The 550,655-nt window shown below is 40.6% G+C and overlaps 1 protein-coding gene and 1 pseudogene across 1 annotated transcript; both read right to left on the minus strand.

Moving 5' to 3' along the window:
- Positions 1-2,232: 2,232 nt before the first annotated feature.
- Positions 2,233-3,171, minus strand: LOC125153511 (40S ribosomal protein SA-like; annotated as a pseudogene).
- Positions 3,172-46,689: 43,518 nt separating this feature from the next.
- On the minus strand, positions 46,690-452,125 carry LHFPL3 (LHFPL tetraspan subfamily member 3). The gene is made up of 3 exons (XM_047849819.1): positions 451,684-452,125; positions 54,986-55,222; positions 46,690-46,838 (listed from the first exon to the last, which is right to left on the minus strand). The coding sequence occupies exons 1-3, from the start codon at positions 452,123-452,125 to the stop codon at positions 46,690-46,692; spliced, it is 828 nt and encodes a 275-aa protein (XP_047705775.1).
- Positions 452,126-550,655: the final 98,530 nt, after the last annotated feature.

A 550,655-nucleotide genomic window follows, 5' to 3' on the forward strand; every position in this document is an offset into this window, starting at 1 on the left:
GTTTATTAAAAAATTTTTAAATGTGTTGGGCATCTGGGTGTCTCAGTCAGCTGAGCTTCTGACTTTGGCTCAGGTCATGATCTTGAGGTTCATGAGTTTGAGCCCTGTGTAGGACTCTGTGCTGACAGCTCAGAGCCTGGAGGCTGCTTAGGATTCTGTATCTCCCTCTCTCTCTGCCCCTCCCATGCTTGTGCTCTGTCTCTGTCTCTCTCAAAAATAAACATTAAAATTTTTTTTTAAAAAATACTTATAAAATGTGGTAAAAACAACCTAAAATTTACAATTCTAATGATTTTTTAAAGTTTCTTGTTTAATGTTTATTTATTTATTTTGAGAGAGAGTGAGGCAGAGAGAAAGAGAGAGAGGGAGAGAGAAAGTCCCAAGCAGGCTCCACACTCAGCACAGAGCCTGATGTGGGGCTCGATCTCACAAACCGTGAGATCATGACCTGAGCTGAAATCAAGAGCTGACACTTAACCCACGGAGCCATCCAGGTGTCCACCATCTTAACCATTTTTAAGTAAATCATTCAATAGTGTTAAGTATATTCACATTGCTGTGCAACAGATTTTCAGAACATTTTCATCTTGCAAAATTGAAGTTCCATATCTATATGAAACAACAACTCCCCATTTCTCCCGCCACCCAGTCCTGGAAGCCAACATTCTACTTTCTGCTTCTATGAATTTGATGACTTCAGCAGTGTCATGTAAATGGGATCGTGAAGTATTTATCTTTTTGTGACTGGCTCATTCTCTTAGTGTAATGTTCTCCAGGTGCACTCACACTGTAGCATGTGACAGGATTCCCTTCCTTTTTAGGGGTAAAATTCCATCGTATATATATACCCTATCTTATCTATTCATCCATCAATAAACACCCGGGCTGCTTCCACCTCTTTGCTTTTGTGAATAATACTGTTATGACATAAGTGTGCAAATACCTCTTTATGACCCTGCTTTCCAATGAATCACGGGAATTTCCCCCCAACACCAAGTTGATAGCTAACTTGACAATAAATCATAGAAACAAAAACAGTAACAAAAACCTGGAGTCCTACCTCCTCGGGGATTCTGATTCAGTAGGTCTGAGGAAAGGCCTGGGAATCATTTGGTTCACAAAGCCCACCACAATGAGGCTTTGGTTTGGGGAACAGTTTTGGGAACCACTGCTCCTGAACAACTGTTCTGTAGTGCAGGGCTCCTCAACCATTGCAGCTTCATTGAACCACCGAGAAGTTTTTATAAAGATGCTGATGCCTGGACCCCATCTCCAGATATTATGACTTCATTGACTTGGAGTATGGCCTGGGCACTGGATTTTAAAAGCTCCCCAGGTGATTCTGATATGCAGCCGAGACGGAGAACCACTGTTCTGGTATATTCCTACTAATCAGTGTCCTGAATTGTTAGTTTCAGCAATAAATAACAGAATCCTAGCTCAAGGGACATGATAGAATCTCTCATTGAGTAAATATTGCCTGAGTGCACCTGTCATCTATTTGCATAGCCCTGTACAGTGGACTTTATGTCGTTATCTCATGGAATCCCTCACATACACCTGTGAAGCAGTGTGAGTAGATATTATCCCCATTTTATTGATGAGGAAACTGAGATTCACCATTTTTTAATAGCACACTTGTAAATATAAACACAGATTAGGTACATGTGCTTCCCTGAAAAGACACCATTGTCTGGGGCGAAGGGGGGGCGGGCGGGGCATAAGACAGAATCAGGAATTTGGTTGTAATGAGGTGCAGGACAGGTCTGAAAATATATGAACATTCAGAGAAAGAGGTTTAGGAAGAGTAATTTGTGAAGAGGAGGGATTCAGAGAAGGCTCTTCAGAGGAGGTAGCCCTGGCTCCTCTTGGAACTGATGAAAGTTGCAGAATTTCCTTTGAGGGTCTGAATGGAGGGCAAATGACTGTGGCCTTGGGGCCGTGATCCAATTGGTTCCCTTTATTGGATTTTTATAGTTCTGTAACCCAGTCTGTGTAACTCCCTTAGCGCTTTCAGTATATCGCATTTATAATAAACTCCGTTTTTCTTTAAAAAAAAAACAAAAAACAAAAAAACCCTGCTTTCAATTCTACTGGATATACCCCTAGCAGTAGGGTAGTTAGAGTATATGATAGTTTCATTTTTAACTTCTTGAGGAACCACATGCTGTTTTCCACAGTCCACTTGGTTGTTGTGGTTTTATTTTAGAAACGGTTTATTTCCGGTCAATCTCATTTCCATTTTGTTTGCCTTTGTGCAAGAGCGGCTGAAGATGACTCAGTGGTTGCTCCTGCCCGTTCAGTGGCCTGAGCAGTGGGAGCCGCACACCAGTCTTCAGGGGCAGGATGAGCGCTCAGGTCTTCAGTGGGGGAACTGCTGAATTGGGCCCCGAGGGCCCCGCACGCCTGCAGACCAGTCTGAGACTTGGGGTTGAGTAGCCCTGAATTCAGGAGCGGGAGCAGTCCATTCACCCTGAAATTCCTCCTTGGTCACGGCCTTTTCAGCAGCGGCCTGCTCTTCCTTTTCGATGCTTCAGGATCTCTGTAGAAGCAGAGATCGGGCAGGACCTCCCGTGGGTGCTCACGGAAAGGGAGCCGCGCGCACAGAACTTCCCGGGCCAGCAGCCACGTGGGACCCACCGAGCGAGCTCCCACGTTGTTGCAACGGCTGGCAGCGCCCACAGAGGGCAGAGGCGAGTCTGTGACACAGAGCGATGGGACGCAGGTGAACGGAAGACGCCTCCGTGAGAGGCTGGCGGTCAGCCCTGGGATGGGTTACCACCAGAAGTCTCGGCTCCCGGAAGGCTGCCTGGATCTGGGTTAGTGAAGAAGGTTCCAGAAGTGAAGTGGCCAACAATAGGAGTGGCTCCAGCAGCAGCAGCAGCAGCAGCCACAGCAGCAAACCTCAGCACAGCTCACTGGCCAGTACTCCTAGATGATGTGACACTGATATCAGCTGGGGTTTCAATGGCAGCAATGGCACGAGCTGCCAGCAGAAGCTTCTCCCAGGTTCTCTTCAGATTTACCATGTAGCTGCCACCACTTTTCCTCTTGTATATGTACTGTTCCATTTGGAAGTCAAGGTTGATGCCACCTAGGTGGGTTCCCGCTGCGGGGAATTTAAGGACATCCTCCTCCTTGCATTTGTAGGACATCAAGGGCTCCGGACATCATGAAAGTTTCCCTTTAAGATGTGACAGGAATGCAGAACAATGCTGTATGGACCCCTCTCTGGGTAGCACGGAAAGGCAGTCTACTTGGTTTTTGATATCTCTAATTCTGATGAGATAGAATAGAAATGATAGCTATTTGGCATATTACCTGCCTGTTGAGCAGAAATGTGCATTATCTTATTTAATCCTCAAAACAATATTGTAAAGAGGTATTATTAGCACATTTTGCAGATGAGGTACAGAAATGTTAAATAGGCCAAGGAGGTAGTTAGGATGTGGGAATCGAAATCAGGTCTCTCCTGATTTTCAGATGTAGCCATTGTGACGTTTTATTTCCGAAGAAAAGGGCTCATTTTCCCAAGTTCCCTAGCGATCTGTGACATATTTTTCATGAGTCAGGTAATATTTAATTCTTTAAAGTTTTTTATTTATTTATTTTGAGAGAGAGCAAGAACACGTGCATGGGAGAGAGAGAGGGGAGAGGAGAGGGAGAGAGAGAATCCCAAGCAGGCTTGGTGCTGAGATCAGGGTGGAAATCAAGAGTCAGACACTCAACCAACTGAGCCACCTCGGCGTCCCTCACAAGGTAGGGTTTAAAAGGACTGGAGTAATTTACTTCCACTCTCATAATTCTGACCCCGAATTCTTAAATAGTCACATCTCTCCATGAACAAGTAGAAGCGGGTCATTCCTACGCACCACCAATAGCTCTCCAGGTCAACACCACACTGAACCTCTCTTCCTCAGCTTGGTGTGTGCATTGTAACCAGTTGCTGTTATTGTTCGGAATTAATGAATAGTTTGCAAACTAGCATCACTTCTGTGAAAGTTGATGGACATATTAATTATACCTTATTCAGATTTCACAGTTGTGCGACCCAGATTCTTCTTTTCTGCCAAATTTCCAAAGATGCAGTGGCATTTTAAAAACTCCAGTGAAACACAGATAGTGTATTAAAATGTAAACAAGGAAGGAACTGGCCATGCAGAAATGGGAAGATGATGAGCTTGGTTTATCTGACTTCAGGACTACAGTCAGATGGCCCATTTTCAGGGTTTTTAGGTTGATTCAACAGTGCACATCTTTCCCTTCTGGGGTTTTACTAAAATCTTTTGTAGGCACTGTTATCTACTCAAGTGTCTCCTCTCTGTTACATAAGGATCAAAGCATTTACTTGAGGCCTGATACCAGCTGCTGATTACCAGTATCCTCAATGCATTAGATCTCTTGTGTTTGGTGTTTATAGTCTACATTGATAGAAGAGTGGGATGCATACAGGCTTCACTATTACTTATTGAGCTACTGCCACAGCAGGCGTTATGCAGGTGCTAAGGATACAGTAACACGTAAGATACAGTCCCTGCCCATGTGGACTCAGAGAGGGGCCATTGGGATTAGGCAAGTAAGTAGGCAATTATAGTACCCTGTGACAGGGATGTAATCGGGGGAGGGGGTACTGTGGAAATATACAGGAGCGATTCCTATCCCAGTAGTTGGGTAGAGAGTTAGGTCAGGGAAAGCTGCCTGGGGAAAATGTCTAAACTAGTGCCTCTCAGACTTTAGCATGCACCAGAATCAGTTGACTGAATCAGGAGACTGTCAAAATACAGATTTCTGGAATCTCTAGAATTTTGGATTCAGTAGGTCTTGGGCCTGAGAATGTGCATTTATTTATTTATTTATTTATTATGTTTATTTTTGAGAGAGAGACAGAGTGTGTGTGGGGGGGGGGGGGCGAGGAGGAGCAAAGAGAGGAGACACAGAATCCCAAGCAAGCTCCAGGCTCTGAGCTGTCAGCACAGAGTGCGACGTGGGGCTTAAACCCACAAACCGCAAGATCATGACCTAAGCTGAAGTAGGCTGCTCAACCGACTGAGCCACCCAGGCGCCCCGAGAAGGTTTATTTCTAACAAGTTCCCAGTTGATGCTGTTGCTGCTTTCTCTGGGACCACACTGTGAGAATCACTTGTCTAAAGCCAAGATCTGAAGGAGACTGAGAGTGGAAAAATGTGTGTGTGTGCGCACGCATGTGCTTGTGCTCACTCATGGGAGGTGGGGCATGACGAGTGCTGGGTCAAAGAGTATTCCAAAGGGAAAGAATGTATAGAGGCATGAAGATAAAAGAGAGCATGACAGGCTTGGGGACATCGATAATGTAGGGCTGAGAGTGTAAGAAGTGGTGAGAAGTGAAGGTGACAGTGTCATGAGTGACAAATCACAAAGGACCAATTGGCCATGCTATGCTAAGGAGTTTAGTTATGGCAGTGGGAAGCTGCTAAAGTGGTTTGGTCAGGACAGTGATGTGATGTGATATGCATTATGGAAAGGTCTCTCTGGCTACATTGTGGATGATGGGATGGAAAGGGCAACACAGGAGCAGGGAGACCAGTTAGAAAGGCATTACAGTAAGTCAGAAGAAAGATGATGGCTGTGCAGAGACTGCTTTGTCGAGGAGAGGGCTGCAATGGATTGAAGATGACCCCAGTCTTGGATCTCTCTTCCCATTGAGAGGTGAGGTTTATATGTCCTCCCCTTGAATTTGGGTGGGCTTATGACTAGCTGCCCAATAGAACAAGGCAAAAGTGATGCTGTGCCAGATTCTAGGCTCAGGTTCTGAGAAACTGGCAGCTTTCTCTTCCTATATCTTAGACCACTTGTTATTGGATCACTGACCTGCCTTGCAAGATGACCAACAGTCTTGCTGGAGAGACCCCGTGGAGAAGTCCAAGACTACCTGAGGACGGAGGGCATGCCAGCTTGCTGGTTATCCCGGCCAAGTGCCAGGCATGTGGGGAACACATCTTAGAACTTCCAGCCCAGTCACTAGCTGACTATCACGGAGTGACCCCAGTAGATGCCACATGGAGCAGAAGAATTGCCCTGCAAGGCCCTGCTCGAATTCCTGACCCACAATATTATGAACATCATAGAATGGTTGCTCTATGCTGCTAAATTTTGGGTAGTTTGTTCTGTAATAATAGATCACTAAAACAGTTTCAGTAATTGAAACACAAAGAACATCAACATTTAAGGGGCAGGCAGGGAAAGAAAATCCCTCAAAGCAGAATAAATTTTCAGGAAGGAGAAGAAGAAGAATATGGTATCATGGAAGCCAAAAGAAGACAGTGCTTTAGGCAGGAAGGAGTGGTTATTGGTGTCAAGTCCTGCAGAGAAGCAGAAAAGGCTATGGACCAAACAGTGTTCTTTATATTTAATGGCACAGAGGTCCCTTGGTGGTGACACTGGTGAAAGTGTAATAAGCCAGAAGACAACCCGCAGTTGAGGAGACAGAACCTGCAAGTAACTGGCCAGAAGCTTCCTGGTGAAGAAAGGGGGTAGACCTGGGGGTTTGTAGGGTTAAGAAAAGGTTTTCATTTTCACGTTATCAGACTTGAGCACATTTCAGTGCTGATGGGAAGTGTGCTGGGAGAGGGTGAGGAGAGGTAGTGGGGCAAATGGATACTGGAAGGTTCTGTAGCATGCAGGGTGGCTGTGGTCCACATACATGCAGAGGGATTTGCTTAGGATGGAAGGCGGGCCCCACTTCTGTGACAGGAGAGACCGGGGAAAATGAGGATGAAGAGGAAGATAAATGTGGAAATGTGTAGCAGCTGTAAGGTGATACTTCATCTGATGGCACCTCTTTCTCCTGTGAGGTAGGAGACAAGGCTGCGGGTTTAGACCCGTGGGGGCTTGGGGAGATAAGACTTTTATTCAAACGGGGAAGACTCAGAATAGCCACTGTGGGGGATAGCAGGGGACCAAGCAGAGAAACATGGAAGGATTGCATCTGTGGTAGCGGCACCTCCTTCTACACTAGTGTGATTTTTTTTTCCTTTGGTACTACTGAATGGTCCAGGGGTAGAATCAAGGAAGGCAGGCAGTTGGGTGAACGCAGGGTTGAAAATTTGGTGGACTTGTTTAATGACACATGGCAAAGGATTTCAGGATGCTGGCAAAGAAAGGACTGGAGTGAGGGTGCAGTGGTCAGTAAGCAAGTAATGAAGAGAAAGTCAAGTCTGAGGGATCAAGGTCTTGATCAGCTTGAAGGCAGAATGGATACCTGGTTTGGTTTCCCAGAGGTTCTAGGTAATGGCAGAGTCCAGGGTCTATTGGTGGCTAATAGTGTGCACAGCAATCAAAGTGCAAGAATGTAGAGAAAGTAAAGGAACTGAGAGTTTACATTTATGTAGATGATCACTGATGAGGTCTCGGAAGGTGGCAGGGCTTGAGGGTGAAGGAAGACTGGGGGGCAACTGTCAAAGTGTTCAGAAAGTGTGCAGGCCTGGGAGGTTCAATTATTATCCCCATTCTGCAGAAGAAGAAAGTGAGGCGTGGAGATCACACCCAATAGCTATTGGGTGGTGGAACCAGGCCTTTTGACCCAGGTGGTCAGGCTGCAGAGTTTGTGCTCTACAATATGAAGCCATTTGTACTCACATTATATGACAGAATAGCTATAGAAGGCTCATGTGTAGGGGGCAAAGGAGGAAAGGGTAGGTTCCCAGAAGACACATGTGGCATTCCAGCTGGATCTTGAAGAATAATAATAGTTCATGTTTATTTGGCCGGGCATTATGGCAAGTAATGTGCATGAAATGGTTCCACTGAATTGAACTCTCCTGACATCCCTCTGTGGTGGGCTGGGCTATTACCACCCCATTTTATTTTATCTTATTTCATTTCATTTCATTTTTTATTCGAGATTTTATTTTTAATTTTTTTTAAATATTAAATTTATTGTCAAATAGGTTTCTTTTTTTTTTTTTAATTTTTTTTTCAACGTTTATTTATTTTTGGGACAGAGAGAGACCGAGCATGAACGGGGGAGGGGCAGAGAGAGAGGGAGACACAGAATCGGAAGCAGGCTCCAGGCTCCGAGCCATCAGCCCAGAGCCCAACGCGGGGCTCGAACTCACGGACCGCGAGATCGTGACCTGGCTGAAGTCGGACGCTTAACCGACTGCGCCACCCAGGCGCCCCTCAAATAGGTTTCCATACAATGCCCAGTGCTCATCCCAACAGGTGCCCTCAATACCCATCACCCACCTCCCCTCCCTCCCACCCCCCCATCAACTCTCAGTTTGTTCTCAGTTTTTAAGGGTCTCTTATGTTTTGGGTTCCTCCCTATCTAACCTTTTTTTTTTTCCTTCCCCTCCCCCTTGGTCTTCTGTTAAGTTTCTCAGGATCCACATAAGAGTGAAAACATATGGTATCTGTCTTTCTCTGTATGACTTATTTCACTTAGCATAACACTCTCCAGTTCCATCCACATTGCTTCAAAAGGCCGTATTTCATTGTTTCTCTTTGCCAAGTAGTATTCCATTGTGTATATAAACCACAATTTCTTTATCCGTTCATCAGTTGATGGACATTTAGGCTCTTTCCATAATTTGGTTATTGTTGAAAGTGCTGCTATAAACATTGGGGTACAAGTGCCCCTATGCATCAGTACTCCTGTATCCCTTGGGTAAATTCCTAGAAGTGCTATTGGTGAGTCATAGGGTAGATCTATTTTTAATTTTTTGAGGAACCTCCACACTGTTTTCCAGAGCAGCTGCACCAGTTTGCATTCCCACCAACAGTGCAAGAGGGTTCCCGTTTCTCTACATCCTCACCAGCACCTATAGTCTCATGGAGGGAGAGAGAAGGGCCTCAAAAAACAAATACGCTTAAGTTCAGTATGCTGTATGCTGTATGCTGATTTGTTTATTTCAGCCACTCTGACCAGCGTGAGGTGGTATCAGTGTGATTTTGATTTGTATTTCCCTGATGAGGAGCGACGTTGAGCATCTTTTCATGTGCCTGTTGGCCATCTGGATGTCTTCTTTAGAGAAGTGTCTATCATGTTTTCTGCCCATTTCTTCACTGGATTATTTGTTTTTCAGGTGTGGAGTTTGGTGAGCTCTTTATAGATTTTGGATACTAGCCCTTTGTCCGATATGTCATTTGCAAATATCTTTTCCCATTCCGTTGGGTGCCTTTTAGTTTTGTTGATTGTTTCCTTTGCAGTGCAGAAGTTTTTTATCTTCATGAGGTCCCAATAGTTCATTTTTGCCTTTTTTTTATTTTTTATTTTTTTACCTATTTTTGAGACAGAGAGAGACAGAGCATGAATGGGGGAGGGTCAGAGATAGAGGGAGACACAGAATCAGAAGCAGGCTCCAGGCTCTGAGCCATCAGCCCAGAGCCCGATGCGGGGCTCGAACCCACGGACTGCGAGATCGTGACCTGAGCTGAAGTCGGACGCCCAACTGACTGAGCCACCCAGGCGCCCCAGTTCATTTTTGCTTTTAATTCCCTTGCCTTTGGGGATGTGTCAAGTAAGAAATTGCTGCGGCTGAGGTCAGAGAGGTTTTTTCCTGCTTTCTCCTCTAGGGTTTTGATGGTTTCCTGTCTCACATTCAGGTCCTTTATCCATTTGGAGTTTATTTTTGTGAATGGTGTAAGAAAGTGGTCTAGTTTCATTCTTCTGCATGTTGCTTTCCAGCTCTCCCAGCACCATTTGTTAAAGAGACTGTCTTTTTTCCATTGGATGGTCTTTCCTGCTTTGTCAAAGATTAGTTGGCCATACTTTTGTGGGTCTAATTCTGGGGTTTCTATTATATTCCATTGGTCTATGTGTCTGTTTTTGTGCCAATACCATGCTGTCTTGATGAGTACAGCTTTGTAGTAGAGGCTAAAGTTTGGGATTGTGATGCCTCCCGCTTTGGTCTTCTTCAAAATTACTTTGGCTATTCGGGGTCTTTTGTGGTTCCATACAATTTTAGGATTGCTTATTCTAGCTTTGAGAAGAATGCTGGTGCAATTTTGATTGGGATTGCATTGAATATATAGATAGCTTTGGGTAGTCTTGACATTTTTAACAATATTTATTCTTCCAATCCATAAGCATGGAATGTTTTTCCATTTCTTTATATCTTCTTCAATTTCCTTCATAAGCTTTTTATAGTTTTCAGCATACAGATCTTTTACATCTTTGGTTAGGTTTATTCCTAGGTATTTTATGCTTCTTGGTACAATTGTGAATGGGATCAGTTTCTTTATTTGTCTTTCTGTTGCTTCATTATTGGTGTTTAAGAATGCAACTGATTTCTGTACATTGATTTTGTACAGAAATTTGCGACTTTACTGAATTCATGTATCAGTTCTAGCAGACATTTCGTGGAGTCTGTTGGGTTTTCCATGTATAATATCATGTCATCTGCAAAAAGTGAAAGCTTGCCTTCATCTTTGCCAATTTGGATGCCTTTGATTTCCTTTTGTTGTCTGATTGCTGATGCTAGAACTTCCAACACTATGTTAAACAACAGCGGTGAGAGTCGACATCCCTGTCATGTTCCTGATCTCAGGGAGAGAGCTCTCAGGTTTTCCCCATTGAGGATGATATTAGCTGTGGGCTTTTCATAAATGGCTTTTTATGATATTTAAGTATGTTCCTTCTATCCTGACTTTCTCGAGGGTTTTTATTAAGAAAGGATGGTGAATTTTGTCAAATGCTTTTTCTGCATCGATTGACAGGATCATATGGTTCTTCTCTTTTCTTTTAGTAATGTGGTGTATCACATTGATTGATTTGCGAATGTTGAACCAGCCCTGCAGCCCAGGAATGAATCCCACTTGATCATGGTGAATAATTCTTTTTATATGCTGTTGAATTCGATTTGTTACTCCACCCCATTTTAGAGAAGAAGGCACTGAAACACAAAGTGGCTCAGCACTAGCTCTCACATGTTGGAGCCTGGATTTTAACTGAGGCAGTCTGGTGCCAGACCAGGGTACTCAACCACAGCCCAGGAGCTCCAGGGGGATGCCGGGAGGGGAAAGGGGGCCTCGGGACAGAGTGGAGTGTGTTGGCCAAGGCAGGAGGAGGTGTGTGTGGGAAATCGGTGGATGTTAGGACTTAGGGAGCTCCTGCAGGAGTGTACGTAATGGCTGGAAAACTGGAGAAACAGAGTAAGGGATTTAATTCCAATGGGGAATCGGGATAAACTTTCCTTCCATGTGAGCATGTAGAGCTCAGGCTGCCTTTTGGGTAAATTTGTGGAGTGGTGAAGTCTGTGGTGATAGGTTCCTGCCTCCCCTCCCCCTGTGCCAGATTCCACACTGCTCAGCAACAGTCAACTGATTCTGGCATAGTGATGCAACAGCTCATCAAGGCACTAGGGCCTAAGGCAGTGTGGTCACCACCTCTGCCCGAGGTGGAGGGAGAATGGGCTGATTCACAGTAGGGTTGGGCTTTAGATGATTCAAGGAGGTGGGGACCATTGAGAGCCCCCAACAATGACAAATCTAAACCACACTCAGTCTTGTGGTTTCAGCAGCATGTGGAGGATATTATGAGAAGTATGTAGGACTGGGGGTATCTCAACCATGGTGCCTGGGGCTCCACCATCTTGATAGGACCTGGGTCTATTCCTTCTCAGTCCTTCTCCTTCCTCTAAAGCAGGGTTCTCGCCCCAAGAAGTTAAGTCCAGGTTGTCATGGAAGGAGCTTGGGGAAGCACTGTTTGGGGAAGGAGAAAAGATTAAGTACATCCCAGATTCTCTCCTAGAAATCAAATCCTGCACAGCCCAACAAAGCAGCTGGTGAAGTAAGACTGCCAGAATGATTTACTTAAATTACAAGGGATCCCCGTCTTCCCCTTTCCTTTTACTTGGAGGAATTTCTCAAAAGAACATGATTTCTGCTGTTTCCATTCCAAGTTTGCCTCCAGGTCCATCACTCAGATTGGGATGGAGAGAAAACAACAGGTTAATCCACAGCAACTGAGCCAAATACCAGCAGCCAGGGGACGGTGAGCTGGGGACGTCCCCAGTTTTCTGTGGTGTAATTAAGTAAGACAAGCCGTTTTCTCTGAAGTGCTGGTGATGAGGTACTGGGGATTTCTGGGAAGGTTGCCTTTGGGAGTTTGGATCAGGCCAAGGGAATAATTAGCTGCAAAGGGAGTGAGAAACTGCAGACATAGCAAATGGAGGATATCCTCGGGAAAAGCCTCATGGCTCCTTATTCCCATCAGACTCTGTGCCTGCAGCAACAGAATCAGGACTTATGGGGGCTTCCGCCAAAGGGGTGGAGAGCTTATGTGAGTACTATTCCCCTGCTCACTTCTTGATCCCTATTTTCCAGGAGCACCAGGAAGGAAAATACCAACTGCTCAGGCCTGAGCGCTCATCTCCAAAAATATCAAAGAATGTACAAAGATCCATTAAAACGGATACATGGAACACCATCCTTTCATGGCAGAAAAGGAAGACGAGAGGCAGCCTCTTTCTCTCAAGGCCACGCTGTCATCTAAGGGGCTACAGCTGAACTCCCTGGGACTCTTTTCTGTGGCCGAGACAACCTGACACTCCTAGGGGGTCACAACACGCAGAACCACATAGCACTGTGCCCTCTGGAAGACACTAGAACAGAACGGTCCTTCCCAGGAAGATGGTCAGAGCTCCCTAAATTGAGCACTTGTTTATTTCTCAGTGGGGCTTTTCACAGTTGAATCCTGAGTGAGGGGTGCCCAGACTTAAGTAGCTGTGTTTGTTCCCCTTGCTGTAAAAGCCTGTCACTGTTTTGTACAACGTGAAATTAGTTACCCTCCCGTCTAACAGCCCAACCACCCAATGTGATCCTTACAGTCCTTGTGCTGTAAAGTAGGAGACCAGGCACAGGGGAAATAGACAATGAAACAAAAACCCATTTAAATGTCAGTATAAATATCTGGGACATGATGGCGGCACTTTCTTATTTAAGAGCAGAGAGTCTCCAAGTGTGGTCCTGGAGCCAGCAGATTCCTATCACCCCAGAGCTTGTTAGAAATTCACCTTCTTGGCACCTCCTCTCCTACCCTAGGTATCAGAAATCCTAGGGGTGGGGCCCAGGAGAGGGGGAGGCTTGGAAGGTGATTCTGAAGCACATTGCTTGGCGGGAACCACGGGTTTACGCTGACCTGAGTAAAAGAGGGAGCAGTCAGGGGGGTCTTGTGCCTGGACTAGGACCTCAGGGTATTTCAGACACAGGATGGCTTTGCCAGAGGTTGGGAGGAGGGCCTGAGGAAGAGGATGGAACTGGCAGTGGGGGTGGGGAGACCCGTAGGTACCTTGGTAGCACAGGTTTGGGGCATGGTTTAAAAAATTTGCTCTGGCATTATAGTCATGGCAATGGGCTAAAATGCCATACCTCCAAATAATTTCTTATAAGTGTGTGCATGCGTTTCAGTTGTAGCCTGGGTGACTTTGGATTCACAGAGGTGACTTACTTCCTAGTCCTTCGTGTCTATGATGTTCACCACAATGAAGCTTTGATGTTGTTAGGAATACATTTAGATTTATATCCACTGGATCTACATCCCTCTTTGGCTTTGGTCTGGTACCAGCCAGTTCACACCTTAAACCCAAACTAGAAAATACGGACAAAGGCTATTTTTGGAATTCCATTTTCCTTCTCTTCTTCTAAACAATGCATTCTGAGATTCTGATACAAATAGGATGCATTTTGGGGCATATGTGGAACATCACGACTTAAGAAAAATGTGAGCATTCATTTTTATGTTCTGATAAGCTAAGAAAAAAATATGGAAGAGGAAGTTCAGAGAGTCTAGAAATAAGCCTTTTAGCCAAGAAGAAAGATTGTTAGTTGTTGGGTATATTCAGATTTGCATTTTTAAAGTTAATGACTAATATAATAAAAGGTTCCAGTTAAATTATGACAGTGGCTGCTTGCTTCAGGGCAAGCAAAAAACCTTTGAGGTTTTAAATCACATTCTTCAGTCTTCAGGAGAGGGTATTTTAAATTCTTGCAGACTATTTCTTTAATCTCTGTAACTTTTCTCTACCTCGTCCCTAATACTCATGTACCTAGCAGGAAAATGAAACCAATGTTTGTACTCAGGCACAAATGGGTAATATTAAGAAAACTGAAGCGGGGCGCCTGGGTGGCGCAGTTGGTTAAGCGTCCGACTTCAGCCAGGTCACGATCTCGCGGTCCGTGAGTTTGAGCCCCACGTCGGGCTCTGTGCCGACAGCTCAGAGCCTGGAGCGTGCTTCGGATTCTGTGTCTCCCTCTCTCTGACCCTCCCCCATTCATGCTCTGTCTCTCTCTGTCTCAAAAATAATAAAACATTAAAAAAATAAAAAAAAAAAAGAAAACTGAAGCTTCCATGGAAATAGTTTGGTTAGTAACCTATGAAAAATGTATAGTTGTATTTAATTGCCTAAAATGAAGCATACTATGGTTATCCTACTTTTGAGCCTTAGTGTGATTCAACCTTTGGCAGGTGCATTGACAATGACCCTTGAAATCAAACCCGCCCTAGAAAAAGCCAGCAGTTTGTTTTAACTGTGACACCAGTGCTGACGGCTCAGCATTTGCCTTGAGTCAAAGAGGCAGGGCAAGTGGAAATTTCACAGTATGGTGCTGCTGTAATGTAGAAAGATGCCAAGACTCATATATTTTGCCTCCTGACTGAGGCCTTTAATCAGCATGCTCCTTGTACAGCAAACAGAGATCCTCAGAGCAAAATTCTATAAAAGGAACACGATCAGATAGAACTGAATATACAAAGTACTTGAATAAAACTGACCGTATCTTGATGCCCAGAATAGAAGTAATCAAAACATTATTTTCCTATAAAGCTTAAGTTCTGGAAAAACACTGGGACACATTGACGAACATTAAAAAAACATTTTTTTTTTTTAACATTCACTTAGAGGCTTTACTGGGGTTTCAGCTTTGGAAAAGCTAAAGGCTTTGCCTGACTGCAGGTTGCAAAGACCCTTTCTCTCTACATGATCTGAAGGTATCGAAGGGGATAGCAAAGTAGTTAGAATTGGGTTCTGGAGACCGGCTGCCTAGAACCAGATTCTGGCTCCGTCACTGATTAGCTGCGTGACATCGGACAAGTCATCTAAAAATCCTTGCTTTAGCTTCTTTGTCTGTACAATGGGGATAATAGCAGTATCGGGCTCGTTGTTAGGGTTAGGTAATGTATGTAACATCTTAGAACCATGCCTGGCACATAGTAAGTGCTCAAGAAATTTAGCTATTACTACCAATATCATGTTAATTTTTTTAAAAAAGTTTATTTTTGAGGGAGAGAGAGAGAGAGAGAGAGTGCCCGTGTGTGCACAAGCAGGAGAGGGTCAGAGAGAAGGAAAGACAGAATCCCAAGCAGGCTCCACACCATCAGCACAGAGCCCGACGCAGGGCTCAAACCCACAAACCGTGAGATCATGACCTGAGCTGAGATCAAGAGTCAGACACTTAACCAACTGAGCCACCCACGTGCCCCCACTTTAATTTCGATGAAAGAGGGCCCTGTAAGAACAGGAAGAGGAGAGGAAGCGCCACTGTTTTCCTTTACCTTTCCTCCCATCTCCCTTCCTATTTCTATGTCTTTGCCACATTCCAAGAGGGATCAGAAGCTGAGGAATGAACGTTGAGCATCTCTGGTGTTGTGTGGTACACATGATGCTTTTCCAAAGGTCAGGAGGGGGAATTCCTTTCCTGGCTTTACCACTAACTAGCTGCGTGACTGCAGGCGAGTTTTCTTCCCTTGTGTATTAGTGCGCTAGGCCTGCTGTAAGGAAGGACCACAATCTAGGTGGTTTAGAATAACAGAAATGTATCGTCTCACAGTTCTGGAGGCCATGAGTCTGAATCAAGGTGTTGGTCTGGTTAGCTCCTTCTGAGGCTGTGAGGGAGAATCTGTTCTGTGTCGCTCACCTAGCTGCTGGTGGTTTGCTGGCCGTCTTTGGTATTCCTTGGCTTGTGGAAGCATCAAACTGCTCTCTGCCATCATGGTCCCATGTTGTTCTCTCAGTGTGGGTGTCTGTGTCCAGATTTCCCCTTTCCGTAAGGATGAGATTAGAGGCCCACCGGACTCCAATGTGACCTCATAGTAACTAATCATATCTGCAATAAGTCTCTTTCCAGATAAGTTCACATTCTGAGGTACTGGGGGTTAGGGCTTTAACATGTGAATACTGGGGGAGGGGGGGACACAATTCAACCCCTAACACCAAGAGACAGTTTTCAGAGTCTTCTGGGTGTTGCTATGTGCCGTGATTCTCCAGGAGAGCCGTGAAGTCTATGTGGTATTTCTCAAACTTATCTAACCGGAGAGCGCTTTTGATATGCGGTGGAGAATCATGACAGCCTGGTGCTAATCGTGACAGCCTTCTGGGCAATGTTGATGGGGCTGTTATTTCTCTGTCATGAATATGGACAGTCAGGGCTGATCAGAACCACGCACAGAAAGTCCTCCCTCCATCTCAGGGCATGGCCTACTCTGACTCTCCTGCAGCAGCACCCTGCCTGTCTGTGGTTAGCTCACCAAGATGATGGGTGCAGCGAAGCCAGCAGCCCCTCATGGCCCCGTCAGTTCCTGGGTGGGTGAGGAACCCCCCCTCCACCCCACCCAAGGGAGCCTCTCTGGATCTGAGACAGCTGCTGTGGATGACAGGGAGACGGGGCAGCCGCATTTACATTCAAACAGCTGTGATCCCACATAAACTAGAAGGGAAAGCCCACAAGGGAGAAAATGACTTACTCATAAAATTTTAACAGGTTAAAAGAAAAACCTGCCTCAGCTTCTTTTTGTGTTGCTTTCAGCAAGCCCATCTCTTGTAGTGAGCTGACATTCCTGTCGACAGGGCTGTTAAGAACACTCTGAATAAGGTAATTACCCAATAAAGGTAATATTCACCAAATTGCATGGAACTTGGATTAAAAATATATATGATCACAGGATTGAAGCCCAAGTCATGTGTTGTATCTGCTGCACATGTGGTGTGCCTGCCTGGAGAGTAGGAAGCGTCACGGGAAGGAGGCTGCCATTTATATTCTGAAGGTGAACCTACTCTCGGAAGGAGGACCTCCAAGGATGCTTTATTCTCTACTTCAAGGCAGCAAGGGAATGAGGTTTCTGCTTTCTACTTTATCTCTGCATGATGTTTCCGTTCACTTTGCAGGGCAGCAGTGCCGGTTAGCACAGTCTGCCCTTTCCTGTGAAGAGTGAGCTGAGGTGGCATCAGAACGGGAAAGGGAATTGCTTTGTGAGTTTTAGTGTCCTTGTAGGGTTGGCACGAGGAGGCAGTCTGAGCTACTGTCTGAGCTCTTCTGTCAGCACACCCTGGGACTGCATGGCTGCAAGACAGCTCACACAAAGGCCATTAGGTTTGAGCAGAAAGAGTGCAGGACCTGGGGTCAAAAGAATTGAGTTTTAATAGTCTCTGTGTCATTAACTAATTGAATGATTTTTGGCAAGTCAGTTCCCTTCCTTATGCCTCATTTTTCTCATCTGTCAAATGATGGTAAAAAACTCACTCTGTTCCTCTAGGGTGAGAGAATAAAAAGAATGATAGACACAGATGTATCATGAATATAATACCTATCATTAGCCTTAAATGATTGGTCAACAGGGAAGTTGCCATTTTAGGGTGCTAAAAAAAAAACAAGAAAAAACAGAAACTGATAGAAATCAAAAATAAAACTAAGGAAACTCCCAACAAACAAAAGTTCAGGATGAGATAGTTTCACTGGTGAATTCTACCAAATGTTCAAAGAAGAATTACTACCAATCCTGCTCAAACTCTCCCAAAGAAGAGAAGGGAACCCTTCCAAACTTACTTCACAAAGCCAGCATTACCCTGATACCAAAACCAGACAAGGATGCCACACAAAAAAATTAGAGGCTAATATCTATGATGAGTATAGATGCAAAAACCCTCAACAAAATATAAGCAAACCAAATTCAACAATGCATTAAAAGTATCATACACCATGATCAAGTGGGACTCTTTCCAGGGATGCCAGGGTGCTTCGACAACCACAAATCAATGTGATACACACATTAACAAAATGAAGGATAAGATCGCATGGTCATCTCAATAGATGCAGAAAAAGCATATGACAAAATTCAACATCCGTTTATGATAAAAACTCTCAACAAAGAGAGTACAGGAGGTCATACATGACAAGCCCCAAGTAACATCATACTCAACAGTGAAAAGATGAAAGCTTTTCCTCTAAGATCAGGTAGAAGACAAGGCTGTCCACTATCCTCACCTATATTCAACATAGTATTAGAAGTCCTAGCCAGAGCAACTAGGCAAGAAAAAGAACTAAAACACATATAAATTGGAAAGGGAGAAGTAAAACTGTCACTATTTGCAGATGACATGACATTATATATAGAAAACCCTAAAGACTGCATCAAAAAACTGTTGGAAGTAATAAATGAATTTGGTAAAGTTGCAGGATAGAAAATCAATGTACACATTCTGTTGCATTTCTATTCATTAATAATGAAGTATCAGAAAGAGAAATTAAGAAAACAATCCCATTTACATTTGCATCAGAAAGAATAAAATACCAAGGGATAAATTTAACCAAGGGGGCAAGAAACTTGTATACCGAAAACTCTAAGACATTAATAAAAGAAATTGAAAAAGACACAAATAAGTGGAATTGGAAGAATATTTTTTAAATGTCCGCACTGTCCAAAGCAATCTACAGATTCAATCCAATCTCTATCAAAACTTCAATGGCATTTTTCACAGAAATAGAACAAACAACCCTAAAATTTATATGGAACCACAGAAGACACTGGATAGCCAAAGCAATCTTGAGAAAGAAGAACAAAGCTGGAAGCATCATGCTCCCTATTTCAAACTATATTGTAAAGCTACAGTAATCAAAACAATATGGTACCGGCATAAAAACAGACACATAGATCAAGGGAACAAAATAGAGTCCAGAAATAAACCCATGCAGATATGGTCAAATCATTTATGACAGTTTAGCTAAGAATATAAAATGGGGAAAGGACAGTCTCTTCAATAAATGGTGCTGGGAAAACAGGACAGTGGTCCATGAAATTGGACTGCTATCTTACACCATACACAAAAATTAACTCACATTGAATTAAAGACTTGAATGTAAGACCTGAAACTGTAGAACTCCTGAAAGAAAACATAGGAGGTAAGCTCCTTGACATCAATCTTGGTGATGGTTTTTTTGGATTTGACATCAAAAGCAAAGAAAAAAAAGTAAAACTAAACAAATGGGACTACCTCAAACTAAAAAGCTTCTGCATAGCAAAGGAAACCATCAACAAAATGAGATGGCAACCCACCAAATAGGAGAACATACTTACAAATCACAGATAAGGGCTTAATATCCAAAATACATAAAGAGCTCATACAACTCAATAGCAAAAAAACAATCTGATCAAAAAATGGGCTATGCATAGACATACAGAGGACCAAGAGACACGAGAAAAGATGCTCAACATCACTAGTCATCAGGAAAATGCAAAAACCAAACCCAAATAAAATACCACCTTACACTGGTTAGAAGGGCTTTTATCAAAGAGACAAGAAATAACAAATGTTGGTGAGATGTGGAGAAAAAGGAACCATTGTGCACTGTTGGTGGGAACATGAATTGGTGCACTATGGAAAAACAGTAGAGAAGTTGCTCAAAAAATTAAAAAAGAGAAATACCATATCATCCAGTAATTCCACTTGTGGGTGTTTATACAAAGAAAATGAAAACACTAATTCAAAAAGATAAATGCACTCCCATGTCGTTGCAGCATCACCTAATAGCCAAGACATGGAAACAAGAGACGTATCTACTGATGGATAAATGGATAAAAAAGATGTGGTCTATGTATACAAGGGAACATTATTTAGCCATAAAAAGAAGGAAATCTTGCCATTTGTGACAATATGAATGGACCTTGAGTGCATTATGCTAAGTGAAATAGGTCAGACAGAGAAAGACAAATACTGTGTGACCTCACTTGCATAGGGAATCTAAAACAAAACAAAAACACAAGCTCATAGATACAGAAAACAGAATGGTAATTGGGAGGGGGTAGGAGGTGAGGGAAATAGTTGCAGGGGCCCCTGAAATACAAATTTCCAGTTATAAAATAAGTCATGGGATTTAATGTATAGCACGATGACTTTAGCTAATAATACCATATGGCATATTTGAAAGTTGTTAAGAGAACAGATCTCAAAAGTTGTCATCATAAGAAAAAAAATTTTTGTACCTATGAATGGTGGTGGATATTAACTAGACTCACTCTGGTGATCATTTTGCAATATGTACAAATATCAAATCATTACACTGTATACCTGAAACGAATTCAGTGTTATGTGTCAATTACATCTGAATTAATAAATAAAACTAAGGGTAAATTCTGAGCCTGGGGGAGGGGAATACAAAGTCTCCTCTTTTCTTTAGAGAGTAAGAAAAGGAGTAGAATAAGCAATTTACTCAGGGTTATGAGCAGTACGAATTAGGAACTACAAAACAGAGCTACAATATCAATATTCATTAGGCTTAAAAATTCATTTTCTTTTTAAAAATCTAGCTAAATACTCAAAATGTATCCTAACTGCAACTATATAACTAGTATATATTTGCAAAGCTGTAGAAATGGAGAGTGTGGATATAGACTCACTCATGCAAATGATACAAAAAATGGCAGCATCCTTGTGGAAACAGCACTGAGCAGACAGGTGCTACCTCTGAGATGAACAAATCATGAGAAAACCACCTCTGTGCCTGTGTTCCCACAGGAGATAATTCCTGTCCTATTCAACTCATAGGGTTGAATAAAATGAAATACGTATCTGAAAATGTGCAAGTACCATATACCTGAGAAGTGCCATTATTTTAATTATTTTGTCAGGTCTCTGTTCTTCTCGTAATTCAATTAAATAACCATTGATTGAGGGGCTACAGGCCAAATGTGGTAAGTTTGGTCAAGAAGTTACTCATCCTGTGTGGCTCTGTGAATCAAGAGGAGAAACGGGTGGCTTCAGGCAGGAAGGACTGAGAAGGGCTTGTTACAGAGGTCATGTGTGAGCTGCCCCTGAAATGAGTGTGACCAAGCAGAGTCATTCCATCAATATCTTGTGGGGCTCCACCCCTGTACCAAGCACTATCCAAGGGTCTTCAGCATTCATAAACAAACAGAAAGAAGAGGCCAGCACTTTAAGAATTTACATTCTAATGGAAGAAGGTGGGAGCTAGGTGAAGCAGGTTGTCAGGGTGAGGAGTCACCATATGGGAGGAGATAGTGGTGTTAACAAAGACACAGAAGAGGAACACAGGAAGGGAAAAGAAGCTTCATTTCTGGCTCTACTTTGGATTACTTGGTAGTGGCTGCTGGAGTCTGTGTTGAGAAGGACCCCGAGGCTTCCTTCTGGCTCAGGTAGAAACGTCTGGGCAGGATCAGTAAATAGTGTCTGTAATGGTGTGGGAAGGGAGAACCGCCACGTGTGTGCCAGAGATTTGGCATTCCGAGAGGGGTCCCACATGGCTGGATTACACCCTGTGCCATTATGGTCTGCGCCCTTCCACTCTCCTGAGACAGTTACGAAGTTCGATAAGCAAGTATTATTGAGTCTAGCATTTATGTGCACATGGAAAATTACTTGAATATTCCCAGAGAAAGGCTCTTCTACATAAATGGAAGCGTTACTGGTCTACTTCCCCAGTCCTTTCTCTCTTCTACATCAAGACCACAAGTAGTCACGTAACTCAGCTACGTTTCGTAGAACGCATCTGTTTGTGGTTCCACTTCTTTATTTCCTGGACCCCAACTCAAAGTGAGGTTCAGTCTCTTAGATTCTCAGAATTTTTAGTTCCTTATTAGCTATTTTTATTTTTCGCTATTTGTCTTCTGTTTGGAGTTATCTAATTCATCCTCCTCACAGTATTTTAGAAGGAGAAAGATCTACTTCTTTCTCTCCTGAGGAAACCATACTGTCCCCTGGTGATTCATTTCTCCCCTCATATATCTTACAGTGTGGTGAGGTTCTAGAATGTCTCATACGAGGATGACTCCAGCTTTCTGACTGGGCCTTAAAGGTAGATGGAAGGAAACCCTATTTACTTGGCCTTTGATAAGTCAAATAAACAAACTTAGCACATCCTTTCTCTGTTGAGGCTGTGTTGCTTTTAAGCTATCTTCTTAGTGCAAAATTTATTTTGTATGTCAAAAGTAAATTGTTAATGTTTCTTCTCTTAGGTTGAACTGTAGGAAATTGTATTTTTGGTCAGACGGTTGACTGTCAGCAATATCCTATGGCTCAATCAAATATTTTTAAACCTTTTTTAACAATCCTAATCTTGAATATATGGGCTTTAGGGTGTTTTTTTTTAATTTTTATTTTAAAAATATAATTCATTGTCAAGTTGGCTAACATACAGTGTATACAGTGTACTCTTGATTGTGGGGGTAGATTCCCGTGATTCATCGCTTATATATAACACCCAGTGCTCATCCCAACAAGTGCCCTCCTCAATGCCCAGCACCCATTTTCCCCTCTCCCCTGCCCCCCATTCCCATCAACCCTCAGTTTGTCTGTATTTAAGAGTCTCCTATGGTTTGCCTCCCTCTGTTTGAAACTATTTTTTTCCCCTTCCCTTCCCCCATGATCTTCTGTTAAGTTTCTCAAGTTCCACATAGAAGTGAAAACATATGATATCTGCCTTTCTCTAATTTCACTTAGTATAATACCCTCCAGTTCCAACCACTTTGCTGCAAATGGCAGGATTTCATTTGTTCTCATTGCCAAGTAGTATTCCATTGTATATATAAACCACATCCTCTTTATCTATTCGTCAGTTGATGGACATCTGGGTTCTTTCCATGATTTGGCTATTGTTGAAAGTGTTGCTATACACATTGGGGTACATGTGCTCCTATGAATCAGCACTCCTGTATCCTTTGGATAAATTCCTAGTAGTTTTATTGCTGGGTCGTAGGGTAGTTCTATTTTTAATTTTTTGAGAAACCTCCACACTGTTTTCCAGAGCGGCTGCACCAGTTTGCATTCCCACCAACAGTGCAAGAGGGTTCTCGTTTCTCCACATAGGATGTTATAGTTTTTAATTTTTTTTTATTAGAGAGCATGAGCTGGGGAGAGGGGCTGAGGGAAAGAGAGAGAGACTGGGGTGGGGGGAGAGAAAGAGAGAGAGAATCTTAAGTAGGCTCCACGCTAACTGTGAAGCCTGATGTAGGGCTCAATGTCATGAGCCTGGGATCATGACCTGAGCTGAAATCAAGAGTCAGACACTCAACCAACTGAGCCACCAGGCCCCCCACGGGCTTTAAGATGTTTTGTGGAGATTGCCTTATACTTACAAAGGCAAAGGGAAACAAACATTAATATTTTGTTAAAACATGTCTCTGCTTTCAAAGCCCATTCTTCCTGTTGCCTCCTTAAAGATAGTAACAGAAGCTGTGTGAAGGCTTTTCTTTCCAAACTTGAAGAGCTGGATACTCTTAAGCTTGGCTTTTAGACATGACATAAAGCCAGAAGGCAACTTGTCCCCTGTAGTATTCACTGTTTTAATGGAGAAGGGAAGCATTTCACGAGAAACTCTTGGGATGTTTAAAATGATATCCATACTTCTATTTGCTTTTTGAAAGTCTGAGGGCAATCTAGTTTCTCAATTAACTATTGAATAGCATTTGTCTTTAATCTGATGGAAGGTTCTTCCAGGAAGCCAAAGCTGGTGTTCAGAGTTTTGTCTGAGCATCCCTTTCCACTTCACTTGTGCAGTCCTGTGGCTGGCTGTGTATGCACGTGGGTGTGGTGTGGAAGAGGAGGACCTGAGTGTTTTCACATTTGTAGGAAGGATTGTGGAGTAATGCAAGAGAGTAACAGAATAGCCTAGATGGAGAGAGGGCTGTTTCCATTTGATAGAAGGTAGCACCAAACCCTCTTCTAAAAGGGGGGGATGCTGGGAATACAGTTCTGTTCCTGGAAATAAAAGTCAAACTCATCTTTTTTTACACCAGGGGCTTTGTTCACCAGGCCTGTTTCTCATTATCTGAAAACTGTCAGTCATAGAAGTAATGCAACCAGTTAGCTAATTAACAGGGACTCTGCTTCTGGAAGGGGACCATCTAAAGATAACAAAGGCTGGGGCACCTGGGTGGCTCAGTTGGTTCAGCGTCCAACTTCGGCTCAGGTCATGATCTCACGGGTGGTGAGTTTGAGCCCCACGTCAGGTTTTCTGCTATCAGCACGAAGCCTGCTTTGGATCCTCTGTCTCCCTATCTCTGCCCCTCCCATGCTCTCTGTCTCGCTCTCTCAAAAATAAATAAACATTAAAAAAATAAAAGGGACACTAAGAGACCTTAGTTCCCTGCACTGCCATCTCATACCATTTAGTCACACATGTACCTGGTGACTGTGGGTGAAGGAGTAGGCTCAAGCCCAACTCTGCTGATTTCACTAATAAAAATGACAACACCGGGGCACCTGGGTGTCTCAGTCAGTTAAAGTGTCTGGCTCTTGACTTTGGCTCAGGCCATGATCTCACAGTTCGTGGGATTGGTCCCACAATGGGCTACATGTTGGGAATGCATAGCTTGCTTGGGATTCTCTCTCTCTCTCTCTCTCTCTCTCTCTCTCTCTCTCTCTCTCTCACAATAAATCAATAAACTTAAAAACAAAAAAGGCAACACTGAGAGTGGTCTTCAGTCCCCAGAGATAAGAGCGTGAAGTCAGTTCACAAGAGGCCAGGGAGATGTTGCCATGTGGGGCCAACTTTGTCTCACTGAGCCAAGAAAAGTGTTCTTAGCAAATTCTCAGATTCCCTTTACCAACTCACCAGGCTGCTGTACTTAAAAAATATCTAGAACATGAAGATCAATACTAGAGAACTGAGATATTTCCAGTATGAGGAAGGAAGAAAAAGACAATGTTTCTGTCTTTTTTTTTCTTTTCAAGGAAAGAATCACAAGAGTGTTTGGATGTCTTCTTCAGTCTTTCCTGCTTCGCTTGGAGGCTGATGCAGAAGTCGTCAGTAGCTGCTTTTTCTTTCCTGAAAGTGTCCTTATCTCAGAGATTTAGGGATGAGAAAACTGGGGATGCCATGTGGTAGGGATGAGAGGTTAGAGTATTTGCTCTGAGGCAGAGATAAAACCCCCTGTTCTATCTCTCTGCTTTGCTTTACCGTTTCCTTAAAAGTTATGTCATATGCAAATAATATAAATAAAAATTATCTTATAAGTGGGGAAAGACCCCAAATATGGAGAGTATGATTGTCACCAGAGGGAGTCAGAAGTGACTGAACTCTGGGTTTTTATTCTCAAGCCAACCCATGGATTTATAATATACTTTTACTATCCCCATAATATACTTTGGCCAATCCACTTGACTTCCATGATTTTTGTCAACAAACTCACTTCCTGCCTCATGTGGAAGCTGCAAGGTTGGTTTAATTAAGGTTAGTACTTTGAGGGGCTCAATGGAAGAAGCTTAGAAATGCAACATGGCATAACAAAGTAAGCTAAGGACACCTTAGGAAGGAAAAGTGTACACAGCACCCAACACCCATTTTGGGGGTGCCTAAATGCAAACTATACAAAAGACTGCGTATACACCAGCTGGAGAGAATCAGATCAGCTTCCACATCCCTCATTGGACCAGAAACTGGGTGATTCTGTTAATCCTGTCCCTCTGGGGATTATCTGAATTTTCAGACCTCTCTCTAGGTCCTCTCCAGGGTGGAAGCCATCTGTCAGAGGCACCTCTGGGTTTACAGCTCCTCCAGCATTCAGACTCCACCTTCCAGAGCTCATTCCCTAACTGCTGGGCCATATAGCCTGTCTCAGCTCCAACTAACCCCCAGCTGCTCTAGGCCTGACAGTATCCCTCGGATCACTACGAGTCTCCTTGCTGAGGACACTAAACTAGAAGACTGCAGGGCCTGTACATGATGGTTATGTTGACAAATATCAACCAGCTTATTCCATCTGATCTTTAATCTTTTTTTTTATTGGTTTGGCATTGGTTCTGATTATAACTTCATCATTCACAATTTGGAGACATTCAGTTTATTTTCATTTTTAACTTTTTAAAAAGTATTTATTTTGAGAGAAAGAGAGACTGTGTGAGTCAGTGGGAGGGGAGGGGCAGAGAGAGGAGGAGACAGAGAATCTCAAGCAGGCTCTGAGCTTTGCAGAGCCCCATGCAGGGCCCAACTCATGAACTAGGAGATCATACCCTCAGCTGAAACCAAGAGTCAGACACTTAACTGCATGAGCCACCCAGATGCCCTTGTTTTTAACTTTTAAAAAAGAAAATGCAAGTTTCTTAAGATAAAGACAAGCAATTAAAATGCTTCCCATGATTGTAAGCTCTGCTAAATACAAATAATAATGACAACTAAAAGTATAAACTTGGTATGCAAACCAAGACTAAGCCACTTTGGATTTGGTGCCATTCAGAGATATCGACTAGAAACCCCTGAAGTGGGTTTTCCTTCCCAAAACATGATTCTATGTGTTTTGAGTATGATTTTTCTGGGACATTTGGTATGGCTTTTTGAGCCCACAGTTTGAACTTTGCCATAGATTGGCAGAGTGACAGAGGAGAAAAATTAAGAAGGAAATTAGGAGGAAAAATTCGGAGTGGGAAACTGAAGAATGAAAGAAGGAATGTTTGCTCTCTTTCTCCTTCTCTGATGTCAAACTTCTGACACGCATCTGAGGGGCCCAGAATTACAGGATCATACACAAGTGTGGAAGTATGGTAGTGATTTTCAAATCATGTATCAAGGAATCCCAGAGGTTTTTTTTTTCAGGGGCTGCCTCACAGATGAGGAAGGAGAGAAAGGCTCCGGATCCTTTTCCCCAAATCTTTTGTGGACTTGACAGTTAGATGGAATCCTAAAGGGAAGACCAACTATAGCTTTCTAGGCCCATTTAAGCACTTTAGTTTTTAAAATTAGAGTCATCATAAAATGAGCAAGATGGGGGTGCCTGGGTCACTCGGTTGGTTAAGCGTCCAACTTCGTCTCAGGTCATCTCGCAGTTTGTAAGTTCAACCCCCATGTCGGGCTCTGTGCTGACAGCCCAGAGCAGAGCCTGGAGCCTGCTTCAGAATCTGTGTCTTCCTCTCTCTCTGCCCCTCCCATGCTCACACACACTCTCTCTCAAAAGTAAACAGTAAAAAAATAAAAAATAAAAATAAAACGAACAAGATGGAGAAAATCAGCAAAGATCACAAGAGAGCCAAGTGAAAGACTCTCTTCTTGTTATTGGTTCATGCCCCTAACTGTTGAGCTTTCTAAATTCAGGGCCTTGACAAAGGGCACTCTCATATTGGCCTCTGCCAAAGCTTTGGTCCTGTAGCATTCAGACTCCCAAGGAAATACAGCTTAGCTTTGGATCATCCCACTCCTCAGGCTTCAGACTGTCTCCCATATCTCCTAAGTTTCTTTTGTTCTCTAGAAAACCAGGATGACAACAGAGCTCAGCTTTACCATTCACAGAAATTATTTTAGGGTCATTCCAGATAATCGTTATGGATTTCTTTGCCAGTTCAGGAACAAAGAATTTTGTTATCCAACGATGATCTAGCAGAAAAGAGACTGAAGCAGGCCACAGAGCAGGATTTAGAGAACTACGACAGCTGACTACAAAACAGGGAAGAACATGCTGGAGTTTTAAAACAGTTCTTTGGTACTGGTCAGAAGTGAAGTGGCTTGGATTGAACCTGATGGTGACTGTGAAGGGGCTGCCAGAACTTTTCCACATGAAGGGCAGGATTTCTGCACAAGAGACTGGAGCCTAGACTTCCATGATGGTGCCACAAAGTAATCAAACATCTGCATTGCACATAAACAGTAGGAGTGGAAATGCCTGCTGAAAGCTCTGTTGAGAGAGAATTACAATAATTGAGCTTTCTATCACGGGGCTCTGCTCTGCAGCCACAAGGTCATCATGGAAGAAATAATGGAGCAGTCTGCAAAAACCTAGAAGTATTTGGTCTTTTGCATGCCCTCCATCGCACTTTGTGCATGACAGCAGCTCAGTAACTATTAAAGATGGTGCGGGAAGTGCCTTTGTAATTTCTCTTGGGAAATGTCTTTCTTTGCAAAAGTTAGGTTAAAAAAAAACCTACTTCTCAAAGTGATGGCAAGAAGCAAGGATGAGTCCTTCATGCTAATCCTGTCCCTTGACAATAGAGATACTTTGCTAGGTGTATTAAAACTGCAAGGTCATCTAGGTATCTCTTTGAAGTACAGCAAGACACTATAGCAAGGTCTTTGGCCAAATACTGAGCTCAACAGCACTCTGGAGTCCATGCTGATCTTTAAGCTGTGAAGAGAATCTGTAAATTCTTTTGAGTTTCATCAACTCCTCAGGAATCAACTAAGGTCATAACGTTTCCTGTTGTGCTGAGGAGGAAGTGGGGGAGACTCTTCCTTTTACGTAGCTGAGTTCTTCCCTTAAAGTTGCCATTTATTTAGGTTTATCGGATTTGGGGATCCACAGAATTTCCACCAGTCACCTCATCAAAAACAGAACAAACAAAAACCAAAGTGTCATCTTCTGGTTGCTTGTCTTACAACCCGTTATAAGAAATGGCTTTGAAGTATCAGATCCGATATCCTCTGAGACTGAGCCCCATTCCAACATGAATTCCTCTGAGAACCAGAAGATGGAGGGATCAGTCTTGGCACTAGCTTTCATGAAATGGATGACAAGTCACCTAATGTCTGTAGCATCAATTTTCTTGTGTATAAAATGGGGATAACAACAATAATGGGACTGTTGGAAGTATCAGATGAGTTAGGGGATATAAAAACACACTGTAAATTGTTAAATGCTCCAGAGATATAATTATGAATACTAGAGAGGCAGTGATGGTACAGTGGAACGAGCATCAAATTTGAGGTCAGGAGACAGGGGTGTAAATCCTGAGTCTTCTGCTTAACTGTTGTGTGATTTGGGGCAAGACACATAAGTTAAGACCCAGTTGTCTTCATTGTAAATGTGATTTATTGAACTACCAAAAAGCTTCATAGGGTTTTGAAACTGAAACAATAGCCAAATGAACTGGTGGTAGATATTTAAACTATGCCACTCAGTTTTTCTCCCTTGGGAATTTGGGGTTAGAATTAAAGGACCGTCCGTTATTTCTGAACAAGGATGTCAGAGCAGGAGAACTCAACATGCCTTGTGTGAAGGGATGATTAGTAGAGGAAATAGGTGTACTGAGAAGGAAGGATGAAGTAGGTGAGAGAGAGATACACACATAGACAGCAAAAGACTACTCCCTGATTTCTTTACTATTCCATTTCTAGGTGACATCCCCAAATACCCTTATTGTAAATTCCTTCTGGATTAGTCAAGGCTCAGTTGCAGATAAGGGAATCCATTCTAGTGGTTTAAGTAGAAAGGGATTTAATGTGGGAATTGGGCATTTACAACATTGCTAGAAAGGAGACAGGCTTTAGGCTAAGCTTTCAAGACAACTCCCCCAAACAACCTCACAGAAGTGGCCTATGGAGGGAGTTCCAGAAAGCTGGGAAAGAAATTGTTCCCATAGCCACTGGCTTTACAACCAAACTGCTAAGATCCACGGCAGGAAGATTCTTGACACCCGTGAAGCCAAGACCTAACCACAGAGATACCTCCTACCACTCTCACCCTCCACCAACACACATCCCCTCTGTGGGGCACAACTGCAGCTTTGGAGGTAAACTCTGCTTGGTGGAAGCCAGGCGATGTGCAGGATTGTGCTCTAAGGCATCAGAGCAATGCAGTTTCTACTGTTCCAGCATGTGGAGCAAACCATGCATGGGATAAAACGTGATCCAGTGAGTGAATCTGTATATGCCCCCCATATCTACTTTGCTTTCTTTCTTCTCAAAGTAGGTCCAGTCAATTTCTGTTCATTTCAGCTAAAGACATGACTGACATCTTGAATATGCTGCAGTGGAGCCATAGATTCCTTTCAACAAGATGTTCAGGGATGGCCACTTCAGAGACCAACATAGAGAAATAAGGACAAGGTCTGGCTAAGATTGGGACACCGGGGCTGTATAGTGTTACTTTTTGTGCTGAATTATTGTTGACAAGCCCTGAGCTTAACATAAGGTATTTCCTATAGGAAATTAGATAACCGCAGAAGTGTTAACAAAGAGACTATTCTTGGCATAATCACATCCGTGGATTGTGGTCTTAGTAAACAGCACGTCTTCATGATGTTCCCCAGCGCCTGGCACCTCACCCTTTCCTCCTCCTTCCATCTTTAGTCAGACCACCCACCACACTGAAGGCTCACTTCCTTCCTTGGATCGGGGCAGACTGCAGGAACGCTAGGTTAGCATCGGGTTACCTCATCAGTGGGTTGGGAGGCCAGCACAAGGTCACAAAGAGCATAGAATGTGAGTTGTCTGGTTAACCAATTATTAGTAAGGGACCTTAGGCAAAGTATAGAATCCCTTTAAACCTCAGATACTTGTACAAAATGGAGTATTGATGCCTGCCATAGATATTTGTGAGAATTACAGGAGATAGTACAAAGCCCTCTGGCACACAGACCATGCATATTACATACTAGCTTCTTTAGGAAAGAGTCTTTATATCTGTAGGCTGAACCACGTTTTTGAAGCTATGCTTTTGGTAAATGGATCCTTGTCTTGAGGTCCTTGACTTGACTCTATGTCTCAATTCCCCACCATCTTCTTGATCTTGCTGAGACCTGTATCACCCTCTCCCTCTTCTCCCTCAACCCTTTGTCTCCTCTTTCGTAGTTAGTTCTATGGTTGGATATCTGTGACTCAGCTGCCTGCTTGCACAGATATCTGATATTTTTGAGATTCCTCACTGCATACGTTACCCTTTCAATGATCTTCATATCCTGGACCACCACTGCTTGCCTAGATACCACCACCTGCTGTTTGTCACGTTACTCTCTGGATGCCAAGTTCCATCTGCCTTTCTCTGGACTCTTGTAGGTGGGCGCTTACTTTCCCCCCTTGTTACCTGTGTTTCTTCTCTTCCCCTCCTGCTCCCAGGAATGATCTACTCTCAGGTCCTGGATCTTAACCCTGTTATGCCAGGCAGTGTTTTCATAAATAAAATAGAGCCTTCTAGGTTCTTGCTACTCCAAGTGTGATGCAATGGCATCATCTGAAGTTTCTTCAGAACCAGAATCTGTGTTTTAACAAGATCCCTAGTTGACTCACAAGCACAGGAGAGCTTGAGAAGCACTGAACTATAGCAAGGAAAGATGGCTAGGTTAGAAAATCTTTTGGTGGTACCTGGCAAAATCTATTAACCTTCTTCCTTGTGATGTTCTAGAAACAAAACGCTGTTTCCTAAAGGAAAGGACTGCAGTATGGAATTCTATGTCTCTTCCTCCCGGGAATGGTTGAAGGATGAAGTCCATGCTTGGGAGAAGATGCAGATCAATGACAATTCTAGTAGGCTATTTATTTGAGAAAATTCACTCTAAGGCACTTCTACTTGCTTCTGACCCAAATCCAATGAAGGCATCCTGCATTTATGAACTATACCCCAGCCTTTCCCAAATCTACCTTCTTTGCTCCAGTTGTCCTGGAACCAGCACCCAAGCACAGAGCAGAGCCCAGCGGTCGTGGGGGAAACGGTGGGGGGAAAGCTTTGAGAAACTGCAGGTATTTTTGGTGACATGACCGAACGAGTGGCCCTTCCTCCTAATGTTTTTGGTCATAGTATGTCTTTGTGATATTGGGGGTATTAGAATGTTTACTCTTTTTCACTTATTCAGATACACCAACACCCCACTCTTTTTTCTCCTTAAAAGCTCCCAGTGCTGGAAGGGTGAACTATGCTAAATTTAAAACTAAAAACCCAGTCACTCTATCTATATTCAGATAAGGAAACAGGCTTAAATTAAAGCATTTGTAAGTAAAGTGGAGAGACCTCATGGCCCCTCCAGCCTACCTGCCCCACGCTGCCTCCCTTTCATCTACTTCCCATCTGATGACAGGAGGAAACACGGCCTGGTGCCCTTTGCTGTTTGAAACGCACAGACGTTACTCAGATTTCAGATGCAGCTTCTAGTGAAGGGAACTCTTCCATTCTCAGCATGGGTATCACTGTGACCTGGTCCTGTCCAATCAGCACGCCCGGGATGCTGTCTTCTTGTGAAAATGATGGACCCCATGATACACAGAAGGCGATATGGCAGGGTTGGGGAGCTGGGGTAGAAGAGAGGGCTTAAAAGTCATTAAAAATAAACGAGAGGTATGGAAAAGGTCCTCTGTTGCAAGAATGGAAAGGGCTAGAGGTCAATGGCTAGAAAGATTGAAAGCACTCCTAAGCCACTTAGCATAGCAAGCGATTGGGGAAAGAGGTAACTAATTTCTTGCTTTTTGAGCACAGCAGTGGTGGTTAAAATAGAATTAAGTTAAATTTCAGATGCAGATAGGATTTTCTTTAAGTTTACTTATTTATTTTGAGAGAGAGAAGGAGAGTGCCCATGAACAGAGGAGGGGCAGAGATAGGGAGAGAGAGAATTCCAAGCAGGCCCCATGCTGCCAGCACGGAGCCCAACGAGGGGCTCGAGCCCAGGAACCGTGAGAACATGACCTGTGCCGAAATCAAGAGTCGGACACTTAACTGACTGAGCTACCCAGGCGCCCCCTCAGATAGGATTTTTCTAAGCTGTGGCAAATGCACAGTGATAATCAGTTGCCTTCTAAAAATGCCACTGGGAAAATACTTGATAATGTAACTACATCTTCAATGAAAGATACTGTATGAATTTTTCAAAAGGAAGTAGTGATGACTTAGAAGTGTGTGTACTTTAGGGAAGACTCTACCCAATGTTTACATGGTATCAGACATCCACATGTATAATTTCCTCTTCTCTGCAGGAACTGAGTGAAGAGGTATTTGCTTCCCCACTTGCAACAAAGAACTTATGTTCAATGGTTAATTATAAATGAATAAAAATGTTCAGAATGAGGGGATCTATTCCTGTCTGTAGTATGTGGTAGTGAACTTCAGCTGTCTAAGGGAATAGCAACGTTTGGTTTCTGGTAGGACAGGGAAGCATCATTATTAGTTTAAGACAGACCTCTGTTAATGGCATCAAATCCAGTCTCCACGACAGAGGTTCTGAAAGTGTCATTCCTAGACCAGCAGCATCAATATCTTCTAAGAACTTGGAGGCCCCACCCTGACTTGCTGAATCTAAAACTTGGAGGGGTGGGGCCTGGCAACCAATGTTTTGAAAAGACCTCCAGGTGATTTGGAAGCTCACAGGTTCAAAAGGCACCTGCTACCCGGTGATGCCTGGGAGGGAATGTGACAGAGTGGTAGGTAGTGCTAGGGCTCAGAGCCAAGGCCGAGTTCTTGCCCCACTCTGCCAGCATTTGCTGTGTGACCTTGGCAAGTCCTTGGCCTCCCTGAATATCGATGTTCTCTTCTACGAAATGAGGACCATTTTCCTCTCCTCACAGACCTGCTGTGGAGCAAACAAAGTGACCTGACTCCTTATTTGTACTGTAGTTCAGAAAACAAGGATGCTTTTCCACTTCTCTGCCTGAAGCTGGGTTCGTGCTGGGAAATCTAGCAAGTAAGGTTCATCAATATTTGTGGAAAATTAAGAGGATTTTCACATGGACGTTCCTCAGGGCAAGTCAGATGTCTTGTATTAAGTGGGCTGTCTGCCGCTGAGGCCTGGACTGTCCTCTACAGGAGCCACTGGCCATGTGTGGTCACTGAGCACTTGACATATGGTTCATCTGAGTTGCGATGAGCTGCAGGTATAAAATATACATTAGATTTTTAAGACTTGGTGTGAAAAAAGCCAAAATATAAAAATGTATAATTTTTTATATTGATTCCATGTTAAATTGAAAGTCCGGATAGATAAATATGGTCATAAAATTAATAAAATTAACTTCACCTTTTAAAAAGTTAAAACGTGGTTACGAATGGCAAGATTCGTAGCCTCGCAAATTTCAAGTAAACACAATATTTAAAAAAAAATTTTTTTTAATGTTTATTTTTGAGAGTGAGTGAGCAAGCAAATGAACAGGGGAGGGGCAGAGAGAGAAGGAGACACAGAATCCAAAACGGGCTCTAGGCTCTGAGCTGTCAGCACAGAGCCAGACGTGGGGCTGGAACCTATGGACTGTGAGATCACAACCCGAGTTGAAGTCAGACGCTTAACCAACTGAGCCACCCAGGCGCCCCTCAAGTATGCAACACAGTATTATTGTCACTGGAAAAAAATGTGGCTACAAGAAGATGTAAATATGTGTTTCCCATGACATTTCTGTTGTGCAGCGCTGGTCTAGGCACCCCCAGGGGCCTGCACTGTCCTCATGCCAGACCCAGGGAACGAGGGAAGAGCCTTCTGATAAAACCTGCTTGTTAGCTTCTTGGATACCAAACTTCTGATCTCTGTGAAATTTTTCCTCATTATCATCTGTGCAGCATTTCGTAGCTGTAGAGGATTCCGTAAATTTTTTTTATCAGCTATTCCTTGTGACACAGCCTGAGAGGCAGGTCACTGAGAAATTATGAGACTCTTTATAATGATCATCATTCAAAGGCCAGTGGAGCCTCCCTCCCCCCGCAGACGCACACTCTCCCAAAGTGGGGACAGGAGAACTACAAAGCAGAGGCTGGCCTACAGTGCAAGTGTAGACAGAGCTAGCTCAAGTAACTTGGGCTTGTTAATAACGCCCACGCCCAAGGTAAGTTCACCGAGTGGCCCCGTCCCTTCTAACATCACCCCTCCCCCATCCCACCACGTTTTCTTACAGGCAGAACTTGGACACTCGCTTAACCCTTCAGACGTTTTTTAAAGCGTCAGTTTTCATGAGATGAGAGTTTCTTGAGCATCAGCCCACTCTATCCTCCCTTGCTTAACAAAAGGCAACGGAAGGCAATTCCCTCGGATGTCTACTTGTCCTCGGTTCCATTTAAAAATCAGCTCAGGAAACCATCTGTCAATCAAGTATATTACAGAGAGAAACATTCACGGAATTACCTGAGTTGAGATGTTTCAAATGACAATTTCGTATTTGCACCTCTTAAATTATTCAAGACGACATAAGCCTGCTCTAATCTTTGAAAAAGACAGGAGGATTAAGGAAACTTGGCACTCTGGGTTTTACATGTTTAGTCTTATTTTGAGACCCCAACTCTTACAGGATACTGAGAGAACATTCTAATAACAGGAAGAAGCCATCGGTGTGAGTACCTAGGACAGATTATGTGCGCCTGTTTTATAGCTTGTTTGGGTGCTATTTCCCCATGAAAAGCAAACAATGACAGGTGCAGCGGGCAAGGTGGTACAGACAAACGAATCTACGCCTGTAAAATTGCACATGTAATTCGTGTAATATCTGATCACTCTTTCATTTCAGATTTTTCATTTTAGTGGGGTGCAGAAAGTTCCTAGTTAAGTTCAAATAACTATCGAGCACCTGCTGATGCCAGGCACTGAGAGTGCAGAACTGAGAGAAACACGGTCCCAGTTGCAGCTTGGACTAAAATAGAAATAAATGATAACCCCTCTACACATCCATGACTATTATTTTATTGATTTTCATGTATTGGGCTATTTGCTTTTTTTTTTTCTTGCTTGCAGGGGGCACCAGTCACTTGGCACAACATCCAATTTTTTAAGGCACATTTAAATTTAATTTTGACAGCAGAGAAAGGGATATTCTACACAGAGCAAAAAGCCTTTAGAATCTGTCTTTGGTATAAATGCTTCTTTAAAGGTAAAACTATTGTGTTTATAATGTAGTATCAATATACATTTCTGGGACCAAGGGTTTATTTTTCTCTTAAAAGAAACTTGTGGATAATCCTGTTTCATTAGAAACTGATAGTTTTGTATTTAGATTTTATATACACCACTGCATTGGACTTTGTGCTGACAGCTCAGAGCCTGGAGCCTGCTTTGGATTCTGTCTCCCTCTCTCTCTGCCCCTCCCCCACTTGCCCTCTGTCTTTCAAAAATAAATAAAATGTTAAAAAAAAATGAGATTTTAGGGGCGCCTGGGTGGCGCAGTCGGTTAAGCGTCTGGAGCCAGGTCACGATCTCGCGGTCCGTGAGTTCGAGCCCCGCGTCAGGCTCTGGGCTGATGGCTCAGAGCCTGGAGCCTGTTTCCGATTCTGTGTCTCCCTCTCTCTCTGCCCCTCCCCCGTTCATGCTCTGTCTCTCTCTGTCCCAAAAATAAATAAACGTTGAAAAAAAGAAAAAAAAAAAGAAAAAAAAATGAGATTTTATATACACCAGATGGTAGCTGCTGCTATTAGTATGAACAATAACATTAGGCTATGATAGTAAGTCTATCACACAATCAGGGCAATATACTGTTACTTAAAGGTTAGGAACAAACTTTATACAAACTTGCAATTTAACCTCAGTTCTTAAACATCTCTACCTTTGCTCTGGATTCAGGGAAGTTTTCCCTTTCTAAAAATATCCCAGGGCGCTTGGGTGTCTCAGTAGGTTAAACATCCGACTCTTAATTTCGGCTCAGGTCATGATCCCACAATTGTGAGATTGAGCCCTACATCAGGCTTGAGCTGAGCACAGGGCTGCTCAAGATTCTCTCTCTTCCCCTCTCTCTGCCCCTCTCCTGCTAGAGTGCTTGAGCACATGCTCTCAAAAAAAAAAAAATCCCCAAATAGCCCTGTTGATCCACTTGTCTGCTTCTTTAAGAACAGATCTCCACCCCCACCCCCACACCACACCTCCCACTTCCTGGTCCATAGTAAGACCTATCCATCTTTAGCTACTAACTGACTGTATTAAAATGAATACTACACTGGTCACTAGGGCTTCTGCCAGAATGTGTGTGGGTATTTCCTGGGGTCAGAGTATGCTAGTCACTACTTCTGCTAGAATGTGGATGGGTATCTCCTGGTGACTGAGACAGACATTCTCAGGTCCACTTTTTACACTAGCTGAACAGTTTTCAGTTTTCCTGCTTTCCCAGCTAGGCTGTGTTCTCTCTCTCGTCACTCACAATAACGTGGCTCCCTGTGTGGATTGCATCAGTGGCTCCAATTCTTCACCCTTCTCTACTCTCTGTCTTATAATTTGGCTGTGTCTTCCTCCTGTGGGTGAGGTATAACTCCATACCCAGGATGACTTACTTTGACCATTGGGATGTCAGCAGATGTGACACAGGAGAGGCTTCAGAAGTCTGTGTGTGGTTGAGCTGGGTTTCTCTGTGTCACTGTCATCACTACAGGAAGGACATCCTAGCTTATTAGTTCCAGGAAGAGGATGAGAGACATGTGGAGCAGAAACACCCCATACAAATTGAATCCAGATACTCCGACCACCAGGTAACGCACAGACTTGTCAGGAATAATACGTGACGGTCTTAAGGCACTGATGGTTTACACACAACAGTAACCAAATGACATGTTCCCACTTTCTCATCACCCCACACCCCAGGTCCACCTCTTTTCTACTCCTTGGGCTTCTTTCCCACCTAACCTTAATCTGTCCTAGCACCTGGGGGAAAAAGTGGGACCTTCCATGGTTCTGGGAAAGAAGGACAGAAAATCAGGGGAGGAAACAGGGCAAAGGAGAGAAGACTAATGCCAACCGTGCGGTTCCCAGGGGGAAAGATGGACAACTTAAACGTCACCATGCCCATCCTGCTCCTGCCTCAATTCTCCCATCTCCTTTCTCTCCCAAGCCCTATTTCCTGCCCTTAATTTTTTATGTTCCCACAACCAGTCCTTGCAAAAAGGCTGGAGTTCTACTATAATTATTGCTAACATTTATCGAGTACTCACTATATATATTAAGCACTGAGCTAAGTACATTACTTGGATTACATCTTGGAGACCTGCTGTAAGATAGATAATATGATCTACATCTTACACAGAAGCAGCTTAAGAGAATCAAATGATTTGCCCAAGAGCCACAGCTAGTAAGTGGTGGAGCTGAGATTATCACCCTGGCAGCACACATTCTCTACCTCTGTACCACTGCCTCTTCTCGGTGAAATCTCCTCATCCCCATTTCCCACTGTCATCCTGCTTCCCCATCCACAGGCAACCATTAATATATATTGTCTTAAAAAAAATTTTTTTAACGTTTATTGATTTTTGAGAGACAGAGAGAGACAGAGTGCCAGCAGGGAGGGGCAGGGGCGGGGAAGGGGAGGGAGAGAGAGAGAGAGAGCGCCAGTGAGCAAGTGAGCATGAGCGGGGGAGGGGCAGAGAGAGAGGGAGACACAGAATCCAAAGCAGGCTCCAGGCACTGAGCTGTCAGCACAGAGCCCAATGTGGGGCTCGAACCTACCAACCATGAGATCATGACCTGAGCCAAAGTCAGATGCTTAACCAACTGAGCCACCCAGGCACCCAACTTTTTTTTTTTTTTTAAAGTAAGCTCTGCACCCAGTGTGGGGCGTGAACTCACAAACTTGAGATCAGGAGTCCATGCTCTACCAACTGAGCCAGCCAGGTGCCATTAATGTATACATTTTTATTCAAATACGTTTTCGCACAATGCAGATGGTTGTTTGGTTTGCACTAATTTTAACCTACATTAATGATAATTTATTACCTATCTTATTCTGTTCCCTTTTTTTTCACCAGGCATCCTGTTTTTAAGATCCACCCATGTTGCTATGTGTTCAATCTAATCCGTTGTCTCTGACCTGCCACATAATAGTAAGGTTTTCACTCACCCCAAATTATTTAAAATTTTTCTTTCTTATTTTAGAGAGAGAAAGTGTTCACACAAGCAGAGGAAGAGGGCAGAAGGAGAGAGAGTGAGAATTCCAAGCAGCCTCCCTGTCCAGTGCAGAGCCCCACATGGGGCTCAACCCCACAAACTGTGAGATCATGGTCTGAGCTGAAATGAAGAGTTGGACACTCAACCGACTGAGCCATCCAGGTGCCCCTGAAATTATTTATTCAGCCTCTATAACGATCACTCAGATTTTCTGCAACTCCCCACCATGAATAATAGTTTAGTAAGCATCCTCATGCACAGTCCCTAAAGCTCTAGTGACAAATTCCTGGATATAAATTCCCGAGCATAACTATTAGGTCACAGGATATGCTTAACAATTGGACTAGACTGCTCTTTAGAACAATTGATTCAGTCTACGCTCCCGCTAGCAATGCACAGAGGCAAATCCCCCCATTATCTTGTCTAAATTCCGTGAGCCTACAAGGTGTAAGTTGACAACTCATTGCTGTTTTAATTTACATTTTTCTAATTACCAATGATTTGGGACATTCTTCAAATGCTAGTTCTGTTTTTGAGTTTCCTCTTCTACAAGCTGTCTATTCATTATCTTTGCTCATTTTGTAAATGATTTTAATTTTTTTCCTATTAATTTGGAGGACTTCCTTGCTTATTCTAGATACTTGTCTGCTTGAAACATTCCAGACAACTTCTCCCAATCTGTCACTTAGTCTTTGTCCTTGTTGTCCTTCATGAACAGTAGTCCTATTTTGATGTAATTCAATTAATACATATATTTTTTGCCTTATGGTTTGTGCCTTTGAAGTTTTATTTGAAAATCCTACCACACGTCCAGTTCTCAAAGACTTTTATTTTTATTTTATTTTAATTTTTTGAGAGAGAGCACGCTTGAGAAAGAGCTCTTATACACGCATATGGGGGGATGGCAGAGGAGAGAGAGAATCTTAAGCAGGCTCTACACCCACACAGAGCCCAACATGGGGCTCAATCCCACGAACTGTGTGATCAAGACCTGGGCTCAAATCAAGAGTCGGACACTTAACCAACTGAACCACCCAGACACCCCTCAAAGATTTTTTAAAAAATATTAACTTTATGGGTTTACATTTCCCTTGCTTCCTTTTAAAATGTGATGGTTAAAATAACCTCAGTCATACCTATGAATGAAATAAGCTTTGAAGGGCAGGTCCAAGAATTTGATTGTTGTGTACATCAATTCTTTCTGTGAAAAAATATGTGATCTGAGTTCCAAAACACCAATCTAGAAGTAAACTTTTGGAATAGAGCCTATTTACACATGGAAGATTGCCAGGATATATATGAAAAGGGACTCTAAAGCAAGGATGCTGGTCTGGCTATGGTCATTGGCCTCTGTTTCATTGCATTATAATACGTGTTAGTATGATTATAAATGACTTAGAGCAGCATTGCTTAAAGTGTGGTCCTCGGGGCGCCTGGGTGGCGCAGTCGGTTAAGCGTCCGACTTCAGCCAGGTCACGATCTCGCGGTCTGTGAGTTCGAGCCCCGCGTCAGGCTCTGGGCTGATGGCTCAGAGCCTGGAGCCTGTTTCCGATTCTGTGTCTCCCTCTCTCTCTGCCCCTCCCCCGTTCATGCTCTGTCTCTCTCTGTCCCAAAAATAAATAAAAAAACGTTGAAAAAAAAATTAAAAAAAAAAGTGTGGTCCTCATATCAACTGCATCATATGTACTTGAATGTATCTATTAAAAGTAAAGATTCCAACTGTCAAAGCCCAGAGAGTGTACAACACAAAGAGTGAACACTCAACTATGGACTTCGGTGTCAATATTGCTTCATTGATTGTAACAAATGGACCACAATGATGTGGGAGGTTGTTGGCAGGGGAGGCTGTGTGTATGGGGTAGGGTATGTGAGAACTCTGTACTTTCTCTCAATTTTGCTATAAACCTAAAACTGTGGGGTTTTTTTAAGTTAATTAATAAAAGATTCCAGATACCAGAATTTCATTTCATTTAAAATAAGCATCCCAGGGGCACCTGGGTGGATCAGTTGGTTAAGCATCTGACTTTGACTCAGGTCATGATCTCACAGTTTGTGAGTTTGAGCCCCAGGTCAGGCTCTGGGCGGACAGCTCGGAGCCTGCTTTGGATTCTGTCTCCCTCTCTTTCTGCCCCTCCCTCACTTGCACGCTATCTCTCAAAAATAAATAAACATTAAACAAAATTTAAAATAAGCATCCCAGGTAAATATTGTACTCATTGAAGTCTGACAGCTACTATCTGAGAATTATTATTATTTGAATTATAATAACAATGATAGAGCTTGCTATAGGTGTTACCTAATATGTGTGAATGAGCTGGTGACGGAAGGGGTCACCTCACAGAGGGCAGGAGACACAGCCAGGGAGAAATGGGTTTTTGAATAATGAGGAAAGAGTCCCTCACAATTTATTTTAACTTCAAATAAAAAGTTTATTGCTTATGCTTGTTTTATATGTGGATATTATTTGCCATGTTTATCATGAGGGAAATAAAGATGAGTTCTGACCCAAACACAGGGGCCTGCTAACCCAGTGGCACTAAATATTCATAGCTCTGTGAAAGAACTAAAGTGATCACATTCTCCTACATTCAGGGGATTGTCTTTATTGCTTCTTCTCCCAGGGTGGGATCCCTTCCCTCCATCACTTCTGAAAAACACCTCTCACAGACATGTTGAAGGCATTGGGTTTGTCCTTCAACTGTCCAGCAATGTAGCCATGGAATAATTCTTAGCCAGGTTGAAAATAGGTAACATTGTAAGGAGCAAGTGACATTTCCATCAGGGAGCCACGGGCTCTCACTGGTGACTGTCACTGAATTTATACAGCCAGCTCTACAGTGTGAGCTCTCTGGGCAGCAAATATTAGGGAATAAGCTCCCCACCCAACTCATCCCAAGATAGAGGCGTATGTAGGAAGGTTACAAACAAAACAAAAGCCCCAACCAACCCACTGATTAACCCTCATCAGTCTTATTAAAAGCATTCACAAAGCTATCAGATGAAAAATTCAAATTTTGGCACATGGAGGAAGCAATCTCTAGATCTTAACAAGGCCTTGATTATGCCAACACCGAGTTGCAGGAACAAAGGGCAGGGAAAGGTGGTTAGGGCACGTGTTTTCACTGCATGAACATGGGATAGAATACGCACTATATATGTTTGTCAAGTAAACTCAAAGCTCTGAAAACCACCACAGTTGACATGTGTCAGAGATTGTGACAGTTTACATGCATTATCTTATTTTCACAAAATCTCTACAAGGCAGTTGCTATTAATGTCTTTATAGTGGGGACACGGAGGCTTAGAGGTTTGCCCAAGTTCACAGAGCTCGTAGGCGGCACAAATCAATTTCTCAGGGCTAGAAGAGGGCTCTATCTCCAAAACAGGCAGCAGTGGAACTAAATCAGATGATGATTTAGCCTATTACAGAATGGGACTGGATTACTGTCTTGGGTTACCTGCTGATTTCTAATGATAATAATTCAAACTTTACCTTCCCTTTCTGGGCCTTGCTTCTTTATCTGTAAAAGCCGGGTGTTGGATGACCCCATTGGTCCTTAACCTCAGCTGTGTGTTAGAACTTCCTAAGCAGTTTTCACACCTGGACCCACCTCATGCCAAATGAACTAGAATCTCTGGGGTGGGACCCAAGCACTTGTGAATTCTTCAAATCTCACTAGATGATCATACAGAACCAGATTTCTGGCTCTAAATGTCCTCACTCTGTGATTGTTGTTCAACGTTCCTTTAACTTGATTGCCAACAGATATCTCCAACAGGTCATTATCACCCAACATCTGAAGAGTAATGAAGTCTACCATTAAGCTGACAAAACAAAAATAAAACATCAAAACAGTCGCTTCCGGTCATGGGATGAATGTCATGGGCATAAAAGGCACAGCATTGGGAATATAGGCAATGGTATAGTCAATGGCATATACAGTGACAGTCATTACACTTGTGGTGAGCATAGCATAATGTATGGACATGTCAAATCACTATGCTGTACACCTGAAACTAACATGACATTGTGTGTCAACTGTACTCAAATTTAAAAAAATTCATAAGAGGGGCACCTGGGTGGCTCAGTTGATTAAGCATCTGACTCTTGGTTTCAGCTCAGGTCATCATCTCATGATTCATGAGTTCGAGCCCCACATTGGGCTCTGTGCTGACCATGCAGAGCCTGCTTGAGATTCTCTCCCTCTCTCTCTGCCCTTCCCCTGCTTGTGTTCTCTCTCGCAAAATGGATAAATATTTTTAAAAAATTCATAAGAATAACAATAGTCAGAAACAGGAAAAAAAAAACCAGTTGCTTATGGTTTTAGAAGATTTTCCTAAAAAAGGGGACTTTAAGACAACTTCATCGATCTACACCTGATCTTTGGGGCTCCCCTGCCGAGAGCAGGAAAGGTTTTTTTTCCTTTTTTTCTGTGTGGGTGAATTAGAAACAAAGCTCCCAGAGAGCTCCCAAACCATTGCATTTCTACTACCTGAACCATCAGAGAACATCTGGTTCATTGTACACATTGGCACCAAATAACCAGCCTCTGGGGAAGAACTATCACGCCAACAGATGGAGCTGGCTCATGTGACTTCTGGGCTTGTCACCTTCTCTGGGACAAGGGAGAGCTCTTTTAGATTCCCTCCGGAGAAGCTGCCCCTTATGAGGGCTCTCCTTCAGTGAGTGTTGCAGACTCACCTGCCACCATGATGGGCAGTCTCCAGCTGCCCTTGCCTGTGCTTTTCGCCAGCCCGTCAGGTGGCTCTGTCAGAACACGTCGGGGTGGCTAACACTAACACCACCACAGCTTTTCTCCCTGGTTGAATTCTGCCCTCCAGATCTGTTGACAACATTGTCACTCTCATCTTGTGGACTTTGACAGCATATGAACTTGCAGACAGCATTACTGGGGAGCTGCCAGAATTCCCATTTCACCTCCTGATTATTCCAGGTGCATCATCAAAGGTGACATGGTCAAGTTGAGTTAGGGAGATGATATCTTCTCGGGCCAAACTGATTTTCTTCGCGTTAAATGCGAGGCCCAGATTACGTGTGCAGCCAAGCAGGAAGAAAACGTCAGTGAAATGCATAAATACAGCACTTGCCGAGGACCAGCTGGCTGACAGACTGTAAAGACGTAGTTCAAGAGTGATGATGTTAGCCGTTATGAGTGACCTTTCCCCCAAAGCCATTTCTGGAGTTTAGATTTTAAATAGGCTGCTCTAAAATTTATGCTTTAGCGAGAAGAGATCTCTCCCATCTTTCTTGTCCCTGCTTCACCTCGATCACATTTTTCATTTCTTCGTAGTTGTTCATTTCTTCATAGTTGTTTTCATTTCTTCAAAGTTGTTCATCTCTTCAAAGTTGTCCTTTGTTTATTTAATACTAATAGCCTCGCTGATGTTTTCCACAGCTGAGTTTTTTAAGCCTCTCCGTGGATGAAGCCTTCTATGTCAAACCGTCCTTGGGAAACGGTTTCTGCTTATTACCGCATCAGCTCTCACTGGTGCTGGAGTGAGTCGGCTGTCAGGCAGGGGCTCGCGCTCATTTCTGCACAGGTGGCACCGACAACGCGAAGCCACGGATATCAGAACGGATTGGGCCTCAGAAACATAACCTCGTACCTAACGCTAAGGGTCCTCCTCAAAGAGACTTAGGGCAAAGCCTCTGCCACTCATTTCTGAGCTCCCAGTGTCCATCACTTGGCTTGACGTGCATGAGGCACGCCATACATGCCATAGTGAGTTGAACGCCGTAGTTTTGGCCATGACTTGGCACACAGTAAGTGCACAGGACGTTTTTGTGGCTGTTGAAATAAGGCTGAAAGAGGTGCAGTAATTTGCCTGAAGCGGCAGTTATGTCATTCTAACATACTGCTACTCCTTGTTTCTTTTAAAATAGGTATCTGTGTATAATGTGTAGACAAATTTATTTCCTTTGCAATCAATGAAGGGACAGATTCCTTCAAGTACAGAAGATATGTGAAGTGGGGACTTCTGAAGTTTATTTATTTATTTTGAACGAGCGCACGCAAGTGGGGGAGGGGCAGAGAGAATCCCAAGCAGGTTCTGCACGGTCAGCACAGAGCCCCATGCAGGGCTCGAACTCAGGAACTGCGCGAGATCATGACCTGAGCTGAAGTCGGACACTTAACTGACTGAGCCACCCAGGTGCCCAAGTTGGGGGCATTCTTAAACATTTACACATTTTGTCATCAAACTGAATCAATGAAAATAAGAAGTGCTGAAATTAAGCACTTACTATGTCCCAGGATCTCGGATACCAGAGATAACAGATAAATAAGACATAGCCCTTGTTCTTAAGACTTAGAATTAAAAAAATGAAATTTGTATGGTTTGGGCAGTTATATTTTGTGGAGCATTACAGAAGCAACATCTATTCTGCAAGTAGTCTCAACACGTATTTACCTCAGCAGAGTTTTGCTTGGTGCCGTGTTCTTACTCCACCAGATGTTAAGAACAACTATGTTTCTCCTTTATGAGGGACAAGTGACAGGTTACGTTTTCACTGTGTTCTTTGACCTTACAATGGCATCACTGAACATGTAGCAAGAATATAAATGTCCACTCAGCTAAAAAATTGTTATGTACCTTAAAAAACAAATCTGAGTAGGGAGGCTGAGGCCCAAGGAAATTCAACTAGAATTATGTCAAGACCACTAACGTTTCACTTGGTACCTGTTCTTCTCTGGTAGGGCATATGGAAAAGAACCAGATGCTTCAGGATGGATAGGAATAGAGGGTTCAAGGTTGGGAAACTACAAAAACAAGAAGAAGATAAACTACTTTTAGTATATTTATGCTGGAGAAAAAATTTTCAGAAGTATATTTGTGGTTTACAAGTATAGATCAACGGATTCTAAACAACAGATTTGCGGGGAGCCTGGATGGCTCAGTTCAGTGAGCAACTCTTGATTTCTGCTCAGTTCATGATTTCACAGTTTGTGAGTTCCAGCCTCACATTGGGCTCTGCGCTGATGGTGCAGAGCCTGCTTGGGATTCTCTCCCTCTTCTCCCCTCCCCTGCTCATGCTCTCACTCACTCACTATCAAAATAGATACTAAAAAAAAAAAAAAAAAAACAAAAAACAAAAAACAAAACAACCCACAACAGATTTGCCCTGAAATAAAACCAGTTTACTTTAAAAAGTCTGTATTACATGTTAAAATAAAAACAGATTTAGATAGAGATAACTGATCACTAATTAACTTCAAATGCTGAGGTGCCTATTGAACCTATCCAAAGTATATAGATCTGAAATTAGATCCAGTCTTATAGAAGAAAAAGAAATTTGCCACAGATCTGTAATTTAGAAAAAAAAGGTTTTTTTATAACCCAGGGCCTTAAACCTGGGCTATGTCTCTGAAGATCACGATTCTCTGTGTTTTCAACTCTCATAATGTTACTGTTAAAAGGGAGGAGGCAAGGGGTGGGAGAGTGAAGCTGATAAGTTTTGACTTAATTATAAGACTCCATTTAAAGTTATGCCAGAACATTGAAAATTTATTGGGAAGGTTAAATCTTGGACACCATGGCTCTATTATATAACAGAGTCATTTTCTATTGTATATTTTTTTCTATTCCTTCCCCTACCACCTTTCTTCTAATATTTACCCAGAGATCCTTTCTCAGGGACTGAAAAGATCATTATAACATTACAATTATTTTGGCTATTCGAGTATAGTGGATAATAATGGAGCATGTGACTGCCATTCAAAGTCAGCATTACCTGTGGCCTCTAATTCATAAACTAATTCTGCTTACAAGTCCACTAATTGGGGAAGGCTGGGAGGAAGATGGTGATTTTGAGGGTATCATCTGAGGTTAGGTACTGATCAAAGAGAGAGCTCCCTCTTCGAGCACACCATGGTACATTTATGACCTCAGTGTGTACTTGTTGAATGGACTAGAGTCAATCTCATAAGTTCAGATGTTCTCCAAGTTACCACCAGGCATGGAGGGTAAACCGAAGGAGACAATCTCCAGCAACATATCCATGAGTGACTCCTGTAGAAGTCTCTTCCTTCCACCACACTTCTGGATGTCTTCTCTCTCTTCTTCCCACCGGGGGTGGCCCTCTGCCCTGGGGCCCTGGGTGGGTAGTGGACAGCAGTGACAACACAGACATCTCCAGATGCCCAACAAGACATGGGGAACTATGCCCTTTGGCAAATGTGTAACTTTAGCCATTACAGACATGTTAACTCTAAAGAAGTCAGTAGCTTAAAGTATAAGAGGGAATACCAATGGGTAGACATTACAAGGGGGTGTATTTCAACCTAACCAAAACCAAAACTCTGAGGTTAAGATCTGTGCAACAATGGAATGACCTTCTCATGAAAGAGAAAGATCAGAATAGACTCATTCTTTCATTCAATCATTTACTCATGCAATGCATAATTATTGAGTGCCCACATATGCCAGGCATTATTCTAGGTACCAGGGTTACAGCTGTGAACAAAAGAGACAAAAAGCTCTGGTGGAGTTTTTCTGGAGGAGGACGATTAACAACAACAAAAAAAGAGGTAAACTACTTAGTGGGTTAGCTGAAGTACACGGGTATGTGAAACTCTAGAGAGGTTGGCCAGGGAGAAGGTGATATTTGGGTAAAACCTGGAGGAGATGAGGAAGCAAGCTGTATGGTTTGGAGGGAGAACATCTCAGGCAGACAGGACACCAAACACAAGAGGCCCTGAGATGGGACTGCCCCTGGTGTGTTTGAGAAATAGTAAGGAAGCCAGTGCATCCAGAGCACAGGAAACGAGGGAAAAAAACAGGGAGGAGGTCAGAGCGCAAAGACGGAGGCAGCTGTGCATGGTCTTGTAGACGGTACTCAAGGACTCTGGCTTTCACCCTGAGTCAGGTCATGTAGTCACTGGAGGGTGTGCAGCTGAGGAATGGCATGGTTGGACTTACCCTTTAACAGGATCACATGGGTGCTCTGCTGAGATCAGACCGAAAGGGGGCACAGCTGGAATCAGTGAAACCGTGTAGGGGTGTCCTGCAATGATGGCCTGAACCTGGATGGCAGCCACGAGGAGGCTGAGAAGTCAGTGGACTCTGGCTATATTTTGCAGGTAAAGCAGACATGAGTTTTGGATGGGCTAAACGGCAGTTGTGAGAGAAAGAAAGGGGTCCAGAATGATCAAAGTTTTGGCCTGAGCAGATGGAAGGATAGAGCTGCCATTAACTGAGATGAGGAGGACTGTGCGAAGTGGCAGCTTTGTGGGAAAGAAACGTCAGGAGCTCAGCAGGCCCCACGCTGTCAGCACAGAGCCCAACATGGGGCTCGATCCCACAACCCTGGGGTCATGACCTGAGCTGAAATCAAGAGTTGGACACTCAACCTACTGAGCCACCCAGGCGCCCCACGAGGATCAGTTTCAAACTTTGTGGTGCTAATTAGATATTGAGAAAGGGTATCAAGTAGGCAACAGGGCATAGGAGACCAGACTTCATTGGAGAGGTGGAGGTATTTAAACTTGGGGTGTCATTAGTGTGCAGAGGTTTCTGAAAGCCATGGTGCCCAAGGAGATAATCTACAAAACAAGTGCAGGTGGAAAGAAGGCAGAGATAGGGAGGAGGCAGCATAGGAGGCTCCACAGAAAGAGCCCAGAGAGGGAGAAGGGAATCTGGACAAGGGCAGCTCCTGGGAGCCAATGAAGGAGTTCCAGGATGGCTCACTGCAGTCAACTGTGAAAAGGCAATGTAAGAATTGAAAACGGACTGTGAAATTTAGCACCTGGGAGTGACCTTCATAAGACAGTGGCAGGAAAATGCTGGGGGTGAAAACCTGAATGGAGTGAGTTTATGAGAGAGTGGGAGGAAACAGGAGCAGCAAGGACTTAGAACAACTCTGGGAGGGCCTCCGAGGTCTGCACCAACTGTCAGATTAACGAGCCCCTCTGCAAAAGTGCCAGCATACAGGCAGTTTTAGAGACATATTCTGAAATGCTTTAATGACTGTGTTTGTTCAACACTAACCCCACTGGGAAAGAGATCGTTCACTGTGACCTTATTAAAGATTTAATTCAAAGCACTCGGTGCTTTTTGCCACGGCTTCCTGATCTTCCTCTCTGGGTTTTCATAAAGTTACACAATCAAGTAAGAGGATCAGTTTTAGAGATATGTACTTTTTTTTTTTTTTTTTTTGAGAAAGAGAGCACACACAACCTGAGCAATAAACAGGCACAGAGAGGGAGAATCCCAAGCAGGCCTCACGCTGTCAGCACAGAACCTGATGTGGGGCTTGATCCCACAACCTCAGGGTCATGACCTGAGCTGAAATCAAAAGTCGGACACTCAACCGGCTGAGCCACCCAGGTGCCCCAAAAGGATCAGTTTCAAAGACTACTTCTCATTTTTGCAACTAAACAACAGGCTACCCAACGATCAGTGGGTCAAAGAAGAAATCAAAAGAGGAATGAAAAAAATACCTTACAACAATGAAAATGGGAATACAGGAATAGTCTATTCTCAAGTATATTAGATTCTTGATTAAGTGACATCATCTAAAAGCTACCAAGCGAAAATAAGACTAAACTCTTCAGTTGTACAGGGCTCATTGGTCAAGTTGAAAGCAACAGAATCGGCATATTTTAAGAAATTATCCCAACATCTTGTATGGTAGAAAAAACTTGAAAGTTTGAGTAAAACGACTGTGTTTGAGCCCTGGATTCATTCCTTCACAGCCATGAAAATTTAGACAAAATGTTTAACTTTTCTGAGCCGCAGTGTCTGATGTGTAGAAGTAGAATGATGATAGCTTTCTCACAGCATTACTGCAAAGATCAAATATCATATGGGAAAAATGATTAGTAACTAGTAAAGCTTATCTAGATATTGATTATAAACTGCTTTCATACACATGCTTTCATTGGACTCTCTCAACCCTATGCAGGAGGCAGACCTGGGTAGTATCCTTCTCATTTTAGAAAAGGGGAAACTGAGGCTCTGGGATGTTAGGGACTTCCTTAAAGCCATAATGACTCTTGTGTGCTGGAGTTGAGACCAGAAAGAAAGTTTTCCTCTCTGATCCGGGGCTCTGTCCACTGTCGAGGTGTCCACATGGACGCCACATAACATGGTAATTAGTGAGGCCAGCAGGCTCCTGTGCCCCGGACCAGAATTTCTAAACCTGACTCCTTCCACTTGGTGGTGTGAATGATGGGGCCATGACAGTGCTGTTCAGGGCAGCCTAGAGCTCCTTCCCGTTGACCTCATCTTTCCCTTCTCTTACTCTTCTGTTGTTAACAAATTCCTAGGAACCATTAGTGTATTCACTGCTCTGAGGGCACGAGCTCTTACTGCCCTTAGAGCAACTTCAAGGAACATTTCTGAAAGTGTCTCCAGAATCAGAGCTGGAAGAAACCTCTGGTGCCATTTAGACAAGCCCTCACTGCATAGATGAGAAAGTTTAATTCTGCAACTATCAAGATCTGGGGGCAGGGCACTCAGGTAACGTGAGAGCCCACACTGGCTCCAGGCAGTGCACACTCTCCTCACTCCCCCACACTGCCACTCACAGTGGGGCTGTGGCATGGCATGCCATGGCACCTTAAATCAAAATACCGAAGGGCTTCTCAATTAGTTACTTGAGTAAAATGAATTTAACTCCACCTATTATAGCATTAAAAAGAGCTTAAGCCACTTAATAAATGGTAGCTAGAGTCACCTCTTAATGGATAATCATATTTTCTCATTTGCAGTGTAAGTGCTAGAAGACAGAATGACTTTAAAACTGTTCATGAGAGGACTCAATTATCTGATAAGCAATTCCAAAGACCATACACACAAACTCCAAAACATGGCTCTTTATGAACGGCATCTCACAAGGAACGAGCTATTTGTGGCACGGGAGTTCTGGAAAATGTAATTATTTATCCTTTCACAATTAATGAAAGAAATTGGAAATGAAGCTTTCATTTCAAATCCTTTTTATCTGGATGAAACTTTAATTTTACATAATTAAATTGACTTCACAGTTCAGTGTGTTAAAATACGCAATTAGGCGGCATATCAAGGTGAAATGCCTCCTGTTGTTGGCTCATTTAGAAATCATGCTGTCGAGCTCCCAAACAACAACGAACACCTGCCCACCTGCTCTTATCCCCAGAGCCGGGGATGGCAAACAGCCTGCGGGGCTGGCTTCTCAAAGTCGAATTTTCTTGTAAGTGCTAACTCCTGCAGAAGTTAGTTACGTATTTAAAATAGTTTTTGCTTCTGTTTTTCAGTGGAGTTTTTTGTTTTTTTGATTTTTTTTCCCCATGAGAAAATATTGTGGGACTTTGATGATGCAACATAGATGATTCGCTTTCTCTCTCAGAGAAGCTCCTGCTGAGGTAACCCCTGGATTCTTCAAAGTTGCTGGTTGAAATTCCGTGGAAACTCCCTTATTCCAATCTTGCCATTTTACAATTTGTGGCAAACTTCAGCTGAGACCACTTTCAAATTATTGTTGCATTCCTGGAAAAGGCTTAAGAAATATTTGTAGGTGGTACTGAAGGGTGACATACACTCTAATGGGATTGGGGTGAGTTCCCTGGAAAGTTAATTAATTAGAGAGAGAGCGAGCAGGAGCAGGGGAGAGGAGAAGAGGAGAGAGAATCTTAAGCAGGTTCCACACTTAGTGCAGAGCCTGATGCGGGACTCAATCCCATGACCCTGGGATCAGGACCTGAGGTGAAATCAAGAGTAGGACACTCAACCGCCTGAGCCACCCAGGCACTCCTGGACATTTATTTTAGGAGGCGGTGGTTTATCGAGGTAGAAAGCTCACCTATGTACCTTCCCCTTGTTTTTCCTTTGAACAGTACTTTGTGATGGTTAATTTATGGCTCAGTAGTGTCCTATATTCCCTTAAGGAATCTGTGAATGGAACACAGTTCAACAATTAGAATGGAGTTCTCTTCCCTTTTTTGATATAGTCTACAATTTACATAACAGTGATTCTTGTTTTATCCATTGGGGAGGTTGTTAGGAAGGATTCATGGATCTAAGCAATATCCTTGCTGCAGCAATACATGGAAAACCTGGACCCCTTTTGTGGCTTTTCCAGATAAACACAGAAGCGTGTTGCTACATTCATTATAAAAGCCACAAAAAGAAGATGATCCTATCATGAGACTGGCCAGGACAAACTTGTTTAAAATGGGGGCATATGCTCCTCTTGTAGGTTTATCCTCTGTAAAGTACTCTTGCTACTTATTATAGGATGTAGGTTGTTAGGATGATCAACAGACCATGAAACTGGAAGAAGACTGTAAAATGTATTAGTGTGTAGAGTAATATAATGTATATCAGAACATATGAATGCTTTATTCTTTTGAGCCAAGACTTGAGATATGGTATTGTCTGCTTTTAGGATACCACAAGCCATTAGGGAATTAGTAAATTCTTCTAAAATTCCGTGAGCTCGACTGGCCTCTGTCTCTTTGCATTGCCCTGGAATCCAAAGGAGGACTCAACTACCAAAGGACAGAGGAAGAATAGTGAAAACATAGTTTTAGTAAGTGAAAAGGTATATTAATGTAGCCATGCAAATTGTAAAAGCACTTATTCAAATATAATTTCATATTTACAAATTATTCTCATCAGATCTCTCCTCCATTAAGATTTATAGAAAGTAACACTGATGGTATTTAGTTTTGCTTATTGCATACACTAGAAAGCAAGTAAACTACTGTTTAGTGAAATTGTTTATATGCACACATACACAATCATCGGCTGGTCTCCCCAAGTCTGCAAGTTTCAACACTGAATACGTGTTTAAATAATACCAAACAATAAAAGCTATTTTGCACAGCAACCATAAATCTTTTACCATTTCTAAGAAACATGCAGGTCTGATTACATTTTCTGTAATCTGAGTTTGATTTTATACAGATCCTATCGTATGAGAATCTGAAATGTCTACACAGTAGAGCTGTTGATACATTCTCAGGATTCAGATAAAAGAATTCTGATTGTGTGTAAGAATGTGGTACAACTGACACGTTCCTCAGTATGGCCCGATGCTCTCGGCTACTTTACGGGATCGGATTTCATGCAGAGGAACTGCTACTGATCTGGGTCCTTCAGAACCAGATAGAAGGAACTATGGACACAGGTAAATGTGATACAAGCAAATGAAGATAATGCACACAGAACAATCATGCACAGAGACTCCCTAAACCTTATACTGGCCTCTTTTGACTTCCTTCTCCATCAACACTTACCAAGGCGTTGGAGTGGAAAAGATGCCTTTTAAAAATGAAAACCTAGACAGAAGGGATCAGATATCAACATGGAACCAATTCCAGTGAAAGAAAAGACCCACTTTGAAAACTGTTGAGAGTTACTCTCTAATCCTAGCTGTTACCTTCCGAAGCATGAATTCAGAATTGTCACTCATTTGTGTGGATAGAACTGACAGTTCTCCATTGCCAAGTGAAAAATCTTCCTGATTATTTTACTTTTTAAATTTTTCTTCATTTCCTTATTTGGGGTCAACAGATGTCTGAAAAGTTTAAAGGTTCTTGGTACAACTTTAAATATTTATTTTTTTTGAGAGAGCAGTAGCATGGGACGGGCAGAGAGAGAAGGTGACAGAGAATCGGAAATGGGCTGTGTTGACGGTAGTGAGCCTGATGCGGGGCTCCAACTCACAAACCATGAAATCATGGCCTGAGCCCAAGTCAGATGCTCAACCGAGTCACCCAGGTGCCCCTCAGTATAACTTCAAATTGTACAGTGAATAAATAGCACTCGCTCCATAATTACGTGGTGGTAGAAATCAAGCATTTGCAGAACAAAATGATGTTTTCTTTAAGTCACCCTTTAGGGAAAGGCAACTTATTCTGACATTGAGCTATCCTTATTATTCGCTTTGAGGTGAAGCTAACTGGACAAAGACCTGTATACATGCACCAAATCACAAAGACAACAACGGACAAGGACTCCAAATCAATAAGCACTTGTGAAAGCACTTTAAATCTGTAACATGCGTTATGAGGTACATCATCCTTTAAATCTAGAAAGGACAACCATGAGAGGGAATAATTGTGTTCTTAGAAAGCACCGCTCCCTTGTGCAAGATTTTTGTGTTTAGAACATTTTTGCTAACACCAAATAAACTAGTGCGTGTTCTGCCCATAAATCAGGGAGATAAAGAACTCAAGGATGACTGCTTCCCCAGACCGCTTGATTTTCTTTCTGTATAGTTCATAGTTTACAAGCATCACCAGTGATGGTCTAAATATAAAGCTTGCTACACTGTCATTACCTCCTGTAGTATCCTGTAGATACGAATCTATACCTCGATTTGAGGCCCGCTGAAGCACTCAAGAGCCACTACCTGAAACAGTAAGCTACATTTCCTAATTCAAGGATGGATTTAGTTTCCAATCAGAAATGGGAACTACAAACAGCAGCCACCCAATTGAAGGTGCCAATGTAAGTCGAAAGTCTTAAAATTAAAAGTTACCTAAAGATAAAACAGCAAAATAAATCTAAGTCTGCAATGAACAGAGGTAGTAAAATTCTATGCCCCAACAACTGGTTTAAAAATCTGGAAGGAAAATTAATATTCCTCTTGAATAATGACTTGCTACTTTTTATTGGCACTCTATCATTTGAACATTTATGTATCATTCACCAGCCAGTGCTCTATTTTTTTATTCTAGTCTCTTTGTGTTTCAGAAGACATTTTCTTTTTGAAAAGAAATAGAAGAGCTTTTTCACTACCCAGATAACACATTTCAAATTCAGTTAATTAGGTAACTGTTGAAATCCCTAACTGCAACTTGTTAGGGCCAGTATCATGCCTTCTCTCTGAGAGGAGGAGTCTGAATTCAAATACAATGATTGTGAACAGTTTAATAAAGACCTTTGTAGATGATTTTAGGAGATTCCCCAGACATTTATTTCAGCCTGGAAAATAGCTGAATACATGGAAAGGATGTACTCTCCATTTAACCAAGTAGACAAAAAAAAAAAAAAAAATTACCTTAGCCATGAACTTTCAGAGAGAGGGAAAAAGAAACTGGAAAAATGCATTTAAATAATAATGGACTCAGAGTCTTAGGAAGGTAAGTATGAAAATCATGTATTTCAATTGCATAAACTTCTGGAGTTGAGTCTAGGGGAAAGTCTATGAACTAGACAGCATTAAAAGATGCACGAAATTAGACCCACACGGGAAGTACTGGTATTTGATGTGCTTGAAGTGTCCCGATAAGAGTTCCCCAAAGCAATCTTACCTTTGTTTTCTGCCTTCAGTTCCTCTGCCATCAAGCTGTCTTGTCGGTTACCAAGCACAAATGCCAGAAACGAGAGGATCAGGGCATCCAAAATCCCAATAATGGCCAGGATGTATGCCCAGCGGACTGAACACGCCCCAAGAGTGTACTTGTCTGTCTTTTCTCCACACATCCGTTTGACTTCATCTGAATCCCAGCCATCAGGGAAAATCATACAGCCAAGCACAAGGCAGGCAGCTTGATGAAGAGAGAAAAAGAGAGGAAAAAAAAGTAGTTAACATAGATGTTATTTTAGCAAATATTGCTACTGGGTGTCAAAACATTGCTTTAAATTCTTGATTTAAAAACTAGCAAATCTTACCACTGTCCTACCCTGAATGGTTTTTTGTGTGTTTTTTTTTTCCTGGTTTACTTAAAAACAGCCTACTATTGCAGTGAAAGGTCTGGGAACACTATTTACAGCAAGCCTGAGCATTCTGAGAGAGGTCGAGGTTTGTATAATCTAACAAATTGTTGATCTATAAGAAAATACTAAAAAACTTGAATTTTGATTGCATCTGTGGGAAGGCTTCCATTGCGAATAAGCTGTAAGGAATCAGAACACAGCAGAATGACAATTCAACACTGGCTTTGAAGAGCTAGGACAGCAGCCAGATGAGGGATTAGGATAACATGGAAAATACCAGAGTGTATATTGACTGAGTCACAGTAAAAAAATAATTTTCTATTGCATCCTCCTACACACCCACATGTGCGCGCGCGCTCGTGCACACACACACACACACACACACACACACACACACTGAAGTTTCCTGAAACCATGCCTAGTAGATTCAGCACACCATGGTATTTTCTAGCTTCTGTTCTATTTCATTTTTTAAAAGGCTGAAAAATGTTGCAGCATGGTGTGGTACCAGAGACTTTATGGAAATTCAGGAACTTAAGGAGAATACTTATATTTTATTTTCCAAATATCACTGTGGGAATCATATGAATGCTTTTTATAGAGTATGTTACTTTGCAGATTAAAGAAGATTAGTAGCTATTTGTTGCCACTCTTTATATTTAATTGGATTATTTAGGGGTAAGTGAGGATAGTTTTAGATTATACAAAGCTTTCTTAAAAATTTTTTTTAATGTTTATTCATTTTTGACAGGGAACAAGCAGGGAGGTACAGAGAGAGAGGGAGACACAGAATCTGAAACAGGCTCCAGGCTCTGAGTTGTCGGCACAGAGCCTGATACAGGGCTCGAACCCACAAGCTGTGAGATCATGACCTGAGCTGAAGTTGGATACTTAACAGACTGAGACACCCAGGCACCCCTAGCTTTCCTTTAAAATATATTTTTTTTAATGTTTATTTTTGAGAGGGAGACAGACCACAAGCAGGGGAATGGCAGAGAGAGAGGGAACCACAGAATCCAAAGCAGGCTCCACACTCTGAGTTGTCAGCACAGCCCCCAATGTGGGGCTCAAACTCAAGAACTGTGAGATCACAACCTGAGCTGAAGTCAGATGTTTAACCGACTGAGCCACCAGGCCCCCCTATACAGAGCTTTCTCAACAGGTGTATTCATTCATTACTGCACGAATGTATTCATTCACTCACTAATTCAAAAAGTACTTATTGATTTTTTATGATGGAGTGCCAGACACAGTTCTTGGTGCTTAGAGATATAGCAATTAGAAAAAGATACATGGCTTATGTTTTATCAGGGAAAGAGGCAAAAAAAAGAGTAACATGCAAATAAAGTAGTTGGAAATTGTAGTACTAAGTACATAGTCCTAAGTACTGGGTAGGAAAGAAACAAAGGACTCAGATAAAGAATAATGGTACACCTCTTGGAGAAGTGGGGATATTTAAGCTGAGACCAAAAACAGACAAGACACTAGACTTGTGCAATTGATGGGAATAATGTTCCAGGCAACAGCATGTGCAAAGGCCTCAGGGTTGGAAAGAGGCCTGGGGTATTTGAGGAGCAAACAGGAGATCAGCCACTGGGATGGAGAACGTGATCATGTTGAGGCTGCAAGGGAGGCAGGATTATGCATCCAGAAAGGTTACTGTTTCTAGGGCATGTCACTTAAAAAGACTGATGGCATTACCAACTTAGAGTTGTGTGATGGTCAAGGCCAAACACTTCGTGCAACTGTCAAAGCTGCTACTTCTTGAACAAACCAGCAGTGGACACCTAATTTCCTATGTTTTTAATAGGAGCATGACTCTACAAGGCAGGTGTGGAGGACACAGAACCCAAAGGGATGACACACAGGGAGACCACCTGGGAGAACTTTGATTTAGGGTTCCTTTTTCTTTTACAGAACAAGATTTCAAAACTTTGGGTCACACTTGATTCCTCTTTTCTTTGCCCCCCTATCCCAAATGTTGCCATGCTTCTCTCATCCACGTAGGCACTATCTCTGCGTAGGTGTCATCAACACTTCCATACTTTAAGCCTCATATGTCACAGAAGGAAACTAACTTCCTTCCACTTTCGGTTCACCCTCACTCCAATCCAGATCACATGAGACCGCTGAGCCCATCATGCTCAAAACCTATGGTGGCTTCCCACTGGTACTGAAGAACACTCAGACATCTCAGGTACCCAAAGGCTCCATGATCCAGCCCCCACTTACTTTCCCAGCCCCTCTTCCCTTCATAATCTCCATTTCACTTGGGTTGAATGACAGCCGACTTCCTGTCCATGCACCAAGTTTTTGGACCCTTCTCTTTCTTCTTCTACATGGAGTATTTGCTACCACTGTCCTTAAATGTTCCACTCTTCAGTATCTTTCATCGGTCAAGTCAAATGCAATACCTTCCACAAAGCAAGCCATCTCAAATTCTTCTTGACCTATGGTACTGCCCTTCTTGGAACGCCCGAAGCTGTTGACTGTACCTATCAGAGTCCTTGTAGCTTTTTACATTTGTTACTTATTTACAAGTATTATTTCAATTAACAGAGTGTAAGCTTTCTGAGGAAGGAATCTTTGGTTAAGTCACCATATTCATAGCACCTAAAACAGTGCCTTGTAGACCTCTAGCACTAAAATATTTTTGAATGGGAAAGTAAAACGAATGAATAAATCAATTATCACACCTAGACAGTATACTCTAAAATACAGTTTATAGGGGCGCCTGGGTGGCTTAGTCGGTTAAGTGTCTGACTTCGGCTCAGGTCATGATTTCATGGTTAGTGGGTTCGAGCCCTGCATAGGGCTCTCTGCCATCAGCACAGAGCCTGCTTTGGATCCTCTGTCCCCTCTCTGTCTGCCCCTCCTCCACTTGTGCTCTCTCTCTCAAAAATAAATACACATTAGAAAACAGAAAGGTTTAAAAAATATATAGTTTATAGAATTCAGTATCATTACCACCCAATGTCACAAATCTAGTTTAAGACTCATCTTTGAAAGGTGACATTCAACAGAGACACTTTCGTTATGATTAGACAACAGATTCCAAGTACTCAGGAGAACAATTTGAAAAAGTTGACTATTTCAAAATTCAAATTCCCACTTCTTCTGGAACTCCTAGCATTCCATTCCAACATGCTCTCCAAGGTATTTCTAGCAATAATGATCTGTGTATTTTTTAAAAAGATGTGGTTTCCATTAGCAAAAATTAACTTTACTTGGGAAGACACACAGTGGTTTGAATCCAAACCACAGTTGAGGAAAATCTCTAAAAATGCTATGTTACATGGAAGATTTTAAAGATATGCTCAATTTTTTTCTTACACATTAAATAATGTTTATGTAGGAGTAAATTACTTTCTTATACAGAAAAAATGAAAACCAAGTATTTTTCCTTATGAATGGCAATCATTTAGAGAAGGACACTATATTATACTACTTAAAGCTCTAGCAAAACTTAATAGAAATCACCAAGTGACACAAGTTTGGGAAGGTTATTAGATATTATAGGACAAGTTCTCCGCAACGGGGTATTTGTGGAATAGTGACATCAACAAAGACATCTTTTCTCAAGGTCTTTCTACACTTAAAAGTTTCCATATCTGGAAACTGAGTTACAAATGAGGATAAAAACAATAGAGGCAGAATTAACCAGAAACTAAAACCACATGAGAGTATGAGTGGCAATACATCGCTCCCTATCTTCAAAGCATAGGATTTCCTTAACCCAATGTTGAGAGAAATCTAAGAGAGAGGATACGCAATTGTGTTTCATCTTATGCAATGGCTATTTTGCTCCAAGTTACAAAAATAGAATTTTTGAAATACAATTCTTATTTTCGATAGTCTAAGGGAGTGACTGTTCAGAGAAATCTTAAGATAAAACCAGGCTAACAGGGTTGGGCTCTGGTCTCCTACGGAAAATGTTTAGGTCCCCCCAGCAAGGGTACTCCAGGTATCCTGCAGGCCACAAGGCATTGGGAGACGTACTGGTTGCCTCAACCACTTCTCACTGGACTTCTCTTAAACTTAAACATTTGATCTTTTTCTAATTGATGTGTTTTTAAAAATCTGAATGGTTGTATAATAGTAAAAATGAGATCAACTGCATTTAAAAGTTTTTAAATCTTTGTAAGTGAAACTTGAGATAAAAAATAAGTAAAATTTGGATTTTAAAGTTTATTTTGAGAGAAAGGGAGAGAGAGAGTGCGCACACACATGCACACGGCAGGGGCAAAGAGAGAAGGAGTGAGAGAATCCCAAGGAGGCTCCATGCTGTCAGTGTGGAGCCCAATGCAGGGCTCAATCTCACGAACTGTGAGATCATGACCTGAGCCAAAAATCAAGAGTCAGATGCTCAATCGACTCAGCCACCCCAGGTGCCCCTAAAACCCAATTTAAAAAAAAAATCTAATGCTTATTTATTTTTGAGAGAGAGACAGAGCATGAGCAGGGGAAGGGAAGAGAGAGAGGGAGACACAGAATCCATAGCAGGCTCCAGGCTCTGAGCTGCCAGCACAGAGCCCGATGCGGGGCTCAAACCCATGGACCGTGAGATCATGACCCAAGCCGAAGTCAGACACTCAACGGACTGAGCCACCCAGGCACCCCAAATCCAATTTTTAAATAAAGAAATCCTATCCCTTTGAAAGCTGTGCTTCTAGATGGTCATTACACGATAAAAATTGTACTTTCTGACAATGTATTATCAAAATATACATTTTCTTCTGCCCTTATCCAAATTTCCCCTATTTGGCTATTTTTGAAATGTGAAGTCTCCCCAAAGTTATAGTGTGTTTAGGATTAAATGGAGCCATTAAAATAGTTTAGGCTCTGTTAGTTTCTTTGGAAAGGCATTACTGTGTTTTGCATTAATGAGTGTGTGCTATAATAAATTCTGTTTCCTGGCATCCTATTAATCAGAACCCTATTCACCTGCATGATGTGGATAGCCAGCAGAAACCAACAGCTGTTCCTAATCCAAACTAAGCAGTATCCGTAAGAGCCTAGGCTAATGTCTCAGTCAACGAACGATTAAACACTATTCCTCTTGGTTTTGTAATTATTTCTAATTCTTTACAAATTGATCATCCTATAAGATGAAGCAGCATCGCTATACTCAACAGTAGAGAACATAAATCACCAGAACATTTGATTAATTTGGACATGCTATTTCCTGACCACAAGGGATAGTGGAGAATTAGTTCCAATTGGGCTATTATCCCCAAATGGGTTTCTTGGTAGAAAGTCACCTAGGAAATGCCTAGCTGACTTGCAGCTATCTATTCCTTCACTTCAGCAGTGGGTTTTCTGGAAGACTATCAGGGAACATTTTTGAGTGTTAGAAATGAGAGCTCACAAGCTGGAGGTGAGCAGAGAAGGATGCTCTCTGCATGCCGGCATGACACCTTCCAACTTACAACATATAATAAAGGCATCCTTGTGAGGAGAGGCCCGTTGATTTCCACTTTAAGCATGTTCCAAATGGTTAGGAAGCATTCACATTCTAAAAGGCCCCTCGGTCTAGAAGCTGATGCCCCACAGTGGGTTCCTCTGAAATAGTACACAAACAGCCAGTGGTTCCCTAGAGCGACTAATTGCTCTGGCAATTTTCTGGCCAAAGAGTTGAATGTAACCTCTGTGAAGGAAACGTCCTTAGAAAAATCTACCAATGTTTTTAATGGGGTCTTTCTCCAAAGGAAAACGAAGCAAGATGAAAAAAGCAACGGGGGGTGGGTGGGTAAGAGGGAGGTTGTCTATGATTTGGGTCATGTGTACAGGCTGATGCTGCTGGGCCAACTGTCCCGGTCAGGACACTGAATGCTGCAAACCTGAGAACGGCTATTTTTTTGGACAGTAAGAGGAAGACTAAATTCATTCTCTAAAAAGTCTATGCACTGTTGCACAAAAAGCATGATAAATTGCCTCATGTTGCTGAAGCACTCACGGGGAACGTGGTGAAAAACGAACCTGCATCCACTTAACTCTATCAATTATTCAGGCACGCAGTAAGGGAAGGGATTGACGCCAGAGAGCTGCCGCGCTGCGCTCTGCAAGGGGAGCGTTCACCTGACTGTCACTCTAAACACCTGGTAAAGAAGAGGCACGCATCCCCAGCATCTTCATTAGCACACAGCCCGCAAACCGGAACTACCCTATTTACACATCTGGAAAAGCTGTGATGCCTACACCTCAGTCTACCTCTGGAAAACGGAGTTGCTAGGTAATCCGGGACATGAAATACTGCGGTTGACAGTCTGGTGGAGAACAAATGGTCTCCCGATAAATTCTGGTTCTAAATCCAGTGTAATTTTACGAGCATTTCACTTGAGGTCATAGCACGAAAGGTGCAACATCCCCTAGAGAGCGGAGGGCGGGGGGGGGGGGGGGGGGACAGGTGTAAACAAACTCTGGGCTCTCAGAAGGGTCAGACAGTGATGTGTGAGGATGATAAAAGATCCTGTGCTCTGCCTCGACGCTCAGCCCTAATTGCCTGAGTAAAGAGCCACACATCTCTCGGTACCTTGTGCTGAATCAGCTGTGAGCCCCGAGCGTAGCTGAAAGGGGATAATCAGGAGTCTGCCCACACCGGCTCTTAGGAGCAACACAGCAGAGAAACGGCTTTCATGGAATATGATACAAGAGGAAACACACTTAAATGGTACAACATCACTTGCTAATTTACCCAAATGTTGAGGCTTAATAGCGAAGTATAATACAAATCAGAATTTAGAACGTAAAAATACAATGCTGTTCTGATCTCTAGAATGTTTGCTAGGCAGTTTTCTTTTATGTTTTTTACATTTATGTATTTTTGAGAGACAGAGACAGAGCACGAGTGGGGGAGGGGCAGAGAAGGAGACACAGAATCCGAAGAAGGCTCCAGGCTCCGAGCTGCCAGCACAGAGCCCGACGCAGGGCTTGAACTCACAAACAGTGAGATCATGACCTGAGCTGAAGTCGGATGCTTAACTGAGCCACCCAGGTGTCCCTAGACAGCTTTTGATACAGATCTTGGATCCAATCAAATTTCTTAAACTCCTGATAGTGACACAGTTAATAATACTACATCTCATAACAATAGCTAATAATTCTTGACACTCCCCTTGAGTGGGGTACACAGCACATCATTTCATCATTTCAATTCGCAAAGCCAAGAGAAACAGGAGAGCACACATTCCTGGCTTTTCCGGTTTCCACAAAGAGGGATTTTTCTCGAAAAGCCCTTGGCCACTTATCCCACTTCTCATTCCTCTCTATGGAGATGGAGGGATTTCCCCGAGGGAACCTGGGCATAGTGGCCCAGCCCCTTCCTGACCTTACCTTAGGAGCTGCTGGCCTACACGAGGCCTGTGTTCCACTCCTCTGTGCTGGCGATTTCACACAGGGCGGGCCTGATTCTCCACTGCTGTCTCAGAGTAGGAAGGTAAGAAGGCCTCATTTTGGGGGAGCAACTTAGAAAGTCCTTTTGGTTAAGACACCCAGAGCCATCTCTTCAACCCAATCTTTCTCATAATAAAGGAGATATTTTGGTTTCCTGCTGCCAATTCTCTCTCTCGGGGGTTCAGAGCTTAGGAGGGCCTCCCAGTTCAGAGACTGGAAGCCTTGATTAGAGGACAAGCATGGCTGAGTTGTGGTGAGGACGCTCATGTCCTCGCAGCGTGGAAAGAAACCTAGCCTGCTCTCTGCCCCTTCTTATACAGGCACTAATTATCCATGAGGGTTCCACGCTCATGACCTAATCACCTCCTTAAAGGCCCCACCTCTTAATACTATCACAGTAGGATTAGGTTTTCAGCCTCTGAATCTTGGGGAAACATAAAAATCCAGTCCAGGGGCACCTGGGTGGTTCAGCTGGTTAAGTGGTGGACTCTTGATGGTGGCTCAGGTCATGATCTCATGGTTTGTGAAACTGAACCCCATGTTGGGCTCTGTGGACAGCACAGAGCCTACTTGGGATTCTCTCTCTCCCTCTCTCTGACCCTCCCCCATGCATGCTCTCTCAAAATAAATAAACGTCAAAAAAAAAATCCAGTCCATTGCAGAGGGGGGTCAGAGGGCTTTCATGCAATGCTTATCTGTCAACCCCAACATTATTTGTTTATTTATTTTTTATATATGAGGAAGTGGAGGCACAGAAATTTCAAACAGCTTGCTGAAGGTCATACAAAGCCCATGAGTGGGACAACCAGATTTGAATCAGACAGTCTAGCTTTGGAATTTATGCTTTTAATCCTAACTATACTATTACCTTTTACTTGTCAACAACAGTAATGAACATGAAATCACTTAAGAATATTGGTTTTGGTGCTAAGAATACTTAGAGAATCTTGGCAGTGCTTAACATGGTGTTTATAATTAGACATTTATTCTTTGAGGACAAGAGCCACTACCAAAAGGATGCTTAGAAACTATGAGCTTTTATATGTATAGATATTTCTGTTGTTTACACTACTTTTTCACCTAATCAGTACTTCATCTGCTATGTAGTGCCAAGATCATTAGAGTAATTATAAAATCTAAATGCGTGGAATGGGAATGAATGTGGTTTTACTGCACAAATACACATATATCTGGATTTATACACATTTCACAAGAAAATCTGCCCTTAGTTTTTGGCTTGATATTTTAAGTTGGCTATGTGTCAGCCAAACATTTTTATATGTTCTTTAAGTGCTTATATTCCTTTTGAGATTTTATATATATATATATATATATATATATATATATATATATGTATACATATATGACTATGAATATATATGTACCTTTTTAATTTATACATGGTTACTTATATGTAAGATAATATCTTCTTTGAGAAAAAAATAAAGGTATAATTCAATTAGGTTCTTTTTAAGTTTTTGTGTAGCTTCTTTGGATTTCAGTGGACACATTTTTTTAAAAAAGCTTACTTATTTATTTTGAGAGAGAAAGAGAGAACACAAGTGGGGAAGGGGCAGAGAGAGAGAGAGAGAGAGAGAGGGAAAGAGAGAGAGAGAATCCCAGGCAGGCTCCACACTGAGCCAACACATGGCTCAATCCCATGACCTGAGCTGAAATCAAGAGTTGGATGTTCAACTGACTGAGCCACCCAGGAGCCCCTCGATAGGGGCTGTTTTAAGGAACATTTCAATAAACAAAACTGATAGTGCTGGTAGGTCACAAACAGGTCTGAAATTGTTTTTGTTTCTTTGTTTGCAGGAGAGCCCTTGACTCAGGCAACATTTTCATGTGCTAAAATCTACACTGCATTTCAGACACAGGGTCTGAAGACAAGATTATCTTTCTCCATGGCCCTATGAACAGAGAGCCCTTTGTGGTACACCTATCACCAACCTCCCAACAAAATCTGCTTGAGCTAGGATAACACCCCAAACAAGGCAACACAGACTAGTAACTACCCAGCCAGCAGTTTTCCTTGTGGCTCGTTGTGCCATGGCTATTTTATCTATAAAACAATGAGCCCAGTCTAGATCACTGAACGTTTCCTGCTACTTACCTTATATTATTCATATATAGGACTAAATTTGTACTCATTTGATGCTCCATACCTATATATATTATGGGAAATAATGGGCTTGTAGAAATGCTTTACCAACTGACCCAACGTCTTCCTGCGTAGCAGGTGGAAGGAAGGGGCACCCTAGCTCTCCACCCTGATTCATCACAGAGCTTACAGAAAGTCACTGTTGGCTAGAATTGGACAAGGTCAGGTGTCTTATGCCAACTGGCTACTGATATTTCATTTCTCAGTACAAGGGGTAACTTTAGAAGCAACTAAATTCCTTCTCAACGAGGATGAGCTCTCCTAACCCTGCTGGACCTCCTCAAAACCTCCTGGAGTGCCCGTTTCTACACACTTTCTTGTAGGAGAATTTGGAACCAGTCCAGCTTTATGGTGGCGAGCTTTTCTTCTACACAGCTTGCTCACTTTTTTATGTTTACGTTTTTTTCAATTTTAGTACAGTTGGCATATAATATTAGTCTCAGGTGTACAACATAGCGATTTGACATTAATGTATATTATAAAATGCTCACCTTGATAAGTGTAATTACCATCTGTCACCATACACAGATATTCAGTATTACTGACTATATTTCCTATGCTGTACTTTATATTCCCATGACTCATTTATTTTATAACCGAAAGTTTGTATATCTTAGTCCCCTTTTCCCATTTCACCCATCCCCCTCACCCACCTCCACTCTGGCAACCACCAGTTTGTTCTTTGTATTTATGAATTTGCTCACTTTTATTCTCCTGAAGTAACAATTTAATGCTTTAAAAACTTCAAATGGCAAAAATTAATTGTTCAAAGGAAACGTGTGGAAGAACTAAATATTGCATACTAAAAATGTTGGAAGTGGAACCAAGCTCAAGAAAGATGAATGCTACTTCAACCATCCTTCGTATGGAAGGATCTTACTTCCAAGGTGGGGCGGGGATAAGATGTACACATTTACACATGTCTAACAGGCTCCCAGCCTATGCTTTTTCATAGTTTAGTTGATCAACTATCCATTATCTCTCTCTCTCTCTCTCTCTCTCTCTCTCTCTCTCTCTCTCTCTCTAACATCTACCTACCTTTATCTCTCTATATATCCCTCTGCACCAGTACTGGTCCTTACACAGTTAAAGAACAGCTGTATAAAGCTATAGAGTGCTGTCAGTGTCTTTCCAGAAAAAGGACTCATAATATCATTCAGGACAGACATGATCTAGACTAGGAACTGAATTCAACATGCTGAATCAGAAAAATACACAGTCAAGAATTCTTTATCCAACAAGGCTGTCATTTAAAATAGAGGAGAGATAAAGAGTTTCCCAGACAACAACTAAAGGAGGTCGTGACCACTAAACCAGCCCTGTAAGAAATTTTAAGGGGGACTCTTTGAGTGGAGAAAAGACCAAACAAAACTAAAAAGACCAAAAGCAACAAAGACAAGAAAGGACCAGAAGAAAGCACCAGAAACACCAATTCTACAGGCAACACGATGGCACTAAGTTCATATCTTTCAGTACTCACTTTAAATGTCGATGGACTAAATACGCCAATCCAAAGATATACGGTATCAGAATGGATAAGAAAACAAGACCCATATATATATATATATATATATATATATATATATATATATATATATATATATATATACTGCTAAATTTTATACCTAAAGACACCTGCAGATTGAAAGTAAGGGGATAGAGAACCATCTATGATGCTAATGGTGGTCAAAAGAAAGCTGAAGTAGCCATACTTATATCAGACAAACTACATTTTAAAATAAAGACTATAAAAACAGATGAGGGCATTATATCATAATTAAGGGGTCTATCCACCAAGAAGAGCTAACAATTGTGAATATTTATGCCCCATATAACACCCAAATATATAAATCGGTAAATCACAAACATAAAGAAACTCATTGATAATAATACCATAATAGTAGGGCACTTCAACACCCCACTTACAGCAATGCACAGATCATCTAAGCAGAAAATCAACAAGGAAACAACGGCTTTGAATGATACACTGGACCGGATGGACTTAACATACATATTCAGAACCTTTCATCCTAAAGCGGCAGAATACACCTTCTTGAGTGCACATAGAACATTCTCCAGAATAGATCGTATACTGGGTCACAAATCAGCCCTCAATAAATAGAAAAAGATTGAGACATACCTTGCATATTTTCAGACCACAATGCTATGAGACTCTAAATCAACCAAAAGAAAAAAATTTGGAAAGACCATGAATACTTGGAGATTAAAGAACATCCTACTAAAGAATGAATGGTTAACGAAGAAATTAAAGAGGAAATGAAAAGTACATGGAAGCCAATGAAAATAAAAACATGACAGCTGAAACACCTCTGGGATGCAGCAAAGATGGTCATAAGAGGGAAGTATATACCAATCCAGGTCTCCCTAAAGAAGGAAGAAAGGTCTCAAATACCCAGCCTAACCTAACACCAAAAGATCTGGAAAAAGAACAGCAAATAAAGCCCAAAACCAGCAGAAGAAGGGAAATAGTAAAGCTTATGCAGAAATCAATGATATCGGAAAAAAAAAACCAGTAGAACTAATCAATGAAACCAGGAGCTGGTTCTTTGAAAGAATTAACAAAATTGATAAACCTCTAGCCAGATTAATCAAAAAGAAAAAGGAAAGGACCCAAATAAATAAAATCATGAATGAAAGAGATCACAACCAATAATACAACAGAAATAAAAACAATAATAAGAGAATATTATGAGCAATTATATGCCAATAAAATGGGCAATCTGGAAGAAATGGACAAATTCCTAGAAACGTATGAACTACCAAAACTGAAACAGGAAGAAATAGAAATTTTGAACAGACCCATAACCAGTAAAGAAATTGAATCAGTAATCAAAAATCTCCCAAGAAACAAGAATTCAGGGCCAGATGGCTTTCCAGGGGATTTCTACCAAACATTTAAAGAAGAATTAACACCTATTCTTTTGAAGCTGTTCCAAAAAATAGAGATGGAAGGAAAACTTCCAAACTCATTCTATGGGGTCAGCATTACCTTGAATCCAACACCAAAGACCCCACTAAAAAGAATTACAGACCAATTTCCCTGCTGAACACGGATGCAACATTTCTCAACAAGATACTAGCCAACCAGATCTAACAATACCTTAAAAGAATTATTCACCATGACCAAGTGGGATTTATTCCTGGGATGCAGGGCTGGTTTAATATCTGCAAATCAATCAATGTGATACATCACATTAATAAAAGAGAAGATAAGAACCACATGATCCTCTCCATAGATGCCGGAAAAGTATTTGACAAAATGTAAAAAAAGACAAAATGCAAAAAAAGAAGGACAGCATCCTTTCTTGAGAAAAACCCTTAAGAAAGTAGGGATAGAAGGATCATACCTGATGATCACAAAGGCCATATATGAAAGAACCACCGCTAATATCATCCTCAATGGGGAAAAACTGAGAGCTTTCCCCTAAGGTTAGAAACATGACAGGGGTGTCTACTCTCACCACTGTGTTATTCAACATAGTGCTGAAAGTCCTAGCCTCAACAATCAGACAGCACGAATCCAAAAAAAAAAAGCCTCCAAGGGGGAAGTCAAACTTTTGCTCTTTGCAGATGACATGATACTACATGAGGAAAACCCAAAAGACTCCACCACAAAACTTCTGGAACTGATCCATGAAGTCAGCAAAGTTGCAGGATATAAAATCAATGTACAGCAATCAGTTGCATTTCTATACACCAAAAGTGAAGCAGCAGAAAGAGAAATCAAGGAATCAATCCCATTTACAATTGCACCAAAACCCATAAAATACTTCGGAATAAACCTCACCAAAGAGATGAAAAATCTATATGCTGAAAGCTATAGAAAGCTTATGAAAGAAATTGAAGAAGACACACAAAAAATGGAAAAACATTCCATGCTCATGGATTGGAAGAATAAATATTGTTGAAATGTTGATACTACTCAAAGTAATCTACATATTTAAAGCAATCCCTATCAAAATAACACTAGCATTCTTCAGAGAGCTAGAACAAACACTCCTAAGATTTGTATGGAACCAGAAAAGACTCCGAATAGCCAAAGCAATTCTGAAAAAGAAAACCAAAGCTGGAGGCATCACAATTCTGGACTTCAAGCTGTATTACAAAGCTGTAATCACAACAGTATATTACTAGTACAAGAACAGACACATAGGTCAATGGAATAGAATAGAGAACCCAGAAATGGACCTGCAAAAATGACCAACTAATCTTTGACAAAGCAGGAAAGAATATCCAATGGAAGAAACATAGTCTCTTCAGCAAATGGTGTTGGGAAAACTGGACAGCGACATGCAGAAGAATGAACCTGGACCAGTTTCTTACACCATACACAAAAATAAACTCAAAATGGATGAAAGACCTAAACATAAGACAGGATGCCATCAAAATCCTAGAGCAGAAGACAAGCAACAACTTCTCTGACTTTGGCCACGGCAACTTCTTACTTCACATGTCTCTGAAGGCGAGGGAAACAAAAACAAAAATGAACTACTGGGACCTCATCAAAATAAAAGCTCTGCACAGTGAGGCAAACAATCAACCAAACTAAAGACAACTGATTGACTGGGAGGAGAGATTAGCAAACAACATATGGGATAAAGGGTTAGTATCCAAAATCTATAGAGTTTGATGTTACCAAACTCAACATCCAAAAAAACAAATAATCCAGTGAAGAAGTGGGCAAAAGACATGAATAGACACTTTTCCAAAGAAGACATCCAAATGGCTATTGGACACATGAAAAGATGCTCAACATCACTCATATCAGGGAAATACAAATCAAAACCACAATGAGATACCACCTCACACCTGTCAGAAAGGCTAAAATTAACAACTCAGGCAACAACAGATATTGGCGAAGATGCAGAGAAAGATGAACCCTTTTGCACTGCTGGTGGGAATGCAAACTCGTGCAGCAACTCTAGAAAACATTGTGGAGGTTCCTCAAGAAATTAAAAATAGAACTACCCTATGATCCAGGAATTGCACGACTAGGTATTTATCCAAAGGATACACGAGTGCTGATTCGAAGGGGCACATGAACCCCAATGTTTACAGCAGCACTATCAACAATAGCCAAAGTATTGAAAGAGCCAAAATGTCCATTCACTGATGAATGGATAAAGAAGATGTGGTATATATACACAATGGAATATTACTGAGCAATAAAAAAAGAATGAAATGTTCCCATTTGCGAAAATGTGGATGGAACTAGAGTGTATCATCCTAAATGAAATAAGTCAGAGAAAGACAAATACCATATAATTTCATTCATATGTGGAATTTAAGATACAAAATAGATGAACATAAGGGAAAGGAAATAAAATAATATAAAAACAGAGAGGGAGACAAACCGTAAGACTCTTAAATACAGAGAACAAACAGGGTTGCTGGCGGGGTGGTGGGTGGGGGGATGGGCTAAGTGGGTGATGGGCATTAAGGAGGGCACTTGTCAGGATGAGCACTGAGTGTTATGTAAGTGATGAACCACTAAATTCTATTCCTGAAATCATTATTACACTATATGTTAACTTAGATTTAAATTTTAAAAAATAAAGAGAAAAAAAGAGAGATAAAGAAAAATAAGGGCAGAACAGCATGATGGGGCTCTGGATGACAAAATCTTCAAGCTGACTGTTCCTTACATCTATTCTGCTCCTCTTTAGTGTCACTTCTGCCCTCCCATCCCTAGCCCCTCAGATGCTTAAGATAAAGGTTATGTGGACTCAGAAGGACTGATTTATGACATCTAAAACAAACACACAAAAAATCTAATGAAAAAGACAACTGTGGCAAATTGTTTGAATTCCCTTTTTTTCCCCTCTTTATTTCATGCTCCCTTTCCCCATCAGATTTTCCTTCACAATGTTTTTAGGCTTCTATCCTCTTTGCTACTCCTTCCAAATAATTTATTCAGACTATGGAAAAGAAAAAAATGGAGATATGTTAGGCTTCAACTGATCTATGGCAAGGTCTTCTGGTAATTTATGTATTTATAGAGAATGCTGCTACTTCCGAACAAGAAACTTCCCAGAAAGACGGAATTGGAATTGGCAGTAGGTATCAAAAAAAGTGTAGGACAAAAACCAGGTCAAAAGAGGGGAAAAGAAGTCAAGGTGTTAAATGTTTTGTCAAAAGATTTTCACACATCTTTCAACTTCAAATTCTGAAAGCAGTAGCCAAAAGTTTATAGATAAAACCTTGACCAGTATGACATTTGAACAATGCTTGAATCAGAACAATGACTTCCCTTGACTAAAATGAAATTTAACCCAGTCCTCACCTGTCAGTGAAATGCCCAGAAGGTAGTTTTGCTTTGAACTTGGGTGCTACAGAGTGGCCCCAGGCAGGGCTGAATATAACTTCTAGAACCTGAGCAGGAGTGTGGGCTTTTGGCTTTTGCCCTTGGGGATCTTTCCTCCCCTCAGGGCTCTGTACTTGCACACTTTATCCACAGGCTCCAGTTTCCTTCTTGGCATAAAAAAAAAAATCTGTGGTTCTGCTGTGATTCATTTGCTACTCTCATAATTGAGGCTGGGGTTTGCCGATGGCATTATAGTACTGTGATGATCTACAACATTTTACGTTCTGGGATGATGGCCATGTGAATTACTGATAGACTCTGCTAGTTAGAAACTTTCAATAGTGATAGGATGGTACACTTGTTCCAGTATGTTTCACTAAAGAGTTTCCTTGTTCTTCTTTTATTTATTTATTTATTTATTTATTTATTTATTTATTTATTTATTTATTTATACCACTATCTGAATCTAGAATACCAGTTACCTGTTTGCCCAGACAGAGTAGGAGATATTAGTTCTCATTGGAGACAAGTATGTGACCTTGGGAAGAACTTATAATTTCTTCTTCTTTTTTTTTTAATGTCTATTTTACCTTTGAGAGAGAGCACAAGCAGGGTAGGGGAGGGCAGCGAGAGAGGGAGACAGGATCTAAAGCAGGCTCCAAGCTGACAGCAGAGATTCTGATGTGGGGATCGGACTCACAAACCGCGAGATCAGACGTGAGGTGAAGTCGGACTCAACCGACTGAGCCACCTAGGCTCCCTAGCTTACAATTTGTGAATGGAAATTGAGAACAGTCTAAAATGGCCATGATCCAGGGTTTGGGTCTGGTCCCTATCTTTATTTGTGCTCAGCCCTAGTGAGTAAAGAGAAGATGAATACACATTCTCCATCCTGCAACATTGCCTGCTTCCCTTCTTCAAGGTATTATTTGTATTCTTCAAAGAGAAGTCGATTTTTATATATAAAATAAATATCCTTTGGGACAAATTATGGTTTTGTTGATTCTAGAGTCAATCGCAATCTAAACGTTCCCTTATCCATAATGTTTATTTATTTTCTATTTTTACTGCAACAAATCACCACCGCAGACTTAGTGGCTTAAAACAACACAAATGTATTATAATACGGTAGATCAGAATTCTGACATGGTCTGACTGGGCTAAAGTCAAGGCGTTGTAGGGCTGCATTTCATTCTGGAGGCTCTAGGGGACAATTTCCACTCTTCCAGCTTCAAGAGACTGCCGGCATGCCTTGGTTCATGGCGTCTTTCCATCTTCAAGGTCAGCAATAACAAGTTGAATCCCTTTCACATACCATCTCTTTGATCCTCTCGTTTGCTTCTTCTGCTTCCATTTTTAAGAATTCATGTGGGGGGCACCTGGATGGCTCAGTTGGTTAAGTGTTTGACTTGGGCTCAGGTCATGATCTCACGATTCATGAGTTCAAGCCCCATATCGGGCTCTCTGATGTCAGCACAGAACCTGCTTCAAATCCTCCTTCTCCCTCTCTCTCTGCCCCTCCCCTGCTCGCTCTCCTTCTCTTTCAAAAAAAAAAAAAAAAAAGTGAAAAAAGAATCCATGTGATTAGATTAGGCCAACCTGGATAGTCTCCCCATCAGAAGGTCAGCTGATCAGCAAACTTAACTGTGTCCATAACCTTAATTCCCCATTTCCATATAACCGAACATATTCACAGGTTCCGGAGGCTAGTGTGTGGACATCTTTGGTAGACATTGTTCTACCTACCTACCTAATGTTATACACAGTTAGTGTGTTATAATCTTGTTTCTGTTTTCTGATCTGTAGTTACTGGGGTTCACATCGAGGCACAGAAAGTCCATCGTAGATCTAGTGTATGGGATAAACCCTGAGCACCTGTGCCTCCTAAGCCTGGCCTTCCATGGATCACTGATGGTTTTTCTCAGTGTATGACATGGTTCTGTCTGGTTTCCCGATTAGCTTGATTGTTTCTTGTTGGGACCAACATTTGATCTTTTTTTTTTTTAAGTTTATTTATTTATTTGAGGGGCACCTGGGTGGCTCAGTCGTCTGACTGAGCCGAGCATCCGACTTTCGGCTCAGGTCATGATTTCATAGTTCTGGGTTCGAGCCCGCATTGGGCTCTGTGCTGACAGCTCAGAGCCTGGAGCCTGTTTCAGATTCTGTGTCTCCCTCTCTCTCTGCCCCTCCCCTGCTCATGCTCAGTCTCTCTCTGTCTCAAAAATAAATAACACATTAAAAAAATTAAGTTTATTTATTTATTTGAGAGAGACAGAGACAGCATGAGTGAGGGAGGGGCAGAGAAAAAGGGAGAGAGAGAATACTAAGCAAACTCCATGCTGCCAGCACAGAGCCTGATGCAGGGCTGGAACCACGTAACTGACAGATCATGGACCTGAGTGGAAACCAAGAGTCAGATGCTTAACAGACTAAGCCACCCAGCTGCCCTGGATCTTATTTTGAGTCTGCTTGTCTGGAGTTCTGATATTTTGCTTGGCTCTGGCTGTGTAAATTGTTTTTCTTAAGCCCTTAAAGCAAGCCTGAGTTATGTCACAAGAAGGTAGATCACCTTGACCAAAGCAAGCAATGTTTAGAAAGGCCTGAACTTGGGGGCTTTCTTGCTGCAGGACCCAACCCACTGCTTGCCCACCGTCTGCCTCGGATATTACCCCCAGCTTGAATCAAGCCTAAGTTTGGAATCCTTTGAGCCACTGGCTATTCCCAGTGGTGGTTCAGTGTAAGATCAGTTCTGCTTGTCCCAATTTTCTCCCTTTCAGCACTGGCTTCCTGTTGGGGTTACAGCATGCTCTCTGACTAAACCCATCTAAACTGCAGCCAACAAGGCCATCTCCACAGCTTCAGTCCTGTAGAGGCTGTCATCAAAGACTGCACTGTCTCCATTCTTTCTTAAAATGTGAGTGATCAATCTGCAAAACTCTGATGTCTGCAGACAGAGCTAAATAAAAGTTTCCTGAAACTTTTGCCACATGATACATTAGGAAGTTTGAATAAGGGTGCCTATTCATTCTGTCCCTTTATCTCTAGGTACTAATGCACTCAACTCAGGTGTGGCCCACACACCTCTGAAGTGTATTCACAAAGACAGGCAATATATTGGCAGTCCAGAGGTAACTGCATGGGGTCAGTTATAGGTCTATGTGCAGGATGAGCTCTGTATCTCATTTCTTACCCATTATTCCCACGTGATCAGTGCTGATCTCTGGACACTAATGATACTATTTTTGTATAAAGCCAGAGTCATCATCTAGGCTTCTGAGAGTTCAGAATCCCCACTGAAATGAGCAGTTTGAGCAATTTTGAAGAAAATAAAAGGATTTGTCAGGGAAATTGGAGCAAAAGCCTCTAGTGCCTTCATTTTCCTAAAGTATTCTGAGAATGTAAAAATAATAGCAAACCATATTGAATACTTGTACCAGGCACTCTCTTATATGAATCAACTCATTTAAACTTCATTACCCCACTATGAAATAGGTACTATTATTACCCCCATTTTATAAAAAATGAAACAAGAAGGGAGATCTTAAGTAACTTGAAAAATGTCACAGGTAGTAAGTAAGGTGCCAGGATTGACACCTTGGAGTCTGACTGCTGTTCCATCTCTTAACCATTATTCAGTTATAGAGTTTCATTTCTTTGATTTTTTTATTTCATTTTTTATGATTTTTTATGATTTTTTTTATGATTTCAGGAACATATAGAGCTTTCCTCTGACAGTAAAATTGGAATACTAAAAAAGAAGTAGATTCGCCTAAGAACTGGTAAGACTGATGTAGATAATCTGGCAAAGGCTAGTCTGTGACTTCATTAAATACAGTCAACAAGTAAGGTCAAAACAGTTTGGAAGAAATGCAAAATTTGGACTCGCCAACAAATATGTGTATTGCAGTACATGGCTGGAAGGCTTTTACTGAGAAATTATCTTACGGTAGAACAATATTAGAGTTCCCATGAACATTAAGAAATGGACCAACTTACCTCAAAGTACTGGCATTCTGAATTGTCAAAATGGCATCCCTGGAAATAACTGGCAGCAAAATCTCGGTCAACTAAATGTAGGAAGTTCACTGATTTTTGTTGTTGTTGAACTTTAGAGCAATGTATTCTCAGCTAAGGGAGTTCTTGTCAGTGGCTGATGAGAGTCTTAAGAGGTGCCATTTTTTGAATGGCCAGACCTAAAGCAATTTTACATATCCTTGGCAAAAAGCCTCTTCAGTCAGGTAACTATTACTTATGTCCCGGGTCTGGGCATACTGGTGATTAAGATAAATCTAATTCCCTTTTGTCAAGGGACTTGTAATTGAAAAAGGGACCCAGTCTAACTGCTGTAATGAGCAACCAAGTGAGGACAAAGGGAGACACAGGCTACCGAATGTAAACGAACTTATAATTTTGAACTGCCGACTTGTGCTTTGGAATCTCAAAATTATTGAAAAGGAAAATTTAAGATTCTTTTGTTTCAGACCATTATTCTTTCAACCAGATCTAAGATTCAAAAGAGGACTGGGCACAGAGGATTGTGATTTGGAGGAGGGAAGTAAAACAGTGTCTTTGTGAGGGGAGCATGCCTATTTAATTACAGTATATAAATATTCAAATATAGGTATAAATATAACTGCTAAGAATAGGAAGGTAACTGGTATCAAAATAGAAATATGCAGTAGAACTTACAATTACCAGGGAGACAAAAGAGATTTTTAAAAAGGTAATAACTCTAGAAAAAGAAATGTGAACTTGGTTTAGCCTCAAGCTGAAGGAGGTCTGGGGCTGTCTCTGTTATGTTACAGTAAGATTCAAACTCAAGCTCCCTTTATCATCAGTAGTGTGGTGTGGCATTCCTTTCTTCTACTGAAGTACTGTAGGTACCAACATTGGATGTTTCCAGAGTAAAAGTTATGTTTCTTTGGAGGAGTCCAAGGAATCAGGGAAAATGACTTACTATTCCCATATCTTGGATGAGGGCACCTCGTATCTTCTTCAGTGGCAGATCCAAGAATGCCACCTAGAAACCTGAAGTGATCTGTGGACTACAAAAGCTGGCGAAAACCTCGCTCTTGGGCTTTTCTGTATTATGATGGGTGTTTGGTTGTTTCTACCAGCACTCCAAGCTGGCCCTTGAAAGTGAGGGGAAAGAGTCCTAGGTACTCACACCCCTGTTGTCCTCTCCCCTTTTATTTCTGACATACCCCACGTTTTTTGCCTTTCTGATGTCCCTCTGGACTTCCCTCTTAGTATTTTCCAGAATTAAGCACCATTTCATGGTTTTAGACTACTCTTGCTTGGTTTAGATTGGCTTGGCTGGTAGTGTCATGGCCAAATATATTCCCCTAAACCTCACCTCTTCTCCTTTTAGGCATCCCCTTCCTGCACTGGGTAGGAGATCACATTGGTTCCTTCAATTCTGCACGCAGTTTTTTCAGTCATGCAGACAAAATTAGTGGAGAACTCGGCATGTCCTTTAGAAGCCAGAATGGAGCCAGTTAGAAAAATCTAAACAAAAAGAGGTCCTAGAGAAAATGGAAAAGGCACAGCTCTATACTTACAACTCTTCATGTATCTGAGGGAGAGGAGGAACACCCACTTTGTGGTCCAGCAGGACTTCTATCAGGGAAGGTTAATTCCTTAAGTCAACTGAGGTTCCTTGAGGTTCCAGTTGACATGTGGCCATTACAGACTGGTCTTCCTGTGACCTCACTTGCTGCAGTATTACAGCCTACTCTCATCTGGTTGGTGGCTAGTGCATCCTCATGGTTCCCACATGGTTCCAATTATGCACATCAAACGTGACCAGGACATTTGCACACCTGGCAGGGAGGTAGTGTTTATTTTATTCATCTCTGGCTGAGTCAATTCTAAATTTGACAGAATATATTTTTCACCGAGCAGCTGGATAGGAAACTGAAGCCTCCGGCTCTTCCCTGATTGAACCCTACGTACTCTGGGAAGTGGTGTGGTCTAGAGTGAATTAAAGCTAATGGAGCATGAACATAGGTCTCCATCCATCTGTTGTCAGGCACATTCAGATATTGGGTTTGACTGGAGGTGGTGCTTTGGATGTGCTTGAGTGATGATGCAGCCATTCCTCTGGGTCACCCAGGGTACTGAAGGTTTGGTGTCAAACTGAGAATGAAGATCAAAAGCTTCTTTTTGTTTTCTCCTTATCATTCACAAAGAAACCAGGATATATTGCTCAGCATCATACATCAGTGTAGCTGTGCTTCAGAGCTTCTAGCTATCATCCCTCATCATCCACCCCTTGGACAATTGCCACTACTCATGTTTACTGGTTTTAATTTTTTTTTTAAACAGATGTAGCCAAGAATGAGAATCGTGGCTGGGCCACTCAGTCTGGAATAATATTAACATCAATGCTGACCACTGAAATTTTATTGCCAAGACATACATCACCCATACATCTGACCAATGATGACCTTTCTCCTGTTTGAAGGGAGGAGGCCACATAGGGTTCTCAGATACACTCTACTAACCTGAAAACTGACTTCCAGTGAGCAGTTAATACCTACATTTTTACCACCATAACACAGTCAGTTCATATATCCTCAAACAATATGGTAATGGAACACGATCGTTGCTGAATTTAAATTTTAGCTCTGCCTCAACCTGGAGAAAGAGCTACATCATGGATGCATGATATCTTGCATGTGAGACCTTGTTGGTCAGGAAACTGGGTATACTGCCCATCTGGCCTGACCTGTCCAGCTCTGACAACATACAGAGGTGCTGGTGATTCTCCTATCCAGTGATCTCCTTGGATGCTGAGTCACAGGCCAGGGCTACATACTACATAGCAGGGTTCTTATCAAGCCCTCCTTGTGAGTGATGTCCCTGTCTGGTTCATCTGCTGGTGGTATCATTGGCTGGCAGCGGTTGATGGCCTAGAATGTTTTAGGTAATGACAAGGACCATGCCGGTCATTGCTTTGGTCTGATCATGTGTAATGGCTACTATAACCTTGAAATAGGGTCAGACTATAGGCCTATAACACAGTCAGTTGCTTTGCCACCAAAAAAATGTGCTGGGAGATAGAGGCCTGAGAACGCATCCCTGACTCATTCCTCCTCTGAAAACACAATGAGCAAAATGAGGCTGCCAGCTGAGCCTGGGAACCCTGTGCCATCCTGAGAGTGAAGGTCTTTGCTCCCTGTGCTGTCGAGGAGGAGTGGACAGAAATGTGGTGTGAAGGCCCTATATTTCCTCCTCCTTCAGAGGGCTGGACAAGCAGAGGCCAGTTTGCACGTGCTGAATATGCTCCTCAAAGAAGCTGCCAGACCTCACGGCCTGGAGGAGAGATGCTCTGGTGGGCAGAGACTGCTGCCTGTTCCCTCTTGCCTCAGTGTAGGGACAGCCGGGTCAAATGCCTATCAATTGACAAAAGCAGAAGTTTTCATGCCCAACATCATGGCCTGGGAAGCCTCAAAGTCCTGAGTGCTGAAGGTCAATGAACCATGAAGAGGCAAAGGAATAACGATTTCTTTAGGAACAGTCAGAGACACAAGGGAAGAAGGCAGAGTTGAACTGGACCTGGGGACTCCTGTTGTCATAGAACTGACAAAAACCAAACAAACCTGGAAGAGAACACTGCACAGTATTGGGGCTCCTCAAGGAAATGCAGCTAGAATGTACAAGACATCCTCAATTAAAACAAAAAAGCCTAACCAACTAAAGATGGTTGTGGTTGAGAACTGAAATAATGGTTTCAGAGGGCACAAAAGAACAAAATTCCAAGGATATGAGGGAAAAGACAGGAGATTTGGAAGTCAGAGACTTAACATGTAAATACAGTGATCCCTGCCTTTTCTCCCTGTATCCACAGGGGATACGTTCCAGACCCTCAGTGGATGCCTGACACTGAAGATAGCACTGAGCCCCACGTACACTGTGTTTTCCTATACTTACGCACCTGTGATAAAATTTAATGTATAAATTAGGCAAAGTAAATGATTAACAATAATTAATAATAAATACAGGACAATTATAATAATATACTGTAAGAAAAGTAATGTGAATAGGGTTTCTCTCTCAAAATAATTTCTCATCCTGTATTCACCTTTCTTCTTGTGATGATGTGAGGTGATAAAATGTCTCTGTGGTGAGGTGAATGGCATAGGCATTGTGACACAGCGTTAGGCTATAATTGACCTATTGATGATTCATTGGAAGATCATCTGCTTACAGACCATGGTTGGCTGTGAGTAGCTGAAGTCACCCAGCAGTGAAACTATGGATAAGGGGGGCTGCTGTATGAAGAGCTCCAGGAAAAGAAAAAAAAGGACTATATGGAGAAATAAATTTTTAAAAAAGAGGGCCATTCTCTGGAGAAAGACAAGTTTTTAGATTCATAACGGTTGCCAAGACTCAGGTGAGATTAATGAAAAAATAATTATGTACCTAGCTCTATCTTGGTGAACTTTATAAATTCCTCAGATAAAAAAAATCTTACAGGTTCCCACACAGAAAGTGACAACAACAATGACAGATTAATTAAACAGATTAATTAAAGCAATAGTTACTGTGTGTTATGGAGTTTTGAAACAAAACCTATACCGAAAGGGTACATAATATCCCCGAACTAAGATTTTAAAGCCCAGCAAAACCCACACACTTGAGTGGAAGCAGAAATGCAGTCGTGTACTGGGAAATGATTAATGGCTCACTCTATGGAAAAAAGATAAACAAGAACTAAAGCCCTGTTTTGGAGTGCTTGCCAATTTTCATGGTATAAATACTCCCTTTGTGGCCAATTTCAAGCTATCAAGGTGATGTCTCAGAGAAGAGTTGGTAGGAACCGGTTTTAGGACACCACAGTCAAGAGGGGTAATGTCGATAGGAAGAGGTCATAACAGACCCCAAATTCCATCTTTGTGTAATGTGGGGTGGGTAGGCAAAGAAAATAGGACACTTTTAATTCTGATCTGTTAATAGAGAAATACAAGCGTGACTACAGGTGTTTGAGGGAGTAGGTAAGCCTTTTGGCAGAATTAAAAACAATTCATTAGTACAGGTGCTTTCAAATTAACAGGGCAGAAAATGCAGTGAAGAAACTGACCAAGTCAAAAAAGTAAGGATAGGAACTTCCAGTTTCCTGTCCATCATGGAAGGAGCTTGGAAGTCACCTCTCTATCTCAAATATAAGTAAAAAGCTAAACAAACTAAAAATCAACAACTTCTCAGATCTGTCGGGGAGGTGAGGTCACAGGGCAAACCGCTGGCCTCCAAATTGGAGAGACAGGCAGACACAACTTACTGGAGCAGAGACCTCCTTGGGAAGCAGCGCTGGGGCAGGAGTAGCTGACCTGTAACCGATGAATTGCTGGAGGCTCTGTGTGGACGAGTCTGAGAGTTAAAAACTCCAGGGGACCCACTAATAGTGTGGCCTCCACTTGGCCGTGAGTTTTATCTCCTGGAGCTCTGCCAGGTCCTCAGAGAGATGTGAGAAAAGATGGGAGAAAAATCTCCTCCTGTTTCCAGAAGGGGGAGGGAAAAAGGGACCATTTTGAATATACCAGAGCATTCTGTTCTTCTTCACAAGGCCTGACCTCAAGGGAAACTATTTCACCAGAGGCTAACCTACTGGGATTTTGTGAAAACCTAATGAACCTGGGAGAAGGGAAATGCCCAAATGCAGCCCCTGCTAGCCATCCTGTCCCACCTAAGCAGGGAAAAACTGAGAAGCACTTGTAAAGAAAAGTAAGTGGAGGGGAAAAGAAAAAATAAAGTGTGTGAGGGGTGCCTGGGTGGCTCAGTCTGTTGAGTGTCTGAGTCTGGATTCTGGCTCAAGTCATGATCTTAGGGTTGTGGGATCAAGCCCTGCGTTGGGCTTAGCGATGACAGCTTGCTTGGGATTCTCTCTCTCCCTCATTCTCTGCCTCTCCGCCAACTTGTGTGCACGCTCTCTCTCTCAAAAATAAATAAACTTAACAAAAAAGTATGTTAAATATTAAATGGAATGACACAAAGAATATCAGTTATCAAAATAAAGGTGAAAATTCTTACTTTCCCTATCAGAATACATTATCATATTCACTTAGACAAAATTCAACTGTATGTTAACAAGAATCACAGTTAAAGTGACAACAAAAGATACAAAATAAGGGTATGGACAAAGATAAACCTAGTTAATCCAAACACAGTAAGCAGGAGTAACAGAATGCAAAGTCAAAGGCATTTAATGGGACAAAAGAAGTTTATATACCACCAAAAGATGACATCCATGAGAAAAATAAGCTATAACCAAGTTATGCACAAACACAAGAGACAATATATAAGGCAAAATTTGGTAAAAACTTGATGAAAAAATGATAAAATTATAGGGGGGGATTTTAATAAAAATAATGTAGGGAAAATAATAAAATTAATAAACCCCCTTCAGAATTTGACAGATAAAATCATCTAAAAATAAACAAACTAAAGGATTTGAATAACAGAATCAGGAAGGTCAAGTTAATTGACATTTATAGAATTTTTACCCTACAAACAGAATAGATAATCTGAGTCGTCCATAGAATACTTACAAACATCAATTTGGTGATAAAGAGCCTAAAGAAATTCATCAAAGTTGGGATTTTAAAAGCTACATCTTGATTTGAAAAGACCAGAAATCAACAATAAAGAGATGACCCAAAAAACAACTTGGAAATTAAATAGATACTAGAATTAAAAAAAAAATCTAGAACAAATGGAAAGAAGTCTTTATATCAAAACCTATAGGACTAAGCTTTTCCTTTCAACACAGCAGAGTGATGACACATGTTTATTTCATTGTTCTGGGACTCTAATTAAATTGACAATACAGGAAAAAAAGATAATCCCAAAACAAACAAGAGAGTAGATGAAGGGGAGGGTTGTTACTGGCAGCTGAGACTTTCCAGAATTATACAGAAACATGGAGCAGATGGAGAAGTGAATGATTAAACAAGTTGGAGGCGGCCATAGCTTCGAATATGAGATGAAGGGACCAGAGCTGAAGAAGAGACCCTAGCAGGATGCTAGAAAAGCCAGGTAGAACAAGGATGGGATAAGAAGAAGATAATAGGAGTTAATTTTCTGGAAATGTTGGCCATTCCCTTCCTAGGTGAATAATACCCACCAGGAGTTTATGTCCCGGGCAAAAAAATTGGAGAATTTTCTCTAAAGAACTTGAACTAATTGGGAAGAACTGAGGCAACTTTAAAAGAAGAGTATCCTGTTTTGGTGTTTTTGTTTCTTTTCTTTAAATGTTTAGTTAGGGACACATGGGTGGTTCAGTCGGTTAAGTGTCCGACTTTGGTTCAGGTCATGATCTCATGGGTTGTGAGTTCGAGCTCCGCATCAGGCTCTGTGCTGACAGTTCAGAGCCTGGAGCCTGCTTCAGATTCTGTGTCTCCCTCTCTCTCTGTCTGTCCCCCGCCTCAAAAATGAATAAACATTACATTTAAAAAAATGTTTATTTACTTATTTTGAGAGGCAGAGAGAGCATGTCCAAATGGGAGAGGGGCAGAGAGAGAGGGGGAGAGAGAGAATCCCAAGCAGGCTCCTCAATGTCAGCACACAACCTGACACGTGGCTGGAACCCACGAACCGTGAGATCATGACCTGAGCTGAAATCAAAAAAGTCAGATGCTTAACTAACTGAGCCACCCAGGCATCCCCACACCGAAATTTCTAAATAATATCCTCTAAAGAGTAAGAATGGGATGCTATAGGGATGCCTGGGTGGCTCAGTTGGTTCAGCGTCCGATTTTGGCTCAGGTCATGATCTCACGGTTCTGTGAGTTTGAGCCCCACATCAGGCTCTGTGCTGATGGCTCAGAGCCTGGAGCCTGCTTTGGATTCTGTGTCTCCCTCTCTCTCTGCCCTTCCCCTGCTTAGGCTCTGTCTCACGCTCAAAAATAAATACACATTAAAAAAAAAAAAAAGAATGGGATGCTATACAAGGAGTCAAAACAAAAAGGAGTTCTCAGAAATACAGAATTTCCCAAAGCTGAAAAGTGTGAATTGTTTTTTTCTCTGAAGAGAATCTTTTATTCAAATGTTCTAACCCAAATTTCTTAAATTCAGTGTTTCATAATTTTCTGCCACACAGGTAAATTTAACAAAATTAAATGCTTTAAAATCAAAATCTTATTTAATTTCTATATAGTTGTTCTTTTTTCCAATTCTGCCTTTTATTTATATTTAAAAAAATTTTTTGAGGATATATCACTGGCTATATTCCCTCATGCTTTGCCTTTTCTTCCTGTGACTTATTCCTTCCATAGCTGGAAGCCTGTGTCTCCCACTCTCCTTTGCCCATTTTACCCATTCCACAACCCCTTCCCCTCTAGCAATCACTAGTCTGTTCTCTGTACTTACAGGTCTGGTTCTGCTTTTTTGGTTGTTTGTTACTCATTCGTTTTGTTTTTTAGATGCCAAATATGAGTGAAATCATATGGTATTAGCATATTTAGCACCCCAGGCTTTCTCTTTTTTAATGTTTGTTTATTTATTTTGAGAGAGAGAGAGAGAGAGAAAGAGAGAGAGAGAGAGAGAGAGAGAGAGAGAGAAAATGCACACATGAATGAGCGGGGGAGGGGCAGAGAGAGGGGAATGAGAATCCCAAGCAGACTCCTTGCTGTCAGTGCAGAGCCTGGTGTGGGGCTCAGTCTCACAAACCTTGAGATCTTGACCTAAGCTGAAATCAAGAGCTGGACGCTTAACCGACTGAGCCACCCAGGTGCCCCCTGGATTTATTTGATAGTAGCCATCCCAATGGCTATGAGGTGATACTGTGGCTTTAATTTGCATTTCCCTAATGACTAGTGAGGTTGAGCATATTTTCATGTGCTTATTGGTCACTTGTATATTTTCTTTGGAGATTCAATGCCTTTGCCCATCTTTAAATTGGGTTGTTTGCTTTTTTTGTTGTTGAGTTGCAGGAGTTCATTATATATTCTGGATATCAATTTCTTATCAGATACATGATTTGCAAAGATTTTCTCCCATTTTGTGGATTACCTGTTGATAGTGTCTTTTAATGCATAGAAGTTTTAATTTTCATAAAGTTCAATGTACCAATTTTTTCTGTTGTTACTTATGCTCTTGGTCCTTATTGGGTTTTAAATTTTGAATTGACTGAACCCAAAAGAGTCTAAGTCAACTCCTGCAAAGCTTAATAAACTGAAAGAGGTATGATTAACTTTAATTGGTAACTTTATGACATTTTTGTTGTTGTTTTTATCTTTTGCCACTTAAGTGGGAATAGAAGCAAGATACAGCCAGTTGCAGAAAATGAAAGCTATTCTTTTATTGTTTTTACACATCTGACTTTTAGTGTATACATTTTGGCCCTTACTCAAAAGGGTGGCAGAAAATTCAGAAGCAAAATGCCACAAAAGCCCCATGAAAACTTTCACAGAACACTGTTTTATATCAAGAACTTGCCTATAATGGGGCCTGGATGGCAAGCGCATCAGTTGGTATTTTGAGACTTACACACAAAGGCCCCATGATATTGGATGAGGATTTACACCTTATTTAGGGTAGTTTGTTTCTCCTTTTCAAGAACACAAAAACCATCACCCAGGGATTAAGAAACCCATAATACAACCATGGTAAAGATGGGAATTTAAATGGAACTTATAAAAGGCAAAACAGGATTTCAGAAGGAATCAATACGCTGTCACATCTGTTGCCTTCCCACAAGATCCTGAGGACACAAATTCATTAATCGAGTATTCTGTCTGTTGCCGATGTTCTGTGGGCTCATGTTAAAGAACTGACAAACTGGCTTTTCCCCCTTCGTATTTAAAAACATAAATAGGGGCGCCTGGGTGGCGCAGTCGGTTAAGCGTCCGACTTCAGCCAGGTCACGATCTCGCGGTCTGTGGGTTCGAGCCCCGCATCGGGCTCTGGGCTGATGGCTCAGAGCCTGGAGCCTGTTTCCGATTCTGTGTCTCCCTCTCTCTCTGCCCCTCCCCCATTCATGCTCTGTCTCTCTCTGTCCCAAAAATAAATTAAAAAAAATTTAAAAAAAATAAAAAAAAATAAAAACATAAATATTGCATCAGCACCAGGGTAAAACTCAATTATGAAGACAAGTTAGAGGAAATGCTCAAAATAAAAGCTTGGCTCTATAGTTTTCTTATCCTTCTGAAGTCGCACATGGAGAAACTGTCCCAATCGCCAAAGTACACTACTTATTACTTTTGAAAAGGCCAATGAATTATTATGCTTATATTCTTTGACCTAATATGCAGCAAATCTGATTTCTGTTCTGTTGGTGCTTCTAAGAAAGCTCTAAATCTCCTTTTGGCAGGAAACATTGCTCTGTATTTTATTTATTTTTAAAATATGTGCTATTAATACTCTCAGGCAGTATATTTGCTCAATCTTTCCCTGGGGATTCTCGCAACTTATAAATTACGTGACCCTCCTCGTATATCTGCCAATTTGAAGTAAATTGTCAGTTATCATATAGATTGTCTAAAACACTTGAGCTGTTTGCTAAATAAGCTTTTTGCTCAGAGCTTCTCTCTTATTAAATGGCAATGCTTGCCTTTGTTTTGGGAGGTGATATTTTCCTGACAACGATTTCCTTGTCATCGAAGGTCTCCTTGACTTTCTAGGTAGAGATCTTACCCTGAGTGACTAATTTCTACTCTCTCCTCTGGCCTACTGATAGGAACTGTTTCTCACAAAGGGATAAAATGACGGGTGACTTCATTTTACCTTCACCAGCTGATATTGCTTAGGCCACATTTATCTCTCCTTACGGTTGCTATTCACCCATTCTTAATTAGTGCCGCGTTTGCAAGTTCATTCCTCTGCTGGAGAGAGAGACTCTCCAATGAGTCTGTCTGCTGCTATGCATTTATTTTTCATAAAGCTGAAACGCCGACTCCACAACAAATTCCTGGTTTAGAACTCTGCACGGACGCCCATGTCATCAGTGCTCAAAATTCCTCAGAGCCATCAACGTCTTTCATCTTTTGTGGCATGACCTTGAAGTTTTCCGTTCTTGCTGCAATAGCCTTCTTCTTTAGTGATGGTGGAGTGGGACTTGCACTTGTTTATCCCTTCTCTTCCAAGACTTTTCCTCTCCACTCCCTTAGCCAAGTGAGCCCATACTCTCAACACCCTTTACAAGATGGACTTTGATGAATTTTACAAAGTAAATACACACATGCCCCCCCCCCCCCCACACACACACTGGGCTTAGTGACATTTTCTCTTTTTCCACTTCATCCTTCTAAACTTTCACCCATCTCTTTATTTAAACTCCCATTTACTGAGCGTACTTATTAGACACTGCTTCTTTGCAGTGTATGCTCATTTGATCCTCAAAACAATCTTGCAAGTAGGGATTAGTTTTGGTTTACAAATGAGAGGCTTGAAGCTCAGAATCGAAATCCTTTGGTAAAGGCATGCACATGTACAAAGTCGGGGAGCAAGGACGTCGACCCAAATCTGCTTTTTCTTTTTGCTATAGCCTGCTGCCTTTGTACCTGACTTTCTGCACAGCTTCCAGCCTGTCTGCTTATTTGCTTGTTGTCCTTGTGTTTCTAGGCTAGATAGAGGCCGGATTGCTACTGCTTGTAGGTCCCTTGGGAAGGTGGTAAATTTCCTCTGGACACTTGTCATTTCCACCTGTCACTTTACTGCATCGGTGTGGACCTCACCCAGCAGAGACAATGTGTCAGTCTTCCAGATAAGAAACACCCAGATGCAAAGCCCTTGAATTTCCTCGTCTCGGGAGCTTCTTTGGCCCTGTTTACAAATTGGGATATTTGCTCCTGTTCGCTGGCATTTCTCACCAGCTAGTAGCTCTTACCACAATACTGAGGATTCAAAAAGTTAGGAGACCCAAGATAAGGTTCTACCTTTTTAGGTTAACATGTCTTCTCGCTTCTTTGTTGCTTTGCATCTTTTATTGTAACACTTGTAGTTCTGCTTAAATAGGGATGGCTCATCCAGGGCAGTGATATTGTATCAGCATAGTTAATTCATTCACTCGTTTGATTAAAAACCTGCCAAACAACTTTCTTTTCCTTTCTTGGGAGGGGTGGTGGTGGCAGACATCCACAGAACTCTAAATTTTTAATTCTCCATTGACGTCGTGTCCACAAACCATTATTTAGATTTTTATCACCACCACTTCCACTTTCAGAGAAAGAACTAAAAAGAAGGAGGGATTTAGGTTTTTTATTGAATAAGCAAATTAAACACGTTAACTCATTGTAATTGCCATAGTGCCTTTAATAAGTGTTTTTTAGATGTACTTAGGCTGAGACCATTAAATCTGGCTCTTAAGGCTTCCATATTACAGAAGACCAGTGTTTTTCAACCTTTGTTTTTTCATTATTCTCCTCCAAGGAGCATTTTTAGATATTTTTTCCTAATTGGGCTCCTAAAACTTTTTAATATGTTATGTACTGTAGCCTTTGAGAGAGGGACTACAATCCATTTATGACTGTAAATTGATATTGCCCCCACTGAGCATGCATGCATAGACCACCAATGTAAATTCTATGACACTTCAGTTAGATGTTAAAAAATTCTAAAACACTTGTTATGGCCCTTGCTCTTTCAGAACACAGAGAGAGAGGCAAACACTCCTCCCGTTATGAGCAGAACTACCTACCTGCTAGTTTCTGTAGAACATAAACTAATTCCTAATTATGTGTGTGGCTATTAAGAATCTCAGATCACAAATTCAGGTATGTAAGAAACACAGCTTCCTGTATTTCTCTCTAATGGAATTCAATTTCTATCTCCCATTCTGTTGGGAGAGCCCTCCTTACTCTTGGGTTTTGTTTAAATTCCAGGTAGGCTTACAGAGCTTTGGTCCTGAGTTTCCTGTCAATGTTGGTGTACTGGTTCAGGTGGGGCACTGTTATATACACCCTGTATCCAATGGCAAAGCCCTTCAGGTTGGCCAGCTCTCTGTCCTGGGCTACCCTGCTCTTGGTGCCTGGGAATCACACAACTGCTCCCATACCATGGTGTCACAGTGAGTTTTACTTCTCTACTCCTGGCAGGCACCAGGTCATATAGGATGGTGTAGGGAACCCTGGAGGCTGTCTGGGGCCTGTCTGCCCAGATACCCAGCTGTTCCTTATGCTGGTTGTGGGCCCTTTGAGATTTTGACACAGTCCTGCCAGAGACGTGGCCCTGGGGGTGGGGGAACAGGACTTCTCTTTAGGGACCACCTTTGCTCCTCTAAACCCTCCTCATACCCGGGGAGCACCTTATTCTCATAACACATGGTTTCCAAATCTTTGGTCTTATGCTAGGAATTAGGCTTTTTTTTTTTTTAAAGTGTATGTATGTATCCAAGTAAGTAAATAATCTTTACACCCGATGTGGGCCTTGAACTCATGACCGCGAGATCAAGAGTCAAAAGTTCCTCTGCCTAAGCCAGCCAGGTGCCCTAGGAATTAGGCTTTTGAAACTCTAGAGCCAAGAATTTGACTTTCCCAAATATAAAAAGAGGAAGGGTATATAAAATATAAGAGGGGAAAACATAAATAAGCATTCTCAAATAGAATCTCACCAATCCTTGGGTACTTATTTCTCATGTGCTTCTGTGTAAAGGACTACTTCCTAACTTCTTTTGTTGATACAGTTTCCATGCTTACCAGATTCCTAATCACCATGACTCTTGTTTCAATAGGGCAAGCCATGCTCTCCCCACTTAAGAATCAAAGGTAACCTTCAGGGAATCTGGTAAGGTGTGCCCATTTGTATCTTAAATGCATAAGCCGCTTGAGAATCTTCTTTCTGAGAACCTGCTGTGTCATTTGGACTCTCAACTTAGAATCAAGGCCTTGGAAGCAGAGACCAAACGAGCCTGGGGCCCAAGATGATGGCAAAAGACTGACTCTGTCCAATCTGGACCTGATGGTTCTTAGAAATAGTTGGAGAGGGCAACCTAGGAAGGAGCAGACCTTTTGTGGACCCAGTAGTTGGGGAGCTTGAAATATCAACCCTGAGGCTAAGAGCATGGTGATGTCCACTCACAGTTACTGCCTGGTGAATTCTGACCACACCAGTTTCACGGAGAAATTTATTCTGAACCTGGCCTTGAAGATTAAACAGAAATTTCCATACACTCTATTGACTGTATGGAACTTCACTTTACCACTCTTCTCCAAAGAGGGACAAGGCCCTAGCCAGCATGCCATGCAGGGAGTTCAAGTAAAAATTAATTCTCTTGACCAGAAATTTCAGAAAGTACCCATCTAATAGAAAGTCCTTTCAGAAAGGACCCTTCTAATTTTGACGGGATCCACTTCTATTCTCTTCCTTTTCTTTTCCCCTCTGGCTGAAAAGCACACCTGGGGAGTCTGGGTGGCTCAGTCATAAGCATCCAGCTTCGGCTCAGGTCATGATCTCACGGTTCATGAATTCAAGCCCCACACTGGGCTCTGTGCTGACAGCTCAGAGGCTGGAGCCTGCTTCTGATTCTGTGTCTCCCTCTCTCTCTCTGCCCCTCCCCTGCTCATACTCTGTCTCTCAAAAAACAAACATTAAAAAAAATTAAAAAAAAAACACACTAGAGGTCTCATTTTCCTCTGCAACACCATGGTTACTTAAATGGTTTTTCTATTTATCAAGCTAAAATGGAATCATTTGGCTGCAGTGTCGCCACCAGTCTTGCTTGGATTTGCTATCCATTTTCTCGATTCCTCCTCACCTAAGTGTTCAGAGACATTTCAACAGTGAGCCTCATGGAGAAACTGATCTTCACGGGGGGACATGTGCAACTTCACTGGGCAGGTCTGAGAACTGACCATGCATAACGTGTCTATCATAGGCTCTGGGGTCTCAACACTATGGAACATCTCTCACTGAATGAACAGAATCTTGGCGGCAGAGGGTGCTACAGTTTTGATGCTTGGTTGATCTCTTGTGGCTACAGGTACCTGGTTCCATCTTTTGGAGGCATCCCATGATAAGCACCTATAGGGCTGACTCCTGGGTGCTCTCACCCTCTGACTTAAAAATCTAGTCAGTTGTGGGGCGCCTGGGTGGTGCAGTCGGTTAAGCATCCGACTTCAGCCAGGTCACGATCTCGCGGTCCGTGAGTTCGAGCCCCGCGTCAGGCTCTGGGCTGATGGCTCGGAGCCTGGAGCCTGTTTCCGATTCTGTGTCTCCCTCTCTCTCTGCCCCTCCCCCATTCATGCTCTGTCTCTCTCTGTCCCAAAAATAAATAAAAAACGTTGAAAAAAAATTAAAAAAAAAATCTAGTCAGTTGAGGAAGGCAAGGGAAATGTATCATGGAGGAGATGGTGTGGAAGAGAACAAAGAGGGTCTGGGTTTGGGACGTGCTACTGTTTCTGAGTGATTTGTTTTTATGAGTCACTGAATCTTTCTGGGCCAGGCTTTACCTGAAAAAAGGAATAGCTGAAGTAGAGTTGCATCCTTCTAAAAATTTTTTTTTAATGCTTATTTATTTTTGAGAGAAAGAGAGCATAAGCAGGGAAGGGGCAGAGGGAGAGGGAGACACAGAATCCAAAGCAGGCTCCAGGCTCTGAGCTGTCAGCACAGAGCCGGACACGGGGCTCGAACTCATGGACAGTGTTATCATGACCTGAGCCGAAGTCGTATACTTAACCGACTGTGCCACCCAGGTGCCCCTCTAAAATCCTGTATCTAATTCTTTACTCAGCAGTCACAATAATAAAGGAGTTTCTCTTTGTGAAGGATAACCTATTTTGCTTGTAAAAGCACCCACAGAGGCAGGATAATTTCAGATGATCAATTCATATTTTGTTTTTACTGCTGTCAAAGAAACGTAATGACTACCATTTTCCCCTCTCACCAAAAATGGGCAAATAGGGCCATGAGTGGCATAGATCAGGAATATTCTTAACTCCCGAGTTTTCGAAAAAGGATGCAAATTGTCTAAGGAGTAGGAGCCAGAGAGGTCTAAGCTGGGTCAGCTTCCCCCTGCTGGTCCTAGTTTTCCTCTGAACAGATAACAGTGGCATCTAGTGTAGACAGAAGACCAGAGTGGGAGTCAGAAAATCATATGGCTTGCCACCTATTTGTCTGCAGCCTGGGGAGCAAAGAATGGATTTTATATTTACAAATGATTGAAAAGAAATCAAAAGAATAATAGTATCTTATGACTGCAAGATAATAGAAAAAATTCATGTTGGTCTCTGCCCCCTGTTCCTGGCACAGACCTCTTAAAACCCTTGTAATTTCCTAAGTAATAAGAGCACTGGGAGTATCTTTTGTTCTAGTTATTTGGTTTTTTTTTTTTTTAATGTTTATTTATTTTTGAGAGAGAGAGTGAGAGAGAGAGAGAGCGTGAGTGGGGGAGGGGCAGAGAAGGGAAACACAGAATCGGAAGCAGGCTCCCTGGCTCTGAGCTGTCAGCACAGAGCCCCACGTGGGGCTCGAACCCACGAAGTGTGAGATCATGACCTGAGCTGAAGTCAGATGCTCAACCAACTGAGCCACCCAGGCGCCTCATAGTTATTTGGTTTTTGACCCCAGCTCCTGACACGGAATCCCTGAGTTCCTAAATCCCTTGGAATTTCCCAGGTGATACGAGTGTCTTTTGCTCTAATGAGGTGACTCTTGGTGGGCTCCCGGATGGGGGCTGGTCACCAGAAAGATCAAACCATGACTGCACGTGTGGAATTTTCAGCCCCCATTCTCTAGGGAGGAGAAAGGCTGGAAATGGATCATGCCTCCAGAAATGAAGCCTCCACAAAAATCCAAAAAGTACAAGGGTTCAGAAGGCTTGCAGGTTGTGGAACATGGGGAGGCATCGGGGGAGTGGCCCATGGAGGGGGCGTGGAAGCTCCAAGCCCCGCCCCAAACTGTGCCCTACCCAGCGGTTCCACCTGGATGTTCATCTGTATCATTTACCACATCTTTTTATAATAAACTGGTAAAGAGTAAATAAACTGTTTCCCTGAGTCCTGTGAATCACTCTAGCAAGTTACTTGAACCTGAAGAGGGGGTCATGAGAACCTCTGATTTATAGCCAGTCAGAAGCACAGGTGACAACGTGACCTGTGATTGGCATCTGAGGTGGGGTGAGGGACATTGTGATCAGGGACTGAGCCCTTAATCTGTGGAATCTGATGCACAGCCTCAGATGTGAGTTACACTGTAGGACACCCAGCTGGTGTCACAGAATTGCTTGGTGTGGGGAAACCCCCACACGTCTGGTATCAGAACTGTTGTGAGTGTGGTAGTCATGTGTAAAGGAGACACACAGGAGGAGGACTAAGGTTTCTCCGACATAGTTACACATGAAAGTCACAGGAAGTTCTAATTTCAGTGTCCATAAGTGAAGTTTTATTGGGGCGCAACTAAATTAATTTGTTCATGTGCTTCTCGTCGATGGCTGGTTTCTAAAAGGTCACAGCAGGTGCACACCAGTTTGGCCTGTAAAGCCTAAAATATTTACTATCTGGCCCTTTACAGAAGAAGCTGACCCCTTGATTAGAGAGCCCTTAGAGCCACAGTTCTGTACCTTGTAAGAACCTTTGGGACGTTCGTTTACCTCTGGTGAGAGAAACCCAGAACAACGGAGGTAAAATTTCCTACCCGTTGGGGTTCATGGTAGACCACATTAGATTTAGAGAGAGAACATAAATGTGACATTTATTATATCAGTGTTGCACGGTAAGACTTCCACCTGGTATGCAATTGTTTGCAGAAAAGATTAAGAAGTTCTATTGAATTGGGAACTTGGTTTAGAGTGCCTTCTTTGTTAGTATTCTTGTATTTAAATGCCATCTCTGGGTGGGGTGGAGCATTATATAATCTCAACCAATCAGGAAAGCTGCAAGCTCTAAAAACAGAAATGTTCCACTCATGTTATACTCTCTAGTTGTAAGGTGGAAGATCTTTGTTAGTATTTGGCTATAAGATAAATTAAAAAGTTCCCCTGAAAATGTGTCTTTGTCAAATCTATCCCTCAGAGGAATATTAAAGATGTTTCAAAGAGCAAGAATCCAATTCTTTTACATGGAAGGACCAGTGGCATTCTATTCTATTCTATTCTATTCTATTCTATTCTATTCTATTCTATTCTATTCTATTCTATTCTATTCTATTCTATTCTATTCTATTCTATTCTATTGTTCTGTCCTATCCTATCCTATCCTATCCTATCCTATCCTATCCTATCCTATCCTATCCTATCCTATCCTATCCTATCCTATCCTATCCCCTTCCATTCCATTCCCCTCTGTTTATTTATTTTAGCTACACTATCTTTTGTTCAAAGGAAATCTGAATCAGGTGCATAGTATGAAAAATAATTAAAAAGCTGAGCTGTGTTGAGCTCTGAGCTGAGCTAGTTGATGGGGAGATTGGAGGTTAGGTCAGGGGAAGGGACATCCCAAATCCTACCTCTTCATCTTCACCTGAGAAAGTCCCTTGGGAGAGGGGGTTCTGGGACTCAGCTCTGAAAAACTCTGAACTGTATTAACCTCATTATTTATAGGAGGATTGGGTGATTCAGCTTGAATGTCACTTAAGTAAGAAAAAATTCTTTAACATGCATTAATTTTAGTACTACAACAATATGGGAAATGAAATTGATAGGAAGCAAAACTTAAATCCAGAGCCATGACTTAAGCTGTCAGCTAATGCTATGTTCCAGAAACTAAAGTTTAAAAAATAATCTTGGCATTTTTTTATTATAGGGCAAACAGGGCTAAATTCTACCCCTAAATGTAGATATGCATTTTCACAAACATTAGAGAGAGAATTAGTTCTGTTAACAACAGGAGCATATACTAAACAACCAAAAAAATTGATGAAGTATTTAATTTGAATAAATAGGAATGTCAAGATCCTGGCTAATCAGACTATTGTGTAAATGTCAATTCTTCCCAAATTGAAATAAAGAGCTGTAGAATTTTTGTTTGTTTATAAAGGCTTTTTTTAAAAAGCATTTTTTAAGTTTCAATATAGTTGACACACAATGTTCCCTTTGTTTCAGGTGTACAACTTAGTGATTTGACAAGTTTACACATTATGCTATGTTCACCACGAGTGTGGTTACCATCCGTCCTTTACATCGCTATGACAGTATTATTGCTTATATTCCTTCTGCTATGTCTTTGACTTCCCATGACTTATTCCTTCCATTACTGGAGCCTATATCTCCCTTTTCCCTTCACCCATTTTGCCCAATCCCCTACAGCCCTCCCTTGTGGTAACCACAAATTTGTTCTCTGCATTTATAGGTCTGATTCTGCTTTTTGTTTATTCATTTGTTTTAGATTCCACTTATATATTTTTTTTCTCTAACTTATTTCACCTAGCATAATACCCTCTAAACATGGTCCATCCATGTTGTCTCAAATGGCATGACCTCATCCTTTTTATGGGTGCATAGTATTCTATCATATACATATGATACACACACACATAAACACACACATTTTCCTTATTCATTCTTCTATTGACGGACACTTGGTTTGCTTCCATATCTTGGCCATTGTAAATAATGCTACAATAAACATAGGGGTGCCTGTTTCTTTTTGAATTAGTGTTTTCCTTTTCTTTGAGTAAATAATCAATGGTGGAATTATTGGAGAGTATGGTATTTCCATTTTTAACTTTTTGAGGAATCTCTATAATGTTTTCTATAGTGGCTATAACAATTTACATTCTCACCAACAATGCATGAGTGTTCCTTTTTCTCCACATCCTCACCAATACTTGTTATTTCTTGTCTTTTTTATTCAGGCATTCTAACTGGTGGGAGGTGGTGATATCTCATTGTGATTTAGATTTACATTTCCCTGATGATTAGCAACTTGGAGCATCTTTTCATATGTCTGTTTGCCATCTACATGTCTTCTTTGGAAAAATATCTATTCAGTTCTCTGCCCAGTTTTTAGTTGGATTGTTTTATTTGGTGTTGAGTTGTAGAAGTTCTTACATATTTTGGATATTAACCCCTTGCTGAATGTACAGTTTGCAAATATCTTCTCCCATTCAGTAGCTTGTTTTGCTGATAGTTTCATTTGCTGTGCAAAAGCTCTTTATTTTGATAGAGTCCCAATAGTTTCTTTTTGCTTTTGTTTCCCTTGCCTTAGTACACAGATCTAGGAAAATGTTGCTATAGCCGATGTCAGAGAAATTACTGCTTGTGTCCTCTTCTAGGATTTTTACAGTTTCAGGTCTCATATTTAGGTCATTAATCCCTTTTTTAAAGTTTATTTTGAGAAAGAGAGGAAGAGAGAGAATCCCACGCAGGCTCCACACTGTCAGCACAGAATCCACTGTGGGGCTTGAACTCACAAACTGTGATATCATGACCTGAGCCAAATCAAGAGTCAGATGCTTAACTGACTGAGCCACCCTGGCACTCCAGATCTTTAATCCACTTTGAGTTTATTTTTGAGTATGGTGTTACAAAGTGGTTCAGTATCATTGTTTTACATGTTGCTGTCCAGTTTTCCCACTTATTTAAGGGACTGTCTTTCCCCCATTGTATATCCTTGCCTCCTTTGTCATAGATTAATTGACCATATAAAGGAGATGTGGAATTTTGATAGTTGTTTTTGTTGTTTGTAACTTGGTGATAATATTGAAGTTAAGGAACAAAGAATACAAATCAAAATAATTACCTATCATTATATTGCCCTCAATTAGCAGAAACTTAAAAACGTGCACTAACTCTAGATTTAGTTGACTTTGTATTTAGATTAGTACTTAAACTGCTTTTGGGACCATGAACTGATATACTATATATCAAAGTAAGGGTATCAAACACCCTTTGACTCAGTAAATTTTAGGTGGGCCCAACAGTAAGAAATCATCAATCATTAACTACAAATAAGATTGTTCATCATAACATAATTTAAATAGTAAACAAAGTTAGAAATTATATATCTTTTCAATTAGAGGTGGTTAAATTTTGATACAGTCACAAAATTAAATAATAGAGATCCATCTAATTATCTTCAAATAACATAATGTGGGAAAGTGTTCAGGACAAGTAGAAAAATCAGGTCACAAAATTCATCAGTACAATCCCGCCTTTACTTGACATAAGACGGGTAAGAAACACACACCTGTCTGCAGCAGTGGTTTGTGTTTTCTAACTTAACTACAATAAGCATGTATTACTTTTATACTTAGACGTAAATGAGCACCATCAGAAGAAAAAAATCCCCATCTGAATAGGACCTTGAATTCAAACTGCTATATATTAAAATCAATGTCAAAGCACATGACACAATCAAATCCTAACAATGGCTCAGCAGTTCAGCAGATAAAAATAAACTTGCAAATACATATTTGAGCAGAGGAAGGGGCATACTTATCCCCAAAATGGTTTTTCCAGTTGGTAATCCAGGACCCCGTAAAACCAGACCCTCACCTTGATCCTGTAGTGCCAGAATACTTGGTCTTCTCCGAGGTTTCAAGGTTACTGTTATCATAGGAACTTCAGGCATAAAAAACAAAATTCTACTGAGCACTGTCAGGTACTCTGTTGGGCATGTGAAGTCTCACACTTTACTAGGTGAGGTCACTGAGACCCGGAGCTGTGCTTTCCCAAATTCAATGTATATCTGGAGTCACCTGGGGATCTTAAAATGCATATTCTGGTTCAGTGGGTCTGGGGTGAGGCCCAGACTCTGCATTGGAACAAAATCCCAGGTGAAGACTGTGCTGGGATCTGTGGATGCCACTTTGAGGGTCAAGAGTTTACAGGGGCCCCTGGGTGGCTCAGTCGGTTGGGCGTCCGACTTTGGCTCAGGTCATGTTCTCACGGTTTGTTGTTAGAGCCCTGTGTCAGGCTCTGTGCTGACAGCTCAGATCCTGGAGCCTGCTTCCGATTCTGTGTCTCCCTCTCTCTGGCCCTCCCCCACTCATGCTCTGTCTCACTCTCTCTCTCAAAAATAAATAAACATTAAAAAAAAATTAAAAATAAAAGAGTTTACAGAGGGGTGTCTCTGGTCTGAAGTCACATAGCTAATACAAAAATGGACAGGACAGTACCTTTCTACTTTGCTGGCTGTTTTAAAATGCATGTAAAAAGCAGACACATAAAAAACATTAGCCTACTGAATTATTTCCCATAGCTAGTTAAGCTGCTAATAACAATGCTTGGCAATTATGTAGTTCATTATATTTTCACGTTTTTGTTTTTGTTTATTTTTGTAACTATTAATTTGCTAATCCACTAATTTATCTTGAAGAGTGGCAACTATTATCATCCTTACCCAGCTAATTGTACACAGTATCTCCAAATCCTTTATGGGATTTCACTTGAATTGGGATTTACCTTGAGGTATTTAAGTATTGTGCACAAGTTATACAGAGGTGTATGAGAATCTAAACCAGGACCATGTATGTGGGATCTGGTCTATATGTGACCAAATATTGTTTTTTTTTTAAGGTTAGAAGAATGATAGCTGTTGAATGAATACATGTGGGAATCAAAGCCTTTGTTAGCTATGTGGTTTAACCTCTATAAGCCTCAATATCCTTATTTGTAAAAGAGGGTAAACGAGACCCTGTGGGGATTAAATGTGATTATGTTTCCTCCCTCCCCCCTCCCTTCCTTGCTTCCTTCTTTCCTTCCCTTCTTCCCTCCTTCCTTGTTTTGCTTCCTTCATCATTTTTTCCCCAGCTTTATTAAGATATAATTGACACAGAACATTGTGTAAGTTTAAGGTGTGTAACGAAATGATTTGATACACATATTGTTAAAAAGAAAACCACAGACCCAAAATGGTGTCACTTAGGTTAAGGCCCCTAATCTGTAAACTAAGACTTAATACCTAGCCTAACTGCAGTTCCAGCACCCCAAAAATGTAACCTTTCACCAGTCACCATGGAAATTTCCTAGTCAGCACTAGGAAATTGACTGACAGACCCATTCTCTTCCCCTTAGGAGGTCGACCTTGCCTAAAACAATGGATTCTTTGCTAATAATTTCCTTTTATCTATTCTCTTTCTACTTTTAAAAACCTTTCCTTTTCTGTAGTCCCCTGGAGCTCCCCTCTACTTGCTAGGTGGGATGCTGTCTGATTCATGAGTAGATTAATAAAGCCAATTAGATCTTTACAATTTACTCAGATTTTTGTTATTTAACAGTATATAGTGAGAAATGATTATACAATAAGAATAGTCGGGGCGCCTGGGTGGCTCAGTCGGTTAAGCGTCCGACTTCGGCTCAGGTCACGATCTTGCGGTATGTGGGTTCGAGCCCCGCGTTGGGCTCTGTGCTGACTGCTCAGAGCCTGGAACCTGTTTCGGATTCTGTGTCTCCCTCTCTCTCTGACCCTCCCCCGTTCATGCTCTGTCTCTCTCTGTCTCAAAAATAAATAAACGTTAAAAAAAAAATTAAAACAAAAAAAAGAATAGTTAACACATCCTTTACCTCACGTAATTACCACCCTTTTTTAAAAATGTTAATTTATTTTTGAGAGCAAGAGCAAGAGAGACAGAGTGTGAGCAGGGTAGGGGCAGAGATGGAGGGAGACACAGAAACTGAAGCAGGCTCCAGGCTCTGAGCTGTCAGCACAGAGTATGACGTGGGGCTCGAACTCACGAACCATGCAATTATGACTTGAGCTGAAGTTGGACGTTCGACTGAGCCACCCAGGCACCCCAGTAATTACCACTTTTTAAACCATTGTAGCGAGAACAATAAAATCAACTCTCTTGCCAACTTTAAGTATATAATACGGTATTGTTAACTACAGCCACCATGTTGTCCATTAGTTTCCCAAAACTTATTCATCTTAAACTGGAAGTTTGTACCCTTTAACCTTCTTTTTTCAATAAATAACCTTGGAACACACACTTTGTGCTAAGAACCATTTTAGATATTGTTTAGGGAGAGAGCAGTAAATAAGATGGAAAAAAAGGGGTATACTAGAAAACAGAAACAACAATAAAAACAAAAGAAAAACAGCCAACAAACCAATAAGGTATGTTAAGCATGCAGAACAATGTCTTTCCTTTAGTGACTGTTTAATACCTTAAAGAATCATTATTAATACACTGGGAAAGAGGCTATATTGCATTATAAGACAATCTTTTCAAATATATATTTCATTTTCTTTTTTTTCCCTAAAGTTTATTTTTGAGAGAGAGAGAGAGAGAGAGAGAGAGGAGGGACAGAGAGAGGGGGAGAGAGAGAATCCCAAGCAGGCTCCACACTGTCAGCACGGAGCCCGATGTGGGGCTCAATCTCACAAAACGTCAGATCATGACCTGAGCTGAAATCAAGAATCAGGAGCTTAACCAACTGAGCCACCCAGGTGCCCCCTATATCTTTATTTTTCTATATGAAATAACAATATTTGAAAGATTTAAGCTTGGCTGAGGTTCGATAGACACTATATAGTTCTATGCATTGAGCCAGTGGCTCATTCAGTCAAGAAACATTTAGAACCAGACTGACTTTTCTTCCTTCAGATGTTTCTCTTCCTGTGTTTTGGCTCTCACGCAGAATTCATCCTGTCTGGGAACTCCCAAGCTTCCCTTCTTATCTTCTTCCTTCACCTCCATCAAATCAGGCTTATCTGTTTGTGTTTTGTTGTTGTTGTTGTTGTGTTTGGTTTTTCCAAGCAACAGTCTCTCAGTGATGACAGTAAGCATCTCATATGAAGTTGTCCCTGCTAATGTGTAATTTTGTAATGTAAATACTCTTTCCCGTAAAACTATGGACCACAACTGGGGCGCCTGGGTGGCTCAGTCGGTTAAGCGTCCGACTTCGGCTCAGGTCATGATCTTGCAGCCCAGGAGTTCGAGCCCCGCATCGGGCTCTGTGCTGACAGCTCAGAGCCTGGAGCCTGCTTCAGATTCTGTGTCTCCCTCTCTCTCTGACCCACCCCGTTCATGCTCTATCTCTCTGTCTCAAAAATAAAAAATAAAACGTTAAAAAAAACAACAAAAAACTATGGACCAAAACCTACAACAGGTCTCTGGTCCAACTTCTCTGGAAGGACTCCAGTAGTGTTAGGTCGTGCAGGGGGAGTTACTTTTAAGGCCCTTGAGGCATGACTGATTCACGGTAGGACTTGATAGAAGGAGGTATGGGGGGTGGGGAGGGTAGAAGGAGGTATGTGGGGGATAAAAGGAGGTATTTGGGGGTGTGTAAAAGGACTTCAAGTACCCTCAAACCACACAATCAGAATACCTTGCTCGGGTCACATACAAACTCCTGGGCATAAATGATGAACAAGCAGTCCCCGGTGCTGGCAAGCATTCCTGCCACCATGAGGGATGACGGGATGATGAACGCTGTCACATAGGAAGTGCTACGACATCCAAATAGGGCAAATCTGTTTTCAGCGTGGAGCCCAATTAGGAACTTACTCTTGCTGCCAAAGGAGTGGGATGTAGCTCCACCGACCCACAGGCAGCGGGACAGCCAACGGCGGACGCGGGCTGACTGAGTAGTCACGGCACCGTATGAGCAGAAACAGGGTCCGCTGCCAGGGGGAGCACGGTTATCTCAGGCCTCAGGGCGCTGCACGCTTATCTCCCTGCTTTTCTTCTGCCCCGCGACTCTGAAGGAAACATCCTGCTTTGGACGGGGTAGGTTTGAGAAGCCAATTAGTCAAAGCAGCAGAGATGTTGAACAGCTGGATGTACAAGTCTGAAGATCACAGAGAAGTCGGGCTGGCGATAAAACTGTGAACCGTGCCGAACTGCACGAGATCACCAGGGAAAGAATGCAGGGAGGGGAACGCAGAGGGCAAGGGGTTACTGCAAACAGAAAGTCTCTATATGGGAAACCAAAGCTGCAGAGCACCCACCAAGGTCCTCCCTCTTCCTTCCGAGTTGAGAGACCACCTGAGTTTTCTTTGAGCTCTTCTTTCACAGTGAGCCTCTTAGAATTCTTAAAAAACAGAGGGTAGCGCGAATTTTTTTTTTTTTTTTTTACTGTTGATCTCACAAAGGTACGTTCTTCGTGGGAAAAATGTGTCAGGCACAAAACTGCAAGTACTGCCTAGCAGAACTCCAAGAAACAAGGGGAGAAAAGTATAGGCAAATCTGACATTTGGCTGTGGACCTCCTCGCACGTAAGTTCTATTTGGGTTCTAAGTACGGCTTTGCCTTCTCCTGTTTGCATTTCATGGATGTTTCGATTTAAAGCAAGTACACACGTTCCTATGGCTTCGTTACTGCCCTCTTGAATATGGGTGGGTCTTAGTGACTCTTCTCATGAACAGAATAAGGCAGAGGTACGGCCACGTTACTTCAAGGTTGGGCCATAAAAGTCCTTGAGGCTTCGGGCTTTCTCTTTTGGATTACTAACTCTAGAGGAAGTCAACTGCCATGTAAAAATGACACTCAAGCAGCCCCGTGGCAAGATCCTCGTGTTGAGGCCTCCATTTCTGCCAAAACCCAGTAAGGAACTAAGGCTTCTTGCCAACAGCCATATTGACGTGGATCCTCCACTTGGAGGCTCAAGTTAAGGCTTCGGATCGCCAGAGCTCTGGCGGACAGCTTGACTGCCATCTCATGAGACCCCTGCTCCAGAACTACCCAGCTAAGCCTTTCTCGGATTCCTCACCTTCAGAAACTGTGACTCACACATGTTTCAAGTGGCAAAGTTTTAGGTTAACTTGTCACACAGCAATCGATAACTGATATAATCTAAATTAGAATTACGATCATTTGAAGTATATCTTCTTCCACTTTTTGCTTATTTTTTAGAAAACTCGGTTGGATTTTAATTTAATTTTCTAGGAGACCTCTCAGACTAATGTGAAAACAAAACAAAACAAAAAATAATCATATGTTATTTTTTAAAAGGAAGAAACAAGTGAAACCTATGGCCGCACTAACGTTAAATGCACAGTTAATTGCAATGTGATGAAAGGCTAATTGAAAATTTTATTATGGCTCTATAATTATATCGAAATGCTTCTGCCATAATTTCATTATTTTTAAAACATTATTCTCCCATCAGAGTATAATCGTTACATTACCTTAAGTGCTGTAAAATTTAATAATCCTGGTTAAGAGGAATTAGGAGCTGTGCCTTTTTTCCTAGATAAAAACAGATTGTAAATTTTTTGGAAGCTTTTAAGCACATTAACTCCAAGAGAATAGCTCTTAAAACATAAGCCACAAAACAAAATATGAGAAAAGAGAGAGTCTTCTCCCTTTGCCTTTTAGGAGGTCATCATAGGATATACTTCTTCACGTGCAACTCTTAAATTGAAATGTCACACATGCAGAGAGTAGTATAAGCCTATTTAAAAAGCAACTTTTGAGGGGCGCCTGGGTGGCGCAGTCGGTTAAGCGTCCGACTTCAGCCAGGTCACGATCTCGCGGTCCGTGAGTTTGAGCCCTGCGTCAGGCTCTGGGCGGATGGCTCAGAGCCTGGAGCCTGTTTCCGATTCTGTGTCTCCCTCTCTCTCTGCCCCTCCCCCGTTCATGCTCTGTCTCTCTCTGTCCCAAAAATAAATAAACGTTGAAAAAAAAATTTAAAAAAAAATAAAAAGCAACTTTTGATAAGGAGTGCTGTTTACTGCTCCTAGATATCAGCATAGTGTCTAAAATATTAGGATAGCATTCACTCTGTCCAGAATTCTGTCTTTTCCAGGATCTGGAAGAGTACTTTAATTACAAATTTTGTGACAACCACCAAATATATAAAGTAAGATAAAGCCAACCAAATGTATCAATTAAGAAAAAGCCTACATTATGGAATGAGAATGCTGTATCATTTACCATACAGTTAACTTACACCTAAATTATACACATGTAACTTTATTCACTGGGGTTGGAAATAAGCTTCCAATTTCTCCTAGTAAACTGATAGGCATTCTACTAATTCCAATAGGGGCTGATCATCTCAGATCTGGTCTAATCCAGAGCTCTTCCCACACTGAACCAGGTCTGCTGATCTTTTCTCTGTGCCGTGCCAATCTGCCATAGAATCCCATCGTCCGATACAGTAGCTATTACTTGCATGTGGTTCTGTAAATTTTACTTAATTAAAATGAAAAATCAGTTTCTCAGGTGAACTAACCGCATTTCAAGTACCCAGTAGCCACACGTGGCTATGGAATTCCACAATACAGATATGGAACATTTCTAGCATTGTAGCAAGTTTTTTTTTTTTCCTTTAGTTTGTTTGTTTATTTATTTGAGAGAGAGAGAGAGTGCAAGTGGGAAGGGGCAGAGAGAGGGAGAGACAGAATTCCGAGCAGATCCCATGCTTTCAGCATGGAGCCTGATCCAGGGCTGGAACCCAAGACCCATGTGATGATGACCTGAGGCAAAATCAAGAGTCAGATGCTTACTCGACTGAGCCAGCCAGGGGTCCTGCATTGTAGCAAATTCAAATGGATGTGCTGCCCTAGAATATTGCTTCTGTGTTATTTTTGTGAAAAATTCCTAGCCTTTTCTTCTGTAATTGCGCCATGTGCCAATGTAACTAACATATTTATGGTAGAAAACTTGAAACAGGCAACTCTAATAAAATTAAAATCATTTATCTCATACTACTAAGAGATGAACATGACAGTTTGGTGTATTTTCTTTCCGTCTATTTTCTAGGCATACACAAACAGAAATAGGTCGTACAATTTCACTATATTAGAAACATTTTTCTATGTCATTACTTTTATGACAACAGTTTTTAAATTTAAATTCTAGTTAGTTAACATACAGTGCAATATTGGTTTCAGGAGTAGAAATCAGTGATTCATGACTTTTATACAACACCCAGTGCTCATATGACATCATTTTTAATTGTTCCATAGTATATTGTCATATAGATATTTCTGTATTGTTTATGGTTCCCAAATTTTTACCACCTCTGTTTTGGATGCTGTGGACCTTCTTGTGGTTAAATCTTTGCCCTTATCAATTATTGTTTCTGTTGTATATTTAAAGAATCAGAACTTCCAAGGCTGGGACTGCTGAGTCAAAGACAATGCCAAGTTTTCAGGCTTTTGATACAAACCAACACCAGAAAATATACGCAGTACCAAAATACACACCCCACAGCTCTACTTCAGAAAGACCATTTTTATATCTCCTTGCCAACTCTGGGATTTTTTTCTATTTTGTATTCTTTGCCATTTTGGTAAGGGCAAAGTTATATTTCATTCATATGTATTTATTTATTACTGAGGCTAAACATCTCCAAGTCTTTACCAAGGGAATTTCTAAGATGGTTTGCTTCATGTAATGTGGCTCTGAGATGATTTTTAAAAAATACCAGGTATGCGGGCCTTCTTTGTCATAGAGTAATTAACCATATACGCATTGCCTTATTTCTGGACTCTATCCTGTTCCACTGATTCATGTGTCTGTCTATTTCTGTGCCAGTACCATACTGTTTTGATTACTACAACTTTGTAGTATACCTTGAAATCTGAGATTGTGGTACCTCCAGCTTTGGTCTTATTTATCAAGATTGCTTTGGCTATTTGTGATCGCTTATGATTCCATACAAATTTTAGGATATCTAGTTCTGTGAAAGATGGTGTTGGTATTTTGAGGAGATTGCATTAAATCTGTAGATTTCTTTGGGTAGTATGGACATTTTAACAATATTGGTTCTTCCAATCCATGAGCATGGAAAGTTTTTCCATTTCTTTGTGTGTTCTTCAATTTCTTTCAGCAATGTTTTATAGTTTTTGGAATATAGGCATTTCACTTGGTTAAATTTATTCCTAGGTTGGGGTGCCTGGGTAGCTCAGTTGATTGAGCGTCTGACTTTGGCACAGGTCATGATCTCACAGTTCGTGGCTTTGAGTCCCACGTCAGGGTCTGTGCTGAGAGCTTGGAGCCTGGAGCCTGCTTCAGATTCTGTGTCTCCTCTCTCTGCCCCTCCCCTGCTCGCACTCTGTCTCTGTCTCTGTCTCTGTCTCTCAAAAATAAACATTAAAAAAATTACAAAAATTTATTCCTAGGTATTTTATTCTTTTTGGTGCAGTTTTAAAAGGGGTTGTTTTCTTAATTTCTCTTTCTGCTACTTTATTATTAGTGTATAGAAATGCAACCGATTTCTGTGTATTAATTTTGTATCCTTTGACTTTTACTGAATTCATTTTTCAGTTCTAGCAGTTTTTTGGTGGAGTCTTTCAGGTTTTCTATATATAGTACCATGTCATCTGCAAATAGTGAAAATTTTACCTCTTCTTTACCAATTTGGATGCCTTTTATTCCTTTTTGTTGTCTGATAGCTGTGGCCAGGACTTCCAGTACTATGTTGAATAAAAGTTATAAGAGTAGACCTTGTCTTGTTCCTGATCTTAGAGGAAAAGCTCTCAGTTTTTTTACCATTGAGTATGATGTTCTCTGTGGGTTTTTCATACATGGCCTTTATTACGTTGAGGTATGTTCACACTAAACCTACTTTGTTGCGAGTTTGATGAGTAGACATTGTACTTTGTCAGATGCTTCTTCTGCATATATTAAGAAGATCATATGGTTTTCATGCTTTCTCTTGTTAATGTATCACATTAAATGATTTGTGCATATTGAACCACCCTAGTATCCCTGGAATAGATCCCACTTGACTGTGGTGAATGATTTTTTTAAATGTATTTGTTAGATTCACATTGCTAATAATTTGTTGAGAACTGTTGCATCTATGTTCATAAGAGATACTGGCCCTCAAATAAAATGAATATACAGTGGGAAAAAGACAGTCTCTTCATAACTAGTGCTGGGGAAACTGAACAGCTACATGCAAAAGAATGAAACTGGACCATTTTTTTTACATAATACACAAAAATAAACTCAAAATGGATTAAAGACCTAAATGGGAGACCTGAAACCATAAAAATCTAGAAGAGAGTATAGGCAATAATTTCTTTGACATTGGCCATAGAAATATTTTTCTAGATAGGTCTCCTAGGGCAAGGAAAACAAAAGCAAAATGAAACTATGGAGACTATATTAAAAAAGGCTTTTGCATAGTGAAGGAAACCAGGAACAAAACAGATAGCCCACTGAATGGGAGAAGATATTTGCAAATGGTATATCCATTAACCCAAAAGGCATTAATATCTAAAATATATAAAGAGCTTATACAACTCAGCAACAAAACCCCCCACAAATAATCCAATTAAAAAATGGGCACAGGATCCAAATAAACGTTTTTCCAAAGAAGACATAGAGATGACCAGTGGACACATGAAAAGATGCTCAGTATCACTAACCTTGAGGGAAATGTAAATCAACACCACAATGAGATGTTGCCTCACTCCAGGTGGAATGACTAGGATAAAAAAGACAAGATATAAAAAGTGTTGATGATGATGTGGAGGAAAAGGAACCTTCATGCATGGTTGGTGGGAATGCAAACTGGTGCAGTCCCTGTGGAAAATAATATAGAGGTTCCTCAAAAAATTAAAAACAGAATTATCATATGATTCAGTAATTCCACTACTGGGTGTTTACCCAAAGAAAATGAAAATGTTAATTTGAAAAGATACATGTGCCCCTATGTTTATTGCAGCATTATTTGCTATAGCTCAGATATGGAAGCAAGCATCCATCCATAGATGAATGGATAAAGAAGATGTGGTATATATACTATGGAATATTACTCAGCCACAAAAAAAGAATAAAATCTGGCCATTTGTCACAACATAGATGGACCTAGAGGGTATAATACTAAGTGAAATAAGTTAGTCAGAGAGATAAGTACCATATGATTTAACTCATATGTGGGATTTAAGAAACAAGCCAAAGAAAAAAGAGACAAAAAACAAAAACAAAAACCCAGATACTTAACTGCAGAGAACTGATGGTTACCAGAGGAAACAGGTGGGGGTTGGGTGAAATAGGTGATGGGGATTAAGCAGTGCACTTGTGATGAGCAACGGGTGATGTTTAGAATTTTTGAATCATTATATTGTACACCTGAAACTAACATAACACTCTATGTTAATTATATTTCAATTTAAAAAGTGAATTGGCTCAGTCGGTTAAGTGTGGGACTTTGGCTCAGGTCATGATCATGCAGTTCGAGCATGAGTTCGAGCTCCGCATCGGGCTCTGTGCTAACAGCTCAGAGCCTGGGGCCTGCTTCAGACTCTGTGTCTCCCTCTCTCTCTGCCCCTCCCAACTTGCACTCTGTCTCTCTCTTTCTCAAAAATAAACAAACACTTAAAAAAATAAAGGGGAATAAAAAATACCAGATATGCTTGATGAAATATTTTCTACCAAAAAAGAATATGTGCATCATAAACACATGATATGGAAAGTTTCTTGATGAGACTTTGTATTATTGTATCTTTGCATTTAAATTACATTATGTACTTAAAATATTATGTTTTGCACTCCTTTGGAAGCCTAAGATGAAATTTTTTTAAGATGAATTTTTTAAAGAAAACGATGATAAACATCAAGCTTATGACTTCCTGACTTCACACTTATTCATATGTGTAAGTCTTTTCTCCACTGAAGCGTTAGTGTTTCTCTTAGAGACTTTTGAGTTTTATACATACCAGGGTTATTAACCCTTTGTTCAAAGACCTCCCCCAGTCTTGGTTTTTGCTACTAGATTTCATGTGCAATGTCCTCAGAAGTGGAGAACACTTTATAAGCATCAAATGACTCGGTGAGCATAAAAGCAATGGAGGAAACCATGAAGCAAAAATTTGACATAACTGGCTACTCCTCTACACTTCCCAGGGTATTTTTTTGCTGGCTCCTCCCATCAATTGAGCTCTAAATGTTGCGGTGTCCCAGGCTCAGTCCCAGACAAATTTTCTCCTCTCTACCTCTTCGGCACCTAGCCAAACATCATCCCACCTGGTTTCAGGCTTTAAAAAACATTCTTATGCTGATGACTCCCAGTATCTATCCACGGTGCATCCTTTCTCCTCTGAACTGGAAACTCATGCATCCATCAGCTCTGGAGGGACAACTCAAATGTAGTCTGTCTAAAAGGGAACTCCTGAGTGTTCCTCTCAAACCTGTTGCCCCCACGGATCCCCCCATGTTGCAAATCACTTTTATTGCTCAGGTCAAAAAACCCAGGTGTCCCTCGAGACTCTTCTCCCTCACACACCACTTTGGATCCTTCAGCAACACCTATTGACCCTGCCTTTAAAATAGATCCAAAATATATCCAAAAATGGTTTCTCACCCCCCCCCCCCCCCCCCGTTACCATCCTAGCCCAAATTACCTTCATGTCCTACCTGGATTGTTACAGCAACTCTTAACTTCTCCCTCTGCTTCAGACTTTGTCCTCTCCACACGTTTCCCACATAGCAAGCAGAGCAATGGTCCCTTAAATCTTAAGCTACATTATGTCACCATTCTGCTCAAAATTTCAAAGGGCTTCACATCTCACTCAGAGCAAAGGCAGGGAGTAGCAGACAAGACCCTGCATGGCCTGCTCCTACCTGCTGCCTTTCTTTTTCTTTTTTTCTTTTTCTTTCTTTTCTTTTCTTTCTTTCTTTTTCTTTCTTTCTTTCTTTCTTTCTTTCTTTCTTTCTTTCTTTCTTTCTTTCTTTCTCTTTCTTCTCTTTCTTTCTTTTCTCTCTCTCTCTCCCTTCCTTCCTTCCTTCCTTCCTTCCTTAATCTTTTAAAATATTTATTTTTGAGAGAGACAGAGGGCAAGTGGGGAAGGGGCAGAGAAAGAGGGAGGCACAGAATCTGAAGCAGGCTCCCGGCTCTGAGCTGTCAGCACAGAGCCTGACACAGGGCTCGGACTCACGAACCATGAGATCACGACCTGAGCTGAAGTCAGACTCAGCTGGGGTCCAACCCTTAACCAACTGAGCCACCCAGGTGCCCCACCTGCTGCCTTTCTGATCTCATTGCCCATTGCTCTCCTTGCTGCCGACTATGCCCAGTCACATTAGTGGCTCTTATTTTGAAGACATGAAGTACTCTCTGCCCCAGGGCATTTGCATCTGCAATTCTGTTCTAGAAAGCTCTACTTTTAGATATCTAATTGGGAGTGCCCTCTCTTCCCTCTGCTCAAAACTCACCTCCTTAGAAAGGTATACAAGCCTACAACCCCTGGAATCTGTTATTACCCTCCAAAGTACTTTTTCTCCAAAGTACTTATCACCATCACACATATATTTACTTACTTAAAAAAAAATGTTTACCTATTTATTTTGAGAGAGAGAGAGACAGCACATACACACGAGTGGGAAAGGGGCAGAGAGAGAGAGAGAGAGAGAGAGAGAGAGAGAGAAAAGGAGAGAGGGAGAGAGAGAATCCCAAGCAGGCTCCACGCTGTCAGCACAGAGCCCAATGTGAGATCCCATGATTTGTGAGATCATGACCTGAGCTGAAATCAAGTTGGATACTTAACCAACTGAGTCATTCAGGTGCCCCTTTACTTACTTACTTACTTTTAAAATTTGCTTATTGATGGTCTTTCCACACCAGAATATTTTTTTTCCTCGAGGGCAGGAACTTGGTCTTTTCTTCATGCTGTATTACACCACCTAGTATGGAACCTTGCTACACATTTGGTGCTTGTTTAATGAGTATATTTGCATTTCTTCCCTTATGAATTGCTCAGATCTTTGATTCCTTTCTCTTTCAAGTTTTTAGTGTTTCTCTTATTAGTTTAAAAGACTGGTTTATATTTTTGATACAATTACCCTTCACTGGAGACATTTTCTCCTAATTTTGATTTGCATTGAAATTTTATTTACAATATCCTCTGAAACATAACAAATATTTAAATTGTATGTCGTCATGTGTATCAATATTTTTGTCCCACAGTTTATTCCACTCCTTTTATGCCATACAAAGTCCTTTGCCCGTTTCAAATTTAATAAAATAATCACACATATTTCCTTGTGGAGTGTTTTTAAGACATTGAACTTTTCACTCTGTTTCGGATCTCCTTTGCTGAATGTTGTGACTGACAGTAAGACTGAGTATGTGAGAACTGACCAGAGCAGAATGAAGACATCAGAGCTTCTAGAGCACATGGTTGGTTCTGAGATTACAACCATGTATTTGGAGGTTTTCCTCATCAGGAAGATGCTTCTGTCTGGGGTACTGAAATTTCTTCCCTCTCAACTGATCCTGGAAAAGCCATGAAGGTCCGGTTGAAAGACTGTGCATGTCCCGCTGGTCTCTTCCCAGCAGGGGTCTGAATGGTCCTGCAGAAATCTTCTTTAGCAATCCACTTTCTTCCCTTTTCAAATGGGTGAAGCAATACTGTTTGATGGAGTGTACAGATGGGCAAGAAGAATCATGTAGATACAGTTCTAACAGAGTGGTTAAAGGTGCTATGCTTTCAATTCCATTCTCAGGTCTAATTGAGACTCTAGCTTCAAAACAAAGAGATATCTGTCTTTACTGTTGTCATTCAGTTTTGAGCTCCTGCCACTAAATGAGGATGGATACTCTGACTTCAGACCATCAGTTCCACACTTCCTATGGGCAATGTCTCTAAACTCACACGGCACTCAGAATCTCTAGCAGGCAGTCTTGACTCCACCAGATTCTCTCTTCTGTACTGTTGTCTCATTGTTCCATACCTGAATGTTTTATTTCCCCAAAGAGAAACAAAGTGGTTTTTTTTTTTCAATCTAATGCACACTTCTTTTGGAAAACATCAAAAAGCATTACATCTAGCTTCATTTGAGCTAAAATTTCATGCAGTGCATGCAGCAAAGGGGCAAAGATGAGTAGTAACTACCAGCCAGAAGGTTCCCTGTGTGTTGCCTTTGATTATAAAGATCTCTGATCGCACATAAGCCATTTTAATCAGAAGATTACATTAAACCAGTGACCCTCCAAAAGTGTTAGGTAAGAACATGTAGCATAGATAAAAAGCAAATAATTTTATACTTAATATCCTATTTTAGAACTTCTTAAGGCAGACCAACAAAATAATGCTAATTTAGTGTTTCTCCAAAACTTTATACTTATGTGGCTAAGTTGCCTTGAATCTATGTATAAACTTTTTATATTTTGCTCAAGTGTTTTAAAAAATTAAATTCTAATTTAGTTTGGATTCCAGGTAATTCCCAGACTTTTCAAAGTATGTATAGAGGGCAAGCTGTGAACTTGCAGGGGGTCTGCTGGATGTCATAATGGATTTGTACGTAAATGAAAATGAATCAGTAAGTGAGCAATAGCTACCAAGGATAAACATTTAAGGTTAAATGAAAGCAGGAGAATTATTTCACCCAGATTAGAAATAAAGAACGGCCTGGAGAGAGTCATGCACAGAAATGACCATATATTTTCCCTTACTGATTGGGGAGAGAAAAAGATGCAGGAATCCTAAGGGTTTGTTTGCTCTAAAGAGGAGGGCAGAATATAAAGCTACTCCAGGAATCAACCAAAATGGCGGAGGAGGAAGAAAGATGAAGAAAAAACCCAGGAACTCTTTGAGGGTTCAGGATGAACTGAAAGGGTGTACTTTTTGTGAAAGCACAAAAGCCAAGACTAGATTAAGTTGTGAATCCAAAATAAGGGTAGAGGACTGAGACACTGAACAATACTTCGCTGGAGAAGGGAAAGAAACAAACATTTTGAGTTCCTACTAAGTGCTAGCCACATCCATGGTCTTAGGATGGCAACTCCCTCCTCAACTGTGTAAGAGGCGGGGAGAAGAGACACAGATGGTGCTGCCACTTTCTAGCCATCGACCTTGCAGATTTCATTTGAGTGTTGGTTTCATATCATTTACTTTGTAGTCACTCATCCTTTCATCCAAACATGTACCGGTCACATTCACCATGCCAACCACGCAAAGATAAATGAGGACATGGACTCTGACCTCCAGAAGTCCTCAGTCCAGAAGGGGAAACATGAACTTAGCAGACGCGATGGTTAGTGCAAATAGGAGGGAGAGGCTCTGTAAGCCCAGATCATTTATCATGGGACGATATTAAAAACATTTAGCATCTTGTTAACGTGGGACTGGTGAGTCAGAAGGGATACAGCCAGAGAAAACCAACCCAGTGACCCACCAGTTTGGCTATTCCTGTGCCTGCTGGCTGCATGTTTGACCTAGGTGTCTCCCGCCTCAGGAGGTTTGCATCATAACTACTGCTATACTGGCAATAACAACAAAGGATGTACTTGGAAATTTAGAAAGGAAAAAATAAAACACTCTTCCACTGGTTTGTATCGACAGCTCCTTAGTCCCGTCATCATCATCTATAAAAGTAGTAGTCAAAAGGTATAATTCTTTCAAAAGAAACCGGGACGTTGATAGAGAAAAAAGAAACGCACACATCAATTTCTAACAAATTATAAAACAGATATAAGAAGACACTGCTTGTTGTTATTACTAATAAATTAAATAATAGATGTAAAACAACTACTTCAGTGTTTAGCATGTAGAGGGTCCTAAATAGATGGGGAATATTAATGCCTTTTTAACAGATGAGGAAATGAATACTGAAAGAAGTTAAATTTAAAAGAATTTGTTCAAGTTCACATAACTGTTAGTGTTGAAGCAAAATTCAGCATCACTATATAACCAGATAGTGGAAAGTTCTTAATTTTTCCTTGTATTTAATTACTCCTCTAAGTTGTAAATTGCACATATAATTAATTGGGTGTTAACCTTAGTTACTACTTACTCTTAGCTATTTTGACAAATTCAATGTTGTACACTAAAGGAATAACTAACATTAGTTATTCTGGTATTTGATCCAGTACAAGGCTTCACAGGAAGATTGGCTAAGCTGACCACAAGTTCATCACCCAGATGACATTGATCCTGCTGGGGCAGCTAATTTAAATTACAGGCATAGGCACCCAGGAGGATGAACGCAGGCGCTTGGGTTGTGAGCCTTGAAAAGTCGAATCTATAAAGTGACAGCAATGGCCCATAGCCTGTGATGCTTAATACAGGCAGGGAGCATGAAAGTGATTTGTGATAACAAGGATGTGAGCATAGCCACATAAAACACCTTTATGTGCTCATTTGTACCAGTGCTGTGCAAGCCAGTTAAGGACTCCCCCCTACACACACAAATGGACAATTGTAGGAGGGGATATTTGCATTGGGAATTTTCGTGTTTAAAAAGGTTTCACCAAAAATTACTTAGAAATTGTAACAGAATATTTTACATAGTATTTATAAAGGTAAATCAAGGTATACCTGCAATGAGTTGGCGGTTTGTAGCTTTGTATCCAGAGGGAAAACTTAAAGAGGGGGACAGAACTGATGAGCAGCAGGAGAACTCACTACTCACACTGAGTTAGTCTTTTCTGATAGTTAGGAGATTATGAAGACACCTGTCAATCTAGGCACTGGAAAAAGTCGAAAACAAAGCAGAGGATCAATTCTTTCCTTATCCACAAGTCCATCAGAGATAGGTCATTCTTTCCTCATGCATCTGAAATAACTCACTTTTGAACAGGGATAAAACATATGTAAAGCTTAGCTGAAAAATATCACATTTTCTTTCAGACAAGTTATGAAAAAGGGATACATGTTAACTGTGGTGTCTATAATTGTGGCTCTTGCTGCCTTGGACACAAGGCAGTCTTGATAGAATATCTTTGTAGCTACACAAAACAGTTTATGGACATACAAGAGTGAAAGTTACCATGGAAACTACAGTTTAGAAAATCCTGGGGCTCCTGGGTGGCTCAGTGGTTAAGCGTCTGACTTTGGCTCAGGTCATGATCTCACCACTGGTGTGTTGGAGCCCCATGTCAGGCTCTGTGCTGAGGGCTTGGAGCCTGGAGCCTGTTTCAAATTCTGTGAGCCTGTCTCTCTCTCTCTCTCTCTCTCTCTGCTGCTCCCCTGCTCACACTCTGTCTCTCTCTCCCTCTGTCTCAAAAATAAACATTAAGAAAAAAAGAAAGAGATTCCTGGAATTTTATCTTAAAATTAAAAAAATTTTTATGGTTGTATTTTTTTCACTGAATGTACTGCTGGCTTTTTAATCCCTGAACCATTATTTTCCTCACCTTCTGAAGAAAGCACTTCAACTATGGAAACAATTCAATGTCTTCATGGATGGACCCACATGCTGATTATTCTGATGAAACCAATACAGAAAAGCCAACATGTAATAATAGATACACAAATGACCACTTTCCATTAGATGCTATGTTTGCAGAAAACAGTGTTTCAATAAAAATACAATCTATTATTTCTCATACAGAATGAGTTACCTCTTTTAAAAACTAGTTTTATAAGAGCAGACTGGGCCAAGAAATTCATAACCAGTAAATTAGTGATTACATGCTAAAATTCATTTCTATGAATAGTATTGCTTTTAAGAAATCTGAAATTCAACATGCATTCCTTTTATAGGACCAGCAGAATAGTTGTTGTGTGATATGTGTATGCCTGAATAGTTGTATAATAGTTGCATGTGTGATATGCCTATGCCTGAGATGGCTAAATGTCTGTGAAGGATTCATGTTTCTCTTCCATGATGTAGAGAAAAGTGTCTTCCCAGACAGGAACTACATTTTCCCAGGCACCCTTGCATCTAGATGAAGCCAGGAGACTAGTTCTCACCCATGGAAGTGATGTGTGACACTTCCAGGGCAAGGTGACTCAGTAAAGAGTGTGTGTTATTCACCTTTTCTGAGAAGATTCTGAGACTTAAAGGCAAGGGTCAGCAAAATACAGCCCGTGGATCAAATTTAGCCTGCCACTTGTTTTTATAAATAAAGTTTTATTGGAACACAGCTATGTTTAGTTGTCTATGGCTGCTTTCTCTGCTACAACTACAGAGCTGAGGAACTCCAAGTGACAGCATGGCCCACAAAGCCTAAAATATTTACTATCTGACCCTTTAAAGAAAAAAGTTTACTGACTTTTGCCATAGGGGATATTGGAGACAGATTATGGAAAGAGTCTAGGTTCTTGATGAGGATCCTTCATTGGCTTCTGTGATAAAAAATGTAAGTATAAATTTGTCTTTGTAATATGCCATTGAAGTCCCAGCTCTTTTAGTTTTCTTGGCTGTTCTCTTTCAGCATAAAATATGGAGTTTCCCAAACTTATTCTCCTAACACCTGGGAAATTTTGGCATATGTGCAAACTCTCCTTGGTTTCCCCATGACAGTAAGGCTGGTCGTAGGGTAAAGGACTATAGCTCTGCATGTTGTATATGAATTCTCCATCTAGACGGTGTAGCCATGGTTCCTTTGTAATCAGCAGCCTGGCTCTATGTTCAGTGAAGGATGAATGAACCTTGGCTTCTTCTGCAGATGGGGAGTTCCACCCAGAACTGATGCATGGTGTTCTTTAGCAAAAGCCCTCCAGATACTAGTTCAAATCTTTCTAGATGGGAATGCTAACACGGGCCACCCAAAGATGTTGAGAAAAAAGGAGAAATCCACACAGATTCTCTTTATGAGATGGTCTTGTAGCATGCAGTTAAAATAATTTGTTTTAAAAATCCAGCCACTGGGCTGACTCCTTCAGTGGAGCATGTGACTCTTGACCTTGGGGTTGTGAGTTGGAACTCCACGTTGGATATAGAGAATGCTCAAAAAATAAAATCTTAAAAATACAAATAAAAAAATTAAAATCCATAAAGCATTTCAGATTCACATTCACAAGCACTGTAAACAAGAATGACTATAACCTCAAGAGGTTGAACAAGAAAACCTATACGTTCTTGGGTTTGTGATAAAGGTTATTATTTTATATTATACCCTGAAGTTAACATAGGAAGAATAGGCATTCCAATAAACAGTTTTTCAGAGTCAAACATGGTTGGATTTGAGAAGAGAGGCTACATGAGGAATTGAGACCTAAACCAAGGTGAAAGGGAAAGTCTTCTTATTGTTTTTATTTTTATTTTAAGTAGGCTCCATGTGCAACATGGGGCTCGAACTCATGACCCTGAGATCTAGAGTCATATTCTCCACCAACTGAGCTGGGCAAGCAACCAAAGTATTTTTAAATACTGATGGGCATGACTTATTTGAGATAACTGCGAGAGAATCAGTTTAAAATGTCTAAAGAGTGTTTCTGGTAAATCACACATTTGTATTTAAAATTTAAAACAATTGGGTGCCTAGGTGGCTCAGTCACTAGAGCCAAAGAATCTGACTTTGGCTCAGGTCATGATCTCGGTTTGTGAATTCAAGCCCACACTGGGTGAGCTTGAGCCCTTCTTCAGGTGAGCTCGGGCCCCATTTCAGGTGAGCACAAACTCTGCTTCGAGTGAGCTCCGCTTCTCTCTCTCTCTCTCTCTCTCTCTCTCTCTCTCTCTCTCAAAAATAAATAAAATTTTAAAAATTGATGACCTAGGGGCGCCTCAGTGGCTCAATCAGTTAAGCGTCCAACTTCAGTGCAGGTCATGATCTCACAATTCGTGAGTTCGAGCCCTATGTCAGGCTCTGTGCTGACAGCTCGGAGCCTGGAGCCTGCTTCAGATTCTGTGTCTCCCTCTCTCTCTCTGCCCCTTCCTCACTCATGCTCTGTCTCTCTCTGCCTCTCAAAAATTAATAAATGTTAAAAAAAAAAGAAAAAAATTTAAAAATTGATGACCTAATGGTAATCATACAGAGCTTTGCTTTTATTAAATTATCTTGATTCAATATTTGGGAAGTTAGATTCCATCAACAGGAAGTACCCCAAATATGCCTTATTTTTCTTTGCAAGCTGGATGAATATTACTCATTTGTTTGTATCATTTATCCAACAAGCATTCATTAAGTTCCTGTAAAGCATCCTCGTTGCTCTGGGAGCTGAGTATTGCCTACCACATCCCATGGGTCACACAGTTAGAGACAGAGTTGGCTCCAGAGCTAACCTAACTGAATCTGAATTCAGCCACTGCCATTTATTAGCTGTGTACCTTGGGCAAGCCATTAAAGGCCACCATGCTCTGTTTTCATCTGCAAAATGGAAATAACAGTACCTACATCACTGGGTGTTTGAGAAGATTAAATGAGATAATTTATGAAAAATTCCTGGAGCAGTGAAGGCAAATGCCAAGTAATAACATACTTCTGCTAGAATACTTATCTATATGATGGTTCAGTTCAAACATATCACCAAAACTAAGCAATAAAATATCTAAAATATCACCAGCTATGTCCTGATGCCTATATATTATGAGCAAAAAAACACAGTTTGGATTTACCAATACTTCTCCTGGTCTCCATCCCAACATAGCATAAAAATATCTTTTTCTCCTTTCACCAAGTAAACTAAAACACGAGTCAGGGCATAGGCATTTTCACTTTCTGATTTACTTGCCGATAATTCAGAGAAGGGCAGTTCAGGTGGCCTGCTTTTTCAAATGGTGGTCTAAAATGGCCCAGCTCAGTTAGTATTATATGTCCATGCATGTTGTAACTATTTGGGGAAAAAAACTCCAGGGAAGAGGGTTCCTGGGTGAAATGGGTAGGACAGCCGCCTTCCCACTCCTCAATCAGCAGAGTGACACTTCAGGAGACCAAGCTTTCTGTTGTGTAGTTTATATCTACATACTCAACTGCCATTGGCATATCATGGGACCCTGAATTTCCTTCAACATCATCTTTTTTTTTTTTTTTTTGAGAGAGAGTGAAAACATGAGCAGGGAGGGAGGGGCAGATGAAGAGGGAGAGAGAGAGAATCTTAAGCAGGCTCCACACCCAAATGCGGGTCTCAATCTCACACCTGACAGATCGTGATATAAGCTGAAATCAAGAGTCAGATGCTCAACTGACTGAGCCACCCAGGTGCCCCAACACCATCATAATTAAGCTCACTATGCTCTGAGTCCAGCAACTTCATGGACCATCTGCACCATTCCTAAGCCTGCCTGGTATCAGTGCTCACGTGACCTCAATATGGAAGCATTCATCTCTTGAAGAAAGTTAGTTGTACTACCAATGGAAATGTGATGTCTCCGTGACCACACTGCCAGCCAGCAGTAGCACCAGTTTTAAGATTTAAGCCCATTTGAGGTTACTTTTATTTTATTTTGTTTTATATTTGAGAGAAAGAGAACGACAGAGAGAGAGAGAGAGAGAGAGAGAGAGAGAGAGAGAGAGAGAAGGGGCAGAGAGGAGAGAAAGAATCTCAAGCAGGCTCCACACTGTCAGCACAGAGCCCGATGAGGGGCTCAAATTTGCATGAGATCATGACCTGAGCTGAAATCAAGAGTCGGATGCTTAACTGACTGAGTCACCCAGACACCCCTATTTTTATTTTAGAGAGAGAGAGTGTGAGTGACAGAGGGGGCAGAGGGAGAGAAAATCTTAAGCAGCCTCCATGCTTGGCAGGGAGCCCAATGCAGGGCTTGATCCCACAACCCTGGAATCATGACCTCAGTGAAATCAAGAGTCTGATGCTCAACCAACTGAGCCACCCAGGCCCCCATGAGTTTACATTTGTAGGTATAATATGAAGATATGTGGCATCTAGTTTTAGGGGAAGTTCTCTAGTGTAATGAAAAGAAGACCAGACACAATGATGTACAATGGAGTTTGTGACTTTGGGAAAACCATTTGACTTCTGTGTGTTATGCAAGATGAGATGAATATTGATGCCCAAAGGGCTGTTGTGAGGCCAAATGTGGAAGTTTTTGAAGAAGGAAAGAGCTATGCAAGTATGACTATTAATATAACCTTCAAGGCAAAGATGAAAGTCTTCAAGGATGATTTAATTGACATTGACTAGAGAGTAATCTATTTCTTTCCACCTCCATATGCAACAGAAGGTGACTAGGAAGTTCACGTTGGGTTGTTTATATAGCAACTTTCTAACCCACTGTGACATGCAAATCATGTACCTTTTGCTAAATTTGTACCTAGTTGACAGAAATAGACAACCTGACATAGTACACATAGGCAGCATGCTATGACTAACATTCTCCCCCACACTGACTGAAAGAAAAAAAAATCCATGTTTTGTCCAAGCTACAGTTGATTGGATCTCAGTCTGGGCGGGGCAAGGATGGTTATGTTGACAAAGCAGACAGTACACTGATCATGTGTGTGTAGCAGGTTCAACTAAATAAGAAGTATAGTTGTGAGCAACTTGAGGGCCAGAAAGGAATCAATTTGAAATATCATATAATGATTAGAAAGAGATTATGAGGTCCTTCTCTGGGGTGAGGGAAGTGGGCCAGCACTGCATACCAAGGGATCACTTCTAAGTAACCCTTTCTCTCTAATATTGGTGCTACAGGGCTCAGAAATAGTGTCTGTGGCTAAGCCAGACCAAAGCAAGATAGTTTTCTATGGTAGAGGCCTAGCATCCTCCCCAGGGTTTTGCGTCTGAAGTTTTGAGGTCAGTGTGAAGTCCTCCCAGGAGTCAGTTCAGTTGTTTATTTAGAACATTGCACTAGAGTACCCAGGTTGGTGATTTCAATTTTTGTGTTGAAAGATAGTCCTTTTCATCTATTTCAAGGTCTTACATCATTCCCTTAATCTTACTAAGAATTCCTCTACCACTGTGGATTTAGGTCACAAATAGCAGTCAGAAAAAGCCTGTGGCTATATTGTGTACTATGGAGCACTTCTGGAAGGCATCTAAAAGTTTATGACCTGCTGGAGTAGTCTGGAATTTTCTGGTGAGAAGGAAAGAACACCGAGTGGTTGACAGAAGATGGTGGTCTGGATCTTGGCTCTACAACCTGGGTGTCATGTATGTATGTATGTATGTGTGTATGTATATGTGTATATATATATATATATATATATATATATATATGTGTGTGTGTGTGTGTATTTTTTTTCTGGGTGTCATATTTAAGAGGCACCTCCCACATTCTAGGAACAGGGAAAGGCATTGGGTGTCCGGGAAGAAGTCTGCGATGGAGGAACAGAGTCTGTGGGGGCACAGACAAGTATAGAGCCAGTCATCTTCCATGTGACAGATAGCAAACCATCAGAGCAAGCCAAGGGCTCTAGAAGCAAGGAGAGGATGATGAGTTCTGCTTACCCAGAGCTGGGCCCTGAAGTACAAGAGGGGATTCATCAAGCAGAGAGGAAGCAAAGGGGGTTCCAGACATGGGAAGGTCACATGTAAAGGCACATGGTGTGTTCAGGGAGCCAGATGGAACAGGGAGTGGGACCTCTCTGAACGTCAGATTTTCCATTGGTAAATTCTGATCTCACAGGCCTGTCTTGAGAATCAAATAAGGTAATGTTTGCTATGCTAGCTCTTTTTTCGCTTTTCTCAGAGTAGGGTTTGGGGATCACCTGTATCAGAACCATCTGGGGTACCTGTCAAAAATTCAGATTCCTTGGCCCCAACCCAGACATTGTGGATTTGACTCTGGGGTGCAGATTCAGAGGATTTTTAAGTAAGTACTCCAGGTGCTAAGCCACTGATGCTGTCTATAGGGATTCTGAGCAACTCAGAGGTGAACTAATCTGATTTCACAGACTCACTGTGTCGGTCAAGGACTAGGTCAGTGTGTTTTCAAAGCTGGACTGGAGTGAAAGAGGATAGAGAAAGATGTATGTGTACACGTACCGGGAAAACGTATTCCTGAGTCTTTCTTTTTGATCTACCTAGAAACGCACTTCATACTTAAAAGAAGTCAAAATTGAGAACTTGCAAGAATATATATAGACATATTGAATGGTACATAAAATGCTATATGTATATTTGCCCGAGTCAGCACTAAATACCAAGCAATTCTAACTGCAAGGCAGCAAGAAATTTGAAAGCTCTCCAGTTTTACTTGAAATCATGTATTATTTTCTTCTAATGAGCACTTTATGATTTAATATTATGGCTGTATTTTTTTCTGCCAAAGGCTTAGCATTGAAAATAACTGAACTAGCATCTATAGGAAAATATTCAATTAAGTGGGTCCACATATCACTGTAATTGTTTTCCACTGGAAAGTTAGTAACCAAATGGAATGGGACATGATTCAACTGTCAAGTCTCCAGATTTACTATCATTAGAGCAGTTCAAATTGAATGCGATTGTGGAAGAATTTAAAACAAAGGAGGAGAGATAGTTTAAAGACATGACCTCTCTTGGGGAAGGAGACGTCTATGGGAGGCCAGGAAGGAAGCTCCAGAGAAGGAAGATGGCAAGACAGAAGGGTTGGTGGGAATGAAATGCACACAGAGAGAGATGACTGCATTGGAAAGCGTGTGGGAATTGGAACCAGACCTGTACTCACAGGCACTTTCATGTATCTGGCAAAGTAATTAGCAATGTAGGCGTCCATTTCTTCAGTACAGTGGGGATATTACTGTCTCTGTTGCAGGGCTGAGAGTGAGGTGGATTCAATATCTGCAGCCATTGGACATCATGGAAGTGCTAACTATTAAAATGAGATACTGGTATATCCAACAGACTCTTTAAAAAACCCTAGATCTTATTTTTAATTCTCAGAATGAATTTCAACCAACGATTTGCTGCCTGAAGAGTCACACTTAAACTTTGCTTCTCCAAAGTCATCAGCTACACATGGCTTAGAACAGTTGAAACTAGTGATAGGTAGGCTTAGCAGGCAGGGCATGCCTTTGGAAGATAAAATTTCTTTAGCAGCACTGAGTCTGAATTCTTTAAAGATGGGTGCCTGGGTGGCTCAGTTGGTTAAGCATCTGATTCTTGGTCATGATTCAAGTCATGATCTCATGGTTCATGGGTTTGAGCCCCACATTGGGCTCTGTGCTGAGAGCACAGAGTCTGCTTTGGATTCTCTCTCTCACTTTCTCTCTGCCCCTCCCCTGCTCGTGCTCTCTCTCTCTCAAAATAAATAAAGTGAAAAAAAAAACCCGAATTCTTTAAAGATGAGGTTATACAAACAGCTACTCGTTTTAGAAATACAGAGTTGGAAAACATGTTAGTGCTGGAATATTCTGATGCCTAAGAGCCACCTGGAGAGGGATTCATAACATCAATTAGTATGCACATAAGACTGCTCAGCATGTATTATCCTCTGTTAGATTATGCATGATTGAAAAAGGATAAAATGAAAAGGGGTATGTGGAGAAACTGAATCATCACAATCAGCCAAGCTCTTAATCATAACCTTTAAAAAAAGGTAAATGTGAGGCCAGGGCTTGTTTTTGCCTCAGGTGTGGACTTGTGGACAACCACAAGTTCAGAAAATATAAATAACATGGGTTCCAAAAGAACGTGGTAGACACCCATGACCTTTTTTGAAAAGGGCAGTTGAATGTGAAGGATACTCCTATGGGGAATTAGAATATCCACAGGGTGTCTTAAAAGAAAAGAAACTGCAAATTTAATTTGCAAATGGTCTTACAATCAGCAGATATTTGGCCTGACAGGTCCATGGTCCCTCAGCTCGAGGAGTTCTGGAGAAGTTTGGGGAGAATGCTGTGTGGAGAGCGGAGTAGCTTTTGTCAGCCCCTTCTCGGGCTGAGCAGTGTCCAAAAGGCCACCCATTTCAGGAAGCACGAAGGGGGATGATGCCCATGCATGTCATTGCCAACTCAAGACTGTAGATCAGCCTCTTCCAGGAAACCTGGTCGCTGGGCTCCAGGCAGCAAGGAGGGAAATTGAGAAGCAGGGCTGTGAGTAAGGAGTCAGCAGGGTCTTACCCCTGAGAGCAGCCACAAGGTTTGCTCACAGATGCTGACTTCCCAGCCAGACCCACTCCAGCTCATTTTACCTCCTCTTTGGTCTCCACCAGGCCTCATCTGACTAATGGATCCAACTGGGTTAAGCTTATGTGAACTCATTGTTGCATACAACAGCACTTAGTAATCAAGCAAAAAATATGTTTATTTTTTGGAAAGGGCTTTTCACATGCACTCCCTAATGCCCATTTCATCTATTTTCTCCCGGAATCATATAAAACACATTTAGCCAATTCAGAGATGTTGGAGGGACTCAAATAAAAAGAAAAAAAGATAGGAGCAGTAATCTTGTTGATTATATTTAGGTGGAGAAACTCAAATTATTTTTTGTACAACCAGATTGATTATATAGAGTTTTAAATCAAATGTCAAAATTCTGAAATCTGTGACAAGAGAAATAAAACTTCCCCAGTAAAGAAAACCTCCATGAGTCATTTTCTGTTCTTTTGTTAGTATAGTAATTTTATCGAAAAAACAAAATGCAATGCTTTTCTGGAGATAAAAGCACAATCACTAGTTCTAACCTTTGTCAATGTAGCATAAAAGCAGAGAGATTTTTGTTTAACACCAGAAACACACAAATGAAAAACTGAAAGTCATTGGTAACCAAGGAAACTAACAATGAATGGTTGGGTGTCCCTGGAACTCTTTCAAAGAAAGATAAGAAGGGGCGGGAGGAAGATAATGCAACTGTAGGTTAAATCCCACTGCCAGAAAAGATGCACCATGCTAAAGTATCCTGTAAATAACATCTCTATTTGCATGTTGCTGATTTCCTATAACAAAATTCCCTGCTACAAACAATTCAACAGAAGGAACGCCTAGTTTCGGCCTTAGCTCCCGGCAGCATTGTGTTTTAGAATAAAACCCATTTCATGTTTCATTTTGCCTGCGGCCTTCCAGGTGTCCCCAGTTTTGCCCTCAAGGGCCATGGCCCCAAAGTTCTATTTCCTGCCAAAATATTTGTTTCCTGCTGTGATTGCCAAGTTATCATTCCTGGATATGCTATCACACCTATCCATGAGGCACACCCAGATACCTGCCCACACAATCATCTCTCTCAATTTTTAACCACCAAACACATTCACAGGATGCCAGCCAGGCAATGAGAGGAAAAGATAGAAGAAACAAGACGTAGAACCCCAGGCCAGGGAACAGACAACGTCAGAGACAGAACAAACATATGGAATGAAAAAATAAAAGACATCCAACTGGAAATACAGCCAGAGAAAACATAAAAACTGTACTGTACCAAAGCTGGCTACAAAGCACTGTATGCATGTGTGGGAGAAATGGAGTCAGACGGAGTGAGTGGAAGAAGGATTGTCATCACTCAGGGTTGGCTTCCTGGATTAGCTGGAGGAAGCAGACAAGGAGGCAGAGATGGAAAGAACCAGAGGAAGCTCCTGAGGGAGGGAATGCATCAGGTGTCAATACTCATAGGTAGGACAGAACAGTTCATACTTGGTGTTAAGGGAGTGTGCCTGTGTGCGTGTGCGTGTGTGTGTGTGTGCGCATGCGTGCAAGGTTTGCTTAGCTTGTACATGGGAGTATAAATGCATGATAAGAAGGGGCTGATGGAAAGACAGCATCAAAAAACCAAAAAGGCAGAGGTTCCTGGGTGGCTCAGTCGGTTAAGCGTCTGACTTCGGCTCAGGTCATGATCTCACGGTTCGTGGGTTCGAGCCCCACGTTGAGGTCTGTGTTGACAGCTCAGAGCCTGGAGCCTGCTTCAGATTCTGTGTCTCCCTCTCTCTCAGACCCTCCCCTGTTCATGCTCTGTCTCTCTCTGTCTCAAAAATAAACATTAAAAATTTAAAAAAACCAAAAAGGCAACTGAATTGGAAAAGATATTTACAAATGATATACCTGATACAGGGTTAGCATCCAAATAAATAAAGAACTGATACAACTCAACACCAAAAAGCAAATAATCCAATTAAAAAATGGGCGGAAGACGGAATAGACATTTTTCTAAAGAAGGCATACAGACATATGAAAAGATGCCAACAGACATATGAAAAGATGCTCCACATTGTGAATCATCATGAAAATGCAAATCACAACCACAATGAGATCTCACCTCACACGTAGAATGGCTAGGCTAAAAAAGACAGAAATAAAAAGTGCCAGTGAGGATGTGGAGAAAAAGGAACCCTCATGCATGGTTGGTGGCAATATAAATTGGTGCAGCCACTGTGGAAAACAGTATGGAGATTCCTCAAAAAATAAAAAATGGAAACATCTTACAATCCAGTAATTTCACTACTGGCTATTTACCCAAAGAAAATGAAGACACCAACTAAAAAGATATATGCATTCCTGTGTTTACTGCAGCATTATTTACAGTAGCTATGATATGGAAGCAACCTAAATGTCTATTCATAGATGAATGGATAAATGTTTTTTACACACACACACACACACACACACACACACACTATATACACATGCATGCACACACACATACACACACACACACACACACACACACACACACACACAGACTGGAATATTACTCAGCCATAAAAAGGATAAGATTTTGCCATCTGAGACAACATGGATGGACCAGAGAAGGCATTGTGTTAAGTGAAATAAGTCACACAGAGAAAGACAAATACCATATGATCTTGCTTATACATGGAATCTAAAAACCAAATGAATAAATACACAAACGAAAGGTAGGCTCAGACCTACAAATGCAGAGAACAAACTGATGGCTGCCAGAGAGGAGCGGATGGGAGGGTGGGCAAAATGGGTACAGGGGAGAGGGAGATACAGACTTCCAGCCACGGAGTGAGTATGTCTCAGGGCCGAAAGGAGCAGCATAGGGAACATGAGCAAGGGACTGTAATAGCATTGTCGAATCACTGTATTGTACACCTGAAACTACTTATACTCAGGTGAAAAAAGAAAAAGAGGCTGGTAGGGTAAAGAAACACATGATTAGGAATCTGGAGTTTATGGAACTAGAACTGAAAGAGACTTGGGAAAAAAATGCCACACTGCTCAGCTATGCATCTTCAGGCAGATGAATATCCAAACCACTGGGCATAAATGGCGCCTGGTTTCTTTTTATATTTTCCGAAATGAGACTCTATGACCTCCCTAATATTATTACTACAACCATTTACTGAGTGTTTTCTGGGTGCCGGATGCCTCATTTGGAAGGTTACAAGTATCATGTCTAATCCTCATGATAATCCTGCAAGATAACACACGACTACCCTCATTTCACATATGAGAAGTCTGTGGTTCAGAAAAGTTAGGTAACTTACTCAAGGGGACAGAGGTATTTGAATCTGGGATTCAGCTCCAAGTCTGATTCCCAAATTGGAACACTCCCACGAGAACATGCTGGTTTTCCGAGAGGTATACTTCAGAGAGCACGCGATTCGGGAAATCATGTATTCGTGGAGGTCCCCTAAACCCTGCAGTCCTAGAACCATGTCAGAATATTTATTTTTACTTATTTATTTTGGGGACAGTACAAACGGAGGAGGGCCAGAGAGCAGGGGACAGAGGATCAGAAGCAGGCTCTGTGCTAACAGGCTGGAAACAGAGAGCCCTCTGAGGGGCTCGAACTCCCGAAACCGCAAGATGATGAGCTGAAGTCGGACACTCAACCGGCTGAGCCACCCAGGTGTCCTAACATGTCAGAATGTTTAAAACAAACAAATAACATTCTCAGACATCAGTAGCTGGCAGGAGCAGATTCCTTTGGCCAGCCCTTGGGGTTTTCTGCCAGTGACACAGGGCTGAAGTACTAGCACAATGCCGTGGACAGACAGCACATCTGCTTTCCTGTCTCTGTTCTTAGATAATGCAACTAAGAAACCCATTAATTAAATCATATGTGGAGTTGCGATCCAATGGGACCCAGAACTGCCTACTGGTGGTTTCTTTCTGGAAGTAAGTCAGGAATTTCTTGGCACACAATGAATGGGGCAGAGCTTAGGTGTCATCCTAAGATATTTTTAACGTGAGTGTTGTCATGCAGGAAGTTGCTCCCAATCAAGCTTAAGTAGTGGGCAAAAAAAAGTGCTGTCTCTAAGGAGACAATGTCACCTGGCTCTGAATGGAGGCTGCTGGCGTGTGGCTTAATGGAATGAATCCGGCCTGAGGATTTGGGGCAATGCCAAGCAGCAAATTAGTTCTGCATCTAGTAGATGAGGTTGTAATTTATTTTTCTTGGCGGGGAGGAGGGGATGAAATCTTGCAGGTGAACAGTCTGAGAAAGCCCCACCGGCAAGTGGAACATCAAAGTGTTCTGTGTACATACGAGGTGTGGAAAGGGTGACCTCCACACACACGTGGGATCAAACCAGAGCTTGGAAGAGGGGTCAGCAAGTGAGAGCTGGTGAAACCCAGCCTGCAGCCTGATTTGGTATGGCCAGGATGATTTTTGCATTAAAATTTTTTTTAAGTTTATTTATTTTGAGAGAGAGAGACAGAGAGCACTGCGTACACGAGCAGGGGAGAGGCAGAGAGAGGGAGAAAGAGAATCCCAAGCAGGCTCTGCCTGTCAGTGCAAAGGCTGCCATGGGGCTTGAACTCACAAAACTGTGAGATCAGGACTGGAGGCAAACCAAAGGCAGGACGTTTAACAGGCTGAGCCACCCAGGCGCCCCAGATTTTTGCATTTTTAAAGGGATAAAAAGAGGAGTTTCTACAGGGACCATATATGGCTTGCAAAGCCTAAAGTATTTACTATCTGGCCTTTTAAGAGAGAAAGTTTGGCAGCTCTGGGTTTGAACCTTGCCACTGTGAGACTTAAGGGTCCCTTCATGCCTCCTACTTCCACCCTGTGTATTTGGTCAGTTGTGCCGTTTAGCCCATCCTCAATTTCTGGTTCTATCCTTCCTCTCAGCTGGATCCTTCCACTCAGCTTAAAAATATCTTTCCACTGAGGCACCTGGGTGGCTCAGTCGGTTAAGTGTCTGACTCCTGATTTCGGCTCAGGTCATGATCTCACGGCTCGTGAATTCGAGCCCGAGTCAGGCTCTGCACTGTCAGCGCAGAACCTGGTTGGGATTCTCTCCCCCCACCCCCCCACCCCCACTCTCTCTGCCCAATCACGCTCTCTCTCCCTCCCTCCCTCTCAAAATAAATAAACATTAAAAAAAACATATCTCTATGTTTTCATGACCCTGCCTCCTCTGACAAAGACTCTCTCCTTGACCAAACTCAGGCTCCCATCAGCCCACTTCTCAACTAGGTGTTAGCCTTGGTCTATCAGGGGTGCAGACACTTCAGCACACAAGATTCTGTCTACCCTCAATCCCACTAGGAGACTTGAGCAAACTCTAGCGTGTTTCCAAGGCTGTGTCTCTGGGTGGATCCCACCCCTGCTTATGTTCATGCCTGGGAAAATTCAAGGCTGCCAAAAGAATTTACCGTTTGTTCCAAGCAACTCTTGAAGATAAGACCTCTATCTCCCAGTTCCTGTGGGATGCTGGGAGCCTAACTCCGACTGGCATCAGTGAGCACACCCAGATGGCCTTATCGCACTGACCTACACCTTTACCCACACTTGGTAATTTTCTGCTTCCCTGACAGACACTGCCAGAGCCCATGATCTCTCTCCCTGCTCACTCCCTTCTTCTGCCCCAGAACTACGGGCACCTTGGCAGTCCTCCGTTTACATTGGACTCTCTTTCCTATTGCAGTGCCTATGGAGTCGAATCAGATTTTCCTGCCTTTAACTAGTGTCCAGCTTCCTCTCTTTGAACCACCCCCAACTCTGGTCCTGCCTTAGTGTGACCTTTCACTCACCACCTCCAAGCTGTTTCCTGTCTGCCACTCAGTCCCCAGACATTTCCTTTCTCAGTTAAAAGCAACTCCCGGAACCTAGTTGCCAAGCTTAGGAACTCGGACCTCTCTCTCCAGCAACCTTTCCCAAATCTTATCACCAAACCTCTACATCATATGGCAAACATAGAGAAGGTAACTAGCATTTACTGAACACCTACTATGGGTCAGAAAACCATGTGAGACACCCCATATATGTGATGTCATGTAATCCTCACAACTACCTGTGAGCCTGGAGGTATTATCACCATTTACAAATTGGGAAATGGAAGCTCAGAGAGGTTACCACCTCGTCTAGGTCTCACTGATAGTAAGAGCCACAGTGATTCTAGAATGCATGCTGACATGTGGGCAAGCCCCAAGTGGTGTTGGACACTGGAGGCACCGAGGGTAGAATCAGAAATGTATCGCTGTACACAGGCTTAGAGACAGAACACCTGTCTCAAGTCGCTTTTGTTTCTTTTGTACGCTCCGATGAAAAAATCATGATGCCGGATCTCTTCTATCTAATTCAGCCCTGTCTGTGTGAAAAACGATGACAGGCGCCCTGCTTTCCTTCTCTTCGCAAGCTGTACTGCTGAGGGCATGTGCCACGGTGAGCATTTGATCCTCTGCCAGGCACAGAGGCACCTTGGAGCAGGTGCCAAGGCCCCGGGGCTCGGAGTTGCACAGACATGCTTCTCCAGAGATCCTCAATCTTTCCTGTACCGTGGGTTCATGCAGATCACGGTGCCTTCCAGCCTCCTAGCCAAGGGTTTAAAATCTTTATTTCAGCACACCGGCAATAAGTATCCTAGACCATCGAGTCTTTGTTCACATTTCTACCAGTGTGGAGCTTAAGGAGGTTTGATTTTTTAGCTCATGGAAGAGAAAGCACATCACCAGGGAGAGTGCATCTCAGTGTGGCCCATTTAAACGGTAGCCTGTTTCTCAGTCATTCAAAGATCTGACCAACTTCCCTGAGTGGCTTGGTTCAAACTCACCCTTGTTCCCTACCCCATGCGGTGTTATGCAGTCTGACTTATTCTTATGGTGGCTGCGTCGTCACCCCGCTGTTACTCAGAGGTGACCCTGTCACATGAAGACAGTTAGTTAGAGTCTTAGAAGTCCTTTGAGATGAAGACAGACTCTCATGGAAACAAGTCACCGTTGAGTCTCATTTTTTTTTTTTTTAACCAAACTCTCTTTGGCAACATGGATCATGCATCAGAAGTGCCACTGTAATTGTGATGCTACATAGAAATTTGAGTCGCCTAAGTGATTGTCATCTTTGCTTTTACAAATCGTGTCCCTTTTTCTTGACACTGAATTCTTTTGCATCTCTCCAGCATCAAGGACAGCCCTCCCTCTACACTGTGGATTTTCTACACACCCACAGTGTGTTTGTGTTGACACGAGAAAAGGTAATCAGCAGCTTGTAGCATTAAAATGCTCACTTTCTTCGGGCTGTAAAAGCATTTTGAAGGTTACAAACTCTAGCAGCAGTACTCAAGTGTAATAAAAATAATGCTTTCAGCAAGGAATTCACCAATCTGGATGGAATCATTTAATTTTGCTTACATGTAGCTACGCACTGTTATCATTAGCCTTCTATGAAATGTTTCTCTAATATTCCACATTCATTAACTCAAGACATTTAACAGGCCCTCACTAACTAGCAAGGGGCTGTTTGCTCAGGAGGAAGAGACATTGAGGACAAGGTTTTCCACTGTCATCCTATTCCCGGGGTCTTCTCTGCCAAAGTGGCTCTTCCCTGCTCCACCTTGTGGGTTTCCAGCATCTTCTGAGGCTGCTGGGGATGTGTGCACTGGCGCCAGAGGATGGCTCAGTCAGATCGGGGAGAAGCCACACAGTCACATTTATGAACAAGTGGCAGCCTCTCCCTACACGTGACTCCTCCAATTCCCTGACCACGGCACGTGGCCCTATCCGGCATGTGAGACTCCCTTCTGCTCTTCCTTGGGCAACGGTTGGTGTTCACGCTTAGTTGAGGTCTTCCCTCTTGTGAAGCCTTCTGCTGGGACTCACTGCTTGGACGGGATTTACAACAGACCCTCCACAGAGTTCTCTCGCTTGCCCCTGCATACGAGAGCCATGCTGCTAAATGTCAACAGGCAGGTGAGTCATCTGAGCATCTAATTAAAACTGCAGACGTGTCAGCCTCTTTGGCGGGGCTTGCGATTCTGCATTTCCCCCTCTCTCTCTTTAAAGTTTTTGTTCTTGTTTTAAGCAGGCTTCATGCCCAGCGCAGAGCTCAACGACCCCGAGAGCAAGACCTGAGCTGAGATCAAGAGTTGGATGCTTAGCTTCTGCACTTTTTTTTTTACGTTTATTTATTTATTTTGAGAGAGAACGAGCAAGTGCTGGAGGGGCAGAGAGAGAGAGAATCCCAAGCAGGCTCCATGCTGTCAGCACAGAGCCCAACACAGGGCTCAAACCCACAAACCGTGAGATCATGACCTGAGTCAAAATCAAGAGTTATATGTTTTACTGACTGAATCACCCAGGTGCCCCTGAGATTTTAAAAAGCCCCTAGGTACTGCCCATGTGAACCACTTACCAGTGACACTATGACAGTCTCTTAGAGGATCCCCCTCCCTGCCCCCCCCCCCCCCCCAAAAAAGGCCGACATTCCTATCGGGATGTTACAGGTACTTTCCTCCATCCTGTGTCTCCCCATCACGTCACACTTCTCTGCTAGTCATGCCCAAATCCATCCTTCTCCCTGGACCTCAGGGCCTTTGGCAGTCTTGTGCCCTCTCAACAAGAGTTCGCTTTTAGTTGGTCAAAACCCAAATGCAGCAAACATCATGGTTTGGCCCCTATTTTTCGGGGCTAGTCTCCTGTCCCCATGCCCACCATAATCACTGTGTGAGCACTGGCTGAGGGCTTGCTCCAGGCAAGGTCATGTCGCTGCCACCCTACAGACCATCTAACCTCTTTGAGTCCTTAGGGCTCTTGCACACACTGTGCCTTTGGCTGTCCCCTCTTCCCTTCTCTGCTGTTGAGTGTGGTAATAGGCCCATGCCACCGCCTCTAGGAAGTGCTCCTGGATTTTCCTAGGCAGGGTGGCTTGTACCGTGTACCCCTACAGCTTCTAGGATAGATCTGTGTGTTCCTTGCCTAGCTCTCTCCCAGAAAGGCATCCTCCAGATACTGCATTCTTTAGGGGACTGCCAAGTGTCTTGTCATTCCCAGCATGGATCTCAGTGCCTTTCCCTGCTCTTCAAGTTAATGCGATAATAAAATGAATTCTGCTGGCTGACCTACCCACCCTACTGGAGTACAGGAGTGAAGAAAACTTGAAGGGAAGGCACATAAAAGGACTGACGGCCAGGATGCATCCACAGAGGTCCCTAGGGTTTGGGCTGGAGGGTTGACAAGTCAGGTCAAATACAGGAGAATTAAATATTTGCACGTGTTCCTCCGCGAGCTGGTACCACATTGTGGTCAAGAGCATGGCACCTAACAGAGAAGCTGGCTGGAATCTAAGCAAGCAACTTTACTGTTAGAATCTGTTTGCCTTATGGGACTCATGCTCACCAGTACCAGTGCTCACTGGGCAGCTGCGGTGAGGACAAAATGGGCTGATCCGTGACCAGCACTTAGCTCAGTGCCTGGCACAAAGTGAGCACTCTGGACACGTCTGTTACTGTATCACACAGCACCGTGTTGTCGGTCTGAGGAGAATATGATAAAACGGTACAGGGCTCGATCACACAAGCTTGGTCTCCAGCTGGGGGTGAGCACTGGAGCAGTTACCGAAGCCTACCTTACCTTTACAAGCTTTTGTGTCCTCAAATGGGAATAGTACCATAGTTCTTGGATTCTGTGATGCCACCAATGCTACTTCATTGATTTAAGGATAGCTTTCCTCTTGGTAAGGGTCTGGAGAAAGAAACTATCCAAGTTAGCCACCTGGGTGGCTCAGTCACTTAAATGGCTGACTCTTGATCTTGGCGAACGTCATGATCTCGCAGTTCATGAGTTGGAGCTCTGTGTTGGGCTCTGCATTAACAATGCAGAACCTGCTTGGGATCTCTCTCTTCCTGTCTTTCTGTCCTTCCCCACTCATACTCTCTTTCTCAAAATAAATAAACTTCTTTAAAAAAACAACAACTATCCATGGTAGACATCATCTGAGAGCTTTGTCTTTGAATTGAGGTAATATGACTGATTGGAGGGCCCAGAGAGACCATCCCTGATAGGCTTACTTCTGTCTGAACACAGGGCTTGGCCATGGGTAATCATTCAGTACAGAGTTGTCACTTTCACTCTTATGAATACAAGCAGGCCATGAATTTTTTTTTTTAATTTTTTTTTCAACGTTTATTTATTTTTGGGACAGAGAGAGACAGAGCATGGGGCAGAGAGAGAGGGAGACAGAGAATCGGAAACAGGCTCCAGGCTCTGAGCCATCAGCCCAGAGCCCGACGCGGGGCTCGAACTCACGGACCGCGAGATCGTGACCTGGCTGAAGTCGGACGCTTAACCGACTGCGCCACCCAGGCGCCCCGAGCAGGCCATGAATTTTAACAGCATGTGCTTCAGGACTCATGTCTCTGCCACTGGCTTCCTATGTAGGAGAGGTTCAGGGAAAATTATTGAGGCTTTAATCCATCAGATGGAAATGACCCAGCCTATTCAGTAAAAAAAGTGGAGGGCACACGTCTAAATATCTAGCAGAAATAGGACATGTTTCACTGTCCAAACAGTTCGTTAGAAGCCTTCCTCAGAAATCAGATATCACTGGCAATAAAAGTCAATTTGTTTTAATCAGCAGACATGTGAGGCCAATTATCCATTTATTTCAATATCATCCACTGCATCCATGAGAGGGGTGAAGAACAGACTTTTGTGGTTGGATGACTCATCCCCTTCCCAACTCCCTTATTCTTTCTGGTCCAATAAATTGTCAGTAGAAGCCTGCTATAGGCTCCCTGAGAAACGTTTGCATCCCTGATACAAATGCTGCCCCTTCCTCTTCTTCCTTCTTCCTAAAGGAACATAGAAAAGATGGCAGGAACTGCAGCAGCCATCCATGATTGTGAGGACAAGGCCAAGAGAATCAAGGAGATTTCCACACTGGCCTTATAGATCTGTTGAAACAAATCCCAGCTATTTTACATGAGAAAACTGAATTCTTTAAGTTACTGTGGTTGAGTGTGCTGTTACCTGAGCTGAAAGCACTTCTAATTTATACAGTACGACACCTTTTACATGAGTATTTCAGCTGGCAAAACCCTACAAATGGGCACTAAGAACCAATTAAACAACAGGAGGACAAACTTGACACGTTATTCAGGACCCTTCCTAGATGTCTATAGAACTCAAATGCATAATTCTAGCCCTAATTCATTTCTTTGGAGGCTGAATGAATACTTTCCTTAGGCAGGAATCCCAGCTCAAGCCAAATCTAGCTACCAGAGGTCCAGAGCCACCCTGATAGGCTGGGTATTATCAGGCCACTAGTTCAGGCCATTTTACTTGGGGGTGCTAGGAAACATGAATGAGCCTTTAGGAACTCAGGAGGAAGTTTTCCAGAGCTGGTCCAGGCAGAGGAATTCTCTCTTCCTGAAAAACTCAGGTTCACAACTCATACATTTCAACAACTATATTACAGATAGTCAAAAATAGAGAGACTCGTGTTTTCATTAGGCTGAATGAAAAGAAGTAAATAATTAAGGCTTCCCTGAGACTTCCAGACTGTTCTGGGATCTCCACTAGGCATAGGATAGGATCTTTGACTCCAAGATAATGAATGCCTGTTCCTAATGGCACCAAAGTGCTCAGCAGACTGAATTGAGATATTCATGCAAACAGCTCCTGGGGGTAATGTTTGGGGGAAGCACTGTGCTTATTCATCTTTGTATTCTAGCACTTAGCACAGAGTCTGGTGCTGAATAGAAGTTGGCTGAATTTTGAATAAATGAAATAGCTTCTATTAACAGTGAGTTGATAATTCAAATCTCATTGCTATATTCTAAGGGTATTGCACTTGCAGAAAATCAACTTAGGGACTAATGATTTAGGTTATACAAACATTCAATAGCACAGTGTCCTATAATTATATTTATGTTTGATTAGGACAACTACAATTTGTGCCTGCCCATTTAATTTGTTTTAGTACAATACACATTAGAGGTAGACTTGTAGAGTCTTCCCAGTTGAAACAATTTTCTTATTGAGTTTAGAATCTATTTTCCCAATGGAAACCAGATAATGCAGCCAAAAAGTTTTCAGATCTTTTTTTCCTCTCTGTTTGCCAATTTTTATATTCTATTTCACAGAAATAAAACTGTGAATCATAATTCCTCATTGTACACACATATCGCACTATTTTTCTTCACTTACAATGATGTTGATGATAATTTAAAAAATGTTAATAGCACACAGAGTGTGCTGCAGAAAATGAAAATTGGTGAGCAACTAGCAACCCAAGTGGAAGTGAACAAATTCTTTAAAACCCACGTTTGCAAACAGAACTAATTTTTTAAAAAAATTTTTTTAACGTTTATTTATTTATTTATTTATTAAAAAAAAATTTTTTTTTTTCAACGTTTATTTATTTTTGGGACAGAGAGAGACAGAGCATGAACGGGGGAGGGGCAGAGAGAGAGGGAGACACAGAATCGGAAACAGGCTCCAGGCTCTGAGCCATCAGCCCAGAGCCCGACGCAGGGCTCGAACTCACGGACCGCGAGATCGTGACCTGGCTGAAGTCGGACGCTTAACCGACTGCGCCACCCAGGCGCCCCTAACGTTTATTTATTTTTGAGACAGAGAGAGACAGAGCATGAACGGGGGAGGGTCAGAGAGAGGAAGACACAGAATCTGAAACAGGCTCCAGGCTCTGTTTGCTGACAGCACAGAGCCTGACGCAGGGCTTGAACTCACGGACCGTGAGATCATGACCTGAGCCGAAGACGGCCACTTAACCGACTGAGCCACCCAGGCACCCCGCAAACAGAACTAATTTATTGACCACTTAAAATACACCTGGCACTGGGGTTTTTGCTGTACATAATTTACTTACATCACATCAGCATCAAAGGAGGTCAGGATATGCCATCCCCAAATCTTCCCTTGGATATAAGGATCATTTTAAACTGGAGGGATTAAGAATCAACAGATATAGAAAGAGTTCTCTGCCTTCCCCATATCTGCCTGAAAACAAGGCATGTATTTCCCCCCTCTCCCATACTAGATGAGGAGATCATTGGAGATGGAGAGCCAGCACCAACATGAGTCTGCATAAATGAATCTTACTAAAATACCCCTTATCTTCCATGAATTCCTTCATCTATTTCCTAGTCACTTCTCTACAATTTATCATCCCCTGAAGCCAAAACCTTCCTTCCTTTGCTAAGAAGGGTATATAAGCTCCCGAGGCTAACCACTTCTTTGAGTTTCCCTTCTTTTCTGGGAATTCCCATGCATGTAAAAATATTAATACATTAAATCCCTTTTCTCCTGCTAATCTGTCTTTTGTTTGTTAAATTCATAGGCTCCCACTGACAGAACCTAAAAGAGGGGAGAAAAAGTTTGTACTTCCTAGCAGCATTATTATTCCTTTCTTACGTAACTGTGGAAAAGGAGGCTCAGACAGATTTAAGTATCTTATTTGTGGTTACCTAGTTGGGAAGAGGTAGTGCCTAGAGTTAAACCCAGATTTGTCTGAGAGTAGAGCCTTATGTTTCCTGAGGCCACAGCGCGTGGAGAGTGGTGGTGGGGCCTCTCCGTGAGGCATCACTCTGCTTTCTGGGGGTGATCCTGGTCCTGAAGAGCAGCAGTATGGATAGTCTACCCCCGAAGATAAGAAAAGCCTCACATCACATCACATCACAAGAGGACTTAGATATGGTTTCTTTAGAAACATTTTTCTGTATTTAGAATTTCTTTCACAGAATCACCTCACATTCTCTTTTTGTCAGGAACACGATTATTATGAGATATTCTGAGAAAACAATATTCACCAAGGAGTTTCTAAAAATTTCTTTTCACTGGGCAATTATATTCTGGGTGATAATACCAGGTATCATTCAGTCTAATTTCTTACTTCTAAATATGATTACGTAAAGGATGAATCTGTTTTGAAAGATTCCAAAAAGGACTGAGGTTGAGAAGTGTTTGGACAGCTCATAGGGGTTGAGGCAACTACTAAATTAAAAAAAAAAGAAGACTCCTGCTTTATTTTTAAAACTGAAGCAAATTTTATATTTTATGCCAACATATGTTTATCTTTTAAGATGTAGTTACTGAAAATTTTCACTAGATTATAATACAGCACAGAGCTCAGACATAAAAAGTCTAGACAGGTTAACATGAAATCTCTATGCCCACCTTTCCATTTGCTTTCCCCCTGCTAAAGAGATCACAGCAAGTTTTACTCACTTGTCTAACCTGTCAGAGATGTTTAGAGCATAACCAAGTAAATACAAGTGCATGTACACACACACATGTATTCTTTAACCCCTTGAAAAATATATATTAGCAGAAAATATACTTTATTCTGCACCTTACTTTTCCCCCCACAGTTGCTTTGCATTCTATTGTATATGTATACCATCGTTTACTCAACTGGCCTCCATTTGATGGACATTTCTAATTTTTGGTGCACTGAATAACCCTGTACTTACCTTTTGTACGCTTCCAAGCCTATCTGTAAGATCAATTCTAACTTCAATTTCTGGGTCAAATGATGTGTGCATTTATAATTTATAGATAAGGCCATATCTCATTTTTTGGAATTGAGCCAATTACTCTTCATGAGCTACATATGAAAGTTGATCTCTCCATCATCTCACAAACACAATGGGTCATCAATCTTTTGAAGTTTCGCTAATTGGTAGGTGAAACATAATGTCTCTGTGCAATTTGAATTTCCATTTCTCTTATTATGAGTGGAGCTAAACAACTTTCACTTAAGCCAAGCCACTTGTAATTCTTTTGTGTGTGACTTTTATCATATCTTTTGCCTGTTTTCCCTTTGTTTCCTTTTTTCTTTCTTTTTAATGAATATAAATTAACTTGATTTTTTTTTCAATATATGAAGTTTATTGTCAAACTGGTTTCCATACAACACCCAGTGCTCATCCCAACAGGTGCCCTCCTCAATACCCATCACCGACCCTCCCCTCCCTCCCACCCCCCATCAACCCTCAGTTTGTTCTCAGTTTGTAAGAGTCTCTTATACTTTGGCTCTCTTCCACTCTAACCTCTTTTTGTTTCCTTTTTTCTTTATTGATTTCCATGAGATCTTTTATGTAAAAAATACACTTAGCTCTTTGTGATATGAGTTACAAACATTTTCCCCAGTTTGTTTTTCAATTTTTGATGTTGCTTGAGGTGTTTATTTGCCACTGTGTTTTTTGAATTTCATGTATTTGAAAACATCCATTTTTTATTTTATTGCTCTTTGATTTTAAGTCATAGTTGGGAAGGCCTTTTTTACTCTGACATTATATAAAAATTCTTTTAGTGTTTTATTGAGCTTTCATGGCCTCATTCTTTAATTTCTAATTTATTGCTATGTATGGTGTGACATGTGAGTTAAATTTTGTTTTTGTTTCCCAATTGCACTCAGTTGTTCTAACACCATTTATTGAGTAGACCACCCCCGCTGATATGCACTACTACCTTGGTCATATACAAAAATTCTGTCCAGGATTTAAGATATTTACAGAACATTTCATCCAAAAACAACAGAATACACATTCTTTTCAAGTGCACATGGAACACTGCCCAGAATAGATCACGTTAGGCCACAAAAAAGTCTCAATAAATTTAAGTAGATGGAAATCATATCAAGCATATTTTCCAACCACAATGGTATGAAACTAGAAATCAATTACAAGAAAAAAACCTGTAACACTAACACATGGAGACAAAACAAATGCTACTAAACAATCAATGGGTCAAGGAAGAGATCAAAAAGGAAATTAAAAAAATGGAGACAAATGAAAATGAAAACACAACAGTCCCAAGTCTTTGGGACAAAGTGAAAACAGTTCTAAGGGGGGGAAGTTTATAACGATACAGGCCTACCTCAAGAAACAAGAAAAAATCTCAAATATAACAATCTAACTTCCCATATAAAGACACTAGAAAAAAGAACAAATGAAGCCCAAAGTTAGTAGATGGAAGGAAATAGCAATGATCAGAGTGGAAATGAATGAAATAGAGATTAAAAAAATATATCAATAAAACCAACAGCTGGTTCTTCAAAAAGATATAATTGATAAACCTTTAGGCAGACTCATCCAGAAAAAAAAGAGGACACAAATAATTAAAATCAGAAATGAAAGGGGAGGAGTAACAACTAACACTGCAGAAATATAAAGCATTACAAGAGACTACTACAAAAAATTACATGGCAACAAATTGGACCACTTAGAAAAAAATGAATACATTCTTAGAAACACACACTCTTTTAAAACTGAATCAGGAAGAAAATCTGAACAGACTGATTATTAGTAACACAATTGAATTGGTAATAAAAAAAACTCTCAACAAAGTGGTTTAGAGAAAAGAAACATCAACATAATAAAGTCTATAAATGATAAACCCACAACCAACATCATACTCAATTGTGAAAAACCGAGAGACTTTTCTCTAAGATCACAAACGTGACAAGGATATCCATTCTTGCCCCTTTTATTCAACATAGTACTGGAAGTCCTAGCCATAGCAATCAGACCATAAAAGGAAATAAAAAGCATCCAAAAGAGTAAGAAGGAGGGGCGCCTGGGTGGCGCAGTCGGTTAAGCTCCGACTTCAGCCAGGTCACGATCTCACGGTCCAGGAGTTCGAGCCCCGCGTCAGGCTCTGGACTGATGGCTCAGAGCCTGGAGCCTGCTTCCGATTCTGTGTCTCCCTCTCTCTCTGCCCCTCCCCCGTTCATGCTGTGTCTCTCTCTGTCTCAAAAATAAATAAACGTTAAAAAAAAAATTTAAAAAAAAATAAAAAATAAAAAAAAAAAAAAGAGTAAGAAGGAAGTAAAATTGGCACTATATGCAGATGACATGATACTATACATAAAAAATCCTAAAGAGTTCACCAAAAACTATTAGGAGTAATAAATGAATTCAGTAATGTTGCAGGATACAAAATTAATATACAGAAATCTATCGCATTTCTATACACTAATAACAAAGTAGCAGAAAGAGAAATTAAGAAAACAATCCCATTTACAACTGCACCAAAAAGAGTAAAATACCTCGGAATAAACTTAACCCAGGTGCTAAAGACCTATATTCTGAAAACTATAAAACAATGATGAAATAAATTGAAGGTGACACAAACAAATGGAAAGATATTCCATGCCCATGGTTTGGAAGAATTAACATTGTTAAAATGTCCACACTATCCCCCCAAATCTACAGATTCAATGCAATCCCTACCAAAATACCAATAATATTTTTCACAAAACTGGAACAAATAAGCCTAAAATCTGGAACAAATAAGCTTAAAATCCATATGGAACTACAAAAGACCCTGAAGAGCCAAAGCAGTCTTGAGGAAGAACAAGGCTGGAAGTATCACATCCCAGATTTCAAACTGTATCACAAAACTATAGTAATCAAAACAGTATGGTAGTGGCACAAAAACAGACACATAGATCAATGGAACAGAAGAGAGAGCCCAGACATAAACCCATGGTTATGTGGTCAATTAATCTATGACAAATGAGGCAAGAATACACAATGGGGAAAAGACACCTCTTCAACAAATGGTGCTAAGGAAACTGGACAACTATCTGCAAAAGAATGAAACTGGACCACTTCCTTAAACCATCCACAACAATAAACTCAAAATGGATTAAAGACCTAAACCTGAGACCTGAAAACATACAACTCCTGGAAGAAAACATAGGCAGTACCCTTTTTGACATCAGCCTTAGCAACATTTTTCTAGATATCTCCTCAGGCAATGAAAACAAAGGCAAAAAATAAACTATTGGGACTAAAACAAAATAAAACTTTCGCACAGTGAAAGTAATCATCAACAAAACAAAAAGGCAACCTACTGAATGGGAGAAGATACTTGCAAATGATCTAATGAGGGGTTAATATCCAAACTATATAAACAACTTATACAACTCAACACCTAAAGAAACAAAGAATCTGATTAAAAAATGGGCAGAAGACCTGAACAGACATTTTTTCCAAAGATATACAGATTGCCAACAGATACATGAAAACATGCTCTACATTACATCATCAGGGAAATGCACATCAAAAGCGCAGTACGATATTACCTCATACAGTGAGAATGGCTAGGATAAAAAAACACAAGAAATAAGCAGTATCAGCAAGGATGTGGAAGAAAGGAACCCTCATGCACTGTTGCATGTGCAACATGTTTACATGGTGGCCATGTAAATTGGAACAGCTACTGTGGAAAACAGTATGGAGGTTTCCTAAAAAATTAAAAATGGGAATACCACACAATCCAATAATTCTACGACTGCGATATATCCAAAGAAAATGAAAACACTCACTCAAAAAGATATATGCACGTCTATGTTTTTTGCAGCATTATTTATAATAGCCAAGATATGAATGCAACCCAAATGTCCATCCACAGATGACTATATAAAGACCATGTATATAGGGGCACCTGAGTGGCTCAGTTGGTGAAGCATCTGACTTCGGCTCAGGTCATGATTTCATAGTATGTGGGTTTGAGCCCCGTGTCAGGCTCTGGCTTGGAGTCTGCTTCAGATTCTATGCCTCCCTCTCTCTCTTCCCTTCCCCCACTCTGTCCCTCTCTCTCTCTCTCTCTCAAAAATAAATAAAACATTAAAAAAATTAAGAACATGTATATATATATATATACACACAATGAAATGAGAAATTGCATTTGTACCAACATGGATAGATCTAGAGGGTATAATGCTAAGTGAAATACAGAGAAAGACAAATACTATAGGATTCATTTATATGCAGAATCTAAAAAACAAAATAAATGAACGAAAAAGCAGAAACAGACCCATGAATATAGAGAGCTGATGGTTGTCAGAGAGGAGGGGTTAGGAGTATGGGCAAAATGGGTTAAGGGCAGTGGGAGGTGTAGGCTTCTGGTACAGAATGTGTAAGTCATGGGAATGAAAGGTACAGCACAGAAAATATGGTCAATAGTATTGTAATAGCATTGGGTGGTGACAGGTGGTAGCTACCTTGTGGTGAGCACAGAATAATATAAAGTTGTAGAAATACTATGTTGTACACCTGAAACTAATGTAATATTTCACTGAAGTATGGCACACACACACACACATCTGTACTGAGGTCCATTTCTGAACTTTCTACTCAGTTACATTGGTCTAATTGATTATTTACGCACCAGTACCACATCATTCTACTTGCTAAGGCTTTATAATGTTACAAAATCTAGTTGAGGCTAATTCCCAATCACTGATCATTCTCAGAGTTTCCCTAACTATTCTTGTTTGCTGTTTTTCATTTTCAACCTAACAACCTTAACTACTTCAAAAAAGGGAGAGGGGCTCTCAATACCTTTATTGATTATGATTGAGCTAAATTCACATATTGACTTAGGGAGAGTTGACATCTTTATTACGTTTGAGAGCTCCCATCTACAACTCGGTCATTTGCACAATTATGTTTATTTTAATAGTACATAAAATTCTTCCCCATCTCCAAACATTTAAAAAAATTTGTTTTAATGTTTATTTATTTTGAGAGAGGGAGAGAGACAGAGTGTGAGCAGGGGAGGGGCAGAGAGAGAGACACACACACAGAATCCAAAGCAGGCTCCAGGATCTGAGCTGTCAGCACAGAGCCTGATGTGGGGCTCGAACCCACAAACTGCAAGATCATAACCTGAGCTGAATTCTGATGCTTAACCTACTGAGCCACCCAGCCCCCACCAATCTAATCATTTAGCCAAAATTGTGCTTCCAGGGAGATTTCTATAAGCCACATTTCTGGATCATCCCTGGAGGTATGCAACCTTCTTTGCAGAAATTCAAGTTCTAAGGGGTTGTATGTAAGATGGAAATATTTTCTCCTTATAATATAGTTGGCTCACAACATGAACCATGATCGTTTAAACTGCAAATTAGCAGTGTCTTCCAAGTTACTTAAAGATTCTCCTCAACTCTTTCTTTGTAGCTCTCTCCTTGCCCGGGGCCCACACGCAATGGTAGGCTCTCAGCAGCCATTTATAAAACACTGCTTTGCCCTGACCTCAGTGACTGGACTGGAAATCTGAAACCTGTATCTAGAAATTCAGGGTTGGAATTGAGAGAGACCAACTTTGTTTCTTTTAGTGACTGTGGTGGCTGCACCTGCTGGCAGCTAGGTTTTGTCAAATTATCTCTTAAGGAGATAAAGCTGGTCTAGCAAAGAAGGAGGAAGCAAGTGCACAGAGAATGCGATGAAAGCAAAGGCGAGAATCACAGAGCAGTCCCTGGCTCTGGTCCTTTCCAGGTTGCATTCCTATCCTTGAATTCTATTAACATCTTTGTATCCTCGTAATAATTCAGGCTGCTTAAGCAAGCTGGAGTTGGTTTTGTTTTTTGCAACCAAAAATATGTTAATACAGGCAGTCAATTGCTGCTGTATAAAATGATTCATATTCATTCCATAATTATATGGGGAAAAACTTTTTAAAACTTCCAAATTTAAAAATGCTCAATAGCATTTATAAACGATAGCAACAGTAGCAATTAAAAACAAAAAATGCATGTTTACCAAGCTTACTCTCTCATTCAATCCCCACAACAAGCCGATTCTATTTGATCGATGTGGACACAGGCGCACAGGTACGTTCAGTAAATGGCCTGCTCCCAGTTCTGAGAAAGTCATGATTTAAACCCAGTGCCAGAGGGATCCCTTGTGAGCTATGCTGCCTCAAACACAGACTTGGCCTTACAAGAAGCAGTGGGGAAGTTGAAGCCAACCCATCCTCGAAGCTGGCCCAGGCTTTCCTCGGCTGGGGCTGCCACGCTTACCAGGGCGGTTCTCTGATGGAGGAGTTGAGGATGGAAGAGGTGCCCTGGGGGAACTAGCAGGTGCCCAGGAGACGTGGCACCTGTGGGAGGGTCTATTTCTTCCCCTTGGGCAGATGACAAGGCCCCAGATGGAAATGTGCTCTGAACCCTGACACCAGCTAGCACATTCTCCCAGAGAACTGCTTATTAGGAATTGACTGAAATCTTGAGAAGAGGAGCCATGGTTTCCAACTACCGAATTTTAATTAAACACAGAAATTATGCCACGGGCACACTGTTTCATATTAGGAGAGCCTTTTGGAGTTTATCCTCCATTCAAATAAATGTCTCATTCTATTTTTCAGGTGTGGACACAACATTTACCTTCAAACAACATGGAATTAATTCACAAAACATGTTAAAAAATAAATTTTGTAGGGGCGCCTGGTGGCTCAGTTGGTTGAGCATCTGACTCTTGATTTCGGCTCAGGTCATGATCCCTGGGTTGTGGGATGGAGCCCCATGACGGGTTCTGTGCTGAGTGTGGAGTCCGCCTAAGATTCTCTCTCTCTTTCCCTCTGCCCCTCTCATTTTCACTCTCTCTCTAAAATAAAAAAAATTAATGAGTTTTTTTAAAACAAACATTTTGGAAAAGAAGCCTTTTCCTTACCTTCAGCACTTCTACTCTTGGACACTTTGCCTCTGCCAAATACCCAGGGGTCGAGGGATGTTTCTGTGCTGCTGCTCTTGTTTCAAATGTTCACTAAGGTCTGGATTATATGCACATCTTCCACTCTTGTTCCAGTTTTGCTTCTAATTCATTTTTGTGCCCTGCTGTCCTTTTCGAAAAGAATAATGAACAGCCGGCTAACCAAGAGCTTGACTGCTGGGCACAATTCATCATCGCAAATCAAGTTAAAGCACAGTTTTTAAAAAACAAGAGTTGGACAAATGCATCGTGATAGAGCGCCGTTTCTGCTGGCAGCCTCATTAGAAGCGACCCAGCCCCCTCCTCCCCCCAAGTATAAAAGTGTTTGAGGCTTCTTCGCAGGTGTTGAAGAAGCAAAGCATAGGCTGGTCCCACGTGGGGAAGGCAATAGGGAGAATCTACATAATCTAGAGTCAACTGAAAAGCCTGGGTGGTTGCCTCTTTGTTACTGTGGGAGCATTTTTATAGAGAGATCAGGGCAGAGACTAGGTCTGAGAACCGTGGAGAGGGGGTGGGGTGAGATCCAGGTCAGCGGTTTGAAACACTCACTATGTACCAAAACCATGTGGGAGCTTTTAAGAAACACCAATAGCCAGAGGTTTGGGTTTTTTTCCTCCCAATTGGTCTGGCACGCAGCTCGGGCCTCTTAGAATTTAGAAGTTGCTCCAGGTGATTCTTAGGTTCAGCCCAGGCTGGAAAACCACTGTGATAGATGATAGACACAAAGAAGGCAGGAAAGGGGGATAAAGAATGTTTCGAGGGGAAGTGGCAGGCACAGGTAGGGGAGGCGAGTCTGCCCTATGGCCTTGCTTACAGCTCCGAGCAGGGTTCTAATGGCTGAGGGCAAAGCCATGACTCCTGCTGGATGTCACACAACACTGCCTGATATCAAGTTGTCTTCCTACCAAGAAAATGCTACTAACCCAGTTTGGTTACCACCAATTGTAGATGTTGCTTTCCCAAGAGCAGGCATGGGTGCTGCTAATTCACCGTCCCCCCCCCCCCTTTTTTTGCATGTGTCAGCTTGCTTATAATCACCTAATACTATTTTTGTGGCTGTGTTACAGGCAGAGTGCAAAAAAGAGGTTTCTGGGGGCTGTTGGGCTCAAGAAAGTCAGTAAAGAATGCTCACGGTGCTGGAAGGTTGCACTCGGGTTGGGTTAGTGCCTGAACAAAGGCCCTGGATGAGAGGCTGTGGAAGATGCGTGAAATCTGCACCTGCAGCCATGGGACTGATCATTCTTACAGACACAAGGTCTCGAGTCTAATGAAAAGACTCAGAAACTGCAATTGTAATTTATGACTGTGTCAGTGAAATATTTGTCTGGCGATAAAGGAAAAACTTGATAATTAGTATTTTGACTAATCTGTGGATTTAATGACAAATTATTTTGACTACTGTCAAATTAAAAAACGGGAGATGTTGTATCAGTGGCTGCAGTCTCGAGTACAGGTAACACTCAGCAAAGAACTAGCGGTTGATATCCATTAATGATGCTTGGATTCGAACTATGTTAGCTTATACGAGTTCACTAATAGCTTTCTCAGTGTCTCTCGTGGGTAAGATCGTGGTTCAATAGCCACCCAAGAAAATTCTGCAATTCTTACCAAAAAAGGTGGAGTTCCTTTGTGAATGGTCTATGTGCTGGCAGTTTTAGAAGCTGTGCACTGAAGATAGAGCCCTGCGCTAGATTTTGCTCAGGGGGCTTGAATCTAAATTTAAACAACAGTCATGTTGAGCCTCGGTTGCCTGCTGAACTCATCTGGGGAGCTTTTAAAATGCCAGGCTGCATCCCAAACCAAATAATTTAATAACTCTGCAGGGAGGGGGAGAGGTTTCCGGGCATCAATAATCTGTAAAGCTCTCCAGGTGATTCCAGTATGCAACCAGGTGTAAATGCTACTGACCTATACATCTCCATAGGGCACTTGATTTCTCCTACTGTTCTAGCTTTACCCTGGAGAATGCAAGATAAATGTAAACATTTCTAGAAGTCTTTCAAGGAAATCCACAGGAAAGAATCATAATGTGTATGGTGTACACACTGTATATGATCATACATATAACAGATCCTGCAGTAGTCGTTAAGAGTTAAGAATAACCTTTTTAAAACAGTTTTTAAAATGTTTTATTTATTTTTGAGAGAGAGACAGAGACGAGCAGGGGAGAGACAGAGAGAGAGGGAAACACAGAAACCGAAGCAGGCTCCAGGCTGTGAGCTGACTCGGGCGGGACTCGAACCCATGACCTGCGAGATCATGACCTGATCCGAAGTCGGATGCTTAACTGACTGAGCCACCCAGGTGCCCCTCGAACAACAATACCTTATGGATTATCTCAACTGTAAGAAAAACTATGTGAGTTAGGTACTATTGTTGCCTCCATTTTAAAAACAAGAAATCTGAGACTTACGAAGTCTGCAGGGGTCTTACAGGAAGGCTCCAAAGGCTTTATTTCCCATCTTCCCTTTTAATTTCCTGTATGGGGAACTGGGTAGAGAAGGGGTCAGAAGGAAATGAGGCCATGGGAGCTGCCTTTCTGCAGACAGCCAGGCGAAAAAGTCAAGACTCCCCCAACACAAGAGATGCAGGAGAAATGCATCCCCGATGAGCCAATTTTATCCCAAGTTTAGACTTCAGATTCTGACAGGCATTCATGCCCCACTCTGCAGAAATAGAGACTACATTGAATTTATTTGACAAATATCTAAAACAAAAGAGATAATATGTAAATAAACTTTAAAAACCATTGGCTTGGGGCACCTGGGTGGCTCAGTCGGTTAAGCGTCCGACTTCAGCTCAGGTCACGATCTCGCAGTCCGTGGGTTCGAGCCCCGCGTCGGGCTCTGGGTTGATGGCTCAGAGCCTGGAGCCTGCTTCCGATTCTGTGTCTCCCTCTCTCTCTGCCCCTCCCCCGTTCATGCTCTGTCTCTCTCTGTCTCAAAAATAAATAAATGTTAAAAAAAAAAAAACCGTTGGCTAAATATCCCCGAAGTCAGACTAAAGAGGGAGTCAACTTTGAACATCAAAAAACCAAAGAAAGCTAAGGAGAAAATTCAGTGTATATTAAAAAGATTTTAACAACAACAGCTCCAGAGGCAGAGGGTTATAGTCTGATCATCTTCAAACATTCCAAATGCCAGCTGGTGAAGGGCAAACCTTCAGAACTGATACTTGGACCAAATGTCTTACGATCAGCTCTGGAGCGTGATGGGAGCGTGATGTCCTCCAAGCCTCTCCTCCTGCCCTGCGCACGCCGTGGGGCCAGGTTATGACAAAGAACGTGGGACAGGGATTAAAAGTGGCTTTATTTCCATAGGGAAGGGGTAAAAACACCCTCCACCTGTGACTAGCAAGGAGAAAGAGAAACTTTCCAAGTGACAGGCTTTGTTCTGTAAACGTCAGATGAAAATTGAAAGGGGAGTCAATGAAAAATGTTCAGTTGGAAACATTCTTACTTATGTTTATTCTCTACCATACTTATTCTAGAACAACCAGATTACTCGAGGGGAGGAATGGTAAATAAACCAGTTTGTGAAACTCACCAGTTATGGGCCCAAAGAAAATTTCAGTTTGAAGCATTTCACCTAGTGCTCCTGAGGAATTTAAGAACAGTAACCAAAAGATTTATTACTTTTAATATCCATTTTGTTATGTCTGGTTATAAAACTTGGGTTGTTTTTCATCATTCATGTATTACTTCAAAAACAATGGATAATATACTGAGGTATAGACAACCAATACCTATCACATTCACAAGGAAGTCTTTTTATATGTAAATAATAAAAGAAAGTTCTGATATACGTAGGTTTATATGCCAAATATATCTCAACAGAAACAGAAGTGCAATATTAAAAACAAAAGGTCTGAAAGAACCAAATCTTCTGAGGATGTGGATGAGTAGTCTTGTAAATATTTTAACATGGAATTTTATAATCTCTCTAATTTATTTGTCTTTTTGTATAAAGCTTTCCTCATTCACTCTAAGAAGGAATTTAGCACTTTCTCTCATACATGGACTGTGAGAAACTTAACAGAAGACCATGGGGGAAAGGAAGGGGGAAAATAGTTATGAACAGAGAGGGAGGCAAACCATAAGAGACTCTTAAATACAAGAACAAACTGAGGGTTGATGGCAGGGCAACGGGGGGAGGAGAAAATGGGTGATGGGCACTGAGGAGGGCACTTGTTGGGATGGACACTGGAAGTGATGAATCATGCGAACATACTCCCGAAGCCAAGAGCACACTATACATACATATACACTGTATGTTAGCTAACTTGACAATAAATTATATTTTAAAAAATAAATAGAAAGTGAATTTCACCAAAAAAGAAAAAAAGAAGAAGAAATTTGTCACTGAAACCACAGGCAAAAGCCCAGCAGCAAAAAAGAGTGATTAGCCACCAGAGAAACCTTGTCATATTTTACTTTAAGAAAACTGGGAACAATGAGAAGTATCTATGTGGATACTACCCTCTCCCCAGAAAAGCTCAGTTCTGACTTGCAAGTTTATTTCAAATGAAAATGGAACAAATGAAGGCTGGGAGGTAATTAATCTGTGATAGGCCAGATCCTCTGATGACACAAGTAGCTCATGCAGGTATCCTCTCTACGTAATTTACTAAGTATCTGATAACTCTCCATGCGTGTGGGAGGGAGTAGCATGGTCCTATTCAAGTGATGCTACTCCTGACTCTGATTTCAGTCCTGGTCTGATGATCTAAAGTCTGATAGTGCCAGCTCTCTGCCTTGGACGCTGCTGGTGATCAGAAGGAATGCCTGGTGTATTTTGACATTCAAACTTTTATTACTTTGGATTCTTCTCAAGTTGCTTGGCATCCCACTGGGAAGTGAGATAGACTGTCTAGGAAATAAAGTGATACCAAAACACAGTCAATATACGCCTCCTTATGTCCTGTCGTGCTTTCAACCTAGCTTGCCTTCTTCTTGCTCCCCGACCCAAGGCATGTGTTCAATTGGGAGAAGCATACCTGTCTTTAATATGAGTCAGCCTACAGAAGCATGATGTAAGGGGGAAATATGCTTCTAAAACAATGGCATATGGTCGAAAACCAAACATAAATAATTTTCATTCAGTATTGTAGATGATCTGTGCAACCCCCTCCATTACCAGAATCAATCAAGAGTTAATTATTATGTGCCTCTTTTCTCAAAGTTTCCTTATTTGGGGAAAAAGGACATACTTCGGAGTTCATGTATACCGCTCCTAAAAATGCACATTTTTCAAGACCTTTGGTTCTATAGAAAGCCCTATGTCATGTATGGATGGCAGGTTTTCCCGCTATCCTAGAGAGGGGAGAGGACAGACTCTGTGTAACCAATGCTGGTACTGGATACTCTAAATGAGGTTCATTTGGCCCTCAGTCTATCTGTAATCTAAAATATTTTCCCCAACACCTTAAAACTGCAAAAAGGTCACAGAATAATTAAGGAGTTCTGAAAATTCAAGTACATTTCCAAATGTATAGTTGAGTAATTATTTGATGTCAGTGGGTTTATATATCAACCCACATGAATCTGGCATATAGATAAGTAAATATTAATCCTTGATGTGTAGAGCTTTTGGTTTCCTTCCAAGAGCCAAATGATAGTTTTCATTGCATTGCTTTTAAAACCTTCCCTCCTACTTCAAAACACTGCCCTGTATACAAAGTAAGGATTTTTATCCACTTTTCAAAAAAAATAAATAAAATACTACTTTAATAAAATATTACACATACAAATAGTTTAAAAGTCAAACAGTGCTACAAGTCTTATAATAACAAATATCAGTCTCTGGGAGCCTGGGTAGCTAAGTCAGTTGAGTGTCTCACTTTTGATTTCTGCTTGGGTAATGATCTTGCCGTTCGTGAGATCGGGCCCCATGTCGGGCTCTGCACAGATAGCAAGAAGCCTGTTTGGGATTCCCTCTCTCCCTCTCGCTCTACCCTTTCCCCACTCACACACACACACACACACACACACACACACACACTCTCTCTCTCTCTCTCTCTCTCTCTCTCTCTCAAAATAAACTTAAAAAAATTTTTAAATATATCAATCTCTTATATCCTATCTTACATTTTCCTCTTCCCTCAGAGGTAACCCCTTTCAACTCTGAGCTGTTTCTTCTGCCATTAACTTCCATATTTCTGAGTAATATACATATACTACTACCTCTTAACATGTCTGCTTTAGATAGTGACTACTGAAAAAGGGCTGAATTTCCTTTATGATAGGTGAATATTCTTCCCCTGTTCCCAGTATAACTATACTTCAGCTTTGGTTAGGTCCATACATACTCAGCGTTTTCATTATAATGATTATGGACAAATTATTCACTGTTGAACCAGAAAGTTAATATGACTTCATTTCCTCTCTTGAATTACATTTTATTGTTCCTAGAGGTAATAATTGTTATTTACTCATTTTTTGGGGGGAAAATATGGTTGTCTTTTCACAACCTCCAACAGCTTTATAAAGTGTCTCTTAGTAGGATTTTCTACATGGTCAAACTTGCCATTCAATTTATTGTTCTGTTTCTCCCCTGGAGGCATACCTTCTGGAGTCTCCTAGTTTCCCATTTGACTAGCTGTGTTCTGGCCTGGAGCAGAGCTGTCATACTGGGGCTTCCTTTGACTCTCATACTGGAGGTCTCCTTCATTTCTTTCCTTTTGGATCTCCACTTGCCTTCCTCTTTCTTGGTTCACTCCCTTTGGTTTTGTGCACCACATTCTTCAGTAACTTCTTGAGTAATGGTGCAGAGAGAAATTTTCTGTGTGCTTGCATGCCTGAAAATGTCCTTTCTACCTTCCCATTTATGTGATAGTTTGGCTGGATATAGAATTCTCAGTTGTGGATCATTTTCTTTCAGTGTCTTGAAGGCATCGCTCTATTGTCTTCCAGTTTTCAGTGTTTCTGTTGAGTGGTCCAATACCATTTTATTCCTTTACATTTTGTGCATTTGTTCTCTCTGGGAGATTTTGGGCATCCTCTCTTTCTCCCTAGTGTTATGAAATTTCATTATGATGTACCTGAGAGTATATCTCTGTTTCATTCATTGTATGAGTACTTGGTAGCCTTGTCAAACTAGAAATCAATATCATCTTAGGAAATTATGTTCCATTTCTTTCAAAATTTCTTCCTGTCTTTTCTCTCTTTCTTGCCTTTTCTCCCTCTCTACTGTCTCTTTTATTCTACATTCTGGGAAATCCTTCCATTAAAAATATAGTTTGGCTACTCGATTTTAAATTTCCAAGCATTTTTCCTTAGTCTTTAATTGTCCTTTTTCCTCCAGAGTATCTCATTCTTGTTTTGTATTTCTTCCCTTAGCTTTCTGAGCATTTTAATTATAGTTTCTTGGACATTTGATTCTGTTCTGTTTGATACTGTCTCTGTTTCCCCTGTGCTCTGTTTTTCTGTGCATTTGTTTTGGTTTCTGTATTTCAGGTTGGAGACTTTATTCAAATGGCGCATAGTCCTTTTGTGTCCATTTATATTTAAGAGTGAGGAACCAAAAAAGATTCTTGGGAGTTCTCTGGGTATAGGTAGGGCTGGTATACTAAAGAGATTTACTCTAGGGCAATAGGATGGCCAGCAAATGTCCACATTTCAGTATCTGTAGTTATTGGTGTGGTTCAATGTCTTCAGAGAAGGATCCTACAATCTTCTGCTTAGGAGATGCAATTCTGGATGTCAGCATGCTAGAGCTAGGGGCAGGAAAGAAGACTGTTTATGAGTCTCACTGTTCACTATGAGACTGACCTTAATTCCCCCCTTTTAAGTCCCAAACTCTTTTCTCCTTGGTGCCTGATGTCTTTGATCCAGAACTTATCAGATTCTTTTTTTTCAGGGCATAAACCTCAATTTTCTATGGAGGTTGGGGAAGATTTGTATCTTACTCACATGGGATGGAGGTCAAATTCTGAGGTAGTCTATCTGCTCCTTATATAGACTTTTAAATGCCTTCCCCTCTTTTCAGCCACAGCTTTCCTCCTCCTGTGGTGCTCACTGTCTCTCATTTCTAAGACCTTTCAAGACTCCCACAGAAGAGACCCTTGGTTTGTTTGTCATCTTCCTTCCTCCCCTTGTGTGTGGTACAGAGGATCAACTCTACTCTTCTTGGATAACTCATTTACCATTCTTCTATTTGCTTTATCTTTTATATTTTGATGATTCAGGATGGTATTTGTTTAATTCAAGATAAAGTTCTTACTTCTGCTTTTGTTCTCTCTGTTGTCTTAGTGTGTATGCATGTGTGTGTTTTGAGAGAAGGGTCACAGTCTACAGGATTAAAAAGACAAGGGCACAATTCTTCAAATAACCTGTATCCATGTGTCAAAATAGCTATTCAACTTATTGAATAAAATGTTAATCTAACAAGTTGTTTGCCCCTAATATACAGACAATCCAATATGGTATAACTGGAAAGGACACAAGCTCTGGGGTTGGAAGGAGCTGAGCTTAAATCTGAGCTCAGTTGGTTAAGTGTCCAAACCTTGGTTTCAGTTCAGGTCATGATCTCGCGGTTCGTGGGATCAAGCCCCACACTGAGTTCTGTGCTAACAGCATGGAGCCTTCTTAGAATTCTCTCTCTCCCTTTCTCTCTGCCCCTCTCTCCTACCTCTCAATAAATAAATAAACTTTAAATAATATGAGCTCTGAGTTTTCTAGCTTTCTCATCTTGGGAAATTTACTTAACCTCTTAGACCTTAAATTACCTACATTATTACTAAATTTTAAGTCCAAGTAAGGATTAAGTGAATATATGGTAAAGTTTTTAGCATAATGCCTGGCACTCTGCAGCTAATAGTTTAGGTTAGGTTAAGTGAGGAATCCTGAAGACATAATCCTATGGACTGGATTCCCCCCTCCCCAACCTCCTTTGTTGAAGCCCTATCCCCCAGTGTGACTACATTTGAAGACAGGGCCTATGAGGAGGTGATTAAGGTTAAAGGAGATCATAAGGATAGGGCCCTAATCCAGTAGGGCTGGTACCCCTCTAAGAAGAGAGAAGACACCAGAGCTCTCTGTCTCCAACAGGTGAGGACACAGCAGGAAGAGGCTATCTACAAGCCAGGCAGAATACTCTCACCAGGAGTCAAAGCTGACCATGTGGGGCATCCCGATCTTAGGCTTCCAGCCTCCTGAACTGAGAAAATACATTTCTGTTCTCTAGACCATCCAGTTCATGGTATTTGTTATGGCAGCTTGAGGTGACTAACATACATAGTGACCATATATTTTACAAAAAAGTGTAAATCACCTATTGGACTTTACATTTATTGCAGAAAATGAAGACAATGTCAGCAAGGAAATGAAGATATTTGTTGCATACTCTTATAAGAGTTTAGGATAATGGTGGTACTTAGCCAGTGCTGTATTAGAATCACTGAATTGTGCAGGTGAATAGAGAGAGGTGTTTTGCCAGTGTTTTTTTCCAGCCACTTGAATAGAAACAGACAAACAAAATGCCTGTCACAAGGTAGGTGCTCAGTTATTGGTTGTGGAATGAAGGACTGTTTTTCTCTAGGTAGTTCTATTTGTTGAATATAATCTAGGAACTCAGAATAGAAAACAAATCACTAAATTATGCTTCCAAATTTTTAGCACTCAGATTGATTGATGTTTTCCAGAGAGTAGAGAAATAGAATAACTTGCAGACAACCAAAACAGAAAACTTCCCCAGGGTTAGGAAGGCTTCAGAAGCCTCTCACAACACTAAAAATTGTCTTTAGACTTCATTATCATCATTGTCATCATTATAATCATTCTTTGTATTTACTGAAAAAAACACCTATTCTGATGTGCTCAAAGCATTCTTGAGACTATATGACTCCTTGCATAATATCCAGGTTCCAATTTTATACCCTTATCATTTAACATCTAACTTGGTGACTTGAATGGGATATAAATTTGACTTAAAAGGGTTATCTGTATCAAAAACTAGAGCGACTGCATCAAATTTCTTGGAAAACATTTATAAAATAGCTGTTGTTCACCTTTTAAATGCAATCAGGTTATTTCATAATAGTTATATATTAGAAATTGCTTCACATTATGGGGCTGTAATAATCTTTAGGCTAAGAATTCACAGAACACTTTCAAACGAACCATCAAATCCTTTCCTTTTATTATTATAATAATGTCTACATCCTGAAGAGCACATTCAAATAGTGGTGTTATTAATGGTCCTACACAAGTTAATTATGTGCTGCAATTTAATTATTTTGGTCTTTAGGACTGCAATGATTGCAAGTTTTACTGCCATCTGTATATGAAAAATTCTTTTCATTGTTTTCTTCCTAAAAGAGATGTGACCTCATCAGGCACAAATAACTTGGAGGATAAGTTAAATATGAGGTTTGAGCCCTGTCTCTTTGATGGAAAATTGGGTTAAACAGGGTTACCTTAGCCTGTTCACAGAAGCTCATAAAGGAGAAAGAAGAGAAAGAAGGAAGCCCAAAGAAATGTGTGCCACCTCTATCCAAAGACAGGTGACTCATCACCTCCTAAAGCAGTCCCCAACCTTTCTCAGCACCGCTGATGTGGAGAAAGTCCTTCTTAGATTGGATCTTGGGTTCCTTCCCATAACTTATGCCTGATGGTTCCTTTTCTGTCTGAAATTATCTTCCAATGTTAAAGCACTTATAAAAGTTGCAACCATGTCTTGTCGGTGCTTTATTTTTCTAAGGCTTATGTCCCCAGGCCCTGTCACTCTTCTCTGGTTCTTCATCATATTGTTTTGGAAGTGCTGGGATTCTTCAATGTCTTTCTTTAAGATGAGGTCCCTAGAATTGAATGCAATAATGTCATAGCAAAAGCTCTGTAGATTAAAACTAGGCCAATATATCTCTTGCTCTGAACCCATTAGTGCATCCTACGGTTGCATTTGTTTTTTTGTAGGGATCCTATCAAATTATAGGCCCATAATGTACTTACAGCAAACTAACTTCCTCCCCTCAAGGTTTTCCCCCCCAAAACTGATAAGCCCATCTTCCTTTATCCCTTGCATGTAGAGCTGACCAACAGTCCTACTAAATGTAAGCATTTTAATTTAGGTCATTGATTCTTAATTATGGGTCATGCTCCTTCCAAGGACCAATCAGCATCTTTGGAGGAGGTGGAGTTGGCCCAACCAGTGGGACAGAAGTGGCAAGTTTAAAAAGGATATCCAGGGGCGCCTGGATGGCGCAGTCGGTTAAGCGTCCGACTTCAGCCAGGTCACGATCTCGCGGTCCGTGAGTTCGAGCCCCGCGTCAGGCTCTGGGCTGATGGCTCAGAGCCTGGAGCCTGTTTCCGATTCTGTGCCTCCCTCTCTCTCTGCCCCTCCCCCGTTCATGCTCTGTCTCTCTCTGTCCCAAAAATAAATAAACGTTGAAAAAAAAAATTAAAAAAAACAAGGATATCCAAAATGGCTGTATCTTTGAAATATGAGAGGACATTTGTAAATTTTCAGAAAATGAGAAGTCAAGGTGTTCCAGTTGTCAATTTATTACCTCTGCTGCAAATTCATTCTTCACTGCCTGCTCTGCAAAAATTGAGATGGACATTTTAAATACTTTCCTTTGTCAGCTAGTATGAGGTTAAGTGTGGTCAGTAAAGGGTGTTGCAGAGATATCATGGGAGATGAGACACCTCCTAGTGAATAGCTTTTCCTGGCACCCAAGGGCAGATTCCAGCAGGTACTACCATCACTACCCCACAGTGACTTCTCTGACATTTAGTGAGTCACAGTTTTGCCCTCTCCAACAAGGTCTGAATTTTAATCCTGAAGTTGGGAGGTGGGGAGGCTCTTCCTTGGATACTTTGTCTAAGCTCTAAGGGTAATGACTGCTCCTTATAATCTTATCTTCTTTAGAGCTCTCTACTATAGTGAATCTCTTGTTCCAACCTCCTGCCATAAATAATAATTCTTTATATTAAATTGTCCTAGTCGAGTTACTATTTGTTTTTCTCTCTCCTAATAGGACCATGAGTGTTATACAAGGACCTTGAGAAAGAACTAGCTCCAACTTGAAAAGATCAGGTAAGTCAGTATCTCCACAACACCTGGCAAATGCACACAAAGCAATGGCACTGTCCCCTTGCCTTGAATCGTCTGGTGCTGAGTTACTGGATTCAACTCCTGCACATGGTGTTCCAAGCCTCCAACTGATGGTATATCTCTCACTCTACCATCTCAGATATCTTAGTTTTCATTTTTCTCCTGACAGCATTCTTTACTCCAGCCAAATCTGCATGCTGCTCCCCACAAGGTGACCTATATTCTCATAACCATCCATGCCTTTTTTGTGTGTGATTATCTCCTTCTCGAATGCTTATTTTCCTCCTCTGAATCAGTCCTAACACCTTATAAATCTTGATTACTATTCATTTTCTCTAAAAAAAAATCTTCCTGGATGAACCTTAACACATATGACTTGCTCATTTGTCCGGCAATTGCCCTTGGCAGTTCTGTGGCCCTGGTTTACTAGTGCAATATAAAGTATGCATTTCAAATATTTGGAATCTTCTTTATAAGTCTGTTGAGACTCTGACAGTAAATCAGAAACTCCTCCAAAGCAAGGACTTTGTCTTTTATTTCTCTTGTATGTCTTCTTGAGGACCTGGTTCTATGCTCACTGGAGGCTTCTTTCTTGGTCAGAGCTAACTGAATGACCAGGGACACTTGGAACCTTCAGTTCTTTGTCAATTCTTTGACACATGATGTCAAAACAACATGATATGTTGACAATGGCTGCAGGAGAAAAAAATGTACAAAGAAGTATCCATACTCAGGAGGCACTTGTGACATTAAAAAAATGTACATGGTCCATTTTATATATTTCCTACTTAAGAGTAATGGTCAGAAGTGACCCCATCCAATATGGCATCAACACTGCATTAAGATGAAGAGTCATCTAATGATTATAGAGGAGGAGCCATGTTTAAGGGCCAACATGGCTGGGATACAGACTGGCTTTGGCTACTGTAAGTAGCTTCTTAAATAGTTTTCTCAACACCTTTTATGCATCAATTGGCAAGTCTAAGTCACGAGTGGTGAGCTGGAACACAGCCACTCCACCAGTACTGAAGCCAAGCTTGGAGTAGAATGAGCCTTACAGGGTTGGAAATGTACAAGTGACAGATAGCAGAAGGCATGCTAACCAGCTCCTGTGCAGAGATGGGAAGGGCAGATGAAGACTTCTTGAGGAAGACCTAAGGTGCTACTACCTACACTATAAATACTGCTAAAGCAGCAAGGTATTCAACCTGGGTTGTGGCCCTCAGAGCAAAGGAAATAATTTTGAACTGTGGGACCACAACTTCTGGAGAGTAAAGAAGCAGAACTGTGAATAGCGACCAAGCCAGCAGCTAACTTTCCAGAAGATATGCATAGACGCAATGAGTAGGGAGCTGCAGAACCCTTATCATAGTGTCTTTAGCACTATGTGAAGGCACATGAGTATCAGTGAATTCAACAGCATTCTGCTATGAATACAAAGGGCAGTGAGTGAGACGGTCTAATGTGTCAGAAGAAGTAAGGGAGAACATTGACCCTCTAAAGGGGAGATGGACTTTTCTGGTCAGCTGGTAATACCTATATTTTTAGTTGCTTAAATGGCATTATCACAATTACACTAAAGGAATAAAACCCAAACAAAACTTATTTGACAGAAGACAAGATGGTATTTTGTTTTGCAATATTCCCAGACACTTAGGCAAAGAATATTGCCAAAATATCTTAAGTCAATGTTGATATGACCAGTGCTGAGGACAGTCATTGATCCTCTGGATTTGAGAAGCTTGCATCATATCTGATATCAAGAAACATTCCTCTTTAAGGTATAGCCTCTCCAAATTATGGCCTAAATGTCCAAAGGCACCTTACTAATCAATGAGAGTAGAATTGGGGTCAATTCTTAATTTCTTTGAAAGTAACTAACCTTTAGTTAAGATTACATAGAAAAATCCTATGAAAATGAAACCTATTATTTTAATTGAAAGAAATATGAATTTAGCTTTAGAACATCTCAGTAATATGAAAATTTTTCTCTCTCTCTCTCCCACCCTCCTTCTCTCCCTCCTGCCCCTCCACCCTCCCTCCACCCCCAATACACATCACACATTGCCACTTTTTTCCAATGATCAAAAAACACCACTACTCATGGTAATAATTTAGCAATTCTGCACATGCAGTGAGATCATTGGCAATTTTTACCTGATGGGACCACAAGGGAAGATTTATTAACTAAATTTAGTATTCCAACAACACAGGCTCAAAGTAAATATTATTTACGTCATCACTGATATCTCCCCAAGAAATATTTTGTAAATATAAAAGGATTCTTGGTACATCATCAGATAAAAAAAATCATTGAGCATTTGATTTTTGTTGCTTGTCAAATTCTACAGCTTGATTTAATGCCAGTATCTGAGGATTATATATCCCAAGGCAGTGCTGCATTTTGATTTCTGGTGCTTTATCTTAGCTGAATAAGGAAGTGATTTATGGAAGGTTTTGTCTAGGGTAGTAGCTGCAGCAATAAAATACCATTTTATTTAAAGCTTGCTTGGTAATGTACCTAATACAACATCACCTACAATAAGACTCTATTCCCATGCACAATTACCAGCATTGATGGAGAACAGGAGTGCGCCATGTGTATCTGATTTTCAGAGGACAAGAGAACAGCTCTCACTGTCCATACAGCTTTGTGCTTTTCCGCTGCCTGCACTCCAAGCTTTTCCATTCAAGGCATTCAAGAGTTACCCGCCGGCACAGCTTCCCTGACCCAGAGCAGTGTTAGAAACCCTGCCCACTCTGATGATTCAGGATGAAAAGGGTAATACATTTACTACCTCTAATGGATTGTGGACATCTGGTTTGGATAATTCATGTCACACTTATTTCCTTATTTCCTTTATTGCAAGAGTAGCAGACAACTGCAGAATGAGAATGTTTGATTTTTCAGTGGTAACTCTCTGCCTATAATACCACATAATGAGGCAAAAGTGCTTTCTTTGGATTCTGCCTTGGAGGCAGTATAACCTGGAAGTTTGATCATGGACCAAATTTTAGAAATTCAGAGTTCTTTTCTTTTTTAATCATATTATCCAATTTAATATCACTATTGGTGGGACTAATTCACAGCACGTGATTCCTAGAATGAAGTACTGAGATATCCTAAACACTTGTATTACTACAAAAGGTACATAATGCAATAATAAAGAAACATGAAACAAATCCTATTACTTACTTGCCTAATAATAAAATAGAGTATGGTTGATAGCTAATGGTCATTCAAGATATTGTCAGTCCTTCCATGTGGCTTTTCTGATACATATCAACTTGGCACTTTTCAAAGGGTCATAGTCATAGCTTGTGTTAGCTGGATGTCTAGGATATGTGAGTTACAAGTAGACCCAACCATGTAATAGCTCAGCACAGAATAAGTGTTTTTTTCCTCACAAAAGTCAGCCTGCTAGAGGAGGCAATTTTCTGCACAGTAATTCTTGAGCCCAACTCCTTCCATGTGGTGGTACTCTTCCATCTCCATTATAGACATAGGGGACAGTGGAGAATACAAAGGATGAAAATGTCTTTCATGAGACTTATTTTAACACCTACACCCACATTCTACTACATAGAATTTATTGTAGATTGACTTCTGTTGGAATTTCCCAAATCCATTACCTTCATAAGATTTTTCATCTGGTTGATGTACTTTGAGGTCTCTACCACTCAATGCATTTTCTGTTGTCCAGAGAAGGGTGGCTTTTGGCTGAAGTTATCACCCACTTATTACTTTCTAGATTTTCTTCATTCTCTACTTGGTGAGATTTAGTCTTTTGACAAGAAAACTTACACATTATTATTACTTTCTGTGCTTCTCCACAATGGAATTTTAGTGAGGGTTGAATTTATACACAGTGTTTCCTATATTCATTACCTTCAGTGATTCCTTCCCTCAGAGAATTCCTGATGCCCAATAAGGTCTACAATTATTCTTAGTGGCTGAAAAGCTGTCTATCTACATTTCAAGAATCTCTTTCCAGTGAAGGAGGACTCTAGACTAAATCGCTCTGGATGGAATGTATATGTTATTCCAAAACTCTTATGTTCAAACCCAGTCCCTAGTCTGTTGGTATCTGGAAGTGGAGGCCTTTGGGAGATGATTGGCAGGAGAGTAGAGCCCTTAGTAGTGTCCTAACAAAAGAGATCCCCAAAAGCTCCTTTGACCCTTACTCCATGTGAGGACAAAACAAGAAGATGGCCATCTATGAATCAGGAAGTGGATCCTCACCAGACAACAAAATGTGCCAGCCTTTGATCTTGGACTTTCTAGTTTCCAGAATTAAGAGTAATAAATCCTTGCTGTCTATGAAATCCAGTCTCAGACAGTTTTCTTACAGCAGCCTGAACGGACTTATGAATAGTGGGAAACATCCTAAGGAACATCCATGTTCATTAGCTTAATAGGTTTTAGCCCCTTCTCGAGTTCTGCTTTCTTTTCGTAGCCTTGACATGGGGCTGACACTTTCCCTACATACATCTTTATACTTTCTCCCCCCTGAGTTCTCTGATGTTCTTAAAGATATGATTTCTCACTGAAAGCATTCTAAGACCCATGACATTTACACACTATCACATTTATAGTATGTCTCACCTTTATGAGTTTTCTGATGCTTTCATAAGGTGAGACTCAAGAAATTCAGAGTTCTAATTTTGAATTCTCAACACAGAGCAGCTAGAGCAGGCAAGGAACTGTCCCGGGTGCTGAAACTCTTCCTAGTTTGTCCCTGAGAGGATTCCGTACAAGTAATGAGAGAGATGGTATCTTCACGAGGGCCTAGCAAAAAGAAGGAAGGTCTTTGCATTGGAAAAACAGCCCAGTAAGCCACCTAATTTTGTGGATAAGCCTGCTCACCTCAACTCTGTCCAATAGTGCAATATCTTCTAGGTATTCCTGAAGATGTCCCTTCCACCATCATAACAACACATACCCCATAATTTGGTTATAAAAGCAGCAGGAAGTGTGCTTCATCATTATTTAATGATAGTTTATTTTGGTTTTGGATATTCCCAATAAAGACATACCGGCACTTCATAATATCTAAACTCCTCTTGTCCTCATAATGTCCAGCATCCATATGTCAAAAATTCTGAATTATACAGATTCGTGTATTAGACTGGGTACTCTGGGTCACTACAAAGAGGTCCATAAAAGTGAAAGATGGAGGGGGTGGATTAAGTATTCTAAAGTGCTTAAATGAGAGAACCAAGAAAGGATATTATGCAAACCAGAGCAATCCAGCTTATCATAGATTCCTATTTGGGAAACTGAAAAAATAGAATGAAAGTTTGAAACTTTCTGCCTCTGATATTCACACTTGTAACTGTGAACAGCTGGACTCTAGAGGCAGAAAGTGTGATGCTCAGAGCCCTGCCATGAAGTCTTTGGGGTTGATAATGAGTCACACACATCACCCTCTCTGAAAAGCAATCTCATAAGGAGCAGACATTCGTGTCTAAAATGTTCAGCTCTGAAGCTAGTACATATTCCGATTAAAGTGAAAAAATTACATGGGCTTGGAGGATGTTTTTCTCATAATATTATTGTCTTATTTATATAAAGAGAATAACTACAGTACATTGTGTTGTTTATTCTTACTGAGTATATATGCCAAGCATGAGAGTGGAGCTTATTAAGGCCTGTCAGGCAAACTGCTTCTGGCAGGGCTACAGGAGGAAAGATGACAGCTGGCTGGCTGGCTGGGGTGTTATTTCAGAAACTTTGAAGAAGTTTCATGATGAGAGTGTCATGAGAACATTTTAAACATCACCATCTTCCAACAGACACATGTAAAGATGCTCAACATCTGGTGGATATGCAAACTGGTGTAGTCACTGTGGAAAACAGTATGGAGTTTCCTCAGAAAGTTAAAAATGGAACTACCTTATGATCTAGTAATAATACTACTGGGTATTCACCCAAAGAATACAAAAACACTAATTCAAATGGATACGTGCACCCCTATGCTCATGGGGAACAGAACAGCTCCAGAGGACCCCCAACTGAATTTGTAACAATGGGGCATTTGCAGTCATAAGAGTGGCTGCTAGTGGAGAAAAATATCTGGAAACTGGACACCAGCTGTGCTGATAGCACCTGGGAGACCTGAGAAGTCAAGATTGTACACAGCTTCTCATACTGGAGGTTCTGGAGCCTTCACTCCCAGCTAGCCCTTGCATAGGGGTGCCCTATATAATATTATTCAGCCATAAAAAAGAATGAAATATTGCCATTTGCAACAACATAGATGGAGCTACAAAGTATAATGCTAAGTGAAATAAGAAGGGAAAGATAAATACCATATGATTTCACTCATATGTGGAATTAAGAAACAAAACAAACAAAGGGGGAAAAAAGATAGACAAACCAAGAGACAGATTCTTAACTACAGAGAACAAACTGATGGGTACCAGAGAGGATGAATGAAATAGGTGATGGGGATTAAAGAGTGCACTTGTCATGACAAGCACTGAATAATGTATGGAATTATTCAATCACAACACACCTGAAACTGTGCACCTGAAACTAATATATCTATGTTAAGTATATTGTAATTAAAATTAAAAACTTAATAATAAAAGATGCTCAACACTGCTAACCATCAGGGAAATGAAATCAAAACCACAATGAGATGTCATCTCACACCTGTCAGAAAGGCTAGACTCAAAAAGACAAGAAATAACAAGTGTTGGTGAGGGTGCGGAGAAAAAGAAATCTTTGTGTACTGTTGGTGGAAATGCAAGCTGGTGCCGCCACTATGGAAAACAGTATAGCAGTTCCTCAAAAAATTAAAAACGGAACTACTATATGATCCAATAATTCCACTACTGGGTATTTATCCAAAGAAAATGAAACAACTAATTTAAAAAGATATATGCACCCCTACGTTTATCACATTATTTACAGCAGCCAAGATATGGAAGCAACTCAGGTGTCCACTGATAGATGAATGGACAAAGATGTGATATATATATATAACATATATATAATGGAGTACTACACAGCCATACAAGCATGAGATTTTTGCCATTTGCCACAAATGGATGGACCTAGAGGGTATTACGCTAAGTGGAATAAGACAGAGAAAGACAAATACCATATGATTTTGCTCATATGTGGAGTATAAAAACAGAATAAAACAAACAAAAAGCAGAATGAGACCTATAAATACAGAGAACAAACCAGATGGTTCCTGGGGAGAGGGAGATGGGCAAAATGGCTGAAGTGGGGTGGGAGATACAGGCTTCCAGTTACAGAATGAATAAGTCATGGGAATAAAAGGCACAGCATAGGGAAAATAGTCAATGATATTATAATAACATTGTATGGTGACAAGGTAGATTTGTGGTAAACAAGGAGTAACATATAGAGAAGATGAATCACTATGAAATGAAAATGTAACCTTGTGTGTCAACTATACTCAAATTTAAAAAAACAACCCTGCCATCTTAGCGTGGATAACCTTGATTGTATTTGTTTGGTGAAGTCATATCCAGTGCATCAAAGACCCCAGGGAAGAGTTCACAAATTGGTAAAGTTTTCTCTTGAATGTACAAAGCCATTGATCAGATAGTAACTGAAAATTATAATTTGGAAGCGAAGGACAGCCTATGAGCAAGGGAGCCTGGTGTTGAGATGTTAGTCTCAACAGAAAGATCAATGACAAAAAGGATAACATAATCTTCTCTTTCCTTTATGCATAAGATATAGAGGTACAGCAACAAGGGAGGTGTGGTAGACACTTTGAAGATACAAATTTCTCTGCTGGAATGCTTATTACTACTTCTGGGCCTTTGTTCACGAATGGCAGGATTCTGGTCTCCAATACTATGGAAATGAGATGGACAGCATTTTCCTCATAAAACAAAAAGGCAAAATTGTAAGTTTGCTGTTGAAGTTGGCTGTTTTCTATGATAGGCCCCAAAATGACAAAGGTAATTACAGTCATTGTTTTCAAATGTCATAATTAATTCAGAATGGTCACCTTCTTTTCACACATTTTTGTTGGTGAAGGAGGACTCATATTCAATGTAATTGGTATCTTCTAAATAATTACACAATACTTAACACTATCCAGATGGAGACTTAATGCAAGGACCATCTTGGTGAAGAGTCCATCTGACTATATATGATTTTCTAAGATGTTTTAATAAATTAGAAGTAGGAAAGGCCCCTCTACATGTAATCTTCAGGCAGATGTCATCTAAACCATTGTGGGAAGATAAATACTTAATTCTTCATAATCTTTTTTTTTTTTTATAAAAATTTTTTTTTCAACGTTTATTCATTTTTGGGACAGAGAGAGACAGAGCATGAACGGGGGAGGGGCAGAGAGAGAGGGAGACACAGAATCGGAAACAGGCTCCAGGCTCTGAGCCATCAGCCCAGAGCCTGACGCGGGGCTTGAACTCACGGACCGCGAGATCGTGACCTGGCTGAAGTCGGACGCTTAACCGACTGCGCCACCCAGGCGCCCCGATTCTTCATAATCTTTAAGGAGGTGAAAACACAATGCTTATTATCTACAAACCATCTCAATGATTAATATCCCACATGATCAGAAAGTTCTTTTTATACCTGAACCCAGATTTATTCTCCACTTGTTATTTAATGAATTCTCTGGAGACAAACATCTCTCATATATGATAAACCAAAGACTCATCCATCCAGCTTTCTCTACCAGAAAAAAAAAGAAGAAAAATACACCCTTCATAAATCTCGACTTGCCACTTTTTGTAACACTCAATTTTTCTGAGTTGAAGGGATACCATTAAACGGTCTCTCAAAGGATATTATTCTTCCTCCTCCCATCCACCCATACATCCACTCATTTATCAACCCATCCATCCCACTCTATCTTTTTAAAACACAATAATAATAATTTGAAATAATGACTCCTTTCTTTATTCCAATATTTAAGTCAGGAATAAACAGAGCTGCTTTGCCTTAAGGGATGGTGGCAATAGGGAGGCCCACCCATGGCCTCGTCCTCCTTTCTCACCACTTCTTCCCTGGGTGGGAAGCACCTCCACACACCCTTTGGGACTCTGGGTAGCTCAGGAGAAAGATAAGTTCCAAGGAGATGAAGTGACTTGTCCCTGAGTGACTATCAGAATAGTTGAAATTCCATAGAAGTTCCTGATTTTTGGTAGGTTCCCCCTTTATCTACAAACCACAAGAGCTAATGAGAGGGAGACTCTGATTCTCAATTTGGCTACTTAGGTAGTAGGTGGGTTGCTGAGCATAGCCATAGCTCTACAAACTGCACCCTGATTTCTTTTTGGAGGTGGGTGTTTCACTTTTAGATGTGTGTAAAAGTCTCAGGATATTTGGTTTAAATTTGAAGTGATAGAAAAGTGGAGAGGTCACTACTGCCTAAATGCCTGAAAAACTTCACATCCACAATATTCAAGATTTAGGATTCCAATATTCAAGACTTAGGATCCCAATCTCGAAATTCAAGACTCAAGATCAAAGAACATCACCTCTTCTATAACATGTTTCTTCGGTAAATATAACTTGTTATTTCCGAACCAGACACAACTGGTCACTTTCTCAGTGTTTTAGTTATCCATTTTTAGGAAACAAACAACACTATTTTATTTTCTAATTATTCTGAGTCAGGAATTTGGGCAGGGCTCCTTTGTTTGGTTCTCCTGCTTCATGTTGCATTGACTGGGGCGCTTGAGTATGCAGAAGGCTCCAAATGACCTCACTCACCTGGCTGGTAGTCATTTTGGCTTTGGCCAAGAGCTCACTCAGAGCTGTCAGCCAGGAACCTTGGACCTCCTCCTCTCTACGTGGCTCCTAGTCTCTCTCACAGCATGGAAGCAAGGTTTCAAGAAGTTCTTCAGATTTTGAAGGCATAATCTACAGATCCCATAAGATACAGACTCAGAAGTTACTCAGAGTCACTTCTACCACATTTGCTTGGTCAAGTGGGCCAAAGAGTCAGCCCACCCTGGAAGAGAAATGCCAAAATAACATTGCAAAAGAACATGTGGAAGGAGAAGATATTTGCTAATTATATGATCCATATCTAGAATATATAAGGAAACTTATAACTCAGTAATAAAACCCCAATAACCCAATTAAAAAAATGGGCAAAATACTTAAATAGGCATTTCCCCAAAGAAGACATATAAATGGCCAAAAAATGCATGAAAAGCAGCTCAGCATCATTAACCCTCAAGGAGACACAAATGAAAACCACAGTGAAAGAACATCTCACCCAGTAGGATGGTTACAATGAAAAAGACAGATAATAAAAAGTGTCGGGGAGGATGTGGAGAAACTGAAATCCTCATGCACTGCTGGTGGGAAAGTAAAATAGTGTAGCCACTTTGGAAAGCAGTCTGGTAGTTCCTCCAATAGTTAAATATAAGAGTTACCACATATCCCAGCAATCCTGCTCCTAGATATACAACAAGGAGAAATAAAAACATATGTCCACACAAAAACTTACACATGAACGTTCAGAGTCGCATTATTCCAAACAGCAAAAAGAGTGGAATCAACCCTAATGTCCATTAGCTGATGAGTGGATAAATAAAATGTGGTATATCCATTCAGTGGAATATTATTCAGCAATAAAAAGGGATGAAGTATTGATGCATGCCACAATAGGGATGACGTTTAAAATATGTTAAGTGAAAAAGGTCAGTAGCTAAGAACATGGATTATATGATTCCATGTATATGAACTGTCCAAAATAGGGAAATCTATAGAGACAGAAATTTTGCTCTGTGGATTGCATAGGTAATAGGAAATGTATAAAAATGCTTGAACAGAGCCAACTTTGTGAGCAGGGGATGAGGGCTTTCCTAATGGAGGTGGTTATGTAGGACTGTGAAGTATAAGGGTAGAGGGGAAGGGGAGGGTGATTGTTAATGGGTAAGCAGTTTTGAGGGGGGTAATAAAAATGTTCTAAAATCAATTGTGGTTGATGGTTGCATAACTTGTGAATATACTAAGAATTACTGTATTATACACATTAAATAAGTAAATTTTATGGTATGTGAATTATGTCTCAACAAAGCTGCTGGTGGGACGGGGGATATTGCTCTAGCCAGTTTGGAAACACAACCTATCACCCTCAGAGATTCACAGTGTTTATGCCACAATAATTTGAAATCAAAGGGATTAATCAATTATAAGTACATTTGCTGTATTTTCTGGGGTGGGAAGAATATTTTTTGGTGGCTGGAAAATGATATGTTTTGTGTCAGTACGGGTTGTTAAAAGAACAGAAGAAGACTGGGCAGGCAGGAGAGGCCTATTTTTTTAAATTTCTTCCTTCCTTCCTTCCTTCCTTCCTTCCTTCCTTCCTTCCTTCCTTCCTTCTTCCCTCTCTCCCTCCCTGCTTCCTTCCCTCCCTCTCTCCCTCCCTTCTCTCTCTCTCTCTCTCTCTCTCTCTCTCTCTTTCTTTAATTTTTGGGAACTTAGAGCTCAAAGCTGCTATGAAGTTAAAGTTTTGTAACCTCTACTTATCAGGGGAGAGGTCCTCTGTGCTTGCCCTCTTTCCTTTCAACAATTCTGCAGTAAGACAAGAGAACTTAAGTTGGAGTGTACAAGCCATCTCTGTTCCTAGTTACAGACACAACAAGATATAGCTAAAAAGCCAGTTACAACTCCCCTGTGAGAGAGATAACATGTCCCTAGTATGTCATCTTCACAGATGGCAGTAAGCTTAAGTGATCTGCCAGCTCCGTGGAAGGAAAGGTGTCAATGGCAGCACTTCTGTTTGGAAGTTTGGGGCTCTCCCGCATGCTCAGCTCACTCTCCAATGGTCTTTCTCCTTCATTCCAGCAGCATCTGCTTCTTTCAGTATGAGTCTGCTGGAGTGGGCAGTAATTCAGTTTGCAAATATGTTAACTCCGGGAAATCACATATTGGTATTGTGCTTTTAGGAAAGGCCAACAAAAACATAAGCATGCTTGTTTCTGGAGTGGAAAACTCTTTCAGTGAAACCTCTCTCATAGAACATTAGAGCTTTCCACTAATCCATCAAGAGAGAGAGAAAAAAAGCCAATTTCAGTAAACCTCAAGAGCCACCAAATTAATTTTCAGTTCCGGATTCCATTCATGTTTTAGGTGGGTGGCAGAGGCAACATGGGATTATGGGTGGGTTGAAGACTGAAAATTAGGGGATCTAGGGATGGGTCCACAGATTTGGCAAGTAAAGAAAGTGAAGAATCCAAGCCCTCATTTTGCTCCATGGATTGCCTGTGTAAGAGGAAATGTATAAAAATGCCTGAACAGAGTCAACTTGGTGAGAGGGGAAAAGGACTTTCCTAAGGGGGATGGAGATTCATACTGTAAAGCATGGAGGAAAAGGGTTTCTCTGTGAGAAATGAAATGAGACAGTTTCCCCAGCCACATGGCATTGAAGACCTGCCTCAGTCATGACCTCTGGACATCTTTATCTGCATTAGCACTCTGGCTACCAAAATTGTAGCTGGGTGCTTCATTTAGCCTTCTTGTTAATCATAAACCCCCAAGTAGGGCGCCTACACACAGCAATTATTGCCATTCCAAGATCCTCAATGATGAGTTAGAGAGCTCTGGGCCATTATGTACTTAGAAATGGAAAATCACTGGGGGAAAAGCACTCAGTAAGATAAAATGTATTTCTACTTGGCCAGAGTTGCTGTGTGTAACAAAGGAACAAGTTGGAGGCTTAGACAGGGGTTAAAACTGATAAGCACTACCTGTAGAAATGAAATGGATGTTGATTAATGAAAGGATTCAAAGAATCATAGACTTGAAGGAAGAAAGCAAAGACTGTCATACAGTGATAAGTGGTCAAAATGGAAGAGGAAGTTGCACAGTTTGACAATGAAGCAAAAGGTGAGGTAGAAGCAGAAAGTACCTAACACAATCTATATACTCAAAAGGGTATATGCATCACTGTTCCACCTAAAGCTCTTGACCAACACCTTTATAAATCTATAGTAGAGTGATAACTGTTCCTAATAACAAATCTAAAGTATCATTAGGTCCCAGTGTGACCTCTGATTCATTCAAGATGAAATTATATTTAACAGGATTTGCCTGCATCCCTGATTTCCCAAGGCTGGGTTATATGCTTGTCTAAAGGCACCCTAAGTGCTATGTTCGTACCCTGAATCACATGACACTTGCCATATTGTAGGATACTTGTCTAGCACTCCAAGTAGACCATGAAATTGAGGAGCAAAGTTATGATATTATTATTTTCCCAGCAGCTAGAACACTGCTTGATCCACATAATAAATGATTTCTGATTTAAACAATAAATGAATGAGCATTAAGTAGCTAGGTATGCTTAATTTGAGTTTAATAAACTGGTTTAATAAATATTGGTTTAGCATATTGGTTTAATAAATACATGGTATCCTAGTAACTGGAATATGTATTATTCTGTTAACCAGAATCTCTCATCCGAATCATTATGAATTAATAAAAACTCTAATTGAATTATGTAAAGGAAATATGATGAGCACTGGCAAAAAAATTCTAAGATAAGAAAAAGGGAGTATAGGGGCACCTGGATGGCTCAGTCGGTTGAGCATCCAACTTCAGCTCAGGTCATGATCTCACGGATTGGGAGTTTGAGGCCCACACTGGGCTCTCTGCTGTCAGTGAAGAGCCCACTTTGGATTCTCTGTCCCCCGTCCTGCCCTTTCCTCTTGGTTCTCTATCTCAAAATAAAATAAAATAAACTTTAAAAAAGGGACTATAATTATAAGCTGATATGTAACATTAAAATACCAGTGTCATTATATTAGAAATTTTTTTAAAAAGTCATGGTAAAATGAACATACAAAAAACCAACAGAAGTACAGAGAAAGGATAATGAAAACAGAATTAATGATAACATATTTTTCACACTGTGGTCTAAAAATAGCATCAGAAATAAACATTATTAGAGACAAAGGAGACTACATGTTGTGACTATATGGAATATATGAAATGGTATTATTCTTTTTTTCAACGTTTATTTATTTTTGGGACAGAGAGAGACAGAGCATGAACGGGGAAGGGGCAGAGAGAGAGGGAGACACAGAATCGGAAACAGGCTCCAGGCTCTGAGCTGTCAGCACAGAGCATGACGCGGGGCTCAAACTCACGGACCGCGAGATCGTGACCTGGCTGAAGTCGGACGCTTAACCGACTGCGCCACCAAGGCGCCCCTGAAATGGTATTATTCTTACCAAAATCATTTCTATCTAAAAAAATCAATTTTTATAGTCTTAAGCCTGGAGAGTTTCCCACTCTCCAAAACTCCTAGAGAGTTTTCCCACTCCTGGCATGCTGTCTCATTTCTCGAGGAGTCCAGAGGGAGGGTGTGAAGCCAGAGCAGCAGCACTCCTGATACAACTACAACGAATAGTCTTATTTGATCGGTGAATGAAAAATTACTAGGTGGAGGGGAAACTGAGAAGCCACTGAGCAACCTGTTTTTTTCAGCTGTCTTGCATGCCAGGGATCTACCCTGTTAGTTACACGTCATTTTGAATTTAATTAAGATATTCCCAAACTCAGTGAGGTAGCTGGCAAGATATGTGGATATGAGTCCCAGCTCTACCATTAAGGGGCTATGGGACTTTGGCTAAATCATTTGGCCTTTCTGGATCCTATAGTTTCCCATGTGGACTAAATAATCTGAATCTAGTGATTTTTATATTACTTTTCCCTTTCAGAATCGCAGTATAGAGTTTTTCTCCCTGAAAACAAGAACTGTTGTTGTTGTTGTTGTTTAATATGTTTCCTTAGGTTATTTAGGTCTGTGACATAGGGGGTCTTTAACGTATGTTAAAGAAAACCCATGTAAGTTTTTCATTGAGAAATGGGATGATATGTAAAGCTAAGATGATCAAACAACATACAATGATTTGGAAGAGGTGGGGTCTTCAAAATGAGGCAAATAGAGGCAACAGAGCGGGGTGTTAAGAACCCTTTGCATCCTGGTCCTGGCACTTGCCGGGCATGAAGCTTGGGGAAAGATGTTTTACCCTCTTCAGCGTCAATCTTTTCATCTGTAAACTGGGAGAGATCCTCTAACACTTTCCTCAGAGAGCTGTGCTGAGGACTATATGAGCAGGTGTTGTAAAGCCTATGGTAAGCCCTGTGTAAGGTGGTGGTGATTGTGAATCAAGCGCATGTTCATTACAGCACCTACGATATTCTTTCCTTCATTAGGGAATTTATTTTTACTTTTTTTTCACGGTTATAAAACACACCCTTTAAAGTACAGTGTATCTAAGGTATAGTAATGGGCATATTACAGTAAGCAGCCAAAGTTAAAGTCTCTAGCTATTAAGAAAAAAAGGAACAGCTGTTTTAAGGAACTAGTGTGGAAAGAAATTATGGGGAAAAAACCCAAGCATAAACATAATCCTTTTTATCCGTCCTACCTGGGAGTCGTACTGTTGTGAAATAAGCATGCATTCAATAAACAAACACATTTTAAAATCCTTCTCTGTGCCAGGCACTCTTCTAACTGCTGGATTACAATGGTGACTAAAATAGGCGGCATATACGAAAACAATGACTTTCAGAACTGTTCATGATGTTGGGAAGAGGTGTTGGGAAAACGGAACCTTTCTGAAAACAGCAGTTACCTCCATTGACAAACCACTGAACAGTGGCACAAACTTGCTGCTGTCAGTCTCAGGATATGTTTCTCTTTTCTCTTCTCTTTCTTACTTTCTTTTTCTTTTCTTTCTTTTTTTTTTTTTTAGAGATAGAATGCATGCATGTGGGGGGAGGGGAAGAGGGAGAGGCAGACAGAGAATCCCTAGCAGGCTTCACGCACTGGGCAGAGCCTGAGCTCACAACCATGAAAGCATAACCTAACCCTGAAATCAAGAGTTGGATGCTCAACCAACTGAAGCACTTGGGCACTACTGTGGTTATCCTTTATGTGTCGCTCTTTTCTGCATCAAGTATTTTGACAGGACAGACCATGATTTTTATCTACACACAGTTCTGGGCATGGTGTTTGCTAAGGGGCTTGTGTTTTCACTACTTCAGTTTTCAAAATATAAAAGTTGCCATTCTCACAGCCCCATTCCTTAAGAGCAGGCAGGTGCTCCAATTAGAAGTCCGTGTCTGCCATTTCACCAAAAAAGGCCTTGTTGAGGGCCCCAGTGTTCTCCATGTTACTAAATCCAGTGGTCAGTATCCAGACCTCCCCTATTCCCCTGAGGCCGAGCCTGGCCGGCCTCCCTCATCTGAGTCAATGGGGACTCTGTCCTCCTGCCTGGCCTGCCCAAAGTCTCTGCAGTCACCCTGACTCTATCTCTCACACACCACGTCTGATCTTCCATCAGCCCTCTTTGCTCTCTCTTAAAATATATCCAGAATGCCCTCACTCCTCACCCCTCCACTGATACTATGAGTCAAGGGCCTTCATTGTCTCTTACCCAGAATGTGGCAATGGTCTCCTCAGGGTGCTCCTATGTCAGCTTGTGCCCACCCAGAGTCTATTCTAAAAAAATAGAAGTCTGATCACATCATTCCTCTGTTCAAACCCACCGATATCTTCTCACTTCACTCAGAACTACATCCTAAATCTCTGCTCAAGTGACACCTTATCAGTGAGGTCTTCCCTAAATGCCCCACATAATATAGGAACATCCCTCACCCCCAGTAAACACATGTGCACACACTGCCCTCAGAACGAGAAACTCCCTAGCCCTTCACCTTCCTTCTCCCCCTCCATAGCACTTATATCCTTGTCTATTTGGTTTTAGTTTTTATTTCTTTTTTTTAAAAAAATCTTTTTCATGTTATTTATTTTTGAGAGAGACAGAGCATGAATGGGAGAGGGGTAGAGAGAGAGAGGGAGACACAGAATCCAAAGCAGGCTCCAGGTTCTGAGCTGTCAGCACACAGCCTAATGCGGGGCTCAAACCCACCAACTGTGAGATGATGACCTGAGCTGAAGTTGGATGCTTAACTGAGCCACCCGGTTGTCCTGGCTTTTGTTTTTATTTCTAAGTATCTCCTGCCTAGACTATACACTTTATGGGGGTAGGGCTTAATCTGTTTTGCTCACTGCTCTATCCTGAGGGTCTAAAGTAGGCACTTAAACAGTTGCATATGAATAAATGGCTCGCAGAGCTCTAGGGATTTCAGAATCCTGTGGGGGTTACCTGCTCAAAACCTTTCCCTCCCTCCTTCCTTGCTGGCAGTAGCTGACTTCATTTGGGCATCCAATTAGGGGAAATTCTGATTATTCTGTCCTTCGTGATGGTCTCATTCTTCTTGCAAGTGACTGGGTTGGGCCCATGGATATGATAGATTGATACAATGCACCGTGAAAGATAGCTGGGAAATTTCCTTGGCTGATAGAAAGACGTATGTAGAGATAAAAGTGCCCCTTGTTTTCAACACACTCTGGGGCAGTTAAATTTTGGTCCTGAGGACAAGGAAGACACCCGGAACACTGCAGAACAGAGACAATGGATAGTGATGACACTGTTAACCTGGAGATTCAACTAGTGTGGAACAACCTCACCCATGGGTTCTTTTCAGTAAAGTAATTCGATTCCTTATTGTTGAAGCTTAAGGCCTCAGGTATTTTGAGTTTGTTTTCTGCTGCTTGGCAGCTGCAAACATTGTAATTGATACAACATGCACAGATTGCAAATTTCCTCTAGATACACAGACACTGGCTCCATTTTGTCTTCAACAAACTATGGAATTACTGTTGTCATGAATATGTCAAAGAAAACCCTAAAAATCTAGAGTTTCAGCTTTAAGTCATTATTGAAGGCATAGAGTAGTGAGCTTTGGGGCTACTTGACATTAGAACATTTGGATGAAAGGCATACCTTCCACCTAATTATTTATCGTGCCAAAAGTTCAGAAACAAACAAAGAAAAAAGCCCGGAAATAAAAGAAGTAAAACCAATGAATCACCAAAGCAGTAATTAGTACCAGTGTATCGTGCATATACCAAAAAGGCAAGTTTGCAAACCAGGAGCACTCAAACCAAGACATGGAATGAAGCTCAGGGGGATACTGTTAAATATAAATTGTTATAGGAGCGCCTGGGTGGCTCAGTCTGTTGAGCTTCCGACTTCGGCTCAGGTCATGATCTCACAGTTCAGGAGCTCGAGCCCCATGTAGGGCTCTGTGCTGACAGCTCAGAGCCTGGAGCGTGCTCCAGGTTCTGTCTCTCTCTCTGTCTCTCTCTCTCTGTCTGTCTCTCTCTCTCTCTGCCCCTCCCCCGCTTGCACTTGTCTCTCTCTCAAAAATGAACATTACAAAATTTTTTTAATTAAAAAAATAAATATAAATTGTTATAAATACATATAAAGTGAGAAAGCAGTGGTTGTTTACTCTTCACAGTTACTGGTTATAATATCGAATTTTATTAAATAATAAGGGAATTGGTCAGTGGTTACCTCATATCAACCTTGGGAAACAGCTGAAGTTTTGCCTATGACTTCCGGAAGCATAAGCAAGAGCTGACTAGGGTCAAGTTAGCCCTGCAAAATAAGCTAATTGAAACTTTGTTTGTATGACTCAACTAATTTTGTCTGCATAGGAAGTTTTCAAGGCTGGTCTCCATTTGGTTTTTATTTTAACAATCAACAAATATGTGTCTCTGTGATTCAGGCATCTGGAAACATTTGGATATTAGATATTATCTAGAACAAACTGGAAGGTTTTTAATTAGAGTCTTCTCTTTGTATCCAGATGTTTTAGCATTACATCAACATGAATTCTATCTAGGAAAAACAAAAAAATGTTAGATGCCATTATTTAAGCTCTTCCAACTCTAAAACATTGGAAGGGACCAATTAAATATGCAAGGAAAAAATTAGCTTTTGTTTCCTTAATAGTGCTACCACAGAATGGTCTGGAGGAAACGAAAGCCTTTATTTTGTGTTTTAAGAATGCTATTCCATATTATGCATACAAACCACAAGTGATTCTTGGTGGCTAGAAGTTTTTAAATTTCTAGATTTACTGTCAATAAAGTCTGTTTCATGGGATTTCACATTCAGTTAACCATCATCTTTATTTATTTAAAAGGTGGCTGAATCACTGCATTTAAGGGAACTATCCTTATTGAAAAGCTTGTGTTCCAAGTTCTGTAAATACTTTAATTCCTCTGGTAGAACTTAATCTTCTAGTCCAACGCTAGGCTTGAGTGATGATTTAAAATGTCTATAAAACTACAGTGACTATTTCTGAAAAAGAATGATCAGTGGGTGATTGGAAAGGCTTTTACTTGCCATGGGGAAGTATTTTCAAGAGAAGAAAAATGACATTAGTGTAAATGTTTCCAAATAATTTTTAAAGGAACATGTACCACTTATCTTGTTTAAAGCATCTTCATAAAATTTGAAGAGGTTATGCAACATTTTTTCACATTTATTACAGCTAATCTCTTTGAGCCAGCTCATATATGCACAAGAATATTTTGTGCATCCTGTGTGTAGACTTTGGGTATGTTGTTTTCACTTCACTTATCAAGGGGAAATCAGGTAAAATACATGCTATTTGGACAGGACAGTGCTGTGGTCATGGTAATAAATATTTATAAATTAATGAATGAATTCCTTCTCCATTTACCCAGTATTCAAATGAATCTTTAACCCTGTGATACCAGAGAAAGAACAGGGAGGAATTCTGAAGAAATTGGGTTCTTACAGAACTCTCTCCTTTTCCCACAAACATTTGATGAGAGTCTACAATGTGCCAGGTTCTCTGTACAAAGGTTGCGGTGTAAACAAAATAGGCACTTTGTCCCTGAACAAATGGACAGACATTAAACAAATCAGTTACAGTCAATACAGGCACCTTTGAGGCTCTCATCAAGAGCTCTTCTTAAGATTGTATATTCACAGTAAACTTTTAGAAACCCAAACAAATAAGTATGGAACTATTAGCAACTATTATGTAAGAGCCATGAAAGCATATAACAGGCAGATCCTGACCAAATTGTCCTGAATGTTCTCCTCAATTTGACTGAACTTTAGACAGGTCGCTTCCTGACTAGAGGTCCCTGATCTCCCTTTTCTTAAGAGTATTTATATTAGAAAACTTGTACATTCTTTTTCTGCCCCTTTGAGATGTAAGTCTTCTCCTAGCCTCTTGCTGGTTTTACAACCCAAGATGTCTTTCTCAAAGACCTGGGAACCGTCCCTCTGAAGTGTAATCAGTAAGAAAAATAGCACCTCCATCCTTTAGTCAAGGGGGTGGAGGTGGCTTGGGAGCCTAAGTTAAGTGCCAATGAGCAAATACAGATGGCCTAATCACATTGACCAACCTCACCTCTAATGTTCTCTAGTACTTTCCCACTAGCTCACCACAGCACTTAAAAACTCTCCCTTCTTTTCTTTCGACATAGTTGAGTTTCAATTTCTCTCCCCTATTGCCATAGTCTTGAATAAGGTCTTTCTTGCATAAAGTCTTGAATAAAGTCTTTCTTGAATAAAGTCTTGAATAAGGTGGAATTTTTCTTTGACATCCCTAATCTAGATTCAGTGACAGAGTGATTGGGGACACTTCATGGAGGAAAGGATAATTAAGCCAAGGTTTGAAAGTTGGAGTCATCTAGGCAAACACTGAATGGGGACAAATGAAGGGTAGGTGGGTTGTTGTTGGGGATAGGGTGGGTATGCAAGGCAAGGAGGGATAATCTGTTCTCTAACACCACTTTTCATCAACAATTGGCCACTTTTAACCTTCCTACTGGTTCTGAAGAGGTAATTTCAAAAACATGATCATTTTCTAATCCTTGGATCTTTTTTTCTTTGATAGCAGCAATTAAAAGGCATTGAGGGTCATTTGCAACTACATAGGAAAGAAATTATAAGATTCAAGGCAATAGAGTTCTTGTTCTTAAAATTCTCCTTAAATAGCTCAGTTGCTTTTAAACTAGATATTCCCTAAGCTGACCTGTTTTCACCTGGGTCTTCAGCTTTTAAAAAGTTCTGGGGTTCTGACATCATTTAGTACTGACTGCCTTTTCTCTCCCTGCCCCCAGCTTTATTATTCACAAATAAGAATTGTATATATTTAAGGGGCGCCTGGGTGGCTCAGTTGGTTAAGCCTCCGACTTCAGCTCAGGTCATGATCTCATGGCTTCTGAGTTCGAGCCCCACGTTGGGCTCTGTGCTGACAGCTCAGAGCCTGGAGCCTGCTTCAGATTCTGTGTCTCCATCTCTCTCTCTCTCTCTCTCTCTCTCTCTCTCTGCCCCTCTCCTGCTCACTCTGTGTCTCTCAAAAATAAATAAAAACATTAAAATTAAAAAAAATAATTGTATATATTTAAGGTGTAGAGCATGATGTTTGGGTATACATATATATTGTGCAATGATGATCACAATCAAACTAATTAAGACATGCACCACCTCATACAGTTATTTTGTATGTGTATGTGTGGTGAGAACACTTGCAATTTTAAGTATTGTGAGAAATAAGCCCACTGACCCAATCAAAGGAGGGGGACTAGGAGCACAGTGAAGCAAGGCTTTAATCAACTTCTTGCCAGAGCATGTATCTGATGGACAGGCACACTCGGGGCAGTTACAGCAGGTAATTTATCTCCTAGTGTGAAGTCCCCCCGGCTCCCTCTCCTGCCCGCTGATTCCTCATTAGTTGAGTGTTACAGAGGCTACAGCCTTACCTGGAAGTTGCCTATGCCCACGTAAGGCAAAAAGTAGTCTGATTGGAACAAATGTACATTCCTTGAGCTGAGGCAGGGACTTCAGTTCTTTGAAGCATCCTCATTGCAAAGCTCGTGAAAAGCCCGTGAAAAAATAAGTCCATGAAATGGAGAGGGGAAGAATCAGGAAGTGAAGTGTCTAAGGGGTTGGGACTCCATTGGTGGCAGGGTGAGGGTTGTACATATTTCCAATAGGTTGTAAACCTATTGGTAACTAGACAGCACGGCTTTTATTTGGTATTTCTGAAAATGAATCATCTCATTTACTTCTCACAAGTATATAATACATTATTATTAACTGTAGTCACCATGCTGTACATTAAGTCTCCAGAACTTACTCATCTACTATCTAAAAGTTTGAACCCTTTGACCCACATCTCCCCATTCTCCTCACTCCCCAGTCCCTGGTAACCACCCCTCTATTCCCTGTTACAAGTTTGACTTTTTAAGATTCACTCCATATATAAGTGAGGAACTTTCCTTACAAGCGCTGTGATTGTTAAATACATTTCTTTGCATATTTGTTTCCAAATGAATTACTCCAATTCCACCTCTCAATCATAAAAAGAGAGCTGAGTGTAGCATGGGAAAACACTGATATGAAAATTCTGGAACAAGGAAGGTATGATGAATGCTACAGGCTAATTCACAACATATGGATTTTCAAAGATAGCCTATGGAGGAGGAGGAAGAGAATCATTTAGCAAGGCAGTTAGGAAAATGCAACGTCAATCTCTCTAGGCAAAGCAGTGTCAATATCAACATCCTTCACAGTACTCTACTTCCCTGTACAGACCCACAATTACATGATTAATCAGCTGAGAGGTGTGAAGGTTTAGATCTCCACACAGGTGCCCGTGGAGCTTTCCTCAAGAACTCTTTTTAAGCTTTTTAATTCATAGTCAAATTTTAGAAGCCAAAAGAAATCACTCAGGCCTGCAAATACTTCTAAAACTATGGATAGCTATTAGGTCCCAAAACTTCTTAGGACTTCTCTTTATGTCACACTTCAAGTGTTCATAAGTCGACTCATTTCTTTTTGAGGCATTCACTGAATTGTTTTGTTTTGCTTTTTGGTCATCCATCCATCCATCCATCCAACCCATCCATTATCACTACGGAGGCATCAAGAGAATTCTTGACACATTTTTTTCAATTCTCAACAACCTGGAAGGTAGCTAGAGTCAGCAGCAGCTTACAAACATGGAAATAAGGCTCAGAGGGATTAAAAACCTGGTTTGATTACAAAGTCTACATTCTGAATCTTTGGTCTTGAATTTCCAAACATTCTTCATTTGTTTTTCTTTTTGCTTGTTTGTTTGTTTGTTTTTGTTTTTGAGAGACAGCAAGAGTGAGACTGAGAGAGAGAGAATGAATCCCAAGCAGGTTCCACGCTCAGTGGGGAGCTGGACACAGGACTTGATCCCACAACTCTGGGATCATGACCTGAGCTGAAATCAAGAGTTGGATGCTCAACTGACTAAGCCACCCAGGTGCCCCTCCAAACATTCTTAAGTAACTAATTCCCCTAATGATTTATATACCATGTTACTTTAAAAGGAGAAAAAATTAGACTGCTGCCTAATAATGGAAAAGTAGTTGTTGTGATAATCATCCAATTCAGTTTTGGAGAATGACAATATTTTATTGAGTACTTATTGTAGGCAAATTGCTATGGCAGAAGCTGGATGTCAGAAATGGTTGACATACTCCCAAGAGCCTACATGCCAGCATGAAGTGTACAAGGCAGTCCCAGATTGCATTATCTATTATACAAAGCACATCACCTCTGTGTTATCTTCTTTCTTTCAAATGACCTAAATTAGGATTTAATTCATACCCTTGCAACTAGTCTCATTCTATTATTGGTATCCCTGCATAGAAACCCACCTGAATTTCTTTTCTGTTAATAGTTTCTGCCTTTTATTTAATTTATTTATTTTGAGAAAGAGTGAGCACTCAAGCAGGGGAGGGCAGAGAGAGAGAGAGAGAGAGATAAAGAGAGAGAGAAAGAGAGAGAGAGAGAAAGAGAGAGAGAGAGGGAAAGAGAGAATCCCAAGCAGGATCTGCACTGTCAGAACACAGCCCGATGTCGGGCTCGATCTCATGAACCACAAGATCATGACCGAGCTGAAATCGAGAGTCGGCTGCTTAACAGACTGAGCCACTCAGGTGCCCCAATATTTTCTACCACCCTATTTTTGACACCATGTTTCTTTTTATCTCCTCTAAAATTAATTTCAACCTTGAGAATGGGAAGATTAAGCAAGGATGATTCTGTTTCTCTTTCGCCCTTTCTCTTTTCTTCACTTGCTGTATCAACTATCCTTACTGCCAACTTCTCTGAGTTGAGCTAAACACGAGACTAGCCTTCCTTGTTTGCCTTTTGGTTCAGACACTTTCAAGTGTTCTAACAAACACATCCTTCCTCTAATTAGCTAAAGCAAAACTGTGCAGTGCATGATGTGTGCCTTGGTGTATTTCCTACTGGTACCCCTCCCCAAGCAGCCTGCATTGCTTGGTATTCGTATCGCCTTCCAGCAATAACACACAGTAGGCTGGAATTCAACTGGACAAATGACCGATACCCTGTGACTTTGGATCTAACCTTTAGAAGTCTCAGTTTTCTTATCTGTAAACTGGAGACAATAATAGTACATGCCTCATATGATTAAAGGAAGTTAGAGTTATCGTAGTACCTGCCTAACTCAATACAATCATTTAATAAACTTTACCTATCATCATCACCACCACCACCATTACCACTACCCAGCACTTAACATCACCATCCTAGGGTCTAACCCAACACCTTTATGAGCCTATGTCCACCTCTCCTGATCCAGACATCTCAGGATTGTTTTCTCATCCTTCTTGTCTCACTGCATTTTAAAATCACCAGTCCAGCATCTCCCTGCTTTATAGGACTCCAGTGATTCATGCTGCTGTTCAACTGAAAAGACAATTAGAAGGTTGTTCCAGACAACCAGGAGCCGGGTATTTAAAATGAGTGTATGTTTAATAAAAACAGCCGCTCTTCTTTTCCACATCCACCACGTGATGGGTAATTTTATGTGTCGAATTGACTGAGTCATGTGGTGTCCAGATATTTGGTTAAACATTCCTTCTGAGTGTGTCTGTAAGGATGTCTCTGGATGACATTAACATCTGGACTGGTAGACAACATAAAGCACATTGTCATCCTCTCCAATGTGAGTGAGTTGCATCTAATCCACTGAAGGCCTATGTAAAATAAAAGATTAAGTTAGAAAGAATTCTTTCTTGAGCTGCCTGTCTTCAACGTGAGACATCAGCCTTTTCCTGCCTTGGAACTCAGACTCACTCAGCTGGAACTTACATCATTATCTTCCCTGGTTCTCAGGTTTTCAGGTCCTCAGCCTTGGACAGGAATTATATCATGGACTCTTTGGGTCTCCAGCTTGCCAACTTCAGATCTTATACTTCTCAGTTCTATAACTGTGTGAGCCAATTCCTTATAATAAATCATATGTGTATATATGCATACACTGTTGGCTCTGTTCTTCTGGAGAACCTGGACTAATGCACATTTGGGGACTGAGAGTGGTTCTAGAGGAACAGAATTGTAAGGATGAGTTTTCTGAATTCATTCTGAGGTTTCTGGAATTGGCTTTCCAATCTGATTAAATTTAAAGATGCTAATGACTATTCCCAGTAATACTGACAGTCCCTGGCATGATCTGACAACAGAGCCATGCAAAATATCTCTGTTGGGTACCCCTGATAAAACCACTTAAAAGAAGTAAGAAGCTAAGTGGCTCTGTATATGATACCTCTGAACATTTTTGGAACTCTAATGAATAAGATGTTGGCTAGTTGCTCCTAATGTCTCTTGACAAAGTGGTGAAAAAAAGGATGAGCTTAGGAATTCAAATTCCCAGCTCAAGTGCCACATAAATGACTGAAATCTTCTGTGTGCCCCGAAGGAGACCCGTACTGCTGTTGCCCTAGGGCTGAGACTGCTGAACATCAAAGGCAGAATCTCATTCCGCAATTGGCTAAATTACAATGCAAGTTGAACTCCCAGTCTACTGTTAAAGTGAGGGCATTGATTGGGAAAAAATGGGATCCTGTAAGTTGGAAAGGAGATGTGTAGGAAGACCCTGATGAATATGGGGGACACTGTGCCCCTAAATTCTGATGTATCTTCTTTGCTAGTTGAAAAGGTCTCTCTACCTCCAGTGGAACAGCCTCCATACCTCCAGTGGTAGCAGCGTTTCCATGGCTCTCTGAGGGGACTAACCATAAATTTCCTGAAGGAACTGTAATGACCGCAAGATAATGTTGATTCTCTTTAGGACTCATACCACTATTCTTTGCTTCTAGACCTATAACAAGACTCAAGTCCCAGCAGGCACCTAAAGGTGGGGTATGAAGTATGACCCACGTGGAGGTGTGCTACATTCCAAAAGAACTACTTAAGTTTTCTAATTCATATTGGCAGAAATCCAGAGAACATATGTGGGAACAAATATTGAGGGCATATAGGGTAATGGTGAAAGGAATGTAATTTATTGATTAATACGAGCTCATTAAGCAGAAATTCTGCATTTAATGTTGCAGCTTAGATAGTTAGAAAGGGTTATCACAGAATCAGACCTAGAACTACAGAGAAGAAATGAAGGCTGCTGGATGGAAAGGGGGTGGGGGGATGGGGAAAATGAGTGAAGGGACGTGGGAGACATAGGCTTTCAGTTATGGAATAAGTAAGTCACAGGACTAAAAGGCATAGCATAGGGAATGCAGTCAATGATATTGTAATGTTTTGTATGGTGGCAGATGGTAGCTACACTTGTGATGAGCATAGCATAACATATAGAAAAGTTGAATCACTATGTTGTATCCCTGAAACTAATGTAACACTGTGTGCCAACTATGCTCAAATTTAAGAAACTAAAAAAATTTAAAAAAAATTTTTTTTTTCAACGTTTATTTATGTTTGGGACAGAGAGAGAGAGAGCATGAATGGGGGAGGGTCAGAGAGAGAGGGAGACACAGAATCGGAAACAGGCTCCAGGCTCTGAGCCATCAGCCCAGAGCCTGACGCGGGGCTCGAACTCACGGACCGCGAGATCGTGACCTGGCTGAAGTCGGACGCTTAACCGACTGCGCCACCCAGGCGCCCCACGAAACTAAAAAATTTTTAAAAAGGAAGCAATGCCATAGTTCAACTGGTTTGCTGAAACATGAACCAGGAGGTGGCCCACAGTGAGCAAACTAGAAACGCTGGCCATGCTTTAATTTAATGTACAGGAAGGGATTCAAAAGCTCAGGGAGATTGGAATGTTAGAGTGGATTTGAAACTTAATACTCACCTACCCTGAGAGGGTCCAGAAGACATCTTATACCACTACTCTGAGAACTAAATCTGTGAGAGGATTTGTAGAGTTCCTGGTAGAGTTCCGTGATTGTTCTTTTACGCAGACCAGAACTTACAGTAGGGACTGTGGTCACTGAATTCAGTAACCTAAACGTAATGGGAGTGATTACATTCCAGGATGGTAGGTGCCAAGTGACAGGATTCAACTGCCAAGTGGCAAGTGGGTGTGGTTACCATAGTGGACAACAAAGTCAAAGCAGCAATCAGAACAATCTGACTCCTGCAAATCTATGGTGTTGGCAAGTTGTTCATGGTGTTCATGGAAGTGAAATAGATAGGAAGCCTACTCAATTCTTGATCTATATAAGCAGAAAAGTTCTAAGTCAAGTATTCAAAAATCCAATCTGAATCATAAAAACAGAATCATGGCACCTCAACCAATTTCCAGATGTTAGCTAGTTTACAGACCAAGAATTCCTTGAATGAAGGGGAGGTGTGGCCGCCTTGACATACTGCCCAAAATTTGTACTAGTAATCTTTCTTCCAGCCATCCTCAAAGGGATCAATGGCCTTTAACCAAGGTAAATGTACACTGAGAAAAAGGAAATAATCAGACTTTGGGGACCACTGGACGCTGATTCTGAACTGACACAAATTCTAAAAGATCCAAAATGTCACTGTGGTCCACCAGTCAGAGTAGGGGCTTATGGAGGTCAGGTGATCAATGAATTTTTAGCTCAGGTTTGTCTCGCAGTGGCCCCAGTGGGTCCCCAAACCCATCTTGTGTTTTTTCCCCAGTTCCAGTATGCATAATTGGATAGATATACTCAGTTGGAAGAATCCCTACATTGATTTCCTGACCTGTGGAATGAGGGATATTATGGTGTAAAAAGCCAAGTGGAAGCCTTTAGCCTTCCTTGCTTATACCAAGGAAAACAATAAATCAAATTCCTGGAGGAATTCAGAGATCAGCTCTGCATCAGTGATTTGAAGGATGCAGGGGTGGTGATTCCCATCGTATTCCCATTCATCTCACCTATCTGGCCTATGCAGAAGACAGATGGATCTTGGAGAATGACACTGGATTATGAGCTTAACCAGGTGGTGACTCCAATCACAGCTGCTGCACCAGATATGGTTTCATTGCTTGAGTAAATTAACACATCCCCTGGGACCTGGAATGCAGTTACTGATCTGGCAAATGCTCTTTTCTGAATACCTATTAGTAAAGACCACCAGAAGATATCTAAATTGCCTTTTCCTTCCATAAGATATCACATTGGTCCACTACACTGATGAAATTATGCTGCTTGGACACAGTGAACAAGAAATAGAAACAATTCTAGACTTATTAAGACACTTGTGTGTCAGAGGGTGGGAAACCTGACACAAATACAGTGGGCTTCTAACTTAGTGAAATTTCTAGGGGTACAGTGGTGAGGGGCATGCTGGGATGCTACCTCGCCTTTTAAAGTGAAGGATATTTGTTTCATCTAGTCTCTTCCCCAACCAGGGCAACAAATTCTTCATTTGGCTCTGTTACTCTTGTCCATTTACTGAGTGAACCAAAAAGCTTCGAGTTTTGAGTGGGGCTGAGAACAGATCCAGGCTGCTGTGCAAGCAGCCACTGGGGTCACATGATCTAGCAGATCCAGTGGTGCTTAGAGTGTTAGTGGGAGATAAGGATGCTGTTTGGAGCTTTCAGCAAGCCCCAATAAGTGAATTGCAGAGCGGGCCCTTAGAAATTTAGAGCAAAACAACTATTCTCTTTTTCAGCAATGGCTGCTGGCTGGCTATCACGACTTAGTAGAGGCTGAATCACAGGCCACCAAGTTACCATGTGACCTGAGCTGCCCATCATGAACTTGATGTTACCTGGCCCACCAAGCCATAAAGTTGGGCATGCACAGCAACACTCCATCATGAAATGCAAGTGGAATGTATGTGATCGGGTTCGAGCAGGCCCTGAAAGCACAAATGAGTTACGTGAATAACTGGTCCAAATGCCCATGGTCCCCACACCTGCTGCACTGCTATCTCTCTTCCAGCATGCAGTTATGATCTCCTGGGGAGTTCCCTGTGATCAGTTGACTGAGGAAGAGAAGACTGGGGCCTGGTTTAGAGATGGCTTTATATGATATGCAGGCATCATATGCACATGTATATCCAATTGGTTCTTTTTCTCTGGAGAACCCAAACACAGACACCATTGGAATGAGTTGTGATTAGAATTCCAGTGGACCAATAGGGCAAGTGACAAGTTGATGGGGAAAATATTATTAAGTAGGATCTCCAAGGTGCTTTAAATCATACCACCCAATGCAGAGGGTTGGCCTTGCTTCCGTCAATTAAAAAAAACACACACAACTGACTAATTCAATCAAAAATACACTGATACTTAGTGAGTCTCTTAGAAGATTCAGGTTACAGAGAGGATTTTTTATTTACATCTCAGAATCTAACATTTACTCCTATGTTGTAATTCATTGTATTGGATCTCTAGTCACAGAAAACAGTTATACAGCCATGTGAAATCAGTACTAGAATGGGGATCAGCTAACGCAATAATTGGATATAGTTTTGGTTTTGGCAATAACTCTGTGAGGGAATTAAGGCACGATGTTGACATCTATTTAATCTCAGTTGGTAAGAGAAAAGTATCTGATATTATTTTTGCTACTTTTGTTAGTTTGAATAGTTCCATTAAGAAAAACCAAAAAAGTAATTCTGCTTCCCTCACAAGCCCCAAATGTCTCCACTGGCAACGTTGAGAACACAATACTGCGTCTTCCCAGTATAGTTTCTTCCTTTTATCGCCTCAGATTCACATTATTTAATTACTGTACTTTTTAACTAAAATATTTTAAAACTAATTAGACACTGTTTTGTTTTAACTATTTTTTCCAGATGTCTTTCTTGCTTACCAGCCAAATTTAGGAAGTGATGGCAAACAAGTTTGGCAGGAACTGCATGTTTAACTGTTTTACGGGCACTGTGTAATACCAATATGGTCACTTTAAATGTTCTTTACTGTTCTCCTGGGTTTTTACACTCTGCACTATTTCCATTACTGATAATTCTATGCCTCTTCCTGCTCATTTAAGCTGAGACCCCTTATTACATCCAGCCTCTTAAACCAAAGACAGTATTACTCTTGAACAGTATTTACTTCAAAGTAAAAAAAAAAAATCTACTTATGTATCTCAAGACATATCTCAATTACTGAAAAAAAGAAGTCTCTACTTCCAGGAAATGCGTAGTTGCTTACATTTATATATATTATAGATGAACAAACAGAGATATAGGAGTTTAAATCCCAGTTAAGATAATAAAAAATAAAACGGATTGTAACTAACATTTATTGAGACCTTACTATGCTGCAGGCACTGTTCTCAGAGCTTTATTATCTCATTTAATCCTTTCAACAATCCCTTTGCACAGGCATTATTGCTACCTCCATTTTACAGATGATAAGACCCAGGCCCAGAGAGGCTATGTAATGTACCCAAAGTTTAGGTGAATCTAGCAGAACTCACTTTTTTAAATTCTGTACTGGACTGACTTAATCACCACACCTAGATTTGAGCGGGATTGCTGAAAAGGGTAGATTTCTGCCACAGTGGTCCTAACTCTTCCTACAGGACAGACACAAAGTCTGAAACAGGGTATCTTTTACTCCTGATCCCCATTCAAGGAAACGTGGGTGTATTCCTAAACATCAGAGTGGTGCCTTTGGTCTCGGGCTTCGCTGAGACTGACTGACCCTCCCAATGAGCCTTGAAAATCTTCAGTCTTGTTGGATCTAGCCAAGGTGATGGTTTATAGAGGGAACATCACACATGGAGTTTTGCAAAACCTTTGGCAGACAGGCAAGCGACCCTGATCTGAACACATGGCTCTGCATGTAGTTAAGGTTTCACGATTGCTTGATGTGTTTCAGGCAGACAACTCTTCTGAGACCATCAGAACGAAACCATACATTTGTGTGGGGCTCTGTGGTTTTCAAAGACCCTTCTTGTAGAGTATCTCATTTGACCTTCCTCCCATTCTTTTGAGGCAGGCAGGAACTATGTTATCGTTATCTCTACTTTTTACATTTTTACGGAAACCTGAGTTTTCAAAGAAGGTAAGTGATTTGCCCACTCACAAAAGATGGAGCACTTCAAATACAGAGTCAAAGCTATTCCGCCCTAGACACCTGTCAGTCTGTTCAAAACAACAAAGCTGGCTGTCTACAGACTTGGCCAAAAGATAAATTCGTAACGACAAAAAAGACAAAAGCAATGGTGCCTTCCAGGAGCTCAGTTTTTCTATTTGCAAATCTTGTTCACTACTGTCTGGTCAAGAGCCAGGCACAGTGAAGTGACCCAATCAATAAAGGTGGATGATGAGGACAGGGGTGTGGTTGATATCACAGGTTTCCAGTCCCCATAAGCTCCCAAGTTCCATCATCTAAACATGTCTTCTTGGTTTGGCTCTAACCAAACCTTCACATATAATAATGAGAGCTTGTCAAAATCTGTGGTAGCTTTTCAATACTTTTAGAGATGTTTATTTTTTAAAACTGTTCTTTTGATTCTGACTAGCTTCAAAAGGGACTTGAATTTTCTGCACTCTTAATATGACAGTAAGTCTGGTATTTTTTCTGTAGTTGTACAAAAGTGGTAAACATTGCTTTATGCAACAGGGATGTTCTTGAAAGTTATCTGTAAACTAAATACCAAGAATGTGATTTCAGCCTCTTAAAGGGAAGATTTTTTTTTTATAAGAAATATCACATACCTATGTTTGTGAGTTTATAACTTTACAGTTGGGTTTATCATAATCAGAATACACCTTGGAATTTATGTGTATGTGTAAGAGAGAGAGAGAGTGCAATTTGTAAATATATACTGATAAAATATTTCTTACACATTACTCTGTAGCCGGCATTCTTAAGTTATAGGTTTGTACAACTGCAGCACTTATAATGAGTGAGCATGATTTTGAAAGAGACTTAACCAAAGACAGATAGCATAGCCACTAACAAAATTAATAAACATGCCTATCACTGTTACTGGAAATCACAAGAATTGACCATTTTCCTCACTTGATTTAACAGGAGAAAATTGTTCATTTTTTTTTATTCCATTAGTAAGAAGGTAATTCTTTGGAAATTCAAATTTTAAAAACTTTTTTATCATTTTTTAAAATAATTTTTTGGGAGAGTTTATTTATTTTTGAGAGAGAGAAAGTGTGTGCAAGCAGGGGAGGGGCAGAGAGAGAGGGAGAGAGAAAGAATACCAAGCAGGCCCGCAACGCCAGTGTGAAGTCCAATGTGGGGCTCCATCCCACAAACTGTGAGATTATGATCTGAGCTGAAAGCAAGAGTCGGTCGCTTAATTGACTGAGCCACCCAGGCGCCCCTAATTTTTATTTTAATTCCAGTGTAACTAACATGCATTGTTATGTTAGTTTCAGGTGTACAATACAGTGACTCAACAGTTCCATACATTACTCAGGGCTCATCAAGATCAAGTGCACTCTTAATCCCCTTGACCTATTTCACTCATCCCTCCCAACCACCTCCCCTCTATCAAACCATCAGAGTGTTCTGTATAGTTAAGGGTCTGTTTTTGGTTTGTCTCATTTTTCCCCCTTGTTTTGTTTCTTAAATTCGACATATGAGTGAAATTATACCGTAGGTCTTTCTCTGACTTTTTCCACGTAGCAATGTACTCTCTAGCTCCACCCTTGTCATCATAAATGTCAAAGATTTATTCTTTTTTTTATTACTGAGTAATATTCCATTATATCCATGTATTCATCAATCAATGGACACTTGGGCTGCTTCCACATATTGGCTATTGTAAATAATGCTGCACATAGGGGTGCATGTATCTATTTGAGTTAGTGTTCTTGTATTCTTTGTGTAAATACCCAATAGTGCGATTACTGGATCGTAGAGTAGTTCTATTTTTAACTGTTTGAGGAACCTCCATACCGTTTTCCACAGTGGCTGTACCAGTTTGCATTCCCACCAACAGTGCACACGGGATCCTTTTACCTCTCTCTCCTTAGAAAAAAAGAGGGTGGTAAAAGAATGGTCCTTACGAAACAAAGTGAAAGCCACTATTTTGATTGAGAGCTGTCAGAAGTTTAAGAACCTTATTTGATAGTGTAGATTTTTTCTTGCAGATTAGGGGGGAGAAAAGGTCCTTTCTGTGTTTTCACGGCCCAAATCTAGGTTATTTGAGTATTTCGTTATAGATACATCGTATAGATATTTGAAAATAACAGAATTGTGTTTATTGAAAGACATTTCAGAACCTTGCAGGATGAGGGAAATGGTTGCTAAATCCCAGTAGGAAAATAACTATTTTCCTCCAGTAAGGTACATTTAATTCCGATGGTCCTTTGTGACCATTTTGAAATAATTCTCAGGCTCCCTGGAGACTGATAATCCTGATAGCTTCATCTGGTGGTGAAGCAGTCTTGAAACCAGTTTGGCATGGCCCAGCACCTTCATCGGCTGAACAATTGAGTGGAAAAATCTATTATTGGAGAAATTTGATCCTCCTGCTATTTGCTTCCCCAAAGGTTAAAAAAAAAAAATCCTATCATAGTGACAGACACAGTTTATTCTGGAGAAGCTTATTTCAGAGTTTCTGCCGACTGACTTAGATTCAAATGAGATATTTAAGTATTCTAAGTCATAAAAACCTCCAAATTAATCATTAGGACTTGTACAGATTTCAAAAATGGTAACTTTTTTTTAATGTTTATTTTGAGAGAGAGAGCAAGTGGGGGAGGGGCAGAGAGAAAGAGAAAGAGAGAAAGGGGCAGAGAGAGAGAATCCCAAGCAGGCTCCACAGCTGTCAGTGCAGAACCCAATGTGGGGCTCAAACCCACAAACTGTGAGATCATGGCCTGAGTCAAAATGAAGAGTCAGACGCTTAACCCAGGCACCCCAGTAACTGTAATTTTTAGGTGTATATTTAAAAATCTATGAGAGGTAGGCTGATCAGCATAGTATATGGTGATGAATACTTGCTGAAGGAATGGATAAACCAAGTCCTACTTGAGAAGCTCATCTTTAAAAGTTCAGAATTTTGTCCAAATGCATCAATGCAGAAAATTGGAAAATGTCTGAGGGTCTGACTATAACAAGTTTTATTCAGCAAATATTCAGCGTCTACATACAAGACACCGTGGGGTTATGAAGGTGAAAGACATCTGTCTGTTCACAAGGAGATGGGAAAGCAAACACAAATTACAGGTTAGTGCAACTCAACACAGAGATGTGATCACAGACACACCAAGTATTGGGAAAGGGTGGGAGTGTGTGAATTCCAACTTGGGGTCATCAACTGTCATCAACTGTGCAAACCCTGATCTGGGACAGATAGGCTCTACAAGTTATACTTTAAAGGCAAGCTTTGTGGAAAACTTTCTTCCAGTAGGTTCTAGCATTTTTTTTCAGCTCCAACGCAGACCAAGAGTAGCAGAGCTGAGTATAATGACTATTGTTAAGGGGGTCATATCTGCAGCGTATGTGTCCTATTTTTTTTTTTTTACAGAGAGGAATGCTAATTTGAAAATTCTCCCCAGGATCATATGCCTCCTTTACTCCCATCACTGATCTTTCAGGCTAGGGTTTCAAATTTATTTTTCACTTTAATACATAAGCTTGGTTCTCTTTCACTGTAAGTCCTCACCTGCTCTATTTCAGTGACTGCTTTGTATGAAACTTCTACTGATAGAAGACTGAAAACCATTGATTCTATGTCTTTGAGTTTTAATTATAGGGAATTTTACCATTTAGCCTCCCTCTGTAATCAATACAGAATAGAAACCTAGTTGCTCATCACCTTATATGTAAAAGTCACAGGACATGGGATATAAACATGTCAAACAATGAATCATGAGCCAAGCTGCTTTCAGAATCTAGTTCCTACTCCACTAGTTGCCTTGTTTCCTGCTTGCATGTTAAGTTCCATTCAGAGGACAGGGAAGGAAAAGAATCTGAATCCTTAACAAAGACAACTTGTTTATAGCAAAATAAGCCCCTAATGTAAATGTTTTTCAGCTTTGAAAGAACTGATGTTTTGAAAGTCAACCATCATGTAAGTCGGGGGAGGAAGGCTTTCTCTGTGTGCGTCCTCACCCTTGCTGAAGACAGAACCAGTAGTCATACGGATCTGGGGTGCTGTTGGACAAAGAGTGATTCCAGGTCATGGAAACCAGAGCCAGCTCCAGGCTTCCATGAAAAGAAGGCCTGGCTGGTGCTTTCAGAGGTCAGGCTTGAGCTGGGAGTCTAGTGGGCTTGAGTTCGTGCTTGATGTACCTTTGTGGGATGAGGGAGAGCAAAGCTGGGACCAGCAGTGGACAAGAAAATAGCCAAGATCTGACTCCAGCTCTCTGAACCACTGGCTGCTTTTCTGCCTTTCAGTCCTGGCCTGAATGTCATGCCTCAGATAGGACTTCCCTGAAAACTTCATTCAGCAGCCACTCTCCCCTATGCCTACCTCACCATTCTGTTTAATTTCATTCCAAGAACTTGTCAGTACTGGAATACAGGCTTCATGAGAGTAGGGGCCTCACAGATTTTGTTCACTCCTGTATCTTCAGCACCTAGAACACACTTGGCACACATAAATACTCAAGAAATATTTGTTGAAAGGATAAAATAGAGATAAAGTTGCATCTTAAAAAAAGACTATTCTAAGAATGAAGAAATACAGTTTAGACACTAATAGGGGTGGGGAAGAGTGCCGATTTAAACTACCCTCTCTCCTGAATGCCCCTCTCCTCACCCTCTTCCTGTCCCAGCAGATTCTGATATACCTCCCAGGGGACCAAACCCCTTATGAGAAATTACTGTGGTAGGAGATTCATCAATGAACATGCACTCTGGTTATCAATGGATTGGAGATGGGAAAAAGGCTGAGAACCTCTAGCTTAATGAAAAGAACATTAGGAAGAAGTTTAAGAATTGACTCCACCGCTGGTTAATGGAGATGTGCATAATTAACTGGTTTACTCTTCCATCAAATATGGGTAACAGTACCTACCTGACAGATTGCCATGAGATTAGAAAAAACACTATACGTGAATCATATACTCATCACAGTGCCTGTTCCAAAGAAGCCACTTAATACCTCTTAGCTGGATGTGAACAGGCATGACCTTGGGTAGCTACATGGCCTCTATGCGCTTCAGTTTCCTTACCTATAAAAGAGTGTAACTCCAACTCACAGGACACTATGAAGAATGAATGGGATAACCCAGGACAGCCACTTAATAACTTCAGAGTGTGGTTCAAGCATGAGACTCTATTCCGGGCATCACCATGAACTAAGCGACTAAATCAGTCTTTGGTGCCTCTATATCTTTATCAGTAAAGAGGATTTTATCTCATTATCTACTTTTTCACTCTGAGGATAAAATGAGATAACAGTTTAGAAAATGTTTTGTGAAAGTGAAAAGCATTATGAAACATGAGCTTTTTGTCATTACTATCATCAACATCTGAATGACAGTTCCAATGGCTCTGGTGACAACTCCATTGAACACTAAAGGTCCTATTAGAACCTACATGACAATAACTTTTCAGTCATAGATCAGCTTGGTGATATAGAATTAATGGTAGTTCCTTATGCTCCGGAGGGTTTCTATTTTCCACAGAACAGAGCTCTGTATGTCAATAAATATTTGTTGAATGGAAAAAAGGAAGGATTAATTCTCCAAAGTAGCCAGCCCAGTAAGTATTCAATAGTGAAACAATGTTACGATGAGAAAATCTACTTAACTACCTCATACTATGAGTTAAGATACCTTCTCTGTCCCCCACTTCCCAACATTTCCTATGAGTCAGTGGGCCAGGAGCACCCCAGGTTACAGGTCCAAGGGTTAAACACAAAAGAGTGGCAAAGAAGGCCAGGTGCATTACCATACACAGACATCAGGGCAAGGGCAAAGAGGCGTAAGTCCTTATCTGAGGCTTCTGGCTAGGATGGGAATTCTACAAGTCTGGTTGGGGCTGAAGCCTAAGAGCCAGGGAGGCTATGAGTGGTGTCTGGGTTTAAGAGATGTAGGGTTTTTACAAAGTTTAAAGTTAGTGCAACTCAGGATTGCCTGCCTAGCCAAACCTTGGTTGTCAAATGGCCTCACACTGGCCATTGCTGATGTTTAGCTGGCCGACTGGATGGGAAAATGAGAGAGACCTTCCTCACCACTGCTATTAACAGCAGCCTGGTTTAGGTCCCTCTTTATGCCCCCCTGTGATGTTTCCCTAACACCTGTTGCGGATCTACATCACAGAGCTTCTTCATTGTATTTTAAGAGTTAAATTTCTGGGGCGCCTGGGTGGCTCAGTCGGTTAAGCGTCCAACTTCAGCCCAGGTCATGATCTCACGGTTCCTGAGCTTGAGCCCCGCGTCAGGGGCTGTGCTGACAGCTCAGAGCCCGGAGTCTGCTTTGGATTCTGTGTGTGTGGTGTGTGTGTGTCTCTCTCTCTGTCTGCCCCTCCCCACTTGAACTCTCTCTCTCCAAAATAAATAAACATTTAAAAAAATTTTAAAAAAAGAGTTAAATCTCTGACGTCTCCCTCAATCGGCAGCAGTAAGTACTTGGTTTATCCTCATATCCCCCATGCTGCCCATGGTCCCTGGCAGACAAAACGTGCTAGGCTGGTTGAATGAACAAGGAAGGGGATAGATGAACTGAATGATGTGTTCTTTTGCTCTAAAAGCCTAATGCTGCTCTACCTGAGAGGACAGAGGGTAAGTCGACCAATTAAGGGTCATCTAACGTAATTAACGCTGTTCTATTACTTCTACCTCTGTTACACCAGTGCAAGAAACTCAATTATGCTCACCAGAAAAATTTATTTCCAAAATGGAACTTGAGAGCAAGTTTAATTCCAATGAAAATGACACTCTTAAATACAGAGAAAAAACTGAGGGTTGATGCGGGGGCAGGGGAGAGGGGAAAATAGGTGATGGGCAGGGAGGAGGGCACTTGTCGGGATGAACACGGGGTGTTGTATGTAAGCAATGAATCATGGGAATCTACCCCCGAAACAAGAGCACACTGTGTATACTCTATGTTAGCTAACTTGACAATAAATTATATTAAAAAAAAAAAGAAAATAAATATAAAACACTTCTGTGATAGAAACAATATCATTGGAAATAATAGTTATTCTACATGTATGGACTTAAACAGTACACAAACTAGTAGAAATCTATGGGAATAACTCTCATTTACTGGATCACTAATTCTCCCTTGTGATCATTCAGATGGAAGCCAAAGTTTCCTATTATCTGTAAAAATAACAGGAGAATATTTACCTACTTAAAAATTTTTTTTTCAGTTTCAATAAATTGTTTAAGAAAAAGCACAGGGCACAATGTCCAACCCAAAGAGAGAGAGAGAGGGAGGGAGGGAAGGTGAGAGAGAGAGAGAAAAAAGAAAAGCACGGGGGCACCTGAGTGGCTCAGTTGGTTAAGCGGACAACTTCGGCTCAGGTCATGATCTCGTGGTTTGTGGGTTCGAGCCCCGTGTCTGCTCTGTGCTGACAGCTCAGAGCCTGGAGCCTGCTTCGGATTCTGTGTCTCCCCGTCTCTCGGCGCCTACCCTGCTCCCGCTCTGTGTCTCTCTGTCTCTCAATAATAAATAAACGTTAAGAAAAAAGAAAAGCACAGCTTTCAGATTCCTTGGAAGCATTCATATACATGCAAAAGGGGTAATCACAATGCTAGCAGAAGCCAGTATCGTCAATATACAAAGTTTTATATATTGATTGAAAGAGGATAATTCTAGGCAGAATTTTGGCAAAGATAATTCTAGTTCCTTAAAAATACAGTCTATTTCAGACTTTAATTACTTAAGATTAGTTTTCCTCTGAATTAATGCAAGTAAGTAACCACATTTTTTTAAAACCACATATCTCAATAGAGACAGGCTCTACTTGTCTATTTATATAGTGGAGTAGACTTGAACAATCTAATGAGAATAATAAGCATTTAATTCCTTCTGGTATGACTGTATTATCAGAAGCCTGCAAACTAGCTTTAATCAAGGGGGATCAATTTAAAGATGCATCTGTGAGTCTTAGCTAAAGTGCTTAATGATTCAGTTGCATGGAAGCTTGAAGCGTAAAGAGTGGATACGGAAACTTTTTTTTTGTAGTTAAGTCTAAAGCCAGCTCTATTGAATATTCACAAAAAGAATGACTCAAATGAATGAAGTAGTATTCAAAAGATAAAAAGAAAGAACAACTGTCCAAAAAGAACTTTCAATGGAGAGAAATGCCTTAGCATGCTATATACACAATTCATAAAAGGATGTTATTCCCATTAGGCAAAGTATTATTGCTGTGACATCGTATACATCCATTTATCATGCTACAGCTATGTGACTTAGAAACAGATACAGCATGAATTTATCTGGAGGGCTGATGATTACAGCTGCTTTCAGTGGGAAAGAACAGAAGAGATAGCGTTCGTGAGCTTCTGTAGTTCAAACAAACATTTATTCAGCACTCAGATATGGGTTAGACATTGGGACTGCTGCTGGGGATAAAATGGATACACAAGGCAGGATCACTAACTCCCTCAGTGAACTCATGGTCACTTGGGGAGGATGGACCCATAAAAAGATATAGATTTGGAGCTCATTAGACACTTTAATAAAGAGTGCAAAGGCCTAGCCACACATTTTCAATCACTTTTTAAATTTTTTTAAACATGTATTTATCTTTGAAAAAGAGAGAAAGAGAGAGCACAAGTGCGGTAATGGCAGAGAGAGAGGGAGACACAGAATCCGAAGCAGGCTCCAGGCTCTGAGCTGTCAGCACAGAGCCCGATGTGGGGCTTGAACCCATGAACTGTAAGAGCATGACCTGAACTGAAGTCAGATGCTTAACCAACTGAGCCACACAGGAACCCCATCAATTACTTTTTAAAGTTACCACATCATCTGTTGTTGAGTGCCTTCTAGAAAAGTGTAGGGGGTAGACAACAGTAACTCTAAAATACGTAAGATGTCTTACTCGTTGGAAATCTTAAAAGGGTATTCATAGTTAAATTCCTTCAAAAAACCCCGTATACTTACAACTTTTAAAAAGGGGTATCTGGGTAAGGTAAGATAATTAAAGTAAAAGGTGTTTTACTTTAAATCATCTCAACTGTTTACTTTGGAATGCTTTGTGCAATTATTATCTTTTTTTTTAGCAGGAAGGATAATTTATCTCTTCATTTTAAAACTGCAGAGAAATAATCACTATATTCTACACCTGAAACTAATGTAACACTGTATGTTAGCTATACTGGAATTAAAATAAAAACTTAAAAAAATACAGAGGAGAAATAAAAGATGTGTGTACAGAGGACATCAAGGAAAAGAAATTCGTGGGTAGAAGGGGTAGATGAATTATAATAGCTGTTTTCAGCACCCTAAAAAATGAAAGAGGGGTGCCTGGGTGGCTCAGTTGGTTGAGTGTCCAACTTCGGCTCAGGTCATGATCTCATGGTTCGTGGGTTCGAGCCCCGCATCGGGCTCTGTGCTGACAGCTCGGAGCCTGGAGCCTGTTTCAGATTCTGAGTCTCCCTCTCTCTCTGCCCCTCCCCCGTTCATGCTCTATGTCTCTCTGTCTCAAAAATAAAATAAACATTAAAAAAAAATAAAAAAAGAAAAGAAAGAAGAAGGCGTAAAAAGAAATAATGTTGCTTACCCAACCATCCTTAACTCCTCTTTCTCTTTCGCCATTAGAGCAGTCCAATCCATAAAATTTCCCCAGGTTCAAATTCCAACACACTGTCTTTCATTTCCTTCTTCTGAATGAACATAAATAAATTTTATTTTCATGGTTCACCTTCCCCACAATTTATGCACGTTCTGATATCCTAATTCGGATTTTCATTCTATTCACTTTTCACATTAATTCTCAACTGACTGACCCTCTTCATCTGTAATTATTACCATGAAGGTTTTGAATATCATTAAACTCTTCTCACCGACTGCATTAACTTTAAGGTAATTTGATTAATTTGGCAAGCCACGGGTAGGTGCAGATTTAACACCTCACAGAATTTGTGCATTATCACTATTTTGCAGCAAGTAGATCTAAAAGATAAACGAAATCCTCGGAGACCAGATAAAAACAAGGCTGCTTGTTTCCCTGGGAGATTTTTCAGTAATTTTGTTAAGCCTTCAAAAGTGTGTTCCAAATTGTTTCCCCCAGAATTACAAACAGAGCATTCCTCCGCATTCCTCCGCATTCCCCTGCAGTCTTGGTTTAATAACTTTTCATTTCTGTGGAGCGTGTGTATTTCTAGGGCTCAGCCAAAGGTTCTTCACTTGGGAAAACACAATGACTTGGAGGCAGCAAAAGTTATCAACTGATAAATTGTAGAACAATGTAGCCTGCCCAAACCTTCACCTTAGAAAGGCTTCTACTCTCTTCAATATTCATCAGGGACAAAGCCGTGTGTGTGTGTGTGTGTGTGTGTGTGTGTGTGTGTGTGTATGTGTGCGTGTGTGCGTGTGTGTGTGTGTTCCCCAGTGCGTTACTCCACTTCCACCACTGGCTGTATCATATGCAAATGAAGTGGCTGTTATTAAAATGGTGTGGGCGATGATGGGAAATGCTGAAGAGCCCCTTACAGATCTGACAAAAGTAACACTTGTTCACGGTAAATGTCAACATCTTCCTTTAGAGGAACGGAGTTGGTTACAAGGTTTTCTTGGGTAGAATCCTTTTAGTCTCAGGCATCTCCTCAGGCAAATTGCTTTAGCCACACACCCTCTCCTCAAGGCACAGCGGTAGCCCCTGTAGGAGTCACCAGACACTATAACAAGACACTATAACAAGTCCATGGCACAGGGAAGACAGAGGGCAGATGGTAAAAGAAGGACAGGGAGGACGAGTAGAATACTACACAAAAGTGCTGAAAATAGGGAGAAGGAGAGAGGATGAGAGAGAGGGAAAAGTGCCAATCATGGCAGAGAGCTGTGAGGCTCAGGTGCCTCTGAGGGACTGCAGTGTGACAGATGGCCATCCTTCATGTATGTGTAAGAGGCTTTGTTTGTAAATGTAAAACGTGAAAACATAAAACCAAAACCAAAACCAAACAAAACAAGAAGTCCTACAGATGCCATCTATACTGGTAAGCCTAAGTCAAATACTTCTTAGTTGATTTAGGTTAGTTGAGTTCACTGAAGTATTGTGCTGACTTGCATATTCCGCAGACCAATAAGACCAGTGAGGTTTGTTTGTTTATTTGTTTGTTCCTCTTCAGAACTACTATCTATGAATCTCTTGTATTGTGATGGCTCTGAGTTTTACTATTTCCTTCAAGTGGTGATGTAAGCACACTTCCTTAAAAAAAAAAGCATTCTGTCTAAATAATCAGGATTCCTTACTAAGGACTCAGTCTGCCTTTCTTATCTTGGTTAATCTAATCTGATATATAACACCTGAATGCTACTACTGGCTAATGGTTTGACAGCTGGTTTACATTTAGATGGTATTTTAGTTAACTGCCAGGCAACAGAATTAAATCATGTCCAAACTGTATTAACAAAGATGAAGTAGGAGCACCTGGGTGGTTCTGCCCGTTAAGTTCCGACTCTTGATTTCGGCTCAGGTAATGATCTCACAATTTGTGAGATCGAGCCCCACATGGGGCTCTGTGCTGACATCGCAGAGCCTGCTGGGGATTCTCTCTCCCTCTTTCTCTACCCCTCCCTGGCTCATGTGCACACATGTGTGCACTCTTTCAAAATAAGTAAAAATAAACATTACAAACAAAAAAGAATGGCTAAAACTAAAAAGACTGACAACAGAAAATGTTGGGATGCAGATGTGGAACAATTGGAGTTCTTATACTTTGCTGATGCAAATGTGTAATGGCTCAACCACTTTGGAAAATGTTTCTGCCAGTTTCTTTTTTTTTTTTTTCTTTAATTTTTTTTTCAACGTTTTTATTTATTTTTGGGACAGAGAGAGACAGAGCATGAACGGGGGAGGGGCAGAGAGAGAGGGAGACACAGAATCGGAAACAGGCTCCAGGCTCCGAGCCATCAGCCCAGAGCCTGACGCGGGGCTCGAACTCACGGGCCGCGAGATGGTGACCTGGCTGAAGTCGAATGCTTAACTGACTGCGCCACCCAGGCGCCCCTGCCAGTTTCTTATAAAACTAAACATATACCTACCTATGATCCAGCAATTCCATTCTTACCTTCCTACCTTCGCTTCCTTCCTACTTAGGGAAATGAAACATACCCACAAAAAGAGTTATAAAAGAATGATCATTGCAGTTTTATTCATAATATCCATAAATGAAAATAACCTAAATGTCCATCAGCAGGAGAGTGAATAAACAAACTGGGTACATTCATATACTGGAATACCACTCATTGATAAAAAGAGCTAGGATAGATGCAACAGCATGAATGGATCCCCAAAACATACGCTAAGTGAAAGAAGTCTTTCCTAAGAGTTTGTTCAATTTATATGAAGTTTTAGAATAGGGAAAATTACTCTTTGGTGGAATAAACCAGAAGAGTGGTTGCCTCTAAGGGTAGAAGTGGGATTAATTGGAAAAGATGGGAGTGAACTTTCTGGGGTGATGGGAATGTCCTAGATCTTTATAGGCATTTGAGTTATTGGGGTGTATGTGTTTGCCAAAATTCACTGAATGGTACGCAAGATTAATACATTACACTGTAACGAAATATTGAATTCCAGTTAACCATACGCTGCTAAAGTGCTTAGGTATTGGGGCACCTGGGTGGCTCAGTGAGTTAAGTGTCTAAGTCGTGTTTCAGCTCAGGTCATGATCTCAAAGTTCTTGAGATTGAGCTCTGCATCGGGTTCTGTGCTGCCAGCGCAGAACCTGCTTCAGATTCTTTCTCTCTCTTCCTCTCTCTGCCTCTCTCCCACTCATGCTCTCTCTCTCTCTCTTAAAATAAATACATAAATAAACATTAAAAAAAATAAAGTGCTTAAGTGTTAAGGTCACTGGGGTCTGCGGCTCACTCTGAAATATAGAAAGTAAGCTGGATTAATGGAAGGGTGGATGAAAAAGATACATGATAAAGCAAAAACTTGTTAATTCTAGAATCTAGATGGGTGATCACTGCACTATTCTTTCACGTTTTCCTATGTTTGAACATTTTCTTCATAACACTTTTGGTAAAAGGAAAAAAATAACATGTACTGCACCTATCTGGGACAGACTGTACTGGGCCTTCCCAAATTGTAACCAAAATTTGCATATATCAGCATTTCAGAGGGAACCTGACTGGTGGGCTGAAAAGAGTTTAAGCATAAACACATTCTCAGAACTTATTCCAAGATGAGTGTTTTCATTTCTATACATCTCCTGAGGGTCTTTGCAAGTACATTGCTGGGTATCTCACCTTTTTAGCTTAGGTCTGAACACTCAAAGGTCTTGTATTTATTGCACAGCATCTACCATCAGTAGTTAAGAATTTAAGTAAGTGCCTCATTGCAAAAAGCTGGTTTTTGAGGTGTAAATCTTGCAGTTAACTAGTTAAAGAGACTTAACTTTCAACCCCCTCCAAGAGCTACAATGCACCCTGTAAGCAAGCCCCAGTTCTAGCTTAGCCACATAGTAGCCTCCAGGAGGGTGGAAACTCTGTCTTGCCCCACTACTGTCCTCAATGCTAACATATTGGTAGATGCTCAATTTAATACATAGTATTCATCTAATACTATAAATATTTATTACATTCAACGGCAGGGTAATTTTACAGGTTGAGGTTCCTCACTAGAGATCTAATCCAGTTTGTGTCGTTTACCTCTGAATGGAGTAATTTAGGTATCTACAAAATACAAAGTTAGTGGTCCATACTAATGACAATGACAACGGCCAATGTTGACTCAATGGCTCATTTACCAGGACCTTTAGGAAATGGGGAAGAGATAAGCATAAGCTAAGATCAGGCAATGTAGTTCAGCCTAGTTGACCTCTTGAATGCTTCCAAAATCCATTATTAAAATCTTCAAACAGTCAAATAATGAGGACCCACCGGGAAACTGGCGGGCAAGAGGCTAACATCAAATTAGGAGACTTCAAATAGAATTCTACTTTAAGCTCAGAAATACCCAAACATGGTCTTCACTGCCCACTCTTGGTTGTATCTCAGTTGACTTTGACTTTATCTGCTAATCTGTCCATCTATTTAGGGCTGCACCTAAATGTAGAATGAGAAAGATAAGGTAGAGAGTGGTCTGTACTGGTGGATGGGCACTCTCAAGTGGCCCCCATCATGCCCTAGGGTGGGGCACAGGTGGGCAGGCCCCAAGAATATATGCTAAGGACTGGACAAGAGAACCACGGAAGCAAGGTTTGTAGTGTAAAACAGGACATTATAATATAGTATGACTTGATATAATATGATATAATGTGATATAATATCAAACATTGTAAAGCTTTGAAATATTCTCAGATATTTTATTTGATCCACAGGACATTATTGTCCGGCTGCCTGAGGCTTAGGACCCACAGGTGAAGGCAGAAGGTGCCCCTGGCTGGAGAGGGAGAGTGTGGATGTAGCAGCCAAAGGCAGAATCTGTCTACCATGAAAGGGAACCCAGTGTTCAAACGTCTCAGGAAGTGGGATGGAAAGTGATAAGGACTGTAATCACTGGCAATGCCACGGGGACTGCTTGGCAGAAGGGCTCACCAGAACCTCCCCACACCAGGAGGAAGCTTTTCTAGAATAAGCCTATAATGCTGTGAATCTTAAGACAAAAATCACAATGACTCTTTCTGAAACCTCTTTCCTAGAAAAGCAGGCTGTAACTTTTTCTTGACACGTGGGACACACAACCAATATTAAGTGACTTAGAAAAATGCCTTAAATAATTGTCTTCTACTGTATTTCTTTTTTTTTTTTTTAGTGTTTATTTATTCTTGAGAGAGAGAGAGCAAGGGAGGGGCCGAGAGAGAGGGAGAGGAGACAGAGGATCTGAAGCAGGCTCTGCACTGACAGCACAGAACCCGACTCGGGGCTCAAACTCTACATCCTCGAGCTCATGATCTGAGCTGAAGTCAGAAGCTTAACCAGCTGAGCCGGCCAGGCGCCCCTCTACTGCATTTCTTTATCTGAGGCACCCTCCCCCCTTATATTCTGCACAGCTTTCGCTTGATAACCTGAAAGTAGAGCATTCCCATGAAAACTTTCATAAGCCGAAATGGCATAAAGCAAAGAAGCAATTACCGTTAATTTATATGGGAAAAATTTTTTGAGTATTCCCAGACCTCAGAATAACCTCTTAGGGCACATCTTACTAATGGATGCACAAAATAAAGAGAGAGAGAGCACAGGATGCCCACAGACACAGCTCAAAGCCATGGCAGCTGGATGCTGAGATGCCGAGTGTAGTTTCCTGGAAGGAACTTAACGAAGCCACTCTCACCACTCTGGATGCCTGTGGCTTCTAGAGTCTCACTGAAAAACAAATGAACTTTCTCTTTTCACCTTTTTCTCATAAAAGCAAAAATACCCTTCGATTTCTTTCAGTAAAGGAAAACTGGTACTCATGTAGGTCTTTTGTAAAAGCAAACTTTCAGAAAGCAGGGGATACCTGCATATGCCTCAATAAAAATAATTAACCAATTTTTTGTTTGTTTGTTCTTCTGTAGAGAAACAGACTCAAATGTATTTTTCTCACCTCCCCATGGTTTAGGGGAAAAAAAGAATCTGTATTACATGGGAATGGCTTAAGCATTTCTTAAAGATGTCAGGATGCATTAGGAGCCTTGGGACAGAATGGGCACAGCGATGGTCTTCTAGAAGATACAAGATGATAATGAGACTGACCACTCACAGAAACCACAGTACAATATGCTTCACATTATAGAGAATAAACGCTATCTCCTGCTTAGCTGTTAGCATCTAAAGAAGGTGTAGTTCATGAAACCAGAGGAGCACTTCTGGCAACACTGAATATCAGAAGGACATTGGGGGACACCACCTGTAGGTTTAAAAACCTTTACATGAAATAAGAATTCATTTTGTACAAGGGAAATACACACACACACACACACACACACACACACACACACATACATTTATAAACATACAAACTATAGGGGCATCTGGGTGGCTCAGTCGGATAAACATCTGGTTATGTTTCAGCTCAGGTCATGATCTCACAGTTTTGTGAGTTTGAGCCCCACATCAGGCTCTGCCCTGACAGCTCAGAGCCTGCTTGGGATTCTCTCTCTCTCTCTCTCTCTCTCTCTCTCTCTCTTCCTTTCTCTACTCCTCCCTTGCTCACACTGTCTCTGTCTCTCTCAAAATATATCAATAAACTTTAAAATAAAATAAAAAATAAAAATACAAGCTATATATATGGTTATACTAATATACCTATATCTGTATCTATATTTATATTTATATACTGCTCGAACCTAACCCACTTAGATCATCTTCCCAAGCACGGAACATTCTAGGTTTTAAAATGGAAAGTATAGGGACACCTGGGTGGCTCAGTCCATTGAGTATCTGACTTTGGCTCAAGTCATGATCTCACAGTTAGTGGGTTCAAGCCCTGCATCAGGCTCTGTGCTGACAGCTCAGAGCCTGGAGCCTGTTTCAGATTCTGTGTCTCCTTCTCTCTATGCCCCTCCCTCACTCGTGCTCTGTCTCTCTCTGTCTCAAAAATAAATAAACATTAAAAAAAATTAAAAAAAAAATAGAAAGTATAATTGATTAGATTTGTAAAACTATTCCAATTTAAATAAAATCTTGGGTCTTCTTCAATTTCCTTCATAAGCTTTCTATAGTTTTCAGCATATAGATCTTTTACATCTTTGGTTAGGTTTATTCCTAGGTATTTTATGCTTCTTGGTGCAACTGTGAATGGGATCGGTTTCTTTATTTGTCTTTCTGTTGCATCATTATTAGTGTATAAGAATGCAACTGATTTCTGTACATTGAATTTTGTATCCTGCGACTTTGCTGAATTCATGTATCAGTTCTAGAAGACTTTCGTGGAGTCTATTGGGTTTGCCATGTGTAACATCATGTCATCTGCAAAAAGTGAAAGCTTGACTTCATCTTTGCCAATTTGGATGTCTTTGATTTCCTTTTGTTGTCTGATTGCTGATGCTAGCATCTCCAACATTATGTTAAACAACAGCGGTGAGAGTAGACATCCCTGTCATGTTCCTTATCTCAGGGGGAAAGCTCTCAGTTTCTCCCCATTGAGGATGATATTAGCTGTGGGCTTTATATAAATGGCTTTTATGATGTTTAAGTATGTACCTTCCATCCCGACTTTCTCGAGGGTTTTTATTAAGAAAGGATGCTGAATTTTGTCAAATGCTTTTTCTGCATCGATTGACAGGATCACATGGTTCTTATCTTTTCTTTTATTAATGTGATGTATCACACTGATGGATTTGCAAATGTTGAACCAGCCCTGCAGCCCAGGAATGAATCCCACTTGATCATGGTGAATAATTCTTTTTATATGCTGTTTCATTCGATTTGCTAGTATCTTATTGAGAATTTTTGAAGAAGATATAAAGAAATGGAAAAACATTCTGTGCTCAAGGATTAGAAGAATAAATATTGTTAAAATGTTAATACTACCCAAAGCTATCTACACATTCAATGCAATCCCAATCAAACTTGCACCAGCATTCTTCTCAAAGCTAGAACAAGCAATCCTAAAATTTGTATGGAACCACAAAAGACCCCGAATAGCCAAAGTAATTTTAAAGAAGAAGAAGAACAAAGCAGGAGGCATCACAATCCCAGACTTTATTTAGCTTCTACTACAAAGCTGTAATCATCAAGACAGTGTGGTATTGGCACAAAAACAGACACATAGACCAATGGAATAGAATAGAAACCCCAGAACTAGACCCACAAAAGTATGGCCAACTAATCTTTGACAAAGCAGGAAAGAATATCCAATGGAAAAAAGACAGTCTCTTTAACAAATGGTGCTGGGAGAACTGGAAAGCAACATGTATAAGAATGAAACTAGACCACTTTCTTACACCATTCACAAAAATAAACTCCAAATGGATAAAGGACCTGAATGTGAGACAGGAAACCATCAAAACCCTAGAGGAGAAAGCAGGAAAAGACCTCTCTGACCTCAGCCGCAGCAATTTCTTACTTGACACATCCCCAAAGGCAAGGGAATTAAAAGCAAAAATGAACTATTGGGACCTCATGAAGATAAAAAGCTTCTGCACAGCAAAGGAAACAACCAACAAAACTAAAAGGCAACCAATGGAATGGGAAAAGATATTTGCAAATGACATATCAGAAAAAGGGCTAGTATCCAAAATCTGTAAAAAGCTCACCGAACTCCACACCCGAAAAACAAATAACCCAGCGAAGAAATGGGCAGAAAACATGAATAGACACTTCTCTAAAGAAGACATCCAGATGGCCAACAGGAACATGAAAAGATGCTCAATGTCGCTCCTCATCAGGGAAATACAAATCAAAACCACACTCAGATATCACCTCACGCCAGTCAGAGTGGCCAAAATGAACAAATCAGGAGACTATAGACGCTGGAGAGGATGTGGAGAAACGGGAACCCTCTTGCACTGTTGGTGGGAATGCAAATTGGTGCAGCTGCTCTGGAAAACAGTGTGGAGGTTCCTCAAAAAATTAAAAATAGATCTACCCTATGACCCAGCAATAGCACTGCTAGGAATTTACCCAAGGGATACAGGAGTGCTGATGCATAGGGGCACTTGTACCCCAATGTTTATAGCAGCACTCTCAACAATAGCCAAATTATGGAAAGAGCCTAAATGTCCATCAACTGATGAATGAAGAAAGAAATTGTGGTTTATATACACAGTGGAATACTATGTGGCAATGAGAAAGAATGAAATATGGCCTTTTGTATCAACGTGGATGGAACTGGAGAGTATTATGCTAAGTGAAATAAGTCATACAGAGAAAGACAGATACCATATGTTTTCACTCGTATGTGGATCCTGAGAAACTTAACAGAAGACCATGGGGGAGGGGAAGGAAAAAAAAAGGTTAGAGAGGGAGGGAGCCACTGAGGGTTGATGGGGGGCAGGAGGGAGGGGAGGGTGGGTGATGGGTATTGAGGAGGGCACCTGTTGGGATGAGCACTGGGTGTTGTATGGAAACCAATTAGACAATAAATTTCATATTAAAAAAAATAAAGTACAGGGGCGCCTGGGTGGCGCAGTCGGTTGGGCGTCCGACTTCAGCCAGGTCACGATCTCACGGTCCGTGAGTTCGAGCCCCGCATCGGGCTCTGGGCTGATGGCTCAGAGCCTGGAGCCTGTTTCCGATTCTGTGTCTCCCTCTCTCTATGCCCCTCCCCCGTTCATGCTCTGTCTCTCTGTGTCCCAAAAATAAAATAAACGTTGAAAAAAAAAATTTAAAAAAATAAAGTACAGAAATGTTGAGTTTTAAGAAAGAAAGAAAGAAAGAAAGAAAGAAAGAAAGAAAGAAAGAAAACCAACTTTGGGGCTCCTGTGTGGCTCAGTTGGTTAAGTGTCTGACTTCGGCTGAGGTCATGATCTCCTGGTTCATGAGTTCGAGCCGTACGTCAGGCTCAGTGCTGACAGCTCAGAGCCTGGAGCCTGCTTTGGATTCTGTGTCTCCCTCTCTTTTTCCCCTCCCCTGCTTGTGCTCTGTCTCTCTCTCTCTCTCAAAAATAAATAAAAATATTTAAAAATTAAAAAAAACCTGGTATCCTGCCAATGTTTTTAGAAAATTTGGAATTAAGTTTATCATTCCACTGTGACAGGTAGCTCTAGGCTAGGTTTAAAAAAAATTTTTTTTTACTTTTTTAAATTAAAAAAATTGTTTTTATTGAGTTATAATTGACATCCTTTTCACTTTTAATTATTTTGCACCTGCTTTTTAAAAATCTTTATTATAATTATCCAAATGTACCTTATTTAATCCAATCTAAGATATAAACCGTTATTCTATGAAGAACTCAGAAAAAAAAAACACTGCCCATTAACATATGAAACAATGCTACAGTCTGCTCATTTTATGATGCATACTGACTCAGAGAGATAGAAATGAGAAAACATGCACATTTTTAGAATGACAACATATGGTATCTGTCTTGTATTGTTTGCTTCTCAAATCCTGTTTGGAGGCAGGTGACATGTTTATAATAAAACCATCGATTAAATGTATGTTTGGGGCGCCTGCGTGGCTCAGTCAGTTCAGTGTCACACTTCTGCTCAGGTCATGATTTCACAGTTCGCGAGTTCGAGCCCCATGTCACGCTCTGTGCTGACAGCTCAGATCCTGGAGACTACTTCAGATTCTCTGTCTCCCTCTCTCTCTGCCCCTCGCCTGCTCTCAGTGTCTGTCTGACTGTCTGTCTCTCTCTCAGAAATAAATAAAATATTTTTTAAAATGTGAGGTATGTTTTGATATTATCTAATGAGAGTAAATATGGCACTAAATACAATGCCTGACCCAGAGCAGGTCTTCAGTGAGTATTTGCTGAATAAGTAAACAAAATTAACTAGATCTTTCTAAAGTTATCATGAAATAGAAATTTGAAATGTCAAGTGGTAGAGTAGAAATAGACAAAATACCACAGTTAGCGCACTCAGATGATTCTATGGTCTTGATTCTTACACCCCCATACGGTATCACAGTGCCATGTGGGCGATGTTTTGCAAGACTAGCAAAGACAGTAAGGAATTCAGACCACATTCTGGTCTAGGCTGAGAGCCAGATGGCCTTGTGACCTGGGCTGACAGCTACAGCTTAGGATCCTCATCTATAAAAGGAAGGAAACTGAACTAAGTTAGCTTCTAGGTCCCTTCCGCTCCTGACATTGATTTTTTAAAAACTAACATAAATGACGTCACGAGGAGATCCCTCACCAAGTGCCATGCAAGCCTGATCCTTTGGCCCTTCAATGAAACTCCAAGAACAGATCTGCATGTCCTTCAAGCATGCTTTTTCTCATTAACATTCATGGAATAGCCTTTTATTAAATACTCTGCCTATGGTAATAATCATAGCTCCCTTGAAAATGGGTCTACCAAATAAAACATCAACAGTACTGATTTTGAGTGAATACTACATAGCTAATAACAAGGACTGAGTTGAAGCCAGAAGATAATTTAACTGATAGTGTTACATAAACACACCTCAGATCACTAAATCTCTCCCTAATGGGGCCCTTGAGTACTTTGTAGGAAGGAAATCTGTTATTGCTCAGATATGACAGCCTATTTTTCCACTCTTTTAAGCACTTCATAAGGATACATTCACGTGGAAAATACCTTAATTGCCTATTACTAGTCACAGTCTAGTAAGCGTGGAGAGTAGATTCACACTAATAAGACAATGTAGTTTAGGAATGCAAAAATAAATTTTTCTGACACAGCCAAAAGGGAACAAAACCCCTTAATTTAAATTGTTGATAGTTTATCATCCAATAGGAGCTAAATGACACTCAGAAAGTACTAGCTTATAAAGTAGGAGGGACTAGATAATTCAAATTGCAGTCACTGAACAGGAAGAAAAACCTTAGAAAAGGTTGAAATATTTGAGAGCATTGATAGAAAAGAAATTATAGGTGGTCCTATAATGAAACACAGTGACGAAAAGTTTAAGACTCTGGAAACACAAAAGTTACAGTACACAGTAGAAGGATGCGATTTTTCCCCTTACATACGGCAAGAGAATTCTAAGAATACAGAGCTTTTGGGGTGCCTTGGTGGCTCAGCTGGTTGAGCATTTGGCTCTTGATTTTGGCTAAGGTCATGATCTCATGGTTTCTGGGATTAAGCTCCATGTTGGGCTCTGTGCTGAGTATGTAACCTGCTTGAGATTCTCTCTCTCTCTCTCTCTCTCTCTCTCTCTCTCTCTCTCTCTATCTCTCCCTCTCCCCCACTCTCCTGCTGTCACACGCTCTCTCTCTCTCTAACAAAATTTTTAAAAAGCAAAAAGAAAAGAATACAGAACTTTCAATGTCAAAAGAGGTAAAAAACTTGGCATGAATTCAAAGAATGGCAGCAATAAGTGATTAACGCAGGCAACTGAATTATGAGACACGATTAAGGGAGTTTCTCATGGATAGGCTGGTCACGTGTAACCCAATGCCACGGAAGAGAAGGGCAGGAGAGGATTTTGTGAGACATGAGAACAGAAGTCCTACTGCTGCTTCAGGTTTACATGATAGAGAAACTGAGGCACATAGGGGGAGATTATAGGATTGATCTGAAAGCTTCAGTCAGTGGTGTGCTGACGATAAGATTTAGCTCTAATTTCCCGTTCTGCAGGTATCCCATCAGGTGACATAGTCAGAGAAAATCTAGCTCATATAAACAGTTCTCTCATTAAATGGCAAGGGGGTCTTGGAATCTTGAATTTTTCCTCACTTCTTCATTTCTTTACTTTTTCCTCATTTCATTTCATTGGATTTTCCTTAATTTTTCATTACTCTCTTTCCGGACTGCCGACCACATCAGCCAAGTGCTTATGAGTCTTGGCTCTAGACCATTTAAATCCCCAAGCAAGAATGAACTTTCTAAAACAGAAACCTGGCACTGTCATGTCCTGCTGTCATGGCTGTGATATCACAGTGACAATGAGGGAGGCACCTCTTTGTCTCCAAGAAGACATGCTGTATGTCTCACATTTGTATCCCTTGCACCCAGAGCAGCCTGGCACATACTAGGTGTTCCTAAATGTTTCTTGAATGATGGAGCCAATACATTTTTCAAACAGGACGTTTCAAGAAGTTGAGCTAATTAACCAAAAGAAATACAGTCTAAATGTGTGCAAATTTTCCAGATCATGAGTCCCAAAGGGGCAACACTCTCCCAAAAACTTGGATGAAATCCCTACTCATTTTTCTTATTCCCAGAAATTTTCAATATGAGCAAAGATGGCTGGTAAAAACATTTTAGCTCTGACTTGAGTAAACCTTCTCTACCATGATGGTTACCCCTGATCTTGGATCCCAACTAATACATAATTAACAGGACTCATGATTCCAGATTTTTAAAATATTCTCAGAAGGGATAACTATTTAAGTCAAACAGTCTCAGTGTTCTGTCTGTGATGGAATCTGACCCACTAAGTAGAAGGGTCTCTGATACACTAGCTATTCCGTGGTGAAGGATGGGCCAGTTCACAGATGAGGCAAAAATCCTGTGCCGCTCCAAGTCAGCAGCCATCTGAAGTCGATGCCTGAATTTTAACTGTCAGAGTTCAAACACCTTCTTTGACATCAAATACTTTTCTCTGACATCAGTTAAAATACAGTTGGTGCTAGAACAAAAAAAGGTTTAAGCTCTTACTTTCCCATTGCTGGGAATTAAGAATCACAGAACAAATTTAGATCCAGGAGAGAGAAGGGTCAGAATAAAAGAGGAGAACAAGAAGGCTACAACATTAAACTGTTGGTTCTTCATGAATACAGACCACACATACACACACACACACACCCCACTGACCATGGAAAGCAAGTCTCTGAAACATCACGATGCAAATTGGTCTGATTTGCCCACTGTCAGTTTCAACTAAATTATCCTCTCCTGAAACATTAGTACTTTCAGAGAAGAGGGAGAGTGATTCTCATCTCTTTTACATCCCAGCAACAACCCCCACCTCCCTGCCCCCATCATGGCTTTCTGCTACTACCACCTACTGGGATGGGGTTGAAACTAAGACAACCACTCAGGCCCTTTATTTGCTAATTGGGCCCAGCATCAATGCCAGGGCCTCCCAAGTGCCCAGAAATGCCCAGAGAAGTGTCTCCCATCAATCTCTTTATGTCTTCAGTCAACAGTCTTATACCTTGACCTCCAGTTCCCTCCAAAAACAAGTTGGCTATAATCACATCATTTCTAAGGCTTAAAGAGGAGAGCGATTAGTGCCAAATTTCCAAAAGTCATCAGTCTTGTCTGCCATCATTTCCTGAGGGTCTTTACTGTGTGTAAGTACTAATTTCTCTGACAGTCTCCAGTTGGATCCTTGTCCTTCTCCCTTTCCTCTCCAATGGAATCTTAGACTGGTCCCACAAGAGGTTATTGGGTATGACCTCATGCAACTTCCTGTTTCAGGCTCCCCTAATATTCCCCCAAATTTACCTATATCCAATCCATCTTCAGAAGCATACCCAAACTTCAGAAGGTGACTCCGGCAAGTCCAATACTCTGTCTATGCCCTTGACCACAACTTCTCCAGTGAACTCTAGAACCATATGTATTCACCAATCCCTCATCTCATCCCCATATCTTCAATTACTATCATTCTTCTGATGACTTTTTTCCATTGATGATATCCCTGTAGTTACTGACTCAGCTTTCTCTTCCCTTCTCATCCAAACTCCCAAAGATACCCTTACTTCTTCCCACCCATTCATATAGACACCCATTGCAATCCGGCTTTCATTGCCCTCCTCCCCACCCTACTAAAAATTCTCCTGCATTAGCTTGCAAAATTGAATGGGCACTCTTCTATCCTTAAAATAACCCCCTGCTGAACCTCAAACCAGTGATGATATTTTCCTTTCTGAAAGTCTCTACTTTCTTGGCTTTCGTGATATCATGGGCTCCTGATTCTCCTCATTTTCTTTTAACCATTTTTTTTTTGCTGTATCTTTTTTCCTTGATTTTCTTCCTCTGCTTACTCTTGAAATGTGCATTTTTCCAGAGTTCCATTTTTATCTTACTCTTCCTATCATTCTACAGAATCTCCCTGGGTGGTCTCATCTACCTAAATGTTTCTACCTAGTACTTATTGTTGCTACATTGCTAATTGTTTGCTAAACTTCCATATTTGAATGTCTGACGGTCCCCTCAAACCCACATAGTCAAAACCAAGTTTGTTATTCCTCTCTAAATTGGCTTTTCCCCTTTATTGTCTGTCCCACAGACAAATGGAGAGGTCACCATCTATCCAATCCTTAAGCTAGGAGCTGGGCCCTAATTTGTTGCTTTTTTCTCAAGAATAAAATAGTCGTTCTTATTTTGATTCTTATATAGCTCTCACATTTGTCTGCTCCCTGGTCTAGGTTAGGCTCTTATATTTTTTTCTTTGGATTATAGCCATAGTTCCCTCACTTATCTCTCTACTTTCAGCTTTGCACATCTCAATTAGTTCTCTATTCTTTAGTGAGAGCAATCTTTCTAGACTGTAAGTCTGACATTACTCCCATGCTTAAAACTCTCCAGTGACTACCTTGCCACTCACTTCTTCCTGATACTTTATGTTCCTCAATACTGAGCTATTTGAAATTCTCCATATTCCCTGTGCTGATTCTTATTTCCAGGCCTTTGATCATGCTGTTCTTTCTGCCTGGATACCTTTCTCTCTCTAATCATTATTTCATGCCTACTTATCCTTTAAGATTCAAGTTAGGGGTGACTTCTTCCAGGAAGCTCTCCCTGACATCTGTATGCTCCCACCTGCTTCTCTACACACTCCCATAGCTTCTCCTAAAGCACTCTGTCTTTGATTATTTATTTAACATGTCTGGCCCTCAATATATGTCCTCTGAGCAAGGGATGAGTGTTTATTTATTTTTAAATGTTTATTTATTTTGAGAGAAGGGGAGGGGACAAGAGAGAGGGAGAGAGAGAATCCCAAACAGGCTCCACACTAAGTGCAGAGCCCAAAGTGGGGCTTGATCCCATAACCATGAGATCATAACCTGAGCAGAAACCAAGAGTGAGGTACTCAACTGACTGAGCCACCCAGGCATAAGAACTGAGTGCTTATATCTTTAGAATTATAGTTTCTGATTCATGTTTGATGTTCAGTAAATGTGTACTAAATGAATAAATGGATGAAATGCTGGACCCTTTTCAGGAATATAGGAATGCTATGAATTTAGCTGGTTTTGAGTTGCTTCATGAGGGTAAGAGTCATCAGAAGGTAACCAATTAAACAGAGGATTGAGCTAGAGCCCAGGGCCCAAGGAAGGTAAGAAGAGAACCTTTGGAGAAAGATTCATTGTAGAGAAGGATCCAACGAGAGACTGTCAGAGAAATTAGTACTTACACGCAGTGAAGATCTCAGGAAGTGATGGCAGACGAGACTGATGGCTTTTGGAAATTTGGTACTAATCACTCTCCTGTTTAAGCCTTAGAAATGATGTGATTATAGCCAACTTGTTTCTGGAGGGAACTGGAATTTAAGGTATAACACTGCTGACTGAAGAGCCCTGGGGGTGAATGGTCCATGAAACACTGTATATCATGGCAAACTCTCCAAAAGAACAGAGTAACTCTCTCCAACAAAACAGAGAATCAGTAGGTCTGCCCTTGGAGGAAGATCTATGTTCACTATGGTAGTGGGGTAGGCAAATCTATCCTTTGTTTAGACATGAAAGCAGTCTAGTACTTACAGCAATGCCTTGCACTGGAGAGATATTGGGGGCACTTGAGCCTATCTATAATTTCCATCAATTCCCTTCCCCAAACTACTCAAAGCAAACAGACAGCCTAAATATAAATACCATGTTTGCAATCATGGCTACAATACAAATTCCTTAGCCACCCATTCCAAAAAGATTGCCTCTTTTAAGTCCTTTCTATATGTAAGTTCTAGAGACACTGCTTTTAAGATCACTGGTTGAGAGTAGGGGGAAGCAGGTTTCCTCTTCATTTTTAAGGGTAAAGTGAAGAAGCCAATTGCCTATGATGAGGACTTTCTGGCAGGTTGCTTGCTTCTGTTTTGCTCTTAAGGGTACTATCTGCTGTTTTCTCACCCACTTCATGCATGTTAAAAATAGGCTTATTTGTCACAGGAAACAATCAGCAAAACTAAAAGGCAACCGATAGAATGGGAGAAGATATTTGTAAACGACATATCAGATAAAGGGTTAGTATCCAAAATCTATAAAGAACTTATCAAACTCAACACCCAAAAAACAAATACTCCAGTGAAGAAATGGGCAAAAGACATGGATAGACACTTTTCCAAAGAAGACATCTAGATGGTGCACAGACACATGAAAATATGCTGAACATCACTTATCATCAGGGAAATACAAATCAAAACCACAATGAGATATCACCTCGCAACAGTCAGAATGGCTAAAATTAACAACTCAGGCAACAACAGATGTTAGCAAGGATGCAGAGAAAGAGGAACCCTTTTGGACTGATAGTGGGAATGAAAACAGGTGCAGCCATTCCGGAAAACAGTATGGAGGTTCCTCAAAAGACTAAAAATAAAACTACCCTATGACCCAGCAATTGCACTATTAGGTATTTATCCAAGGGATACAGGTATGCCGTTTCGAAGGGGCACATGTACCCCAATGTTTATAGCCGCACTATTGACAATAGTCAAAGCGTGGAAAGAGCCAAAAGTCCACTGAAAGATGAATGGATAAAGAAGATGTGGTATGTGTACACACGCGTGCGCGCGCACACACACACACACACACACACACACACACACACACACACTGGAGTATTACTCAGCAATCAAAAAGGATGAAATCTTGCCATCTGCAACAATGTAGATGGAACCAGAGTGTATTATGCTAAGTGAAATTAGTTAGAGAAAGACAAATACCATATGACTTCACTCATATGTGGAATTTAAGATACCAAACAGATGAACATAAGGGAAGGAAGCAAAAATAAAAACAGGGAGGGGGACAGAACATAAGAGACTCTTAAATATAGAGAACAAACTGAGGGTTGTTGGAGGGGTTGAGGGTGGGGAGATGAGCTAAATGGGCAAGCGGCATTAAGGAAGACACTTGTTAGGATGAGCACTGGGTGTTACACATAGGGGATGAATCACTGGATTCTACTCCTGAAATCATTATTGTGCTATATGCTAACTAACTTGGATGTTTATTTGTCAATAATATATTAAAAACACGCATAATACTTCCAGTTGGATATATATATGTATATTTTTTTTCATCAATTTTACAGTCAGTGAATTTCAGTGAATTTTACAGTCGGAACTGTACAGCTAGTCATACTTAATTTCTATTGTTAAAGTCTTTAAATAAACTAACCTCCAAATTTCTTTTCAAGATTGATCCTTTTCTGAGTAATTAGGGGCATATCATAGATTTCATGCAAACCCTTAAAGAGCTTTTTTTTTAGGAGAGAGAGAGAAAAAGAATGGAGGGGGCAGGATGGAAGAGAGAGAGGATGAATCTTAAGCAGCTCCATGCTCACACAGAGCCTGACAAGGGGCTCGATCCCATGACCCTGAAATACTGACCTGAGCCAGAATTAAGAGTCAGACACTCAACTGACTGAGTCACCCAGGCACCCTTTAAAGAGAATTCTTAAAAGCAAAAGAGAAGGATAATGTTGCCCTGGAAAGGAGGGATAGTTTGAGAAGCAGGAGTCTTCATATCTAGCTCTGGTTTGGTGGTTGATTGAGTCAGGTACAGTTTCCCTGGGCTTCAGTTTTCCGATTTGCCAAACTGGGGAAACTGGATTATCTCTAAGACTACTCCCCATGCTCAATTTTAAAGAATGAGTAAAATGCAAAATAACCTTATCCTCTTTTAAAAAGAAGCCTTCCATTTATGTGTTCCATTTCCTTTCCCTCAGAAAAAAATGTGTAATTTGTTACTTCCGTTAAACATTAATGATGCTTAAAAAGTTAATATTTATTCATCGAAAGCAGTGGCCATCTTCTCCTCGATTATCTTGTGGTTAAAATATACAGGGCACCCTTTCTCACCCTTTTCTCAGGACCTACATGCACAAAACGTCATAGTTTCCATCTGTCATCCTACTGCTCCTCCCTCTCAGCTCCCATACTGTCTTCTCTTTTACAAAACAGCAACATATACAAAACATTACTAGTGGCAAAACCCTAAAAGTGGGCAAGACTGGGGAAAAATCCTAAATAAACAAATAAAGTAAGCTTCACAAAATCAGAAAAGATCTGTTATCATCTATCACTCAGAGTAGGTAGGTAGGTTTCTATTGGTCAAGGAAACTTAAAAATAGGTGGATTTTTGACAACATCTATGTTTACCACCACCAAATTCTTATGGCATTATTAAAATTTTATTTCTAGAAGGCATCTTGCTAGTTACTCCCCCTTAAAAAAAAGGCTCCAATAGAATTGGGAACTCTGTGATCTATTATTTGCTTTGAGCAATCTTTCATAGATTTAGCATTTACCAAAATGTCCTTTAAAAATGTGAAGTCCTTTAAGGGATTTTCTGAATAAAAAGGTGCTAGTTACGTTTTCATTAAAATTTTATGTTAAGTGTATTTTACTCTAATTCTCTAAGAATTACTAATCCATTAATCATATTGTAGGACTCTTATGTTCCTTATCCAGGACAGATTGTCCCTGTCCCTTAATGGAACTCCATGCATGAGAATGCATGCTGGTGAACCGATGTGGTACGTTTCTTTTCAGCTGAAGCAATGGTGTACTGACTAGACAATTAAACCATCCTGATACGACACTTTGAGAACTTCTACAGTTTCTTAATTTTTTAAATAGTTTTTTAATAGGTTTTTTTAAATAGTTACCTATTTTTGAGTCCACTTGTATTGATTTGGCCAATCATGAGATCGGAATTAGTAAATATTTTTAAGCAGGGACACGATAATCTTTTATTACAAATGTCCATCATTCCATTCTCTGCCTCTTCCAATTCAAGTTCTTTTGTGGATGGATGTCATTCTCAGTGACACCACAATTAAAGTAGAATACTACTCTTTGGTAACCAAGACAAAGGAGAAAGCTTAGATGGGGCACTCTCAGGGGAGAGGAACACGCGACACACAGCTGTGCAGTGCAAAGTGCAGTGGCTAGAACAGTGACAGTATTGAAAGAGAAGGGGAATGTCCTCCAGGAATCACCTTTCTACCAGGAAGGGCCACTGAGACGAGCTTGTTGAAGGAAGACCAAAACAGTTACAGGATTTCCCCACCCTACACCCAGGATTCTCACTGTTAGGAAGAAGGGGTCATTCATTCAGTGACTGGTGTGTGACTGTAACTGAGACCAGGAGAGAGAGGAAAAAAAATCCAAATGGAGCCAACACCTAAATGAGAATATGATCTTGTACTACATTGTATATCATTTACATCTTGGTTTCCTAAATTCATCCATATATGGTTTAATAGCCAAACACCACCTGTACATTATTTATTAAGTATTTTTCTTCAAGCAACATATTTTTCTTCCCTAAATGAATTGATTTAAAGGCAACTTCCTATACTAGATTTAATAGAAAACCAATATCAATCTCCATAAATATAAGATAATTGTTAATGTAAATAAAGTGAAAATAAAACATTTCTAATTCTAGCTAAATCTTGCGGTCAGCCAAAGGCTGTGCCCACAAAGACCTGCTATTTCTACTTAAAAGGAAACTGGTTAATGTTAGAAACCAACATGTGATTGTGTTCTTCTTTTAATTAACAAAATTGAAAGATAATTGAAGAAATCCTTTTCTCACTTATGATTCAAGGTATTCACTATGATCCCTAAAATGCCTAAAAATCATCTGTTGTAATACCAGTGAAGAAGTTCCACACTTAGGAAAACACTGACCTACTTTCATCCCTATACAAGATTAATCTAAGAAGCAGACCTCCATTAGGACATATGAGCTATTATGAAGTAGTAAGAACCTTTTCGCTCTTTTGTAAAATTACCAAGCAGAAATACAACATGGTAGACCACATTTTTCAAAGAGAAAAACCATAATTCTATGGCTGGTTTATATAAAAGTTGTTGGACATTATTATGAATGTTCCCAGTGTTTGAAGAAAAATGAATCTCTGCAAAAGGCTTGAAGTCCACGAAGCTACAAAATTCGTCCTCTTCTCAAGAATATTCTTTTTTTTTAATTGAAGTATAATTGACACACAGTATCTTATTAGTTTCAGGTGTGCAATATAGTGACTTGATATTGCTTTACATTACAAAATGATCCCCATAAGTCTGGTTACCATCTGTTACCATACAAAGTTATTACAATATTACTGACTAAATTCTCTATGCTGTACTTTATATCCCCAAGAATTATTTATTTTATAACTGGAAGTTAGTACCTCTTAATTATCTTTACCTATTTCACTCCCCCCTGCCCCGCCCCGCCCCATCTTCTTCCCACTCTGGTAATTAATAGTTTGTTTCTTGTATCTATAAGTCTGTTTCTATTTTGTTTTGTTTGTTAGATTCCACTTATGTCAAATCATATGGTATTTGCCTTTCTCTATGTGACTTATTTCACTTAGCATAATACCCTCTAGGCCCACTATGATTTGCAAATAGCATGATCCCATTCCTTTTTTTTACGGCTGAGTAATATTCCATTGTGTTTACAGCAAACCACATCTTCTGTATCCATTCATCTATCAATAGACACTTAAGTTGCTTCCATACCTTGGCTATTGTAAATAACGCTGCAATAAACATAAGGGTACATATATCTCTTCAAATTGTTGTTTTTGTTTTCTTTGAATAAATACCAGAAGTGGAATTGTTTGACCAAATGGTGTTTCTATTTTTAATTTTTTGAGGAACCTCCATACTATTTTCCACAGTAGTTGTGCCAATTTATATTCCCACCAACAGTGTATGAGGGCTCCCTTTTCTCCACATTCTAATACTTGTGTTATTTTCAACTTTTTGATAATAGGCAACCTGACCTGTGTGAGGTGACAGCACATTGCAGTTTTGATTTGCATTTCCCTAATGATTAGTGATGTTAAGCAACTTCTCATGTGTCTAATGGCCATCTACATGTCTTTGAAAAAATGTCTATTCGGGAACCTTGGTGGCTCAGTTGGTTGAGCATAGGACTTCAGCTCAGATCATGATCTCATGGTTTGTGGCTTTGGGTCACGCATTGGGCTCTGTGCTGACAGCTGGGAGCCTGGAGCCTGCTTCAGATTCTGTGCCTCCCTCTGCCCCCTGCCCCCCGCACTCACACTCTGTTTCTCTCTCTCTCTCAAAAATAAATAAACATTTAAAAAACCCAAATAATTAAAAAATGTCTACTCAAGTCCTCTGCCAATTTTTTCTCAGATTTTATTTAGTATTAAGTCATGTTCTTTATATGTTTTGGATATTGATCCCTTATCACATGTATGATTTGTATAAACAGATTTAATCATCTGCCAAGTGGAAACCCACATTTCTTTCTTGCTTCCAAAGCCACATCTCCAAAAGGCAAAGATGAGCCAAAATTACAGTTGTATGTTATTTTAAGCACTTTTTTTTAACGTTTATTTATTTTTGAGACAGAGAGAGACAGAGCATGAACAGGGGAGGAGCAGAGAGAGAGGGAGACACAGAATCTTAAGCAGGCTCCAGGCTCTGAGCTGTCAGCACAGAGCCGGACACGGGGCTCGAACTCACGGGCCGTGAGATCATGACCTGAGCCGAAGTCGGACGCTTAACCGACCGAGCCACCCAGGCGCCCCTTAAGCACTTTTTAAAAATAATAAAATATAGATTCAAATCTGTGAGGAAAATACTTGATTTTTTTGATTCGACGAATTTGTGGTACATCTTATGAAGGGAACAGAATTACTCAGTTAAATCTGTATTATAAGACAGATTGACAGCCAGAGGAATACACAACAAATGGCTCAGAATGGTTACCCCTTGGGGAGGGGAGTAGATGTTAAGATTTTAGGTTTTTATAACCTACCTTGCGCATTGCATAATTTCAGATTTTTTAAAACTAAGAAAAAGTATAATTCTAAAAAAGATTTTTTTTTTTTTACCAAAATAGAGTGCATCTAGAGAATCCTCAGGATGATAAATATACTGAACACCAGGCCTCTGAGGGAGGGAGGGAGTGTGAGAAAACCTGGTTATCTGCAAATACCTTCAGGGTTCCCCGGGCGGGGGAGGAATGAAATCTATGCAGGGTTTCTTCTGAAGGCAGGATTCGGATTAATTGGTAGAAATAATAGGCAAGTAGATTTTTCTTTCTATTCAAGGAGCATTTTTCTTATAACCCGAGCCACCCATCATTGGATTTGGCTTACTTCAAAGGAGTAAGCTCCTTTTCACTAACTGTGCTCAAGAAAAGGCTTGGGAATCACTTGCCAGGAACTTCAGAGACAGGATGGCCACCCTGGAAGGAAGCAAAGGGTAGAGAATGGAGAAACTTCGAGGCTCCTTCCAAGTGAAAGATTCCCTGATTTATGCTGAAACACAGAACTTCTTCATTCTATACCTCATCTTTTGCCATTGACTGAAGACTGAAAGAAAAAAAAAACAAAGGAGAGTCTGATTTAATGGAGAATCATTTATGGTCTTTTGACTGGATGTAACGATAAATTCCTAACTTTTTCATGGGCTTTCCATTAGTCTGAAATGGTCACTTCAGGGCATCAAGTAAAAGTGAGAAGGATGAATTACTGACAAACCATTTAAGGTGAAGTTGCTGAAGGAGTTTAGGTGAGGTTTTTAACACTGAGGCAAGATGAATTTAAACAGAATGTGAAATATAACCAAATTAACATTTTAGTTCAGATGCTACTCTTATTAATATTTGCTGGATTCTTCAAAAGAGCTCTGTTTACAGGTAAGCTCTAGGGGCAGGATGTCTGAATAATGTAAAACTGTCTGATTATTTACAAGATCAGAACAGTCAATCTTCAGGAATGATTATTAGAAGGAAAAGCAGCATTATTTAAATAGGGTGTATATTGACGTAATATGAGCCCATCAGAAAGCAGCACACAGTTTGGGAGAAACACCTTTACTGTTTGGAAAAACACGATAATAGAGACAACATAGTTGTGAGGCATCCATTCTAAGATAAACAGGGACAGACACTGGAAAGAAGTTTCCTTCTGATAGAGCACCGGTCCATTTATCAAGGAGACTGAAGTTCAAGAAAATTGCTCCAAGTCTTGGCTTGTGACATAATAAAAAGTGCAAAGTCATACCATTAGGGCCAAGTTCTGATGTGAATCCTGGTCTACCTAACACACTGGCTGACTAAACAGTGGGGTCACTAAAGGCATAGCCAGCTGGGCTCCTGAAATTCCACTGCAAAAAGCCGTTCTTTTGGGTAAAGCATTCTCATAAGTCACCAGGAAAGTGTGATGCATGAGCCCTTCTTAGCTGACACATGGTGCCATCATGAGGGGTATAAACAGTGCTGAGATATGAGAACTGACAAGGGCAGGCAAAAGGTGGAAATGGGAAGGCTTCAATCAATCAGTCAAAATTGATTTGGTATTTGCTCTGTAATGATAAATTCCATCCATCTCACAATTTTCCAATGCCCGGTGGAAAGTACAGCTTTCATAACACAGAAGCAATGTAATGTAAGTCAGCACTTTAAACATTTAAGAGCAAACATATTTTGGAGAAATTAACATTTTCATATAAGACTCTGATGCTCCAAAACATAATGAGTCCTGACTTTGCCAGAGCAAATATTTATGGTTCTCATGAGTTTGTCTTAAGATTATCCTTGAATACAATCAGGAAATTGGGCAACAGCAGGGCAGGGAAGGCAGTATAGTACAGTGGTTGAGAAGATAGTTTCTAATGTCGAACAGAGTTGGGTTTAAATCTTATTTCCATTATTTACAGATTATGTGACTTGGGGCAAGTTACTCAACTTTTCGAAATCTATTTTGTATCTCGTACACACAGGGGAAACAATAGAATCTACATTATAGGGCTTGTTGTCAGAATTAGATGACCTAATACTCAGAGCTAAGCATTGTACTCAGCACATAATAAACTCTCAATAAATGTTAGCCATCATTATGAATACTGTATTTATAATTGTTGCTATTAAGAGATCACTGTATGATAGTGTGGATAGTCATGCGCAATTCTCTCCACCTTCACCATGAAAGTAAGAATATATCTTTACTTTGCGAGTCAAATGTTATCCATTCATTTAAATGTGTTTATTGAGTATATGCTGGTGATACAAAGACAGACAGACAGGCCCTTACGTTGCCTGGAATCTAGGAGAGAAAATGATCACAAAAACAAATACTTGTAGTACAATGTCATGGGTGCTACGCTAGAAATAAATAGAAGAGATACAATGGCCCAAGGAGGGAAACTAAGGACACATGAAGACTTCATTCTCAGATTCTCTGTACTTCCATCACTATATTGTCTATAGTTGATCATCTATCCAGGGCTGCAGTATAAAAAATGAGTTGGGGCATGTGGGTGGCTCATTTGGTTGGGCATCTGACTTTGTCTCAGGTCATGTTCTCATGGTTCGTGAGTTTGCGGTCACTGCAGACCCCACTTCAGATTCTCTGTCTCTCTCTGCCCCTCCCCCACCTGTTCTCCCTCTCCTCTCTCTCTCTCTCAAAAATAAACATTAAAAAAATGTAATGAGTCGAAAAGCCTAATTTAATAAAAATATGGCATTAGAGGCTGTGAATCCTAATGAAGATTAATCACCAAATCTACTGATTCTTAGGGAGATCTTTTGTTGTTGTTGTTGTTGTTAAAATACATTTGTTAGCCTTTCACTTTCACATATACTCAGTACATGTGTCAATATTCAGTCAACACAGTTTTTTTTCTGATTAATTGACATAACTCAAAGAGAGCCCACTAGAGTTTTGGTAACATTATGCTGCTTTACATCCCAAGGAACAGAATCATGGGAAGTTTAACAGGAATCTGAGGAGCCGATTGTAAAATTTAGTTATTGATTTATAATGATTTAGGAGACGAATTCTGGTTCCCCTAACCTCTGGGAGGGCACCACCAGTGTGTTTCTTGGGAGATAAGAATCTACACTATGTCATGGGTGATAAGAAGCCAGAGACAACGAGAAGAGAAAAGGAAAGCTGTCAGATGGGCAGTATGGTTTTTAGCACATCATATCAGCTGCAATCAGGGGCTAGGTCCCACCAGAGAGAGGATGTGTAGATATTATAAAGTTAGAGGGTAAAGTTCAGACGAGAGTACTGGAATAATAGAAAGAACAATGAAGTGAGATGATCCGTGTAACAAATTCATTATGTCACCTTGGCTAATTCATTTAACATTCGCCAGCCTTGGCTTTCAGAGCTAAAGAACTTCCCACCTCTTCTACAAATATTAGGTACCTACCCTAAGATAGGTAGTAAGATTCAAAGAATAGGACCTGATCTCTGTCTTCAAGGAGCTCACAGCTTGAGGCAGATGGGTAAAACACAAGTACCTTTAGCCCAAGAAAAAGATTGCCGCATAGTATTAGATGCTTAACTAGGGCTACATAGCAGAATCACTTTGGGAGGTCCCTGCATCTAGCAAGTCTGTTGCTGTCAGTGGTCTAAATTTGAAAATTCTCCCCACGTGTATCTCAGGTATATACATTAAGGATTCTACTAGAATCTCTTTGTCTCCAGGGCTCCTTGAAGGCCAATGGAGTTGGTGGTGGTAGGGGACTAAAAAGGAGGGTAATTTAAGTAAGGGTTTTAGATTCAGGCTCCTTCCATCCTGACATTTTTGAACCTACAGAACAGCAAAGCACAGCTCCTGGGGAAGCCATTGTTGGTACCCAGAGACCTGACTGAGAGGGCAGCAGACACGGATCTGGGACCAGGGCTCAGGGAGATGGGAGGAAAAGCATCTCAGGTCTGGAAGAGGTTGGAGGGTCCACAGGACAGTGCAGCTGGCATGACCATTAGTTCAACAGCAGGGTTTGTCTGTCTGTACTGAAGGTGTATCCTCTATAACAGGAGGCGGAGACCCATGCAGCATGTGGAAAGCTGCACTGGGTCCCTTGGGCTATCTTCATTCCCAAAAGTAAAGAAGCCTGCTCACTTCGCCACCAGCTCCACTCACTTTCTTCATCATGGGCCAGTCTCTAACAAAACAGCTTTCTTATACTGTCTAAAAAGAAAATACTAGAACCTCCCAACAAAGATGAATAAACAAACATACCTTTGTGCCTGGAGGAAGACTTTTGTCCTAGTTGTCTGGACCCTAAATCTCATGCAGGTTTTCATCTGATGCCACAGATGGACTGACACACCAGCTTTGGGGATGCCAGAACATTCAATGAGAAAAATAAAAAATGTCCACGTCTCCTGACATGGTGGGGGTATAACCAAGGCGAATGAGAACTGCACTGGCTCCTGCTGAAGGAGGCTCATCAAATCAGTGGCATTGTCTGAGACTGACTGATTTATTTAGCGGGCCCAAAACGTTGCTCCGGTGAAACACTGCTCCATTGCACATGTGTTCCTTTGGATGTAAGTTTTGGGAAGGCAATTGAACTCACTAGTAAAGGAAATACAATCTTCTAAAACATGCATGTGATCTCAGTCACTAGAAATCACTTTGGAAAATACCGCTTGAATGCAAAGACTGTATCACCTAAAAACTTAGTATGATATAAAGCTGACTCTATTTTATATATAACACATGTAAAATATAAAGCTGTCTGGGAAAAGGCTGTGCAAATAAAACCAAGCTTGCCTGAAATGACAACAGTCATTAGGAAATTCTGGCATGAAAGAGTGTGAGGGATAGAAGGAGAATTTTTTGTTTTGTTTGAAATATTCCAACATTTTCTCCTTTGGACGTACCTTATGCAATGTAGTCATGAAGTGAAGAATTGCATTTAAGAAATAAATAATGCTTTCCTTTGGTGTCTAGGTAAATAAACAGCACAGAGGGGACGTCCTTAAAACTTTTCATGTTAAAAAATACTACTTAATTCTCACCAAACAGGGTGCACAACTGCCATGGTGTCATCACTGGGGAAGAAAGGCAAGAGTTCCAGGGTTGTGGATTGACTAGTGGGTAAGAGATCACATACTCCTTTTAATATTTCTCTCTGTTTTAAAAATATGAGCAATCTTGGGATCTTACTCAAAACCCCATCATTTTTCCTCTGTAATATTGAAAAGAAACATTGAAAGTCCTTATATAAATATTTATTATTTACGACTCAATTTCTACATGTGCATCGAAAGCCTCCTCATGAAAAGTCAGGATATTTTATTCCAGATGTAGAAGCTGAGGGTAGCCAATAAGTGTAGGGAATAGGTGGGTTCGGAGCCACAAAAGTGATTAGAGCTTACCCCCTAATGCCTGTCTCTGTTTGGCTCTTCTAGTTGAAATGCCATTTCCCTTTGATGAATGCATGGTTATGGGCATTAACAGTGTACAATGCTTGCTGGCCATGTCACATAGGGTCACAAACAGTCATCACTCATCAGTAGTTGCCCCAGAAAGGGATCCCAGACTATCTGTTCACTGATAATATAAAGGCTATAAAAGGGAAGGATTAACAAAAAGTAGTCTGTACCTTCACAGATCCAGTTTTTGTATAGAAGCCACTTATTATCATATTTTCCAATAAATCAGGATACAACCTGAGACATACCCATAACTACACTTGCCCCAGAAATGATCCTTTGGAGAGACATGTCATCTGGCAAGATGATTAGGAATTATAGATAGCCAGGAAGATAAACCACGGTGCCATTAATGCAAGGAAAATAACTGTTATCCAAGCAGATGAAGTGTGTGTATTTGCTCAATGACACTCACTAAAGTGCCAAGCAGTAAGTGATCATATTTTATAAACTTTTTAAACGTTTGCAATCATTTTTGAGAGACAGAAAGAGACAGGGAGAGGCAGAGAGAAAGGGAGACACAGAATCTGAAGCAGGCTCCAGGCTCTGAGCTGTCAGCACAGAGCCCGATGTGGGGATTGAACCCACGAACCATGAGATCATGACCTGAGCCGAAATGGGACACTCAACCAACTGAGCCACCCAGGCACCCCAAGTGATCTGTATTTTAAATTACTCTTTTCCCTGGACATAAACATTCAGATGGCCTTCATCTCTCCTCTTCCATTTCCTTTCAATCCTTTCTCTTCTCTCCTTCCTCAACAGAACTTCTCCCCATATCTACTGAACAAACCTGCTTCAGATAAACTGGATCAATTTAACCAACAGGCCAGTTTAGTCCCGATTCTTCTTTTTTTTTAATTAAAAAAATATTTTTTTACATTGATTTATTTTTGAGAGACAGAAAAAGATGGAGCATAAGTGGGGGAGGGGCAGAAAGAGAATGAGACACAGAATCCGAAACAGGCTCCAGGCTCTGAGCTGTCAGCACAGAGCCCGACACGGGGCTTTAACCCACAAACCGTGAGATCATGACCTGAGACGAAGTGAGACACTTGACTGAGCCACCCACACGCCCTGAGTCGCAATTCTTAATGCAGCTTTTTAAAGAGTGTTCACAGTAAGTAGCAACATTTCATCTTATGCTTTAGCCTATTAAACATATTATTTAAAGCACAGAGCTTTCTGAACAGGAGGCAGACTTAAATTTATAATTTTCTGAAGGGCTTTCGTTTCTTTCAAAATATCTATGAGCCACAACACTGAATAAGGTTATCTCCATAGGACTTCACGGATTTCAGTAAATCTGACTCTTATGTTTGAATGCGTAGGTAATTTCCAAGACTTACTTGCACTTTTCTAAAGACTACTGGTCATCTATAATTTTATCTCTAATTACTAGTATTTTCAATTGATTATAAATTAAGCCATTTGCAAAATGACTTTCCAGATCAATACCGGCCACACATTGTTATTTTATTTCCCAGGTTCACAAGATTCCATCACTGATGTCCATCAGCTTATATTTCATTATCACCAGTGGAGAGTTGTTGTCATGGGAGCAATGAGCAAGAGTAATTCATGTTCACACAGCCAGATTCTGAACCTTTACACCAGCACTGAAAAAAGGATGGCACTTTCTTCCCCAGTCTTCTATACCCCCTGGGAACCCAGGCACACTTTCCTCCTACACAGAGACAAGATGGGTGTCATGGGGTAGCCCTTTACAGGCTTCAGAACCAGAGAGCCCAGCAATGCGTGATTTTAAGGCCAGCCTTCCCAAAGCCTCTGAACTGGACTAGGTGCACACTTACTGATTGCCTGGGTAAGGCATTCTCGAAAGCCTATAGATGAACATTCAGGAGAAAATGTTTTTTTATGTCCAATTTTGTCTGTTTTGTTTCTCACGTGAAAACGTAATTTTTATTTTACTTATTTATTTAATTATTTTTCGAGAGAGAGAGAGAGAGAGAGAGAGCGAGCGAGTAAGCAGGGGAGGGTGAGAGGGAGAGGGAGACAGAGAATCTGAAGCAAGTTCCATGATGACAGCAGAGAGCCTGATACAGGGCTCATTTTGTTAATATGATGTATCATATTGATTTGCAGATATTGAACAATCCTTGCATCCCTGAAACAGATCCCACTTGATCATGGTGTGTGATGCTTTTAATTTATTGTTGAATCAGTTTGCTAATTTTTGTTGTTGCTATATCTATGTTTATCAGGGATATTGGCCTGTAAATTTTCTTTTCTTGTGATGTCCTTGTCCAGTCTTGGTATCAGAGTAATGCTGGCTTTGTAAAATAAGTTTGTAAAATGTTCCCTCCTCTTCAATTTTTTGGAAGAATTTATAGAAAAATAGTATTAAATCTTTGAATGTTTGAATTTATCAGAGAAGCCATCTGGTCCTAGGCTTTCTTTGTTGGGAGGTTTTTGATTACTGATTCAAACTCCTTACTAGTAATTGGTATGTTCAGATTTTTTATTTCTTCATGATTCACTCTTAGATGATTGCATGTCTCTAAGACTTTATCTGTTTCTTCTAGGTTGTCCAATTTGTTGGAGTGTAATTGTTCACAGTAGTCCCCTATGATTCCTTTGTATTTCTGTGGTATCATTTGTAACTTCTCTTTCATTTCAGATTTTGAGTCTTCTCTCTTTTTTACTTGGCCAGGCTAGCTAAAGATTTGTCAATTTTGTTAATCTTTTCAAAGAACCAACTTTCAGTTTCATTGATCTTTTCTATTTTTTTTTTTTTAGTGTTGATCTCATTTATTTCTGCTCTGATCTTTATATTTCCTTCATTCTATTATCTTTGGGCTTCATTTGTTCTTTTTTTTTCAAGTTCCTTTAGGTATAAAGTTAGATTTTTTATTTGCAATTTTCTTGTTTCTTCAGGAAAGACTATATCACTATGTACTTCCCTGTTAGAACACCTTTCCTGCATCTCACAGATTTGGAAATGTTGTATTTATATTTTCATTTTTCTCAAGTTATTTTTCAAGTATCTCCTTGATTTATTCATTGATACAACAGTTATTCAGTAGCATGTTGTTTAATCTCCACATTTTTGTGATTTTTTTTTCCAGTTTCCTTCTTGTACTTGATTTCTAGTTCCATATCACTATGGTTGGAAAAGATGCTTGATATGATCTCACTCTTCTTAAATTTATTGAGACTTGTTTTGTGGCTTCATATGTGATCTGTCCTGGAGAGCATTTTAACATTTTATGTGCACTTGAGCACTTCTGCTGCTTTTGGGTGGAGTGTTCTGTGTGTATCTATTAAATCGTTCTGGTCTAATGTATCATTTAATGCTTATGTTTCCTTATTGATTTTCTGTCTGGATGGGGTGTTAAAATCCCCTACTATCATTGTAAACTCCCCTGCTATTACACACACACACACACACACACACACACACACACACACGCCTATTTTAAGTTGATAGCAACTTGAGTTTGAATGCATTCTAAAATTCTACCTTTTTACTCTCTCCCACCCCCACATTTTGTTTCTGATGTCTCACTTTACATGTTTTAATCTTGTGTATCTCTGAATGAATTATCATTATTACAGTTAATTTTACTACTTCTGTCTTTTCATATTTATGTTAGCTTTATAAGTAATTAATTCACTACCTTTACTATACATTTACCTTTACCATTGAGATTTCTACTTTTACATGCTTTTTTTGTTACTATTAGTGCCTTTTCTTTTCAGCTTAAAGAAGTCTCTTCAACATTTCTTGTAAGGCTAGTATAGTGGTGATCAACTTTACTTTTGCTTATGTGAAAATCTCTTCCTATCTCCTATTTTGAATGATTACCTGTCAGGTAGAGTACTTTTGGTTGGAAGTTTTTTTCCTTTTAGCACTTTGAATATATAATTTCACTCTCTTCTGGCCTGCAATGTTTCTGCTGAAAATTTTCTGATACCCTTATGAGGGCTGCCTGTATGTAAAAAGTTGTTTTTCTCTTGTTGCTTTTAAGATCTTTCCTTATATTTAACTTTTGACGTTTTAATTATAATGTGTCTTGGTATAGATCTATTTGGGTTCATCTTATTTGGAACTCTCTGTGCTTCCTGGACCTGGATGTTTGTTTACTCCCCCAGGTTAGGGAAGTTTTCAGCTATTATTACTTCAAATAACTTTCTGCTTCTTTCTTTCTCTTCTCCTTCTGGGATTCCTATAATGTAGATGTTATTCTGCTTGATATTATCCTATAGGTCTTTTAAGGTATCTTCACTTTTTAAAATACTTTCTCTTTGTGCTGCTCTGTATGAATTGGTTCTGTTGCTTTGTCCTCCAGCTCACTGATCCATTTTTCTGCTTCAGCCTGTGGTTGAACCCTTTAGTGTATTTTCCAGTTCAGTTATTGTATTCTTCAGCTTTCTGAAGCTGGTTTTCCGTTTGGTTTTCTCTTCTTTTATCTCTTTATTGATGTTATCATTGTATGCATGAATTCTTTTTCTAAGTTCAGTGAGCATCTTCTTTATTAGGTAGTTTACTTATCTTCATTTCATTGAGGTCTTTTCTGTCATTTTATCTTGTTCTTTCATTGGAACATATTCCTGTTTCCTCATTTTGCTTGACTCTCTGTGTTACTTTTCTCTTTCTTTTCTTTTTTCTTTTTTTTTTTTTTCGAGGGGGAGGAGGGGAAGAGAGAGAGAGAAAGAATACCAAGCAGGCTCATCCCCAGCACAAGCCCAATGTAGGACTGGATTTCACAACCATGAGATTAAGATGTGAGCTGAAATCAAGAGTCGGATGCCTAACTGACCAAGCCACCCAGCTGCCCCTCTGTGTTTGTTTCTATGTATTAAACAAAACAGCTATCTCTCCCAGTCTTGAAGAAGCTGCCTTGTGTAGGTGATAAACCCTATCCTTCGACCTTGTCCTAACTCCTGGTTGTCTCTTGAACCTTTGAGATTGTATAAGCAGACTGATTTATTCTCGACAGGTCCCAGTTGTTGAAGTTGTGCCAATACTCATCACTGTTCCAAGGTAAAGGATAACAGCACTTCGTTTTCAGCAGATTTGAAGCCAGACCTTCAGGAAGCAACCTTTAAAGTACGCAAATACATACAGTCCTGTGCAGTCTTAATTATAAACCCTGCTGGCCTCTAGACCAGGAGATCTCAAGGTGTCCCTGGGCAACAGTTGCAAAAATTGGGATGCAGATGGGTGTGTTAGCCCCATCAGCTCCAGATGGGTATATCAGTAAGCTCTAGTGAGGCCAGGAAAGAGTATGAGGATGGTGTCTCCCTGCCTACACCTCTGGGGAGTTCTCCCATAGTATCTAGATGTGTGGCAAACCTGAAGCCTATTCCACTGGCTGAAGCTCCAGGACAAATAAATAGGCCTTTTTCATAGGAAGACTGGGAGTGTGCCAATCTACTATCTGTGCAGTGGCCTGAGGGTGGTAGTCTGCCAAGAACTATCTTTCTAATTGTTTCAGTCGTGTGCAGCCCAGGATTGAGCCCCCCTGTCCACCAGGATCAGGTTATCAAAGGGTGCCCCCAGTGTGGACTGAGTGCACCCTGTGGCTTTAATGATGCAGCTGGAGAGTGTGGGGGAGGTGCCTTGGCTGTATACAACTGCCAGCTTCAGTGACACAGCAGGAATGTGCTGGGTCTGTTCATGCCCACCAGCTCCAGCAAGGCAGTGGGAGTATGGTGTAACCACACATGCCCACCAGCCTTAAAAGACAGTGGAAGAATGCAGCTTCTATGCATGCCTACCTGAAAGAGCAGGGTATAGGAAGACTGCAAAAATGGTGCTCACCAGTGCATCTGGAGAAAGTCCCAGTTGCTCCCTGTCCCTCCAGCAGAAGCTTTAAGATTAGCAAATAAATCTCCTTCACATACAGTCTGGATACTTTACAAACTGCTGCTTTTATTTTGGGTCCCAGGATGAGTGAGCCTGCAAGTGAGTCCTTTAAAAGGATTGTCGCAGTTCCATACAGTCCTTTGGATTCCTTGGATATAAGCCCTTTTGGTTTTCTAAGCCAGATATTTTGGGGGCACATCTCTCCAGTGCAGGTCCCATGGGTTGGGGTAAAAGCATAAATCACTCACTCTTTTGGTGGAAACCCTGGACCTGTGAGATCCCTCCCTATTGTGTCTCACCAGGCTGGGGTGGAGTTTTTGGTGACCCTGCCCCTGCCTCTCCTATCTGCTCAATGTAGTCCTTTTATCTTTTGTTGTGGAGGAGAGGTTTAATTAGTTTCCAGGTTTTTTCCAGAAGGAGTTGTTCCAGATATAGTTGTAGATTTGGTGTGTTCCTAGGAATAGCTGAGTTCGGGATCTTTCTATGCTGCCATCTTGGACCACCACCCCATCAGAGATTCCTTACTGATGAATTGTCATCAGCCAGAAAGTCACATCATGAAAAATCTTGAGTATCATATGGAAAGGACTGGAAAGAGACATCATGAGCAAATACTTGCAGACAGAATAAATCAGAATGAATCCACAATTCATAATAATTCACATTCACGTAGTCAACAGCTGAGACTTTAGTCTGGCCAGACACTACTTATTGGGAAAGGAAGATTCCTTCAGGCTTGGACTGATTAAGTTCCAGTGTTTACTTCTCAGCATGAAATGTCAATAACAACTGGGATGTGAATATGGTAACAGAAGGGACTTGCTAATTTGTAGGGTATGAAATGATCTCAATATTCTGTGGTTTTAATTTGTAAATTGCCTTAAGGCTCGAAAGGAGTGTGGTGCAGAGCAGTAAGGCATGGCAAAAGAAAAGTTAAACTGAAAAGAGATCTGGGAAGAAGGTGACTTTAAATCACTTGCATTTTAGATTCATATTCCTAAATTTACTGGGCCTAGAGGCAGTTTCATCGCCAATCAGGACAGTTAGGGTTAAAAATTTCCTGGAATGTTGGGACGACTGGGTGGCTCAGTTGGTTAAGCATCCGCTCAGGTCATGATCTTGCAGTTCATTTGGGCCCCGTGAAGGCTCTGTGCTGACAGCTCAGAGCCTGGAGCCTGACTCACATTCTGTGTTTCCTTCTCTCTCTGCCCCTACCTGCTTATGTTCTCTCTCTTTCTCTCTCTCTCTCCCTCTCTCAGAAATAGTAAATAAACATAAAAAATTTTTTTTTTCTGGAATATGCTCAGAGGTAAGGGAAGTGGCAAGTGGTCTCAAATCATCCTTTCCCCCATGTTAGGAACAAGAAAAGGGCTGAAGTCTATCTAGGTTGAGGGTGCTGGTTCCTTTATAACCTATTATCAAAATAAACAGAAAGGTGGCAAAGCAGCAGAGGAGAGCATATTTTTGTGTCTTACAGCACGATTTCTGTGGGCTGTCTTCTGCCCCGAGTTATTAATCTGAAGACCAAACTCTAGCTCCAATTCAAAAGGTGTGAACTCTAAGAACGTGAAATGTTGTTTCTTTGGGCAAGGATATTGCAAAACATCTATAAAACAAGACCTGGATTCTTATTTGAGACTCAGGATTGAAATCACATGGTAGAAAGCTGCACACTGAGCTGGAGGTATGGAAAGGTATTTGACAATTAAGAAATCTAATATATAAATAGCCACAATCATAACACAGAGTAACATGTAATGAGGCATCAGTCTATGCGGATATTTATGGATATATTTATGGGTATTAACCCACTCAATCATCAAAATAGCACACAAAATATGTACCACTCATATCTTCGTTTAAACAGGGAAAACCAAAAAATAAAAAAGCTAAGTAGCACATGCCAGGGCATGCAGCTAATAAAAGACAGAACCAGGATCTGAACTCATGAACTTATTTCCTACTTCATATTTCCAGATGATAAAAATGTAGACTAATAAAAGAGGAAAATTAGGAGAGAGCAATTTTCTTCATTGAATTCATTAGATTATAATCAGCAAGCTTAAAAACCTGCCACATTTAAAGATATTCCAATTATAAAATCTACATATATATAAATTTCATAACAGATTACAGGTAATATATGCACCTTCTTAGAAATGGCCACAAACTGAATTTGCTCCTTTTAAGGCTCCAACCCTAATTCATGCCTCTGTTGCTTAACTCAAAAGCAACAGTGAGTCCCAAAGATAATTCTTCTAAGGGGAGAAAGATGTCTTCTGATTCCTACTCCACCCCTAGGAAACCTAAAATTCTCCTCACAGAAGACTCCCAGTGGTATCTCTGTTAGGTTAGAAGATCTCAAATAGCCTAACCATGGACAGGGTGACACTCTGGTCCTCTTTAAAATCCAGTGAGGCCTAATCAGTTAGGAGGGAATTGCTATAGCAGTAAGTGTTCCTTATTGGAAAGGACACTGCTTCTGTGGAGCTGTCAGTGGTGCTGATCTCTGAACCTGACTGCCGGGCCATGGTTTTGCCAGGGTTTTTATTCGCCCTTATCTTGATTACCTGGTTCATGTCTTGCTCCTTTGGTTGCTGTCTAAGACCTCTCTCACATTGCTATAGACTACTTTAAGCCCTGTGGTCTATCTAGGCAGCGTTTTACAGACTAGGAAACAGAGGCACAAGAAGGTTAAGTAACCTGCCTAAAGCATGTAGCTAATAATTAGTGAAGCTGGGATTCAAACCCAGCCAAGCCAGTGCCAGAAACCACCCCCTTAACCTCCACATACAACAAATTCCCTGAATAAAGGTCAATATGGTTTAAAGTAGTACTCCACAGAAGCAGGCCGGAGGTGACAGGCCATGAAACTGAGAGTCCTGGAGAGGAGAAGGTGGCTGATGAGCATGGCACACCATGAAATGAACAAATGACCAGCTGGTGAAGTTCCCATAGAGAAAAAAAAATCTCCTCTTGGAGACTGATGTGCTTCAAAAACACTCTTCCTGTTCTCACATTCTCCATGGGAGAACTATCCAGCATTTCCCCTGCTTATTTCATTTTCCTCTATTTTTATTTCTGAGAATACCTTTATTTTAAATAGGATTGCCAAGTTTAGGTTAATTTTTGAGTAGTTGTGTGGACAAAGGGTCAGAAGAGCAAGCTTGGTTTCCCACTTTGTCGTCAACACTATAACTAGTATTATTATCGATACTACAATAATAAATAATATAGTGGAGGCATTTGTGAACAGACTTGATTCTGCAGTAAAATATCTGGATACCAGGACAGAGGGCTCCCTGAGCAAAATCAATCCATAAGAACAAGGCCAGTAATGTTTGGGGGAGGGGTGGGGTGCAGCAGAGAGAAGAGGATGGTTATGCTCCCAGGTAAACCACTACCCCCTACAGGTCAGTATTTGCATACAGCAAATACTTTCCTTAAGCTCAAAAAAAAAGCGTATTTAAAACCTATATTGTTAGCAAAATTACAAAACATGTGTCTTCCCCTGGACCAACTTGGTAGTTGCTTTCCAAAATACTCTAAAACATGAATGTGTGTGTGCGTGTGCGTGTGTGTGTGGACAAGGCTGGGGTTGTGGCCACTAACTTCATTCTAGTCTATTAAGAAATGTTCCGATTAGTGCATGGTGTTGTGCAGTCTATTCAAAAGGTCAAGGTCTATAGCTGAGCTAAATATAACCTGGTGAGAGAGAGCTAGGAGAGCTCTGGAAAATTTTGAGAGGCTTTCATACTGTTTGGAAGATAAGAACTCTTTTTTTTTTAAAGGATTTCATTTTTTTTTATGAAGTGTGTGATTGAAAAAAAGAGGTACCAAGGACGAATGTAACTTCTTATACAAATAGCTTTAAAGAGAAATCTAGAATAATTTTTTCACTGTTTAAAAATCATAAAAATAATGCTTTGTTCCTCTAGTCTATCTTTCTCTAAGAAACTTAAATAATTTTCACAGGTTTAAATAGAGCTGGTAATCTTCCTGCTTTTGTGAGAGAAGAGGTCAATGTGACCTTCCTAAGACACACAGCTGGTAGAGATAGTTTGCTGCTTAAAACCCCAATGACTCCTCATGGCCTATGGGAGAAAGTCCAAAAACCTTTTGCCATGCAATCAAGGCTTTGGTTTTCTGGCCAATAACTACATTCCCAGCTGCCTCTTACACTATATTCCTCCCACTCATTCTGGGGTCCTTCAAATGACCCATGATGTAACTGTGTGCCTTTGGACGGAATGTCCTTTCCCTCATTGTCTGCAGGCTCTTCCTCACCACACCACTGCCTGACTGCCCTGTCCCACCCTCTATCCCTCTCCCCCAGGGTAAAAATGATGGTCTCTTCTCTTTGGCCTCCACTGTATTTTTTACAAGCCTATGATACAACACCAGCATGTTTATTATATTTATTAGTTAATATCTCTGTCCACCCCTTGGCTGTAAATTCCAGGAAGGCAGTACCCAAGTAGCACAGTGGCTGGTACATAATAAGCTGAATTACAAATAATCAAGGTCTCCAGAGAGGTACAGAAATACAGAATTCAAGCAAATTTTTCTCCGTTGTATAAAGACATCCTCAGATTATAATTTTTCTTTTCTAATTCATCTCTTACTCCTCATTATCTGCCAATTATAAAAGCAAAACCCTAATAGCAATGTCCTTTGTGATTTCCCACCACCCCCAACACACATTTGGGTAGAGGTAGTGCATACCAAATGTGTGTGTGTGTGTGTGTGTGTGTGTGTGTGTGTGTGTGTGGTGCCAAAAAGAGTGTACCTTGAAAAAGTACTAAGCTACTGACTCCTCTAGCTCTCTTTTAATCAATTTTGATTATCTGTGCCAAGCAATGGTAGTTACCATGTATCTAGCATTAAAGAATGTTAAAAACAATTCTATGTTCATTTTACACGGCAGGAGACAGAGACCTCATTTGAATTTACCAAGACTCTTCAGGTCTCCCGAACCAATTTCTTTCTTCTTCCCTTACACTAAGCTGAGCTCAATGACAGAAAATCACAGGTAATGTTCTTCCAGCACTTCCCTTCAAGAGCACTATAAGGTAGTGATTCAAAGTACTGTCTGGAACTGACTGCCTAGGCTCAAATCCTAACTCCATGACAGGTTGGCTGTGAACCTATGGTGGTTTACTTAACCTCTTAGTGCCTCAATGTCAGTATCTGTTAATTGCAGATTAACAACATCCACTTCATAGGGTTTGCTGGCAAAGGTTAAATTATATATGTGTGTAAAATTCTTAATCCAGAATCTTCAGCAGCTCATCTTAATTACTACATCAAGTCTGGACTTTCACGTAACTTTAAAAATCGTCTTTGCTATTCACTTCTTTCTCTACCAATGCACCAGTTTCTCCCATTTCTCCTTACACAGATCTTATTAGCTCCCATTTCAACTTACAAAGGTTTCTTTTTTCCACAAGTCCAACTATTGGTTCCTTTATAGTTATGTGAAGTCCAGTTCTTCTGAACATTTCCTGACTCTAAAATTCTGCTTTAAGAATCCCTTAAGGACTGTACAACTGTATCAAACACTTAAAATAAATGTACTGAGCTACTGTCTCGCTGTTTTGTGTAGGCAACTAGACTGCAGGGTCCTAGAAGGCAAGAACAATGGCTGCTGCCTCAAGTCCTCCGGGGGCTGGCTCACAGTCTGCTGGTAGTTCTCGGCTGCTAACTGGCAGAGAACCAATGGCTGTTTTGTCTCTCTCTCACAGGAAGGCACAGAAAAGGGGTGTGGGCACCTCATTCTTCCTACCACTTCCCTGGGGTAGCTAACCAGTTCCAGCTTGGCCAAACCATGTCTCTCCTTGGCAGGGATTCCTTCTGGAGCACATAAATAGGGATTTTTCTCCAGCAGTTACAAATAGAAAGCTTAATTTTTAAAAATCACCAGTTTTTTTAAAAGCAGCTTGGGGATGTAGGTAGATTATACATGTTTATATTTACTTGAGCTCTCCATTTCTTTTGAAATTTTTTTACTTATATTGAGAGAGAGAGAGAGAGAGAGAGAGAGAGAACATGAGCAGGGGAGGGGCAGAGGAGAGAGGGAGAGAGAAAATCCTAAGCAGGCTCTGCGCTGTCACTGCAGAGCTAGATGCAGGGCTCGATCCCACAAACCAGGAGATCATGACCTGAGCTGAAATCAAGAGTCAAAGGCTTAACCAACTGAGTGATTCAGGTGCTCCTTGAGCACTCCATTTGCTCTTTTTCTTCCCCTTCCTTCATTTTATTGACCACAGAACTATTTTTGTGTTCACACACACACACACACACACACACACACACACACGCAACTGGAAAACAAATGTTTAAGCAAAACAAAACAAGCAATCAAGTCTGAGAGGAAAATGTAATTAATTATTTAAAAAAAAGAATTTTATAAAGGAATAGGAGTTCAGACATTTTGGTTCTTCTTTAACTTAAAACACAGTATAAAAATACTACTTAGATAAAATAACACTCTAAAGAGGTAGTGAGTTTCCCACTGTAAGTAATAATTACTTATTTGTATATTGTCATAGTTGCCTAGATAGATGTATTTTATATTTCTGAAAAATCATGTTATATTATACTATTTTTTCCCAGACTTGGAATAGCTGGGATTTAACTTGTATTTGCTGATGTTTACTGTAAGAGCAAATGAAAAGATTATTTTCTAAAATTTTGTAACTCCAGCTGGTTGTTATATTAACTTTCATTAGATGCATTTGATATAAATGACAATTGAAAACGAATGGCCCAAATATTCCTTCTGCAAGCTTTCCTGGCCCCCGGAACTTGGAAGGGTGTAAATCCTAACTTCCCTCATGTCCTATGCTATGAGAAAGGCCAGTGAACTGGTAGTCAATGTGCTGTCTGGAAGTTTCCTAAATACCATGCGGATACTGGCCCCCAGGCAGCTGCAGAACCCTGTCTACACTGACTGTCATAAGGAATCGTGACTAACTTATGTAGAATATGTAAGCACACAAACTGTGTTTATATTCAGGGGCAACCTTGAAGGATCACCCCAGATCCACATCACTATGAATTATTCACACCTGTTCTAGTTCTCACACTCCCCGGCCTAGACTCCAACCCTTGGAATACAGTATTGGAAACGAACTGCATGAAGGCCAATTGAAGTAACCAATGGGACCATCTACACTGACAGGTGAATACATTAGTTCCACCTGGAAGCAGGGGAAATGTACTGACATAAATTATATTTATTTAAAGCCACCATTTGCTGAGCTCTAACATATGTGCCAGAAACCTTACATTTTCTCCTTTAATCCTCTTAACAACACTGTGAGGTAAGTACAGATTATGACCCTCATTTTCCAGAAGAGAATATTGAGACTCAGAGTAATAACCAAGGTTACATAGTTTTCTGAGAGCAGGCTGTGGAGTCAGGACCTGAACCCAGGTCTCCAAATCCAAAGCAAGAGTGTTCATAACTTGGTTGTGCTGCCTCTGGAGGATCCAAGAATTTATTGTAGGTGAGTAGTTCTCTATGTGATCCTCTATAGCTACAGTGAATCTTTATACATATTTTTAAGTTTATTTATTTATTCTGAGAGAGAGAAAGCATAAGTCGGGGAGAAGCGGAGAGACAGAGGGTGAGAGAGAGAATCCCAAGCTGGCTCCACACTGTCAGTGCAGAGCCTGATGCGGGGCTCGAGCCCACGAACCATGAGATCATGATCCGAGCTGAAGTCGGACACGTAACTGACTAAGCCACCCAGGCACCACTATAGTGAATCTTTAATTCAACGTGGTATTAAGGACATTGGCTATAGTAAAAATTTGTACTACAATGAAAGAAATCTACATTGACACATTATTCATGAAGAGAGCAGTCTTTAAGTCAATTACTAGTTTCATTATTTAACTTTTTTGTCTTTTCTTCCCCCGAAACTACATTATCTAGTGCCTCATGAATCTTCACATATACAATGTGTGAATAATAATAGTTGGCAATGAGTCTTGGCTACACATCAAGAGAATTTCAAAGATAAATTAGTTTACTGATCGAAAGGTGCGAAATTAAATATTTTGTTGTGGGTTCATGTATTTCCACTAGAAACATACAATTAAATAGAAACTACAAATGAGGTGTTAAATCAAATTCCATGGTCCTTTCCCTGGGATATTTCTTTCAAAGGCAGGCTGCAAACAGCATGCACCCACTAAAGACCCATTAAGTACATTCTGGTTCAGAAAGTTAGTGAAAACACTTATGTCATAACAAAACATGCCTCAGCAGCTCAGAACCAGCCCTGGAAACAAAAATTTAGTTTGGTAATACCAGGCCAACATTTTCTCCTTTGTAATTTGTGTGTGTGTGTGTGTGTGTGTGTGTGTGTGTGTGTGTACTATCCTTTGTAAGATTTTTAGCTCACCGTGGGCTCATAAGCAGCCAACAATCCTTTAAATATTAAATGTCTGGAGGTTTTCACACAAGTGGAGAAAGAGCAGAAAATGCCTGCCTGTTCCAGGTGGAACAGAGGTGCTGGGCTGCTGTGCACATTCCAGTTTGCAGTGCTCCGTTGGAAATAGGCCTGGTAGAGGCAGGAGGCTGACCCAGAAAGACTGACAGAGTCATTTCCTTGCTCTCAGACTTTCCAAGCTGACAGGAAGGAGCACGGGTAGAAGGATGCCAATGGCTAAACGAAGTCCCCTTGGAACAGGAGCATCTCTTAGGGCCATCCCTACCATTGGAGGGGAGGTGGTGGCTCATATACTATTCTACCAGAGCCAACTAGGTCAAACTCACCCTAAGGAAAGCTTTTAAAAGATCAGAACCTCTCCTCACACTCTACTCAAAATGAGAAGACAAAAATGAGTTGACTGGTGACAGATCTGGAGATTCTCCAGAGGTCAGTACTACAGAAGTACAAGAATCTAGGAGGTGATGGGAATTGGCAAGGGTTAAAAATAGAGAGGAGACCGGGGCAGGCCATTCAGAGGTAAAAAGCCTAGAGCTGTTCTGATGCCATTTGGGGAGATTTGTGTGGTAGTCAATCTTCAGCGACAAATAACAAAGTGACGGAAAGATGAGGATAAATATGGGGAGAAGCATGCATTTTTAAGAGGAATGGTGTAAGTGGGAATGATTTTCTTATTCAGTTGGCCCTAAAAAAAGGAAGAAATTGGACAATTTTCAAAGGTAATGATGATTTGAGAGCCTAGTGAGGAGGTGGGGGAAGGACACAGAGCCTTGAATTCAAGACGAGACGAGGCAGTATCCATGTTGGTGTAAACCTCAAAGGACAAACCTTCAGAGTTTATGTAAAGTACCTAATCCAGAAACCCTAAACTTAAGGCTTAACTGATGCTGCCCTCAATTAAGCCAGATACCTTTTTCAAAAGGCCCAAAATACTTCTCTGATTCTCCAGAGGCTGCTTTGTGAAAACAGCTCCACTTTTGGCGAGGGGCAGGAAGAGGACATGTCATTTCAAAGCATTCCACAATTGCATACTCCTCTCCCCCAAATCATTTCCCACTTAGCACATGAAAACACACCTCTTTTCTTCAGAAATCATGTTTGCAGATAAGTAGTGATGCAGTATGAAGGGTGGAGTGGAGGGGAAATGATATGTGGGGTGAGCTATTTTTGTCTTTGTCAAGAGCCCCCCTCTCTGAGGCTGAACTGCTGTCACCCCATCGTTTCTCAGCTAAAACTCCTGCTTGTCCTAGAAAGAGCCGAGAGAGAAATGACTTCAGGGCTTGGGGTTAATGGGAAAAGAAAATGTTATATTTCTGAGGGAGAGGACAACAGATGTCCCATCAAAATGGATCTGACCTATAATGCTCCAAATTTTTGTCTTTGTGAGGGCAAATTATAATCTTGTGGTTGCTTGCCTAATCGCCACTAGCTACACAAAGTGACTTGTGTACGTGGTTAGCTTGTACCCTGAGATGACCTTGGAGCCACACAAATTTCCCCTCCAAACCCACAAATGTGAGTTTGAGTTTTACTGTTGGAGTTACTTTCATTTTTCTAAAAATGGAATCATAGAATTCGCTGGAAAGTTATTAGCGATGTTTTATGACCAACAGCATTTTGAATTATAATGTGCTAATTAGCCCCATTTGCTCTGGATGGCACCTAGACATCCCAGATTACCTAGAAAAATTAAAATCCAACAATTCTGTTCTTCCTCACCCACTTTTATGGGTTGAATGAAATGAAAACTCCTAATAGTAGGTATTTTTAAGGAGTTCTTGTGCTGAGGAAAGTTGATGAAAAAGGAAGCAGCATCAATGCTCTCTTCAGCCCACCATGAGAGGGCTGGACCCAGCCATTTCCCACCTGGGACAGGTGTGCCTGGAAAGGAGGAGAGAGTAATGCCTTATTTGTCTTGGCTGAGATTCCATTTCAGGGAAGGTAGAGCAACAGAATGGTGTATTAGAGCATGTTTGTACAGGACGAATTTGGGAAGTCTCAAAGAGCAGCTCAGGTCTGCGACCAGGTCTCAGGTTTTTAATGGCAGTCCATTAAAAAGGGGGCCACTGCTCATGGGCTCAGCCATTACAGTTATCAAATAAGCCATGCAGTGGCTCCGTAGGCCCTCTCACACTAGTGGAGGGCTTTCATCTTCATTAGTTGAACTGTCTTATCTTGTTGGGGAAAACAAAGTCATATAAGGAATGAAAATACTTCTAGACCAGTTCTCCAATGACCACGTTCTGGAAGGGGGCCTCAAAAAACCAAGCTGCCGTTCCCTTTAGCAGTCATCCGTGCTCCACTCAGTGTCTGCTAGCACTCCTGGACTTGCACTACCAGGGAGGAAAGCTCTGGAAAATGGCCCCTTCCCATCTCGCAGAAGCACTGCTCTCAGATGACCACTTCTTTCCTCACTCTCCAGGCTCTCACAGCAAACTCTCACTCTTCTGGTTTCCTGCTAGTTTTGGCATCTCCTTTTTCATTCTCTTCCTAGGCTCCTCCTTTAGAGTTCTATACTTTTTGGTATTCCCTAGGCTTTGTCTTAGACTCCTTTTCTTCCTTGCTAGGCTTTCCCCCTAGGGGATCCCATTTATTCCTGAGGCTTTAAATACCACCCAGGCTTTATTTAGATGGTTCTCAAATTTAAAGAAGTGAAGTTTCTTTTCTCAACATTTACTGAGAATTTGCAATAGAGGAGCACGCTTCTATGTTATCATTTATGACAACCTTACCATCCCAGTCCTACACACTTGTTCACTTAAGAATCCTTCCGTTTCAGTGATCTCCCTCCAACCTCCCACACTACCCATCTGTCAACAAGTCTTACAGACTTGTTTCCTTGGTGTATTTCACATCTTTCCTTTCCTTCCCCACAGTCAAACCTTATTCAATATCCTTAATGCCTTGTGTCTAGGGGGAGAAAGTCTTTTATCTGGTCTTCCTCTGTGGAGAATACTGAAGCCAACTCAATATTCATACACAGTGATGACGGAGGTCCTTCGTTCAATACCTATTGTTTGGTGTCTACTATGTGCCTAGTGCTGGCAGTATATATTGCAATTACACTGTCCTTGTTCTCAAGTTGTTCACACGTTAGCGGAAGAGACAGACAGGTGCACCACTAACACAAACAGTGGCAAAGGCAATGATGGTATATGCACAGGTACTCTGAGAGCACCTTCCTCAGTCTCGGGGATCAGAGAAGCTCTCCCTCTGAAAGTGAGTCCTGAAGGAACTGGAGCAAGAGCTAGCCAGAGGTGTGTAGGTGTGTGTGTGTGTGTGTGTGTGTGTGTGTGTGTGTGTGTGTGTGTTGTGGAAAGGATGTGGATATGAGGGAAAGAAGCCCAAGCATAGCGAGGTAGAGAAATTGCCACTGCCTCCTCACTACAGAGTTTTAAACAAAGTGATAGGATCAGAAGCACTCTTTAGAAAGCTCCCTCTGACTATAATCAGGAGGAGGGATGAGGAAAGCTGGTTGGGGTTTGCTGCATTTGGTAACCCAGGCAACAGACAATGGTAGCTTTGAACTAAGACAGTGGCAGTGAGGATGGACAGAAGTGGAATAATCAATAACCGACTGGCCTTGGTGAGGGATTAAACTGGACAGGTTCAGGTCAAATCTGATCTTGGTCATTAAACTGACTGCAGGCCGATCACTACACTCCCTAGCTGCAGTTTCCTCATTTGTAAGAGGGAGAGAATAATAACTAACACCCAGGATCACTCTGATGGTAAAACAGGATTTACACAAAGTTGTCGATACATTTTCCTTTCTTTCCTTCCTCAAACATTGTATTGATCCCACTTTGTAATACCCTACCCCAGAATGCACAGCAGTTCCCTGTTATTTCATCACATTGAAACTAACTTCCTATAGAGCAGTGTTTCTCAGCCCTGGCACTATTGACATCTGGGGACCGATAATTCTTTGTGGGTGGAGTGGAGGGCTGTCCTGTGCATTGTGGCCTCTCCCCACTAGATGCCAGTAGTACCCCAACCCCAGTGATGACGATCAAAAGTGCCTCTTATGATGTTTAAGTATGTTCCTTCTATCCTGACTTTCTTGAGGGCTTTTATTAAGAAAGGACGCTGTGTTTGGTCAAATGCTTTTTCTGCATCTATTGACAGGATCATATGGTTCTTATCTTTTCTTATATTAATGTAATGTATCACATTGATTGATTTGCAAATATTGGACCAGCCCTGCGGCCCAGGAATGAATCCCACTTGATCATGGTAAATAATTCTTTTTATATGCTGTTAAATTTGATTTGCTAGTATCCTGTTGAGAATTTTTGCCTCCATATTTATCAGGGATATTGGCCTGTAGTTCTCTTTTTTTTTGCTGGGTCTCTGTCTGGTTTGGTAAAGATGAAGTCAAACTTTCACTTTTTGCAGATGACACGGTACTCTACATGGAAAACCCGACAGACTCCACCAAAAGTCACTAAAACTGATACATGAATTCAGCAAAGTCGCAGGGTGCAAAATCAATGTACAGAAATCAGTTGCACATTTATACACCAATAATGAAGCAACAGAAAGAGAAATAAACTGATCCCGGGGCGCCTGGGTGGCTCAGTTAGTTGAGCGTTCAACTTCAGCTCAGGTCATGATCTCACGGTCTACGAGTTTGAGTCCCGTGTTGGGCTCTGTACTGACAGCTCAGAGCCTGGAGCCTGCTTTGGATTCTGTGTCTCCCTCTCTCTCTGCCCCTCCCCTGCTCATGGTCTGTCTCTCCCTGTCTCAAAAATAAATAAAAAACATTTTAAAAAATTAAGAAAAAGAAACTGATCCCATTCACAATTGCACCAAGAACCATAAAATACCTAGAAATAAACCTAACCAAAGATGTAAAAGATCTGTATGCCAAAAACTATAGAAAGCTTCTGAAGGAAACTGAAGAAGACACAAAGAAATGGAAAAACATTCCATGGTCATGGATTGGAAGAATAAATATTGTTAAAATGTCTATACTACCCAAAGCAATCTACACATTCAATGCAATCCCAATCAAAATTGAATCAGCGTTGTTCTCGAAGCTAGAACAAACAATCTTAAAATTTGTATGGAACCACAAAAGACCCCGAAGAGCCAAAATAATATTGAAGAAGAAAACCAAAGTAGGAGGCATCAAAAGTATCTCCAGACATTGCCAAACATCCCTGTAACCTGGAAGGAAAATCAGAAATGGTTTAGAACCATTGCTTTAGAACTTTCTGATCCCCTGCCAACTATAATTTCAATTCCACCTCCTATCTTCAAAAATACAGCTTTTTGATTGCTTTCTTGCATGTACTACCACTCCAGCCAGGTAAGAAATGTTACAATCTCACTCTCATCTCACACCATGTAATTTTCCTACACCTTAAACAGTGCCTAAAATACTGCATTGACTGTCACTGAATGATATATTCATTAGCTCTCTATTATTAAGAGATTAAAGCCCAAACTCCTAGTATGGCAGTCAACACTACAGAAATACAGCCCCCTCATCTCTACAGCTGAGTCTCATCTCCTTTTATTCACCTCAATCCATCCTTTTCCCTAACAAAGGATGGCTTTCAGACTTCTGTGTTTTGTGGACCAGAGGCCCCTCTCCACCCCAACACACCCTCATAAAGAAAACCAACAGTAGGCTTGCCAATTTTTAATTTTTCCAGATAAGAGAATTTCAACAACAATAATAGCAACAACCACCCACCATCCTTTTGTTAAAGGAAATGTTAATACCGAAAAGATAGATAGGAACATAAACTCAGGGTAAAAGAAAGGAACTTAAATGGAACAAATTAAGCTTTATGAAAGAACTCACTACATTTTTTGTTTTCCTCATTTCTGAGAAAACACTGGTGCAGATTTCATCATGGACCAGCATTTGCAAACCACTGGCCAGGTTCTTTCTTGACCTGAACCTCTTGGCCTATGGGCTTGGGTATGCCCCCATCCCAATACACTCTTCCAGCCTGGAAACCTTCTACTCCTGGAAATCTACTCCTTCTTCAAAATTAGCATTCAAACATTAAGCTGTACCCCAAACCAGAGGCAGTCTTTCTCCTTGCTTAGCTTACTTCTTGAGAGGTACTTCCTGTATTCTACCTACTAGAGTTGTCTTTACAGAAGTCACAACCAGCAGCATTTCCTCAATTTTGTGGAAAAGGGCCTTGCAAGTAAATAGTGGGCACCCAATAAGTGCATGCTGTATTAAGTCCATCCCCGCCACCAGGAATACCTATTGTTATGCTGCCAAAACAAATTATTACAAATGCACTGGTTGAAAACAATACAAATTTACAATCTTCCAGTTCTATAGGTCAGAAGTCTGATCCAAGTCTCACCAGGCAGCGTTACATTCCTTTTTGGAGGCTCTAAGGGAGATTCTGTTTCCAGCTTGTCCAGGCCACCTGATTTTCATGGCTCAAAGCCCATTTCCTCCACCTACAAAGCCAGCAATGTTGCATCTCTCTGACCATACTCCCATTGTCACATTTCTCTCTGACTCTCTCTGACCTGAGTCAGAACAGCTTCTCTGATTTTGAGGCCCACGGGATAAGAATAAGCCCACTTGGATACTCCAAGATAATCTCTCCATCTCCAGGTCCTTATTTTAATCATATGTGCATATACTAACATAATAGCAGATTCTGAGGATTAGGCTATGGATACCTTTGGGGCCATTATACTGCCTAACACACCAACTCTCACTTTACTTTATCAATCCACATTCCTTAGTCTTCATTCATGGTCAGAAACTTGCTCAATATCACAAAAATAACAAATGACAGGGGCACCTGGATGGCTCAGTCGGTTGAGCTTCTGACTCTTGGTTTCGGGTCAGGTCATGATCTCATGGTTCATGAGATTGAGCCCCGTGACAGGATCCGAGCTAACAGCATGGAGGCTGCTGGGGATTCTCTTTCTCCCTCCCTCTCTGCCTCTCCCCTGCTCTCTTGCGCATACATGTTCTCTCTCTCAAAATAGATAAACATTTTAAAAAAATGACAAAATCAGGATTTGAACCCCAGTCTATGCTGGATACAAACTCCTTCCAATGCCTTTGTGATATAGAAATCGCAAAACATCTGTCCAATGTAGTAGATGGCTGCCATGTGCAGTGGATGATGAAGCCATGAAAATGTTTTCTTCTGAGACATCTTTAAGATGGCATTTGAAAATGCACTGATGCTTTCCTCCAATACTTAGTATATGTACGGTTTTGTGTTCAAAGACAAACGTTCATGGCCACACAAGACATCTGAAAGATAATCTTCTAAATTGGGCTCCAGCTTTTGTAACTCGGCTCTGTGCGGTCAGGCGACACTCATTCCTAGGTGTCAGGATATTTTTAGCCTTACACAGTTAGGCTTCCTGAGCTTTGATCTAAGAACACATTTCTCTCAAGCTCCCCTTTATCTGTCACATTGTTCACATTTGCAAGGCCTTTGTAGGGTAGAAAGGACTATTTTTATTTTAAAATTTAGCATTGATTATGCAGTGGTGATTCACAGCTTGGGCACTTCAAGTCTTAATTAATATAATACTGCATGGTAAGTTAGGTCTTTGTGACAGAATTCATCACTAATTACCACTGAAATGAAACCCAGAGTTCAGTTTTATTTTCCCTAGGAGGGCTCAGGAGATACTTCCTTGCAGAAGAAACCTTGCCTTGATTTCTATTCACTATGACCTACCATCTGTTGAGGTGCTTTGACAATGCCCAAAACTGCCTCTGGCTTCAGAACAGCCTTTGCCTACCCAAGGAAGACCTTGGTGGTAAGGAATCTAAAGAAATCTGCTTATGCACAAGACTGTATATAAGTTATCCTAGATAGCTCTGTTCAACCTCCTGCATCCATTTGCATTAGAGACCAACAGGGAAAGAATGTGTTCTTTTTTGTTCAGCTCTACTGAGGTATAATTGACAAATGGAAATTGCATAGATTTAAGGTGTACAGTTTGATGTTTTGATACATGTATACACTGTGAAATGATCAGAACAATTAAACTAGTTAACATATCCATCACATCACATAGCTACCGTTTTCTTTCTGTAGTGTGTGTGTGTGTGTGTGTGTGTGTGTGTAAGAACTTAAGCTCTACCTTCTTAGTGATTTCAAGTACATAATATGGTATTGTTAACTATGTACATTAGATCTCCAGAACTTATTCTTGCATAAATGAAACTTTATACTCTTTGACCAATACCTCTCCATTCCCCCCCTCCCCCCGCCTCAGTCCCTGGCAACCACCACTCTCTACTCTCTGCCTCTAGGAGTCTGACTGGTTTAGATTGCATGTATAAGTGAGATCATGCAGTATTTGTCTTCTGTGTTCAGCTTATTTCACTTAGCATAAGGTCCTCCAGGTTCATCCATGTTTTTGTAAACAGTGGCGTGTCCTTTTTTAAGGAAGAATAATATTCCATTATAAACATATACCACATTTTGAGAGCACTGTCTGGATTTAGGTTAGCAAAAGGTGTGTCATTTATGACAATCCATCTATATATGGATCTATATATGATGGTTGGTGATGGTTCAGGTGCACATTTAGTGAGATCACCCTGCTTCCTCACACAGGCTTCAGATATGGGCAATGTACCTCGGAAAATCAAACAATCAGGGTTGGAACCCACACCAACTGAGCAGGAGGGGAACAAACAACCAACCAAAACACAAAACCAAGGCTGCCCAACTGAGGACATGTAGCGCAAGAATTTCTTTCTTATATTCTACTGATAACCTCATTTTCTAAAAGTCCTCTGTGGGAAATGAAAGCATTCAGAGGAGGAGGAAACGTGAAAAGAAGCTGAGAGCTTTTAGATATAATTACTATTAACTGGAAATGTCACTCTCCCCCACATCCCCAAGTCTCTTTTTAGATTAGCAAGCAGCAGTGACCAGATGGAGGCTGTGTGCTAAAACGCCTTCTGTGATGTGAGCCAAACAATTACAGTAGTCAAGCTCCTCTTGAACAGATGGACCACCAATTTCTTGGGTTAAAGATCAGCCAGGCTCATTAAAGAAGCTGCAAGAGTTCAACAGTTAAAATTCCTTTTTGCCTCACATGTTGAGTGGCATAAGTATCTTTTGCACCCTAAAAAAAAAGGCTATCTGGAGTAGGGGGATTAAATAGCCCAGAATACTGATACCAAGGACTACAGGAAAGAATACAGAAGAAAAAGGATGAAATTAATGGTCGCTTAAGCCATTAATGCTATTGCTATTGCTATTGCCCATCATTGACATTCTTTGGTACTTTTCAATGTGTTCTATTACCCATGTGTTGACTTGAAAGGAGACAGCAGAAGAGCTTTTGTGTCAATGCAAGCTTAATCTGTTACCATTCTTAAGTAAATGGTACAAGCTGTATAGGGGAAGTAAATGATAGGGTCATCTCATCAGCAGTGCAAAAGGATTAAATTAAATAGAAAACTTAAGGCTGACACTCAAAGGGAAACATGTGAGAAGCCAGAAGTCAGAAGTGATGTTTCCTGAGCAGAATCAGATCACAGAAGTTTGGATCAATAGCTTCCTCTGACAAAACGACTTTAATTGATATTGAGAAAGGGCCAATTATTTATTCCTACTTTAGGAGAAGACTTGATATAATGGTCTGGGAAATTTTACGTGGGGAAAAAATTTTCAAATTGGCCTGCAGATGAAATCCCAAGTATTCCCAGGCACAAGGGCTGGGTTAACCATGAAATGAGGTGGGAACTGGTCAAAATTTAACTTCCCTGTCCTTTTACATCCCTCTGCCTCTCATCTTCATTTATTGCAGCCTGGGGTTGCAGGTATCTCCTGGCTTCATTAGAGATGTTGTACTTTTCTATTTTGTGTTCCTTGTTTAAGAGTCCATACTAACTATTTTTAAATTAAAAATCTTTAAAAATGTAATCTAGGGGAGCTTGGGTGGTTCAGTTGGTTGAACATCTGGCTCTTGATTTTGGCTCAGATCATGATCTCACAGTTTGTGAGTTCGAGCCCCACGTGGGGCTCTGCACTGACAGATTGGAGCCTGCTTGGGATCCTCTCCCCCTCTCCTTCTCTCTTTCTGTCCCTCCCCCACTCTTGCTTGCTCTCCCTCAAAATAAATAAATAGATAGATAGATGATAGATAGATAGATAGATAGATAGATAGATAGATAGATAGATAAAACTCTAAAAATGTGCTCTATACATCTATGGCTTTCTAAATAGAGAAAATGAAATGGCCATTTTAACTGGATTTGAGTTTGGGTCCTCTTTATGATTATAAATTATTTACTCTGCACTCCATGCAGCTATGGCTACAGATAAAGGCAAAAATGGTGTGGGCTACAGGAAGATGAGGTAGCTTGTTACAATGATCCCATAGACACAGTGATGGCCCCTCCAGATGGCAGAGCTACACTAACTGTGCTAATGAGCACACACAGCTGGCTCTGAGGGTCACTGAGGTAGTGTTGATGCTAGTTTGCTTCCCACTTTCCAATGACATATTCTCTTTTCTGTCTTTCCATGGCTTATATCTCAGCATCTATAACAGGCTTATGATTTCCACAGCTTGTTATCCCTGCTGCTTTTACCATTCTTTAACATGCTCTTCTCTCTGCATTCCTTCTTTCTTGTTTCTTTGGATGCCCATGCTTCACCCATGTTCCTTAGCTCTCAAACTGTAGCCTAGTCTTGATGCACTCCTCCACTGGGACAGGACTTTTTCCTTTATTATATGCCTAACAACTAATCACTGTGTTCTCTTTCTAAAATTTAGGTGTTTGTGGCTTTCACTGCTGCTGGGCTCAAGGGTTACCCCTCTGCTTTTCCATTTACACCTGTCATTAGAACAGAACTGGATGCTTGTGGGGGGATGTCAGTAGGGTGAACGTCTATCAATTAGCAAAACTGTATCGAAGTCTGCTCTGACTTATTTCACTCAGTAATGGAAACTTAATGAATATTTTCCAGCTACTACATGGACATGCACAGAATCAAAAGAAGGGTACAGTGCTGAATGAATGCCTTGGAAATTGCATTTTGGTACATTTCATTGGATTATAGCCAAATACAACTTCTTGTAACACAGATCCAGAATGACAATTTGCACTGCTTGATAGAAGCATCATCTGGATTTTTGGCAAATTCTCATCAAGTTATAAGATGTGATCAATCCTTTTCCAGAGATAAAAACAATGCAAAGTATTCCATTTTCTCCTAGGTTTTCATTCATACCAAAGAATAATCGATCTTGAATAGGCTTATTCGCAGTCCAATCAGAGAAACACTGATGTCTAAAACACCCAACGGTAGGAGCATCTTAACATGACAAAAGATGACTGAAAGGGGAATCAGAACTTACTGTCCCTAAACAGTCATGATAAATCCACCCTTTTGTCTCTTCCCTATATCGTATGTCCAGTTCTGGGTCAAGCATGAGAGATGTCAATGAGGCTGAAGTCATAATTGTAAGTCATAATCACTATCCTCAAGGGGCTTACACTTTAGTTATTCAAAGGAGAAAAACCACAATTTAAGAACTACATAAGAGAATGGAATAATTCAGGAAAAGTTATCACCTTACAGAGGAATAGATTTCTAAATTAATAGTGTGGAAGCAAAATGTGTATGGCTTAGTGATGACTAAGTGGGGACATAAAAGCAGTCTATAAATACTTTAAAGGTGTAAATACCAACTAGGGTGAGGAATTATTTCGTCTAGTACTCTACAGAAATAGCACTGAGGGTGGAATTAGAAAAGGAATACATTGAATAGAGTGTGAACAATTGCAAAAGAATTCTTTAAACTGTAGCTCCAGGGTCCTTAATGACCTTAAAAAAATATAAATAAATAAAAAAAAACAGCTCTTGCTCTTTGATAATACTTGCTGGCATCTTGCAGTGATCCAGGTAATGTCAATGAACATCAAGATTGCAATAGACCCCGGGAGAGAGAAAGGTAAGAGGTACCCACCAGCAATCCCAGAGCAGGAGGCAGGATAGAAATGTGGGTAGAGGCAGGCGATGGCAGCCTTAGCAGGGCCATGCTAAGACGTTGCACGTCAAAGTTACTCAAGGAGCTCTTGCAGCACACTGAGGCCATAGCCCTAGCTCAGATCCCCTGAATTATCCTCTCTGGTGTTGAAGCCAAAATCAATACATTTGAAATGTTTCACAAATTTTTTTCTGATGAGATACCGGGATTGCAAATATTTGCTGATGAGTCTTAAGCAAAGGAATGATCAGTACTGCATTTTAGAACAATCATTCTGGCTACCATTTGGGGAACAAAACAGGAGACAATGTGGAAGTTGTTTGACTATTCCAGGGAAAAGTGGATGAGGGCTTAAATTAAAGCAGTGTCTGCAGGGTAGAGGAGAGTGCACAACAGGTTCGATGAGGGCTTAGAGGTTAACTCAACGTAAAGAGGTGAAGAAAATCGAGGACTCAAGCAGAGCCTGAAAGCCAGAAGTCTGGCTCATCCTTCATCAGGGGAGGGCAGCTTAGAAAGTTAGCCTAACTGGTTGAGGGAGTTTTCTTCCAAGATTGCATGGGACAAGAGAAGTCCAGCATTAAAGAGACAGAACAGTCCAGTATTGGGGCACCTGGGTGGCTCAGTCCATTAGGCGTCCGACTTTGGCTCAGGTCATGATCTTGCAGTTCGTGAGTTCGGGCTGTCAGCACGGAGCCTGGAGCCTGCTTCAGATTCTGTGTCTCCCTCTCTCTCCGCCCCTAACCTGCTCACACTCTGTCTCTCTGTCTCTCTCTCAAAAATAAACATTAAAATGAATAAATTAAAAAAAGAACAGTCAAGTATTAAAAGGCAAGTTGAAGTCCAAGAAGCCAAAAGGAAGGCTAAAGATGACCAAACTGGCAGGGTCAAGCAGAGTGACATCAAGTCTGAAGTCCCAAGTCCAGCTAGATGAGAGTAATAACAAGGAGTCTGGCAATAAATCTGGAGCAGCTGTAACAACCACTCAGCTTAGCTACTGATTTTGTGTGCCTGGGTGGGCTGGTCAAGACTTGGGAGCAGGGAGGAAATTCCAACTGTGGATAATAAGGAGAACCATAAAGAGGATACAGGTTAGTGGGATAGAAGTTGAGGCATTCTGCTTCGGAAATGTTGAGTTTGTGGTGCTATGGAACATTCAGATGGGGGTGTTCTGGGAAGCTGACCTACTCTTCACTCTCTCCTCATTGACATATTAAACTAAATTCAGTCACACTTCCACCGTGGAAACTGTTGACAACTTCATAAATTACTCAGTACGTAAGATGTGCAGGTCCTTTTGTCTAGGTGTTTTTGTTTTTGTATGTTTCCAGGGCAAAAATGAATCAAACAGCCATCTGCTTTTGAGAATGCATGCATGTGTCGATGCTAGGATAATTTCTTGTAATAGTAATTTATAATTTTCACCATATATTTCTCCATGTTCTTTTCTCTTTCAGGGAAAGAAACACAGACTGCCTATAGAAACCTCCCTTCTTGACTTCTGTTTCCAGAAGCAAAAGCCCATTTGTGGGGAAAACATGAAAAGAGAGGATTTCCCAGGATAAAAATAGATTCCCCAGGGTCAAAGAAAGAGGAAAGAGAAGTCTCTGTGTATGCTTTTGATGGAAATAGGGAGAAAGGGAAACTTTTCCAAAGCTAAAAACAGATTATCTAGGCTGGAGGGAGGAGAGGGGTGTGTGGTTCCTCAGGCATTAGAATCTACATGTTAGTCCCTGGCACTTCCAAGAGCAAGTAGCAAAACCTAGGAAAAGTCAAGACCCATGATTCACAGCCTTGACAGTCTCTTGTGTGCCCAGTGTCAAAACAAAGCCACAGGTCAATGTACTGATGACACAGGCTGGAATAATGTAGGGACAGATGCCTGATGACTAGGGGGAATCATGACTCCTAGAACCTTAGCAAAACCACAGTTGGGAGAGCCCCACAGAGAGCTGAGGTTATAGCCCAGCCAAGATATGATGTGTCCCAAAGTTAGAATGAAATTGTTAACTGAGAAATAAAGAAATACGGTATTTCCTGGACTCTTGAGAGTTTGTGTCCTTCTCATTCATACCCACAACATAAATGATTTCCCATATAGATCTCTTCATTACACACCTGGATGTGATCCTTGGGAGGATCCTGTTGTTTGCAGACAACAGGTGGGCCAGGCTGTCTTTGTGAGGGTCTCAGGTTCCAGGGAAAAGTAAAACAACTGACTTGGAGGCATCTCTGCAAGTAAGATTCTCAATTCAAGGCCAGTGACATAATTCTGTAAACACCATGCCCGAAGTTAATTGGGGTTGCGAGGGTGTTAATCGGCGGAAGTATAACCCTCCTACTAGGAAAATAATCCGTTCAGACCCAGTGGCCCTTGCCAACTCTTAATTTATCTAGTGGTTAACAGATGTGGTTGTTAGCTTGCGGTAACCGCTATCTTCACTGGAGCCCTACAGCTCTTCGAAGTTCTTAACTGACAAGGAGAGCTGATCTGTCTGGACACCTCTGGGGAGAGGAAAAGGCTGTAAAGGGAAAGAAAAGAGTACTCAATGCTGACAGAAATAAAATCAAATGAAAAGATGCAATAATTGTCATAAAAATCGTACATCAGTGATTTCACGCATAAAGCAAACGTTAAGTGGGTATCCTTCGGTGCAGTTTAAGCTTTCCAACTCAGACCCATTCCAGGCCCTGCTCCCACTTTCAGAACCTTTATTTAGTTTGTAAATACAGGCAGTGTTTTTGTTTCACACATTAGATAATTGTAAAGCACTTTCCACCGGAGCCAGCCAGCAGCCTTATGCCCCTGCCATAGAGAGAAAGTATAAATGTACATCAATATCGTGTATCATAAATTACTTTTTATTACAAGACGAGTAAATGATTTGCCTCTGCAAGTGGACTTGCTTGCTTGGCGCAGGATTAAAAGAATGTTTATTGTTGCAATCGAACCCTTTAAAACAAACCCCTCCGAGGTAGAAAGATAGATTTTAGTGCTTCTATTACTGCTCCACAGTACGCTGTTCAATCAGTCCCATTTCTTAAAGCAGCTAGTAATTTATTGCCCCAAATATGTTGCAGTTGTCATCTGTGAATTCGGAGTCACACAACTGTTAAATTTAACGAACTATGGTTAAGAAATGAATGAATAGTTATGAGCTTCACAAATCAAACTCTCAAATCTACAACTTGGCTTTTCTTGAATTTTCAATGTGTTTACAACAGGCAAGGCTCCACCCCTCATTGGCTTGTCATGCTCAGTTTTACAAGGACAAGCAAACAACCAGCCATAGCTGTGTGCTGATTTCACCTGTGGCTGCACTGAGGCCTGGGTGTGCTGGAAATGTAACTGCTTGGGGGTTGGGGAAAGAAGCACTTTCTGGGCCATATGCTTGCTGTTTGTGGTCATAAAGAGCCACATGGCCTCCAATGAAAACTAATTTGGGCTATATTTGAGTCACCGGAAAATAGAACCACTATCTCATCTTCTGCAAGTCTATGGGAATTAACTTGTTTTCATTCCTGTGGGATGTAAAAATGGCTTAGATCTACAACTAAGGGCCAAGTCTCAAACTCTGAGTTGCAGTCATAAAGATGATTATTCAATCGTATCACCTTTCCTTTCTGTGTATCTGTCTCCCTTCTGAGGTTACACTACTTTTTACATTCCAGCAGAAGCTGTAAGGACCATTTAGACCAAGAGGATGAAAACAAGCACAGGAGCATGTGTGGATGGAAAGCAGTACTGAGCTCCTAGATCAACCATGCATGAAAATAAACCCACCTCTAGACTGCTTATATGAGCTGGTGAATTTCCTTTTCTGCCAGAGCCAATTTGACTTGGTTTTCCTATCCCTTACACCCCTAAAAAAACTTCAGCTGTACATCTCAGATGCCACACCAAAGTATCTGTACTTAATTCTGTAGAACATGAAAGGATAGGGTATGAGGGCATGGAATCTACATTAATTATGACTATCTTCATGAATATGAGAATCATAATTGGCCTTCCATAATCCTGAAAACAGCCTGGTATTCTCAAGCAACAATAAATAACTCTATGGGATTGGAACATTCTTTAACATATTTTGTTGCCATGGTTTAGCCCTTCAATTATACATTACCTTAGATTGTTTATCATTGATTCTTATGTGTTCGTCTATTCACTTTCTCTTCCCTTTCTGATGCCAGGGGCTGTGATTCTATGTGCACCACATAGTCCTGAACATTCAGTAGGTGTTTTTATTTTTTATTTTTTTTATTTTTTTAAAATTTTTTTTTCAACGTTTATTTATTTTTGGGACAGAGAGAGACAGAGCATGAACGGGGGAGGGGCAGAGAGAGAGGGAGACACAGAATCAGAAACAGGCTCCAGGCTCCGAGCCATCAGCCCAGAGCCTGACGCGGGGCTCAAACTCACGGACCGCAAGATCGTGACCTGGCTGAAGTCGGACGCTTAACCGACTGCACCACCCAGGCGCCCCTCAGTAGGTGTTTTTAAATTGCTTATATGCCTGGAGTAAAAAGAATGAGAAAAGGAAGGCAAAATCCTTTTACTGGAGACTGTGAACGTTTCTCACCAAATTTAGCTTCAGTCCCCATATTACAACGTCACTTATTCTCCAAGAGGAAGCTAAATAACTCTATTTACATAGCTGCAAAGTCCTCTTGCTCCTGTGTATGTTTCTACCAATCACAGCAACTCACCCAATTGCTTTGAAATATGTTGATCAATCCCCTGGTGGCTGCCAAATCCCAAAGGAAAACACCAATCCCTTTGAAATTATCAAACCAACAGAGTTCCTGATGTAAAAGCAACTTATTTCGGTTTCCTTTGTGAAAAATGTATCACAAGGTCTAAAGAGCTTTAATTTAATTATCAGCCTTCTACATGAATCCTCTGCTCTCTCGAGAGTTTAATTAATTTGGAACAGACATTTCCAAGAGATGGAGAAGGATAGAGATCAATGTCCCCAAAGATAACCACGTATAAACTTTGATTGGTGATTTACATTTAAATAAACATGGTCACCAGCTTTGAATATTAAAAGCACAGGTTCTACCCTTTTCACAGCTTTTTGAGTTCCAGGCTGTCCTGTGTCAGGTGGAGAGGCACAGGTAAATGCATATTGCCTAAAGAGTTCAGAAATAGAGAAGTGAATTTCCTTCTATAATTAGACCTATAAATGAGAGTGAAGTGAGCTGCATGGCCATAGGGAGGCCAGACTTTCAAAGGGGCCATTGTGGGACCGTTGCCTGACCTTTCTCATCATCCGCTCCCACCCTTACTCCTCTGCTGTCCAGCTTCCTCGCCAATACTCTGCCTGCACCTCTCAAAAATCACTGCTAATATCCTTCTATTTTATTATTTTATTTTATTTTATTTTATTTTATTTTATTTTTATTTTAAAGAGAGAGAGAGCAAATGAGTGGAGGCGAGGGGGGCGGCGAGAGGGAGGGAGGGAGGGAGAGAGAGAGAGAGAGAGAGAGAATATACCAAGAAGGCTCCATGCTCAGTGCAGAGCCCAATGTGGGGCTTGAACCCATGACCCTAGGATCATGATCTGGGCTAAAATCAAAAGTTGGATGTTCAACTGACTGAGCCACCCAGGCACTCCCCTAATATCCTTGTTTCTACTTAAAAATAATAACTGACCTATTGTCCAATTCAAGGCCTTTTCCTTAGCCATCACTCTCCCTATTTGGGGGGCATTCTTAACATTAGTTCCTATCCTCTTCTTACTGAAACTCTCTTCCCCTAGGTCTCCAGTGCATTACCCTTCAAAATATATCCTAAATCTGTGTCTCACACCATCTCCACTGCTACCACTGGGGGACAAGTTTTCATGAACTCCTACCCAATCATTCAGCTTCTACTTTGGCCATTCAATCTATGTCCAACACAGAAATCAAGAAGATCTTATTAAACAAACACTGGATCTGACCACTGCCACCCCCTGAATCCTCCAGTGGATCCCCACCACATTTGGACTATAAGCGCAACTCATTGACATGGACTACAAGGCCCTACCATATCTGCTCCCTGCCCACCTGTCCAATCTCATTACCCCCCACTAGCTGCTCTAGCTGCACTGGTGCGAACACACCAAGTTTATGCTCACCTCAAGACTTTAGTCTTTGTGCCTTTCCCTTAGATCGACACATGCCTGGTACTCTCACTTCATTTCAATGTCATCTGCCCTGACCCGTCAGCTAAGGTAGTCTCCCTGACCCCCTGCTACACTTTATACCCAGCTTTATTTTTCCTCATCACACTTACCACTATTTGGAATTTTATTACTTAGAGTGTATTTAGTTACTGTCTTCCCAATCGAGTGTAAGCTCCATGAGGATAGGAATTTTGAGTCTTCCTCTTCACTGGAATAGCACCTCTCACTCAAGAGGTATTCAATACAACCACTGAATGAGTGTTTCTTTGTCTTTCCTGATAAGAATTGCATGTTATTAATACTGGGTCCACAGAAGCAGAAGTAATTTCTAAATCCTAAAATTGCTTCCTGGGCTCTGCTGTCATTGCACCAAAAAATCTTAATCACAATGTCAACAAAAGTCTGAATAACATTTCTCAAGTGGGTCAACAGCCTCACTTATTAGTGTCTTACATTAGGTAGCTTACTTCTTATAATTCTGAGGCTGGGAAGTCCAGATCAAGGTACTAGCACGGTCAGGTGAAGGCCCTCTTTCTGGTTCATGGCTAGTGCCTTTTTGCTGTGTCCTCACATGGTGGCAAAGGGCAAGGTAACTCTATGGTGTCTCTTCTATAAAGGCACTAATCCCATTCATGAGAGCTCCACCCTCGTGACCTAAGCACCTCCCAAAAGTATCAGCCCCTAATACCATCAAGTCATACATCAACATATGAATTTGGCTGCGGGGGGGGGGGGGAGACACAAAAACATTCAGAACACAGCACATAGTATTTTAAGGAAATGCTTAACTAACATCACTAAGGGGGCATGCCACATTTTCAAGTTGACACTGGCCATTATTTACTTATATTAAGTAAGTAGCTATGAACTTGTCATTTGCAACTGGAGGGCTGGACACTGCTCTATTTTCATACAAAAGGCTAAATCTTTTTTGCCCACCTCTGTGTTTCCATGGCATCACTGCTGTACCCCACAGATGCTTGTGGACACTTTCATGGAATCACAAATCCTAAATGAAGCTCTTTTATGGATGTATGTTTTTATTTGGCTAATGTCCCTTTGCTTTGGAAAAGCACCTCTTCCCCATTTCATGAGGTTTTCCTAACTAGTGAATTGACATTCTGCTGGTGGTATATAGGAACCTGAATATTCAAAAGTTGAGAAACCCTGATCAAAGGGGTAGGAGTAGGACTCATGTAGGACCAATCCTCAAACCAAGGAGAGACAAGCAGAGTCAAGAGGAGATAAAGACAGAGATCTGAAGGCAATTCCTCTGAACTCATCCCTAAGACCTCACTCCCTAAACAATTCTTTCAATCTTGTGAACTACCTGAGCAGCTTTCTCTGCTGCATGAGCCAACATTTTCTCCTTTTGCTTAAATTCACTGACTTGGATTTCTGTCACTTCTCAAAGTATCTTCCTTACCCTAGAGTAAAATAATGCCCATGAAAATCATGCTCTAGAAGGCTCCTTCGATATTTATCATCTATGTTTAAAGTAATGTTGTTCGTCTTCAGAGTTCCAATGTTGATGTTGGTATGTTCCATTATGAGTGGAATAAGTACATATAGAAGTGGTGACGTGAGCCATTTGAACAGGAGGGGAGTTGCTTCTCTTGGGACGATCTGAATTTGGTGGTTTTGGAGCTAAAACAGGGAGCAGCATATTGAGATTTAAGACGTGTGATGCATACCGAGGAGCTCAACTCTTGAATAGGAAATAAACACACCCACTCCTACTTTAAGGGGAACTGTTACTCCAACAGAAGCTGAAGGAGCTGTTAAATCAGCACCACCTTCTCATATTTCCACTACGATACACATGGCCACAGCACATTCTGCTTCTCTAGGAAGCCAACATTACAGCAGAAAAACTAGGTGTATGTAATTTGTCAGTGGTTGAGGCACTGCAGAAGACAAACCATGTATAAATGAATGAAAACCTTGTGTTTTGTTTTGTTTTTTCAAGCAAACTGCTGAGAGTTAAAATGAACAAACAGATTGAGATGAACAGGGGTTGAAAGAATACTTTATGGGAGGCCCAGATCTTACAAATTTTGGAAGAAGGATTATGGGCCAAATACAACTCGTATTAAAGTGTCCCCATTACCCTCAGTCTTTATTCAAAGGAGCATTATAATTAGTGTTCCAAAATTAAAACATACTTTCTTCTTCGGGGATAAGATTTTGTAAGATTCTTGAGCAATCCTGAGGGTCTGAGTCTATCAGGAGTTGTTGACTGAGTTTAATTCAGATCAATAAACTGACAAGCACTGGGCCAGGCCTGAGGATAGAAAGGTGGAAGACAGAGTCATATGCAGATCATCTCATTGATGTTAGGACCAGAGGGCCACTTGCTGGCCTCCCATAAAATCAGTAAGGAAACTGGCTTCCTATGAGGTACAGGGTATAAGCCTCAGGTTCTTGAGATCAAGACCTCCCTTACTCTGGGTCTTTTGCCTGGACTTCCTTAGCCATCCTCCTGTAAACTTGACTCCTCATGACTCAGCTCCAAGGTCTATCTGCATAGTAGGTCTCCCTGCCTCTTTCTTTGCCATACATCCTGCTTCTTGGCTTATGATCCAACCTGCCTTGTCCTCCTCCTCTGGTTTTCCTATCCTCTAGCTCTGTGCTATAATCTGGCTGGACTTGATTACTACATATCTATAACTGTCATTTAACTAAAGACAAACATGATACCACTGGAGTGTAAGGCAAAGGAGAAAAGCAGTCCTGTTAACTTCATCAGCATTCTGTTATATTCATGGACAGTAATGGTTCCTAAACACTTATCTGTGGCTTGACTGACTGTGACGGAATCATTTGAAAAAAAATAATTTAAGTCATTAATTCTTGAGATGGATCTGGAAGACTCTTCCTTAACAAGTTCTAGATGAGAACCATGAATCTGAATGTTTCAAACTCTCACTGGGAGAGTGGCCAGGGAGGAGGATTACTACTTCAGAGGCTCTGTTACTTTATTGCCAAACCAGAAGGCAGACAGCAAGGTCCTGGAACTCCTTGGACTTGTGTTGTGGTTGCAGTTATTCACTGGAGAACGATCATCTATGTCCAAGCTTGCACGTATGCCAACGTGGCTGGTGAAGCATGTGCGTGCATCACATATCTAAGAGGCCATGTGTATGCTGAATATTCATTAGAAAGGAACTCTATGGGGAAGACAGAAAAGATGCCTGGAGTATGGATGAGGAAGGGGAAGGAATCAGAGGCAACACCTAGGTGTTTCCTGATCAGCTTTGGTTAATGGGTCAGTCGTGAGGGAAGTTGTACTTCACTTCATACATGTCCCACTATTAGCACAAACGATGCACATGTAAGGGAAAGCCAAGTCACTAACTTTTCCTCCCTAGTCCTAGAAAATGTCTTATTTCATTGTAAAAAGGGTTGGAAAATACTTTTAATTTATTTCCTTTTTGCCACTTTTATTGAGAAATAATTGACACACATCACTGTGTAAATTTAAGGCATACAGCATGATGGTGTGATTTACATACATTGTGAAATGATGACCCCAATAGGTTTAGCTAATATCTATCTTCTCGTAGAGATACAGTAAAAAGAAAAGGAAAACATTTCTCCTTGTGATGAGAACTATAGGATCTCCTCTCTTAACAACTTTTACATACTGTACAGCCATGAGAACTATAGTCATCATGATATGTCACACTATATCCCTAGTTCTTATTTATTTTATAGCTGGAAGTTTGTACCATTTAACCACCTTCCTCCAGTTCTCCCTCACCCCACCCTCTGCCTCTAGTAACCACAAATCTTATCCCTTTTTCTATGAGTTTGGTAAGTTGGTTTTTTAAAATTAAATTCCATATGCAAGTGAGATCATACAGCATTTGTCTTTGTCTGACTTATTTCATTTATCATAATGCCTTCAAGGTTAATCCAAGTTATCACAAATGGTAGTACCTCATTCTCTTGATGTCTGAGTAACATTCCACTGTGTGTGTGTGTGTGTGTGTGTGTGTGTGTGTGTGTGTGTGTGTAACAACTTCTTTATCCATTCATCCATCAATAGACACAAGCTGGGGAAAATACTCTTTTTAGATTTTCCAGTGTTTGTGTGTTTCATATAGGCCAGAGACAAATTTGCCACATGAAATTATTCAATTTAGTAATAACATATTTACGCAAAGGGTCCACTGCAGTGTCTGGCACATTCTAGGGGCTCAGAAGTGGTGGATTACTATTACTCAGGAAGGTGCTATCAACAAGGATCAATCTAAGCATATTTTATACAAAGTTGTGAGTGAACAATTAGAAAGTAAGCTCACATATACCTATCTGTATCTACAGTTGGCACTCACTTTTTTTTTTTCACTGAGCTTAACATTCAGCAAGACCCTGAGAGTTGTAGAAGTCCAAATAAATAGGCAGGATGAATCCCACTAGCCCTAAGGGAAGTCCATTTTATAATTTATAATTGTTCATTTGTAAAAATGATGCTCCTGACCATCCCCCAGTACGATAGCTACTGTTGGTTTCCCATGGAGGTATTTGTGCACAGCGGGCTTGTGTTCCCCGTATCAATTATTGTCTATGGCTCCTGGGCAACATAAAATAGTCAACACAGTCATCAAAGCCATGACCTTGGCCCACTTAGCAGAGTTTTTGTAAAGGAAAAAAAAATCAAAGATGTTTTCTTGACACAGCACTGTATTGGGAGAAAACTGAGTCAATGTAACATAAAAAAAAAAAAAAAAAAAAAAAAAAAAAAAAAGAAGCCAAACCCAAGAATGCAAGTCATCAGCTTTTTCAAAATGTTGGAGTGGGAAATGTGAGAAATATCAACACTAAATCATTAAAATACAAAAAGCAATACATATCTAGTGAGTTTAATTTTCTTAGTCATGAGTTTCACCCCTAAATTCTCCTTGAGCCACGAAGTTGTCAATGCCACTGCTCCTGACAATACAGAATTACCTCAAATCAGAGAAAGTCCAGCAAATCCCAAAACACCCATGTGAGTTCTGGGAACCTTTCCCCTTCCCTCATATGCCTTTGTCTCTGGCTGAAAAGTCTTGTTCTAACATTCATCTTTTACAAGATGGATACAGTTGCATTACTGTTTCTAGACAAAGTCTGTACAACACACACACCTTTTGAGAAGAAAAAGTGATGAACAGTCACCCACACCAAAGTGAGCATTAGCATGCCCATTGGAAGGGTTCAGTGAGGGTCCTGAGGGAAAGAGGAGGAGCATTTTGTTGCAAGAGAAGGAAAAGCTCTAAGACAAGGGTGCCCAAAACACTTCTGTTCATATATTTCAGTCCCCACTTAAATTTGGAGAAACTATGTACCGCCTTGGTACATTTTTTGAGTTAACATCTAGAATTCTTTATTGTAAAATTAAGGCATTATGAAGGAAGTATACCAATATTCTAAAGTAAAACTCTTATGTTACTCTTTTAAACATATCTAATGGAATTTAAAACCATGGAGATCAGATACCCATCATCATTCATTTTAAAAAACCAAGAAGGCCTAAGCTCTTCTTAGCAGGACTTTTTATACCATTCTTTGCTCCTTTAATTTGTATTTGCCTTCCACTTTCACCACTAATTATTATTCAACATGATATATTTTCATCTTTGAAAATCTTTCATGGATCATCCTATCCTAGTTATCTGACACAAAGAAGTATATAGAGTTTTTAAAACATGCCCTTTTACCATAGGTTGCAAACAGTTTAACATTTTTCTTTCAGATGAAGCATCGATAATTATTAGTAACATAAATATTAGTGGTTGTACAAGTGATCAAAACAATGTATGTAAATTATAAATTTTGATAAGTTATCAAAATATTGTGCCTGGGTGGCTCAGTTGGTTGGGCGTCCAACTCTTGCTTTTGGCTCAGGTCATGATCCTAGGGGTCATGGGATAGAGCCCACGTCAGGCTTGGTGCTGAGCGTGGAGCTTGCTTGGGATTCTCTCTCTCTCTCTCTCTCTCTCTCTCTCTCTCTCTCTCTCTCCCTCCCTCCCCCTGCTCACACTTGTGCTCTCTCTCTGTCTCAAATTAAAAAAAAAAGTAAAATGTTACTGAAAATGAAGCTCTTAATGGTTTGTTGTTATTGTTAATCTAGTTCATCTATTCCTAGATTAATTATTTATTGGGATGAAACAGGGCTCATAATCAATTTGATTCCTATTTTCCATTTTTAATAATAATGCCGACAAATGACTTAAATAAATTTTGAGTTATGTGCCAAAAATGGCAGGGTAATCTATTATAAAAATTAGAAAATAATTTAATAAATACCATTTAACTTCACTTACAGTTATTTTGTCAAAATTTTATTAGTTAATATAATTATGGAAGTTAAGTTTAATGTTTAGATCTTTTAAATCATTTTTTAAAACTGAGGTATAATTGACATATATTGACATATATGTGTCAGGTGTAGAACACAGTAATTCCATATTGCAAAATAATTACCACAGTAAGCCTAGTTAACATCCATCACCATACAGTTATAAAAATTTTTTTTCTTGTGATGAGAACTTGTAAGATCTACTCTCTTAGGAACTTTCAAATATGTAATACAGTATTATTTACCATAACTGTCATGCTGTACATTATAGCCTCATGATTTATTTGTTTTATAGCTGGAAGTTTGTACCTTTTGACGCCCTTCACCCATTTTGCCCACCTCCCAACCCCCCACCTCTGGCAACTTTTAATTCATTTTGGAAAATACAAACCTGTCTAGCAAAAGCATTTGATACTTATTCATTAGAGTCATTAACTTTATCAGGTCTGGGAAGTGTACCAAAAAGATTTCATGAACATTTTCCAAATGACTATCCATTATAACAGTTTTTCTTTCACTTAAAGCATCTTACTTAATTCCATGTACTCAGAAATAGTTGGAGAAATAAAAATATTGTTAATTTCAATACTCATTTGCCAAAACAAACTTTTTTATAACATGACAAATTTTTGCCAAAGCTTTGGAGCTTATAGATCTAGCTCGTTCAATCTATGGAAGATCTCTTTGATGAAATGTAATTGGCAAAGCAAATCCTTCTTGTCAAACGATTGGCTTGACAACCTCACATTCATGAGAAAGAGTTTGGCCTCCTGTTTGCCTTCTAACCAATGTGTTAATACGCATCTTCAGGACAGCTACCTTACTTTGGAGTTTTAATTCTCAAATAGAAAAGTAGATAGGCCATGAAGTTCTGCCAAGAGTTTGTTGCAAGGATCAGATAAACTGCTGTCATCTTCAATATTTCTCTTTATGGTCTGTTTGCTTCGCTCTCAAAAAACTCTCCCTCAGGAGTGACGCATTCTTTGATAAATAGTTGGGGAATGGGAAAAATGAGGTCGTTAAAGAAAAATTGCCGTCGCTATGTGACTTAGGAACATCTCAATAAGGACCAGCCTACTTGCTCTCTAGGACCATGTTTGGCCTGTAACAGAAATGTATCTAAGACAGGGAAGACGCATGGCTTGCCTAAGTGTTTTGATTAAGGGCTGCTTACCCAACTTCAGTATCTCCAGTTGTCCCTCTGTTTGACATTCTGGAGGTTACTGTAGTAAGACTGCGGAAGGGTGAAAGAGACATTTTGAAAAGCAAGAAGAGGGTGAGCATGAACAGGAGGTGGGAAGGAGCTGAATCCCAACATCTTGACTGCAAGTACCATCTGTAGCACATCAGTTTTAGGAAAGAGTCCATATGCACAGAGGATCTAGAAATGGATTCCCATTCTACTCTCGGTGCGTGCCTCCCAAGACACTCTCTGTGAGTCCGGGAGCACTTGAACCCCACTGCACAGTTCTCTGGCCTTCAAGAACCAAGGGGAGGGTGGGAGGCAGAGCTATCTTCAGTGTCTGAGTCTCCAGGTGGAGAGATTACGAAGGCAATTGGCTACCCTCTGGCCAACTGTGCAAGTTCTCCTAAGGAGGTCAGACTTCCTAATTTTTAGGTTAAGAGAACCAAATCTTTTATTTGTCTACAGCAATGTACACACCCGATGTAACAGGAAGTTAATTTTTCGCTGCTACATAGTTTAATCACTAAATTTAGGCAAATATAAAAAGTAGAAAAACCTTACTTTAAATAGCCTCTAGTCTGCCCTGTCTGTGACACTTCTGACTCCTGGGACCTCATTTCTATGCTCAGATATCAGGAGGTCTCAGATTGCTTCTAACCACACAAAATTCCCTGCCCCGGGACCCCAGTCAAACCTTCTTTCCTTATGCTCTGAAATTAACCTCACTCATCTCCTGAGGATGAAAGTGACCTGATTTTCTAATTTATATAATTCATACTAAGGTGTGACTGGTCAAAAGACTTAATTCTTCCTCAGATTGCCTCCACTCTAAAAGAGGAGTTATTGGATTACAGCCAGAGCCATTTTGTTTGAGGGGTAGATGTAAAGAAAGGGGAGTTTCTCTCTTTTACTCTCCTGTCCCCAGTACAGAAAAATACAAAGTCAGCCATTTTGTTTGCCTCCCCCAACTCCTCAAATAAAAGGTCTTTCTATGCCCAACCCACTGCAAGTCCATTTAGGCCTCTTTCTTGTAGTGGTACGTTATGTACTCAGGGGGGCACCATATATGTAACTGAACCACTAAAGAATGGGCCCAAGTAGCACCTCTCTGGTTTCCCAAAGTGAACAGCCTTCCCAGGCACACTCCCCTGAGTATCAGAGTGACTCAGGCCGAGAAGGAGGTATATTTGTCTACACTGCTCAAGGATGAAGAGGGCATTTCTTCCAGATTGTCACCCAACGTCTTAAACAGTCCTGATGTTTTCCACACATGGCTTTCACATATCCTGTGGATGGACCACCACAGAAGCGCACCACATCTCAAGGGTTGGGAAGACATGTAAATAATTCTTCCTCTCCATATCGCTTTTCTTTTTTTTTTTTTTTTTAAATTTTTTTTTTTTTTTCAACGTTTATTTATTTTTGGGACAGAGAGAGACAGAGCATGAACGGGGGAGGGGCAGAGAGAGAGGGAGACACAGAATCGGAAGCAGGCTCCAGGCTCTGAGCCATCAGCCCAGAGCCCGACGCGGGGCTCGAACTCACGGACCGCGAGATCGTGACCTGGCTGAAGTCGGACGCTTAACCGACTGCGCCACCCAGGCGCCCCTCCATATCGCTTTTCTTACACCAATGAATTTTTCTAATTAGAACACAATCATACTACTTCAAAGCACGATGTCTTTCGACTTCCAGTCATTCTACTAACCAGCTAAGGTTTATGTCACGACTCCAGAAAAAAAAAAAAAAAAAAAAAAAAACCTGGAGAAAGCTGGAGGATGCAACCCTGGCTGTTTATTTCTGGAGCAGCCTCTCGGACGCCTGCGTAACAAGCTCTCTCCCTATTTGCATTTTGTGATCCCAGTTCTTTGAACAAGGGCACTGCTCTGTTATGGATAAAAGTCATGGAACCCGATGAGTCCTTTTAGATCTTAGAGTCAATTACAGCTAAAGAGTGACAACAAATGAAATTTGGCATCAGACTTTATTTTTAGTGCCAAATATTAAAAACCAAACCAGGAGACTGTTAAGGAGTGAAACATCTCAGGGAATTAATCTTCAATGCAGATTAATCCCTCTGGGCATTTAGATGGAAAGACATGTTTTTAAACTGCTATTTTGAAAATCAGAAAGTTAACAATCAAAGGAGCAAATTTTCATTTGCTCTGTTTTTATGTCAATAATTAATTCCCAATTTCCTTGTACCTCATACAGCACCACTCCACAATCTCACTTCATAGGGTGCCAGCAGGCCGAGTCTATGGAAATCAACACCATGATTGAAAATAAAAGAAGAAAAAAATTAAGGTGGTAGGTAACAGACACCTTTCACTTTTGTCTGTCCCTGAGTTTGGGCTTGGTTTACTTCAATGCAGATTATCTCAACAGAAAAGGAAGGTCATTTTGAAAGGAGGTGAGTTGTTTTATGTGACCTTAAAAATTTTTAATTGTGCCAGATTTTAGACATCATTAAGCCCAGCTAGTGGTTCTCAACTTTGACTACATATTCCATCACTCTGGAGCCTTTATAAATGTCCAATAACTGGGCTCTACCTCAAACCAGTGAAACAAGAACATCTGTGTTGAGTCCCAGACATTGGTATTTTAAGTTTACCCAATGGTTTTAACAAGTGCAGCTAAGTTCGAGAACCATCCCTATTTCACCAATGCGTACACTGAGCCCCAGGGAGAATTAGTCAGCTGTTCAAGGTCATGTTAACTAGTTTTCAGCTGAACCATTACTAGCTAACTGCTTTTAAGACATCCTTATCTCTGGTGAATACTTCCAGGTTTCTAAATAGAGACTGGTTGGTTCATTCAGGCAACAAATTATTTATAGAACATCTATAGATGTTATAGATGATATAGAACATGATGTATCAGGCACTAGGCTGGTGGCTGGGGAGAAAATAGTGAGCTTTCTGAAGGTGAGATTTCTGCCCTCAAAGAGATTCCAGTCTAGTGGGAGAGACAGACATTAATGGAATAATTATAAAATAATTGAAAATTGTAACTGTGATGAGTGCTGGGAAGGAGAGGTTCATGGTAGCATATGAGGCTGACTTCTCTGTGGACGTAAAAAGTGAGAGAGAACTGGGGCATCTGGCAAGCTCAGTTAGAAGGGCATGCGACCCCTGATCTAAGGATTGTAAGTTCGAGCCCCATGTTGGGTATACAGATGACTAAAAAAATAAATAAACCTAATAAAAATAAAAAAGGAAATGGGAGCTGAAGGAGATTAATTAGGCAAAGGAAGGAAAGAAGAATGGGATTATATAAGAGAGAGAAAGAGGAAGCAAATTCTTGATCTGGGTAGGACAATTGTATTTTTGAATACCGGTAGCAAAAGAAAATATGGAATGTCCTAGGAGCTGAAAGAGGGCCAGTGAGGCACGCAGTGAAGTCGTGGGGGAGCTAATAGCCATGTTAATTTATATCGTTTATAAATATAACCTCTACCTTAAAATATGTACTTAACCTTGTCACTACAGGCACAATGAAACAATTTACACACATCACAACCCTGAACCTTCACGTTCAATTTAAAACAAACACATGGAGGTACCTGGCTGGTTCAGTCAGAAGAACATGTGACTCTTGATCTTGGGGTTGTGAGCTCGAGCCCCATGTGACATGCACAGATTAAGTAAATAAAACTTCAAAAAATAAAACAAACACATAATGTGTACCTAGAAGATTCAAACAGGCTATGGACTTCCACTTGGCCAGTGGTTCTCAACCCTGGCTACACTTTGCAATCGTTTTGAGACCTTTAAAAATGCTAATGCTCAAGAGATACTTTAGATAATTTAATCAGAATATCTGGGGTGGTGGTGGGGGGAGGGAATCCAGGCATTGGAATTTTTTTTAAAGCTCCCTTGATGACCTCACTATGCAGCCAAGACTAAGAACCACTGCTCTAGATTGAAGATGTGATCAGGGAGACTACAAGGAGGAAAGAGATAAATTGTGTTTGTATTTGCCACTCTCCATCTTTAGTTATTGCCTCCACTCAACACATTAGGACTCACCATGTAATGGAGATCTCCTCTGTGTTATAACTTCTTAATAAACAGCTGGATTGGAATTAAAACTACAGGAACACTAGGGAGAGCTCCTAAATGAAAAGTAAAGCTCCCCCTTCGCATTTCTTCTTCACATTCTCTCTTCTCATCTTCAATCTTTTCTTTTCTACTGGTTATGTGCATATTGTTTAAAAAAATTTTGACATCATTGTAGATTTCCATGCAGTTGTAAGAAATATATACTGTTTACACAATTTCCCCCAAAGGTAACATCTTGCAAAACTACAGTATGATATTACAACCAGGATATTGACATTGATACATTCAAGTGACAGAACATGACTTATCACGACAAGGTTCCCTCATGCTATCCTTTAAAGCGACAGCCCCTCCCACACCCTCACGTACTTTTTTACCCTGGCAACCATTAATCTGTTCTTTATTTCTACAATTTTGTCATTTAAAGAAGGTTATGTAGGGCTGCCTGGGTGGCTCAGTCCATTAAGCATCTGACTCGTGATTTCAGCTCAAGTCATGATTTCATGGTTCGTGAAATCGAGCCCTGAGTTGGGCTCTGCACCAACAGCATGAAGCCTGCTTGGGATTCTCTCTCTCCCTCTCTCTCTCTCTGCCCCTTCCCCCCACTCTATCTCTCTCAAAATAAATAAACATTTAAAAAAAAGAATGTTATGTAAATAAAACCATACTTAAATGTTACGTAAATGTTATGTAAATAAGACCATACCAGAAAGTATATAACTTTCTGGCATTGGCATTTTTCACTCAGCATAATTTCCCAGAGATTCAACCAGGTTGATTCATGTGTCAATAGTTTGTTCCTCTTAACTGCTGAGCAGTATTCCCTGGTACTGGGAATAGGTACCACTATTTGTTTGAACCATCCATTGTTTTTTAAGTTTATTTTTGAGAGAGACAGAGACAGCGAGAGTGGGGGAGGGGCAGAGAGAGAGAGGGAGAGAGAATCCCAAGCAGGCTCCACGCTGCCAGCACAGAGCCCGACATGGGGCTCAAACGCACAAAACCATGAGATCATGGCCTGAGCAGAAACCAAGAGTCAGACACTTAACTGACTGACCCACCCAGGTGCCCCTAAACCATTCATCTATTAAAGGACACCTGAGTTGTTTACAATTATTGGCTGTTACAAATGAAGCTGCTATGAATACTTGGGTACAGCTTTCTTGTGAACGCTGGTCTTCATTTCTCTGGGATAAATGTCCAGGAGCATGAGTGTTGGGTCTTATGGTAGTTACACAGTTAGTTTTCTTAGAAATTGCCCAACTTTATTCAGAGTGGTTGCACCAGATTATGTTCCCACCAACAATGTATGAGTGATCCATTTTGTCCACATCCTTGTCAGAATTCGGTGGTGTCACTATTTTTTTACTGCACCATTCCTTGTTAATGGCTAATGATGTAGACTATCTTCTCAGGTGTTTATTGGCCATTTGTATACCCTCTTCAATGGAATGTCTTTTCATGTCTTTTATCTGTTTTCTAATTGGACTGCTGTATTTTTCCTGCTGAATCTTGCAAGTTCTTCACATGCTCTATATACTAGTCAAATACATGGTTTGCAAACGTATTTGCTTACGCTTTCACTTTCTTTACATTTTAACAAAATCCAATTTGTCAATTTTTCCTTTCGTGGATTGCATTTTGATGTCAAGCATCCTTAGCCTTAGCTCACAAACATTTTCTATGGTTTTTCTCTAAAGGTTTTATAGTTTGACATTTAAACCCATAAACTGTTTTGAAATAATTTCTGTATAAGGTGTGAGACTTAGGTCAAGATTCATTTTTACACCTATGGATGGCCAATTGCTCCAGCACCATTTGTTGAAAAGGCTGTCTTTCCTTCATTGAAATGTTTTTGCACCTTTGCCCATTTGGCGGTTCCTAACTTTGTTCCGCTGATCTATGTGTCCCTGCTAATACCACTCTGCCAGTCTGTCTTTTATTTGCTGTGTTTAGACCATTTATATTAAAAATGTGTTTAATGTTTTGTTGTTTTTTTTGGGTTTTTTGTTTTGTTTTGTTTTTTTGTTTTTTTTGAGAGAGAGACAGAGTGGGAGCGAGGAAGGGACAGAGAGAAAGGGAGACACAGAATCTGAAGCAGGCTCCAGGCTCTGAGCTGTCAGCACAGAGCCCGACGTGGGGCTCAAACTCACGGACTGCCAGATTGGGACCTGAGCTGAAGTCAGATGCTTAACCGACTGAGCCACCCAGGCGCCCCTAGACCATTTACATTTAAAGTAATTATTAATATGTTAGAGCTTAAGTCTGTCATTTTAATTTTTTGTTTCATTTGTTCTTTTGTTTTTGTTTCTCTGTTTTCTTTATCCTGCCATCCATGGTTACTTGAACATCTCTTTATAATTCCATTTGGATTTATCTGTTGTGTTTTATAGTGTATCTTTTAGTACAGACTTTTTTGGTGGCTGCTCCAGGTAGTCTATTATTTATACGTAACTTACAACAGTCTATCAGGGTCACGACTTAACCAATTTAACTATAGAGACTTTTCCTCCTTCTTCATCCCTTTTCTCTCCCTTATTTATAGGGAAAGAATATTAAATATTTAATGTTTGATTTCAATATTAAATATTTGATTTAATTTAAATATTTACATAATAATATTAAATATAATTCCTCTGTATTTATTTAGAATGAATTCCATGCGGTAATTTTTGCTTCAACAGTCAAACATAATTTAGAAAACTCAAGAGAAGAAAGAAAGCTTATTGTATTTACCCATATTTTTCCTTATTACCTTCCTTCTTTTTTTTTGACAATTTTTTTTTTTGAGAGAGAGAGAGAGAGCGAGAGAGAGTGCGCATGAGTGAGTGAGGGACAGAGAGAGAGACAAAAAGAGTGAAAGGGAGAGAGAAGCAGGGCTCCAGCTCACCTGATGAGGAGCTCAAGCTCATAAACAGTGAGATCATGACCTGAGCTGAAGTTGGATCATTAACCAACTGTGCCACCCAGGCACCTTCTTTCTTCCTTCTTAATATTCCAATGTTTCTTTTCTCATTGTTTCCTTTCTGTTCTGAGAATTTCCTTCCATCATTCTTTCAGAATAAGACTAATGGTAACAAATTCCTTAGTTTCCCATTACCTGAGGCCTTGATTTCTTTCTCATTCCTGAAAAATTTTTTTGCAGGGTATAGAATTTGGAGTGGACAGTCTTTTATTGCAGCACTTGAAAACTAGTGTCCCACTTCCTCTTTTCCTCCATGGCTTCTCATGGGAAATCCAACATCATGTGAATTTTTTTTCCTGTAGAGGTAAGTTGCCATTTTATTCTGGCTTCTTTAGAGATTTTGTTGGGGGGGGGGTCTGTTTTCAGAAGTTTAATTATGAAAAGTCTTGGTGTGGATATCATTGGGTTTGCCCTGTTTATTCTGCTCAGCTTCCTGGAGCAGTAGATTTAGGTCTCTTCCCAGATTTGAGAAGGTTTTAGCCAATATTTTTTCAAGTACTTCTTCAGCCCCATCCTCTTTCTCTTCTTCTGAGGCTGTGATAACATGAATGCTAGATCTTTTGTTTTAGTTCCATAGGTTCCTGAGGTTCTATTCACTTTTTTTCTGCCTCTTTCTATTTCTTAGATTCAGTAATTTCTATTGTTCTCTCTCAGCTCACTGATTCCCCTAACTTCTACATTTGCTATTGACCCCATCCACTGAGTTTTTAATTTCAGTGTCTTTTTCAGTTTTAAATTTCCATGTGTTTTTTTCTCTATATTCTCTACTGATTTGCTGGGACTTTGTATGTCTTTCCTGAAGCTATTTTATTTCATTTGTTTCAAGCTTATTCGTGCTTACTCACTGAAGTATTTTATCATAGTTGCTTTAAAACCCTTGTCAGATAATTCTAACATCTGTTTCATCTTGGTATTGGCACCTATTGACTATCTTTTTCTTTGGCTTGAGATCTTCCTGGTTCTTGGTACACCAAGTGATTTTTGACTGAAACCGAAACATTTTCATGGTATGTTATGAGACTCCGAGTATTATTTTAAAACTTCCTGTTTTAGCTGGTTTTCTCTGACATCACTCTGGTAGAGGAAGGGGGAGGTAGACTGTGTTATTACTTCTAGGTGCAGGTAGAACTCCATGTTCCATATGTGGGATCTGTTGACACCCAAGGGTGTGGGCTTTTTGTTACTCCTGGGTGGGGAATGTAAGTTCTGGCCCCTGTGTAGCCCCCAGTGACACTGTAGTGGGGGTGGTCTCATTGCTACTGGATGACGAAGGAAGTCCTGACTCTACACTACACCTCTTCTGACACTAACCCAGTGGGGAAGGGAGGAGCATCTGGTTACTTCCATGTGAAAATGGAAGTCTGGGCTTCCCATGTGGTTGCCACTGACACAAAGCAGGTGGAGGGGAGGAACTCATTACAGCATGGAGAGAGTGGCAGAAAGTGGAGGTCTAAGCTCATTTGGCGGTTGTTGGCATGAATGTTGGTGGGGCCACATTTTCATCTATAATATTTGGTTGGAGTAGACTGGTTATAATCTAAGGGTTTACTACTTTGTTAGGCTGCCCCTTTCCTGGTGATTTGGCTAGAAAAAGCAGGCTCTTCTTAGGACTTCTTTTTCGTCAGTGCCCACTGGCATATATGTGTCCCTGGTTTCTTCAGTTCCAAGTCTAGGAAAACCCAGGGAACTCACTTCCATATTCTTTGAGGCCTGAGGGTCCCCACCCCATCTGCCTTCTTCTCTGCACTGTTCAGCATATCCTTATGTTTGTCTTGTCCATAATGTCCAAAGATTTTAGTTGTACCTAGCAGGAAGAATAGAGGAAAGTTCATCTACTCCATCTTCCCAGAGCTGGAACTTGGCTCCATGCTTTAAATGTGCATCAGGTCTCTCCTTCTGAAAAAGAGTTTTCTTAATACACCGTCTTAGTGACTGCCACGTTTTGGTGGACTTCAATGAAAAACTCTGTGAATTAGCCAGCTATTTCTATTACTTCCCTTTTATTACAGCTTGTTTTCTCTCAATTTCCTGGATTTGTGCTTCCATTCCTTGGGCTTCTGCTGAGACTGCTCTCAAAGATTATGTTACCCCACACTATTGAAATCCAAAGGTCTGCTGCATCTAACTGTTGGGGCACTCCTGTTAGGAACCTATCTTCCTAGGTTTCTATGGCCAAATGTTTGAATCCCAGCTCTTTCACTAACTGTCTGTATGAGCTTGTACAAACCACAGAAGCTCTTAGAGTCATTTTCTTCATTGTGAAATGGGGATTATACTCCTGACTTCTACCTTTTAGGGCCAAATTGAGGCCCAAATGATACTGTATGTATTTAATGAGTACCAATTCATGTCAGACATTATGGTAGGATATACATACAGTGAGTATAATACAGCCCCATGGACTTGACACATAGGAGATAGAGAAGTAGGGGCGCCTGGGGGGCTCAGTCGGTTGAATGTCCGACTCCAGCTCAGGTCATGATCTCTCTCACAGTTTGTGAGTTGGAGCCCCACGTTGGGCTCTGTGCTGACAGCTCAGAGCCTGGAGCCTGCTTCGGATTCTGTGTCTCCCTCTCTCTCTGCCCCTCCCCTGCTCACACTCTGTCTCTCTCTCTCTCTCAAAAATAAACATTAAAAAATTTTTAAAAAAGAGAGAGATAGGGAAGTGAACGTGCATAGGGGAAGTGGGAAGGAACATGATATGCACAGCAACTGCCATGGGAATATTTAGGAGCCTTGAGGGTTCAGGCAAGGCTTCCCAGAGGAGATACATCTAGGCTGAGTCCTGAGGTATGAATAGGAGTTCACTACCGGCGGAAGGTATGAGATGCGCTCTGCATGAGGTATTAAGGGAAAAAAGCCTATTTTCCGTATAAAAATATTTTCAATCTTCACGCTTTTCCAGTGAATTGAAAGTGAAGCTCAATTTCAAGGAAATATGTACATATTATATGTAATCAAGTCCATTTTCAGTTGGAGAAAGAGACCTGTACAAGATGTCTTTTCACTATGTAACTTCTGGTCTAGAACTGTGATCTTTGAAAATGGAGAAGAGTAGCTTTTTGAAGACTTGTCATTAATCTACTTGAGAGAGATGAGCTTTTATATTACAATGACATGCTCTGATAATTGTAACGGTGACTAATTCCATTAATTGCATTTATTCATATTTGAATACTTGATTGGATTCTTCTCCTAGAGTCATACATTCATCACCTTGTGCTTATCTCTTTTTTTGATAGATAAATATATTTTATATATATGATAATTAACCAATTGCCATATTCCCAAAGAGTTTAAGTTTTTTCCTCTCCAACAAAATAACTCAGTCATCCATGCTCAGCAGTTTTCCCCTTGACCTCCATCAAGATCAACGTTGTTCTGCTTTTTTCATCTGGAACTCACTGACAGCTCACCATTCTCCACCTTTACCAGCTCCAACTTTGTACCCTCTGCTTTCTCATTACCTTTAGGCATATCCAGGAGAACACAAGGTTGTGCTTTGTAATTATCATCATTTGCTTCTAATTCGCTCTTCAACATCAGCGGTGTGAAAGCTTTTCATTTCCATATCTCATTTCAACATGATGGCTTTAAAAATAAACGCAGCCCAGGTAAAATGTTTTCTCCTATTCACGACTGAATGTAATCATGGAGTTAGAAGACAAAAGAATCTCATTGGTCGTATGATTTATGTCCCACAGGACAGAAAAGTAATATATATTTTCTTTAATGCTCATCTTTCTGAATATTGATTTTGGGAGCCAGTGCCACTCTGATATAGCTGCAAATGTTGAGATTTGCTTTGATGCACTACCTCCTACATATAAGCAGTGTGACTTTGCAATCCTTGAAGACTAGGAACATTTCATCAGACTAACTCTTCCATTGCTAATGATCAGCCGCCAAAAACTGTCACAGTCACTCTATGGAGAACAAAGCATGCTGAATGAGTCGTTATTTCTTTTTATGATATTGCCACACAGCAGAAACAAAGGGATAGGGACTCAAGCAGTTTATCTCGAAATACAGCAAAGGCTTTATCACCATTGTACACCATGTCTCATCAACATGGCAGGAAGTAATATGGGTAGATATTACTTCCCACATGGGAAGTTGTTGTAACATGGGTAGATGGTTGGATCAAGGATGCAACCCGGAGGAAAAGGTGATGTGGCCTGTATTGGAATCAGCCCTGAGGCCACTGTATTTGTATTCAATATTCATGGCCCAGAATCAGGAATGCATTTATCAGATCTGTGGAGAATCCTCAATCAGAAGGGTTGTTATTGCTCTTAACACCACTGACAGCATTCAAAATGACCTTGACATTTTTGAGATATTTCAGTATCAAAAGAATGCAACTTAATGCCTTAGGGTAAACATATAAATGAGAATGCACTTAAGCCGGCAGAAATTAAAAACTGGAATAAAGTACACTAAGACAAAAATATAGCAAAAAAATTTTTTTTTAAACCTTGGGAAATATTAACCATTAATGAGTGTAAAGTGAATACCCAATTAACTATGCCTATGCAGAAAAAAACCCATATCCTGTTCTTGAATAGCGAAGGGTTAAGAACAACCCCTTCCAGTCTAGTCTGCCTTAGCTACATTTTTCTGTGATTGTCTCCAGTTTGGTCACTGCATTTTAAATTCTACATGAGCAAAGTAGAGAAGGTTCAGAGATGAACAACAGATAAAGATTAAAGGAATAGAAAATTCGTTCATGAAGGAAAGTGAAAGGAACAGAGACTCTGCAGGCCTGGGGAGAGAGATGAGTAGCAGGTGACTTGATTGCTATCTTCAAGTACAGGATGGGTCGTCAAGTATGAGAACCCGTTATTCTCCATTTATCAGTCAACTCAAAACAAAACAAAGCCTGGAAAACAACAGCCTAAGGAATGCTAGGGAAAGGTTGGCTGGACTTAGGAAAACAAGGCCTTAAATATGGACACTATCACACTATTAAGTAGAATACTTGAAAGCAACTTGGAAATCATTGCTTTGAGCACATAAAAATGATTTTATTGTTCCTAATAAGACAAACATTCATTATAAAAATCTAGGAACTAATGCATGAGCAAAGAGAAGAATATGCAAAGCACCTATGACTCCACAAGCCAGAAAGAGCTAAGTTCTTCTGGTCTTTTCTTCACACAGATGTGTGCATGCATATATGTGTTTATTTTACCAAAATGGGATAGCTTTGTTCATTCTATTTTTTAACCTGATCTTTCCACTTAAAATTATATGTGATCATGTTGTCATAACTTCATAGTATTCTACTGTCCTATAAAGCTTAATTTATTTAACCAATTCCTTATCTGGGGTATTTAAACTGTTTCTAGTTTTTCTTTTTACAAACATGTGATGCACATTTATTTCATTAAACTTAAAAATTATATTTTTACTATAAATTTCTAGAAGCAAATCATTGGATCAAGGGCTTGCAGAATTCTAAACTATCAGTAACTGTTTCTTAATTATGTTCGAGAAAACTTGAAACGATTTATACTATCACTGGCAGTGCGAGAGAATGCCCTTTTCTAAGGACTCAGATATAATCGAGTATAACCATTTTAAAACATAATGAACACAAGACAGCATTTTAAAGCTAGACCTGACAAGAACCATCCCATAACTCAGTTAGAAGGTAACAGAGTTGAATAAACAATGAATATTACTTATGGCCCAACAATACTGACATTGGAAAAACAAATGTTATTAGAAACCCTTTGGGCTGTAAGGGCTGGAAAAGCACTTTGGGCAAGTCACACTACATGAATGCATTTCACCTTCTTTACAAATAGGATGCCCAAATTCTTCAGGAGGTGATGTGTCTAATGGGGCAGGCAGAACATAGTATCCTAGATCTACCCCAGACAACAGGTATAATCTTCTGTAATCTCATGTGGAGCAGTACTAATTCATGCTGCCAGAGTCAAGAGCTCTGTAGGTACCTACTGGCTAGATGACTAAGCTAGATGGCTTAGTCAACAGGTGGATACTCTTTTTTGTGGTCTTTTCCTGCATATGTTTTTGACTCTAAATAAGAAGAGTATGAAATTTTGGGGCGCCTGGGTGGCTCAGCCAGTTAAGTGTTCGACTGTGGCTCAGGTCATGATCTCACAGCTTGTGAGTTCGAGCCCCGTGTCGGGCTCCGTGCTGACAGCTCAGAGCCTGGAGCCTGCTTCAGATTCTGTGTCTCCCTCTCCCCTGCTCATGCTCTGTCTCTCTCTGTCTCAAAAATAAATACATTTAAAAAAAATTTTTTTTAAAGAAGAGTATAAAACTATTCTTTTCTGAATTTGGTGATAAGCATTATTATATCTTTTAAGAACTGAAGCACTAAATAGTGACTTCTTTCATACTCTTAAGGTAAAAGTGGAATGTATTTTCAAATTCCAAACCATGAGACAAAGACAACAAATTTTAACTAGGTCAAATGTTAGCAAATAAATTGTGTTTTACGCTATTATGTTTCATGTATAACACAGAAAGTGACGTGCTATACAGTTAGGATACCAGGTCTACAATCCTTGTGGACATGGACCATTCTGAATTAACTGTTTCAATATCCATAAAATTTCAATAACAACACATGAAGGTTTGATAATTCATGTCCATTTGCACTGAATCATTTTCCTTATAGGTATCTTTAGGAATCTAATTTCTGCTCCTTTGATCAAATGCATTTACAATAAGTACACCACAATCTGATTATTTTGAAATTCCATTCAGTTAATCTGATTCCTAGCACAGTACAATTGATCTAATTTACTGTTCAGAAATCCAGTTATTAGAGCCAGAAAAAGAAAAAGAAAAGAAAAAGGACAATAACCATCAAATCAACTATGCTGCAGCTAATTCAATAGCAAGTCTAGACATAGCTGCAGAGTATATTTGGTTTTCTTTGAGATTTTTCTTGAGTTACAACAATCTCTTTTTCTCATATTTCAAATGGAAACTTATCATTTCTAGAACTCCCTTTCATTTCTCTTAAAATACCTGAGCCTTAGGCATCATCAGGTCAACTGGTCCAGAACCTCTGAACTCAGGGTAGTTTACGTTGGACACCAAAGAAGAGCAGGGCCTGGGAAATGGTCCCATAGTCCCCAAGTCCCAGAAGAGAAGGGTAAGTGCCTTGTCAATATGACTCACCATTACATTTAGGGGACAGCAGTAATCTTGAGGTCTACAGTTCACAAGCAAACCCCATGCAAAATATTCTATTTAGATGGAGTCCAAATTTCATAAACATCTTATTTGCTCTTACTTCAAATCTAAAAATGTTTGCCTTCTGTTTAAATCACATTAGCAATTGTACGGAGCACTAACCGATCCCAACTGACTGGAGCTGTTTAGTTGACTGGTTTTGAAGGCTTCATCTTGCATAATAGCTTGTAAATTAATGGAATGAATATTGTTGAAAGAAAAGCAGCATTAAACTGGTAAACAGTATTGGCTTATTATGTCATAAAGAGCCTGAAAATATACTTCCGATTAAGCAAGGAATGGTATTTGGAATTCGAAAGTTGTTTATTCCTTCCTTTTTCATTCTTTTCCTCCTTTAATCAATAACCATTTATTGACTACTTCCGCCAGACACTGTGATAAACCTTGGGGATGTGTTAATGAGAAAGATGAGGAGGCAAGAGGTAAACACAGAGTTGCAATACAAAACGATGAGGGTACATACCAAGATAACTACACGCCAGGTAAGCTAATGGGTAAAGCTGCCTGGAACGATGGGGCAAGTCTGAGAAGGCATCTTGGGGACCTATGACACTTGAAGGACGACAGCGCATTTAAAAGTCAGTAGGGATATTCCTGGGAGAGGAGGCTGGAAGACATGAAGGAACATGGAGCATTCAAGGAACCCCACACGGTCACAAAGGAACAGAAGAGACATTTTGTTCTATGGGCAGGGATTTGCACAGGAATTTCAGGCTGGTGAATAATCTGATTTGTGTTTAGAAAATTCACAGTCTTGGGGTGCCTGGGTGGCTCAGTTGGTTAAGTATCCGACTTCGGCTCAGGTCATAATCTCATAGTTGGTGGGTTCGAGCCCCGCATTGGGCTCTGTGCTGACAGCTCAGAGCCTGGAGCCTGCTTTGGATTGTGTGTCTCCCTCCCTCTCTGCCCCTCCCATGTATGTGTGTGTGTGTGTGTGTGTGTGTGTGTGTGTGTGTGTGTATACACACATATATATATAAAGAAGGTTTACAATCTTCTGTGAGGAGAAAAGAGTGTAGAAGAAGGAAAGATACATGGCAGGAGTACCAAAGGGGCTCATTTACAATGGTCCAGGAGAGACAGGATGAGTCTCAAGGGGCCCGAAAGTAATGAGGAAAGAGACACAGAGGGTGGATTTAGGAGACAGCACAAAAACCACAGAGACCTTATCCTTTGTCAACACACAAAATGCTCAATAATGAAATTTTGGAGATTATATATATTTTATCTTCATAAAGTTGAAACATTAACATATTTTCAATCTTGCAAAGCAAAATTCAGTAAGCAATACTTTGTGAAATCACAGACTAGGCTATAGCAAGTTCTATTTTGTTTTTCAAAATATTTACCATGTACCCCCAGTTGATTAGGAGGGTCACAAAGATACTGATAAAACCAGCAGGCTGCTGAAATAGATTTCTAGAAGCTGTCTAACCCCCTCACCCAACTCTGAGAAGAACAAACCTGAAAAGAACTATATCACCATTAAAACTAGAGGTATATGATTACCTGTAGAAGCTCTGAGACACCAATATGCACCTATATTCCCCACCTCTTGGACTAAAAATCAGTCCTGGAAACATCCACCCAATCAGGGATGATGCATAACCAATATAAATATTTACCCAGCCAAGTACCATACTCAGCTTTATGATTCAATCCTCTGTTAAAAGGACTAATAATCTGTTTAAATGTATTATTCTGTTCAAGAATTCTTTAAGAGAATAACACATTTACTGCATTTGGAAAAATAAGTTGTAAAACATCTTTCTAATCTGTTGGTTCATTTTGTTATTTTATTTCTGGCAATATTTTTGCTTCTACTGTTAAGAAAGCATTATTGGGGCGCCTGGGTGGCTCAGTCGGTTAAGCGGCCGACTTCGGCTCAGGTCACGATCTCGCCGTCCGTGAGTTCGAGCCCCGTGTCGGGCTCTGGGCTGATGGCTCAGAGCCTGGAGCCTGCTTCCAATTCTGTGTCTCCCTCTCTCTCTGCCCCTCCCCCGTTCATGCTCTGTCTCTCTCTGTCTCAAAAATAAATAAAACGTTAAAGAAAAAAAAAAAATTAAAAAAAAAAGAAAGCATTATTAAAAATATAATGGAAACTTTTAAAGCAATTTACCAAATTCAGTACACTTTTGGGGTTAAATGTAATTATAACTGCATGTGTTTTATAATCCTGCTTCAAGATATGGATGAGATCATTAGTTTAATGATTTAAACCTCCCAATAAAAGGAAATTAATGTAAAAGATTGAGCAAATTTATCTTATTACTAGTCACCAGGACTCTTTGGGGAGGGAAAACCCTCTGTAGTTAATGATATAATACTGGTGCACCGAAAGCTGACACAAAGAATTCCCTCAATTTCATGAAGGCCTTTCTCCAAAGGCATGGGAGCCAACCAGACTGGCTGGGGGTGTAACTTTCCAATAGGGCCTGTACAACGTAATACTAAGGTAGTCACAGGATGAGAACGGAGTCGTGCTTCATTGTAACCTTTACAGTTTTCTTCCCTTCAGAGCAAATACTAACAAAAATGTAAGCAATGCAAGTTTGGGCTAGCACTAAAAAAAAGTTTTTTTCAAAGCCCATTGACACCAATCACTTCCTCTTATAGTAAGAACTCTGCTAAGACGAGGAGAGGAGGTGCGATTCATTTCGCAAGAGAGAAAACAGGTACACAAAGGGTTAAATGGTTTTGCTAAGATCACCCATCATGTTGATGGCAAAGTGGAGACTGGGTGCCATGGCTCCTGATTCTTATCCCCATGTTCTCCTTTTCCTCACAAAGTAGTTAAAATGACACTACTTCCCTCTGGAGTAAAGGGAGTAAAAAGCCTTACTAAAACCATGTCCTCTGCCATCACTTTTGGAGTAAAAATTACTTTCAGTCATGCTTCACTCAATTTAAGCTTCCATGAGTTACTGTGCCCGGAAATGTCCATGTCCAAACCTTAGACCCCCTGTCATCATGGAAGGAAATTCACTGAACATTTTTGGAATTGTTGCTCAAAGGAGAAACAGATGAATGCATCTTTCCATTTAAAAATTTACTTAAATGTCCTATTTTTAGCATAGAATTGATTGTGGACCCATTTTCATCCTAACAGCTGGCATATTCTTATTGCCAAGGGATTGCAAATGTTCTTATTGCCAAGGGAAAAGAAAATTTTATTAAAAATGTTTTCCATGTACGGACAGTTGAAGCACAGGGAATGCAACAAATGAAGATGAAAATTCATTTCAGATGAAAAGCTCTTGGCCCAACTGTCTTCTTGTGCAAAGGGAAGACATCTAGAGAAAAGGGCAGGAGTGAGTGACAAGGGAAACCTCAGGCTTTTCCATCAAAGCCTCAGATGGTTTGACAGAATGCACAGGGATTTTTTTTTTTTTTCCAGTCATGGTGGTCATGGTTGATTGTGTCATCATAGTAATAACCATGACCACAATGTTTAAATACGGCATTTTCCAGCGCTATGAGTTCAAAAAATACATCTGCTGAGGTTAGCTCATTTAATCTTCACAGTAACTTGTTTTTGTCCTGATGTTAGAGATTATTAGGAAAGGGAGGATCAAAGATAAATCCGACTTAACAACAACAACAACAACAAAAATCATTCAGGCCTCAGGCATCTGTGCCTTGGCCACGCCCATGCCTAGTTTTTCTGACTTCTGTAACACCCAGGTCTTTGGATTCTGGCTTCTCTCATGTCATCTGTGCCAGGCTATGACAGGTTAGGACTCTGTGACTTAAGTGTCCAGCTTCTATTATCCACGCAGGGCTCTGGCTCAGCCCCACCACCCCTTGAGATGTCCGCTGCCCTCCAAAGTGGCACTGGAGATGGGATGGGTGGACAACATTGGGACATCTGTGCCAAGGGATCTCTGACCAGGCTCCAGAAAGGTTCCCAAGCAGAGGGTTCCTCTGGAGGGAGGAATGGCCAGCTCTTTCCACGCCCCCAGCATATCCTGTATCCAGTTTTGCATAGTTAAGGAAGGATGTCAATATTGAGATATATGTTTGTGCTCCCTTTTCCTCCCTTTTTTATTGGCCTGCGCAGGGATTCTGTAGGATGGTAACCATAGTAACAGAGTAAGAGAAATGAGATTTCACCCCAAAAATGCATATCCTAGGCTATTTACTGAATGTAGTATATCTGCCAGCTCTTACAGATGAAGACAAAGGCTTCTAATGTGACTCCCAGTTGGCTTTAATATCATTCCACCTTTAATATATGTATCTTCACATTATTTATGTGTATGTGTTTTTTTAATAATGTTCAAAAGGAAATTTTACTTTCTGAGGTTAAAAATTAAGAATCTTTTTTATCAGATAAACGAGCAAAGCTTTTTAAATATAGACACCCTCATATTATGTGTGTATATTTTTTTAATTAATAATATTCAAAAATAAATTTTACTGTTGGGGTTTGAAACCGAAGAACATTCTTTATCTAGTCAATTAGCAATGCTTTGTTCTGACACATAAATAAACACTGTAAATGCATAAGACATGCTCTGGGAAAAATGCTTTTGTTGTTGGCTTTGTCAATCATACTTGACCATAATAGTGGTAATCAGATAACCTAGTCTCCTCCACTCTCTCTCCTGGCACCTCAGCTCCCCAGTAAATCACCTCTAACAACCAGGGTCTCTAACCACAAAATAGGCTGAGGGATGATTTCATCTGGTTCTAGGGAGACCAGGAGATGTTTAGGGCAGGAATGATAGATTGGGCAAAAGAGACCTTGTTCTTCATGTAAGCCTTGAATTTTATATTATAAAGAGGTAGAAATGACATCTGGGAAATGATTTGGAAAAGCTCGTAAGAACTGACAAGTTTATAAGAACTTATGCTACAATCTTTCTAAGTTTCCCCTCCATCCCTTCTCAGGAATGTTTTGTACTCACATCTTACCCGCACCATGCTACGCAGGGCACAGAGGATGAGGGCACAGAGAATGAGCACTGCTCTGCCCTCGGTGGGCTTAGCATCTAGCAGTGATGACGAGATACATATTCAAGGGCATGGATTCAATTACATTTAAGCTGAAGTAATACAGGTTAATGGCCAAATAGAGACTTTGGAACCGGTGAGACTTTGTTAAAAATCCTGGTTCCTCTGTTTACTAGCCATGCAATTTCAGACCATTCCCTTACTGTCTCAGAGTGAAGTAATAGATGAGGATTAAAAGAGATAATGTACACAGAGTGTCTGGCGTGTACTGATGACACAGTGAAATGAAACAGGGCTCAAATAAAGGTGCCGTGAAAATCCAAAGAAGGTAGTGCCTGTCTGGCTGGTGAGGAAGGGGTTGAGCCTTCCCTGAGAAGATGTGTGAACCACAGAAATGCCTTAGGATTAGCTAAAAGTATACAGGAAACAGGGTGACGCGTTGGGGGACTAACTGTAATACTGGCTTCCACCTCTTACTATGGATTTTAGAAGAGAAAGGGGGAGGTGCCTGGGTGGCTCAGTCAGTTAAGCGTCAGACTTCGGCTCAGGTCATGATCTCGCAGCCCGGTGAGTTCAAGCCCCGCGTCGGGCTCTGGGCTGATGGCTCAGAGCCTGGAGCCTGCTTCCGATTCTGTGTCTCCCTCTCTCTCTGCCCCTCCCCCATTCGTGCTCTGTCTCTGTCTCAAAAATAAATAAATGTTAAAAAAAATTATAAAAAAATAAAAAAATAAAAGAGAAAGGGGATCAAGCAAGTGTGATCTTTGTCAGGATTATGGAGCAACTTGTACATACTCCAGAGAGTATAAAAGGAGGTGGTGGGCATGGTGGGGAATATTCTTCTGGCAGAGAAGATTTTATTACTGATAGCAAAGGAAGTGAGGATACAGACATGTGAAAATGAGAAGAAAGTTCTAAGGCAGAGGAACCATTATAAACAAAGAGGGCTAGGAATGCAACGGACACGGATGGGAAGCGTTTGGCAGACAAGGTGCTGACTGACCAGGGAGGGTGCAAACAAAGAATAGTGGGGCTAATGCATATCTGTTGCATGAGTGGATGAATGAGTGAATGAATAAATGAATGAATGGAAAGTATAGTTTGGGACCAGATGGTTCAGGGCATGCAGTGGTTGAACTAAAAGATTGGGATTAGATACCAAAGGAGACATGGGGCACCTGGGTGGCTCAGTTGGTTGAACATCTGACTCTTGGCTTCGGCTCAGGTCATGATCTCACAGTTTGTGGGTTTGAGCCCCATGTTGGAATCTGTGCTAACAGTGCAGAGCCTGCCTGGGATTCTCTCTCTCTCTCTCTCTCTCTTTGCCGCTCCCTGCTCACATACTCTCTCTCTGTCTCTCAAAATAAATAAGCAAATTTAAAATTTTTTTGAGATGCTAAAGTAGACACTTGTGTGAAAGCATTTTGTAAAATAATATGTTCCTCCTACTACCAATATCATTTCATGGTAATGAGAACCTGCTAGAAGTTGTTGAGGGGAAAAATCAACACTAACTTTGCTATGTGCTATGGTGATGCTACCTAATAGATTTAAAGCCACACAGGAAATTTAGTATTTTCTAGTCACCCACCAAAAAATGAAATTAATTTTAAGGCATTAATATATTTATATATTATATATTTAATTATGTATAATTACTAATTACTATAAATATATTACCATTTCAACACATAATCAATAAAAATTATTAAGGAGAGAGTTCACACTATTCTTTCAGGATTAGATACTCAATATCAGGTATAGGTTTCACACCTCCTGAATATCTCATTTGGGACTCCCCACATTTCAAGGGCTCAACAGCACTTGTGACCAGTGGTTCGCTATTGGTAGCATAGGCCTCTCGGATGGTGTAGAGAAGTAAGAGACCAGGAGAGGAGAGTGGTCAGGAGGGGACTGTAGGAGCTCAGGAGTAACGAGGGCCTGGATTTGCACAACGGTGGGGAGAACGAGACGAGCCGACAACGGAAAGGGCAGCTGCAAGAATTGGATGCTGAAATAAAAGAGTACCTGCAAATCACCTTGACGATGGGGTCAAGGGAAAAGGAGGAGCCAACGTTGATCCTAGTGACTCCAAGCCTGGGATGGTTGGGGCATCAGCAGGACCAGGAATCCAACAGGTCCGCTGGCTTGCAAGGGGAGTCAGTTGGCAGGTTCCCTTTTGAATGTGTCTGGAGGACAGGTCGGTGAAAAAGTTCAGCAGGCGTTTGAGATACAAGGGGTCTAGAGAGAGGCTGGGCACTGAAAGTTGGATCAGGAGGTCATCACACAAAGGAGACCCTGAAACTCTGATTCTGGGTGACCTCTCAGAGGTGGGGAGCTTCAGGGGAGGGAGAAAGGACCCAAAGACTAAAAATCCCACCTACGTGTGAAGGGGGAGCAGAGGGAGAGGAAGAGGAGGTGGAGAAGGAGTAATCAAAAATGTCACAGAAGAACTGGGAAAGCTCCATATGTAAGGTGACGGGCACTTCGAGAAAAGAAGGGGTCAGGTTCTGCACAGACGGTGAGGAAGATGAGCACCTCAGAGGAGTTTTAATGATATGACTGTTGCAAACCTTCCAGATTGTGGGGCATAGTGGGAACAGTAGCTAATTACATGGAGCTAAAGAACATGTAGAAAATGGGGCGCCTGGGTGGCTCAGTCGGTTGGGTGTCCGACTTCGGCTCAGGTCATGATCTCGCGGTCCGTGAGTTCGAGCCCCGCGTCGGGCTCTGTGCTGACAGCTCAGAGCCTGGAGCCTGTTTCAGATTCTGTGTCTCCCTCTCTCTCTGACCTTCCCCCATTCATGCTCTGTCTCTCTCTCTGTCTCAAAAATGAAAAAACGTTAAAAAAAAATTAAAAAAAGAACATGTAGAAAATGAAGGGGAACAGTGCAAATATTTTTATTTTAATAAATTTGTTCTGGCCCTGCATCGGGCTCTGTGCTGACAGCTGGGAGCCTGAAGCCTGCTTCAGATTCTGTGTCCACCTCTCTCTCTCCCCCTCCCCTGCTCATGCTCTGTCTCTGTCTCTGTCTCTCTCTCTCTCTCTCTCTCAAAAATAACAATAAAACATTAAACAAAGAAACAAACAAACTTGAAGGATAAATAAATGAGAAATAAAGGAGAACTGCTTGAAGGAGAAAGTGAAGTTTTTGATGTGTTGTCTTCCGGATCAGTGAGACTTGTCCCTGTTGACAGACTCGGGAGAAGGGGCTGGTGGGAAAGAGGGCTGAAAGTAGGGAGTGATGATAGATGGATGAAGCCCCCTCCCAAGGAGGCAGGAGGGAACAAGGTGAGCACCCACATCCTCCCCTAAGCCAGAAAGGAAAGGACAGAGGGTGAACTAAAGTACACATTTTAAATTAGAAAGCGAGGAATTTGAGACTCTCATAAGTCAAGTATCTTTCAAATTAGTGGACATAGTAGTTATAAATGAATGTGAGCAGAATAGATTTTCATACAATTTACATAAGAATCAGAAACATATGTCTTGAATATTTATAAATATACAATATTTATTAAGCTCTTCTGGGCTTACTGTTCACGGTTCCAAAACACAGCCAACAAAACAGAATGTACCAGGCAAAGCCTGAATACAGAGCTATTGCCCAATGCGTCTCTCCAGGTAGCCTTCTTTGGTGAATTCAGTACGATCTAGGGTCTGACCCTAGTGTCAGGCATGCTCTAAATGGATCCATCTCAGAGACACCCAGTTTGAAACATTCTTCCTAATATGAGCGATTTGGAACAAATCAATCTCTTCTCTGCCTGGAAGAGCAAGTGTTTCAAAAGCATTACTATCCTGTTTCAATTACAGAAATTTTAATTCGGTTTCCTGTTGACTACTTGTAAATAAGAAAAGGGGAATAATCATTTAATGAAACATAAAATGCAAAACCAACATTTAAAATAAAATCCAATTCATAATAGCATCGTTATTCAAACAATCCTGTAGTTTTTTTTTTTAAGATGTTTATTTTTGAGAGAGACAGAGTGCAAGGGTGGGAGGGACAGAAACAGAGGGAGACACAGGATCCAAAGCAGACTCCAGGTTCTGAGCTGTCAGCACAAAGCTCAACGTGGGGCTTGAATCGGTGAACCACGAGATCATGACCTGGGCTAGAGTCAGACGCATAACCAACTAAGCCATCCAGGCACCCCAAACAATTCTGTAGTTTTTAATCTACTGGTTGAGAATGTACGGTAGAACAGAAGAAAAATCTTTAACAATTTTAAAATAAGTTAACTCCTGGTGAGTCAGCACATACTAAAACAAAGAAACATTCAAACCCAATTAACATTTTCCCCACAAATACTCCAACAATAGTACACACACACATACATGTTTCCTTAGAACATAGACCTATGTGTGATTTTTGAATGAGAATATGTCTGTTAAAAATGTGAGCGGAGGGGCCCCTAGGTGGCTGTCAGTTAAGCGCCTGACTTCAGCTCAGGTCATGATCTCAAGATTCATGAGTTCAAGCCCAACATCAAGCTCTCTGCTGTCAGCATAGAGCCCACGTCGGATCCTCTGTCTCCCTCTTCTGCCCCCTGTCTGTCTGTCTGTCTCTCTCTCTCTGAAAAATAAATAAACATTTAAAAAATGTGAGGGGAATGAAATTGAGGATTGTAAATTAGTAAGTATAAAGAAGTTTCTGATTAGAACATTTGTACTTTGTGTTCTCTATTGGTCATTTTAATTTGGATGGGAAAACTTTATTTTGTGATACATGATAATATTTACTTTGGATGATTTAAACACCCACTACAGTAGAAATCATTTTTTTAATGTTTATTTATTTTTAAGAGAGAGAGAAACAGAGTGGGAGCAAGAGAGGGGCAGAGAGAGAGAATAAGACAGAATCTGAAGCAGGCTCCAGGCTCTGAGCTGTGGGCTCCTGTTCTATGGGATCTGCTCTTCTGGATGTGAACATTTCTAAGGGTAAATCCTGGGCTTCCGGAATCTAGTGATCAATCCTTATACAAACTTTCACTGAGTTTCAATTGAACTTAATATGTAAATGAACTCTTATGTAAATGCCACAGAGACCCTGGAGGGGTCACCAACACCTAGTCCTATGACAAGGCAGGAACAAAACTAAGTGTGGGGGGCTGTGGCTATTTTAAATGCAGCTCCATAAAAAGATCCTAAAAAATAGGAGGTGGCACCCAAAAAGAAAGCATGGGAGGAGAAAGGAGTGAATTCCAGAAAGTACTATTTAGATAGAGGAGGCTCAGTTTTTATATTATACACTGTTCTATCTGGAAAAAGAATTAGAGTGAGAGTTTTGGCAAAACAAATCCATCTTTTTCTGCTCATTTTTCTAGTCCTTATTATTATGTCTTAAACATGGGGATTTAAGGGTCTTATTTTTTTTAGTAGGCTTAGACCTTTAGAGCCTTTTGTGGTTTTCTGTGTACCCCAGTGGAGAGTGGAGAGCTCAATGTGTATGTATATGGGTGTGGGTGTGTGTGTGTGTGTGTGTGTGTGTGTGTGTGTGTGTGTGTGTGCTTTCCTTACGGCTGCCTAATGTGACCAGGTCTTGGATCTAAGTGCCCAGAGGTTGGCTTTCAGATATTATCCCACAGGTCAAGAAGAATTAATGTCCCATGTGTTTGCTACACCCTCTGATTTCTCTGGAAAGGGAACATTACCCATGTGTACATCTCCTATGAATGAGGAAGAGATATCACTCTACTGGGGAGTGGTATGGGCTGCTTCTATGTAAAAGCACTTGGTAGTATAGGAACAAGAGGGAAGAACGAAGAAGGATGAGGGAATGCTGGTCACTCATCTGTGGATTCTTTTCATCTCACTTAGTAAGGTAATTAGGTAAAGAGGGTTAAATCCAGAAAGTCTAGTTTCTAAAGAAAAAATGTGAACTCTAGGAAGGTTAAAAGCGGGACTGATGATAAAACTATACAAACTGTCTGAAAATTAGCCACAAAATGGCTTGATGATGAGGTAGACACACAGCTCCTGGTGCAAGCCCCTCTTCAGTCCCTACGCCTGCCTGCGGGGTAGCTGGCATGTACAAAGGACTCTCCTGATAAGCACATAGTAAGCCTGCAGTGGGCCACAGTGGGACGGGTGGGAGGAACCCAAAAAGCCTAGGGTGACAGCACTAAGGAGGTTGCAAAGTGCACAGCTGTTTGCACCCAGCCACAAAGTATATAACAGTGAACTGACCCTCCACAAAAATTCTTGTCTCTAAATTATTCCAGTGAACTGCAAGGTCATACCTACTTGAATATTGAGGTGGGAGGGGCCCAGTCATGGTACTATGGTACCACATACACACTACTACACTACATCACCCACCTAGAGTTTTCAGTGGCCCAGCTCCCAATCTGCACACTTCCCGATGCTTGGAGTTGAAATAACCTGTGTTTTTATTCCCACCTTAGGTTCTGAGTTCCATCTTATTCCTGACAAAGGGGAACTAAAAGACCTCAAGGTCAATTATTTGGACCTTGGGCTCCCCATTTGGTGACCATTACACTAATTAAATAAATATTTACAGAGGCACACTAGATGACAAGTCAGAGGACCCAAGGGTAAGAGAGGATAATATTTGAGTGTTTGAGCTGAAATGTAAAGAATAAACAGGAATTCCCTGGGCTCTATCCTGACTTACACAGAACACCCGCTATAGAATTGGCATAAAATCCTTAGGTCCTTGTTCAAATAGCATTAAGAATTTCAGGACAGGGGCAGTAGAGCAGTAAGTCACACAGGGGTCCCTTCTGAGCAGGCAACACTGTGTGACTGCATCAGTTGCATGCTCACGAAGCCAGTCGTGGTTACACAACCTTGATTTCTTTGCCTAAAACTCCAGACTCCCAAGAACTTGGAACCTGCCATTTACCACTTTCCACTCATTCTCAGTGGCGGATCCTACGAAGTGCTGACAGACTTTGCTGACTGCCTAGACTGTGGACTCTCAACACGCTGTGTCATTGCAGCCGGGGTTTGTGACATCACATCTCTACCTGAAATATGCCTGCAGTCCATTGCCATATGTCTAGATGCCCTATGTTGCCTGATCAACTGGACCTCCATTTACAGTCAGCTGGACTTTCTCTTACCCCTTGACCATCTGACATCCCCCTCAGGGGCTGAAAGTTGAGGTGAAATTCAGATCCTGGACCTTCCAAATTCTTAGTTTGGCTCTGGAAGTATGAGAGAGAGATTGTGAAGTCATAAGCCTATGGTGAGAAGAAATGTCCCAGGATCCCAAACTCAGTGGACCAGATGAAAAGCAGTGTGACTGCTTTCCTGGCCCTTTTATATCAAAGATCTTACCACTCTCCGAGGAAGAATGAGCCAGACGGAAGAGCTTTGCTCCCTAAAGACCAACAAGGGGAGCACCTGGGTAGCTCAGTCAGTTAAGTGTCTGACTTCAGCTCGGGTCATGATCTCGTGGTTCATGAGTTCAAGCGCCATGTTGGGCTCTGTGCTGACAGCTCAGAGCCTGGAGCCTGCTTCAGGTTCTATGTCTCCCTCACTCCCTGCATAAACATGCTCTGTCTCTTTCTCAAAAATAAACATTTAAAAATTTTTCTTTAAGAAGATCAACAAGGAATTTTGGTAGTGCATAGCTGCATAATTCAGCATTCTCTCTTTCTCCTCTTGAAAATCATCCAAAACCACACTCAATTTTTGGCAAAACTAGAAGAAACTCTAAAGTATTTGTTAAGGGTTGCCAAAAGCAATCAAGTTCACTCAGGAGCTGCATGGAGAATACTGGAGAGGAGCCAACAGAGATTTCTATGGCAAGAACAGCTGTGGGAGGTCTCAGACAGTAATGGCAATAATACACTCTCTGAAGTCAAGAGATCCATTCCAAGGGGGCCTTGCCTGCAACAGTGGGGATGGAAGTGGGGGTCTGATGACCTGGTTCGGTCCAGAGAAGCAAAGGAGAATGAATTACATGATGAATCACAAAGATAAGCCATATTTGCAGGAAGCAGCCTGTCTTGATGGCAGCCAAAAAGAAGTGAGTCTCAGGTTTGGGAATCCCAGCTGCATGCAACATTACCCCTGCCCCTTCCTGCCTTCAATTAAAGACAAAAAGTGATAGAAAATCTAAAGCATCTAATTTCCAGAAACAAAATACAGGAAATACAAGGGATCTCCCCAAATCCTAAAAAGCATTACTTCCACAGGGAAATTTCATCAAGTCTTTAAAAAGGAATATCATTGTGTTGTTATTTTAAACTGTTCCAGGGATAAAAACAATTAAAAGAAACATGTACAAATTCTTTTTATGTAATCATAATATTAATACAAAAAGATGGTATAGAGTGCACACACACACAAAAAATCCCAAACTACAGGTCAATATCACTCATGGGTATCAATGTAAAAATCCAAAAAAAAAAAAAATACTAATAAGTGGAATCTGACATTACATTAAGGAATAATGACCAAAGGGATGGTCCAATATTTAGAATCATATTAATATAATACACTACCAGTAGTTCTAAGAAAATAAAAACATATGATCATCACCATTAAAAAAATTTTTTTTGAAGAATACACCATAAAATGAGAATTAAGAGATACTGCCTTTAAGTTTATTTATTTTTTGAGAGAGAGAGAGAGAGAGAGAGAGAGAGCGAGAGAAAGAGAGAGGGAGAGAGGGAATGACTGGGGGAGGGGCAGAAGGAGAGGGAGAGAGAGAATCCCAAGCAGGCTCCACACTATCAGCGGAGAGCCCAATGCAGGGCTCAAACTCATAAACTGTGAGATCATGACCTGAGCCTTTGAAATCAAGAGTCAGACGTTTAAATGACTGAGACACCCAACTGCCTTTGCATGCTAAAATATATTTTCCTTAGTGCAAACATCAACATCATGCCTAGGAACCGAGACAATGAGAACCAAATATGGAAGAAAAACTTTTCACTGTGTATTTCTTATGTATTTCATGATGTGCAAATCACATGAATAAATAACCTATTAAAAACTATGAATAATACATTAGAAAGGAAAGACCTCATCAGGCCTTCATTCCTTAGCCCATCACCTCATTTTCATCTGTGGAGAACCCCTCCTACTATGTGCAAGGTACCTTAAATCCTTTGCCTCCCCTGCCTCCAGAGTGGGGAGAGACTTCAAAAAGTTAGTTAAAAAAAAAAATCAAGAAGCCAATGAGATCAATAGGACTCCCTCCCTTTGGGCCTTAGAGTTTTTAGTCTTCCTCCCTGCCCCTCTCCCCATGACACTTCATCCCCAGCACATTGGTCAAGGAATTTCCATGCTCTGAGAGATACAGTGAAGGAGGGAAGGAGATGGAAGGTGTTTCTATGTGAAGGCAGAGTAAGTAAGGTAGGGAGTGTGCTTTGAGGCTTCCTGTGGGCTGGGGTGTGCCTGTCCACTCAGTACGTGTCCACTCAGTCCCACTTCCTTCAGTCTTTCAGAGTCAGAGGTACCATTTAAATCTGCTGAGGAAGAAGCGGAACACGGCCACAGCACGGCCAGATGAGTTATCTTCTTAGAGAAGGTACATAAGAGCTTAAAGAGCCCCAAAGCGGTGAAGAAAAGGAAGGGAAAGGTATTAAAAATTCTAATCTCTAGGACTAGTCTGATTATTAAGAATTGAAAACCTCAAGGATACTATAAAAACCTATCAGTTGTGACATAAGCCAACACTGCTCATTTACTTAAATCAATATCTTATATAAGATGACTCCACATCTAAAATACAAGTTTAAGAATTTTTATTAAGTTACTTGGAAGAATTACAAGTATTTCAAAATGTGGCAAGAGTCTCTCACCCACGTTTACTTTCACTTCTCCTTTGCATAATATACCTTTTTTTTCTTGAGACAAACAGTAAAATTACTGTGTAATTTTAAAAGTCTCTGGACTATCAATTTTAAAACCTTGATCTTTGGTTAAAGCAAAGAAAGGAAATCACAACTCAACATGAAATTTATAAAATGGTAAATTACACTGGTAGTCATAGTGATTTATATCTTCCCTGTTCAATCTCAGCACCCAAAACCAGTTTATCAAGACCTAATTAAGCATCACCACTACCCGGAGATTGTTTTCTATCCTACTTTAGGACAAGAAGGGCATCTATGGGAATAGAATCAATCTTGCAAAACAAATCAGGAGTAAGACTGAGAACAAAATGACTTGTTCCTGTTCTTTGATCCGTTAGTAGAGTGGTCCCAAACTTTTGCTGTGATCACAGTGGGCATATTTTTCCAGAATTTAATGATTTCCACCTATTTTGGAGTCTATACCTCAATTCTGCAATCACTCCCAACTCTCTACAAAACCAAGGTTGAGGGCATCCATGTGGTTCCATATGTGTCCATATCATCAGGGCACAAAGTACATCCAACACGCTCCTGTAATGCCGCGTTCATTTCCATATGGGTAGACACGAAACACCATCCAAAGAACTAAAATCCAGATGGAGACTTGGCTTTTAAAGAATTATGCTGAGTGTATTTTCCCAGATATCCTCTTCAGACTGGACCACAGCCAGCCTCTGAGCTGCCAGTCAAGAGGGAGAACACCTGGACTGCCATGTGCCTACTGGGTTTATGATCTGTTGAATGTTCATGGGATGCAAGCAATTGCTGTTTTAGGGTTCAAGGAGGTGGCAGGGAGAAGGGACAAAAAGAAAAGCAAATCTCAGAAAAGCAATATCTTCTTTCAGGCCCATATACGTCAAATGACTGACTCACTATGCCTACTACACACAGTAAAGCAGGAAGAGAGTCACAGGTGTGTAAACACATGAGAATCTAAATGCACAGACCCAACTTAACAAAGAGTTTTGCTAACTATCCCAATGATGGGACATCTATGCAGGGAGAGAAGAGTGGCTTGAAAAAGGCTCCATCTGGGCAAATACACGATTTGCAGCAACCCTCAGGAACCCCTTAATCAGGACAATCTGGCTCCATGATAGGACTCTAGACCACCAATGTAGCTTAGACTAGATCCCTGGAAGCAGAGTCCGAGCCAAGTAATCTTGCAAATGATTTATGAGGCAGTGCTCTCAAGAGACAAACATGTCAGGAAGTGAGGGAAGAGGGAGATGCCAGGGGAAGGATAAAGCAAGGATATGCTTCTCTTGAAATCCAACCTCAGTGTGATCCCCTGGAGGGCTCTAGAGTGAAAACAGCATGCACAACAGAATTCATTCACTTTGAGGAAAAGAAGCAGGGCTTTTGTACTCCAGGTACAACTCATCGGTTGCAGGCCATCTCTGGAGGGAGGGAAGTGTGTAACTTCAGACAGGACAATGACCCTCCAATAAGGGCGGTGGTCCAGTGAAAGGTACACAGGTAAGCCCGCAGCAGCCCATGTTCATGGAGTGGGAGGGGTAGGTGGGTGCACCGTGGCACCTGTGGACAGGGCATAACAGCTGCTATGACACAGTGGTGTAGCCTAGACTACAAGATGCAACCACTTAGTGATTAAGCCTATTTCCTTTCTAAAAGAGCTACATATATATTCATAAGCAATGGCTCTTATTATACTAAACAAATGCCTGAAGTTGGGTGCCATATTTCTTGCATTTAGGAAACATTTAAAAATTTCAACTTCCCAGGGCGCCTGGTTGGCTCAGTAGGTTGAGCATCAGACTCTTGATTTCTGCTAAAGTCGTGATCCCAGGGTCATGGGATTGAGCCCCGTGACAGGCTCCACACTGAGTATGGAGTCTGCTTGGGATCCTCTCTCTCTCTCTCTCTCTCTCTCTCTCTCTCTCTCTCACACACACACACACACACACACACAAATAAATAAACATTAAAAATTTTTAAAAAAGACTTCTCAGGTCCTGTCTCCACTTGCTCCAGACTGACGGCATCTATGCTTTACAAAAGAAAGCACAAGTGACCAGTCAGAACTATTCCCACAGAGAACAAGGAATCTCCTTTCTATACCAGTGATCTCTACAAAATTACCTGAATTTTGTTTCAGGATTCCAAATTGCCATTTTTATGGATCCAGGTGTGTTGAGGCCCTGCAGGTAATTTTGTGTGGCCAGAGCCTATGTGAGGGAAAGTAGGAGGTGAGGCAGGAATGAAAAGTAGAGAGCCTGATCATGGATAGCCTTGCACGCCCTTATTCAAGGCCTTATTCGTGGACACGCAGAATGTTTGTGCTAGCATAAACCAGCATTTAAGAGATGAGAATCATGTTACCCAGTAAGACTAAGTGACATGACTGACCAGTGGCAGAAATGAGATTAGAAGATGGTTTCCCTGCTTCATCCAGCATTCTCCAACAAGTGGTTCCTTAAAAGGCCAGACGCGGTGCTGTATTAAGTCTCACACTTCTCTAAATAAAAAAGAATTCTGACCACCCGACCCTCAGCCACTCTACTTTAAATGACAGCATGAATACCTCCCTATATAAATTCCTGATTTTGTCCACAGGTTATTCAAGATTTCATTCCTGTTGGCTTATCTGCATACCGAATACTTGCTTCATGCATGGCCTTGTTCTGGCCATAATTTCAGCTCTGGAATGCTCTACGTGCAGAACAACAGTAGGATATGTTCCATAATTTTTTTTTCAGACACTTAACTTTCTAATGAAGTGTTTAAAAACAGCTTACTATGGAAAGCTATACAAAGAGGCAACTCTCAACGTGGCAAGTGAGCATAAATAACTAATGTCCAAGCCTTAAAATCACACATCCTTGAAATATTCTGAGAGCAGTCCTCTCCAACTGTCCAAGCAAATTTCTTTCTTTTCCTTTCTATTCCAAATATATTTTCCATGTCATGGAATGGCATTTTCTTTGTGATTTTTTCATCTGCAGCTGGCAGGCCTGTCTCACCAGTAGGCTACTCACAGTAAGGTGTTAATCTGAGTAAGGTTCCACTGTGTGCCTTTTGGTAATCAGGAGGCGGGGGGGGGGGGGGGGTGACATTTGTTGAGCACCTGCTATGCGTCAGGTACTGAACTAGATGGCTTGCATGTGTGACTTCATTTAAATCTTCACAACAATTATGTGAGGTGGAATCATTATTCCCATTTTATAGTTATGGAGAGAGGCTCAGAGAGGTTAAATGATCGGCCCCACAACTCACATTGGGGTCTGTCCTCTTCTAGGACCTTGATGCACCTACAAAGCAATGCTTTCTTCTCTCCATACTTGTATCCATGACGGAATGTTTCAAGATGTTGTTTGGTATAAAACTGTGATAACTGAATACCAGTAAACAATAAACTTCATCCTAAAGTGTCCATTTTCTGTTCTGCATGTGAAGACTATGAAACCTATTTCCCCAACCTTACAGATTAACCATGAGGAACAAATGAGATGATCAACAAGAAAGTTCTAGAAAATAATAAACTGCTACAAAAACAGAAAGTATTATTATATGTGTGGTGTATAATAGGCACGACTGTGGGGTTTGGGGTAGAAAACAGATGCTGGGGCAGAGAGCTCAAAAATCTTGCAGGTTTGGAAGACACAGCAGTCTGGGAACTGAACACATTTCCTTCTTGGGGCTGTTTAATGTTGGTATAAGTGGAAGAAGTGCCCTGTGTGTCCCCTCAACATCTCCTGGTAGTTCTAGGGTGCTGTAGAACTAGCAGACCTAAGAACCCCTACAGGATTCTCAGAGTGGCCATTAGAGAGAGTTAAGTGCCTGAGGAAAATAATAATTCCTTAATGAAAACTGTTAGTGCTTATATGTTAGTGCTTACTGTGAAGGACACACAGTGACTAGACTTAGGTAAAGAAAGCCCACTAGGGGAGCCTGGGTGGCTCAGTCAGTTAAGCGTCCGACTTCAGCTTAGGTCATGATCTTGCAGTTTATGGCTTTTGAGCCCCGCGTCAGGCTTTGTGCTGACAGCTCAGAGCCTGGAGCCTGCTTCGGATTTTGTGTATGTATCCTTCTCTCTCTCTGCCCCTCTCCTGCATATCTCTCTGCCCCTCCTCCATATCTCTCTCTCTCTCTCTCCCTCCCTCCCTCCCTGCCTCCCTCCAAAATAAACACTAAAATTTTTTAAATAAAAAAATAAAAAATAAACCTCACTCTTTTCTTCACTTTCATATAAGGATCCTATGGGTTTGGGATTTCTTCCAGCATGAAGTCCTTTCACCTTGTGAGCTGGACCCAACAGCCAACCCCAGCCTCACCAACCCCAGCACACTGCAGACTCCAGGCCAGGCAGCTTTCCTTGGGAGTGGTTCTCCTCCACAGTGAAGGGAATTTCCCATTACGGCACCAGCATGTGGCTTCACCAGTTGCTCTGCGCAGCTCTCACTAGGCTATCTTAGCCAGATTATTGCCCCCTAATTTGGTTCTGGAACAGTGATGTTCTGTTACTACCTGCCTTCAGTTAGCACTCACTATCTCCACAGGACATTCTTACTACACCCGGGGGGCACTTTATTTGTGCATTAGAGGTAAAACTGATAGGTGAGAACTGACTGCAGCAACACACCAAGGGGTGCCTGAAACTTGGTAAGGCTCTTTTATTAGTAGCCTTTAAGTATTTATCCGAGTTTTCTTAAGAGAGAGATTTAAGATGCAGAGACAGAACTCATGGACAGACACACTTGTCAATAGTAAACAGAAGATACCATATATCCCTGTTGCATGGGAGTCTCACACCAGGGACATGCATGACACAAGAACAAGGAAATGGGGGGGGGGGACAGTGCTTGGGTGGCTTAGTCGGGTTAGCATCCAACTCTGGATTTCTGTTCAGGTCATGATTTCATGGTTCATGAGATTGAGCTCTGAGTTGGGCTCTGTGCTCACAGCACAGAACCTGCTTGGGATTCTCTCTCTCCCTCTCTTGCTCTCTCTCTCAAATAAATATTTAAAAAAAACTATTTAATTTAAAAAAAAAAAAACAAGGGAAAAGGTAAACCACTGGCCAGCAATGGATCAAGATGAGCAGAAGTGCCTTGGCTGTTCCCCACCTCCACCCTGCTGCTATTTTCCCTCTGGAGGACTCCATGCCTCATTAAGACCTTCTGGGTCCAAGGGAGTGGATCAGTGGAGAAAGGAGGAGAAAGGACCAAACAAGCAAACACCAAAAGAACAGGGAGGCTAAGGAGTCACATCAGGCTTTCAGGAGAAGTCATATTCCCATTTACTCCAACATTTAGGTCTTCTAATACCTGGTAGATGACAAAAATTGGGAATGGTATCAACAGTCGACATCATCTGAAATCTAGTTTCCCAATCCTTTCACCTGGACAGATCTGTCACATCATGTTGCTATTTTTACATCTTTTGTGTGATATCTGCAAGTTGGAAAATCTTTGAAGGGATTGTGCATTTGTTTAATTTTTCTATGATAATCATTGACAAAGAGGCTCCCTTAGGCATACCCATTTTAGATGAAAGCAGCTAGACATTTGTTAATAAAAATGCTTGGAAGACCATGTAGTAAGTGTTTTTAATAAACGTGTTAAAAAAAATAAACATGTGTTATCACTCCAATTTCTATAAACTCAGTTAGCATAGGTTCCGGACATGCTACACTCAGGCAAAAAGAAGAATTACTTCCGAAATACACTAACATCAGTGACAGTACCCGTTAAAGGTTTTTGTCAAAAACAAGAGGCTAAAAATTTATACCAAAAAACCATTGTTTTATGAATTTCATGTTATTCCATTAAGAAGTAGAAGACAGGGGCGCCTGGGTGGCTCGGTCGGTTAAGTGTCCAACTTCAGCTCAGGTCATGATCTCACGGTCCGTGAGTTTGAGCCCCGCGTCGGGCTCTGTGCTGACCGCTCAGAGCCTGGAGCCTGTTTCAGATTCTGTGTCTCCCTCTCTCTCTGCCCCTCCCCTGTTCATGCTCTGTCTCTCTCTGTCTCAAAAATAAATAAACGTTAAAAAAAATTTTTTTAATAAAAAAAAGAAGTAGAAGACAAATTATCCACCATTTTCAAGTCACATAGTCTAGACAAGCATTTCCAAAGATTGTTCTGAGAAAAACTAGTCTGTGGTACTATGTTTAGAAATTTACCTCTAAACAAAATTAAATGGGTTCCTTTACTGCAAGACTTCTCAGAGTTTTTGTGAACAGTTAAGTCACCAAAATGAAATCATAAGTATGCATGTTTCAAAAGCATATCTGACCAGAGTCCTTTCTGTAAATTTTTTTAATTAAAAAATTTTAATTGGGTTAAAAACATATAGCATAAGATTTACCATCTTAAACATTTTGAAGTGTGTAGTTCAAAAGCATTGGACAAAATTTTTCATCCATTCATGATAAGAACTTCTAACAAAGTGGGTATAGAGGAAGCATATCTCAACATAATAAAGGTCATATATGACAAACTGCCAGTTAATATCATACTCAATAGTAAAAAGCTGAAAACTTTCCCTGTAAGATCAGGAATAAGACAAGGATGCCCACACTCTCCACTTTTATTCAACATAGTACTAGAAGTCCTAGCCATAGTAATCAGACAAGAAAGAGAATTAAAGGCATCCAAATTGGTTAAGAAAAAAGTATAACTGACTACTTTTAGATGACATGATACTATATATGGAAAAACCCTAAAGACTCCACCAAAAAACTATTACAACTAGTAAATAAATTCAGTAAATTTGCAGGAAACAAAATCTATATACAAAAATCCATTGTGTTAATATACAAAAGTAACAAACTAACAGAAAGAGAAATTCAGAAAACAATCCCATTTCCAATCACAGTGCATCAAAAAGAACAAAACACCTAAGTATAAATTTAACCAAGGAGGTAAAAGACCTGTATTCTGAAATCTGTAAGACATTGATAAAAGAAATAGAAGTTGACACAAATATATTGAAAGATATGCCATGCTTATGGACTGGAAGAACCGATATTGTGAAATTTTCCATGCTATCCAAAGCAATCTACAGATTTAATGTAATCCCTATCAAAATACCAGCAGCATTTTGCACAGAACTAAAACAAATAACCATAAAATGTGTATGGAATCATTAAAGACCCTGAAATAATCTTGAAAAAGAAGAACAAAACTGGAGGTATTACAATCCCAGATTTCAAACTCTATTACAAAGCTATAGTCATTAAAACAGTATGATACTGGCACAAAAACAGACACACAGATCAATGGAACAGAATAGAGAGCCCAGAAATAAACCAATGTTTATATGGTCAATTAATCTATGACAAAGGAGGCAAGAATATACAATGGGGAAAAGAGGGTCTCTCCAATAAATAGTATTGGGAAAACAGCTATATACAAAAGAATGGAATTGGATCACTTTTTTACAAAAAAAAAAAAATCAAAATGGATTAAAGAGCTAACTGTAAGACCTGAAACCATAAAACTCCTGGTAGAAAATATGGGCAGTAAACTCTTGGACATTGTTCTCAGCAATATTTTTTTGGATCTGTCTCCTCAGGCAAGAGAAACAAAAGCAAAAATCAATAACTGGGACTACATCAAACTAAAAAGCTTTTGCACAGTGAAGGAGACCATAAAAAAAAGCAAAAAGGGAATGGGAGAAAATGTTTACAAAGAATATATCCAATAAGGGGTTAATGTACAAAATACATAATATATAGTTATTAAAATACATAAAATCCAAAATATATGGAATATGTAAAGTGCTATCAAACAGCATCGCATGCTACAGATACATCTTTTGTGAAAAGAAGAGCCGATCAATATGGCAAATGTCACTGTTATCTTATTTTAAGTAATTGCCATAACCACTCTGACCTTCAACAGCCCTGATGAGTCAGCAGCCATCAACATTGAGGCAAGACCCTCCACCAGCAAAAAGATGAAACCTCGATGAAACTCGATGAAACCTCAGATGATAGCACTTTTTAGTATTATCTTTTAATTAAGGCATATACATGATTTTAGACATAATGCTATTGCACATTTAATAGGTCACAGTACAGTGTCAATATAACTTTTATATACACTGGAAACCAAAAACTTCACTTGACTCACTTTATTGTGATATTTCTCTATTGTGGGGGTCTTGAACCGAACCTGCAACATCTCTGACATAGGTATGCCTGAATAGTTAAGTTGGTAATATCATGACACTTCTCATCTTAACCTATGGTGGCTCTCATGGTCTAAAACAAAAAGTTCAGGTTTCTTTGAAAGGATACTGTCCCCTTTGTGATTTGGTCCCAGTTTATATTTCTAGTCTTTTTCTCAATACCCAGTGCTACAGATATACCATTATCCCCCCCACCCCAACACACACACACTGTATGCTATTTTTCAACTCCTGTGCCTTTATCTCCTTTATGATTTTATCTTGGAATGTGCTTCCTCCATGCTTTCCACTAAGAACCCACCTTCTCTCTCTGCACCAGAAAATAAAACCTAAATGGGGGATGGGCATTATGTCTTTTCAGCATATATGTCTGCTGTCTGCATCCCTATTTTACACCCCAGGATCTTTGAGGTCAAGGATACTTTCTTAATTTATTTCATCCACCTTAGACCTAGCAAGGTGTCTTTTCATAATAAACATTCAACTGAATTGAACTGAATCTCAAAACAGACTGTCAAAAAAAAGGCCTTTAGAAGCAGACCAAATTCTAATTGTTTAAGGAACACTTATATCTGCACCTTCCAGAAGGCAGGGGATAAGCTAAACTGGCCTGGAATGATTTTCTTGTACTGCGGTGAATTTGGAAAGAAGTGAAAGGTCTTTGGATTTATTTTACCTGACTCTCTGCTAAGTAATTCACATGTGCCTCCTGGCTTGGGTCGTTTTCCTGTTCCCTGATAGTGGTAGGTTTGAGGGCAGAATGGTGAGCTGTGGGCAAAAAGGACACGTACGTGTGTGTGTGTGTGTGTGTGTGTGTGTGTGTGTGTGTGTGTGTAAGTGGGATAAGGAGAATATATGCATCATCCAGCTTATATAAATACTTTTCCCAAAAATAAATGTTTTACTTTTCTGTTTTCTCTTAGTCAAGGGTGAACATCAAGGAACATTTTTCAGTGCAATGCTTTCAGATGCTATCGGTCAAACTCAATTTTTAAAACAAATTTAGTCTAAGATTTATTTAGTGCTTACTATGTGCTAGGCACTATTCTACATGGTTGACATGGGTATCTCACCTAATCCCCACAACAACCCCATGAGATACAGAATATTTTATTCTAATTTTACAATCAGGAAAAATTAGGTACAAAGTGGTTATGTAATTTGCCCAAGGTTATCCTGTAGAGAACGGATTTAGAAACAGGATGTTCTGACTCCAAAACTCAATTTCGCCACCACAGTACGTGGATAGATAGCATTCAATAAAGTCAGCATTCAAATAAAGAGCTGTTTTCTTGGCAAATGGCGGAAGCAACTGATGATATAGGAAGATTATAAGAACTAAGTATAATTGTATTAAAGCCTTGATGATGTTAGTTGACTTTCCTGCCATTTGCTATTCATTGTGTAGTGGAGAGAAGTGAAAAAAAAAATGTAGGGTATACAGGTGTTCCCCAGAGAAGTCCAACTGGGAAGAATCTACATAAAGAAAATCTTTATTGTCATTAAGAGAAAACTTTAGAAAGTCCAATCACAAAATGCACAGGGAAACATTTTACCAGGCGGTAAAACTGAGGTCTGACAGAAGCATCTATTCCCTACAGAGTTCTGGCAGTTGTTCTCACCATAGACAATACGTTAGTAGGATTTATATTCCACAATTTTATAGTATATATTTCATTCATATAAATATGTGAATATAATTCGGAATCATTTGTTTGAAAATAGTTTTCCATTTCATTGCCTCTAGTTCCACAAAGAATAAAATCTTAATTTCATTAAAATTATAGCTGTTTGAAATTAGGAATATCTTTTATTAATGTCATTAATATTTGTTATCAGTCTTCCAGAGGGCCTAACAAAAGAAGTTCCTGTAATGCTTCATCAAAATTTTATTTTGATCAGTTTGAAATCCTCAATCAAGGATTGGATTGTGACATTTTAAAATGAAATTGCATTTTTTAACAAGCCAGTGTCATAAAAAAGGGACTGTGTTAAATTAAAATAGACTTAAGGGATAATAACCAAATATAATTGATACTGGTTTGAAAAAACCAAATGTACAGAAAAGTCCTGGGTCATTTGGGGAAATATGAATATGAACTTGATTCAGATGACATGAAATTTTACCTAAATGGAAAGGAAATCGTTGGTTGAAAAAAAACAGATTACATGATAGTGGGTATAACAGTATAACATTTTGATTAATTAGAAATGCATATTCACAAATATGCATATCCATATATGCACACAGGCATATGGAAAGATATCCACAGAATGCTACAGCCATGATCTCTTGAGTAGTAAGAACGTAATGACTTATTTTATTCTTATGACTTAATATTTTGCTTGCCTGTATTTTCTAATACTCTATAAAGCACAAGTAGTATTTAAAGATTATTAATAAAAATGCTGATTCAAAAGGGCACATGCACCCTAATGTTTACAGCAGCACTATCAACAATAGCCAAATTATGAAAAGGGCCCAAATGTCCATTGACTGACGAATGGATAAAGAAATATGGAATATCATTCAGCGATCAAAAAGAATGAAATCTTGCCATTTGCAACAATGTGGATGGAACTAGAGGGTATTTTGCTGAGTGAACTAAGTCAGCCAGAAAAAGACAAATATATGATTTCACTCACATGTGGGATTTAAGAAACAAAATAGATGAACATAGGGGACAGGAAGGAAAAGTGAGAAAAAAACAGAGAGGGAGGCAAACCATAAGAGACTCTTAAATACAGAGAACAAACTGAGGGTCGCTGGCAGGGTGTTGGGTGGGGGGATGGGCTAAATGGGGGATGGGCATTAAGGAGGGCACTTGGGATCAGCACTGAGTGTTACATGTAAGTGATCAATCACTGGGCTCTACTCCTGAAATCAATACTACGCTGTATGTTAACTACCTTAAATGTAAAATTTAAAAATATAAGAACTTTTGATGGCAGGACTTCATATGACCCATCTGATGGAAAGTGAGGCCAGCTTCTTAAAAATGCGGCTTCTTCTCTCCACTTCCTATCTTTCCTTCCTAAAAGCATATAAAATTCATCAGTGTTCATGAGTGTTTTGCTCAATTATAGTGACTAACTTAGAGCATGCATTCACTAACCTTGAGTAATGAAAATTTTACATGGAGTAAAACATTTGATCCAAGCATAAATGATCCAACTTCAGTGTAAGATTTCAGTTTCAAGGGATGAATCCAAATGGAAAGTACTGAGTGTGAAATTGCATTAGGCAGCTTTCTGATTCCACTACTTAAAATAAAATGTATCCAGGAAAAATGGGGCACAGAGTAGTTATGTAATTTCCCCCAAGTCACACAGTAGAGAACCTTGTATCTGAGGCTCATCAAGGCTTCCATAAGCTATAAACAGTAGTTATCAAGACCACAGATTTTGCAGTCATTGTCTTGGTTTTCATTCCTGGCATTGCCATTTATGAATTAGGCCACATTACCTAAATCTGTTTCCTCAAGTGCAACCTAAGAGAAAGGATATCCACCTTGTACTGGTGATAAGGCTTAGATGAAGTGTGTCAGAACGGTGGCTGGCACACTGTAAGCACATGATCACAATGATGGAGGAGGGGGAGGAAGAGAAGACACCAAAGAGGCCACCTCCCTTGGTTGCAACAGTGACATCAAAACATCACCTTCCCATGTGGCAACCAAGTATTGCCATTGTCAATAATTATTACCACTGCCATCAAATATATTAAGAACACTCCATGGGATGCTTTGAACTGAATTACAAGTACCATTCCTGACTTCTAGAGCCTCAGAGACCATTAATATAAACACACAGAAAATCTACCAAAAGCAAATAAACACACCTTATGGAAAATATTTAATTGCCTACTGTATACAGCATAACGATCATGCATCAGGAATATGATGAACGAGAAAATGATGGGAATTCCATGTTTATAAAGAGAAACATGTCTTCTTATTGCTCAGGGATGTCTTTGGAGAAAAGCTGAGTTCTCTTGGACTCACTGGGATCTAAGGAAGTGTCAACAAGGCAAAGGGTAGAAATACCCACATTGTGAGCTGCGCTGGGAACTGCTGGGAAGGCAGTGGCCTGGATGGAACATGTAAGCTGCACAGAAAAGATCCCACCAGAAACAAGATGATGGAAATGACAGTTGGAGTGAGAGGGAAGAGGTGGGAAAGGCCAGAGGAGTTGCTGTGAAGAGAAAGCCTCCATGTACAAGCGTTTGTACATGTGATTGTGTTGCAGAGGCAGGCTGGTTCAGAACACAGGCTCTGGGGCCAGTGGACCTGGGTGCAGCTTTCGCTTTAGGACTCACTAGCTACGTGACCTTGGCCAGTTCCCTTATCCTCTCTGGCCCTCATTTTCCTCACCCGTACAGCAGGAAACAATAGGGTTGTCATGAGAGTTCGGAGAGTTCATATTTGTAGAGCCGTCCGTGGTTACACAAAGCAACCACAGAAAGTGCTGGATACGTATAGCCCCCCCGGTCCTTTTCCTGGGCAGGTGTGAAGGTGCCCACAAAGATGAACTGCTCTATCTGAGCCAAGGTTAGTTTCAGCTGAGACATTACAAAGGCCTTAAAATCCCGCCTCATACATACTTTGTTACCTGTATGGGACCGTGTGGGAAACAGAGGTTCACAAAGATGAGTAGTTATTTAAAAATATGAGGATGACTACGGATTAACCCCTGTTTGTGAAATAGTTCATTGCCTCAAATTCAGAATTATCCCATAAGAGAGAAGTGAAATGGAATTATCAATAAAAGACAATTCTGGCTAAAGCCGCCGAAATCATTATTTTTCCTTTTCTTGCTTTTGAAAATATGGGGCCAGGTACTAAGAACAGAGGGGGAAAATTCCGAACAATATTCATTTTCTTCTCCCAAAACCACCCAGCTGGTTCATTCTTCAACCTCTCATTACTGCTCTTTCCTATGAGAAGGAAGCACAAGGTAATGCATGTTCTAATCTAACATCTGAACACCACACGGCACCCACACCTGGGATCCGGGCATTCTCAGAATGTGGCATTTTAAATACAGCCACCTACTTCCCTACACTTTTCTACAATTATGCTATAATTATGCTCAGAGGGAATGGTGGACTAGGGATAGATATTAATGCATAATTTGTCTCACATTTAGAATGGTGGCTGTATTTCATTCATGCTGTGAAAGTTAAGAAATGTCACCTTGTCTAACCAACAACAACAAAATGCTACTTTGATTCAAGTTGATTAAAGTTTCTCTGATAATAACCATTTTTCATAGACTGCTAGGAAACAAGAAACAACACTTAATGTTTACTTTTAAGGAACAGAGTTCTACCATTGTTAAAGGTAATTTAGAAGGGGGAACCATCGTGTAATCCTGGAGATCTCCAAGAGCCAAGTTCAATTAGGGTAGGCAGGAAGACTGATGGGATGCAAATTTTCATTTATTAGCTATCTCAGTCATAGGGCCATTCTTTGGAGAAGATTTATGCCAAGTTTTAGGAGTTAGCTAAACCTGGTAAATAATATAAAGGATAATTAATAGGCTATTTATTTGAGAAGGAAACTTTCACTAAGGAAAAACAGACACAAACCAAATCCAGTCTGGCACCACTCCCAATTAATGCTTCCCAGGAAGTATTCACGAAATGAGTACCACTGCACAGGTTTCCACCATCAGATATGCTGATCACTGGGTCCTGCCACAAAAGGTTGGCAGGGGTTTAAAAAGACCCTGCCCTTTTCCTACTGCCATGAAACACACCGCTGATGAGCTGGGAAAAGAACGGGCGTCTGCTTTTAACCCTGCATGACAATGCTTCTCTTTCTAGACCAGGCTTGTAATGATCCACACAGACATTTCAGAAGTAAATCCATCAGCTCAAAAACTGTTGGCACTCACTTTATTTATTCCAGTGACCAGATACTGGATCAAACTATCCATATGTCCACAGGGCAAAGGTTTGATGTGAGCTTGTTAAATTGGAGTCCCCACAGAATGAATCACACGAGAGGTGAGTGAATCAAAGCTCTCTTCCCTGGGAAGCACCTCGATGGTCAAAGGTAGGAGAGGTTATCTCAAGTCCTTCCTACTTTGGGGAATTTGTCATTCTCTGTAGAAACTGTTCCATGCTGAAACATGCATATATGACGTAGTCTGATGGCAGATCCCCATGTCTTTGCTCTTACACAGGGGCAAACGATACATCCATTTTATTGGTTTTCTATAACTCAAAGCCATTATTTGTTTCTGAAAGTTTTGTTTCTGAAAACTTTAGGATGACCTGGAGATGTAAGCCAGCCAGTTTCTCAAGCTGAAGCTATTGGCAGTAGTTTTCATTCTCACCCCGTTCTTGTAGAACTCAAAAACTTCATTTCTAGATTCCACAGCAGCTGGGGTTCTGGAGGTAATACACATTCTGCCAATGAGATGTCCTCATGTGAGTTTTGGCTGGCAAGGTAGGTAGTTACGACCTCAATAGCTGGATTCCATATTCCAGTGTCCAGTCACCAACCGCAAAGGTACAAGCCAATTAAGGTCAAGGTCGGCGGGGGCAGGGGGGGAAGGGAGGACACTAGCAGCTTCTTGACCCATGGGTTGCCGTTATGGTAGTTTAACCTTGACATCAATAGTCCAGATGATTTCTGCTCCTCCAGCCCTTTCAATAATTTCGGGAACATCTAATTCTATCAAATCTTTCGGCTTAAAATACCTTGAGTGCACTGAAAGCTGGCAGATCCCTCTCTCCAGGGTGAGAATTAGAGAAAGACCTGCCCCTACTGCTAATGTTATGGGAAGGAAAAACACTGAGCAGTAAGGAAAATCCGCCTATAGGTAAAAGACATAGTAAACAATATGGAGAAGAGAGGTGGGGGAGGGGAGGGAGAGCGAGAGAAGGAGAGAGGGAGAAAGAGAGAAAAAAGGAGGAAAAGAAGGCAGAGCAGAATGAGGGGGAGGAATAAAGAAAAAAACCTAATGACTTGATGTTCAAACTGATAATTTGCTCAAAGCAAATTCATATTTTCAATCTTTCCCTTCTCAAATATGGTCCTATCCAAACGTATCTAATTTCTTGATTGGGTGAGGAGAAACCAACCCAAGAAATGTTATTAAATTGGCTATGCATCTACACACAGTTTGCCAAATCACAGAAGACAGCCTGTTTGTCATGCAGCACTATCTAATGCAGGGATAATGAAACAGATTAATCCCCCATAGTCAATTTGCCACTTTCTTCTTAAACAGAGATAAGCCTGTATAACCTACACTCTTGCACTTTATAGTGTACAAGCTATATTTACAAATTGTATCTCATTTGCTCCTGACACACTTTCATGAAATGGGCAGGTAGGAATTATTATTAGTCCTGTTTTACAGTGTAAAAAGACTGATACCCAAGAAGACCCTATGTGACTGAATTGCAGAGATGTGAGTTAAGCTGCAGTTTTCTGCCCCTCCCCCAGTCCTAGGTCCTTCTTGTTACCCACACTCCCCCACATACACACCCTATGACTCTTGTCTGACTGCCACACCAGCCACATGACAGAGTAGGGCAAAGAACACCTTGTCTCCCACTTCTGCCATGAATCGTAGGGCATCATCAAAGAATAATAAGCTCAAAGTCATGGCCCTTGCCTTAACTTTAGGCACTACTGGACTTCACAGACACAAAGACAAAATTGAAAATCATTTGTTCTAGAGAGAATTCGGGGGGAAAAGAGCACCAAGGTGAAGCCAGAGAGGAAATTGATATTAACAAAGGAGCTGACACTAGAAAATCATTATGATGAGTTTATTCCTAGTAGTGAGGAGGACTTTAGAGGGAGGGAGAAGGAATTACAGGAAAGCATCAGAAATAATGGTTCTCGAGAAAGGAAACAATGAAAGCAAGAACCGGGGGTGCCTGGGTGGCTCAGTCAGTTAACTGTCTGACTCATCTCAGCTCAGGTCATGATCTTGTGGTTGGAGAGTTCGAGCCCCACATACGGCTGTTGGCACAGAGCCTGCTTGGGATTCTCTCTCTCCCTTTCTCTCTGTCCCTCCCCTGCTCACACACTCTCTCTGTCTCTGTCTCTCTCAAAATGAATAAAGTTAAAAAAAAAAAAAAGGAAACAGGAATCAAACTCAGTTGCTGATTCCAGGCATAGGCTGTGCTGTGGGGTCCAACAACATGGTATCGTCTGTCACCAGATTTTAATTCCAGTTAAAATCCCTTTTAATCCATTGACAGGGATTACAGCTAGGTCAACCACACAGTTCCACTCTTCCATAAAGTCTTGGCCCAGCAAAAAACAATGGACTTAAAGCTAGTTTGCTTCAGCCAGGGAGAACTGATAAAAAATACCGGCAGAGTCCTGTGTGAAGGACTGACAACAACATGAGGACTTCACCAGATATGATGAAATTAAGGAGGAAAAAAAGGTCACATTTTAGCAGTGGAAAAGCAGATTATTCCCAAATTCCCTAGATATTTTTAGTAGTAGCATCAGTATAATGCTATAGGATAACTGATATGTGGAGACACTCACCCCCAACGTGATGTATTAGGAGGCAGGGCTTTGGGGAGGTGATTGGATTCTGAAGGCTAACCTCTCATGAATGGGATTAGCGCTCTTATAAAAAAGCCACCATAGAGCTCCCCCAAACCTTCTGCCATATGAAGATAAGAAGATGTTATCTGTGAAGCAGGAAGCCAGTCCTCTCCAAACTCAAACTCTACCAGTGCCTTGGTCTTGTCTTCCTGGCGATAGAAGATAGAACTCTGAGAAGGGATTCCTGTTCTTTACAAACCACCCAGTCCAGGGTGTGTTGTGATGAAAGCCTGAACGGACTCCAATATACACAGCTGTCTGAAGCATAGTAACACAGTCTACTTATCTCTCTTGTTTCCAATGTTGGCATTTTTCTGCTCTACTGGGGAGGGGCGAAGATGTGAAGTATGGTCTTAAAACCACATGTATGTAGTCAGCTTCCCCCGCTCATCCTATCAACTCAAATATTTCCCCAACCTCTAGCGGGTCTTCAAAAATGACATTTTTAGGGGTGTCTTGGTGGCTCAGTCGATAAGCATCTGACTCTTGATTTCTGGCTCAGGTCATGATCCCAAGGCCGTGGGACTGACCCCCGCCATCGGGCTCTGTGCTGAGCGTGGAGACTGCTTAAGTTTCTCCCTCTCTCTATCTCTCTCTCTTTCTCCCTCTGCCCCTTCCCCACTCACACACACACACTCACCCTAAAATAAACAAATATTTTAAAACACACACTTTTAGAAGACTGCAATCAGAAACACACCTACATGTTTCAACAATATTAGGGTTTTATCTGCTTTTTGCACACTCTTAACAGCAATAAAGAGATGTAAATTTTCAGATATGTAAACTGCTGCTGAGTAAAGGTGTTGGTGATGGTCTTTTTCCTGTGAATCTGTATAAGCGATAAAGATGGATTTTTTAAATTGAGGTTAACATTCTCCTGGAAAATCGTATGGAAAAAGGGAGATACCTTGCTAAAATGTTAGATCTCACTATCAATCCTGGAACAAAAGGCAAGTATATAGCCCCTTACCTACTTATTTCCTCTCCAGCACCAGTCACAAATGAGACCCTTCTCCTTCTGCCGGTTTTCAAGGCTATAGGTTGAAGCAGGTGTGATGCAGCTATGAACAAAATGGGTATAGAGACAGCTGTAAAAGTACTTGGGTCCCTATAACTTCCTGCCTTCCACATTCTCCATAGGAAAACATTAAATAAAGTATTCTTTGGGGTGGTCAGTGCTGGCAGTTTGCACCATGAATTTTCATCTCCTCAGACCAATATTCCTGTCCACCCCCTCTTGTTATATTGGTTTCTTTGAAGAATACTCAGATTGCAGCCCAATCATTTCCATTTAAATCTTTTACTTCGGGTAAAACTCAGAGTGCATTATAGCACTAGGATTTGGACACACTAACAAGTAACAAGTGGTACTTAAAGGTAGGATTGAACACAGTGCCTTTGGAACTGAATGGAAAACAGGAACCGTTCTAGATACCCCAAAAAGGAGAAATTTAATAGAGGAATTGGTTACACAGGTATTGGAAGCATTTAAGAAGCCAAAGATAACAAGGTCAAGTTACTCAAAGATTAATAACTGTAGGAAACCACTGTGACTGGAGGCTGGAGGAAGAGAAACGTGAGGCCGTGGCTGTCTGTCGCTGCCCGGTGTGTGCACCTGCTTGTGAACTTTCTGCTGCCCACACACCGCCCCTCCCGCCCCACCCCCACCCCACCCCTAAAACCAGGGCCAGGGCCGACAATGCTGTCACCCCTGTTGTACTGCTGGAAATGCTCCACAACCAGGATGCTCCCATCTCCTGACCCGCCCCTCCTCCAACCAGTGACTTTCATCGGCAGACTCGGGTGACAAGACCACTGACAACAGAATGTGAGAAATACAGTCTAAGGGCATGGGGATCCAGAGGAGCACAGGACCGCTGAGGGCAAACAGGCAACAGCAGGGCACAGGGCTTGAAAAAGAAAATAGAAGAGAGACCCTTTCAAAACTGAGTTAGAGACATAAGCTGGTAACAGTTTTAAACTATTCAAAGCCATAGTGTGAAACCGCTGTACATTTCTTACACTGGCAACATCTTCTAACTTAGTTTTTACATACTGAGATTTTTTTTTTGAACTTACAGTCTGAATACACTTTTATGTAATGTCTCTTCATTCTTTCAATTTCTTAAATATCATTTTTTTAAAGGTGTCCAACATTAGTCTTCTACCTATGCATTTCCCCCGTCCACCTGTCAATCCTTCAGGTAAATCAAAGCTCTTCTGAGAGCTTCTTAATAGCTACATCTTGAGTTAAGTATTTCATCATAATTTTTGAGCTTCAAAAACATAAAGCATCAGACTGTATAAATAAAACTTTAGAAGTGAAATGTATATGCATAGGTATATGTATTATTCTTTTCTTATTCATGGAATACATAAAACTGCAAAAGACACTTTACATCTATAAATGCACAATTCTAGTAGCCAACTCCTTGAAAACCGACTCCATGATCAGATTAATAAGTACAGATAACAAGAGTCTTCCTGGCACTTAGGCGCTCCATGCTGTGTTAGACAACAGGAAAAAAACAAACAACAAAAACTTCATAATCAACTAACTAAATTGGCTTAGAATATAAAATAATTACCACTGGATAATCACATGCAATGATTTATGGAACTGGAGATTGCTCTGACTTTTTTAATATTTTTCTTATAAAATATTGGTACAATCTTATAAGGAATATACTTTTGTCTTAAGCAGTTTGAGAAGTAACTGTTAAATATATAGAATTCAAAGCCTAAGCCTCTCTTTTTTTTTATGATTCAAGTTTTAAATCCTGTCTTCTGAAGTGTTTGCCACGCATTGTCCAAATTTTAAGATCAGATATTTTTCAATTAGCTGTGAATCAGCTAATTTGCACATTCCAGACCTGGGATAAGCTTTTTGTGACTAGATAAATTTGCCTCATCACCAAAAACTCATTACATGCAAAATGCTAATTCATGTGCATTTTAAAATCACAAGATCCATTTTTGGCAAATCGGGCTGCTTGTAAGTCCACGTTGATATTGGTGATGAAATGAAAAGTTGCAATCCACACCTAGTTCGCACATCAAGATTGAACGAAACTACAAAGGAAAAACACTGAGGAGTCTGAGGTAAAATGACAGACACAGGATGAGGACATCAGCTAACTGGTCACAGCTAATGAGACAACACGGAAGAAGCAGGTGACAGCTCGTTTGTGTCCCATTCAGCATTCATACACTATAGACTGGACCAAGAAATCAAAGGATAGGCTTTCCAGGTGGTTTATAAGGTTATAGATGGGCGACACAGGAATTAAAGAATCGGACAGTTAGGCAATTATGTTCTTCGTGTCTTTTAATCAAAATGGGAGTGGCATTTACAGGTTGGGGAGGCCATACGGCAGAAAAGGAAACAAAAATGAACTGAGCTCCTTCTATGGAAAAGGCGTGGGCCAGGTATTCTGCATACGTGATCTTAATATACTATCCCAATGACCTTGAAGCGAGTTATTATCCTCATCTTACAGGGAAGGACACTGAGCCTCACAGAGGCTAAATTTCTTGCTACAGGGTACCGGTAAATAATAGAGCTGTGATTAGAACTCAGGCCTGGATGTCCAAAGGCTCTGCTCTTGCTCTTCCTTAGGCTATGGACATGACCTCAAGATACCCTTTACAACTATAATCTGTGGCAGACGGGGATGCAGTAACTTCAAGTAGGAAACAGCAGAATCCCAGATCTGAGTGCCCAGTAATCACTCCCATTTCTCACAGGTGAAGACCAATCTTACAACATGCATTTTGACTGCCTGCTTAAGTTACCACAACTTGACCTTGAGGGAGGGTTTCAGAGAGACAAACAAGGGGTCACTTATGGTCTGATTGATGCCCCCACCACTTCCTTTTACTTTTTGCACATACAGGACATGAATTCCAGTCCTAGCTTCTGCCTGAGAAATACTTCAACCAGTACATGGAAAAGTCAGACCTCTTCATCCCTCCCCCACCTCTTCTTTTGATTACCTTCCCTATTCCTGAGAAGGATATTACCATTCCCCAGTGAGCAAGACAGTGTTAACATTCCCTTCAGTTTGACCGAGCGATAGACAGATTTCTTTCTTTCTGACCAAACGCCCTTAAACCTCCCTCTTCTTAGAACATTTACTTTAGAAAACTTGTAAATTCTTTCTCTGCCCATTTGAGATCTAAGTCTTCTGTGATTCTGTTACTGTCTTTCTCAAGGACTTGGGAGCCATCCCTTTGAAATGTAATCATTTCAAAGTAGCACCCCTATCTCCCATTCTCTGTGGGAGGGTAGGAGCCTAACTTCAATAATTACTGATTAGCAAACACAGATAGCCTAAATTGCATTGACTAAGCTCCCCCAGGCTACAAGTCCTCCAGTACTTTTCCACCAGCTCATTCTAGCGCTTAAAAACACGACCTTCTGTTTTAGTGAATTCAGTCTCTGCCCTATTGCAACAGTCTTGAATAAAGGCTTCCTTGCCTCTCTAACCAATCCAGTGGCATTTTTCTGGTACACAAGCAAGTCTCAGATCAAGAACCAGCCAATTCTAAAGGCATTATTACGTAAGGTTTTAAGACAGATTGCAAACTGAAAAAGTATTTGAAATACATACACAGGATTAATATCTACTATATAAAGATCTTTTACAAACCAAAGGCAATTCACAAAAAAGATACAAATAAAAGGATAAACTAAACATCAATAAAATATAAAAAAAGAAAAACATGCAAATGGAGAATAGATGAAAATGTTAAGTCCATCTAGTAAACAAAGAAATGTAACCTGAAACTATAGAATACCAGTTTGTCATTAGCTATGAAATGTCTTTAATTTTTCTTAATGTTTATTTCTGAGAGAGAAAGACAGCATAAGCTGGGGAGGGGCAGAGAGAGAAGGAGACAGAGGGTCTGAAGCAGGCTCCACGCTGTCAGCACAGAGCCTGATATGGGACTTGAACTCATGAGCCATGAAATCATGACCTGAACCAAAGTCAGACGCTTGACCGACTGAGCCACCCAGGTGCCCCAGCTACAAAATGTCTTCAAAATAGGTGTACCCTTTGACCTAGAAACTGCACTTCTAGGAATTCACACTAAGGAAATAATTTGAACAAGTGAACAAAAGTTCAGCCTATAAGGATGTCACTGTACCAGTGTGTGAAAACTGTAAACAACTTCAATGTCCATCAATAAAACAATGGTAAGATAAAATTCATCCATAGGACGAGATACAATGTAGCCATTAAAATTGATGTCTGATTTGAAAAGCAGCCATGCCATATTTTGAATAAATAAGCAGATGCCCTTCATATAAAAGTCACATAAATCCATGTACACTTATGCACGCACAGAGACATGACTCTAAGGAAAGAACACCAAAATGTTGCAGTAGCTATTACTAGGTGATAATCTGGAGGGAGATTTTTTTTTCCTACTTGACTGTATTATTTGAAAATATTAAACAATGAACATGCGTCATTTTTACCAAAACAATAAAAATAGTTTAAACATAAAATACACACTCTAAAACCAATTTTATCATATATATTTAGGCCCAGGAAGATGTTGTGACCAAAATGTTGACAGCTAATTACCTACATGTACAATTTTTACTTTCTGCATAATTTTTCTGTATTGTTTTCATATATATTACTTTTAAAATCAGAAAAGGCTACTGCACCAGAAAACAAACAGCAAAAAAAAAAAAAAAAAAAAAAACCCTGCATCATCAGCATCATGGCATTCTTCCTTCCTTAATACCCCACTAGTTTTCAGCTTACATTCACTTAATCAATTTATAATTGATTGGCTTGCCGTACTGATTCCAATTCCTTCAGTTGTCCTAACTTTGAGCATGGCAGCCAAGTTCACTTTCTAGCCTTGCCATCTGATCACCAGGAAGACATTTTAAAAGCAACAATCTGTATGAGGAGTGTCCCCTTTTCTGTCAACACTCTCCATGAAAAAACAAATTAGCCATTACGTGCATATGATATCCAGAAAAGCAAAATCTTGGTCATCATTCCAGTTCCAATTTCAGTTCCCTCTGGCCCTAGTCCCACTGGATTTGTGGAAAGAGCTATGAGCTCCTTGCTCAGGGCTCTGGTCCATCTCTCAGCCTCTCACCTCTGACGAGCCCCCTGGATGGAACAGTAGAGGGAAAAATTAGAGAAGGGTTTATAGGTGCCTTATCCATTCATTTCCACTCTGCTTTTTCTCTTCAGTGAAGGCTTTTTGGAGAGAGAGAGAGAGAGAGAGAGAGAGAGAGAGAGAGAGAGATACAGGTCACTGGAAGAATAGGAAAAGGACATTCAAAGGTCAAGTCATGATGGCAGGCACAGAGCACAGACCACCATTCTTTATCTTTTTTGTCCCTATTTAGAAGGGTAACTTCATCTCCCAACGCTACTTTTTAAGTGGCACTATTTAAAATTCAGAAGTAAGGAGAGAGGGGTCTTTTAATGTAAAGGATGGCACTTTGGAAGCAGAGCTCCATTGAGAAGTTTTTCTTTTCTTTTTTCTCCCCCCACCCCCTTCCTTCCTCACTAGACCTCTCTGATAGGTTCAGGAGATTTTTCTTCCTGAAGAGTCCTCAGGAAAACTCACAGATCACAGATGTTTCAGCTGGCGGGGGGGGGGGGGGGGGGGGGAGGACCCAGAAAGCAAATTGCCATATAGTAACCTTCATAAAGGGGTTTTATTTTAACCCTTTTCCCTGAATCTATCCATTCAAAGGAGGGATGAAAATGTAAAAACAAAACCAGAAAGTTGTATGAGCTGAGGGAAGCAGGTGGAATGTGAAGGAACAGTCCTCCTCATGTGTCACCAACCAAGAGAACACAGGAAGAAACTTCTGATTATCAAACAAGTGGTCATACAAGATGGAAATTGTTACTACCATTTCACCATTCTTAGAAAAGACAGCCTAGTGTTGCTAGCTGGAGAGAGAAGGTATACCCCGCGGGGGATGATGGGAGAGCACCAGGGAGAAGTACCTTTTGTCCTCAAACTCAGTTTTCTGCCCAGATTAAATCATGCATGGATTAGCAAAATGGACTGAAAGACTTTTCCCAGGAACGTAAATGGATTAAGGCAAACTCTTGAACCGAGGCCTAAAAAGACACATTGAAATACAAACCACTGCTAATTCATATGTGAGGAGGAATCAAAATTTTATTCTTTGCCCTGTCCTCATAGAATTATCGAATGCAGCAAAGCCTGATGTGGTTTGTGGGATTCCAATTCGAAATCTTTATGTGATTCCATTCTAATTTCCCACTTCTGTGCCCCGCAGACATTTGCTAAATATACTTAGATTGTCACACCTGTACTCAATATATGTATCATGCCATCAGGGAAAGAAGAAACAGCATGACATTTTCCATCAAGGCCCAGCAGCACCATGTGGCAAAGCAGCTATTTTTGTCTTTCAGGAAAAAAAAAATCATTACAGTGGGTAGGAACTCTGTCTACATCCTAATGTATTGCTTTGTTAAAAACACTTGAATGATGCAACACTACAGAAACAAATGAGCACAGGTTCGCCACCATGGAATTCCGTCTTAGAGGTCTGAAGTCTACTTGTCGGTGTTTGTCCCTCAGGAAGATATACCAAAAATCCCACACCATCATTTTATCCTGAAGGAAAGAAATCCTTTCAAAAGATATGCAAAGACATCATCTTAATTTTAATCTGAAAGGCATCTTTGTTAAACTGACTCTATTAGCATTAATAGCCTCACCAGTGCCCACGTTCTGAGACAGCAACAATAGCCTCTTCAGCATACTTTCCTAAATGGGTTTGATCATTCTGTCACCAAATTACTCCAGATTTAAATGATCAAGTAAAAATTCTGCCAGGGCCCCAACACTATAACATCATTTCTTTTCATTATTTAAAAGCAATCAAGCCGTTTTCTTTTCTACCAGAGCAATTCACGTTAATAGCCTGGGCTCTGTGTCCTGCTATCTCTAACACGGAGAGACTGTTCATAATAGAAATATCTATAAAATCAATCACACTAAGTGATTTCCACATTGAAATAGAGCATTGTACAGTTTTCATATAGTACAGTAATGGTTGCACGAAGAGGTTCCAAATATTCATAAAGGGTGATAGGGAATTAGCTGAATGCTGTGGATTGACAGACTATCAACAAAATAACACACATTTTTCGTGAAAATGGCTAAATCACTATTTACTTGATGAACTGCAATGTGATGGCTCTGAAGGAGCCATTTTGCTGTATTGGCTAAATAATGTGTGTTTACCAAAACTGGGTAATTACAGAGTCATCATATAAGCACCGTCTGAGCCTGCCAAGGAACGAGATGAACCTGCTACGGGGTGAGACCTCGAAATTTGGCTATGGTTATTTCTAACCCTGGCACTGCAGACAAGAATGAATAAACTACACAGTGAAGACAAGCAAAGGAAGGGAAAGGCCTCCCTGTCTCTTTCACCATTCAATACTACTCAGGAGAAGACCAAAAAAAAAAAAAAAAAAAAAAAAAGTCTACTAGTTAAATCTGTGAGTCCAATAAATTATTTTATTGAGAAAGAACTCAAGGATGCCATTTTTCTTTGTACTATTTGTACCATATTAATGATAGTTGAAGTTACCCACATGACTTGAGGAGGAAAATACAACATCAAAATAAATCAATTTAGTTGAAAATGAGAATTTTTTCATTAAAATATATTGGAAAGCCTAAAGGTAAATCGTATCTCAATTTATAAAGCAGAAGATGGATTTCCTACATAGTAGAGAAAGCAAATAAAATAGAAGAGGAAAAGAGGAAATGGAAAATACTTGACCATTTTTGACCTACGAAATTAGTAATTTCATATGGTCCAACTTAATATTATACATGAGTCCTGAACATTTACTTTCAGATAAGTGGATCTTTTCATTCATTTAAACGGATAGGTAAAAAATATATATAAGTAATATTCTAAAAGCATTTTTATAAAAACGGATGTTTCAGAGAGAAGAGACAATGCCTACAATCTGAACCTTGATGAAATCTCTATTTAGGGCACACAGAAGTCAAAAGGTAAGCAGAGTTACCAGCCTAGGGTTCCTAGAATGAGGGGCAGGCATTGGCACTAAATGCTACCAGAGCTACAGAAAATAGCACTAAGAAAATGTCAGGGGACATCAACATTTAGAGACCATTAGTGGCCTTGTAAATCAACCTGACTGACTTTTTGACTTGGACCACCAGTAGATGAGAAATTTATTGAAGGCAAGAAACTTGCAATTCGTTGAATCACTCATAGTTTGAAAGTTTGCATCCATTAAGTGCTTTGATTGCCCAATTAGAGACAGTAGTGTTTTTTTTTTAATTCTGGATTTAGAAAGTGAATCCCAAAGACCACCAGGGAGGGAAATTTGCAAGCTTTCTTTTGCTGCAGATGAAAGTTATCATTGGAGGTTTTAGGGAAAGAAACCACCTTCTTCCTAGTGTGCCCCCAGCAATATGGGCAGGTCCCACACTCTGCAGTCTGAGACCCCAGTTCAATGCAATTTGATACTCAACGGTAGATATGATATGCTAGAAAAAGAGTTGCAATAAGGACAAAATACATTAGAAAACTGCAGTCAAGACCTAAATGCAAAATAACAACTACAGATTTCAATACTGCCCCTAGTATGACAGGGCTTTCCTATCTGTGTTTCTGAAAGTGAAAATTTTCCTAAATTAAGAATTTACTTATCAGGGCACCTGGGTGGCTCAGTCAGTTGAGCAGCAGACTTTTGATTTTGGCTCAGGTCATAATCCCGGGGTTGTGGGATCAAGCCTAGTGTCAGGAGCCTGCTTGAGATTCTCTTTCTCTCTCTCTCTCTCTCTCTCTCTCTGCCCCTCTCCACTCTTACTTGCTCTCTCTCTAAAATAAAAAAAGATTAAATAAACAAGAATTTACTTATCTGTTAGCATGAGTTAATCAGAGCAAGCATTATTTGGTAACTAATAATTAAAAGAAAAAACAGGTGATAAAATCTGAAACAAAAATTTTTTGAGACAGAGAGAGAGAGAGAGAGAGAGAGAGAGAGAGAGAGAGAGAGAGAGAATCTTGAGCAGGCTCCATGTGCAGGGTGAAGCCTGGTGCAGAATTCAATCCCATGACCCTGGGATCAAGCCCTGAGATAAAATCAAGAGTTGGATGCTTATCCGACTGAGCCACCTAGGCTCCCCTGAAAAAAAATTTTTAAAGACTCTAAAATTGCTAAGATCTAGATGGGATAAGAGTGGTAAATAAAACTGTTTCCTCTAAATAGCTCTGATGAAGAAACATCCTACCCAAAAGGTTATAGACACAGAAAAAAACATATACAGTTCGGCCTTGTCTTCTGTTGGCCACATCTTCAGTGATTGTTTTTATCGCTGTTTTTCCACCTCTCCTCCTCTCTTGTAACTCAGAAGGCCATTCCAAATGATCATAGAGCAGAAAACACAAACAGAATTGAATTTCCCTTAAGTCAATTTCTACTGAAAATTATCTCTTAAGTCCAAAGATTTTTTTTATTCATTTTTGGGACAATTCCCAGGACTCTTGAGGAAAAATCATAGAAACTGGCCTATGAGGCATTTTATCAAATAAATATCCAGCTTTGTCCAATTATGCCATGTCCCTCTGTGAAGATACTGTCTAATAAGCCTTCCTGGTGATGAGAACAGTGTCTTATAACACTTGACTTTCATTAGTAGCTCCTGTAGAAGATGAAAGATACTGCTTTATGGATGAGGGTCAAGGCTCTGATTAAATCAGAGGACAGAAAATTGGTCTTGGTTCTCTCCTTGCTTTGCTACCATTAACCTGCAGGAGAGATATTAAGAGAGGTGGGATCCAAAAATTGGTGGACTCTTAAAATGAGCAAAATCCTCTTTTAAACTATGTACAAAAGAATGAAATTAACTTTTTCTAAGTCTTATATCTCCTTATGTCTTCTCCTGGATACAAGTCTAATTGTTATAGATGAAAAAGAAGTATATATATAAAATAGGAGCACTGGGCTAGAAGTCTGGCCATTTTGTGTCACTTCCTTAAAATAAATGCAGTAAGCAGGCAAGAAAGAATTAACTCTAGGGGCAGGCGCCGTTTCTCAAGACCGTGAGAACGTTAACAGATGAGATGATAAAACTACTGAACATTTACTCTGTGCCAGGCCCTGTGTTAAGTGGATTGCTTCATTTAATCTTACAACAACCCTATAAGGTATGTATTCAACAGCCACATTTAACAATGAGGAAACCAAAGATTACAAAGATTAAGTAGCTTGCCCACAGACACACCTGGTAAGAAGAAAAGCAGGAGCTAAACACAAGAACTCTGATTCAAGAACCAATGCTCTTAACCATTATGTTACACTATTTCCCTATACAGTAAAGCTTGTGAAATTGATTTTTCAGTTCCATAAAACATCAATCTGTGTTTTAATAACATAAGGTGTTTAAGATTTGCTAAGAACAGATACACAAAACCACCACATCTTGGCCAGATGACCAATATAGTATAAAAACAAAAACAACAGCTACCATAAACAAACAAAACAAAAACTTCCCAGGCAACACAAAACTTCGGAGCAACTATAGAGCATGTTCAAGTTAACAAATAGAGTCAGGGGTGCCTGGGTGGCTTGGTGGGTTAAGTGTCTGACTCTTAAGTTTCAGCTCATGTCATGATCTCATGGTTCCTAAGTTTGAGCCCCACATCAGGCTCTGTGCTGACAGTACTGAGCCTGCTTGGGCTTCTCTCTCTACCTCTCTGTCTCTGCCTCTCCCCTGCTTGTGTTCTCTCTCTCTCTCAAAATAAATAAACTTAAAAAAAAATTAAGAACCAGAAAGTTTCCCACATCTATAACATTCCTGGAAGGAAGGAAGGAAGGAAGGAAGGAAGGAAGGAAGGAAGGAAGGAAGGAAGAACCGGTTGCCTGGGTGGCACAGCTGGTTAAATGTCCAGCTCTTGATTTCGGCTCAGGTCATCATCTTGTGGTTTGTGAGGTCGAGCCCTGCATCAGGCTCTTTGCTGTAGACATGTGGAGCCTGTTTCAGATCCTCTGGCTTCCTCTCTCTCTGCCCCTCCCCCACTCGCATTCTCTCTCTCTCTCTCTCTCTCTCTCTCTCTCTCAAATATAATAATAAACATTTGAAAATACATAAATACAAATAAAAAAAAATTGCCAAGCTACCCAAATCAGGATCCTTGCAGTTAGATCCTACCAATCTATGTTCATGATTCAATGAACATGGTGATTGCAACTTAGAAATCATGGTTAAGAATTGTTGGAGAAGGACCAAAAATTAACATTAAATTAATTTAAAAAAATCAATCATCCATGTTAGGCTAACAGAAGGTATTCCATAACCAACAGAGTAGAGGTGTCCAGAGCCTTCAATGGAGTTTGAACATTCCTTTGAACATAATCCATATACAACCAACCTCTAAAAATAGTGAGAGGAGTGGCTTCTAACACATGCACAAAGTAGGTGTCAATTAAACTAACAGTTCAAGGGATTTCAGAGCAATCACAACCTAGTGCTGAGCTGACACACATATTTGTTCACACACACACACACACACACACACACAGGGCTCTTTATTGTTTGCTTTCTATTGGGATATGCACCCGGCCAGAGTCACCATGCATGGATTTCCTTTCCTGAAGCCCTGCTGGTCACAAGAGGCCCTGGATGGTCTCTGTCTCTCTATTTCTATACTGAGCCAGGCCTGAGAAGGGAAATTCACCAAAGGATTCCAGTTTCACAGTAAGTATTTAGCTACATGTGGAATTTCAGTTTTCCTACCCTCTATAAAATAATGCCCAAAGGTTGTGTTAATTTGCCAACAACTCATATTATGTAGTAACGATGAGTTGGCTTTTGAGGGATGAATACTGCATGAATCTATATTTTAGTTCAATAAATCCATCAAGATGCCAGACTTTGATAAATCATCTTTTTATGACTATAATTTCTCTTGTGCTTTCTGTCTACTCCTCAATTACTCTCTTTCCACTGCCCAAAGAAACACACCTATTCTACTTTTCCTGACCACTGAAGAACATCTCTGTAATTACCTTCATGTAGACCAGCAATATCAGCAGAATACTGTTAAGGCAACCTTCGTCTCAAATGGGGATGGGGTTCCAGATTCCTCACTTAAACCACTTACCAGGGGATCAGGAATCAGAGCTGCTCTGGGATTAAGGAATTCTATAATTATATGCTTTTATTGGTTAAACAGCCACAGCCGGGGTCAGCCTCCATTCCTTTTGTCTTGAATCTTCCTGAATCTTCTCTTGGCTGATATAAAGTGTCCCTTGAAATTTTAGACATTTCTGAGCCACGTGCCTGATCTCTGAGTGGTGGACCTGGTGAGTAGAGGGGTTCATGCCAAGATACCTAAAAGCGCTTGCATCCATCAGTGGTAACGACCAGTCACAAAATGATCAGAACTCATAGGAGAACACAGATGTACAGGCTGATAATGGTCATGGACTCCTCCTGTCTCCTCTGATAATTCATTCACCCCAAACTGTGCCATCCAGTGTGGGTGTTGTACTAGTATGTGTATGGGATTGGAGGATGCTAGTACTGTGTGATACTGTGCTGTTCACTTTGGGGACAGGCTTAGGGCTACATTTACCTGTCTTCCATCCTCAGTGGCTACAAAGGACCACACTATCAAATCTTTCAAGCTTCTACCAGCCACATTGATCTTTGTCTTCTTAGGTTACCCCAACCACACTTTTTATTTTTTTTTCAACATTTATTTATTTTTGGGACAGAGAGAGACAGAGCATGAATGGGGGAGGGGCAGAGAGAGAGGGAGACACAGAATCGGAAACAGGCTCCAGGCTCTGAGCCATCAGCCCAGAGCCCGACGCGGGGCTCGAACTCACGGACCACAAGATCGTGACCTGGCTGAAGTCGGACGCTTAACCGACTGCGCCACCCAGGCGCCCCCCAACCACACTTTTTAAAAAAGGTTTTATTTTACCTTTATTCCTTTTTTAAATTTATTTTATTTTTTTAATATGAAAATTATTGTCAAATTGGTTTCCATACAACACCCAGTGCTCACCCCAACAGGTGCCCCCCTCAATGCCCATCACCCACCCACACCTCCCTCCCACCCCCCATCAACCCTCAGTTTATTCTCAGTTTTTAAGAGTTTCTCATGGTTTGCCTCCTTCCCTCTCTGTAACTTTTTTTCCCCCTTCCATTCCCCCATGGTCTTCTGTTAAGTTTCTCAGGATCCACATAAGAGTGAAAACATGGTATCTGTCTTTCTCTGTATGACTTATTTCACTTAGCATCACACTCTCCAGTTCCATCCACGTTGCTACAAAAGGCCATATTTCATTCTTTCTCATTGCCAAGTAGTATTCCATTGTGTATATAAACCATAATTTCTTTAAAATAAAGAAACCACACTTTTTGAAAATGGGGTCCTGACATGATTACCAACTATCAGGCATCAACTATTGGTACTCTAGAAGATAACTCAAATCAATGAGGGGGATTCAGGGTTCAATCACCAATCACCAGATCATCTATAATAGTCACTCCTAAGGACAACTCCGAATATTGGAAAAATTAAGGCTTAAAAATCAAAGGCGACGATTGCAGGAATACAGTGAAGTCCAAAGGCAAGGAAGCCGTGTTCTTTGGCATTCTAGAGCAAAGAAGAGTAAGTAGTAATCTCTGGCAGCCCCAGTGATATATGTAAAAAAAACAATCACCACCCCAAACTCAGCAGTTTGCCAAGGAGACACTAAAAAGGTGCAATATGTTGCCAGAAAGAGCAAGCTGTAATAAACACACAATTAAATAATCTAACTAAACACTGCCTGGTCAGATGGCACCCAGCCTGCAGAACCATCTGGCTAAAGAAATATTCAGAGAATCATCAACCTAAAAACCCAGATTCTACCTGGTAGGTCACAAATCCAGGTTCCTAGATATAAGTTGCTTCATGAAAAGATATTACAAAAGCTTAGCAACCTGCTCTTTTAGATATTTTCTTCTAGATTTTGTATGCTTTATTTCTTTAGCCTCCATAAGCTTCTCATTTACTTCAATTCAGTATATAATGGGTCATTCCTTTTATCTTTTAAAAAGCAAGAATCCCTGTATCAAAGACTCATATCAATGTCCACATACATAGGCTGGGAAATGGAGGAGAATTATAGTAAGGATAGGATTTTGTAAAAAGAAATGAAGCAGATAAAGTGTGAATATCCAAACATTTAAGGGACTCCAACAACTCCATAGCAAAAAGTACAAATAACCTTATTGAAAAATGGGCTACGGGCTTGAGGAGACATTTCTCCAAAGAAGACAAACAAATGACCAGTAGGTGTATAAAAAGATTTTCAACATCACTAATCAGAAAAATGCAAATCATAACCTCAGTGATGTATTTTCTCACACCTGTTAGCATAGCTATTATAAACAAAACAAAACAAAACCTAAGTGTTGCTGAGAATGTGGAGGGGCACCTGGGTGGCTCAGTCAGTTAAGCGTCTGACTCTTGATTTCACCTCAGATCACGATCTCATGATTCATGAGTTTGAGCCCTGCATTGGGCTCCGTGCTGACAGTGAGGAGCCTGCTTTTGGAGTCTCTCTCTGCCCCTCCCCTGCTCATGCTCTCTCTCTCTCTCAAAAATAAACAAATAAACTTTAAAAAATTAAAAAAAAACAAGAATGGGGAGAAATTGTAACCCTCGAGCACTGCTAGTGGGAATGCTAACTGGTGCAGCTACTGTGGAAAACAGTATGGAGGTTCCTCAAAAAATAAAAATAGAAATACCATATGATCCACCAATTCTAATTCTGGGTATATATTCAAAAAAACTGAAACTAAGATCTCACAGAGATGTCGGTACTCCCATGTTCACTGCAGTGTTACTCACATAAGCCAAGATATGGAAACAGCCTCAATGTCCATCATAGGACAAGTGGATAAAGAAAATGTGTTATACATATATATTGGAATATTACTTAGCCTTCAACACAAGGAAATCCTGCCATATGTGATTACCTAGATGAACCTGGAGGACATTGTGCCAAGTGAAATAAGCCAGTCAATGAAGGACAAATATTGCATGATTCCACTTATATGAGGTCTCTAATATCAAATGCATAGAACCAAAGAATGGAATGGTGGTTCCCAAGGGTTGGAGGAGGGGGAAATGGAGGGGTGTTGTTCAATGGATATAAAGTTTCAGTTATGCAAGATGAATAACTTGCACAGATCTGATGTACAACACAGTACCTGTAGTTAGCACTGGATTGTGCACTTAAAAATTTTGTTAAGAGGGTATATCTCAAACTGATTGCTCTTGCCACACAAATAGAGGAGACAAAGGAAAGAGAGAGAGAGGGGAAAGAGAGAGAGAGAAAGAGAAGAGAAGGGAAGAAGGAGGGAAGGAGGAAGGAAGGAAAGGAGAAGGAAGGAGAGGCATAAAGCAACTTTTGTAGGTGATGGATACGTCTTACCCTGATTGTATGTATGTATGTATGTATGTATGTGTATATATATATACACATATATTTAAAGTGTATATATATATACACATATATATACACATATATTTAAAGTGTATATATATATACACATATATATACACATATATTTAAAGTGTATATATATATACACATACACACATATATATAGTGTATATATATGTATTATGTACATATATATATGTATTGTGTACATACAAACTCCTCTAAGTATGTGCAGTTTTTTGTATATCAATGAAAACTCAATAAAGCTGTGTAAAAAATTTTTTAAAAATTGAAACAAACCACTCACATGACTGAGGTCACAAATCAGATATTAGTGTATATGTAGATATCCTACAAGTAGATCTAGAGTCTTCCTTAAGATTGATGGTTAATCTATGCAATCACACAATTCCTTAGAAAGAGAGTCCCATAGTCCATATGTCTTAAAGTAACCAGAAGGTGTCTGGATTGATGATCTCTCCTGACCTCTGTACATAGCATTCTAATCCAGTCAAAATGCAATCACAGTTCATGCAACTAAAAAGGCTTATCTTCTTTTCTTTTTTCCTGTCCCTACTTGCTCGCTCTCTCTCTCTCTCAAAATAAAATAAATCTTTAAAAAAAGAACAGAAAGATTTAAAAGATAAACATATGGATATGTTTAAACATATGGAATTTTAAAGATAAACATATGGAAATGTTTCCATTTCATTCTTCAAAAAAATTGGCTCTAAAAAGTCTCCCATCATTTTAAGCCTGCTTAAAATCTTTCAAACGAAGAGTTTTAGCAGGAGCCATTTGATAATACAAAAATGCAACATCATGCAATTAGTTTGCAAGAACTTAATGACATGCAGCAAAATAGAAATCTACTAGCTGAATTTCAATAAAAGCCTTTGAATAAATAATGAGTAGATAAAAAGACTTGTTATCATGATTTAATACATGCAGTCAATGAGGCCTTTCCTTATATGATACACATATTGTTGTAGGGTATGTATTTCAGCCATCAGATCATTAAATGCATGCATTTAAAAAAATGAATGGGACCTTCAAATTGTTTTGTCACAAAGAAACCAACATTTTAAAAAATAAAGAAGCATATTCAATTGCATTGCTGCCACTGGTGGCAAAAAATAACTGACAGGTATGTTATCAGAAAGGCTAGAGACTACTGGGTAAGAACATAAACTGCGTTTGAGTACTGGCTTTACCATGAATCACCTTGGGATAGCTATTTAATCTCTCTGATTATCAGGGGTTTTTTTTTTTGTTTTTTTTTTTTAATTTTTTTTTAACATTTATTTATTTTTGAGACAGAGAGAGACAGAGTATGAACGGGGGAGGGGCAGAGAGAGAGGGAGACACAGAATCCGAAACGGGCTCCAGGCTCTGAGCTGTCAGCACAGAGCCCGACGCGGGGCTCGAACTCATGGACTGTGAGATCATGACTTGAGACGAAGTCGGACACTCAACCGACTGAGCCACCCAGGCGCCCCTCTGATTATCAGTTTTTATGAAATAGGAGAATAGTAAAAAAACATGACTCATAAGATTGTTGCAAGGATTAAATGAAATTAAAATGCATACAAAGTGCCTACCCCCGTGCTAGCCGCTTATGTAACTTTATATAATAATACTGTGCCAATGGGGCGCCTGGGTGGAGCAGTCGGTTAAGCGTCCGACTTCAGCCAGGTCACGATCTCGCGGTCCATGAGTTCGAGCCCGCGTCAGGCTTTGGGCTGATGGCTCAGAGCCTGGAGCCTGTTTCCGATTCTGTGTCTCCCTCTCTCTCTGCCCCTCCCCTGTTCATGCTCTGTCTCTCTCTCTCCCAAAAAAAAAAATAAATGTTGAAAAAAAAATTTTTTTTTTAAATAATACTGTGCCAATGAGGGGCACCTGGGTGGCTCAGTCATTTTAAGCATCGGATTTTGGCTCAGGTCACATCTCAGGGTTTGTGGGTGCGAGCCTAGCATCAGGCTCTGTTCTGACAGCTCAGAGCCTGGAGCCTGCTTCAGATTCTGTTCTCCCTCTCTCTCTGTCCCTCCCCTGCTTGCACTCTGTGTCTCTCTCAAAAATAAATAAACATTAAAAAATTAAAAAAAATAATATTGTGCAATGATATTGCATTATATTATTACATTATAGTTATGACAATTGATACTATATAACTCTATATAATAAATAATATAATGCAAACCACTTATGCAACTTTTTTTAAGTGATTTAAACTGGGAAGCAAAGAGGTAAGATGGACAAATTAAACAGTGGTTCCCAAAGTGTGGTCCAAAATGCTCTGGGCGGGGGTGGGGAGCTCCCCAAACCTTCAGGAGGTGCATGAGGTCGTAAACATTTTCATAATAATAGTAAGGCGTTGTTTGCCTTTTTCACTCTCACTCTCTGAAGAGTGTCTCCAGAGGCTACATATTGAGAAATGACACTATTGTTCTGACGCCTCTTAGAATAGGCGTTGGTGTTTTTCTTATAGTTTAAATTCTGTTTTAATTTCCTCTATTTTCTTTTTGAGACAGAGTGGAGTGAGCGCACACACAAGCAGGGGCGGGAAAGAGAGACGGAGGGAGGGAGGGAGAGAATCCCAAGCAGGCTCCTCATTGTCAGTGCAGTGGGGCTCGATCTCATGAACCATGAGATCATGACCTGAGCCAAAACCAAAAGTCAGACACTTAATCAACTGGACCACCCAAGTGCCCCTGCTTTAATATCTAATAAATGTACATATCTACAATGTCTAGATCTATAAATATATCTATGTCTGTGTTTGTATATCTATGTATAACACATACACGAAGCTGCTTGGTCCTCAACAAATTTTAAGAATGCAAAGGTTGTCGAGGGGTGTCTGGGTAGCTCAGTTAAACATTTGACTTCGGCTCAGGTCATGATCTCATGGTTCGTGAGTTCAAACCCTGCATCGGGCTCTCTGCTGTCAGTGCAGAGCCTGCTTCAGATCCTCTCCCATCTCTCTCTATCCCTCCCCTGTCTCACACAGGCTCTCTTTCTCTCTCTCAAAAATAAATTAAAAAAAAAAAGAATGCAAAGGTTGCCAGAGACCAAAAAGTTTGAGAACCATCGAATGGTTTCACTTCAATGGTGCTACATGGAGCAGGGAGGGAGAGAGGGCAATGCTGGAACAGTGAAGAGAGTCATTTTTGTTACAGGTGAATGATGATGGTGGCCTGGTTTAAAGCTTAACGTAAAAGTAGAGAAAAGGGAATGAGTCTAAGATATGTTGAGAAGGTAGAGTCAACAGAATTTGGTAATGTTTTAGATTTGAGGTATAAGGGAAAGGTCAAGAAGGACACTCAGATTCTGGCTTTGAAAGTTAACTAGAGGCCTCACAGAGAGAGGGAACCCAGGAAGAGCTGTGCGGAGCAGAACGAGATTAGTTGTGGAGGTGTTCTGTATCTACTTGGTCATGATGAATGGTGAGCTGGCTGCATGAGACCACAGCACAGCAGAATCTAAAGCTGGAAACAGACATTTAGGTATCTTCAGAATGCAGGTGGCAACTGAGGTCTTTAAAGGAAATGAGATCATCTCCAGAGAATGTGGAGTGTGACAAGAAAACAGGATTTGGAAGAGAACAGGCATGGGCAGAAGACAAGGAATCTTAGGAGAACAAAAAAGAAGCACCCCATAAATGTACTCTCAGGAAGGTAAGGCAATAGTAGTTTAGAAAAAGCCATGAGTCAACTATGTAAAAACACTGAGGGGGGTGGTCTTCCAGTTCCTGACAAGATGGCAAACCAAACCTGGATGCTGACTTCCTTCCCCAGAATCCATCCTGGAGAAACTACAGAAGAGAGACAGAAAGTACCAGTAACATAAAAACTGAGAAAATCCTGGGTAAAGCCCAAGGCTGTTGTGAATCAGCAAGGTCAAATACAGCCTGGTGCAAAGGGAAAAAAAGACTGAGGGGGAGCTTGGAAATTCTGCTCTGGTCTCCACAACGCACAGCCATGAAAGATGCCAGGAACCAGCAGCAGTATCCTTTCCTATAGTGCAGATCAGGCAGCCCAAAGCCCAGTGGGGCAAGGGGCCAGAATATACCAGTGAGGCTGACTGACCCCTGGGACATTTATTCCCTCACCTCTCCTCCGCTCCAAACTTCCAGGACCAAAAGACCACAAGCCAAGGAGACCAGCAGGAGAGCGAAACGTGACACAAGAGAAAACTCTAAAAACCTTGGCGAAAAGAGCTTATCATCTCCAAAGGGATGCAAGTTTGAAGGAAATCCTATATCTCAATACAAAACTTGGATGCCAAAATATAATAAATTAGTATTTTAAAATGCTGAAGAAAAAAAATCTTTGAACCTACAACTTTATGTCCAACAAATTATTATATACATGTGATAGTAAAATAAATATACTCTCAGACTTATAAGGTCTTAGAAAGTTTGCCACACAAAAACCCACTTTGGAAACATTCTTAGAAGAAATGCTTAAAAAAATACAAAAATTAGGGGCACCTGAATGGTTCGGTTGGTTAAGCATCTGATTTTTTATCTCAGCTCAGGTCATGATCTCATGGGTTCATGAGTTTGAGCCCCACATCATAGGGCTATGCAGTCAGTGCAGAGCCTGCTTGGGACTCTCTGTCTCCCTCTCTCTCTGTCCCTCCCCTGTTCATGCTCTCTCCATCCCAGAATGAATAAACTTAAAAACAAATTTTTTTAATACAAGACATAAATTCAGGAGAATCCAGCCAGAGATACAGGAAATAAGAATGATCAAATAAATTAGGAAAATGTACTATCCTCTAAAAAGGCAAGGACTGAAGAAAAAATAGGGCCCCCACAAATTCGTTGCAAATAAATAGGAATGAGCAAGATGGTGTGGGGATAAAAGGATGGGGGGATATCATTGGGGAAACATGTAGATGATGCTAAATTAAGAATCTGATAACAATGGATAAAATAACGATGGCAGTTATGGCCATCGTTATGGCAGAGAGACCAAGAGAAGCCCTAAGAAGTGTCTACGGAAGGGGGGCGCCTGGGTGGTGCAGTCGGTTAAGCGTCCCACTTCAGCCAGGTCACGATCTCTCGGTCCGTGAGTTCGAGCCCCGCGTCGGGCTCTGGGCTGATGGCTCAGAGCCTGGAGCCTGTTTCCGATTCTGTGTCTCCCTCTCTCTCTGCCCCTCCCCCGTTCATGCTCTGTCTCTCTCTGTCCCAAAAATAAATAAACATTGAAAAAAAAAAAAAGAAGTGTCTACGGAAGGGGCTCATTCTTGACGATCACAACAATCAATTTTAAAAAGGCAGTGGGGACTAAAGCCAGACGGCTGTGAATTTAGAAGTGAGAGGTAAAGAAACAGAAACAGCAACTATAGAAAAATCCTTCTAAATGGTCTCTAAAGGAAAAGAGGGGAAACCCCAGACAGGTGAAATATCAGGTTGTGGGAGAGTTTCTCAGATAAGAGGGAATTAAGCATCTGTATTCATTTTATTTATCATCATAAAATAAATCTGAGGTGGTTTTGAAATACATCCAAAGCAGATGAGCAAGTTAGGATAAAGGGGAAGTGAACACGGGGAAAATCAAGCCACCAATGCACCAAACGCACACGTTATACACTTGCAAAGATGGGGCAGAGGCGGGTGCTGGGCTTCCTAGAAGCCAACTCAAAGACAGAGAACACTTGGCTTAAAAATCAAATTTTAACTAGAACAGCGATCTGCATTCACGTAGGATGCTGCCACAGGCTCTGGAGAGCTGGCTAAATCCTTGCCTTGGTCCATCATCTTTCTACTCTAATGTCCTCATTATCTTCCACAGAGAACAGATGTCTCCTGGATAAAGGATCAATTACTCCAACTTGAAAGCAGACAGGACAGAGATTGAATGGATGTTTTCTGCAAACCAGATTTTTTTAAAGAATGCTTTTTTCATCGTTTCCATTGTCTCATTTATTCCTTCGTTTTTTCTAAATGACTCTCACTGCCACATTCGGTTGATCCTGAAGCCCTGCCAGGAGTAAAGGCCAGAGCGGCCTGGGGAGCCACTGAGCCATTTCTCTTGGCTTTTGTCCTTCTGTATCTCAAGTAGAATAAGTGACTTGTCTTGAAAGAACGGTTCAGGGCGCCTGGGTGGCTCAGTCGGTTGAGCGTCCGACTTCAGCTCGGGGCACGATCTCAAAGTTTGTGAGTTTGAGCCCCAGAACGGGCTCACTGCTCTCACTGGAGCCTGCTTGGGACCCTCTGTCCAATGCCACCCACCCGTCCCCCGCACGTGCTTTCTCTCAAAAGCAAATAAATAAATAAAACATTAAAGAAAGAAAGAACAGTTCAAACAGCAACAGACACCTTGCTTTTCATAAACCACTTGTCCACTTCAGTCGCTCTTTTTCTTTCTTTTCCTGGATTGGTAGACTTCAAAGTCTACCCGCACTGCTCTTTGTTGATGTGCCTCAGTCGGGTTTCAAATTCATGTAAATGCATAATTTCATTTAGGCTTCCAAACAACTGTGTTATGTATTACTACCCTACCTTTATAGATAAGGAAAATAAAGTCAAAGTAACTTGTCTGAATTGCACAGCTTGTAGCCCAAGTGGTGGTGCTGAGATTCCAACCTTTTCTTATGAAAGAAATAATTTAAAGGGGGCCTGAGTGGCTCAGTCAGTTCAGTATCCGACTTCGGCTCAGGTCATGAACTCAACGGTTCATGGGTTTGAGTCCCATGTTGGGCTCTGTGCTGAGAGCTCAGAGCCTGGAGCCTGCTTCAGATTCTGTCTCCCTCTTTCTCTGTTCCTCCCCCACTCAGAGTCTCTCTGTCTCTCTCCCAAATATAAAGATTTAAAAAAATAATAAAAAAAGAATCTAAAAATGTCACAGACAGACCCATAAATGTGTGTCCCTTGATCCTTCCCTAAATCTTTGTGTTTTTTTTAATGTTTATTTATTTATTTTGAAGACAGAAAAAGTGAGTGCACTGGAGGAGGGCCAGAGAGAGAGAGAGAATTCCAAGCAGGTTCTTTACTGTTAGCACAGAGCCCTACATGGGGTTTGAACCCACGAACCCGGAGAACCTCACCTGAACTGAAACCAAGAGTTGGACGCTTAACCAACTGAGCCACCTAGGTGCCTCTCTTCCCTGAATCTTTATTTTTTATTTTTTTTAAATTTTTTTTGTTTACATTTATTTATTTTTGAGAGACAGAGACAGAGTGTGAGTAAGGGAGAGGCAGAGACAGAGAGAGACAGAATCAGAAGCAGGCTCCAGGCTCTGAGCTGTCAGCACAGAGCCTGACGCGGGGCTCAAACCCACGAACCGTGAGATCATGACTGAGCCGAAGTCAGACGCTTAATCGACTGAGCCACCCAGGTGCCCCATCCCTGAATCTTTAAATGGCTGTTGCTCTGCTCTGGTATTTTCTATGCTAGTTTGTTTGTCTAGGTTTGTTTTTTGTTTTGTTTTGTTTTTTGGTTTAGGTAACATCAGAAGTGATCTACATATAAACTTCAAGCTAGAAGTGTACATCTATTTCAGAGTGCCTAGCAAGGATATGCAGGGAAAACTTCCATCCTTTGGCTGTTTCAGAGGGGACTTGTTTCCTTCAGAAAGCTGAGGGAAGACTCCAGGAGCACATAAACAGGTGCTGACAACTATTTCTATAGGAGAAAGTAAAACCTTGTCCCACTCTTGTGGAAGATGGAACATGAAGTATTTTAATACATAAAACAAAATCAAGGCTGCTGTTCTTAAATAGAGCAATGAATGACCCCAGTTATCTTTTGGGGGGTTAATTTTTAAATGCCTTGTATATCAGCAATTTCATCATCAAAAACATACATCTCTGCATAAAATGAGATATACTTATGACTGAGAAAAACAACAGATAATGTCACTGGCAATTAGTGACTTTATTATGAATCTGTTTTTATGTTGTTGTTTTGTTTTGTGTTTTTAAGTTTCTCAGAGGGATTTTTCTTTTCGTGCAAGCATTTGGAAGTCAGCGTGATTTTGTTTATTTTTGGTCACATTCTGAACCCAGCCCTGACACTAGTATGTAATTCTGAGAGGCCAGTATATGTACACAGGAAAGCTTCCAAAGATGCCTTCTTAACAACTGAGTTGTTTAAAATTAAAATCTATTAGTCTCCCAGACAACCATATTGATATCATATTAAAGCTAGTCTTTGGGATGGGGAAAACGTATTTTGGCATTCATTTCTAAACAATGAAAAAAACAGAAGTATGAAAAGAATTACAAAATGAAAGTTTCTAGAGTTGCAAAATTATTTTATAGATCCTAAGTGGTTGATTCCAATAGTTCCACAAAGACAGGTCATAGGTGACAAATCGAAAGCCAGGGCTTGGGCTTGAGGTAAACATTTTACTACTACTGAAGCCCTGGGAAGATTTGATTAAGTAAAAATTCTAGATTCAACATTAACCAGACAATATAATCAGGACAGCAATGGTTATTGTGGTAACTACACAGAGGCAGATATTAGAAAATGTACTAAATTGTCCAACCTGAAAAGAAAATGCCTTCTTTTGTTACCTCCTAAGTCACCAAAAAGATTCAACTGTTCTCATCTCTGAAAAGCAGGATATTAACTGCAAGAGAAGTTACTTAGACAAGATCATGCATGCTTGAATATGGTGAAGCAATTAATTACTATCGTAGGATCCTGTTTACATACATGAATTGTTTTATAATTTCTTCCTAAGTGGGGAAAACTTGGAATTATGGGACCACACTAACACATTATATATGTAGATTTTAACATAACTGTAGACAGACATCTATAAAATGGCTGTCACTTAGGATGCTATTAGGCAAAGACAGCATAATATGACTGTAGTGTCTAAGTGGCTAAATGACCATCTTTGATTTTTTAAATTTTAGTCCAGTTAAGATATAGCATTATATTAGTTTCAGATATACAATACAGTGATTCAATGCTTTCATACATCACCCAGTGCTCATCACAAGTGGACTCCTTAATCTCCATCACCTATCTAACCCATCCCCCCACCCATCTCTCCTCCAGTAACCATCAAGTTTGTTCTTTATAACTAAGAGTCTGTTTCTTGGTTTGTCTTTCTCTCTCTTTTCTTCCCCCTTTACTTGTTTGTTTTGTTTCTTAAATTCCACATGAGTGAGATCATATGGTATTTATCTTTCTCTGACTGACTGATTTCACTTAGCATAATACTCTCTAGCTCCATATATATACATATATGTATATATATATTTACATATATATGTATACACATATGAATATGTGTGTGTGTGTATATATATATATGCACATATATATATACACACACACCACATCTACTTTATCTATCAATGGACACATGGACAATGGACACACACACCACATCTATTCATCTATCAATGGACACATGGGCTGCTTCAATATCTTCGCTATAGTAAAAAATGCTGCTATAAACATAGGGATACATATATCCCTTTGAATTTATGTTCTTGTATTCTTTTGGTAAATACCCAGTAGTGACTTTGCTGGATCATAAGGTATTTCTATTTTTAAACTTTTGAGGAACCTCCATACTGTTTTCCATAGTGGCTGCACCAGTTTGCATTCCCACCAACAGCATACAAGTGTTCCTTTTTCTCCATATCCACACCAAACCTGTTATTTCTTTTTTTTTAATTTTTTAATGTTTATTTATTTTTGAGAGAGAGAGAGAGCACGCAAGTAGGGGAGGGGCAGAGAGAGAGGAAGACACAGAATCCAAAACAGGCTCCAGGCTCTGAGATGTCAGCACACAGTCCGACGCTGGGCTGGAACTCACTAACCGCGAGATGGTGACCTGAGCCGAAGTCGGATGCTTAAGTGACTGAGCCACCCAGGCGCCCCACCTGTTGTCTCTTATGTTGTTGATTTTAGCCATTCTGACGTGATATCTCATCATAGTTTTGATTTGCATTTCCTTGATGATAAGTAATGATGAGCATCTTTTCATGTGTCTGTTGGCCATCTGAATGTCTTCTTTGGAGAAATGTCTGTTCATTAAATGACCATTTAAAAACTACCTGAGCAAGGTGAAATGTTACCATCACCTACCTGATGCACTGTGACACTGATGTATTATCTGCTTTATTGGTATAGCAGTTTCCATCTATTTTAATTAGACAAGTTCTATCCTGGTGTGTGCTATATAATCTCTCCTTTCATATTTGAAGCAGTTACGACTGCTGGTGATAGTTCTCATTCATGATGCTCATCACAGCAAAAACTGATGCATGAGGTGTTTCGAGTTGTGATTGCTTGAATTGAACAATCCAAGCTACTTTGTTCATGACCCTGAGTATAAGAATGTCAAGTACCTGAAGAACTAGATGATTTGAATTTAAAATAGGGTTCAGAACTTCTGATTCCACATAAACCACTGGTCTGCTTATAACCCCAGATAGAGAGAGCTCAAATCATTTCAACTTACAGCAAAGAAAGCCCTAATGTGGATCGAATCAGCCAGGCAACAACCCAGGTGGTGTCAGTACGAAGCATGAATGTAGAATATTTTTTCAGATATGTGGTTTTCTTCTTTGAAATTTACACAGTAATTCCAACTACAGATTGACAAAATATTTTCAAGAAAAGACCCTGCCAAGCCTGCGTTAAAGAATGATCTGACACCAGCACCATCTGTTTTTATACAATTAACAGATTAAAAACACCAATTTGCTTCTTGTAGGAAGTAGAAGAGAAACTCTACATTGCTTCACCTGTTAATTTCCTAATTAATTAATCAACGTGATTAATTAATTGATTTCGGTGATTAATTAATTCTTAAGCAGACCCTCTACTTAGATAGTTTAGTGGAGGCTGGAATTGATTTAGGAATAAAGATATTTCACTCATCCACAGACCCAGCTTTTCAAGTTTACAGAAGTTTCAACTGAGAACTAAACTGGTATCCTTGAAGATATCAAGGGCACTGTATGTTTTTCCCCCTTGTCTTCTCTTCTTCCACATTGCCTTCCATCTCTCCATAAACATCACTGACTATTGACAATGAACAACAGTTTGGATTTGACTAGATAGATTCTGAACATCTTAAGATATAATATCTTTGAAACCACAGAATTTAGCAAATTACTTGGAACACAGTAGTTACTCTATAAATGTTTACTAATTATTCATCATTAATTCAATTCTATTCAACAAACATTTTTTTAATGTTTATTTATTTTTGAGAGAGAGAGACAGAGAGAGACAGAGCATGAGTGGGGGAGGGGCAGAGAGAGAGAGGGAGACCCAGAATCCAAAGCAGGCTGCAGGCTCTCAACTGTCAGCACAGAGCCCGATGTGGGGCTCGAACTCACGGACTGTGAGATCATGACCTAGCCGAAGTTGGATGTTTAACTGACTGAGCCACCCAGGCACCCCTCAATAAACATTTTTTAATGCTTATTACGTGTCATGCATTGGGCTAGGGGTAGCTGGACAACAGTGAGAATAATGAATAATACACAATTTCTCCTCTCTCAAGGAACCACAATTAGTAAAGAGAAAAGACCATAGCAGATAATTATAAACATTGAGGAAGTTCAATGCTAAGACATTCATCAAAAAGTATTTTTTAACCACTAATGTAAATGAAACGATGAGGTTGGTACAAAGAATAAAGGATGTCTCGGGGAAAGAAAATTATTCACAAAATAAATATCAGGCAAAAACTGTAAGTACAGTTTAAAAATAGGTGTAACTATTTTTAAATTCTTTGATCTGGTCTTAATTTGGTTCATTTCATAAACACCGACTTTATATTTATAAGACCTTCACTATGTTTTGAAACATAGTATAGAACACAGGAATAAAAATATCATGAATAAGTCACCGTAAAAAATTCCAATCCTTAACAAGCAAAATAAATAAATAAAATAAAATAAAATTTAAATCCCAACATACACTCAAATAAATTGCTTACATGGACAGTGCAGAAAATGCCATATCAATAAACTAGAAGATATTCTAATATCACACTGCACCACCTGGGGAATAGTAACATTTTACACTATGATATGGATATTCAGCTACAATTTTGCCATTGTGAACAGAAGTAATAGGCATTGTTGACAGAACAACATTCAAAGGACACAGAAGCTTCCCTGAAATTTATCTTTTATGTATAATAAATACTTTTAGAGTATTTAGGCCAATATAAAGGAGAGCCAGAAAAAGATAAGGGTCTATCTATTTTGTAGGTTAAAAAGTTAAAAATGAGAAGATGAAAGAAATACTTAATTTGGTCTTCTACATAAAAAACTTCCCAAAAAACCTCGTAGAAAATAATTTCACCAAATAATTTTCTCCTAGAGTTAAGACAATCCCTCAGGCATTCCCAACTGTGAAAATATAAATACAATTTCATCACAAAAAATATAAATTAGAAATATAATTAATCACCTACAGATGTAACATTAGAGCTAAGAGGGAAGCTGAATCTTCAAGAAAAGCATTTCAGCTAAACTCTTTTCCTTCTTCTTTCATTTCTTGTGCCTCCTTTTCCCCTCAAATGACATAACCATCATCACAATAGTGATAACATTCATGGTGCACCTGATATGTGCATTATATTAAGAGCTTACATAGGAAGCGATTCAAGATGGCCTCTTAGGAGGATCCTTGAACTTACACCCTCCCACAGACACAACGAATCTACAAATACATGTGGAATAATATCCTTGAAAAAGTCCTGAAAATGAGATGTGTAGTGGCCTCCACAACAAAGGATAAAAGGGCCGCACTGGGTAAGAGAAGCAGAGAAGTGCTCTTGCCAAAACCCTTGCCCGAGGCATGACAACCCACAGTCAGAGGGATCTCAAAAGTATGGAATTTTTCCCTAAAGAGTGAGGGGTTTGGCCTCCATATCATGTACTCCAATGCTTGAGTCCTGCACTGCAGAGGCAAGCCCCCAAAATATTTGGCTTTGAAAACTAATGGGGAACACATCCAGGAGAACCACAAAACTATAGGGAATAGAGAATCTACCTTTAAAGGCCTTGTGTGCAGACTCACTTATGCACCCCGGGGCCAACACAAGAGCAGCAATTTGAAAAGCACCTACACTATTCGTGAAGGACATGAACTTATTTTTTTTTTTTAGTTTTTAAAATTTTACTTTAGAGAGAGCATGCAAAAGGAGGAGAAGAGACAGAGAGAGAGAGAGAGAGAGAGAGAGAGAGAGAGAAAATCTTAAGCAGGCTCCATGCTCAGCACGTTTGATCCCACAACCTAGTATCATGACCTGAGCTGAAATCAATCAAGAGTAGGATGCTCAACCAACTGAGCCACCCAGGCACCCCAAGAAGATGCACTTATTAAAATTAAAGTTGCTGTGGGACAGGCAGGTACTCGATGGGACGCTCTCGAGGACAGAAGCACAGGCAGGCACGGTTTCTGTGATCTCATTCTAACCTGCTAATGCTAGTGGGGTTGGGCGCCATCTTGGCAATCTCCTTCTAACCTGCATACCCCACACTGATCCTCCAGCCACACCATAGCCAGTCAAGCAAGTGCCTCCATCCCCATGCCAGAGTTGTGTCAGAGTCAACAGGGTTAGCACCTGGCCACACCCCTCCCACCCCACCCTGTGCTGCACCTGCACCATAGCCGCTGGATGAATGCTCCATACCTCCCTGAGACACAGCTGGCAGGTGAGCAAATGCACCCCACAGAAGGGATGCCCCCTGAGCACCTGGCTGTACTTCTGGGCCTCATGAATCATCTCCTATACTAAGCTACTCCGTTAAGACTGGAAGAAATAGCTGTTTCACCTCACACATAAAATCAAACACAGAGAGTCAGGCAAAATGAGAAGAGTGAGAAATACGTTCCAAACAAAAGAACGAGACAAAACCTCAGGAAAGACATTGATAAAATAGATATAAGTAATCTATGTGATAAAGAATTCAAAGTAACAGTCGCAAACTCAGGACAAGAATGGATGAACATGGTGAGAACTTGAACAAAGAGATAGAAAATATAAGAAAGTACCAAATAGAAGTCACAGAACTGAAGAATACAGTATTTGAACTGAAAAAAATACACTAGAGGGTTTCAATAGCAAACTGGATAAAGAGAAATAATGGATCAGAGAGCTGGAAGACAAAGCAATGGAACTCATAAAGATAAAGAAAGCAGCAATAAGAAAAAACTTTTTTTGAAAGTGAAGATACATGAAGAGGCCTATGGGACATGAAGTGAAATAATATCTGTATTACAGGGAGAGGAGGAGGAAAGGAAGAAGAAAAGGAAGAGGAAGAGGAAGAGGAAGAGGAAGAAGAAGAAGAAGAAGAAGAAGAAGAAGAAGAAGAAAGAGAAGAAAGAGAAAGAAGTAGAAAAGGTTTTAGGAGAAATAATGGCTAAAAATTTCCCTAACCTGAGAAAGGAAACACTTCCAGGTCCTAGAAGCACAGAGAGTTCCAAACAAAATGAATTCAAAGAGATCCATATCAAAACACATAATTAAAATGTCAAAAAGTTAAAGAGAGAATGTCAAGAGCTGCAAGAGAAAAACAACTTGTTATGTACAAGAAGACCTCACAAAGCCATTAGCAAATTTTTCAACAGAAACTTTGCAACTCAGAAGGGAGGGGCAAGAGATATTCAAAGTGCTGAAAAGAAAAACTTCCAACCAAGAATACCCTACCCAGCAAGGTTATCACTTAGAACAGAGGAGAAATAAAAAGTTTTCAAGATAAGCAAAAGCTAAATAAAGAAGTTAATCACCAGTAAACTGGCCTTACAAGAAAACTTAAAGGGACTTCATTAAGCTGAAAAGAAATGGCACTCATTAATAACCAGAGAACATATGAAAATAAAAATCTCACTGGAAAAGGTAAATATATAGTAAAAGTAGTGGATTAACCACTTACAAAGCTAGTATAAAGGTCAAAAATACAAAAGTAATAAAATTACAAAAATTACAATTTGTCAATGGAAATATAAAATAAAAAGATGTAAAAACACAAAATGTGCTGGAAGTTAGGTAAAAACGTAGAGATTTGGAATATGTTCAAATTTAAGTTCTCAAGTTACTTAAAATAGACTGTTACATACATAGGACAATATATGTGAACCCCACAGTAATGACAAGCAAAAAGTTATAGGGAATACACCAAAGGAAATGAGAAAAGAATCTAAATATAACACTAAAGAAATTCATCAAACCAGAAGAGAGAAAGAGAAGACAACAGGATGAGAGAACTTACAAAACAGCCAGAAAACAACTAAAAAAAATGGCAATAGCCACAATAATTACTTTAAGTGTAACTCCAGAAGTTCACTCCAGAAGTAAGGATATACACAGACTGAAGGTAAAGGGATAGAAAAAAATAATCTATGCAAATGGTAATGAAAAAAAGCTGATGTGGTTATACTCATATCAGACAAGAAAACACTTTAAAACAAAGAGCAATAAAAGACAAAGAAAGGCATTTCCTAATGATAAACAGTTATTATAAACATATATGCACTCAAAATAGAAGCACCAAAATATGTAAAGCCATAATAACAGACCTGGAGGGAGAAATTCACAGCACAGTACCCTAATAGTAGGGGACTTTAACACCCCACTTACACCCCACTTACATCCAGACAGAAAGTCAATAAAGATATAGCGGCCTTAAACAACACATAGACCAAACGGGCTTAATAGATATCTAACAGAACATCTCACCCAAAAGCTTCAGAGTACATATTCTTCTCAAGTGCATATGGAACATTCTCCAGGACAGATGATATGTCAGGCCACAAAACGAGTCTGAATAAATCCAACAAGACAGAAATCAGATCAAGGATCTTTTCTGCCCACAATAGTATCAAACTAGAAATCACTTACAAAAATAAAACTTTAAAAACGTTTTTTAAATGTGGAACTAAACACATGCTACTCAACAACCAGTAAGTCGTCAAAGAAATCAAAGGAGAAATCAAAAAATAGGTAGAGACAAATGAAAACAGAAATATGACATGCCAAACTCTATGGCATACAGCAAAAGCAGTTATAAGAGAGAAATCCACTGCAAAATACACTTACCTCAATAAAGAAGAAAAATATAAACTAAATCTAACTCTACTCCCAAAGGAACTGTAAAAAGAAGAGCAAATGAAACCCAAAGTTAGTAGAAGGAAGGAAAAAATACAGACGAGCGCAGAAATAAATAAATACAATGGAAAATTAAGACCAATGAAATTAAGAACAGTTCTTTGAGAAGATAAAATTGACAAAACTTTAGCTGGAAAGCAACGAAAAAAAGAAAAAACAAAGAGGAAAGGGAAGGGCCTCTGGGTGGCTCAGTTGGCTAGGCAGCCAATTCTTGATTTCGGCTCAGGTCATGATCCCAGGGTTGTGGGATCAAGCCCTGAGTTGGACTCTGCACTGAGTATGGAGCCTGCTTAAGATTCTGTCTCTCCCACTCTGTCCCTCTCCCCTGCTCATGTGCTCTCTCTCTCTCTCAAATAACTTAAAAAATATGAAGAAGAAGAAGAAGAAGAAGAAGAAAGGGAGAGGACCCAAATAAATAAAATCAGAAATGGAAGAGAAGTTATAACTCATAACACAGAAATATAAAGGATATAAGACAATGATGAACAATTATATACCAAACAAATTAGACAACCTAGAAGAAATAAATTCTAAGAAACATACAATCTTCCATGATTATTCATGAACAGAAAATCTGAATAGACCAATACTAGTAAGAAGATTTAATCAGTAATCAAAAGCCTCCCAACAAACAAAAGTGCAAGACCAGATGCCTTCACTGGTGAATTCTACCAAATATTCTAAGATTTAGTACCTATCCTTCTCAAAATCTTCCCAAAAATTGAAAAAAGGGAACACTTCTAAAGTCATTTTATAAGGCTAGCATTACCCTAATACTAAAGCCAGACAGAATACCACGAAAGAAAGAAAGAAAGAAAGAAAGAAAGAAAGAAAGAAAGAAAAGAAAATTAAAGAAAAGAAAAGAAAAGAAAAAAGAAAATTAAATTATAGGCCAATATCTATGATGAATATAGATGCAAAAATTCTCAACAAAATATTACCAAGTCAAATTCAACAAAATGTTAAAAAGGCCATACAACCATGATCAAGTAAGATTTATTCCAGGGATGCAAGGATGGCTTAACATCAGCAAATCAATCAATGTGATACAACACGTTAACAAAATGAAGGATAAAAATCATATGATCATCTCAACAGATGAAGAAAAAGCATCAAATAAAATTCAACATTTGTTCATGATAAAAAAACTCTCAATAAGTGCATACAGAGGGACATAATAAAGGTGATATATGAAAACTTCACAGCTAATATATTCAGTGGTAAAAAGCTGAAAGCTTTTCCTCTAAGAACAGGCACAGGACAATGATGCCTACTCTTGGCACTTTATTCAACATAGTATTGGAAATCCTAGCCAGAGCAATTAGGCAAGAGAAAAAAATAAAAGGCATACAAATTGGAAAGGAAGAAGTGAAACTACCATGATTTACATGATCCTTTATATGGAAAATTCTAAAAACCCCATGAAAAAAAAACTGTTGGAACTAATAATGAATTCCATAAAGTAGCAGGATACAAAATTAATATACAAAAATTCGCTGCACTTCTATATACTAATAACAAACTATCAGAGAAACCAAGAAAACAATCTCATTTACATGCATCATAAAGAATAAAATATCTAGGAATAAATTTAACCAAGAAGGTGAAAGAACCACACACCGAGAACTGTATGACATTGATGAAAGAAATCGAAGATGGTACATATAAATGGAAATATATTCCATGGTTGTGAATTAGAAGAATGAATATTTCTAAAATGTTCATAGTATCCAAAGAAAAAAAATCTACACATTCAGTGTAATCTCTACCACAATTCCAATACCATTTTTCACAGGTCTAGAACAAATAATCACAAAACGTATATGTAACCACAAAAGATCCTAAAGAACCAAAACAATCTTGAGGAAGAAGAACAAAGCCAGAGGTGTCACATTCCCTGATTTCAAAGTATATTACAAAGCTATAGTAATCAAAACAGTATGGTACTGACATAAAAACAAGTATATAAACCAATGGAATAGAATAGAGAGCCTAGAAATAAACTCACACATATAAGGTCAATTAACTTATGACAAAGGAGGCAAGGGTATACAATGGGGAAAGGGCAGTCTCCAATAAATGGTGTTGGGACAACTGGACAGCTACATGCAAAAGAATGAAACTGGACCACTATCTTTTACCATATACAGAAATTAATGCAAAATGATTTACAGATTTGAATATAAGACCTGAAACCATAAAACTCCTAGAAGAAAATACAGACAGTAAGCTCCTTGACATAGGTCTTAGCTAAATTTTTGCATCTGACTGCAAAGGCAAGGGCAACAAAAGGTACCCATTCAAACTAAAAAAGCTTCTGCTCAGTTAAGGAAACCATCAACAAATGAAAATCAACCTACGTAATGGGAAAAGATATTTGCAAATCATATATCTGATAAGGGGTTAATATTCAAAATATATAAAGAACTTATATAACTTAATAACAAGAAAACCCCCACCAGTTCAAGTATAAAATAGGCAGATGAACTGAATAGACATTTTTCCAGAGAAGACACAGATGGACAACAGATACACGAAAATATGCTCAACAACAATAATCATTAGGGAAATGCAAATCAAAACCACAATGAGATATACCCTCATATGTGTCAGAATGGCTATTATCTAAAAGACAAGAAATAACAAGTGTTGGAGAGGATGTAGAGAAAAGGGAACCTCTATATACTGTTAGTGGGAATGTATATTGGTACAACCAATATGGAAAACATTATGGAGGTTTCTCAAAAACCATATATGACCCAGCAATTCCAGTTCTGAGTATCTATCCAAAGAAAATGAAACACTAATTTGAAAACATACATGCACCACTATATGCAGCATTATTTACAACAGCCAAGATATGGAAACAACCTAAGAGTCCATCAATAGATGAATGGATAAAGAAGATGTGAGGTATCTATATCCATATAGAATACTATGCAGTCGTAAAAAAAAAAAAAAAAAAAAGATTTTTTTTTTTGCCTCTTGCAATAACATCAATGGGTCCAGAGGGTATAATGCTAAGTGAAATAAGCCAGACAGAGAAAGGCAAATACTACATGATTTCACTTATAAGTAGAATCCAAAAAACAAAACTCAACAAAATTCAGACTCACAGATACAGAGAACCGAATGGTGGTTGCCAGAGGGGAAGGGGCTTGGGGGACATGAAATGGGCAAAGGGGATCAGGAAGTGCAAACTTCCAGTTATACAATAAATAAGTAATGGGGAAGTAATGTACAGCACAGGTAATACAGTCAATAATATTGTACTAGCTTTGTATGGTGACAGATGGTAACTAGAATTACTGTAATTATCAGTTTGCAATGTATACAAATGCGGAATCACTATGCTGTACGCATGAAACTAACAGTATATTGTCTATCAATTATACTTCAATTAAAAGAAATGTAGCATGGTAACTTAATCCTATGTTTAAAAATAAAGTGAATTGCTAATGTATGGTACCACACAATACATGTATTCTTTATCAAAGAATGTTATGTCTCATGCAACAAGCAATTCAATTGCAAGCAATAAACACCATACTGTCCCTGCTGCACAAAAAATATAGGTGGTAAAACAAAAGAAATCCAGCTTGCACAACTCATGTTTGGCAGAAACAGTTAATGCTGGTGAGCAGGCCAGTTTGAAAGGGTTGTCTCCTTCACGCATTTATGGCCATCATCTCTTGTACTTAATAAACCCAACTGGATCTAAGAAGTGTGTATGAGTGCCTGGGAGATCCACAGTGCTCCAGCATTCTTAACGTGTCAACGAGTAGAAACCTCTGAGTCAGAATGCATCAGTGCCTCTAAAAGATTGCCATGCTTTTCCTTTCTTTGTGCTCTGTCAAAGTCACTTTAAACACCTGATACTTAGCACCTAAACCCAAAATAAAAAAGCTTATATATACTATCTCACTCAATATTTCTAGGAGGCAAAAGAAGAAAATGTCTAGTTTTTGCAGATAAGAAAACAGGCTCAGAGAAGTTAACAAAGATCAGAAAGTTTACTACATGTCGGAATCACTGTTCAAGTTCATGTCTTATGTATATGTGACATATAAACATCCTTTGTCGGTATCAGTAACTGGAACACCACTGTCCGTAATCTATTTGAAGCATTGCCACTCTCCATCCCCATATCTGCTTCCCATCTCATCTTCTCCACTACCCCAATTCCAGTACACCTCTCCCCTTACTGGACCCTACAACCTAGTGACTGTCCCAATTTCCACTGCCCTTTGTGTACTCCACGTCTTGGTCACCTCTTTCCCAGCTTAAATTCCAAGGTTACTTCACCTTGGTAGTACTGACATTGGAGGCTGGGACAATTCTTTGTGGTAGGGAGCTGCCTTGTGCATTGCAGGAAGTCCAGCAGCATCCCTGACCTCTGCCCACCAGGGTTAGCCTCTACCTACCAAATGTCAGCACCTTCTCCCCTGGCCAGTTGTGACAACCAAAACTGTCTCTAGACCTGGCTGACTGACCTTTCAGATTAAGCAATACTTGGATTTGCTGGTTGGGGGGTGGCTACAATGTATTTATTCAGCTAGTCTAGCCTTTTATTATGTATCTTTCTTTGGCCTTACATAACCTCTGTAAGTGACAACTGGGAGCATTCTGAAGTGAATTCAAAGGCTGTCTAGTCCTGGGGCAGATCCTGTAAGAGCTCTTCTGTGCCTCAGTGGAAGGCCTTTCTTCTTTCAGTGCCTTCATTCAGCAGCGAGTCTGTGAATTACAACAGACAGTTCTCAGATTCCCCAGCAAAAGTACCTCAAGCCAAGTGGGGCCCTGCCACCTCTTGTACAGCAAGTGCCTATCAAGGAGAGCTAAATCACAAAACCAATTTCTCTATAATAATACCAGTAAATCACACACTTGGTAAGGTAGTCATAGTTTTAAGAAACTTAGTGTGAAAAACACTACAAACTATAGCCACCCGCCCCCCCCCCCTCCTTTTTTCTAAGGGAGAGATCATTCTTGTCTAAAGTACTAGTTGAGTGATTTTTTTTTTTTTTACCATGTTCTGTTTTCGGAAAGCACATTAGGGAGCATCATATCACCTCCTTTAATAACAAAACTAAAGCCCTCCCAGGCCATTGCCTCTTCACAGGCCAGTTCTCTGCTGACTTTTCTTTTTTTCACCACCAGATTTATTGAGATGTAATTGACACACAACACCATGTAAGTTTCAAGTGTACAAACAAGTGATTATATATATGTATGTATTGCAAAATGATCATTACAATCAGTTTTGTTAACACATCCATCACCTCACAGATTTACAATATGTGTATGTGCGTGTGCATATGTGTGTAGGTTGAGAACTTTTAAAATCTACTCTTAGCAACTTTCAAACATATAACACGAAATCATTAACTACCATCACCATGCTGTAATGTTAGATCCCCAGAACTTATTTGTCTTCTAACTAGAAATCTGTACCCTTGGACCAATCTTTTCCCACCCATCTCCACCTCTGACAACCAACAATCTACTCTCTTTTTGTATGAGTTTGCTTTTTTCAGGTCCCACATATAAGTGAGATATCTTTTTTTAATCTTTATTTATTTTGAGAGAGAGAACGCACGCACAAAGTGGAGGAGACACAGACAGAGAGGGAGAGAGAAAATCTGAAGCAGGCTCTGCACTCTTAGGGCAGAGCCTGATGCAGGGCTAGATCTCACAAACTGAGCCAAAATCAAGAGTTGAATGCTCAAAAGACTGAGACACCTCCAGGAGCCCCATAAGTGAGATCATATGGTATTTGTCTTTCTCTGACTTCCCTCACTTAGCATAATTCCCTCACTTAGCATAATGTCTTCAAGGTCCAAACACAATGCTGCAAATGACAGAGGATTTCTTCTTTTTATGGCTGAATAATACTCTGTTGCATGTATACACTACATTCTCTTCATCCATGCATCTGTCTACATACATGTAGGTTTTTCCATGTCTTGGCTAATACAACAAAGCTGCAATGAACATTGGGGTGTGGATATCTCTCTGAGATTGTGACTTCATTCCTTTTGGTACACAGCCAGAAGTGGAATTGATGGATCAAGATAAGGGAGCATAAGGGAAGCAGACAGGCCAGTCGCAAACCCCTCCCCCACCCCCAGGTGGGATATGTGTGACATCCCTGGGCACTCCTGGCTGCCCAAGAACAAAGGAAAGCTTTGGGAAAACAAAGGGTTAACGGACAGAGCTCATAGTCCCGCAGGACATGAGTCTCCATCTATTAACAAATATCTTAGTAAATCACAAGAAAAAGGCAATCTTATCAGTAGCCTTATCTCCAGAAACCTACAGACCGTTTCTTGGAGCCCCAACATCACCCCTCCATAGTGAGGTGGGAAACAAAGGCAGAAGGAAATGGCAGCTGGAATTCAATTTCCTTATAACCTGCAGCCCACTGACAACTACTTGAGGCAGGCAGAGTAAAACGTTTCAGGAACTCCCCACTGCCTTAATGCTAATGATTTGCTAGAGGGAAAAACAGCCTTAGCTTGACAATAGCTAGGCCTACAGGATCCTGTGAGTCTAATTTAGCATATGAAAATCCCACTGGAAACTTCCCCCGGAATTTGCCTCCCCCAACTCCACAGTATATAACTAGTATCTCCTCATGGTCCCCAGGCAGCTCTTCCGGCCACGAGTCCTGTCCCCTCACTTTAATGAAATCACCTTTTTGCACCAAAGGCATCTTCAAGAATTCTTTCCTGGTTGTTGGCTCCAGACCCCACGAACCCTAGTGTCACCCCAAAAACCTCATCAGATCATACGGTATCTCTATTTTTAATACATGTCATACATAGTTCTTTTAGCCTGATTGCCACTGGCCCTTTCTAGTTCACACATCCCCTAGATGGGAAGCATTTCATTTCTCTCCTGTCCAGGGCAAGTTGGATGGCCCACCTCTATACCTCCATAAGCACTAACCCATTTGATGACTTCATTATAAATGTACATCACAACCCCCTGCACCACACCATTTCATTGGCAATCCCACCACTGCTCCCCATACTGATTACCATTACCATTGGCTTCCATTGCCATTCCATTTCCACTATAATTAATACATATCACCTCCTAATACACTGCACTTATTTGCTCTACTGTTTATTTCTTGTCTCCCCTCACTAGAACCCAAATTCCATGACGGCAGGGAACCTTGGTAGGTTTCATTCACCAACATATCCCCAGCACCTGGAACATTCTAAGGGGCTCAATAACTCTTTGCTCAATGAATCAGTTAATTTTCTTAGAATCGCTGGGTCACTCAGAGCTTTGAAGATATTTCTCAATAGCCTGTGAGTCCTGGAGGACAGGGGCTGTTTTATTCATCTCTGAATTCCCAGAGTAGTTTATATCACCATTACTACCACCATCATCATGGTAATAGGGAATATTAACAAGTGTGCACTAGCTGCCAGTTCTGTGACCCTTTTTTGGTGTCACACCATATTTAATCTTCCCCATGAGGTAGCTATTATATTATGATCTCTTTTGTATAGGTGAGGAAACAGACTTAGAGAGAGAGAGAGTAACTTGCCCAAGTCGCATAGACAGTACAACATGGAGGTGGGATCCAAGCTCAGGCAGTGCAACTCTAGAACTCTTGCTTAACCATTTTGCAATAAAAGTCAGTTGAAGAGAAGCCACATAACCCAACCTAATTTATTTTGGGGGTAGCTGGAAATTAGAGAGACCATCATTAGGAAGACTATGGCAATTTTACGTTCCACATCTGAACAATTTCCAAATCCATTTCTTCCTCCTCTGTGCCTTGGCAACTTAGGTTTATTTTCCTGCAGAGCGTTTTTTCTCTTCTAGTGCTTTAACTTCTCTCCAGTGTTGACAGCTATCATCTTCTCTCTGGCTTCCCTGACCAAGCCTCTTAACTCTCAGTGAAGACTTCATTTCCTCTAGTTCAAGATGCTCAGGAAAAAAAAAAAAGAAAAAAAAAACATCTTTATAGCCTCTCCCCAAGAAGACTTTTACGTGACTTTCCCCCATCAAATGCAAAGTTTCTCTACTGCAGCTGACAGGTTCAGCCCATTTCCACCTCCCCACTGTGCTCCTTTAGGTCTTTTCCATAACAATCAGCTGCTAACAGGTGCACATTTGCACCTTGTCCCCTTTTCTCCTGCCACAAGGTCTGGACTCACTTCCATGCGTTCTCTCCTCTACCTTCACCCTCATTCTGCCTACGTCTTGTCCTTCTAACCTAAATCTATAGGAGCAAGGTGGCCCTTGCTCACCAGTCCTTACAGACTACACTTGAATTTAAAAATCCAGGGGCGCCTGGGTGGCTCAGTCGGTTGGGTGTCCGACTTCGGCTCAGGTCATGATCTCGCGGTCCGTGAGTTTGGGCCCCGCGTCGGGCTCTGTGCTGACAGCTCAGAGCCTGGAGCCTGTTTTGGATTCTGTGTCTCCCTCTCTCTCTGACCTTCCCCCATTCATGATCTGTCTCTCTCTGTCTCAAAAATGAAGGTTAAAAAATTTTTTTTAAATCCAAGCACTTTACTTTTCTGAAAAATCTCAACATTAAGCCCTTTTCTAATTCTACCTTTTCTCGGGTCCTCCAGGATCTTATGTCATGAAGTATGCACTTCTCTTTTGCATAACCTTACTCTACTCTGTGTTTCTTCTCACTACCAGCCTCCCTTGCCTTTTAAACAATATACAATAACAACTACAAAGTCTCGGTCTGGCTATCCCCTGGGGTCATAAGCTCATCTCCTTCCTTTCAACTCAAATTACCCCAAAGTGTAGTTCACATTGATTCTTTTCCATGCCTCCCACCTGCCTATTCTTCAATTCTGTAAATTTGACTTAAATCTACTAGTCTACTACATCCACCCTTTGGAAGTCCCCCAGTAAGCATCTAAAACTTAAATGTAACCTTTCTTCAACGTTCAAGGTCCTCCATCCTCACGTGGAATTTGACACCACCTCTCCATCTCTCAGCTCCTCTATTCTTCTTGGTTACCCACCCGTCTACCTGTCTGGTCCCTTTGTTAAATATAAGGCAGAGTGTAGTCTTAGCTGTTCTAAGCCCAGAGCTGCCACAGACACACGGTCAACCACAGTGCCAGTGGGATGGCTACTAGTGTGGTCCTCTGGTTTTCTCCCTTCTGTGTAGCAAAAGCAGTGAGAAGGCCTGGCTGTAACTCCTGGAAGAAAGCCCGGAAAAGCGCTTTCCGTCCTGCTTTGCCTCAGGGCTCCTAAGGCTTATCCAGCCTAGGCAGATGGGGTCCTCCGCATGGCCGAGTCTGGGCCCCTGGTATTCTTCCTGGGGTTGGAGCCAAAGCCCTCTGCGAGCAAGAGCTCCTCTGCCTTTGCCTTTTCTGAGCTTGTTTTTTTCCACTTGGAGTCTGAAGATGAGAGTAAACTTGTCAAGGGTATGACTGGGGTATTTTTAGGTATTCTTCCCTGTGTGCCTCCCCGCCCTGTTTTCTTCCTCCCTCCCATTCGGTATATTTCCCAGCTTTCAGCCTCTCTCTCATCCCCTTCTGCTTCACCATCAGCCAATGCTTATGTCCACTGCTGTCAACTAATATTTCTACTCAGAGGACCCCCAAATCTGCAGCGTCGGCTTCGTCCTTCCCCGAAGTTCTAGTTCTGAATTCTTGAACTTTTTCATAAAGATATCTACCTCAAAATCAATATGTCTAAAGTCAAGTTTATACTCTTCCCCCTAAAATCCACTCTCCCTCTAACATCTATATATGTGTTTTTAGTGGTATCATAATCCTCCAGTGACCCAGATATGAAACACAGATACATCTCTGACTTCTTTTTATTTCCTTTTCCCCATTTTCCACGGGTCACTAAATGGTGTTCACTCATCTTAGGAATGTCTTTCAAATTCACAGTTGTCCTACATTAATCTCTTGACTATATCCAAGCTCTTGTTACCTTACTAATCAAGGATTATTTATTTTTAAATGATCTCCTTAACTCCAGTTACGTCTCTTTCCAATAAATCCTATACAATGTCACCAGACTATCCTTCCAGAACAACACTTCGAGTCTCTCATTGTGCTGCTCAGGAAACCAGGGGCACTTTAGTCACTACTAAATGAAGTTCACAACTCTTCACCAGACCCTTAAGCACCCTCCGTAGTTTTTCGTCAATATACCTCTCTCCTTCTGGTCTGCCTCTCATCATTTCCAGCTTGCATTCTGAACTGCAACTAGATTGGATCTGCTAGTTTTACTGTGTGAGACAATTTCCTCAGGTAAGTCCCTCAAACATCTTGGGCTCTAGAGTCGGAAAAACAGAGGATTCAAGATATAAACGCTGCCACTTCTGCCTGTATGACCCTGGGTAAATTCCATAACCTGTCTGAGATACAGTTTTCTCATCAATAAAACCAAAACAACAACGGTATTTGTCTTATAAACATTTTCTTATTTTTTAATTTATTTTTGAGACAGAGAGAGACAGAGCACAAGTGGGGCAGAGGCAGAGAGAGAGGGAGACACAGAATCCGAAGCAGGCTCCAGGCTCCGGGCTGTCAACCCACGTGCTCGAACCCACGGACCGTGAGATCATGACCTGAGCCAAAGTCGGACACCCAGCCGACTGAGCCACCCAGGCGCGCCAGTATTTGTCTTACAGAATTGAAACAGGTAATGCATGTGCCGTGCAGAGTTAGCGCACGGTCTGCTATGCATAAGGGCAAAGTGTAAACTGTATGTGGAAAAATATTTATTGTTTCTAAAGATCAACTAAATGTAAATGAAGTCAACATTAAAGTACCACTTTATACCTATTTGGCCAATTACATACAAAGAAACTAAAAATTACTTAATACTGAAATTATGGTGAAACAGGCATACTGCATACTATCTATGAAGTTGTAGACTGAGAAAATGCTTTTGAAAAGAAATCTATGAATATGTAGTTGCAGTCAAGGAGGCTATAATATTCCACTCAAGACAGGGCTCCATAGAAGCAAAACTTACAGATACACAAATGTCACCATGTAAAAAAAACAGCAATCTGAAAGTTACTCTAACTTCCCAATTAACATGGAAAAAGCTTTTTAGTAATGGCATCAACATAGTGGAATATTACGTGGCCCCTTAAAATTCATAACTATAAAGTCAATTACAGGGGCACCTGGGTGGCTCAGTCGGTTAAGCGCCGACTTCAGCTCAGGTCACGATCTCGCGGTCTGTGAGTTCGAGCCCCGCATCGGGCTCTGGGCTGATGGCTCAGAGCCTGGAGCCTGCTTCCGGTTCTGTGTCTCCCTCTCTCTCTGCCCCTCCCCGTTCATGCTCTGTCTCTCTCTGTCTCAAAAATAAATAAACGTTAAAATAAAAAATTAAAAAAAAAATAAAGTCAATTACATTGGACATTTGTCACTCTTTTTGGTTGCCTGGCATCCGAGTCCCTTCTGTGCTGAAGGAATTTCATACCTTATGAGTTTCAGTGAAATGATGAAGAAGCAGAAAATGCCAGGTCCTCATTTAGACTTCCCCATAACTAGGGCATGGGTGTATGCCCTGGGATTCACGCTCAGATGCTCCTGCCGTACTATAGAGGGGAGGTGAGCATCTAGAAAGAGGGACAATAGAAGGTTTCTCTCTGGAGCTTGCAGGGGTTGAGGGGAGTAAAAGGGGTGGGCAGTGAGTAGGTGATATGGTGCTGGGTAATTTAGTAGATTGCTAGGGCTGCTATAACAAAGTATCACAAACGAGGTGGCTTAAAACAACAGAAATGTATTAACCTGTGGTTCTGGAGGCTAGAAGTCCAAAATCAAAGTGTCAGCAGAGCCACGCTCCCTCTGAAATCTTCAGGGGAGGATCGTTCCTTGACTCTTCTAGCTTCTGACGTTTGCTGGCAGTGGTTGGCATTCCTTCGCTTGGAGCCGTATCACATGGCTAGCTCCTCCTTGTGTGTCTTTCCCCTCTTAGAAGGATACTGGTCATGTTGGATTAAGGACCTGCACTACTCCAGTGTGACTTCATCTTAACCAGTTAAATCCGCAACTATGTCCAAATGAGGTCACACTCTGAAGTACTGGAGGTTATGGGGTGCCCGGGTGGCTCTGTCAGTTAAGAGTCCGAGTTCAACTCAGGTCGTGATCTCATGGTTCGTGAGTTCGAGCCCCATGTCGGGCTCTGTGCTGACAGCTCAGAACCTGACGCCTGCTTCAGATTCTGTGTCTCCCTCTCTTTCTGCCCCTCCGCCACTTGCGTTCAGTCTCTCTCTCTCAAAAACAAACAAAACATTAAAAAATTTGAAGTATTGGAGGTTAGGACGTCAACCTGTCTTCTTAGGGGGACACAATGCAACTCCAGGGGGTATCTACTGACCCACGCCAGTGCGTCTCCAGTGCAAACTGTAATGTCTAGTGCTTAGTGACAGTAGTGGGCATCCTTACTCCTGATGGTCATGACCTGACTAGAACATTGTCTTGGAATCTCTAGCCAAATTATAGCCATCCTGGAAATTCTAGAAGCTATCTAGTGTCCTTTATAAACCTTTTTCTACTTGAATTGGCTAAATTTCTGTGGCTTTCAACAAAAGAATGTTATACAACTATTCATAAGTATAAAAGTACTTAGGTACCTTTGGGTTTTGACAACCATATGATGATATGTATCTATTCTTACAGTACCATAAAGAGCGATTTCACTTCCTTAAAAATCCCTGTGTTCCACTTATTCATCTTTCCCTCCCCACTTACCCCTGGTAACCACTGACCTTTTATACTGTCTCCATAGTTTTGCCTTTGTCAGAATGTCATACAGTTGGAATCATACACACTATGTAGCCTTTTCAGACTGACTTCTTTCACTTAGCGATATGCCTTTAGGGTTCCTCCACGTCTTTTCTCAGCTTGATAGCTCATTTCTTTTCATCATTGAATATCACTCTATTATCAGGATGTACCACAGTTTACTCATTTATTGAAGGACAAACGTACACCACAAAGAGTGAGCCCCAATGTGTACTGTAAACTTTAGTTAATACCAACGTGTCCATATTGACTCATCAATCCTAACAAGCATGTCACGCCAATGCAGCATATTATTAGAGGAAACCGTACGCAGGGGTTGGGGAGTAACATGGGAATTCCTTGTATTTTCTGTCCAGTTCTTCTGTAAACCTAAAACCGTTCCCCCCAAATCCACTATTTAAAAATTTATGATTCACATTACATGAAAAAGACAGACTAGGTTGTAGGCATGTGAAAATAGGTACTTAGGTAGCCAAGAACAGAAAAGTAACATTAGAAAAATACCATATTGCATTGGGTTGGGGGGTGGGAATAGCTGTGGTTTATTAATTTTTCACAACTGTCTTTCATATTATTACATGATTCTCTTAATTTTCAAAACTTCCAGAAGCGGTAGTAAGGGAAGAACAAATGACCCAAAGTCGACCTTCAATCTGATATTATAATTTATCATTTTCTTGGTAGGAATTTCATAGTTGTGTTTGGGGATAGGGAACACCAAACCTTTAGTACTGAGAAACAAAATATCAAACATCATTCATAGAATAGTTCAGAGTGACAGCCACTCAACCATGCTCTCAAGTCAAAGATTATATTTTAACTATTTGGTTGTTAGCACCTAGTACAGACATCACAAACAGGACCACGCTCAACAAACATTTGTTGCTAAATGGTTCAATTATTGACAATGCATGAGTAAACAAGCATCCTTGATGTAGGATTAAGAATTTATTCTCCTACGTCTCAGTTCCTATTTGCATTTTCTTGGCTCAGCTCACAGTGATACTAATTGATAATTTTAAAAAGCTATGCTCTTAAGTCAATTTCTGAATTTATTGTTTTTCAGCATGGCCTCAATTATGTGTTAGCCAGAGTTAACATTTACTGGTAGTCTAACTATATGGGGCAATTTGTTTTCTTCTCAGGATGACCCATGAATGAATGGTATCATTAAATCCAAATACATCCTAAGTGATGCCATTATTAAATACTGGCAACACACCCATTTGAAATGGTGGATACAATTTTTAGAATTGACAAATTTTCTGAATTTGTCAAAGTTATTTTTAAATCAGTAAGAGAATTCAACCCTCAATGGTGAAAAGTTAAGACTGCTGGTTGGTAGCATGAAATTGAATGCGATGAGCCTGTTCTGGATCACTGCTTAGCTGCTAAGGTCAATAAGACCTTGTTTGTGCCATCTACAGGTTATGCATAAATCTAACAGCATAAACAGATACTCTAGCCAATTTACAGTCTTAACAGCAACTCTGCATTTACAAATTGTTTCTGTCTTCTGAAAAGGAGAAAAGAACAATTTAATTGATTGCATATAGTGTCTCCCTTACAATTTTCTTAAAAATATCAGGACAGCTGTGTTTCATTTTTCAGAGTTCCCTGTCCTCAGATCTGGGCACAATCACATGTTGCTCAGACTATAGAGGCTCCCAAGAACTCTATGAAATGCCTAACAATGTTCTCCTTCTGCAGGACTCTTTTAAAAATCAACACAGAAACTCCTCTGCCAGGGATCCTGAAAAACTCATCAGCAGCAATTTCCTCTCCTTATTCCTGAAGCTCTTGTATTTTTCTTAAAAAGCAAAAGGGAAAATTCTAATTAAGCACATATTTTTTACGTGGATAAAATATAAAAGCCGCTGTGACTGATGGTTAATCATTTTCGGTATAACTTTCATTCTCCATCTACTATTCATACTAAATGCCAATGAGCAGGTTCTAAAGAAAATATAAACGTTTGTGTGATACAGTTCTTTTTCACTGCAATAATGAAATATAGTAACACATTTAGAAGAGATGAAAGAATTCACTTAAGTATTCATTTATACTGTAATAGTATACTTTTAAAAGCCTGCCTTTTCTAATGAATGAGAGAGTCTTATATTTTAAATCACTTTTCTGCAGAAAAGAAATGAATCTCCCCAGGGGATCAAACGGAAAGTAAAGACCGTGCTCCTAAAAAAATAAATAAATAAAATAAAATAGGTGATCGCATATACTGGAAGCTTTGCCTGGTGTATGACTGTGATGGGAGTAGAAGAGGGGCCATAAACAATGACCTTGGGATACTAAAAACAATGTGAGATGGTATTTCTATGAGTACACGCTGAAGTCTGCCATCCAGAACACACTATTGTTTGAAGCATCCCAGAAAGGTTTCATTGGAGCTCTGGGACATGGGACAGAGTTCTCTTAGTGGTCAAGAGAACTGGACAAGAAGCATGGACTCTGGAACCAAATCATCTGGGTTCCCATTCCTACTCTACTTCTGGCAGGCTATGTGGCCTTCAGCAAGTTATTTGGCTGCTTGTACCTCAGTTTCCTCAACTACAAAACGGACATGATAGAGTGCATCTGACGATTAAATGAGCTAATATAAAAAGACCTTGGAAGAGTACCTGATAAATAAGTAACTTCATAAGTCTTTTTTTTTTTTTTTTTTGGAAGGAGAAAGAGCGTGAGCAGGGGAGGTGCAGAGAGAGACAGACAGAGGATCTCAAGTGGGCTCTGTGCTGACAGCAGAGAGCCTGATGTGGGGCTAGAACTCACGAACTGTGAGATCATTGACCTGAGCTGAAGTCAGACGCTTAACTGACTGAGGCACCCAGGTGCCCTGTAACATTCTAAGTCTTAATCAGTATAAGTATTTGTAGATGGTGACGTTTCAGAGAAACAGAAACGTCAGTGGGTGAGGGCCCACTGGGGAACAGGTACAAACTGGGCAGAGACAAACAAGGTGGGAAGGTGATACCTATATATCATAACATTTATGTCAATGTTGGTTTAACAATATTGACTTCATTTGAGGGAAGAAGGAGGTCAATACCACCTGGGGTCTTGCTCTGTTGGCTGATGTCGGCTACCAAGCTGACTGGTCTGATGGGGAAGGAATCTGCTGGTAGAAATAAACCAGGCCCTCTTTCCTTCCCTTTGCCTGGCATGTTTCTTTTTCTTTTTCTTTTTTTTTTTAACGTTTATTTATTTTTTTGAGACAGCGAGAGAGCAGGAGCAGAGAGAGAGGGTGACACAGAATCCGAAACAGGCTCCAGTCTCTGAGCTGTCAGCACAGAGACCGACGCGGGGCTCGAACTCACTGACCGTGAGATCATGACCTGAGCCGAAGTCGGATGCTTAACCGACCAAGTCACCCAGGCGCCCCCAACCTGGCATGTTTCTAAGCCAGTTGATTTTGAAGAGACTAGCAACTACCTGCAATCTATAGATTTATGGGACATGGAACCGAAAATACCACAAAGCTATGGAACTCTCTAGTATAAAATGGAGATCCTTCTCCTGTGTAAGTGATGTGAACTTCATATATCACATATACACCTCTTGTGTTGATCTTGGCCCAGCATATGTCCTGGTGTAGCAAGAAATGACCTGGGGCACCACATTGGAAGTCCTACATCACTCCCCACTCTGCCTGTGCCCTGCAATTATGTATCCTTGAAATTACTAGTGAAGCTTGTCACTGGATAAGATCTTCAAAATGTGTGAGTATGGGGCACCTGGCTGGCTCAGTCAGTAGAGCATGAGACTCTTGATCTTGGGGTCATGAGTTCAAGCCCCACTTTGGGCACAAAGATTACTTGAAAAAACTTTTTAAAAATATTTATTTATATTTGAGAGAGAGAGCGAGCACAAGTGGGGGAGGAGCAGAGAGACAGAGAGGGAGACACAGAATCCAAAGCAGGCTCCAGGTTCTGAGCTGTCAGTGCAGAGCCCAATGCGGGGCCTGAACCCACGAACCATGAGATGGTGACCTGAGCTGAAGTCAGATGCTTAACCAACTGAGCCACCCAAATGCTCCCCAAACATTTTTAACTAAGAAAAAAAAAATAAGGGCACCTGGGTGGCTCAGCTGGTTGGGTGTTCAACTTTTGATTTCGGCTCAGGTCATAATCTCAAGATTCATGAGATCTCTCTCCCTCTCTCTCCACCCTTCTCTTTCTCTCTCTCTCTCTCTCTCTCAAAATAAATAAATAAACATTAAATAGGCAAACAAATAAATAAATAAAATGTGTGAGTATGATCTCACTAACTGATGCTTTGCATTATCTATGCTTATTCTGAATGAATAATAAGCAATTCTAGTGTCATTTGCCCTCTCTCTGTGACACTCTTTGCACAGGAGGCAGGGGAGTGAGAGGACTGGTAAAAAGCGGGGACTTGGGTGTGACACCATCACTTACTGTTTGCAAAGCTGTGGGCAAGTTATTTAACCTGTCTTCACTTGAGTTTTCTCATTTATCAAATGGGGAGAAGCATGCCCCCTCAGGAATCGCTGTGCGGATTAAATGAACAATAAGTATACTGAAAGAGTTTAATACAGTGCTTAAAACCATAGTGAACACTGGCTAAATCACATCTCTTTTTGAAATTATGGGGAGATCTTACTGGATATTAGATCAGTGTCTTTTGCTGGCAGGTAAGAGAGGGGAGAGAGGCAGTAAAATGACAGAGATCTTGTTTCCTTTGTCTTAAGTTTTTGCCAATGTTCTCCTTATTCTGATCTGAACAATCTGAAAGAGATTTGCACATAGAACTTCAGCCACATCTTCTGCAATACATTTTAAGAAAACAGTTGAAAATAGTGCTTCTTGCTTTGTGTGTGTTTTTTGGAGCCAGTAAATCCAGTTCTACTGACTACCACCAGTTTAAATAAATGGTTTTGGTTTTTTACTTTTTAACAGCTGAAGTGCTGTCTTGCAGTATTACTTTGAAAAGGCAAATATTCCTTTGGTTTATTTTCAATACTGCCCTTGTCTGAACTTCTTTTCATGTGTGTGCTATTTGGTCTACTGATTTCTGATAGCCTCAAATGACATTAGAACAGACCCACAACCATTAAAGGAGCTGGAAAGAGCAAACTGTGTTGTCTGAGTACTTCTGGGTAGCTTATTTCCGCTTTTCTGAAACTGTTATTCTAAGTCCCAATTAGATCTGTGATGGGTGATTTTAGGAGGAAAGTAGGGAAGGTCCTCGAAGGACATACACGTTCCCTGCATGTCTCAAAGAAGGAAGACTACCGAACTCCAAAAATATGCACAAACTGTAGAAGCTATCTTTCCCCTCCTACCATCTGTAGTCAAAATAGTATACTTTCTGCTTGGTCTACTGCAAGAAACATATCAGGGCAACCATACCGAGCAATGACTTCAAGGTGTTCATAAAGCAGCCATTGGCACCACAGCTATCTGCCATCTTGTTAATCCTCTCACATATAGAGGTAAGTAATTAACACTATTATCAATTAAAAAAGAGAAAACTACTGGCACCTGGAACTGAACCTGTAGGTTGTAAGCCAAAAGGTTAACACATTCAAAACCAACTGATCGCCAGCAAGCATGAGAACACAGTTATAACATGTTCCACATAACTAAGCCCATATTACCTTTTAATTAAAATACCCTCACTGAAATTAATCCACTTAGAAAGAATCTACTTTTACGAGGGCATGCTCAATATGCCTCTCTCTTCCGCAGTGTTTAAATCACAGGAGGAGGTATTTCCCATTAAAATAATTCCTGCTTGGGTCCTATTTTGCCTGCATGGTTGAAAAAATGAATCCCATTTCTGAAAAATCATTCAGAATCATATTGAGACACTCAAGCTTTATCGGCATTAGACATTTTGCTTTGCCAATCCATATTTCAAGTGTTTTAATTTACATGTTTACTAATATTCTTCTTAGCTGCTTCCTTATTGAGTTAATAAGATCATTTGGTGATTATCTTCATATGATCCATATTAATCAACATATCTTAATATTTTCCTCACTGTAAAATAATGCACGATTTATGTCCTTTGCATGACCTTGTTTGAATCTTTAACAAGACCGGTTATAACCCATGAATGACTTAGTGGGTCAGTTTAATGGTAAAATATTTCAATTTGTGGATTATTACTCCCTTTTGTCACCAACAGACCTATATTTACGTTAACTTTTAACTTGCTTTCACATTCGTTATTTTACGGCATCCAATTGATTTTCATAGCAACCCTGTGGATAAGTAAGATAGGTTTTTCAATGAATAATACAGACACATAGAGAGGCTACATAATTTGTTCAAGGCATGCAGCTGGTTAGTGAAGCAAGCTAGACCAGGTCTCCTGGTTTGGGTCCAAATGCTCTTCCTAAAAATTAGGACATAGCACCTCACATCTGTTAGAATGGCTATTATCAAAAAGACAAGAGATAACAAGTACTGGTGAGGTGGACATAAAAGGGAACCCTCGTGTACTGTTGGTTAAAATGTAAATTGGTGAAGCCACTATGGAAAACAGTCCAGAGGTCCCTCGAAAAATTAAGAATAGAGCTCCCATACCATCCAACAATCCCACTTGTAGATTTATAAATCCAAATGAAATAAAATCACTATGTCAAAGAGATATCTGCATCCTATTATTTATTCATTATGCAGCACTATTCATAATAGTCAAGACGTGGTAACAATCTAAGTGCTCATTGACAGATAAACAGATAAAGAAGCATCTGGGTGGCTCCATCAGTTAAGTTTGATTTTGACTCTTGATTTTGGCTCAGGTCATGATCTCACGATTCATGAGATTGAGCCCCATGTTGGGCTCTGTGCTGACAATGCGGAGCCTGCTTGGGATTCTTGCTTTCTCCCTCTCTCTGCCCCTCCCCTGCTCACTCTCTGGCTCTCTGTCAAAATAAAAAAATAAACTTAAAAAAAAGTTGTAGTATATAGACACAAAGGAATATTAATCAGCCATAAAAAAAAAAAGAGAAGGAAATCCTGCCATTTGGGAGAACATGAATGGACCTTGAATGCATAATGCTAAATGAAATAAGTCAGAGAAAAGCAAATATTACACCATCCCACTCATGTGAAATCCAAAAAGCCAAACTCAAAAAAAAAAAAAAAAAAAAGGAATAGGGTCGCCTGGGTGGCTCAGTCGGTTAAGCACCTGGCTTCGGCCTGGTGATCTCATGGTTTGTGGGTTTGAGCCCCACGATGGGCTCTCTGCTGACAGCTCAGAGCTTGGAGCCTGCTTCAGATTCTGTGTCTTCCTCTCTCTCTCTCTGCCCCTCTCCCACTCATGCTCTGTTTCTCAAAAATAAATAAATGTTAGGGGCGCCTGGGTGGCTCAGTCTTCGGCTCAGGTCATGATCTCGCGGTCCGTGAGTTCGAGCCCCGTGTCGGGCTCTGTGCTGACAGCTCAGAGCCTGGAGCCTGTTTCAGATTCTGTGTCTCCCTCTCTCTGACCTTCCCCCGTTCATGCTCTGCCTCTCTCTGTCTCAAAAATAAAATAAAAAACGTTAAAAAAAATTTTTTTAAATAATAAATAAATAAATACACGTTAATATAAAAAAAATTTTTTTTGAAGGAGTAGAATGGCAGTTGTCAGGGGCTGAGAGGTGGAGGAAGTGGAGACAGGTTGGCCGAAGAGTACAAACTTCCAGTTACACAATGAGTCAACTCTGGGGATCTAATGCACAGTATGGTTACTGTAGTTAACAATACTTCATCATATATATATTACTTGATATTTGCTAAGATAGTAGCTCTTAGGTGTTATCACCACAAAAAGAAAAGGTAATTATGTGATGTTATGGAAGAGTTAACTGACCTTACTATGGTAATCAGTTCAAAATATATAAATGTATCATCATGTGTACACCTTAAACTTACACTATGTTATTTGCCAATCATATCTCAGTAAAGCTGGGTATGGGGGTGGGAATCAAACTTAATGAATAGTCACTAAAGAAAATGGATATTGGAAGGAAAAAAAAGAGGCACCTCCACATGGAACAATGTTCCCCCTCAACACTGTAAAAAAGGAAGGAGGGAGGGAGGGAAGGAAGGAAGGCAGGCAGGCAGGCAGACACCAATATTTTGTTCAAAACAGCATATAGGGCACCTAGGTGACTCAGTTGAGCATCTATCTGATTTTTGATTTCAGTTCAGGTCATGATCCCAGGGCTGTGGGTTCGAGACACAAGTGGGGCTCTGTGCTGAATATGGATAGAGCCTGATTAAGATTCTCTCCCTCTGCCCCCTCTCCTGCTTGCACTGTCTCTCTCTCTCTAAAAAAATAAGTAAAATAAGGGGCACCTGGGTAGCTCAATCAGTTAAGAGTCAGACTTTGGCTCTAGTCATGATCTCGTGGTCCATGGATGGGTTCAAGCACCACATCGGGCTCTATGCGGACAGCTCAGAGCCTGGAGCCTGCTTCTTCTGATTCTGTCTCCCTCTCTCTCTGCCCCTCCCCTGCTCGTGCTCTGACTCTGTCTCAAAAATAAACGTTAAAAAATTTTTTTAAAAATAAGTAAAATAAGAAACAACATCTGGTTATCAATCCCTGACTGAGCCTCTTTCTGCATTCCTCTAACATATCTACACACACACACACACACACACACACACACACACACACACACAGATGGAGAGGGAGAGGGAGAGAGAGAGAGAGAGAGGGACAGGGAGAGGGAGAGGGACAGGGAGAGGGAGAGGGACAGGGAGAGGGAGAGGGAGAGGGAGAGGGAGAGGGAGAGGGAGAGGGAGACAGAGGCAGGCACCCCACAGGACCACTGGAACTGAAGTCAGAATCTGAAATGGAGCCTATCATATACCTCCACTGAAATAATACCAACAACTTTGAGAAGACAAGAAAGATGTCTCTACCACTCACCTCCTGCCCCTATTACCCTTGACACTGGCTTCAATAATCCAGCAGGTGCACCACTCCAAACTTTCTGCACTGTCTCTCTGCCATGTACTTGCTGTGTATGGTTACCAAGTGTTGGCTCCATCTTCTCTTTGGGTACCTCCCTCTGTATTCATTCTGGAATTCTTATACCCAGAAAAGTATAGGAACCAGGAAAGGGGGGGATGGGCAAGAGAAAGGCAGTGCATTGCTTTCTGAGAGTGTAAGTCCTAAAGAACTTGGCAAGAGAGCAAATTGATACAACCTTTCTAAAAATAAATCGGTTGATTTGTAATAAGAGCCTGTTCATTTATAATACCCACTAATTCCATTTCTAGGAGTCAAAGAAAATTGTCAGGCATACCAGCAACGATTTATGTTTAAAGATATTTGTTGCATTATTTGCAACAGCAAATAATTGAAAATCACCTAGACATCCAAAAAGAAGGTGATAGTTAAATGTTTTAACTAATTAAATATAGTGAAATTGTATGCATTGATTTTATTTTCAAGACTACTGAACAGCAGGGGGAAAAAAACAAGAAAATGTTCACAGTCTGCTCGCAGGATAACATGTGCCAACAGTGCTTATCCCTGGGTAGTGAAATTATGAACGATTTTTAATTTTTCTTAGCTTTCCAGCATTTTCCATTTAAAAAAACTGTATTTTTTTTTAATTTTTTTTTCAACGTTTATTTATTTTTGGGACAGAGAGAGACAGAGCATGAACGGGGGAGGGGCAGAGAGAGAGGGAGACACAGAATCGGAAACAGGCTCCAGGCTCTGAGCCATCAGCCCAGAGCCTGACGCGGGGCTCGAACTCCCGGACCGCGAGATCGTGACCTGGCTGAAGTCTGACGCTTAACCGACTGCACCACCCAGGCGCCCCAAAAAAACTGTATTCTTCAACAGAAACATATCATCTGAGAATCAGATCAATGCCAAAGTCTCACCCAATATTCTTTCATTTGTGTAAGACAGGAACTTTCAGACACACACACACACACACGTAGGTTCCAAACTTTTTGATAGATTTTATGAAAGCAAAATGCAGGAAGGCCACTTTTCTGGTTTTCCAAACAAACAGTAGCATTTGGGAGGTATTTTCCTCCCTTTCAACAGGGCTAGAGGATTACCCAACCAGAGATGCCACTCATTCTCTGTTCCTCCCTCCCCACCCTCACAGCATGAAAGGCAGATATCACCAGTCTGTCTCATCACTCATTCATTGAAACGTTTCACTCATCCCAATCATCACTCATTCACCAGAATGTTTCACTCATCCCAATCATCACTCATTCACCAGAATGTTTCACTCATCCCAATCATCACTCATTCATTGGACATGTTTCAGACATTCTGCCTCAAGCATGCAGAGAGCTCCTACCCAGTTGATCAGAACTGGCATTTGTATTGCAACCTTTTTGCTACTTCTGAGACAGACTCGACTCTATTGATCAACAATATTAATTTGAGGTGATAAAATTAATTTTGCCAGATAGCAGCCTCTTTGGTTTAAGGGCTTATCTCCAAAGATACTGCTCATAGAAGTAATCTGCTCAATTCACATGACACCACGGTGGAACTCCAGGCTTGTATCATATTGCCCAACACTGATCAATAGTTTAGAGATGCAGAAGACTGCATCAAATTTATTCCAGATAATTTAAGATCTGGTGAGCAAATTACCAGCTGGTATGTATAAATACTACAAATTCACATGTGAAAGTTAAATCCAATCTGGCGGAAACTGTTCCACAAGAACCAGGGAGCTCAAAAATTAACCCTTGTTATTGGTTAAAATTGAGTAACAAAGAGAGGAGTCTAAAATAACAGAAACGATGGGGCGCCTGGGTAGCTAGGTCAGGTGAACGTCTGACTTCAGCTCAGGTCATGATCTCACAATTCGTCAGTCTGAGGCCAGCGTCAGGCTCTGTGCTTATAGCTTGGAGCCTGGAACCTGCTTCAGGTTCTGTGCCTCCCTCTCTCAACAATAAATAAAAAACATTTTAAAATAAATAAAGTAAATAAATACATAAAATGACAGAAATGAGAAGCCATATATTTCAAACACACTGCTCTTATATAGATTAGAAATGTCATTACAGCCAGAAAACAAGGTTCAAATATCAAAATAATGGTCTGAATCATTGCAAACCACTGGATAACAAAATTGGGTAAGAAAAGGCTCACAAATAGGTCTCTGGTTAGTTAAGCCAAGCAGATGGTCCAATCATGTAAAGCAAGGAATTTCTGGTTTTCCTAGACCATCAGGTACAAGGAGAGGGCTCAAAAGAACAAGCCAGCTTGTTGGCTCAGTCGGTACAGCATGCAACCCTGGATCTCAAGGTTGTGAGTTCGAGCCCCATGCTGGGGGTAGAGTTTACTAAAAAAAAAAAAAAAAAAAAAAAAGTTGCCATAAAGATAATGATTGGGAGGCAATATAGCAAAGTGGTTAAAATCACAGACTTCTAATTCAAACAGTCTAAATTTGAATACTGAATCCAGAGTTACTTTAAACAACTTACCTTCTCTTTGCCCCAGTTTATAAAATGAGGATAATCATAACACCTACTTCATTCAACTATTGACGGGATGAAGAGAGAAATGCTCACGAAAAGCACTTTAGAGGATGCCAGGCACATAACAATTCCCCAGTAAATGTCAGCTATCATTATCTGGGAACGTCTGAATTTTATTTTATTTTGCTGGTCATCTGATAAATTAAGTATTAATTGTACTGCTGAAATCAGTGATAAAAAACATTTTATTCCCAGCCAATTCTACATTATTAATAAGTAAAAGTACAGGGAGACAGAGAGGAGAAATAATAGTTTTTATACCATAAAATATTAATTATGAGAAAATAGTATCAAATGTCAGTTCTTCCTTCAGTCTATATTTCTGTCAGACTGAAACTGTCTTTCTAGGCTCAAAAATCTAATCATTAGAAAAACAGACTGACAAATCCCATCATGATTTTCAAAATAGTATTGATTCTATTTGTGAGTAAAAAGCAATATCTCACAAATAGAATCAATACTATTTTGAAAACTACCCATTTGAATTTATTAGAAGCAAATCATGTAGACACATATGCATGTATACACATGTGCACACACACACACACACACACACACACTCATACACCTCTTCCTGAAAAACATAAATAACTAAAGTAGATGGAACACCTTGTTCAGGAGGTTGTATGGACCTGATCAGTTAATTGACAACTATCAGCAACATACCAGGATGACACAATAAATTTGAGAGCACCTTAACTTGCTTGTCCTTTATCTAGGTAGTTCCACAGATGTTTCGTTGATTATTTTTGTTTAAACTACCTGGATAACAAGCTCTGAGATCAAGGCATGTATAGTCCCTACAAGGTAGCATAGGATGAAAATACAAAAAGGTTCAGTAAATATTTAACTAGGGTTCCTAGGTAGCTTGTTACTTGGCAAGAAAGGTACCACCTACTCACTGGAGTTTTTCAGGTCAGAACCATGGAGCTCAGCTACTTTGCCTCTTAAAAAGGCTCCTCTCAGACACAGGCAGAGGCAGATCATCAAGGAGACAGAACTGCTAGTTTGAACTAGTACAGTTTGTCTTGCACTTTTATGGCTCAATTCGGATTCTTTTTATGACAGGAGAAGTGACTACTGTGATTTATTGCTACTAACCAGAGTCAAAAGTCAGCAACCTTGATTCTCAAGCCAGACTTTGTCTCTCAAAACACTGCCTCCAAAGTATAGCAGGCATTTCCCAAACAGTTTTATGTCAGTAAAAAATGGACCTATGATCAAATCATTATTGATCTTTAATGAATCACATAAGCATTTTTTAAAAAAGTAGGTGGTTCAGGCAGTTAAGTGTCCCACTTCAGCTCAGGTTATGATCTCACGGTTCATGAGTTTGAGCCCCTCATCGGGCTCTCTGCTGTCAGCACGGAGCCTGCTTGGGATCCTCTGTCTCTGTCTCTCTCTCTCTCTCTCTCTCTCTCTCTCTCTCTCTCTCCCCCTCTCAAAAATAAACACTTAATTAATAACTACCTAAATAAAATCTTTGCTTCACTTGGCTAAGAGTAAAAATTAAAGAGATTCTTATTTTAATTTAAAAAATTTTTTAATGTTTATTCATTTTTTGAGAGACAGAGAGAGAGAGAGAGAGAGACAGAGAGAGAGAGAGAGAGAGAGAGAGAGAGAGAGGCAGAGAGACAGGGAGACACAGAATCTGAGGCAGGCTCCAGGCTCTGAGATGTCAACACAGAGCCTGATATGGGGGTCAAACCTACAGACCATGAGATCATGACCTGAGTCAAAGTCAGATGCATAATGGACTGAGCCACCAAGTCAGTCTCTCTCTCTCTCTCTCTCTCTCTCAAAAATAAATAAGCGTTAAAATTTTTTTTCATATGAAAATCATTCTTAGATAATAAGCCATATAAAACCAGGTGGCAGGCCCAACCCCTGCTCTAGCCAATCCCTGCTCTAGCCAATGCCTGTTCCAGCCAATCCCAGGTCTAGCCAATTCTTGCTCTAGCCAATCCCTGCTGTAGCACAGGAATAGCACCTCCACTCTAGAAGGTCTGTCACAGAAAGAGAGAAAGCCTCACTGAGGACATGTTTTGATCCCCAGTGGCACCAAAACCACAAATTCTAGCAAAATCCTGGAGGGTCACCTTATACTCTTTCCCCCCCCCCCCAAAGCTATCTTTAACCACATTTTAAAAAATGGTATAGGGGCACCTGGGTGGCTCAGTCTGTTAAGCATGGGACTACTGATTTCTGCTGGGGTCATGATCTCACTGTTCATGAGATTGAGCCCCGGGTCATGAGATCAAGCCCTGTGTCAGGCCTTGGGAGGACCCAGCTCAAATGCCCAACCCTTGCCTGGTGGCAAAGTTTTCTCCAGAATATCTGTGCTGAGTCTGAAAGAGTAGAATGTGACGGCTAAGGTGAGCTAGAACAGCACGCGTGAAGACCACTGGCAAAAGAAAGCCCTTGGCTAAGTAAGCGTAACACCGTTTCCTAATTTAAACTTTTGTTTCTATAAATTGACTTTAATTAGGTTGCAGGATCCGCCTCCCTGAAATTTGGATCTGGAATGTTCGTGGAGTAAGTGAGGAGACTAATAAGTAATAATAAAGAGGTCTTTTATGTTTTATTTGCTCAGAAAGCCTAGCGTTTAAAACCAGCACTATTTCCAGCGGGAGTAAATATTTAGCCGCCCCAAGTATTCACTGGTTGGAAGCCTTTTGATAACCTTTTGGAGTTTATCCTGTTATTTTTTATTATACTCATGTGGCATCATGCTATATAATTCCTCTTTCTTCTTGGTGTTCTACACCTTTTAAACGTTTGTAGAATGCTATTATCACTCCCCTGAGTCACTTGTAAACAAAGCTAGACATTCTTTGCTACTTTAATCTTTCCTCGTAAATTAATTCCATTGTTCCCTTAATAATTTGTATTGTTTGTTTTCTCCTCACCGGATTCTGTTTTTAATTTTCTAAATCTTTCTCCGAATGAAAGGTCCACAGCTGAGCCACTTATACTAATAACAAAAACAGAGAATGTGTAAGTTTAATTATGGCTGTTTTTATAAATCTAGTTTGCCTGGACTTACATTTTCTAAATATTCTCTTTCCCAAATGGAATTTCTAAAAAATATCTGGTAGTGAGTATCTTCTTTTTCCTTAAATAACATTCGTTTGAGTTTAGACTTTCTGCTGCTTTTTTTTTTTAATTCTAAGTCATCCAAAAGGCTACACTTTTTTTTTTTTTCCTTCTCCATTGGTCTCTGTCCTTTTCTGTTTGGTAAATACAAATTATTTTCTGGTCTTATGAGCACTGCTGAAATTGATTTGGCTGTTTCTATTTAATTAAAATGTTAGCTTAAATGTTATGCCAAACACATTTTTTAAAAATTTCATCCTACAGCCTTTGAAAAAAGGCACAAAAACATTTACTTATGCTCACAAAAATAGTCTTCTTTTCCTCCAAGAATCTCAAGGACTTTTATAAACCAACTGGAGAGCCTGGATGTCTCAGTCGGTTAAGTGTGAGATTCTTGATTTCTGCTCAGGTCATGATCTCACGATTCCTGAGATAGAGGCCCCCCCCACCCCTCCACTGACGCCCCCTCCCCCCCCACCACCACATTGGGCACAGAGCCTGCTTAGGTTTCTCTCTCTCTCTCTCTCTCTCTCTCTCTCTCTCTGCCCCTCCTCCATTTGCATGTGCATGCTATAAACAAACAAACAAGCAAACAAACTTTAAGGAAAAAAAACCAATTTGGGGTAAATACTAGGAATGGGCCTAGAATAGCCATATTCTATTGTGTTTAGAGTCTATGGCTGAGAATACTGATTTTCTCCACACATAATTCATTAGTTGTGCTACTTCAGATTACCATGTAGGGAGTGAGAACCCTTGCTACTGACAGGGGAGAGGTGAAGTGACCCAACTGCCAAGCCCAGGACTAGACTAGACCAGCCCAGACTCGAACTGGTTCTGGAGCTTCCTCTCTATCTAATAAGAAAATGTACTTCTGTAGGAGTCCCATGTAGATGTCAATATATAAAAGTCATAGCTCTAAATTCCAACAAGGTAATAAGGCACACTGAGAGCTCAATAAATCTTTACAGATGGCGGCTGTCCCCAACACTGGGGAGTATTTACAAAATAACTCCAGATGATGTATAATGGAAGAATCATAAACAGTTGTTGTGAAAGGTTTGGAGAAGCAGGTTGAAAATTTTTAGATGACAGTATCGAGAAATGTTTTTAAATGCCTGCATTTTCCACAGGAAGTACAGAGGCTGGGCCATTTAGATAGTGTTAAAGGGTATTTAAGTTTGTTAGTTTGGCTGAGTGAAAAGGGTATGGTCTTCAGGGTCAGATCTCTAGAGTTTTTAATTTATTACTTATGCAATGTGGTAAAAATCAGATGACAGATAATAGAAGACTGACATTGCTGGACAAGCATTACTCATAAACTGAAGAACCTTAGAAGGATCTATGTAGAGTATGTCATTTTCTTTTTCTTCTTTTATTTTTTTTTTAACGTTTATTTATTTTTGAGACAGAGAGAGAGCATGAACGGGGGAGGGTCAGAGAGAGGGAGACACAGAATCTGAAACAGGCTCCAGGCTCTGAGCTGTCAGCACAGAGCCTGACGCGGGGCTCGAACTCACGGACCGTGAGATCATGACCTGAGCCGAAGTTGGACGCTCAACCGACTGAGCCACCCAGGTGCCCCGAGTATGTCATTTTCTTTATTAAAATGGCAATCAAGTGGCTTACCATGAGTAACTTTAAGAATAGGCCCCTAGGTAGCTGAGAGAATGGACCTACCAGATAGGGTAAATTACATTCTCCCATTAAACATTGGACAAAATCTCCCAAGTACAACTTTAGTTGCAGTTTAATTCATGCCAAACCATTCTTTCTAACAAGTTAATTGGCAGGTTCAGACACTTCTTGTGTCTCATCATCACAGCTGAAAATGCATGTCTTCTTTGAACTTCAATAACTAACTCAACCCTGTGAAAGGCTGCTCAAAGATATTAATCTGAAAAATCACATGGCAGGTCAAGTTCCAACTCTCTCATAGAGTCTTTATACAGCCCTCAATACATTCCCTAGGATACCTGGGGTACCCCAAACCACTCTCCAGGGTAACATAATTGCCTTAAGAACAGAAGAACATAATGGGATTCTCAAACAATTGACTCTGATTTCACCAAGTTATAGAACAGATGTGAAACAACCATCAGAGCAATAATAAATGATAAATAATCATCTTAAATTACTCAGCAAAAGTAAAATTGCACAAAATACCAGCATTTGCTCTAATTTCAACCAATTTGAGTGCCTAGATATTCACTCTAGCATGCTGAGGACTCCAGATGTCCAAGGAAGGGAGAGGATTTGGGGGCAGCAGCACTGGACCAGCTCACAGAAACTGTCCCTCAGAAAACCCCACAGGAAACGACATCTATGCTTCCAGCTTTGCCACCTTTCAGCTGCACACAGAAGCACCTGGAAACCAGTGTTTTTGCTCCAACCATGGCTGTTATCCCAGGCGACAGGAAAGGAATTGGCCACTTTTTAAGTATCTACTATATGTCAGACCGTGTGGTAGGTCAGGAATATCAAAACCAGTATGACTTATTCCTTGCTCTCAAGATGCTAAGGCCAACAAGGGAGAAAACCTGGCAAACAAATCATAGTAAGACAGTGTGATAGGAGCTGTGATATAGGGACACGCAGCTTCTATGACAGCACGCAGGGGACGCTCTTTTTGTCAGAGAAAGTTTCCTGAAGGAGGGAAAACAGAAGCTTGCCAGTGAGGAACAGAAGAGCAACAGTGAAAAATGGCACATGGCAGCTGCCCACTAGACTATAATAAGGTGTGAAAGGCAAGAAGACTGGGCTTGAACTCCTTGCTAAGGGCTGGAAGACACTAAGAAGTTGCCTTATGAGAATTAAATGAGGTAATACTTTGTAAGCTGCAAATTTACAGAAATGCTTTGTAAACCAAAAAGCACCAAAAATGTTACTGCTTTCACTGGGACAGTTTTTCACTGCCTCCTCACTTTGTCCTAATTTTGCCACAAAACAGGAAAAAAGACATGTGAAAATAATACGAAAAAATGATCCAGGTGGAACAGCAATAGATTGCTAACTCTGACCAAAATTACCTTTGCATGTGCGATATCTGTGTTTCCTCTGTTGAGGAAATATTCCAACACAGAGAGTGATCCCCAAAGCTCTGTCTTTCCTCATGCTTTTCACATTAGAGATGATACACAATCACTTCCCATGTGAATGGAATGAACTCTGAACAAGTGGAAAGAGTACTGTGAACTTCTTACAAACTGGCGGCGACTCATTCATGTGGTTCATCCTGGAACCAGTGACTGATAAGACCTTCACAGGAGGATCTTGTTAGTTGTGATATTTATGTTAAAAAAAAAAAAAAAGCTGAAGAGACCTACCAAAACCCAAAAGCAAAACAAAACAAAAACCAGTTCAATGAATAGAAAATAGTACCCATGCTAAAAATTAAAAGGGGTTGGTTTCTCTTCCTGAAAGAGGTAAATTTAAAATAAATGTTCGTCCTTTCTATTATGAGGAACCGTATGTTGAAGTGGTTCTGGTGTTTGCTATCTCCATGGAGCTCAAGATAAATTGTTTACCCACAGAAGCCTTTACTTGTGCTGTTTGCTTAACACAGAACGCCTTTTCTCTGCTCACTGTCATATGCCCACCTCCCTTTGAAGCCCAAATCTACCTCCTTTTTAAAAAAATTTATTAGGGGCGCCTGTGTGGCTCAGTCGGTTAAGGGTCCGACTTCGGCTTAGGTCATAATCTCACGGTCCGTGAGTTCAAGCCCCGCGTCAGGCTCTGGGCTGACAGTTCAGAGCCTGGAGCCTGCTTCAGATTCTGTGTCTCCCTCTCTCTCTGCTCCTCCCCCGTTCATGCTCTGTCTCTCTCTGTCTCAAAAATAAATAAAAAAACATGAAGAAAAAAATTTTTAAGGTTTATTTATTTTTGAGAGAGAGGTAGTAGGGGAGGGGCAGAGAGAGAGGGAGACACAGAATCCAAAGCAGGCTCCAGCTCTGAGCTGTCAGCGCAGAGCCCGATGCGGGGCTCAAAGTGATGAACCGTGAGATCATGACCTGAGCCGAAGTCGGACACTTAGCCAACGGAGCCGCCCAGGTACTCCAATCGTCATCTCCTTTTTGAACCACACACTCTGGTTTATTCTCCTGCACACCACTTCTTTTCTGCTTGTTCACACCCTCCATCTGCTTTTCGAGTAGTAGATGCTTCAGCAAGTGCTTGCTGAACAAGTGAGTTATTGGAGGGTAATAAACGTGCCTTCTGACCTTAGGGTGTGTGTGCAGAAGGACAGACTGCTCCCAGAGAAGGGGTAAAGGAAGGTGCTATCACTTGGGGAAAATGAGGAGGTGTGAGAAAGTAGGTGAAGACTTTCTTGACCAATAGTTTCATTTTTGTCCCATGCTGCCACTGCAAACATGGTCACCACCTCCCAAGAATTCCCAGGAATGTCTCAAGGGTCTTGGGTTTTCTTAGGTGGTGGGCAGAGAAGATCAAAAATCAGGTACAACTTAATCTCAATTCATATAAATTTTCAATAACTATGAAAGTCAAAATCAACCTGCTGAAGTGGTCTGTTGGGTGATGAAACTGAAAAAAACAAGAAGATTCTCCACTCTTGGTGTTGCAGCTACAGAGTATTTCTTAGAATGTTAAATGATGTAAAATTATAGCCCCTAATTTTACTTTAAAGGAATTTGTATAACTTTATTGGAAAACTCACTTGTTACTAATCACTTTAAATTAAGTGCATCCTGAACGCTATAAAAATGTTATTTATGCTCTAATATTGTTATCACGTTTGATTTTATCTTCAGTCTTCTCTGATTTCAGCTTTTTATTAGGACTCTTCTAATATATTCATCTGATGCTTTTCAACCCAGCCAAGCAACTAAAAACTACAGCTAAAGAGTGAAGAAAATCTCTGCACATTTTTTGCCTGTTTTTACCTTTCTTAATTCTTCATATTTATGTTGCTATACCATATTTCATAGTAAAAACACAGGAGATTTAATGAAAAGTATGGGTTGGAGACAAAAGGATGCCCTGATGTCCCTAGATTGAGTATTACAGCCCTGTCACTCCTGTTGAGGAACTCAGTAAAGCACCATGACTCGACCATTGCTGGCTGCACAGTCTGTCAATCTCTTATCAACTTTCCCTGGTACCCTAGCACATCCATTCCTTGGGAGTCCTTCATTCTTGAGCTGTTATTTCTCTTAAGGTCAATGCTATTTCATGTCATTTTGTGCCATCTCCATTTCCCTGCATTTGATCTCCTCCATGGCCCCCGATAGCAGTGGGCTTGGTGACACCATTTTGTACAAACCTAACATAAGGTGGGCAACTGAAAACAAATGGCCCAATTCCTTTTCTTAAGATTCTGGAATAGGTCCAAGAGAAAGTTGGTCCCTCTTGGTGTGGCTGAACATGTAGGCTTATGAACACAAATTCAGAGGTGATGGAGTGGCCAAGTTTTCTACCATGTAGATCCAAGGGTGGGGAAAGGTGCTGACAGAGAAGAATGAGGAAGAGGAGTCTTGGTGGTCTTCCAAAAGTCCCTCCTACAGGCCACCTGCCTTCTTGGTCTTGAAGCCAGTAAGACAACCTGGGCTTTTGATTCACTTGCCTATTTCTGGCACTTTCAGCCGGAAAGAGCCTTTGTTAGTAAACACAGATCCATAAAAATCCAGGTTTTATTTTTGAGGGTATTATAAAATCTTAAGCTAGATGAAGACCATAAACATTAGGAAATAAAGAGTAAATTGTCACCATGATTTATTCCAATATGTGAAATAACCAGGCATCCTAGAAAACTTCAGGCCGAGGAAATCTACTCTCATCAAGTATTGAAATCTATTCTCATAAAGTATGCTTGGGACCCAGCAGAAATTAAGACAGAAAAATGCAGAAGAAAGTCAGTATCTCCATGGCAGACAATTTGTTTCTTCCACCTGTTACACAATTACTCCCACCTCTCCTGACCACTGCTTCTCCCGCCAGTCAGTGGGCCCTTCTGATCACGAATTAAAACTGTGGAGAGTGTCTCTGGGCTAAGAGTAGAGGAGAAAGTCTGAGAGTAGGTGGCAAAGAAATTGGCCTCCCATTCCAGAACAGATTATTCCCTGTAATGATACAAGTGACACAAGGGGCAGACTGGCTGGAGCACGCAGGTAAGTCACAGAACGTCCAGAAGGATGTACGCACGGCAACAGGCAGGAGGGTTCAACTACTGCAGCAGTGACTGCACTGCTCTGAAGTGACAAACCATAGGTCAGCTTTTTTTTTTAAAGGACTATGGATGCACACATTCAGGGCAAATTAGATTTAATCTAAAAACCTCCAGGTTTGTTAATCATGTTAAAATAAGCCTTGTTATTTAATATGTTATCCAGTAGTTAATACAATAAGTTTCTCATAAATCAAATCCTTAGAATCCCTTCCTCCTTGGTGTCTTTCACGGAAGTGAGGCATACAGTAGATGTTGGGTAACTGCGACAGATTTTAACTAATTTTTTAGTTCTCTGGGCAAGAACCATTGCATATGACAATGATGATCCTTAGCAAATAATGGCAGTAATTATAACTAACTCAGTTGCCTTACTAAAGCTAACTAGAATGTTTAAGAAGGAAGTATATGAAATCAATAATAATATGAATGTATATATTTAGATTTTCATCTGTAATTGCTTTACAAAATTAAGTCTCCTAACAGAAATGTAGGATAGAAAACTAACTCTAACCTAAAAAAAATACAACCTACAACAAATATAACATGCTTGCAAAGGATTTCTTTTCCTTTTTTAGAAGTGGCTATTACTAGCCAAATTATGGAAAGAGCCTAAATGTCCTTCAACTGATGAATGGATAAAGAAATTGTGGTTTATATACACAATGGAATACTACGTGGCAATGAGAAAAAATGAAACATGGCCTTTTGTAGCAACGTGGATGGAACTGGAGAGTGTGATGCTAAGTGAAATAAGCCATACAGAGAAAGACAGATACCATATGGTTTCACTCTTATGTGGATCCTGAGAAACTTAATAGAAGACCATGGGGGAGGGGAAGAAAAAAAAAAAAGAGGTTAGAGTGGGAGAGAGCCAAAGCATAAGAGACTGTTAAAAACTGAGAACAAACTGAGGGTTGATGGGGGGTGGGAGGGAGGGGAGGGTGGGTGATGGGTATTGAGGAGGGCACCTTTTGGGATGAGCACTGGGTGTTGTATGGAAACCAATTTGACAATAAATTTCATATATTAAAAAATAAATAAGTAAATAAAAAATAAAAATTTAAAAAATTTAAAAAATAAAAAAAATAAAGAAATGGCTATTACTTCTTTCTGATTTTTTTAAGTAAGCTCTCCGCCCAACATGGGGCTTGAACTCATGACCACAAGATTGAGTTGCAAGCTCTCCTGACTGAGCCAGCCAGGCGCCCCTCTGATTTTTCTTTTTAAAGACTTTATTTTGGGGAGCACCTGGTTGTCTCATTCACTTAAGCATCCAACTTCAGCTCAGGTCATGACCTCATGGTTCGTGAATTATAGCCCCCATCTGTTCTCCACCAACAGTAGAGAGCCTGTGTGGTATTCTCTCTCTCCCCCTCTCTATGCCCCTCTCCCACTCGTGTTTTCTCTCTTCTTCTCAAAATAAATAAACATTAAAAAAAAAGAAAACTAAAATGACTGAAACTATATCACCATGCCCATTAACTGATAATATCTCAGAACTTTTCCTTCCAGACTTTTTTTTTCTTTTTGCAAATCTTTTAGTTTGAGGACCAGACGTATCTATGCTACCTGGGAACTCATTAGAAATGTTGATCTCCGGGCACCTGTATGGTTCAGTTGGTTAAGCATCCAACTCTTGATTTCTGCTCAGGTCATGATCTCACAGTTTCATGAGTTCAAGCCCCACATGAGACTGCATTGACACAGGGAGCCTGCTTAGGATTCTCCCTCTCTCTCTCTGCCCCTCCCGCCACTCACACTCTGTCTCTCTCAAAATAAACAAATAAACTTAAAAAAAATGTTGATTATCAGTCCCCACCTCAGCTCTACTGAATCAGAATATGCATTTTTTTTTAACTTTTTTACATTTATTTATTTTTTGAGAGACATAGAGAGACAGAGCACAAGTGGAGGAGGGGCAGAGAGAGAGGGAGACACAGAATCCGAAGCAGGCTCCAGGCTCTGAGCTGTCAGCACAGAGCCTGACATGGGGCATGAACTCACAAACCGCGAGGTCATGACCCAAGCCAAAGTCGGACACTTAACCGACTGAGCCACCCAGGTGCCCCCAGAATATGCATTTTAATAAGACCCTCCAGGTTATCTGATAGACACTCTAGTTGAGAACCACTTGAGTTGAGGTAGACTTTTACTCTGCTTTGCCAAAATGTTGAGCCAGATTTTTTTGTAACAGTTTTATTGAGATATATAATTCACATACTCTACAATTCACTCATTTAAAGTACACAAATCAGTTTTTAGTATATTCAGAGAGTGGCATAACCATCACTACTATCTGGTTCTAGAACACTGTCATCATCCTCCCAAACAGCCTAACGATTGAGAGCCACTGCTCACTCCTGATTCCAAGTCCCCAGAAACCATTAATCTATTTCCTGTCTCTAGGATTTGCCTATTTTAGAAATTTTATATAAATGGAATCATCTCAAATGGGGTCTTTTGTGGCTGGCTTCTTTCACTTAGCATAATGTTTTCAATATTCATCATGCTGCAGCATATCTCAGATCTATCAGTACTTCATTTCCTCTTATGGCTAAATAATATTCCATTGTATGCATATACAACATTTTGTGTATCCATTCATCAGTTGATGAACTTTATTTTTTCACTTTTGGCTATTATGACATCCATGTACATGTTTTTTGTTGTTGTTTGGTTTTTTGGGGTTGTTTTTTTTTTTTTTTTGCAACTGCAAAGATTGATTGATTGATTGATTTTGACATCCATGTACATGTTTTTGTGTGGACATGTATTTTCATTTCTCTTTGGTACATAGCTAGGAATTGAACTGCTGGGTCATATGATAACTTTATGTTTAATTGTTTGAAGGCCTGCCAGACTTTTTTTCCAAGTGGTGCCATCATCTTACATTCCCACCAGCAGCATATGAGAGTTTTCATTTCTTCATTTCCTCTACAACACTTGTTATTATCGGACTCTTTGATTCTAGTCATCCTACTGGATGTGAAGTGGTATCTCATTGTGGATTTGATTCGCATGTCACTGATGGCTAATGATGCTGAGTATCTTTTCATTTGTTCATTGGCCATTTGTATATCTTTCTTAGAGAAATGTCTCTTCTGATTCTTCACCTATTCTTAAATTGGGTTGCCTTTTCTTGCTGAGTTATAAGAGTTCTTTATATATGCTGCATACTAGACCATTAACAGATATGTTTTTCGCTCATTCTGCAGGTTGTATTTTCACTCTTATTGATGTCCTTTGAAGCCCATTTAATTCTTCTTTCATTTTTTTGAAGAAAATCTTTTTTTTAATGTTTATTTATTTGAGAGAGAGTGTGCACATAAACGGGAGGGGCAGAGAGAAAGGAAGACAGAGGATACGAAGCTGGCTCCACACTGACAGCAGAGAGCCCGATGTGGGGCTCGAACTCACAAACTGTGAGATTATGACCTGAACTGAAGTCAGATGCTTAACTGACTGAGTCACCCAGCCATCCCCCAAAAGGTTTTTACTTTGCTGAAATCTAATTTATCTATATTTTTTCTTTTGTTGTTTGTGTTTTTGGTGCCATAACTAAGAAATCATTACCCAAGTTGGGAAGATTTACAGCGCTATTTTCTTCTAAGAACTTTATGGTTTTAATTCTAACATTTAGGTCTATATCTATTGTAAGTTAATTATTGTATATAGTGTGAGATAGGGGGCCCAATTTCATTCTTTTGCATGTAGATATCCAATTATTCCTTTACTATTTGTTGAAAAGACGATTATTTCCCCCATTGAATGGTCTTAACATCTTTGTTAAAAAATCAGTGGACCATATGCAACTATATGGATGAATCTAGAGGGTATAATGCAAAGTGAAATAAGTCAGAGAAAGACAAATACCATGATTACACTCACATGTGGAATTTAAATAACAAAAGTGAGCGAAGAAAAAAAGAGAAACAAAAAAACCCAGACTCTTAACTACAGAGAACAAACAGAAGGTTACCAGATGGGGGAGGGGGAGGGGTGAAACAGGTGAAGGGGATTAAGAGTACAAATACCATGATGAGCATGGAGTAATGTATAGAATTGTTGAGTTACTATATTGTACATTTGAAACTAATATAACATTGGATGTTAACTATACTGGAATTAAAATTTTAAAAATAAGATAATAAGAAAATAAAAGGCAGTTAACAAAAAAAAATTAAAGATAATTAATTTAAAAATGTGTATTTGTGGATTCTCAGCCCTATTTGCTGGTCTATCAATTCTTATCCCACTCCCCCATTGTTTTAAATAATACAGCTTTGCAGTTAAATTTTGTAACTGGTAAATGTGAGTCCTCCAACTCTGTTCTTCATTTTCAAGACTTTTTGGTTATTCTGGGTCCCTTACACGTCCACAGGCATTTTAGGCAGTGTTAATTTCTGCAAAGAAGTAAACTGAGATTTTAATAGGGGTTGCACTGAGTCTGTAGATTAATTTGGGGACTATTGCCATCTTAATAATATTATGCCTTCTACTCCATGAACTATAGGATGTCTTTCCTTTTATTTAGCTTTTTAATTTTTTTCCAAAATGTGTTGTAGTTTTCAGCATAGAAGACTTACATTTCTTTTGTTAAATTTATTCCTAAAGTATTGTTTCCTTTTGATACAATTATAAGTGGAATTGATTTCTTAATTTTCATATTATTCATTGGTAATGTACAGAAACACAAATAATATACAACTAATTGTATATTAGCTTTTTATCCTGCAACCTTGATCAAGTCATTTATTAGCTCTAATCCTTTTTGTTGTTGTTGGATTCCTTAGGATTTTCTATATACAAGATTATGTCATCTGCAAACAGATAGGTTTACCTCTTCTTTTCTGATCCTGATGCCTTTTATTTCTTTTTCTTGCCTAATTACCCTGGTTAGAAATTCCAGTAGGATGCTGAATAGCAGTTGTGGGAGTGGATGTTCTTCTCTTGTTCTTGATCTTAATGGTCAGCCAAGGATTGGACAGAGATTTTAATTGCCTTGAACCAACAATCTCCCTGCCTTTGCCGAGGGGCTCTAGGTGTATACTGGGGCACACTTATAATGCTCTGAAAGTTTATAATTCTGCCTTAGTGCCTTCACTTCCTGCTTGTACAGAGCCTCAGGGTCAGCAGGATGTTAGATATTAGGAGATTCTCTGGTCTTTCTTGACATGACAGCTAGATCCCATTGACTATGGCAGAACTTTTCCAAAAAAGCCTCTTGCTTCTCACATCTTCCTCTTTTTTAATTTTTTTAAAGTTTATTTTTGAGACAGGAGAGAGGCAGAGAGAAAGAGTGGGGGAGGGGAGAGAGAAAGAGTTGGGGAAGGGCAGAGACAGAGGAAGAGAGAGAACAGAATCCCAAGCAGGTTCCATGCTCTCTGCGCACAGCCTAATGTGGGGCTGGAACTCATGAACTGTGAGATCATGACCTGAGCAGAGATCAAAAGTCAGATGCTCAACCAAGTGAGCCACCCAGGCGCCCCTCACAACTTCCCTTTAAATTTTTGGCCAGATTCTTATTTACCCCAGTTGGGATTGCAGCCTCAGGAAGCTGTGATTTTTCAAAAAAATTTTTTTACTATTTTTTTTTTTTTATTTTTTTAACGTTTATTTATTTTTTTGAGACAGAGAGAGACAGAGCATGAACTGGGGAGGGTCAGAGAGAGAGGGAGACACAGAATCAGAAACAGGCTCCAGGCTCTGAGCTGTCAGCACAGAGCCCGACGCGGGGCTGGAACTCAATAGACTGTGAGATCATGACCTGAGCCGAAGTCGGATGCTCAACCGACTGAGCCACCCAGGCACCCCACTATTTGTTTATTTTTGAGAGAGAGACAGAGCATGAGTGGGGGGAGGGGCAGAAAGACAGGGAGACACAGAATCTGAAGCAGGCTCCAGGTTCTGAGCTGTCAGCACAGAGCCCGACACGGGGCTAGAACCCAAGAACCTGAGATTATGACCTGAGCCGAAGTCACTTAACCAATTGAGCCACCCAGGCACCCCAGGAAGCTGTGACATTAAACAACTGCCAGTGATTATTTCTTACCTGCAGGATGAGCTCCAAATCAGGTCAAATAATGACAATGCCCTATGAATAAAGCTTTTCTAGGGAACCTTAAGACCGATCAGATAATGACAATGCTCTGGAGATGTGAGTTTGTGAAGAGTTCGAAACCTATCATGCCCACTACAGTGACTGCTAGGCTGCTGATTTTCACAACTATCATGTTTGTGACGCTGCTAGTATTCAAGGCCACTACGAGCTGGGGACAGGATGATGGGTATAGGACAAGTAAAAATGCAATAAAGCTCACTGTTTTTACTGAGATTCAACTTTTTTTGAATAGATCCTTCTCAGATTTTTGCAAGCCTTTGGTTAATTTCCAGAGTGCTGAAAAAGTTGATTTTGATTACTTTTATCAGTGCTCTCATTGCTTTTATGGAAGTGCAATTTTCAGAGGTCCATTCCAGAAGTGCTTCCTCCTCTCAAACTTTTAAAAATAAGTATTTCCAACTTACTTCTACACTAAAAGAACAAAAGAACAGAATGTGACATTGCATGCATTAATCTTCACCTTAGAAGCACTGCTAGTTCATGGTATTATAACGTAGGTAAGGAAGTAGCTCATCCTGGCAGTAAAGTAAAACTCACTCGATGTTCTTGAATGAATAAGTGAATTGGTACATGAGTGGCTGAATGAATGAGGGACTGAACATATGCGTAAATGATGAATGTCCATCCTCCCAGGGACCTCAAGTGTCATCAGGAGAGGCAGGCTGGCTGCCTACCAAAATGCCTTCTAGAGAGACAATCATTATCTGGGTGATTTTACTCTGGTGCCAAGTCTGGCCTTCAGCTTTGCAGACTCAGCTGAAAGCCAGTCTGTCAGCACATAAGTGGGGCCACATCTCCCGGACAGCTTCTCATTAACCCAGCTCAGTGAGATTGGAATGCTAACGTATTAATTTACAGTAAGAACTCTAAATACCATGGGGACCACAATATCAGTTGGTCTAGTGCCTTTTCCCCCTGTACATGGATCTGTATGGGAACACAGATCCTTTTGAGTAGCCTGTCAGGCTAGCACAATAAGAAAAGGACAAAGAGAAATGTTATAAAATTCAAATGTGTAATGATAATTGGGCTACTGAGGCCTAAGAATCTATTAAAATCTTAACTTCTGCCTTGTTTCTGTTGCTTTAGGAGACTGGAAATAATGAAAACAGCATTTCACCATGGAGGATCTAAGGCTCCTCTTACCTAGAGAAGGAAAGGTCAGGAATAAATGCCTTCTTGATGTTTCTTGGGGCCACCCTCCGCCTTTCTGTGGTAGGTTCAGCCCTGCGAGGAGGAGTCAAGCTCGGAAGAAGGGGAAAATGTTCTTTTGAGAGCTGAATGGCTATTGCTACAGGTCAGACAACAGATGATGTGCTTAAAAATAATTCTACAAAGCCCACAGAAACAAGCCTTACTGATACTGAAGATTCAAAACTAGCCTTTAGTGCAGAGCCATTAGACCTCCTCAACTCCCGCTGATAACAAGACAAAGAAAAAGAAAAGTGCCACTACCTTTTCTTGCATGTTTAAAGCTTTCTTTTTAAGCAAAACGAGCAATTCCTATAATCTTACCTTCAGCCTTTAAATACTGTCAAAAAGAGCAGCAAACTCACAAGGTCCAGGCTTACCCAGAGCAACATCTTTCCATCCAGAAATCAAATGAAGTTAAAATGTAGCTCCTTAGGAGAAAAGAAACAGTTCCTTTATAGCAACACTTTGAAAGAGAAGCCAGGTGCTGTGTATTCAATCAGCAAATGCTAATGAAATGCTAAGATCTGAGGGCAAAAACTGTTAAACAGAAGATCTTAAAATGCTGGTTCATCTGTATATCTGGTTAAAGGAAGAACACTCACAGGGGCCAATTAGCATGTACATTAAAAACATTAGCTTTAACGATGATTGACAAGGCGAGCCTCTGTCTAAACAGATTAGGAAGCCTCTACTTTGTGACAGGCACTGACATGACAGTCATTTCCCGAGACCCCACCTACAATTTGTCTTGGCACCAGAAACCCCGACATCGTTGTCACTGTGTTAGGCAGGAGCCTCCGTAAGAACTAACACCAAATCGTGCACTATTCACAGGAGGAAAGGAAGGAGAGGAAAAGCACAGATATTTCAGTACTATTAGGGCTCCCCACATCTGTTACTACATATGATCCTCACAAAAACCTCACGAGGTCTAATTGTCACAGTCATGACCATGGAGGCGTAAGGCATGGCACTACGGAGCATCGGGTGTAGAATGAAACTCACTAACTTGAAGCCTGACTCTGTTATGCACTAGTGCCTTACTGTGCCTCAGTTTTTTCATCTGTGAAAGGGAGCAAATGGTGTACTTATCTCAAAGATCTGCTTTGAACAGATTACTGCAGATAGGGCTGCCTTTAAGAGTGGCTGGCACGTGGTAAGGATATAACAGGTATTTTGATTAGTGGTTTTCAGATGAGAAAATGGAGCCATAAGGAAATGAGGTAACCTGCTGACAGTCATAGCAAGTAAGTGCCAGAGCCCTCAACAGTAATCAGGGCCATCTGTCTCAATGCCCAGGCATGCACTTTGCATACCGTCTCACCACAGTAAGATCTTAATGAAACTGGCTATTTTGTTTTTCAGATTTTGTTGTGGAAGTGGGACATAAGATACACAAACTGTGACCAGAAATGGGATAGAAAGAGAATGACAGTCTATAAAGATCAAGGCCAACAGTACTCAACCTTGTCTGTACAAGTTCAAAGCTCTGGATGCTCAGACCACATCCAAGAACAATTAAATCCAACATCTTTGGAGGTGGGACTCAATCACCAGTAGTTAGCAAAACTGCCCAGGTGATTTCAACGTGCAGCCAGCTTGAAGCCCGCCAGATCAGAACCACCTGGAGAATTTGTTAAATACAAATTTCTGGAGGCTCAATCGGTTAAGTGTCGGATTCTTGGTTTCAGCTCAGGTCAGGATCTCAGGGTTAGTGAGTTCAAGCCCTGCATTGGGCTCTGCACTGACAGTGCAGAGCCTAATTGGGATTCTCTTTTTCTCTCTCTCTCTGCCCCACCCCATCCCCCCCTCCTCAAAATAGATAAACTTAAAAGAAATTTTTTTCAAATCCGAACTTCTGAGCCCCACCTCCCAGGGTTTCTGATTCAGTAGGGATAGGAGAAGGCTTGAAAATTTGCATTTTTAACAAAATTCCCCCGTGATGCTCATGTTGCTGGTCCAGGGAAAACCCTTGAAGATCCACTGCTCTAGACAATGAAGAATTCCTTCTGCATCCAGGCACCTGGATGAGTCTGAGGAGCCAAAATGTTTTAGGAAGGGAACTATATGAAGAGATAAGGAAAGCAAAGTATCCCAGAATGGAGACCAGGAACACGCAATGGGGAACAAAACATACTTCTGTGTACCTCACAATTTCTTTCCAAAGGCTAGCTCAGACGATAAACAAGGGTTTGCATTTTTATGCCTAGCTTTGGCTTTTTTTTCTTTTTTAATTTGAAAGAGCAATGGAGCACGAGAGTGAGCTGGGGAGAGGGGCAGAGGAAGAGAAAGAGAACCTTTATCAGTCTCCAAGGTCAGCACAGAGCCAGACGCAGGGCTTGATCCCACAACCCTGGGATCATCACCTGGGCTGAAATGAAGAGTCAGACGCTGAGCCCACTGAGCCACCCAGGCGCCCGTCTGGCATTTTTAATCAAATTAATATCTCTCATCATTCCACTGTGTCTGTTCCAGTGGAAGCAATGAGATTTAGATTTTTAAGTCAAAATCCATTTCCCATTATTCATTTTTCACATTTTATGGTAAATGGAGGAGCACAGCTTCAACAGGCCAATAATGGAAACAGGAGTCACAATCCTAATTTGTCAGTAGGTTTTAAGTTCCATGAGAGCAGGGACCATAGCTGTTTTACCTGCAACTTTAGAAGAATAAGTGCAGTGCCTGATATCTAGTAAACATTCAATAACTGCATGTTGAACAAAGGAAGAGATGAAGAAAGGTGAAGAGGGAAGGAAGCGAAGAGGGAGAAAGAAATCATCCATAACACAATGCAAGGCAAAGGGGGTTAAGCGGGTAAGGTCGACAATAAAGAGATAATAGTCATCAATCTTTATGTATTGAATGGCATCACATGGAAACATGGAAAAGATAAGCTTTTAAGAGTATAAGGCAGAAATCCTACAAGCTCAATTGTAGTAGAGCTTTTGGAATCACCCACTTTAACATCTGCTCATGCATACGACATTCTATGGAACTCTCTTCTTAATGGACTTGATCTGTAAATCTTGGTTAATGCGTAGAGGAGGAGCACCCACTTTAACTTACAGTCATAACTTAATGTAGTCATCGGTGATCACTATGTTTTAACCTTGTCATGTTTGTGCTGTTTTTTTTTGTTTTTGTTTTTGTTTTTGTTTGCATAGTACTTTGTTCCTTCCTTTGCAGTCTATCATTTACAACATGGATTATATTTTATTTTTTCATACCTTTTTTAATGTTTTTATTTATTTTTGAGAGAGAGATAGAGTGCAAGTGGGGTAAGGGCAGTGAGAGAGGGAGACACAGAATCCAAAGCAGGCTCCAGGCTCCGAGCTGTCAGCACAGCAGACACGGGGCTCAAACTCACAGACCGTAGATCATGACCTGAGCTGAAGTCGGACACTTAACCGACTAAGCCACCCAGGCGCCCCTATTTTTCCATACTTTTTCAGAACACTTGCTATTTTAAAAAATAATTTAAGATTTTCTAACCAAGTTTATAAATTCTAAGCTAGTATTTATTTTCTCTCATAATAATTGTTACATTCTACTCAATAAACAAATCTGCAATAATTAAGAATTAAATCTACACAACTGATTTCAATGTTCACAATGATGCCTTTCATGACATGAATTCCTCAAGTTTCTGGCTTTCTTTGTTTTTATTCATTCTTTCTTGGCTAGAGAATGCCTATAAGTAAAATTTTCAAGGTTGTATATAAATGACATATTTTCTAAGCCCTTCCAAATCTGAGAATGTCTTTCTGATTCCTTCAGGCATATATGGTTTAGAATTCCTCAGTCACAAATGTTTCTCCTAAAATTCTGTTGACACATGGTCTTCATCTTAGGGAGATGTCTAAGATTAACTTGACTTTTTATTCCATTGTAGGAAACCTTTGTCCCTTACTGAATGCTTGTCAGAATTTTTCTTTACTCTTGAAATTCAAAAATACCACACAGATTTTGTTTCAATTACAGGTATTTTCATTAATTTTTCCTGAAACATGGTAAACTCAATCTGCAGATTCAGGTCTTCCTTGAGCCCTGGAATGTTTTCTTCTACTTATACTATAAATTCTGTTTATGTTCCATTTCTTCTTGAAACTTCTGTTAGAAACATCCATTACCATGTGCTGGATTATTGTTTCTGATCTCAACATCTAACATCTCTTAATTTTCATCTCTCAATATATATATACATATATATCCCTACAAGTATGTTATTTTAAATAAAATCATAGTTAATATTTATTAAGGACTCACCATGTGCCCAGCATATGGATTACCTGAATGAAACTTCATAAGAAAATTCTATATGATGGATTCTTTATATCCCCATTTTGCAGGCTCAGAGAAGATACAATTATGTATTCAAGGTCACACAGCTGTTAAGCAACAGAATTGTGACAGTAAGACGATCATTCTGAAGTTCAATGCTATGCTCTTAACCACCAGGCTTACTAATAAGAATATGCTATGTCATAATGAAACAGATAAGACTTTATAATACCAACAAATAGGAAGTTTATTTTTCTCATTTAATCTATACCATGGACAGAATTCAAATTGTCCGCTCTAGTTAGAGAATTTTCATATAACCAGTCCAGTAAATACTCAAATATGGCATTTCCCAACAAGGCAAGCCTAAGATTTGGTAAAATCTGGGACAGCGCTAGGACTGAGAACCCCAGACTATGGCTCCACCCACATCCATTGCTTCCTCTACAAAGCAGAGCAGCAACCATGCTAAGAAGCCCTGTTCCCCCATTTCTGTTTCCCCTGAAGTTCCAAATGGATCTACACATTTACATGAAACTTTGTGACTTCCTCCCAGAGAGTTCGGTAGCTTTTGCTCTACTAGATCATGTCCTAGAAGCATTAACTGGTGCACCTACAGAAAAATCTATTAGATTAATGTGTTTGTTATACCACCCTCTTCCTCAGATGTCCTGCTTCCTTAGTGCCAGCTTGGACAATTAAAATAGTTGACTTATCCAAGATTTGAAAAAACAAACACTTTATTATTTTATATATGGTACTTCTCTCAGATGCTTCCTGATCCTTAAAAAACCCCATTACTAGCCTCTTGGAATAAGGAAGGAACTCCACTCTCATGTTCAAGAAAGCATCAATAATGGACAGGCACGCTAACAAACTTACCAGGGAAATTCCCCAATGTCGGCAGTTAGTTTCGTCTGATTCAAGCTGGTCTGCACTGAGGAATGCCCAGGAAGTATGGACTATTCCTTTAAATTACTTCAAATTCCCTGAGAGACCAATTTGGAGACCTGGCTCAGTCCTGGAGCAGCATCAGGGATCTGCCAATCATTCTAGATTTCCAAGTTTGCCCTCGAAGTGGACCCGGATGGACTGAAGGAAGACAGGCAAGAAACAGCAAGGTCTGTATGTCCAGGCCATCTGGTACCATTTCCTTCAAAACTTCTGTGCAAAGTTTATAAAATAAAAGTCAGTACTCTCCCCTGATATGATTGGTTCCTGGTTTCAGATTTAGGAGCAATACAATGGATGATGTATTGGGAGACTTAAAAATATAAGTTCCCACATTCCCATGGTAATAACTAGAAATCAGAGCCAGTTTTAAGTTCAGGGGATCAATGATAACTCAAACCAGTGGACGAGCTTTTGCTAAGCCATCAAGACAAGCCCTTGATTCTGAAAATCAGCCAACCAAGAAAAGATTCACTTCAATAAACACCACTGAGCGCCAACAAATCAGTAACAGTCTCACACACATTATCACTTCTCTAGATGATGTCAACACACTTATAAGTCTGAAAGTTCGCCAATCCCTGAACTCACCACCGTCTCAAAATCCAATACAAGATTAATAGTCAGATCTGCTCAAAGCCTGTGCCTAAACAGCACAGTAATGTCTCTAGAAAACAATGAATTCAGCTTTGTCTTTTCATTTCAAAGAAAATTAAAAAAAAAAAAGAACCTAAAGGATAAAGAAAACTATTGACAAACTGAACACTTTGAAAGATTCTATTAAAAAAAATGAAAAGGGGGGGGGGCACCTGGGTAGCTCAGTCGGTTAAGCATCCAACTCTTGATCCTCAGCTCAGGTCTTGATCTCAGTATTGTGAGTTCAAGCCCCATGCTGGGCTGCACAGCTGGGCATGGAGCCTACTTTTTAAAAAAGGCACAAGGAAACTGAAAAGGCAACTCACAGACTGGGGGAAATATTCAAGATCTACATATATATCAAAGGACCAGTATCAGGGATATATGAAGAACTCTCACACCAAAATCTTACAAAAGATTTGAAACGACCCTTCACTGAAGAAGATATGCTAGCGGCGAATAAGCACATGAGAAGATGCTTAACATCATCACTAGTCATCAGAGAAATGCAAATTAAGACAATGAGATACCACCATTACATCCACTGAATAGCTACAATCAGAAGACAGGCAACAGTGATGTGAACAAAAACATGGAGAAAGTGGAACTCTGGTACATTGCTGGTAAGAATGTAAAATGATACAGCCAGTGTGGAAAATAGTCCAGCAATTTCTTAGAAGTTAAACATGAACTTACCCTATGTCCAAGAAATTCCATTCCTACATATTTACCCAAGAAAACATGTGTCAACACGAAGACTTATACCTGAATGGTGAATGTAATAGAAGCTTCATTCGTAACAGCTAAAGCCTGGAAACACATAAATTCTCGTCGACAGGGGAACAAAGACAATACATCCATATAACAGAATACTATTCAGCAATGAAAAGAAATGAACTAATGATAAATAACAATTTTGATGAAGCTGAAAAAACATGCTCTGCAAAAGAAGCATACAACCCCACCTTGCATACTCCAACTCGCTGAAAAGAAAATGCCAACTAATCGATAATGGCAAAAAAGTACATCAGTGGTTGCCTGGGTCAAGGGTGAAGGGAATGACAGCAAAGGGGCAGGAGGAACGTTCTGGGTTCTACCTCCTAATAGTGTTACTTAGGTGTATAGTTGGTCAAAACTCCCAACTGTACACGTGCAGTGAGTATACTTCATTATATGAAAATTATACTCCCCAAAGAGTTGGTATTTTTAAAAAGATTAGGCTGAAGATAAATTTTATTTGGGAAAGTTCAAGATTCTGGTGCAATGCTGCATCCATTGTATTTTCACCAGATGGAATTTTTACAAGATTTGAAGAAGCCACAGGCAAGTAAACTCTAGGTCTTTTAAGTTTAAGACAAATAAAAATATATCTATTATTATTGAGAAGACACAGGGATACGTTGCAAGCATTATTAGCTTTTTTAATACGCAGATTTGTCCTTCCCAGAGGTTATGGAGTGATGAGAAGACACTGCAATGATTTGGGGGTGGGGATGGGGGTGAAATGTGGAGCAGTCACTGTTTTACCAACTGTCACTGAAAACAGTGAGTCAACTTATGTTAATTGACCCAGTTCCTCACAGGTGCAAGTTGATTCTTCAGAGAAGTCAATGGATGGTTTTAAGTATTCGAAGCAATCAGGCTTCTGTCATTTCTTTAAAAACTGAATCTAAAGAGCAAGAAGAGGGGCACCGCCTGGGTGGCTCAGTTGGTTAAGTGCCTGACTTCGGCTCAAGTCATGACCTCACAGTTTGTGGGTTCAAGCCTGGGTTCCAGCTCTGCACTGACAACTCAGAGCCTGGATCCTGCTTCAGATTCTGTGTCTCCCCCTCTCTCTCTCTCTGCCCCTCCCCCACTCACACTCTGTCTCTTTCTCTCTCTCTCTCTCTCTGTCTTAAAAAATAAACATAAGAAAATATTATGATGAAAAGATTCTTTTCCAGGCAACGAGTGAAGTGCCCCCTTTCCTTAAACCCTTCTTTTTTCTACCTCTGTGTGCCTTTTTGAGACATCAAAACCTGATTTTCCTGATTTTCCACCTTTTCCTGAGTCTGGCTGGCTCAGTCAGTTAAGCGTCTTGACTTCAGCCTAGGTCATGAGCTCCTTGATGATTTCAAGCCTGACATCAGGCTCTCTGCTGTCAGCACAGAGCCTGCTTCGGATCCTCTGTCTCCCTCTCTCTCTCTCTCTCTCTCTGCCCCTCTCCTGCTTGCTCCCTCTCTGAGAAATAAATATACATTAAAAAGAAAGAAAGGAATGGAATTATGTCTCCTTCCAAGTAACGAATAAGCAGGGAAATAAAAGTTGTGTTTTGCAAGAGGTTCTCCAGCAAACCCTCTCCCAGTCACCTTTCACAGGGGTGGTTTACATCACGCACCTGTGAAGATGACAGGTGAGTCAGCAAATTCTTTCCTCGTATCCTGTGATTTCACAAGGCATGGAACTTTACAAGGTGTCACAATGCATCCAGTCCCCTGCCACCCACAACTGGGCTATTTTTGACCTTCCTGCAGTCCTAATAGAGTTAGTGGGGAACTGGAAAACGTCCAGGTATTTGGGAAAATGTAGCCAATGTGTGATGTTTCCTCTTTGTCCTTACCAAGCACAATCACCAACATGAAAATTAAACTTTACACCGCATCAAATATCAAAATTTTAAAGGCATAACCCAGGTATAGTACGTACCAGTAACAGGGCTCAGTGGCTTTGCAGGACTCCTAGAACTTTGAAGGAAAAACAGTATCTTCTGAATCGTAGATGTATAAATATCACGGGTAAAATGACGAAAATGACACAATTTACCAATATATTCTAACAACGAGGAGGAGTCTGGCACACAGCTTCCTTGCCAGCCCAGAGCAGATGCTTCACCAACCTTATTACCTTCTTGATACTGAGAAGTATATGTTGACAAAAGCTTTTGCAGGGCAGAAATTCTTTCTCAGGATGTGACTTTTCACAAACCCCTGCCAGTTCAGCCCCATGTAATCACCATGACAGTCTACCTTCCAAGCAAAGTAGCAGAGATATTAGGAGGAGAAAGGAAAAGAGAAAACTTCCAGTGTTACCCTGGCCCCTGTCGGGGAGATAAATGACATCAGGGATCCCACCCACCATCTCCCTCGCTAGGGGTTCCTGGCACCTGAGGAGACACTGAAAAGTTCTATATGAAAACTTCCTTACACATTCACTGCAATAAAAACTACCTGAAAATATATACTTTTTACTTGTGTACAGTCTTTCGCATCAAAATGTAATTTTTAAAAATTTTTTAATGTTTATTTATTTTTGAGAGAGACAGAGAGTGAATGGGGGGGGGAGGGCAGAGAGAGAGCGAGACACAGACTTCAAAGCAGGTTCCAGGCTCTGAGCTGTCAGCACAGAGCCTGATGTGGGGCTCGAACTCATGGACCGTGAGATCATGACCTGAGCCAAAGTCGGACGCTCAACCAACTGAGCCACCCAGATGCCCCTAAAATGTAAATTTAATGACAGCAGGTTCTTGATCTTACAGAATACCTGTAAGATCTTACAGAATACTACTGTCCAGGGTAGTGTCTGTGAGATTTACTTTACCCCCATTGTTTCTACCAAATTTAATTATTTTCCTGGGGTCAAATCTTGCAAATCTAAATGTTGTCATATGAACCCTTAGCCAATAATAAATTTAACAATGTATAATTTTGAGTCTTGTTCATTTCATATTACTTTCATTATTTTGATCAAGTCCAATTTTTCCCAGGTCAATTTTTACAGATTCTATTTTACCTAAACATATTTGGTTTTAAAACCAGTCTTCCAAACATACGAAATACTACAATACACAGTGTTTATCATCTGCATTCTTACTTTGCATTATCATTTCTACAGATAAAATTTATTATGAATTACACTTAAAATACACTAATAGTTTATATTTATCGCTTGATGCAAATAACAGTAGCAAGGCAAAGAAATATGACCCGAGTGACATATGGGGTCAAAACATTCTGCTTCCAATTCTACTAGTTCACTGAAGATTCAAAAAAATAATTTCATGTTTACCATGTGCATAGGACCTAAGAATACAAAAACACATAAAGTCCACCAGTACTTGGTGTTACTTCCAAGTAAAATTCAATTTGCAATAACATTTGCAATATGTTTGCAATTATTTGCAATAACATTAGTGCCTGTGATGCAGTTCACAGGAGTTTGTTACCAAAACCATCCCATTAGGTGAAGACAGGGCTCTGTGTGTTTCTAACATCCCAGGCAACTCCCACATAGTACTTCTCATGCTGTGTCTTAATGTCCATTTTTAATACGTGTCTTTCACTCCCCCAACCCTAGTCTGCAAAGAAACTTTAATATCCATTCCCAGATAAGAGAATTACCCTCCAACCCAACAAATATTCAAGACATGTTTCTTCCAGCATGGGGAGTAAAGGGATGGCAGGTTATAACATACCATCAATAGCTAGAAAGCAAAAAGATCTTCACGAATATTAAACACTTATATAATACTTCTGAACCAACTGTTTCCTAGATTTATCCAAGCAAAAGTCCATTTCATTTATTTCACAATTTTTCCTGAAATGGGGCTGCTACTGCACAAACAGGTACAGAAAGACTTTTTCACTTGGTGTTACTTGCAGGTAAAATTCGAGCACCTCCTTGTCTTGAAACATTTACTTAAAGCAGTATATACCAAATGGATACACTGTTCCATTAGATGTTACATGGAAAAGAAGACCTAATAGTCACGTAAGCAGAACATGATGGATTAACGAAGTTCAACAGCATTATTTATTGTGGGACTTCTCAGAATCTTTAACATGTTAATATGCTTTATGACTAGGGCGTGCGGCAGTTCACAAACTTATTTGACCATGGAACTGTTTGTTTTTTTTTTAAAGCATCTCTTGGGAAATCTTTGGGAAATGCATGTTTAAATCATAGACATTTTTCTTTACTCAGAAGTATATCAATGACAGGCACGGAGTGTTTTATTTTGATTAATTCATTATTCGACCACTCACTGGATAATGTATAATAGAATTACAAACAGCTGATCTTCGAAATAACAATGTAAACAGCATCCTGGAAACATTGAAGTCACAGATGAATCAAGAACTATACTAATACTTAAATGCAAGTATCAGATTTACTGTTCCTATTGGTCCCACAGCAACATCATACATTTAGAACTGCGACCTTGAATTTCCATTTCACAGGCCCCGGGATCAGAAAAGAACAAGAGCCTAAAAGACAAAGTATATGTGAGAAATTAGCCTCCCTACAACCTCCCAGACCATTAGAGGCTGGATTTTTATGTTGTGGGTGGACCCATGAGTGCCTCCAGCCACAATACTCAAGTTGCGCGTAAGTCCTGACCACTCTGGATGAATTCACACTGTTTTTAGTGGCTGTTTGAAACAATCCACCCACAAAAATGTGTTATATTCTCTGATGTTCTCAATGTGCACTTAGATAATTGTGGTCCAGACTTCTGGTCTAGATACATCTGTAAGGGAAAATATATATTTCCTACATGGATATCCTTAAAATGGGAAAACACTCATATGTTATGTGCGTATCCCAGGCAGCTTACTCTATTTTGTTGCAACATTATTTATCTAATGAAAATTATGTGCCTATACTCGTATACAAGTATCTGAAACGTCACTTTCAAATTCTAAGCAAAGGAGTACCACACAGCCTATGGAACTGATTATACATGTGTAACATCCATATTGTGACTCATTTGGAAAAAAAGAAAATGTGCTTAATTTCTCAGTTGGGGGAAATCACGGTAGTATCACTATTCCAGAATTTGCAAGCTAATCAATGAAAGCATCAAGTTCATGTCCAAAGTTAAAACAGTGAACTATATTCTGAAACTCAGAGAACTAGAAAACAACTAAAAAATAGGAGAGAAATGTATAATCAACTGAAGAAAGGCAGAGTCAAATGAATTGGACTCTTAAGAGAGAACCGTACCCTAAATGATTATCGTCTAAAGCCAATTATCCCCACTCCCCACAGGTAACACTAGGGAGAAAAACCATGTGCCCTTGTTAATAAACCATTTAAATATTGTAGAAAGTGAAGAACTGAAAGTGGGAGACTGAGGTGTCTGGGTGGCTCAGACTTCGGCTGAGCATCCAACTTTGGCTCAGGTCATGATCTCGTGGTTCGTGAGCTCGAGCCCCGCGTTGGACTCTGTGCTGACAGCTCAGAGCCTGGATCCTGCTTCGAATTCTGTCTCTCTCTCGTTCCTCCCCTGCTTGCACTCTGTCTCTCTCTCAAAGAATAAAAAAATATTTTTTTAACAAAAAGAAAGTGGGAGACTGTGTTATGAAGGGAGAAGTGGCATAAACCATGTAGAGGCTCACTGTCTGGGGTCTAAGTAGGGTCTAGAACTCTCTAACTCTCCTACACTTCCAAGAATCCAGAAGAACTATGGCTTTTCTCAACTAATAAGACCACAGAAAATCCAAGAATTCACAACAGGCAGGTGCACTGTTTGCTAACCATTTTTTTTTATTACAACCTATGGCTGGATCAGAAAGGCAGACTAAGTAGCAGACAAGACAAGGAGCTCTGGAGCCAGACACATGAGTTCAGATCCCAGCTATTATTTATCAGCTTGAAAATGTTGGGAAAGTTATACAATTTCTTTCTTCCTCAGTGCTCTCACGTGTAAAATAGGAATAATGGCTGCACCTACCCATCTCAGTCAGTAAGCTACAATCTATCAATTTCAATCCCACCCTTCTGTACTCTACGCCCTGATGCTGGATCTGCAAGCCACATTTCTGCTTTTGCCACCTTGTTCCTTGTTAGGATGTGCCAATTGGGGGTGCTGGATGGAGACAGGGAGGCTGGAAGGGGGAGAAGGGACTTCTTGGGGCAACTGGGTGGCTCGATTAGTTGGCCATCTGACTTCAGCTCAGGTCACGATATCACGGTTCATGAGTTCGAGCCCCGCATGGGGCTCTGTGCTGACAGCTCAGAGCCTAGAGCCTGCTTCAGATTCTGTGTCACCATCTCTCTCTGCCCCTACCCCACTTGCACTCGCTCGCTCACTCTCTCTCTTTCTCAAAAAATAAATAAACATTTAAAAAAGGGCATTCCTGACCTTCCAGACAGTTGCCCCCTGTTCTTCCCATCAGTGGCAGTTAGTTCCAGGGGCATCTGTTGACTCTGGTCTGCAGTTTCCCCAGCACCCCGAGAACCAGCTCATCGTACCCCTCAAAGACACCAGCACCAACCCGGGCAGCATCCTCTCCTCAAAGGATTAAGTTTCAGCTCCTTCTCCATGCTCCCAAGTCCTGTCATTCCAACCTCTTCCCTGTATTCCTCCCATCCTTAGAGGTGTTAGCTGCCTCTTGCAGTGGTTGCCTCCATGAAACTTTGTGTTTCCTTTTGCCCCTTCAGTTCTTCAGTACATGGTTGACATGTATGTTCACATGGTTAATAATTCTTCATACGCAATTCTCTCTACCAAAACAACTGGTGTGTGGGGGGAAAAAACAGCTACAGGTAGGGAGAAAACATTTGAAAGCTACATATGTGATAACAAATTTGTATCCAGAATATTAGAGAGAGACAGAGCAGTCTTACAACTCAAAAATAAGAAGACAAACAATGGACAATTTACCAAGTAAGACATATGAATGGCTAACGGGTGCATGAAAACAGTGCTCAAAATCATTATTCATTTAGGAAATGCAAATTAAAACCACAATGAAATACCATTGGACATCTATTCATATGGCTATCATCCAAAGGACAGAAAAGACCAAGAGTGAGCAAGGATGTGGAGAAACTGGAACTCTCATGCACTGCTCATGAGAATGTGAAAGGTCACATCCACTCTGGAAAAACAGCTTGTTAGTTTCTTAAAAACTTGTACGTAAACTTATCATACAGGGGTGCCTGGGTGGTACAGTAGGTTAAGCCTCCGACTCTTGGTTTTGGCTCAGATCATGATCTCACAGTTTGTGGGTTCAAGCCCCGCGTCGAGCTCTGCGCTGACAGCATGGAGCTGGCATGGTATTCTCTCTCTTCTTCTCCCTCTGTCCCTCCCCTGCTCTCTCTGTCTCTGTCTCAAAATAAATAAATAAACTTTTAAACTTATCATACAACCAAGTAATTCTAGTCCTAGGAATCTATCCAAAAGAAAAGAAAGCATATGCCCAAACATTTTTTCATAACAGTCAGAACTGGAAGAAATGTAAATGTCCATCAATTGGGGATTCATAAACAAAATATGGTGTATCCATACAATAAAATCCTGCTTAGTTATGAAAAGGAACAAACGTCTGATACCCACAACAAGTATAATGTTCAAAAGCGTTATGCAAGTGAAAGAGCCCAGACACAAAATACTATATACTGTAGGATCCATTTGTATGAAATGTCCAGGAAAGGTAAATCCATAGAGATCTAAAACAAACCAGTGGTTGCATGAAGCTGGGAATGGGGGCAGGTACTGACTGCAAACAGGCTCAAGAGATTTCCAGAGAGTGATGGAAAGGCTCTAAAACTGGCTTATGGTAATGATTTCACAACCTACAGATTTACTAAAACTCATTGATGTGCACACTTACCATGGGTAAATTTTATGGTATACAAATTATACACAATAAACCTATTTTAAAAATGGTGTGGGTTCTGTCTCCTGGAGACAATCTGACTGCTATAACTCTCATGGAATTGCTGTGAATATAAAACAAGTAAATACGCAGAAGGAGTGTACAAAAGTGTCTGGCACATAGTGTTACATCTTAACTCTTACATTATTATTACTTTGTCTATCACAAATTAATATTCTATGTAGGTAGCATTTGGCACAATGCTTGGAACATACTAGGTGCTTAATTAATATTAGTATCAGTGCAGAACAAACTGGCCATGCCCTTCCAGGAGGCCAGTACAGAGGTATCCAAAAGGAGATATCTCTTTGGAAATGATAGAACTGTTGGTCTGTGGGAATGCTATGTGAAGAAAAACAAAACAAAGCAAAACAACACACACAAACACACATGCACGCGCGTGCACACACACACACACACACACACACACACACACACACACACCATGTTTGGAAACAGGACAAAGATGTTGCAGCTGAGAATCAGGAACAGAAAAGGAAAGCCTCAGGCAGAGGTAGGAACAAAGAAATAAATAAAAGTCAGGAAGTGCTGGTGGGCATAAAGGAACAGATGATAACAAGCCAGATATGTGGGTCCCCACTTCCTCCACCCCATTCAGGTAGTTGGGGTGTCTATAAGCATCTTGTCTTGGCCAGCATCCTGAAGCTTCGTGCTAAGCTAAAATTAGTCTTAAAAGTCCCAAACTTGAATCATTCAGGTACCTTCCATCCTTTCTCCCTCATGCTTCCTTTCAAAAGATTCTGGATAGGGATTTTCACCACAAGGAAAATGTTATTCAAACCCAAATTGTCCTGCTGGGGAAAATAAAGTGCAGGACCCACAGCAAAGGTTGCCTGGAAAGGCCTCCTAATTCAGCCCTCCTGAATTCCAACTACACCTTAACCCACGCCCCACTACTAATGAGCTGACAGCCTTGCTCAGTACTGCTCTCAGTGGATAGACAACCCAGCAAGAGCACTGAATACCCAACAGAGGAAAGCTGGGCTCATAGGCAAGAAATGATAGCCAAAGAATTACAATGACAAATTTCTAAGTGCTTCTGAGCTGAAGGCTCAAAGTTCAGAAGTATGAGAGGAAAGAAAGCCTTGGTGACACAGCTTCTTACAGTAAATGGACCGTTACAGAGAAAGAATCTTTCTCTTGCGTCTTTGGATGAAATTAAAAAAATATGTTTACTGTGGGATACTCCCTGACCCCAAGTCCTAGAACTCTCCCAGCAGCACCTACTTTCATCTGCAAGTCACGACAATGCCATTTTATTTGTCTGGGCAGCCAAAACCAAAAATAAACAAACCAAATACACACACATTTTTTTTTCCAATACGATGTGAACAGCTCTAGAATTTCTAAGTCGGGATACACACATCCGTTATGCTGATATTGCCAAATCCACTACTTTGGGCTACTGTCATCAATAAAGCAGCAGTCTCCTTCTTCTGCCTACCTACAATCTGACAGTCTATATCCCAAAGCCATTAGCAGCCCACTGTACTTGGCCCAACATCAATACGAGGAAGGGGTAAAAGTTGAATCCCATCTTCAGACACAGAAGCTTGACTATAACAACATATCAGTTCTCTAATCTGGAAATAGGAGAATAAGAAAGATGTTCACTCAGATTACGAGTTAAACACAGGGCATTTCCTTGCCAAGTAGGTAATAAAAGGGTTGCCTGTACATTTGTAGCCCATAAGGCCCTCAGAACTCAACACTGAAACAGTTCTCTCTGATGATTAAATGTATTATGCCTGTGCGGTAAAGGTAGAAATTTCATAGAACTTCTCAAAAATTGAGAATGTCTCTCTGGTATTTTAGTTTGATCAGATCCCACCTAACCCCACCCCAATATAATTAATCTACAAAGGCAACAGAAAACTTAAGCCACTTCCAAGATCAAATTTAATAGCAGAATAATGGAGCAAGAGGGCCGATGCAGTCCAGACTTTATCACGTTTAGAAAACATGCTTCAGGGACATGTGGGTGGCTCACTCAGTTAAGCACCTGACTTTTGATTTCAGCTCAGGCCATGATGCCACAGTCATGAGATGGAGCCTGGTTAAAATGCTCTCTCTCCCTCTCCCTGTGCTCCCTCCCCTGCTGTGCACATGTGCTCATACTCTCTCTCCCTCAAAATAAAACAATTTAAAAAAGGAAAAAGAAAACATGCTTCAGGACATTCACAGCCAAGCTATGAAATCTTATCATAAATATGTAATTAACAGCCATCCACACTTAGCAAAATAAATGAAAAAAAAAAAGCCCTACATTCGGCAGTGCTGTTTGGTTTATCTGTTTTCTCTTTCTTGGCTATTTTTCAAAAATCAGCAATCCACAAATGGACTCACCCATCTCTACAACAAATCTGCTCGGGTAGGGGGGAGGAACCAAGACGGTGGAACAGCATGGAAGTTTTTTGTGTCTCATGTGTCCATGAGATACAGCCAGACCAACACTAAACCATCCTGCACACCTAGAAAACTCATCTGAGGATTAACACAACAATCTGTACAACCTGAACCACAGAACTCAGCAGGTACATGATGTGGAGAGGTGAACTTGGGGACAGAGAAGCCAAGGAGGGCAAGGAGCCGCTCTTGTGTGCTGAGAGAGGATGGAGATTGGGGGGGGGGAAGTTAGGGGAAAAGCACCCCTCCCCAAAAGCAGCCTGAGAGAAAGTGGAAAACTGAAAACAGCCACAGGGAATGAACTAAAAAGGGAGAAAGGAGAAAGGAGAAAGGATGGGTTTAAATTCCATTCAGACTGTAAACAGGGGGAGTGCAGAGTCTGCAACTCCGCAGCTCAATACCTGGCTGCGCTCTGGTGGGAACGGCGAATCCCCAGGAGCAGAGTGGGATCCGGGAGGTTCTCAGGCCACACAGGGAAAAGAGGTTCCAATGTTAGAAGGATATTTGGTAGAGGCTGTGAGGCCACGTGGACTCAGAAGACCCCAGAGAACGGCTACATTCGCTGGTGCTGGAACAAGGTCATTAAGGGTGAAGCCTGGTGCCACATGTGTGTTGTCATTTTCCATAATGCCTGAAATGCTGCTGCTACACTATCTCGTGAACTTTTTTTGGTGCAGGCTGGCACCTGGCCGCAGTCTCTGGGCATCAGCAGCAGGGCAGTCCCACAAACATCCCTGGGTGCAGCCATGGCTCGGTGAGACCCTATGCAGAGGGGCAGAACGGGTCAAACCCACAGTCCCTCAGAAGTAAGGGGCTGGGGAAAACACCGAATCTGAGACAAAACTCGGGAGGGAGTTTCGGCCTGGGGCTTGGTCACGAGCAGTGTAAAAGCGGGGAGTGGACAGAAGCCAAAGACAAATGATGGGTACGCAATTGCTGATCAGGGAGAACAGAGTTCCAATTCTAGAGACTGGGTAGCTGGGTGGTGCTATTATCACCACCCCAGGGCATGTGCATATGCACCAAAGAGCTCCACAACAATCCACCCCAGTGGGCTAGCAGCGCCATCTAGTGGAGAACAGAGCCGTCAACCTAAGCCCTGCCCAACTGGGCTAACCTCACTCTTCAAGAACACAAGTCTCACCACCTGTTAGTTTAATGGACTCTAGAGTGCTTCATACTTCTAGGGTAAAACGAAGTAATTTCATTCGTATTTCAGTCTGTTAGCTGCCACATCTATTCAATTTTCTTTCTTTTTTTTCTCTTCTCTCTTTTTCGTTTCTTTTCTTTTTCTTGAATACAGAAAGAGAAAAAAATCATTTTTATTTTCAACTTTTATTAAAAATAGTTTTCTTTCATTTTTTGTATGATATTTTTTCTTTTGTGTGAATTTTTTCAAATTCTATTTTACTTCCATCATTTCATTTTAGTCTACTTCAGTGTATTCATTTTTTCAAACGATTTCCTTTTTTTTTCGTTTTTCTTTTTCCTTCCCTTTTTTCTCTAACCTATCAAGCCACTTTCAACACCTGGACCAAAACACACCTAAGATCTAGCATCATTTATTTGATTTTGTGTGTGTTTTTCATTTTTTAATTTTAACATTTTTTAATTTAAATTTTTTACCTTATTAATCCCTTTTTTCCATTCAAAATGATGAAACAAAGGAATTCACCCCAAAAGAAAGAGCAGGAAGAAACCATAGCCAGGGACCTAACCAAGAGAGATACAAGCAGGATGACTGAAACAGAATTTAAAATCATGATAATAAGAATACTAGCTGTAGTCGAAAAAGGATTAGAATCCCTTTCTGTGGAGATACAAGAAGTAAAAGCTAGTCAGGACGAAATAGAAAATACTATACCTGAGCTGCAATCTCGAACAGATGCTGCAGCAGCAAGGATGGATGAGGCAGAACAGAGAATCAGCGATATAGAGGAAAAACTTATGGAGAATAATGAAGCAGAAAAAAAGAGGGAGATTAAGGCAAAACAGCACGATTTAAGAATTAGAGAAATCAGTGACTCATTAAAAAGGAACAACATCAGACTCATAGGGGTCCCAGAAGAGGAAGAGAGAGAAATAGGGGTAGAAGGGTTATGTGAGCAAATCATAGCAGAAAACTTTCCTAACCTGGGGAAAGACACAGATTTCAAAATCCAGGAAGCACAGAGGACTCACCTTAGATTCAACAAAAACTGACCATCAACTAGGCATATCATAGCCAAATTCACAAAATAGGCAACGAGACAATCATGAAAGCAGCAAAGGGAAAAAAGTCCTTAACCTACAAGGGAAAACAAATCATGTTTGCAGCAGATCAATCTACAGAAACTTGGCAGGCCAGAAAGGAGTGGAAGGGTATATTCAATGTGCTGAATCAGAAAAATATGCAGCCAAGAATTCTTTATCATGCAAGGCTGTCATTCAAAATAGAAGGATAGATAAAAAGTTTTCCAGATAAACAAAAATTAAAGGAGTTTGTGACCACCAAACCAGCCCTGCAAGAAATTTTAAGGGGAATTCTCTGAGGGGAGAAAAGATGAAAATATAAATAAATAAATAAATACATACATACATACATACATACATACATACCAAAAGCAACAAAGATTAGAAAGGACCAGAGAACACCACCAGAAACTTCAACGTTACAAGCAACATAATGGCAATAAATTCATATCTTTCAGTAGTCACTCTAAACATTAATGGACTAAATGCTCCAATCAAAAGACACAGGGTAACAGAATGGATAAGAAAACAAGATCCATCTATATGCTGTTTCAAGAGACCCATTTTAGACCTAAAGACACCTTCAGATTGAAAGTAAGGGGATGGAGAACCATCTATCATGCTAATGGTCAGCAAAAGAAAGCTGGAATACCACACTTATATCTGACAATCCAGACATTAAAATAAAGACTGTATCAAGAGATGCAGAAGGGCATTATATCATAATCAAGGGGTCTATCCACCAAGAAGACCTAACAATTGTAAACATTTATGGCGCCAAATGTGAGGGCACCCAAATATATAAATCAATTAATCACGAACATAAAGAAACTCATTGATAGTAATACCATAATACTAGGAGACTTCAACATCCCACTCACAGCAATGGACAGATCATCTAATCAAAAAATCAACAAGGAAACAATGGCTTTGAATGACACACTGGACCAGATGGACTTAAAAGATAGATATATTCAGAACATTTCATCCTAAAGCAGCAGAATATACATTCTCCTCCACTGCACATGGAATGTTCTACAGAATAGACCACATACTGGGACACAAATCAGCCCTCAGCAAGTACAAAAAGATCAAGATCATACTGTGCATATTTTCAGACCACAATGCTATGAAACTCGAAATCAACCACAAGAAAAAAATTGGAAAGGTAACAAATACTTGGAGACTAAAGAAAATCCTACTAAAAAATGAATGGGCTAACCAAGAAGTTACAGAGGAGATTAAAAAGTATATGGAAGCCAGTGAAAATGATAACATTACAACGCAAAACCTCTGGGACGTGGCAAAGGCAGTCATAAGAGGAAAGTATATAGCAATCCAGGCATTCCTAAAGAAGGAAGAAGGATCTCAGATACACAACCTAACCTTACACCATAAGGAGCTGGAAAAAGAACAGGAAATAAAACACAAAACCAGCAGAAGACAGGAAATAATAAAGATTAGAGCAGAAATTAATGCTACTGAAAAAAAAAAAACAGAACAGATCAATGAAACCAGAAGCTGGTTCTTTGAAAGAATTAACAAAATTGATAAACCACTAGCCTGTTTGATCAAAAAGAAAAAGGACCCAAATAAACAAAATCAAGAATGAAAGAGGAGAGATCACAACCAACACAGCTGAAATAAAAACAATAATAAGAGAATATTATGAGCAATTATATGACAATAAAATGGGCAATATGGAAGAAATGGACAAATTCCTAGAAACATATACACTACAAAAACTGAAATAGGAAGAAATAGAAAATTTGAACAGACCCATAACCAGTAAGGAAATCGAATTAGTAATCAAAAATCTCCCAAAAAACAACAGTCCAGGGCCATATGGCTTTCCAGAGGAATTCTACCAAACATTTAAGGAAGAGTTAACACCTATTCTCTTGAAACTGTCCCAAAAAATAGAAATGGAAGGAAAACTTCCAAACTCTTTCTATGAGGCCAGCATTACCTTGATTCCAAAACCAGACAGAGACCCCACTAAAAAGGAGAACTACAGACCAGTTTCCCTGATGAACATGGATGCAGAAATCCTCAACAAGATATTAACCAACCGGATCCAACAATACATTAAAAAATTATTCACCACAAGTAAGTGGGATTATACCTGGAATGCAGGGCTGGTTCAATATTGACAAAACAATTCATGTGATTCATCACATCAATAAAAGAAAGGACAAGAACCATACGAACCTCTCAATAGATGCAGAGAAAATACAGCATCCTTTCTTGATAAAAACCCTCAAGAAAGTAGGGATAGAAGGATCGTACCTCAAGATCATAAAAGCCATATGTGAACGACCCAACGCTAATATCATCCTCAATGGGGAAAAACTGAGAGCTTTCCCCCTAAGGTCAGGAACAAGACAGGGACCTCCACTCTCACCACTGTTATTCAACATAGTATTGGAAGTCTTAGCCTCTGCAATCAGACAATGCAAAGACAAAAGGCATCCAAATCAGCCAGGAGGAGGTCAAACTTTCACTCTTCATAGATGACATGATACTCTATATGGAAAAGCCAAGAGATTCCTCAAAAAAACTGCTAGAACTTATTCATGAATTCAGCAAAGTTGCAGGATATAAAATCAATGCGCAAAAATCGATTGCATTCCTATTCACCAACAATGAACCAACAAAAAGAGAAATCAAGGAATCGATCCCATTTACAATTGCACCAAAAACCATAAGATGCCTAGGAATAAATCTAACCAAAGAGGTGAAAAATCTATACACTGAAATCTACAGAAAGCTTATGAAAGAAATTTAAGAAGAAAAAAATGGAAAAAGATTCCATGCTCCTGGATATGAAGAGCAAATATTGTTCAAATGTCAATACTACCCAAAGAAATCTACATATTGAATGCAATCCCTATCAAAATAATACCAGCATTCTTCACAGAGCTAGAACACATAATCCTAAAATTTGTATGGAACCAGAAAAGACCCCAAATAGCCAAAGCAATTTTGCAAAAGAAAACCAAAGCAGGAGGCATCACAATCCCAGACTTCAAGCTATACTACAAAGTTGTAATCATCAAGACAGTATGGTACTGGCACAAGAACAGACACTCAGATCAATGGAACAGAACAGAGAACCCAGAAATGGACCCACAAACGTATGGCCAACTAATCTTTGACAAGCAGGAAGGAATATCCAATGGAATGAAGATAGTCTCGTCAGCAAGTGGTGCTGGGAAAACTGGACAGTAACATGCAGAAGAATGAACCTGAACCACTTTCTTACACCAGACACAAAAATAAACTCAAAATGGATGAAAGACCTCAATGTAAGACAGGAAGCCATCAAAATCCTCAGGGGAGAAAGCAGGCAAAAAATTCTTTGATCTTGGCTGCAGCAACTTCTTACTCAACACGTCTCCGGACACAAGGGAAACAAAAAGCAAAAATAAACTACTGGGACCTCATCAAAATAAAAAGCTTCTGCGCAGCGAAGGAAACAATCAGCAAAACTAAAAGGCAACCGACAGAAAGGGAGAAGATATTTGCAAACGACATATCAGATAAAGGGTTAGTATCCAAAATCTATAAAGAAGTTATCAAACTTATCAAAGAACTTATCAAAGAACAAATAATCCAGTTAAGAAATGGGCAAAAGACATTAATGGACACTTCTCCAAAGAAGACATCCACATGGCTAACACACACATGAAAAAATGTTCAACATTACTGATAATCAGGGAAATACAGATCAAAACCACAATGAGATACCACCTCACACCAGTCAGAATGACTAAAATTAACAACTCAGGCAACAACAGATGTTGGCGAGGATGTGAAAAAAGGGGAACTCTTTTGCACCGCTGGTGGGAATGCAAACTGGTGCAGCCACTCTGGAAAACAGTATGGAGGTTCCTCAAAAAAACTAAAAATAGAAGTACCCTATGACCCAGCAACTGCACTACTAGGTATTTATCCAAGGGATACAGGTGTGCTGTTTCGAAGGGACACATGCACCCCAATGTTTATAGCTGCACTATCAACAATAGCCAAAGTATGGAAAGAGCCCAAACGTCTATTGATGGATAAAGATGTGGTATATATGTATACAATAAGGTATTACTTGGCAATCAAAAAGAATGAAATCTTGCCATTTGCAACTACGTGGATGGAACTGGAGGGTATTATGCTAAGTGAAAACAGTCAGAGAAAGACAAATATCATATGACCTCACTCATATGAGGACTTTAAGAGAAAAAACAGATGAACATGAGGGAAGGGAAACAAAAATGATATAAAAACAGGGAGGGGGACAAAACAGAAGAGATTCATAAATATGGAGAACAAAATGAAGGTTACTGGAAGGGTTGTGAGAGGGGGGATGGGCTAAATGGGTAAGGGGCACTAAGAAATCTACTCCTGAAATCATTGTTGCAGTATATGCTAACTAATATGGATGTAAATTTTTTAAAAATAAATGAAATTAAAATAAAAGCAAAAAATAAAAAATAAAAGAAATGATATCGTAGGGGCACCTGGATGGCTCACTTGGTTAAGCACTGAACTTCAGCTCAGGTCATGATCTCACAGTTTGTGAGTTCGAGCCCCATGTCAGCCTCTGTGCTGACAGCTCAGAGCCTGGAGTCTGCTTCAAATTCTGTGTCCCCCTCTCTGCCCACCCCCTCTTGTGCTCTTCTCTCTCTCTCTCTCAAAAAAAATGAATATAACATTTTAAAAAAGATATGGTACCATATCTTCAAAGCAGCGGTCAAAAGCATCTCACAACAGTTGTTTATTAACCAAGAATAGTGTCATCCCTGTTAGGTGAGGCTCCCCTGTCAACCAGACCTCTCCCCCAGTCTTTTTGAAGAAGAAAGCATTCCTTGCTTCCAGGCTTGGCTTCCACGTCCTCCCCTTAAAATCTTACCCATTCTTCAGTGCCCAGGCCACATGCTGCTGCCTCCCCCGTGTGCTGTCCCTACACACCGAACGGTCTCTAGTTTGTCCAGCTGGATCAATCGCCTCCGCACTCCTCTGCCCTGTGCACCTCTATCCCCGCACTTACCCCAGCCAGGTGGAAGGAGGCCTCCCCTGAGCCTCTGAGTCAATGTTGAACCCTCCCTTCTCCCAAACCCCTCAGCACTTTCGTTGGTCAAGACATGACATGGTGTGTGCATCCTGGTCCTGTCCCCCTTGCTACATGGACCTCTGAGCAGGCAAGGCTGGGGTCTCCCTCCTTGTGTATCCCCTGCTCAGCACCAAGCCCAGGTGGGTATGTGATGAACATCTGTGTATAGGAATCTAGCTCCTTTTCTCCCTTAACGAAGGTGAGAGTCCTTGTGTGAGAGGCATAATAACCCTCCAAAGATGTCCACATCCTGTTTACCAAAACCTGTGTATATGCTGCCTTACATGGCCGATGCGCCTTTGCAGATATCGTTAGGAAACTTGAGATGGGGAAACTGTCCTGGATTATCTGGGTGAGCCCAACATGATCACAAAGGTTCTCCTGAGGGATCGGGCAGGCAGGAGAAGGAGAAGGAGATGACCAAAGAGGAGGTCAGAGTCAGAGAGGGATTTGAAGATGCCACGCCACCAGCTCTGAAGACAAAGGAAGGCGGCAAAGTAAGGAATGAATGCAGGTGGCTTCTAGAACCTGTAAAAGGCAAGGAAACAGATTCTCTCCAAGACTTTCCAGGAGGATCTCATGCTGGCCAACACATAAACTGGAGCCCAGTGAGACCCATTTTGGACTTCTTACCTCCAGAACTGTAGATCTGTGCTGTTTTAAGCTCCTACATTTGTGGTGATTTGTTAGAGCCGCAATGGGAAACTCATACATCCTGTCTGCTCTTCAGCTGTCAGGGGCCTCTCCCTCCAGGGCAGGTGAGCACCTGGGCAGCCTTAAGGAATACTCCTTTGACTAGTATCCAAAATCTATAAAGAGCTCACCAAACTCCACACCCGAAAAACAAATAATCCAGTGAAGAAATGGGCAGAAAACATGAATAGACACTTCTCTAAAGAAGACACCCGGATGGCCAACAGGCACATGAAAAGATGCTCAACGTCGCTCCTCATCAGGGAAATACAAATCAAAACCACACTCAGATATCACCTCACGCCAGTCAGAGTGGCCAAAATGAACAAATCAGGAGACTATAGACGCTGGAGAGGATGTGGAGAAACAGGAACCCTCTTGCACTGTTGGTGGGAATGCAAATTGGTGCAGTCACTCTGTAAAACAGTGTGGAGGTTCCTCAAAAAATTAAAGATAGACCTACCCTATGACCCAGCAAGAGCACTGCTAGGAATTTACCCAAAGGATACAGGAGTACTGATGCATAGGGGCACTTGTACCCCAATGTTTATAGCAGCACTCTCAACAATAGCCAAATTATGGAAAGAGCCTAAATGTCCATCAACTGATGAATGGATAAAGAAATTGTGGTTTATATACACAATGGAGTACTACATGGCAATGAGAAAGAATGGAATATGGCCCTTTGTAGCAACGTGGATGGAACTGGAGAGTGTGATGCTAAGTGAAATAAGCCATACAAAGAAAGACAGATACCATATGTTTTCACTCTTATGTGGATCCTGAGAAACTTAACAGGAACCCATGGGGGAGGGGAGGGAAAAAAAAAAAGAGGTTAGAGTGGGAGAGAGCCAAAGCATAAGAGACTCTTAAAAACTGAGAACAAACTGAGGGTTGATGGGGGATGGGATGGGGGTGGGTAGGTGATGGGTATTGAAGAGGGCATCTTTTGGGATGAGCACTGGGCGTTGTATGGAAACCAATTTGACAATAAATTTCATATATTTAAAAAAAAAAAAAGGAATACTCCTTTGAAATCCCTTAATGCCCTTTCAGCAACAAGGTGTCTGCTAACATAATCTTCCAGGTCCTTTCAAATGTCTCCACAGCGTCGGAGGCCACGTCCCACCCTACCACCACTGAGGTCAGGGTTGGCCCAAAGGGAGGAAGACATTGTTTAAGGAAAGTCTACACTTGAGGAGGAAAGTTTGTATTTAATACAGCGACAAACCCAGAATTATTTCCCTATTGCGTGGGCAGAGGCAGTGGTGCTAGGGAGCAGGCTGCTTCTCAAAGAGGGGCTGGGACCCCCCACCCCCCCCACCCCCCCCCCCCCCCCCCCCCCCCGCCTCGGCACTGCCTGCAGGCTCTCACAGACTTCATGTGCGGTCAACAAGTCCCAGGCCATCCCCGGTCAGTTCACCAGTATTGCCCATCCAGCAGCCCTCCTTCCTGCTGCCATGCGAGCCTCGTCTGAGTCTTAGTCTGTCTTATTTGCTGCTGCTTCTCCAGACCCAGCACGGTGCCTGACCCACATGCTCTGTACCCCTGTGTGGAGTGAGGGAAGCCACCACCAGGCGTGTTGCCTAGGAGGAAAGAGCCATCAGAAGCAGCATTCATGGGTGTCTCAGGAAGGCACATCAATGGGGTCCTTTGTCTGGGATGTACCCTGCAAGTCACCGTCATCTGCCCTTCACCGCTTTTCAATCTTTACAGAGTTTATACTTCTTCTGGGTGGCATTCTCACTGGCATCCATGACCCAAATTTCTCTGGTGTCTACCTTGGTCTTCCTTTCTTTTCACCGTTCCTCTCTGCAGGATTTCATCCATGGTCAGAACTTCAGCTGCCCTCCATAAACTGATGAAAAATCTACCCCAAATCTATTCTAGCTCAGAATTTCTCCAGAGACACTCAGAATCTTAAAGAAGCCTGACTGTTGTAGGGACAAGCCTAACAACAGACAGAATAATCTTGAACAATACAAAGTAATAGATGACAAGGCCCTGGGGCACCTGGGTGGCTCAGTCGGTTAGGGGTCCCACTTCGGCTCAGGTCATGATTTCGCGATCTGTGAGTTCGAGCCTCACCTTGGGCTCTGTGCTGACAGCTCAGAGCCTGGAGCCTGCTTTGGATTCTGTGTCTCCCTCTCTCTCTGCTCCTTCCCCGCTCATGCTCTGTCTCTCTGTGTCTCAAAAATACATAAAAACATTAACAAAATTAAAAATTAAAAATAAATGACAAGGCCCTAAATCATTTGTTAGACTCAAATGGTTTTCTGGCCTTGTCACCCAACAAAGAGTCACATATCACCTTGATTTGTCAAACCAGTCCTCACTTGATACTGGCTGCTTTAATTCTGTATCTCATTTAGGCTTCTGTGGATATGAACTCCAAATGTAAGCAACCATCCTCACTTCAAAATTCCTTCATCAGAGGCACCTGGGTGGCTCAGTCAGTTAAGCATCTGACTCTTGGTTTTGGGTCAGGTCATGATCTCATGTCAGGCTCCACATTATCAGTGCAGGGGGATTCTCTCTCTCTCTCTCTCTCTCTCTCTCTCTCTCTCTGTCTCTCTCTCTGCCCCACCCTCCCCCCACTCTCTCAAAATAAATTAGTAAACTTAAAAAAATTCTCCATCTCGTGGTATATATATGCAATGGAGTATTGCTTGGCAATCAAAAAGAATGAAATCTTGCCATTTGCAACTACATGGATGCAACTAGAGGGTATTATGCTAAGCGAAATTAGTCAGAGAAAGAAAAATAACATGTGACTTCACTCATATGAGGACACTAAGACACAGAACAGATGAACATAAGGGAAGGGAACCAAAAATAATATAAAAACAGGGAGGGGGACAAAACATAAGAGAGATTTAAATATGGAGAACAAACAGTTACTGGAGGGATTGTGGGAGGGGGGATGGGCTAAGTGGGTAAGGGGCATTAAGGAATCTACTCCTGAAATCATTGTTGCACCATCTGCTAACTAACTTGGATATAAATTAAAAAAAAATTAGCTGGGTTCTCATTTTTGTTTCATCTTCCTGGTACTATATTTATGGAACCTCCACAAATAAAGAATATCGTCAAAGCCATGACCATAAAATGTACTCATCCAGGCAAACAGGAGGATATAATTTTGTGTTCGCAGGAATATGGCATGGTTAAAGAAGAACTGATTGTGGGTCAATTACAATTGTTAAGGAAAACCCTCGATGGGGTGCTTGACAAGAGAAACTAGGTCACCTCCTCTGAAAGAGACGAAACCCACACATGCCAACCTTGTCTACAGCCCTGTCACTGCAGAACTTTCTCCCTGACTGCATCTTTTGCCATCACCCTGGATAACATTTAGCTTAATTTACTTCTGCAAAGATTGACTGAGCATCCACCATGCGCCTGATGATATGCTAAGGGCTGGGATGCCTAAATAAAGGTTTCTTTGGCCCTGGCCTTGTTGGGCTCAAAGCCTCACAGCCCCCCTCTTCCTCAACCTTCTCAAAACGAGAATGTAATTCCCACTCCATTACCATCACTCACAGGTCTTAGTACCTATTTGCGGAGTATTATGTTGCCTCCAGTGTTGCCTGTACGTTCTTTCCTTCCATCTTGCCCACACTCTTGTGCCTACTGAGCCTTCTCTACTCCCTCAGACAGACCACAGTAAACCCCAGACTCTTGTTTTCCTCCCAAGTCAAGTTGCCAAGGGCACTCATTCCAAGGCGTCCCTGTCTTGACTCCCTCACCCCTTGTCCTGGTGGGTGAAATTATGAAAAATAAGGCAACCGGGTCCACCACAATTCCTATTTGAGACCTTGCTGCGTTCCCCAGTATTTCTATTCCCCTCTTAGTAACTGTCTCAGTCACTCTCTACACAGTTGCTCCAAACTTTTTCTTTACTCCTTAATATGTCCCTCTCTCCTCCCTCCCAACACATCCTAGGCAGATGACTAGGCTGGCATGAGGCTTCTTATCTCACTGATGCTACCTGGTCTTCTTCACCACCTGTATCCCCACTCACTGTGTCCTCACTCCAGCCTGTCTTAGAAGGAGGAGCATCCCCACCATTCAGGAATCTTCCACGCCGGTCTCCTGATGCAACCCTCTCTCCCGCCTCCTTCAACCTCACTACAGAAGAAATTTTCCTTCCCTGCACCTTCAGAAACTCTCTCAACCAACACCTTCACTCAGCCTTTCTACAAACTTACTAAAATCTCCTCTAACCTAAGAAAGAAATTTCTAGGGGCACCTCGGTGGCTGTTGCTTGAGCATCTGACTTCAACTCAGGTCATGATCTCTCAGTTTGTGAGTTCGAGCCACACATCGGGCTCCAAGCTGACAGTGCAGAGCCTGCTTGGGATTTTCTCCCTCTCCCTCTCTCTCTGCCCCCCCCGCTCATGCTCTCTCTCTCTCTCTCAAAATAAATAAATAAACAAAAAAATAATAATAATAATAAAGAAATTTGTCAGTCCTGCCATCCTTCTAAACTGACAACCTCTTCCTTTGTTTTTATCACCAAATTCAGAGCTACAGTCTTCTCCTCCAGTTTCATTGCAAGTGAAGAAAGGAAAGTTGGATGGCTCGCCCACGGTTACACAAGTGTGCATGCAAGAGTGAACAAAAATGCAAGGGTGCAAAACTTTTTCACCATGGTATGATTCCCTTCCTCCTAACACCCTGCCCTCTCCCTCAACATCTAAGTTATTTTTTTAATTGAAGTATAGTTGACATGTTATATTAGTTTCAGGTGTACAATATAATGATTCAACAATTCTATACATTACACCATGTTCACCATGATAAGTGTAGTCACCATCTGCCATCATACAATGTTACTGCAATATTATTGACTGTGTTCCCTGCACTTTACTTTTCTTCCCCATGACTTATTTATTTTATAACTGGGAGTTTGTACCTCTTAATCCCCTTCACTTATTTTGCCCACCTCCAAACCCCCTTTCCTCTGGCAATCACTAGTTTATTATCTGTATTTATAAATCTATTTCTGTGGGGGTTTTGTTCATTTGTTTTGCTTTTGGGATTCCACATATAAGTGATATCATATGGTATTTGTCTTTTTCTGACTCATTTTACTTACCCTAACACCCTCTAGGTCTATCCATTTTGTCACAAACGGCAAGATTTCATTCTTTTTTAGCTAGGGAATATTCCATTGTATGTATATACATATACATATACATATACATATACATATACATATACATATACATATGTGCATTTAACATATACACACATATACATAAATAAAACACATATTCTTTATCCATTCATCTATCAATGGGCACTTGGGTTGCTTCTGTATCTTGACTATTGTAAACAATGCTGCTATTAACATAGAGGTACATATATCTTTTCGTATTAGTGTTTTCATTTTCTTTGGGCAAATACCCGGTAGTGGAATTACTGAATCATATGATAGTTCCATTTTTAATTTCTTGAGGAGACTCCATACTGTTTTCCACAATGGCTGCACCAGCTTGCATTCCCACCAACAGTGCACAAAGGTTCCTTTTTCTCCAAATATTTGCCAAAACTTGTTACTCCTTGTCTTTTTAAATGTTTATTGATTTTTGAGAGAGACAGAGCAAGGGCTGGGAAGGGCAGAGAGAGAGGAAGACACAGAATCTGAAGCAGACTTCAGGCTCCAAGCTGTCAGCACAGAGCCTGACGCGGAGCTGGAACTCATGAGCTGTGAGATCACAACCTGAGCATAAGCCGGATGCTTAACCAACTAAGCAACCCAAATACCCCTGTTTATGTCTTTTTGATACCAGTCATACCTGACTGGTGTAAGGTGATATCTCATTGGATTTTGATTTGTATTTCTCTCCTGATTAGTGATGTTGAGCATCTTTTCATATGTCTGTTGGCCATTTGTATGTCTTTTTTGAAAAAATGTCTATTCGGGTCCTCTGCCCATTTTTAATCAGATTATTTGGGTTATGGCCACCACCTAAATTCTAATCCTGACTGAACCACACCATTTTCTACCACCAGAACTTGCCCCCAAGAAAAGAGTAGAATTTTGGTAGAAGATTTGGACTTTTGAATAGAGAGGAGCAAACATAAAAATCTAATACCTATTATCGGCTTTACTATTATTTCTTCAAAGCCATTTTTATTCTTGCAATACCTTTTTTTATTATCAATGGTTTTATTTTTTTTATTTTTTTATATCATTTATTGTCAAATTGGTTCCATACAACACCCAGTGCTCATCCCAACAGGTGCCCTACTCAATGCCCATCACCCACTTTCCCCTCTTCTCCACCCCCATCAACCCTCAGTTTGTTCTCAGTATTTAAGAGTCTCTTATGGTTTGCCTCCTTCCTTCTCTGTAACTTTTTCCCCCTGCCCCTCCCCCCTGCTCTTCTGTTAAGTTTCTTAGGATCCACATATGAGTGAAAACATATGGTATCTGTCTTTCTCTGCCTAATTTATTTCACTTAGCATAACACTCTCCAGTTCCATCCACATTGCTACAAATGGCCAGATTTCATTCTTTCTCATTGCAATACCTCTTTGAAATGCCCGTGTGTGTGTGTGTGTGTGTGTGTGTGTGTGTGTGTGTGGTTAACGTTCCTTCTACATTTACGCTGGCTGTGTGTCCAGCTCACAGAGAAAATGCAGCCCACAACAAAAGAAGTTGCTGGACCACATGCTGAAAAGGACAACTTCTTAATGAGCCCCCACCTCTATCAAGAGCTGTATTACCAAACTACTGCTACTGCCAAAGTCTGTTATTACACGTTCAAGACAAAACCTTTGAGGGGTGCCTGGGTGGCTCAGTCGGTTAAGCACCTGACTTCGGCTCAGGTCATGATCCCGAAGTTCGTGAATTCGAGCCCCACGTCAGGCCCTATGCTGACAGCTCAGAGCCTGGAACCTGCTTCGGATTCTGTGTTTCCCTCTCTCTCTCTGCCCCTCCTGGACTCATGCTCTGTCTCTCTCTCTCTGTCAAAAATAAATAAACAAAAAAAATTTTTTTTTAAAGACAAAATCTTTGCATAATAATTGCCTGTCTGTCTCCTCTACCTCCTAGGCCTCTAGGAAATGGCTAAATCCCAAAATAAGCTTTCGATTGCTATTTTGGAAATAGAAACTTTTACAGCACCCTCCTTGTTACTCTATTTCCAATACTCAAATACAAAAAGTCTCAGCTCCAGACTTGGTACTCTGAATTTTCATGAGACTACATAGGAAACTCAACATTTGAATTAAATATGTTCTGAGTCATGATGATCTGCTTAATATCTTAAACCTGTTAACCTATTAGCAAGAAAAGGAGAAGGCTTATAAAAATGAATAAAATGAAACCTACTCAGGGGGACTCTATTATTGTTCACCAATATCCAGTGTCCTTCCTGCTTTTTCAATGAAATGGGAACAGAAACAGCATGTCACCCTATAGGTGAAAGTTTTAGGAGGCTACACGTGTTTCACCAGGCCCTCTTCCCTCCACCACATGGACTGGACTAGGGTAAAGGAAGCAAGGCGCATATGGTGCCAACTTTAGGAGGCACTCTTTCCCAAGGTCTTGTGAATGCAGCATGAATTGCATGACCCTGAGCATGAATGCAGGGGGTGCCTCTCCTGTCCCACCCTAGGGCCATCACCTCCAGACAGTGGCCATCCCATCAGTCTGGATCCTCAACTGAAGATGTTATCCACATTTAGCCACCCTGCCACACACATGGACATATAGTAGGAGAAATAAGTCGTGGTTAAATCACTGAGATTTGGGAGTTATCTGTTACTGCAGCATAACCCCCCAACATACACCTATCCTCCCAACATTACAAATTAGAAACAACATAAATTCTAGTAGGAGGCAATTACATTCTTACATAATGTAGAGGAAAGAGCAAGAGCAGGGCAGTTAGGCATACCTGGGTCTGTATCCCAGCCCTGACACTACCTAGCTAAGTGACTTTATGTAATTTATACTAACTCCTCAAGTTCTCATTGTGAAAGGTGACTAAAGATGCCTTTCCAGATTTTTTTCCAGAATTAAAATGACTTAGACAAAGCTCTTGGCACAATGTATGACCTCAAAACCTGGCAATGGTCATTTTTCTTATATAATAAGTTGACTAGTCCCAGCCTCCTTAGAAAGGACAGTTGGAGGGTTCTTTTGCACAGTGGCTCAGAGTGTCCTCATCGATGGAGACTTAGTTTGCCCATAAGTTAACCATCCAATGAATACACCCTCTACTGGCTTTTCCTCTTCCTTGTCCTCTCTCCCTCCTCCCTTAATTTTATTTCTCAGGAGCACGTCCCCAAAATTGCCTTTTTAAAAACTGGGACTGGGGCGCCTGGGTGGCTCAGTCGGTTAAGCATCTGATTTCAGCTCAGGTCATGATCTCATGGTTTGTGAGTTCGAGCCCTGAATCGGGCTCTGTGCTGACAGCTCAGAGCCTGAAGCCTGTTTCAGATTCTGAGTCTCCCTCTTTCTGACCCTCCCCCACTCCTCCTTTCTCTCTCTCTCAGAAATAAACATTTTAAAAACTCAGGACAGATTTATACATCTTGCAATCACAATGGCCTCTCTCACTGCTCCAAGATGCCCTTGCTACTTCGCCCCATTACAAACTTGCGCTTAATTATCAAGTCCAAACTGTTAGTATAAATCTATTATTCTGTAAGCAAAGATGAAGATCATTACCTCCATGTCCTCTGTGTGTTATTAATAATAATGTCCTACGTAGCGCCTCTCCTCAGGAAGCGCAAAATGCTGCCCATACATTATCTCATTAATCCTCACGGCAGCCGTGAGGGGGCGCGGGGCCAGGAGCTGCCACTTTCATCCCACCCTTCCCCTTCAGCGCCCACTCTCAGATGGAATGGTTCAAAAGCAATTTAAAAATTAAAACTTCTTCACCAAAATCAATCATGAGAGATTTTCCAGATGCAATTTAGAACGTACCTTCACCACGCACAACAATTATTCCAGGCCCTTTGTGCCAGCACAGATTAAAGTAACACCAAAAATCGATAGAAATCTATAAATAAAATCAATTGGCTCCTCTGGAAGGCTCTGGAAACAATGGAAACAATGTTATTCTGTTTTCCCACCGGCCTTCAACGCAGAGGATGCTACTACGGCTTACAGCAGAGGTTGGCAAACTTCTTCTGCAAAGAAGCAGACAGTAAATATTTTAGGCTTTTTGTGGGCCATATGGTCTCTGTTGCAAGTACTCAGCTCTGCTGTTGTAGCACACAAGCAGCCATAAATAATACACAAATGAATGGGTGTCACTGGGTTCCAATAAAACTTGACTAATGAACACGGACGTTTGAATTTCAGGTAATTTTCGCACATCACGAAACAGTCTTCTTTTGATTTTTTTCAACCACTAAAAATATAAAAAATCATTCTGAGTTTGGTTTCTGTAGGACTATAAAAACAGACAGCAAGAGGGACTTGGTCTAGAGGTTAGAGTTTCCCAACCTTAGCTTGGAGGCCAAAATGGGGTTTTGTGTCTTCACAGCAGTTGATCTCTCCATTTCCACTCTCCCTCGAATCCTTCTCCGCATTCTTTCTTTGTTTTCATCTTGGGCAAGAATGCATGTGAATGCATGCGCGCGCGCGCACACACACACACACACACACACACACACACACACACACAAAGAGAAAGCACTTACTTAAAAAAAATCTGCTGTGGAAATCAACCTCCCTGAAGCTGAAAATACAAGGACTAGAACTCCTGACTTTATCACCATATCTGTTGCCGTATTTATTTCAGGTGTCAGGTGATCCATTCTCAGGCAAACGTAGTCAAGGGTAGTTCGTCATCAAGTCCAATTAGCTCATCCTTGGTCTCCCACTTCACCTGTCCAGTCTCCCTCTGGTTGTCCCATTCTCTGAGATGTGCCTGGACGCCTTTACCTGATTAATTCAATCAGCACTGATTAAGATGTCACTGTATACCAGGTTCTGTGCCAGGCACAATAAAGTATGACAAGTGTGAGCACAGACATACAGGCAGGTGTACAGCAAGCACAGAAGAGAAGGTTAACTATGGAACATGATATGTGGGAACAAAGGCTCTGACGGGGGGGTTATGCTTCAGCTGTGTTTTCTAAGAGACCAGAGGCTCTTTAAGTGAATTACTTGCCATTGCCCAGATCTTATCAGGAAACTACCCTGGATTGCCCTCTCTCCTTTAAAACTGTAGGTGCCCAGGGCGCCTGGGTGGCTCAGTCGGTTAAGCGGCCAACTTCAGCTCAGGTCATGATCTCTCGGTCTGTGAGTTCGAGCCCCGCGTCGGGCTCTGTGATGACAGCTCAGAGCCTGGAGCCTGTTTCAGATTCTGTGTCTCCCTCTCTCTGACCCTCCCCCGTTCATGCTCTGTCTCTCTCTGTCTCAAAAATAAATAAATGTTAAAAAAAAATTTTTTAATAAATTAAAAAAAACCTGTAGTTGCCCTATATGCTGTATCCTGGTGACTAGCTACTATGGTCTGAACATTTTCACCCCCCTAAAATTCATATGTTGAAATCCTAATCCACAAAGGTGATGATACTAGGAGGTGGGGCCTTTGCAAGGTACTTAAGTCATAAGGAACCCTCATGTATAGGATTAGTGTCTTTGTAAAAGAGGCCCCAGAGAGCTTGCTTGCCCATTTTGCCATGTGACGACACAAGGAGAAGTCTGTGACCCCAAAGAGAGCTCCCACCCAAACATGCTGGCATCCTGATTTCAGATTTCCAGAGTCCAGAACTGTGAGTAATAAATTTCAGTTGGTTATAAGCAACTCAGTCTGTGGTATTTTGTTACAGTAGCCAGTATGAGCCCCAGCATCAGCTCTGTGGCTAAAAGTTCTGAAAATCCTTGTTAGTTTAGCATGGTTCAACGAAAAGTGACAGCATTGAGGATCATACTGTTGTCATTTACTGTCTATGTGGAGCTGAGCAAGTTACCTTTCTTAGTTTTATGATATAACATATACTGTACAAAACTATTAGAAAAAATCATGTCACGCATATACAGAGTGCCTAGCACATCTTTGCCATCTAACATACTTACATCACACTCATAAATAATTGTCTTTCAGTAGGTATCTCCTAGAGCTAGGCCAGCCCGAAGTGAGGACCCTAACAGTGGCCATTGGTAGATACATTTGGGCAGAATTCTTCCTCCCATAAACACAAAGATGCTCATAGATCCCCTAATGCAGTAATAAGTCAGAAGACACCTGAGATATATAAGTTGGCTGATTCAGTTTTGTGAAAAGGACCATATCAAATTATACTTAGTTTTTCATACATTAACTGAGTCATTAAGGATGTGAAAATTTACATCTTAAAAAATTCATTTTGTCTAAAATCTGTGTTTTAAAGGCTGAAATCAGCCACATGTGAAATCAGCATATATGATGGTTAATAGTAATTTTTAAATTTCATTCTTAGCTTGTGAAAGCGGACACAAAGTCCAACACAGATCCTTTGAGTTGTTTGAAGTCCCTTTCATGCCACTAAATAAAATCTCCTTTAGTGACTTCAAATACTTAATGTTGCTTCTAAAAGAGCTGAACGGGGGAGCCTGGGTGGCTCCATCAGCTGAGCATCTGACTTCGGCTCAGGTCATGATTTGGTGGTTTGTGGGTTTGAGCCCCACGTGAGGCTCTGTGCTGACAGCTCAGAGCCTGGAACTGCTTCAGATTCTGTGTCTCCCTCTCTCCCTCCCCCTCCCCCATTCATGTTCTGTCTATCTCTTTCTCTCCCAAAAATAAACATTAAAAATTTTTTTTGAATAAATAAATAAAATAAAGTAAGAGCTGAACATATTCCCTAGGAGAAAGCTCTGTATTGAGAGCATTAAACGTACAGCATGTTGTTTCCAGTTGAGAAGGAAGAAGTGTAGACGTAAACAGAACATGAATGTTCTGAGCTGGTCCCCTCTGTGCCACTGTGCACATCAACTGTGAACATATGCCCCATATAGCCTCTTCCGAGGAAGGGCCATTTCACCCCCTGGCTCCAGGGCACTGTCACAGCCCATTGTCTTGGTGATCCATAACTCTAGTTAGGAATTCATCTATGTCTGTCAGTAGCAACAAATTTGAAAAACATCTCTCTGAGCTGTCACCACTGCAAAAGGATCATTATGCTGACATCCTCCATACACCAAGCTAGAGTGTATGCTATACACAGAGAAGACCCACACATCACAGCTCCGAATAAAGAGCAAGTCTGAAGAGCATTTACTGAGAAGAAAAAAGCCATGGCAGTAAAATATTCCCAGGAACCCAAGTACAACAGCCAAGCTAAATCTCGGCATTCTTTCTGACAGGCCCGAGATTCATGACCATCTTCCCGGTCAGCACACTCTAAACAAAAGCTCCCCCTATCTGAAGATCTCCGTCACCAGCTCTGTGCAAGCCACCCAATCCTGTGTCATCTTTAGTACTCAATTCACTATCCAGCTGTCTAAGCAAAGCCTGCCTGTGCCCTCCAAGCTGGGGATTCAGAACAATAGGCTTGAACAATGTCCATCTCACGTGTACAAAGGAACTGAGGCTGCCACTTGTCAAAGACCTGAATCCCTTGCTAAAACAAAGGCCAACACACGAAATTGACATTTTTAAATCACACGTGGGTAACCCTCAAGGAGAGAGGTGTTCCAATTCCGGGGCCACTGCAGTCAGCTGTACAGAGCACTGTTTAATGACAGTTACATTTGGTTATTTTTCTATTATGGTAAAAATACACATAACATAAAGTTTACCGTTTTAAAGTATACAATTCGATGGCATTAAGTACATTCACAACATCATGCAGCCATCACCACTATCCAGTCCCAGAACTTTTACACCATCTCTAAATGGAAACCCCACCTGCAATTAAGCAGTCCCTCCCCTTTCCCCCTGCCCTAAGCCATAAATCTGCTTTCTGTCTCTGTGGATTAGTCTGTTCTGGACAGTCCTATACATAGGTTCATATAATATGTGGCGTTTTATATCTCTGATGGATTCCCCTCTGTTGTTGCCGTAATCTGCCTGACGCAGTTGTTAATAATGCCTGCCCTCACCTTGACATCAGGGCTGTTCTGAGGGAGGTATGATGATCCATTTTACATGTCTATTTGGCGAGGCTATTAGGCCCCAGTTACTCATCAAACACTAATCTAGGTGATACCGTGTAAGTATTTTGTAGATGTGAGGAAGTCTATACTCAGAAGGCATTAAGAGCAGAGCTGAGGATGAAGAACTTCCACCCACAGACAGAAGCTTCAGCTAATGCCAAGAGCACCAGCCTGCCCTTCCCGATAGCCCACCCTACAGATTTCAGACTTGCCCAGCCAGTCCTCACAACTGTGTAAGCTGATTTCCTGAAATACACCTCTTATTATAGATCTCCTGCTGGTTTTGTCTCCCTGTTTGAGCCCTGACTAATACAGGAAGAAAGAGAGACTTAAATACATAGTATTCCGATTTGTCTAGCCCACTGAAGTTGGCTTCCTAAAAGTTAGTCCTTAGAGAGCACTAAGATAGACGCTCTATCTTAAATGGTTGTTTTAGATAGTCATTTGCCCCAATATCCCAGTCAATACCTACCAATAACCATTAACAGGAGGAAAAAGCTAGGGGTTGGGTGCCTGGGTGGCTCAGTCGGTTAAGCGTCCAGCTCTCAATTTCAGCTCAGGTCATGATCTCACAGTTCATGGGATCGAGCCCCACATCGGGCATGACACTGACAGCATGGAGCCTGCTTGGGATTCTCTCTCCCTCTCTCTCTCTGCCCCTCCCTCACTCATGCATGTGTGTGTATGTGTGCACTCTCTCACTCTCTCTCAAAATAAGTCAATAAACTTTAAATTTTTTTTTTCAACATTTATTTATTTTTGGGACAGAGAGAGACAGAGCATGAATGGGGGAGGGGCAGAGAGAGAGGGAGACACAGAATCGGAAACAGGCTCCAGGCTCTGAGCCGTCAGCCCAGAGCCCGACGTGGGGCTCGAACTCACGGACCGCGAGATCGTGACCTGGCTGAAGTTGGACGCTTAACCGACTGCGCCACCCAGGCGCCCCAATAAACTTTAAATAAAAAGAGGAGGAAAAGGGCCTTACTCTATTCACATCCTGGGTTCTGACTCATACTTGCTGACCAGGTATCTGGCCAATACTGCACATGACTTGTCAAAGAAGCAAGGAAGCCCTGGTCTCACAGCTCTGAGACTACTCTGGGTTACCTTCACAATGCTAGGACACCTGTAGAACATGACCGTGGATGCCTTTACTTACTTAGACTTTAAACTCTAAGGATATAGGTGTGGAACTCTGCCTGCACAATACCTCCTGGGACTCCCCTCTGAAGAAATAGCCTAGCAGACTTTTTCCAGCTCCTCTTTGTCTATGGAAATCCTTTAAAGTCTATCCCAAGGATAGTTTATCCCAAGTCCCCAAATTAAATTGAATGCGAAGGTTTCCTCCCTTTGAACTCCTATAACCTACAGTGTCTCTCTTAGACCACTGAGCACACTCTGCCTTTGATTTTCATTGTCTCTATGTTGGTGCCATCACTTCCCCATCAGACTGTGCGACAATGTACCCACTAGTCCTTTCTCTGGATATATGGTCAGGGGGAGTCTGTGGTCAACACTAAGGAGTAGAGAAAACAAGGAAAAATATTCTTTTATCTGCTATACTGTTGCTTTGAATCTGGACTCCTTCCTTTCTCTCCAACCCCCTCGGCTGAGCAGTGACCAAAGCTGAATATGTAACTGTACATTTCAAGCAACCACATTTTTCATTCCTTTGTTATAGCATGTTTCATTCTGTTATGAAAGCTATATCCTAACATGATCATTTTACTGATACTACATTTGTCCTACAATCTTTCACATTCTCTTTATTATGATGCCTACCATATTGCATATCATTATCTTTTAATTTGGTACATCTGTGTAATGAACTATATCAATGACATCAAGATGAAAATTTATCATACTATACCATATTTTTTCTTATTAAAATGAGGTGGTGTGTTGGCTTTGCTTTTGCAGTAAAATATACTAACTAATCCTTAGGTCAGATTTAACAACACATTCAAAGGTTGTTCTACGAATTCATTCTGAATGGATGCTACTGGGGGAAGAGGCTTTACACCAATTTCAGGTGCAAAACATTTCTCCAGTACTTACTTAAGATAGAGCTACAGTTATTTCTGAGGACGGGTCTTTAGAAGGCTTTTGGCAGGGAGTTAGAGTGGAAAGGGACTATGTTATTGACAGAAATTTTATTTCTATAAGCTTGATTCTCTTTGCTTAGAAATTATTGCAAGTAGAATGTCACATCTGATCTGTGCTTTTATAGGTATATTAAACATACATTGGATACTTGAAGAACATGAACAGATGAATTACCAGACAAGAAGCAATTGTTAACCAAGTCCCAATGTGACTGCAAAAAGCTAACTTAGTTTCAAGTTACTCTGGTGGTGACAGAGTGTCTAGGTCAGGGGAAGCTAAAATTCATCTGGACACTGCCCTATATATAGACTACCTAACAAAACATGCTGCTTCCAGTGTCGCATCTTTGGACAACAATCTGTGATGCAATCAGCCCAAGAGCCTGGTGTCCTTAAGTGAAGGAACTATGTCATGTGAGGTATAACTGTGGGTTGGGGAATGTTGGGAACCAAGCAGAGAAGATATTGTAAGGAAAGAGAAACTCAAGAGCTATAATCCAAGGCTTATCAGGCTGTCCTTTCAAAGACAGGTTAAATGTTTTGTGTGTGGCCATGGAAAGCAACATAATGATGAATGAGTAAAAATTAGAGGGAAGTGGGCTTTCTAACAATCAGGAACATCCAACGTTTTATAAACAACGTATTTATTTCTGTGTTAAACAAAACTTTACTTGTAAAAGTGGTAATTTGCTTCCACCACTGAAAAGTTAGCATCTGAACTGAGATGTGCTTTCGTTATTAAATATGTATAAGAATTTGAAGATTTCGTTTGGAAAAAAATATATAAAAGATATTAATACTTGTTTAATCAATTGCATATGGAAATACCAACTTATATTTACCGAGTTAAATAACATATGTCATTAAAATTAATTTCACCTGTCTCTTTTTATCTTTTTTAACGTAGCTACTAGAAAACTTGAAATTACATATGTGGTTTGTTACTATATTTTGAATCAACAGTGCTGGTCTAGGGAGATGGGCAGAGCCCTGACTGTGACCTTCATCCCCTCAACTGGAACACAATGTAGCAATTGAAAAAGTGCAGCTAACAAGCATATGAAGAGATGATTTCTTAAAATATTTACTTTTCAGAGACAGAGTGTGTGCACATGTGTGCGCATGAGCAGGGGAGGGGGAGGAGCAGAGAAGGGAACAGAGGATCTGAAGCAGGCTCTGTGCTAACAGGGGAGAGCCCCATGCAGGGCTCCAGCTCACCAACTATGAGATCATGACCTGAGCCAAAGTCCAACACTTAACCGATTGAGCCACCCAGGCACCCCAAGATGATTTTTTCAAAAACATTAAAATTTGAGAGAAGTGCAAGCTATTAACAATGAGATACACTTGACACATACAGACTGACCCGAGGCGGAGAATTAGAAAAACCAGACAAGTGGGAAGTAGCTAGTGGGGACGAGAGGCTACGGGGTACTCCTGCACAATGGAGGGTCACGTGGACTGGAGCAGCCAGACTGGGCAGCAGCCCGGCCCAACGCGGTCAGAGTCAGGGTATGTGTTTTCCCTATGGTCCAGCGAATCCCAAACAATCCCTGCACGGGTTCATGGAGGGATGTGGATAGAGTGTTCACTGTGGGGTTATTACTCTGGAGCCCTGTGCAGCCAGCAGCAAAAATGGACCCGAAGTACATATCTCCACACAGATGGATCTTCAAAACCCAGCACTACACAAAAAAATGTTTTATATAAACGGATAACAAAAAGAGAAAGAAGTCCGTAGCAGAGTACCATTGCCTACAACTAAAAATATAGGAAAACAAAAGAGAAAGCTATTTTTATTTTTACAAAAATCCGCACAAACAGAAGGATACACATCAGACTCATTATAATGGTTTGTCGGTGGGAAGGCAATGGAAGTGGGAAATGAGGAAAAAAGGGATAACAAGAAAAAAAAAATACACAAGAGAAGAGAGAGACTCAGAACCAAGCCTTGTTTTTCCATTTGGTGACCCTGGACAAGTCACATAACCTCTCTGAGCTTCAGTCACATCATCAGCAAATTACAAAATCGCCACTGAAGCGTGTTAAGAAAAGTAAATGTGCTGCGTGTAAAGCACCCAGCCCAGAGCTGGCATATCCCAGGGTTCCTCAAATGAAGACAGCTATTATCACTTGGAGTTCACGCATGTTTTGTTCACCCTTTGAAGCACACCCTTCGTCCTCTACTAGGCACTGATGCTCACAGCTTATTTAATTTCTGGCTAATTGGGCATCGATGGAACAAATGCGGTGCCATCATTCAGATTTTAGGTAGTTATGAAGGATTATCTTTAACCTTACAGGAATTATTCTCGCTTTGCAAACACTTCTTGCATCCAGAATGTGCTCTTTATTTATATACAGATGAATAATTTATCACTGTATCCATCAGGAACACAGACCTAAATTAAGGCCTGAGGAAACAAAAATAAAAAGAACTAGCATGATTCAATGACAGAATATTAAGTTCTGAGAAAACTGTGATCCCTCCCATGCATTACATAACTCATGCCCTCTCATGCAGCATCACACTACGGCAGCACAGTGAATCCTAACTTACTCCTCCTCGGTGCAGTTGCTTTAAGCTCAGGCAGGAATGTTTTGTTTTGTTTTATTTGCTTTTTTTTTTTTTTTCAGGTTTATTTTGAGAGAGAGAGCAAGACAGCAAGAGCAGGGGAGGGTCAGAGACAGAGGGAGAAAGAGAGAATCCCAAGCAGGCTCTGTGCTGTCAGCACCAAGCCCGACACAGGGCTCAATCACACAAACTGTGAGATCGTGACCTGAGCCGAAACCAAGAGTTGGACGCTTAACCGACTGCGCCACCCAGGCGCCCCAGCTCAGGTATTTTAAAATGTGAATTCCAGGGGCGCCTGGGTGGCGCAGTCGGTTAAGCATCCGACTTCAGCCAGGTCACGATCTCGCGGTCCGTGAGTTCGAGCCCCGCATCGGGCTCTGGGCTGATGGCTCAGAGCCTGGAGCCTGTTTCCAATTCTGTGTCTCCCTCTCTCTCTGCCCCTCCCCCATTCATGCTCTGTCTCTCTCTGTCCCAAAAATAAATAAACATTGAAAAAAAAATTTTAAAAAAATGTGAATTCCAAAATATAAAAATTAAATTAATTAATTAATTAATTAATTAATTAAATAAAATGTGAATTCCAGGGGCACCTGGGTGGCTCAATCAGTTAAGCGTCCGACTTCGGCTCAGGTCGTGATCTCGCAGTCCATGAGTTCGAGCCCCGCGTCGGGCTCTGTGCTGACAGCTCAGAGCCTGGAGCCTGTTTAGGATTCTGTGTCTCCCTCTCTCTGACCCTCCCCCATTCATGCTCTGTCTCTCTCTGTCTCAAAAATAAATAAACGTTAAAAAATAAAAAAATTTTAAAAATGTGAATTCCTCCAACATTGGCAACTGCTAAATATCTTATACTTGGCCCATAGCATGCAATATCTTTTTCTCTCTCTGTCTCTTTCTTTTTGTGTTATATAAAATGGACAAAAAACCTGGCTTCGAGAACATGTCAGAGCCTTTAGTGCTTCCTCACAAGCACATCACCAACAGAAATCAGTACATTTCAACCTATTCAGAGCTTTTGTGAGGCATCCAGAAATGCAGAGGGAAAACAGCCTTACTATGTAGCCCCCACGGGCTCCTCACTGAAACCAGGTACCCACCCAGTGCAGTTAAAGACTCACTCCCGCTCAGCTGAAAACCTTCATGTTTTTCTGGGCTGTTTTTTGTTTTGTTTTTTTTTTTCTTTAACATTTATCTATTTTTGAGAGACAGAGAGAGACAGTGCACAAGCCAGGGAAGGGCAGAGAGAGAGGGAGACACAGAATCTGAAGCAGATTCCAGGCTCTGAGCTGTCAGCACAGAGCCCAACACGGGGCTTGAACACATGAACCCTGAGATCATGACCTGAGCCAAAGTTGGACGCTTAACCGACTAAGCCAGCTAGGCACCCCTGGGCTGTTTTTAAACAGGGTGGGAGCCCCAGCTGTCACTGGAAGATTAGTGAGGCGCATGTGACTGGTTCTACCTAGACCACTCCCACACCCTCCACAACCTCCAAAGTCTGGACCTAGACTCTTGGCTGGAGACTTGGTGGTGCACGCACAAGACCCACCCTACATTAGAAGGAGGAAGAAAGCTCTGACCCTGGAGTAACAGGCTTATATTGTCTTCTGCCTTGAGCCCCCCTCTCCCTTTTAGAATACAAAGTGCTTGCGAACAAGTGAAATCTCAACAGTGCCCAGCACAGGATTTTTTTAAAGTTGTCATGAGCTGCCCTTTGCAGGATAGATTAGAAGAATGAGGAAAGGAAGCAGTGCTCACCAAAGGAGACACGCACTGTGTGTGGCCTGCCAGGGATACAGGGGCGGGACTGGAAGACACAGGCAGGCTGCAGCAAAAAAGAGTAGGATGCATCGAGGCACAACGGGCTTAACTAAAAAGAGGAGAGTACTGGGAATAACAATGATAGCAGCTAACATTTATGGGGCTCTCACCATGGACTTGGTGCTATTCTAAGAATTTTACACGTAAAAGTACTTTATGGGTAAAATGCCAAGGATACAAATATAAAATTAATATTTTATATTCTTTAATTATTTCATTTGTCCTCACAATTAATAAAAGAAAGGAGTAGTGATTTCATTGTACTAGATCTCTGCAGGACATGCACTCACAGGACACACAGACAAGGCAGGGACAGTGACACAGTCAGGGAGGAGGGCACAGGCAAGTTTCAAGGTATTGTCTTATGTAGCAAAGCTTTCCTCACACTTGGCAAATGAGAGGTTCAATGTATCCTTACGGGCTTCCAAATCTGGAAAGATTTCAATTTACTCAAAGACTTGGGGTTCATTTTCCATATTTGGTCAAACTCTTAACAATGAAAAATTAGATTCATAAGCCTGTTCTTTGCATCTAGAAGTAAAATTTTAGACCATGGTTTAGTTTCTTTACATCTTAATTTTCTTCTAAAAATAATGTTATCATCCTGGCTTTACATACAGTAACTTCTGATCTGATAGGGTCATCTCTGTTTATACAGAGAAGGGGGCCATGGAAAGCAGAAGGACATTTCCAACAAATGTGATCCTGTGATCCCGTTAAGACAAGGTTAATCATACAAGGATGCTACGATTTGCTTTATGTTCCAAAGTCTGCAACCTCCAAAACTGACAATATTTGCAAGAGAAATGCAATGGGCTTTGATAGCTGAAAGGAAGATAGATGGAAACTTGGCAAGAATGGTGATATCACACCAAGGGTAAGGGAGGTTGAAAAGAAGGAATTTCTGTGGATGCCCGCCATTATCTGTGGCACTCAACAAATCAAAGGAACTCACTGGCCTCTGCTTCAGGGCCTCAGCGTGCTGCTGCCACTGCCTGGCTTGCTCCTCTCTCACTTCCATGTCTTCCTTCTTGCAGGTCCCTTCTTAAATGGTGTCTTATCAGAACACCTTTCACCAGCACCTGCTATCATCATCATCATCCCGCCGTTGCTTTCCCCACAGCACTTCTCACCACCTAATATATTATGTATTTCATTGTTTGTACCTGTCTGCCTCCAGCAGAAAGTAAGCTCTGTGAGGTCAGAGGATCAACCTGCTGTTTGGTTCACTGCTGCGGCAATGACCTCTAGAATAGTGTCTATCACTCCGCAGGGGCTCTATAAATATCTGTGTAATGAATGAATCTCACATTCAGTCTTTAGTCATTAGTCTTGCTCTGTATCCTTCATTTTATTGTTAATAGAAGAAAATTAAAAAGTGCAGTGTAGTAGTTATGAGTAGGGACCCTGGAATGACACCACCTGGTCTCAAGCCTGGTCCTCAAAAGCACCATCCAATAGCACTTTCTGCAATGATAGAAAGATTCTGTTCTACACTGTCCAACACGGTAGCAACCACCCACATGGAGCCACTTGAAGTGTGGCTAGTGTAACTGAGGAACTGAATTTTTAGTTTCACTTTAAATTTAAGTAAGGGCATGTGGCTAGAGGTTACCGTTTTGGAAAGCACAGTTGCACCTGTATGATCTTTGGCAACATTTCCTAATCTCTCTATGCCTCCAATCCTTCCATTTCCATCAGTGAAATGGTGGTCGTCATAATAATAATAACAGCAGGAGCAGCGGCACCCCATAGGATTTAGTGAGGATTAGATCGGGCAATACACGGAGAACCAGAACAGCACCTGGTACACAGTGAGCTCCCCAATCACTAACGGTACTACTGTGGGCAAAAGACGCAGGCTTTGCAATAACACCGTATCCTTACTCAGACATAACAGTATTAATCTACCATATAAACATAAACATAGGGAAATAGAGGCGTTTCCAAAAGTAAGATTATATCAAATATGTGATAAGTCAGAAAACTGGTAAATGTAAGGGACATCTAGAATAGCACGCCAACCAGTTGACAATTTTCGTTGACTATAAACGTTACTCTTTAATAAAAGAGCGGTTACCATAGCAGCCAGACATCACAAAGTCATTTCAAAATCAGAGACAAGGAGCATCTTCTTAAAAGAATCATGGTGAACAATGTAACTAAGCAATGTAAGGAAAGGGCTCCCTTGTCTGCCTCGGGTTTATCATAGAGAATAATTCATTCCTAGCACTTTTCTCCAGCTTTCAATATCTGCTTTACTGCCCCCAAGATTCTACACATTCTTCTCATTTCTGAAGATCTATTTATGTGTTTAAAAAAAGTCACCACAGTGAAAAAGGTAAAACAATTATTTTTTAAGAAAAATTGATTATGAGGTATATCTTATGACACCACTTGATTATTGCTCTGGGAAGCAGCAAATTGATGTCATTGTATTTTGAAGCAGACTTAAATTAATTTTTTATTTTGTATTGTCTTTGTCTTAGCCTCCAAATAAAATGTGCTCTCCCTACCTACACAGATTTTTTTCTTTTATAAACGTTCATACGTTTAGTCCTTCTCAGACAATTTGAATGTCAAGATTACTGCTACTTCTGTCACGTGCCAGTCCCCTCTGTTTGCGCCTTGACCTGCATTGCTCTGTGTCTTTTTGCCTTTTTCGTCTGTTCTCTCAATCTTTCCACCTTGCTCGACTTTCAGATTTTATGGTAGTCCCATTGAAGGTAGAGAACTAAAAGAACTCATTTTGGAAAATAACGTCTAAAAACAAGGTTTATATTCAAATGTCTCAGTGTTTCTTCGGTTCTATAATATTTTTTATTCTTTGTGTTAGGGTGGGAAATTATAAACCATAGGACCCACTTATCTGGTTTTAACAAAACATCTGCTTTTCAAAGCCAGATTTCTTTAGTCAAGGTGAGCCGTCTAGAATGTATCATTCCATATTCATATACATAAGATATTAAAGGATAATCAAGTTTGGTTCGTGGTTCAGGATTTTGAAATTTGAAATAAAAATAGGACTGTTTTCTTTTGGGGGGTGGGTACCTGGGTGGCTCAGTCAGTTAAGTGTCTGATTTCAGCTCAGGTCGTGATCTCATGGCTCATGAGTTTGAGCCCTGCATTGGGTTCTGTGCTGACAGCTCAGAGCCTGGAGCCTGCTTCGGATTCTGTGTCTCCCTCTCTCTGTTCCCCTCCCCTGTTCACACTCTGTCTCTCTCTCCTTCAAAAATAAATAAATATTTAAAATATGGGACTGTTTTTTTTAATGTTTACTTATTTTAAGAGAGAGAGAGAGAGAGAGAGAGAGAGAGAGCGCACAAGCTGGGGGAGGAGGGGCAGCGACAAAGTGAGAGAGAGGATCCCAAGTAGGTTCTGTGTTGGTAGGCTCTGTCAGTGCAGATTGAACCCATGTACCCCAAGATCATGACCTGAGCAGAAACCAAGAGTCAGACGCTAACCAACTGACCCACCCAGGTGCCCCAGGACCTGTTTTCTTAAGTAGAGCTCAAATCGTACAGAAATGATAAAATCTCATTCTGTCGGTTAGAATGGGAGAAGACATTTGCAAATGGCATCAGATAAAGGGTTAGTATCCAAAATCTGTAAAGAACTTATCAAACTCAACACCCAAAAAACAAATAATCCAGTGAATAAATGGGCAGAAGACATGAATAGACATTTTTCCAAACAAGACATCCAGATGGCTAACAGACACATGAAAAGATGCTCAACATCACTCATCATCAGAGAAATACAAATCAAAATCACAATGAGATACCACCTCACCTGTCAGAATGGCTAAGATTAACAACTCAGGAAACAACAGATGTTGGCAAGGATGCAGAGAAAGAGGAACCCTTCTACATTGTTGGTGGGAATGCAAACTGGTGCCACCACTCTGGAAAACTATATGAAGGTTCCTCAAAAAATTAAAAATAGAACTCCCTACAGCCCAGCAATTGCACTACTAGGTATTTATCCAAAGGATACAAAAATTCTGATTCAAAGGGGCACATGCACCTCCATGTTTATAGCAGTGCTATCAACAACAGCCAAATTATGGAAAAAGCCCAAATGTCCATTGACTGATGAATGGATAAAGAAGATGGAATATTATTCAGCAATCAAAAAAACGAAAGCTTGCCATTTGCAACAACAAAGATGGAACTAGAGTATATCATGCTAAATGAAATCAGTCAGAGAAAAACAAATATCATAGGATTTCACTCATGTGGAATTTAAGAAACACAACAGATGAATACAGGGGAAGAAAAGGAAAGGAAAATTAAGATAGAAACAGAGAGGAAAGAGAACCATAGGAGACTCTTAAATACAGAGAACTGAGGGTTGCTGGAGGGGTTGGGGGTGGGGGATGGGCTAAATGGGCGATGGGCATTAAGGAGGGCACTAGTTGGGATGAGCACTGGGTGTTATATGTCAGTGATGAATCACTGGGTTCTACTCCTGAAACCAATACTACACTGCATGTTAACTAACTTGAATTTAAATAAATTTTTTAAAAAAGAAATGATAAGATCTCCAGTTGTTCTGACCCTGTGGGAAAATCACTGTTAACTTCTTCTCGAAAAAGACTCGAGAAATTGTCTTTATATCAGTTCCTAGGATAGAGCTTTGAGTTGTGGTATCACTTTAAGGCATTGGAAGATTAGGCAAATTGCAAAAGCATCCAAAGCAATAAACATACAATGGTAAATAAACTGCCATGATCTCTGCCCTCAGGAAGCTTCCAGCAGGCAGGGCAAAAGGACCAGCAATCACTAACTACTACACTTCTCTGAGCTCTAGTGATTATCTTTCTTCAGATCCCTAATCTCCAACCCAAAAGGAGGGCTGAAAGGGCATCCACTTCAGCAAAGATCCATAGCCTTCCTTTGTTCTCTCACTGTTATAAAATCCCCATGAAGGCCTAGAATGTTAAGGGCTAACCTCACCCAACAAAATGGAATTGCAATGAATTTACACCTTCAAAATGTACATGATTTCTTTTCTAGATTAAAAGAGAAATAATCTGAGGGGTGCCTGGGTGGTTCACTTGGTTGAGTGTCTGACTTCAGCTCAGTTCACGTTCATGGGTTCGAGCCCCGCGTCAAGCTCTGTGCTGATAGCTCAGAGCATGAAGCCTACTTCTGATTTTGTGTGTGTGTGTGTGTCTCTCTCTCACTCTCTCAGTCTCCCCCCCCCCCATTTGCCCTCTGTCTCTCAAAAAATAAAAATAAACATTAAAAAATTTTTAAAAAGAGAAATAATTTGAGGTCATATTTTTTTTTTGTAGAATAGCAATGTACTTTATACTTCTTTTTGTTCCTTCCAGCACTGTCTTTCTAGCAATGATGATGATGGTGATGATACTCATTCCTCACATTTATGAGTGTCTTCTGTGTTCCAGACATGAGATAGGTTCTACATTTATCCTCACCTTACAGATGAGTAAACTGAGGCATACATAGGCTAAGGAACTGGTCCAAGGTCATACAATGACCTTGGAAATGAAGCAGGCACCACACAAACCCAGGTGTTTTGGTTTCAGAGTTTATGCACTTCTCTGGTATGTTATAGCTGCCTCCAAATTTTTCTTCTTAGGAATTCAAAATTCTTTCAAAACTTAAGAAGAAAATCAATCATGAAGAGATCTTTAATATTAGAAGTGTTTTAGGCTTGATATTTTCTCTAATACACATAATAGGCATGCAATAGGAAAAGGTAAATGAATGAATGAAAGAATAAAAGGACTGAGAACCCACTGGCAATATTTTTGTCATTTAATTTGGTATTTTTATATTAAAACTAAGGGGAATCTACATTAAATGCATATGTCATTGGAAGTGGCAACCTTTGCTCTTTTGCTCCTAATACGTAGTTCATCTTAGAAAAATATGACACTAACTCCCTATGGGACATTCAAGAGCTTTGAGTAATAGATTCAGAAAGTATAACTAGTTTCTACGCATCAATCCACACTCCCCCATCCTGTCCTCTTTTCAGCAATGGCATAAATTGGTACTTTTAAGTTTAGAGTCCATGTAGCCATAGAACTAAGCAAAGCCAAATGCATATTATCCATAGGATCTACCTTTTGGGCAACATGGCAACTTAGATGACCCAAACAACACTCCCCAACAGAATACCTAAAAATGCTGGATAAAAATTCAAAACTTTTTTTAACATGCATGGCTGAGCAACAGTACAGTAAGACAAATCCTTAGGAATAAGAAAAAAGACAAAGCAGAAATCCAGAGGAAAAACTGAATAGTAAAGCTGATAATGACCATGGAATGCCTGGGGGGCTCTGTCAGTTGGTTGAGTGTCCGACCTCGGCTTCAGTCACGATCTCATGGTTCGTGGATTCCAGTCCTGCATCAGGCTCTGTGCTGAGAGCTCAGAGCCTGGAGCCTGCTTTGGATTCTGTGTTTCCTTCACTCTCTGCCCCTCCCCCACTCGTGTGCTATCTCACTCTGTCTCTCAAAAATAAATTAATGTAAAAAAAAATAATTTTAAGCCGATAATGATCTTGGTGGCATCAACTGATCATTATAGATCTTGATTTTTTCTCATCTTTTTCTTTTTTTGTTTTAATTTTTTTTAATGTTTATTTATTTTTCACAGAGAGAGACAGAGCATGCGTGGGGGAGGAGCAGAGAGGGAGGGAGACACAGAACCCAAAGCAGGCTCCCAGGCTGAGCTGTCAGCACAGAGCCTGACGCAAGGCTGGACCTTACAGACTGTGAGATCATGACCTGAGCCGAAGTCGGACGCTCAACCGACTGACCCACCCAGGTGCCCCCTCATCTTTTTCATCTCATGATACACATGGAAAATGATATTACAATAGCAATTGCTAGAATAAATGGAAGCATCTATATGTGATTTTGCAGAAACACTCATGTTTATTTCATATAAGACAGAAACTAAAGTAGTAAATATCAAATATATTGAATATATATCCAATATTAAATATAATTACATAATTTGAGTTTTCTTTCATGAAGAATATATATATTTTTCATTTTGTGTCATGCCTAAGATGGCTACATGCAATTCCTGATCAAAATGTGTTTGTTTTTGTTTTTTTAATTTTTAATGTTTATTTAATTTTGAGAGAGAGAGACAGAGCAAGCAGGGGAGGGGGAGAGAGAGAGGGAGACACAGAATCTGAAGCAGTCTCCAGGCTCTGAGCTGTCAGCACAGAGCCTGATGCGGGGGCTCAAGCCCAGTAACGGCGAGATCATGACCTGAGCAGAGGTTGGCCGCTTAACCGACTGAGCCACCCAGATGCCCCTCCTAATCAAAATGTTTAATGATGGTCTCTTCAAAAGAGAAGAGTGGGTGGTGGTTCAGTTGGTTAAGCGTCCAACTTCAGCTCAGGTCATGATCTCTCAGTCCATGAGTTCAAGCCCCGCTTTGGGCCCTGTGCTGACAGCTCAGAGCCTGAAGCCTGCTTCAGGTTCTGTGTCTCCCTCTCTCTCTGCCTCTCCCCAACTCATGCTCTGTCTCTCTCACTCTCAAAAATGAATAAATGTTAAAAAAAAATTTTTTTTAAGTCTCACTACAGATAAGCAGTTTTTTCCATAAGTTTGTAGCAGATAAAAATTAATGAGCTTGGTAATCAATCAAGAAGTTAGAAAAAGAACAAGAAAATAAACCCAAAGAAAATAGGAGGGAAGGGGCGCCAGGGTGGCTTAGTCGGTTAAGTGGCCGACTTTGGCTCAGGTCATGATCTTGCGGTCCATGAGTTCGAGCCCCGCGTCGGGCTCTGTGCTGACAGCTCAGAGCCTGGAGCCTGTTTCAGATTCTGTGTCTCCCTCTCTCTGACCCTCCCCCATTCATGCTCTGTCTCTGTCTCAAAAATAAATAAGCGTTAAAAAAAAAAATAGGAGGGTAAAAAATAAAAGCAAAAATTATTGCTATTGAACAGAAAAATGCAATGCAAAAGAACAACAAAGATAAACTGGTTCTTTTTTAAAAAAACTAATAAATTGAACAAACTTTTGGCAAAATGAATCTAAAGAAAACAGAAACACAAACAAATAGCTCTTATACAATTATAATAGTATCAACAGCTTTATGTCAATATATTTGACAATGTAGATGAAACTCTTAGGAAATACATCTTTATAAACTGACTGAAGATAAAATAAAAACCTGACTGATTCTAACACAAAGAAATATAATCAATAGTTCCAAACTTTCCTACAGAGAAATACCAGGCCCAGACAGTTTTATACGATAATTCTATTAAACATTCAAGGACCAGATAATTCCAATTGTACACAAATTCTTTCAAAGAATAGAAAAAGAGACTTCTCAGCTACTTTTATAGATCTTACAAAACCCTGATACCTAAACTAGATAAAGACATATGGCAATGCAAAAAAAAAAAGACCATACTTACTTATGAAATTATTTTAAAAAGTAATAAATAAAATATTAGAGACTGAGTCTCACAATATGTATAAAAGTTGGCTTTGTTTTTAAAATGCATCAACAGTAGAAAACCCAGTTTTATAACTCACTTCATCAATATAGATTATGCAGTAAAGTTATTTGATCATTTCAGTAGATGCAGAAAATGCATTTGATAAAATTCAACATGGGGCACCTGGGTGGCTCAGCTGGTTAAGCATCCAACCCTTGATTTCAGCTCAGGTCTTGATCTCATGGGCTCCAGGCTGACAGCTCAGAGCCTGCTTGGTATTCTCTCCCTCCCCCTCTCTTTCTGCCTCTCCCCTACATGCATGCATGCACTCTCTCTCTCAAAATAAATAAATTTTAAAGAAAAAAAAGTGGCATCCTTAAAACCAAGATGCTTTTAAAAACAAATAAATCAAAAGAAAAAAATAAAATTCAACATACATTCAAAATCTAAAAACTTCTTACCAATATAGGAATATAAGTGAACTTTCTTAACCTAATAAATAGTACTTGCATCTACAGCATGTCATACTAAACAGTAAAATATTGAAAACATCTCCGTTAAAAACAGAAACAGTAAAAAAAAACTAATGTGTTACTTGAGAATATGTACATTAGTGATAAAACCATAAGAAATATAGGGTAATAACACAAAACTCAAGGAAGTGGCTACCTCTGGGCAGATATTATCAGCAAAGTGGGTAGTGGCTACACAAGTGGTCATTTTATTATTATTTTTTAAACTGTACACACAAACACACACAGGCACTGCACACACAAATGTAAAATACATTATTCATAGTGTGTTCACAGACGAACTGAAACAATGATTCATTCTGCAAACGTTAAGCAAAGCCAGCATGATGGCGAGGCTAAGTAACATCATAACTACAACAGAAATTTAAATCACCTTCTCTTTCATTGGACAAGTTCAAGCTTGCCTTCATATAGGCCATATTTCTATACTAAACTCAGATAGTGCTTTAACACATTTGGAAATAAATTCCAAATAAATTGTTCGTGTCCCCGGGAGACTTAATGTGGAAGAGTTGTATGCTGGACTCATACTATGTCCTAAATAAATCTATAACAATTAAAACTTTAGTGTTTAGGGACCACCTCTCACAATCATTAGGTTGGGTTTTTTTAGAAACCTTTTGCAAAAAAAAAAATCAATTCTTTAATAGTACACAGTGGAGGGGAACAGCCCTTGTCAAATGAACTCCTATTGATTGCAGAAATTTTCCTCTTTGCTCTACGCACATCAAACTCAGCCCCCCAATTCTAACGAAGTCCCACAGCAATGCCAGTGTGCTCTACTGAACTGTGGTACCAGTACTGTTCCAGATTTTCTGCTTGGCCTGTTCAGGCAGAAACCTTAGTGGACACCGGGGCGGGCCAGAGGGGAAGCATCGAGGCTAATGACGGAGAATACCAAAGAGAATTTTTAAAATTTCTTTTAATTTTTTTTTGTTTAGTTTTGTTTTAATGTTTATTCATTTTTGAGAGAGGGAGAGAAAGCAAGCATGACTGAGGGAGGGGCAGAGCTCCAGGGGAACAGAGGATCTGAAGCAGACTCCACAATGATGACATAAGACAGCCTGATGCAGGACTTGAACTCAGAACCGTGAGATCATGACCTGAGCCAACGTCGGACACTTAACAGACTGCATCACCCAGGCGCCCCTAAAAAATTCTTTTTGAGTATGAGATGGGGGTAAAAAAAAAGGCTTGATGTTGAAGGGGAGTGTGGTTTTTGAATTTTCCTCTAAAGAACTTTCTGCACTTCAGGTTCCCAAAGAGATAAAATAGAAACGAGATACAATAAAATAGATTGAGTTCAGGTCCCACTTAGGAAAAAATAAAAAGTAAAAGAAAAGAAGAAAGGAACTTGTGTGTTCTTTGAGTGGCTTCCAGGGGAGAAAACTATGTGTGAGTCTAGCAGGCATTCATTCCTTCTCTTTTTATCTTGTATTTAAGGAAATAGAGACTAGGATATGTAGGTGGAGCTAGTTATGAAATCAGGTGTCCAGTTTTTCATTCTGAACATAGAAGCATTATTTGTCTATGGCTGGGGTCCATGTTCTGAGTTACTGTAAACATTATTTTTAAATTCTGGAAAGCTCCTAAAGTTTCCCAAGGAAGGTAATTTCCAATTCTACTTTTTTTCATTGCTCAGGCTGCTGCAGAGATGCAACCATAATGCATAGTTCATGACCACCAAGATCAAAGAGCCATTTCAAATTCCGCAGTGCTGAATTCCTCTACTTCTTTTGAATTCTCTAGTAACTACTATACCAGGTCTCCAGGGACCTGCTGATTCTCCAGTGATGTCCAAGTTATTCCAAAGTGTGCCTCTGCAGGCTAAGAAAAAAAACAGCCAAAATGTTCCGATGGGGAAAGACCATCCCAATGAGTCCTCTGCAGAAGTAGGCCACTGGAGCGTCACAATCTGCTTCTTAAAAGGTCATATAAGTTATAAAGAGTCATTTCAAAGAATTTATATAAAGACAAAGGACTTCAGAGAAGTCCAGGAGGAGTTGGCTTTTTCCTTGTAGATAAAGGAGGTTTCCCCTCTACTGCACATATTCTGAACAAATCCCTTTTCTTATTCTTTTTCACCCTTCATATTTTACCCTTCACTCTCTACCCTCTAACGTGTTATTTTGCAAGTAGTGTCAGGGGGAAAAGGACTGTGGACCTGACCTTACAAAAGGGAAAGTCCTGACAAACACAAGATGACAGGGCTGGAGCTCCCTCTAGAGCCCATCCTGCACTCGATGGAGGGGTCTCAGTAAAGTGAAGTGGGGCTAGGGAGATCCTGGCCCATTTCCCCATCTGAGTTCATCTTGCTGGGGAGCCCTTTCCAGCAGACTGAGAGGTCAGGAAGAGCAGAGCTAACCACTCTGACCTCCAGGACACAGCTGGGACACTGCCTGGCAGTGCTCACCAAGCATCTCTTTACCAGCGTGTCTAAAAGCGGAGTCTGACCGAGCATCCCTATTTAGCAAGGTCTCCAGTCCACCTCAACTCTGGATATTTACTCCAAAAGGGATGTAGGCAGAGAATGTTCATGTGTTCATTAATCCGTTCAGTGGTTTGGGTCATAGTCATAGACGTAGCCTTAACAAACTGATATTCTCCTTTTATAATAAGCTAATGACTTTACACCTGAAATGAAAATATTAACGAGGCCATGTTGAGTTTGTTTTTCTTACCTTCTTCAGGAAAGCTAAAGAAATACAAGGTGACTGGGGCACCAGGGTGGCTCAGTTGGTTGAGCATCCGACTCAATTTTGGCTCAGGTTATGATCTCGTGGTTCCTGAGTTCAAGCCCCACATCGGGTTCTGCACTGATAGTGTGGAGCCTGCCTAGGATTCTCTCTCTGATCCTCCTCAACTCACTTGCACACACAAGTGTGTGTGTGTGTGTGTGTGTGTGTGTGTGTCTCAAAATAAATAAATAAATGTTAAAAAAGATTCTTAAAAAAAAAGAGTTTAAGTTCGTGTTAACAGGGTGTAGCTCTTCCATTTTATTTGTCTAGAGTGATGACTCAAAGTAACAAAAATGTATTTTGGAGATAATTTTGAACTGTTCAATCACTTACAAACTTATAAAAAAAGAAAAAAGAAGAAGCAGCAGCTATGTTTTGAAAGCAATGTGGACCAGACAACCTTTGGATTATGTCAAGACCAAAGTACTTACGCATTCTTATTAAGTTCTTCTCAGATGATAGGGAAATATTATCAGATATTACTCAAATTATTTTCTCTTCACAGTTATCAAAAGCAACATCGAATATTCTTGATCTTTAGTAACATCATATAACAGAAACATTTTAGAGGTAGCATTTGCCCTTGGCCTATAGGAATTCAGTCTAAGAATAGTAGCAATGAGATCAGAGGTACAACCGGCAAAGGACCACCCCAGCTCTAGGTTAAGGAAACAAAAAGGACGGAATGAGGAATACCTCCCACTCCTAAGCAGGCTTGAAGGAAGAAGTCTGGTAAACATTTGGCAATGATTTTCCTTGTAAATACCAGCTCCTTCCCTTGATACAGCATGGTAAAAATGCACACTGAAGCAAATGCACATCAAGTTGGGAGGCAAGAGAAAGTAGAAACAAAAACTGCCCTGGGAATCATATGTGTTACTCTCAATTCCACCACCGTGTAATTTTGGGAAGACTCTTAATTTCTCTCAGACTCAGAGGCAACATTCTTCAGGGAAGGGGGAAAGTCTGATTTTTGGCTCAAACCACTTACTGGCATGAGACCTCGAACAACTTTTTAAGCCTCAATTTCTTCATCCGCAAAATGGGTATAATACCACTAACCTTGTAGAATTCCTGTGAACTATACACTAAAGATTTTTGAAATGGTAGCTGCTCAATAGTTTAGTGTTTTCCATTACTGTTTCTTTACCTAGAAAATGAAGACACTGCTAAATAGTTATTAATATCCTTCCAACTGTTAAAAGCCTTTGAGTCTATATCCATTTGGCCCTGGGTTAAGTACATTTGTTTAAATGTTTGCTTAGAGAGATTGTTGCTCAGAGGTGGACCATGTCATTTTGCATTGCATGAATGAAATCAAATCACAGCTGGAAAAATAATTCTTATTTTCAATCCACCCACAAGTTAATAAGGAGACATTAGCGATCAAAGTCATTAATGGAAGAAAGAAAGAAAAAAAGTCTCAAATATACTTAGGTTAAGTATATTTTATCAAATCTACATCTACCCTGTAATACAAAATTACCTATGAATTGGCACAAACTTTCACAATTTTCCAAAGAAGAGGTAATTCTTTTTTCTAAATTCACACTTTCATCTTCTCTCTAGAATAGTGACTACACCCCACAGTAAGCAATATGTTGTATGTTGTAATCTAGTCCACATATACATATATAAATATTTTAAGAAATAAAGGTTTCATGAAACCCTTACTATCTGCATTATATTCATGTTTCCTATGGTTTTAATCCAAGCTTTAATGTTGATCATGATCTGCTCAATTGATGTCATGACCCATCAAAGGGTCACCAACCACAGTTTGTAAAACACTACAGTACAGCCTTTCTCTATGAAGGTTTCTAAGAAATGCCAACTATTCAGTGCTACATCTTTTCCAGGTAACTGATTAAAAGGTAGATATTCAGTTAACTAATATTTGGCATTATAGTTCTACAATATTGATGGTTTTTAATCATCTGTATCTTAAATTTAATTAATCTAGCATGCACTAACTACCCATTCCTAATGTGTTCTGTAAATATATTTATCCTAAATACTCCATAGTTAGGATAGGTTCCCTTTCCCTATGAAAGGCATTATAGAGGGGCACCTGGGTGGCTCAGACAGTTAAGCTTCTGACTCTTGATCTCAGCTCAGGTCTTGATATCAGGGACATGAGTTCAAGCCCCACACTGGTTCCACGCTGGGTGTGGAGCATGCTTTAAAAATTTTTTAAATAAAAAGTCGGGGTGCCTGGGTGGCTCAGTCAGTTAAGTGTCCGACTTCGGCTCAGGTCATCATCTCACGGTCCATGATTTCGAGCCCCGTGTCAGGCTTTGTGCTGTCAGTTCAGAGCCTGGAGCCTGCTTCAGATTCTCTGTCTCCCTTTCTCTCTGACCCTCCCCACTCACACTGTCTCTCTCTATCAAAAAATGATTAAACGTTAAAAAAAAATTAAAAATTAAAAAAAAACATTATAGAAATCAATTTAGCTTCACAATCTGTAACTAGATTTTCAAAGAGAAACTACAGGAATTCTATTTATCAAATTTCACAATGACTTTTTCTTTCTTTGGTTGGCTTATTTTAATCCTCTATATTTTCATCTGCCATACAGGAAGTTTGATCATCTCTCTCTTTGAATAGATTGATATTAGAATCTATTATAACCCCTGAGTAGTAGGGGGGTGTACAACAGAGCCTTAATCTTTGCTTCTTGGGAACTGAGACTGGCATACAGCTTTGCAAGGTAATGCATATTCCAGCCTTCTGCTCGTCCTATGCCAATATATTTTTAAGCATTGATGATATCAACTCCAACAGGCTTTTGATGTTCTGAAATTCCACAGGCTTTGCAACCTTGAATTTCTTCTCGTCTTTTCTATTCATATTTCATTTATCGGTGTCACTCTTCAATGTCCCTGTCATTCTCCACAGCTGGATCTATTTGCCTATTTTTTAAAATACTGAGCCTTCTGTCAAGGATAATACTTCTCATTTTGATTTTTTGCAACCTCACTCTTGATCTTCATTAAAACCAAAAAATGGGGGCACCCAGGTGGCTCAGACACGTAAGCATCCAGTTCTTGATTTCAGTTCCAGTCATGATCTCACAGTTTTGGGGACTGAACCCCATGGCAGGCTCTGCACCAACCACGCAGAAACTGCTTGGAATTCTCTCTCCTGTCTCTCTGCCCCTCCCCTACTTGCATGTGTGCACCCACACACACATGCATTCTCCTTCTGTCTCAAAATAAATAAACATTAAAAATGGAGGGGAGGTGTAGAGCACCCTGCCCCCGAGACTATTTCCACAAGGTGTCTCCAGACACTTAAGGAAATGGGTCTATGATGCATGCCATACCAAAGCTAGGGTTGAGTTCCCTTCACACTCCTGTGTGCCATTGTTTTCTAACCGGACAAAGAATGAGGACAACTCTCTCGATTAGTTAAGTTCTGTCTGTCCATTTCTGAGCTAAGGCCTCTTTTCTGATCTGCAATCACTTACCATTCCTTTCACTAACTTTCACTACTCTGCCACTAGCCCTTCCATTGATGAGTCATAATCTCAAAATTTCATGCAGTTAGACTAATTTCACTCAGCCTATCACTTAGGATCCTTTCACCTATTCAGCAGACACAGCCCCTGCCGCACTGCACATCTGGTTGCATGAGTGTTGGAGAGATGTCAGAATCCCGGTATGCGAGACCCATTATGGCGATCTCGTGTCAGCAACACTATTTCAGAAAGGGTTACTTTCTTCGTTCATTCTGCCCAGTAGTAGTTAGGTAGGGTTCACGTCTATGGTGGTCAAAAAATGATCTTTCTCTTGCAAACCTCTCATTTGTCTGTTTCATTTTCGCAGAGGACATGAGAAATGTGTTCAAGATTACAGTTAGGACAGGGTAAACTAAGAAATGACACTCTGACCCTGTGCAATAAGCACATCATAGAATCATAACCATCATTTGAGAGATGCATAATATCAATTATGTGGACATTAAGAATGCTGGCAGAGGTCATTTTCTTTTTTGAAATGCCCCAATGACTTTTCATAACAGTTTTACGTTTAAGCCATCAAATAACTTACCTACTACTGGCTATATGAACCAGCCTCTTACTTTCTGTCATTATTAATATCTTCTTGTTATTATTAAGAATAAAGGTCAGCTCCTTGGTCTTTCCTCATATCAAATAAAAATTCCAGTTGACTCATTATAAGAAAAAATCACATTAATTAAAGCTGGTGCTGACCCCCAAAGTTCAACTACATTATGGAAATTACACTTTAAAACTCTCCCAGTTGTCATGTCATTAAGCCCCCCAAATTAGAATTCTCTCAGGGAGTCTGCTCTTTGCTTCTCGCCAGTGTGACCTGAGGTTCTGTCTCCTCCTCACCCTATAGCCTCACACCATACACAGAGGTGCACTGAGCCACACACTCCACCTACAGTTATGTGCTCTGCTCGCTTCTTTTCTTAATTCTTTTAATGTTTATTTATTTTTGAGAGAGAAAGAGAGACACAGAGTGTGAGCGGGGGAGGGGCAGAGAGAGAGGGAGACACAGAATCCAAAGCAGGCTCCAGGCTCCAGGCTCCAGGCTCCGAGCTGTCACCAGAGCCCGAAGTGGGGCTCGAACTCATGAACAGTGAGATCATGACCTGAGCCGAACTTGGATGGTTAACCGACTGAACGATCCAGGCGCCCCTCTGCTTTTCCTCATTTAAAATTTTTTTCACTTTGAAAGATTCCTAAGGTATGTACATAAAATGCAATATACCGGCCTGGCCATCTGGATTCTCTTATCACAATATCATACCAAACATAAGCACTTATCACTAAATAATTGTTTTCATGGGTAAGCATCTGATACCACATTCTGGTTAAGTATATATTTATTTATCTATTGCTGAATAGAAGTATATAAGCACCTTGTTAGCATTTTTACAATGGAAAAAAAAAAGCTGTTAAATGCGCAGCCTTGCACCAAGACAAAAAACACCTAACAATATACTGCATGGGCTATATGGGGTCTGTTATTTTTCACAGATGTTCACTTAAAATCCCACTGTTATAAAAATCATTTGTTTTGACATTCACATTAATATATTTTTCAACATCTCTTCAACTGTCACATCCCTTGTCATGCTGCATAAAAGCAAAAAAAAAAAAAAGAAAGAAAGAAAGAAAACAGTTTCTGAATTCTCATTTTAAATCACTTTCTTATAAGTGTGACTTGGCAAATAGAAAATTCTTATAGGTGGAGCATAGTGTTAGAAAATGAAAACTGCTGTCACCAGTTGTACACCCCCTTCCCTCTGCATCTGGGCAAGTATGTGGAATGCCCTGGAAGAAGAAAAACCCCTCTTTAAGGTCATTCCGTAACTCTGAACTTAGGATGGATTAACAGCTCTTTGAGGCAGGACGTCACTTCCTCATAGGCCCAGCACCAGCCCAAGGGTAAGAATTGGTGAAGGTCCTGAGGGCCTGTAAGTCCTAGCCTTGTCTCCTCTTCCGAGACCTGCATCACAGCTCTGCCACCCGTCTGAGCAGATCTGGCAGGATCCCTGGCAGGTCCAAGAACACATCTGCAATGACGCCCAGACAGATAAAGGGAAAGTGTGCAAGACACATCCTCTCCTGTCTGGATTGCTCCTGAAGGTATGGAAGCAAATTCAATATAGAACAGAGTCCCTGCTCCTATGAAAGCCTGATCTTGTGATTCTTCCATAGAACCTCCTTTTGAATGATTTTTTTTTTCATGAGAAATCAAATGAGGAAAAGGAAAAACTCGCTGAACCCTAAGATATAATTGACGATGTCCTATGGTTGTAATAAAGATCATGACCCTTGCATCAGAAAAGACCCCCATTTGGGAGTAAGTTCATCATGAATTAGGCTGCAAGTCACAATCACTGCTGTCAAAGAATGGCGGAAGAGATCCTTTAGTGCAATTACTGCTACAAACCAATGAGAAAGATGAGCATCGTGGCTTCAAAGAATATATGACATTCACTTCTCAACAGGGCATGTGGGAAATTTTAAATCTCCCCTTTTCATTCTTTACCCCATTAATCATTCATTTTCCTATTCACGAACAATTTATTGAATATCTACTATTCAGCACATGACATGCACATACTACTGTGTGTCAAGGCACAGCAGTAAGAACACAAGAACAGTAACCATACCTAACACTCATAGAGCACTTGCATCCTGTGCACCAGGCACTGTTCCCAGGGTACACATTAGCTCTTTAATCCTTGCACCAATCGCCTGAGGTAAGCACAAGTACATGCCCACTTTGCAGATGAGCAACTGAAATACAGAGAAATTCATTCCCTCGGTCATACAGTCAGTGAGTGTCAGAGCCAGGTTTGAAACCCACATCTTTTCACTACGGTGCCCAGATCTTGACCTTTATGCAATATGAAGAAAAACAGACAGGGTTTTATGGAAATTTCCATGTACTGGAGAAGACAGACGTTAAACAAATGCACAAACACCTCTATCATCTCAAATGTTGATAAGATAGATAAGAGCAAAGTGCCCTGAGACAGTATCATACAATATTGCAAAAGCTCTTCTTACAGGCTAAGAAATGCAGTGATTACCTCTGATGATTCTCTTCTCACCTAAACAACAAAGTTATAAAATTTAAGAAAGGAAGTTGGCTAAAAAGAGCTGAGAAAAACTAAGGCAGGGAAGCAGGGGAAAGTGACTAAGCAATTCAGCCCGTAACCCTTGCCATACAGCCTCGCCATCTTGGTGGCGCTTCTTGTTGGTACACTCCAAACGACAAGAGGTGAGGATGTGGCAAATGCGATCCCTTCTCCCAAACTGATCTCTCCTGAATAAAGAAATCCAATCTGGAGCTGGAGCCCTACTTCATAGATGAAAGCAATTCCTTTCATCTGCTGCTTGTCCCCAAGAAGTCCATGGTGGATGTCTAAAAAACCATAAATTTTACTTTAATGCTTTAGCATATTTTTTTAAGTTTATTCATTTGTTTTGAGAGAGAGAGAGAGGGAAAGCACAAGCCGGGAAGGGGCAGAGAGAGAGAGGAGAGGGAGAGAATCCCAAGCAGGCTCCACATTGTCAGCACAGAGCCTGATATGGGGCTTAAACTCACAAACCGTGAGACCATGACCTGAGCCAAAGTCTGACCCTCAACCAGCTGAACCACCCAGGCACCCCTAGCTTATTTTTTATTTTTAGCTAATTTCTACATCCAATGTGGGACTTGAACTTACAACCTCAAGATCAAGAGGCATGTGCTCAACTGACTAAGCCAGCCAGGCACCCCTTAATGCTTTAGCTTATTAGAAAAAGAAAAGATTTCTTTGGCCTATAACAGTTAACACTTGGGCTTCTGGAAACAATTCCAGACATGGCTTACAGTCAATAAAACAAATAAACAAAACAACACCCTTATGAGACTTGGCTATTAATAGACTTGGAAACAGACAGACACACTGATTTTAAAGAGCAAGAACATGGAAGCAGAGAATCAAGTTCCCAGAGCAACAAAATTCTCTTTCCATCCTGATCAAAAAAAAAAAAATCTGGACTTTATTACCTACTTGACCAGTTAGTGTGAGAGAAATCATACAGAAAGAATAAAAGTCTCTTTTCTTCCCAAGAAGTTGTCTCTCTGTAAATTAAGAAAATGTTGCATCTCTTATTGCTGTTACTTATTCTATGTATTATTTTTATGTCTTCAGTCTTTATATTAGACATGGTCCATAAGTATAGGATTACATCCAGAAGTAGTGTGACATAACTAGCTCCTAATTCGGCAACTTCACTCTACTGAGGTTAATAATGATTTACAGGGGAGAGCAAGAGGGACAGAGCAAGGAGTTCATAATAGCACCATTAATTATATGTGCTTCGCATATCTAGATAGAAGACCAACATCATTTTCAGGTCCAATAAATTAAGTACTTTTTCTAGTTCCTTGCTCAGAATCATAATAAGGATAACTCTTGATGTTGTATTGCCCCCAAGAAAGTCTCCTGCTTCCTCATCTTCTTATCATTTCATATGGGATTTTATGTTCTACTTGGCTCTGATTTATGGTGTTACTACGTGAAAATGCTTACATACCTGAAAACACAAGTTAGTTGCTTGACTTCCAATGAGGGTTAAACAGTCTCTAATAAGCAAATAGCACATTAAGTCTCATCTGTCATAGCTTGCAAATTACACTTGAGATTAGCCTAGGTACAGTTAAATTATAAGCATGAGAAGGCGGAACATGAGAGGGGAATGGTCTAAAGGTTAGAACCTAAACTTTGAGAATAACTTACGTTATGCTAAATTTCTTGTTAGTGTCGTGAGACTTCAAAAAAGAAAACCACTACATGTGACATCTTTTTTGAAATGCTTCTTTAATTAATTATTAAGTAGGCTCTACACCCAACGTAGGGCTCGAACTCACACCCCAGAGGTCAAGAGCTGCATGCTCTACCGACTGAGCCAGTCAGGGGCTCCTAAATGTGACATTCTTCAAAAGTATCTTCTATATCCCACTCCTTAAAAATCTGTGAACATAATTGACTTTTATTCTTAACTACCCCATTGTCATAATCCATTCTCCCTTAATTAATATATTTCATTAATAAACAAAATTATGTCTTTCTGTGGTTTATCTAGGAATACCAAATAAATTGTGAAGAAAGGTTTTAAAAAGTATGCCTACAAGCTAAAGTCCTGGACTCCTTCAAAAATGAAGTAAATGCCCAAATATCTTCATTAGCACAAAGGCCATCATCACATTTTATGGTGACATATTGGAAACAGGATCGTGTATTTATGTCAAATTTCTGAAAACATGACATCATATTTTACTACCCCAGAATGATTCCTCTCTGCTCTATTCCAGGAAAAGGAAAGAAAAAAAAACACCATAATAGTTGCAGTCGTATTAACTTCAAAGCTGGCAATTCTTTCCCAAAGATGTTTTCTTTCCTTTTTAAAATAAGACAAAAACAGAACAGCTTGGGTTCAGAGTATGGAAACTCATAAAAAAAAAATATTTAAGAATACGTTGCTGAGAAATCACCCGCAAATTACTTTGAGACCTTCGAAAAACAATCTACTTTGAATCACCAGTCTAAATAGGTCATTTAACTTAGAAAAATTAAAATTAGCTGTGCAGGGTCAATTCCTTTTCTAAAAAACAGCTGCATCCTCAGTGTCCTCTTGTCGTCAAAGTCAAACCAGAGCCAAATGTCAAGAACAACTATAATACATGACTTTATTCCAAATCTCAAAGTTAGTCTGCTCTTGAAATGGCCACAAAAGTTAACATTATATATAAAAACAGAGAGCGTCTGTGGGGTGCTTGGAGCATTTCAGGAGGATAGTGGTTTGGGGGCTGTGGTTCTCTCCCAAGGCTCTTTTCTTGCCTTTCACCTGCACATGTTCCCATAACATGGCAAATCAAAATCAGCTGAGACACGCACTTCGTACATAGCAAATACTTCCATAACACAAGTTTAGGCTCCCACAAGTTTCTCTTATGCCAATCAGAAATACAAGGTCATGAACCGTCATGTTCTTGTCCAGCACCTCTAAGGGCTTCATCATCCTGGTAAACTCGGGGATCAAGTCCCTACTCCCCCAAAAACCTCCCCAAACGTAAGAGTAAGTACAAAATCCTAAAGGTAACATGAGCCTTAAAGAATGAAAACAATAAGACCAAACACAAATGAAACCATTTGACTGCCTGAAATATCCTATATGCTTGCACAACCAGATCACCCATAAAATTAAAAGGACCCAACCATGTTGGAACAGGAGGGTGTCAAGTGTTGGAGGCTGCCTTTATAAGGCAGGGCATCCAAGGTGGCTACCAGAGTGGGAATCCGCATTACAGGAAGGAGAGAAAGGAGTCAGTTTTGTTTCACGATTCTCCAAAGCCACCGGGAAACGCACCCCTATCCTTTCTGGGTTAAAAGTAACTTTAATGCTCAGAAAAAGTACTTCCATGTCCTCTAGCTAGAAACATTCTATCAACCACAGGCAAAAGCGATCAGAAATAATAATGGAACAGGTTTTCCTCTCAGCCCATCTCCCTAAAGCCACTTCCCCAAAATGAGATCTCGAGAAATCTTGATTCCCTCAAGATCTCTGCTTAAGGATTTAACGTAAGGACCTTTGCCAACAAGGAAGCAAACGGAAGACTTGACATTAACATTTGGGGAATTGCTAAAAGGAGCATGCTAAGCTACATTTTTCTTAAAAGGCTGAAAACCACAACAGGATTAGCATCTACTCATTTCCAGATGGATGATAAAATTTTTGTAACTGCCCGGGACAGAGTGAAACAGTTTCACTCCAGCACCACCCCCTCCTGAAGCAATGACAGAAACAGTCCCACAGAGGGACAGGGCAGGCTGACACTCCTTCCACTACAACCTCTCCAAATCCGCTTTTCGCCAGGCTGGGTCAGCCCCCTCCTTAGTCCCTCAGCTCGCGCCCTAAGCGGCCGGCCCCTTCTCCCCACCTCCATTTACGAGCGGACTCGGCCCAGCAACCGCCCTTCCTCCGGCGCGTCCCCCTGGGCGGCGTCCCCCGCGCTGGGGAGGTTCTGGAAAGCCCGGGACAACGCGCGGGTGCCGGGCTGGGGAACCCCGGGGGTTCCGGCCGCCCAGGGCTCCCGCCCTCACCCCACCCTCCACGCCCTGGCGGATTAAGTTGCTCGGCACCCCGCGGCGCGCACAGCCCCCGCCCCTCCTACTCCCGCCCCTCCGGGCTCGGGCGCCCCGCGGTCCCCCCCCCCCCCCCCCGCCTCCGCGGAGGTGAGCGCGCACTCACCGGAGGTGAGCTGCATCCAGGCACAGATCTTGTACACCGTAGCCGTGTTGCAGAAGAAGAAGAGGGTGAAGCAAACGATGCAGGCGATGATGAGCATCATGGAGAGGCCGATGAAGAAGGAGGCGGCTTTGAAGGCGCCCGAGGGCAGCGTGGAGAAGTCCGTGAAGCTGCCCCTGCAGGTCAGCTCCCGGGAGAAGCCGTTGCCGATGCAGTAGTGGAAGAGCCCGAAATAGCCGGCTTGCGGGGTGTCCACGCCGTCGCCAATCCAGTAGGGCTGGATGAAGCACACCACGTTGACGATAGCAAAGCAGATGGTGAAGATGGCCCACAGCACGCCGATGGCCCGCGAGTTCCGCACATAGTTGGTGTGGTACAGCTTGGCAGCCTCCTGAGCCGGGAGCATCGCGGCGGCGGCGGCGGCAGCGACGGCGGCTCCGGGCATTCTCCCCCTCCTCCTCCTCCTCCTCCTCGTCCTCCGCCTCCCCCCGCCTCTCCGCGCTCAGGAGACACACTCACCGAGCCGCGCGCGCTGCAACTCCCCTGCCTCTGCCTCAGCCCAGCAGCGCCAGTTTCAGAGTCTGCATCCTCGCTCCCGGAAGGAGGGCGGGGGAGCGCTGAGCACCCCTCCGGCTCGCCTGGCACAGCCTCCCGGCCCCCCTCCCTCCCTCCCTCCTGGCCCGGGCTCCAGCCCTCCTCGCCGCCCTCCACCCCTCTACCCGCTGCCGCCGCTGCAGCTGCTGCAGCTGAAGGCGGCAAATCCCGCGCGGGGCAGTGTGGCGCGCGAGCTCGGGCGCCCCCCACTCCGCTTCCCGCCTTCCGCCCCATGCCCCCTCCCCCTGCCGGCCGCCCCGGGGCGCGGAGGACCGCCACCACTCTAGGACGCCCCTCGAGTGGTGGGCGTGTGCCACAGAAGCGGGACTGGAGTTGGGGGGCGTGGGGTGAGAATCTAAGGAGCCAGCGGGAGCACCCATAGGGATCCTAGAGGCGATTCCAGGATCCCGGTTGGTGTTAGGGAGCGGGCGTGGGAGGCTGATTCTGGGAGCATTTCTGCACCGCACAGCAACGTGCTTCGACCTCTGCATCTTTGCGGAGGCGCGAGGGGCCGCGCGGCAGGTGCAGGCAAGAGACGCCAGGAAGAGGAGACGTACTGCCCCCCAGAGCCTCTCTGTTACAACCACAGAACTGCCCCCTGGCTAACTCCTCCGTTGCCAGGTGTTCCACGAGGTGGAGACAGAAGTTGGACAGGAGCCTCGCAGACAATCATGTAAAAGGCACAATTCAGGGGTGGTCTCATAGCTGCTCTACTGAGCTTGTTTCCTCTTCGCGTTACCCCCCAGCATGCAGCCAACCGAACTGTAGCCGGTGGATGCCCTGTACTTTCCTTTAAGTCAGGTCATTTTCCACACAAATCCTGCCATCGATGGAGCCTGCGGGGCATGGAAGTGACTGGGTCACAGAAACGTGTAGATTGTCTGAAAACACTGGGTTCTTTGGCTAGTGTTGTATTTCTTAGGCAAATATTCGTTGGCAACTATTCTGTGTCTAGGCACTGCGCTGAGTGCTAAGGATACAGTGAAGACAGCGGACGATTGTTTTCATTGTCCAGGTATCTCTCACAACCCAAAGCTCCAGCTAGCCAGAGAGTTGTTTTCAGAGTAATTTTCCTGTGAACTATCCACAGTGTAATTCCTTACATTTTCATGTAGCATTGCTGTTTTACACCTGTACTTTGTACTGTTTCCTTAGTTTAATTTTTTCCCTTTACAGTCGTTCCGTTGCTCTTTTAACAGTCCCTGCCTTTCAATCTCCATTTCCTTCTTTTCCATTGGCCACTCTTGGTTTCTGCTGATTCTGATGTAAAGAAACATGTAAACACCACCACCACCCCACCCCCCTCAAAGCAACGAAACCAGAATGCTCAATAGCAGCTGACAATATTGGTAATAAACCATTTTGGCCCATGTGACCATTGAATTCTCTGAGCAGAAAGAAGAGAATTCTGTTAGAATTTGACCCTTAAGTCTACACTCACTTCCACACTTAACCATGATGAAAAACATAGAGGCTCCTTGATAGTATCTTGCCATTATGCTCAAAATGCCCACCTTACAAGAACATGAGAAACAGGGGGTACCAGGTGGAATACAAAACTACCAGGAATGTATAGGAAAGCTTAGAATGGTTCACTGGGGGCAGAGGGTGTTGGGGAGGAAGGAAGAAAAGCTCCAAAAGGCATTCTGCTACATAAATACCTATGACTTGGAAGAGGATTCACGTCAGACCCTAAGTGATGAAGACCAACCATTCCCATCATCTGATAACCCGAAGATTGGAAATTGTGTGGAGAGAGAGAGGGAGAGAGTAGAAATAGGAATACAAGATCCACAAGATGATGAAGGGGCTATTGTTGAAACTGGGAAAGAATCTAAAGGGTTAGTGTTGGAATGTTACATTCAGTTTGTCCTATAAGCATGAAATTCCAGTGTTACAGTTCCAGGTCCTTTAGACAGGTCTTTGGAAATCAAGAGGTCAGAATTAAAACAGGAGTATAAGGCAAGTAGGTTTAGGTGACTAAGAATTTTTTGCAAGGATGATTGTAGATTCTCAGAAGGTCTTTAAGAAATCAGAGGCATTTGGGGGAGGTGGGGACGATGACCTAAATATGAGCCAGCCCAATATAACACTTGCAAGCCTCTAAAAATATAATTCATGATGATGCATCATCAGTGCATTGGTGGCAGTGGAGGGTCAGAACTTCTGTTAGGTTTCATTTGTCTTAACGCCCCTGAAGTTGCTGGTAAATCAGAAAATCAGAAGAGTTTTAGCATGGAAGAAGAAGAGGGAAGGTGAGGGTAATCAGATTTATGGGGCCATCTGGCAGGCCATGTGTCCCAGGGGCAGAGATAGCTTTACAGCATGAACTGACAGTAATTTCTAGTGATTCTCCCAAGCCCTCAAATCCCCCTAAACCTGCTTGTATGAAGTGGTCTTTCTTTAAAATCAATGCCTAAAAGAGATCTTACTGCTCCCATGGGGTAGTTGAGATGGAAGGTTGCTGAGAGGGAAAAGTCTGAGAATCAAAAAGCCTGGTTTAGACCTGTGTTTAAATTGCCTTTATAGGACAGAGAAAAGACTGGCGAGTGACTCAGATTCAAATGTTGTGATTCAAAGAGCTTTTCTATTTGAGTCATACCCAAGGAGAGCCCTATTCTTATTCCAGGTTTGGAATTGCCTCTAGGTTCGTGCTCAGAATCACTACACCAAAAAAGCACACTCAAGGTGTCCACCTTGTCAACAGCAACTAGGAAGAGACGGGTGTTGGTGTATTGCAGAATTAAAGTGCTCCCATGGATTCCCCTGAGAACCTGACTTGTTGCTCCTTGAGGTGAGGGGTCAGTCAGGGATGAACCGAATGCTGCCAATGGCCCTTCCCCTACCTTTATCCTGCCCTGCACCACAGCAGATTTCCAGGATGAGCAGGGTCTCCCAAGACTCTCAGAACTAGGGATGAACTAGAACTGCTGTGAACACCTTAGTTGCCATCAGTGAATTCAGATTATTCTTCTACATCTTCCTAAATCCTTCCATTGCTCATCCCAACCTGGCTCTTGCCCTTTGCAACCAGAAACCCCAGATGTAAGATTGTCCCGAAGCTGAATCTAAACTTTTGTCTGACACCATGCAGACTTTAGGAGTTCAGACAGCTAAGCACCTGGGCAGCTCATTACATTCATCAAATAGGATGTGACCAGGAAAGCTGTTTGGGGGAAGAGGAAATAATAAAACTAGCCTGATTCATGCTAAGAAGTTACTATTGATAGAAGACTATTTTGAAACTATAACATGATTCATTTGTGCTAAATAACTAGTAGAAGTCAGTGTCACTGACAGCTTCAAATTAGACATACTGAACATTCAAATCTCAAACTTCATTGTTAAAAATGTTTTTCTCTTACTGCCACAAAGAGTCAGTAGTGAGACCCACTCTTTTCCCAAATTGTGTCTTAATGAATGTTAGGACCAGAAAAGAGAAAACAACAAAAGAAGAATAGTTGGACTGTGTAACACAACTAAAAGGATCCTGGGTAAGTTAAAGGATGAACTGTTTTGATCCCAAATTTATCTGTGATGACTTGAGAAAGTGTAAACGCCTTGGGGGGCAAAAGACAGGTTCCAGAGGTGGTACCACCTCTGCCTACCTGGGAGAGCCTGAGGCTTTTGGGGCCTCATTTTCTCATCTCTAAAATTATGATGAGGGAGGGAGGATATAAGATGAATTCCAAAGTCCCTTTCTACAGTAGAATTCTATTCTGTTCTACAAAGACTATTCTAGGATGACTTTGCAAAAAAAGATAAAACCTAGTACTTGCAGAAAAAAATGAGGCAAGACCTAACAAGAGATATCAGATTCATGATGGAGATATTTTATTTGAAATTGAGGGGCGCCTGGGTGGCGCAGTCGGTTAAGCGTCCGACTTCAGCCAGGTCACGATCTCGCGGTCCATGAGTTCGAGCCCCGCGTCAGGCTCTGGGCTGATGGCTCAGAGCCTGGAGCCTGTTTCCGATTCTGTGTCTCCCTCTCTCTCTGCCCCTCCCCCGTTCATGCTCTGTCTCTCTCTGTCCCCCAAAAAATAAACGTTGAAAAAAAATTTTTTTTTAAAAATAAAAAAAAAAAGAAATTGAAAATCCCTTCTGAAATCCAACTGTTATAATTTTTTCAGGTAATTGGTACTTAGTGTTTTCTGGTAAGTCATTGCTACGACCTTGGAAAATGGAGAAAGCGATGATTTCTAAAATCTGTTATTTAATCACTTTCTAGGGCTATTACCAAGGTCAGTATCAGATCCCACTCCAGAATATAAAGATTCTAATAATGAGTCTCTTTTCAATGACCAAGATTTCCCTCTGCCCCTGCCCCCCTTAGTTCTCTTTTAGGGCTTTTCAAACATCAGGAAACACCTCTTAGTCACTAGGTCTGCCGTGGCAATCAAATGCATTGAGTGTTTCAATGCCCCCTGCAAAGCAAGATCACATTGATCACAAGGCTCTGATTTCGTCGCACCTTAGTCCACACACTTGTAAAGAGATGTGAGCTCCACATAAGGAAAGCAATGGGAAACAGGAACATCAGTCATTCTCCTACTTTCCCTTTTTCCTTTTTCCCACCCCAACCCCTCCCCCCTTTTCTGCTACTTTGAATTGGATTCTGTGTAAGAATCACTCCTTTTATAAATTCTTTTCCCTTTGCCAGAACCCAGCTTAGAATATAAGTTGTTTTCTCATAGGCTGTGCTCTACACCCTGTGCAAGAAGAACCATCTCTCTGTGAACCTTTGTAAACCCTTGATGTTTTCAGAACAATTCTTTCTGAGGGTAAGTAGTGACCTATATATTTTTTTTCAACGTTTATTTATTTATTTGGGACAGAGAGAGACAGAGCATGAACGGGGGAGGGGCAGAGAGAGAGGGAGACACAGAATCGGAAACAGGCTCCAGGCTCTGAGCCATCAGCCCAGAGCCCGACGCGGGGCTCGAACTCACAGACCGCAAGATCGTGACCTGGCTGAAGTCGGACGCTTAACCGACTGCGCCACTCAGGTGCCCCAGTAGTGTCCTATATTGAATAAAATACCATAGAAGCATAATCGTCATTTGAGGTATGATTTTTTTTAAGTTTGTAATGGAGCAATTATTATATTAAAGTTTTTGGTTCAGTATGTATGTTCTATTCTCTTTCAATGTAGCACTCATTGGATCTTCCTAATTTTTTTAAAAAAATAAGTCTATCTACTGGTAATTCTGAAACTGCTTCATGGAGTTTCCCACCCAACGTGCACCTTGTTTGAAAATCGATACCTCCATTTGGAATACCTACCCTTGTACTTTCAATATAGGGCTCATATTTGGAACCACTGCTTGGATTCTCTGCTGAACACATCTTTATTCACAAAGCTTGTCTCTCCCATTTGGCAATCACTTGAGTCTCTCAAACCTCAGTTTAGGTCTTTCTGAGAATCTCCCCAACCCACACAGCATATATTTAAAGTCTATAGCCCCAAATACCCCTCTAACTGTAAAGGCAACCCATCCAGATGCTTCCTTTTCCTGCTACAGTAATACAAAAATATTACTTTTGATAATTCAGTGCTTTTGTTGAAGAGACACTTTTTTATGCCTACATTAGTCAGCTTTTGCTGCAGAAGCAATCCAGACTCACAGGCTTGTAACCACAAACATTTACTTCTAACCCAGACCACATGATGGTTACTGGTTGGCTCAGGTTCTGCTCCAGGCAGTGGACATAACTGCAGGTCTGCTTGCATTCTCATTCTGAGATCCAAGTTGAAGGAGCAGCCCTTATCTGGGATATGTTGTTGGCATAGGACAGAAGTATAAAAGGATACATCAAATTGTAAAACTGTATCTAAAACTTCTGCTCAACTATAGCATATAGCATGTCACCACATATTCCATTGGCCAAAGCATATCATATGCAGAAACCAAAAGTCAGTATGCTAGGGATATAAAATGCTCTTGCAGGAAACAAATGAGTGAAAAGGCATTTAATCAAATGTACCACATTCAACCTCTGATAGGACTTTAATCCAACTTACTTTTCAAATGTTTCCTGGAAAGACTATACACACATATGATTTTTGCTTGAAAGTTATAGAGTATTTCATTTTAGATAAACACTTCATCCCATTAACTCTTTTTTTTTCAAGAATCCTCCACTACTTTTTATTTCATGGAAACTTAATAAACTGAAAAAAATCTCATGAGAAGTTAAATTCATAATGAATTTCTTCACTTTACAATATTCAGATACAATATGTGATGCTGTCTGTTGAGGTGTGTTTGCTCAGAAATGGAATTTAGTTTCAAAGTGGGGAAAAAAAACATGTGCATTGTGAATTCTCACAAGTCTACAGTGTTCTCCAAACTGTATAAATCCTTTAAAAAATTAAAACAACAACACCAATAAAAAAAAGGTACACCCCCAGGAATGACTTATAATTATTATAATAATGTTACTTAAATGTACAGAGTTAATATTAAAAGCATAAACCTTAATTAACTTTCAATCATAGCAGCATGAAGAAGGCAGTGCATCCTCTCCCCAAAAGCAAATATAAAACAGAATGAAAGTGTCAAAACAGCCATTTTAAGGCTCTGAAGGTTGACCAAACGCAAAAGCAAACTGAGAAGTGTTTATTCATGATGAATTTTAGTAAGAAAATTTAATAAGAAATTTATTTTTTTTAAGATTAAAAAAAAATTTTTTTAATGTTTTTATTTATTTTTGAGACAGAGAGAGACAGAACACAAGCAGGGCAGGGGCAGAGAGAGAGGGAGACACAGAATCTGAAACTGGCTCCAGGCTCTGAGCTGTCAGCACAGAGCCTGACGCGGGGCTTGAACTCACGGACTCTGAGATCATGACCTGAGCCGAAGTCAGATGCTCAACCAACTGAGCCACCCAGCTGCCCCTAGTAAGAAATTTCGTAAGAAAATTGTGAGTCTGTGGTCTTTTTGCCTGAGGTAGCTTTCTTCCTACTTACCCCCTGATTCAATCAACAGATTATTTTAGCAGTACAGGGCTGGCAATGAACACCATCATCTTCTGCCAGAAGGAGAAGACTTCATTTGGAGAGGAGGACAAAAGTCCATGCCAGACAACATTATTACTAAATTTAGCAAGCTCAGTAGGCAATGAGTGTGGAAAACTCATGGCTCTACTAGCCTGAGGTCCCTCTTGGGGCAAGCAGTCAGAAACAATGCGGACAGTCTGGAAATAAGAGAGCCATAGACAAACTACATAAGCTTTCCACATATTCCTGGACAACTGAAGAATGGCATACACATTCAGGGGAGACAAAAGACAATTTGGTGAAAGTAAAAGCTTGAGGAAGACTTGGGGCATGCCTGGCTGGCTCAGTCAGTAGAGCATGTGACTCAATCTCAGGGTAGTGAGTTCAAACCCCCTGTTGGGCCTGGAGCCTACTTAAAAAGGTGGGGGGAGCTGTGTAGCTTAGTTAAGTGTCCAAGTTCAGCTCAGGTCATGCTTTCTCAGTTTGTGAGTTTGAGCCCCACATTGGGCTCGCTGCTGTCAGCACAGAGCCCACTTTGGATCCTCTGTCTCCCTCTCTCTGCCCACCCCAGCTCATGCGTGTTCGCTCACTCTCTCTCTCAAAAATAAAAAATAAACATTAAAATAAACATTAAAAAAAATTTTAATTCTTTTAAAAAAATGCCGAGGAAGACTTGAGAAATAAATGCCTGAATCAGTTGTTAGAAGATAGAAGTTTTACAGGTTTGATGAATTTGAGCATAACCTCTACTGAAATCATCGCCTGCCCACTAAGCTATGAAGACTCAGGGGAAACCTCTAGGAAATCAGACTAAAAACTAAATACAGATTTTTTTTAACCTGAGTGGAGATAACTGCAGTTGCAGACTATAAGGGAGATAGATCCTATAAGTTAAGTTCATGCAAGTTCCTGAAAAAAATTCCTCAGGAGGGAAAAATCAGAATCTAAAGTTGCTGTTACTTATTATCTAAAATGTTCGGTTTTCAAAGCAAAATAATCGAGACATGTAAAGAAATAGGAAGTCTAATCCTTACACAGGAAAAAAATTAGTCAGTGGAAACCAACATTGAGTGGCCCCCGATGTTGGTTTTAGCAGACAAAAAAACTTCAAAGCAGCTATTTAAAATAATGTTTAAAATGAGAGGCGGGGTGCCCGGGTGGCTCACTCAGTTGAGTGACTCTTGATTTCAGCTCAGGTCATGAATCCAGGGTTGTGGGATGAGCCCCGAGTTGGGCTCCTCACTAAGTGTGGAGTCTGCTTGAGATCCTCTCTCTCTCTCTCTCTCTCTCTCTCTCTCTCCCTCTGCCCCTCTCCCACTTGCACTCTCTCTTTCAATAAAAGTAAATAAATACATAAAAATGAGAATAAAAGGAAACCATGTTTAAACATTCATGTTTAAAGTTTATTTATTTATTTTAAGAGAGAGAGCAAGAGAGAGAAAGTGAGCACAAGCGGGGCAGGGTCAGAGAGAGAGGGAGAGAGAGAGAATCCTAAGAATCTGAGCTGTCAGCTCAGAGCCTAATGCAGGGCTTCAACCCATGACCTAAATGGAAACCAAGAGTCAGACACTTAGCCAACTAGGCCACCCAGGCACCCCTGACACACTGCACATTTTTAAATGATAGTAACATAGTCACAAAATAAGAAATTAACTTTACTTCCATAAAGAGAGTTCACCAGCAATTTTCTGGACTTCTCCCAGGTAATGGCAATGGCAACCCTTTGGGAAAGAAGACTACCTTGAGAAGACTCCCAATTTCCCCCCCCAGAATGTCAGCTCTGACACCTTTGTATCTGGGGTCTTACACACATAGAATTCATGTCCTCCATTCCTTGATATAAGCAAATACTAACTAGTGTCTACTGTAGGTTGTGCACTGTACTAGGTGCCGGGGTTACAGATGTGAACAAGGCATAGTCCTTGCATGAGGGAGCTCACACAATCAGGTAAAAGAGATAAATTGAGTGTCTTGATGCAGTGTGGTTAGTTCTAATATGTGATAGAGATGCCTTCTGAAGGACAGTGGAGAAACGTCAGACTAGCTCAAGATCTAAGAATGCTCCCTTGATGAAGAATGGGTTGACCAGGGGATGGAGAGAAATGAGAATAAGAGAGCAGATGTTGCAAGAAGAGAGCAATCTGAGTAAAAGTACAATGGCAAGAGAGAACTTGGGAGCTTGGAATTCCATCCATCCATCCATCCATCCATCCATCCATCCATCCATCCAACAAATGCTCATTAATTATCTCTCACATTCCAGAGGCTGGACTAAGTGGTATAGATTCAAACATTATTAAGATTTAGCCCCTATTGCTCTAGAGAACCAGAATCCAGTGGTTGAGGAGAGATCCAAATAAATGCAGGACCTCCTATCCATTTCTCAAATCTCTTCAATTTTCATCATCTCCACCAACAGGCTAGTCTACGTTATTAATCACCTCTTGCCTGAACTATGACAATAGCCACATCAATGTTCTCCTTGCTTTTACCCTCTCCTATCTATCCTTCACACCGAGGACAGTGTACTTTTTGAAATGCAAATCTGATTATGTCATTGCCTCTGCTTCAAACACTTTAATAGCTTCTCACTGCTTTGAGACTAAAGGCAAAATGCCTTAGCATGTCCCCGCCTGGCCTGGACTCTTCTACCAGCCTCTCCAGCCTCAACTTCTTCTATTTTTTCTCTCACTTCCTTATCCAGCCACACAGGCCTTATTTGTGTCCTTGTTCTCACTATGTTCTTCCCTTCTGATGTATGGCCTTTCCCATACTATTCCATGCATGGTGTTCCCTGCACATGGAATGCAGTTTGAGAAATTCACTCTTCCTCAGCCTTAAAATCTCAGTTCAACTCACATTTCTTTTTCTGTAAAGAAGCCTTTACTGATGTCTTTGATGGCCTCACACTCCCTCATTATCTCTTTGTACCACTTATCACCATTATATATTCATGTATCTATCTATTTATATGACTGTTTGAATAAGGCCTATTTCTCTCACCATAGAGTAAGTGCATATTTTTCCTTACTACTGAAAACAGCTCCTAATTCAGTGCTCAATAAATATTTATTGGATGAATGAATGAATGAATGAATGAACACATATGGTGCGACAGGTTGCGCTTTCCAAAAATGGCCACAGTATCTGCCATCCCACAAGCTTTCTTTCTTCCTTTTTTTTTTTGCTTTGCTTTCTAATGTGTGGTGGCTTCAGGCACGTCCTGCTGAGAGGGGGAACTATGTTCCCTCTTCTTGAGTCTAGGCAGGCTGTGATTATAGCAGAAGTGATGCTTTATGACTTCTGACATTGGGCCATAAAAGGCAATACCTTGTGCCCAGTTCTTCTGAGACTTTTGTTCTTGGAACTCAGCTACCAACCCGTGAGAAAGTGCAAACAGTCTACGGAGAAAGCCCACAAGATGAAGAACTGAGCCCCCCATTCCTCAGCCCTGGCTGAACTCCCAGCTGACAGCCAGCACCATCTTGCAGCAATGTGTGTAAGCCATCTTGAAAATGGATCCTCCAGCCCCCGGTTGAGCTGCCCCACTAGCACAATGTAGAGCAGTGGTAAACCACCTCTGCAAAGCCCTGTCCACAGATTATTGCTACTGTTTCAAGCCACAAAGTTGAGATGGTTTGTTACACAGCAAGAGATAACTGGAATATATAGAAAAAGATATGTATGTAATTGGCAAAATACCCAGATTAGGTTGTCAAGATCACGAAATAAATCTTGGATATTTGGTCACTCTCAAAATGCTATGCAATCAACCATTTTAATAATTGAATAGAACAGAAGCAACCATCAACACAACATATCAAAGAGTCACAAAGAAATCACATTAATATAAAAGGTTTATGCCTTTCACCCAGTCTAGATCCCAACCATACACTTTGTTTCTGTCTACTCCATTATTATTCTTTAGTCTCTCATTTCCTATCTTCATTTCTTATTTTTACACCATTCAAAACTACTAAATCACCCTATTCTCATCTTTGTGATACAGGGTTCAAGCAGATGATAATTTGGGGATTGATAAAAAAGCAGTGTAAAAGGCTATTATAAGAATAATGGAAATACTCTATCAAAGGAATTTTCATTGATATCTCTTCTGAACAAGAGTGTCTGGAATGGTTTAGGTTCTTCATTTTACTTTTGTATTTTTTGTGGCATGTGTCTTCCTGGATATGTACAAATTGGATCTTGTGGGTCCACTGCATGATTGCTGCTGATTAAGCTGGTAAGGTTATCATGGTTGTGATGGGGGATGTATAACTAATCTCTCTCTGGAGTACACCTTGAGAAGTACTGCTCCGGTCTTCCCCAAAAAGTTAAGTGTCTACTCACAGGATGCAAAAAAAGCATGGTGTAACTGTGAGTAAAGAATGCCAGATCTTGAATCTAGCTGCCTGGGTTAAACTCCTGGCATATCATTTGTTAATTGTTAACTATGTTACTTATTCTTTCCAAGGCTCAGTTTCTTTAGCTGTACAATGGATTAAAAATGGTACCCCTTCTGTAGGATTGCCAAGAGGGTTTAAAAGAAATAATCAGCATGAAGCACTGAGGAGATGCCTGGCCATAGAAAGTGCTCAGGAAATACCAACTCTTACATTGTATCTATCATGACTCATTGCTTCCAGTTTCATTCTAGCCGGCCAGTCTCTACATGACCTTTAGAAAGGAGTCAGTTTACAGTTTTTAAGACTACCTCCCATCATATTAAATCATTATCTTCACATTTGTTGCAAATGTATTTCAACTTCACCAGGCAAAGAGCAACCCTGGCTCTCAGTTTGCTCTAGTAACTTGGGGAACCAGAATATCATTTATAAAATTAAGACCACAGTACCCTGAATGATACTATAGTGTTTTCAACAAATTCCCAGAAATGCCTACATTACTTCCAGGGAATTGTTTAATAAAGTTCCAAGTAAATCTAGATGAATAAGTGTTTAAATGTTATCATAAGAATGTTTTCCCAGTGAGGTTAAAGGAAGGATAATGCAGTATGTTTCTTTTTTCAAAGGCTTTATCTACATAGTGCTGTGGAATTTCACTGTATTAAAGCATAACTCATATGCTAAAATATAAAAACAGATTAAGACAACTAAAGGCTCAAAATCAACTATGCTGGCAAATCAAATAGACTCTAGACAAGGAGGAAATTCTCTTCAACTCCACTGCCTGATCCAGACTTGCAATACAATATAAGTGTCAGAAAATTATATATATATATATATATATATATATATATATATATGTATATATATGTGTGTGTGTATATATATGTATATGTATATATGTATATATATGTTTATATGTGTGTGTGCATATATATGTGTGTGTATTAAAGTTAACATGAACAAATTAATTATGTTTACCCATGATGTGAACTTATTAAAATTGTGGTTTTGCTATACTATGTGTATATTTTAACATGGGAACAAAATAATGAGTATTACATTGATAATGAGTAGGGTATAATAAAGTCTGCATACATAGTACTATTCTATGCTTCACGCAAATGGTCCTGTTAAATCTTCATGGAACTACCTTGTGGGAGATGAGATTACTCTTCCCATTTTATAGATGAGAAAACTCAAGCTTAGAGAAGTGAAAAAGAAAAATAAACTTCTGAGAGAAATGATTTGCAGTATTTATACCTAAGGAATCATATCCAGAATAATTTGTGTGTGTTTGTGTGTGTGTGTGTGTGTGTGTGTTTGTGTGTGTGTGTGTAATTCTTACCAACCAATAAGAAAGAGCTAATACAATTGAAAAATGTGCAACTGGCTGTTGTATGTAAGTGATAAATCACTAAGTTCTACTGAAACTAATATTACACTACATGTTAACTAACTGGAATTTAAATAAAAACTTGAAAATAAATAAATAAATAAAAATTAAAATATGCAGAAGCTTTGGCGAAGGCACTTCATAAGAGAGGGTAACCAGTCAGCAGACATATGAAAATATGCTCAACCTTAGTATTCCTGAAGAAAACGAGAATCCAAACCATAGTAAGATACCTCTTCATACCCACCAGTAAGGCAAAAGTTAAAAAGACAGACATACTGGGGTGCCTGGGTGGCTCAGTCAGTTAAGCCTCTAACTTCAGTTCAGCTCAGGGCATGATCTCACAGTTCATGAGTCTGAGCCCTGCATTGTGCTCTGAGCTGACAGCCTAGAGGCTGCTTCAGATCCTCTGTCTCCCTCTCTCTCTGCCCCTACTCCCCTCCAAAATAAATAAACATTAAAAAAAAAACAGACATACCAAGTGTCAGTGAAAATGAGAAGCATCTGGAAGTTTCCTATACTGCTGGTAAGAGTGCACTTTGGCAAAACCACTTTGGTGGAGGGACAAACCAGGATCTAGTAGAGCTAAACATTTGCCTACTCTATGATCCAGCATTTTCACTCTTGTCCCTAACAGAAGTGCAGCAGATTCTGTATAAATGTATACCAAAGGACAGGTACGAGAAGGTTTATTGTACCACCATTTGTAAAACTCCCAAAATGTAAACAATCCAAATATCCATCAACAGTAAGTGGATTTTTAAAATTCTGTCACATTTATACAATGGAATACTATCTAGTGATGAGAATAAACAAACCACAACCCCGCTCAACATGTGTGAGCATCTAAAGCCTCTGGTTACTGAGGTGGGAAATGTTGGGGTTCAGAGCCAATGGCCAAGAAAGAATTCTCCAGAAGTCTTAGGTGCAAAAAGGTGGTTATATTAAAGTGTGGGGACAGGCAGGACCCCTGGGCAGAAAGAGCTGCCCTGGGATTGTGAAGAGTAATTGGGGGAGGTAAAGACAGGGGAAGTTTCCGAAAGGACTTTCATATGCTAAAGAAGACTCATAGGATCCTGCAGGCCTACCTAATGTCAAGCTAAGGTTGTTTTTCCCTCTAGCAAGGCATTAACATTAAAACAGTTGGGATTTCCTGGAGAAATGTTATACAGGAAAACCTTGGTTTGTGAGCATAATTCGTTCTGGAAACATGCTTGTAATCCAAAGCAATTGTATATCAAAGCGAATTTCCCCATAAGAAGTAATGGAAACTCAGGTGATTTGTTCACAACCTAAAAATATTCATATAAAAATGATTACAATACTGTAATAAATTACAGAATAATAAGGAAAATACAAAATATAAAGAAAAATAAACAAAGTAACCTGCACTTACCTTTGAAAACCTCCGTGGCTGGTGTGAGGGAAATAAGAGAGAGGAGGGTTACTGTGTAGGATGATTTTCACTATCACTAATGGAATCACTGCTATCTGTTGCTCCATGGAATCTTTTTCTGCATGGGGGCATTGTATACACTTGTACGGATGTTGACTACAGTACGGTATTAATAAACTCTTGTCATATACTCTATTTAATGTAACTGGCAATAAGGCAGCAGAGGACAGGGTCTGTATCTGCAGGCAGCCTGACCTAGAAAGAAGCAAAGCATTCCTAAGCTTACTCCTGTACGGAAAAGCAAAGGACTGTCCATAGGTGCTTTGAAGTGACAAAAAATACACTAGTACCAATTGTGGGCACCTCCCAATGTTCTGAAAAATCATTGATTTCTGCCAAACACCATGACCTGAGGCCAAGCATTGGAGCATGGAGATGATCACCCATAATCCCACAGTGACAGAAACAGAGAGAGAGAAGGAGAACCATTGGCTTAGTTGTGATCATGTGACATTGGGCATCATGTACGACTCATATTGCAAGATATCACTCATTTATCAAATTAAAATTTATTAGAGATGTTTGCTCATCTTGCAGAACACTTGCAGAACAAGTTACAATCAAGATTTTACTGTATGCTGCTTGCCTCAAGTATTTGTCAATGGGCTGCAGGTTGCAAAGGTATTTAATTTTATCTACCATTTCCTTCTGTCTTTGCTTCCCACATCAATTACTAATACCAGTGTGTGTGTGTGTGTGTGTGTGTGTGTGTGTGTGTCCATGTGCGCATCTCTGTGTGTGGGCAGGAAGGTGCGGGGATGGGGGCAAGGATTGTGTTTCTCATACTAATAAGAAATTCTTCAACATCAGCTGGGTATCCTATAATTTCATTCAATTCTGACACTATCTATCCCGAGACAGTGTCAACTCCCACAGGTTATGAGTTCAGTCCTACAGGACTGCCAGTTGCAAATCCAGATTGTCACCTGCACTCTGACTGAGCAGGTAAAGATTGGAAGTTCCAACAACCCCTTCCTTGGGTTCAATTAATTTGCAAAAGCAGCTTACAGAAATCAGAGAAACATTTTACTTACTAGATCACCAGTTTATTATAAATGGGCATGATATGATGTGTCAGGAAAGAATTCTTGAGATGTTTTCAGTGCAAAAAGGTGTTTTTATTAAAGCACATGGACAGGGCCCATGGGCAGGAAGAGTTGCACTAGGACTGTGAGGAGCAATTGAGTATATACTTCCAAGTTGGGGTGCAGGGGGGGGGGAGGGTAGAGATAAAGGAAGTTTCAAAAGGATTTTCATATGTTAAAGAAAGGATTTACAGGATCCTGGAGGTCTGGCTACTGTCAAGCTAAAGTTGCTTTTTTCCTCTAGCAAAGCATTAGCATTAAGGCAGTTGTGAACTCCTAGAGGAATGTCATACTCTGCCAGTATCAGGTATTTATCAATGGGCTGCAAATAGTAAGGAAATTTAATTTTATCTACATTTCTTTTGCCTTTGTTCTCCTCATCAGATATAGCTCAGGAACAGCCAGGTAGAAGAAATGTGGATGGAGAGAAGTTCCATGCCTTCTCCAGGTGCAACGCTGTCCCTGAATCTTCACATGATCTCCAATAGAAAGTTCTCTGACCCCTGTCCTGTTCGGGTTTTTTTGGAAGCTTCATTACAGCCACAGTTGATTAAAGCATTGGTCTTTGGTGATTGATTTAACCTCCAGCCCCTCTTACTTCTTCCCTAGGTTGGGGGGATGGGATCGAAAGTTCTGACCCTGTAATCAAGTGATTGGGTCCCCAACAACCAGCCTCCATTGTTAGGTTACCTAAAGGCTCTCCAAAAGTCGCCTCATTAACATAACAAGAGACACATTTACCACTCTGATCACAGGAAGTTCCAAGGGTTTTAGGAGTTCTGTCCCATGAATGGCATCAAAGACCAAATACATATTTCTTATTAGAAATCACAGTATCAGCTTCACAAGAATATTGTTAATGAAAGGAAACCAAACACAGGTGTATATATTGTATGATTCTATGTACAGAATTAAAATATAGGCAAAACTAATTGACAGTGATAGAAAAGTGGCTATCCTAGAAGGCAGTAATGACTGGGAAGGGGCCTAAGGAATGCTTCTATTGTGCTGATAATGTTCTATTTCTTTATCTGGGTAATGGGCACACGGGTGTAGAAATTCATCAAGCTGTACACAAAATATTTGTACTTCTGTATGTATGTTATACATCAATGGGAAAAAAAGGGCAAGGAGTCTGGCTCAAGTCTTGATTCATACTTCATTCATACTTGATTCATATGCTCTTGATTCATAGCTGTTAGCTGATGGTAAATAAAATAGATTTACAAGTCGTCCTAACTCCCATTTTTTTATACTCGTAGGCATGACATATTTATACTCTATCTCACTTATCAAACTATAGTCAAAATAGGAATTAAACTGAGCCTTGTCTTTTAGAATTTGTCACTTTTTAATATCCTCATATTTATGTGTGTGTGTGTGTGTGTGTGTTTATTTATTTTGAGAGAGAGAGTGTGCACACAAGCAGGGAAAGGGCAGAGAGAGAGAGAGAGAGAGGGAGGAGAGAATATTAAGAATCTCAAGCAGGCTCTGCACTGTCATGGTGGAGCCTGACATGGGGCTCGAACTAGCAACTGTGAGATCATGACCTGAGCTGAAATCAAGAGGCTGTCTGAGGCTTAACCAACTCAGCTACCCAGATGCCCCTATGTATTTCTTTTTAAGTAAGCTCTATGCCCAACTCACAACCCCAAGATCAAAAGTTGCATGTTCTACCCATGGAACCAGCCAAGAGCTCCCCAGAAGGTACCACACCCAGCTCCCCCCTTTTTTTAGAGAATGCCATTGAGAGACTAAGAGAAAAATTACCAGGTGTACTCACAACTGCAAAGAAAAGATCTTTCCCCTCCCCCCGCCGTTCCCGAAACCAGCCAGGGCCGTCGGGTTGTAGTCTGACCTAAAGGCGGGAACCAATCAAGTTCTGCTGAGCGTTCAAATTTAAATGTCAACCAATAACAGCTCTGTTACCTCAAAAAAATCCCTAACTTGTTTGTGCCTTTTAAAGAAGCTGTAAGATCCTTGCTCGGGGCCTCTTAGCGTCACCTGCAAGGAGTGCGCGGAGGACTGGGTTTGAACCTGCAATAAATGACCCTTGCCGCTTGGCTTTGACTCTGGACTCTGGTGGTTTGTTTTCAGGGGGTCTCTCGAGTCTGGGCATATCACCATCATGGGCAGGGGAGGGACAGAGGGAGAGAGACAATCTCAAGCAGGCTCCACATTCAGCTCAGAGTCTGCTGCAGGGCTCGATCTCATTATCTTGGGATCATGACCTGAGCCAAAATCAAGAGTCAGAGACTCAAGTGACTGAGCCTAGAACTTGCCACTCTTAATTGTGATTGAGACTGGGAATCAAACAGAAACATAACAAGGCAATGAAAGATATAGGGAAAGGCTGACAGAGTGATTTCTGAATAGTGCTTCCAAGCATTAACTGAGAAAAAAACACCCAAATCGGGGATGGAAACAGAAGTAGAATAAAGTGGCTGAGAATTACAATTTCTATGACTTTCAAATATTGCTTGAAGTATATATTAAGTATAGGCCATGGATAATATTTTATGTATAATTATAGTAAATTAATATTTGGAAATTTTAGTATGTGCCTGGTGCTGTGCTAAGTGCTTTATATATGATCTCCTTTAACATTCATAGCCATCCTAATTATACTTATTTGCATTTTACAGATTAGGAATTTGAAATTTGGAAATATTAAGTAATTCACCCAAGATTGCCCGGCAAATACATGGCAGTGTTTGAATTTGAACTTAGGTCTCTCTGGTCTCAAACCTCACTATCTTTGTGTGTGTGTGTGTGTGTGTGTGTGTGTGTGTGTGTGAGAGAGAGAGAGAGAGAGAGAGATTTAAAATACCGTTTATTGGGGTACCTGGGTGGCTCAGTCAGTTAAGCATCTGACTTCAGCTCAGGTCATGAGCTCACAGTTCGTGGGTTCGAACCCTGTGTTGGGTTCTGCACTGACAGCTCAGAGCCTGGAGCCTGCTTCAGACTCTATGTCTCCCTCTCTCTCTGTCCCTCCCCTGCTTGTGCTCTCTCTCTCTCTCTCTCTCTCTCTCTCTCTCTCAAAAATAAAATAAAAATAAATATTTAAAATACCATTTATTTATAACCATGTCTCTCCAAACTTCACTATCTTAACCACTATACCCTACTACCTATTTATTGTACAATAGATAAGCATATACTGATTGGAGATCAGGGATGAGAGCCTAGATGTGAGGGCTGAAATGAGTGTTATAGTAAAGTTTTATAAAGATGGAGCAAAATTCAAACTACACATGATGCTAATCAGGTTTGATATGGACAGACCATCAGTAAACCCCACCATATGCCATATTATTTTATTTTATAGGACCTAGATGCATTGTACATTCATCAAAGACGTCTCAACTCTCTTAACATTCATCAGCATGTTATTTGTTTAGAAATTCAAGGTTGTTGTATGAGTTAACTGAGACTAATTTATAAACATTATGGGTTTTACACATCATCTGGGACCATTCTTTACTATTTAGTGTTAGTACTAGGAAAGAGAGAAAAAGGAGACTCAGAGGCATGAGGCTTACTTTCCCTGTATTACTGTTGCCATGACAACTTCTAGGCTCCTCTCTGATGAGCTGTTGTTATCATTCAAAAAAATACTAAGTTTTGCATTTTTATTTTGTATCATTGACTTCTTCAGTATGTTTTATTTCTTATTTCTTATGACCCATGACCAGACAGACTATAAACCATGGATAATCATCTTAGTTGCTTGGGGATCACGTTCATCAGTTTGTGTAATTCAAAAATTCTAAAAAAAAACATAAAATAATTATTGTGCTTTCAATTTAAATTTAAGATGTGTTATGGTTGAAGTAAACATAATGTTGGTTTGGTTGGTTCTGAAAGATTATGGCATAATCAATAGACCATTGCATAAATGACAGAACCAGTCTTTACAGTCTAGTGAGCTGGACTGTAGAGAGGGAGGTTGTCTATGTGAGTAGCAGAGTAAACTGTGGGGTATGTAATGTGCCCAAAAGGACTGTGGGTTGGCCCACCTTACCCAAAAACATCTTTCCTGTTACTTGTCAGACATGGTGCCTGAAATGCCACCATTGGAGCTTTATTTCTGTGAGTCTCAAAAGGATTGCTTAAAAAAGATTTTTTTGGGGGGCACCTGGGTGGTTTAGTCGGTTGAGTGTCTGACTCTTAATTTTGGCTCAGGTCATGATCCCAGGATCATGGGTCAAGCCGCAAGTAGAGCTCTGCGCTGAGTGTGGAGCCTGCTTAAGATTCTCTCTCTCTCCCTCTGCCCTTATTCCTCACTCACAAACTCTCTCTCTCCCTAATTAAAAAAAAAAGATTTTTTTGGTGTGAAAGATAAGATACATATTTAGAAGTGCATAAACCATAAATGAAGTTTAATGATTACAGTAATTATTAAATGAACACACCTGAGTAACCACCACTTACATCAAAGTATAAAATATTGACAGCACTCCCATAAGCCCTCCATGCATCCCATTAATTCATAGCCCTTTGTTCTTTCCTAGAGGTAATGCTTTTCTTATATTTACAGGAATAATTTCTTTTCTTTATACTCTTACCCTTTATGTATGCATTCCTAAAGAGTGTAATTACATTTTGCCTATTTCTAAAAACTATATAACTGGAATTATGCTATATGTATTCTTTAATGTCTTGTTTCTTTTGCTAAGATCATATATAAGATTCATTGGGTTGTGGCATTTAGCTACAGTTAACTCACAACCATTGTTCCCAGGGCCTTTGGGCTCTCTAAGCAACAGAAATTGACAAAAGGCCAAACTGGAGTTTCAGGCAGGGCTTTATTGGGGTTTATGCTCAAGCATAAGAAAGACAGCACAAAAGAAAGAATCCTCAGGCTGACTTTGCAAGGAGAGGTCAGGGAGAGTTTCTTAAAAAACTTAGGTGGGAAAAGGATAACATCTAAGCATGTAGAGGTAGGGATTTATTAGCATCTATGCACGTAAAAGTCACGCTTCTTCATACATCGAGTGTCTAATTAACATGTTCAGTCTCTATCCCTGGACATGATCGTTAGTACTTTAATGAGGGAGAAAGTCGGTGAAAGTTCAACACTGGGGTCCATCTTGGTGCAGAATGGTTTGGTCTGATCCTTGCCAGTCTTTACAGTTGAGTCCCTCCTTTCAGTAATCATCCTGCCTCCATTCCTGCAAGATATGCTACCCAAGGGCATGGAGTTTTAGCTATCAAGGAATGTTGAACTTGGTGGTTAGGATTGAGGGGACCAAAGTCCAGTCCCTGCTCTGTCTCACCACAGGTGTATAGTATTCCATTGTACACTATTGGTGACAAACATTTGGGCTATATTTTCTTCATCTTTTGAGTTGATCCTATGATCTTTCTAGTTCAATCTTTTATTGTGATGAATTAATTGATCGATTTTTAACATTAATCCAATCTCACATTCTTGTTGAGTCTCACATTCACCATTCATATGTTGAAATTAGCTTATGTTTCTTTTTGCATACTATTCTTATTGAGTTTTGGAATATAGGATACGCTAACCTCAAAAAAAAAGGAGTTGGGAAATGTTCTTTCTTTCTCTTCCCTGTAAGAATTTATACCAGATCGATTTCATCACTGAGATACTTCATTGTTGAATATTTGGTAGAATTTGTTGGTAAAGGACTTGATTTCTGTCTTCCTACCCATGAGGTTGATAAATGCAAGATTAGGTTTCCTGTTGTGTTTCCTACCATGGGCAGATGCTCTCAGTCAGCATTGGGGCTCAATGACTTCCTTTGCCTCTTTGGGATTAGACAAATTAGAATTTGTCTGACAGTTCCCCATGATTGTGTCAGTTCTTCAATGTTTAAAGGTACACTTTTAATATTCTTAATTTGTGTTTTATTTGTTTTCAGGTCTGCATTTTTATTTGTTTTCAAGTCTGAGGAAGGTATCTGAATAAATGTTTAATTCCATAAAGAGTCCTCTTTAAATGCAAATGTGCTTGGGAGGAGGGGTAGACTCTTTGAATACCTGATCAATTCATTTGAGTTCATTGTGTCCCTGCTATGTTCCAGAACTGAGCTAGATAGGACGGATCGGACAAAGGTGAAGAAAGATATAAAGCTGTGGCCCTAGTAAGGAAGTCAGACCATGGAAATGACTCTTAGTCACATGCTGCACCAGCTCCAACTTCTATGGGCAGAAGCAGTAGGTGTTGCTGCTCTCCCATGACCTACATACATCATGTCAGTTTCAACTGCAACATACCTTTAGTCTCTGATACCACCTGCCGACCCTACTTCTGGTTCCATGTCTTCTCCGGTCCCAGCGCTGCCAACCAGCAGCACACCTTCCATCTCTAGTGCAGCATGGTTCATTAGCCTCTGGAAACCAGGAGGGTACCCAGCCTTTGAACCTAAGACAATTCACTACAAAAGAAGTAGGTGCTTAAAGGGATTCAGGCAATACTACTTGAAGAGTCATCACCTGGTGCCATGGGTATAGTAGACCATCCTGGTAACCACTATGTATTTTGAAGGAAAGCACAGGCTATCTGGGTCAGATTAATTTCTTGCATTATTGAGGCCCCCTCCTCCCTCAGAAATTTCCTTAGAGCCCCATCACCACTTCCTTTTGAATGTATTTTGCTCTGAAAGTGAGGAACATGACCATTAGTCTCAAACCCTTTCTGGAGGTCCTTCCCATGAGCCTTTGAGGAAAATGGTAATGAGGAGCAAAGAGGGATATAAGATGATAACAGTAACTTTTTGTGGGGAATATATATAAACCTGAGAGCCAACTCTTTTGCACATAGACCACAACTATGCTGGGAGCAAAGACAAACTTTCCTTCTTCATAATCTATCATAAGCCAAAGCTGCCATGGCAAACTTCTGGTATTTACCATCTTGCTTAAATATATGAGCTATCTCCTTGTCCTTATTGCTGAGGACTTATTGGAATCTGGGCCACTGCCTGAAATAACACCACAATTAAGAATCTCTATGCATTTACATTATATTGCCTTTCCTTTTCTGTTACTCTCTAGTGTAATTAGACACATCTTTTGAAAATCTGTATTTTGAGACATCCTGATGAGTGAAAAACTTACCAGTCTGGTTGTCCTCAGACCCAAGCTCTAGTCCTGGTGCTGTTACTTAGTAGGTGTAAAACCTTAGGTGAGTAGCATTTAGTACCTATGGACTTCAGGATTCTTATTTCTTGGATGATGGGATTCAACTGAATGGTATTAAGAATGTCTTGGTTCTCAATGCATTTGGGATGACAAACCTACTTATAAATTCAAGAAGTGAATGGATGGACATTTGTCATTTGTGGTGGGCATTTTAGTTTGGAGATATGAATCCCCCTAGGGCAAAGATGTCCTCCCTTCTCATTCAGTTGTCTACCTGAGTTCCCAGCTGTCCACCAGATATATCCGAGCTCCCAGATATCAGGGAAGCTTGGAGGGTAAGACATGGTAGGTTGCTTTAGCTGCTGAAGAGACCCCCAAAAGTCTGCTTTATAGCACTTACTTTTCAATGCTATTTCATTTACTGCCTGGATAAGCTCAGATATCTCTTAAAGACTTTTTAACCTATCACTGTAGCAGCTCTGCTTCCATTTTAGTCAACTTTTTTGGCCCTCCAGTCTACTGCAGAATTGTCATGGACATGCATGCATAGCAGAGCTTTGTGTGATGTATTTCTGATAACTAACAGGGCAATATGACATGAATTTGTATAATGCATGGAAATTGGGCCACAAACCAGGTATTCAAGAAATATCACTCTTCCATTTCTCTCTCTTTCATATTTCATTTTTAAATTTATTTATTTTGAGGAAGAGAGAGAGAGAGCATGAGCAGAGGAGGAGCAGAGAGAGGAGAGAGAGAGCCCCAAGCAGGCTCTGCACTGTCAGCGCAGAGCCTGTCACAGGGCTCATTCTCACAAAATGTGAGGTTATAACCTGAGCCAAAATCAAGAGTTGGACACTTAACCAACTGAGCCACCCAGGTGCCCCTCTTTAATATTTCATTTTTTTTTTAATTTTTTTTTTTTAATTTTTTTTTCAACGTTTATTTATTTTTGGGACAGAGAGAGACAGAGCATGAACGGGGGAGGGGCAGAGAGAGAGGGAGACACAGAATCGGAAACAGGCTCCAGGCTCTGAGCCATCAGCCCAGAGCCCGATGCGGGGCTCGAACTCACAGACCGCGAGATCGTGACCTGGCTGAAGTCAGACGCCCAACCGACTGCGCCACCCAGGCGCCCCAATATTTCATTTTTCACTCTAAGCCCCCATTCCACTAGGGCAGCAGGAAATTCCACCTTAGTTACTTGGGAGCTCTCCTCTCAGTTCCCCATCCTTTGCTCTCATCTTCAAGTTATGCCAAGACCTTGAACACTTTCACAGTGAACAGCACTAGATGTGAGAAGTGGAGGGGAGTGGGGAGGATACTCTGATCATCAGCCATTTCTTTATGCAGGTTATAGTCTCCAGATATCTCCTCTGAGTTTTCCAGTGTTTCCTCCAGGTTTGCAAGCTCCCAGTAGCTGTCATGTAACTCATGGATGAGGCTGAGAACCTCAAATTTTATGGATGTCCTAGACCAATGGTTCCCAACAGGGGCAATTTTGTCCCTAGGAACATTTGGCAATATCTGGAAACATTTTTGATTGTCACAACTTGGAGTGGTTGGGTGCTACTGGAATCTAGTGAGTAAAGGCCAGAGATGCTGCTAAATATCCTACAATGCAAGGATAGCACAACCTCCTCAGCCACCAAAGAATTATCCACCAAAAATATTAATAGTAATGAGAGTGAGAAATTCTGCCCTAGACCAATGAATCTGACTACTCATATAAATCACCTGGAGAACTTCTCAAAAGTCCCTATTCCTGGGCCCAAACCAGAATATTTAAATCAGAATCTTTGGAGATTACGTTGGATATTGTTATTAAAAAACAAAAAACAAACAAGAAAAAAAAACAAAAAGAAAGAAATAAAAAAAACAAACATTCTTTCCATAAGACCTGATGTGCAATTATGGTTGAACTGTCTCAGGATCCAGTAGAACTCTTGGTTCTTCTTCATCCCAAGAAGGTGTTTTTTAAGCTGAGGAAAACTTTCTCTCCTTTCTACTTTGTTCAGTCCACCGTGTCATGCTAAAGCCTTTTCCAATGGATTTATACTTTTAGAGACGCTAGGTCCTATAGACTACTTTTGGAATTTCTGCATTCCCCTTACTCTCCCTTAGTCAATAAAGCATAGAGTCTACTACTGAATTAATGGAAGACAATGAATGGAAAAGGCTGGGGAAGTGTGCAGAATATGAATTAATGTTTCCAAATATTACCCAGGCATATACTTCATAAACATTCTACAATTTCTTAAAAACCACCATCATCCTCCACAGAAGCACCTGAATGAATTCTAATTGGTCTCTTTTAAAGGGTTCCTTTAGGGCAACTGGCTGGCTCAGTCGGTACAGCATATGACACTTGATCTCAGTGTTGTGGGTTCGAGCCCTATGTTGAGTGTAGAGATCACTAAAAATAAAATCTTAAAAAAAGTTATATATAAAAGGGTTCCTTATAGATTTATATTTTACAGTTTTGCCAAATGTTTATCCAAGTCTATAATTTCACTTTTACAATTGTTAAGGGACAATTTCTACAGGCTATTCTGCCATCAATTCACACTTCACGTTTCCAAAGAAAATTCATCATCCTCCATTTTCAATGTCCTCCTTTTCTTCTCCACTTCCTCCTTCATTTCTGAATTATCTTAAAGAAAATAGCCATCTGCCATCACTCTAGGGTGAAAAGGTAGAATCACTTTTGATAAATATCAGTCCTTCATCTGCCGATTCTATTGCATTATCCAGATCTATTGTTTTTTTTTTAAGTTTATTTCTTTATTTTGAGAGAGAGAGAGACAGCATGAGTAAGGGAGGGGCAGAGAGAAAGGGAGAGAGAAAATCCAAAGCAGGATCCATGCCACCAGTGCACAGCCCAATGCGGGGCTTGAACTTACAAACTGTAAGGACATGACCTGAGCCAGATGCTTACCAGACCGAGCCACCCACATGCCCCAAGACTCCTTGTTCTTTAAGATGTGCCTTATTCCTACCCCATTTTTCCAATTCGTATAGCTACCACCTTAGTTCATGACCCTATCACCTCGTGCCTACATCACTCTAATATTTTCTATCATACTTGGCTGAGTTGATTGCCATGTTCCATCTATTCTTTGGCCAGGATATTAAAATCATTAAGCCCTACTTTTGCCAGCTCATTGTTCTGCTTAAGAAATTCCCCGCTGTGAGTTGGATCAATTCCAAACTCCTCTGTGTTGCCTCCAAGTCTTCCATAAGTTGGCTCTTTCACCTCTCTATGCTCTCTAAAGCCATAAATCTGCTATCAGCCAAGCTGTGACCTAACCATTACCAATACCTACCATGGTCATTTCTGGAGGTGATGATGCAGATGGTTTGTTATTGATCTGGGACTGCAACTCCTGACACTGCAGCAGGGTGCCTGCTTCTCTGAGACAGAGATTTGTCAGTGAGTCTTCCACACAGAGACCAGGGGTGAGTATTCCAGGGGTGCAAGTATCAAATACTGTAGCACTGTGCTGTCAAGAGACCCCTTTTCAAGACGAGAGAATAAATAAAAAACACTATCCCCTCCCAGAGGGAATGGCAAAGATTACTCCCACCTTGAAATACATAAAGGATGCAGGGCTGGTGGTTCCTACTATATTTTTATGCCATTTAGCAGTTCGGGACCTACAAAATCAGATGGATGGATATGGACCACTGCAAACTCAACCAAGGAAGAGCTGCAGGTCAAATGTGGTGTCTTTCCCAGAGCAAATTAATGCAGCCTAAGGATGTGGTATGCAGTCCTTGATCTGGTAAGTGCATTTATTTTTCTTCATCACTATCAGGAGTAGCTTACACTAATGTGGCATAGACCACGGTACACATTTATGTCCAGGGTTATATTAACTCTCTTGTTCTCTGTTATAGTCTGAAGGACACAGAGCATCTGGACATTCTGCAGAATATCACATTGGTCCACTATAGCAGTGAGATCATGTTAGACTGGATGAGCAAGAAATGGTAAGTATACTGGAGGCCTTGTAAGATGTACACACTCCAAAACAAACAAATAAAACAAAACAAAAAAAAACATACCCACTCCAGAGAGTAAGAGTTTGATGATAAAGTACAAAGTTTTGGCTCCCTTCCATTAAACTGGGGATGACTCTGAAGAAACAGCTCAACTCCACTGCTACCTGTGGAGTGAGCTGAGGCCTCTCTTGCAGGTTCATCTCTGATCAATTTCTCCTCAGTCTAACCCTTCTTCCTTCACTGCCTCACAAGTGTTGTTTCATAGTGCACTTTGCAATAAACCTCCTGCGTGCAAACATTCCAGAGTCTGTTTCATGGGGACCCACACCTAAGATAAAGCCTAAGATAAAATCCTCAAATAAGGAGGGAGAGTCAGCAGGTAATAGCACCAGAGAGGTTCAGGGCAGCAGATACTGACAACTCAAAGTTCTGAGCTGATGTTTTGTGGGAGGGAGGAAAGAGAAAGAATTGTCTACAAGGGGCAATGGGAAGCAAGAACCACCTGAAAGCCTAGCTGTGCAGATTGTGGGCGAGAAAGCAGCTTCATTGGAAAGCACCAAAGTAGAAGCAGAGTCCCAAAGGGAGCACCACTTTTTGGTGAGAGAAATGTTCAGAGGAGATTGAGATTTCCCCATGATGGTGCATGAGTTTCAGAGAACCAGTGGAAAGAGGAGTGAGATGAAATCTAAAAGGAGGATATGCTGAATTGCTTGGGGAGCAGTTGGGAGAGAAGACCACCTGACATCTTGGACTTCTCCTGTAACTAAAGTAAGCAGAGGTAAAGAACAGAATGAAATTAGCCCTGGGGTTGTCAGAGCAGAGCAGGTCTGAGAGCGTATGCCTGTGGGTGGGGAGGAAAGGTGAGGGCGTGGGCAGGAATACAGAGCATTGGGGTCCCATTTCCTCCCACCTGATCTGAAGGCTGGGATGGAGTGGCTTCTATTGAGCATTAGACACTTGGAAGCTCTTTCTTCAATTCTGCACAGGGGAGAAGCAGTGTTTGCTTAAATTAAAGCTTGCAGCACATTTATGAGATCAGGTGAATGATTTTATTCTTTCTCATAACTACAACAATCAGTAACTGAGACATTTACTCCTCATCACAAAAACTATTACTTTTCTAATTGCTGATATAGCATCAAATTAAAGATGTTTGGTTATAAGAAGAAATTTCAAAAATTGAAGTCGTCAAGCAAAAATATCCATGTTAATCTCAGCTCCATTAAACATACATGCACAAATGAAAAAATGGTTATCTGCCAAGTGCAAATAATAAAATCATTAAGAAACAAAAATATGTTCCTATTTATAAGAAGCTGAGGTGAGGAATAGACCTAGGAAAAAATAAGGAGTACATTCAAAATATAATCCTGGAGCTTTCTTCCATAAAAGTGTTTACATTTGTTATTTGGAAAAACATTTCTTCTGACAACTTCAGTGACTGTTGAACAAAGCCTTTCCTTTCTGTCCAAAGAACTGATCAAATACCTATGAGGAAAGACCTTAATTCTAAGCCAATCTGTGCCCTGAAAAACCTGGGGGAAAAATCATTGATGTATTGATTCATTCACAAAACAAATATTTGTTTTGTGCCTACTGTGCTCCAGCCACTGAACTTAGTCTTGAACATAAAACTATGGAGGAGATGGACACGCTCTGTCCCTTCATAGAGCTGGGGGTATACAAACAAAGAGGTAACTATAATTTAGTGTGATGAGTGCTAACGGAGAAAGCACCAGAGTTCTCCGTAAGCACACAGGAGGGGTCCTACCTTAAGGTAAATAGGAATTAGATGGTAAGATGAGTAGAAGGGGGTATGAGGCAGGAGCAACACCTCCCGAGAATGTAGGGGGTATCTCGGCAAAACAGAATTAAATACGGTGAAACTGTGGATTGTGAGTAACTTGTTCTGCAAGTGTTCCACAGGAGGAGCAAACATTTTAGTAAATTTTAACTTGCTAAAAGAGCGAGGTCTTACAATAAGAGTAGTACATGAGGCCAAATGTCACATGATCACAGCTGAGCCAATGGTTCTTGAAATTTGCTTTGATATACAAGTGCTTTGGAATACAAGCATGTTTCCAGAACGAATTATGCTCCCAAACCAAGGTTTTGCTGTATTTGATACGTGATGGGGAAGGAAGCAGCTAGAGTATTAGTACCAGGTGAAATGGTTTGGTCTTTGTGTTGAGGATGATGAGTCATTGATTGCATCTGCTTTTTATGTTTATTTTTATTTATTTTTATTAAAATTTTATTTATTTATTTTTTAATATATGAAATTTATTGTCAAATTGGTTTCCATACAACACCCAGTGCTCATCCCAAAAGATGCCCTCTTCAATACCCATCACCTCCCCTCCCCTCCCCTCCCTCCCACCCCCCATTAACCTGCATCTGCTTTTTAGAGAGATCACTCTGACTACTGTGTGAAAAAAATGATTGGAGAGAGGGGACAGGGCTTGAAGGGGAGAAGCAGTCTCTGCTTAATTTAAAACCGGGTGATTTTTTAGGGGGACAAAACATAAGACACTCTTAAATATAGAGAACAAACAGAGGGTTACTGGAGGGATTGCAGGAGGAGGGATGGGCTAAAAGGGTAAGGGGCATTAAGGAATCTACTCCTGAAATCATTGCTACACTATATGCTAACTAACTTGGATGTAAATTTAAAAATTAATTAACTAATTAAATAAAACCAGGTGGTTTTTAAGATTTTCCTTTCTACCACAAACATTCCATGATTCGATGAAATAAATCATACAGATGTTCTGTAAGTAATTACTATATCATTCAGAGTAGCCACAGATCATCATAAGGGCTAACATTTATTACAAGCCTACTGCAGATCAGGACTTCTAGGTACTTTATGTATGTATGTATGTATGTATGTATGTATGTATGTATGTATGTATTTTTAAGTAGGCTTCATGCCCAGTGCAGAGCCTGACTTGGGGCTTGAACTCACAACCCTGCGATCAAGACCTGAGCTGAGATCAAGAGTTGGATGCTTAACTGAGCCACCCAGGTACCCTCTAGGTACTTTATATTAATCAACGAGTTTAAAACCCATCATGATCCTATGACACATGTTCTATTATTATTACTATTGTTGCCCCCACTTTACAGAGAAGGGAACAGATGCAATGAAGATAATCAGCAAGTAGCACATCTGGATTTGCTGCCAGGCAGTCAGGTTCCAGTGCCCTAGCTTTACACCTTGGCATGGAAATATGCTGACTACTTTCCTCCTTATTATTCAGAAATTTTATGTCCTGTAGGAAGTGTTTCCCAGGTGAAATGAAAAGGACCCTCCTTTGTGACTAGGAGTGGCAAACCTGTAATCTCTACCCCAAGTTGGAATGTACCCCACTAGGAAAGTATGAAAATAACCAAACTGATTTCCTTCGATGTCTGTGCTCAGAGATCGACTTTGTTTTGTCATAAATAATACATGTTTCTAGCTTTCATTCAATGTCATTCCCAATTCCACCACCACCAAATTTAAACTGGTTAACTAATGCTTTCTCTTTTTGAGTAATAAAATCAGAGAAAGAAAAGTGTAAGAAGCAACATGAGCCTGTGATCATGTCCTTTATAAATAATGAGAGTTATTCTTTTATCTTTAAATAAGTGATTCCCGATTTTCAGTTCAATTGAATTGAAGGTGGCTTGCACTAAGTAAATAAATGCACGGCAAACCGGAAGTCACTTTGCCATTCCAGGTTGGGTAGCAGAATGGAATGTGTCACAGTTCTTGTCTACAATTGCTATTAATGGCAGTTTAAGAAAACCAGTAGTTTTTAGGCAGCCTGGTGGTTAAAGTGAATAAGCTTCCCATATTTGTGATTTTCAGAAAAGAAGTGGTCCCTGAAAATTGGGAGCTATTAATATACTAAGATATCAACTCAAAAAACCACCTGTATTTTAACCTAGCGGTAATGCTTCTAACATACTTAGTAGTTTAAATTCCTAACATGTGGGTTCAGTTTGGAGAAATTTATCTAAATGGTCTACATTGGAAATGTTTCTTATTTTATTAATTTCTTTGGTAAAACATTATTCAAGATTCCAAGAGTCTATTTTTCCCTTTCCTTCTTGGCTTGTGGTGTTCTTTCTTTCTCATTCTCCATCTCGGGTCATTTTATCCCACCATAGGGAACAAAGTGTTAGGAGTTTACACTTACAAAAACACACACATCACGCCATATCGTGTTAGGACACTTCATATTTCCCTTTTAATAGAGGAATCAGGATGTAAGAGGCAGAGAGAAAGTAAGGACATGTCCGTTAGGAAGCTTACCAGTAGGTTGGTCAGAATGGAGGACAGGACCGCTGTGCAAAGGATAAAGATATCTGTGCTGCAGATAAAGGTGGAGAGTTATAATAAGGTGGAGAGGCTTTGCTTGCCATGCAAAGGATGTAAACTTTGTTCTCTTGGCGATGGAGAGCCAGTGAAGACTTTCAAGTAGAGAACATGCCTTACATGGGAGTTATGGAGGGTGAAGAGATGGGAGTGGTAGTGGGAATGACTAGAGGGAGACCAACTAAGACTACTCCAACAGTCCAGGTAAAGGATGAAGATACCCCAAAGTGAGACATGAGTCGAAGTAGGAAAATGACAGGATAATGGATAGTTAGAGGGTTGCTGTATTAAATATTCTGTGGAATATGGAATCCTGTGAGAATGAGGTAGAGGATCTAAGGTGACTTATAGGCCCTGATTTGATGTTATTCCTTCACTGTGAGAGGGTAAGGTCTAAACTAGAGAAATCAGTTATGGCATTATTAACACAGAGATGGTCAGTGAAGGAGAACAAACATTTTTTAAAATTTAATTTAATTTTTTTCTTTTATTTTAATTTTTTAAATAATTTACATCCAAATTAGTTAGCAGATAGTGCAACAATGATTTCAGGAGTAGATTCCTTAGTGCCCCTCACCCATTTAGCCCATCCCCCCTCCCACAACCCCTCCAATAACCCTCAGTTTGTTCTCCATATTTATGAGTCTCTTATGTTTTGTCCCCCTCCCTGTTTTTATATTATTTTTGCTTCCCTTCCCTTATGTTCATCTGTTTTGTCTTTTAAAGTTCTCATACGAGTGAAGTTATATGATATTTGTCTTTCTCTGACTAATTTCACTTAGCATAATACCCTCCAGTTCTAGCCACGTAGTTGCAAATGGCAAGATTTCATTCCTTTTGATTGCCAAGTAATACTCCATTGTGTGTGTGTGTGTGTATAGCATATATATTGTCTACATATATTGTATATATATTATATATATTGTATATTGTATATTGCATTGTGTGTATACACACACACACACACACACACACACACCACATCTTCTTTATCCATTCATCCATTGATGGACATACTCCATTGTATATAAATATATATATATTGTATATATATTGTGTATATATAGTATATTGTATATTGCAGTGTGTGTGTGTGTGTGTGTGTGTGTGTGTGTGTGTGTATCCCCCCACATCTTTATCCATTCACGCATCGATAGACATTTGGGCTCTTTCCATACTTTGGCTATTGCTGACAGTGCTGCTATAAACATTGGGGTGCATATGTCCATTCAAAACAGCACACCTGTATCCCTTGGATAAATACCTAGTAGTGCAATTGCTGGGTCATGGGGTAGTTCTATTTTTAGTTTTTTGAGGAACCTACATACTGTTTTCCAGAGTGGCTGCACCAGCTTGCATTCCCAGAGAACGAACATTTAATAAGCACATACCATGTGGCAGACCCAAGATCATCTCTGTGACCCTTATAGTTTCATGTTTATTTCTTACAGGGACCTGGTGACTTATGCACAATTAGCCCCATCTTACTGAGAACAAGGAAACAGGTTCATAAGGGTCAATAATTTGCTCAAAATCACATAGCCAACAAGTAGAAGAATCAACATTCCAACCAACATTTTTTTTTTTTTTTATTTAAAAAAAAATTTTTTTTTTCAACGTTTATTTATTTTTGGGACAGAGAGAGACAGAGCATGAACGGGGGAGGGGCAGAGAGAGAGGGAGACACAGAATCGGAAACAGGCTCCAGGCTCCGAGCCATCAGCCCAGAGCCTGACGCGGGGCTCGAACTCACAGACCGCGAGATCGTGACCTGGCTGAAGTCGGACGCTTAACCAACTGCGCCACCCAGGCGCCCCTCCAACCAACATTTTTAAAAACCCGTGTTACTTCCACTCTCCATGGTGCTCTGGGAGATTGACAAAGGGAGAGGACCAAGAATTGAAGAGGTGACTGAGGCAAGAGGAGTCTGAATGAGTGGTCTGATGGGGAGGAGGGATTGGAAGGGGTGGTATCATAAAGGCAACAGTAAGGGAGAGATTCAATATGGAAAAACTCTCAGCATGATCATTACTGCTCTAAGATGAACAGCAGCAAAGTGGTTGCTAGTGATCGCAGGAGAGCAATCTCCATAGTGTGGTGTCCCATTGCTGGTGCCTAGGGTGAGATTTAGATAAATTAGCAGGGGCCATAATTGCAGATAACTCCTCCTTTCCTGAGTCTGGCTGTGGATGGAAGGAGAAAAACCAAGAGACATGTAGAGGGTACTCAGGGTTTAGGTAAGATTTTGCTTGTTTATATAATTGGTTTAGACATAAGGGAGTTTATCAAATTCTTTTTTTTAAGTTTATTTCTTTATTTTGAGAGACACAGAGACAGCAAAGTGGAGAAGGGGCATTGAGAGAGAGAACCCCAAAGCCTGCCACGGGGCATGAACTCATGATAACTGTGAGATCATGACCTGAGCCAAAACCAAGAGTAGGATGCTTAACTGAATGAGCCACTCAGGTGTCCCAGGAGTTTATCAAATTCTGCTCTGAGAGGTACAGTGGTCAGAGAGAGGTGTGGCAGATCCAGGAAAGGAAAATTACTGATGGGATAACATTTTTCAGATGACAGGAGAAATCTCAATCTGGAAAGAAATGACAACCTCCACCTTGGTCTCCAAATTTAGTCTCCTCTCTGTGTGACCAGGAGTGATTCTTCCTCTGCTCTCTTGAAGGTGACCTGCTTGGTTCCATTACCTTTTATGTATGCTCTTGAAAACCATTTGAAATCTCTAAGGCCTAATTCAAAATTCTGCTTCTGAAGGGCAGCCCCAGAGTACAAAAAAAAAAAAAAGTTCTAATAAGATTTTTGGCTCTACCACAAACGTTCTGTGTGGTCCTTGTTTCTTAGTTTTTGTTCCTTATCTCCTTAGATCCCTGAAATATTGTAAGGATTCAAGAGATCGTTGTGTTCATCTTTATATCTGCCTAGCACTCAGCACAACTTTATACACACAGTGTATGTGTGATAAATATGTTTATTTGCATCTGCCTTGATCCTGAGAGAATTAAGACTGTATGAACCTCTTAAGGAAGACTTCCATTTTTCTTGCATGAGAGGAAAATGTCTACCTCGGTATTTAATCCCTGCAATTCATAAGCTAGAGGTGAGGTCATATCATACTGTCTAAGCAGCCTTTGTCGTATCTCTTATTAGGTAAAACTGTCATGACAACATCTATATTGACTGTGATTTAGTAGTAAATAGTGCCTCTAACAGAAACTGCTGGCCTCCCTCTCCTTCACACTGTGGAGATGTCCTTTCCTCAGCATGCAGGGACAGAATAATTGTTAATTCTATATGTATCAGTAAGTTGTTTGCAAGTGGCCATTACCAAAATGAGTTAATTAAATAATAGCATTACGACGGTGAGTTGATGTAGAAATTTGACCCAGAGACAAATCCATTAACATGTTTCTGCTTGCTTCTAATTTCAGAATTCTATCAGATGAAAGCAAAACTGAGTCAAATTATCATTCAGTTCAACATAAACTGAAGACAAGAGGCTGTTCTCTTTCTATCTGGAAGCCTATTCTATCCAGCATTTAAGTTAAATATACCATAATGGGCATATGGTTGATAAGTACAGGATGATCAAGCTGGCTTATAGGTGTAGAAGAGCTCACTTCCAGAAGAAGGGGACACACATCCAGTTCTCCATCTAGGTATTTTTCATATAGTGGTTGATTTTTAAAATTCTGTGTAAGGTTGCTCTGATATTGTGCAGTGACTTTCTTTAAATCGTATCTCTACATGGAGACGAAACCCCAACGTACCTCAGTATCCCTTAGTCTTCAGCAGCAGTGAACGTGGAAGTCACAGAATGAAATTGTCAGAACGTTTTCTACTCTATCCAGACCTAGGACCGAGCTGAATACCAGTAACATCCCTACTGCACTGGGCAAAAAGAGACACTGTGGCTGTCTCACATTGTATTCTACTTGTGTCCCTCAGTAGACAGTCTCGTGGTCAACCTCGTTTTCAGCCCAGGGGTAGAAGAATGAAGAGAAGGGCCGGCCTTTCTGAGGTGCTGATCAGCATTCCTGATTCTGCCATAAATTTTCATTGCTGGAGTGCTTGGAGGCCGTGTGCCTGAGGGGCTGTCCATCCGCAGAGACATAAAGCAGTGTTCTTGGCTGCGTGTGATCAATAAATATCCCTTGGCCCTTCTGTGAATAGCAGAGATGGTGACCTCAGTGTCACAGAAAATTTCTAATTTGGATAATTACATTCTGCTTCTCTCTGTTGCTCCCGTAGCTTAAATAGAAAATGGAATTCTTCATTTTTGTTCGTCAACTGCTGTTTAAGTGGCACCGCTGTGAGGTGTCACTGTGAGCTGTTGAACATCTGCTGCGCCCCACTTCGGAGGTGGTTGCATTTTAATTGAATTTTACTTTAATTGACTTGAACACACTACATAGGTAATAAATCTGTTGGCAAAATGCTTTTGAGTCTATTTAAGTGGAAAGATTCACATAAATATTAAAACACAATGATTAGCTTTATAAAAGATATTTTGGGGGTACAATTTTCTTAAAAATATATTTTGTGAAACAAAGTCCATTATTGAGTGTTTTCCATAAATGTACAATAAAATGCATATCATTTTTCTTTACAAAGCTAAGAGTTTTCAAGTAGCAAATCAGTGAATCAGTGAGCATGTTCCCCACACCTGCCTAGCACAGAGCTGGGCTTTGACTCTTGTAAAGAGGTGCTGAACAGATCTAAGAATAAGTTTTTTCTTCTAGAGGTCTGGCCTATCCCACTAAGCCAAGCATTGGGGAATACACAAATACTGTGGGTGGAGAGAGTACTGGATTTTCTGCCTGCCTCAAATCACCCCTCCCTCCATTCTCTCACAAATATCAAAAATCCCACTATGGGAGTGCCTGGGTTGCTTAGTCGGTTAAGCATCTGACTCTTGATTTCGGCTCAGATCATGATCTCATGGTTTGTGGGATTAAGCCCTGAGTTGGACTCTGCCCTGAGAATGGAGCCTGCTTGGGATTCTCCTTCTCCTTCTCCTTCTCTCTTTCTCTCTCCCTGCCCCTCCCCTGCTCACCCACACTCTGTCTCGCAAAAATAAATAAATAAACCTAAAAAAAATCCTACTGTTACAGTTCTGTGTAAGATCCCTTGAAATGCAAATTTATGTCTTGAAAGGACTACAAAACTGTGGGATAGTCTTGCAAGTTTTTCTTTCAACATATACTGAGAGCCTTCTAGGTACTAGAAAACTTGCCTATGGTATCATCCATATTGGGCAGGTGAGGAAATGTCCTGAAGTTCAGTAAATTGGCCAGGGTTGCGTGGTTAATAAATACTAGAAAGGGGATTCAACTCTTGGCAAGCTGTTGCTGTTTCCACCTCCCCATCTGGCCTTCTTGCTGATGAATTAGATGTGGCCTTTGTCCCACATGCTGAGGGGAATACAGACACGTAACTAACTACAATACAATGTGACAAGAACTACCACAGAGAGGTGTGCACTGTGGCACCAGCACTGGAGGGAGGGAGTAATTAATTCTGCCTTGGTAGTCAGAAAAAGTTTTATGGAGGACGTGGCATGTTAGACTGGGTCTTGAAGGACAAAGAAAGGATGAGTTTCAGAGCACAGTCTGATTTTCTGAGAAGTACCTGAGCCTTAGAATCAAGAAAACTAAAGTTGGAATCCTAGCTTTAGTCCTTCATCATTCTGTGAATTTGAATAAGTTTTAAAATTTTTCTAAGCATGATTTTTCCCCCTCCTTTTCAAAATGGTACAAAGAACTAACTTCTAGAAGTATTGGTGGAGGAATGGATAGCACAATGGCCTGGTACGTAGTAGACATTCAATGATAACCGGTCACCCTCTCCTTTCTCAGGCAGAGAGAATAACATTTGCAAAGGTTGATTAATGTGAGAGACAGAAATTTGGTTTGGTTCTGATAGAAAAAGGGTAGAAAGAATACAGTTAGAGACAAGGTTTATACAGATTCTGAAAGGGGTTAAGTGTTCTGCAAGGAGTTTGTGTTTTATCCTATAGGAAGTCAGGAGCCATCAGCCATTTGTAAGCAGAAGAACACCACGAACAGATTTCTGTCTCAAAATAACTGGTGTCAGTGGGAAAATTGGATATAAGAGTGACAAGGAGGTCAGTTAGGAAAATGTTGCAATAGGACAGTTGACAAGTTTCAAGACCCAAAACCTAGACAGTGAAAGTAGAGATGGAAAAGGGACACTCATTAATGAAATTCAGTAGAAATTTTTGACTTATATAAATTAAAGGTGACTTGAGATTTTTAATTAATGGGTATATATGTAAATGGCGCTGCTGCTAATCACTTTAAGAAAGTAAAAATGTTTGAGAGGCAAGGATTATTAATCTTACTTTACATAATAGAATTTAATTAGCTTGTGGGACATAAGAGTAACCATTTCCAGTAGATGAGTGGAAGTTTGACCTAATGCTCAGGGTAGAGGTATTAACACGAGTGTTAATGTTATGTAGGTGGAAGTTGAAGTCACAAGATTGGGCGAAATTACTCTGGGAGAGCAGATAAAGTGCTAAGAGAGGAGGCCCTTCGGAGGAACCATGGGAGAGCATAAATACTTAAAGAATGAGCAGAGAGTGTGAAGCTGAAAAAGTCTGAGGAACTGTCATCAAACTTGGAGGAGACTTACACAGGAAGCCAAGAGAACACAAAAATTTCCCCCACCGCTAAGAATTAGGTTCTGGGAGGGCAGAGATTTTTGTTGTTGCCATATTTCACTGATATTTGTCTCAGCTTCTGGGACAGTGCCTGGCACACTGGTAGGTGCTCAATAAACTCACTGAGTAAATAAATGGTAATTAACATAATAGAGAACAAGGAGGTTTGAAGAAAGATTAGTCAACAGCATCAAATGCTCTAAGAGGCCACCAGGTAGAATGAGAACTGAAAAGGTCAGTAATTGAAAAGTCATTTGAGACCTTTCAGAATACAGGGTTCATATTTCAGTGGGTTATATTCTAAATGGAAAACAGTATGAAAGAACTTAAAAAAAACAACAACTAAAAACAAAACTACCCTATAATCCAGAAATCCATGATTCACAGAAGTCAAGATACAGAAACGACCAAAGTATCCAATGACAGATAAGTGGATAAATTGTGGCACACAGAATGGAATATTATTCGGCCTTAAAAGAGGAGATCCTGCCATTTGCAACACCATGGATGAAACTGGGGGACATTATGCTAAGTGAAATAAACCATACACAGAAAGAAAAAATATGTGGAATCAAAAATAATCAAATATATAGAAGCAAAGAGTACACCAGTGGTTGCCAAGGGTGGTTGGTGGGGGAAATGGGAGATATTTATCAAAGGGTACAAAGTTGCAGTTATGCAGGATGAATAAGTCTAGGAATCTGATGTATAACATAATGACTATTGTTAATAATACTATATTGAATACTGGGAATTTATTAAGAGAGTAGATTTCAAGTGCTCTCATAAAAAAGGTAACTGTATGAGGAAATTGTATGTTAATCAGCTCAACTGTAGTAATCCTTTCATTATGTATTTGTATATCAAATAGTCATGTTGTACACCTTAAATATATACAATTTTTATTTAAAATTAAAGATAGATAAATCTAGGAGGAATTGATGGAGAAGAAAGCATATAATGTAGAATGCCAAGAAATTTGGAAGTGGAGTAAGATGGTAGTTGCAGAAGAGTTTCCTGGGAGAGTCACTATGAGTATGTCTGCAGAGAGAGAAGGACATGATTAGAGAGGAAGAGTGTGAACATGCAGAAGAGAATGGGAGCAGGAGGCTGAGTGCAGGTAGAGGGCTCAGCCTTTAGGGGGTAGAGAGGCAGAAGGAGCCAGAAATTCCTTGGCTATTTCATTGTTTTGAGGTGAAAGATAGGGACCTTGCCGCAGTAGGATGAAAGGTAGTCTGATGAATTTAGGGTAATTGGAGGTTGAATTAGAGGTAGGTAAAGAGAGTGAAGAAGATAGCTAAGGGGAATCAACAAAGCAAGAAAACTAAGGTGATTTTAGCATAGATTAGTGTATCGCATTAGGTAGTGAGGCCTTTTTTTTTTCTCTAATGTGCACCTTTTTTAAAAATTTTATTTTAATTTTAATTTATTTATTTTTATTTAAATTCCAGTTAGTTAACATACAGTGTAGTTTTGGCTTCAGCAGTAGAACCCAGTGATTTATCTCTTATATAGAACCCCCAGTGCTCATCCCAACAAGTGCCCTCCTCAATGCCCATCACCTGTTTAGCCCATCCCCCCAACCTCCTCCCTTCTCCATCAGCCTTCACTTTGTTCTTTGTATTTAAGAGTGTCTTATGGTTTGCCTCCCTCTCTGTTTTTATCTTATTTTTCCTTTCCTTCCCCTATGCTATCTGTTGTGTTTCTCAAATTCCACATATGAGTGAAATCATACAATATCTATCTTTCTCTCACTGACTTATTTCAATTAGCATAATACACTCTAGTTCTATCCAATTTGTTGCAAATAGCAAGATTTCATTCCTTGTCATCAGAGTAGTATTCCATTGTATGTATGTATCTATCTCTCTATCTCTATCTCTATCTCTGTCTCTGTCTCTATCCCTATCTCTATTTATCTTATGTCACATCATCTTCATCCATTCATCAGTTGATGGACATTTGGGCTCTTTCCATACTTTGGCTATTGTTGATAGTGCTGCTATAAACATTGGGGTGTGGATGGGCCCCTTCGAATCAGCATTTTTATATCCTTTGAATAAATACCTAGTAGTGCAATTGCTGGGTCACAGGGTAGTTCTATTTTTAATTTTTTGAGGAACCTCCATACTGTTTTCCAGAGCAGCTGCACCACTGTGTGTTCAGTAGTGGAATCTTTGTAAGCAGAGATCAATGTTTGGGGGAAATTGACCTAGTACAATTTTCTTGGGGAAGAGGAAAAATCCAGAGAACAGTAGGTGGGACATTGGCCAAAGAAAGAAACCTCAATAGAAACACCAAAGGGCCCTTAGGAAGGTGGAGAGGGTGATAGGTAGGGATTTCAAAAAGGAAATGGTACAGATGTTTTTAGAATGATGGAATGTTGAGTTGAACAAGAATTTAGAGGCCATCAAGTCAAAACTCTCATTCAGAGAAGCATGGTGACACTTACAGAGAGCTTGGTACTGCATGAATCATTTATATGTACAGTCTAAAAATAGTTCTTAAGTGAGTGTGTTTTTCTCTTTTGCTTTCCTGGGAACTCCACTGAGCAAGAGTGAAAGAGTAGTCTCTCTTAGGAATTAAGAACTTTACAGAGGAGATGCAGAGTGAAAACAAGGTAACATTGCGAGATACAGCTTCTGACATGCAAAATGGGATCAGGCAACAAGACAATAATTTTGCTAAGCAGATTTTCATCTTAAAAGGGGATTTCCTAATCCCCCCATTCCCCACTTTGGCAAATGTACTACTGAGCTTGGAGGACAAAGTTGGTAGTGTCACACTATCTTGTAAGTGACATATTACATCTTCCAAGTAGTTCAGAAGGCAAAGTAGAGGATGTTCAGAGCCACTGCCCTTTTTTTTTGATTTTTTTAAAATTTGTTTTTGATAGAGAGAGACAGAGCACAAGTGGGGGAGGGGCAGAGAGAGAGAGGGAGACACAGAATCCGAAGCAGGCTCCCAGCTCCAAGCTGTCAGCACAGAGCCCGATGTGGGGCTCAAACTCACAAACTGTGAGATCCTGACCTGAGCCAAAGTCAAACGCTCAACCGACTGAACCACCCAGGTGCCCCGAGCCACTGCCCTTCTTAAAGGGTAGAAAAGGAGACTGTATGAATCAGGCATCCCAGTCGGGTGCTAAAGCAGTCCACAGAGTCCAGACTATGAATTACATATCACATTGACAAAAATTTGTTCAAAAAATGTTTAAGTTTCTGAGTGAGGTACTCCAATATTTTCTATTCAGTTCTCTGTTCTATTGCAATTTTATTTTTTAAAAATCCTGGACACAATCTGCTAAATTGACTTCACAATCTACAAATGAGTTTTTTTTTTAATTTTTTAACGTTTTTTATTTATTTATGAGACAGGGAGAGACAGAGCATGAATGGGGGAGGGTCAGAGAGAGGGAGACACAGAATCTGAAACAGGTTCCAGGCTCCGAGATGTCAGCACAGAGCCCGACGCGGGGCTCGAACTCACGGACCGCGAGATCATGACCTGAGCCAAAGTCGGCCGCCCAACCGACTGAGCCACCCAGGCGCCCCTACAAATGAGTTTTGATCCATAGTTTGAAGAACATTGCTTTAGGATTTGTAATGAGGACTTCTACATTCTGTTTTTTCAATATGATGGAGAAGTCTTACTTTGTTCTACTACTATTGGAAAACCTATTAGAATGTCAGAGGCTGATGAGAAAGACAGAGAAGAAGAAGTGTACTTAGAAATTAATGAAAAACAGGGGGCCCCTGGGTGGCTCAGTCGATTAAGCATCCAACTTTGGCTCAGGTCATGATTTCACAGTCCGTGAGTTCGAGCCCCGCGTCAGGCTCTGTGCTGACATCTCGGAGCCTGGAGCCTGCTTCAGATTCTGTGTCTCCCTCTCTCTGACCCTCCCCCATTCATGCTCTGTCTCTCTCTGTCTCAAAAATAAATAAACATTAAAAAATTTAAAAAAAGAAATTAATGAAAAATAATGTGTCTGTTTAAAGAGCCTTATATCAGCCCTCTGTACTTCATACCAGAAGTCTAGATGTTAAGGAAAGTGAATATGGAATTGGAGCTGGAAGGCTCTGAAGGACAAGAAATTACAGGAGAAAAAGTGGGAAAAAAGAAAGTTCTGAGGGGACACAGTTGGCTCTCACCAAGGTGGTTTCCAGGAAATCCCTGAAGGGAAATCTCCCACCTAAGCCTGCCTGGTATACAATTTTACTAGAGAGAAATGAACAAGAGGCATTCCTGACAAGAGTAGGATGTGCAGAGTTCTCTGGCAGTGTGCCAGGAACTTATTTGAATTGCTGATGATTGATGAACATCTTTATTTGAATTGCTGATGAAGTAGGAGCCAGTTTTGGTAGATCAGGGGTTCAGATGTATAAGGAAGTACCTCCAATCTTAGGGAAAAAAAGACATCTTACATCCAAAACACTAAATATTTGTTACTAAAATCCTTATTCATTTCTTTTCCTATCCTTACTATATTCTCTTGAAGAATCTCAACATAGCAGTCCTCAGGCCACTCACCAAGAATCAATTAGGGATTTTGAGGAGAGAGGAGTGAATGCAGAAGATTGGCCTTGGGGACAGGTATTCCAGACAGAGAGGTTTTACAGGCTGAGAGGCATAACTCAGTGGTTAAGATTCTATGCAAGCAAGAGAAAAAATAGCTAATTTAAGCAAACAAACAAAAAAGAGGCAGAAAGAAAGAGTGTCATTGAAGTTACTTACAAGCTCAAAGCAGCAAGTGTGCCGTAAGGACAATGTCCAGAGCAGCCTGGGACATCGATAACAAAAACCAGTGGACAATCTCATTTCATAGTGCCATTATTGGAATGGGCCAGCTCCTTGTATCAGACTCAGTTCAAGACACGGGGCAGCTCAGTTTGTTGAGCGTCCAACTATTATTTCACCTCAGGTTATGATCTCACCTCAGGTTATGATCAAACCCCACATTCAGGCTGTGTGCAGACAGCACAGAGCCTGCTTGGGATTTTCTCTTCCCCTCTCTCTCTGTCTCTCCCCTGCTCACACTCTCTTTCTTTCAAAATAAGTAAATATTAAAAATAAAGAGTCAAATTCCCAGAAGAAATCCTTTACTTGACCTACCTTGGGTCATATTCTTACTCCCTGACCAGGGATGGTAGGACATTTTGATGGTTACACCCATCAAGTCTATATACAGTGAAGGAGGAAGGGCTAATTCTCCCAAGAAAACCTGGGACACAATGACAAAATAGGGATCAGACACTGCTCAGGGGAAAATTCCAGTGTCCAGCATCCATGTCTTCAGGGTACTGTGTTGATAAAGAAGGCAGCCCCAGGAGACCTTACTGGGCCCAGAGGGAACAGAGTAGCTGGCATGGATTCTGAGAGGCCTGGGATCCTCACATGGCTCATGTCCAAAGCAAATGCACTTGACTGCCTGCATTCCTTTCCAGGACTGAATTTGGAATTCAAATCAAACATTATTTGGATGGAAGAGATATCACTTTGCTGGGCTGTTTCAAAGAGCACATCAAAGCAACTCTTTGTAAATAAATCATACTGTTATAAGTGTTACATAAATCTTGAAGGACTGTAACTGCTCTTCCGTATGCAACTGGGTTATGTTACAATTAATGGCAAATGCCAGGACATTACTGAATATATTTTTTTTCCTTTTTCTTTTATCCTTTTAAGAGGTGAAAATGTTGATTTCCTTTGGGAATTATGGATCAACTCAGTCTATTCTTTTGCTCATTCACCTTCTGTGCGATTCCATATTTTAACTCTCCCAATGCAAATGTGGCTTTTTTCATGCAAACACAGGTCTTTACTGAGAATGCCAGATTATTTTTAAATCAGAGGAGAACACAGATTATTGAGAGATAAAATACTCCTGTAATGTCACTTTCTTAAATGAACAAACTTCACACACAACTGGAGACGTATCCCTTCAGCAAGTTTAAGTAACATACTACCACCATCCAAATCTACACCTTCATACTACTGCTGCCCCTTCTGCTTCTGCTGTTGCTACTTCCAGAGTGCAAGGCTGGAATGTTTATTTGTGATCAGCCTTTTTCTTTTTTTTTTTTTTTAATTTTATTTTAAAGTAATCCCTATATCCAATGTGGGGCTCAAACTTACAACCCTGAGATTTAGAGTTGCACACACCTCCGACTGAGCCAGCCAGGTGCCCCTAGCAGTATCTGATCTTGGTGCTGTTCTGGAGATGCCAAACATGAAGCCACTTACCCAGAAGTCTCATGAGGTTTAGGACTAAAGAACTTCCAGAGTCCAACTCCTAGACCACTTTCTTTTGTTGGTAGAGAGTTCTTCAATGTTGCATAGGACACTTGTGACTCTCTACTTGGCTACACCTATTCACCCTTATGAGAATAGATAAACCATTCCTGAAGCTGGATTGATTCCTGACTGGTTTCTATGAGCCATGTTAAAAAAAAAGAGAGAGAGAGAAAGTGCAAAAGCTCATTGTAGAGCAACAGAAACTGTTTAAGGCCACCATCTTTTTAAATCGAAGGATGTTAATCATAGTCAGGAAGGAGGAAGGTGACAGGAATAGTGAGGGATCAGAGATGACTGTCTGCTTTGTGTAAGTGGAATTAGATATACCATCAAGTCATTCATTTACTCACATTTGGTCAGTAGACAATTTCTGACCTTCTGAAATAATACCAATTTCACTGAAACTGGGCTCATGTATTTACGTAATGGATTTCATACCTTTGTCTGATTGCATTTTCCTTGAATATATGCCAATATAAATGAATGAAGATAAATATATCTATGTATGCAGTTCCTCCGTACCATTCTGGGGAAGGCTTTTTCCAAAAATATTTGCTCAGAATGTCTAAGCAGAAAAATTTGGGGCGTTTCACAGAAATTTCAGCAATCTAGGTTTTATTTCATTTTCCAAAAATGAATCAACCAAACAAATATAAAGTTCCAAGTTATTTCTGTATCATGAGAGTGTAGTGTATTTCAAGTTGCTAGCCTTCCTCGTACATTATATGTAATAACTGTGGATCCTCACTGTGCCTGTAAAAATCTATACTAATACTTTATACTTTATTAGTATAGATTTAAATATAAAGTGTTTATATCTGAGCAACCAACTAATTTTGCTTCCACTAATGTCAGCCTTACTGATGTACCACTTCTTCAAAATGTCGAATATTAGAAGTTCAAATTTGGTTTTTCCAGATGAAATACTGCCTCTTTCATGACTTGAGTCAACTTGAGGGGCCGACTAATTTTTTTTTTTTATGAAAGAAAGATTACTTTCATATTTCCTGGGCTTTCTCTTTTCTCAATAAGATTGGTCATTTATGGGGAATCACCAATGGTTTGTCATTTTGTAGACTGCTAAATTAGTAGAACCTAATTTTTGGTTGGAAAAGCCATCTTTTGTTCTCCAACATGGTACTTGTCAGAGGTTCTCAGAACCATGACTTAATCACTTTTATCAGAAATTACAGTTGATCTCATGTGGGACTTGTTCTTTCACCAGACACATGAAATCAACTTTAGTCAAGAGCTTCTCACTATGCTATTCAACAACTCATTATAGCCCATGGGGTTTGGGAAACAAAAATACAATTCAACTGCAGTTCTTGAATTCTTAAAAGACTTAATTACAGGCCTGAAAATTATGAACGAGTTTTCTATTGTTTGATTCCCTTTTAGTTATTCTAGAGGTTAAATGGTAACCTTAGTTTTTACTCTGCCCTAGAGATCTTTTATGATTCCTTGTGTTGGACATCTCTCTGTATTAGGGTAACTATCGATTTAAGAATTACATACTTAGTCAAATTAATGGCTACATATGACCAAATTTGGGGAGGAGGGATAATATGTTTCTTTTTCTTCCCCAAACTTTTGCCCTATAGTTTTCTTGAAACAGTTGTCTTAATGGACTGGTCCAGACTATTCACTGCCCATTCTGACCAAGTTTCCCTTTATCTCAGGCACCTTAAGTAAACAACTAAGGGAGCTTTCCTTTCAGAGCCAGCCTTAGGTATATCTGGTTCAGGAGCAAGAAGAAAATAACTCCCCCACTGAAAGCAGAACTTTCTTCTACCTGCTGACTGTGGCCTGAAATTCTTTTCACAGGAATCAAAGTGTCTCATTTCACAGCTACAAATCAAGGGCAAACACCTGGAAGAATTAAGCTTCAGTGTAGATGAGATTCCATCTAACTGCAAATGCTGCTTATGGGGGTTGATTGTAGAGGCTTGAAAAGATAAAAGATGGACCAATAACTGAGAGGATTGGGGGTTGTCAGTGATGAGAAAGAGACAGTAAAAGACAGGTTCCAGGGGGAAATGTGGCCTGGCAATAGGTGCTCGGGAGGCTGACAGAGCTACAGTTATTATGTCCTATTGGGCACCTCTCTAATGATAAATGGACAAATAGATCAGTGGAAGTCTAGAAGAGGCAAAACGGAAAGGTGGTGGCATTTATACTTGGGTATGTGCTTGGCCAAGATGTTTCTGGAAAGTTGTGAAAATGGGAAGAAAGGATCCTAAACCATAATTTTTGAGGCAATATTTTGGAATGTGCAAGAATCTTGAGTCTAAGAATTTATACTCCAATCAAAGTGTTTGGAATGTTTGTAACAGAGTGTGAAATGAATCCATGATATGAACAATCAGAGTTTCCTGAATTATACTTATGTTCTAAAATACTGACGAAAAAGCCCACTTTGAATCTCCTGACATATGGGGGAGTCTCTGACTTTCAAGGATGGAACCCTGACTCCCATAAGGGACAATAAAAGCATTGTTTTTATATTTTTGGGGACTCGGGTGTGACACAATAGGAAGACTTACTCAAAAGGGGGAATTCATATTATTTAGGTTATAGAGTTTCTCATCACTGTAACAAACCATACTGCAGAAATGTGTCAGCAAAACGTCCTAGAACAGGGAAGCAATTCTTTTTTTTTTTTTTTTTAATTTTTTTTTTCAACGTTTATTTATTTTTTGGGACAGAGAGAGACAGAGCATGAACGGGCGAGGGGCAGAGAGAGAGGGAGACACAGAATCGGAAACAGGCTCCAGGCTCTGAGCCATCAGCCCACAGCCTGCCTGATGCGGGGCTCGAACTCACGGACCGCGAGATCGTGACCTGGCTGAAGTCGGACGCTTAACCGACTGCGCCACCCAGGCGCCCCGGGAAGCAATTCTAAACAAAGAATTCTCTGTGGCCAGTACGTGGACTAAATATCTTGCCTTGAGAAAGGCAAATAAGAAAGGAAAGATAAAGGCAAACTATAATTTGTCTGAAAACTGAAATAAAAATCAAGATAAATTGAAAAGTTTTGGACATGTGATAAAACAGAGTAATTAACGGAAAGTGTAGTACTCCATTGCCTCCAAAAGTGCATTCAGTAAGAACAGCATATTAAACTAATATTTTCCTTTTGGGGTAAGACTTAGGGTTTGGTGGAACAGGGGAACATCACAGACGTTTTATACATTCTGATATTTAATAAGTATTTGATGAAGACTTCCATGACAGCCTTATGGATAGGTTGTTGACATGACATTATCATTAATGAGTTGATACTAATGAATGATATTGTGTGGGTCAGCCAATTTCCAGAGAAAATCCTGGGTAAAGTGCACAGCACCGTCAGTGAAACGGTGTCTTCAAACAAGTGTTACCAAAAAAAAGCGGGGGGTGTGTCTGGGTGTCTCAGTTGGTTGAGCCTCTGACTTCAGCTCAGGTCATGATCTCAAACTCCGGGAGTTCAAGCCTCGTGTCGGGCTCTGTGCTGACAGCTCAGAGCCTGGAAACCGCTTCAGATTCTGTGTCTTCCCCTCTCTCTGTCCCTCCCCTGCTCATGCTCTGTCTCTCTCTGTCTCAAAAATAAATAAAAACATTAAAAAAAATTTTTTTTTTTATTTAAAAAATTTTTTTTTCAACGTTTATTTATTTTTGGGACAGAGAGAGACAGAGCATGAACAGGGGAGGGGCAGAGAGAGAGGGCGACACAGAATCGGAAACAGGCTCCAGGCTCCGAGCCATCAGCCCAGAGCCTGACGCGGGGCTCGAACTCCCGGACCGCGAGATCGTGACCTGGCTGAAGTCGGACGCTAAACCGACTGCGCCACCCAGGCGCCCCATCATTAAAAAAATTTTTAAAAAAGTGTTACAGGCTCTTCCTTGATTGCATCCTGTTTAATAATATCTGTAACTTGGATAAAATCCCAGAAAACAAGATTATCCAAATTTCAGAAGATAAAATTAAGAATAATGATTTATTCAGTAGAATGAAACTATACAATAGATTACATGATTAGAATTTATTATTTCTATGAGCTAGAATACTGGATTAAAAATCTGGAGAGTGAGGGGCACCTGGTGGCTCAGTCAGTTAAGTCTCCCACTTCAGCTCAGGTCATGATCTCACCGTCCATGAGTTTGAGCCCTGTGTTGGGCTCTGTGCTGACAGCTCAGAGCCTGGAGCCTACTTCACATTCTGTGTTTCCCCATCTCTCGGCTCCTCCCCTGCTCATGCTCTGTCTCTCTCTGTCTCTCAATAATAAATAAACATTAAAAAAATTTTTTTTTAAATCTGGAGAGTGAAATTTAATAAAAATAAACTATAGCTCATGTGTTTTTCAGTTCAAAAAAACCCAAATGTGCTTTGGAAGTGTGGATTGGGAACATAATATCATTTTATCTTAAAAAAATAGAGTTCACATCTTGAAACTAATAATTCTTTCACTTTTGGAGTATTGTATGTGATTTTCTTCATGGCACATTTTAAGAAAAATATTGAGAAATAGTGAAGTATCCAAAGGTGATTGGATCAGCCTCGAGACCATACCTGCTGAGGAGAAATAGAAGGTAACAAGCTACTTAAAGAAAGTCAATAATAAATATTTTAAAATATAAACTTTAAGAGCTTTGCTACAGAAGAGAGGGGATAAATTTGTTTTATATTGCCACAAAGGAAAAAAACCATAGTCAGTGAGGAGGCAGATTCCATCTGAGAAAATACTTATTTAATTTTTTTTAATGTTTATTCAGTTTTTGAGAGACAGAGAGAGATGGAGCATGAGTAGGAGAGGGGCAGAGAGAGAAGGAGACACAGAATCTGAAGCAGGCTCCAGGCTCTGAGCTGTCAGCACAGAGCCCAACACAGGGGTCAAACTCATGGAGGTGAGATCATGACCTGAGCTGAAGTGGGAGACTTAACTGACTGAGCCACAAAGGCACCCCCAAGAAAATACTTATTTAAATAACTAGGACAGAGAAACAGATTGCCTGGTGTGGCAGGAAGCTCCCTTTGCATCGTGGACAGAGAGGTCCATGGGACATCTACCACAGCACAGAGGACAGGTAGACATGGGAGTAAGGAGAAGGAAAGGATATAGATTACAAAGAGAAGGGCACCAAGGATGGAACCCTGATACTGGGGTCTCCGAGGAAGGCAAGGCAAAAGATACTGAGAATGAGAAATGCCAGAGCCAGGAGGAGGCAGAAAACAGTATCATTTCTTGGAAGGCAGAGGAGAAAGCCACAAATAAACAAAATGGCCAACAGCATTGGACAATCAAGGAAGAGAGATCAAGTTAGTCAAGAACTGAAAAGCAGTCTTTGAACTTCACAAACAAAAGGTTGCTGGTTATCTGAGTGATGCCAGTCATGTCATGAGGAGAGAAGCCAAAGTGGGGAAAGTTGTAGGAAAAGGAGAGGTGAGGTAGAGGAGCAGGGAGGGAGACTTACGCTTTCCCAAATGCCATCTGAGAAGCTCCTGAGGAAGGAAAATGGGGTGAAAGTTATGGATTGCCTGTTGGTGTTCCTCCCCATCAGATTCACACGTTGAAGCCCTAACTGATAATGTGATAATATTTGGAGATGGGGAGATGGAGGTAATTGGGCTTAGATAAGATCACGACAGGCCTGTCATGCTGGGATTAGTGTCCTCACAAGAGGAGGAAGAGAGAGAGACGCCTCTCTCTGCCATGTGAAGACACATCTGCAAGCCAGGAAAAGAGTTCTCACCAGAACATGATTGTGCGGGCACCCTGATCTTAGACTTCCAGCCTCCTAACTGGGAGAAAATTAATTTCTATTGTTTAAGCTGCTTAAGCCATGGTATTCTGTCATGGTAGCCTGAGCTGACTAATATAGACAATAATCAAAATAAAGTTCTGGATCAAGGAAATGGCTTTTAAAGTTTTTAGGATGGACAAAATTGAGCACATTTCTGGGCTAAGAGGAAGAAGTCAATGAAAAAGGAAAAATTGGGGAGACAATAGACAGGATGGACAATCAGTGGAACAAAACTACAAAGGAAGCAGTAGGAAGTGGGACCAAGAGTACGACCTGGGGATTGATCTAAAATAGGAAGAACATGTGCTGGGTGCATATGAAGCAGAGTTTCCAAAATCATTACTCATAATTGGTTATTGAAGTGTTTAATATTCTGCATTCACAAAGTGTTGGAAGAAAATAAAGTGTCAGGGTGGAAAAGAGTGGATTCCACAAAATGCTTAATTAATCAGGAGCTATGTTGGTTGACTACTGGCTTTCCAGAAATTATTTTCCTCCAATTACAGGAACAACCACCTGTTTCCAGGGATAATGAAAAAAAATTATTTTCTTTGTAGCCATATGGTAAAAAGACACAGTGACACGCATTGCCCCCTACCCACCCATCACAAAGCAAAACTTAAATAACTACTTCTAGGTGAAGTTGGTGAAGCCAGACATACAGGTCTATAATAGCCAGTGAAAATAAATAACCTATTTCTAATGCTGCACAATACTCAGCCAAAAGCATTTTCTAAAGATTTCCAATGCAAATCAGAGTGTCAGAATATTTTTCAATGGAGAAAATAATTTCACCTCTCCTGGGTTACTAAATGCCCATTATATAAAATGCAAACCCCTATTTCAGTAATGGTTCTTTTAAAAACACATTTTAATGTTGTCTGGGCTCTATTAGTCTCTGCTGATGACCATCATTAGCACAATTTAACCCTGACTTTTCCTGCTCCCAGGGCTCAGGAAATCCACGTACTCCCCAAGTAACACCTGGAACCTTTCAAGTACACAGATAATGTGTTTTTTCATTTTGTTTTGTTTTTAAGGTTATTTATTTTGAGAAAAACCTTTGTTTTAAGGTTATTTATTTGAGTGTGTGTGTGTGAAAGGGGGAGAAGCAGAGAGAGAGGGAGAGAGAAAGAATCCTAAGCAGGTTCCTCACTGCCAGTGCGGAGCCCAATGTGGGCCTTGAACTCACGTACTGTGAGATCATGACCTAAGTGGAAGCCAAGAGCCTGACGCTTAACCAACTGAGTCACCCAGGTGCCCCATAATGTTAATTCAAGTTTTATTGCTGTTTAGCATTTGTCCAGGAGGTAATAAATGTGAGAATCAAACCATGATTGTTTTGTATGGACTCATCTATATAAAATATAAATAGTCTGATTAAAGATAATCATCCAATCGTCCTGATTGCAAATGGAGGAAGTTTTAAAACACTGCCATCTACTGCAATAGCCACAAATTGCATAGGCATTTTATGAACTGAGACATAAGAAAATATTTTACCATGTCATACCCAGCTATATCACTAAACTGTTGAAGATGATTTGAAATAATAATTGTTACTTTTTTTTTTAATGTTTATTTAGTTTTGAGAGAGAGAGACAGAGCGTGAGTTGGGGCGGGGCAGAGAGAGAGAGAGAGGAGACACAGAATCTGTCAGCATAGACCCTGAGCTGTCAGCACAGAGCCCAATGCAAGGCTCGAACTCATGAACTGTGAGTTCATGACCTGAACCGAAGTCTGACGCTCAACTGAGCCACCCAGGCGCCTCTGGTCATCATTCTTCTTAAGTGTTATACTGTGAATGGTAAGTTTTTTTATGCACTGCTATGACACTTTTGAGAACAGTCAGGCTTGTTCAGAGACGGTATTGGAGAGCACTTGTGGGTTCTGACAAGGGAAGCCCGATGTGAAACAAGTGTGTTCAACGTACCACTTCTGTTAGTGGCCAAGAATCCTGCTGTGAGTCACTAAGTAATCATCAGTTTGAACTTTGAATCCAAACGTGGTTTAAAGGGGGAGACTTATATAGACTTCAGTGAGACTCAATAGCTTTTTGTCTGGCTCTCAGAGTCCTTGACATTCTCAGTTCAAGGGAGGTCAAATAATTATATCATAATGCATAAAGTTAATTCATCTTTTTCTGCAGATTTTATTATTTCAAAAGTTGCTTTCAACAGAAAAATTCACTGATTCTTTTCATATCTCTCATTTGAGTGCATATATTTGGCAGAGAAATTCTTATGAGAATATTATCTGTAGGGCCTCTATCACCCTAACATCATGAAAAAGTAACCTTGACTGAATTAAATAAAAAGAATATGCTTTCAATGTTAAGTCTCCATTTGTCTAGGGGAAAAAATGTTCTCTAAATCTCAATCATTTTTATCTGTTTGCCTCTCCTTCACTGGAGTGGATGATCTAGCTTGTGATTTTGCTGTTACTGTCTATAATGCACATTAAGGAGACATATCTTAGGATTTCCACTGGCAAGACAAACATAAGCAAGATCAATAGCTTGATGACCCCATGGATCAGAACTTTGGAGTCTTAATGTTTACCCATTATCTTTCACAGGTTTCTATTTAGAGATGTGCCATGAATACCAAGTTTGCTTGCGTGGACTCTCTGAATAAAGCATATTGACTGAGAAAAAAGAATTGAGAGAAAGCACGATAGACCGGTGCCCTCCTATTCTAACAATTAATCATCAGAACAAGCAATTTTAAAAAGTGAGTGGTAGGGAAATCTGTAGCATTTAAATTCAACATTTTATTTTTTTCTCTTAAAAAAATTTTTTTTAATGGTTATTTATTTTTGAGAGAGAGAGACAGAGACAGAGACAGACCATGAACAGGGGAGAGGCAGAGAGAGAGAGAGAGGGAGAGAATCCCGAGCAGGTTCTGAGCTGTTTCATTTTTTCTCCCTTAACTTTCTTACAAGAGAATAGGCTTGGCTGTGAATTCAACTGATATGATGAAACAACCCAGAGAATCAAATTTTGAGTTTGATCTTCTGTTATGTTTTCCTGCAACCACTTTTTGTAAAAGGTTCTTATATCTTAATCATAGACATTGCATGGTTTTCTGTGAGGTGAGAATTTAATAGGTTGAGACTTTTATTCTCTCTTTTTAAGTTTATTTATTTATTTTGAGATGGACAGAGACAGCACAAGTGGGGGAGGGGCTGAGAGAGAGGGAAAGAGAGAATCCCAAGCAGGCTCTGTTCTGCCAGCATGGAGCCTGATACGAGGCTTGAACCCACAAAACTGTGAGATCATGACCTGAGCCGAAACCAAGAGTTGGACACTTACCTAACTGAGTCACGCAGGCGCCCTTATTCTCTTTCTTTAAGCTATCCATTTCAAGTAGAAGTGACCACTTTATCCTATAGCCCTTAAGTTCCTCACAACTTCCCTGTTTTTTATGGCAAAAACAGGAAGCAGCCACTTGGTCACTCAAAGTCTTGCCTTCAATGGGCACTTCATTCCATGAGGCTGTAGGTGTTATCTGTATTACCTGACTTCATCACCTCTTTTGCCATGGTGCGTGTCATGCAATGCTATGGTCTCTTATCATTAGCTGGCTATTAGGAGCCACCAGGCCCAATGAGGTTAGATCACCCATTCCAGATTTTCTCCATTTCTCTGAGGTTCTACTGCCTGTAGCCACTTTTGGAATTGATTTCTGTAGTGTGAGTTCTTAATTGTAAGGAAAAAAAGTCACTTTGGCTGATTAAGCATAAACTTAGAATATTAAGAAGCTCATGGAATTGCAGAGATAGCTAGAGAATGAGGTTTGAGGCTAATCTTGAAGGGAAAGTTGCCTCAAAACATCCTTTAGAACTGCACTGTTAAGGAAACATCCATCATACCCCTCATCAAGGACGGGCACCGGGACTTTATTCTGCAACCATTGTTACTTCAGTGCCAGGAACTCAACCATGCAGCCACTGCCTTCCCTCCAAGCTAAAAGCCCTTTTTGTTACTCCAGGTCCTCCTAGAGACAGACAGCAAAACAGAATTAAACATGCAAGGGTTTTATTAGGGGAAATACCTATGTGAGAGAAAATGGAAGGGTTTTAGAATAGAAGGGGAGAGCTATCACATCTCCAACCAAGTCTGAACCTGAGTGAAGGGAAAAGGGAGGGAAGGTGAGTACAGAGGTGTGTGCCAGACTGCTGCAGTCTACGGAGGTTTCTAGAAGGTCCTTCAGGGAGTCCTCCAACTGAAGTTGGTCATCAGAAGACAGGAACGGGCCTTCCTGTTTCTGTGTTCCTCAATGAGCAGCCATGTGGAAAGAGTGATCTCAATGCAAATGTTGTAATGGCTTTCAGAGGGCAGCAGCTGGGGCCCATGATCAATGATGCCCCCTATAGTTGGAGGTGGCTTCTAACTAAGTTATATGCCTGTGCTTTAGCTGCAAAGAAGCCTGGCAAGGGAGGCACTGAATTCATAAGTTGCTAACTCCTCAAATGCAACAGGGGTGTTAAAAGATATCTTAGGCATGAGCACCTGAGGGGCTCAATCAGTCGAGCATCAGACTTCAGCCCAGGTCATGATCTCACGGTTCATGACTTTGAGCCCCATATCAGTTCACTGCTGTCAGTGTAGAGCCTGCTTCAAATCCTCTGTCCCCCTCTCTCTCAAAAATGAATAAACATTTATAAAAATATATATATCTTGGGCAGTCAGAACACATGACAGACCCATCACAAAAATGAAAACAAAATAACATTAATGAAAAGACCTGACACTGTGTATACTTGGCTATTTTACGAACATTAGGTGAATGGTTAAAAAGAGCAAGTTTTGCATCTTTCAGAAATAGAAGGGGAAAGACACAGGAGAACAATGACTAGGGGAAATAAAAGGAGGAAACCCAGAGGGAAGAAATGGAAGAGAGAAGTAGGAAGGAGAGGGAAGAAGTTAAGAACATGTTGGGGAAAGAAGCTGGAAAGATAGTAGGAGATCATGAGGAAGGGAGAAATGGGGGAGGAGGAAATGGTGAAGATTCAAATTCAGAAGCCAGCGTCCAGCGCCCACACTTTTCAACATTATAATCCAAGATTTCACAACTGGTAAGTGGCAACTGAACCAGTTCTCTTAATTTTTTTTTTTGTTTTGAGTTTTGGTTTCATCAATTGCCTCCCTAGACAATTTAGACATAGAGAAAGAACTTCTTGCAAACTTTTTCTTCATTGATTTGGTGCATAGAAAACTATAAAGCCATGTACAAATGAGGGCAGGAACTTGAAGTATACTCTATTCATTGAACTCAAACGTAGTAATTAATTAGCTCCTTTGATTCTCTATTTTGCTTTGCCTTTTGAGACTTTGCTCCTACATGTCCTCCATCCCAGACAGTAGCCTATAGGTTTGTTTCCTGTTAACTAGCTATTCCAGCAGTAGATAACCTTTGCATTTTCTATGATACCCTGTAGATGGCACCTTGGTTAGTGCTTTCATTTTCTACTAAGTTTGTACAATTCTAATAGGACTATGTGATGTACAATTTAGATATGAGGCATTTGAGTTAAGTCAAATACAAAATGTAAGTAAATGGATTAATTTTTTTCGGGTGCAAACTCTCATTTTATTTAGGCCAGCATGATTACAGTTTTATAACATGATTTCAGACTATAATGACATTACTGTGCTAATCCTGAGAAAGTCAATTGGATTTTATATACTAGCTATAACAATCAGTAATATTTTATAGCTATATGATGGCTGTTATGAATATTAATTGCCACTATCAACTGTTCCTGGACTGCTACCATTTATTTTCTATTCCTTTGGCTTTACAGTGAAGGCTCTATAATGAAATCTACTTATTATTATCTGTGCAAAGCAATATTTTAAAATGTCTTTTAAAAATCTTTTGGATTACTCTAATTCTATCTTTCTGTTTTTGAATGAATATTGTAGAAGTAGATTATCTTGGAGTTGGTAGTCTGATTTTACCCTTCTACTACTCATACAATTTCAGCTAGTCCTTATCTGTACCCATAAAACAGATTATTTTCTAGTTGTTCTAAAGGAAGAAAAATTTTAAGAAACAACTTGAGTGGGTAAAATAAATTAATCAGAAAAAGTCTGGAAAATCAAGTAAGTTTCAGAATAAAATAAAATCAATGGCTATGTACTATCTCCTTGAATAAGACCTAGTCAATAATATTTAGGGAAAACTCTACAGTATTGCTGTATATAAAAATAATATATCCCAACTATTACTATATTCTTTTTGTCAAAATACCAAATGATTTCACTCATATGTGGAATTTAAGAAACAAATGAGCATAGGGAAAAAAAGAGAGTAAGGGAGGCAAACCAAGAAATAGACTCTTAACAATAGAGAAAAAAACTGGTGGCTACCAGAGGGGAGGGGGGTGGCAGGATGGGTTAAATGGGGGATGGGAATTAAGGAGGGCACTTGTGATGAGCACCAGGTTGTATGGAAGTGTTGAATCACTAAATTGTACACCTAAAATTAACATTACACTGTATGTTAACTAACTGGAATTTAAATAAAAACTTAAAAAATTCAAGCCAAAAAGTTTTAAGAACTCTTAAAACTCAACAGTAAGAAAACCAACAACCCAAGAAAAAATTGGGCAAAAGATGTGAACAGACACTTTGCCTAAGAGTATATACAGATGGCACATAATTATATGAAAAAATGCTCAACACCATTTGTCATTAGGGAATTGCAAATTAAAACAATAATGAGATACCACTACACCTCTACTACAATGGCTAAAATACAAAAAACAAAAACAAAAACAAAAATATATAAATGATATTAAACAACAGACACTAACCTGGCCAAGATGTGAGGCAACAGAATATTCATTCATTGTCGGTAGGAATGCAAAACGGTATAACAGTTCTGGAAGACAGTTTGGCAGTTTCTTACAAAGCTAAACACAGACCTAGCATATGATTCAGCAATTGTGCTCCTAGGTAATTTACCCAATTAAGTTGAAAATATGTCTATACAGGGGCGCCTGGGTGGCTCAGTCGGTTAAGCGTCCGACTTCAGCTCGGGTCACGATCTTGCGGTCCGTGAGTTCGAGCCCCGCGTCGGGCTCTGGGCTGATGGCTCAGAGCTTGGAGCCTGCTTCTGACTCTGTGTCTCCCTCTCTCTCTGCCCCTCCCCCTTCATGCTCTGTCTCTCTCTGTCTCAAAAGTAAATAAACGTTAAGAAAAAAAAATTTAAAAAAAAAAAAGAAAATATGTCTATACAAAGACCTGCTCAAGAATGTTTATAGCAGCTTTATTCATAATTGCCAAAGCCTGGAAGCAATTCATATGTCTTTAAATAGGCAATGAATAAGCAAACCGTGGTATATCCATACAATATAATATTATTCAACAATAAAAATGAATGGGCTATCAAGTCATAGAAAGATATGGAGGAACTTTAAATGCATATTGCCAAGTGAAAGAAGTCAATCTGGAAACAGTGTATGATTCCAATTATATGATATTCTGGAATTATATTCTAATTATATAATATACTGGAAAAGGTAAAAGTATAGAGACAACAAAAAAAATTCATGGTTGGGAGCACCTGGGTGACTCAGTCAGTTAATCATCTGACTCCTGATTGTGGCTCAAGTCATGATCTCACAGTTGTGAGATCATACCCTGCATAGACTCCACACTGAGCATGGAGCCTGCTTAAGATTCTCTGTCTCTCCCTCTGCTCCTCTCCCTTGCTCATACACTCTCTCTCTCTCTCAAAAAAAAAAAAAAAAAAAAAAAAAAAAAGATCAGTAGTTGCCAGAGGTCATGGGAGAGCAAAAGGAACAAATAGGTGAAACTATTCTGTATAGTCCTGTAATGGTAGATACATGACATTATACATTACTCAAAACCCATAGAATTCTACAACACAAAGAATGACTTGGTGTAAACATATTTAAAAAAATCATTTAGGAGGTTTGTAGATCCCAGGAAAAATGCAATCTGTGAAAAGAGAATCTAATTGTATTACACATGTATGAAACAACCTCACTGAAGGCGGTGGGGAAAAGGCAATGACCTAAGTAACTCTGGAAATGAATGTTACATGAAAGGCAAAAGGAATGGAACATAAATAATGTACTCTATTCTATAAAGTTGTTTGTCACAGGAGTGTGGTTAGCAATTCAGAGGTTGCTCTATATGTTAAATAGATGGTTGATGGTGGGAGCCAGATATCTTACTGTTGGAGTAGAAATTGACAGATCAGCAAGGAGAGAAAGCTAGAAGGATCTTTGTGGTAAAGTATTAGAGTTGGAAAAATCAGTAAGAACTCATGTTTAACTTCATATAGATAAGACGTTTACATATAGAAATATTTACAGATATGTGCGTACACATAGGTTAGTAGACACGTACATATTTCTTTGCTCTGTCAGAGCAAAAGCTGACAGAGCCTTTACAAAATGACACTCCAATAGCAATGAACATGCACACCTAGCATCTAGTATAGGTTTCTAGAACCATTTTCCAATAAAAAAGAACAGGGATCTTAGAAGAAATGGCTGATTCTAGGACTGGGGAAGGAAATCTATAAAAGGAGGCTGGAGCATCTCATAGTGCCAGAAAGGAAGGAAAACAAAGCAAAACAAAACAACCCACATCAATGGGGTTATGTCAAAGGGACATGGGATCCAACTAAAAGAGCTCCCAATGACCAAGGCAGGACCAATCTAAGCAGCAAAATAAAGTAGTATTGGAGTATAACCCCAAATTTAAATAGGTATCCATGTGTCCCCACCAATATAGACAAATGATTAAATAAATTAACAAATTGGTGAGAAAAGACAAATCTCCGAATCAGAATAAGTCCAAATCAGTTTTGTAGATACTTCACGGTAAAGGAGGGGGAGCATAATTCCCCTCTTTAAGTGTGGGCTCACGTAGTGACATTCCTTCTAAAAGCTAAAGTATGGAAAGTGGAAGGAAAGGGTAACTGCAATGGAGAAACCTGACAAACACTACTTCAGTCAGACAGTCAGGGTCAATATTAATAGTCACAAATCACAAATCATGAGAGTATGTACCCTTCATATGGTATGATGAAGATGGAATTTTACCTCTGTGATCTTCCTCTTAAAACTCATAACTCTGGCTTAGGGGTGCCTGGGTGGTTCAGTTGGTTGAGTGTCCAACTTCATCTCAGGTCATAATCTCATGATTCGTGGGTTTAAGCCGCACTGGGCTCTCTGCTGTCAGCATGGAGACTGCTTCAGATTCTCTGTCTCCTTCTCTTTGTTCCTCCCCTGCATATGCTCTCTCTCTCTTAAAAATAGGGGCGCCTGGGTGGCGCAGTCGGTTAAGCGTCCGACTTCAGCCAGGTCACGATCTCGCGGTCCGTGAGTTCGAGCCCCGCGTCAGGCTCTGGGCTGATGGCTCGGAGCCTGGAGCCTGTTTCCGATTCTGTGTCTCCCTCTCTCTCTGCCCCTCCCCCGTTCATGCTCTGTCTCTCTCTGTCCCAAAAATAAATAAAAAAACGTTGAAAAAAAAATAAAAAATTAAAAAAATAAATAATAAAAAAATTAAGAAAAAAACCCCCCATAACTCTTGTTTAATCATGAGAAAAATATCAGACCAAATCCAATAGCAGGGTATCCTATAATATACCTGACTAGAACTCCTCAAAACTCAGTGTTTTTACAAAGACATCTTAGAAACTGTCAGAGCTGGGGCACCTGGGTGGTTCAGTTGGTTAACCATCTGACTCTTGGTTTTGGCTCAGGTCATGATCCCACAGTTCATGGGGTTGAGCCCTGTGTTGAACTCTTGAGATGTTGGTGCAGAACCTGCTTGGGATTCTCTTTCCCCATCTCTCTCCCCCTCTCTCTGCCTTTCCCCTGCTCTCTGTCTCTCAAAATAAATAAATAAATAAACATTTTTTAAAAAGAAAGGAGAAACTGTCATAGCTGACAGAAGCCTAAGGAGACATGATAACTAAATGTAATTTTGCATTCTGGGTTGGACCCTGGAATAGAAAATGCAAGAGATACACTACTAGTAAGTAAAAGCAGGGATTAATATATCTTTGGTTGCAAAGCCCATCGTCTTTTCACTAGATCAGCATTTCTCAAAATATGTTCAGTGGAACTCTAAGCCCATTAAAATCTCTTGGGGAAAAAAAGACTTTTTAATAAATTACTTACTTGTTAAATACACATGGGAAATTTGTCGTAGACTCCTGGGATCTTTTACAAATTTGTAATGGACATTAGCAAATAAAGGATTCTGACAAAACTTAGAATAAGGAAATCTGTCTACCTTTGTAACAGATTTTCCCAAACTTATTTTACACAATACCCACTTTTCATGTAAGTTTTACTCCTTTGGCCTTGCTCTGTTAGGCTGCCACTCTGAGGCAGTAGGAGATGTGGTAGTAGATGTTGTCCTCAGGAACTCCATGTTCAAGTCCGGGTGGGTTGGCAATCTGTGACAGATACTGCTGCTTGCCTCCAAATATCCACTCACCCTTTCTTCTTACTAATAAGATCAATTTTTTGTTTGACACATTGTCAGCTTGCTGAAAGACTACATTTCCCAGCCTCCCTTGACATGTTTTGAGACTTAGTTCTGGCAATGAGACCTAAGCTGAATTATCTACAGAAATTTACCAAGTATCCTTAAAAGATAGGGGGATCTTTCTTTCTGTCTCCCTTCTTTCTTCCTGCTTCTTGAAGTGCATTTATAATAGCTGGAACTTCGACAGCTATCCCGGACTGTGAAGTAGCACACTAAGTGTAATACAGGGGCAAAACAGAAAAAGCCAAGATGGCTGACAACCCAGAAGCTACCATACCAACCCTGGTCTTACCTTCAGACTTCCTTTATGAGAGAAGGAAGTACAAAGATAAATACTCCTAACTAGTTTAAACTACTTTTATGGATTTTTAAAAATTAGATATGTTGCTGATTTGGTTTAGTTGTTATATACAGCTGAAGTGACTCCTAAATGATACACATTCTGATTTAAAAAAAAAAAAAGTCAGAAGAAAATAATACATAAACAAAAAGAAATTCATTAAAATGTTGATTACTGGTGTTTGGGGAGAGGAAATAGTCTTTCTTTGCTAACAATTGACACATAGTTTCAATAAATCAAGTCCTTGAGAAGTCACTGATGGCAACCTCTTCTTTTTTTTTCTTTTTTAAAAATTTTCTTTTAAGGGGCGCCTGGGCGGCACAGTCGGTTAAGCGTCCGACTTCAGCCAGGTCACTATCTCGCGGTCCGTGAGTTCGAGCCCCGCATCAGGCAGGCTCTGGGCTGATGGCTCAGAGCCTGGAGCCTGTTTCCGATTCTGTGTCTCCCTCTCTCTCTGCCCCTCGCCCGTTCATGCTCTGTCTCTCTCTGTCCCAAAAAAAATAAATAAAAACGTTGAAAAAAATTTTTCTTTTTTTTTTTTTTTTTTTTTAGAGAGAGAGAGAGAATGAGTGAAGGGGCAGAGGGAGGGAGAGAGAGAGAGAGAGAGAGAGAGAGAAAATCTTAAGCACAGAGCCTGACACAAGGTTCGATCTCACAATCCTGGGGTCATGACCTGAGCCAAAATTAAGAGTTGGATGCCCAACTGACCGAGCCACCCAAGTGCCCCAGCAACCTCTTTATTCAAGTATTAGCACAGAACATCACCTTGTATCAAAATTTACATCATTTCCCAGCCAGACTAAGATGCTGCTATTCTATTGTATTGAGATACTTCCAATAAAACAATTATACACTGTGATAATTGTCTTCCAGTTACATTTTTACTACCTTAGACCCTTTCCTCTTATCCTCCATACCACAGGCCAGTAAAGTTGTTGAAGCTCAAGACATACTTGTTGGATAAGTGAATGAATGAATGAATGAATGAATGAAGAAAATTGGTTAAGCATTCCAAATGATACACAGTAAATACAGTAAATATGTTCCTTTTGCCAATTCTCCTGCATCAGCAAGACAACAGGATTATTGTTCCACGTGGTCTTACTTCTAGCTTTTGGTCCTTCCACTTGAAGTCATTTTTCCTGTGGACGTTTCCCTTTTTGCACACCGCATTTTACCCAATGTAGAGTGACTACTTCTTTGTCCCTCGTAAAGCCATGGCAGGATCCTCTCTTTTATCCCAAGTCTGATGCACAGGCCAGTATTTCAGAAGGGTGAATTTGAAGGCTATTTTGACAGCGTAGAAATTTCATGGCTCTTTGTGATTGGGCACAGCTTACCAGGTGACATGGGTCCGTGAGAAATATGGCTCAGGTTTGGCCATATGAAGATGAACAACTTCATGCTCCCAGTCTTCTCGGCTCTCTGAGCACAGACTTTTGAAATTTGGTTGGATGGTGGGGACTGAGAGGAGAGGTAGCATGTCCCAGAGGCCTGAATTCTAACTGAAGACTCTTCAGTTAGTTTAAGTTCTCAGGTAGAACATTTTTGTGACCTTTGTCAGAGGCAGAATTCTGGACATGTTTATGACCGAGAGTCCAAGAAAACACCTAATTTCAGTTCACTGTTATATGGGTTCTTTTACCTTCCAGTATAAAAGAAGGTTAAATGTCGAAAGTGAGATAGGGAGGCTATATTTTTTATCTGAAAGGGAAAGTGACAATCCAGAGTTTTGAAGTGCAGGCAGTAGCTTTGCTACAGACCCTTATAGTAACCTAGAACTTCATATTTTGTGTTATCTGCCTAACACTGCAGGCATTTGAGATCTCTGCAAATAAAAATTTATTTTCAGAACGCTTCATATTTTAAACTCTACCAGGGGTTCCCTGATTTTTAAGCACCCATTTAAAAATGATCCATCCAATTGGGAAAAGAAAGAATTATTTAATAAATGGTGTTGAGACTGTTGGTTAAGAATTTAAACCACAATTGGGGCGCCTGGGTGGCGCAGTCGGTTAAGCGTCCGACTTCAGCCAGGTCACGATCTCGCGCTCTGTGAGTTTGAGCCCTGCGTCAGGCTCTGGGCTGATGGCTCGGAGCCTGGAGCCTGTTTCCGATTCTGTGTCTCCCTCTCTCTCTGCGCCTCCCCCGTTCATGCTCTGTCTCTCTCTGTCCCAAAAATAAATAAACGTTGAAAAAAAAATTAAACAAATAAAATAAAAAAAAAAGAATTTAAACCACAATTTAGACTCTTAATTTTTAGCTATCCATCAAAATAATTTGAAAGTAGATGTAGAGTTACATACACAAAGTTCAGACCACTAAAAAAGTCTTAAAGAACTTGGAATGGGATATTCCTGGAAAGAGGAGGAGGAATAGTAAATTAAAAAGTGGATGACATGGGTGCCTGGGTGGCGCAGTCGGTTGAGCGTCTGACTTCAGCCAGGTCACGATTTCGCGGTCCGTGAGTTCGAGCCCCGCGTCAGGCTCTGGGCTGATGGCTCAGAGCCTGGAGCCTGTTTCCCATTCTGTGTCTCCCTCTCTCTCTGCCCCTCCCCCGTTCATGCTCTGTCTCTCTCTGTCCCAAAAATAAATAAATGTTGAAAAAAAAATTAAAAAAAAAAAAAATAAATAAAAATAAAAAATGGATGACAATAAATCGATTATTTGATTACATGAAAAAAGATTATTGTGACCAGGAAAAAATCTACTCCACTAGACTGAAGAGACAAGTAAGAAGTAGGGGCAAAATATTAACCAAACCAAAAAGAGGTTTAATTCTTATAATGTAAATACGGTAAACAAAACTATGACTGAGTATCAACTATTAGCCAATGCAGTTTTGCATCTATGAGGTGTGATTATATTATTATTTTCTTTGGTTAATTTTTCAAAATGATGAATCCTCCCAAAAATGGAAATTCATGTAGAAGCTGATAAGGAAAACATTTTACAAAAGAGCAATTTACAAAAGAATAACTATAGGTGATCAACAAATACATAGGAAAAAATTCTCTCTTACCAATAATAGTAAGTGGCAGTTATAAATTAAAATAACCACAAGATATCATTTCTTCCTATCAAATTAACAGAAATCTCTTCCTTCTTTCCTTCCATCCGTCCTCCCTCCCTCCCTTCCTTTCTGAGAGGGAGAGAGAGAGAGCAGGATCGGTCAGCACAGAGCCTGACGTGGGGCTAGATCTCATGACTGGGAGATCACAACTTGAGCTGAAATCAAGATTTGGACGCTTAACTGACTGAGGCACTCTCAGAAATCACTTTTAATGGCAGTATTCCCTGCTGATGAGATACTGTGAAGTAGGACCTTTTACACATTGTAGGCAGTGGCAAATTGGTATAACAGTTTTAAAAACTAACTTGGTGATACATATAAAATTATTAAAATATGAATATACTTTGACATAAAAATCTGTTGTAAAATACTTTAAAAAGTGGAGTTCTTTGACCAGTACTTTTCACTTCTGGGATAACACACTAAAAATATACACCTAAATACCAAACTATATATAGCTGTTACCCCAACCCCCCAAAAAAGGACAAAGGGGTGTTTCCAAACCTACTTGCCCACTATGGGGAAATATGTAAGTGTCTTCACTCAATAGGGTATTACACTGCTATTAAAGTTATATTTATGAAGAGTTAAAATAACCTATTATAATGATCCTAATAACCACAATAATAATACCTATATGTCAGGCATTTTACAGGTATATCTCTAACCCCCACAACCCCACAATAGCTGGAATGTAGTTACCATTATTCCAATTTTATAGACCGAGAAACTGAGGCATAAGAATAAAAGAATAGCTAACATTTATTGAGTGCCAACCATATGCCAGAAACTATATTTAATCTGAAAACAATCACCATACAATGTAGGTACTATGTAAGGTGACAGATGTGGTAATTAGCTTGATTGTGGTAATCACTTCATGAGGCACACGTATACAAAATAATGTTGTACACCTTAAATATACACAATTTTCATTTGTCAGTTATACCTCAATAAACCTGGAAAACACACACTTTAATTCTGATTAGGATATCAAATCTCCATTACTCCATGTTTTACTAATCTGCTGTTTTTATGAGTTCAATAAACAAAGGTTTTATGAGTTCTGGAAAGAAATTAAATAAAAGTTAAAAAATAATTCAAGGAGCCTGGGTGGCTCAGTCGGTTAAGTGTCCACCTTCAGTTCAGGTCATTATCTCACGGCTCGTGAGTTCGAGCCCTACATCAGGCTCTGTGCTGACAGCTCAAAGCTTGGATGCTGCTTTGGATTCTGCAGTTTCCCTCTCTCTCTCTGCCCCTCTACTCCCTCTTGTGCTTTGTCTCTCTCAAAAATAAATAAAAACATTTTTAAAAATTTAAAAAAATAATTCAAAAAGTGAAGAGATTAAGGAACAACGATCATGCAGCCACTAACTTGGCATCATGCTTAGAACATAAGTCCCTCTTTCTATTTTTCTTTAATTTCTAAATTGCCTTCAGTGAGAATTTACTTTAATAAGGAAAAATTATGTTTTAAAAAATTCCTATGGAGAAAACAGCCAGTGCTATTCATATCCTGTCTGCCTTCCCCATCCTCTCAGCTACTAGAGTACTCAGGTGCCTGTAGGAAGACAATCAGAACTTAAGTGGAGTACCTATGGGTAGCTCTAGTATTTAGGAGTTCAGATGAAGGGCGCCTGCGTGGCTCAATTGGTTAAGTGTCTAACTTCGGCTAAGGTCATGATCTCAGAGTTTGTGAGTTTGAGCCACACGCATCGGGCTCTGCTATCAGCACAGCGAAGAATGCTTCGGAATCCTTGTCACCCTCTTTCTCTGCCCCTTCCCCTCTCATGCTTTTTCTATCAAAAATAAATAAACACTAAGAAAAAAAATGGTATGGAAGAGAAAGAAGCTGTGAAATCAGGTACAGCTTAGAGCAGAGATTCTTAACCACTCTGGAGTCTTGGGGTACCAATTTTAGAATCTGATGAAAGCTGAAGGCCTTCTCCCCAGAAAAATGCACCTGTTAACTCATGTACAACTTCAGGGCATTTCCAGGCCTCTTCATCCACAGAAACCCAGTCTTAGAAATACCAACTCCAGCAAGGGCCTCCCAGACAGGACCACCTCACTCCCAGGGTGAAGAGAGGGGAGATCTTTTCAAGAGGGGAAATGGGATGGCACTTCTTCTGCCTGCATTTCAGTTGGAGTGCTAGCGATGCATTTGGGTGATTTGGTAGTTCTTTTTGAAAATATCAACAATGTTTGGTGAGCCATTAACACTATAGTGTAAGCTAATTCAATCACACTGCCTGGGCATTAGAAAACACCTGGGCAAGATCAGCTGAATGAGAGGAACAAGATTTTTAGTTATTCTGAGGCTCAGAATATTCTCGGAAATGAGATTGATCTGGAAAAAGATGTAGATCACCGATTTCCACAGAGCGAAGGTGCTAGAGGTGCAGAAAGGAAGGAGAGGCTTCAAATGTAAACTTCACCACTTCCTAGGAAAAGGGAAGCTACATTTTAAGAATATCTAATATGTGCCAGAATTATGAAAGTCAACTCGTGTATCTGATCACACTTAACTCTCCCAACAAATCTTGTGTTACTGCCCATCACTTTGCAGATTAAAAACAAAATAAAACCTCAAAACAAAAACAACCCCCAGATACTTGGCAAGGAAGAATAATTTGCCCAAGTCAGCTGACTAATGACATAGCCAGGAGTGAATGAACCCAAATTTGTTTTCCTCTAAACAGAGCTCTCCTTGCCACAGTGGTGTTTTTGGACTAGAACCTAGCCATTCTCTATAAGATTGTTTCTGTGAGGAAATGCATGTCAAAGTCTTGGCTTATAAACGAAATTCTGAAATGCAACCTGTGTTTTAGCATATGTGCTGCCAAAGCGAGCACGCAACCTGTGTTTTAAAGGGAGGCTGCCTATGTTCATTTTGAGCGTAATGCTATTATTTGCTTTGGGGTGGAAAGGGGTTCTTCATAATATATAGAATTGACCTAATGGGCTCCGTATAACAGTACTTGTTTTTTAGATTTCCCTGCAAACATGTTGGCATTTTCCAAACAAACATATGCCTGGGTGTTACTTAATTAACCATGGAGTTATGAACATTGTGAAATTTAAGTTTACATATGTTTTCAAACAACATTTTATTTGAGAGAGACAGAGAGAGAGTGCATGTGCATACACGCAAGTGGGGGAGGGGAAGAGGGAGAGGGAGGGAGAGAATCTTAAACAGGCTCCATGCTTGCCCAGAGCTCTATTCAGGGCTCGATCCCACCACCCTGGGATCATGACCTGAGCCAAAATCAAGAGTTGGACCCTCAACCAACTAAGCCACCCAGGCTCCCTTCAAACACCATATTTGAAATAAAATAATTTGCAACCAGATGAGGAGGCTCATTAATTTATCATTCATTCAACTAATATCTATAGAGCATCTCCTCTGTGCCAAGCACTGCAGTAGTAGGAAGCCACAGCAGTGAACCAGAGGATCTCTTTCCTCAAAGAGGCTGTGTCTTCTGGAAACCTCTTCAACAAAGTTTGAGATGTTTTTATTATGGTGCCCCTGTGGAGTAAAACTTTAAAAATTCAATGTATTGAGAAGAAAAGGCATGGAAATAGCCTTGCCACCACATGAAATATAAATCACTTCTAAATTTTCCTGCTCATCTGGTCCACTTAAAAATGTTCCTTGGATGAATGCCTGTCATTCAATCAGAAATTCTACTTTTCCATTGTATGGAGTATATGACAAGTCACAACAAGGGGAATATGGCATGTGCTTAAGCAGACCGCAGTCTAAAGGAGGAGACCAGACAGGCTAAAATAAGAAAAGTTTAGGTCAGGTGTTGGCAAACATTCTGTAGACGGCTAGATACTGAATTTCAATTTTCGGTTTTGTGGGCCATATGGTCTCTATCGCAACTACTCAACTCAGCCATTGGAGCATGAAAGCAAGCATAAACAATATGTAAATGCAGGAGTGTGGCTGTGCTCAGTAAAGCCTCATTTACAAAAACAGGTGGCAGGCTGGATTTGACCAACAGGCCCTACTTTGCTGACCCCCTGCTTCAGGTGAAGGCAATTCTGCTGTATCTGCCCTCCTGTGGATGGTCAATGTGGTGGTATACATGGGAATCCTCTTATTTCACATACACCATAGGGTGTGTGCCCTTCCCAAAGTGGCAAGGCCATCTACCCAGAGAGATTTAAGCCATGTTTAGGACCGTGACTTTCTGAGTCGATGCATTCCTATGCTAGCACAACCAAAAAACACACATATGCCCATATTTCAAAATTAAAATTAAAGTTACAAAAGGTTGGTGAAGAAATGAGGGGAGACCACTGTAAATGGGGACTAGACTAGGCCCAGACTTGGGAGAGGGAGACCATGAGGGCAAGAGGAATGACCTGCTGGGGCAAAGGGCGTGCCTTGGCCTGAATGAACACAGCAAGAGGTTTCCGTGGGAAGATAAGGATGAGTCCTTGGAGTTGGAATTTTACTTTGATTTGGAAAATAAGTGGGGGCCATGTAAGGCAGAGAGACAAACCCAATGTAATAAGAGTGGAGGCAGAAAGAAGTTGGAATCTGGAAGCCAAATATGTCTAGACCAATAGTCCAGGCTGTGGTGTGGAATGCTTGAGGTTTACTCTCTGGTCCAAGCTGTGGCTTACTACTGAGGGAGAGCAAAGGCTTTGGGGGATCTGCAGGTGTGAAATTAGAGAAAGGAGAAAGATAGAAGGCTAATAAACCATGACCTGGCCATCTGTACATACAGGACTGGGTGACGTACTCTTGATTCGGGCACTTTGCATACAGAAGACGTGAGCTGAGCACCATAATCTTTAGACAGGCATCTTATTTAAGCACCAGAGGCAGCTGATGTCATAATCCTAAATCGGGCATCTGCACATATGCAGCAGACCACCTCCAGCCAGCCCCAGCCGTGTCTGTCCAACAAGCCCAGATATTGCCTGCCAATCCGCAGCATTCAGAAGTGTTGCTTTCCTAATATAGGACAGACACGGTTCTCACTGTTTTGTCTTTCAGAGACCTACCATTTCTCCTTCCCCAAGCCTCATCCCCTGGAGTCAAAACTGTCCTGAATGCGTCCCCATGTCCACCTGGTGCTCAATATTTGTTGTTTTAGTATTTTTCTTTTCTCTACAGATATTTGCACATTTTTCATACTTCTGTAATTTCTTTTTTGCATTTCCACATCTTGCTTCACCTTAACATCTACCCTATTATAATGACCCACTTTCCTCACCATCTGGTTCAGTTAGGCCCCAAAAGTATTTTTTTAATTGTTATGTATTTTTGAGAGAGAATGCCTGCAGGAGAGGGGCAGAAAGAGAGAGAGGGTGAGAGAGGATCCAAAGCGGGCTGTGCTGACAGCAGCTAGCCTGATGAAGGGCTTGATCTCACGATCCATGAGATTGTGACCTGAGCCGAAGTCAGATGCTTAACCTACTGAGCCACCAAGTGTCCCTTCAAAAAGTATTTATTGAGCATTTGTAAAGCCCCAACACCATCTTAGACTTTGGAGATATAATAATGAATAAGATATTGTATTTCTCCTCAGTGAGTTCACAGTCAAATGGGATGCATTTATAGTTGATATAGAAAGAGATTTATTGGGGCACCTGGGTGGCTCAGTCGGTTAAGCATCTGACTCTTGATTTCAGTTCAGGTCATCTCACGGTTTGTGAGATGGAGCCCTACATTGGGCTCTGTGATGACAGCTCAGAGCCTGCTTGGGAGTCTCTGTCTCCCTCTTTCTGTACCACCCCCCTCCCCAGCTCACATTCTCTCTCTCTCTTTCTCACTCTCTCTCTCTCCCCCAAAATAAATAACCATTAAAAAAGAGAAAGAGATTTATCTGTAATTTATTAGACATTGTCAAGGATGCACACACCATTATAATAGTAATCGTTTCTTTTAAATCATTGATAATAATAAGATCTTAGATTTGCATGAGCAGAATTACAAGCTCAAAAGGCTTCAGGGCCAGGCAGTTTATAATAAATTATAGAAACAAAGCCTACCAGGTATTAAATCTGTTGGGGACTGTCATTCATTTGAAGGCACCCAAATTTACAAGCATTAAAATATTGTTCTGTCACAACCAAACATATCCATGGGCTATGTGATTGAGATCATTGGTTTAGTGCTTCAGTTTTTATGAAATGAACTCATGTTTTCATTTGACTAGCACAATAAAACTGTGAGGCAGAAAGGAGAGGCATTATTGTGCTTATTTTACAAACAAGGAAACTGATGTTATAGCTCCCTCTTACCTGCCTGGGCGAAGTTATACCTATTATTCTAATAAAATAAGATGTTTATCAGGATAGCAACTAACCTCCCTGTAGAGCCTTTCAGAATAGTATGTGTGCAACAGTGTGCAATGCTGAATGTGACTTTGCTTGTCTAAAGCTGGGATTCTGAGCCCTGACCTCTTTAATTGCTGTGCTTAAATATAGGTCAATGGAAATAGACTCTTAGGGCCACTCAGCTCTAAGAATTACTTGGCATACGGGATAGGATTCAGTGATTGGTACTTGTCTATGAACACCCTGGATGAAATAATCGTTCTCATCTACCATGCAATGAAGATAAGGCAGGAGGCCATCAACTGTGGTGTTTAGTCTGTTAATGGACTCAGGCTTGAAACACTTCTGTGAAAGAAACTGCTGGATGTCTGATCCTGTGGTTAGGGAGGACAGAAAGGCATGCAAGCTGGGATGAGTTCAGTCACTGTTTCTGAATGTTGCTTTTGAAGCTCACAGCAATAGCTGCACTCCAAAGGAAAGGAAGCATGTAGTGTGTAAAAACCCAAAATGTTCTGCTGCTCCTGGGTTAGTCTTCAAAGAACAAAAGTGCTAGTCCAGCACATTTTTGTAAGCTCTTTGGGAAAAGACTTAATTCATCTCTGTAAACTCCCAGATGGTAGTTTGGTACTTCTGCTGCAGTAGCTGTTCAATAAACACTAGTTAAATTGGATTTCCTTTTCTGGGTGATCTTCTGAATGAGATGTAGCCCCTAGTCAAAATAGTAGGGTATCCCAAGGCTCCACATCCTAATAGCAGTCATGCCAGAGAAAATGTGGATGACTGGAATTGGCTGAGGGAAGATGCCAGGCCAGGTGGGCTTCCACCCAGAAGAGGACCCCATGAGCAAAAGACACTATCAGCTGAAACTAAGGACTTTCAATTCTAAGGAGGAATGATTGCAGGTCTGAAGAAATTATGAACAGTGGTGTGAAGAGAAGCCTCATCCAGGACTAATGATGTGATTAGTCAGTAGGGAAGTGTCACAGATTGGATTCCCTGGGGAGCAGAATCTAAATTCAGAATCCCAGAAGAAGCATGCAGATGTTTGCCAAACAGAGTCCTTGAGATCAATACCTATAGAAGGTAGAGGAAGGTAGAAGAATGGGAAGGAGGGAGAAGTAAGCGGCAACGTAGCCCAGTGACAGCCTTGGCTGACTGCAAGAACTCAAGCTGGAATGGACCTTCAAAGTTAGCCCAAGTTGTGCCAGGATAGCCAGGATTTTATATTTCCACGCTAATCAATGATCATATGTGGGCTGCCCTAGGAAGGGGCATGACCTTGGGCAAAGCCACTCTCTGCAGCTGAGGCAATCCCTGACAGGGCTGACAGCTGAAGGCTGTCTGCAGCTAGCACTCCCAGCAACTAGGGCAACCAATTCTTCATTGAAGAGGGATCTGGGCAGTGCATCACAGCCTCTACCACAGTGCCACTCAGATCCATCACTTTATGTATGTTCTGGAAGCAGCTCTTCCTGGAGGAACTTTGCAGAGAAGGGTAGTGGCGTGAGTTATGCCCCTGCCATTCCAGCAGGGCTCAAATCTACAGTTGATACTCATCCCCCCAACAAGTGTCCATTCTAGATTCTCTTCACCCGGAGCTAGTACCTCTGCTGGTCTCAATGTCACATCACAAGGTCAGACCCTGGTCACCATGATTTTCTCAGGATGACATTGCTGCACTTTCCCATCCACCATAAAAAGTGGGCATGGAAATACCAAGTGATGCCCCAGTGGGTCATCTAAGTGTCACACATATTCCTCCCTGTTCTTATTATGTAGCACTGCCTCTTCTTGATGCGTAGGGTCAATTGCCATTTCCAGGATGGCAACTTCCCTTATTATCTGATAGTCCCTTGGCTCAAGGATCTATGGCAGTCATAGTTTATGATTCAATGGGATTTTTACTTTATTCCCTGTTGGAACTATTTCCACATTAGAAATTAGAACTTCTAAACCTGCAGAGGTCAGAGTTGCATGAACAGGAAACATCAATGCCTCACATGGAAAGCAATGGAAGTTACTTGGGAGTAATGGCAAGCAGAGCTACTCTTGCTCTCACCTCTTTGTTCCTGGACCCATCTAGTCTTCCTACTGTAGACACAACACTTCATGAAGTTCTTTGATTCAGAGAGTATATTGCATCCTTCCATTCTTGTAAAGTATTATCTCCCAGATTCCATGTCAGCTATGCCTTTAACAGGATGTTCCAATGCTCTGTCAGGCCCTTAGCTTCTGGGTGATGTAGGATGGTAGGAACAGTGGATCCCATATTTTTCTATATTCCACTCCTCCTCATCTATAAAGTGAGTCCCCTCATCTGAAATGATATTATGTGGGATCCTACATCTATGGATCAAACATTCTTTAAGTCCTTGAGTAGCAGTGCCAGCTGAGACCTCGCAGGAAGGAAAAGCAAACCCATACCTGAATATGTGTCCATTCCTGTCAACATGAATTGCTGGCTTTTCCTGAGTGGAGGAGGTCCAGTGTAGTCAGTTTGCCACCAAGTGGCAGGTGGACTCTTCAAGAGATAATAACATAATGGGAGCTTAGCATTGGTTTCCATTGATAGCAGGTTGGATATTTGGCAGTGGCAATAACTAGAATAGTCTTAGAAACTGAAAACCCATGCTGCTGTACCCATTCATATCCTCCATCTCTGCCACCATGGCCATTTCACTCATGGCCCTCCTCTCCAAAACATTTTCTTATTTAACTTCTAAGATACAAGGATCCCCTGGTTTTTCTTCCACCTCCCTTTAAGTTTCTTCTTCTCAGTAACTTTCTCTGATTCATTTTCCTGTGCTTAACTCTTAAATATTGTTCTGTCCTCTATTATCTTTTCTTCTCTAATCACATGTAATCCCTGAGTGAACTCATCCATTGTCAAGGCTTCATTAATTGATCCTGTGCTAATGGGTCTCAGCTTCAGAGTGACCATGATTCTTAACTCCAGACTTATATTTACATTTTAGAAAGAGAACTGTTGGGGCATTATGGAAGATGGGTTCAGTCAACCATACATTCATTTACTTGATGAATATTCATTGAGTTCCTATTATCCAATTACAAAGGGGAGAGATTGGAAGCAGAGAGAACAGCATTCAGGCAGGTGGTGGTTGAAGCCATGAGAATGAATTGGATCGCGCAGAATGTGTGCAAGGGTAAGGCAAGTTAAGCAAAAATCAAATCGTAGGATGCATTAACATTTAACGGACAAGCAGAACATACTCTACAGAACATGGATGAATTGAAGAAGGATCAAAATCAGCAGGTCCGACCCCACCCGGACCCCCATATGTCTTTGTTTCTTCCTCTTTTTTTTAAGATTTTATTTTTAAGTAATTTCTACACCCAACTCACAAACCCAAGATCAAGAGTCACATACTCCACTGACTGAGCCAGCCAGGCACCCCTCAACTTCCCCTTATATCCTCTTGTTAAGCATCCTATTCTCTGAGCTGGAAACGTGAAAGGCATCCATGTCACACCCTCATTCTCATCCTCTGCATCCATCCAACTTGTGGTGAGTGCCCCCCCCCTTTTTTAAGTAGGCTCTTTATCCAATGTGGGGCTTGAACTCACAACCCTGAGATCAAGAGTCACATGCTCTGCTGACTCAGCCAGTCAGTTGCCCCTGGTGGCGAAGGCCCTTTAATCCTTCTTGTGACAATCTGTATTCCTCAAACCCCTATCTCTGTTTAGTCTTGTGTCACCTCTCACCTAGAGGTGACATTGGCCTCCTTACTGTCTGGGGCCAGCTCATGGAACTAGAGAAAATCTGGTTTGAGCAGCCTCTGAGAAACACACATTGATGTGGGAGGTCTTGAGGCTGTGCCTTTATAAATTTCCTTATAAAAGGGGATTTATAATCAATTACTACTCTGTGAGATGTCCTACAAAATGAGAGATCTTAACCAGAGTCCACTCAAAGGGCATGAGCCAAGAAGAAAGTCAATTCGTATGGCAGTTGAGAGAAGCTAGGCTGAAAACCAGAGATACACACATACCACTTGCATCCTGATGTTCTGCTTAAGTGTGCTTTAATTACCTCTGGGAGTCGGAGCCAGATTTTATAGAAACCGAGCTGAGAGAGATGTTAATGGATCTCTTTGCCTCCAGTCTGTCCTTCAAGCCTGGCACATGAGAGGTGATCAAGTAACACTCTGCACACTGCTGCAAGAGTAGTTTTTCTTTTTTCTATTTTATTTATTTTTAGAGAGAGAGAGAGGGGGAGAGAGAGAGAACACAGGAGGGGCAGAGAGAGAGAGGGGGAGAGAGAGAGAGAGAGAGAGAGAGAGAGAGAGAGAGAGAGAGAGAATCCCAAGAAGGCTCCGTGCAGTCGGCATAGAGCTTGACGCAGGGATTGATCTCATGAACCATGAGATCATGATCTGAGCCAAAACTGAGTTGGACGTTTACCTGACTGAGCCCCGAGGCACCCTAGTAAGAGTAGTTTTTCTAAACCAAGAATTTTATTCTATTATCCTCTGGCTTAAAATATTTGAGTGTTCTCCACTACCTTCAGTAGGGGTTCTTAACCTGAAGACTTTGGTAGAGGATGGGAAATGGGGAAAGAAAATCAATGAATCATGCTGGAACTTTTTTTCAGGTTGGTTATGTGTCCACTTCCTCAGGGTAAGAATCACTGACCATTTGGATAAAATGCAAACTCCATATGACCTCTATCTATCTTTGTCTCCCTATCTTCAGTTACCTTCAAGTTTTCAATCTCTGTTTCAGCCAAACTAAACAAATTGCTGCTCTCCAACATTTATATATCACTCCATACTTTTGCACAGGTGCTTCTGGAACTCTCTTGTTGGCCTGTGAGGCTTCTAATTATTCCTCATGATTCAACTAAAACATCACATACTCTCTGAAACTTTCTCTTGACTTTCCCTGGCAGAGTTAGACTCTCCTAAGCATTTAGACTTGTTTCCATGTCTGGACCTAACACATATGTATTTGTAAATGTCTTTCTTCTTGGCTAAACTTAGGGTTTCTTGATGGTAGAAATCAAGTCTCTTTGTTTTTCTCTTTCCTTTCCTTTCCTTTCCTTTCCTTTCCTTTCCTTTCTTTTCCTTTCCTTTCCTTCCTTTCTATTCTGTTTGAAATCATGTCTCTTTCATCTTCATTTTCTCAGAATCTCTACCCTGATGTCTTAATGAATATTTGAAGAATCAAAGAGTAATTCCAACATGTTTGTGGGTGGAGGAGTCTTGCAATTATATTGAGCTATCTATAAAGATAATACCCAGGAACATAAACTCAGAAGAGCATGTGGCTCTTGATCTTGGGGTCTATACAACGGGTATAGAGATTACTAAAAATAAATAAATAAACTTAAAAAAAAGATAATGCTCAGCTTCTGGATGTCAATTCAACAGAAATGGAACTACTCAGGGGTACTTTTTCCATAAGCCTCTCAGACATAAGATTGGAATTACAAAATTCCAATTTCCATATTTCATTCATGTTCTTTAGGAGTAATTAATATTTGTATTTGAGCCAGAAATGTTAATTTTTTAGTCAACTTGTTAGTCCATAACAGTTCAAACTCTAGCTGCTTCTTTTTATTTCTTTTTATTTTTTTAAGTTAATTTATTTTTTTTTAGTAATCTCTACACCCAGAGTGGGGCTTGAACTCATGACCCTGAGATCAAGAGTCACATGTTCTTCTCACTGAGCCAGGCAGGCACCCCAAAAGCTTCTTCTTAAAAACCATAACCCTATTGTTTTACCATCAATAATGTTCAATTCCTTCCTCCGAACGTACTGACAGGTAACACTATTCCTGTGTAGAATTGAGTACTGGTTATGATGTGACTGGCTCAAGTGCGGGATGAAAACTGGACTCTGTTAAGCAGAATGTGAAATGAGAAGGAAAAAAGTTCCATATGTGGGCAAATACCTTCACTCTAGTATAATCATTTCAAATCTTCATACTTTGCATTTCCTTTTTAAACTCGACTTTTACAATTATTCTTCCATCCAGACTAAGATATGGTGTTAGTATTTAAAGATCACATCTATTTGTGGCTGATGAATAAAGTGTTCTGAAACAAAATAAATAAAGCTTTCCATTTTAGCCTAATTTTCACATAGTTCTCACATTTTGCTTAGAGAGATTTCATATCCTAAATATAAATTGCAAAGGAAAGGAAACAGGAGAAAATAAGGGGAGAAGGAGGAAGGAATACTCTATCACCTGGCCTTATAGGAAACAAACGTCCTTGAACACTCTGAAAATCATTTTAGGCACGTGATTACATGAAAAGCTAACGATACATTTTTTTCTTAAGCTCCTTTTACTGGTATGGTAAGAATAAGAGAGACATTCTGAATTTAAAAAACCAAACAAAAACCACACATTAGAAGATTATGTGTACAATCAGTTATTCTAACCATGTGCCTTTATTAGAATTCAGGATGTCTATTTGGGCACCCATAAATCTGGAGCAGATGCCCAAAGGTGGCTGCACCTAGCAGCTTCTCTTGTTTATGAAACACATGGCGAAAATGATTTCTCCTCAACCTTAATTCATACATATTTTCTTCTTACATGTTTTCATGGTAAAAGTGCCTTGTTTTTTCCCCCCAAGTTGTAAGACAATTAACATTTCGACTTAGTGTTTATTAAAACACTGATTGCTTAGGCAGTGAGCTACCTCTCTTAAACCACTTCATTAGATTTGCACATGAGCAGAAATGTATTGAAATGGTATCATGAGTCTAAGAAAAGAATCTTGCTCCTCCTCCCAAGGTTTTTTTTTTATTCCATTAATTTAAGAAAGGAAATAGAATTTTAAAAAAATCTAACTGGTTGGAGCGCTTAGGTGGCTCAGTCAATTAAGTGTCTGACTTGGTTTTGGCTCAGGTCAGTCATGATCTCATGGTTCATGAGTTCGAGCTCTGCACTGGCAGTGTGAAACCTGCTTGGGATTCCTCTCTCCCTCACTCTCTCCGACCCTCCTGGGCTTGCTCTCTCTCTCTCTCTCAAAATAAATAAAATAAACTTAATAAAAAAGAGAAAAAAATCTGACAGGTTGATGCACAGACATTTAGTAGGCTTTGCCTCTGTGCCCTTCCTTCAATTTTACTGCAGATTCCAGGAGCCATCTCTTCTTCCAGACTGCTCTGTCCAGATTTGCTATAAAGCAAAGTCCGTGCTTTAAGGATGACGGAACGTCCGCCCCTGTCATGGACATTGCTGTAGTCTTCAGCTTTTGGCACCATCGTCTGACCGTTCTGACTTTATTAACCTTTTCTAACTGATGGCTGTCCCCATGGCTCTATTTGAGGTACCTCTAAATGAGACATATTTTGTGTTTCTCTAATTACAGAACTATCTTGACAATGACAGTCACTGCCTATAATTACTCACCCCGGTTTCCTCTGAATCTTAAAAAAAAAATTGTCAAGGCTGACAGGCTACTCTAACATTTCAAAAATAGTTATTTCCTTAGGTGCAAAATTGTCTCCTATCTTGCCTCCTCCATCTGCCTGTTTGGTGTCTCCACGCCTGCTCCTCTTCCCTCTGGAAGGTCTTCATCAAGAAGAGGGTGCACATATTTCTCCCCTCTGTGGCCACTAGCCCAGAGCCCCCAGAACGCTGAAATGAACCTGTGTATTTGAGTGCCTTGAGCACATCTCTGCAGCCATCCCATAACTCACTACCTTTTCCACCAAAGACTGGGAGTGAGAGGAACATAATGAAAATTTACCAAGACATCAGTCTCCCAGACAAAGAATTTCAAGTCTGCTCATCTTGTTAGTGTTCCTGTGAAAAACAATGAACAGACTAATGAATTATCTTGAAGCATACTAAAGAGGAAAACAGACACAAATATGTAGGGGTAATGAGACTTATCTCTGTAAGTTTTTTTTTTAATTAATGAGAGAAATATGTATTTTCTATACAGAATGAAGTTTTTAGGCAAGAAACAACTCAGGAAAGATCACTGATAATAATCACATGTATTATTACATGGCTAACAACTGTAATTTACATGTGTGCTCTGACACAGGAAAGAACTGAAATGTGACACTTCTGGTCCTAGAAATATTTGTAATGACACAAAGCAAATTTAATATCTGACTTGCACTTATTATGATTATACTTTTTATTTCCACACTCCTCCCCTTAAGCCTCTACTTCTCAGGGGGAAAAAAAGAGAGAGAGAGAGAGAGAGAGAGCTTATTATGATAGCAGACCGTGGGTGTCTGTGCTAAGAAAATGTGATTGATGGATTGGTGGGTGTTACTTCTCTGTAAGGCTAATTAGGAATAGCGATAGCACATCTCTATTAGTCATTATTACCATTCACATGACATCATTTATTTCAGGCTAGTCAACAAAAATAGCATGAATCCAGAGTCTGCATTCGTCACTACGTCAACTGCAGAAAATTTGATCAGACTGTGTCATCTCTGAAGAATCACAGGGCACTGAGTATTAGGGTAGAAAATACCTTAGAGATGATGTGACTTACCCATGATGGCTGCTCATCAGAATCATGGGAAGTCATTTTAAAGTGACAAATGCCTGCCTCTGCCACACTCCTATGGATTTTGATTCTGAAAGCCTAAACCTGGCATGGAGCTCAGGCATCTGTATTTTTTTAAAGCTCCATAGAGAAAGCTGTGATGACCAGTAAGGATTGTGAGTTACCACCTGAATTCACTTCTATTTTTTCAGAGGAAGAGAGAACTGACACCTATCTTTTGAGACTCTCCAAGAGTCATACATCTAGTGTGTGATACTATTAGGCCTAAATCCAGCTTTCCCCACTCCTCCATCCCGGCTCTTTCATACTAGCTGAGGTCAATGTATTATCACGTGGCTAAAATTAGCTGGGATTCTTCTGGCTGCAAAAGGCAAAAATCCAATTTAAGCTAAGGAAATGCACTGGCTCATGTTATGGGAAAGTCCAGGAGTAACACTAAGACCAGGGGCAGTGTTTCCCTCTCCAAGTCTCTCCACTACATCCATGGGTGGCCTTAAAATCATAGTGTACCAATTTAAAAACTCCAGGGGAAAGAGTTTCTGATAGGTCTAGGGAAACAAAAAGCCTCAAAGAGAACTCTGATTAGACTAGCTTGTGCCACTTGCTTCTTCCTCAGCCAGTCACTATGACGAGGGGATGGAGTTCTCTAATGACAAGGCTGGATGGTGGGGCAAACGCTGACCTGGAAGTAAGGCCTGGAAGTGGTTCTGTTGCCAGAAACATGGCCAGACATGTTAGAGCAACATAAATAGCAAATATCTGGTTCATCTAACCCACTCTGCATTTTTTAACTATGACCTATAGTGATGAAAAATAATTTAATCCTAAAATACCTAACCTTTGTGAAACACAAGTGTTACGAAACAATACTCTGTTTAGTTATGTACTTTGATATTTTTCATGCTATCACATTCTACTTCATTAAGAAAAAAAACAAAAACAAAAAGCCTACTCCTGACTCACCAAAGTGTTTTCGTGCCCACAATTGATTGTGAGTAGTTTGAAAACTAGTTTGATTGGGGCGCCTGGGTGGCGCAGTGGTTAAGCGTCCGACTTCAGCCAGGTCACGATCTCGCGGTCTGTGAGTTCGAGCCCCGCATCAGGCTCTGGGCTGATGGCTCAGGGCCTGGAGCCTGTTTCCAATTCTGTGTCTCCCTCTCTCTCTGCCCCTCCCCCGTTCATTCTCTGTCTCTCTCTGTCCCAAAAATAAATAAACGTTGAAAAAAAAAATTTAAAAAAAAAAAGAAAAAGAAAAAGAAAACTAGTTTGATTGATGTTCAATTCAACAAATATTCAATGAGTGTCCAGTAATATAGATAGGTGTTATGCCAAATTTAGAGGACATATAAGGCCACCTCCAGTCTCTGAATGTGTAAATAATCAAGGAGAAGCGTGTTAAGAGTGTGACATAGAAGAAGGAGGCTAATCAGAGGGAAAAGTGATGCAGCATCTTTCAGGAAGAGCCTGAGTGAATGGAGTATACTGAATCTAGCCAGAGATAATGCTGGATGAGAGTCAGGCAAGTAAGCAACACGAATGACAGTCTAAAGCCAGGAAGCAAAACACAAACCAAGGGTGAACAAAAGGTAATCTCAGGAAGTAGCTCCCCAAAAGTGAGAAACAGAAGCTGAAAGATAATTAGCCAGAATGCTGGAGGTAGTGTCAGGTGAGGACCAGCACCTCCTGAAAATAGGTCAATGGCCCTTTCTGTGGCTTATGCCAGTGGACCCCAGTGACACAGAGGGGTAGACCACCCTGCCACATCACAACCTAGACAAGAGAATTGGACCTTTGCTTAAATCTTACTTGACCTCCTGAGGAAATCAGACTATGAGTATTACACCCCCTTCTCAGCCTCTTCATGAGAATGTTCTTTATGGAGCAAACATTAGAATGTGTGCTTAACAAGGATGCCTACAGGAAAGCCCGATTGCCAAGTCTCAGATGCCAATGAAAGATTTTTTTTGAGTAGTCTTCGTGCCCCGTGTGGAGCCCAATGTGGGGCTTAAACTCACGACCCTGAGATCAAGACCTGAGCTGAGATCAAGAGTCAGATGCTTAACCAACTGAGCTACCCAGGTGCCCCTAAGCCAGTCAAATCCTGTGGTGAGTTTATTTTCTTTTTTGTTTATTTTTTTAACTTTATTTATTTAAGAGGAGAGAATGCATGTGTGTGGGAGGGGCCGAGAGAGGGAGAGAGAGAATCCCAAGCAGGCTCTGCACTGTCAGTGGAGAGCCTGATGTAGGGCTCGAACTCACAAGCCATGAGATCATGATCTGATCTGAAATCAAGAGTTGGATGCTTAACCAACTGAGCCACCCAGGCTCCTCCTTTGGTGAGTTTCTTAAAGCTCACAGTAATGGTGTGATATAAGAAACACAGTGAATATCTCTAAGATTAGCATGTTTCATATATGTTGTGCTAGATGACTTTAAATGATACTTGTTTATTTATTTACACCTCTTTCATTCATCAAAGCATTTGAACCCACCCATATTTATTACGGTTTCTTACACCATGAAGTCTTCACATTATGAATGCTTCCTCAAACTGTGAAAATAATCCCCAGTCTTTTCACACTGTGAAATAGCTGCTAGGTGATTCATGTGTTAGTACCTTTCCTTTTGATTTTTTGGGGGCACTTGTCTGCATCTTTACCTTTAAAAGACTTTCCTCTTTGTGTATTAGCTCTCATCTTCTCATGTAAAGAAACAAACCATTTCCTATTGAAGTGCCTGCCATTTCATTTACTTTACTGCTTTCTTCTTCCCACTTACATCTTTTCATAGAAAGCTGAGATCTAATAAGCTTGTGGTCTCTACCCAGCAAAACCTCTTGGTAAGGTTGCAGGACCTGGATTTATGTTCCCCAATAGATCTCTTTCTGCTAATAAGCTTCATGATTGTAATAGTGACTACCCATTCCCCTCTCCTCCTACCCTTCACCTCCATCTCAAAGCCATAAAACATAGCCCCAGCCTCCTCTTTCATTCCTAATGTTTGAATAAAGTCCAGCCAGCAGGGAGGGAGTTACTACTATCCTGGGTGTATTGCTTCTTTGGCCAGTGGACTTACACACCACAAAGAGAGCCAGGGAGCCCTGGCCACGTGCTACCTCCCCTCATTCATTGTTCTCTGTCTGCCCTCAGGAGAGACCAGACCTTCAAGTTCATCAACCCTGAAAGTGATTACCCTGCACATCTGTTCTGGCATTGTATTTCCCCGTGGTTGGAAATGAGTGATTTGAAGAGTCTATCTTGGAATGTTGTGGGCGTGAGTCAGTAAGATCAAAGTATACAAGTTCCATAATCATTTTTTCTGCAACACTTATGGTTTAATCTTTTGGAATTCAGATCTTTTTTCCAATTTTATGAAGAAACTATGGTGCATAGGCCATATATTACTTAATATCCCCAACAAATTTGAGACCGCATCCTTTTATCAAACACAGTAATATCTCTTTAGCAAAATACATGACTACTCACATGAAACAAGGAAACTAAAGGCTATAAACTGTTTCAAGACAGACCAGGCCAGGTATTGCCTCCAACTGGTTACCAAAAGGCTTTTATTTTCCTGAGCTTTCTAGATTTCAGACATGTTTTATAGACACTGGCTAATAATGGATTGGGTGCCAATTGCAGTGTGTGGTTATTTATCCAGAATTGGCCAATCACCTGCTGAGGCTGTTGCACTGTGAGCTAACACTGTGAATCAGAGATCTTCAATCAGACATCATCACTCATAACTGCTCTATTCTTGATTCTCATAAGTGCAAGCATTTATTCTTGTGTAACATATTTACTGCCTAATCAAGGTGCTGAGCCTGGCTGAGATTATACAAGATTTCTTTGACTTTACTTTTTTTGGACAGGGGGCAGAAGGAGGGAATCTTTTTTTTTGAATTTTTGTAAATGTTTATTTATTTTTGAGAGACAGAGACAGGGCACAAGTGGGGGAGGAGCAGAGAGAGAGGGAGACACAGAATCCAAAGCAGGCTCCTGGCTCTGAGCTGTCAGCACAGAGCCCGACGTGGGGCTCGAACTCATGAGCTGTGAGATCATGACCTGAGCCGAAGTCAGATGCTCGGCCGACTGAACTGCCCCGGTGCCCCAGGGAGGGAGAGAATCTTAAGCAGGCTCCATGCTCAGGACAGAGTTCAATGCAGGGCTCGATTTCACAACCATGAGATCATGACTTGAACTGAAATGAAGAGTTGGATGCATAACCAACTGAGCCACCAAAGTGTACCAAGATTTCTTCAACTTTAATGGGAAAGGATAATTTGTTGAGATATTAATTTTGGGTCTTTTTTTTCTCAGCTTTTCCCACAATCCCCCATTTCTAAAAGGTAGCCAGTTCCTCTATGTTCCTTTGCCTTTGGGTAGGCAACCTCCCTCTCTATCATTTGCTTCTCAAAAAACTGAAATCTTTGAGGGAATTACATTAGGAAGAAATAGAAGTCAATGATTTTGAGGAGTGACAGAAGAGAAAGTGGATTTTTCTAGAACTAGGATGGGGTTGGCGGTCAACAGCTTCCACAGGAGTGAGGACTTGAGGCTGCATTGGAAACAGTGGCAGGACTTCACTGGGAGATTGGCTGCATGGTCACTGTTATGGACTGAACATTTGTGTCCCCACTTCAAATCTGTATGTTGAAACCCTAACCCCCAATGTGATGGTATTTGGAAGTAGAGACTTTGGGATAAAATTAGGTTTAGATGAGGTCATGAGGGTAAAGCCCCATTATGAGATTGGTGTCCTTAGAAGAAGAGAAACCAGAGTTCTCTCTGTCTCTCTCTTCCCTCCTTCCTCCTTCTCTCTCTCTCTCTCTGCAGTGTGAGGACTCTGCAAGCAAGGAGGAAGGTACTTATCAGGAACCAAATTTTCCAAGCCTGATCTTGGTCTTTCCAGCCTCCAGAACTGTGAGGAAAAAGAAATTTGTTCTCAAAGCCACCTGGCCTATGCTATTTTGTTATAGTAGCCTGAGCTTAGACAGTAACTAGAACTGACAAAATTTCACATGTCCAAAGAATTAAAAGAGCCCCACAAAGGTCTAGCAAGGAATAATGGGAATATTAGTGGTAATCAGCGGGGACTCAGGATAGGAGGTGCAGCCCACAATATTTTGTAAATTCCCTAGAGCAATTCATAGGATTGGGTGAGGGCAGAAGTTTCCAACATGTTTGAGATTAAACTTCCTGTCAGTCTGGTCATGGAAACTGGGACCAAGGTCCTATTAAATCAGATTTAAAAAAATAATGTGAGGTAATGATTTTGCACGCCCTGAGTGTGTAGATTCATATTTGCCACCATTAATTTTCCAATATCTTTCTCTCTTTCTCTCACCTTTCTTATCTCTTGGCTGCTTTTTTAGATATATTGCCATCCCACTCCTGATATCTACAGTTTGATTTATATTTTTTATTCTTTATATGTTATGCTTTTTCACATCTTTACATTTCTTTCTTAGCCTTCTATTTCACTTTCTTTTCTTAATGAGGAAGAATCTCTTCTCAGAACATTTTGGGATGACCTGGTAGGACAAGAATAGAGGTAGGGCATTCAAGAGCCTGAGTGTGACTTCGTATAAAACAAAACAAACAAACAGTTAAATTACATTTGTTTATACCTGAGGCTCTTGATCTATCTGTGACCTCTGGCTTGGGCTAGGATGTGGGGGGCAGGGACTAAGTGTGGGAATGGGAAGGCTTTGAGAACTGAGTAGATCTGTGCTCCTTGCTGCTGGGCTGACTGCAAACAGCAGCAGAGGCATGTGTCAAGTGCCCTGAACAATCTTCCTTAAGTGCAGCAATACTTCACAACTGACACCACTCAGGTAGAGTTATATCTTTGAGAACAACAACAACAAAATGTGAAGGATTAACCTCAGTAATTGTGCTCACCTCTATACCACCAATGCACACTAACCTCAGTAATTGTGTATCAGTATCTAGGAAGGGCTTCCTAGGCACTAGAAAGGGTTTCCCAAGATGTCTTAGTATGTTCCTTAGAAGCCACCAGTAGACTCCAGATATCATTCCACATCTTGCATGGGCCATAGGTATCTGGCTGGGAAGTACTGTGGAAGAGGAGCAATATATATGGAGGGCCTCCTGACTGGACAAACATCCAGCTTCATATTAGGCCTTCTCAGCATCTTGCCTCTCCACAGGGTCTTCCTGAAAGTTTTCCCATGTTGCCCTGGCGTGAGTGCAGGTGGGACCAGATAGCTTAAAGTTGTCATACAGGTATATATTTTTAGAGTGAAAAGCTCATGGTTTCTTAAGAGTCTTGATTTTTTTTTCTAGGTTTACTGCTAAAAGCTTATTTTATTGCTATTGTTGTCTTGGCAGATAATTTTAAATTACATTTTTATACTGTTTATTACTGGTGTGCAAAATGTTTTTGACTTTCATTCTTTGTGCTTTCAATGCTGTGAAATAAACATACAGATAGATATAGATATATATATAGAGAGAGACAAGCACAGGCAGGGGAGGGGCAGAGGAAGAAGGAGGGGGGTGAGAGAGAGAGAGAGAGAGAGAGAGAGAGAGAGACAGAGAGAATCTCAAGCAGGCTCCATGCCCAGTGCTGGGTGGTGGGCTTGATCTCACTGCTTGAGATCATGACCTGAGGAGAAATCAAGAGTCAGATGCTCAACCAACTGAACCACCCAGGCACCCCATTGTTGTGAAATATTTCTGAGTGTTCCTTTAAGGTAAAGATTTTTGTTGGTGTCACTTCCTTTTCATTATAACTACTATTCTTGTTTATGTCAATAAGTTCACCTTCACAAAGTTGCTCTGGCTGTATGTCTAGGGTTTCTTGAATGGTGGTACTGACAACATACCCACAGTCAGCTATAACTTCTATAATTCCATTCAGGAGTGATTCAAATTTCTCTTCGAGTGCTATCACTTTCCATTTCTTTGCTGCACTTTTATCTTTGGTGGCCAATTCCCTATTTTGAGAATTCATTTTTGTAAAATGCCATATGAGTTTATCACCAGGAGGCAAGGAGGCAGCAAAAGTACCTGCTTTGTATTCTGTGTTTGAAATTAACAACAAATCCATGGTAACCAGTCACGGACAGACTTTGAAACAAGTGATGTGATTGGTCACTGATCATGATGCTCATCTGTTCTTTCAGCACTGACTTGTGGACTGGGTTCTTTATGCAATTACTCATAGCCAATATACCCTGGTAACTGAGATTTGAATCATGTCGTTGGGGGACTGGTGTTATATAACCAAATCATGGTAACTACAATTTGTGCATATCAGAACTGTGCAAAGTGAGGACTATATTGAATTGACAGAAAATACTTAAACCTATAAGATCCAGAGCAACAACCAGAATATATGTTTTAATCTGATTAGAAATTGGTGAGAGAAATATGAGGAAAAATATTATTCACAATAACTGATCTCAAATAGTAATTCTTATGAGTAAGGTCAGAAGGAATGAACAAGCTTATATTTAAAAACTATAAAGCTCTTATAAAGCCTTATAAAGCTCTTATAAAGGCTCTTATAAAGGCTTACTAAAAGACATAAGGGAAGATATGGGGAAACAGAGAAATAGATGTTCCCGGATCATAAGGTATCAATTAAAGTTATCAATTCTCTCCCAAGTTGATCTATAAATTTAATGTAGTTCCAAAAAAGAAGTACTAGGAGATTCTTAAGTGTTTTTATAATTGTGGAATTGGGGAGGCCTTTTAATTGTGAATTCAAACCTAAGAATCAGATTATAAAGCAAAACAATCTACGATAAAATATGGACAGAACTCTAAGAACTTCTTTTTATTATATGTAACAAAGGACTCATGTTTAGAATACACAAAGAGCTCTTATGAGCACCACCATGGGTGAATCTCAGAATAACTATGCTAAATGAAAAAAGCCAGACAAAAATAGACAGTACATACTGCCTGATCCCACTTGGATAAAATTCTACAGACTGCAAACTAATCGATAGTGATAGAAAGCAGATCTATGGTTGCCTGGGGCTGGTGTGGGGTGCAAGTGCAGGAGGATGGAATTATAAAGAAATATGAAGAAACTTTTTGGGGTGATGGAAATATTCATTGCTTGGTTGTGTTGATGTTTTCACAAGTACATACTATGTCAAAATTTCTCAAATTATACATTTAAATCACTTTAAATATGTAGTTTATGCTATATTTATTATACCCCCCCATAAAAAATTAAAAAATCAACTTGAATAAGGCTAAAAGCCAATAAAAACAAGGAAATGCATAACCAATTCACAAAAGTAAACAGCCAATAAAAGAAGATACCTTAATTAATTATTTTCTTAAGTAGGCTCCATGCCCAGCGTGGAGCCCAACATGGAGCTTAAACTCAGGACGCTGAGATGAAGACCTAAGCTGAGATCAAGAGTCGGATGCTTGACTGACTGAGCCATTCATGCACCCCAAGAAGATACCTTTATTAACAATCGAGGTAATGCAATTTATTTATTTTTAAAATATAATTTATTGTCAAATTGGCTAACATACAGTGTGACAGTGTGCTCTTGGCTTTGGGGGTAGATTCCTGTGATTCATCACTTAAGGTAATACAATTTAAAACAATAAATTAAAAAAATATTTTTTTAATGTTTATTTTTGAGAGAGAGAGAGAGACAGAGACAGAGTAAAAGTGGGGGAGGGGCAGAGAGAGAGGGAGACACAGAATCCAAAGCAGGCTCCAGTCTCTGAGCTGTCAGCAGAGCCTGATGCAGGGCTCGAACTCAAGAACCATGAGAACATTACCCGAGCAGAAATCAGATGTTTAGACAACAGCCACCCAGGTGCCCCTAAAACAATAAATTTTAAAACTCATTTTTGTTTACCAAAAATTTATAATTTCCGGTGTTGAGGAAGATGCAGGGAAACAGACATTCTCATACATTGTTGGGCTGTGGATTGGAGAGTAATTTGATTTTGTTTGTCACAATTAAAGTTACATGTAGCCTTTGATCTGTTTCTAGGAATCTACCCTATAGAAATAATCATATAAATTGTCAGAAATATGTGTAAGAATATCTATTGAGACACTGAAATAATAGTGGTAACAACAAAGTCACCAAACTATAAATCAACGGAATTTGAAAAATTATAGTACCTACAGGTGGATGGCTATGTGACCTACAGCCGGGGTGGTTCAGTCAGCTAAGCATCGGACTTTGGTTCAGGTCATGATTTCACGGTTCGTGAGTTTGAGCCCCCGCATTGGGCTCTGTGCTGACAGCTCAGAGCCTGGAGCGTGCTCTGGATTCTGTGTCTCCCTCTCTCTCTGCCCCTCCCCAGCTCACAGTTGGTCTCTCAAAAATCAGTAAATGTTCAAAAAAAATGTTTAAAAATCATAGTACTTACAAATAATAAAATATTATGCGTCAATTAAACAGAATGAGGTATATGTGTATGTGATAACACTGAATTGCAACGCTATCCATGCTTATTTCTAAGTGAAAAAGCAAGTTGAAGAGTAAACTTTTTGTTTAAAACATTGATTATACTTGTGTACATGCATGTGCATGTGAGTGTGCAAAAAGTCCATCTGGGGAGTATAAATGACAGAATTAAGGGAAGATTTTTACTTAATACACTCCAAAGTTTTCGGATGTACATTTTGTTTTTCCCTTTTGAAAGAAGTTAAGACATGATTTATACAATTTATCTATGTAAAGGAAAATGTATGTCAAAGTCTAAAGATAGTGTCTTAAAGACCTCTGAAAAAGGTCTTTGGAATATTTAGACTCCAATCAACTCCCTACCACCTTGCATGCCATTCTTACCCCATGTTTTTAGTTCTGTCCTTTTTCAATACCTCAAATTAGACATTATCACTTTCATCATCATCATTATCATTTATTTGCAATGTTTTAGATTCATCTACATTTACCACTTTCTTTTCTTAATATTGACTCTTGCATTTTCTGACCTTCCTTTTGATATAATTTTCTGTCTTTTTGAAGTACAACTTTTACATGTAACTTAACTATGGACAAACTAAGTTTCTATTTATCACAATAGATTAATTTATTTGGCTGCCATTCTTGATAGGAGGTTATCTGGGCACCCAATTTGAGATAGATATTTTCTCTCAGCTCTTTATATATGTTCTTCCTCTTCTTGTCTTTGTTACTGAGTAGGAATCTACAATCAGTAGATTCCAATAGGTGGTTTCTTGCTACGTATCTGACTTTTCTCTTGGGCTGTTTTTATGATGTTTGTTTTCACTTTTCTGCAGTGTGGTGAGGTAGATAAAGGTGAAATCTGCAATATCACATGGCATGGTACGGAATATGCCTTATTGGGGGACACTCACAAGCCAAGGGCACCAAGCAAGGACCTGAGTATCCTAATTCTTCCTCCACCCCATAGAAATCTATGCCACTGTGGGCCACACAACCAAATTGCAGCAAAGAGACATCTGCCTCCTGCCTACACCCTTTTTAATAGGCAAGCATGAGTATTAATTTCCCAATGGGGCAACTGCAGATTCCTTGGTTTCCAGGAAATGCTGATTCAGATGTCGGCTGTTTACAAGGAGCTTTCTGAGAACCCAGCTGCCCAGCACCTGGGACATCTTGGGGCCAAGAAGACAATACAGATGTTGGGAGGGGGTGAAGTAGCTACCAGCCCAAACTAGTTCATTGCCCAGGCAACAGAGAGTAGGTGTCTTTTTCAGGCAATTCAATTGTTGTGCCATAATTCAAGCCCCTAATCTCCCTGTCTCCCCACATATCTGACATAGGAAAAGAGAAAGCAATGATTTGCCCCTACTTCCACCTCTACAATCCTTCAGTTTTGGGGTCGGATGTGTCTAAGTTCTACCAACTAGGGTTTGTCATCCAGCCTGAGGCACAAGGTAGATTCGGAGAGTTCTTTTCTCTGAGCGGTGTGCTCTCAGGGAGCCATGATCTGTCATTTTGACTCTAAGGGCGACATCTAGAGGTAGAGAAGAGTAGCTGCAGAGGAGCGGGAACCCATCTGTAACTGAATCATCATCCTTCAGCGGTGTGCGGAGTCCTCTTTCCCCTGTGACAAGGGCTTCTACCAGAGTAGAGTGGCCGAAGGCCTAGACTGCTCCCTTAATGTCTGACCCCCTCTCGCTTATTTCGGACCACATTCCAGTTAGACTTGGTCTATTCTAAAAGCTATCAGCAGGGAGATGAGCTTTCATGGTTTAGCCAAAAGACCCAAAACTAAGCCTGGTAAATGGGATTCTCCCTTCTGTGAACATCAACAACTCAGGAGTCCACGTGGGAAGGTATGGATGTCCAAGCTCTGCACTGTCCTCCTCCAGTTCCAACAGACCCAACCAGAGCAGCAATCCTCTGGTTCCCCAAAGGCCACGTTTTCAGGACTACACCAGACCTGGATGGGTGGGGAGAAGCGTGGGTGGGTCACCCTCACCTTCAGGGACTTTGAGGCTGTGGGTTTGCAAAGCAAGGGCAAAGACCCTGATCTCTAAAGGGAGTCGAATTTCCCCATCCCCAGGGCCTCCTCGCCCATTATCTTCCTCATGGCTTTCTTCCCTCCTCCTTGACCTTCCAAGAAGTTTTCTTTCTCTAAAAACTGCTGTAGCTTTTCTCTTTCCCATTTACCCAGCCCCTGGGGAAGTTTTGTGGATCTGGCCAGGGTTTTTCTATCAGTCCTCTGGCTTCTCTTTCTCTACCCTATAGCTGCAACTGCCTACAAAACCCAGAGAATTCGGCCCAGAGCCAGAAACACATCACTCTGCTTGACAATCCTTCTCAATTGAGGGATTTTCCTAATTTGGCATGCTCTCTCCAGATGGTGCAGCCTCAGGCTCAGAGAATGCTCCTCTGTTTCTGCCCATACTGTAAAGAATGTAGAGGGTATGACTGCCTCCTTCTCTTTGGTCAGCCCAGCAACTTATCCTGCAATAGCAGTAGGATTGGTAGATCTCATTCTATGGAGACCCTGCTAATAGATGCTTTCTCTTAGAAAGCATCTATTTCCTTTTGCCCAGAATCAAAAGGAAAGTCCATTTCCTTTCACCCAGAATCAGGTGGCATTACTGGCTTTTGACCACCTCTGCTTTCTTTCCATCCCCCTGGTTTAATACAGAAGTCAAGATTTAGCTAAATGGAGCAAAGTAGTAGAAGGAAGTTTGGTAAATTATATCAAAAATTTTCAAAATCTAGACATTTTGACCCAGTAATTCCAATTTTAGGATATCAACCTAAGGAAATATTTGAACCCATGTCATAGACTATATACAAAGATATTCATAGGAATTTTTATAAAAGCAAAAATTAGAAATAATTTTGAGGTTATTTCTTAAATAAATGTAATGCACCCATATAATTGAATTGTATGTAGCAACTACATTGTAGCTATTTAAAATTATAATGCAGATCTTTAGTTACTGATGTGAAAAAATATTTGCAATATCCTATGAGGAAAAAGACAATCTATAGAACAGCATATTTGATATGATCCCAATATATATTTCATTTGTCCTCTGCAGTATTTGACACTGCTGATCATTCCCTTTCTTGAAACTTTCTTAAGTTTCATGACACCTCTTTCCTCACTCCTAATTTTCTTGCACTCTCTCTGGCTGTCTTCTCAATCTGTTAATCTACGTATTTTGTCATTTCTGAAAGTTGGCTTTTTTCAGATTTCCATATTCCTCTTCTTTTATCTTTTCATTCTGTCCACTCTCCTTGAGAGATTTCACTTTTTATATGAATTTAACAACCATTTAAATGTTAGGAAATTTCAGATCTGAATGTTTAGCTTCAATGGTTTCCCCAAACTCTAGAACCATTTAGCCAATTGGGCATCACTATTTGATTGTCTTCCAGGATCCTCAAAGTCTGCCTGCCCAAAACAGAACTCATCTTCCCTCTCCTCCTAAAATTGCTCTGCCCAGTATTCTTAATCTTAGTCATGGCCACCACCTCCATTCAACATCCTAGCAGGCATCCTTGTTTTCTCTCTCTCTTTAACCAAACAAGTCTGTCAATTCTACCATCTGAATAGCTCTCAAACCTGTTTATTTATCTTCACTCCTCTTCCTGATGTTGGATTATCTAATGGCTTCATTGCATGATTAGGGCACTAGCAAAATATGGGGTCCCAGGAAACCCTCAGGAACTCCCACCTTGCTGGCCACAACTCTTGGCTATTTGTCATGTAAGAATTCTACACTCATCTGAGAAAAAGATGAACTTGATAAATGGGCACTGGAAGACTAAGCTCTGCCCTGTCCTGTTCCCAAGAAATAATTGATATGTTATAAAAGAGGAAGACACGAAAGCACTAGATGTTCTTCAGAATCTTATCTTGCTTGGTCACGAAAATTTTTACATACATGTGACTTTGTAATATTTTTAATAGACAATAGAGGAAGCCCACCTCTGAGTGTAAGGAAGAAAAAATTGTACTTACACATTTTTTTTTTTTTTAAATTTTTTTTTTTCAACGTTTATTTATTTTTGGGACAGAGAGAGACAGAGCATGAACGGGGGAGGGGCAGAGAGAGAGGGAGACACAGAATCGGAAGCAGGCTCCAGGCTCCGAGCCATCAGCCCAGAGCCCGACGCGGGGCTCGAACTCACGGACCGCGAGATCGTGACCTGGCTGAAGTTGGACGCTCAACCGACTGCGCCACCCAGGCGCCCCTGTACTTACACATTTTAACTGTCAATCATCTCAGATATAAAAAAAAGAGAGGCACTTAATTTGCATTCCACCCTCCCCCCCAGGGGAGGCAGTGATAAGATCATGTCCACCATGTTTAACTGTAAATAGACATCTTTGTATCAGCTATCCCTGTGATAGGTGAGGCATTCATTATTAGAATGGGACAGTTCCAAGAAAGAAATGTCACCAATAGACAACTGAGAAACTAGTATCTAGATAATATCTGATTATGTAATAAAAATGTCAAAGAGAAATGAAAAAACACTTAAAAAAACCCTTTGACTGATTTTTGCTATTTAATGTTCTGAGTCTTTCAAACCATGTAATTAATTCATACCATAACAAGCAGGAGGCAGTCTCCCCTGATATTTGTTAAATGATTTCTGTAAAACCCCGGGAATCAAAAACAAACAAACAAAAAACCAAGACAAAAACTGGAAGGAATTTAATGTTTGATGTATCAAAAAAAAAAAAAAGATTATATTCAACTTGATTCAGAACTGAATTTCCTTACAAATATTTTTATGGTTTAATACCATTTTTATTTGAAATATGCGTGGGGGAGGCTTGAAAATGTCATAATCTTTGCAAGATTTGAGTCCTTAATTTGACCCTGTTTTTGACATTTCTTGTTTGAATTCCTTAAAAATTCTAAGCCACTTTACTATATCAGAGATTTAAAAGGTGTCCATGTTTTATGGTTCATGGGTTCGAGCCCTGCATCTGGCTCTGTGCTGACGGCTCAGAACCTGGAGCCTGCTTCAGATTCTGTTTCCATCTCTCTCTGCCCCTCCCCTGCTCACACTCTCTCTCTCTCTCTCTCTCAAAAATAAATAAACATTAAACAAATTTTAAAAAATGGGGATCTCTGTTTTCTCATTCCTGCCTGTTTCAATGTTCTCAATACTGCTGCCACTGTCATCTTTCTAAGGTGCAAATGTCCATGCTTAAAATCCTTCAGTGGCTCCCCATAATTTTCAAGATCATGTCTAAGTCTCATGTTATGGCATACATGACCTTTAGTGCTCAGGATGCTCTAACTTCTCTAAAGTTTTTTTTTACTTTCTCCCCTAGTCTTCTTCCATTTCCTTCCCTCCACCTTGTACCCAACACTCTGGCTCTGGCTGAAGCATCTGCCACTTTTCTAATGTTTTCATCTCTTTTGAACATTGAACTTTTAAAAACAATTTTGTTAATGTTTATTTATTTTTGAGAGAGAGCAAGACAAAGAGAGAGACAGAGTGTGAGCAGGGGAGGGGCAGAGAGAGAAGGAAACACAGAATCCTAAGCAGGCTCCAGGCTCTGAGCTGTGAGCACAGAGCCTGACACAGGACTCAAACTCACAGACCACAAGATCATGACCTGAGCTGAAATCCGACACTTAACAGACCGAGCTACCCAGGTGCCCCTAATTTGCACATTGAACTTTTACGTTGTTCTTATTCATTGTTCTCATTCATTGTTCTTATTCACCTGGCTAACTCCGACTTATATTTCAGTATTCACATCAGATATCATTTTCTCTTGAAAGACTTCTATGACATGCACTTTTAATTCTATGCCCCAGTATCAGCATTTTTGTGTGAATTGCCCAAGCTCCAATTCCCAAAAGGCAACACAGCAAAGACCAGACAACTATGCATGCAGTGGGTTTTGTTACATAGGAGGGAACCCTGAGCTTGGGGAACCTGAGTCTTTTATAATGGGCAGTAAACATGCCTGCTCTTTGCTCCTGAGGGAGATATTATCTTTATTATACTGGGCAGAAAGCTTGCCTGTCCTTTTGCTCCAGAGAAAGACACAATCTTTCTTTTCCAAAGCTGTTTGTTAGACATACTTCTTAGAAGAGATAGTCTTTAGAAAAGAACAGGCAGTGTCTTGCTCACAAGATAAGCAGAAATGTGAGAGACCCATGGAGTTTCACAACAATATTTTGAAGACAGAGCCAAGATTTATGATGGATTTATGAGGTATTAAGAAAAAGGGAAATAAATATGATTTTCAAATGGTTGGCCTAGGCAACTGGAAAAATGTAGTGCCAACATACTGAGTTAGAATGACTATGGGAGCAGCAGGGAAAGAATTAGAAGTTTGGAGGTGGGGGAAGGTAGCAATCCTATGTCCATCCTCAAAAAAAAAAAAAAAGAAGTTTGGTTTTGATCAGGCTAATTAATCAATGAAAAAATTATAATCACAATAATATTTATTGGGTAGTTGTCAAGTTCTGGGCACTGTAATAAACACATCATATATATTTACTTGACCCATATGTTTTTTAAATGTTTTTAATGTTTATTTTTGAGAGAGAGAAACACAGAGTGTGAGCAGGGGAGGGGCAGAGAGAGAAGGAGACTCAGAATCTGAAGGAGGCTTCAGCCTACGAACTGTCAGCACAGAGACTGATGTGGGGCTCCAACTCACAAACTGTGAGATCATGACCTGAGCCGAAGTCAGGCACTTAACTGAGACACTCCAGTGACCCCTTTTACTTGACCCATATTAAGAGAGCACCCTAACGGTGCTAGTCACTGTCCCAGGATCCGTAGATACAGTATTGAACAAAACCAGAAAAATTCTTGCCTTCCATTGTGGTGCCTGCATTCTAATGTAGGGCTGTCAGGCTGCTGAGGAGGTTCAACGTGGATGGGAATCATCTCTTTCTGGAGATAGAGATGTCAATCTTGTGAGACAGGATTTTTTATTTGTCCCCACTTTACGGAGGAGGAAACAAGGATAAGAAAACTAATATGCCTAAGGTCACATTTAGTAAGTGTTGGAACAAAGATTCTAACTCATCTGTTTAACACTAGAGCCTATTTATCTTTTGAATAAGAATGTATCATGAATATTCACTAGTTAAAGTGAATATAATGTCATTTAAGAAGTGTTAAATTAGCCTGTCCAATAAACTGTCCTTAGAATTGCAACATTGAAAATTTAAAAAGAAGTAATGTAAAAATAATGGATCTGGCTATTGCAGTGGAAAAGTTAACTGAATTGCTTTTTCTATTTAATATTGATTTAATTTCACTCTGATATTGGATTTTCTTATATGTCACTACATAAATTACTTTGAATATAATTTCATTATATATTTTTATTACTTTCTCTTGTGGTATAACTTTAAACATTATCCCTTTGAAATAAATTTGAGTTGAGGTGAATTAATAAAAATTAATAAAATATTTAAAAAATTAATAAAAATATTTGTCCAATTCAATAGAATATTAAAAAAGACTTCTAATATATATTAGTAGCTCTTACAGAGTAAGAAGCACTTAAAACTGTGGTCTTGTAATGAGTAATCAACACTTAGGAAGAGCTACTTTTTAATCACTTTTTAATCACAAGAAGTTTCGTGAAAAATATTTCCTGGGGCTATATTCAGTGAAATTCTCAAATAATGTGATTGGGACCATAAGAAGCTTTACATTTTAGGCTAAATGTAATATAAAAAAGAGATGGGGCACCTGGGTGGCTTACTTGGTTAAGTGTTCAATTCTTGATCCCAGCCCAGGTCTTTGATCTCAGAGTTTTCAGTTCAAATCCTGTGTTGGGCTCTGTGCTGAGTGTGAAGCCTACTTAAAAGAAAAAAAATTAAAGTTGTTTGTTCTTTTTTAAAGAAGAAAGGGAAAAACTGTGCAGATTATTAGTCACACATTTATTCAAACACTCACTCATTCTATAAGGATTATATTATTTACTGAGACTTGGCATTTGTAGGATGTAAGCTTCTAATTACATCTTCATCGTCTTTCCCACTAGATTGTAAATTTCACAAGTGTGACAATGTCTCTCTTGGTCACACTGCATCCCTAGCACTCCAGCATGGCACTCCACTCAAATGCTAGATTAATGAAGGAAGGAATAAATGAATTGGTATTTCAATCCATTTGGTGCCCCCCAAACCATAAGAACCAACATCCATAATACAAGTTGAAAGTTTCAGAGGCTATACAAGTATAAAGTAATAAATCCTATGAGACTTGAGAGGTTGGAAAGTTTTTGTTGAGAAAATTGGGCAAGTTTCATAGCACTGGAGCTTGGACTTAAAATAGGCAGATGTCTTAGTTTGGTTTCCTAGAAAATACAGCCTGAGCCAATGATGAAAATGTTTTCAGATGGAAGGTTCAAATCAAAGGCAGAAAAAGTAAAAAGGGAAATGAGAACATATAGGAACTTGGATTTAAAAAATAACTAGTTGAATTCCACTATAATCTCGATTGTAAAAATCTGGAAAGAGTATTACTCCAGAAAAGCTGGATAAACTAAATAATAATTTTTCTTTAATCCATTTGAGTCACAGGGAAGTCAAGTAGCCTGAAATCTAAGGAAACATGGGCTCCTCCAACGAGAGATGGATGTAAGCATTGACTCACCTGTAGCAAAATAGGGGGTAGGGGAGAAGGTAGGTGCCATACAAGCAGGTAAAAATATTCAGCTAAAAGTTTTAATGATTTGGTGAAGGTCAGCTGTGGCTAAGATAGAGCCACAGACACACAGACAGCTTAACACTCACAGGCTCATCTCCATGGCCCTCCACTGGATGCTCGCAAAAAAAGACGGATGACAGAGCTGGAGAAAGCTTCCCTTGGAGGTACAAGCATAGAGGAAAAGGAGTGGTCACTTGTCCTCTGGGAAATGAACTCTGAGAAATTTTGGAAATTGGGAAGTGAACAAAGCCCTGCTTGGACTCGTTCTGTAGAAAACAGAAGCCTTAAGCCTAACAGGCAACTAACCCTGTTAACTACAGAGTACATGTGAAAAGGTAAAACCACAGGTGGGAGAAGAGTAAATGGAAAACACCCTGTGCTCCTAGGAGTGGAGCAGCAAATGCCCTCCCAAATAAGATCCCCCAGAGACACATTGCAGAGTTTAGCCGCAGAGAGAAGGACAGGTTTGCTGAGGAAAAACCCACTCCTAAGTTCCAGGGCCAGCCTAAGACTGAAACAGGACAGGACAACAGAGAATACTCCTACTCTCTGATCAGACAGGCAAGCAGCAAGTAACAAAAAAGCAGCATTCTGTATCTGGAGGAGAGGCTAGAATGTGGAGGGAGACCACCTCTGAATTGTAAGTCCACAGGAAAGACCAAGATTTGAGGGTGGAATAAAAATATTGAAAAAAACAAAAACCAAAACAGCAGTCTTAGTCAATTCAGACTGCTATAATCAGATATCACTGACTGGGGGACATATTAACCACAGAGATTTATTTTTAAAGGCTGGGAAATCCAAGAGCAAAGTGCCAGCCAGCATGGTCATATCAGGTGAGAGCTCTCTTCCTGGTTTGACCTTTTTGTACTATATCCTCACAAGGTGGAAGAGGTTAGGATTTCTTTGGGATCTCTTTTAATAAAAGCACTAATCCCATCTGGAGAGGTCCACCCTCATGACCTAATCACCCCCAGAAGGCCCCACTTTCTAGTACTGTCACATTAAGTATTAGGATTTCAGCATAAGAACTGTGTGTGTGTGTTGGGGGGTGGGGTACACAAACATTCAGACCATCGGACTAAGGTTTCAAATTTAGTAGCATCAAGTTTTCCAACAGCATTCTCCTTCGGTAGTATTTTCTATAGTTTTCTCTGTAATTTTAGCTGCATATTTATGTAGAATTTTCCACTCACACTATTATTAATTTTTGTCTTTGGGGACTATTTTGTTACTTTTTTTTCAAAACCAAACTTTTGGCTTTACTGTTTCTTCCTAACTGATATTTATTGTGTATATCATAAGTTTTCATTTTTATCTTTATTTCTCTTCCCTTCTACATTTTTGGGTTTCTTCTTTTTTAAAAAAAACATTCTTTATTTAAAAAAATTTTTTTTACATTTATTTATTTTTGAGAGACAGAGACAGAGCACAAGTGGGAGATGGGCAGAGAAACAAGGAGACACAGAATCCAAAGCAGGCTCCAGGCTCCGAGCTGTCAACACAGAGCCCGACATGGGTCTTGAACTCACCAACCGTGAGATCATGACCTAAGTCAAAGTCAGCCGCTTAACTGAATGAGCCACCCAGGCGCCCCAATTTTCTTTATTTTTTATTTTATTTTTTTAAATTTTATTTATTTGTCTTGAGAGAGAGAGAGAGCATGAGCAGGGGAGGAGCAGAGAGAGGGAGAGAGAGAATCCCAAGCAGGCTCCATGTTGTCAGCGCAGAGCCTGACACAGAGCCCATGAACCATGAAATCATGACCTGAGCTCCAATCAAGAGTTGGATGCTTAACCAACTGAGCCACCAGGAACCCCTTTTGAGTTTATTCTTAAGTCTTACTACTTAAAATGGACTGCTAGCATTAATTTCCAGTTTTTAAGTTTCCA

This window comes from Prionailurus viverrinus, chromosome A2 (genome assembly GCF_022837055.1).
Source record: "Prionailurus viverrinus isolate Anna chromosome A2, UM_Priviv_1.0, whole genome shotgun sequence".
Taxonomy (NCBI): domain Eukaryota; kingdom Metazoa; phylum Chordata; class Mammalia; order Carnivora; family Felidae; genus Prionailurus; species Prionailurus viverrinus.

Coding starts and splice junctions, on each gene's coding strand:
- LHFPL3 (XM_047849819.1), bottom strand. CDS start 452,125: ATGCCCGGAGCCGCCGTCGCTGCCGCCGCCGCCGCCGCGATGCTCCCG. Junction 55,223..451,683: donor CTGGATGCAGCTCACCTCCG/GTGAGTGCGCGC, acceptor CTCTTCATCAAG/CTGCCTGCCTTGTGCTTGGC. Junction 46,839..54,985: donor ACTGAAGGCAGAAAACAAAG/GTAAGATTGCTT, acceptor CTACCCACCCAG/GGCCCCAGGGCAGAGGGCCA.